The 576,716-nt window shown below is 34.9% G+C and overlaps 25 protein-coding genes and 1 long non-coding RNA gene across 51 annotated transcripts; 14 read left to right on the top strand and 12 right to left on the bottom strand.

The window, feature by feature from the left end:
* Positions 1 to 42,295: 42,295 nt before the first annotated feature.
* Positions 42,296 to 43,112, bottom strand: LOC142977489 (uncharacterized). Its single transcript, XM_076121393.1, has one exon. The coding sequence runs from the start codon at positions 43,064 to 43,066 to the stop codon at positions 42,335 to 42,337; it is 732 nt and encodes a 243-aa protein (XP_075977508.1). The 5' UTR covers positions 43,067 to 43,112; the 3' UTR covers positions 42,296 to 42,334.
* Positions 43,113 to 46,034: 2,922 nt separating this feature from the next.
* LOC142981106 (protein lethal(2)essential for life-like) lies at positions 46,035 to 46,828 on the bottom strand. The gene has a single exon (XM_076126829.1). It carries the CDS (start codon positions 46,706 to 46,708, stop codon positions 46,169 to 46,171), a length of 540 nt encoding a protein of 179 aa, XP_075982944.1. The 5' UTR covers positions 46,709 to 46,828; the 3' UTR covers positions 46,035 to 46,168.
* Positions 46,829 to 50,249: 3,421 nt separating this feature from the next.
* On the top strand, positions 50,250 to 51,133 carry LOC142981022 (protein lethal(2)essential for life-like). Its single transcript, XM_076126711.1, has one exon. It carries the CDS (start codon positions 50,351 to 50,353, stop codon positions 50,954 to 50,956), a length of 606 nt encoding a protein of 201 aa, XP_075982826.1. The 5' UTR covers positions 50,250 to 50,350; the 3' UTR covers positions 50,957 to 51,133.
* Positions 51,134 to 52,543: 1,410 nt separating this feature from the next.
* On the top strand, positions 52,544 to 53,457 carry LOC142980936 (small heat shock protein OV25-2-like). Its single transcript, XM_076126595.1, has one exon. The coding sequence runs from the start codon at positions 52,645 to 52,647 to the stop codon at positions 53,272 to 53,274; it is 630 nt and encodes a 209-aa protein (XP_075982710.1). The 5' UTR covers positions 52,544 to 52,644; the 3' UTR covers positions 53,275 to 53,457.
* A 767-nt stretch (positions 53,458 to 54,224) lies between these two features.
* On the bottom strand, positions 54,225 to 54,957 carry LOC142977481 (alpha-crystallin A chain-like). The gene has a single exon (XM_076121382.1). It carries the CDS (start codon positions 54,875 to 54,877, stop codon positions 54,305 to 54,307), a length of 573 nt encoding a protein of 190 aa, XP_075977497.1. The 5' UTR covers positions 54,878 to 54,957; the 3' UTR covers positions 54,225 to 54,304.
* A 94-nt stretch (positions 54,958 to 55,051) lies between these two features.
* Positions 55,052 to 67,704, top strand: LOC142977466 (myrosinase 1-like). Of its 2 annotated transcripts, none has more exons than XM_076121360.1 (10): positions 55,052 to 55,157; positions 61,116 to 61,292; positions 62,285 to 62,388; positions 63,588 to 63,780; positions 64,417 to 64,588; positions 65,104 to 65,311; positions 65,665 to 65,759; positions 66,252 to 66,554; positions 66,854 to 67,095; positions 67,495 to 67,704. In XM_076121360.1, exons 2-10 carry the CDS (start codon positions 61,258 to 61,260, stop codon positions 67,637 to 67,639), a joined length of 1,497 nt encoding a protein of 498 aa, XP_075977475.1. In that variant the 5' UTR covers positions 55,052 to 55,157; positions 61,116 to 61,257; the 3' UTR covers positions 67,640 to 67,704. The 2 variants fall into 2 exon arrangements, with proteins under 2 accessions (XP_075977475.1, XP_075977485.1); XM_076121370.1 differs by lacking the exon at positions 55,052 to 55,157 and adding an exon at positions 55,655 to 55,817.
* Positions 67,705 to 69,146: 1,442 nt separating this feature from the next.
* Positions 69,147 to 100,808, bottom strand: LOC142977419 (proton-coupled zinc antiporter SLC30A2-like). Of its 6 annotated transcripts, none has more exons than XM_076121320.1 (11): positions 100,674 to 100,745; positions 97,441 to 97,513; positions 76,390 to 76,556; positions 75,616 to 75,720; positions 74,377 to 74,497; positions 73,739 to 73,918; positions 73,284 to 73,380; positions 72,758 to 72,907; positions 72,129 to 72,260; positions 71,578 to 71,686; positions 69,147 to 71,083 (listed from the first exon to the last, which is right to left on the bottom strand). In XM_076121320.1, exons 2-11 carry the CDS (start codon positions 97,470 to 97,472, stop codon positions 70,938 to 70,940), a joined length of 1,239 nt encoding a protein of 412 aa, XP_075977435.1. In that variant the 5' UTR covers positions 97,473 to 97,513; positions 100,674 to 100,745; the 3' UTR covers positions 69,147 to 70,937. The 6 variants fall into 6 exon arrangements, with proteins under 6 accessions (XP_075977435.1, XP_075977446.1, XP_075977431.1 ...); XM_076121331.1 differs by having other exon boundaries at positions 100,697 to 100,736; XM_076121316.1 differs by lacking the exon at positions 100,674 to 100,745 and adding an exon at positions 99,305 to 99,455.
* Positions 99,998 to 101,107, top strand: LOC142977460 (uncharacterized). The gene is made up of 3 exons (XR_012959701.1): positions 99,998 to 100,080; positions 100,165 to 100,306; positions 101,013 to 101,107. It is a non-coding gene; the product is annotated as an uncharacterized LOC142977460 (long non-coding RNA).
* A 15,764-nt stretch (positions 101,108 to 116,871) lies between these two features.
* Positions 116,872 to 118,762, bottom strand: shps (putative monoamine oxidase sheepish). The gene has a single exon (XM_076126366.1). It carries the CDS (start codon positions 118,697 to 118,699, stop codon positions 117,032 to 117,034), a length of 1,668 nt encoding a protein of 555 aa, XP_075982481.1. The 5' UTR covers positions 118,700 to 118,762; the 3' UTR covers positions 116,872 to 117,031.
* Positions 118,763 to 169,322: 50,560 nt separating this feature from the next.
* LOC142977411 (transmembrane protein 205) lies at positions 169,323 to 202,960 on the top strand. The gene is made up of 5 exons (XM_076121307.1): positions 169,323 to 169,631; positions 194,136 to 194,305; positions 197,203 to 197,366; positions 199,768 to 199,890; positions 201,475 to 202,960. Exons 1-5 carry the CDS (start codon positions 169,378 to 169,380, stop codon positions 201,637 to 201,639), a joined length of 876 nt encoding a protein of 291 aa, XP_075977422.1. The 5' UTR covers positions 169,323 to 169,377; the 3' UTR covers positions 201,640 to 202,960.
* Positions 202,961 to 203,437: 477 nt separating this feature from the next.
* Fic (FIC domain protein adenylyltransferase) lies at positions 203,438 to 209,076 on the top strand. Its single transcript, XM_076121293.1, has 3 exons — positions 203,438 to 204,624; positions 205,187 to 205,384; positions 205,647 to 209,076. The coding sequence occupies exons 1-3, from the start codon at positions 203,594 to 203,596 to the stop codon at positions 205,777 to 205,779; spliced, it is 1,362 nt and encodes a 453-aa protein (XP_075977408.1). The 5' UTR covers positions 203,438 to 203,593; the 3' UTR covers positions 205,780 to 209,076.
* Positions 209,077 to 212,802: 3,726 nt separating this feature from the next.
* On the bottom strand, positions 212,803 to 282,197 carry Klp10A (kinesin-like protein 10A). Of its 3 annotated transcripts, XM_076121272.1 has the most exons (15): positions 281,762 to 282,186; positions 251,638 to 251,831; positions 249,792 to 249,899; positions 243,128 to 243,164; positions 224,320 to 224,483; positions 223,185 to 223,367; positions 222,614 to 222,793; positions 222,083 to 222,228; positions 221,639 to 221,750; positions 221,123 to 221,257; positions 220,660 to 220,815; positions 220,158 to 220,311; positions 219,714 to 220,033; positions 218,683 to 218,857; positions 212,803 to 216,602 (listed from the first exon to the last, which is right to left on the bottom strand). In XM_076121272.1, the coding sequence occupies exons 1-15, from the start codon at positions 281,820 to 281,822 to the stop codon at positions 216,460 to 216,462; spliced, it is 2,268 nt and encodes a 755-aa protein (XP_075977387.1). In that variant the 5' UTR covers positions 281,823 to 282,186; the 3' UTR covers positions 212,803 to 216,459. The 3 variants fall into 3 exon arrangements, with proteins under 3 accessions (XP_075977387.1, XP_075977376.1, XP_075977383.1); XM_076121261.1 differs by lacking the exons at positions 212,803 to 216,602; positions 218,683 to 218,857 and having other exon boundaries at positions 219,609 to 220,033; positions 281,762 to 281,993; positions 282,117 to 282,197; XM_076121268.1 differs by lacking the exons at positions 212,803 to 216,602; positions 218,683 to 218,857; positions 249,792 to 249,899 and having other exon boundaries at positions 219,611 to 220,033.
* A 263-nt stretch (positions 282,198 to 282,460) lies between these two features.
* On the top strand, positions 282,461 to 285,867 carry JMJD6 (Bifunctional arginine demethylase and lysyl-hydroxylase PSR). The gene is made up of 3 exons (XM_076121279.1): positions 282,461 to 282,672; positions 284,360 to 285,063; positions 285,190 to 285,867. The coding sequence occupies exons 1-3, from the start codon at positions 282,600 to 282,602 to the stop codon at positions 285,571 to 285,573; spliced, it is 1,161 nt and encodes a 386-aa protein (XP_075977394.1). The 5' UTR covers positions 282,461 to 282,599; the 3' UTR covers positions 285,574 to 285,867.
* Positions 285,868 to 286,451: 584 nt separating this feature from the next.
* Positions 286,452 to 288,357, top strand: COX5A (Cytochrome c oxidase subunit 5A). Its single transcript, XM_076121252.1, has 2 exons — positions 286,452 to 286,672; positions 287,832 to 288,357. Exons 1-2 carry the CDS (start codon positions 286,539 to 286,541, stop codon positions 288,151 to 288,153), a joined length of 456 nt encoding a protein of 151 aa, XP_075977367.1. The 5' UTR covers positions 286,452 to 286,538; the 3' UTR covers positions 288,154 to 288,357.
* Positions 288,358 to 289,171: 814 nt separating this feature from the next.
* On the bottom strand, positions 289,172 to 306,871 carry ewg (DNA-binding protein Ewg). Of its 6 annotated transcripts, none has more exons than XM_076121148.1 (14): positions 306,764 to 306,871; positions 304,315 to 304,483; positions 303,606 to 303,759; positions 303,168 to 303,292; positions 302,523 to 302,696; positions 300,841 to 301,003; positions 300,395 to 300,507; positions 299,875 to 299,991; positions 297,725 to 297,853; positions 297,219 to 297,341; positions 296,721 to 296,859; positions 295,699 to 295,817; positions 292,560 to 292,697; positions 289,172 to 292,235 (listed from the first exon to the last, which is right to left on the bottom strand). In XM_076121148.1, the coding sequence occupies exons 2-14, from the start codon at positions 304,405 to 304,407 to the stop codon at positions 292,194 to 292,196; spliced, it is 1,629 nt and encodes a 542-aa protein (XP_075977263.1). In that variant the 5' UTR covers positions 304,408 to 304,483; positions 306,764 to 306,871; the 3' UTR covers positions 289,172 to 292,193. The 6 variants fall into 6 exon arrangements, with proteins under 6 accessions (XP_075977263.1, XP_075977255.1, XP_075977271.1 ...); XM_076121140.1 differs by lacking the exon at positions 306,764 to 306,871 and adding an exon at positions 306,415 to 306,553; XM_076121156.1 differs by lacking the exon at positions 306,764 to 306,871 and adding an exon at positions 306,415 to 306,553 and having other exon boundaries at positions 292,560 to 292,688.
* On the top strand, positions 306,588 to 311,274 carry Coq7 (ubiquinone biosynthesis protein COQ7, mitochondrial). 2 transcript variants are annotated; one of them, XM_076121243.1, is made up of 4 exons: positions 306,588 to 306,725; positions 309,272 to 309,369; positions 309,740 to 309,968; positions 310,324 to 311,274. In XM_076121243.1, exons 2-4 carry the CDS (start codon positions 309,280 to 309,282, stop codon positions 310,599 to 310,601), a joined length of 597 nt encoding a protein of 198 aa, XP_075977358.1. In that variant the 5' UTR covers positions 306,588 to 306,725; positions 309,272 to 309,279; the 3' UTR covers positions 310,602 to 311,274. The 2 variants fall into 2 exon arrangements, with proteins under 2 accessions (XP_075977358.1, XP_075977351.1); XM_076121236.1 differs by lacking the exon at positions 306,588 to 306,725 and adding an exon at positions 306,874 to 307,033 and having other exon boundaries at positions 310,324 to 311,273.
* On the bottom strand, positions 308,054 to 320,910 carry LOC142977337 (protein shifted-like). Of its 4 annotated transcripts, none has more exons than XM_076121206.1 (8): positions 319,267 to 319,686; positions 315,213 to 315,376; positions 313,852 to 314,091; positions 313,440 to 313,604; positions 311,594 to 311,794; positions 309,132 to 309,227; positions 308,641 to 308,868; positions 308,054 to 308,286 (listed from the first exon to the last, which is right to left on the bottom strand). In XM_076121206.1, the coding sequence occupies exons 2-8, from the start codon at positions 315,373 to 315,375 to the stop codon at positions 308,246 to 308,248; spliced, it is 1,134 nt and encodes a 377-aa protein (XP_075977321.1). In that variant the 5' UTR covers position 315,376; positions 319,267 to 319,686; the 3' UTR covers positions 308,054 to 308,245. The 4 variants fall into 4 exon arrangements, with proteins under 4 accessions (XP_075977321.1, XP_075977331.1, XP_075977341.1 ...); XM_076121216.1 differs by lacking the exon at positions 319,267 to 319,686 and adding an exon at positions 316,234 to 316,375; XM_076121226.1 differs by lacking the exon at positions 319,267 to 319,686 and adding an exon at positions 320,741 to 320,910 and having other exon boundaries at positions 308,058 to 308,286; positions 313,461 to 313,604.
* Positions 320,911 to 323,605: 2,695 nt separating this feature from the next.
* On the bottom strand, positions 323,606 to 381,125 carry Nrg (Neuroglian). Of its 2 annotated transcripts, XR_012959697.1 has the most exons (17): positions 380,997 to 381,125; positions 380,525 to 380,617; positions 376,381 to 376,507; positions 361,591 to 362,205; positions 360,487 to 360,677; positions 353,064 to 353,339; positions 339,784 to 339,925; positions 334,944 to 335,071; positions 334,248 to 334,529; positions 333,498 to 333,720; positions 332,921 to 333,065; positions 332,326 to 332,487; positions 330,945 to 331,917; positions 330,385 to 330,595; positions 329,916 to 330,013; positions 328,098 to 329,140; positions 323,606 to 327,810 (listed from the first exon to the last, which is right to left on the bottom strand). XR_012959697.1 is itself a non-coding variant. In XM_076121127.1 (16 exons), exons 2-16 carry the CDS (start codon positions 380,580 to 380,582, stop codon positions 327,704 to 327,706), a joined length of 3,738 nt encoding a protein of 1,245 aa, XP_075977242.1. In that variant the 5' UTR covers positions 380,583 to 380,617; positions 380,997 to 381,125; the 3' UTR covers positions 323,606 to 327,703. The 2 variants fall into 2 exon arrangements, 1 of the variants encoding a protein (XP_075977242.1); XM_076121127.1 differs by lacking the exon at positions 328,098 to 329,140.
* A 395-nt stretch (positions 381,126 to 381,520) lies between these two features.
* LOC142977285 (uncharacterized) lies at positions 381,521 to 384,100 on the top strand. Of its 5 annotated transcripts, none has more exons than XR_012959696.1 (3): positions 381,521 to 381,541; positions 382,518 to 382,568; positions 382,854 to 382,992. XR_012959696.1 is itself a non-coding variant. In XM_076121102.1 (3 exons), the coding sequence occupies exons 2-3, from the start codon at positions 382,690 to 382,692 to the stop codon at positions 384,053 to 384,055; spliced, it is 1,209 nt and encodes a 402-aa protein (XP_075977217.1). In that variant the 5' UTR covers positions 381,568 to 381,629; positions 382,386 to 382,689; the 3' UTR covers positions 384,056 to 384,100. The 5 variants fall into 5 exon arrangements, 2 of the variants coding, with proteins under 2 accessions (XP_075977217.1, XP_075977207.1); XR_012959695.1 differs by having other exon boundaries at positions 381,541 to 381,629; XM_076121102.1 differs by lacking the exon at positions 381,521 to 381,541 and adding an exon at positions 381,568 to 381,629 and having other exon boundaries at positions 382,386 to 382,696; positions 382,854 to 384,100.
* LOC142977276 (scm-like with four MBT domains protein 2) lies at positions 384,093 to 408,771 on the bottom strand. The gene is made up of 7 exons (XM_076121079.1): positions 408,377 to 408,771; positions 404,818 to 405,228; positions 391,506 to 391,628; positions 388,755 to 388,883; positions 385,778 to 386,643; positions 385,202 to 385,377; positions 384,093 to 384,991 (listed from the first exon to the last, which is right to left on the bottom strand). Exons 1-7 carry the CDS (start codon positions 408,449 to 408,451, stop codon positions 384,153 to 384,155), a joined length of 2,619 nt encoding a protein of 872 aa, XP_075977194.1. The 5' UTR covers positions 408,452 to 408,771; the 3' UTR covers positions 384,093 to 384,152.
* A 938-nt stretch (positions 408,772 to 409,709) lies between these two features.
* On the top strand, positions 409,710 to 412,921 carry Tmem63 (transmembrane protein 63). The gene has a single exon (XM_076121067.1). The coding sequence runs from the start codon at positions 409,967 to 409,969 to the stop codon at positions 412,190 to 412,192; it is 2,226 nt and encodes a 741-aa protein (XP_075977182.1). The 5' UTR covers positions 409,710 to 409,966; the 3' UTR covers positions 412,193 to 412,921.
* Positions 412,922 to 424,327: 11,406 nt separating this feature from the next.
* SsRbeta (signal sequence receptor beta) lies at positions 424,328 to 426,798 on the bottom strand. The gene is made up of 3 exons (XM_076121052.1): positions 426,694 to 426,798; positions 426,146 to 426,522; positions 424,328 to 424,796 (listed from the first exon to the last, which is right to left on the bottom strand). The coding sequence occupies exons 2-3, from the start codon at positions 426,515 to 426,517 to the stop codon at positions 424,596 to 424,598; spliced, it is 573 nt and encodes a 190-aa protein (XP_075977167.1). The 5' UTR covers positions 426,518 to 426,522; positions 426,694 to 426,798; the 3' UTR covers positions 424,328 to 424,595.
* Positions 426,799 to 427,033: 235 nt separating this feature from the next.
* Zw10 (Zeste-white 10 kinetochore protein) lies at positions 427,034 to 431,574 on the top strand. Its single transcript, XM_076121040.1, has 6 exons — positions 427,034 to 427,254; positions 427,592 to 429,332; positions 429,617 to 429,823; positions 430,138 to 430,267; positions 430,823 to 430,964; positions 431,290 to 431,574. Exons 2-6 carry the CDS (start codon positions 427,838 to 427,840, stop codon positions 431,503 to 431,505), a joined length of 2,190 nt encoding a protein of 729 aa, XP_075977155.1. The 5' UTR covers positions 427,034 to 427,254; positions 427,592 to 427,837; the 3' UTR covers positions 431,506 to 431,574.
* A 712-nt stretch (positions 431,575 to 432,286) lies between these two features.
* Positions 432,287 to 435,713, top strand: LOC142977238 (RCC1-like G exchanging factor-like protein). The gene is made up of 7 exons (XM_076121016.1): positions 432,287 to 432,483; positions 432,650 to 432,825; positions 433,156 to 433,347; positions 433,736 to 433,938; positions 434,435 to 434,607; positions 434,882 to 435,046; positions 435,329 to 435,713. Exons 1-7 carry the CDS (start codon positions 432,369 to 432,371, stop codon positions 435,664 to 435,666), a joined length of 1,362 nt encoding a protein of 453 aa, XP_075977131.1. The 5' UTR covers positions 432,287 to 432,368; the 3' UTR covers positions 435,667 to 435,713.
* On the bottom strand, positions 435,710 to 437,396 carry MED27 (mediator complex subunit 27). Its single transcript, XM_076121026.1, has one exon. It carries the CDS (start codon positions 437,300 to 437,302, stop codon positions 436,403 to 436,405), a length of 900 nt encoding a protein of 299 aa, XP_075977141.1. The 5' UTR covers positions 437,303 to 437,396; the 3' UTR covers positions 435,710 to 436,402.
* An 8,064-nt stretch (positions 437,397 to 445,460) lies between these two features.
* On the top strand, positions 445,461 to 571,373 carry nAChRalpha6 (nicotinic acetylcholine receptor alpha6). 4 transcript variants are annotated; one of them, XM_076121006.1, is made up of 13 exons: positions 445,461 to 445,602; positions 526,617 to 526,756; positions 537,328 to 537,372; positions 543,864 to 543,973; positions 552,844 to 553,024; positions 556,918 to 556,993; positions 557,285 to 557,479; positions 559,434 to 559,520; positions 560,620 to 560,706; positions 562,527 to 562,636; positions 562,866 to 563,092; positions 563,362 to 563,565; positions 565,154 to 571,373. In XM_076121006.1, the coding sequence occupies exons 1-13, from the start codon at positions 445,557 to 445,559 to the stop codon at positions 565,236 to 565,238; spliced, it is 1,593 nt and encodes a 530-aa protein (XP_075977121.1). In that variant the 5' UTR covers positions 445,461 to 445,556; the 3' UTR covers positions 565,239 to 571,373. The 4 variants fall into 4 exon arrangements, with proteins under 4 accessions (XP_075977121.1, XP_075977112.1, XP_075977094.1 ...); XM_076120997.1 differs by lacking the exon at positions 559,434 to 559,520; XM_076120979.1 differs by lacking the exon at positions 560,620 to 560,706.
* The last annotated feature ends 5,343 nt before the right edge of the window (positions 571,374 to 576,716 follow it).

Raw genomic sequence — 576,716 nt, 5'->3', positions numbered from 1 at the left:
AAATATCATTTTCCATAGTAAATTGATTTAGTCTCTCGCAGATATATTTGAAAGTAAAAATGCGAATTTTACAAATGTCAATGTATAAAGTAATTTATTGGTGTGAACGTGGATTGTGAGAGCAATTTCATTTGTAAAGATCACCGTGTACTAGGATAGGATGCGCTGAGAATATTTATTTCATATTTTTTTATTAATATTGTATTCATTTCTTTTATTATTGAATTTTGTTAAATTAAATTATGAAGTTTAAACGCTCGCGAACAAGTTTTATAATTAACCATGCTTTTAGATTACCCGTGATCACGATCGGTAGAACCCAATCGAAATGTCGTATAAACGTATAAGGTGTCGTAACTATAAGCTCTAAACTATTAAACAAACATAGTTTGCTTCATTAATACTTTAAGGATCTTCACTTAATAAAATCACACCTTCTTCCCATAGGGCTAGGCAGAGATCAGAGAACGATCCTTACAAACTTCCTTTGCTTCATTCACATCCATACATCTTGTCATACAGCATTGCCGGTTACGAGTACTATTTCTATCTTTCACATAAATAAATTCCAGCAAATGGCCATAGAATGCTCATGTTCACGCATGGTCAACGAACTCAGTAGCAGATTGACTTTCCGTCTTCATCCGAGCAGTCACACGAACAGGGTCAGAGGGATTATGTTTTGACGTATGACTGGCCGGATATGTACCTACGTAAAGGAATTAAGGTCGCCAGTATTTTTAGTTCTTCGTAATACGAAAAGATTGTGGTAATTGGTACACTTTTGACATCTTACAGTACAAGGAATATAATAAACTTTCATAGACTTCCGTGATGCCACTGTAGGAAAAAAACCCAGAGTTATCTTTATCTTTAGAGAATTATTTATAAAATTACAGCCAATTTGAAGAGTTAAATTTGTGTAGATACCAACAATGTGTATCCCTAAGAAAATTCACATTAAATAAAAGTTCATTTATTATAATATTATAATGCAACGAGTCTTATACGCGATTGAAAATTTAAAGGTTAGGATACCTTATTTGCTGCTCGACGTTTCTTTATAATATTTTTCTTTTATTATATTTCTAGCTACCTAACTCCAAGTTATTTTTCCAAATTTTCAAACAGAAAAACACTACGGCCGAAGAAGAATAAAAAAAATATAACCGTGTTCGGCCATCATGAAGTAACAAATCAATGGACCACTAAGGCTACTCAGAGTAAAAGTTTCCCTGTAACGAGAATTCTTGGATTGTTATTATTTTTTTCTATTTAGAAATATCTGTCTATATCCGTTGCCCCTTCAAATAGACACATAAAACAATGGTAATGGACACGAGTGCAGTTTCAGCAATATTCAGCATAATTTGTCATATTTTCACACGGTTATAAAGTGCTTTATAGAATGCTGAGCACTCACTATGCTGAATAAAATGATAAACGTCAATACGTTCGCGCATTTAATAAAAAAGTTCATAAAAAAATTTGTTCAAGTTCAAAAAATCACAAAAGTGATCGTATATTACAAACATACAAACCTATTCTTCCTCAAGTATTAGATAATTCTTTACAGTGCAAACCTGGTAGGTATGCAATGGATGCAAACCTTCGTTTGCATCCAAAAAGGTTTGCATCCGATTATTTTTTCCCTACATATCATATTTGCAAATAAGAGCAAGCTAAGAATCCCGCGAAGAAATTTATCAAAGACATTTCAAAATGTTCTTTCGTTTATCGACATTTTATCTTTAAAAATCTCCACTCATGTCTTTTCAATACATTGCTCATTTCCTTCAGTAACTGCATTCATTGCACACACCGGTGGCATAGTGGGCGAGCAATGCAACACGGGACTCGTTACAGCTCCACGTGACTTCAACTCAATGCAGCACTGAGACACGTACGCTAAGCTTTTATTGAAGAACGTGGTAGATAGAATATCCGAGAATTCTTTTAAAATATTGAACGTTTGCGGTGAAAGGTTTCTGCAGGTATTTATGGATGTGCTGTAGGGTTTCATATTTGCAATATTCTTTTGTTTTTATAATTCCTCAAGTTTAAAATTAATCAAGGACAATACAGTTACTTTATGGTATTATGATTGACCGTCTTAGCTACAAATGAAACGTTAAAATCACGCAATTATTACATTTCTATTTGGCATGTTTGGTGTTCATCTGTTTGTCTGTTGTTAGAAGACGTATCTATCCGCCGATGACTTACGCATCAACCTGTGGCACCTCGAGATCAACGACCAGAGCTTTTTAACATTGTGGATATCAAACCTGCTAATATGGAGGAACTTACTGAGGTAAATTTCTAATACACCTATACACTATAATGCTATAATGAAATAGAGCATGCTATATTGAGTTGGTTCGTTTCGTTCGTTACCAAAGGGCAAAAAATAAATCCCGCTTATAAGACTCCATCTGATTATTTCTACCATTCCGTCCGTCTGTCTATCACTCGGATCTAGATTTTGATCATATAAATATTTAAGAGGGGGCCCTATACAAGAAACGCGATTCACAGTAGCCAAAGCTTAAATAACAGACCGACAACTCCATTGAATTCTATGTAAAATGTAACAAAACAGGAATTAACGTAACACAAGTTAACCACAATCTCTATAAAACGTTGGCTCGTCTATCTAGGAACTAACGGTGCGGTACAGCGCGGCGTCAATTTGACGACAAATGACGCGGAAACTAAGTGTGCCACTATCTTTACGAGGTCACTGCTTACCGTTTTAGTGTTAAAGAGCTTTGGCGTATTCTTGTTATATGTATAACTATTATATATTATTAGGTCGGGGAAAAAGTCTTTTCGCATTATAGTATGTATGAACTTGTAACAAAATCTCTTTGGCTTCAAGAATCACAAATGAGTACACGGTTCATTAGGTTTCTTTCAGTGAGCTCGTGAGGTACCCAAACATCGAGCTATTTTGTGTAGAGAAAAGATTTTATTACAAGTTCATACATACTATAATGCGAAAAGACTTTTTCCCCGACCTAATATTAATGTTCGTGTTATATATTATGTTAAGGCTATTTTCTTGATAAAGGGTGTTTTAAAACGGCTTCATAAGGTAATATTGTCTAATGTCCAACCAGCTTCTGCAAGCAATATCGTCCGCGTGATACGATTTGCTGAGGTAAAAAGTATCCTATGTTTTAATCCAATTTTAAACTAAGTTTTAAACTCTCTATGTACCAAATGTTGTGTTATGAAACCACCTTATGTAAATTACTATCCTTATACATCAATAATTCTTGAAATTCGGTTTGCTTGATCGATAGGTACAGGTTAAGCCCACACGAATTCGAGTTTCTACCTCAAGAATTCCAATGAGTGTGTCGCTTTGCTAGTGTATTAGGAGAACAAGAATTAAATCATATTTCGCTATTGCATATTGTTTATCGCAAATTCCTTACCTCTGCATTGTTCTTTTATAATTATTGTAACATAGGTAACGAATTTATTTAGAGACAAAACGCTCATACGAAAATACAAAGCCATAAAAAAAAACATTCCCGCTAGAATGATCACCGATTTTACCGTACACAGAAAATTTCCTTTACATAAAACTTTACCGTAAAAGTATTAGGAAGAAAGTTAATCACCCATTGACGACTGCTTTTCAAATTTATTACTTCATTTTTTGCTCAGATATTTTCGCGGCAAGTTTGGTATGATGTATAACAAACTTTATGTGTTGATTATGTGTTGTAGCCTGTCTTTACAGAGGGAAGGGAGTTTTTCATAACTTGCCTAATGCCTATATTAGGGATAGAAAAAATGTGTTTTTTAATCATAGAAAATATAATTTTAATAATTTCAAAATAATTTCTTTGATGGATCGGTATCTGATAGCGGAAACACGAACCGTTGTAAATTATATAAAATTGTATCAAAAACACTTGGACACTAGTGGCATAGAGCAGGGATGACTGGCAAAAACAGAAAAAAGCTTGTGAATATAAGCCTCTTTTCCTTTACGCTTGTCCAGTCCTGTACGAAAAAATATATCAGAATAGTATTAAAAACGGGTTTTTCTAATCTGTTCAATGAGTATTTGCCATTTTCAATAATTTTAGCACATAATTTAAACTCTCGCGATTTGTACATAATATATTACATTATGAAGGTCTTAATTAAAGTTATGATATTTTATTTCTTAACCCGTCGTTTCAATTGAATTTCATTGACCGTGATTACGGGCTGACGCCACAAGGAGACGACGCTTTTCTGATCATTGTGGGGTCTGGATTTGTTTTCGTTGATAACTTCGAAGCCCTACTCAGAAGACCAAATATTTCAAATGTCCTACGTAAATACAATCTTCTTGCAACACAACAATTTCCTCACATTACCACACTCAAGAACCAGCCAGTTACATCAGAATTCCATGCACCATCACGGTAAATTCCAGTTCATACCTGACCAAGTCAAACTATGAACATTTCGGCTTTACGTTGCGCGCCGGCTCGCCGCCCTGATTCAATTACAACCGCCTAACCAAATCGTGCGTCCACTTAACTGTTGCAGACTGAACCAGTTTGAACCGGTATTTGTGACGCTATTTTGAATTGACGGTCTTTCTATGAAAATAGGCTGAAAGGTTTATGAGAATCAATAATTGAGTTCCCAATACTATTGAAAATTTAGGGTACTTAAATGTCGACTCTTGACTTAGAAATGTATGTGAGAACACTCACCTTCTTATTCATTAACACACTATAAACCTATTTTAAACAACTACTAAAATATGTTTTCTCGCTTTCATTTCGCTAAGGAGTGAAAGAAACAAAACACTTTATAAGCCTTTCATAACTTTATCTATTTTTATGAATAAGAGGGTTAGAATCTCATTTATAATGACTGCATGAAACGCTTTCTTAATAAATATAAGTACATTTTCATAGGTCAGTGAATCAAATGATGATCCGCTTGGTCAATATTCTGTGACGTGGCTCTTCGACGGCGTCGGTGGAATGGTAGTAGCCTATAAAAGGCCGTGGCCCGCCGTGGCGTCTGCGCGTGCGCTCTCTCCTCCCTGCGGCTGGTTACCTTTCATTACCCCGAGTTCTTATAACATAAAACGTTACAATTCTTCATATTCTTTTCTATATTTTATAACAATAATATAATATTCAAGATTATTAAAGCCATGAAACTTTGAATAAGCTACTCAGAAACCAAAGGATGATCGTCTGTTTAAGACAAAATATAATGCAAATCATTTATTTTCTAATAACCACATTTAACTGCCAACTGTTAAATTAACTGTACTTACTTCTATAAAGAACTCGCAGTTAAAACAAAGCAAATAAACGCCAACACTTAAATGATTTAAGCCTAAAGTTTTTAAACAATACTTTATTTAGAAGTTCCCGGCGAATGCCATTAAAGCTTAAATTATAAGGCCAAATAACCCTTATTTTATTCCGCCTTTGTTCACGACTTACAGCTGTGAGTTGTTTAGCTGAATTTATGTCTGATGATTTCTTTAGGTATACCTATATATTGTAAGATTTATTTATTTATTAGTGTACTCTACAACTATCTTTAAGTTAAGAAACTAATGGAGTAGTTTTATCAAATAAATAAAGATTAACAAATTAATATTAAAGACATTTTTGTTTCTAAAATTAGTTGTAGGTAGTTCTTCTTCTTATCGTATGGTTAGTGGTAAACCTAGTGTCAAAGATGTTCGAACCGAGGGCTTTTGACGTGGTTTGACGACTGTTATCTGAATTGACAACAACCGAGACCGACTTTTTACCTGCCCTCCGAAGCTTGGAGGCTACCAGTTCAAATACCACTATGCGGTCAGCGCAACTGGCTATGGGCTACCTATAGGTAGTTGAAAACACAAAAAAAAAATTCGGACCGAATTCAAAAAAGGAGGCTTGAAATCTTTAGTAAAGAGCGTACGCGAGCGGAGTAGCGCGAGCTGTGCTATATTTTACTTTGACCTGTAATGACAGTTTTCACTTCTAAGTGACCTTCTGAAAGCTCTCTACCTATTCAAATATTCACAACATCAAGATAGCACTCAAAATTATATTACCTCTTTATCATATTCAAAGAAGAATCAATATATTCTTTTATCATTTTATCCTGAGTGCAGATCGTAATTTATCCCGACTTCCAAAACAACAATAGGTTTCAGATGAAAAGCCGTAGCGAACTCCACAGAAAGGTTTGCAGAAAAAACATATTGGGACCAAATTGTTTGCAAAAGTTCCACATGTCTCGCGACAGTAAATAGCAATAAGACTTAGGCGAAAACAAGAGTTTAGGGATGGGATAATACCTTGGAGGGCTAATCCCGGAGTTCTCCGGGGAAACGGAAAAATTGATTCGACTATTTTATTTTGTAACTTTACACAGTTAGATTAATGGGCCTTGTGGGCTGTAACTGTTAGAAGTTTAAAATATGACTGGAAGTAACTAGTTTTTCTTTAGTGACAAAACAGTGTCTTTTGTTTCGGTCCAATATTTTCACATATTTGATGTATCGCACCGTACAAGACATTAAATCTTATCAGATTTTGAGGTCAAATTATTTCTTTACAATTTTATTTAGGGTGTAAAGAGTAGACGTCGTTTGGCACAGAAATGAAAACCTATATACATAAATCAACTAGATAACGCAGAACAAAATTTCATTTTTCCCGATTACCACGAGTTTCCCGGTACAGCACAATCAATCAAGATATAGCTCAGAGCTCCTTGCGAGAATCCGTTCACAAAACCGCCAACAATTAATCTCCTCACGACAAAAATCGCATTGTTAAACGGCAATAAAATTTCACAGAAACGTGAATTTCATTTGCGGTTGGAAACCGAGAACGGGAACCATACGGGAACAAAGTTTTCAATGAATATAATACCGCATTAATTCCCGGGATTGGTCTGCCCTGTCTGTAATAAGGTAAAAGTATCAAAATGAGAAGCGAAAAAGCTTGTACTTTGAGCCTAATGAACACAATCGTCGGAAAGAGACAAGCCTTTTGAATTCCTTAGAAACGACAACTATATAATTTCGCACCCTTTCTCCAAACTATTACTAACAGACTCTCAACCATATACCATTACAATAGAGTCGTTTATCGCTTGTAGGTTTTAAGTAGTTACATCTATATGTATTTGGTAAGATAAAATACTTTCTTTTAGTCGTATAAGCGACCGCTTTAGTAGCTAATTGTGTGTGATAATAAAAATAGCTCTTTGCCTCCATTATTGTGTTACTGTTCTCTATCAATCTTCTGTAAGGTCAATGGAACTGTTTGGCTAATAGATTCTTATTTTGTGGTCTTGAAATAAAACAGACTGAAACACAGGAGAAATAAAACACAATCGAATGAAGTAGTGTTTGTCCCTGAAACGTAAACGAATAGAGATGTCAGGTTTCACTTGATAAGGAAATATTATTTTCTTGATTACTTAACAAGTCTACTCACACTGTTGTGGTGGAATAATTATTGTATTTGCTTGTGGTTTGCGTGATACAAGCTCCCTAGTTACACTTTGGGTTGTATCTTAAGTCAGCTTACTTAGCGTCGAGACAAACCTTCTTTTGTGACCTGAACCGATTTCATTGTTTTTGTATATAACTGCTATGACAGTAAAAAGCACTTTCTGACGCATGCTATCATGTAATTGAACAAAATAGTATTTTCTTAATACAATAGCTTCGCTATGTACGTAAACATATTACTATTTAAAACCGTTATCTACAATATTAATCCTCACTTACCTAGTCAGCTAAGCTTACACCGTGCTACATTACCTGTTGAAAGTTACTAATAATTTCTAAGAGCTGAAATAGTGCGCTAACAAGCGTCATTTGAGCCGGGAACTATAGTCGAGCAACTTATTAGAGAGCTCTTTACGCAGAGTGGCTTATTAAAGCCTGATTGCACTACTTTTGGAGCTTAATCTATCAAAGTCTGGCAATTGTTTTACCTATTTTATCTACCAGACAAGTTATCTGGCACTTGTACCTAAAATGTGAACTGGCCCTTAGAACGAAAGATTGCCTAATGCCAGGCGGATTGTAAATTTAAACACTTTTTGCGTTAGACAGTACCTAACAATGGCACATTCTATCAATTTCTTCTTGCATTTGCAATATGAGAATGATACCGTCGATATTGATAATGTAAATTTTATGTAGACCTTTAGTGCATGCCCCAGCTCTGTAACAAGTTGTAAGACTATAGAAGATAGACATTTAATCGGCTTATGAATAAAACTACGATCATTAAGGAACTGCCGATCGTTGGACGGAACACGAAACTTTTCTTAGTTAAATTCCTTTTATCTTTATACCGGGATATATAATATTATTGAATTTATTAAGCTTTTTAGGTTTATAGATCTTTTACATAAATATATTTTTTTGTATTCATAGTTCGGTCTTGTGAATATTGGTAATTCGAAAATATACATTTTTGATATGACATTCAAAAAACCTTTCTCCAACTTTTTACTTTGTAATTTTCCACCATACAATATACTTTTTTTATTTACTGTGAAGGACTTTTTGTAAAAAAAATATATAATTATAATTCTTCGAAGCATATATGTATAATTTAGTACTTACCTAGTTGCAAAGCTATAGTGATACAGACAGGCTTACTTTTGAATAACAACTTTAATTTACATATTTTAGAATCAACTAAATAGCTTATTAATAAACCATAATATTTTATGTTACATTCATAAGACATGGATAAAATTGCCTTCAAAATTCCGTAAAAGTCTATAATTAAAAATATTGTACTACAGTTCATATTTACTATCCTTATTCCTAAAATATCCAAAATATCCAAAAAAAGCACACACCTGTATTTCATATACTTTCTAACCTAAACAAAAAAGAAATAGTATTCAGTCCTTTATTTCACAGTATATTGTACTAAGCTAATTAGAGCACTCGGTATAATTTCGGTAAATCGGTTTTCCAGTACATTTTAGTACAACGGAACCAATTCTTTTGTTTGGCTCACAATTGTCTTTCGATGTATAATTACAGCACTTTTTTACTTCTGTTCTGTAGTTCATATTGTGTGCACGTTTTGTTTACTTAAACTCAGCCTTTTGTGCTTAGGAATTTTGTACGTACGTTTTTAGTGTAGAATATAATAGTAGGAAGAATTCTAGTAGTAATTTTGTTCATTTTGTATAATCCTACTAATATTATAAATGCGAAAGTTTGTTATTATGTATGTAACGATGTTTGTTACATTTTCATGCGAAAAGTGCGGAATGGATTTTCATTAAATTTGGTACACATGTAGTTTATAATCTAGATTGACACATAGGATACTTTTACTACGGGAAATCTAGTCACGCGGATGAATTCACGGGCAGAAGTACATAGAGCCTCAATTTGCTGAGCTGTATAATAATGTAATAGACTGGGGTTTTTTTCTTAATGCATTTCTGTCCCACAACTGGGCTAGGGTCTCCACCCAAAGGAAGGAGGGGTTAGGCCTTAAGTTCATCACGTTAGCCAGGGGATATCGATTTATTGACTGGATGGGGGGGAAATGGGAGAAATCTCTGCCCAGCAGTAGGGTAGTACAGGCTAACTAAAAAAACTTTAATATCAAGAAGGTCTAGAATTTCGAAATATCGCTTTAATTTGAATCTTCTATTTGGTAATTTAAATATTCTTCACCATTAGATAACTTATAAATTCGTTTTCAAAAACTTAACTACCCAAAATTAGCGACCGCAAAATAGTTCATAACAGTATAACGGGAACCTCGGAAGCGAAACATCGGCCTAACTAAACCGCAAGCGAACTCAGTTATTGTCTATTAATTATAATTTAATTAATTTATATGACCATCGTTTCATAAGGCTCGTGTTTATTTAATACTAAAGCTAAAATATATTAACTACCGTTGAGATTAAGGAGTGTATAATGGGAGCATTTTATTTTATCGTAAGGTTAGTGGTCAACCTAGTATTAAAGTTGTTCTAGTCGCTCGATGGCCTTTGATATAACTCAACTATGGCTATCTTAGTAGACAACTGACAGGACCCAATTTTTACATGCCCTTCGAATGGCCAGTTCATATACCACTAAGCAGTCACGGATCTGGGCAATGAGTAAACCAAGTGTTGCTTAACTTACAAATCGTTAACCGACCGGTGAGCGCTACCACTGACTAGTGCGGCTCAGAATATGAGGGCAAATGCAAAGTGTTATAAGTCTTTCTAAATTTATTTTAGAATATTTAAGTAGTAGCTATTTTCTACCACTATCGACTATCGGTATCCGGCTAGTGATCGAGAAATTTGGAATGGAAATCTGATCAGCACCCGTTGCGGGTGCCTCAAGTACTATTTTTGCAGTACATTTTAAATGTCAAACTCTCGATAGCACCGACTGTACAGCCGTAAACACTACCTAGACCACTGAGGCAGAACAGTGAAATCTAGACGAGCAATCTATTCTATATATAAATAAAAATGAATGACTAAAATGTATGTACGGGCATAATTTTTGAACGACCAAACTAAATTGGATAATTCTTTTTTAATATGTTTGTAACTGTCGGGATAATGTTTGTATGGGATCGATGGGATTAACATTACCACGGAATTACACTGGCCAGATTCCTAGTTTGTAATATCTTTACTAATATAATAAAGCTGAAGAGTTTGTTTGTTTGTTTGTGTGTTTGTTTGTTTGTTTGTTTGAACGCGCTAATCTCAGGAACTACTGATCCGATTGGAAAAATTCTTTCAGTGTTAGATAGCCCATTTATCGAGGAAGGCTATAGGCTATATAACATCACGCTACGGTCATTAGGAGCGGAGTAGCAACGAAAAATGTTACAAAAACGGGGAAAATTTTGACCCATTCTCTCTTATGTGACGCAAGCGAAGTTGCGCGGGTCAGCTAGTAAATTAATATGGGTTCAGAAACCTCAAATCACTCTGTAAGCTAAATTAAGAATCATATATCATATTTACTAAGAAATGGAAATGAACAGTTGATTCTCAGAATATATTTCATTTAGGCATAGAAAGCAGTTTCCTCGTGCCGTTATTATGAAAGGAAAGGTATTTGCTTTAGCTATTTTTGTTTTCAGATCATTAACCTACAGCCTACGAATGTTCTGGGTGAGAAACTAAGTAAAAATAAATATAGTCAATGAATTGTTAAATTTTTGCGTAGTTCTTTATAGATCTATACTAATATTATAAAGCGGAAGAGTTTGTTTGTTTGTTTGTTTGTTTGTTTGTTTGTTTGTTTGTTTGTTTGTTTGTTTGTTTGTATGTTTGAACGCGCTAATCTCAGGAACTACTGGTCCGATTTGAAAAATTCTTTCAGTGTTAGATAGCCTATTTATCGAGGAAGGCTATAGGCTATATAACATCACGCTACGGTCATTAGGAGCGGAGGAGCAACGGAAAATGTTACAAAAACGGGGAAAATGTTGTCCCATTCTCTTAGGTGACGCAAGCGAAGTTGCGCGGGTCAGCTAGTCGTAAATAAAATCCCGGCGAATATTATAGCTTTTCATCAATAACAATTTGTCGGAATAAATATTGTTATTTTGTGTGAAATCTTTCATAATATTTATAAGTCTAAGGAGTCTGAATTGAACTAACTCCGAAGCATATGAAACATAACAGCATAAAGTGATTTCGATTAATACGAAACAAATATTTCTGTGCTTCACAAAATTATACAATATGTCTGATTAAACTTTGTATTGTTTTGTGCATGTCAAAGTTCTTGCAACATTCGATTTAGTGCGGGTTCGAACCCCTTGACCAATAAAATGTTTATTTGTTGCAGACGTCTGCAAAAATGGTAGTACCAGTATTGAAAGACACGTGAAGAAAATATTATTATACATTCTACCTACAACAGAAACAAATTAAAATCTTTAGTATACAACTACACACTTCATACCCTTCAAATAATTAACCGAAACTACACCTTAAAACAAACGTTACAATAATAATTATAAATCAATAATTATCCAGCTATCCTCATAACCGGGTATACGGGGGTATCCAATGGTCCCATTAATTACATCGCTGGTGTAATTAATTCTAGCGGCCAGTAGTGCGGTCATTTTGTTTCATGTCCGGGTAATTATCCGGCTTGTGTTGATACGGTTATCGTATTTGCACTCTTTGAATTATGGTGTTAAGATCGGAGAGAGCTTTTAACGTAGAATAAAATAAATTAAGATACTATGTATTTCATTTCTGTGGTAAGTCTTGTAGGTATGTTGGTTAGGGTCGAACTTACATTGTTTAGAGTAGGGGTTCCCGGAGTTCTTAGAACTTAGGTATAGTATAAGAGCAATGAACGGACAAAAATATAATTGCTGATCATCTTACCAGAGTTTTTAATTGAGTAATTTTTCGTGCACCTACGTATAACTTCAATTGAAAACCTTCATATGACCTTGACATGTGTCTGAAACGCGCTGCAAATTCCTATGTTTTAAATTCAATTTAAAGGCAATGATTTGACTGCTGAAAACTGTAACAAATACTTGCAAACCAGATATGTCATACTAAATCTCAAATTTTATGTTTCTCATATCACATTGTACTAAAATAAATTCAAACTAGATTCTCAAAAGAAACATTTATCTCAAGACGAGTAATTTACCAAAAACTCCCCATTTTAAATTATTTCCCTTGACCTTTACGTAATAGTTGTACAAAATAGTTTTGTTCTTTCTAAACAAAAAGTACCGTCCGCAAACTTGAAATCAGTAATCTTGTCCTTCTGGGAACAAGACATAATGTACGAGTGAATAATATACTGAAGGACCAAACTTTGTAAGTTGTTTTGCTGTCCCTACAAACTACTCTTACAATCAAGATACAGTTGTCGCGGGGGTGTATTCTCTAAAACGTTCGATATTTTATCCTTGTTTAGGTTTTTGATACATTTTGTTGAATAAAAGCTCTTATTGTTAATCATTCTGGAATACTTTAGAAATACAAAACTTGTGCGTAATAATTTACAAATACATCATAAATATTTAATTTTGGTATCTATTTACTAAATACCTACTATATACTAGAAAGATAATTCGGTCAACTAAAATTGTATAAAATCTACGCCTATTTTTTTTACCTGTCCGAAGGACCATACATACCCCCATATCGACCGCTTACATTTCGCCAGCCAATCTCACGCTTCAGCTTTTCTTTCAAAACAAATTACAGTACTATACTACATCATTACAAAATCTCATATCAACACAAATATTTCATATTACAAGATTTCAGAGTTCATATTTGCATGAATTTTAATTACACCGTAGAATTTAATATAAGGGCGACCTCAAATACTTGTTAAGTTTCCCTTTCCTTCAACTGTTTGAGATTCCCTGTGAGGCCCGAGTGCCTTACTTCCGAGTTTTTCAATATACCCACTCAGGCATACTGAGATAATTTTGTGGGTACTTCGAAATTCTAAAGAGGCATGAACATTATATGTGTCATATTAACACATGGATTATTATTAGATTTATACATTAATGGGTACTTAGATTTTAGGTGGTTTTTAAAACGTCACATAACTATTCCGAAAAATAATTTTGATGTTTTTCATAATCAGACCAATAAACGAAAAATCTGACGATGAAACATTCAACCCTGAATACTTTCATTTTTCGACAAATGAAATCGAGTCCTTATTCTTTGACATACACACAAATCTAAACCTAACTGTACTTATTTAGAAGCTCAAATTACCATTTTGCAGTAAAGTAAAAACTGCTTTTCTTCCTCTCCATTTTTTGACCTTATAATTAACTAGCTGACCCGCGCAATTTTGCATTTATTCTGGTACTCTGCTCCTATTGGTCGTAGCGTAATGTTATAAAGCCAGCCTGTTATATTCAATTCACACCAGTAATTCCTGAGATCAGCGCGTTTAACCAAACAAACTAAGTGTTCAATTTTGTAATATTAGTATAGATAAAAGACACCAATAACTAACCCATAAGAATAAAGAAAATATTACTCAGTAACTTGTAAACTAACATAATTATAAATCAGTGTACCGAAGATGGAGTGTTGAATGTGACTTAGTAACTTCTGAATGACTGATGTAGTCAAGCTTGCCTCTAACGCGAAAAACTTCAAGGATTTATGTAGAAGCACTTCTTTAAGCCGCTTGGTAAATATTTCAAGGAGTTTGCCCGAGAATTCTTGAACACAGTATACATAAGTTCTCTCTTATACTTGTAGTATATAAGAATTAAAGCATTGAAACATATTTACCTGGACTTTTGTTTCACATTTGAGGCTGCGTCCGAGTCGCAGTGGTTAAGGTCGCCACGCGGGTACCATTGCGTCGGGAGGTCATGGGTTGGATTGCCACACGGGACATTTATTTATGCGATCCACAAATAATTATTTCTGGTCTTGTAGTACTTTTTGTCCGTTGTTTGTATGTTTGTCAAAGTCGACACAAGAACAATTCTTAGTGCGAGAGCTTTGTTTTTTTCAGCTATCATTTCGGCGCTGAATGAATCAGGCAGAATACGACCGAGCCTATTGCAACCTATGCCAAAATTTCAAGCTCGTCTAGGAACATACCTGTCAGTATTAGCCGGGCTATGGAGCAAAGGTATGACAACACATATCAAACATACTTTCTAAGTGGAACTCGCAATTCTGTCAGAAATGAAGCCAATTGATAGACAAGGGTTAGCCTTGTTGATGCACGAAAGACTGACATTCATACCTTTATTGAAGGTTTCCATAGTGCTTGTATTTTTCACTTCGGTAGTAATGTCCTTAAGTTTGCAAAAGCAAACAAGGACTACCTAAAGCAAGAAAATGTTATGTTCACTTTGCTTAATTTTATGTTCAAGTTGCCTTAAGTATTCAGTATTCAATGCTCATGGCTTGTTGCACTTACTGGTCGATCAGCGATCATCGAGGCATACATTAGCGTAGCAAGCCGATGTATGGGGCTTTACTTGAAAGATGTTTTGAGCTGGCTTATTGCTGGCTTTTATTCAATTTGAGAAAATGAATGAGGTTAGGCTTACAGTGCCTTCGACTACCAAGCAGAAAAAATACTTGTTTACCTCGGTCTGTGCCTCTACGGACCATGACCAGTAGATTTCGAATTTATCTTGGGGAATGAGTAAAACGGAAGTATTTACAATAGTTTATTAGATCTAAACAAATAGTCAGTGCGCTCATGTGCAAAAGTATTTCTAATGTTTTGTACTCCTTTCTATCAATCTTAATAATTTGAATTTTCCAGGTCATGTGTCCAAAGACACCAAAACCACAAAGTCTTAACTGCAGTCTGTGGCATAAAGATAGAGTAATATTAAACAAACCGCAGCCACAGAATAATATAATAGTACTAAGACTCTAGAACTTCTTACAAATGCATCATAAATGATGTGACCATGCGTCTCGCTTTGGGCGGCTATATCTGCTTTTGTGGCACGATCGGTATTGTATGCAACTGACGCACAGAAGTCTTAGGTTCAAATCCCGAGATAGACCAGGAAAATATATAAGTATTCCTGATTAAAGCTATGCAGTCATATCACCGTTTCAGTACATAAAGCCGACAATCCGGTGCCTGACCTTTCACTGGTCGTGTTGGTAATCCGTCCAACCGGGCTCTGAAAACGGGAACGAAGAGAATCTACCTGTGTATTGAGCTCACACTTGGACAGTAGCCCCACTCTGGCGGCTGGTTTTGAATAAACTGTCCGCCATAGCCGAATATCTGCCAGGAAATCATTATTTATTATAATTTTATATATTACTAGCTGACCCGCGCAACTTCGCTTGCGTCACGTAAGAGAGAATGGTTCAAAATTTTCCCCGTTTTTGTAACATTTTTTATTGCTACCCTGCTCCTATTGGTCGTAGCGCGATGATATATAGCCTATAGCCTTCCTCGATAAATGGACTATCTAACACCGAAAGATTTTTTCAAATCGGACCAGTAGTTCTTGAGATTAGCGCGTTCAAACAAACAAACAAACAAACTATATAACAAACAAACAAACTCTTCAGCTTTATAATATTAGTATAGATTCATGGATGGTCGGACGCCATAATGGACCGAGGGGACTGAAAATTCGAGGGAGAAGCCTTTACTCAGCAGTGGGTCGTAGACATAAGCTAATAAAAAAAAAATAACATTATTGTTATGTTTATCCGGATACAAAGTTATTTAGTCCGTAATTAATCGGCGAATTTTATTAAGCTAAGATTTGAGGTCACTTGTGTTACTTAAAAATATTTAAAATTCCTCAAAAATCTGGTCACATGATTCATAATAAGAGGCAAAATAACTATTTAAACAGACTTTGTTACTCGCCATTGTTTCGACAAGTTTGCGGTGCCAACTCCGTAAAGAGCTTTACCTTCAGGCCGAAATTACTAAAGAACGTGTTTTTAAGTCCATTGTCAAACAGGAGTCTTGCTTCTAAGTTATTAATTGTGCTAGGACTTTCGTATAAAACATCTTCAAGAAAATTAAGTTTTAATGTTGGGTGCAGTGTAAGTAATAAGTCTTCTTTAACTAAGTTCAAAAATAATATTACGTTTGTGTTTTTATACGTTCTATAGAAGATCTAAGTGATAAAAGATACACGTCTGGAAAACGTCTAGAATATACCTAAACACCAATTTATTGCAATATTTTTTCAATTTAATGAACAGCAATTCTATTTTTACTGTAACAGTCCATAAAAATATAGATAAAATAAATAATTTTCAAGACTTCTCGTATATAACACTTACCTTTCAAATAAAATATCTCGTCACATCCCAAGTGCTGATAATACCTCCCTTCATAACTCTTACAAAAACCCTGCGGTTGACAGGCCACGTATCTTTTTAACACAAGCTTCATGTTTGTTCTCGAGATAAAATAAAAAGTATCCCGCTGATCTGTTTGCTAGTTCTGTAAACAATCCGATGGTTACACGTAAGTATGGGATAACGCTTTTTTGAGGCAAAAAGTGACTTGTATTTGAAGTTTGCAGACTCATTTTATGTTATAGGTGCAAAGGTAGCATAGATTTTGTATTATTGATATTGTTGAAGGCTAGTTTTGTTTTTATGTAGAACTAGCTGACCCGCGCAACTTCGCTTGCGTCACATAAGAGAGAATGGGTCAAAATTTTCCTCGTTTTTGTAACATTTTTCACTGGTTCTCTGCTCCTATTGGTCGTAGCGTGATGATATATAGCCTCCCCCTTTCTCGATGAATGGACTATCTAACACTAAAAGAATTTTTCAAATCGGAACAGTAGTTCCTGAGATTAGCGCGTTCAAACAAACAAACAAACAAACAAACTCTTCAGCTTTATAAATAGTATAGATATGAGATTGGCGTTGTATATAAGGATTTAAAAATACCTGGAACTGCTAACAAGCTTTATTAATTACTTTTATCGGGAGAAATTAGTGAACTTTTTTGTGAATCTTTTCAAAGAGATGATGTGGGGAACCTTGACAGAAGGAGCACAAACGAGGTCAGATGAAGTTGAAAGACCATTGTAATTTTATCTGTACTGAATAGTTCAATTTAGCAAGCTATTTACTCGCCTTGGCGGTCGCAGAGTTCGTGGCGTACAAAAAATTACATATATTTTACAAAGTAATGTTAACACACTTATTAAGAGCGTATTTCAAGACACCAATCAACTATCAAAATCCTGTAATCCAAACAATCTCAGCACAAGTACTGCACGTATACGAGTCAAATATCAACTCGGTCCAGTCGCTGTAGGCTGTGCAAATGTTTGGTGAGCAATCAAACTTTGACGTACAGATCTATGTAGCTAGCCTTTTGCCCCCTCACTGCCCCGGTATCTTACAACGATTTGATGAAATAGCTTGTTTTGTATTTTACTGCATTTGCACAATATTTTCTAGCCACGCGGAGAGCCTAAGGACTTTCAACAGTGGGTAGAAATGGGCTGAATTAGATAAATAGAAGTTGAAACTTAACTGACTATAAAAAACCTTCTGAAAAGTTCTAAACTAACCAAAATCTATACGTATTTTGAGTATCCAAAACTATTTTTTTTTTACTGTTACATACTTTTAGGCCAATAAGGCAGACTAAGAGGGACTATTGATTTATAAACTACATAAACTACATGAAGATGCGCACACTACAAAAAGTAAGTCTTTCAGACAACACTACCAAATACCTTGAATATAAACCAAGTTTGTCTCAAGTCAGTCTTAGCTGCCCGCGTGCAGCCTAATAAAGGGCCACCAAGGTAACCTTAATATTTATGAACTGATGCTTCATTGATTTTTCTGAGTACCAAATAATTCTATGCTCGCATAGTACAAACAACCACATACATTCCCATACAAAATACTTGGCAACAAAACTACCGAACCTAAAATCCCTTAAACACATTCGACCACAACAATTTCCTTCACAAACTGTTGAAGTTCCGGCAACAGAACAAAGACATGGTCCAACATATTAGAGAACTGTTTCCTTGCAAGGGTCTGCCAAGAAACTTAGTGTAATGGGGAGTTCTTTTGAATCTGAAACAATATAGAAGGAAAACATTAACCTGGACGAGTTGAACTTACTCCGGTTACGTATTACCATGAAATCTCTCGTGATGAGAGAAGGTTTAGTTTTCTTCAATTCAATTTGCTGGTCCAGTGCAGATTAATGTACCTAGTTAAAAAAACTTTTAAAATAATTCTTAAGTACGTAAGGTCAAGGTCATAAGGTCAAAAGGTCAAATCTTCATGAGCCTTTTCGTAAAAGGCATTTTTCAACCACAGACCACTTGTGTTAGAGGTGGGTGCTGAACTCAACTTTTAGTACTATTCTTCGTATTTCCATTAATATAGATCTATCATTAAGACGCGGATCCCTAAAACTGTGGGTGATGAAGCGGAGATAATCATGATTGGTCATGAATAAGTTTAATGGAACTTAGCATAAACGCTTCCGTGCACTTTCATACAGGGAGCACTATAGTGTTACTGATTTATTTTGCAGAAAGAAGGATATACAAGCTTTCTGACTTCCTTGAAGGATAATATAATAGTTCCCACTGTTATTTGACGCGTGAAAATTTATACGCCAACAAAATAGGTCAAAAAGTTAAAGGGCTAGAACAAAAAACGCAGCCCCATTATCACCACCACCGACTTTAATGATAGAATAGTATTATGGAATTTCATTAGGTCATAAAAAAGACGATAAATTTCAGTCATCAAATCATACCTTTGAACCGAAACTCCAGCAAAGAAGAAACGACCAGTCACTCCGTTCCTCTCAGAGTACTTTCAATACACAATACTTGAATTATTCAGCCCCTCGTGATTAACCCTTGGCCTCCATTCTTATCACACATGTGTGCCTACCCTCTAATGGAATACGGGGTGAAGTCACGTACTCGGATGCGCCCGGCTTTTGTTAGAGAACGGATAAAAGGTCGCAATAAGCATATTTATTGTGTCGTGAAATCTGAATCCATTTGTTATAAGCCCGCTGGTGGATACGCTCTTTTCTGAACTGGTGACTCGTTCCGAGTTCTTGAGCAGTATAGTTCTAGCTGGACATGATAAATAAGTAAATCGGGTCTGTTATGCGATTGAGAGGAAGCTTATGTCCGCAAAGTAGACTTTAATTTTATCCTAGAATTATAATGTAGGTAGATGTAGGCATAAGTTCGTTGATAAAATTAACAGTAAGCCGATTTTTAATCACTATCAACAACCGGCTAGCAATCGAAATTTTAAATGAAAATATGATCAGCGCCTCTAGCGGGCGGCGTAAGAACTAAACTATTCTTCCAATTCCTGACTGCCTCCGTGGCACAGTGGTTTAGGTCGCCACGCCGATACCACTGCAACGGGAGGTCGTGGGTTCGATTCCCACACGGGACAATTATTTCTGCGATCCACAAATAATAATTGTTTCGGGTCTGATTGTGCTTTGTGTCCATTGTTTGTATGTTTGTAAAAGTCCCCGCGACACAAAAGCAATTCTTAGCGTGGGAGTTGTCTTAAAAAAAATCAAAGTTTTACACCAAACAAACTTAAGAGACTGTAAAATAACACCAGCAAGCCACTAAAACTATATTTTCGTTTATCAAACATGTCACAAGTTCCAATCACGGAGTTCTAAGCGGAACGTCCAGTCGACAGCGAGCTTTTAACAAATGGATTCACGTTTCACGATACAATAAATATGGTTGTAAGCGATGGGCCGCGACCAGTTACAATTTGTGCACGATTGTTGATAGTGTTTGTACTATACACACTCTAGATTCATTTTATTTTTTGTTTTATAGTTAGGCCGCCCCTAGATCTCCTGTCATGTGACTAGTACACATAATATTATAATGTAACGGGTCTTAAACGCGATTGAAAATTAAGGGTTAGGATAACAGCCCGTGACCATGGCTTTTTCCGCACTTAGCCTCTTAAATGGGCCTTTGTGCGTGTATCTACCCTCTCACATTGTTGCGTTGATTCGCCCTCACTCCAGCCATCCTAGTTCCTCCCAGAACTTCAGTAGCTTTTTCAAGTTGCTGCAGGCTTCAACAGGAACAAACAAGGAACAAATAAGGTATCCTAACCTTTAATTTTCAATCGTGTTTAAGACCCGTTGTATTATAATATTTCGTGTCATGTGGTCCGAGTGCTCGCAGTTTCTTACGACAAACTGTGAGACGTCAACTCATAAGGCGGCTGGCCTGTTGCTAACTCAACGTATCAGTAATTGTATTACTATTTGTAAATTGTTTTCTAAGAAAAGATGTTTAATTCAAAATCAACATTCTTGTGCAGTATTATAGACGAAGGGCTTTACAGATGCTGATGTAAGAAGGAATATTCTATACGGAATTATAGATGAAGGTTAGTACACATTAAAAGTGTCTTCCGCTGTCTCAAATAAGATAGAAACTGTAAAGTCGTAAGTATGTTCGTACGATCAGTGTCAGCAGATGAGCACACAAATTCATTTCTAGATCACTTTAGAAAATCGTAGAAATATCAATTATAAAGCAATTGTAGTATATTAAACTATTTTTTTGTTTCAAATACAACTCAATATTGCGAAACCATTTACGTATACTAACATTACCAACAAAAACCTTTCTTAATATCAAAACCAGGAAGAATAAACAAAACATTGTTAGCTCACTAACAAAATAATGGTCCCGGACAAAAGACGTCGGTCAAAACAAACCAACATCCATCATCTGGGAACAATCTTTTATTCCCATTGGGAAAGACTTCAAACAAAACAGGATTTTATTCCCATTGGGAATAAACAGGTGGCCTTGTCAATAATGGACGTCAATTACCTTCGTTTGCTTCTATTGAATGGCTCAGTCAAGAAATAAGAAAAAATATTGTTTTGCAATTTGATTTTAATTGGAGGGCTAAGAAAACTAAATATTGAATAAGTTAAGTAATTAATAATCAAGGCTTTGATGTATATGTTGTACATAGAAAAAAAAACGCATCAAAACATTAAAATTTGCCTTAAAATTGATGTACTCATAATGTTCATTTATTTTTGCGAGTTTACCAAAAAATTTACGCTGCGTAAGTTTAAAAACTCTGTTGATGTTCAATTAAAACGTCAAAACCATTAATTTTGCCGTTACAAATTAAATATATATAACAATAAATTAGGAAAATAAGTTATCGTGGTATACTTTTCAACACTACAAACAACAAAGCAATGAAACTTAAAACCACGATTCAAAACTAACTTGAACACAAAATCGCAGCATCGCATCTTAAAACTACATTCCCATTTTCAAGAGTATTTCTAAACAAAATCTGTAGTCACTGGTGACACCTTAATTCACTTCACTGCAACTCAGACTGCAATACTTTACCTACATATTACTACATAAAATACAGGTTAAAGAATACACACTAAGGTATAAAGACTACTACACATTCAACGCGGTTGCGGGGCGGGCGCGGGTCAGAGTGGGCGTATTACGTGATATTTTGTGTGTGAGGATAGTAACGAGCCACTGCCAATGCGATAAAAGCCAGTTGCGCTCACCGTTCGGTAAACGATCTGTGGGTTAAGCAAACGTTGGCACGGTCATTCCATAGATGGGTGACCGCACAGTGGTATTTGAACTGGGCGTCTTTGTGTTTCGGAGGAGTAAAAAGTCGGCCCCGGTTGTTGTCAATTAAGATAACTGTCGTAAAGCTACGTCAAAGGTCTTCGGGTTCGGGCGGCTTGGACAACTTTGACACTAGGTTGACCACTAACCATACGATGAGAGATGAGAGAGAATGCAAGTAACAGTGAGCGAGGACGTCGTCATCATTACGTCTCCGTTAATCCGTCTCTTCTTTCTATTATTTACTTCTTGGCAGCGACTTTCTTCTATAATCAGATATACTGAATCAAATTGCGAATACTCTACGACGGTTGTCATTTGAAATGTAGGTACAACACACTCGAACGAATGACTAACAAAGACAGCGCAGTACCAGTGGTTCTAGCAACTGCTGCAGCTGGCATAGCACGTCACGCACCCGGCCCGCCCTCACATTGTGTATGAAGTCATTGAACAGAACAACTCATGCTTTGAAAACGACCCGACACGCTCCCGCTTTCTATATGTTACATGCTTAAAATGTACCAATTTTATCTAGAATTTTTAAAGTTACGGCTATTTTCCACTACATACATTTTACTGTCTGAATAAATTTAAGAATTTATCTATTGTTATGTGTACAGAATATTTGTTTTAACTTATCACTGTAAATGATTTATTACTCCACAGTTAGAGAAACCCATAGCCAGTTGGGTTCACCGGCCGGTAAACGTTTCTTTTAAGTTAAGCAATTTCTGTCACAGAAAATCATAGATGGATCATCATCAGTCATGTCGAAAGTCAAGCTACGTTAAGTGGAGTCCGTATAACAAGTTTTTTTTTTCAAATCATGCTGTGCTTGAGTTCACCAATAGCAAAAAAACTAACAACACTGCTCGACCTGAAAATCAGATCCCAGATATTCACTAACAGCTTCATGCAATGCCAATTAAATTCAGATATGCCCTGTAAATCGAACCCAATACCAGCTGATCAACAGTCTCACACACTAACATACAAGACTACATCAGCCAATTTAAGAACTATTATCTTAAAATATTTTTTTCAAAACGATTACATCAATAAGCTAGACTTTTCCCAAGAATGCTCTCATCAATTCTCAATGACATGGGACCATTTACAAAGAGTGGTAGCGTGTGAAACTTGTGGAGCTTGCAGACACTCAATACGTGCCTTTTTTCTTTTCTTACTAAATAGAACGTTCCAGACTTTGAAACACTCGGATGTGAAGAGTAGAGGCTCCATCAGTTTGTGTTTTTTTGTATAAAATTATTTCAGTAAAATATTAAAATTACACAATGGACGGTTCGTTTGAGGAATATTTTAAGTAGGCCACGTCGTTGCTCCTCGTTTAAGCTGAATACAGATCGCGAGTTCGAATCCTAGACTAAACAAAATCTACTTATACGAATACATAAAAAAGAAATCGCTTAGCTAAGACGCTTCCAAGATAATCGTTTGTATCCTCGGTAATAAAAACATGATCATGAAATGTTGCAATGCAATTGCATAACAATTCTTGAAGGGGTCCAAAGTCGCCACCTTGGTACTGGCCAGGTCGCCTAACTCAAGGCCTAATCTTTCCCATATTTAGTTAAAGAAACCTTAGCCCAATACAGGTATAATGAAGAAATATTATGAAATATACTCTGTCAAACAAAGTATCTTCAATCAAGTTTAATTCAATTGTATTTTAAAATCAACACAAAATGCTCCGATATTTGTTGAACTAACACACATACAAACTAAGCTTTAGATGTTTTCACTTAAATCAAACACCCACTTCGTTTGTATTTTAAAACGTACAAATATTGTTTCTATTTAAACGCTATTGTTTTAATAAACAGGTTTTTGTTTCCGCAAATAAAATATTAATGAAATAAACTGGTTCAATTACAACGCCAATTTTATAGTTTGCTTTGTGAATTTAAAAATAGTTTTATTGAATGCAATTACAGTTGCATGAAATCATATCGTTGATTTTATATTTCATTACTGACTGGCCCGTGCAGTTCCGCTTAAGTGCATACCTTATTTTAAAACTTTAGGGTAAAATTTTTCAAAAATCAGTTTACTTACGATTCTCTACAGCCCGCGACTTCGGTCTTGTTTATTTTAGATTTCAGCTACATTCCCACACCTATTAGTCATAGTACCGTAACAGACAGTATTTTATAATTTGAATATAAAAAATATGAAATATCTAAATAACACATTTAAGATAATTTGGACTGTTTCTTTTTATTTTTATCATTTACCGGGGTCAGGTCACAACGCAATAGACTTAGTGACTCACTCTTTTAATTTGAAATAATATGAACGACAAACAAATATTGGTATATAGGTTAGAGGCATATACATATGAATAATAAGTTTGGTGGTATTTACACCAAATATTGCTACAAACTAACAGCTTATAGAGATTTACTATACAATGTTAGCGGTTGGCGTAGCAATACGAAATTCCAAATTTTGAATATCAGTGACCCGCATATGCAGCTGACGGTTGCCCGTTTGTTACAGCTTCTTTATTTTATAAATACATAGTTTTTTTACAATATCCGAAAAAATCGAGCATGCCAAGGCTCTCTACTAAGATGTCGCACTTTAAAATTTATATTTATAAAACTTTTCCGTTACTGAATGACTGACTGACAAGTACAAGACAATCCTTCCTGGTTGCAAGCTGAAATTGGACATGTATGTTCCTTGAAGAGTATAAGGGAGCATTTTCGGAAATATTATCCCGAAAGAGGTAACATTTCATGCGGGCAAAGCCGCCCTAGATACCCAGGCACACAGGACAGTCCCACACTGCTATAAAGCTTGGTGTCACCGCGGGGAGCTCTCGGTCTGCTCTCAATTTTCCTTCACACCATTGCGCTGCACTTTATTCTACCGTGTGCAGTTCATGCCGTGATTTGTGGCGAGACTTTACTATGCATTTGTTTACTTCGATTGTCACCAAGTTTACTTTTTAATTTAAATAAGAATATTATACGTAATATCACGCCTATAACACTTGAAGGTGTAGGCAGAGACGCATGAAATACACCCACGTTTCGCCATTAGTAATGACAGTATCATGTGAGAGGGTGCGAACCTACTGCCATTTACCGGGTAGGTTACTAATCTCTGGAGAAATAGTACTTTGGCCGACTCGGGAATCAAACCCAAGAACCCATCATACACTATCGAATGCACCATAGAGGCTGTCAGTGTAAATTGCTTTTCAACTAACGAAACAATAATAATCTTATAAAAACCATAAATAATGCGTTAATAGTAGAAAAGTAGACTTATTGAAGACATTCCCGTGGTCATTGGCGTGTATCCAGGCACGATTAACGACACTACTATTTCTACAGTTACGTTCCAATGTGTCAAAGTTCTTACTAACTTCCTACTGGTATTGAACAGCGAATAGACTACCGTGTTAAAACTGGAAGAGTTTTCTTCGCGGTCATGATAGAAAATAATATAATAAATAGTTTCTAGTGCTGAGTGCATCAAAAATACATCAAATATACCTAAGTTTGAGGCCGACAGCGGCTCAATTCTCTGCCACTATCGAATATCTATCGAGAATTTTGTATGAAAACTCTAGCGGGCGTTGTAAGAACTATTTTTGCAGCACAATTTATGTTTCAAACTCTCGATACTCGATAGTACCAATAGTAGACAATTAAGTTATATTTCAAATCATTCAAATTCTAATCTGCCAGTACATATACATAATATATTGTACAGCAGTGGAACACGTTTCAACCGCAGCAAACGACTGTTTGAAACGTTTGACTAAACGGAATACACAATGAAACCACTAAACGCGTGATACCGGCGCGCTCTTCACAAGCGTTTTTTAATCACATTTATGATGCATCACGTAGATTATAATATTTAAGTGCTTTTTGTAGAATACGTATTTTTATGACGGCCTATGTGGCGTGGTTGGTAGTGTGAGCAACTGCCGTGCAGAGATCTCGCGTTTGCATCCCGGATCGAGCAAAAAATGATCCTAAGTTTTTCTGTTAAAAAATTCTCAGCGACTGTTCGGAGACAAGAAGTTAGAAGTTATCAGTGTATGGGAAATATGAATCAATATACGTACTTTGTGATTTTGATTTCTTACCACTATCAAATATTTTGAAGGAACCAATTTTATGATGAAATATTTACTACAAAAATTGTTTGAAATATCAGTTATTGCAAACATGACAGACACAGTCATGACAGTACATGAATGTGTCCGTCACGCACTGTCTGTAGATATTAGCAAAATAGTTGATAATTATTGCAACTGAATTTTACGTTCTAGTACAAGAATTCATCTTGTTTTACGTCTAATATCTAATCCTAAAAAATAAGAAAAGAATATATAACTTTTTGAAACATAAAGCATCGTTATCACTCGAAATATTTAATATTTTCAAAGGGTTAAAAAAATTCAGACAAAAGTAAAATTAAGCGTTTTTTTGTCGTAAACCAGACGAGTTGCGTCGATCGCAGCGTTCAGAATTTTATCTTAATAGTTTAACAAGATTTTTGGGGTACAGTGTAAAAATTAGAAATCTGCAAGCATGGGAGTAAATACAATTCTTGAAATATCTTAACAGTATTGTTAAGTCGGGAAAACTATGTCTTAACGAAGTTTTAGGATTATAGTTAGAAAACTTTAGCGTTGAATAATGATTACCTAATATTTACCGTTTACCGAAATTGTGCAATTTTAACCTCAGCTTGGGACCACAGGCAATGCAACTTGTAGCGTGATATTCTATAGTATCAATTATCCACGAGAGTTTGATATTTAAAATGTATTTCAAAAATAGTTCATACGATGCCCGCTAGAGGCGCTGATCACATTATATTACAAAATAGCTGACCCGCGCAACTTCGCTTGCGTCACCTAAGAGAATGAGTCAAAATTTTCCCCGTTTTTGTAACATTTTTCGTTCCTACTCCGCTCCTAATGACCGTAGCGTGATGTTATATAGCCTGTAGCCTTCCTCGATAAATAAGCTATCTAACACTGCAATAATTTTTCAAATCGGACCAGTAGTTCTCGAGATTAGCGCGTTCAAACAAACAAACAAACAAACAAACTCTTCAGCTTTATAATATTAGTATAGAAGTATAGATTTGTCGGTAAGCTAGCTAGTCGCTAGCAGGTTTTTGGTTGTAATAGGAATTCTCCGAAACGTAAAAAATACCCATGTAAATGAGCTAAAGACTAGAAAGTAGATTCGATAAAAAAACATTCACTTGTTTCTACATTTCATACTTATAATAAAACTTTTCAGCAAACGTTCTGTAATCTGATAGCCCTTTATCTCAATTCGGTCGATTGATTGGTAACATATTTCAAAACTTTAAAAGGTCAGATACTATTTGATATGAACTTTAATAAAAGCTTGAACTACGCAATTTCTAAATATGAAACTACCTAAAATTATTAGTAATTTGATATGATATAATGGTATCGAAAAGGTTAAACGATAGGATCAATGAAAATGAGTTTTCTTAGAAAATCAATTACAAGTAGTAACTCGATAGTGATTGTAAAGGGTAAATCTACTAAAGCCTCTTTAAATTATTTCTGAGAACAAGTATCTTTCCTGAAAAGTTTTTTCGGATACGAATATTTTTTTAAAATATGTATTTCTGCTCCAATCTAACAACTTAGCTTAACACAGAACTGCACATTGTTTCTTTAAAATAATATAATTAATAATTATTGACACTATTTGTCAGCTGTAATTTTTTTTAAATTATACGTTTTGTATACCTCCGTTACACGCGCATCTTGCAACCGGGGTTCTCTAGTAAGTTGGACTTTAAGCATTTATTTACAGTTAACTTAAAACCAGATTTCAATGGAATTTAGCATGAAAACAACCAACAACCGGAAGTTTTTTTGTCGGAGCTGAAGCCAAGTATAAAAAAAATAAGTAAGGAACCATTAAAGAATTTACGATCAAGCTTGCTTTTAAAATAATTTCGGCAGAGCAGAAATAAAACAATAAACGCAGACGAATGATCTGAAATATTTCTTACAATTATGAAAAAGAAAGTCTTAAAGAAATACTTTGAAACTTAAACGTTTTAAACCTTGAATAAATTCAAAATGGCGGTCCCGAGTTCCAGTTAATACTTAACCTTTTACTTGATAATACTAGATTCTACACGCGACTTTGACTGCAAAGAAAATCCGGAATAAAATGTAACTTATGTGGCCGTTAAGTATCCGTGTGCCAAATATTATCAAATTTTGTTTAGCAGTTGTACCGTAAATGAGTAACAAAATGACAAACATCAGCATTTCTTATATTAAAATGGGCAAGTAGCCCAATTGTAGTCTATGCGTTTACAATAAAAGTTGACCTGACCTGATAATGGTATGGCTAGTAGAATTTCTAAGAAACTTAATACTACTTAATTATATTATCGTCCCTTCTGAGAACGGAAATCATTAAGTTTATTTGTCATCCAAATATAATCGGGAGCGGATGTTTATTATTGAATATTGTGTTTATATTTATTGTATGACGTAAGTAACTAATCTAGTTCAATCACTGTACTTCCTCAAATATAACTACAATATTAGATTCCACCACACACATTATGATCCGACTAGCTGACCCGCGCAACTTCGCTTGCGTCACATAAGAGCGAATGGATCAAATTTTTTCCCGTTTTTGTAACATTTTTTACTGTGTACTTTTTTACTTTGTACTCTGCTCCTATTGGTCGTAGCGTGATGATATATAGCCTATAGCCTTCCTGGATAAATGAGCTATCTAACACTGAAAGAATTTTTCAAATCGGACCAGTAGTTCCTGAGATTAGCGCGTTCAAACAAACAAACAAATAATCAAACAAACAAACTCTTCAGCTTTATAATATTAGTATTAGTATAGATACACACAGTATGCAATATATCACGTCTGTTATAACCGAATGTGTAGGAGACTGAGTATAGGAGACTGAAATACACCAGAGTTTTGTTTATAATAATAGCCTTATGGCAATCAGTCAATCAGGACTAGGGGACTTTGCATACCTTCAAGAACTGTTCTTAAGAACTATCAGGCATACAAGGTTGCATCACGGGGGATTGTCGCGGAGACTTTTACAAACATACAAACAACGGATACAAAGCACAAGCAGACCCGAAACAATTATTTGTGCGATCCACAAATAATTGTCCCGTGTGGGACCCCACGACCTCCCGACGCAATGGTATCGGCGTGGCGATCTAAACCACTGCGCCACGGAGGCAGTCATATTCTCTACAACATGTCTATAGTGCTACTTAATTCAGGTAATCCGCATAAAGGCCTAGTTTAACCGCTGGTTAACCATCGATTAATAGCAAGTAATTAATCACACGTTTAGCCAGTACTAAGATATTAATGTACATGTCAGAGAGCGTGGCGACCGCACGAACCAATCAGTTGAGGTTAAGCTACGTTATCAAGGTCTAGAATTTGATGGGTTATCGAATGAAATAAAATGTCTTTAAATTTTCAAATTTGTTTTTATACGCGCAAGCGTGATATTACGTACGTTAGTTTATATTCTTTATAACAAGTTGTTAGTACTACCTAATACATTTAATCCACATAAAGCCGGACTGTAACCGCTTGTTAACCATCGATTAATAGCAAGTAATTAATGACGCGTTTAGCCAGTACTAAGATATTAATGTACATGTCAGAGAGCGTGGTGACCGCACGAACCAATCAGTTGACGTTAAGCTACGTTTCCAAGGTCTAGAATTTGATGGGTTATCATTATATTTAAAAAAAATGTGTTCGACTTGGGAATGACTATCAAATGGCAAAAAAATTAACCTTGCGATTGATTTGTCTCAGGTTCGAATCCTATCTATTGCACTAACCACGTAAAATAACTACTTAAAAAAACTAAGCACAGGTGAAAAATTTAACAGGATTGATAGTATTACGTAACTCACTATTTTGCTAATCATTTAAATACCTACCGAGGGAAACGACTTGAGGTGTAAAAAATACTGCGAGAGAATCACTATCAATTTTATTAAAAATATTGATTTGCCATCGGGTTTTTTGCCAGATAAATTATTTATAAATGAGTTAGCATTGAACTTTTAGTTGTTGAGGAAAAACCCAATACTTGATAATGTTTATCACAAAAAAACTTATACATTTCACCATTTATATAACAGTTTAGCCATAACCGCATTGAAACTATGAGGCTTGCTAAACACCTATTTGGTTCAGCATTATTTAGCACAGCCGGGTTTCAAACCCGAATCTACTCATGGACTCATGAACCATCTCCACCCAGGTATTGAACCTAAGGCCACGTCTGCCATTTTAGTAAAGAATATAAACATAAAATGTGTATTTACCCTCAAAATAAAATTAAAATGTACATCAATGTTGCCAGAGTTCAAAGAGTGTTGCCAACGGCCAGAACTCTCGCAATTAATTTATTTTAACTTTAAACTGTTTTCGACAATTATTTTGTTCCCCTTTCGTTCAGAAATTCGATTCTCTGGTCTCAAATTAATTACGAGTTGGCATTAATTAAACATAAGTTTAATTTTGTGTAAACAAACACTTTAATCACTATTTATTTTGTTTTATGCCGGTTAATAGAATTTTTCGGATTAATTTTAATTTAATTCTACAGTTAATTAAGACAGTCAATGTATGTTATGGAACTTCTGTTTTTATTTTTATGAGGATATATTAACTTTTATTATGAGGATATATTAAAGATTGCCCTCCCAATTATAGATCAAACTGTGTTTGTACTTTTTAAGTATAACTAAAGTACAATATTTTTCATAGCAACCCAAGATATTTTTTAAGGAATTAAATAATATAGCACTTCAGAATAAGGTTGTTGTTTGTTGTTTGTCGTATGGTTAGTGGACCACTAACCATACGACAAACAACAGAATAAGGTGAGACCGTAACATTAAAAAAAATGCGAATCAATTGTTAATATATTATGCTGTGAAACATTACTCTTACACCGCGTGGACTTATCACAACAGCAACACACTTATACAACAAAAAACTTAATGCTATCAAAGAAGCAATTCTTAATGCATCACTCTTTTAGAGAGGAGACGAGTATCTAAGATAAGTTACCTTAACTAGACGGTAAACAATACTTAACTACAGTAAACATGCATTCTATAACAACAACTTATATCTCTATACTCATCTTCCTCTAAAATCCACATGCAAAGCCGTCACACACTATAAAGTATAAAGTCAGGCAGTAGTTACAAACTGTAAGCCGTAAACCACAGCTTAAAGTTCACTCGGAATTCGTTTGTAACAATCCTCGTGAAATTCCATAACTGAATCGGCTTCCACTCTGGCAACGGTTTAAGCCGATTCGAAAAAAATGAAATTTGAAACGTGTTGTTCGGAAACTGTGGAATTTTGTTGCATTGATGATTGCAGGTTATATTTTATTGAAAACTAGGTCTCATCTGTGTCTTTTGCCGTGTAAACTATAGTTATTTATTTATTTTATTTATTTATTTATTTAAGGTCAACCAACAATCGCTTACACATGACATTAGTATTATACAATTTGCCTAAAATAAACAAGTGTAACAATTACTATACGTTATACGGCTCATTATCCGCATAGTACCTGTGGAATTTCTGGGCGAAAAACTAGAAATGTTATGTTCTTTCTCGGATTAGGTCTCAAAGTATCTTTGTACATAATTTCATCCAAATCAGCTAAGTGGTTTGAGTCTGAGACAGAGAGCAGAGTAACCTAGGCTTATTATAATATTATAGCAGGGATGATGCTCGAGAATTCAAAACCAAAACAATGATATTTCGAAATTATGAGTGTATTATTAGATAAATATAACTTGTTCTAATGATTAAGAATAATTATTACAAGTTGTAATCTTGCATGGCTGAGAATTCATTAAGACAGTTCTGCAATTATGCATTTGACTTTCCTAACCCAAGTTTGGCTAGCACGATATTGGTAGTAGTTAAGCAGAAAGGACTCAATCCACTCTTTCACCACAATGGAGTTAGGTATCTTATCATTCGCCTGAGGGTAAATTTTGTCACTCTTCATATTGTTGGTTGAGTCTAGGTAGTAGGAAAAGTAGTTTTAAAAATAGGGATTTTATTGTCTCCAAGCCTAGCCTAACCTGTATCATTCAGGAAAAAGTCCCTTGTCCAAAAGTGGGACAGAAATGAGTTACATTTATTAATCACTAAACTTATTTAGGCATACAAAGATATTATTAAATTGTAATTACAAATAAAAACTTTATTTTTTTATTGATAAATAGGGTTTTTACACAGAGATAGCCTTTGATACACTTTGTAATATTGTATATAAGTAATAAAGAATTTAATTGCTTTGACAACTTTCATAGCATTAATATTATACCTCTACATTATACCTACTTATAATATTAATATGAATATTTTGTTAAAATAGCGCACAATTTTAGTCATTACTAGTCAATGAATTTTGAACAATATTTAAGTAAGGTATGAAATACTTCCAAGAACCAATCTTGTGTCACGGAAAATTTAACAAGCATACAAACAACAAGATCAAGCACAAAGAGTTTTGTATGGATCTCATATATTTGTCCTAGATGAGAATCGACTCCTCCATTTTTAATGCAGTGGTTAATGCGCTGCAAACGACATCAATTTTACAATAGTATAGAAAAAAGAACGATCTTGTGCACGATGGAATCATATGTAGGAATAAAATATTACGTTTAATTCACGCACGTAGAACATTGTAGAAATTCGTAGAAATAAGCATATTATTATTAGAAAATTCTAGTCGTTAATAATAGTACGAAAGAACAATCGCGAACATTGTAAGCGGCGGCGATCCTTCGATCAAGCGCACCGACTGTTCCCGAATAGATAGAACGAGATAGATATATAGGCGAGTCGCGTACGCGCGAGCGAGACGGCAGCGTTCTCGAATCTCGCGCGGTGCGGCACGGAGCGCTTGATCATTCGGTTTGATTCTAGACTAGTGTAGAAACAATGTTTATGAATATAAATATGGACGCGCGATGCGTAACATCAGTTTAAGTTGTAAACTCATTGTGATCACATCACTCGGAAGAAAGAACATTGTATAGTATGAACATAGTGAACATAGTGTAGAATATTATTGTAAAGTTTAAGTGGTAAACTCATGGTGATCACTTGGAAGAAAAGAACATAGTATGAACATAGTGAACATAGCGAATATTATTGTATAGTTTAAGTTTTAAACTCATCGAGTGAAGATCACATCGGAGAAAGAAGAAAAGTACATAGTGAATAAACCGTACATAGTAAAGTATAGGAACAGTGTATAGTAAATAGTTTATAATACAGTCCACTTTGAAGATTGAAGAAAATAAAAATAAGTATAATACTTCGCTAACTGGTGTTCTTATTGGAAGAATATTAGTCCTCCACATTGCTGGTCCTTCGAGCCGGATTGAAACAGTGCCTGAACGAAGGAAGAATGCCTATTACGCGAAGTGGAAAAGAAAAATCTATGGAAGAGTTGGCGACACCGGAGACTACTACTGCCCTCACGCCAGCCACAGAGATGTTGAACACCGTGTCAACGGCCGCGATCGCGCTGGGGTCAGCGACCGCGACTACGACCGCCACTACAGCTGCGCCTGCGACGACCGCCGAAGGTGCGAGGTCACGCGGGACGTCGCGTGTGTCAGGAAAACGAAGACGAGAAATTCTTGCGGCCGAAGAAGAAGTAGCCGCACTGAAGCTCGCTCTCGCCGAGGTAAAGTTGAGACGTCTTCGCGCCGAGATCGAGGACGAGGAAGAAGATTGTGCTTCATCGTCAGATGAGGATGAGGATGATGCACTAAGCCGAGTGGAAGAATGGCCGGACATGAACGAGGTCACCAAAGTGAAGGATCCTGTTTGGCGAGGACAGAATACTTCCAAGGAGGAGGGAGTACCTGCGCGTCAGCTGGACGTCACTTTGTTGGCGGAACCGCTCGTGCAAGCTCTGCGGAGGTCCAGAGAGGCACCGCGGTATATACAGGAGCTGCCAATCTTCACCGGAGAATGCAGTAGCTGGTTGGCGTACCGCGCTGCTTATCGAGAAACGTGCGGAATGTTCTCGAAAGTCGAGAATATCGCAAGAATAAGGAGAAGTTTGAAAGGAGCTGCTCGTGATGCCGTCAGCAGTCTTCTCTTCAGCCAGCCGGACCCAGAAGCTATCATGGAGGCTCTGGAACGAAGATTTGGAAGACCGGACACACTGGCTATGTATGAAATAGAGAAATTGAGAAAATTGCAGAGAGTAAACGATGAACCCCGCGAACTTTGTATATTCGCGAACAAAGTATCGAACATCGTCACTACGATCGAGGCCCTTAAGAAACCTCACTATTTGTATAACCCAGAGCTGGTGAAGATAACGTTGGACAAACTCACACCTGTATTGAAAAGTAAGTGGTACGACTACACTTACAAGTACAAAGAAGATGTACCGGACTTAAAGAGACTTCGCGCATTCCTGAACGCCGAAGTTGATAAGTGTAGTGCGTACGCACTACCCGAGAACGTCGCGACGACCGGCACACATATGAAGTTGCACAAGAATGAAAATGAGCCGCGGTACGAGCGAATTTATACAGTGGTGGATAAGAAACCACAGTGCCACGTATGTATGAATGAACACAGACTAGCCGATTGTAGTAAGTTTCGTAACGCGAGCGTGAATGAACGATGGGACATTGCAAAGAAATGTAGATTGTGTTTCCGCTGCCTGCTTAGCACGCATAAACGTGAAAAGTGTCGTGCGAAAGCTTGCGGCGAAGATGGCTGCAACATGCCTCACCATCGGCTGTTGCACCATAGGAAGAACATTGGGAAAGTGGAGCTAACGTTATCGAAACCTGCCGAGATAACGCCGACTGTGGAAATGGTTAAGGCATGTATATTGCGCGATTGTGAAGCTCCCGCTGAAAAATGGAAAATGAAAATGGTCGGAGATAACCGCGCCACAGGACAATTGCTGCAGTTCAATGACCCGTGTGGGAACAGTAAACACGTCGTGGCTGCAGCATGGAAACGTACAAGGGGAAGGTCGCACAGTGACCCTACCTGGAGAAAACTCGAAGAGATGAACAATAGAGAAAAGCCGGTGTTGAGCGAGCAACGACGGCAGCGCTGGGTAAATAACCACCAGCCTGCACTCCAACACCGGCGGGAGCAGCGCACATTCGGAATATCTACAACCGAGGAACATGGACATGGACATCGCCACGGACAACGTACATCAGTGACGACCGAACAGAGAAGCCATCGTGCTGCCAAATTAATCGCGAGTTGCGACGGCGGGAGAAATGTGCACGATGGAATCATATGTAGGAATAAAATATTACGTTTAATTCACGCACGTAGAACATTGTAGAAATTCGTAGAAATAAGCATATTATTATTAGAAAATTCTAGTCGTTAATAATAGTACGAAAGAACAATCGCGAACATTGTAAGCGGCGGCGATCCTTCGATCAAGCGCACCGACTGTTCCCGAATAGATAGAACGAGATAGATATATAGGCGAGTCGCGTACGCGCGAGCGAGACGGCAGCGTTCTCGAATCTCGCGCGGTGCGGCACGGAGCGCTTGATCATTCGGTTTGATTCTAGACTAGTGTAGAAACAATGTTTATGAATATAAATATGGACGCGCGATGCGTAACATCAGTTTAAGTTGTAAACTCATTGTGATCACATCACTCGGAAGAAAGAACATTGTATAGTATGAACATAGTGAACATAGTGTAGAATATTATTGTAAAGTTTAAGTGGTAAACTCATGGTGATCACTTGGAAGAAAAGAACATAGTATGAACATAGTGAACATAGCGAATATTATTGTATAGTTTAAGTTTTAAACTCATCGAGTGAAGATCACATCGGAGAAAGAAGAAAAGTACATAGTGAATAAACCGTACATAGTAAAGTATAGGAACAGTGTATAGTAAATAGTTTATAATACAGTCCACTTTGAAGATTGAAGAAAATAAAAATAAATATATTACTTCGCAACCGGTGTTCTTATTGAAAGAATATTAGTCCTCCACAGATCTATTCAGGTCTGAGGCCATATATTTCTTCAACAGTAATTGGGCAACTAGTACCCAATTCAGCAAGTCTGCATAAATAAGGGAAGTAGAACCTACAGTAAATCACGTTTATTGTTCAAACTTAGTGAGCTATTACCCCAAGTTTGTGACCCCTGGACAAAAAATATTTTATGTGCCACGAGGCTGCGAGGAATGATAAAAACTCGTAAACTTTTCTCAAATATTTATGTGGAGTTACTAAAATGCGTAGTACCGTTCGTGTTATGTACGAGTATAATAAATATAAGCATACAGTTTTTATTTCCCTTTTTTAATTCAACGTTAAGTGCCAATCATTGGCAAAATATAACAAAGATAATTATAAAAGTAGTAGGTAAGTACTAAACCAATAGACAGTAACAATAAACTGTTTAAGTAAATGAATTTAAGTAACATAAAATATTCGGAAGTTTCAAAATGAGACTTAGAGCCTTTTCACATCACTACCTGTGAGGTAGACGTTTACTAAATTAAAACCAATTTGTACACATTTACGAATTCGCTTATCAGATGAAATTTTGTGATAGTTTTCATAAATTTTCTGTCATTTTAACACTTTTACACACGTCGCAAAACTGGCCCTCAATCAAGAATATAAAAATTTGTACATCCCCATGATATTTTATTACATACTTTTAACTTACTATTTAGCCAAAGCGTAGATGTATACAGTATCATAAAGACTCAGAACACCATATCTAAAGTTGGCACGTCCCAGTCAATCCTCTCTATATGCAATGTGAATGCCAGATGAAATGGAAGATTGGACAAACATTCGTGAAAATCGACGGATGATAGCCGCGCGTCCAACGTCAAAAAGCTATGCGAAGCGATTTGAAAATAAATGTAGAACTGACTTCTGACTGGTTTAAAAGAAATTCTGTTCTATCTAGTATGTTCTTGTTTCTAATAAACTCAAATATAACGGAGTGGATTGACGCCATTTTGTTCGCAATGAAGTCAAATATTGTTTAGTTAAGAGGGATTATTTTGTAGTTTTACTAAAAACGTTTAAATAGGCTTAAAATCGATTTTTTACAGCCGAGTTCTTTCGAACTAGACGGCGACTACGACGATCACGTATTGAAGGCTTAATATTCATCCATGTCTGTCTTTATAATAAACTAGCGGACCCGACAGACGTTGTCCTGTTTAATAAATTAAAAATTAATTAAAAGAACATTGTCCAGCGGACAAGATTGTGAATCTAAACCATTCTCAGATCCCCTTGTACACACACAAAAAATTTCATAAAAATCGATCCAGTCGTTTAAGAGAAGTTCAGTGACATACACACTTACATAAGAATTATATATATAAAGATACCGTTATGAATTATTGAGTACAAAAAAAAAAGTAGTAAGTATTTTAGAAAAGGATTCAAAATGATTGTGGTAAATCTCGGAAAACTGAATAAGTCACTTTTATTAAAGAAGAATATTTCATACGCAATCAAGATTCCGTAAAACCGAATCTCGTTAGAAATCGTACAATCGCAAATGCAATATTAATATATTATATCTTTTGGGAATTCTCCTATTTTCCCTTTAACTGCAAGAAAATTCGCTTCAGTCAGGCACTCTCAACAAAATTAAAATCACACCAACAAAATCACATTCAAAATTCAATATCAATTTCGTATATCGCCATCGCATCGCTCCCACTGGGGTTCGATTCCCGGCTGACGGAAGCGGATATCTGAAATTGTGTATTCACTGAAAAAAAAGATACGCAAAGCTTTGAATGCTGCTATTTCCTTCAATGAACAGTCGATACAGATAAAAATCTCTGGCGGATTTACAAAATGACTCGTTTATTCCTTAAATTGGGTACGTTAGGACCTTTTAATACTGATCAGGTTGGATACTAATGTTTTCTGTTGACGGTGCTGGAATGAATATACGGTATTTAAAATGGCTTGTGATCGATCTTTGAGGTTAAGCTACGTTTGCCAAGGTTGTTCTTTGGATAGGATCCATCTTATACATATCGAGTTCCTGCGTGTTCGGAAGGCACGTTAATTGTGGGTCCCGGCTGTCAATTTCGAAGATCTTTGTCAGTCGTTAACAGTAGTCAGAAGCTTGAAAGTCTGACGACCAGTCTTAACCGATAGGAAGTCGTTCCATGTAAAATACTGATATTCAGCCGCATCCGGTAAGACTGGAAGCCGACTCCAACATAGTTTGGAAGACAGACTAGGCTGACAGACAGTCTGCATTTTGTAACTGATAATTACAAGTTCTTCGATAACTTCAGGTGTTGATAGATTGCTATAATAGTATTCTCAGAAATCCCCAAAACGCACTTGGCTAGCGTGGTTGACTCAAGGCCTAACCTCCTCATTACGGGAGGAGACCCTTGCCCAGCAGTGGGACATTAATGGATTAAATTTATACTTTCAATATGATTAACCCAAATTCATATTTCATAGAGCCATCAGGTATTTAGTCATTCGAGTAATCAACTAAAACCTTTTTTTGTTTTTTTTTTTCGTCAGGAAAATGCATTACTGCATGTCCCGCCCCAGGGAGGCAGTCGGGTCTGTCGGGCTCTCCCGCCGGCTTAGGCGTTCCGGCTTAAAATTTGGGCATACCGACTAAAAACCTGACGGTGTTCCTTCATTAGTCACCATAAAGTGGCCAGGACGCGGTACCTCCAATTGGATCCTAAGTTTTGAAACATAAACTGAAGTTTAATTCGTTACCTAATGTAGAGCATATTTACTTAATTTCCAATTATGTATAAGTTAGAATAGGTGACGCTTGCCGCTTCTCGAAATATCTTGATTAAAATTATGATTACAAGGCTCATAGCTAGGTACGCTCTCCGGTTGGAACACGTGATAAAATTGATTCATTCACAGATGATTGAATCAGGTGATTAAACGATCAACCTTTTTTAATTTATAGAAATTCTATAGATATCTGTACTATGATACAGATCTGTGATATAACGTCTTAGAGCGTCTCCTAGCTTCGGAAGGCGCGTAAAATGTCGGTTCCATTTATTGTCTACTAAGGTTTTGCAAGCGGCTTAAACAATTTGGACATTAGGTTGACCACTTACCATATGATAAATTAATAAAAATCTATATGAATATGATAAATGCGACAGTTTATTTAGCCGTCTTACACGCTTTTAAATTACAACTTAAGATTCAGTTTAATTTATCACAAAATAAGGAAGACCCGATGTCAAACATACTTTTAATCTATTTATTTACAAAAAATACCATATATTGGCAATTAAAATACTTTGTAAGAAGTTTACGAAATAAAAGATATTTTGAATTTAAATATCCTCAGTTGTCTGTTATTGGGGATGATAGTTTATATACCACTAAAACGTAACAGTACTACTGCAGAGAAACCACAATCATTAACTAGTACACTAATGAGCCAACTAACACGGAGTATTAGATACTTAATGAACTAATCCTATCCAATAATTATATTTACCGAACTATTTGTTTACTGATTCGATATGAATCAGAATGTTCTCGAACACATAGCTACCTAGATGCTTCTTCCCTATGGAGGTAGGAAGGGGCTAAAAAAGACTTTCTCCAATATCTAATACTTATTTGTGAGATTAGAGAATCATATTTAAAAGTATTAGTATAATATGATTATAATATGATTTAAAAGTATTAGTGATCACACATCTCTAATATTCATTTAATGGATATGATTTGAAAGTATCAGAGAGGTCCCGGGTTCGATTCCCACACGGAACAATTATTTGTGCGATCTACAAACAATTGTTTCGGGTCTGGTTATGCTTTGTGTCCGTTGTTTGTATGTTTGAAAAGTTCCGGCACCACAAGCAATACTTAGTGCGGGAGTTGACTTTAAAAAAAAGGCACGGGAGTTAAGCAAGGAAAGTTTACAGTGATCGTTCGCAGTGGCATAATTTGGTTTCTGCCATTCTCCACAAGGCATTAGCAAGATAAACAACTAGGATAGCTTCTACGTATTCTTTTTTTCTTACTTCGAAATTGCAATTACTGGGGTTTCACCAATGTTGTATTACAAACACAAATCACAAGCATCACCAAATAACTCAACTAGCAATAATTTATCAGTGATCTGATGTTTAGTCAGCCGCTAAGGCGAGCACATTAATATATTAGGTTATCATATTAGCTCTAATGAACAGACGTCTCGCTATCTCGCTCAAAACATCGTGTAATTATATTGTTATCTCACTCTGCACACTTATGTTCAATGGTTACTGTCTGGATGATAAACGTTGTGCGTTATCTTTGTATGTGCTTTACATACATACAGGAATACATAATATTTGTCAGGGATGTCTTTCCGATTATAGGATAGAGACATTCGGGCGTGCAATCTCGGCTTATCAAAGTCACTGCAGCCTTAACAAACTCCTTCGCTTGCAAATATTATGTTCCTATGTCAAAAACTATTTGTATATTTGCATGCTATTGTAAATGGCGAAATGTGTCTTGTACCAATTAATATTTTTTTACTATGTTTTGTTACCACATTTTACGCGAATAAATTATAATTATATTCTATTCTATCATTCTATTCCCCAAAGCTGCAGTGTCCCAAATTTTGAAAAATTCTCAGTGAATCATTTTCAGTTAGAAAGTTGAGGTTTACAAATTTCTAAACCTAGGAGAGCACAAAAGCCGTCTATCTTCCAGATGCCCCAGCTAAGAGTGTAAGGCAGACACATATGTATATTCGGTTAAGTACAAGAATATTTATCTTTGGGTTTGGGTTCATCTACACATAATCGGTTTTCCCGCCCGGTTAGGCCGAGTAATGCCGAACCAAATATGTGTGTAGACTTTGCTAAGGAATTAAATTAATTTTAAACGTTACTCATTATTTTACCTTTAAATTAATATAAACATAATGTACGTTTTGCAGTTTTTTAACTTATCGCTAACAGACAGATAGACAGACAGCCGGAGATTTTATTTTGCTGTAGTAATAATAATAATATAAGTATTATTAACACAAAGTTTATCGCTCTACTTTGTAAAATGTCTCAATTCCAGAATTTAAGAATTGTATACAAACTTAAGCTACCCTTGCGTGAGTCGTGATGATTTTCAGTAAACGGGCCTCTTTTTACCACCCAGGTTATGAACTGTCATCAAATTCCGATTAGTTTCTGTAGTTTTTTAGATATTTTTGTATATGAATGCTGTATTAGGTATGTATATCTGCTACAAGTTTATAAATACAGTAGTCAAACTGACTAATTAATACTTGATACAGGAAATAAATAACTTTCTTTGAAAAATAAATAGGTTATACTGTGTTACGTATTTGCAATATTTATTAAACATTTATCCATTAAATTTCTCTTTAATGAGTACAAAACATGAAAAAAAAATCTCTGAAACGTCGTAAACAAAATTAAGCTTAATTTTCTAATGACATTGTTCTGAGTAATGGAGTTACAAATAATCTGATAATGATAAGTACCTAGTTAGTTATAAGAGAAATACTCATCGAGAAACATAACATTCTAGAACAAAAATCAAAAAGAACGAATATTCCTGTGATTGTTTAATAGTTGTTTTTTGTCTGGTTGTGCTTTGTGTCCGTTGTTTGTATGTTTGTGAAAGTGAGAGAGTTGTGTTTTGAAACAAACAGGTTAACTGTAGCTATTTAATTAAAACAATAATTAGTCCAATGTGGAAGTTTTAGAAAATAATGTCACTACAGAATTTGCATATTAAGTACATACTTTGTGCAAAAAAAAATCTTTTACCATTTTAAAGCAAAATCTTAAGATTCAGTGAAAGAAGCTATTTTATTCTCTATTACAAACTTAATTTATAACAAATGCGTTGAATGAATGCAATATACTGTTGTAACACAAACATTAAGATGAACTCCAAAGACCTTTTGACACGCACTTGCGATAACATTGCCGATACAAACAGAATTCACATTACATCTCTACATCAACTGAACAAAGAAAACACAAAGTTATATTATTTACAAACTTTATTAACGAAAAAAAATCACCTAATATTTAGCTGGAACAAATTCTACGTCATCACGCAAGTCTACTGCGTAAGTGGTAGCTTCGACAGCGTTGTTGGAAATTTCGTTGGTCAAGACTTCTGTATCGCTAGGCTGCTGGGCTCCTACCGTCAATCCTACGTCAGCGTCTCCATGCACAGCGGCGTTATCCTGATTCTCATCAATTTCTTCCCTAGCATCAAAATTTGGCAGTTCTGTCGTCTGGTCCGTTGTCAAAACATTGACTGTACCAACTGAATTGTTTACTCCTTCCTTCAAAGGGAACGCGATCTTCAGGATCGAGTTTTCAAAGGTCCATGTTCCTCTCAAGACTACGTTACTGGGGAGATTCCTTAGGTCCAAGTAGCTACTAGTCGCGCCGCCCTCGTACGTGTGTTTCGCTTGGATCATCAGCAAACCTTCGCGGGCTTTCACCACAATGTCTTTTTCCTCGTACGACGACAAAGGAATAGTGACGACGTATTCATTACCTTCCACGCCTTCCCGGGAGACGCTAGACGGGAAGTGGCTTGAGAACTCAGTCATCATTGTTTCGAATTCCCTCATTTCTCTGTCGAGTTCGGCCCAGAATCTTCTTGTGTCGAACAGCTCGCCATATGGGTCCATCCGTATACGGTAGTCGGGGAACCGGGGTTCATGATGCCGGTAGTTAATATTATAGGAAGGTGCTGCGTAGGCGCTCGCGATGAGCCCAAAAAGTAGTATGGACAACATATTGCGTTCGTTGTTCGTGAACCACTGAGGCGCGGGACCTTCTACGCCGTTCTTATATGGCTGGGTGTCAAAGGCTATCTGTTATCATATTCTGGACGCTGCAAATATTTTGTTTCTGCGCTGTCGTTGGTTTTCTAAGAACTGTTTAATCTTTAACCTTAATTAGTCACAGTTAGAGCGTTTATTTGTTTGTTTTATATTGCGGTATTTAATTGTGTGAGGTTTTGCCCCTACAGTTCAACAAAGTGGATTGTTTACATCAGTTACTGTTAGTAATTTGTAATTATGTCCTTTTATTAATTTCTGGTGATGCTTTCATCTTTACAACAGGTAATTAACTGGTCTTTAATACTTATCTGTCATCCCTTCTCAATTGAGATTAGTCTTATGTCAGGAATTAAATTAAAAAAACCTTTTTCGCCCTTTTTCAGAAAGCATTCGGTTGTTGTAGTCAACACATCGCTCCGACCAAGTGATCGCTGGTTCGATTCCCACAAAGAACAGTAATATTTGTGGGTAGGTACATTATAATTGGTTAAACGATCTGTAATGATGTATTTTATAATGTAAATGTAATTTTTTTCATGTCCTTGAGAAGTTTTGTATGAAAATCTGATCAGCGCCTCTGACGGGCGTCGTCGTAGGAAGAATTTTGGCAGTACATTCTAAATGTCAAATTCTCATACAAAACAGTATAGATATAATATTGCAACCGACCGTTTGACCATCGTAATTGTTCTTGTTTACTGACTTTTGGGGAATTCCAGCCAAGATAAAGATATTTTAATTTATTTGTTATTGATAGATAATAATATCATCATAATATATGTCATACATCAAGGCGTCATGCGGCTTCGCCTGGTTAAAAAAGTGGCTTATACACGAAACTTAAACTATATACACGTACGGGAGATTACTGCCTAGGACTGTACGCACTAAACCCATATGAATCCGCTGGCAGTTGCATACTAAACTGTAAAAGCTAGCGTGCGTTTTGGCCTTCTTTAGGAATCATGAATTACATGTCGTGACTCATGAAGACATCCGTGACCCTGGCCACATGAGGGACCAGTTGAAAATCAGTTCAAAATGTTGAGTTTATCGCGAACATGCAGACAGACACGGTTATGGGACTTTATTCCCACTTGTTTGCTGTGGACTATAAAGGGTTTGACATTTTGAATTACTTAAAAACGTCTTCAGTACCTACGCAAGGGGCGCTGATTAGTTTTTCATATAAAACCTATCCTGAAACAATAAAAAGCCGGCCAGGTGCGAGTTGGACTCGCGCACGAAGGGTTCCGTACCAAAAAATACGAAAAAAAACATGTTTATTGTGGCCCCATTAATTTTTTTTTTTTTTTTAAGTATTAATTGTTGTTATAGCGGCAACGGAAATACGTAATTTGTGAAAATTTCAGCTTTCTAGCTATCACGGTTTATGAGATATAGCCTAGAAGAAAGATAGGCAGGCAGACAGCGGAGGCTAAGTAATAGGGTTCCGTTTTACCCTTTGGGTACAACGGAACCCTATTACAACATATAGTCGCTTATGGCTTTCTTCCACTGTGCGTGTAGGTAACAAACATTCTGTTTTAGATGGCAACAAAGTCTCATTATCGCCTATTCTTGGAAGAACATCTGGTCGCATAAATAATAATTAGTATTAATGGTGAATCATATAGGTTATTCATTTATATTACCTACATGTAATTTACGCAATAGACTTAATAGGTAGCTAACTCCGCAACAAAACGGTAATTTCTTGACTGTTCTAGACTGTTTGATTGTGAAAGTAACTCTGTGTCTCTCTTTCATGCCTAAACTATGAAACCTATTTGGATGCAATACTGCATAGAGGTACTTTGAGACCCGAGAAAGAACATAGGATACTTTATAACTCGCAAATCTCACGAGAATATGAATAATCCAGGGTAATAAGCCATGACACTATGGTCCACGCGAACGGAGTCGCAGAAAATAGCTAGTTAAAGTTTTTCACAAATTATGGATAAACGTTAAAAAAGCCTACCTGATAGGTAAAATTACAACCTGAAAACTAACCGGTACTGTTTAATCAGAGACAGAGTTAATCTTAGAACAGCGCCATCTCTGAACCAAGCGCTGTAACTCTTGGAACCCTAGAAGAAACGAGTGTAAACCAGTAATAGTTCAACAGTTTATACAAAGATGGCGTTAGCAATTAGCGCTGCCATCTGTCGTCAGATAGGTGCATTAACATTGTATTGGTCATTCAAGAGGTATTATTTTGGTTTATATAAAGGTTAACTATTGTTAAAAATATGTTTTAGGCCTTACTGAATACAGTAAATTCTCAATATATCAGAAACTGGAGTAAATACTGAGTAAAGAACACTGTTTGTCGTATTTTTTGGCCTAAGATATGATTTTATTCGTTATTCTGATAAAGCTTTTATTTCGTTAGTTTTGCGTGTTTGTTGCTTAGATATTATAATTCATATGTTAATGTATATTACTCTGACAGGATATTACTTTACAATAAGGTTAACTTTAAAGCGTTTCATCGTATGAAAGTTTATAGTTTCCCTATCATTCCGCTAGTGGTGCTAGTATGCTTCTGCGTTCTACAGGTAGGCATGCTATCCATGTTGACTTTTAAACACAAATGCGACGATAAATGCGTATTATTTAGTCCAATTTTATGCATTTAGGTCAATTTGATGCTCTTAATAATTGCTTAATAGTATAACACTCATGAATTTGAGAGAACTTCGAATATGCATGAACTTTTTGTTATGCATAATTAGGTAGCCTTTGTAACTTTATCCTATACTTCAATTATATGACTCTTGTCTATCTATATCATGTTTTGTGTGTGTGTGTTTTGTGGTGAGTATATTTATACCTAACTACACCTGATTAGTCATATTATCTATTTGCTAAGCTGCTTTATACTGTTCAGAAGTCGGGTAAATAAAACAATCAATTGACTAGAAGAAGGCAATTTATTTCACTACATAGAACACGAAATAAGGTAACACTATAAATTAACACGAGTCTCTAGAAAACAGTTGAAGAAATAATTCGGAAATTTTATAAAACGGGAACGTTTGTTACGTTCTAATTGGTTTCTTCTGCGCCATTGTCCTCTTCTGCTGGGGTGCCCTCCTCAACGACAGCGCTGCTCTCTGTCTTAGTCGGTCCAGTCAGACTGATGGGCACAATCCTCTCGTTCTTCGGCGGCACCTTGAACGGCGCGGTGACGGTCAACACGCCATCTGGCGACAAGCTGGACACCACCAAGTCAGCCTGAGCTCCCTCCGGAAGTTCATACTTCCTAGTAAAACTCCGCGACACGAAACCGGTCTGTTCCGGCTTCTCTCCGTGGTCACCTTCGATAACCAAGGTCTTATCGACAGTTTTCACCGTAAGCTCTCCGAGTGTAAAGCATTTCACGTTCAAAGTAACTTGGAATTTCTCCTTGTCCTGAGATACGACGCAGCCCGGGTCCGGCATTGCAGCCTTGCATTTGCGTGGCGCCCGAGCCCTTCGGAAATTCCTCCACTCATCCTGCTGGAACTGTGGCGGATATGACGAGTATGGGTTATAATGATCGTTTTTCGCCATCGGATCGTTGAGTTCATAAAATGTCATTTTCATGACTAGTTCGTTGCAACTGATTCGACACTTGCGTTAACTTCACGTAGACTTTTCAACTGAATTGTGAGGCTGCAAGCTTGCAACGTCGGGGGCATTCGGGGGTGGGGCCAATGCTCTGAGTAAAGCGCCATCTAGTATGGCGTGGAAAGTTCTCGTAAACAATGCCCAGAAAATATGTGCGCACGCCGACCGTGCAGATGCTCACAACAATTTGTCATCTTTACCTAAATTATCACAAATATTACTCCCAGTTCGTGATGACTCTTCAATGTAATAAATTGACAAACTTTCCAACTATAACTGCAAATCTTTCCTTTTTTATTCTATAATTTAGTGACAATTATATTTGAATCGATACTCTGTAAGATTAATGCATTCTAAATTGTTTATAAAATAATGCGCTTATAATATACAATCTACCTTCCCAATTTATTTATGAACACAAATGTATACTCAGAATAAACTATCCGTACTTATCTCAAAAATTGTATTAGTATTCAAAAAAATGCTGCACTCAAAAAACATTAAAGCATCATAATGCAAAATAAATGAGAACAACGAACAAAAATAACTGTCATACGATACTACCAAAATGTTTATGACATATGACATCTGCTTTAAAGCGCCACCAAGCGGCGAGTAGCGGAACCAGTGCGCTTTCTAGTAAAATCGGGAACATTCTTTTACTTAAGTAGCTTTCTAGAATGTTTACTAACATGATGCAATTTATAAAATAAATTGTAACCAAAGATAGATTTTTGAAAGCAATATTTGCTATATTACTAGATAATATTTTAACAGGAAACTAACTAAATTTTTTAGTTCGTAATTTATTCAAGAGATGGTGGTACTGGTTCTTTTACTCATTCATTTCCTTATCATGTTTGTGTATATTTTACATATTTCGTGTACATTATCGTTACAAATGATTTGTAAACATTATTTAAAATATCTAGAGAACGCATTATATAGTCATAAAACTCAATCGGAAAGTATACTGCAAAAGTTACCTAGGACCTAAGTTGATACAGACAAAAGAAAAAATGTGTGTGTACAATAACTATACACTATCACTGTTTACAATTTGATATTATTATTAAAAAAAACTAATGTATCTTGACTTCAAAATTATCATAAAGACATTCATAATTACAGTCAGTCATTTTTTTCATTACTACCTAGGTATATAGGTACATTTATATTTTATGCCCTAAATGAAATCCATGAAATACAAATTAATTCGGCTAAAGAAATTATATTTAGAACATGATTCCAAAATAATTGCATCGGTAGTACGTAGTCTCTTATTTTAGGCAGTGCGCTAAAAATAAATCGTTGCAAATAGAATTAAGGTGCATCTCACACAAACAGAATTTGCAGTTTCATTTCAATCTACCTAAATTGTGGCTAGACAGAGGCAAAAAGTTAAGATACTTTTTTCTAGCGTTTTTAAGTTAAAGTGTCCTACTACTAATCTAAAACCAATAAACAGGCCGTAGAGAATAACGACTTTAAGAACTCGACTATAGAAATTCATCAGCCCAGCCTTTCTTTCAACTATGTTGAAGCCTGCTTCCAGTCTTACTAGATGCAAAATAAAACCCGTATTTTACATAGAGCGACTGCCTATCGGACCTCCTCAACCCAGTTTATAACACGAAAGTATTATATAATATTTTTCTCATAGGGGTAGGCAGACACCAAAGAACGCCACTTGGCACTATCACAAATGTCCCTTACCTCATTCACATTCGAATATTTTTTCATGTCTATTTAGAGGAATCTGCACATAATTTGTTTTGTTCATGGGTAGGTGATTGCATAGGTAGGTGAATAACCTGAGGTATCAAATATTACGGTACAAGTACTCAACAATCAATCGATTTGCGCAGGTTGATATGCGCCGAATGTACTAGGGCACCTAAATATAGAGCACGTAGGAAGCGCCCTAGAACCGCCAGGCACCGGGTCATGACATTTAAGTTATTGAAGGCTCTGAAGTATTTTATGAAGATATTAATATTAAAAACTAAATATTTTATTTAATGAATGCTTATTGTTAGATAGGGGAACGTGACCTTGCCACTCTGTTTGAAATAGTAAAAACAGAATAAAATAAATATTGAAATGGGGCTGAGACACGGTTTTTAGTCTTAACAGGCTAATGATTATTAAACCTTCTCCAAAAAAAAATGCATATAACAAATTTTAAAAAGTAGAGTCTTGATATATTAAAAGCAAGCAATCAGCCATTATCACATCAAATTAGCCATCAAAACATTAACTCTACTAGAAAAAATTTAAACTAATGTTAATATGAAAGTTTCAGCACCGTATTAAGTTTTGAGGATACAGAAGCTTAAACACACAAAGTTAAATTCAATCGTATGTTAATTTCACCGGAGCCGCATCCGAAGTTTTTTGACATTTTAGGTCGAATTCTTAGTCTAAATCATAGAAAGAACATTCCTGATTAACCCGCGTTAACTTTTGCGAACCCTGAAACGTAAGTTCTTAAGAAAAATCCGTAGTTATGCTGACGCGGACCAACGCTACGTCACAACCTTAGTTACTGTGAGTCAAAACAAAACAATGTAGTGATGGCAACAAGTGACTTTCTTTAGCCACTACCTATCCCCTAAAGCATGTGATTTATTATAAAACGTTAGTAAAACTATTTATTGTTTCTTATTCATTTGTACGGGAAATTATATCATATCGGTAATGTTGAAAAAAGTCAGGTGCGTTCTAGTAGGTACTCGTAACCGGCCGGCGCGGGCGGTCCTGTATGAAAAGATGTATGGAGGCGAATATAACAAAAAATGTTTAAGATCCCTACGGGAAGATAGTGTCAATTTATGAATGTGTGTAAAATAAATAAGATTTTTAAGAATAATTTGAATATTTTTGACTTAAAGTGTGTATCATTAAAGGGTATATTATGTTATAATAACAGACTAGATTACAAGCAAAGTCGGTACAGTAGTTATATATATGTCATCCTCGGTCAGCAACAAGATGTAATTTTTCAATCAATCGAGAGTATTCGAGAGTACGGCCCGGCCGGGCTGCGTCAGAGAACATGAACAATTTGTCCTGCCTAACTTGCATGTCGACAGGCATTATTTATGACTTTCCTATGTAACGAGCGTGTCATCTACTTACTTTTATTATAGATGCCACAATGTAGATGTAAAGAATATGTTTTGATTTACTTTTTAATGAAAGCGAAGCTTATAAGTGAAATTAATAGTAATATTATTTGTAGGGGCGTTCTCTGGTTTCTTCTTAAGTTAAAAAGGCGTGATTTTGTGTGATGTATGTATGTATTAATTGTATTTTATTTAGATGAATAATTATAAAAAAAGGAATGCAATGTATGCTTTGATATATAACCCAATACTAGTATGCACTCACAAACCAAAAAAATATATGAAATAATATTTATAGGGTATGTAATTGAAATTCTGAAAATGCATAAAAGTGCATCATGTTTACGACATCTGGCGAGCAGTGCGCCGGGCAACCCTGCGCGGAGTGCGTTGCGCAGTGTATCTCTTAACAGACGTTATCTATCACGCAGTTTGTACACACTACCTGTCCGCGAACAACACAACAATCACCACAGATTTGTTACTCAACATGGATCCGCAAACAAGGCAAAGTTTGCTATTATCTCACCAGCTTCTGAAGTGCTTGGGGCCTGAATATTACCCGGAGGGGCAAATCCCTCCAGACCACATCCACTACACGGAGCCATACGCTACCAACTGTCTTCGCAACATCTCGCAGGAAATGAGGCACATCAACAGCGGCGCCGAAATGACCATCTGCGCTGACGACACCAAGTTCCACATGTACCTGGATCTGCAGGACTTCGAGGGAGAGGATGTGAACGTGCTTCTCCGCAACGGTTTCATCATCGTTGAAGCGAAACATGAGGAGAGGAAGTTCGACAGTTGCTCGATGTCCCGTCGCTTAGTGAGGCGATACCCGCTGCCTGAAAATGTCTTTCCTGGCGACTTGGAGGCTGCGTTCTCTGAAGACGGAGTGCTTACTGTCAAGGCGGCCGTAAGACCACCATCCATGGCGATAAAGATACCTGTCAAGAGGCTTGAGGCTTGTAAGCAGTTTTGGAGGAGGGCTCCGTTCCAGGGAGCGACGAACCACCCTGGCATGGGTCATGGTGCTCCACCTAAACCACCGCAACCAGCCCAACAACAGCAACCGAAGCAAGCTACTCAATAAATGTGTGTGAAGTGGCTAACAACCCCATAATGTCCCACCTCTATATAACGTATATGTTTATACTCTGTATACAACTATACAATCTTTTTGATGTACTGTCGTTTTCCTGTGTACTTATGTATTTGAATATCACTCCCCAAATTTAAAATATGTTTGAAATAAATATTTGAAAATGTCGTGTGTTGTTTTCTTTACCCACCCAACAATAACAAACTTACCCCGTTATACACGATTATTTTGCTTAATCTGCGAATGTAGCTATAGCTATACAAGTCAAACATTTAACCTCTTGCTGAGCTCAACAACAATAAACCCTTTCAGTAAGTATAAGCTAGCCTAGCGTTCAACTAGTAGGCAAATGAACTTATAATCGCAATTCACGATGTCTTTATGCTCTTTTTGATACACATTTTACAAATTAGCGAACACTTATGAAGTATTAATTGTGAGACGCAATAGGGATTAAGGATAAAAATAATATTAAGTTCTTAAGTGTTATGTGATCACAGACTGATTCTAGATTCTTCCGCACTAAGAATTGTTCTTGTGTCGCGGGGACTTTTACAAACATACAAACAACGGACACAAATACAACCAGACCCGAAATAATTATTTGTGGATCGCTCATTACAGAAATAATTGTTCCGTGTGGGAATAGAGCCCACGACCTCTCGACGTAATAGTAGCGACGTGGCGACCTAACCCACTGCGCGAAGGAGGCAGTCATATTCTTTTAATCATTGTTCATAAAAACTAGGTGTAGTAAAAGTAGGTACTAATCGTTTTAATCTTTTCAAATCATTTGTAAAATCAAAGAGACATGTAAAATAAGAGTCATTTTCGTAAGGCTTTAGTGCATATTTACTAGGGTAAATTATTATGCAAGAGTACAAATCATAATCAGAATCAGTACCTATGACGATATTCTCTCAATCGATGCATCGTATTCGAGAGTACTCGGTCATGTTCGGACAGAGAGCATAAACAGTTTGTCATATCCACAACTGAATGTTGAGCCTTATTTATGACTGGTTTGGTTTCTCTAATTAGATGATAGTATGAGCAGTGATAGCTGAATGGTATAAGTTGGTACCTCCCACGCAAGTGGTTGCAGAGGCAAAACACCACTGACTTTTCGAAGTTATGTGTGTATTAGAAATAATTATCACTTGTTCCAACGGTGAAGGATGACAGAGTGATGCAACCTTGCATGCTCAAGGTTACTTTAGGGCAATTTTTGAAGGCATGCAAAGTCCCCACCTACCCAGACACAAGGCCTACCCCTCCCTTACTACGGAAGAAGAAAGACCCTTGCCCAGCAGAGGGACAGTATTGGGTTAAATTTATTTATTTATATAAGTTATATATTTAATGTGGATGAAAAATTATGGAAAACAAAATTCAATGCACAAGTTGATATGAAACACATTTACCTGTGTGAACTGGTAAACCTAGAACCATATTCAAGATTATATCGAAAGGAAAAGGAAAGTTGAAATAGAAAAGTAATTTAAATTCTGAAAATGCATAAAAGTGCATCATGTTTACGACAGCTGGCGAGCAGTGCGCCGGGCAACCCTGCGCGGAGTGCGTTGCGCAGTGTATCTCTTAACAGACGTTATCTATCTGCAGTTTGTACACACTACCTGTCCGCGAATAAACAACACATCACTAATTTACTCCTCGACATGGGGTCGCTTTCATTCGAGGATCTCCGGCCGCTAGTGGAGATGGCCCTAACGGACTTCGAACTACCGGACGATCCTGTAACGTGGGCAAATAAGGCCCCGGGCCTGCAGGAAATCATAACATTGCTACGTGCAATGGCTCAGCATGTGAAACACATTAAAAATGGAGCTGAAGTCTCCGTCTGCAATAACTACACTAGGTTTCACGTGAACCTAGATCTGCCGTACTTTGAGCATGAGGAAGTATCCGTATCTCTACGCGATGGAAGTGTTATCATTGAAGCGGAACATGAAGAGAAGGAGGTCGACGAAGGCACGGTGGCGCGTCGCATCGTGAGGCGATACCCGCTGCCTGCACACACAGATCTTAGTGATTTGACTGCTACAATGAGTGACGACGGAGTGTTCACCATTAAGGCGATGGTATACCCTGCTCGTTTTAGTACCGACCGTCAAATACCCGTCAGAATTGCGAAACGAAAACGTAATTGGGAGGAGGCCAAGATGGGGAATGACGTAAGCACGGACGACACTCAGTATCCTGCACAACGACAACGTATGGGTCCTGGCATGGGGCACGGTGCTCCTTCTCAACCAGCCCGGCAGCGCCCAAGGCAAGGTCTTCAATAAATGTGTGTGAAGTGGCGAGAGTGTCGAGCTAACAACCCCATAATGTCCCACCTCTATATAACGTATATGTTTATACTCTGTATACAACTATACACTCTATTTGATGTACTGTCGTTTTCCTGTGTACTTATGTATTTGAATATCACTCCCAAAATTCAAAATATGTTTCAAATAAATGTTTAAAAATGTCGTGTGCTGTTTTATTTACAAATCCTGGTGCAGTGTCATACACTTGATTATTTTGCCTGAACTGCGAATGTAGGTATATTCGTTCAAACCAGACTAAATACAGCCAAATTAATGCTATGCTAAAATTAAGTACATTTCCAGTGCATCTCATGGCAATTTTACTAAAAACACCCAGCTATAGCTATAAAAGCAATTAATTAAATTAATCTATTGCTGAGCTCAAAAAGAAAACACTCTTTAAGCAAGTATAGATAGAAGTGAGTAGATATAATAGTGGTGAACAGGTCAAGAAATTAACTTAAAGTTGCAATTAGTGATATCCAAATTTGCATTGACAGTAATTCCTTTATTTCTATAATCGGTGACTTATCGATAATTACCCTTTTCATATCAACAGTGAATACTCTGCTCCTGTTGTTAGTCATACATTTAATTAGGTAATTGCAACTCTTTCTAATGACTGTGGCTGTCGTACACAATGCTAATATTTAGAATACGAGTACTTCCAGAGATTATTGCAATTTAAATATAAAAATTCAGCTTCAGCCTATTAGTATTAGCGGTCCCGTGCTTGGATTATTCGTTTGATATTAACTGTCATCTACCAACTAATAAAGCTAGAATTATGTGAGTCAAAGGTACAGCTACAAGATGACTGGTATTTTTATACTTCAAATAATATAATTAATTTAATAAACAGGTGAAGAAGCTAGCAGCTGTGACTAACGATAAGTGTTGAAGTATCAAATAAAACCAACACATAGTAATACATACATTTATTTAAAATTAAAATAGCACAGATAGAAATCAGTCTTATAAAACAAAAATACAATCACAGAATTTAAGATTCAGATTTGCGAGATCCCAATTGCTTTTGGACAGGTCCTGTGTGTTTTATAGGCACGATGCGTTCGCCGGTTGACGGCATAGCGAGGACTTTGGGCGCCGTGACTGTCAGGACACCGTCGGAAGACAGCTTAGACTCGACAGTGTCAGGCAAGCAGCCTTTAGGAAGTGCGTATCTCCTTATAAACTGCCTGGACACGTATCCATGATCGTCTTGCTTTTCCTCGTGCTTGCCTTGAACAACTACATAATCATCAATTACTTTGACATTAATTTCTTCGGGCGCGAAATGCTGAACGTCCACATTCACTTGAAATTTCTCGTCGTCGCTACTTATTTTGCCGATTTCGTTGACTGCGAGGCGGTTCATTGCGGCTGAGATCTGTTCCATCGGTTTGAGTAGGTTCTCCCATGGTTTGAAGGCGTCCTCCCATGGTTTGTAAAGCGATGGGCTGAAGATGTTCCGCGGTGCCAGCTGATAGAATGGAGAATAGTCCGGTCTGAAGAATTCTCTCTCCAAAACGTGGAAAGGGTTCTCCATCTCGTAATTGAAAGGAATCAGCGACATTTTCACTTGTTTAACTTGCACTTTCTTCTTCGTCTTAAGTTTTGTTCACTTTGTTTCTCAGTTAGAAAACTGACGGGTTGGCGCGCAATCGGCGTATTTATACTACTCGATGTCAACGCCACCTGTTGAGCGTGACGTAAAAGTACTTTCGAGAACATGCTACGCTGTTTGAGAGCGAACGTTGTGGAGCGTGCGCGTATCTCTAGAAAAGTCGGCGGCCATATTGTTGTAGAAATTGTGTGCAACGCCATCTATAGTGGAGTAGCGCGCAACTATTGAGGTGAGTGAATGAATAGCATAGAATGCAAGTAGAGTGCAGCTAGTTTGATTTGTAATGTCGATAGATACGCATCTGCGTACTAACGAGTCCTTGTTGTGAGTTCAATTACTTGTACCTATGTATGAAATATTGACTTGACCTGAACATTTGTTATCTATAGTACATACACACCTCTCCTTTTCGTCGGGGTTAAAAATTTACTACACGTCAAAATTTCGTTGTGGTCTAATTATGCATTATCATAAATCTGTGTCTTTCAAATAATGTAATCGATTGAATTTGAAAACGTTATTTAAGTAAAAGTAATTGAACTGATATGCGTTTATTCACATTCTTATTAAAATTAAAATAAAAGATAAAACTAGGAAGCTATATCATGTTGTACAAGTAACGAGTACCTAATAAATTGATACATTTTATTTATCTTACTTACCTCGCACATAATTAATCACAGAAGGAAAGATTACCTATTGTTATTTTTTTTTTAATTATACATAGATATTATAGATCATCATTCCCGACAAAGACTTACAATGAAAGACAATTTTTAACCGACATAAAAAAGGAGGAGGTTTTCAATTCTCAAATTGGTAAGAATTGTACCAAGTGGTGTTCTCTGGTCTCTGCTTACACCTATAAGGAAGGCGTGATTTTTTGTATGTAAGTATGTTTTTTTTGCTTGTAAACTCATTTTTTATTACGTGGACATAATTATTTTAACTTTTTTTTTATTTGAAGTTGGTTAGTTGAGTGGATTTGAATGAAGCAAGGGAACTTTGTAAGGATTGTACAAAGTGGCGTCCTTTATAATTACCCATTTAAAAAAGGCGTGATATGATGTATTAAAATTAAAAAAATGAAAGATCTACAATTACAGTTAAGTAATACCTAATACTCTTCTTTATCTTTTCCTTATCCCACGTTAAGTGTGGTCGGCACAATATGTTTTATTTCGCAGAGACATATCGTAAAAGTTGGTATATTCCCAAATGTTCCTAGGGGTGACAACTGGGAATTTTCTTCCCACTTGACAATGCTAAAGGAAAATACTGGGAATATACCATTTGGCGGATGTGTTTACAACCGTGCTTTACGTGAACCCTTCTTGGGAAATACCTAATGTACTTAAAACCTAATTATAAACTTGTACCTAATTTGAATGCATCCACATTTTAATAATAAACAATATTTCTATATTAAAACAGTCGTTGACTTTGTATTAAACTGATAAACTTATATACAGGCTGTTGGTATTTTTCATTTTATAGTTTTCAAGTGTCATTTTATTCCTGATCCTTAATATTATAAATTCTACAGTAAGTAAGTTATAACTGAACTAATTGAGATAAAATTTTGTACAAATATAGTTTGAAATCCGATGACATCATTAAATGAAAATTCATATTTTCATTTAATGATGTCATCGGATTAATAAACTAATTTTTATGTTTCTTAACTCATTAGTATTTTTTATTTTATATTTATTTTTATTCTTTTTTCTTTTATCTATACGGTCATGTTAAATTGTAATATTTCTATGTTTTTTTTTTTTTTTTCTCCTTTCCTGTGCCTGGACTAGTTGTAAATATTTTTATGGTACTCACATATTATGTTCTCGCAGCCGGCAGATGGAGCAATAACTTTTGTTTTTATCAGCCTCTTTTATATATACTATATATATATTTCTATATATTTTCTTTGTATATTATTATTTATTTATTTATTATTATTTAAATTAACTGATATTAATTATGTCATTACTAGACAGCAGCCTAAATAGTGACGAATATTTTTCTGCTAGTAGTGATTCCAGCTTCGTAAGTGTTCCTTCTCTTGCTGAGACATTGTCGTCCCAGTTTTCTGATTTTCCCAGGAACTTTAATGTGGTCCATATTAATGCTCAGAGTGTTCCGGCCCATTTCCCGGATATGCTGGCTACTTTCGACTGTACACATATTCATGCAATACTTGTTTCTGAGTCTTGGCTTAAACCATGCTTAGTCTCCTCGGCTTATTTGCTCCCAGGCTATGAACTTATTAGAAATGATCGCGCAGTGGGAGGTGGGGGTGGAGTGGCTATCTATCTTAAACAAAATATTCCCTTCACTATAGTTAGCAAGTCACCACAGCCCCCACCACCAAATGCTGGCGAGCATCTTTTTCTCGAAGTTGAACTTCTTCACTCTAAAATCTTGCTCGGTGTTTTTTATAGTCCTTCTTTACGTGTAGATTACTTCACTTCTCTTGAAATTCTGTTAGAAAATTTTATCCCCGTGTACAGTCAAACCATAATCATGGGCGATTTCAACACCTGCCTCCTTAAAAATGATCACCGTTCCAGTTCACTCCAATCCATCGTTGACTCCAATAACCTCTCTATACTTCCTCTTAATGCTACACATCATTTTCCAAACTGTACTCCATCTTTGCTTGACCTTATCCTTATTTCTTCCCCTGATCGTGTTTCTAAGCACGGTCAGTGTCCTGCTGATGCCTTTTCCTACCATGACCTCCTCTTCTTGTCCTATCGTGTCCGGCCTCCGAAACCTAAACCTAAAATCCTTGTACAGCGCAACTTTCGTGATATGAATGTGGCAAATCTTCGTGCGGATGTCAACAACATTGCCTGGGATTCTCTCTTTGCTTCGGAATGTGTGGATGAGAAAGTTCAGTTACTGACCTCAAACCTGATAAAGCTCTACGACACTCATGCACCATTGCGTACAATTAGGGTGAAACATCTTCCGTCACCCTGGCTTACGGACGACATTAAGACTCTACTCTCCCAGAAAGCTGCTGCAAAAACAAAATTTAAATGTCGTCCAACTGATGCTAATTGGAAAAAATATGTAGCTATACGAAATCACTGCAGTAAGGTGTGTAGGAATGCACAACGCCGACATATTCATGCATCTGTCGAAAATGGAGATCCAGGCAAAGTTTGGAAATTTCTGAAGTCATTGGGAGTCGGCAAATCGCGCCATGACGCGATTCCTAAACCTCTTGATCTAAACGCTTTAAACCAATACTTTACTGCATTACCTCACTTTGACCCCATTCTAAAAGATAACACACTAAAATCTCTTTCACTAAGTTCGACTCCCGACTGCTTCCCATTTGAATTTCATCAATTTGCTGCTTGTGACGTTAAGAAGAGCATCCTATCTACTTCCTCGAATGCGATAGGTACCGATTGCGTCAGCCGTAATATGATCCTTCCTATCCTTGATGAAATACTCCCTGTCATCTGTCATATCCTCAATTCCTCTATCTCCAGTGGCATCTTTCCATCAGCTTGGAAAGACGCCCAAATCACACCTCTACCTAAAAAATGCAACCCTTCATCTTTCTCTGAATACCGACCCATTTCTATCCTACCTTTCCTCTCCAAAGTTCTTGAACGCCTCGTTCATGATCAGCTTAGTTCCTTTCTTTCCGAAAATCAACTCCTTAACCCACTCCAGTCTGGTTTCCGTCCCGGTCACAGTACCACCACAAGCCTGGTTCATATTACGGAAGATATTAGGTCTGCAATGGAAGGTGGTCACCTAACTGTGCTTGCATTGCTAGACTTTAGCAACGCCTTTAACACTGTCGACTTTGATATACTTCTCGGGATACTATGCTCTCTTAACGTATCTCCAACAGCGGTTGACTGGTTTCGTAGTTACCTGTTTGGGCGCCGGCAACGTATCAGGATCGAAAATACGATCTCCGCATGGTGCCCGTCATTTGCTGGCGTTCCGCAGGGCGGCGTCTTATCTCCCCTACTCTTCGCAGTTTTTATTAACTCAATTTCTAACGTCTTAACTTCTTCCTACCACCTCTACGCAGATGATCTTCAAATTTACTCCCACGCTCCCTTAGATAGGTTGACGGAGGCTGTCCAAACAGTAAACACTGACATGGTGCGAATTTGCGACTGGAGTAGGTCGTATGGGCTAAAGGTCAACCCGGATAAGACCCAGGTGATTGTTGTTGGCAGTTCGAGAATGGTCTCTAAAATTGAATGGTCACTGATACCCCCGGTGTCTTGTGACGGTACTGTTATACCATTTAGTGACGTAGTCAAGAATTTGGGTATTTTTATTGACAAAAATATGTCATGGGTTCCCCAGATCCAACAAGTACGTCGCAAAATCTTTGCTTCGGCGGGGTCTTTGCGCAGACTACGTAATCTTCTTCCGATCACGACAAAAGTTGCGTTAGTACAATCCCTTCTTTTTCCCGTTCTTGATTATGCCGATGTCAGCTATCCTGATCTTACCGAGGACCAACTGAATAAACTTGAGCGGCTTCAAAACTTCTTTATTAGATTCATATTTGGTTTACGCAAGTATGATCATATTTCTGAATACAGACACAAGCTCAAGTGGTTACCCCTACGTTCACGCCGGAATGCTCACATTCTCTCTCTTCTGTACAATGTATTGTTTAATCCCTTAGCACCCCCATATCTTAAAGAACGTTTCGATTTCTTGCATGACACACATTCTAGACTCCTGCGATCATCAGAAAACTTAAGATTGAAGATGCCGGTGCATTCCACAAGATTTCTCGATAAATCATTTTCTGTAGAAGCTGTGCGATTGTGGAATGCACTACCAGTATCTATACGACGCGCTCAATCCCTGCCCATCTTTAAAAAACTTGTCAAGGAACACTACCTATCGCTACACAACTAACTATTTATTTAATGTATATATGTATTTGGTATGTATTTTTAATATTATTTATGTATCTTTTATATATTTATATATATATTCCACTTTTATATATATGTAATTATTTACGTTTAATTAATATATTTTCCTAACACTCTTATGAACTGCCCTCTCTCATTTCATTCTCATTAATCTCTCCATCCAATGGTTGCCTGGAAGAGATTGCCACTGTGCGATAAGGCCGCCAATTGTACTACCATCTTAATTTTATTTTGTTTTTATTTTTATCCATGTCTATTCTTTTTCTTGTATCTTCTTTTTTTTTATTTTATTTATACAAGTACAATAAAGAGTATTTCATTCATTCATTCATTCATTCATTCATTCATTCATTCATTCATATTTTCAACTACTTTTTTTTGGCCTGTACCTTTTCCCATTTCCGTCCAACTGCCCCAATCGTTTGCTTTCCATGCCCTTTTTCTATCAAAGGCTACAAACTGCTGATCGTGACATACCGAGTTCAATTCCTGAGTCCGGCAAAGTTGTTTCCGAATTTATTTATTTATTTAATCTTAATATACATATTTGTATAAAGGCAGACCTAATGCCAGGGGCATTTTCTGCCAGTCTACCTTAGGGTGATGCAGAGATAATTACGAAAGTGTTTTAAAGAGGAAGGAAAGTGAGTTAAGAATGAGTGTTCCTCTCAATAGCTTCCCGGAGTTCGATAACATGCCCGGTAAATGGCAACAGGCGAAACGTTGGTGTACTATTCATCTCTTCCTATACCTTTGAGGATAACAGACGTGATATTATGTACTAGCTGACCCCGCAAATTCGCTTGCGTCACACAACAGAGAATGGGTCATAATTTTCCCCGTTTTTGGACGTAGCTTGATGTTATATAACCTGCCTGCCTCAATAAATCTATACTAATATTATAAAGCTGAAGAGTTTGTTTGTTTGTTTGTTTGAACAGGCTGATCTCAAGAAATACTGGTCCGATTTGAAAAATTATTTCAGTGTTAGATAGCCCATTTATTGAGAAAGGCTATAGGCTATATATCATCACGCTACGACCAATAAGAGCAGAGTAGCAATAAAAAATGTTCAAAAACGGGGAAAATTTTGACCCATTCTCTCTTATGTGACGCAAGCGAAGTTGCGCGGGTCAGCTAGTAGACTATAAAATTTGTTCTTCAATTCGCACCATTCAACCAAACAAACAGACTCTACAATTTTATAATATTGGTACAGATGTGTGTATTTGTGTAAATTTGTGTTTTTTCAGTCATATTTCTACAATACAGTAAACACCAGTCTGTATCTACTCTGTTTATAAAATGGCAACGGGCTATCTGTAGTGGACCGTTGCAGTTCAGGCGATAGTCCTCCGTACACGATAGCGCGGTACAGTCGCGCGCCAGATAAATATGTTGTTGCTATTGTTTTCGGCGCTCATATATGGGTATGTATGTACTTTTATTTAAGGGAATTTTGTGTTATATGAATTTTAGAAAGTTGATTTAATTACAAATGTTTGGAGAGATTGTTTTTCCTAATTGTATTTAACTTGCTTTTCCCCGCGAATTAAACCGAGTGAAAAGATTTTGCGCGGTAAATGTATCTTAAGTATCAATCCAGGTTTTAACTATTAGGGTACCGAATTTCATCAAAATACATCCAGTTTTTTTTTCGTGAAAAAGTACCAAGCATGCATTCATTCACTCTCCGAAATTTTCGCATTTATAATACTTAGTACGATTTTATTCCAATTCGTTAATTTGAAATCTTAGAATTTACCATTTAATTGAATTGATGTTTAATTAAGGTGTATTTTTGTACCTTAGTTTCTGTATGTTCTACATTCAGTATTAGGGAAATGACTCCTAATTTTCATATTGTGCCGTATTTGGGTACCTATACAAGCAAATATATGTATTTTGCACATTTACTTGTTACGTGTGTGTGTGTTAGCAATAAACACGTTCAAATTTATTGTGTTTTCTATTTATAATATGAACTTAATGAACAATACAGACCTCTGTTTATAGATCTTGACCCAAAGCTACTGTTTAAAGATAACATAGTCTTCGAAAACCGATCGATATTTGTTGTTGTTTAAGTAATTATCCTTCACAGCCCCTGCCCGTGACTTTGGTTGTACGAAAAGATTTCCCACAATAATTATTATAGGCCTATGTATTAGTCCAGTTTGTAAAGTATAAGTCAATAAAATTTTATTAAAATCGGTACAGTAATTTTGACTTTATTGAGTACTAAACATGCATCAAAACTTTGGCATCAATAAAATTTTGTAGTAGTGTATATTTTCACTCGATTTTTACTTTGACACCATTCCTTAAAAAAGAACTTATTCTAGTATACCTGTTGGTTTTTTTAATTGCTTCATAACTTAGTTTTATAATTATTATTGATTTGTTAAAATGTTTATTTCAGAGTGGAAAGTAATATAATCGACGCGAAGATATGTTTCCCGGAAGAGTTTATGTTCGGAGTCGCCACCGCCTCCTACCAGATTGAAGGAGCTTGGAATGTATCAGGTGACTACACAATATGATTTTCAGTACTTTTCAGTAGCGGTATTTCATTGAAACACTACGCCCAACGCTGTAATTTTGACGACGATTTCATTTTTAAATATTTTACAAATTATGTTTTTATACTTTTTCAAGTTTGTTCTTGTTAGCTTAAATCCACAAAAAGCATGATTATATATGTGGTAAGTAGGTATATGAGATTCCTTTTCAATTTACTTTTGAAGGCATAGTATGAAACCGGTCCCCACTGGAGTCAAGTAAATCAAGCAAACTAAATGCAAATTTTTCAATTTCACTGTAACTATGCCTATTACTATCGTAATTAGGAAGTATTCAAAAGCATAAAAAATTTAGTCTTTTTCTGCTGGACATCAGTATAATAAATGTATTTAATGTAGAATAATATGAGTCACCGCTTCCTGTGATATTGACCGTGACTTTGACTTCGACAGGATCTGAGTTTGTGATAACACGAAAACAAAGCATTCGATAATTATTATAAACTAGCTGCCCGCCTCAGTTTCGGCCGGTTTAAACAATTATTTTACAAAAAATCCTTTAAAACGTTCACACATAAACCTTTCTCTTCAAACAGAAATTCTTGACAAAAGATCTCAGAAAAGATTAGATTAAGATTAAGATTTTTCTGACCCGACCCAGGATTTGATCCCGAAACCTCTTACGCGGCAGTCGCATATATACACTACCAACCGCGCCACATAGGCAATCATATACTACTTAACAAGTATGATATAGTTCAAATAAAGTTTATATATATATCAGCTTAGCCTTTTTTCCAAGCTATGTTGGAGTCGGCTTCCAGTCTCACCGGATGCAGCTGAATACCAGTGTTTTACATGCAGCGACTGCCTATCTGACCTCCACAACCCAGTTACCTGGGATAATACGGTCCCTTCGGTAAGACTGGTTGTCAGACTTTCAAGCTTCTGACTACTGTTAACGACTGTCAAAGATCTTCGAAAATGACAGCCAGGACCCACAATTTAACGTGCCTTCCGAAACACGGAGGAACTCGATATGTATAAGATGGTCACCCATCCACAAATCAACCTCGGCAAGCGTTGCTTAACCTCAGAGATCGATCCGCGTGGCTGTTGTTAACTAAGCCACGAGCTCCTCAGTTCAAATAAAGTTTATGATTTAGATTAAGAACATTAAATATAAATAAACTTTTTTTAAAGGTAAAGGTGAAAGCATCTGGGACCGCTACACGCACGAGCACCCAGACCGCGTGTTCGACCACAAGAACGGTGATGTCGCAGATGGTTCCTACTACAAGTACAAAGACGATGTAGCTCTGATGAAGCAGCTTGGAGTGGGCTTCTATCGCTTCTCTATGTCCTGGCCTAGGATACTGCCTACTGGGTTGAGCAAGTAAGTTACTTAAGAACATTACAAATGATCCTAGGGACCGCCCTATCTCCAAAACATTTCAAGCCCCTCTTCCTTCCACTTCCTCTTCAAACATATATCATACTTTGGCGCAGTCGGTAGTGTATGTGACTGTCGTATAAGATGTTTCCGGTTCGAATCCCAGGTTGGGCCAAAAAGTATTTTCTGTTAAAAAGACCTCAGAGATTGCTCGGAGGTTGAGGTCGTAGACCTCCGTGTCTCGGAGAGCACGTAAAACCGTCGGTCCTGCGACTGACCTCTTTCTGGTTCGGTTTAGCCTTATCACCAAACTATGAGAGTATTCCTATACTCTACTCCTGTAGGAGAGTGTACTTATGCATTAGGCACACACTTGGCCAACTAAAAACAAAGTCCAGCCCGGTTGGCTGGTTTCAATGATACTGGCCGCCGTAACCGAAATCGGTCACACACACCTAGAGATGCAGTATTAATAATCAAATGTGTGAGAACCTAATCAAATATCTATGCATCAAAGAATCTATCTTTAAAAATAATGTTTAAGGAGTCAAATAGCAAAATATCGCAGAAAAAAAATCTAAGTACATAAAAATCACACGCAACCACCCTCCTACAAAACAAAAACATCAAACATTTCAGTGAAATCAACGAAGACGGCATCAGGTACTACACGGAGCTGATAGAAGAGCTTCGAGCTAACAGGATCATACCGATGGTGACGATGTACCACTGGGACCTGCCGCAGACGCTCCAAGACCTCGGAGGATGGACCAACCCTGTCATGGCTGATTACTTCCTTGATTATGCGAAAGTAAGACACAAACATTGCTTTTTCGAGTGAATAGGTATATAAGGAATGAGGTAGCGCGCCCCCTGGTTAAGCAATAGCCCACTTTAGATACACACTCTATCGCGCATGAAAAAACAATTGCGTGTGAAAGTGCGCGCGTGTAAAGGGAAGGGAAAGACCAAGCGCCGCGCTCATCTGTAAAGCCCGCGAAGAAAATCACACGCTCGCTGGTTAAGTCACTCTGGAGTTCTGTGGACTAATTCTCGTCAGAAGCAAATTCAAATTCGATTGAATCAGATTCGAGCGATCAAATCGTACTTTTAAATCCCAAACTAGCGCGTGATAAAACACTGGTCTAACATGAACATAATCTTAATCTAAAAAATTTAATTAGTTTCACTTTAAACCAGCATTCAATCATGCGCAGTTTGGAATTTAAAAGTTTGATTTGACATTACCTCCAATTTGATTCAAAAATTAAATGGAAATTGAAAACCACAGCTAACTACTTATGGATACTTATGTTTTTATTTCAGGTCCTCCTAGACAACTTCGCCGACAAAGTCCCTATCTGGATAACGTTCAACGAGCCGCTATCCTTCTGTCACGATGGCTACGGCGGTGAGGATGCTCCGGGCGGGAGAGCCAGCGGGTTCGAAGACTACATGTGTGGTCACAACGTGCTCCGAGCCCATGGCATGGTGTATGACTTGTATGATCGAGAGTACAGGCATAGGGTCAAAGGTATGAACTTATTTGTCATAATAGATATATGTCATAACTTTGAAGCATTCACATTGCATGTTTATGACTGTCTCCGTGGCGCAGTGGTTAAGGTGCTCACCACGCCGCTACCTTCGCGTCGGTGGCGAAGTATCGAGTTGTAAAATCAAATTCGATATTTTCATTTTCGAATCGAAAATGAAAATATTCTACATCATACAATCCCTTTAGTTCCACTTTAAACCAGCGTTCAATCATGCGCTAGTATACAATCTCATTTTTGACATTAAAATTTAATATTAGATGCGTCTTTTCAACTATCGGGGGCAGTTTTAAGCCGCCATAACCATCTTACTGTATACGAATATTTTTAGGTGGAATGGGGATCACGTTGGATATCGCATGGATGGAAGGAATTACTTCGTCGACTGAGGACCAAATTGCAGCCGAAACTGCCAGACAATTTATGGTGAGTATATATTTACTACCCAGCTAACAACATTGTTGGAAACTCCTAGATCTGCCAGGTTAATGTGGAAAGTAAAACCATGGACGTTTGAGTGGGCGGTAGAGTTACAGGGTAGCTGTTGGCAACCTATGAGCTAGGGGATTCAGTCGGCTTACTCTTGACTTTACTTCGAATTCAATTAAATCAAGTTCGAAGTAATGTCAAATCTAACTCTTTCATTCCAAACTAGCCCCTGACTTAACGGTGGTTTAGAATGAAACTAATAGGAATGTTTGATTCAGTTTAAATCAGCATATTTTGACGTACCTACACTCAAATCTGATTTAATCGAATTTAAATTTAATTCTATCGAGAGTAAGCCCACTGATTAGCTAAAGAGCTTGAGCACCATCAAATTGTCTGACCTTACTTTTACACTCTATCTACCTATAAAAGAACATAGTTAAGTAACTGAAAGTCTATAATACTAACATTAGACTGTATATTTTCTAGTTCGGTTGGTTCGCGAACCCAATATTCTCAAAAACCGGCGACTATCCAGCAGTGATGCGTAAACGGATCGACGCGAACTCGAAAAAGCAAGGCTTCCCTCGTTCGAGATTACCAACGTTTACTCGAGAAGAGGTGAAAATGATTCGAGGTTCATTCGACTTTATGGGAGTGAACCATTATACCACTTACTTGGTTGAGCCAGGAGATGGGAAAGTCCAACCTCATCCTTCGTATTATAACGATGGGAATGTCAAGCTCTACCAGTTAGTAGATTGGCCTAAGACTAATTCTACTTGGTTGAGGGTAAGTTTGTATGGAAATTGGAGAATTACTAGCATATTGCCAATAACTCGAATACACGAGAAGCGATTTCAAAAATTATTTTTTTTCATCATTTTATATTAAAGTATATAGCTTTCCACCCGCTGCTTTGCTCGCGTATAACTTCAAAAACCCTCTCGTAGCCCTCCTTACACTTACTAAGAAATCTTCATACTAAATTTCAACTTTGTACGCTCAATAGTTTTGGCTGTGCTTTGTACATTAGTCAGTCAGTCACTCAGTAACGGAAGAGTTTTATGCATTGATAATCCTAATTTCAGGTAGTACCATGGGGCTTCAGAAAAGCACTAAACTGGATAAAAACGACGTACAACGACCCACTAATGTTAGTCACCGAGAACGGCGTGTCGTTTGAACCCGGCTTAAAGGACGTGAAGCGAGTGCAGTTCATAGACTCTTACTTGCGGTCCTTACACGCGGCTATCACGATAGACAAGTGTAGGGTCAAGGCGTACACGTATTGGAGCTTGTTGGATAATTTTGAGTGGATGAGGGGCTTTTCGTAAGTTTGTTTTTATGTTTTTATTTGTAAATTGTTGTTTGTTCATAAACAGGATTTTTTTAAAGATAATTCCCGAACTATCTTGCCATTAAACATTTACGTTTGACGAGTGTTAAAGTTACTTATTTTTGTAAAGATAAAATAAAAAAAAAACTAGAAATTGCTCTTGTGTCGCGGGACTCTTACACTCATATGTACAAACAACGGACACATAGTTCAACCACACCCGAAACAATTGTGGATTGCACAAATAATTGTTCCGTGTAGGAATCTAACCCACGAACTACCGACGCAATAGTAGCGGCGTGGTGACCTTAACCACCGCGCCGGAGGCAATCAAAAATATTCGAAACAATATTTATAATGGATTTGAATGAAATCTGTGCTGTAATTTTTCAGGGAACGTTTTGGCCTGACTGAAGTGGACTATGACTCTCCAGACTTGACTCGCACTCCGCGGCAGTCGTTCAACTATTACAAATATGTAGCCACTACCGGCTGTCTGCCTAACAACTATGCTGATTTTACTTATAATTCTGTTTAGTTTGTACTTATTATTAAGCTGTAATACTCTTAGCTATTAAATGTTATTTATAGTTCATCTCGAGACGACTTGACTTTTATTTACAAGGAAACGATAAGCTATTTTCAAATTGTAATTCACCAAGACTTTTCATAAATTGACTTTCTTTTCGTAGTTTTTAAAGTTAATTTGAACTTTTTTCATTTAACTGAATCGCAACAGAATCAGTAAGTAGATACTTTTTAAATGTCTTTTTATATCACCAGACTAAAGATAAATAGTCTAGACTAGCATTAACGAAACAAATATTTCGTCTAAATATTTAACGTACCTATATATTTTTTTTGTTTTTGACTTCAGCTTTATTCATGAATGAAGTTATTAGAGGTATTATCTATTCCGTTATCGAATAGGTATTCAGAATACCAACTTCAGCCCTCTTAGATAACGGTGTCTTTAAAAAGACATAATGCAAACCTAAGCGTTCGATGATCTTTCTATAATAAAATATGACACCATCAATAATAGAAAACATTTAATAATTATAACTTCCACAAAATATATCTTACACTATATCTTTACAATCGGAAGACACTGTATAATATCAATATACATATTGACTTCTAAAATATGTTCGCAATTAAACTATCTATGTTCCAATAGGTATATTTTGTTGATCGGTCTATCATTTAATGATAATATAATAGGCACCTGTAGTTCATAACATTACGTTTAAATTAAACCTTTCAATGTAAGAACAAAAAATACTGTAAAATTATAAAATCACATCTTTTTCTTATGGCAGAGAACGCTACTTACAAACTTCTCTTGCTTCATCCACGTTCATACATATTGAAAAAAAGGCGTGACTTTTTGTGTATGAGAAAAAAGAAAAGGTTATTTTATAGGCCTACCACGAATTGTGTTCACATAATTGCGATAGTATTATTATGATTTGCGATTCGTCGAATAGTCGAACGGGAGTACAATATAATTAATATATTATTAACTAATATATCATACACACGGTTTTACATCTTGACCAACTTGTACAAAATGTCCAAATCCGTTCTTGGTATAACATACTTACCATTGAAAATACAATATCAATGAACACCAATGACATTAGTTTTCTTTAAAAACGTATATTTTCCTTCTTCATTCTTGTATCGTGACTCCTTTATTATCACTACCGATAGACTTCCTCTGTTCGTGATAGTAGGCCAATAATTGGGCTATATCGTTACCTGTACGATTGTAAAAAGGGAAAAATATCCTTAGTAAGACCTAGGTACTTGTAGCCCAATAACTTAGTAGAGAGGTTTGTATGCAAGGTTTACGGTTGGTGAAGGTACTCAAAATTCTCAATTGAGAACATCAGTAACTCACAGACTTATGCAGCTTATAGTTGCCTGTTTAATACAGGTACTTTTTTGGAAATATCCCGAACTATAACCTACATTCTAAATAAATATGGGAATGAAATAGATTGGATAGGATAGATATTAGGGGCTATAAAAAATCTACGTACATCACAAAAATATTTATTCACTGTTCAATGCAGCACTTAAAATTACTCAACTGTTTACATGTTATCACTATTATATACTAAATACTACTTACTAATAAATTACGCTATATACAAATAACATTGTATACATAAATAACAATAATTATTTATATACTTTCATTTCATTATAAATTCGGATTTTTGTGAACGTCTTTACGTACCATTCAGAGTACATATTCGGTAATTTAAAATATTTCCAAAATTTTGTATATTTTGTTTTTAAAATTAATTTCATACATAGCCTCTTATGAATATTTTTAATAATATTTTTGGCATTAGCCTCATAACTTATACGTATTGTTCCCAAGTCTGGCCATAGACTTATTATCTATGGTACTACAATACTTTTATATACAAACTAATAATATTCTTTTTTACTATACATAAATTCAAATCGGCTTAAAAGGAAGCCGTTTTGGTGTACAGCTTTGGTTCGGCTTTTAAATATAAGCCGAATTATAAATGGCGATTTGAATATGTGTATAGAATTTAGTAATATCATTGATTTGTGAAATACATTTGTGATTCAGCGCTTATTATACAGGTTTAGTCGGAAAATGGTTACTATTAGTTTGGTTAAAACATTTCATACAAAGGTTCAACCAAAATTCAGTATTTAACACCTTGTAAATGTCTATTAAGATCTCCAACCAGCATTTGGCCAACGTGGTGGACTGAAAGTCTAACCCCTCGGGAGGAGACCCTTGCCCACCAGTGGGAAAGTAATGGGTATAAGGCCTAGTTAGTTATTTTCTTAAATGAAAAGAAAACTTTACGGTGGAATATAGTTTTTTGTGTCTCCTTTCCGACTAAATAAGTATACAAGTTGTACTGCGGGAATAGCCCCGCCGATTTGGTTCTACCAAACACTTCATATACTAACTTAAGAACTTATGAACCTTTAATAGAAAGAAACAATTTTGTTAGAATAACGTTTACTGTTTACTAACTTTTCATTTTTAGTGTAGTTTTTGATTTCTACCATCAGTACCTGATACACCGTATGGGATTGGAACTCTTTACCTTTCAAACTTTTGCTTGCTATTTGAACACTTGTGTATAATTCGTGGTTCTAAGCCGAATCTATTTAATAAGATATTTAACTTTCAATATATTAATGTTTTCTTAAGTCAGTATATGCTGTGTTTGTATTCTAAATATAATATCTAAGTAATTACACGAGGTGGTTGTGTTTCTATCTAAATAATAAATACTGAACGTGCACGCACACGCTTACTTCGTCTACATTATACGTTACTACAGGCATGACAAGGAGAAGGGGGAAGCTTTTATCAAATACATAAAGATAGTGTAAATTTAATTGTAATATAAGGCACTTTTTTGTATTGAATTTAGCCAACTTGACTAACGCAAAATGTGACAACTTGTATCAATTTGAGCAGTAAAAGTTAACTAGTTTCTTTAGTCAGAGATTAAAGGTCACTGTACTTAACTCTTTGGGACATCAATCTGTCACTACTAGATATCTTTTAAAGCCCCAATCCCATAAATATAAAAGAATTTGAGTACTACCTCAAGCTTTTCAGAAATTTTAAAATTTGAGCTATCAGCATTCCAGAATATAGCCAGCGTCTTTCCTCCGCCACTGATTTAAGAAAACAGTAACCGTATAACACGCCATTTTCTCCTGATTTACACACCCGGATAGCGTATACTCTCCCCTCCTTTAAGGCACTAGTCAAAAGCTAACCCCTTCTCCCCTCATCACGACGCCAGTACAGTACAGAACTAAGACTGAGGCATCTTACACTGGCTGCAGTCCTCCATGCCGTCGGAGAACTCCTCGATCTGCAGCGTCATCTCGAAGAAGTTGTACTTGTCGTGCACCAGCCGGGTGGCCTCTTCCAGAACCTTCTGTGGACTTACTCCGCTCCCTGGAGAGGTAAATGTGTTTGTTTAGAACAGGTGACGCTACAAGCTATTGAAATTTTAATATTTTTTATTTATCGGGAAACAAACATAGTTTTAACTTAATAAGGTATATTAACAATCATTTTTATGCAAATGTGTAGCTCACAAAGTTATCCACATATTATTATTTTAAATACTTTGGATGAAGCTTGTACTCAATGATTTATTACATTCCAAAACGTTTAATCAAGTAATAAATATAAAACTACTACTTCATAGTTACTGATTAGTGGCAGATAGCTAAAGTCTATACATAATATTCATTATAAATGTGAAAGCCCTTCAGTCCGTCTATAAAGCTTGCACAATTTTGTTGGAATTTAGCAAAAAATTGTTCAAGACCCGGCAACCTACAAAGATAAAATCCCTCTTCAAACCCAAAAAGGAAGAATAATTTTGCGCTTACAAAATATTGAACAGCCTTTCATCTGAAAATTATAGTAGTTATTATACTCACTGATAGCCAGATGCGCGGATAGAGCAGTCTTGTCCAAAGAAAGGGCCCACATGCGCAGGTTGTGGATACGAACCACGCCCGGCAGACTTAGGAATGTGTTGGCTACCTCCTGTAATACATCAAACAATATATAAGTAGTTATTCATACTTATGTGGAAAAATAATGCAGGAATATTGCATACAGAGTGCCTTTTAGACGAAGAGTCGCTAAAACGTTAGTCTTTGTACGGCTATATGACAAATGATTGATGAGACTGCAATTTATTTTAAGACATGCTTCCTAAAAGCATGTATTGGATCCGTACGCCACACCAGTTTAGTCTATGATGTCAAAATGTATCTTATTTCTTTCTTTTTAAAATTGCCATAAGGTCCATAACGTCACAATATACTAATCAAACCAAGAGTTGTAAAAATTTGTAGCCATCCGTCGACATCCCACTTGCCCCGGCCTAGTAGTTAGTAGTGGAGTTTAACCACCATGGTGATCAATTACACTCATATATTTGTCATTTGCCATCTTCCTTAATAAGGTAGTCCTGGTATATTACCTGGAAGTCGAGGCCTCTAGGCGAGCCCTCCATGAGTACTAGTAGCGCGTCCTTAATGATATTGAATGTGGTGAACAACACCAGGATTGAGAACAGGAATGTGCAGATCGGGTCCACTAGGTCCCAGCTTGGCTGTAAACATAAAAACGTAACATGCATACATATAACGGATCTTAAACGCATAGACTTACCATGTTAGAATCTTTGTTAAAGAATATTTTGTAGTCATTTTGCTGGTCGATAGACCGATATTCGATCGATTTGTCTCTGTGGTCGGGTCGGTAGTGTAAAAGACTGCTTATCACAACTAAGATTCAAGGTAGGGTAAAGTGGTAATGAAATTTCCTAATATATATTAGGACATTTCCCAATTACGTTGCGAGTAGAGATGGGTTACGTGCCCGTCCAATATACTTTTCTCATTTTTATTAGAATATTTTTCAATAGTAGCATAAAGACATGTAACATGATCGGTGTATGGCAATAGACTCACCTCCTACTACATGGGACTAACATTGTTAATGGCGAAACGGGGTCGTATATTTCAATACCATATACAGCTTAAATAGTAACTTTTACCTGCTATCATTACCAATGTACTAGGAACACATAAAAGGCAGAAGATTTACCTCAAAATAAATAACAATAGCGGCGACCAGCACTCCGAAGCTTTGTAGGAAGTCTCCCAACACGTGTATGAAGGCGGCTCTGACGTTGATGTTCTCTCGGTGGTGTTCGTGAGAGTGCGATGTTGAGCTCTCCACGTCTGAAGAGTCTTTCTGTAATAGCGACATCTAGTGGTCAGTGTTTGTAGGAAAGGACAGTAGATGGCGTTGTTATACAACTACGGGCATGGGAAGTTTATTACTTTGTTTTACGTTATTGGAAGTGGCAATAGTAAATATATTTTGTCTCGTACACTAACATACTTTTTTCAATTTAAATTGAAACAAATATTTATTAATTTCAATTCATTTGGCATAATTGACAATTTTATCTTACACGCTTTCAGAATCTTTTTCAAACTATAAACTTTTCTATAAAAGGTACAATTTGTCAAACAACACAACGAATTTATAAGCCATTTTGGTTTACAGCTTGCGTGAGGTCGACAAGACCATGCCACGACCTAGACTTAAAACTACGAACAGTTACCTTGTTATTGAGTACAGGGTTGCTGCCACCGTGAGAGTGTCCATGGCCGCCGCCACCACCGTGACTGTGTCCGTGCTGATGCAGCGTCAGGCCCATACTGGAAACATACATATTAATAAAATACAATGTTTATTTAATATCCTACTAATATTATAAATGCGAAAGTTTGTGAGAATGTATGTATGTATGAATGTTTGTTACTCTTTCTCGCAAATACTACTGAAGTAACTGCAAATGCAGAATAACGCATAGGCTACTTTTTATCCCGGAGTTCCCGAGGGATTGGGAGTTTCCACGCGGACAAAGTCGCGGGCGGCCTCTAGTTAAAAATAAGCCCACTGAGTGTGAGACGGTTTAGGTCGCCACGTCGCTACCATTGCGTCGCGTCGTATTCGATTCCCACACGATTACTCTAGGTTGAAGAATATGCTGTTCTAGAGTATGTTTTTACTCACATAAGATTAACTCCTACACCAATAGCAGAGGTGATCAACATCACAGTGGCGTCGATTTCAAACTCCCTGTATATCACTCGCTGTACCGCCAAGAACACTAATATACCAGTCACCACCCAAATAAGCAGCACTGACGTCAGAGCTCCTATCACTTCGGCACGGTACCAACCGAAGGGCATCCTGAAAATAAACAGTTAAATAAATATAATTGATTAAAGGACTAAACTAAAAGATTAGTTTTGCAGTTGATTAAGACTGAAACGAACTGCAGACTGCAGTCGACTGCAAACAGCGTAGTGTTGTGTGCAAATTGCACACAACACTTTCTTCTCGGCGCCAAAACTTTATAAGGTCTTTATATTTTTTGTGATATGGAACTGCAGTCGTACAAAGTCGTTGACACTGTGTATCTCATCACTTTCGTAACCCGGTGTAACTAACACGACTGGTAAAAGGTGAGACAAGTGTAGGACTGATTTTAAGTGCTATCCAAACCACGGGGCATGTGGGATCAGAAAAACTATATGTATTGATATCTTTTTGACGTGACCCGGGCTTGAATCCAGTCTTATTAAGTGTCATTACGTCATAGAAAGGGTTAGTAGTATTCTATAGAAACGAATGTAATAAATTCTTACCTTTGCGTAGCAGGCCTGCTGCCAACCCATATCGAGAACAGTGATATCATGAAACTGGCGAAGTCTGTGAGCAGATGCGCAGCATCCGTGGCGATGGCCAGACTCTTTGATAAATAACCACCTAGAAATAACAAGACAGCATATTGTTAATTCAGTTCCAAATTAATACAAAATAACATTACATTTAGTTCAGGAATTAATGTTATAAACAGTTGAGATTTGTGGACGTTAAACTAGACAAATGTACTAAAATATGTCACAGGCTTATCTGTAAGTCATAAATTATCTTTAGACTGCTTTTCTACAGACTTGTGCTCAAGACCAACTTAGCGTTTCCTAATACTTCATGAATCTACACCAGAAAAATTTTTTTTTTCTTTCATGTATCACAGATCATTCCAATGTTTCAATGATTATGCCATAGTGCATATGTATATATTATGCATAGTAGCAGATCATAATAATGTACCTCGAGGTCAAAAGGAGTCTATCTAGGACATTATTCAACAGAAACTGTCCACCATTAGTATTCTCTCCTCAATCACAATTACATAAAGCCCTTTTAAACAATATAACATTGGCTATGCGCCATATATCTGATAACCTACATTTTACTCATTGGTCAAGTGCCACATTATATAAACGATTGTTTTCGTATAAACGCAATTTTGTGTTCGGCAGTTGCAAAATTTGTACCGCAATTTGACAATCGCTTGTTATCGAGTTATCAAAATAGGTAATATAAAGTTTATGAATTTACTAGAGGATATTTACTTTCGACGGTTGACTAAATCAGACTGATAATAAGAATTATTATATTAATCGAATAAATAACATTACTAAATTGTAACAACCTAACACTCAAAATTTTCGAGTCACTTCGTTCTTTCAAAAGATTACTTACATACTTATACGTATAAAGTAAGATCTAACCAAATCAATCGATTTTAATGATACATAAAAAATGGTTCTTCAAATTATTATATACTCGAATAAAGTTAGATCTAAATTACGAAACTAAAGGTTTCATTAATATATAAAGAACTCTCAGCGTTATGTTATGAAATACACTAAACTGACTCTACTGTTAAAGAAGGCTGCGGCAATTTAGCAAGGGTCGATGGCAAGCTACAGAATAAAGGCTTTCGAAAGGTTGAATATGTCAGCGACTCTTGGGGCTGACTGTAGGTACATAAAGCGTAGAAGAATTGGTGAAATATAAAGAAAATGTTTCCTTACCAACAATTTCTCCAATCATGAATATAACACATAATATACTGGCTATGATCAGCTTTCTCCGCGCCCTCTTGTCCACCTCCTCGTTCCTCGATCTGTGGCAATGTCCTGCAACGAAAACAATATAACAATATTAATATACTAATGTAGTTTTTATAATAACAAACAATACTGCTTCTTTAAACGAAAAATAGAAATACATTAATCTGGCACTATTTATTGCCAACAACTAATACCTATCTACCATAATGACCATCTTTGGCTATCCATTCGTTTCCCTAATATGGTTTTTCCATAGTATCTTAGTACACAAATTGTCTTTATTTACGACAAGTTATTAAACCAACAACGAAAATTCCAATTGAAGACAATTTTCGTTTCTAGAACACTAATGGCCATACTGAATATTACTATAGTTCTACCGCCTGACGACAAAACCACTTAAAATTAAGTGTAATTTAAATGTATGGTGTCTTTTTCAGTGCCGTGTATTTTAGCAACATAATGAATACCTCATTTAACATATGTACGTTTTTCAGTATTTAGCCTTAATTCATCCTCATAAAATTCGACGGGCTCTGAGGCGTAGTGGTTAAGGTGGTCGCAACGCCACTGAAAGTGCGTCGAGATATCATGGGTTCGATTCCCACACGTAACAAATATTTGTGGGATGAACGAATGCTTGACGCGGAGCTAATTGTACATTCTGTCCGTTGTTTGTATGTTTGTAAAAGTCCCCGCGACACAAAAGTAACTCTAAGATCACAATCTACTTACTTTCCACCTCAGTGATGCTTCCATTTCTCCTCTCCCCATCGTCTCCGTCGACATTAGACTCTATAACGGCACAACAGCCGGTGGACGGGTTCCCGTGAACACAGAATATGACGCGGCGACCCCGCGCCGGACTGTCCGTGCCGTATGTCACGTTCGAGTCCTTGAACCTGGAACAAGAGAATTAACAAATGAGTCTTAATTGTAATGGTATGTTGTCTCTGTTTTCCTTGTAGGGAAATGTGAGAGGCGAGATTTTCACAGTAAACGAATCAAAAAAGTCTGGTAATAAGTCGCTGATACATAATTTTTTAATACTCGATATTGTAGGAGTGAGATCTTAATTCTAAATTTTACTTTAATTAATTACTTTTTTTACTTTACCCAGTGTTGCTATATTTCTTTATTTTTTTTCACTACATGAATTTAATGGTAGATTAATATATGGCGTCAACTCTAAACGAAAAAGGTGTAAAAAAAAGCATTAATCTCAACTATATGTTACATACAATCGGTCAAGTGTCAGTGTCAATATCTACTTAACCGTGTTTTTCGGAACTCAAATTTAGCAGTGGTTTCTCTTAACTCAAGGCCCATTCCTTAATTCAGGAGAAGTTCCTTACCCAGCATTGCGACAATAATGGGTTACAAAAAGAAGTATTCTTAAGCAGTACCTTCTTAAATAGTTACCTAAGCGCTCTCTTCTCAGTATTAAGGAACAATACAATACAATACAATCATAGAAATCTCACAGCTTGTTATCAGATGTGCACGTGTCGCCAATTAACTGTAATAGCGTAAGAACCTGTGTCTAATTATACAGTGTGTTGTATCACACATATTTACTTCATGACGACGGCGACGGTTTGAGCTAGTGACATTCTTTGAGACTTCATATTCAAACTAATATTATATCTGAAGTAGAGTATTATTAATATTATTCTCCGTGCTTCGGAGGGCACGTTAAAAATCGGTCCCGGTTGTTGTCTACAAAGATAACAGTCATTAAACCACGTCAAAAGCCTCTCGGGCGGCTTGAACAACTTTGACTCTAGGTTGGCCACTAACCATACGTCTAACAAACAAACAGTAGAGTATTCGATGTGTCGAGTTGGACATTTCATAAGAAGTAAGCTGGATGGACTAGTAGTACCCTATCATGCAAAGGCCGGTGACCATAATTGGCGTTTAGAACTCAGATTGTCGTAACTATGGGACCCAATTTTGAAAACGACACAGGAGAACATAGAAGCTGTATGACGACAAAAATGGGGTACAAAAGGCAGTATTGTCAACATCTGAACATTCACAGGTCTATCAAGACAGAGCTGTTACCGTGAGTCTAGTCTCCATAAAGATAAACCCCACATCTTGAATCACTCTTCGATCTATAACACTTATGTTCAATCGGGAATACGGGATCTCGTCATCCGCAGATTAATAAAACCAAATTTTACACAAAATAATAATGTTAAAGAAAAAGTAACAAACAAAATACAGTAATACCTACGACAGCTGATATACCAAGTCAGGAGAATCAATTTGTTGATTCCAATACCAACATCACAAAGAGATATATAAAATAAGATAAAAGAAAACACAGACAGATACAATTACATTCAATCTAGAATCATTCTAGACCAATAAATAAAACTATCGGTTCACCAATCACCCAATTTTAACTTAAAAAACAAACACACACAAGTAAGTATTTAATTATACGAGTAATTACTTCTGTTAATTGTCTTGTAGAAGTGTACATATAATTGTCAGGTCGTTGAATCACTTATAGGTCATTGATTTAGTCAATATTATTGAATGTTAATTAATGTAATTTGAAAACAATAATTGTTTCTAGTAAATTCTTTTTCAGCAAGTAAATAGACAGTACTTTGAAACGGTAGTTGTTTTTAATGACACGGCGGCATCAGTCAAAGGCCTCGGGATCGGAAAAGTCTACCCCAAGTTAAACGAATATTTGAATACTTGTTTCTTACCACAATGCCTTTTGTTCCAAAATATTGTTTAAACCATTTTCCATGAAACAGTCTAAACTTGATTCTATACCATTCCCATCAGTGAACGAAATCGAAATATAGCAACGAAAATTTTAACTTTAAATTGTTCCTTGTGGCCAACCTATAGAAAAATATAGCAAACTAGCTGACCGCGCAACTTCGCTTGCGTCACATTAGAGAGAATGGGTCAAAATTTTTCCCGCTTTTGTAACATTTTTTATTACTACTCTGCTCCTATTAGTCATAGCGTCATGATATATAGCCTATAGCCTTCCTCGATAAATGGACTATCTAACACTGAAATATTTTTTCAAATCGGACCAGTAGTTCCTGAGATTAGCGCGTTCAAACAAACAAACAATCATACAAACAAACATTCAAACAAACAAACAAACTCTTCAGCTTTCTAATATTAGTATAGATGTACGTCATATGCCACTAAATAGGTACTTAACGGAAATAAATAGAGATATTTTTGCTCCTAATCATAGCTTATTTGCTTTCATAGTGTACAAACAAACTTATTATCCCATTTCAGTTGCAATCTGTATGAATCTACGCGTTTACTATCATTGTGCTATTAGGTCACCCGGCGATGCGAACGCTGTTGGCAAAGTTAGCGTATAGTTTGTGGCTGACTAAGCGTATAGTTTGCTGCTGAGATTAAGTGATTGTTTTGAGTTGACGATAATAAGTTGACGATAATAGTGCGAGTTGTGAGATGCTTGGCGTTACTCTTTTTTGTACAGGTCTTGAACTTGTACACACGTACATAAAATCACGCCTTCGTCAGGCGTTTTCTGGTTTCTGCCTATCATTATGGGAAGAAGGTGTACTGCCCTGCCAAACCAAAACACTGTAACTTTCAACAACCCGCTTTGAGATGATTGCCAAAAATTTTTCTTTTTTACCTTATTCTGAACCTAATACTGTATTATTTTATTTGCTTTATCTTGAACAAATAAGAGTTAAAATGATAAAACAGTTGATCACAAGTATTGAACTGACTGAAAGGAATTGATTGGACTCTATTAAGCAAAAACACTGTATGTCAACTTACAGTCTTTTGGATTGGCACGACAGTGTAATTCTATGTATTTTATTTCTAAACCTATTTTAAGCAAACTGTCTGCAACAAACTGTCCGCCTGGCCTGTCCTAGTCTTTATTCCAATCAGAACAAAACACAGCACTTACTATCGTGCAGCTATCAAACAATCATCTGTTGTTTGTCACTTAGAACAGCGATGTTTATTTAGCACTATAGAGAGCACGCGGCGTCGCCCGCGGTCGGCAAATTGGTGGTATTATGTTAAGTGGGAACACGTGACTTTCTGAATGGGTATTCATTGATGAAATTCAAACTGCTAAACTTTTGATCCCACTCCAGCTATGTTTATAGGCTAGTGTTAGGAAAAGGGTTAATATAAAGCAGTAGTGTATTGTAAAATCATACGTATTAATCCCGGAAAGATACGGATAGGTAGAAAGATAACTTGTGTGTATGAACTTTACGCAGTTACAATCATTACAGTTTAATAGCTGTTATTTGTTTTAATATACCGGACCTAAAAACCAAGACACTACTCTCTTTAAGATTAAAAAATAATGGAATGGCCTACGTAGGAACTACCGCAGCTGCAGTTAATCTTGTAGACACCTCGTGTTTGAAACGGTAGTACATCCGTCGGTGTGCCCACTATGCTGCTGACTTTACTGGGGTACAGTATCAGCACAATTTTCAATGGAATTTAAGAAAAACTAACATGGTCTGATCAACAAGAGAATCACTTTAAAACTATAGCTATTACTCATATATAAATACTATACCTCAATTCTAAAAATGATTCTATTGAACACAATCAAAAGATAATTAAATCATTGTAACAGTGTCATATTAACATGTAAAACATGCTACTATCATGTTACTTACAATTGTTACATTGTACTTATCTTCAGCTAATAATATTATCTATTGATTAAATATATTGTTTATAGCGTGCTGCTATTGTGTAAGTTTAATATTTGGCGATGTCCAATTATTAAAGATAATTTGAATAGCTTTATCTATAATTTTTTTTGTATCTTTATTGTACTGAACACTTGCATTCGTAAAAGTAATTATATCAGTACCTACTTAAAGTAGTTCTCAACCCTTATTGAGTCTGCGTATTCGACTTAAGGCCTGTCAACTAAAGAAACACGGTGAGGGATTTGGGTGTCTTAGCTTCTCGAGAAGGTGTTCCTCAATAAAGAAAATAAAAGATTTGCGTATCACAAGCATCTTAAAATAAAAGGATAGTTACATATTTATTTATTTTATTTATCACTTCATACAGGTACGTAAAGTGCATACAGGCAAACTTAATGTCTGAGGCATTCTCTGCCAGTCTACCTTTGACAGTCTACGTTACTATCGCACTTCATTGATAAACTATTTGCCTAAATTCACGACTACCACACTCCACAACCCAAATAACCTGATTCAATTTCCGGTACAAACACACAACTACAAAAATACACCAAAAAATCGGCACCAATTTAACACAAACAGACATTCCCACCGATCATATCTTATTAACAAATAAACTCGTATCTACCTACCTGATTCCCCGTATTAAGAGATATGGCTTATCTTAATCGTCGTTAATGTTGAATATCGGAGTACTACTGGGTTTAACGACCTACTGAACAATATGTAAGGTGACCTTGAAATATGGGGGTGATGGTTTCCTGTGAATGATTTTGATAAGGAATAAATGGTCATTTGAGTAAGACCCGAAACACTGATTGTTGAGTACGTCTGGTTTAGAAGTACTCTGGATACAAAACTTGGGCTATCGTGATAATGTAAGGTCTAAAACACCCTTTTTTGAATACTCCATGTCTCTCTGAATTGAAAATTGATGCAAAAAAAGAATCTTCAGCACTTAAACAACAATATCTCCATCAAATTCCTACATATTTACTAACAAACTCTTTTGGAAAATTGGAAAGAAGGGTAGATGAAAACTGGCAAAGGAAAAAGTGGGTCCTTAAAGTTTTTTTACCCGTAAAGTTTCCCACATGTAACCTTTATAAGATTGTCCCTAAAATTTGTTTTTTCAATAGTTTGTGTGTTTGTCCATTGACCGATTCAAAAATAAAGTAAAAACGCTAATTTCTGCACAAAATTCAAAGATTTTTGTGTCGAATGAAAAGTTTTACAGACCAGATCTGTTGCTAGGGGCTCAATTCAAAATTAGTATTCTTCATGCAATAGGTACCTGTCATCTTATCTCCACACAAATGCTTTAATTGCACAAGTACACAGGAAGTGAAGACAATCAGTATGATTACGAGCTGACAATTGATATTACAATAATATGACAGTTTGTATTCTCTCCAAGCTTGGCAGGTGGGTTAATTTGACAGTGGGACGGATGTTGTGATTTATTAAAGTAGAGAATATACGAGAAGTCTTGAGAAGAACAGTCATCTGATACCATGGGATATTCTTGTACAGAGGAAACAGCAATGGTTTGACTCATAACTATACATGCTTTCTGCGTTGTCGCGGTTCTATCTGGAGCAAAATTACGGTTTTTAAGGACTTCAAAAAGTACTCCGTTCTAAGAGTAAACTTAAGGTTAAAATTAAACAAACAGATGCAGGCAGAGTTGCATGAAAGATACTCATGTTTTGCATTAACATTGTTAGTGGCATGTAATAGGGCAAAACTTCTAACAAAAGACCAAGCTTTGGTCTTATTCCTATCCGGAAATCGAACCTCATGATCAGCAATTGGATGCACTGCCGGCCAGACCACAGAGTCAGTTTAAACAGAATTAACGAATTTTCCACGCTATTAATAACAAATCAGGAGTCGTAATTCTACCATGTTTGGAAACACAACACGAGAATACCGTGAGAGAGTAAGTATTAATTGTTCAATATCATAGTACCTAGTTAAATGTACAAGTGTATTATATGCACGTGCCATTCACATTAAGTATTATTTAATCTATAGACAATAGGACAGACATGATGCACTTGAATTCTTTGATTAACTTAGTGCAAATGACGAACTTCAGGTATGTTAGGCATGAGTGAGAGAAATGAGACTCAAAAATTGTGATTAACGTGTTTTAAGAGGTGTCAAAGCTAAAATGACTTTTGTACGAAGATGTTTCAAATTGTTATTATCGTTATGGATTGCCAAGGTACCAAATCTGCTAGTTTTGAAAGAAAGTCAATAAACCATATTGTTGAAAGGTTTTTCCTTTCATAAAGAAAGGTCATAATTTGGAGTTCGAAATCGTCAGCGTTGCCCTATTTTACGCCCTCGCTCATAGATGCGAAAAAATCTGGTTAAGACTTCTAATTGGGGTTTCATGAAATAAGCAGATAGTTTGTAGTCTCCATCAACACATTTACTCATTAGATTTTTTTTTCACGCTGATAAGTTCTCAGGCAGTTACGCATGAAAACAAATGTGCGCACAACATGCATTATAGTAGTCAACAAATAATTATCGATACAGCCAAATCATTTAAGTAAGCCCCTAAGCACCAGAACAGTACGTAATCGATATAATTTTATAGCATCGTGAAATTACCGTTATCTAGTCGATTAAGACGCACTTAGTAATACTCGACCTTCGAAATATACATAGTCAAGCTCTATTTTTGGGTATAATTTTGGCTGCTATAAGACATTATCTTTATGATTAGAAATATATTTTTGATCTATGTTAAACAGGTCAGTTAACAGATAGCAATTTCACATTTATTTTTAGACATCAATACTATATTAAAGGCCAGTTTCTTTATCGAAAGTAACAGCCAAAGCATAGGGATAAAGTTAAAATGACAGTCAAATTTGTAAAAACGAATTTACTTATATTTTATGAAGAAACAGACTTGCCTTTAATACACAAACATCAAGTAAAAGTCAATGGTTTTAGCGGTTACTCTAGTTATGTTCCTAGTAAGAAACTGGCCGTTAAGAAAGAAAACATACTGTGAGCTGACCTCACTTCACGTGGGATTAGGACAAGACAGAAATACTATTTTCTTAAAGCAAAAGACTGTCTGTTATACATCAATTGTTTAATTAGTCTTTCACGTAAGCAAATGGCTAATCTGTATAGCATTTATAATTCTTTGCACACGTGTTTGTGTCGACGATCGCTGATTAATAAAACCGTTAGTGACAGTACCAAATTATGAATGTCATCTCTTAATCCATTTTCTCAAACTTTGATGATTACAATAACTTTGACAACTGCTTTACAAAATAAGTAACGCACACTTTAAACAAGACGACATATGGACAAAATTGTTTAATACTACAAAGACAGAAGTGACATGAGTCAAGTTTGTTGATAGTCAGTACTAACTAAAGTCTATGCTAAGGGTGACAAATCAACATCAAGCTATGCTACGCTGTGCTGTGCTGTGTTTCTTAAACTACGTTTTTTTTAACAATCTAGCCGTCTTGGGCCGTCCGTACAGAAATTTGCATAGCGGTAGTCACTTGACGGCCCGGTAGACTATCATTGCTATGTATCGGAGGTTTACGTAGCTTTGTGAACGAAGAACAACCAAGGGCAATAGAAAGAAAAGATAGTAAATATGAAATCATAACGATATGATGCAATAGTTGTAAATTTCTTATACTTTAGAATCTTTAAAGTTTCCCTTTAGTAGTCAACTTAATGTGTAACGTATTGAGGTCTGAGGTCTTTGACCAAAACCATTGTCATGATAATAAGTACATATATTGAATGTCAAATAATAAAGGCTAAATAGAAAGGTACTTGAATGGCCACGTGTGCCTAATGATTTGTCGAGTTCAATGTAAACAAATAAGGTCACACGCCACGTGGTTTTGAATCAGAGCAAATAATAGCTTGGCTCATCAAATTCCGTTCTAGGCTATTTGATACTTTGGTATGTCAGGTTTTATATTAGTTCTTAGTTCAAAGATTTTGTCTGCGTAAAATAATTTCACGGGGTAAAAAGTTACCTATGCGTTAATCCAGGTTACAAACTATCTGTATACAAAATTTTATCAAAATCAGCTGTGTAGTGTTTGAGTGAAAGAGTAACAAACACACATACAAACTTTCGCATTTTAAGTATCTTAGTTAGATTAAGTATCAAGCAAAAATGTGTGTTCACGGATAACATTTGGTAAGCGTACGATGGAACTAAGACGAAACGATATACATTTACGAAGCTCATCCATCTAGAATGGCTGGATTAAATGCCTGTTATGAAACGAAAAACGGCAGAGTAGAATTTCATCAGACCCTTTTGAAGGTTAGTCTCTAATCAAGCATGCAAGTGGCCAAGATTCTTAAGTCACATGGGTTATTGACCCCAAAAGAAGTGTATGGAAAAAAAATTACGCAAATTTTAGTAGGCCCTATTGTCCTGAGTATCAATTTTATAAAGTAAAATTGATTTATCATGTTCTTCTGTACTACTAGTAATAAATAGTAGTACATACATCCGTAGTAGATATAATATACAAACAAAACGTGTCTCGTCACGCGAGGTTAGAATACTATACGCAACGTAACAATAAATAAATCAATAAAAAAGGTCATAAAACTCATATCCTACCTATTTCCTAACAAAAAACAATAAACGCATTTCCGAACGCGCATAGAATTATTTTTTCAAATAAAAAAAGAACTTACTGCAGCAAAGGCTCTTTGATCTCCATGTTTAAAAATAAAAAATAACACACGCACTGCACCACACTTTTTTGAAAATGGAATTTTACGATTTGACGTTTGTAATGTCAAACTGTCATATTGGCGGGGAAACCGAGCGAGTACTAATTTGAATCTAATAGATATAGCTGCGTTATCTTTAAAGTTAAGTGCCACCACTCCTTGCACAGTAGTAGGTAGATAAATGCAGTAATACAGCAGACTGATATAAACTTGATATTAGAATCTGTTTACTTGTAGGTATATCGTGATGTTTTCGTTGTAACACTACACACGAAACTACGCGAATGAAGGAAGCAGCTAATTAGATTGCAATATTAATTGTTTTATTTGATTTCACATTTGAAACTAGTTAATTTCGTTACGGTATACTTGTTACTTGTTAAATAAATTAATTGCTTTCATTGAGTTACTTTTTATTTACGACTACCCTACAAAATATTTATGACAATGTTCAAATGTCATTTTCTAGTACCAGTTTCGCAGTTAATAAATAAGTGTTGGATAACCAATTTGCCAGATAAAGTAAATAGTGACAAAATTCCTCCTGATAGGCTATATAATACTTATCTGAAGGTAAAGCCGGGACTAAATCACTAAGTTTACTTTGTATGTTTTCTTGTTTGTATGTTTGTTAAAGAAAGTAAGTAAATATAGGAACATATTGAAAACATTGCAACAAATATCCTGTAAAATCAAGTATAACGTCATGACCTCATTGATAACAGTAATTTTACGATCCTGATAGTGTTTTAGTGTTTCATTTATCAGTTCAGCTATATTTCTCTATAGTTAATAATTGGAAAGTATTTAAACTTAGTTTTATCCGGGATTTTGAAATATTTTATATAATTTTACCGAAGCGTGCATTTGCCAGGATCACTCGATTAAGACCTAACAACTCTTCACTCATTTTGGATACCCTTGCCTAGAAGATAATTTTAATACTTTTATACTGCGGCCATTTCAGTAGATAACGATAGAATAGACATACTAAATTGCTGAACAGGTCTTAAACGCAACGAAAATATTTAAAGGTTATGATACCTTTTTTTCCTGATGTTTCGAACGACCGGACTGCAAAACGTTAAAGAAATTGAATAGAAATATATAGTCTGCATAATTTTAATATAAATAATAATATTGTCTAGAACAATCCTCGTTCCGGCAATAAAGAAAATAATCAGAATAATCTTGGCCCTGAAAAACTTTAAATCTATTAGCGACAATTTCAATTTTCCGTATCGAATCCGGTACAGTAAGTAATGACCGTTGCAATCACTCTGCAAAACTTCATACTATTTAAAGTAAATTATTAAAATTCCACCTTTCAACCGTAATAATCAATTAACTGTTAGACAATCTTGATATTATATCAGCAGGGCCATTACCAAGACCATTAAATATTAATTAGCTACTATTTTTTATTTAACCGCAGAATTCGGGCAAAAAGAGTACAGGTTTTTATGTCATCATTATTGCATATGAAATTACGTAAAATAGGTTAATTCATACTGGGTTCATAGTAATAGATTTTGGGCAGAAATACGAAGAAAATTTGCGCGCTGTTAAAGAAATTATATCGCGAATCGTATAGTCATTGTCTTGTAAACGTTGTGTAGACAGTGCAATAATTATAATAGGCCCTTTAGCTTCTATAGCTTTGACACCAAGAACCTTTGTTCTCTCTTGGGAGAGTGAAATAGATATATAGATCCCTATTTTACCTGTTAATATTGATTTAAATATACTGGTAGCAGTTAAACCGTCAAATATTGCAAAACATACCGTGAAACAGCGTGAAACGTTAACTTTTGCATTTATAATAGTTATTTTTTCTACTAAATAATAATTCATTTTACTACAATAGTGGTCTAAACAAACAGCTTTGTTCTATGACAATAACATAGTATGATACTGTAACCTACAGTCCAATGACAATTTGGATACCATAAGCCGTTCGACTTTGAAGAATTATCAGTACACATGCACCGAAAACTCAGTCATTTGAATAACATACTTGTCAATGGTATGGTCCTTACATACAATATTCAAATTATTTTTTACGCCATTCAATCATTATTTTTTACCTGATCTATAAGACCTTTTCATCATTCAGCAACTATTGTTTAAGAATTTTTGTAGTTATTCCCGAGGGTCTTCTGGGGGACGAGTTTTAACTTGTATAATGAAAAAAAAAGATATATCTTCTTCGAGAATATCGGTAGAAGAAAATTGTTTGAAACATGCTCGCAGATTTTTGTAATTCTTTAGTTTTTAAATCATTCAACAATATATAAATATGTTTAAAATTAAAATGTTATCCAGGAATAACCAAGTTAATCACTAACCGATTAGTGAAATCATACGAGTGCATTGCAAGTCAAAGACCTTTCTAATCTCAAAATTTACAATATTGAAATAACTTTTTTCAACTTTAACGCCAAAACACGGACTTTGCACGGCCAGTACCGGGGCACACAACAAGTATGACAAACACACAGTATCTTATCTTAAAAGATATTGTAGGATGATATGTGGAGTGTTCAAATAATTACATTATCGATTATTTGTACAACGCTAGCAGGTTAGGGGAAGATGTCTGGCTTCAACGATTAGAAGTACATGTAATTGTTATCAACATTTTGATATATTTTCGGACAGGTTTCGTGTGATTTTGTTAAATTGATTTGTAATTTTGGTTGATTGATGGAAACGCTTCTGCTATGGAAGTATGCTTCCTTGCAACAGCCACAGTACTTTATAAAGACTGTATGTTTGCTTGCATATAATTCCTGCCAGAAAATAGTTTTGTTGGCAGCAGAATATTTATTATATTGTCATAATTTAACTGTCACTGGGCTGATTTCTGCATTAATCGATGATGGAGGCTTAACAAAAATACAGTTTCTTTTGCTTAATATAGATAGGGTATTTATAATAGAGATAAGTATAAGATTTTGGAAGCAACTATAACTGAATAAAATTTACCGAAAACCGACCAATGACATCTCCCCTTTGTTCGCCATTCAGCATTCTTTCAGTTACAACCTCTAAATGACGTATGACGTCACTAAATATACCGTAAAATCATAAAAAAGATACTTCTTTCGTAGTTAACTATGATATAATAAAGTGCGCCTAATGCAGTGTTCACGGTATCAAGGCGTGGTGAACGAGTGCTATTATAATTAGTGAGGCGTATTTACAGATAATAATTATCAATATGAAAGAGGAATTAATTTATTGATAGATCTATTGACTTATTAGAGTTAAAGCTATAGTCTGACAAATTTTAGAGTATTGACTAACTACAGCTGAAACTATAGTCAACAACAACAACTAAGAAGAGCGTCTTGGTATGCACGTTCAATTTAATTTGTACGTAATTAAGAATTCTGTAGGTATATTTCAATAATAAAGTAGCTGTTTCCAACAGACCGCTGTCAGCTGCAAAAGCATGCGGATCACTGAGGTTCTTCATTTTGTATACTTTCGTCAGCCGGGAATATAGCATACTGGGCTATTTAAAGTTGTTGGCGTAGAAAAACTTACATGGACATTGAAATAATTATTTGGAGCGTAATTAACTGCTGAGAGCTCAACATTAAAATAATCATAACTTGATACCTTTTTGTTTTTTTTGTTGTTTCTGGTAAATAAATTTAACGTGACAGTTGAGAGACTCTTTAAAAAACCGCTTTTGCCCATAGCCATTGAGACAAAGTTCGTATACTCACATCCTTACACGGCCACGGTCAGATAACTAACTAAACTGACACTGACTAAATTGAGAGCAATTTCGTAAAGAGCTTTTAAACGATCGTCAATCTATTTAAATGCCGCACAATAAAATAAAAACCTTTAACATAAATTTAATTGCCGTTTAACTGAGGACAATACTGAAGAATACTCGTCAGAATTTTGGTTTAAAAATAGCATAATCATCAGTGCCGAATTAGTCTAAAAGTTAATTAAGCAGTTGCTTAGGGCATCACACGCACCTTAGAAATCAATCTTGAAGCATTTTAATATCTCTATTATGATAGACATTCTTAAAGAGCATGCAAATGAGCAGTCATATTGAAGTCAAGGAACGTCAGTGTCCTCACAATTACGTTGTATCTGCACGTGTAATTATTTATCTTGTTATATTAGAAGCAATAAAGACCTTGTTCCATAACGAAGATTAATATAGCAAGTTTTTTCTTCTTTTCTTTTTTTTATTTTCTAATTTTCACCTATTGCTGGCCACTCTGGTTTACCGAAAATGTCTAGGCAGACTTCTACGTAAGCATGTTTTAAAAAAAAATAACTGTCAAATTAAGTATGTTTGTGTATATGAGTGACTGACAAACAGCAAAGTCTCAGTAAAGACCCCCTTTCTTGCCTTTTGGGTACGGAACCACAAAAAGATCTGTGCCGGTTTTTAACACTCCCGATCTATAACTTCTCTGGTAAAAGTAAAGTATGTAGTCGGTATACAATTTACTTTGCAAAATGCTTTATATGGATCTAGCCTGCTCCATGGAAGCCATGGACTAAATCTGAGGCTTGAGATCAGTCAGTCAGAGTCAGCCGAATCAACCGAGATCTACCACGCTAGAAAATTTGGAGGGACACGCTGCTTACATTAACAAAATAATATCGGAAAAATATCTAAATCGAAAATTGGATACGTCGAATTGACATTATTTTTAAATCAAACCAAATCAAATAAGATCCCAATTTTGTCATGATTAAGTCACCAGAATTCATTAGTATGTAAAATTTACAGTCTGATAGAAGCAGATGCAGTGTTTTTACAACTAATTGAATTATCACACAGTCCAGGCTTGTTTACATAATATATTTACACGTTTCAGCCTTTCAGCTATGTTAATTCCCTTTAAGGAAATACCACCCCATATGAGTAAAAATTCTACAGTTCAGAAACGTATATCTATATGCTTAGGTTAAATTGTTTCGGCAATTTTGGGGTGATAATATATTAAACATACATACATGTATGTGAGAATGACGCTTAGCGAATTCCCAGTAAAGTAACCAACGAGTTTAAGAGCAATATTTTTGGTAGTAAATCTTACATTACTGAAAACATGACTAGAATATGAAATTAGTTCAATGTTTTGTCTACATACATGTTGATTTTTTTACGTTTACCGTTATTGACGCAGATTTTTTATATTTTTTCCAAGTGATTGGCTACTTATCAATTTGTAGGATGCATAATTAACATCTGAACGATTTTTTATGAAGATTGGATATACGTATTTGTAAGGGAAATCTCTTACTCCGACGAAGTTGCAGATTTCTGTCTGCAGTCTGCCAGTGCATATCTGATCGTGCAACGAAACAATAACACATGAAATGTTTACCAGTCTCAGTTCTATTTGTTTTGTACATAGCATATAATACAAATTATATAACGATGCACTGATTGCTCGAACATCGCGGTCGCATTATCAACAACAACACAATTTTGTATGACAAATATTGTTATCGCTTGCACGGGTCGAAGTATACCAGTATTTGTAGCTTGACGAATTTATATACCTAGGTACGAATTATTTTTGATTACATAGGCCTATTTATTGAGTTTTAAAATAAAATGAATAGAATCTTTGCTACGCTACGCGCTAGGTAGTTTTAGTGCTAAATGTTTGTAGAAAACTGCTTTAAAAGGTATACAAGACAAGGCATCTTGTAAACTGCAGTTCTTTAAGACTTATCTATTTTTTACGTATTTTGATGTGTACGGAAGTGGATTATATATGCCAGATATATAAGTACCTATTATTACGTTTGCACTTTGCTTTCGGAGATCTTTCGACGTTGCTCTCTTGAACAGGGCCCTGGGTTTAAATTAATTCTTTACGCGTGGTTTAAAGAGCACCAATTAACGAGTACCATAGTTCATCTGTAATACAACTATTTCTTCGTGAGCTAAATAGCTAATAATACTACTTGCTATGATATACCTAGTTCTTTCTTTGTTCGTCTTTTCCGTAAATATCAATTATTGTACCGACCCACTAATCAAAGACTGCTTTGGGTAAAGTCCAGAATTCTTTGGTCATCAAACAATTGATAAAAGTATGCGGATAGTTACAGGAATGATATCAGTTATTAAACTATCTATTCTGTTCTGTTCAGTGTGAAAACCCGTTGCAATTAAAATGCAATTTGCTGAAACTATGTGAAGATGTTTATTGTTAAAGTGGCAACTAAGACTTTTAATTTGATCGTCACATGATAATTTTTCAGGTTGACAAGTAATATCTTCATTTTACAGTACACACATACGTGGGTACTTAAAATCAATCCTTCTTCCTATAGGGGTAGGCAGAGACCAAGAAATTGTATTATGTATCTTAACGACTAGTTTAGTTATGCATTTTGAGATAGAAGTTTTTGTACCAAATATATAAATATTTTGAAACATTTCGTACATAAAATAGAAAGTTCTGTATCGGAAGTTAATATTACATGTTATGTGAATATATCCCATATCAGTTTATAGGTATTTCTGTGGTTTTCGTTCAACCGCAATGCTCGCCGTCAAATAACTATGCTTTATCAAATACATTGTGGTGCAAATATTATATCATGCAGTCGTGGTCAATTATTTGATAGTGTGACATTTTATAAACTACCTTTATCAGTGGTTACCAACCAGTGGTCCGTGGAAGTCAAAATATGGCCCGCGAATTATTTTAAAATTAAACATTTTCAGGATCATGTATAATAGAATACGGGAATTAACGCGAACACGCATTTTACCCTAAAATGCCTAACGTTTCGGCGCAGGTTGCACTCGCCGGGGTTAGTCTGCGACCTGATTCCCGTATTCTACTATACATTAAACATGCAACGCGTAGTCGTTAAATAATACCTATTTTGAAAACAAATTTTGTTTCCTAACGACTTAATTCTACAACAGATTTAAAGGAAAGCAGCAAGTAAGATACAATAAACTATTTCACGACTTTTTGTCTTCTACTGGGAAAATCAGAGGCTTTCTTGAACTATACACATACTTATTACTGCTTGAACCAAAAATAGCCGAACTAAAGCCACATAAGAGAGTGATTTATCATACAGATATGTTATTCTGGTCAAAATACCAAAACCATGACTAAAATAACTTCCCGATCGAGTCAAAAGTAAACAGCATATGATTGTATAAATATTATCACGATACATATAAATATTATATAATATTGTACAATTCACATCGATATTATGATAATCATTTTGAGGATTCTATATACAACGACCAGTTGTTACAAACAAGTCATAGTTATTGTATTTCACTGGGAAAAGGTTCATGCGAACTTTGTACCAATTTGTATTTGTATGAGATAATTATAAATGAAGATATCGTGATTCGTGATGGTTTATCTCTGGACCAAAGTACCTACTAAGTATAATGAGTCATTCGGTTAACTATGAGAAACAGTTTTAATGATAGCTAAGTGTCTATGTGTGTCTTTGAAAGATTTCCTAGTATAAATAGTATCACGAATGTCCATGTCAAAAACTAAGTATAATAACTATGAGTCCTAAATTTCAACAACCTACAATACCTAAGACCTTTTGTATGAACTAATTTACATCTATTCTTACGAAATTTCGAGTTCATTAAACGTTATAATAACTAGGTACTTAGTACAGAACGCAAAATATTTTTCGGCGTTAGGTGATTTCTAGACTCGGATGGAATCCTTACTAATAGTATTTCACCCTAAATAGTCTATCGATCCGTTTGCTATCAGTTCGGGACAAAAGGAAACCTTTGGACATAATATTTGACAGACTACATTCCAGGAAAGAGCTTATGTTCTTTCCTGGAATATAGTCCCATATGTCCAGGCAGACAGAACCATAGGCAATAGCCAGTGCTAAATACATTTACAACCGTCATCTTAAACACGTAACGTGATTATTTGACACAATATCGTGTGACGTAACGTCAATCATCTTATAACGTGCTTTCTATTCCTCTACTTCTCGGATCATGCTCTTTGTGTTCCAATAAAGTTTATTCACACTATTATGTGTTTGTTGAGGCGTCAAGACTTTGACAGGTTCAATAAAGGTGGCTAAGAATAGATAAAAGTCGTAAAAGTGTGCGTCAACTGTTACATAGGTAGTATTTTATAAGATAGTTATAGATCTCAGGTAATTTTGAGATTACAAAGTGTTTCTTGCCCGTGGTCCTAAGTCCTCACTAGGGGGTATCAGAGTGTTGCAAAGTGCTTTGAAAGAAAAATCTTACAGTAGTTATCTATTATATTATTATAGCAAACTGGAGCCAGAAATTTATTTCGAGAAGATGAAGACTTGTATTTGCTAGTGCCAGATATATTAAGATTGATTTTTGGGGTTAGCAAAAGGTGCCTTTTATAGAGAGAGAGTTAAGCGTTCAAGCCTCTTCCTACCCGTTATACCTACCGTCAAATAGTGAAAAAGGCCAAACATACAGTAGACTCTACTGTATGTTTGGCCTTTTTCACTATTTGACGTTGAACGTTATACTAAATGGTTTCGAAACTTTATAGAAAGAAATTAGATCATTATTTTCTTAAACCATTATTTACTTTCTTATTTTACACCGTAGTATTTTGTATACTTAATTGAAAACTATCCATTTATTAAAACAACTAGGCCATAGATAAGCGTAGACTAATACATTTTATCTATTGTTTGAAACAGTAATTGAAATTAAATGAGAGCACATTGAACAAGCAATATTCATTTGTAATAGATACATTTAATATTGGCATATAAACCTAAATAATGTTCAATAGTAGGTAGTTAAACAAAAACACGAAATACTTTAAAGATACTTTACACCGACCAAAGTGACGTTGAAACCACAGCAAAGGCAGAATAAATTCGTTTCATTGGCACTAATGTGTATTTTTCTTTTAACCCGTTACTATCCCACTGCAGAGCAAGGATCTCCTCCCAAACGAGAAGGAGTTACCTATGTGTAGTTTAGCCTTAATAAAAGCAATGAGATTATTTTTAAAGTAGCTTGGATTGATCCTGGGCTTTCACCTATCCTTATACTAAATAACTATCATCAAAATCAGTTAAACCATTAAATCGTAAAAACGTAGGTACATAAGAATTTGATGGTATTGGATATGGTATCAGCTGGATATTTTGTGGGCTAAAGTTTTCCGTGACTCAAAACAGGTTGACTTTTTTCCACAGATTTTTTGGTAAAAAAGGCGGTAAACAATGCTCCGTAGAGATTTCTCGGTCAAGGACGTTTGTCTTCCGCTTCCGTTACGAGCGACTGATTGAAGATAACAAAAACAAAAGTGAAGTTTAAGTAAAAAGTGTTAAAAACACTTTTTTCTGTCAATTACTTTTTTTAGTTCTTTGTCTATTTATTTTGTTTTTATCGCGTTGGAAAATAATTAATTCCTATGCTGAATTGACCAAATAAAAATGCACAAATAAATAAGGAAAAAAGTAACCTATTGAAGAAATTGCTACATAGTCTTATCAAAGATGGGACCAAATGGAGCAACTCTATGTATTAAAGTATGAATAGCAAGAAGGTTGGTTAAAAAAATCCAATTATGTGGTTGCGAATAGGGTTGCCAACCGTACTCTAAAATAGAGTATCATATTAGAAGTCACGTAGGCTTATTCTATGATCTATAACACTAATAGAGTAGGTACCTACTCTACTTTTTTACACAATGTTTTGCTGTAGTAGGTACACGACACCAGATTGTTTGTTTTTTTATTATAGTTAACTTCTCTATTTTACAAGACCATACTCTTTATTTACCTCCACTAAAATCAGAGAGTATTCTATTTCGTGAAATAAAGGTTGGCAACCCTAGTTGCGAATAATAATAAAAAATAACAAAAAATAATTTCACTCATGCACCGCTGGTGTCAGTTGCGAAATGACTGCTTTTAAGCATGACCTTGCCACTGTATTGTATACTGAGTTCAACAAGTTATTTCTTTTATGCTAGGTACAAAACATTTTAAATTGGTCAATTTAGAAGACTGTTTGCTTAAAATCAAGGTAGTTTTTAGACCTCTGTACTCAGAGGGTTAAAAGAGGACTCTGTTATTGAGACTTTGCTGTCTATCTGCTTGTCTGTTGCCTGTCTTCTTGAGATTTTTGAGCTTGGGATACGGAACCCCGACTCTATTGAATTATTTTCATAATCGATCAATAATTTTGATTGACCGCTTTTGTTTCGACTATAATCAAATAAGAAAGTTCGAAAAATACCGCGATTTAATCGAACATTAAATAAATATTAAATCAATATAATAATCAATATTTCTAAGAGGTACCAACAAAGTTTTATTAGCAATAAGAAAATAAATTAAACTGCAATAAGGTATTGTCTAAACCAATAAATAAATAGGTATTACAATACTAACATAAATCAGACTTATTAAACCATGGGGATCAGACAATGGGAAATAAATCAATGGTATAATACTACCCATAAATGGTTTAATGCTGATGGATCTATAGAATAAATTATTAGGAATCCCATACACCACTGTCATAGACCATTCATAATAACGATAAAGACAAATAGACATTTCATAGGTACTATTAAATACCTCAGTACATAGGTACAATACTCCTAAAGTACTAATAAGTACAACAAATTGTAAATGTTATGTTTTTACTTTGTGCCTACTCAGAAAAAACAAGTGTAACTTGACCGTTTATGATGAACTTCACAAAACTTAAAGGCATACAAAGTTTCTGCCATCATGTTTTTTTCTTGAAATTAATTCAAGCTCACATGGTTTAAATTCAGTCTCATAGTGTTACACTATTAAATTACATTACACACTAAATTCAGTTAGAAGAAACCAAATGAATTCCCTTCTGCCATTATTTATGAACAACTAAGAATTAAAATATATTATACACATATTATAATCACATAATTTCTAAATATAAAGAATTAATTAATCTCTATACCAATTAATTTACAATTTTAAAACCAATTTCTTCAAAGCAATAACAAAAATCTGTTTATTATCTGTTCCATTCATAGAAATTTCACAATATCATCAATGAAAAGCCCTTATCTATGAGAGGGCGCTTTGACTGATATGAATCAAACACTGAAGGTTTACGTTGAGGTCAATTTAATAGCAACTAAACCACTTACGGTTGATAACGTAATGATTACACACTTAATCCTTATCTTATTGAATGGAAATGATTTTTATTTACCTATAAAGAACGGGAAAGATTGGACGATGACACCACTCTGAACGTACAATGGTGTGAGCTAATCGGAGGTCAATGATACATATTCAATTGAACTCATTACTGTCCCTGTGCGTGGCAAGGCTCTCTTCTTAGAATTAAGGAGTGGTTTGGCCTTGAGTCAACTCCTGTGGCTTAGCATGGCTTGAGAATTTCACAAACTAATAAAATATATTGTTTTACTGTTGACTAACATTTTCATTCAAAACTATTTTTTTTTTAATTAATGCCATAAAATAACTGTAGGTACAATAAGTAATAAAAGCAATAAATTATTTTATTTATGGGAAAAAGTATTTCTACACATAGCCTAAATTTAAATTCTATATGCATATGTATGTCCTATAAATTAAAATTTAGGTATTTAGAAAGTAAGGATGTATAAAATGTTATGTAAACATACATTTTTGAATGGAAACAGGTTTATTTGATGTTATACTCTAGTAATTTGATAATATATCTTGTGACATAATAAAATAATATTGTGTGAGTTAGTCACCTTTCAAATTTAAATTTGTATACACCTAGTGATTTGGAAAATTAAGTTGTTTGCTACAAATTCTCTAGTTAAAAGAAAAATACTTCAGAAGTTATTAGGAAAGTTAACTAACATTTCAACAACTTATACCTAACTTTAAAAACTTAAGAAAAATATTATTATATTTCTTGATATCTAGAAAAAAAAAATATTTATGATTGTGTAGTGTTTTTTATAAAGTTTTGTTTTGAAATAAATAATTTGTGAATATACTTATGAACTAATAGTCAATTAAACAATTAATCATAAGTTAAAATTGCCTATTTCTGTTACTTATTCACAGCTTAACAGTGAAAAGATCTGTCACTAAACCCAGTATGATAAAAAGCTAGTTGACAATTTACGTGATTATCTCAGAAGAATAGTAAACCATGTGACATGAACCACTTAATTGGTAAACAAACAAGATTTCACGTCAAACAGTAAAGGTCATCCAGGTGATAGTATAAAAATATATTTTTACAAGCCACTGACAACGTAAATATTAAACTTACCCGTTGAGTGTGGCCTGCCCTCCTTGGTCCATGACTCTGTGACCCACTAGGCACCCTGGAGTCTCAGATTTCTCTGAAACATGATGGTCTTCAATATCTTCCAATATCGCAGCTCTATCTGCATTCGTTTTATTTAACTTATCACTAGACAAACTTTTAGATCTGTATCTCCCGTTTATTGGCGCTAAACTTTTATCAGTAAATGCACTAAAACTATTTAATTTCGTATCGTTTGAATATTTATCGCTAATTATATTAGATGACATTTCGAACTAAACTATTCACGCACGTCAACACAACTTGTCAATCTCAGCTGCGACGCGACTAGACTGACGTTCCGCGAAGTAAACCAAACGTTTTGCCGGACAAAACAATAGCACACGACCCGGTTTAAGAGCACATTGCACCTTATTGTACGTACGACTAGTAGTGGAATATTTTATTTGGTCGATTTATATCGCGACAGATCCGCAATGAGAAAAAACTTTTTGTTTCAATGTCGGAATCGGAACGTAAACTAGGGTGAAGGCGAAACTATTGTGCGATGTACCGCAATCAGCAGAGCTCATCTCAAACAATAAGTACTCGATAGGAAGTTTAATTTATTCAATAAACGCGGAACATCTATTCGACGTCTATTTTAGAACAAGAAACTATCACCGTTATCTTCTTTAGTCAGTAGGCCTTGGATATAACCGTCTAAGTACTTGAGAGCTAGGTAGGCAAACACATAATAAAAAGTAAATATTGTTTTATAAATTAGGTTAAGGAAGGTTTTAAGTAAAAAACACGATTGCCTTGTTTTACGGGCAAGTTAAAACTAGACTGCGTAACTAAATACTGTTAATATCGGCATTATACAACCGGCGTTCTTGTGATTTACCCGATCGCGCAGAGTAAGTTAATTGTGCTTAAACCCAACAGTAGCTAAATGCCGGGGCCACAAATGCAATAGAATTAAATGAATCAGATTATTTCATAGGGGGTGGAGGGCTCTAGAAGGCAGAAGCAACTTGAAATGCGTAGGTAGGTAGGTACCTATTGCTAAAAAGATTTATTGTTGCACCGGCAAGGTATAAATCACTATAATAAATATTATATTAGTCTATAAACTTCTTAGTCGTAAATTTTTCTAGTTCCTTATTATTTTTTCCTATTTAATCGTATTTAATTTTAACCAAGTATTTTTTACATTAGGCACCAAAGTAGGTGAGTGTGCAAATATATTTTAACTAGTGAATTTCGGTCACACTGTCACATGAGACGTGTTCAAATAAGAGTTTGATAGGTACCTAATTAAGTACTTATAAGAAGCTATTACAGTATCGAATACTATAATTTAGTACAGTTGTGCGAAGCGCCACTTTGACCCAAATTCTAAGTCATATTTTTATTGAAGAGCTACTTAGCCCAGATTTTTTTTGCCTTTTATAGACCACAGGAGGATATTCCACTTATAATAGTAGTACCTAGGCACCAGCTACTTAAAGCTTAGCCCTAATCCAAATTTTCTGTTACGGATGTTTAATATAAAATATATTAAATTAATATCATAATACCTGGGTTAGTGATGTGACTTTATTTTCGTACTTTAGACGATCTCAATTTGACCTGATACGGGACACGAGCCCGGGGTCTTGCACAATATTTTAATAAGCGAGTTAAACCACAGATTTGTATTAAACGATCGGCAGAACCTAAGGTACCAGGTAGCCCTAGTAACCATTAAACTAAAACGGCAAACGTATATTTTAAATTGCCTCTACTCTTAGATCAAAAACCACATAAACTTATCGTAATATATTTATAATTGCCTAAGCTCTATCAAATTACCAATAACTCTTATAATATTTCAAATAGTTACCAAGTTTCATTCGCAAGCAAATGTTTTCCGTCATGTATTAATATTACGTAGCTATTCCCACTAGCAATGCCGTAACGTTGTTCCGAGGCTGGACACTTGACCTCAAAGAAACGTGCACTGTTTTTAAATACACTTATTCAAACAGACCATTTAAAACACTAACATATTTTCAAATATAAAATAAACTTTATTCACAATTAATTTAGTATATTTTCATATCTAACTGAAACTAAATTCATGAGAAATTTCGTTTAGTAACGTTTTATTTTTAATACATTCGGCCTTATATATGAGGTGCTTGTGCCGAATTCGTTTAAAAATCGAACTAATATTTTTAATGCGAAAGTTTGTGCGTTTGTTACTCTTTCACTCAAAAATTACTTAATGGAATTTTATGAAATTTAGCACACTGACAGTTTAAAACCTGGATTAACACTGAATATATTTTTCCCGGGAAATTCACACACGCGGATGAAGTAACGGGTAAAAATTAGTTTTAAATAAATACGTCAGCTTGTCACAAAATGTGTAGATAAAAAGAAAATTTAATTAAATTCGCTGTTGTGTGTTGTATACAATTTTCACAGCCACTATTATATCGTATTATGCATAATTACTACACAGACGGTATAATTATTTATTAATTGAAAATGAAAGTAAAATTAATTAGTATTCGGCTTTACGTTTAGTACATTAAAGTCTAGTATTTTTTAAATCTTTGACATGGATAGCAGGCTATGTTCTGACAGGGATATATTGACTAAGTATTCTATTTGGTAAGTTATTTCGTACACAAGTTATTTCGATGAGTTTAATATGTAAATAACATAACAGAGAATAAGATAAACAGTATGTTCTAGTATTGTAGAAAATAGAAGATTGGGAGACGCTGACACTTGGAATTGCATTCAACTAAGACCTGTAATCTCGGATAGCAGATTTGCTACGACCACTAAAATTGGCATAACGAAGAAGTTATTTTACCTATCCAAAGTAAGTAATGTAAGTATGTATCTTTATCTTTCTTTCTTAATTTTTATAAAAGACAACTCCCGCAATAAGAATTGCTCTTGAATCGCGGGGACTTTTACAAACACACAAACAACGGATACAAAGTACAACCAGATCCGATATTTGTGGATTGCACAAATAATTAATCCGTGTGGAAATCGAACCCCCGACCTCCCGACGCAATAGTAGCGACGTGGCGACCTAAACCACTACGCCACGGTGGCAGTCAAAACGAAAACCACTATTAAAAGAGCAAATTTACCAAATTATAATTAGGGCTTTACTTATTTAAAGTACCTAATTAAAATACGAAATATGTTACTAAAAATAAGATGAAATATTGATGAAGTTCACTTACATAATATGTTTAATTTTACTCACAACATATTGTTTAGAAGTCACCATGTTTGCGAACAAAATACTTATCACTGTTGCACCGTGTACTCTGAACTTTTATATAATAAATAATAGACTCTACTGTTATTAGTTGTTCTGCTATAAGTTTGTTTAATTACTAATAGATATAAAAATAATAATTGCTGGTCTTTTGCACGCTTTTTAAGTAAGTACATTGGTTAATTGACGTCATTTCGCTTGTACCTAACTTTTATCTTTACTGTATTACAATGTCGTAAGTTCTATTCATAAATGGTACATTATGTCAAATTGTTTATCCTGTTTTTTATTCATTTTTCAGCGTGACTGTGAAACAGACATTACTTCTTTAGTGCAAGGGTCTTTTTTTAAATCGGAGCTTATGGCGTGAGAGGAGGACGGCATGACTCTTTCGTACAGCAAAGAAAATAGAAAATTTACTTAATAAAGCATTATGATAATGTCGAACTTTTAACGAACCAGTAACACTAGTAGGTAAGGTCTATTCGTCTTATTGAAGGAGTATTATTTTAACTCAAACGGCAACCCTGTACCTATCAAGAAACATGCAAAATTGATCAGCGCCCCTAGTGCGTCGCTTATGACATAATTATGTTATTTTCATTTGTACATACATTTTAAATGTTAAACTGTCGATAGTACCGAGTGGAGAAAATACTATTTTATTATTATTTATTTACTTTTAATACAAAATAAGTTTAACTAGAGTTTTTCAGTCTCGTATAAATGCAATCCGTTTTAAAATGATAAAACCAGGTAGCGTGTTGGAGTAGTAAACTATGTTTTGTGCATTAAAACGCTTGCGTCAATCTATAATGGATCTTTATTCACAATTCGACACGACATACTAGTCAGATAACTCGCGTAGAGAATGTTTTGATGGAAAATTACTAGATTTTTGCTTGTTAGTACTAACTACTAAACTATGCAAAGATACTAAGCAGTGATAGCCGAGTGGTATTAGTTGGCTACGCTCTCGCAAGTGGTCGATGGTTCGAGCCCGAAGCAACAAATCAATTAGTCTATTGAAATGTTAATTTTTTTAGGCCCTTTATTTGCGTTTATAGAGACGACCTACTACCTTTTTATAAGATAGCGGACGGGCCGGGGGGTAGCGACCCCAAAAACTTGAACATACATAAACCGCTACTGACCTCACCTATACATTAAATAAAATAAATTGAGTCCTCTGAAAACCCTAAATTTAACTTTTCATTGGACTAAAGCACTTATCTAGGTTATGTGTTAATTAGAAATATTTATCACTTGCTCTAACGAAGGAAAACATCGTGATAAACCTTGCATAAAAGTTCTAAACGCATATCTTAAGGGCATGCAAAGTCCCCAGTCTGCACTTAGCTAGATTGAAAATATCTCTTATTGCCTAGTTTTAATTTTATTATTGTGTGTTCTTTCCTAAAGGAAAAAAATACGGCTATCATTTTATTAAGGTAATTTCTTTGTTATGTAATTTAACAGAAACTTTTTTTTGATAGCCTCCGTGTGGCACAGTGCTTAAGGCGATCACCACGCCTCTACCAGTTTGTCGCAAGGTCGTGAGTTCGATTCCCACACGGAGCAAGACCCGAAACAACTATTTGTACCATGCACAAATACACTCGGGTCTGATTGTATTTTGTGTCCGTGTTTGTATTTTTGGAAAAGTCCCCGCGACACAAAAGCAATTCTAAGTGCGGGAGTTGTCTTTTTAAAAAAGAGACGAATAAAAGTTACCAACCTATGAATGTACAAAGGAGATCATCCACGCTCCATACATTTTTGGGCCTTTTTTCAAAGTGCCGGCCAACAAAAAAAAGTGGCATGTATCGATAGAGCTAGCCATTTGAAGCAATAGTTAGTATGGCACGAAACCGGTAGGATCGCTTTGAACCGAGTTATACAGGTTTGAAGATTCATAATATTCAAACATTAATTCATTTCTGAAAGTGCTGTGAAACATAAAATAATGATTGATTCTGCTAGAATTAACTATCTAAAGCAAACGACCACTCTGAAGTTGATTTAAGGTCGTAAGCACACGTATCAACTCGGAAACGGGTCGTCACCGTATCAACTCGAGCTCATCAGTATTATTTGTACGTAATTCCCTACTGTAACACACTTATCGGAATCGTTATGTGATCGCCCCGGCTCACGACCATAGGAGTGGTTCGTATGCGCATTACGCATACACCAGCACCCAGGGTGGAGTGCAGGACTATGTGCAAATTCCGATAGAAGGGCGGGCATACCTTCTAAATCGCAACATGTGTCCTCATAACAAGGGCCCTCATCACAAATGGTACCCGAAGCACAAAATATTGTTCCACATGCCGATAAGTCGGACATAACAACCCAACGGCAACACTCTAGGTGACCTCTTACCTAGACGATGGTTTGTTAGTTGCACACAACCGAGGGTGCGACTCATTGGCGTGTGGAACAATATTTTGTGCTTCGGGCACGATTTGTGATGAGGGTCCTTGTTATAGGGAACCATGTTGCGGTTTAGAAGGTATGCCCACAAATCTATCGGAATTTGCACATAGCCCCGCACTCCACCGTGGGTGCTGGTGTATGCATAATGCGCATACGAACCACTCCTATGGTCGTGAGCCGGGGCGATCACATAACGATTCCGATAAGTGTGTTACAGTAGGGAATTACATACAAATAATACTGATGAGCTCGAGTTGATACGGTGACGACCCGTTTCCGAGTTGATACGTGTGCTTACGACCTTAAATCAACTTCAGAGTGGTCGTTTGCTTTAGATAGTTAATTCTAGCAAAATCAATCATTATTTTATGTTTCACAGCACTTTCAGAAATGAATTAATGTTTGAATATTATGAATCTTCAAACCTGTATAACTCGGTTCAAAGCGATCCTACCGGTTTCGTGCCATACTAACTATTGCTTCAAATGGCTAGCTCTATCGATACATGCCACTTTTTTTTGTTGGCCGGCACTTTGAAAAAAGGCCCAAAATGGATGATCTCCTTTAATAATTATCATTGTTTATTTATTGAACGTATCCATTTTGAACTACATTGCGCTATCGTCGGGACTGTTGCCCTAGAAACATAAACACGTGAGTAGACACGATACGTTATCGTTATTGTAAAATACACCATTGACTGAATATGAGTCATTATTTTGGAAACTTTAGCCTATTGATTTTTTTTGTCAATTTACTTAATAAATTTCACAAAAATCTTTAGAAGATCTGTCTAAGTAACAGCTATTTGTCCGTCTTGTTCAAAAATAAAGTATCCTAAGGCGTTTTAGTTCTTACTCTTTTATGGGTTTTATCACCGGTTCCATATATCTGATATCGTTTGTGATCGAGCTTGGAACACACACAATGTAGAGTTTGAGCAGTGATGCCAAGCTTCGACAAGATAAAAATCGATTCAATTACAGTCAGTCCTAGAGAAATAATAATTTAACGAATATTAGCTGAATGAATCTTTGCATGGTCAATTTTGGTTATCGAAAATGTATTAATTACTTTATTTCCAATTCCTATTTACATACGTACTTTTAACATTATACTAAACTAAACTATAAATAACTTTTAACATTATACTAAACTAAACTATAAATAATTAACAAAAAACAAAATATTTACAATTAAGTATACAATATATTGTAAATATGAAAATGTATGAGCTGAGGCCTAAACTCTCCTTATTCTTTGTCTTATTTGAGTCAAATAGAGGATAACATACATAACATATTTATACAGAATTAAAAAATATCTTCGCATTATCACTTCTATAATACGTACAAAAAACTTTAAACATAACAATTTCGTGTTCAATAACATGTTATAATAAAGTGTCAAAATAACAAATGTTGAAAGTAGTTATTATTACAAGTTAGCATTATGGCATGTAAGCACGGAATGTATTTTGTGAAATTATATACCATATCAAATAGCCGTGTCGGTTGGACACTGAGCAAACCTCGCCAATTCGTACGAATCACGGAATTCAATGCAAATCATGCTAACAAGCTGTATTTTTGTGATTTAGACATGTTTTTAACGGCTTTAGTATTTTCGTTCGAGTTTGAATTTACGTTAGAGGAGACCTATCAACTCCTTTTACTATTGAGAATCGTACTTTAATGATAAAAAAGTATTTTACGAAGACAATAAATACTCTGGAATCTTCACGACTACTCGAAGAAATTGTTGTGAAAGATGGAAGTTGCTAAAGATTCGCTGTTTTAAGCTAATTCCAATTGCGGATTTGTCACCACCTGGGGAAGCAGCGTATAAGGATTCTGGTTTACCTGAGCCGACCCCAAAGATTAATTAAGATAAACCTAATTAGGTTTAGACAAATGGAATACTTAACTTTATCGTTTTTGATGTTGTATTATTATTGCTTCAATGAAGTATTCCCTAATCTAAGCTTTATGTTTGCGTAGGTACGGTGCATGTTACCCTTACTAGATAATAGTAGGCTAAATAATATGAATATTCTACAATTTGCGTCATTTCTAGGCATGACCTTTGAATAGAAAGATCCACCTTGTGGCATGGCGGTCATTCATTAAAGCGTATTTGTTTTCAATTGTTACCTGCTTAAACAAACAGGATGCCTAGACAGCATTGTACCTATAAGATAAAGCGACTTAGGTCTAACGTTCTCATTTGGTTTACTTGCAATCTAAAAGCCACGGTCTAGAAAAATTGCTAAGTTAAGTACTGAATTTCAAAAAGGAGATTTTGTTTATCTTAAAGCTATTAAATGAAGTGCTGTTTAAACGTTAGGTTGAGAGGATGATAGAGATGTAAGAAACGTCAAAAGTGCGCTAGATATAAGCATTAAAATTAGAATTTATTCTTAAAAAGAAAAATAACATACCTTTTATTATCTCTGTTACAACAAATAAGCAAATTACAGACAAATAATTTATTCGAATAAAATTCCAACACTACGTGTTTCGTTTCATTGCAACCGGGCCTACACTTGCTATTTGCAACATTTGATCTTAAAAGCAATTTACCTACCTAGTTTAAAAACCCGCCTTGACACGCTTCTAAATGGATGACAGATAAACAACATATTTACAAATGTAAACAACTACATTTCTATGGGATATTAGTTATTTAAAAGGTAAAGGCGATCTTGTTTTAAGTATTTCTTAGAATTTGGTGCAACTTGAAGAAGTAAAGATATGATTAATCGCACAGAACCTCTTGGTTTTGGTTGCGTTAACCTCTTGGTGCCTCATTTAACATATTTAATTAATTTATCTTTTGAAGAAGGTACCTTCCCAGAGTCTCTGAAAAAGTCTGTAGTCAAGCCACTATTTAAAAAAGGAGATAAAACCAAAATATCAAACTACAGGCCAATAACGTTGATACCTATATTCTCTAAGGTGTTTGAAAAGGCCATGCAAAAAAGACTAGTCGCATATTTGGACAAGTTTAAAATACTAAAAAGCGAACAGAATGGATTCCAAAAAGGAAAATCCACGACTCTTGCAGCATTTAATTTAATGAATAATGTCATTCAAAATCTTGATAAAAAAAAACCGACCACAGTTATCTTTTTTGACATGTCAAAAGCATTTGACTTCGTTTCGCATAAAATCCTATTAGAAAAACTAAGTAATTACGGTATAAGAGGTCCAGCTCTGGAATGGACGAAAAGCTATCTGCAAAACCGAAAACAGTGTGTGGAAATTACTTGTATGGGAGCAGATTCTTCCATACGACAAGAACGGTCTAACTATTTAATTAATTCGTATGGAGTTCCTCAAGGAAGCGTTCTTGGGCCACTGTATTTCTTAATTTACATTAATGATTTACCTGACATTACATCTTATAATTGCATTCTATTCGCTGATGACATATCTATTATTTTGACATACAACAATCTTCTTAACTATGACAATGAAATAAATACGACAGTAGGTAAAGTTATACAATGGTTAGAGAGTAATAACTTACAGGCCAATATAGGTAAAACAAACTATATACAATTTCAAACTCATGGATCACAGATAGTTCAAAGACATATTGCATATAATGGCACAAAAATAAATGAAACATCAGATACAAAATTTCTAGGACTAACACTGGATAAATACTGTGACTGGCGGAAACATATTGAGGGTGTATGTAAAAAGGTCAATAGTTTTGTATTTGTCTTAAATAGGCTCAGATTAACATCGACACGACAGACAGTACTAACAGCATACTACGGTTATGTTAGTTCCACCTTAACATACGGTTTGATATTATGGGGCAACTCAACTGATGCCGTTAGAGCATTTTTGGCACAAAAAAGATGTATCAGAGCAATGATTGGAATTCCCTCCTGGGAATCCTGTAAGCCGTACTTTAAAGAGTTAAAAGTGTTGACTCTACCAGGCATGTACATATTTGAAATCTAATAATATAAACCTATTTACAAAAGCTAAAGATTTATATCCTAGAAATACTAGAAATGGACAACGGCTAGTTCTAGAATTTACCCCACGAACAACCCTTATACAAAAGAACTGTTACGCAATGTGTATTAAAGTGTTCAATAAGTTACCCTCTCACATTCAAGAACTACCTATATCGCTATTTAAACGCAAACTTAAAAAAATATTATTGGAAAGAAATATATACTCAATAAATGAATGGCTCCAAAGCAAAATAAATTAAGTATGTGTAAAACTGTATAAAAGCCAAGCAAAATATTGGTGTAAATCATTAAGTTCTTGACATTGTTATTGTAATTTGTATTTATTAGACACTATTTAATTTTAAGACACTATTTGAATTCTGAGACTTTACTTTAATTGATAATATAATAACTTTAATTCGTAATAATTGTAATAATTTTGATTGTAATTTCTATGACACTTTTATAAAATAATTCACATACCTTTTCGAGGTTAAATAGATATAGCACTTTTATAATAATATAGTAACACCATTATGTACTCTATTTTGTTGTGAATAAATGACTTTTGACTTTTTTTGACTTTTTTTTTGACAGAAGTTCAGAGAACATTTTTGATAAGAATTGGTTCAAATACTTTTTAAAATTAACTTAGCTAAGTCATCAAACACTTTGAAAATGTTTCCAAACTGTATATTATATAAAGGTACAAAAGTTATAAAACTGTGTCAATACATAGTTTCTCAATGAAGTAAATCTCGTTATTTTAACTGCTCTAAACTGGAGCAGTGCTTTATTAATTACATTCGGATTTTAGTCAGTTACACGATAAACTTGACATTGCATCAATGCGTGTACATTTGATACTTTGTGGAGTAATAGACTTCTGTACTGAATAAGGACTTATCTAAAGTTCGACAACATAATTACATGGGTTATAACATGTTAAACCTCGGCAAGACTAGTTGTCAGACTTTCAAGTTTCTGATAACTAGTAACGGCTGTCAAAGATCTTAGAAGATGCTAGCTGGGACCTACAATTTAAAGTAGAATATATGAAAGATAATATATTATACGCTGTCCTTATAAGGGATACAACATTTTGTGGTTTGGTCAGGAAAGTCTCTACTTATAACTCTGTCCGATCGTAGAAAAGAGACATTCGGGCATGCAATCCCAAACTTCCACAGCTGCATCGTTTACAAAAGTGTATGATATGAACTGTAATTTTTATATGATTTTATGCTGCAGGAAATCATCTAGAAGACCTAAGCTATAGATGCTTTACGTATCTAAAGAAAAACCACAAAACAAACCATCTAACTACAAAGGAACATAAAATAAATATTATTTTTTATCATCAGTACCGTCCCATAAGTTTTTAGTTATTAGACCACAGAACGTTTCAGTAAAAACCATGGTCGGCGACAAGGCAACGTTTTTATTTACAGTTTTTGTTCAGAAACTATGTAGCTGTTATGTAAGCATGATTCTGAAGTTACTGATGATTTGGATTAAGTGTGACTGACACTTCTTGTGAGATTATATTGTTTAAAATGGTCATGTGTTATGACAATATGTATGAATGTGAATGAAGCACAAAAGGATGTAAAGATCTCATCAAAGGGCATTATCTGGTCTCTGTCTTCCTCTGCGGGAAGAATGCGTGTTTTTATGTTTGTAAATACCTCTAAAATAACGAGATCTAAAGCGGTATACGTTTTTGTTTCAAAACCAATATAGGTATTATAATTTTTATCTCTTGAGGAAGAAAAATATAATGAAAAACGTTTTAAAGGAATGCGAATTCATAATCTGGCCATCGTGGTGTAGTTCAGTTTCTTTCCGGAGTTTTATTGGGTATTTAACATGAGTGTCTTATTTCCAATTATGGTAAAAAGATACTCTTCCATTATTTACAAAACAAGAAAACAGAAACAATAAAGTAAAGTAAAACCTAACACGAATAAGCACCCACAACAGCCATTAGACATGTCACATAATACCTGTTTATAACAATTAAGAATATCCCAAGAATGCCGTAATATCAACATGATTGTACTACGCACTTCGTAAAGGTACATTGTATTCCAAGTGTTAAGGTGGGTCTGCATTGGACGAGCCGAGCACGCGAGCGTAAACCGAACAAAAATCAGGTCGTGTGAGCTGAGTGGCCTTATCCTAAAGTAGGCGGGTTAAAGTAGCCGAAGCTGTTTATGTCACTTATTAACCCGTTACTGTCCCTCTGCTGACTATACTAAGGTTCTACCCTCCCGAACCAAGGAGTGGTTTTAGGCCTTTATTAAGTTGCGGGTTGGAGACCTAACATGCTCTCAAAAAATTGATCACAGAAACTTTAGATATGCAAGGTTTTATCACAATGTTTTCCTTCACGGTTAGACCAAGTTATTTCTCTTTTTCAATTTAACTCATAACTTCGAGGAGTCATTGGTCTGTTGCCTCGGGTTCGGACCGTCGACGTCGACCACCTACATCGAAAGTGCTTACTTAATGTACCACTCGGATATGTGGAATAATTGGCAAAAAAAAACGATGCAAAAAAAATTTTGTATACCTCCGGCAGCAGTTACATTCATGATAGACTTTAAAAGTTTGTGCTCGGTTCATGCTCGATTTGACTAAAGTAGACCTACCTTTAAAGATACATTGTGTTGGAATGATTACGTCGTGTCGCTTGGTTTCAGGGAAGCATCGCACGCGCAACAATAAAACAAGTCTGCGACAACAATACGGAGGAATGATAACACAGTCTCTTGCGTAATGTGGGGGGTAAGGGGTATATATGTAATGCAAAACAGGGTGGTACACATACAATAATTTGACCACCAACACGCTTCGTCCAGTATTGGCTTAGAGACAGTAAAAAGAGACCCTTTCTTACTTTTTATCCCATAGTGAGATAGTCAGCTTCTGGTTTGAAAGAGTTTGGTTGCAAAGTATATAGGTACATATATTGATTAAAAAGACAGCTTATCGCAGAAACACCATATTCACAAAGGAAAGTAGCGCTCTTCCTTTGGATATTCGTGACAACCATGATTTGCGAAAAAATCATTATTCAGTTCGACAAACATTCTTTCTTAAATATTTTCTGAAGTGATTTGCAGTATTTTTTTTACCTTAGTATGTAGTGTGAGTATTGTATGTGTCTTTACCTGACGCCTATTGTAGACGCAGTAGTCAGATGTTGGTAAAACATCAAACACTGACACGTGCTGTCTTACCACCTGCGTTACCCAGAGACAGTCATAGCGTGAACATACCATCTGTTACATGACAATGACACTATATTATATACACTATGTATTATTTGGCCACTACATACAGCTGGCTAAGAAATTATTATACAAAAGAATTGTTGTTTGAAAATTTCCATTAAATAGGGTGCACAATTACAATCACTAATATCAGCTGTACCTATTTGGGGTATCCCAGAATTGAAAAATGGATATAAACAATATGCGTAGTAAAATATCAGTTATCTATTAAGTATGCAAATCTTTGCTTCTTCTCGAAATTAATTACTTAGCTGGAACACAGACCAATAAGGCCGTCTTGTTCTATCTATCGATTTTATAAGGCTATCATCTATTACGTCCATTATACTAAAGTGCGCGTGCGTTTGAACCCGTCGACACCTGCGAACACACACAAACCCATTCTATCCTACTAATTATAAATGCAAAATTTTGTGAGTATGTATGTATGGACGTTTGTTACCCTTTCACGTAAATACTACTGAATAGATTACGATGAAATTTCGTATGTAGGAAGCTGACGAAATAGAATAACACATAGGCTACTTTTTATCCCGGAGTTCCCGAGGGATTAGGATTTACACGAGAAGGGTTTCCACGCGGACGAAGTCGCGGGTGGCCTCTAGTACATAATACATACACACACTCACATTATAAGGACGTGCGAGTCTAAAAGGTCGAACAAGACGTGATGGGACCGATTTCCTTACGAAGGAGACCTAGAACCTTCCTTAACTATTGGCATTTACCTACTCGATGGTTAAAACAACGGTAAAAAAACTGCGCTAGATATTCACTGAGTTGAAGAGTTGGTGATCAAGCTGATGTCAATTAATAAAAAAAGTCACTAGATTGATACTTTTCGCGTTAATTGCTATATAAAACTGTACGAGTGAGGAAGATGATTTGAGTAAGTTTAGGAAACCAAATGTGATAGTGGAAAGGAATTAGACAACATTGGGTGGCATTTATTTACTTTTGCGACTACATATTTGTCGAATGTTGCGCGTATCTTTAAAATTTAATGTTGCAGTTGTTGACGTAGCTCTACTTAGATGACCTGGTCCAGATGCACGAATAAGTAGTTTTAGATACAGACGACACGGCCCTAGTAGTTATTGCTCTTTCCAATTATTTGCTGCAAATATTGTCATTGATCCGTGTGCAGTAATCGTTATCGATGGTCCTGTATGACAAGATGTAGGGATGTGAATGAAGTAAGAGAAGTTTGGTCGAACCAAGAGTCGTTCCTTAGTCACAGTCTACCCCTATGGAAGGGCGTGATTTTAAGTATGTTAACTGTCATTATACTCAGATTTTTACACCCAATCATTCAGTGCACTTTAATTTCCTAAAAGCCTTTGACATCATTGACTAACTTCATCTATTCTGGTCACCAGGAAGGAAGGAAAAACAGCTGCACTTGACTCCTGACCTCGCGCCTAAACTACTGGTGATGGCCTATGAATGAATAAACTGTTGTGTAATATCACATGTAACTTTGTCTCGCTACCTTGAGACTGGTCAAATGTTTTAGTTTCCTGGTAGAAGGTTCCAGAATTTTGACTGACGCTGGTGATTAGAATGTACGAAAAAACGATGGGTGAAATAAATAAATAAATATAATTGGACAACTCACACACGGTCATTTGATTCCAAACTAAGCAGAGCTTGTACTATGGTAACCAAATAACTGATAAACATACTTATATTCTTGTAAATACATACTTATATAGATACATTAACATCCAGGCTCAGAACAAATAGTCGTGCTCATCACACAAAGATTTGTCCCGGGTGGGATTCGAACCCACCACACGCGGCGCTACGGTTGTTGCGGCGAGGTGACCGCTTAAACCACTGCGCCAAACGTGCAGTTAATGTTTGATGTTGTATTTTTGTTTGAGTTTCATGAGATGTTTAGTAAAAAGTCATCTCGTTGGATAAGTGCTGTTTAGTTTAAAAAAGATTTTATTGATTGTTTGATACACGTGCCTTCACACTATCCGCACTTAGTCATGCTATTATAGGGCGTAAAATCGGCTTGACCGCTTTAAATTTTATTTACAGATATAGATTTCAGCGTCTATGTAGCAGCCTATTCGTAAAAGTGATTTGTGATATTATACCTTACTTTGACTTCAGTAAGTAAGTAAAGTTTAATGCGTATATTATAGGTATTTCAAATACTAATGACATACATCTTTCACCACAGTTAAATTCGGCTTCAGAGAAGCTTTGTACGAATCATTATAGTAGATTAAGGAGATTCCTTCTTTATAATTTTCTTCTATTATTAACAGATCACTGAAGTCTTTTACAAGCAAATGAAAACAATCGCAACCAATCAAGCCGTATAGTAAATGTTATACAATATAATCTATTTGGGTGTGTCGAAAGGAAAGTGTTTGCGCAACGTATGTCTAATTGTTATGGGTGGCTTACTGCGGTGTTGCGTGTTCATACAAGCTGACATTATCGACATTACTGACCCACTCGCTGTTACAGTTTGTTACAAGATGACTTGGAATGTCGCCATTGAAAAATGTTTAATTTATAGGCTAATTGAATCAACTTTTGTCAGGTTTTTTTGGATTATCCAAAAGTACCATATCAGACAAATAAGCCGGCAATCGTACTAGCTTTTTCGTCTAAAGAGTGTAAACTAAATGTATTATAATAATTCGTAACTACATGAGCTAGCAGTTCGCCCTATTTTGTCACTTTATGGAGTCTATGGGAACCGTTGTTGTGCAAGTAAAATTTAATTTTACTTCATTTTTATTAAGCGTAATCGACAGAGAATCCATAGCATTCCTTCTCAAACTTGTAGTTTCCGAAGAGATAAAGTAATTTCTGTTCCTACTGTGACCTACATAATTAAATACTACAATAAAAATACATATCTTGTAAAAATAGTCAACATACGATATAAAACATAATCTCTTTCTTATCTTTTCAACTCAAGATCAACTGACGGAGCCTTGTAAAGTTATGACGCACGTTGAGTCACACACCTTTCGCTCCACAGGGTCTGCTATCAGTCTGGGGAACGAGGTCTTTACCCTTAAAGTCGTATTGGTGATACACTTGTCTCTATTACGCTATTTTCTTTTTGCTGTCAGACACGTCCGTTGATTTGAGGTTGATCTATTTCACGTAAAAACAGTTTACTAAATCTATACTAATATTATAAAGCTATAATATAAAGCTATACTATATTATAAAGCTATACTAATATTATGAAGAGTTTGTTTGTTTGTTTGTTTGTTTGAACGCGCTAATCTCAAGAACTACGGGTCTGATTTGAAAAATTCTTTCAGTGTTAGATAGCCCATTTATCGAGAAAGGCTATATATTATATCATCACGCTATGACCAATAGGACTAGAGTACGAGTAAAAAATGTTACAAGAACGGGGAAAATTATGACCCATTCTCTCTTATACATGTGGCGCAAGCGAAGTCGCGCGGGTCAGCTAGTTATAAATATTTATTTGTTAAGTTTTTGTTCTGGTCTTTTTATATACCAACATGGTCGGTGGCAACAGGGGAAGCGCCAATACCTATAAATGGTATAATAGCGGTCACGATAATCATGTTCCTTTAGTAATGGCCAGTGACAACAAGCACAGGGTCTGCTATCAGTCTGGGGAACGAGGTTTTTACCCTTAAAGTCGTATTGGTGATACACTTAGCTCTGAATGACGATAATCAAATAATATCGTATTTCAATAACCGTAACCACTTAACTAACAACTACGAAAATCAACGTAAGTAATTAGTATATGGGAAAGATGTCGTTTCAGATGAAGTTTTCAGAATAAATTATCAGAAAATTTCGATATCAGAGTGTTTTTAACTCATCTAGTTTCATTTTCTTTATTTTCTTTATTGAAAGAATAAACAATCTATCTAGAAGAATATGTCATCTCTCCCCAAAAAAGTGAGTTTTGATCAAATTCGTAAATAAAGTAAATAAACATAATCACAATGTATCAACAATAACATTCTCGTTAAAAACCCAAGTGACGTCAGTATTTTCTTTACATAAACATAAACTATATTATGATAATAAAATTGTGATTTCATTAGTATGCAACACGTGTACTGCGGTGATACATATTATTATATTTGAAAATAGATTTTAAATATGGTATTTCTTAGTTGGTTGTTTAGTGAGGATCTCAATTGATTTAACTGTTTAAACAACAATCCGAAATCAAATTAGTTTATTGGAGTCTCGGATCACAAAAACAGATAATCGAAAACAGCTTCCTTGCTTTAAAACAATTGTTATTATTAATTGACTTTTCTTTTATGACAAAAAGTATGGATGTAAATGAAGCAAGGGAAGTTTTAAGGGATCTCAACAACGCGTTCTATGCTCCCTGCCTAGCGTCCTATGCTATGGGAAAATAGCATGATTTTGTGTATTATAATTTATTTTAAGATATGTAACACATATCCATATTTTATATATATTTATCATATATATATTATCATATTATATATATATTTTTAACCATCTAACAGCTATACTTGTAAAATAATCATCAATTAATTACTTTCCCGAAAATGCTAAATGTATTAGAATGAAAATAGCATTTTTAATCATATACAACTATCGTCACAGTAAATAATCTAGCTGCAAATTAATAACGACTTCCGCGATTACATTATTATAATGAAATTAATAATAGTTTTTATTGTAAACAATAATCAGATTACTAAACAATTCATGTGACATTTGAGTTCAACAGAGCGTTGAGTAAAAATAAACGTTTCCTCTTCCGTTACGCCATTTTCTTTTTGCTGTCAAACACTTCCGTTTGAAGTTGATCTAATTAACGTAAAAACAGTTTCATAAATTATAAATATTTATTTGATAAGTTTTTGCTATAGCCTTTTTATAGCAAGATAATCGGTGTTGACAGAACTGGCCCGATCGAAGATGGTAGAACTATAGACATGTTCATGATAACGAACATGTTTTATGCCAAGAACAGCAAGTGAGTAAAAGGTGAAAAAAATAAAACTCTTTAGAGGAAGCCTTTGCCTAACAGTGGGACATTGATGAACTTAGACTAAATAATATGAAAAGGTATTTGCGGCGTTGTTTTTGTCGCTGTACCTACCTACATATTTTGTTACCAAGGTTGAATGACAGATCCGTTACCCTTGTATCAATAGGTTGATGTGTAGGTATAACTTTTGTTTTATTGGTAGAAATTTACATAGACTTGTATGCAGTTCAAAAATAAAAGAAATTTACTGAGAGCCTGCTAATATTTTAATAGCAATTTTTACTCCGATATTTTATCTGCCTGTTTTGAACAGGCGCTTTTAAATTTAACTAGTGACGAGTATTTTCCTTTTTATCGTGAGTTTTTGTTATTTAGCAAATTTTCAAAGAAATTTGTTTATAAAAGCCACATATTAATGCCAGTTAACATATTAAAATAATATGTTAATATGTACCTAAAACGAATTAAATTTATTTGTCGGTAAAACGCCTACTTTCTTAATAATAGCAACCAATTGCATTTAAGTAGAAAAGTATACATTTATGTAATGTTGTCCAAGTTGTAGGTTAAGATGCACCATAGACAGCAGAGCAGTAAGCTAATTACTATATATTATCTTAGCCTTATTAAAAATACCATTCTACTGAAAATATGAAATACAACCCTGCCAGGGCTATCACGTATCTCAGTTAAAAGCTATTTGAAACCCATTATGCTGTACATTGTTTTCTTTCCTACATTCTAGTGATTAACACGTTACGTCAAAGTAGCAATGTACTAAATGACTTTCAATCAGACATACACTAGTTGTCCACTGAGATGCGTAATATGGACTGTATTTTATTATCAAAGACAAATCATCACATTAGTAAAACTTTATCTGACTATCAGCGATGCGTCACGAGCCCAAAGCCGTATAATGCACTTGACCCGCTTGTCTGTCCCTGCCCTTGTAGCCTCCGAGGCCGAACATCGTACAGGCCCTTATAAACCCATGAGCACACGGTCTGAATACTTACGACTTGTCCCTATCGTGAATTAATTAGATGACTTTATAGGCATTAGATTAGGTATGTTTAGAATGTAGTGCAGAGATTTACATGTATGTTTTGTGGATCATAAGTAAAAGTTTATTATTAAAAGTGTTTTTGATGTTGTATTATGTAATCTCTACTATTTGACAATGCGTTTTTAGATCTTTGTGGCATCAAAAGTGAAACTGATTGCATGAGACGTTTGGATTATCTACAACTTATATAATTAAAAAAAAATTAATTAAAAATAATTAAAAAATAATTAAAAAAAAAAAAAAAAAAAAAATTAAAGTTGAACCCAAAAAACAAATGCATTGCTAAGCTCTTAACTCGAGACGACTCGATCAATTCGGCATTTTTCTATATACTCTTTTCTTTGTAGCAAGAGTAAAGTTTTACTAAAAAGAAAAAAATAATAAAATTATAAATTATAAAAGTACAAAAAATCGATATAGTATTTAATATAATTGCTTTATTGCTCGTTCATACTAAAATAAAGATCGAACAAAAGTAAACATAAAACAACATTTCTAAACAAAAAGACTTCAAAAACAAAACAATACGAGATTACCTCCTCAAATACGTACGTAACAATTTAATTCCGACGCCTATAGCAGCTGCGTAGACCGACAGCTTGATGGTACTCAACACGTTCAAATGTGACATCCACCATGAAAACGGGTTCTCCATCAATACCGTCGGCCAGTCTGAATCTGATATGTCTTCAAAAGTTTGAGCTTGAGGCCTCAAAATGCTTACTACATGAAGATATGCCGTATGCCCTGCCTCCAAAGCTGCAGCCACGTCTCCATCCGCGAATATGTCGAAAGCACCCCACTCCAAACCTCTCGGACTGACCCCATTTGTCAACACTCTTAAACCAACGTAATCCCCACAGCGGGGAACAAATATATCATCCATAGATGTTTCCCGGTACACCACAGGAGACTGAGCTTCCCACCCAAATAGATTAGTTAGCTGTTCCACTACAGCATCTTTTGAATTCTCCATCATCGAGTCTTCATCATCCCTTACCATCAAATAGCCAATGAGCGACGCGTATTTTTCCTTACTACCCGTAAAAGATAACCTTGGTCGCTGCATAGCCCAGATTATGGGACCTCTCATACTTAATATATCCCCACTGAATCCTTGACTCTCCCAGAAATTGTTCTCGTACTGTATTATGAACCTTTTCGCCTTGCCAGGAATTAAACTATGAGTTATCTCTGCCTCCGTTTCTGGTAGCAACTGGTTGTCAACTTTAATTGATTTCAGCTGATCAGGTTTTAAGGCCATAGCTAACAGTTTGCAGATATAAGTAGTATCACCTTTCATAGTTTCTAAGATAACTTGCTCAGCGTTCGAACCTGTATGTGTTCGGATTTGTTTAATTGATTTTGTTGTAACAACGATGTCAGCAATACTTGCTAAAAGCTGGCCCAATATTCGTTTTCTGCAGGAGCCCATAATTTTTTCACGGAACCTTGTGTTTTCTCCATCTATATGATGTCTGGTGCCACTTGTTCTGAAGCACTGGTGAAGGTAGAAGAGTAGGGACACAGTATCAGCCGGCGCACCACACACCAATTTCACGGTAGTCCTCATAATTTCTCTAGATGTCGGAAAAAGAAGCGCATCACAAATATTCTGCTCCATGGTCGTTCGGTCGTAGTACATCAGTCTGTTTCGCTCACTGGGTTCGTCGAAGCCGTTAGTTTGAAACAGGCGTTTCATGCTTCCGTCCAAGAACGTTTGATATTGGTTTAGTTCGAACTTCTCAACAAAATTGAGGTACGCGAAATCATTGAAGTTGTTGGTACACCGGACAGTACTTCCATTTCTGTATTCGAAGAGTTTGTTTAGCGTAGAGTTGTGTTCTCTAGGGTTTACGATAGCGCTTGGTATAGGAACTCCGAGTTCATTAGCGTATTTGATGAGGTACTTTTTAGCGGCGGCTTCGACTTGTTTTTTCGCGCTGCTTTCAGGCCTTGCTTCGTCATCTTCTTCTTCGTCTTCTAGCGTTGCCATAGATATGACGTCTTTGAACGCGACGCCGCACCGTGAGCCCGATTTGGAGCTAGTTCCAACAAGATCGAGTACTACAATGTCCATCGTGTCACCGAATTTCTTCTTCAGTTTATTCGCGGTCACGATGCCGGGCAGGCTGCATCCTAGGATGATGACATCAGCCTTCACGCTGGTTTTACTTCCTTTGTGATGCTTCTTCACCATAGATGGAATGTAATTTACTTAAAATACTAATAATGCGTCCTACTGCATTGTTGACTGATGATGACGTAAGCAACTGTCACATGGGCGGTTTTTTATTTTTTTTACTTTATTACTTATTTCGGCCTGCTGCTATTTGTTACATAATAAAGTATTCATATCTTTTAAATTTTTTCTCAAAGTATAAGGGTTTACTAACACTATTCCTTTGTTCCTTCTACGCCACCAAACTAGATGAAAGTCAACGTCAAGAAATACAAGGAGTCAAATAACCTTTTTACTTTAAAAAAAGGTAGACAATAGCTTGAAGTCAGCTCACTAAACAGATAAACAGTATATTTAACTGAATTATCGCCAAACATACATTTTACATTGAATTGCTTGACGCTTTGGCTTAGGCTATTCACACATATGTATGTTTCGCGTTTATTCTCGTATTTAACATTACACATAGTTAGTATCATTTTTCGTTGAATCACACATCATGCGATTTTACAATAGTAATAATACTCATAATATTAAGCAAAACAATCATAAAGCTCTTCCTAAATAGTGTCAGGGTGTCATTTGGCAATAAGTCAATTGCCTCTTGGCCTCAGCACGTCTGCAATAAACAGTATAAGTTAGAACAAGTTTCTACGCCTACCACAACTAGAATTGTCTGGTATTTAAGGCACAGATTCCTCTCATTTATTTCAATATTATTTTACACTATTTAATACTGTGGAAAGGATAAATAAAGGAAAGTGACGATCAAAACTATTATTACCGTGATTATTTTTTTTCGACGTGCCTTCCTTTTTTGATAAGGTATATCTTAGATTGGCAGTGATTAAATTTTGGCCTTTCTAGCGACGAAATTCCATATTATTTGTAAATATATTTATAGTCTCTTATCGAATTACTAAGGTGCCAGAAAATTTGCGATCCACAAATAATTGTTTCGGGTCTGGTTGTGCTTTGTGTCCGTTGCTTGTATGTTTGTAAAAGTCCCCGCGACACAAGAGCAATTCTTAGTGCGGGAGTTGTCTTTAAAAAAAAAAATTGTTATGACACTCAGAACTTAAATATGCTATTGGGAATTATTTGAAAAGAAAAAGAAGCTTGTCATATATTTTTATTTCCAGTACTAATAGTTTCTTTAACAACATTTAAACAGCTTAAATGATACGAATACTATTTCGCAACCTTTTGGAATAGAACATTAAATATTACTTTAATGTTATAATTCAAATGTAAATCCTGTAACTACGCCAAAAAAATCTCGGCTTAAAACAATAAAATATCAATTTTATTGAGACCACTCCATTAAAACTAAACGTTGTATAATAATATAATTTATATCGTTTACATAATATTATGATTTGGCCCTGACATTGGTCGTTCACGTATTCATATTTTTTTTCGACCAGGCAGCTAAACTAGCGGAAATTTTAACTAAAATTTAAAATAAGGAACTTTAAAAAAAAACGCTTTTTTACGTTTGCTATTGATATTTTATCTGCCAGTTAAAATAAAGACTATTCAATTATTTTGTATACTTATATGTATATGTTACAGTAAAAGCCCGAACTGTGGTAAATCCTAAGATTTTCCAGTAAAACCTAATATTTACCAACTCTCAATGGTAAAAGTCCGAACAATTCTTTTATTTCGAACTTTTGCCACTATTCACTTGATAGATCTTAGGATTAACATAATCACACGGTAAAAGTTGATAAATTCATATCATAACTATTAACATTTTTTTTTTATACGACCTCCTCCTGGGTCGAAATAAATGTATTGTTCGGACTTTTACCATTGAGAGTTGGTAAATCTTAGGTTTTTCCGGAAAATCTTAGGATTTACCACTGGTCGGGCTTTTACAGTAACATATAAACCAATATTGTACAAAGTATTTAGTAGAACCAATGAGAAGAGCTGACAAGAAACTCTTGCCATAGATAAAAACATATGCTACAGCACTCACATTGCCGCTTTAGAACATTATTGCTTTCGCAGTTTACACCTATTCTTACTCGCCATGCAGATTCTTCCCTTCCTATTATAGTCTCATTGTAAAAAAAAAACGAAATTGGCAAGCAAAAAAGCCAACATACAATATTAATACATTTAAGAGAACGTCTTTAGTATGACCCCTAATACAACGGTACTTAGTTGAAATAGTTTAGTTTTTGTTGCTACTATTATTAAGAGTATTGTAATTATATCTCGATTATTAACAGTTACACTTATTACTGTTATAACTACCAATGTATTAAATGATACATTTAGTTTTTGCTACTTCTTTAAAGTAGCTAAAGTAGGTTTGGTGCATTTTTTGGATCCCATGGTGTCACTCCTGATTGGTAATGAAATGAAATGAAAAAACTTTTTATTGTACTGAATAACAAAAGAAAAGAAATAAACTTGAATAAAATAAAAACAAAATAGATTAAAAATGGTAGTACAAATGGCGGCCTTATCGCACAGTGCCAATCTCTTCCAGACAACCATGGTTATATGAAATGAACACATACTTATACTTTCCCATCTACAATCGGGTAATCCAAAATGAAATACATAAATCGGAAACCTCGTATTAAGCGATGTAAATACCTACTAACCGAATTGAGAAACATCTCTTAAAAAAATACACACTACCGCACTAATAAATAATAATTGCTCTTGTTATGCGGGGATTTTACAAACATAGAACTACGGACACAAAGTACAACCAGACCCGAAACAAATACATATTAATTGTTCTGAGTGAGAGCCGAGCCCACGACCATCCAACACAATAACTTACACAAGGCTTAGTGAAAAGGAATATATCTTCTAGATCAGGAGTTTCCAACTTTTTCTTAGTCCGGGACCACTTTTATATTATTCTTGTTAGCAGGGACCACTATGTAAGTATATTAAAAATAAAGTGTAATAATCATCCTGAAAATTTAAAATTTTAAAACCATTCGCGGACCACTGGTTGGGAACCTGTGTTCTAGATCCTTAATACAGTCATGATTTTTCTTAAACTGTCTGGCGACATGCCCTTGACCTTTCCTTACCTGTTATGACCCGCATTAGATACAGAATTGCAGTTTAATACCACGGCAGTAGTGTCAGCGGTCAGAAAAGCGGAGTGCGGTTGATTGTAGGAGGAGAGAGGTAATACGACTCGGACGGTTGCTAGGCAACGGCAGCTGTTTCTGTCTTGTTGTTCAATGTTGATGTTCATTTTGTCTGCTACATATTTTTGGATTCCGTAGCTCGATTCTCTACCACTACCGACCAGCGACAATTGGCTAGCTATCGAGAATTTTCGTATGAAAATTTGATCTAATCAGAAAAAAAAAAGTTTTATCAATGTCTATTTAGGTTTGCGGGTTTTAGAGGACGTAATTTCATTTTTAATATGTAGGGGGTCAATATATCTTCAATTCAAGTTTCTTGGGTCCTTGTTGGCCCTAAAAACAGGAGTCGGGGCCAGGGAACAAGGGTGGCGACCCCTCAGGGCAAACACAAGCTAGGACCTAAAAATATAATAGATGGTTGACCGCAGTGGCATTTGAACTGGGCGTCTCGTAAAAAGTCGGTCCCGGTTGTCGATTTAAATAACAGTCGTTAAGCCACGTCAAAGGCCTTCGGGCGGCTTAAACAACTTTGACACTAGGTTGACCATTAACCATACATTAAGAAAAGCACGATGATGCATCATCAGGTTGATAAATCGTTTTAGTTACACGAGCTGTAGTCTCAAGCTGTGTCACACTTTTAAAACATGCAATATAATGTTGATCGTAATATATATTTTTAGTTTCACCTCTGAATATCAGTTTTATCAAACAACAAAGCTATCGAGATGACGTTTCACAATCACAATCGTCATTATGACGTAGCAATGTACTTAGGGAATAGTGCAGTGTGTAAATGTGCACTTGTAATCAATGAATGATTGCTTAAGATAACGACTGACTGTCTCTTTTTTGTTATTGGACAACTCAGACACGGTCATTTGATTCTAAATTAAGTAGAGCTTGTACTATGGTAACCAGATAACTGAAAAACATACTTCTAAATAACTACTTACATAAATAATTAATTATTTGAATTCGTGTGACTTCTTCCCTTTGACCGCCACGGTCGGCTATACTCGACAAATTAGAAAGTGCTCACGACACTTTCATCGGAAAATGTCGACAAAAATATAGCGTTGTGAGCACGTTCTGATTTGTCGAGTATAGCCGACAGTGGCGGTCAAAGGGTTAAAAGAATACCTGAAACTTGACTTGTGTGTTAAAAGACTGCATACTTGAGTAGAATATACCAATATTTTTAGTTATGTCAATCAACTTTGTTCCGAGGAAAAGTTTCCAGTTTTTGAAGGAATTCCTAAAACCGAATTTGCGTGTTATAAGACTGCTTACTTAAGTAAAACAATTATTTCATTGTTTTTATAAATCCAATCAACTTTCTTCTATATCAGCCACAAAATAACAACAAACACACAAACAGGTGTAACTGATTCTTATCACTCAAGAACAGACCCGCAATTATCAGTCACTAGGCAATAAAAAAGGTTTAATAACTCGACTACGAGAGCTCATTGACCGTGGATAAAGGCTTTAGCTCTTATACAAAGGTCTTTGTAGACTGAATAAATACAATGCAGCTCATACTTAGTAGTCAGTTATCTATACTTATAATAAATCTGTAGAGAGGTCAATTCTGTACATTGAATATATTTAAAAAAAAACCAATGGGGGATGTTTAGTAACGGATACTGATACCGAATCTGCAATTTATAATTTTCTTTTCTGTCTGTCTGTCTGTCTGTCTGTCCTCCGTCTGTATGTGTCGCTATCACGTAAAAACTACCGAATAGAATGCACTGAAATTTGGTATATGCATAGAATAAGTAGTGGAGCAAGTTCTAGGATACTTTTTATAGCATAAAATTTCAAAGATTTTTAGAAAATTGAAAAAAATACGTAAAAATCGTTTGAACCTGCGTTTCCCTATAGAGACCATAGATGGCTTTACAATCCATTTCACAACATTCGCATAAAGTTAACGCGGCGCCTGCCGTATCGATACCTGTTGTTCGCACCAAGCAATAGCAAATGTTGTATGATATATTACACAAAAATGTTGGTTTACGTGGGTCCGGTGCGGTCGGGATATCCTAGATGGCAAATCGAGTAATTTCGTTTGTTGTCGTTGTTCGTCGCAACTAACAGATGGCGTTGTTGTTCGAAACACATAACCAAATTAATTGGTTGCATTAAGGAAATAAATTGGATAGCTATGAAACAGACTATGTGGTAAGTTTTAAAAAATAAACAACGGATGATATATAAACAATAATTACGGGTTACGCGGTTTCGGACGTATCATCGCAAGTATATGTTACTGTAAAAGCCCGAACGGTGGTAAATCCTAAGATTTTCCGGTATAACCTAAGATTTACCAACTCTCAATGGTAAAAGTCCGAACAAGCCAGAGTTTAAAAACTATGTTACGATATATAAAAAAATCCTCCTTCATAACTATGTTTATAACTATTTCACGGTATAATAATATACTGTGGCATAGTCATAAAGAAGGAGTTTTGGGCAAAACGACATGGGTAGGTTAGGTTAGAAGGCTAAGGTGGGAGCGAGCGAAGCGAAGCTCCCACCTTAGCCTTCGTGGTTATTTTTTTTTAAACCACCCAGAAGGAGGAGCCCCGCGAAGCGGGGCTCCGGCGACATCTCGACATCATCAAGTGAATATAGGTAAAAGTTCGAAATAAAAGAATTGTTCGGACTTTTACCATTGCGAGTTGGTAAATCTTAGGTTATACCGGAAAATCTTAGGATTTACCACCGTTCGGGCTTTTACAGTAACATATACATTATTACGCGTGTGAAGAGCTCCGGCGCAGATAGGTCTGTCTGTAGCTATAATAATATTCTGAATCCAGACGGGTAAGCAATGGTCAGTCTATAATAAGGTATTATATTTTACACTGTAAACTGGTACGGATACAGACGAGAGCGGAAAAGAAGGTAACCACAGGAAATCAGGCCTACCTGAGCCTGTGTCACATTGTGTGCCCTTCGGGTCCCTTTCGTAAATAACCATTAGATGACAAAAGAGTTGTTAGCATTTTTATGTGTAGGTGTATCGAGCGCTTCGCAATTCGCGTGCTCAAACGAATAAGCAACAGTACGAAATTCACGCGAGCGGAGCCGCACGGGTCAGCTAGTTTAAGAATATTTGGTTTGTGCAGAGAGTTGAACGAATTTATTTTTCTTTATTATTCGATTTTTCTTTCTTCAAATGTATTGTAATGAATTATTTTATGCGGAATACCAGCAAATGAAGCAACTTTAGGCATTATTTATGTACTACTTTTTGAACGTTTACCGTTTAGATAGATGAATACCTACTTGTATTTTTATAATATATAACAAGAATTAGGTTTACCTTTAAATCAAAAAAAAGTCATTACTTTTATCAAAAGGTAGAGAGGGTTTTTAGGTTAAATGTAGGATCTCTTCTTAACTCGTATTATTACGTTTATAAGAGAACCGTAAAAATTGCAAGAATATGACAGAGCTAGTATATAAATAAATATATGACCAAAACTGAAGAACACCAATACAAAGTTAAATACAACATCTGTACCATATCTAATGATACAAATTCAATTACAAAATACAAATTAACTAATACTAAGAAACACAAATAATTATCAGAACTGTTTAGCATAGTAATGGCCTATCAACAGATAACTATATCTGTCAAATTAACACAAACATTACTAGGTTAATTTAATATTAGTATTGATAACACAGTATTGTTTGATAAGAGTATAATTACTGATTACATTGTCAAGTTGCTTGTGACGTAATGCCTACCCTGTGATATCTGGCTCGTATTTCAAAGTAAATAGTAGGGAAATTACCCTTTCTGCTATGTATTGTCAGAGGTCAGTGCCTCATGTGGTACTTTCCCAAGAATTATTAATATATTATGAGGTGATAATTCTCCCGTATTTTATAAAAATCCTGGCATAGGTCCACTTCTAAGTGCATGTGTGTAACACCTTTACCTACCAGAAGCCTGAGCTAATATTACTGCACATGTTAAAGCCAAATCGATAACAAAAAATTACAAAAAGCAATAAAATGAGTAGAAGATTAAGACCTTTGAAAAATAACTTCGTATTATGTCAATCAAAAATAGCTGTTGAATGCAGATGGAAGCAAAGCAAGATGGTAAACAGAAAATTAGGTTATGTGTAAAACGAACTATGGGAGAGTCATTGCAAACTTTGAGATTTTTGATGTAACTTATTGGCTATTTACAATAGTTATTCTAAGATAAAAATTCTATCAACAAAAACCCACTGGTCTAAAGAGTGAAGATCATACCTAATTATTTATAATTAATAGATAAAGTAACATGTGCTGATAACCTTTCACGAAAGTTCCGTCTGTTATTGATTTATCACATGTCCGAGGTGACACTTCCATGAAGAGTATTGTTTTTACTGATATCAGATTTGGAGAAATTGTTAAGGGGAGAGTTCACTTGGGATTTATTTACTTTTCTGGCTCAGCAATCCGACTTCAAGGAAACTAAGACTACTGATGACTTCTCGGTCTTGACTATTCCCTCGAGAGTGCAATACAATAGTTTAAAACAAATACTAAGAATAAAGTTTCTTAAGTTCCAGGGTCTAGCAGATAACCTGGATCTACCTATTTTGTCAAGACAAATCCCAGATGAAACATTATTTACAGTGGAGGATATAGATTACAATCGTACTTCGTAATAAATTTTATTCGAATTTTAATTTGTGCTTGAATTCGATAGTCGATACGTTTTTAATGCATAAGAATAAGACAAATAAATTACATCAGAAGTTGTCTCTAGGACCGAAATATTGGCATGTATCACTATTTCGAGAGAAGCGGAATACTCCAATGACAATATTCCCAAGTAGCACCGTTTCGGGAGAATCATGTATGTTTCAATGGATATACGATTGCAAAACTATAAAATTTCCTCGCTTCGACAGCCAAAAGCAACCGGCATGCAACCCGGATACTGAAATCAGTCCAAAACATTGTCATATTTATGTGACATAATATAAACAATGTAAACCATGACTAAATCTTAAAAATTAATAATTTTATTGAAAACACGTGTAAACATTATACAACATGTAAGTTATTTTTGAACTGAAAAACATCGTAAAAATAAATATGTCTTTTTGCACTCATCCCTTTGGCATTATATTGACATTTTTACGATTTTAAACAGGATCTCTTTGGTCCTACAACTTTGTGGACGGCCATGCACAATTTATTTTGAATTTTAAATTATAGTTATTCATTCTATGTACATTTCCAAAATAAGGCTTCGTAGGCCTGAAGCGTCTGTCGGCTGCTTTAGCCCACGAAGGCTCTTAACAAAGCACAATTTAAAAAACCCTTAAATTAGACTTTAGTAAAAAACCCTTATTTTTGATGTGCAGTAGTCCATATAGAAATATAATGTACAGATTTAGTTCGATAATATTATTATATCAATGAAGTAATATCTAATTAAAGTATAAAATTCGGTTCGATCCAGACTAATATGAATAAACAAATTACCAAAAGGATATGAAACTTCAAATTCTGATTGAATAATATGAACTGATAACGCAACTTATAATCTATTTCTTTTTCTAGATGGTCATGCTTATACTAGGATGTAAAAATGAGTTCTAAGCATGATTTAGTATATTTTATTGAATGATTTATACACTTTGAAGAGTGTAAGGTAGTAAGTAAATAGCAGTTCTTCTTCTTATCGTATGGTTAGTGGTCAACCTAGGGATTAAGTGCATTGAGTCTTGATTAATACTGTTTGTATTCAATTTATTTGTATTGATTACCGAATTTCTTGCGATAACTCGTTAACTAAGTGTATTCTCTGCTTACGGCATACAAACGGAGAAATGTCATCGCCAAGTACTGCATCAACGGCGCCTTGGTACAAAATATTAAGCAACCTAAAATTCAATCCTTTTTTTCTGGGAACGTACTTAGACCCGCCTTTGCTTTGTGAAATTCCTGCCAAAATTAACTTAGGGTAATAGCATTTGGAGATCCCGTATATATGTACTGACTTATTAGTGGATCTAATTTCCAAATTGGACCAGGTGATAAGTAGAACATATTTCAATACTCTTACACTTTTAAGCTGAGAAATTAGTTTCAAAGATGTTATATTGTAAGCGTATGATACTATAATACACAACAATATAAATTGAACTATAAGTAATTATATTAAAACAGAAAACCAACAAAAACTTCTCATAGCAACAAAACAATATAATACAATGCCACTAATCGACATAACGTCGTTCGACTGCATCGCAGTTTTAATTATTTAATTCGATACACACCATACTTCAAAACAGATATATAATTTATTCGATAACTGAACAGTTATTTCGCAAAAGTAGATTTTTGGATAACTTAGAATTTTTTTTAAGCAAAGCAGTTTTATTTTTGTCCCGTGAAGAATGTAATGTAAAAAAACATATCAAGTTTTGCTCCCGTAGCGATGATTATCAAGAATGCACAAAGTAACAAGTAATGAGAGAAATAATAACAGTACCGAGATAGCGTCGTCTTAACTAACTCCTGTTGGAATAGGAGCCGGCGCTAGTCGACGTGCGAGCGCGCACGTACGCCACCCTCCGCTGTGCGTGCTCGCTTACTCACGATACGTCACGATAATCATTATACGGTATATTTAAAGTGATTTTTTGTTGTTATAGTTTTGTAGGTGCAAAGACTTCGTGTTCAGGGTGACTAAGGTAATTCTGAGTGGTAAAGAGGTAATTAAAATTTTGTTTGAGACTTTAACTGTGTGTTAAAATTAATTTATTATGACCTATGTTTGGTAGTGTTAGTAGCAGCTCCTTATATTATCATCAATGATTTATACCTTATAGAAATATTGATAAAACCATCTGGCGATTAAAAAGAGTGGCCAGGAGTTTCTTGCCAGCTCTTTTCATTGGCCCTACCTTCCGAACTGGCGGTAAATTCACTCTCTGTATCATTGACTATCATAAGTGTTAGCATTTGACCTTAATTAATAAATGACTTGATTTTTGTATCATTTAATGTGTTTTTTTGTTGTTATAGTTTTGTAGGTGCAAAGACTTCATGTTTAGGGTGACTAAGGTAATTCTGAGTGGTAAAGAGGTCATTAAATTTTAGTATGAGACTTTCACTGTGTCTTAATGAAAATGAAATGAAAAAACTCTTGATTGTATTGAATAAAACAAAAAAAGGTAAAAGAAAAAGAATAAACTTGAATAAAAATAAAAACAAAATAGAACTTGTGTCTTAAAATAATATTTGACATTTTATTATTACAGAACCTTTAATTTAGGTTGTATATCATTAAAGAGCCTTTAATTAGGATTTTAGTGTCCTCTTTGTTTTAGGGAATGTAGTAGTAGACACCTTTGTGTCACTGAGCTTTTACAGAGAAAAAACCTTTCTCGATAAACAAACATAATGCATTTTGAAATTGTAATCAAAGTTAAAAATAATTTTCTATAAAAAAATATACAGAAGAAATTGATGATAATTGTCTTTCTTAGTGACGTTATGTTTACACTCATTTGAATCAATATTAAAATTACCGTTTCTAATTATCATTCGATCTAATCAGTAAGCATTTAATCAAATTGTATGGTAATTTGATACATTACACAAATATTTTTACATACAATGTATATTACTTAAACTAATATGAGTTTTATTTATACTTATATTTTTTTGTATAATTTATAAACAAAAAATAATTTTGTGAAAATGTACTAATTCAAATAATACTATACTGAGATCATAAAGGTAAGTAATTTATGCTATTTAAAATGTAACAGTAAATTTACGAAACCATTCAACATATATATTTTTTTATTTACTCATACTACAAGTATGGCTTTTTTACTTATTCAAATCATTTCAAAATGTGCCCAAATAAGTAATTTTAATTATAATTACATACATTTTACAACTATACATATAATTATTAAAATCAAATAAAACAATCATCCGTCACTACACCTTTCACAACCTTGTACAATATCGTGACGTAACAAACAGTGGAAACGTACTTTTATCTCGCATACAAAGCGAAACGAGCGCGTTCCCATTCTAGGCGGGCCGGACGACTCGATTAGTCGGCGATTCGCAATAAAATTCGCGATTATATATACACGTGTGAATTATTTCGAAGCTTTATGATACAACTTGTATTTTATTTTTACTTTATACCATCCGCGTCAGCCTGGAAAAGACTTCAACGCGTTCTGTTGGTTTTTATTAAACTGGTTAATGTAAAGAATTTAGTCGTTTTTGATTGATTGTTTCTTAAACTTTACTACTATATTTAGACGAAGTCTTCTTAAAGAAGGATTTTTAAAATTAATATTTTTGTATGTTTTAAATATAAACTGCAACCAGAATAACATAGTTGCAGACAAAATCATTGAAGTTTGATAAAACACCGATCTTTAGCCACGCTTAGTCAGTATACTCAGAGTATATTTCAAATTAATTAGTTTCTATACTAATGAAAACCAGTTTACATCCAAAATCATCATATTTTAACCAAAATCGTTGCATAGCAACAGTCCTATATTTATGTACCAGACACATGATCAACTCATGTTGGTTAACTAAACTGTTTCTTGTTTGCAAAGGGCTCTTAACTAATGAACTGGTCGGTTATAGATTGGCCTTTTAACCTCAGATCATTTACAAACTACTTATGATCGTATTCAGTAACTTATCGTCGATAAGGAAATGTAGTACTAGAGTTTAACTATCGTTATTTTTACGTTAATCCATCCCTATTATACTTACGCATTCTTCTGAAGCGAGAGTTCCTATAAACACCTGTTCCTATTAAGGTTTAATTTAACAAAAAATTAAACCACTTTAGTAGAAATTGAGCTATAGGGATGATTAATAATATCCTGGAATGGTTATTGACCATATTCTATAAAACATACCAATAAGATGTAAAACTAGTCTAGTTACTTAAATCTAGATTTTAAGTCCAAAAAGTCAGTATTTCTAAACAAATCAACTACATACTGACCTCTTGACATTTGATCATGCGCACATCTAAGTGCTACTGACCATAAACGTCTCATATTGATAAACTGACCAATTTATGTCAAGGAACATGATTATCATAGGTCAAACGTTGAGAACTAGTATTTGATACTTGGGTCTAGACTTCGAGAAAGTACTAGAAAGTCTTACGACTAGATACAAAGAATCTTACAATGTAAATGGAAGTGTGAGTTTGTCCGTCTGTTTGTTTGTTTGTCTTTCAATTACGAGTATGTTTAAATTCCTGCGCCGATTTGGATACATTTTGGCAAAGTGATATTTTTTATACCAAGGAAGAATCTAAGCTAACTTATTTTTATTTATTAAAGTTGCCCAAGCCGCCTTTGACATGACCTAAGCTACAATCTAAAAATATATACGTTACAGGCGGCGTCGCGTTATTAAACTATTAGCCAGGTTATAATAATATGGCTAGCAGTATTATATTTATTTATTTGTAAAGATACAAAAGGAGATAGTTAGTGTCCGTGAAAGGTATTCAGTACAGTCTTTTGTGTTATGTTTCTATAGGTAACAGTGTATTTTGTATGAGGTTTCTTTATGTACTACCAAATGATGTGTATAATATAATTACTTTGAACATACGTCAGTGAGTAATTATTATCATTATAGTGGGGAAAATAAAATGTTTACTTTTTAATTTTACTTTAGAAAAGCTTTGAAAGCCAATATAATTGCAAAAACTATTGCATTGTCTGTTGAACCTATAGAATTTTTATTTTATTTAATTATTATAAACTAACTACTGCTAACCTAGGTATGGTACTGAGCTAAGTACCGTCTAACAAACGATTCTTTTTTTTCCAATTGTTTGTACCTATTTCAAAGAATATAAAAAAAGAATTAGCAATTAATTTCTATATTATAGATATCGTCTCACGATAACTAACTAATCATTCTACGCCAAAATGGTAGTGCTTTGTACAAAAGAAAAAGTATGCAACAGTTTCGAAAACACAAGCCTCCACCTGCGAACTAATTTTTTTATCAATGCATGTTCATAGTCTAGATGTGAGATGCGTCACTTTTATCTGTACACTGCAGTCTCATACATCGTGTTATTACATCAGCGAACGCCTTTCTCTTGGACAAACAATGACACATTTGTACCACGTGTTCAGTGTTATTTACACATCCATATTAATATTATAAATGCGAAAGTAACTCTGTCTGTCTGTCTGTTACTCAACCCCGCCTAAACTATTGAACCAATTTGCATCAAAATTGGTATGGAGATATTTTGATACCTGACAAAGGACACAGGCTTCTTTTTACCCCGGGAAAATGACGCATTCCCATGGGAAAATTCAGGTGGCGAACGAAGTTGCGAGTAAAAGCTAGTTTATTATATTTTTCTAAGTGTCGTATTTTATTTGCAATATGATATTGGTGTAAATGTCTTCTCAGTACGACTAAGTTGTAAGACTCATTGTGAGTGGATCAATTATTTATCTTAGGGATTTTTGAACGATATTAACTCTCAAAAATAAAAAGTATTGTCTCGGCTACTGTCCATCACATGAATTTCATCACAACGAAACAAATTTTTTTTTTGGTGAAACATTTTATCACAAGCCTTAAATTAAACATCTTAGGTGTGAATTGTTACGGTAAAATGATTTAATTGGATTTCGAATACATACCTATACCAATACCCATTTACCAGACGTTCATAAAATATGGGTAAGTATATCTTGAGTATGAAAAAGTCTAACTGTATTTAAATATTGATTGAAAGATAACCAAATATCGATAATTTCACAGATCACGTACGACGTAGCGTTCTAAAGTAATCTTTATTTTGCACCTGAAAATTTACTGTGATTTAATTAATGTACTGTAATGTATTTTACTGTCTTTGTACTTGTATTTTTACAGTCTTACCGAAGGGTATCGTGTTAATACCTAAGTAACTGGGTTGTGGAGGTCCGATAGGCAGTCGCTCCATGTAAAACACTGGTATCCAGCTGCACCCGGTGAGACTGGAAGCCGACTCCAACATAGTTTGGAACACAGGCTAAGCGCTAACTTATCATTACTACTATCGTTTCTTATTATTATACCTACCACGCCTTGTTATAATGTATTTTACTAACGAAAATCTCTAACAACAGAACATTGAAATAGTATTTTTTTTTAAACCCAATAATATCCCACTGCAGGGCAAGGGTCTCTTCCCAAACGAGGGCAGGGGAAAGACCTTGAGTAAATAGTAATAAATATTAAAAAAATTCTCTCGAAAACCGCCAGGATTGTATTCACATTCAACTATCAAAATGAAATCACCAGTTAAATGCAGAGTAAACGAACATACTAAACCTACATTAGTTCTAATTTCTAACCATCATCTTCACTAACGAAGCCCGCTATATTTTACTTAACGAAGTCATTCACATCAAGCATGACTCTCATGCGCCGTATTCATAAACACTAATCGTTTTGCGTGCTTCCAGGATCTAACACACAAAGCACTGAATAGAAAGGTTATTGTTTCTTTGTATGTTTGTTAGTTCGTTTGTTTGTTTGTTAAAACCGTGCTTAAACTGGGATAAACAGTTAGCCTTCATCGGTAGAATATTGAAATCAGCTCAGAATAAATATTTGCATGACTTATGTGTCCGTGTGTATGAATTTATGTATGGGTGCTCCATTCATATTCCATACTAATTCAATTATTATTCGTTTCTGCTTTCTTGTAGGTGTTAAAAGATTTACCGTGTTTAGAGTCGCCTATATGTTAATTAAGGTTATAAACTATCTGTGTACCTTTCATTGAAGTTTGCTGATAACTTTGCATAATTTCAAATGATTATATCGTCACAAACTTTCGTATTTAACATATTTTTGTAGGATATTATAATGTATATTTGATAGTGTGTAACTCAGAAATATAGTCAACTACCTATTTATTGATTACAAATCTTAACAGAAATACCTAACGACGAGAACATAGGTTTTCATATTTTCTTCAACTTTGAGTGGAATCTTTTCCAGAAAATACCTTAAAGCGTTAATAATAATAATTATCTGCATGTTTTTGTTTCCATGCAGTTAATACTAGTTAACCTCAGTAAAGCGAGCCGATCGAGAATCCTTATTATTTTATATCGATTCATCGGTGTCAAGGAATATGAATATATTCATAATTAATTATGCATACCAATGCAGAGCGAAAAGCATGATGATAATTTTTAATATAATTTTCGATAGATATACCTAATCGTTATTGAATTTCTTCTGGTGAAAAATTAGGAATTGAAAATATTTTGTCTAGAATTGTGTCTACAATTTGTGAATTAAATTGCAATACTTACATTTTGTCACGTTTCGCATACATAACAACACGTTTTTTGAAATATGCTACCCCTTTGTCGCGATTTTTTATGTATGTTCCCCGATTATTCGAAATTAAATCATTTTGAAAATTAATTGTACAGTTACAGTTTCAACCGATTCCATCACTTCCCTTTATTACATTCCCTTCCATTTAACATAAGAGGTCACCTCGTAGCGCCATCTATCTTGCACATCTGTTATCTAACACAATCTCTATCAACTTCCGACATGTTTATAGGCCTGGAAACACGAACATGTTATACCAACTAACTGTACAAGGCAAGGGTACATCCTTCAATGCAGAGCGGCACAACCTACAGGTATATTTATAATGCTAGTTACTTGGCAAGATGATTAAAAAAATATCATAATAATATAGTAAACTTATCATTACCAATATCTTATCTTTTTATTATACCTACCTCGCCTTGTCTCCTTCTAACACTTCATATTTTTGTCCGTCAGTTCGTTATCTTTGAAAGCTGTTCAACCAATTTTTATGTGTTTGCGAATAGACAAAGTTCTTCATGAGAAAAGTTTTGATATAGTAGTTTTGCAAAAATTTTATGTATCTAATGTGATGTATATAATCGATAACGTTGACGCTGAATATTACCAAAAGGTTGCAAATACCCGCGTTTAATCGATTAAATTTGTAAAGCAAATTCTCTCTTAAATAACAAATATGAGCGACAGAGTAATCGTATAGACTGTTGTAACTGCCACCCCATCCAGTTCCATGACTCGCTAATGACGCTTCACTATGAATCATATCCTTTAATAACACGGTGACAATTTCACGCCTTTTGAAACGTTTAAGGGTGAAATTGAGTAGGGTGGATGAGATAGTTATATTCCTTGTTAATACTTAACTTTAAGATATTATATTTCCTTAAAGGTCGGAATTACATACACTAATTATTATATAAAACTGCTGCATCTCCCAAACTATTCTATTAGTTTTCTGGTATTTTTCTTAAGATTTCTCCTAATTGTCATAATAATAAACTAAAATAATGCTAGATTACGAATCCTTTAGAGTCACATGGCGGTACATTTTATATGAGTGTCTTATCAAATCAATCTCTCTTTTAACCATATTTTTGCAAAAACAGACCTTATAAATGATACTAATGTATTTGTTCACTTATACTTATATAATGTTTCTATGTAACAAACGGATTGACACCTTTTCTTTTTTTACATATCTTTGCAAACAACAACAGTATCTTTCACCCTACATCCTAAAACCCCGTTACTTTCGAAACTCGTCCTGACACGCAGATTAAAAACTATGAAATATGTATGTACCAATTAGTACGTCGATAGTAATATATACGACGTATTAGAGGGGCGTTTTAATGCAAATAGACCAATTACAAGCTTTACACGAACAAATAATATACAGTTTAGATTAAAACCACACCTTAGGGTCTCGTTTTGTTAGGGATATCTCTCGTTTAAATGTGACTTGCGCAATCATGAATAAACACTCAACAATAACCCCTGTTTGTATGTATGTAAAACTAGATCTTCCATCGCGTGTGTCTGTCTGTCGTGGGCAAAACCATCCGGATTTCCATAAGATTTTTACCAAACGACAATGTGGTCGACAGATTCTAGTGTATTAAATTTCTTATTAAGTTTTTGTGTTATTTGTCAGAAAAAATATGTTTGTTGGAAATACCGAAAAATCCTTCGTTCAAGAAAACAGCTGAACCTATTAACATGCAACGCGAAAATGTAAAATGTAAGAACTCATTTCGTCCATTAATTGCCACATCTTGAGCCATGAGCATGTTCTAATAACTTAAATGACCATTAATAAGAAACCTCAGATGATCACCAACAATGTTTCAACATTTTACAAACAAACAATGTTTTGTCTCGGCGTTCATTGAGAATTCCTTTCAGACATAAATATAAACTGAACACTGTTCTTAGTATGGACTACCCCGGCGATGTCACGTACACTTTATGACAGAGTATACTGATACTCTGGAGTATACCGTACTGAAAAAAAATTGGAAGGAAAAAGTGTTGTTCTGTAAAAAGCCTAGAAGAACAATTTTTCATTGAAACTGAAAATTACAGTTAAATAAAAAAAGATTGATAAACGTGCAATTTTTTCACAACCTTTTTTGAATTCGAATTGAGATCGACACTAAACTCGACCTTAATGAATACTTATAACATTTCGAACAATGTAAAAAGCTGCAAATAACTCTCTTAAGTTTACTTAACTCTGACGTAATGTATGAAGGTATGTGATCTAAGCGCAAATGATTGCTACCAATTTTTTGCTACGGAACTTACTGAAAACTGCAACAGTTATTATGACTTTGACTTGACATTTTGTAAAGTCAATTCATTTTGCAAACTCCAACCAATTCCCGTAACTTACAATAGACTGATTTACTCTAAAATAATACATTAAATCTTAATCTTATCAAAGTTTTAAGATTCCTTCTAATACATACCATTAGGTATGGTATGTCCCCCTATATATCGCCCTTATGGGGAAAAGAGATGATTTTAAACATGCATATATGTATATTCACTCCACTCTTTCTTGTAACAGTTAAAAAACAGTCTACGAATTATCGCGAATTAACGCAACAGTTAACGAAATGATGATAAACGTAAACAAATCTTCTTACTTATCTTACCTACACTACACTAATTAACGGGTCAACATATACACGACGGTATGACCTCTTATCTCACATGAAACGTTCATAGTAAACGTACGTGACCGACGTGTGATGTTTACGATGTGTTTCAGTGCCAATTTAACACATGTGTGTCACGCGACTGACGTCAGCAGATGGTAATAGTTCTAGATCATATAACGATAGTATATGTACCGTAGTGACTTCTAGAGAATAGTTTTTCTATTTATTCCTTAATGTCCCAGACTGGCTGGGCCAGGGCCTCCTCCTAAACGAGGAGGGGCCTTGAGTCGGCCCGGAGAACGGTCAAGTGCAGGACGGGGACTTTGCATGCTCTCAATAAATTTATTAAACCAATTTAAGGCACGTAAGGTGCCATCAAGATGTTTCCCTTCACCGCAAGTGATAATTATTTTTAATACGCACATAACTTTGAAAAATCGTTGGAGCGTTGTCTCGGCTTCGAACCATCGCGTGGGAGATGCTAACTTATATCGCTCCGCTATCACAGTCACTGCTCTCCATATCTATATGTATACTACTACTGTATACATAAATAAAAAAATTCACTTAAATTCATAATAAGCACTCCGGAGCAGTGTTATCAGCTTCATAATTAACCAGGTTTTATGCTATCAAACAGAAGATATTGTCTCCGTGGTCTGATCGATAATGTATACGACTGTGCGTCAAGAGAGCTCAAAATGGATTCCTTGGACGCAAGTCAGATTATCGGTCTATTAGTCTTTCACTAAGTACTAAACATAGAAACAAAGATAGAGTAGAAACAAAAAAATTGCCCCCAAGCAGTTGAAACAAGGCATAAAACTTTCTACGTGACCAGGGCCGCGCGGGTCACCCGATACTTTATACTATTTATAAATCGTCACTCATTGAGAGCTACCTGTCTTAGTCAGCATCCTTTTATCTTGTACCCCTATTCCATCAATCTCTATCATCACCAACAAGCTTACGTCACAATCAACTGGTCATTCACAACGTCATGTACAGGAAAATCGCCTTGTTTATATAGTGACGATGACTACGTCTCACTACACAGTACACAGTTACAAGATGGGAAGTCGTTCTCTAGGTTAAATCAATATTGTGGTCGGTCGTACTATTTTTGATAGAGATTTCTGCAGAATATTTGCGGTGCTTGTTTAGTTATTACGGGTTTTCCATTTACGTGGTGTATTTTTAGATTTGTTGGACTTTCCATTTATCTCTATTGTTATCTTTTGTATTGAGCTATGTTCCGGTTCCACATTATAATAATCAGTCACAATAAGGTTTTTAAGACCTAAACCGATTTTTCATGAAATTGTCTTGACGATATTTGAGGATCCGATACCAAAAAAAGGTAGAGTATTGTTCAAAAATCAGCTCCCTAAGCAGCTTAAATAAGATTTTGAATGAGTACCTCGGAGAGCACGTAAAGGAATCGGTCTAACACCCCTAACCTTGCACTGGACTATGAGAATAAGAATAGAGTGTGTATTTGTGTTTTGTGCCCACACTTAGACACTAAAAATAAACAAAATCTTGAACAGAATCGGAGAGAAGGACATTAATTATTACCTTGAAAACTACGTCACGCAGATCTACCGTATAATTTCAATTGATATTAATGGTTTTAAATCAACGTAACTACAGAGTACAGATGCGCAATGCGCAAGGTCGTTTGACGTATAAACTAATATTGACATTATGTCAATTGACGTAAGAAACAGCTGTTATCTTGTACATTGATAACTCCGTGCTATAGTCTAACACTTTGGTTCTCTATCAAGTTCCTGCCAGTTCCTGTCTCGTTTAATAGGTTCACTGGTGACAAAGACACAAAATTCAGAGTTGAGAACATAAGCAGCAGCAAAGCTATGGTAAGGCTACGCGGTGCGGCGCTTTGGGGTTTCGCTTATCGCAGACCTTGATCAACAAAACATTTTTTTACTTTCTTTTCAGGGCCCTGAGTTAATGTTTGCACAAGGGTGCACCCCAAACTAATATCAGTGACCCGTAGGCTTATGCAGCTGATTGTGGGATATCTGATACAGCTACTTTATTTCAGAAATATATAGAATTATTAATTTTAATCTACATAAATCGTCCATGCTTGCTCTTCACTAAGTTGTCGGTCTATACTGTTTGTTTGTTTTACAGAATTACTTTCCCGTGTTGTGATGGCTACCGCAAATATACAAATAACTAAACAAATAATAATGTTATGCTGAAGCTTATCTTAAATAAGCTATATAATAAACGCGGCGTATCCGCTTTAAAAATGATGAATTTCCATTGCACTACAATAACATGAATAACTTTAATGCAATCATTTTCATTTCACTTGTAAAAAACTAGATCTTAACTAGTACAATTGTACCACTTGACAATCTTCGGATTTGAAAGAAATGCGAAGAAACGACCAACAATTAATTTTCTCTTTTTTAATAGAATCAAATTTAGGAATATCTTTAATTTTATGACTGTTGATGCTAGCACACTAATGATCTATTCATATAACATAACTTGTCGTATGATAGGTACTGACTGACTGATAATACAATTATGGCAAAACCTAAACTATAGAAGTTAGAAACATGTAATTTGGACAAGAACTGCCTTTTATGATGTAGGCATCCTCTACGAAAAAAGATTTTTGTAACCCACCCGTCACTCTACAGGGTCGCAAAAAACTTTAAGCGCCACTTCAAAACAACAACATTCTTTATAAGGCTGTATATCTTACTACAACCTTTGCTATCACACTTTAATTGCGAAATAAGAACAAGATTCTTCCTCTTTTAAGGACATTATAAACATTAAATCATGGATTACAGAATTTAAAATACCAGAAGTTTGAAAAGACGATTATTAATATTTTATTGACGCGCGAATCCAAGATGGTCGCCATATAAAGAAAGCAAGTTTCTTTAAATGTAAGATCATATCGGTGTAAAATGTACCGCGCCCTGTCATTATTAATAATAATAAGCCTAAAGCAATACATTGATGTATTTTATTTTTCTTAATTATGTATGTAGGTACTTCTGTCTGAAGTTTGACTATGTTTGCATCATTGCGGTAAAACTGAAAAGCTTTACTAAAGGTAATAAAGCTTTCGATGATACGAACGATTTTCCAAATTTTACGAGAGTTATAAAATTGATCCAATGATTACTATTGCATTTTCGTTTATATGTCGACGGTCCCTACGTACAATAACCTAATTGGAAAACGCAAATTTTACAGGAGAGCGGTTTGAAGTTTCAAACACTTGTATCTCAAGTTCTATCAATCGCAGAGCTATGAAATTTTGCACGAAGTCTTTATTTGTTGTCTTTTATGAGAAAATAAAATAAAAACGTTAAAATATATTCATTTTATTTCAACTTACCTGACGATATTTTGATGGCTTTACCTTTATCTTTTACATTTTTCATTTTCTTTTTTGCGCGAGCGCAACAAGCCCGCATGTGGGAGTTACGGGGGAGGCGCGCGGGGGTGTTGTTGACTTGCCAATGTAAAAATTAAATGTCTTAACTCTCACTAGTGACATTTTACATTGGAAGTGTTGTAGTTCTGGGGTTTGTCGAGTGTTGATTTAGGGTAGAATTAAAGCATTTTTACTAATTTTTCTTTGATCAATCGAAAGTATATGACAACCGGAAGGTCACGGAAACAAAAAAGGCAAATCCCGTAAGTACCACTTGAGGGAATGTACGTAGGGACCGTCGATGTGTAGTATTAACTCAGCTTTAATAAAAAAAATATTGCAATCCAATAGAAACATCGGTCAAGCGTTAATTATATTACATTCCATGCAACTTAATAATCTATATTATAGAAAACTTTAAAACATCTCACCGATTCTCACCTAGTAAAATGCACTATTTCAGTAAATGAGTATAATACGTGAATGACAACCCGTTACTAAAACCTTATGAAAACTATGATTGACATATTCAATAGCTACATAGTTTTACCTTGATTCTACTTCCAATTGTTCTTCAAGTAGTTTAGCACAGGTTATGATGAATCAAATATTATGTCAAGGTCCAACCTTCAACAGCTATAAAGAATACTGATGCGAAACTCAACCACAAACCAATTGTAACAGCATGCATTACAATTGGACAATTTGCCGTACAACGTGATCTTACTTTGTGATATTATATGTACTAGCTTTAAAAACTTTAAAAAACTTTTTAAATAGAATTAAACTAGCTCAGAAAATATGACGCATAAACAGGGTGTTAGCACATCAATCGATAGATTCTATTGAGTCGATCAATCGCTGATCGAGTGACCAATTCGTGCACTACAAACTATCGGTTGATACCGATTATAAACCCACTCTATCATTAATCAACGATAGATCGATTGGTTCATTACCACCCTTTTCTCACGTACCATTGATACGAACAGCCAGACTTCACATATCTGTAATCCATTAATCCATAAGCAATAACAGTTACCACCCAGTCCATTACGTACTGAGATACATGATCAAATGACATACTACAACGATCCGGGAAGACGACCATTACCACTACAAACATTAACACAATGTTACATAACTCACTACACAACACAACAAAAAACCAACCTTATTTGAGAGACATGAGAGTGTATATCAGCTTGAATGGTTTATGTGTTATTTGACGTTATAGTTTTGTTTTGCTTATGATATTTGCACTGAGTGCAGTGACCTCCGTATTGGCATCTCGTAATGAATCATACGCAAATAGGAGTAGTTTTTTCATATGAATGGCTTTAGCATAGATATGTCATGTTTTTTTTTTCTATGGATCGATATTTGGGAATACCGGTTTCGTTTTTCATTCATGCTTGAGTTGAAATTTGATTTGGGTGTTAACTTAGTTAATAAAAGATGCTTTGAAATTGTACTACATTACTTTTGAGCTATTTTAGCAGTTGAAAGCTAATACTTTCTATAGGGCCGTGTTATAATAACTAAACTATTTTTTTATGTGTGGTCTCATTAGATGATAAGATCCAGATTTGAAAAGTCGTTTTTGAGATATCACTAAATTATTCTACGAACTATCTCCATGAAAAAATTACTTGAAATGGATTTAACGATTTACACGTAAAGTGCAACAAACAAGCAGACAGTAATTCACATTTACTGTGTTAAAAATGTAGAGTTATGTGAAATATATACGTTAATGAATTCTAACCCAACACCTGTAACAGAAAAGTGAAGATTTTTCATATTTTTTCATTTGATTACTTCAGTTTGTAGAAGGCCAGGATTATTGCACCAGGAATTTTCTTAAAAATGAGTGTTTATGATCTCTGATTTGTATGTTTGCAAATACTTTCATAATACAAATCATATGCAATCGTAACTTGTACGTAACGAGTCATAGAAAGTCTTATCAGTAGCTATCAAAATTATTACCTTTAATCATATTACTCATGCCGTCCAAAAATATGATTATTTCCTAATTTAGTCATTTTGTTTACAAGTTCAATAAAAAAGTGTGTCACATTTATTTTTGGAATTGTTTATTAAAAACGCACTTCGTTTCTCGTTGTCTTCTATGAAATATTATGAGAAGTGAGGAGGAAAACGTGTAGTCAGGTACGCACTTTTTTTGCACTCATTTGCACAGGGAGTAAAAAAGTCCCTTTTTGTTGCTAAGTATTCAACTCTTATTCATAAAAATATATGAAGTAATGAAAAGCTTATAAAGAGTTTTGTTTCTTTCACTCCTTAGCAAAATGAAAAAGAGAAACCATATTATATTAGTTTTTTAACTGAAATAGGTTTATAGTGTGTTTATGAATAAGAGGGTAAATCAATAGTATCATTCGGAGCGGATGACTTTTATTTTATTTATTTTTTTAACTCATTTCCCACTACTGCTCAAGGATCTCCTCCCGAACGAGAGAGGGGTAAGGAGTTGAGTCCACCACGCTGGCCAAGTGCGGGTTGGGATCTTTCCATGCCTTCAAGAAATGTATTAAACAATTTTTAGGCATGCAAGGTTTCAACACGATGTTTTCCTTCACAGCAGGTATAGGCATAATTATTTCTAATACAATTATGGATGACAATTATTTAGGTATTTTGATTATATATGTGATAAGTATCATCAAGAACTATAAATAGTTATCAATAGTTGGAATTGAAATCTTGATATTATTATTTCATTATCATGATGATAATTATACTTAAACGGCTAGTCATCTCACTGCTGGGCAAAGACTTCTCACGATCTTTCAATCTGAAAAGAAACAATTATTGGTGGTCGCCCGTCCGCTGGTAAAGGATTATCCATTATTAACGCCACACCCTGTATAACTCAAAAGTGATTGACTGACATAGTGATTTATCAACACACAGCCCAAACCACTGGACGGATCGGACTGAGATTTCTCGTGCATGTAGATATTATAACGTAGGCAAGCTTAGAAAGGATTTTGATCAATACTACCCCCAAGGAGATACAATAGGGAATTAAAGTATGTTTAAAAAATCTGACCTAAGTCACAAAACATGCGATCGAAGTCGCGGGCAAATCTTAGTTATAACATTTTATGTGATGCTGAACCTACCCCCACTTAAATTGATATATGGATAAGTATACATATATCTATGTAACTGTTTGCCTAGTAAATAAGTTAAATACGGCTTGAATGGAATTTACACAATCCTTTAGTATACGTTAAGTGTGATATTATCGACTCCAAACAATGTTGTAAAAAAATACTCCGCACTTTTGCCTTTCTCACGAACACGAAGAAAGTACAAACGACTTCGTAATTATCGAATTTACAAGCATTTTAACACTTCGAAACTTCTTTGAACTCAAAACCCTGTTATTATGGAGAAAAAGTGTTTTTGCAAGAAATAATATACAAATACTAATTGGACGGGTTTCAACTGGCAACCATTTTAAAAGGCTCTGTTGAAAATAAGTATGATGAATATATTAACGTGAATTCGAAGCAATTTACAAGAGTCAAAGGTTGTCGCAGATTTTAGTTTAGGACTCTCATGGTACAAATAGACTTAGTGTTTTCAGGTCAAGGTGTATTTTTCTGAATATATTTACCCATCCACATAACAACCTCGGCAAGCTTAACCTCAGAGATCGATCTGCGCGGCTGTTGGCTATAGGCTAAGCAAGCTACATTTTTTCTTCACATCGATATTATTTTGAAATGTGTAACATTATTAATGTGCATAGAACATTACTAATGTGAAACTATAAAACGACAAATCAATGTGATGTACATTTTATGTTATTTTTACTACAATGATTAAATCGATGAAGCATAGCGAATTTCAAAGTCATTCATAGTGATTTACAACTATAAGCGGAACAGCTTATAATAATAATAAAAGGACTTAAGGATCAATTTAATTATATGGCTAATAATAATATGATAAGCTGATTTCTTGCATATAAATGCTGCATTGCAATAAACGTAATGATGCAAGAAACCTATTGACTCAACATTTTATTAGTATAACTGTCTCGGCATTCCCAGTAGAGATAAATTCTACTCCTTACACACAGTTTACTCAAGGAATGAGGCGTTAGGCCCGAAGTCCAGCACGCTTGTCAAGTAAGGATCAAGTGTTTAGACTTTTCATACCTTTAAAAGCAATGACATTTTACCTACCAGTTCTAGGGCGTTTTATCAACAGACTGAGATTAACGTGTCCGATTAATGGCAAAGGCCATTTGACTTTTCGAGTGTATTAAGCACTCATGTCACCAATAGATTCATAATGAAACAAGAATATCGGCACTTCTCTACTTTCTAAGGTCTAAGCTATTACTAGCTTTGCGCCTGCGGCTTTACTCGAATGGAATTTTCTCCATCGGGGTGGAATTACCATAAAATATCTTGCAGTATTCCTCTACAAGCTGCAAGAAGGATACATGTCCAGCATCTTGCGTTCATTAGTTTCGGCTGTGTGTTATCTGTCACTCAGTAACGGAAGTTTTCATATACATAGATTTCGTCGTAGTTGTCTGCCAAAACAAAGTTCACAAAATAATTTATGACTCATATTAAAGTCAACAATATTATGACGTTCAGGAGTTAAAGTCTGAAAGTGAAACTGATAAACATTATTGTGTCGCATCGTCTGTAATCTATATATCAATAAGCATGCTATTACACGTGAGAGTAATATTTTGCATACTTATTTATTTTTGGGATTTTGCTTGTGTTTTAATAAAAGGCTTTCGATATAGCCAGCTTTGGCATGTAAAATGAGCGGAATAAGTATTAAGCTGCCAAAACGGGACCCTGCGAAACCTTAATCTTTATAGCCATAAGCATGACCAGTCATTAGGTCGTCTTGGATATACTGGTACTAGAAAAGAGTATTTTTCAAGGTCATAAAAAGACATTGCATTAATTTATAAAAATATATTTATTTACAGCCAGTTGTCCCCGTGATATTGTTGACGTAGAAACATTTCCCCAACTAAAAACCTATTTGTTACTTTAGTTCAAAAATCCATTAAGTCGTTTTTCAAAAGCCCATACATTTATCTATTATTTACAAACTTTTACATTTATAATACTAGACTTTGGCATTTATACCTAATATTAAGTAGGATGATGGAAACATAATATATGTTTCATCAGAAAACTAATCACAGCTAAACAACAAACAGACTCACACATTTTTCAATGATAATTGTAACGAAAATAATCTTATCAATATAACGCCGCTATTTTCCTGTTGTTTTATACCAAAATATATTTATGAATGAGGTATGACTGTCGTCAATGGTTTTTAATAATGTTAATAACTATTATCAGACATCTTTGACACTGCAAAGTCCTTAATTTGGGAACTAACGATGACAATATTATAATAGAATGCAAACAATTGATGACAAAATTGGAAATTACATGTCTATTTATTTATGTTTTGGGATTTTTTATCGTGAATGCTAGGTCTGGTGTTAAATATGGCTTATATTGTCTGTTAAATACTATACCAATAAGCCCTTTTGATAAGGATTATGCTTGGGTATAAAGGGTATGAATGAACACTTATGACGTACAAATCCTGTACGTTTCACTTGAAATTAATGCATATATAAATAATTATAACAACAATATTTTAAAGGAATCCTCGCGTGTATTCATCTCCGTAATATTTGTCACTGAAAATTACAGAAAACCAAAATGCTACAAAACGTTTATCATAAATATCTAGATTTAAAGCAATTTATGAGATTATAATACGTTTTTAATTTCATAAGGGTAGAAAATCTGTTTGAATGCTCTGACAAGACATAATCCAATAAAAGGGACATTTGAGGGGAAAGACTGGAGTTTACTAAGCATGGAATAAAAAACAATATCTTTACGTCATGGAAGGCGAGAGTTGTCTTTAAAAAAAAATAGAAACAAATTTTCCCTCCACAAATGTCCAAACGACAACAAAACGCAAATGTCATCACGTATAAGAGCTTAACGAACGATGATTGATAACACATCAACACTCCTTCAATTTCCACATGTACCACCACGTGTTTTATATCATTTATTTCCTTGGATACAAATGTCTTTGATAATTGTATCTATATTGTTATATATGAATTGCAATTAGCCGTGAAATACGGATATTACTATCTGTTAGACAAATAAGTGTTTAAAGATAATTTTATTATAGTTGATTGCCTGGTAAAAACCGTCTGAAAATAACACTTTTTGATTGACCGACAGCGTTCCCCAAAAAATTGCCGGTATTTTTGTGTCAAATCGTAACGATTGCTTAGCTAATATTTCATCAACTTTGAAAAGGCTTCAAACTTGAGGACGTAAACCAAGAAGTCCAATTACAGAAGTCAATATTAAATTTGACTGCCTCCGTGGCGCAGTGGTTTAGGTCGCCACGCTGCTACTATTCTGTCGGGAGGTCGTGGGTTCGATTCCTACACGGGACAATTATTTGTGCGATTCACAAATAAATGTTTTATGTCTGGTTGTATTTAGTGTTAGTCATTTGTATGTTTGTATAAGACAAAAGAGCAATTTTCTTTCAGTTTTTGTTTAAGGGACCCTAATAAGTATGAAGTTAAACAATTAACCAGTCTCAAACCGGTCTAACACGAGACAACGATTAAAACCGCACGATTTCACACATCGTCAGGTGATTATCATGTGTTATGTCATCGAACTCTACTACATTCTAAGTTTGTAAACATATACCTAGGACACCTAGGTATTATAGTACTCATACTTTTAATGCTTTATTTTTAGGATATCATAATTAATGCCGTTATTTATGATTATGTGAGCGGTAAAATCACGTGCCCAATATCACTCCGGGGTGACAACTAGGAATTTTTCTTCCTTCTTGTATTCCCAGTTGTCACCCATTGGGACAGTGTTCGAGGGGACAACTGGGAATATACCGAGTGTTCTGCAAAAATTGGCTATAAAGACCAACTAAGGGTACATCAACGTCAGATAGTGTAGTAGTTGAAATGGTCGCCATGACCGAAATCAGCCGGAGAGCATCATCATCATCATTAAAATAATCAGATGATTTACTATTTAAGAGTAATGCTATCCAATAGGTCTGAGATCTCGCTTCCTAAACAAGTGAGCGAGGGTTTGAACCTAAGGCAGCACACCAATGAATCTCGAAGAAGTATGTATGTGTACTCGAAATAATTATCACTTGTTTTAACAGTGGAAGAAATGACTGTGATGAAATCTTGTATAGGTATTTGACTTCAAAACTTTTATTGAAGGTATACAATGTCCCCCACATAGAAAGATGATGAACTCTAGGCCTCCCTCATTCTGGGAGGAGACTTTTTCCCATCACTGGGACAAACTAGGTAATTTATTTTCGATTTTTACGATGTGCTGTGTACCTATATAATAACTCCTTGTTTGTAACGAAAATAATGCAAGATTGTATTCCAAACTCCTACTCATTACAGTCTGAAGCAAAAATAGTTTTAAATATAACCTTTGTCTGTCATCCCAAATATAATTTATTTAACACCTCAATTCATCATACTCAAAGCATTTACCTTGTCTCTCAAGAACTTTCATTAATATCTATATATAAACAGTATTATGTCTGTGTGTGTCAGTCAGTCTTGTGACGCGTCACGTGGTCACACAATGGAAATAGAATGTCATGTGGTCTGTAAGATAAACCATGTTGTTTTTATACGTAACTATGTTTATTATTGTGAGAGTGAATGAGTGGAGGATGATGGTTTCTTTATCATTATGGGCATATTTATAAGGGACTATAAGAACTAGTGGACTAGACCAAACGTATTGAAACAGTCCTTAAGTAGCGCCAGTTCATCGCACTAAAATAATTTTCCTAGCCAATTGATAATATCCAATACATTATAAGGGTGATTTCCTGCCTCTTTTGAACGTGGACCAGGGAAGCTATTAATTATCAAGAAATCTCCTATGAAAACCTCAACAGCGTCTGCAGATTCCACAAGAACTTTTATAGTAGTTTAAAAGCAAGAAAACTATGTACAGCATAGTGGTTGTCAAATGGCAACCTCAACATTTCACTCAGTGTATGTTCATACAAAAAGATGAACTCGTGGCTAAGTAACAACAGCCGTGCGTATCGATCTCTGAGGTGAAGCTACGCTTTCCGAGGCTATTCTGTGGATAGGTGACCATCTTATATATATCGGCACGTAAAATTGTGGGTCCTGTCTGTCATTTTCAAAGATCTGTGACAGTCGTTAACAGTAGTCAGAAGCTTGAAAGTCTGACAACTGGTCTTACCGAGGGTATCGTGTTATAACTGGGTTGTGGAGGTCCGATAGATAGGCGGTCGCTCCATGTAAAATACTGGCATTCAGCTGCATCCGTTGAGAAGAAGGAAGGAAGCCGACTCCAATATAGTTTGGAATAAAGCCTAGGTGTAGACGGAAACAAGAATGCTACTTATTACGATAACTTCTTTATTTTGTTTTATCCCCATTCATACATTTTGTCATACAGGACCACTTAGCAACGTAAGATTAACAAAAATCTCGATAATGTTTACAAGGAAAACTAAACCTTAGGAAAAATACCTTTCAGATAAAAAACATTTGCTCTGTCTTTATCCAGTAGATAATACTAATACTATAATCCTATAAAACGTTCACCTCATATAAAAATCGTTGTTTTTCAAACTTAGATAGTAATGCTAATTGTATAAGTGCAACTAAATAATTTTATTTGTAATATTAGTTATCATAATTTGCTCACGATTTCTGATGTAACTTGGCTCAATTCTATTGAAAATATAAATGCAAAAAATAAACATATCTATGTCTGCAACTCTTCCTGACGTTTTTTTATTCGTTATTCGAAAAAATCTGGTATAACTACCGGGTGAGTCTTTTTCGGTATTAGGTATTCCTAATTCTTTTTGGAATCAACCCTGAACCCTGGGAGTATGGTTATGTTCCAGGCATACAGTAATAAATCTTCTAAGAACTCATGGGAACGTGAGGATTTTTCAATAATTTGACTAAAACTATTTAGGATTATTTAAGTATACATTAAGACATCCTTGTTTATTTCTTCACACACCTATAATTTAGCAAACTCAACTCTGAAAAACGATTTCCGTTCTTAGGTCATAAATCAACCGGCAGTCATCTTTCATCTCATTCTCACAGGAGTATTGTAAGTAGGACAGATAAATTACCTAATGTGTATCAACCTTGGAGCAACCGAATGTAGGGCATGCGTTGAGTGCAAAATAGGAGTATCTATCTTAGTACATAGGTAATCTGTGTTAGGGTCAAAGAACGAATATAAACCTGCTGATTACCTCATAATATTGTTAGTAGGTTTGAAGGACTCATAGCAAATTTTCTTCTGAAAATAATCAGTTGGTAAAGAAACCGTTCATACGGATATTATTTAGGGAGGCTACAAGCATGCAAGGATACGTTAAAGTCAGTCCAAAAAAAATTACCTTTAGCATTGTCATTAAAGTCAGTCCTAAAAGAATAACACTTCATTTGGCATTGTATGTTAGTACTTCAGGGAAGGCCTACGGACGAGTTGAACAGTCTTCAAAACCCAAGTTAAGTTTTAAAGAAGTTAAATAGTACTGTAATTCATTAAGTCGAATTTTCTACTCTCTTGTAACTAGATATTATCCTCCCGACTCAAACAATAAACACTGACTGGTGAGCATGGCTATTTTACTTTCCAGAAGCTTAGTATACGTATGGTTGCTTTATTTTGTCCGAAAACTCAGAAAATTATAATTTAAGCCTGAATTTCTTTAGTAACTACTGGCACCTGCATCATTTGAAAATTTTAAAAACGACAAAATTTCACACGAACAATATAGAAAACTGATCGCTCATAATTCACACACTAGACACTTCACACGTGTATTACCTAACAAAACAGTCTATTTCCTTAACAAACAGTCATATATCAATGAACTAGACTGCCGGTTAGCGACAACGGTTTTCCTTGAACATTATCTTGTAGTATGAAGGAAAATATCGAACGGCCTTGAGTGATTCAACGGTGAAGTAGTATACTAATGAGACGTGGGGACACCCTTACTATATATTGTAGGTAACACCGTATATGGTATACTAGAGGTCGCCTGGGACTTCGTCCGCGTGGAAACCCTTCCCGTGTAAATCCCGATCCATCGGGAACTTCGGGATAAAAAGTAGCCTATGTGTTATTCTGGGTAGCTACCTAGGTATATACCAAATTTCATGGTAATCAGTTCAAAAGTATTTACGTGAAAGAGTAACAAACATCCTTTTTGTCTCGGAGATCCCGAGGGTTCGGGATTTATACGGGAAGGGTTTCCACGCGGACGAAGTCGCGGGCGGTTTCTAGTAGGTATTAACATATTTGGTACCTCATTTTGACCTGACATAGACAAGATTGACAGACAGAACAATTAGTGTCAGTTTATTAACAGAGTTGATTAGACATTACTAATTTGTGAAATGACAGGTCAATAGGAGTTGAGGTTTTGTGTGCCGAACCACAAAATTAGACGTATTCATATATAACAACTGAAAATTATCGGAAATCTATGACCCGTTAGTAACAACTGTTTGCAGTAGCGCAATTATTTATAGATTGTTCTGAAAAGTATCGAGAACTTGACATTTAAAATGAACTTTAAATATTGTTCCAATTGCGTCCGCTAGAGGCGCTGATCAGATTTTCATCCAAAATTTCTTGATAGCTAGCCGGTTGTCGATTGTCGATAGTGGTAGAGAATCGCGCTCCAATACTAGACTTGCTTTCAACACACGTCACAGGCGTACACAATCAAAATCAAATCATTTATTCATTTAGGTCCAATATAGACACTCAAATTTGTCTAAAATACAGTAAGTGAATCTACCACCAGTTCGGAAGCCAATGGGTAGAGCTGATAAGAAACTCTTAACAACTACCTCTTTTTAATCATCAAATAGATATTTTTATTACAGATTTTCTACTACAATCCATTACTTTACTTCTTACTTTAGATAAAACAGTCTCTAGTGAACTGATAAAATGAAATTACTTACGATTACAAATCATAAACTTAAACATGAACTATTTACTTTAAATAACTATTTAAGAATGTCAATAGTATGATAAAGAACTTATCTCAGTAGTTAAGTGATAAGAGAGTGTAACTATTGCCCTGGTGGTCCAGATAATACGTGACTGTTGGTCACGAAGTCTCGGGTTTGATACCTGGGTTATAGTTTGAGTCATTTTTTTTAAATTAAAACCATTTTCTATTGTCCAGTACTGTTGATCAAGAATTCTCAGGTTTCAGTAAATTTTTCGAAATATGCAAAGTTAACGAGTTATATGTCAGTTTTTTAAGATTGGATTTTTATATGGGTTTATATACTACTCTAGTTTGTATAATACTCCACGATCTAAATTAGGACATTAAAACTACTCCTACAAATTACTAGTAATGGAAACACGAAACAGGTCCTTGACCTCATTAAGTCCCAATGCCAAGAGAATAAGGAGATAACATTCCTTCAGAAATTGCACTTTTACATAGATAGATACATACTTTTTTTCTTTATAGACTTAAAGTAATTTTAGTTGCGAATAGATAGCTGCTTAGAAGTCAAAATATTGAAAAATATTCCTTGAATATTTTTATTAATAAGTACTGTGTTATATATTTACCTATATGGAGTTCGGCAAAATATAAAACCAGCAACCGAATTAAACAGAAAAAAGATTTTTTTCGTGAAAACCCATCATAAAAATCAAGTTAATTTCCTTCATTTGAGACCCAAAGAATTCCAGAAATAAAACCTCAACAGCATAAGAATTAGGAACACAATATCGTGAATTGCGTACGTGAGCCGTCGTGAGTATCTTGGTTCGATACTCGGAAACATTCGAGGCACCGAGCGAGCTGACGTTCATGAGAACTGGACCGGAGTTCATCTTAATAGTGGATTAATGTTCGCGTTAATTCCCGTATACTATAAGATGATATACTATTTATTATCCTTATAGTGCGTATAATTTTGTAAGGATCGTTCCAAAGGGCGGTTTTTGGTTTCAGCCTACTCTTATTGGAAAAAGGAGTGATATTATGTTTGTATGCTTTTTATATAATCTTATGACTGCTACCACACTGCGACCACAAGGTTTTGAGTTCGATTTCCGGGTCGGGCTAATTGCTATTGGTAGTTCATATTAAATTATTGTCAATAGTAGGTATTTGGTAATGTGCCCGAAATATGGCAATAGACTCGTCCCTATTACATGGGACTAATTTGGAAATAGCGAAACGCGGGTGTATTGCTTACACCTTTGGATATAACAGACATGTTATTTTATATGCCACTAAGAGAGAGGGCTTCGCCCGCGTAGCGCCCCCAAAAACTTCTCTTGCTGCTCGTCTACATTTTCTAAGGGATCTAGTTTCGGCTGTGTGTTGTCCATCAGCCAGTCTGTCGCTCAGTAATTATCCTTATATACAGCAATTCATTCGAAACAAGGAAACTACGACAAATCTTAGAATTCTAAATAAATATAAATGCACTTATCCAGTTATAAATAATTGAGTTTGTTTACTAATTCGTTACATAGTACGATGGATTTGTATATTCTGAGATGAAACACAGACGTGCCATTGACCTAATACCTATGTATTATTATTATATTTGATTTATGTAGTGCTCTCAATATTGTACTATGATTTGTGGTAATAGATTTCGAAGTTCTATGTTATGAGTAGTTAATAATATGTCAAGGGCAAAAGTTATCACTACATAGTATAAAACAAAGTCGCCCATTTTGTCTGTAGTCCCTTCGTATGCATAAAACTTTAAAACTACGCAACGGATTTTGATGCGGTTTTCACTAATAGAAAGAGTATTTTCTCCGACAGGTTTTTATATATAATTAAAATACATTGAAACTATATTAGCTGAGTTATAGCGATTTATGTCCAAGAAGTCAGAAAAAAATCTAATTGAAGATTGCATTTGTGCGTGCGCCGCTTATACCGTTGGATACAAGTAAGAACAATGTATAGCAAAAACATTGGTCTTTATTAGTTCTACAAAAAAGTCCGCGATGACATATATCCAGCTTTTTTATTTAAGTCACAAAAACTACTTTTCTGTATTAAAAAAACATTTAATTCGTTGGGTGATGTTTAACTGGTGATATAACCAATAATACATATATCCTTATCAAAATAAGTAAGTTCATCATCACGAGCATTTAATTTAGATTATTTTTGCAGTTTACAGTGTGTTATTTAGACATATAGTTTAGGAGATATCACGATATTAGTATTGCGGCACGGTACGGGCCGGCCGCGGCGGCGGGGGCAGCGTCCCTATAAATAGCGTATATGTAGTGATTGTGTACAATTCGCTTTTAAAACAGAAATGTACAATTGTAGTGCATTCGGTTTATCACTGTACATTTATCTTTTAAACCCTGAATATGCTGAAAACTGAAATCTATACTATATACTATACTATAATATACTATCTATACTAATATTATAAAGCTGAAGAGTTTGTTTGTTTGTTTGTTTGTTTGAACGCGCTAATCTCGGGAACTACTGGTCCGATTTGAAAAATTCTTTCAGTGTTAGATAGCCCATTTATCGAGGAAGGTTATAGGGTATATCTATACTAATATAATAAAGCTGAAGAGTTTGTTTGTTTGATTGTTTGTTTGTTTGTTTGAACGCGCTAATCTCAGGAACTACTGGTCCGATTTGAAAAATTCTTTCAATGTTAGATAGCCTATGTATCGAGGAAGGCTATAGGCTATATAACATCACGCTACGGTCATTAGGAGCGGAGTAGCAACGAAAAATGTTACAAGAACGGGGAAAAATTTGACCCATTCTCTTAGGTGACGCAAGCGAAGTTGCGCGGGTCAGCTAGTTTATTATATAATGTTACTTGCCACCAGGTATGATGGGAGACAAATACCTAATTAATATGGTAAATGAGGGTTTCGAACTACTTATTTCTTAGAAAACCGTTTTACAAATCTCGGATATGCAGAACTATGCAAAACTTAATTACAATGTTTTCCTGTGCTGCTGTGGAAAAGTCATCAGTGTCTTACGTTATCTTAGGTTTAAACGGGTCTATCCCACTGGTCCTATTGTCTCGTGATGGAACAACTGGCATAATTTTGTCCCAGTTGTCTTAACAGGTAAAGTCCTTGATCTAGGACTTCCCAAGGGAAAGATTCATATGATACATTTCATTTGTCATCTTATGTGTCTCTGGTCATGTAGAAAGTCACGTACAATATATATATTGCATAAAAAATAATATAAATGATGTAAATAAGAACATTTCCTTGTGATTCAATCAAAATCCCTTTCATACTACATACATACATAATATAAATACATATGTAAGTATTACAAACGCCAGAGAACTGTAGACTATTATGCTCTAACGTGTAGTAGTAAAACAACGTGTGATTTTCTACATTAAGTACTTTAAGGTATAGAGAGTTTGACATTTAATATGCACTCAAATGAAGCTCTACGGCTTCCCCGCTAAGGGCGCAGGGAAAGTCTAGGACTAATGAGATAAAGTTAAGTTTAATGGATGTTAAAAAAAAAGTTTAGTTTAAGTTAAGTTAGTTACCCATATAGGTGTGATAATATGTACGAATCGGTTGGTTTGCCCTTCAGTTATTCATCAAACGCTAAAGCAATTTGGACAAAATTCGGTAAATACCTAAATAAACCATATACCAGGGAACAACGTGTTGCGGTAATTTCCTCGTAATAAGCTGGTGTTACATCATTTTCAATCCCATTTAAATCCATAACAAAGTATATAACTAAATACCAGTCCATAGATAAGCCTGTTTGATTTATTTGCTCATTAGTCTGTCTTAAGCGTGGGCTACTGACCCCAATTATCGAGAACAGATCTTTTAACACGTGGATATGAGCACGTAGAGTTATTTGAGTAGAGGTCAAGAATTAGGCCTTATCGTAATGCATTGATTAGTCATAATGAGGAAGGTTAGGTAAACTGTGAGAGAGTCAGTCTGATTTGGTGTATTTCTTAAGGACTCAGTTTTTTATGTTTCCGTACCCTGTCTGTCTGTCTCTAGGCTGTATCTCATAAACGGTGATAGCAAGAAAGCGGAAATTTTCACAAATGATGTATTTCCGTTGCCGCTATGACAACAAATACGAAAAATTTAAAAATATATGTATTTTTTCGTATTTTTTGGTACGGAACCCTTCGTGCGCGAGCGCAACTCGCAATTGGCCGGTTTTTTTTAATCCATATGTATTCCTAGTCCCTATCTTTTTCTAGTTTCCATTATTTCCGAGAGGAGGCCCATGCCCAGCAGTGCTTTAGTAATAGATTAAAATTATAATTATTAGAAATATAGGAAGGGAGAGCCAGTATTCTGTCAATGTGTATTTATATGAGTTTTTAATCAAAAACCTTTTCACGATTAGATAGAATCATTATACCATTTAGATTATTAGCTACAGATATGTATATACGTACTATCAACTGGCCAAAGTTAACCCAGGCGAATCCGGGGTCCTACTATTACATAATAAACACAAACAGATTATATAACAACATAAAAAAATTACCAAAAAATATTATACAACAATTCAAAGAAGCATAGTTTTAAAAACAAGCAATCAATCGATATTAATGGCCTCTTAAAATTTATTGTTATTGAACTCCAAGAATTTGTGAAACTGTATTCCTAGAAATATTGTCTATTGGTTCATTTGCGAACAATTTTCTCCGAAACTACTAGATCCAAAAGAGGAAAAAAAAACCCAAATCTACTATATTTACCCCCGGCTTCTGAGGTACGTTAAGCAGTAGTTTATCTATTCCATAGCGTTTAAACTCATATAAAAACAGGCTGTTGAATAGATAAACTACCGCTAAATGTACTCAGAAACCGGGGATTAGTCAAGTATAGTAAATCAATACGTGAGACGTAATTCGTAAGCACCTTCGGCGCCAATGCGTTTGTATTTGATTTTCTACGAAACTGCCGGACAAATAATGAGGAAAAAACACAGTGCATAGGAACACTTAATATATTGAATTAGAATTTAAATAAGTTGATGACGTTTGTAGTGTCGTGGTATATTGATAATAATAATGCTCGACTCGAGATTCGGTTCCCATATTATTATGGTAAAAATATTTGTGTTATATTTAAATAATTGAAAATTTGTGTTTGTAAAAGCCTCCGCAATACATTATTTACATATTATTAATACAAACATTTTCTTCGCTTTTTTGTCACTCCGTGTAAAATTGATATCAGCTGAATCCGGTGAGACTGGAAGCCGACTCTAACGTAGTTTGAAAGAAAGACTAGGCTGATATCGTATTTATAGACACATTCAACCGTCACAGTGTGAGTCATTCAATAGACCCTAACGCTACTGTCTCAATACGTTAAGTACTTAAGTCGTTAGTTCTGATTTATCTCCTTTGATTCTGACTACTGTTTCTATGTGACTCTATGACCCCTTAATATTAAGTTTAAGGAGTCATAAGGGGTCAATGAACTGCTAAACTTCATAAAGGTCAATTTAAAAATAGGCAAGGCTACTTTACCAATTCCCGGGGGCTTATTTGGAGAAAATCTCAAACCTTACCTTACTTTTGTGTTCCGAGCATACCTAAGTGTGACTTGTGATATGCGAATAATGGTATGTGGCTATTACTGGCCATATTTTTCGGCTGGCCACATTTGACCCAGGTACTTTAATATCACACCATGACTGCATACGATTATATCTTGCACTTCTACCAACACAGACAAAAAATCATGACGTTAACAAAATATACAAAATACCTTGCATCTAAAAGTACCGGGTACAAAACCTTATGATTAGTAATCGCTTGTTCACTCAGACCACAAAACACTTAAATAAACTAACTTCAAATGGCTTGCACTTACAATGACGTCAAACTATAAGCTTACTTAGCGCTATCCGCTTATCGATTGAGTAGAATATCCAGTTTGGTAATTCCGTGCGTAGTCTCGAGGGGAAGTACGAAACGGATTTGGAGAGAAATCTGCATTAACATATTAGATGCAGAGCTTTATTTAGACGTTTTATGTTGCATTTGTATTTTGGAATTGTATACACTGTTTTGAAAATGTCCATGTCCCTTTACAGAGCCCAGGCGATGATAGGTGAAAAAAGATAATTGTATTTTTTTTATTTATGAAATACAGAAATTAAATAAAATTGGTTCAAGCAGAGGCATATGAAATACTTTTCGACCTCGAGGCCAGGAGTCCGGTACATTACATAAATTAAATACTGGAAAATACTTAATACTTACCTAGTTTTAGTGGAGAATGGAACTAATCAGTTTAGGCGAATGTCTTAATGCAGCATTGTAAAAGCTCAAAATTATATTGACCGTTAAGTATGACTATTATTGAGGACATTTCAACGCTTTAAAGTACCTATGTCTTAAAATTAAATCACAGACAAGATATTAAATTTTTATGTCACCCAAAGCCCCTTCAGTTAATTCAACGACTATTATAATTGGCATTAACTAGTGCTATTCCTACTGAAATATGGAGACATTTCGATCAAATACCGCTTAGCGACCACTCATCTGAGAACTGGCAATTATGTAAAATCAATAATCATATATCGTTATTGCAAACTGCTATTAACGCCCTGTTAATTGAGACCTGTATTTGCAATTACAGTCTGTTTTAATCTATAGTATAATTTGCGTAGATTTGTGATATTCTTCAGAATATGACATAAATAATCCTTATAATGATTTGAACAGGTTTTATAGACGTATGCGGCATATATAGACGGTACCGTTCTACGTCACAGCACTAAATGTAATTTCTTTACGCAACACGATGGTCTATTATTAGAATAATTCCAAACTTTGATGAATGTTCCAATCGACTATATATTAGGTATTTCGGTAGGTATGTAAACGAGGAATGCAAGATGTCGCGATGCCAGCATCCGTCCCACCAGGCTATAGTGAAGGAATAGAGAGTGCACTTGGTATTGTGCACACACTTGAATACTATACACATAGTTTTGCAGAGTTGGCTGGTTTTAATGAACCTGGCCGCTGTAGCTATCAGCCATTTGATGCACTCAATAACGAGGTACAACAGTTCTTCACGTCTTTTTATGTCACGGCGCAAAGCAGTGCATTTTTTGCTTAGTCGTATTAATTAACGATGTAGGGAATCCAAATCAATACTGTAATGCTATTTACCATACCCATACCTTAACCGTTGCTCTATATCTGCAATCAGCAGTCATCCACAGAATGGGTTCTTCTGGTTTCTAAATTATAATCTGAACTAAACCAGAATCTATGACGTCAAACCAGTAAGGTGACCATAAAATATTGTAAGCTAATAGATAATTAAGTATTTTACTGCTGGTAACAATGAGACACAAAGTAAACAGTCAACCTTGTTGCTAATTCAATTTAGTGATGAATGGTTACATTGTGAGAATACTGAATGACTGAGAAAATAACGTTATTACGAACAAGTTAACTACAATTTTATTATTTTAGCTATAATTTTGGCTAAATCGGCTTTACTTTATAAAAAAAACGTGGATCAATGGGGCTCCGTTCGCGTACAATATTTCATCCACTATGTCAGCCCATTCGTGTTGTTTTTTTTTTCATAAATCTTAGCTTATGTTGAATGCCGGATCTTGGCCCATTCGTGTTGATCTTTTCATAAATAATAACTTATGCTTAATCCCGGATCTTCAATCTCCATAATGAATTTTATTATTTCTGCAGTTAGTTAATAAAATAATTAACTTTTATTTTTTTCAGGCTTATAAAAGACGAATGTTGGTGGTCATACTGTTTTTCTAATATACATTAGTATAACATAAGATGAAAGTTTAAAACTAACTTCAACAAGTTTTGGACGAAACCTCGCATGAACACTATCTCCAAAGTTTTTTTTGGTTTTCTTGGTTCTGGGGAATACCGGCAATAAGAAACCCACACGTAGTTTATCGAGAAAGAAAGAATGAGGTTTTATTTGTATTAAGTTGACTTAATACAAATAAAACCTCATTCTTTAGAATAGGTAATACAGTCAACATAAAAGTCCAATTATAGTCCGACCACTTAGTGGAAAGTCTTGGTATGTACGATTTTTTTCTTTATCTCATCTTATTATTATTTTTTTCTTGTTCTGTACATTTCCAAAATAAAGTAGCTGTATCAAACAGAGCCCAGTCGGGTATTTAGGACTACAACTCTGGATTTAGTATTCCTCCACCAGCCGCGAACCTTAAACACAAGGCTGTCTATTAAGTTGTAAAACTATAATTTCAAAGATTATTTTTATAAATTCATTATTTCCTTGAGCTATTTTAAATATAAACCGGTTTTACCTAGGAAAGTTAATTAATGAAATTCCCGTCTGAACTTTCCCTCTCCTTATCAATCGGTTTATTTTCTAATCAGCTTGCAGGATAAATAACAAACTGAATCAATAATAAATATATAACTGTGGCTTCAGATTGTGTTTTCCATAAATATATCTATAAATCCCCATATATAATTTAAAAGGCAGCTAATTAACGAATTTTACTATAGAAATTGTTGAAGAATTCAAGGAAACAGAACCGTTTTTTTTTTCAAATACCCACCTCTGTCGATTGTCGTCATGTCGCAGTCGCGTCATTGCATACGAGATCTGCCGCACACGTCATAGTTAGAGAGTGTCAAATAAAACAACATGCATATTTTTTGTATTAACCGGACTTACGCGAAATATTTCAGTGTCGAAAGAAAGGAGTTCAAAGAGTTGAAATAGGGGATGAAGTACATATGTATATAATATCGATACCCCCTAAGTATAATGAGTCAACTGACATTATAGTAATTTTACAGTACGATTTGAAGACAAATTGTTCATATTTTCATTAAAACAAACTAATTTGAAAAAAATTACATGTTTTTTTCATAAAGCTTGTAAGCTCTTCTTTTGGTATAAAATGATTTTACTGATTTTTGATTTTACTGATATTATTACTAGGTAATTATTATTTTATAAAAAAAAAACACTAACATTAAGATAATGGTTTATTATGTACGTTTATACATATAAAAATAATACAATACCTAAATTTGTTATGTGACTCAGTATACGTAGAAGGAATCGTTATTATAGTGATTTTTCGTATGCAGCGTTACACATTACTTTCATATTTTTAACTTTGAACTTAGAAAGCCAGATTCCATACAAAAGCATTACCATATTTTATAAAAAAACTCATCCCGAAAGCATTTGTCATGTATGAGTCATTCATTTTGGGAGATAACATAACGTCATACTCATAAAAAAGGACACGCACTCCATTAGAATAAGCTGCAACATAATCGTCATACCGAGATAATGTTCTTTTCTATTTGTTACTGGTGTAAAGAATTTCTTACTATTACATTGTTTGGTTTCTCTTTTAGGTTGGGTACAACATTCCTTTGCATCGTTATTGTTCTCTAAAATACATCTCCGAAGTTAAATTCTGGACACGAATTATTCATGGGAACTAAAATCAGGCTTTCATATTAATTCTTCAGATTCAGAATCCAAATAAATATAAAACAGTTAAAGTAGTGTAAAATTAACCACCCACATATACAAGTGATTTGACGGCGTCTGATGGTGGTCGGGACAAGTGCATGTAAGGATATTGTGGGACCGATTACCATGTAAATTAACTTTAGGTTGGTACATACAAAAATTACAAATTACACACATTCGACACTCCCACTTGATTTACTATAATCGTGAGTTAAAGATAACCGAGATATTATTGCTAACTTACGTACAAAAAGGTTCAAAGCTTCCGTATGATAAGTGATAACGTCGAACTGTCACCAGTAACTTGTCAAGTGACGAGAGATAATATTCTTCCTGTAATAGTTTATGATAATAAAAGAGACGTAGACTTTATTATATTTCTTTAAATAGTACACCGGAAAACTGAAGTTCTGTCTGATAGTGTAGACTGTAATCTCGCGACTGATCAAGAAACAAAACTATTCAATGCTTATGAACACCTCGAGAAGATAATGTACCTAATTCAGAAATACACAAACACTTTATGCCTCTTTGGCGCATTCGATAGTGTACCCGAATGCGGACCATAAGTTGGATTCCTGAGTAGTTTAAAGTACGGGTACAATTTTACTTTTCTAATTTGTATTAGAATATTTCTCAATAGTAGGCCGTTATTTGGTAACGTGCCCGATAAATGACAATAGGCTTGTTACCTCTATTGCATGCGACTAACATTGTTAATGGCGAAACGTGAGTGTATTGCATATACCTCTGCATACAACTTCGGGTATAACAGGCATGATATTATGTATGTTTGTACATGATTATCTCTACTATAAGCACCCATTCCCGTCTTTCAATAATAATAAACAATTCAAAGCTTCTCAGAAAGCAGTCACATTTCAATCACGAGCGACTCCACGTGTCGTCGCCAAATTTAAACTACGTTTATTTACTATACGCTCTTCGTTTAGTAAACACGGAAACTAATCGGTCTATCTATTACGTGACTAATGAGCCGTCTGTAAATGGTCTAGGAAATAAACACGATTGGGAGCTCTCTTATCTCTTGAGGTTAAAGTTTGGGGCTCCTCTTATAATGGGGAACAAGTATAGAAAGACCTGTGGCAAAATAATATAGGTTGATGATGTTCTTCTTCTTGTAGACCATTTAAGTATTTCACTGCTAGGCAAAGGTCTCCTATCTTTCCTTTCAAATCTCTCTGTCCTGTGAAGTATCCCGCCACGATAGAATCGCATGCAGCTAGATCATTGACTTAGTTATTTGAAAAGACCCAGGGTCTTTTTCCTAACAATCGAATTTAATTTCGATCTTGTTAGATTCGAGTTAACTTCAGAATTGCACTTTTTAATTCCAAATTAGCGAGACGAAACGTTGATTTTAAACGATAATGATCTGAATTACACAATCCGTGTCATTAGTGACCCTACAAAACAAGCGTTTAATCATGAGTTAATCTAATATTTTAGAGTACGATTTGACGATAGCACGAATCTGCCATAATTACATACGAAGTCCATTAACGAGGCTCAACCAGCTGCAGAATAAAAATGAATACCATCAAAGGGAGGAAGGAGGCTTATGACCTGTAGTGAGAAAAAATGACGTGATTTCATATCTGTATGTATATTAAGCAATACGCAACTATTTATTTGTTATCATGTTCCAACATGAAATATTTGTTATCTAATATAATAGATTGAGTATTGTTTTATTGAAACAAAATGCTTATCGCTAACTCTTTGTAGAAAATAATTCTATTTAGGTATATCAGCTTAATAAGTACCGTCTCTAACCGCCTCATTAATTAACGTAGAGAAAGCTTGGACCAGTTAGGATGCGGAAGGATTAGGGTTTAAATCAAATCATAGGTACCCTAGATTCAAATACAAATGAAAATACGATGAAAAAGTATAACACTTTACTTTTTCTAAAACTGTTTTTATTGGCTGTGGATTTGGACTAGCGTGGTGGAATCAAGACATAACTCCTCCCTTAATTCGGGATGAGACCCTTGCGCCACAGTGAGACACTAAATGGCTAAAAAGAAACATCATTCCGTAGTGTCGACTAGACTACTTTAATCCATATTTTTCTATGAATGCTGTACTGACGTTTGCACATAAAATTATACAGTTTTAATGTGATTTTATTCAATAAAGTTTATATGCAGGTTTAAAATATAAAATGTTAGATAAGCAAAGGTGCCTATTACCACCAGATGTATTACTAAATATCTACATACTAATAAGAATTTCTTAATAGATTGGTTTCCTAAATTGGAAGTTATTTACTCTACTGCTTGCTCCATAGGTGTTTGATACATGGTTTAATTGGAATAAATACATTCTATAGTCGGTAATCATTAGTTACAGTAAGCGGCCTAGGTTTAATTGATTTATATGTATATAATACTATACTAGTAATAATAAATGTGGTCTGTATTTTACGTTCAAGCAAAAATTACTAAACCGGTTTTGATAAATGCTCAACGGCATGCTATTTTCCATGCCGAACGACGTGGAAACAGTTGAAAATCCATGATAAACCATATTCTGTTTTTTATCCTTCCTGAAATAAAATGGGGTGCTTAATTAGCTCCTATCTAAATCTGTAGTAAAACATATTTAAATTGTTAAAAAATACATTTGTAAGGGACAATAATACGCATAGGTGTAGCATAATATCATATATGTATACAAAACGAAGACATAATTTATGTATATGAAAAATCCGTCAAAATTATGATTGCCAAGCTAACCAATATCCAGAGAAATCTCGTTCAAATTCCGCTATCTTAATACCATTTAAATAAAACTACAATATGTAATTAACGTTTTCAATATAAAATAATAACGTAGATATGAAAGCAACTGAAGTAATATAAGCGATAGAAAATAGCGTGAAAGGTAAAGTCGAGTTGATTGAATACGATATGGCGCACTCGTGTAAAATATGTGAAAACACTGTGGAGATTAAATCTAAACGGTAAGTTTTTATTTGAAATTAATAAATTATTTACTTATTTACTGCTGGCAATTGTTATGAAAATAATAATATAAATAAGTACTGACCCACTGCTGGCAAGGGTAAAGAACCTAATATTAATTTTAAAAAGGACCAATTCGTTATCAAATTACTGTATCTAATGGCCAAGAGAGTTTAGGACTTGAGTTCACCACGCTGACCAAGTGCGGTTTGTAAACTTAACATTCCTTTGAGAACTATTTAAAGAATTTCATAAGGTTTTTTTAAGCAACTACCAATCACTTTAAAATGCAAAATTAGTTCGCAGTTACATTGTGTCCTCTAACTTTTTAATAATTGCTGAAAACTACATTGAATTTGAAGACAATTGCGTTCGCTTTATTTATGTGTTATTTCATATTCCAAAAATATTTTATTTTATATAAATATGTTGTTTTTGTAACAGTTCTTTAGTTACATTTCTTAAGAAACGATGCTGCTTAAGGTCCACGCTGATACACGATCCAGAAAGATGTACTTAATAACTTTATAAGTTTAACATTTGAATGATGTAACAAATATATTTGGATGCACTTTTTATCCATATTACGTAACATTGTGTTCTTCCCCGAGACCCAAATCGTGCTAATATCAAAGTGATTGGCGAAAAAATTTGTTAATTGAATTGATTTTAAGGAGTGGCAGATTATAATGGAAGCAGCTCTTCTTTCATTCCTAATAAGGAAAGCATGGCTAACTCTTGTTCCAATACAAACTGAATAAATAAAAAGTTAAGTGTTATATTGCATGAATTAGGTCGGAGAAAAAGTTTTTTCGCATTATAGTATATATGAACCTGTAATATAATCTCTTTGGCTTCAGGAATCACAAATGAGTACACGGTTCATTAGGTTTCTTTCGGGGAGCTCGTGAGGTACCCAAATATCGAGCCTTTTTGTGTAGAGAAAAGATTTTATTACAAGTTCATACATACTATAATGTGAAAAGACTTTTTCCCCGACCTAATAATATATTGATTCTCAATTACTTAGTAAGTGTACACAATCAAATAAATAAGAACTGATGTAGTATGTGCATCCCCGCTGCCCTTATCTTTGTGGAATTAATTGAGAAATTATAACAAGTTTATATAAGCAAACTTAACAATTTAGATATCACCAGATCGTAAAAATTCAAAGTTTATTTTGTTGATTTGAAGATTGCAAATCATTATTTAGAAAATTTTCTTATAATATAATTATATTTGTGTAATGTATATGATTTACGCTTAGGCCGAAAAAGGCGGATCTCAAATGTATAGAATAATTTGATAAGCGCAAAAAAGCATTATTAATGTGTGAGAGTATTTCCTTGATATTCTTTTTTTATTTCTTATCAATAATACAAAAAAATTGTACTTATATTTTCAAAAATATTTCTTAGTATTCAATCAACATTCTCAGTACTCTAAAATGAATAAAATATACTGGAAATAATAAACAAAACATACACAAAAACTGGTTTCATTAAATGTCACTTCCGAAAAATTCATCGTGACATCATTATTTTGCTTTAGATAAATTATTCAGAGAACTAGTAAATACAAATTATCTAATTTATATAATGTCTTATGTAAATATGTTCTTCAATGATATATATAAAAAAGGAGAGCTACAGCAAGACAACTCGCTCATCCTTCGTAGCGCAGCGGTTTAGATGGTCACCACGCCACTAACAGTACGTCGAGAGGTCGTGGTTCGATTCCCACACGAAATAATAATTTGTGCGATCCACTAATGGTTGTTCGGGTCTAGTAAAGCTTTGTGTCCGTTGTTTGTATGTTTGTAAAAGTCCCTGCGACACAAGAGTAACTCTTAGTGCGGGAGTTGTCTTTAAGGGAAGGTTCATATCTGACGGAACATACGTCGCGTATTATCGTATAGAAAAACACTCGACCGTTCACACTCAACCGATGATGCGTCGGTGCAAAGCCGATACAAATTAAGTTACGCCGCACGCATCTTCCGTCAGATATGAACATCCCCTAAAAAGATGAGAAGAGAGAAATATGAACTATTGTGCGAAGATTGTAGTAAGTAACTTTTAGTGGTACTTTATATATTGTAGTGAGTTCAGTGAATTACAGGAAAACATGCCAAAAACAAATTCATAACCGACTCGTCAACATATTTGTGCATTCCATTAAATATGTTCTCACTAATTTTTATGCAATGAAACCTTGCTCGGCTCGGCTTCTTAGAATTGTGAACGCAAATAACAATATGTATTGACAAATAACTGCATATACTTTTACCAACTACTTTGTCCACACTGAAAGATTTTAAGAGGTGAATAGGTATTCTATATGTTAACCTATGGGTTTGTATGTCAATCAACAATATCAGTACCTCGATTCTGTACCACTATCGACTACCGACAACCGGAAGCTATCGAAATTTTGACATTTAGAATGTACTGCCAAAATATTTCCTACGACACCCGTCAGAGGCGCTGATCACATTTTCATACTAAATTTCTCGATGACAGGTCGGTTGTCGGCAGTCGATAGTGGTAGAGAATTGAGCTACTGTTCAGTATCTTTAGCGTTATAGAGTACATCATATATCCAAACCTATAAACTTACAAAAATATTACTATTGATTTTTAAAGAAAAGATAATACTATTTTATACCTAACATACCAATAGCAAAGGTCCGATGGATAGTCGCTTCATGTAAAATACACTAATATACAGTTCCATCCGCTGAGAATGGAAGCTGACTCCTGATGGAGTCAGGAGAAATGAGAGAGAAAGGAGAAAACGAGAATATTAACAACCTAGACTTTCGGCTCCAACTATGATTAGTTGGAGCCGAAAGTCTAGGTTGTTAATATTCTCGTCCGTGCGAAAAACTATGTTTTAACCAAAGTTGAAAACTATCTGAGCGTCAAGTTTCATCAAAATCCATTCACTAGTTTTGTGTGAAATTACCTATAAACAAACATCCACAAGGATGTTTGTGTTGTATTAATGAAAACTTTCGCATTTATAACATTAATAATAGTAATTACCCGGTTTATTTCTCTTAAATAACTTGTTATTCCCTTTTTGTTGCGATTATATTATACTAACAGGAATATTATTAATATTATTTACGTAATTATGAATGCTGGCGCTTAAAACAGGATCATTATGGAAAACCAATGTTGAAAGAATTCTAATAATCACGACATTTTTTTGAGCATAGGTAAAACAAGAGTTCGAGATTTAATATAACCGAACTAGAAGGTAGGAATAAATATTGCTTTCAAAAGATAAGTATAATAAAACAAAAAACCCAAATACGATTGTATAACATCACAAAAATCCGTTTAAGATTGATTTGTTGTTAATCCGCTAAAAATGATTAAATAGTGAAAAATATTGCACATCTATTTATACGTGGGCCACTACTTATATTTTGAGCCTTACTATGAAAATCGGTAAATATGTGAGTGAAAACCACTTTATCGTGTTCTCGGGTATTCTTATGCATGATCTAGATAGATTTTTATCCGATCGAAATATTTTTTTAATATTTTTTTTTCTTTCCCGAAGACCCCTCAAAAACAGGGTGTTTAAAAGCATAACCTGTTACTTGAGCCGACAAAAAATTAATGTTTACGGTATTTATTGTTGACGTTTTTGATTAAAATAAAGTCATTTGATGTCAAACTGTAACGGTATGGCGAGAAACTCATTCATTCGATTTTTTCGTCCACATATTAGCCGGTTGTTTAACAAGATGCGTTAAGGCTGACATTGTTTTTATAGAACTCGACTTGTAGGATTTTGTGGTTTTTCCATATTTCAAACCAGACTTTAGGCAAATTTTTGGTTGTAAATCAATAAGAATTAACCATTCTAAATTTTTCTGAAGGCACTTTGTGCAGTGATAAAGTTTTTATAAAAAATCAAGGGACCGTTTGTTTGGAAATGCTTCGAGCGCGAATAACTTTTTCTGGATTTGGTTCATCTTAAAGCACCCATAAAGTCGACTGGTGTTTATTTTTCGGCTCATGCACATAGATCTTAGATCCGTGTTCTATCACGATTTGATACATGTATTTTGAAGCAAAACGATAGATTTTTTAAGCATTTATTGGCGCTAATCGGCGCGAGGACCTTATCTGATTTTTGTAAAAAAAAATTGATTCATTTCGAAAAAATCTTCTAATGGGAAATGTTGTTACCTAGTATTTTATATCTAAGGCACTTGTCCCACCGCCAACGATGAACGAGTAACGAGTAGAGCTAGAATTGGAAACGAGTTGGCGAGCCGCGGGGAGCGAGTGCGTAGTTGCGGTAGTTGTGTAGCTCTGCTACAAACGAGTGTGCGAGTGAGGCGAGCGATTACTCGCATCACTGTCATCATCGTAGAGAAATGACAGCTGGTTGCTCTCTCGACGCGTGTTCTAATCGCGCGAGTATTGCTGAGCGAGTGTTATCTGTCATGGCTCTGGTCGCTTAGCAACAAACTAGTGAAGCGAGTGCTCGCCGTCAATGTGAACAGTCAGCGATCAACTGTTTGTATATGTGTCTCTTTTGTTTACATGGAATACATATCTACTATACGTTTCTTGAACGAGAAAATAGCCGATAGTTTGTCGTTTTCTCGTCGGCGGTGGGACAAGTGCCTAAGAGTGGAAATAATGTTTAGGATTTTGTTATTCTTTTGATGCATCAGGAAACAAAAATGCATAATTAATTTTCGCACAGCATCAATTTTTCCGGACGCAGCTGGTGACCTTGGACGACCTTCAGGAATTTCAATGGTGAGGGAAAAATAATCATGATAGAACTTTATTTATTTGCGTTTTAAATTTTCAAAGGATCGGACTTTATCGCCGAAATAATAAATAAGTCGATATAGACACGACAGTTTCTTTAAGTCACGTCAAAAGTCGTAAAAAATATTTGCACGAAAATGTCAACATCCGAATGCCATTTTTCCGCACACTTACTATTTTCGATCGACGATATTGAAAATATTTTCAGCGCAGATTTCAAAACGCTCTTCGGAATGTAGTAGTCAAAAATGTCAAACTTTACGATGAAAACACCAATTGACTTCTAAAACAATCAGATTCGTCAAGGCTCAAAATATAAGTAGTGACCTAAGTACAACGCTATCATTCTACGAAACGCCTTAATCTCGCGTTATATTTACTGAACGTGGTAGCCGTGATGCGCGGGCGCCGGTCGTCGCACGCCCCCCCGCGCTACGTCACCACGCGTCACAATGGAGGGGATACGATTTACTCGAGTTATATACTCGTTCCCTCGCTCGCACCGTCACACCAACAGTGAACGTTCCGTAGAAACATACCAAAAAAATGTGCAACATGTGTACTCGTGATGTGGTTGAAATCCAGGCGCCTGCGCCGGCCCAACCGGTAAAGAAGCCGTCTGCCGTCATTGAACGCATGAAACGCAAGCACAATATCGTGACGGATCCCAGCTCTGAAGAGATCCAGAAGCAGGTGGAATACCAGCCTGATCTCCTGACTGTGTCCACTCAGTACTCGAAGGTGGCCTTCAACTTCTTCAGGGATTCGCTGGTGCGTCTGCAAGAAACGAAAGCCTACGTGTGAGTATTTTACTTTCTTTTTTATGTGTACATTTCTTCAACATTCACTCCATGAAGTGATGGATGCGTACGTGAAGTGTATTGTTTAATATTGAACAGTCATTTGTTAGGTTATGACTGAAAAATGTTACGTGTATCAATTGACGTTTGCCGCACAATACCGTTCGCTTTTCCGATTGAGAAAACTCGGTTTTTCTTGAAACGTTTATCGGAAATAACGATTCGAACGGTTATCGGCTTTTATAGTTCCTTTTTGAAACGTATTTTACTAATCAAATTATATGACAACAAACTCTTAAGTTATTAGTGAATATTTGTGTCTTATTTACTGCATTTATTAACGAAAAACATAAAATAAAGTTTCAACATTTAAACAACTATAACGCAATCTATAGTTTCAGTTCTTTCAGATTAGATCTCGTTACATTATCTAGTAGATTGTAACAGCTATCTTCCGACATTATCTACCGGTTAATCGTTACTTATCCGTAAATCATAAAAACAAGTCTTTAGTACTTTGTGTCCGTTGTTTGTATGTTTGTAAAAGTCCCCGCGACAGGACCAATTTTTAGTACGAGAGTTGTCTTTTGAAAATAAAACAATTTTACCCGTAGTATGGTGAAGTACTAATTAGTGCAAGAAATAATATAATTTATATTTTGCTCCATATTTCACCGTTCCAAGCGAAACTCAAAAATCAAGGAATAAATCAATCATTCGTACTAACAATCAATAAAAAACAAGTCTTGCATTTTAGTACCTTCGTAATCTAAGAGTTGCTATCTCGTGTTATCAGTGTTTGATAACAGGTATTGATCTCAGGTCGACACTGATAACAACAGAATCTTTATCTTCACGATTTAACTTTGTGGGATAAGCAGTTTCTGAAGGTTCTTTGACTCTTCTGTCTATGATTGTTTCAAGGTCATTTGTAAAATTAATTCTGAGATAATAAGTCTGACTAAAACCTATCAGCGTATTCCTAATTTGGCAACGGTTGGACAGTATTTTCTACTTATAGACTGGCTGCTTCTAACGAAGCCCTAACCGCAATTTCTGATTTAATGCAACCAAATTACAGCTGAGTATACGTGACCGTTGACAATTGCTTAAATTTTCTTAGTAGGGAATAAAATCTCGTTAAGTAATTCAACGAATATGTATGCAACTAACTACAATAAATATGTAGAGATTGTATCAAATAGTGTCCTGTACTCACTAATACTCACTATCCTTTAAAATTTAATGAGTTTTTCAAGTAACATAGTGTTTTTATATCAGGTATCACTATTTTAAAACTTATTTTAAGTCAAATTCACTGCTGTCTATTTGTTATCAGCCATTTCTAAGCCTATTTTTCAATGAAAGTTTCAAATCTCTTATCATGCTACCTCTGCTAGCTAGATATAACTAGAATACAGGCATTTTGTAGATTTCATGCTGATATACGGATAGACGTAATAATGTCATATCGATATGACGCATACTTGTAGATGCGTAGTTAGATTGATAGATACTGAAAAACTTTATCAAAGAAGATGACGTAATTTTCAGGCAGGCTTAGGATCCAAGATGCAGTTATAATCATGATGGGTAATTGTAACCAAATCCAAAACTAGTTGTTCCTAAACTGTCTTACCAATAAACGTAATTTAAGCTCTGATTAATTTATACAATGTGTTGTCTTTTTCAATCATATTCTGTTCAAAATTAGTTCAAATGACAAAACACTGTATAACTTAAGCACAACTTACAAGACGTTTACTAAGATAGTTTATTCATCCAAACCTCAGAAAAACTCTTACTTTAGAATTCTGTTTATTCATAAACTAAACTACTTACTTATTAACGCATTGCGACTAAAAACAACTCTTAAAAAAACCTATAAATACTTTTTTTTTGGCTGAAATAAAACCTTTTACGAAAACGTTAAGACAATAGTTGCTTTTCGTCGCTACGAATACAATTTGATAACAGCACCACATTGTCACGAAGCAGGATGGCACGTAAGCCCTTATGGATACAATCTTATTACAACATTACCGTGGGAACGAAACAATGAAGAATAGAAGCACTACCGCAGTATAAGATTGCGCTAACTAAAGAGGAATAAATTGGTTGCTTAGCAACAGTTATAAATAGGGATGCAGGATCAAGACTTACTTTCTACCAGTACCACGATTCTCACTCACCTCTATCGACTATCGACAAACGGCTAGCTGTCAAAATTTTTGTAAAACAATCGGTTCAGCGCCTCTAGCGGGCGTCTTAGAAACAATGTTTGCAGTAAATTTTAAGTGTCAAACTCTCGATACTTTAAAGTACCGACTGTAGAGAATCGTGCTACAGTACTACATATGTTAGGTAACCAAGTAATGTGTGATAGCACGGCTAAAAAAATAACCTATCTTAGAGGCTCTTTTTATCATCAAAATCCTGTCTACTATTTGAAATTTCCCTAAGTCCCTCTGGGCCAAAGCATTGGTTAAATTTCGTTATATGCAACACTGACTATACACTACCTGAAATGCTAATACGGTTTGTGAAGTATTTCTTTGTATAGGAACCCTAAAATCATATAGAAAGGATCTAGACGCAAGGTCAATCGTCGGTCACCAATATTTTATAGGGCTGTATCACACTAAATGTTCTAATAATATGTATTATTAGAAGCTAAGAAATTAACTTTAATCATAACTGTAATATTTAGACCAACTATTTGGGAGTTAGGTTTACAAGAATGTCACTGTTTTTCGTTCCTGAAACAAATAATAATAATATTAAAGAAAAATAGCTTTAGTTAACGCAGTTTGTGGGTCTGTTTTCCCTAAATTGTGACGCACAAATGAATGCCTAATTTCGCACTGTAACAACGCATACAGGTAGGTAGATTTAGTACGAACCTTACAACGCTTACCTTTACTACTTAAAACACAAAACCTCAACAATATTCAAATAGAATATTATTATCTTATCTCGAACTATGAATTGATAAAAACGTTAGTTGTCCGACTCATCATTATTTTTAATACCTAACGACAAAGCATCGCGCAAATTATCTGCGAGTACCTATACCCAAGACTTAAAAATATCCCACTAGTTTTATATCGCTGACATAATTTTAACCAAATTCAGTAGAGTAGTGTTCGCTTTCATCAATAATTCTAAATTACTTATTATCATTAATACTATTAGACTTAGGTACTGAATTAATGTTGTAACTTCGCAACCCTAGTTTCACCTTTTGTAAATTGAAAGTTATACAATCGCCTTCGGTCATTAGTAACGGGTTCAAAAATAGCAACACATTTGGCCATTTTAAAAGCCTCTAGTCACTATCAAACTGAAATAAATGCGGAACGTTAGTGAGGAAGGAAATATTATGTTTGTTACTGTTTCACGCAAAAACTATTGGATGGATTTTTACAAAATGACTACACAGGCACACAGTTTGTTTGGTTACCATAGTAACATTGCTTAGTTTGGAATCAAATGACAGTGAGAGTTGTCCATTGATAATAATTATATTAAATATACCTAATCTGGTTTACCAAATAGGGAACTTTTACTTCGAGAAATCTTTAAACACGGACGAAGTAGCAAATAAAAACTAGTAAGTGAGTGTAAGCCTTTAAAGTCCGTAGTCTATTACAAAAGGCTATTATAGTTAACAAGTTTTTTGCCTTTAAACTCGTTTAAAGGTTAGGATTATCTAGAAACAGTAATCCCAATTTATGTTACTTGAGAATACTGCAATTGGATATGGATAGGTGTTTCTTTGAGATTAAAAATGTAGCTCGAACATATAATAAAGTCGAATGAGATAGGGAACTCTGTCTTTTGAAAATGTTACTAACTAACTACCTTTAAAGGAACTTTATTATCACTACATTCGGTATTTAGAATTTCTAACCAATTAATTTGTTATATTGTTTTTTACGTTTTCAAGATACATTCACTAACATTATATTACACAAAAACCAAATTAATAAATATCATTTGACAACTCACACACTTAATAATGCAAAATAATGTTGCAACTCATTTTCTCTTTCAACTACGAGTACTTTTATAAATTACATCTTATTAGTACCCAAAAAATATCCAAAAAACATCTTGCATTTGCCCTGAAGACTATTTCTTCACGATTCAATTGACTTCAAAATCAAATACGATTCTTCATCGGAATGTCATGATGCAACAGTTCGAACAACAATACAGTGACAAGTAATTTTAATTGATAATAAGGCGTATATAGGCCAAGTAAATTTAACCAATTTGGACAAATAATACTTTTAAATGTACCGACAAATTGTGTAACGCTTTAAAATCACTTTCACTGTAGTCTTTTGATGTTTATACGGTTATATGATGGACAATGTGACAATCAAGAAGTAGAATTACCTCCCATGCTAGGGGCATAGGAGGCAAAACTCAGGCATAACGATAATGAGTTTTCGAAGTTATGTGTGTATTATACATAATTTTTACTTGTTTTAATGGTAAAGGAAAATATAATTTAGAATACATTTTATGTGTGAGTGCGTAAGAAACAGTTCTTGAAGGTCTGCACTTAGTAAAACTTAGGATGCCTTAGAGATCTTTACAATAGATCTTAGAGGTTAGCAAAATCCCTAACCTGCACTTGGGCAACGTGATTGTCTCAAGTACTAACCGTCCTCATTTCGGGAATAGAGTCTTGCCCAGCAGTGGGATGTTTATGGCTTAAATACATACAAAAAATAACTATGCAAAGTTACAATGCGTTTCAGTGCAATTTTCATTTGATAGACAGTCTCTACATTCAATAAATAACCTTAACTTGTTGTAAATAAGAATGATTATTTGTTTTGCATATCATTGATATGGGTAAGGTACTTCGGAACGTTATAGTGTTTGCTGTCAAGTGCTATCTGTTATGAGATAATCACATTGTCAGTCTTAATAGAGATCTCTACGCTCGTAATACCATGTGAACTTTCTTTATTTTTGTTGCCTTGCAGACTTAAGATCTACATAACTAATAGATATGTATTCGTAATTGGATAATAAGGATACATATCAATAAATACATAAGATGTCTATTTGATAAGAGCTTCTTACTCCATCATGCGACAGTACTATATTGTATATTGTATATATTGTACTGAGTTTAAAATAAGTACCCGAATTTTTAAGCTTATCAATTCCTGCTTATAACCTTGAAACAGCTTTTACTAATTAATACAAATATACATAATCATTATAGTAAATAGAGGAAACAAAACAACTCGACAACAAATCGTTCCGGTTTATTTAAATAATACGCGGAAGTGGAGTTTGGAGCCAAGAGTTAGGACTAAGGAGGTCACATTGTCGTACAGAACTTTGTAGAACAAATAACTACATTTCTTTTAGGTTATGTTACCCTTTTGACGTATCCAGGTTAAAAATCTTAGTTACTTATCATGTTACTATTGATACAATAATATTCAGAATGTTAGTTTTTTGAAGATTTTTTTTTAGTTCGAATAGACCATGAAGTTTTCCCGTCCAAGCGTTTGAAACTTTAGGCAATATTGGATTTCAAAGTAAGTTTTATGAGTATTGTAAAAATAATCTTTGAAATCTAGTAATAATTTAATAAAGTCAAATGATGTTACTAGTAAGTTTGGCTTTGATGACCAAAGATAAAGTGTGAAATTTGACGATATTCAGATTATTATGTGACCTGAAATTTTATATATTTTTAGAAATATTTCAAGCAAACATAAACTTTTAGTATTTCAATATACAAAATAGACCATCAAAAATATTTTTCATCAAAACACGTGACGTCCAAGATAAGAACTGCAACAAATACATTATCGTGAAACCATCTAGGAAACCTCAAAAACAATTTCCAAAAATAAAAATCTGTGCAATCCGGTTATCTCTATCTACACAAATAACAACTGCAAATGAGATCAATGCAAGTTCCAGATTTATAAAGAAGATAATAATCATAACATCCATACCTGCACTGTACTCGGCTGTCTATCTATACATCGGCTAGCTATATCGATAAATGTATGAAAAACTGATCAGCGCCTCTAGCGGATGCCGTAGGAACAAAATTTTAAGAACATTTTAATAGAATAGTTCATTGGGTTTTCGGAAGAATATTAAACTTGTATTCGTAAAAGGTTCATCGAAAATAATAATGCTATGTAAATTTCTTTCGTTCATTATTTATAATTAAAAAATATTATAGACTGAAACATTATATTAGGCACTCATTTGTTACAATACGACAGAGTGACGTCACTATGTCTTATTTCTATACTAAAGTGTTTTAACATTTCATAAAGAGTAGCTGATTTGATTATCAACTACCCTATTGTCAAACTCGATACTCGATAGTACGGACTGAAGAGAATCGCTACTGAAAACGTGTCGGCAAGCACGTAATGTCATGTAAACTGTTTATAGAAGGCTCTTGTTTTAAAAACTTAACTCGGGTGTGTACACCACTGCTTAAAGAAAAATCACCCCTATTGTGTTTGTAAAAGGGTTTATTTTACATAAACTGTTGTGTTGGCTAGATGGTTTCAAAGGCTCGTGCTATATTCCCACGGTAATAACAATAGGAAGTGTTTCAGCTGAAGATTTCAGTGGTCAATTGTGATATGTTTAAATGTAGGGCGGATGCGAATACGTTGGGAAGGTGTTAGGTTATTACATTTGATACTTGCAAATTTTGGCACTGTTTGTTGCTAAATATACTTTTTGTGAAATATAAAACTGATGTATTTTAGTTACTTAGTTATTTTAGATCATTTTTGATATAGAAAACCTATACTAGTCTAATGAAAATGACGAATTTTCTAGAAAAAAGATTCTTCCGAGAATATTTTACTCTACTTTAGTAGATATTATGTAGACTTTACGAGAGTTAATCCCTAGACATCTAGATAAGTATCAGATACCTTAACAAATGGAATTTTGAAAGTTAGTTTTAATCTGTCACTTTATTTAGCAAACAAGTTATCTAACACATATTAAGAGCTGTGAAACTAGCTCTTAATCAAACTGTCAGTTAAGTTTAGCATAAAATGAAAGTGTAGTTATTAAAAAACATTTAGTAAACGATGGAATGGATAATTTGAAATTTATGACAGTATCATATTTAATTTATTAATTAGGAAAACCTTCCTATAACCAGGTCTTTAACCCTTAAATCTTTAGTATTCTTCGATGATTATATACCTACTTAACCTCCTATAAACTTCACGCGTGCGATTGTAACTTTATTCCACCTACAATAGTTAATGAACCGTTACATATTAATGTCAAAGACCTACAATTACGCAATAATGACATAATTGTAATATCATTCAGTCTATTAACTAGTTCAAGAATACTTTGTTGAATGAAAATCGCTTCATTGACATTTATATCTAGACTACTATTAGTAAAGTACTAGACTAGCGAGGTAAACTAAGACCTAACCTCTCCTTTATTCAGGGAAGAGTACACATAGTGAGAAAGGACTTAAATCTACTTTATTTAAAATTTTCACAGAAATACTTTTACAACACACGTATTACAATTATGTAAAGTTCTTAAAAAATGGAGTCGAATCTGCATAAAAGATTGTTCATTCTAAACGTTTATTTAAATAGTAGAAACATAAAATTCGTCTTTAATTTAAATCAGTCAAATTACAAACATAACTACGCACTTTTCTTATAATTAGTAAAGATATTTAGGATTTTACGCGATCATAATTTATTTATTTGCGAAGTCTTAATCTCTACATTTATCGCCCGGTGGGGGCTTAAATCTTTACACAATCAAAAACGTAATTTGCATTAATACTTTAACGTCATTTTTATCACATCATGTGCACCGTATAATCTACGAATTACATAATAATACATACCTGTTTAATAAGGTATTTATCTAGTAGCAAATGTTAATAACTTAACTTTAAATTATCTGCATCAAGCGGCTCCGCGTACAAACTTTCATCACCAATTTTAACCTTAAAAGCTTTAACTTTTGAAGAAATACCTAGTATATACTTGATCCCAGGTCATCAACTATCCCCATGCCAAATTTCATCAAAATTGGCTCAGAAATTAAGGCACAAAAACGTTACAGACTTTCGCATTTACATTTGTTTGGTTAGTAACGTTATGTTTTTTTGCACGTTGCACTATTTGCTTAACGGATTACGGTCAAATGACCATCGGTTACTGCGGAGAATGACCTCAAAATAATCGCGGTGAAGGTCAGACTGAGATAATGTTTGATCTGTGGTAGTTTTGGTAATTTGATTATAATAATGGTAGTAAAAAACCTGATTTATTTATAGCAAACTAAGTCTATTTTTTCTACATGGCAACTTATGTTATGCAACAGTAAAACTTAAGAAGCACTCTTTAATTTGAAATTGATCTCAGAACACGACTCTAAAAAGGACAGTCTCTTATTTGAAACGTAGAATTCTACTTATATCATAAGTCTCTTTAACGCAACACCATTGAACCCGATTTAAATGAAACTTTGCAGTAACAAAGATAAGACATGAGAACAGCAAAGTAGGGACTTCCCTTTTTTATTCCACAAGAGCGGTGATCAGTCATTTTTTTAAATATACCTACGCAGGTAGTAAAGTCAGGAAATATCTATCTTGCCTCGGATTTTAATTCATTCAGTTCTCATTCATATTGACACCTTTTTATCTGATAGTTTTATCTTAGGGATTGATGTATCTGTCGGAAAATCCTTCGGATGACGCAATCTTTGCAAATAACAATGGAAAATCTCATACATAAAATGTTTTTTTTTAACCCATTGCTGGGGAAGGGTCTCCCAAATGAGGGAGGGTTTAGGTCCCTGAGTCCACCACGCTGGCTAAGTGCAGTTGGGGACTTCGCATGCTCTCAAAAAATGTTAGGCATCCTACATTTCACGATGTTTTTCTTTCAGTGTTAGAGCAAGTGATAATTATGTCTATTACACAAAAAACATATCGCTTAATTTTTATATAGGTAGTAACAAAATTCACTACATATACCTGTTTCCCCTGTCAAGTCTATCTTTAAATACCTTTTTTAATCTACACAGCTTTAAAAAGCGGAAAGTAAAGACTATCATAGTTTAGTTTTATTTGTACTTGCTTCTGTACTACTCTCGAATCTTCCATTTTTTCTCAGAATTGTCTGATATCTATACAGTGAATGATAACATGGAGGATGGGCACAAATTATCTTATCGAAGGAAAATAAATGAAAGTAAGCGTGATAAGGAATTATTTGAAACAAATAAACAATTTTCTTTTCTTAGCTTGGGTTATAACCTCCTTAGATTGTAGGCAGAATTTTCCATTGCCAAATAACTTTATACAGGAAATAATTCTAGCCATATTCGACATACATTTCCTGAAAATTAATCTAAATAGAAAATAATGAATAGCTTAGTATCATAAACATACATCTAAATTAACAATAAAAAAATATTTATCTTTTATTTTCGAAGGGCATTCTCAACAACTTTAATCGTCAATATCAAGAAGGTTCATTGTCCTTTAATGGCGGCCAAGTCCAATTGTAAATCCTTCTTGTCTACACTTATCGTTATGACGTTTCAATCTCGAGTAGCTATTTATTTCCTCCCCACTTAGGCTGAAAACGGAATATTCCTTTGCCCAATTCAAATTATAACAACAATACGTCAATCGAGTTTTGGCGCGTAATTTAGAGATCAAAAGGAAATGTTTATATGAATAATAATGGCGGACTGATTGAATGATAAACAGCCAATCAGTCATTAATTTGACAGGTGTTAATTAGAAAGTTTGAAACGTTAGTGTATTAATACTTTTACTTTTATTTAGGACTTGCTTTCTTTATGGTTTATAGGGTCGTAAAATCCTGCTGCGTAAACTGTCGATACTTACTAACAAATTAAACGGCAAGCTAAAGGCACATGCACGTAATTCCTTGCAAGTGCATTATAATATAAACAGTATATTGTTACATACATACATGCATAATATCACGCTTTTTTCTCATAGAGACTACAGTTTAAATTTCAAAAGTTTATAATTGGTAGAAAATTTGTTTTGACAGGAATTAGGGCCTGTACGATACTATCGAACTCCAAAATGGTGCCTATAGCCAATAAGAAATACTACTTTGTATTCAATAACGTTGTAAGTCTTTCAGTGTCGCCATGTGTCTCAAAATTTGGCAAGCACTCGCAAAGTTCACTCACACCTATGTTTATCAATGCACCGATTTAGTTGTATCGAGATACCGATAATTATACAAAAATAGCCATAGATGATGACGTATAAATTTATAATTAAATTATCCGTTTATTATTGTCAATGGTATACGTCACTTTATAGATACATACGCTAAGGTTATAAGTATCTTTGGGCAGCTGTAGTAGCCTGAAATAATTTGAATATATCAAAATATATCAAAACGACTCAGTTTGAATATATTTTTTATTTAAAATGAAGTTCAACATCAAACGAAAAATGAAATATGTAGTCAATTATATTTTTAAATAAATGCCTTTAATACTAACATACTTACAAATGATAAGGTAACTACAAGTAGCACAAATAAAAAAAAATATTCAATCATATTTTATTTCTAGTCGCGTCGTCAACTAAATTCCCGTTCTCAAAAACATAAAATAAAAATTATTCAACCGACATTGCACTGCAACATTTTTATTTTTATTAATATGAAGAATGTTCCAATTAAGATTCGCCTTCAGACATGATTCTATTCTAATCAGTTATTTGCAATCATTGGTCAGTTAGCGAGACGGCAAGCTGTAAAAACGACCCTTCTAACACGGACGACCTTCACAACTTTCACGTTAATGTTTTTGTCTCTACTTAAATAAATTACTATGTAATTAATTGTATTGAATGATGAGAATACTAATCAAATGCTTTAACATTGATTGAAGACGCCTTTAAGAAGATACTTGCTATTTTTGAACTGTTCTTGAAGGATCTTAAAGTTATTCATGTTGGGAAAGAATACAGTAAGGAGTTTTCCTTTTCTTAAATTAATGACAATAGGTGAGGCTTCCTAGAAAGTCCGTAGACGAACATTAAGTTTACAAATAATGCGAACATTTAATATTGCAAATGACGCAAAATAAGTATGTAGAAACCTTAGCGAATGTTTTTATTTCTACCAAGTTTCTATGTACCAGCATATCTACTAAAAACCACAGTTCAAACATGTCAAATTACAGAAAAAATTGACACGAACCATAGATAAACAAGGTATCAGAAACACACCTCAATCGCAACAAAAAAGGTTTCAAATATCAAATCACTTCCGAACGAATTTATCAACTGCCTAAATCTAAATCGAAAATGACTCATTACTTATACGTAACGACTAATTGTTTTAAATAAATAGTAGTCAAGTGTGATCGTGCCCAGCCCACTCGTTGGCAAGACGACGAAATATTCACGAGACTTGTGCATGTACTGTTTAAATGCAATTGTGAATAGGGCTGCACTACACCGCTGAATTTATAAGTTCCGGTTTTTGCTGTTGAACGTTAGAAAAGGTTTATCCTGATTCGTAGTTTTCAAGTTTTCGCGTTAAATGTTGATTAATAGCGTTTCATTGTTAGTGGAAAGTGCCGAAACGTCAAATATAATTTAAAATTTTAACTTCGGTAAAAGATTTTAAATTTTATGAAACGGTGCGTTGTAATATTCTGAATAAAGGCAAAGATCTTGCTAATAAAATAATTGCAGAGCGCATTTATATTTTTGTCGACCACCACACGACGATTTTGAAAGAGGAGGTTTAAGCATCGTCATCCTTATTTAATCTCTCTTTAAACAGTCTTTAAAGGTCAAATTATTCTCCTTCTCAGTGAGTAGAAACTAAAAATATAATTTCTTAAGTAAGCTAGCAACAATGCATCATACATCAATGTTATCTCCCAAGGGATTTAAACACTTTCTCCGTCATACTATCACGCGGTCCACTGGTGATTTTCACGTATCAGCGTAAAGAATCGTATCATTTTGAATGAAAGGATCTATGGCTGATTATATTTAAGTTCGACGACTTTTACAAGCAGATCACTTGCAAAATACGTACTAGTGTATATGAAGGAAAAAATATTTGTTTATTTGTCTACACAGTGTCATCTCGGAAATTAGAAGGCCGTTTAAGAAAAAAACATACTGAAACTAAATATTTTTAGGATCTAAATTATTATGAGTTGCAGTAATTACTTATGATTTGCGAATAATGAATCTTGCCTCAAATTAAGATAAATGTCTGTTAAGTTATTTACTCGCGTGATCATTTACAATAAGCGATTTTTCTTTAAATGATCCTGAAATGAAAATGAGTTATTTATTACATGCACAGATGAATTATCTATGACCATGCTAATAAGACTCTAAAAAGGTGTAATAAAAAAAACGTGAAAAAATTGTATTATAAACTTCAAAAACTATTTTTATGTTCATATCACAACTGCACTTTGTACAATGCCAAAATAGATCACGAATCATTTACAAGGACCGTAAAACCGTAAAATAATATATCGTAAAGATAACCTCACTACGTCGTTAGTCACTATCAGTCCGGGATAGTGATGTACTCACGTTGCATCCAGCGTGAAAATCGAATCGTAAGTTCGTTGATTTACCGATAAAAACCGATAAGATTACGTATGCAAAGATTTAACGCATCTTCATTAATTGTGCTAATAAATGACCAGGTGTTTTCAAAGAATAAGTTCTTGAATTGTGAGATAAGATAGGTAGTGCACTGTTTTAATTAAAAAAAACGATAAAATTACGTTGCAACGAACTTTGTATGCACAATTCCCGGGTATAATAGCGATTTGTTAAACCGAGCTATAAATTTTCTGTGTCAATTTTAATTGAAATCTATGGAGCTTTAGCGCAAAGAGTAACAAACGACCATAAAACGCATTAATTATGGAAGGAATTGCGGTGATTTAGGCTTTCTCTATGATGATCTATCCGACCAATTTCGTCCACGGCGACTTGTTCTTCTCCTAGTCAGATTGACGCTGATGCGCTTGGAAGTGGTTTGCAGGAACCCCCCATGCGTAGTGCTGTGTTAATAAAAATAGCGTCTTGCATTTTTTCCTTTATAGCTTTCTTTATACAAGTAGTCACGTAATCTCTAGTTTTTAGAATTATTACAATAAATAATATAATATTAAAAAAATATATTTATCATGCATTCGTTGTACCTAAGCGTATTCCTAAATAGAGAAGCAAACGCCTAATATCATTGCGAGATTGCGTGATTTTTATAAATTATCAGATCTAATACATTGAATTTTCATGTATAGTGTGTGCCAATCTTTGCGATACCATTATCGTTTAGATTTAATCCGTCAACTTGCGTATGTCTACTAAAATAAAATTGCCAATGAACGCTGATGGCGCCCAACTAGCGGCACTGTTATCTTAATCATATTTACGCAAAAGGATACGATAATTAATATAATCACTGAACTTTTAATATCGGTCGCCATCCCTAGTGACTTGTTAGCTACAATTTGAAACGAGGTCAGCCCGACGAATGGCAGAATATACGAGAAATCCTATTATTTACACAACAAATTATATTAAAAGACAAACTGTAAAAATGTATGAAGCTAAAAACTTTATTTTCAGAATCTAAATATAAACGTTTCTAGGCTGAATGTCGTCTAGAAATAATGTATACTAGTTTCTGAACGGAGAGCTGTTCGAGTGTTCGATTATCAAACACATAAATTGCAATTTCCCGCCATCTCATAGAAGTGTTGGCGATAAATGGATAGTTTCGCTGCAGTTTGATTGTGGAATTTCTCAATTAAAACAAACTTCCAATCAATGGATTGATTTCACAAACGATTTTCCGAGTCAACTACCGGCATCGGGAGATATTATAGTCTTTTATATGAAGAGCCATTGCATGAAAGAAAAATTGCGTCCAAAATTAAGCATATAAAATAGTAGGTATAAATATTATGAAAAGTAATAATTTGCTGCTTACGTAACCGCGATTAAAAACCGGTCGGTGCGAGTAAGAAGTTATTTTTATCATCATTTTCTCTGTAAACCTTATACGAACGCGCCTTTTCCGATATTTTGAGCCGAGTGCACAGACAGGCGCCATCATTACTTATTACTGATTCACTGCACATAAAATTACGAAATATTGAAATATTATCTCCTGCCTGAGACTCCATTCGTATGGACCATAGTTATATAGCTTTTTCTGCATAGTTTGCGTGGGATTTTCGGGATAAAAGCTATTCCTAGCATGTCCTTTCTCAGTTTTCAAACTGTCTTCGTACAAAATCGCATTCGAATCAGATTAGTGACTATAAAAAACGTTAGAAAAATGCCACTCTATGAAAACTGTTTGTGTAAGGCTTTTTGCAATAAAGCAGGTAAAATTACATTCCTAAATTATGGTTAACATGCATGAGTTTTGACGTAAACGGAACAACGATTCATAATTAACACTGATACAAAACATCACTTGTCTTGCTAAAAGAGTTATTAGCGATAATTACTACTTGTAATCACTAATATGTAGGCAATTGAGTGAATCGCCATTGTTACAATGCAAGTAGGTTTCAATACAGCAGTCGTGTTAGAACCGCCCATGTGTTACGATTTAGTCGATAGGCTGAACACGCGATACCACGGCCTGGATTAAATGACGGATACACATTTTTTTTCAAAATGGCGTTTAAGAGAAGATTTATAACAAGATTTGTTGATTTCAGATGATGCCTTAATGTTTTGTTGCAATAAAATCGTAGTGTATTCGCTACATTTTTTATTTTAAATGGTCGTCTGAGTTGACATGACAGTGGTGTTACTTAAAAAGTGATACCTTAATAACAATCGAAACCGATTTTTTACCTCGTATTATTAAAAGAAGACTGTGCCATGGCTAGAACGAACCCTGCATCTTGTTAAGGTAAACCGAAAAGGCTTTTTAGAACATTCGATTAACCGTACACAATTAAAATAGTCCTATTTTTACTGTTTGTTCGTACCATTTCTAATTTCAATAATCTCGATTGTAAGCATTATAATGGCCATAAAAGTGGTTTAATAAAGGAACAATAAGACCTCATTGCACAACGATTAGACACGGAAACAATGCATTTATTTAACTCTACAGAACTGATTTATAATCATTGGTTTATGTCAAGGGAAACGTCAAGGACTTTGCGGTTAGACTGTTTCAGTAATATTTGCCGATGCATTGAGAAGAAAACAGCTGTAACACCGGCAAAGTTTGTTGAAACTAGAGGAGGCTTTCGATTATGACTACAGATATTACGATTTTTTCAGAATTTCAGGGATTTAATTAATGTTAGTTATTGTTATTAAGCCTCTTGATACGTAATATGCGCATGTATGTAGGGCTAGCGTTACTTTAATAATAAAACATATTTTTATAATTTTTTTTCAATATGAAACGAATTATTATTAAATTGGTATCTCAGTCTCTTGGTAACAAGTGACGTATGTCAGCTGTCAAAACTGTATCATTGTGAAAGTGACATAGGTGTAATGTAAAGAAAGGCATTGTGACGCAAATTATATTTGCAAATATGTGCGCTTCGATGTGCTAATAGTTTTATTATAGAGCCGTGTGAACAAATGTATTGATCACGATTTGATTAAAAATAAATCTTTATTTCCTTAATTGGTTAAAAAAAGATGTCTGCCCGTAAACATTCGTACCTGGTACCAAAAGAAGAGTTCAAAACCTATGCCCAATGAAGCGATTAATAAAAGATTTATTTCAATATCTTTAGTATAAAACCAATGTTATAGTTTTAAATCGTTCGTATAAATAAATCAATTTCCGAACTCGATTTTTATCGCAATATTTCTTCGAATCAACTGCCAAGCTTTCGCGTGAAGTGACCTTTGAGTGTGTCTCGTTCACGACGCGACATCATGAGCCAGTTACGAACGCAGTGACGTATTCGTACGTCACACGAGCGTGTCGCACTAACAAGGTCATGTAGTGCAGAACGGGTTATTTAACCCAAGACTGCCTTTATTTATGCACGATTTAATTTGAATATTAATAAAAAATATGCATTTTGTAAAAGATAGCTATTTTTGAATAAGCTGCAGTCTGTATTGAAGCTTGTATTTATTGGTTACTAATTCACCTACAAAGATTAATGGATAAAATATGAATGAAGCAAACGCAGTCGGGGGTCTGTGCAACATGAATGTGAAATGCTCTCTTTAAAATATGGCGTAAAATGCTTTATGAATAGGTTACTTAGACTAACAACAGGTACTGTAAAGATGTCTTACAAATACTGCAAATTTTAAGTCACATATAATGCATCTGTCAAACTGCATCTTGCCGCCATTATTTCGTCTAGAAACGACTATGATTCGTAGAATTAAAACTAGATCAGTTCACATATTTTGTAACACACATGTGGTTGCAAACTGTTCCGCGTATTTATTCAACAGTATAAGTAGTTTGTTTTTCGATAAATAGGCGTTAATTTTGGTTTATACATGACGCAAATAGGCACACTATTTATGTCATCATCATTCCTTTGCGTGTTAAAAAACAAAATAAAAAAAATATTACCTATGAATTTATTGAAATTGGTTTTAATAAAAATATAGGTACTAGTTTATTGATGAATATAAAAGACATACCTAATTAATTCCTTGAAAGTTATAAATATTTTAATTAGCGCGCTTGGAGACCAGTGCGACCACACGTCTGGTATAACAAGTCTATAAATATAGTAATAATCTGTGGTTAGTTTAGCGCCACCAATTAGAACCACATACGACTATTAACGTCATGATAGGGTCTTAAATTGTTAGTCGTTAGAATGTATTAGTCAATAGTTTACCTCATTATTATAGAGCAACTAAATATTCAAAATGGAAGAAAATCTTTTTTCATGTTGATGTCATAGATACTACCCGTATTTGTTTTCTAAAATCTTCTTAAAATAATATTTAGATATCTATTACACAGCTGTATTTATGAGATCTATCAAATACTTGCTAATTATATTAAACAATCGTCTACTGACTTATTAGTCTCACAAATGTCTTCACTATAAAATAACGGCCGTATATTATTATTTATTATTAGACAAGCTAATGTCATTATTAATAATGTTACAGTGTACTGAGTTCATTGACTCATAAAACGTAATTAATTAGTATTGTTTCAAATTGATTGACCCAGATGCAACGGTAAAACGCGGGCTGTAATTAACCTTATATAAATAAGATTCTCTTATTTTTTCTTAAAACTATCTACTTTATGTCTACCTGTTGAATGAACTTATTTATCTTCTTTTCGGAACTCTTGATTGATAATTGTATGTAAAAATGAAAACCTTAGCTTAGTAAAACCAATAATCTTGCTGATATACAATAGACCTGAAAAACTATCTATAAACAATCGATCTTTTTTGCAATCATTTACAATGATTCTCATTTCAGCACACCTAAACTATCACAGACAATCGAATGTACACAAAACCTCTTTTATACAAACGAAAGAGTACGATCATCTGTTTTAATGTCTATAACCGTTATTGAGGAAATAATACAGTAAAGACTGACCCGACTAGTCTTTAAATTTGTTTTATTTGTATGAAGAATTTATTTTAAATTGTTTTGTTACGATCGATGTTTGATAATTGATGTTCTTTTCTAAAAGCAGAGATAAATAAGTTTCATCCGTGTCTAATGTTACACGAGGAGTAACGCTATTGAGCATAGTTTGATTTTGCTTGATATTTCAGCGCAGGTTACACTGGATAATTATATTAATTACAGCTATCAATATTCAGTAAGTATTTCATTTTTTCATTGGCCAACTCACACACGGTCATGCGATTCCAAACTGAGCTTGTTCTATGGTAACCAAATAATTAATAAACACTCTTATATACTTCTAGATACATACTTAAATTAAAATATTAACAACCAGACTCAGAACAGATATTCATCATGGTACTCACACAAATATGGCACCTATCGATAAGCCATAAAACTTGTGACTTACAACAATTTAATGTGACTCTTAGTATAAACATTTAACAGTTTCTTCTAAATATTATTTCTAGTCTAAGTCGCTAATAAAAGAGAGCAAAGACCACTTGCCTCATTAACATTTATACATCTATCAAAAAATCATGTAGACGTATGTACAATTAAACATATCGCTACTTCCTGTCATCAAAAGTGAAAAAAACAACTCAAGCGAATCAAACGCAAATAAAAATAAAAAGTAAAATTTTGACATGACGTGTTCTATAATTTATGCTTTCCGTCTCAATCCGGTTTGGTCACAAGTTCAAGATCAAAATTGCATTGCAAATCGGTTTTCGGCGAAACAAACTATGAAAAAAATGATTCCGTTTTGAAGATGACCGAAGCGGATTCGTATTTTATTGTTTCTTACTTTTGTATGCAAAATAGCTGACCGATACATTGTTTTCTAAAGACTTAAGAATGAAGCTACCACTAAATAATTTACGTAACAAAATCTAACAAGATAAGACTCAATAAAAATAATATTATGTATTATGCCGCAATAACGTCATAGATAACGATAAACAAAAACAATTAAGTATTGTCTATTACCTTAAAAAACAATATATTGCCCCATAGATAAACTTAAGATAGCATTAAGCCTTTTTTGGCAAAATAAACATAAACACGTATCTAATCTATGGTTTTGAGATACAACATTTATCTTAAACACCTGATTTTTTAGTAAATTTATTTTTAATTGATTATAAAAAGAAATTACATAATATTAAACGCAATATCCCTTAATTTATAAAATATTGAGGTCTTGTAACCATTTTAATACTCACATAAAAATATTTAATGTTCCCCTAGTCATAAATAGTGATAATTATTATGAAAATTACTAAATTACCTATTTCCTATAACATAGATACAAGATGTTTTTTTCATAATCTAATCGTCTAACGTTCTAGCAAACTCGATATAATTTATATATTTGATCTTAGATTATAGATATTACGATTATCATAATAATTATAATCTAACGGTCGTAAGGCTACTACTGATAATTACGTTAGTTGGAAAACCAGAGCGTAAAACCTTTTACGGACTTTTTGAATCGAATTCCTGTTACCTATGCATAATTTTAGAAGGACTTATGTTCATACTGGGAGACATAATAATATACCTTTTTCGAAATAATAACCAGGCTTTTAAATTTTAAAATACCTTTAAAAAGACTTAATTTTCATATTACTGATAATTAACTGAAATAACTTGGTATAAGCAAAAATGTAGAAAAAAACTGAAAAACATTCACTGAAAATGAATGTTAGTAAAAAGTATATGCTTTTTTATCGGCGTATGTAAAATACTGCAATGATAAGAGTTCAATTGCACCGCTTAAAATATAAAGTCCCCTGCATTGATTTGCTTAAGATAATGTTATAATAAATGTACTTAATTCCCAAGTCGGCAAATGATTACGATTTTTATTTTATTTTACGATTGACATAAGTACGGCTTATATTTAAAATCAAATATTTGTAGCCTACATTAAAGCTATCAGTACCTAGCCATGTTTTATTAAATTCTTTTTTAGATTTCGTTTAAAAATTAAATTCACGTTTCATATTTTATATCTTGCTCACTGCGCCAAGTATCGTTGGGCGCCAATACGATTTTTATTATCTTGAAGGAAGTATTAGCTAAAAGATTAAATCAAAACACAACGATCATCATGTGTATGAATATTTTATTTCCAAATCAAATTTTATTTAAAAAATAGGTTAGTATTATTCATTCATCGTATCAGTACGTAAAATATATTTTCCCTACGAATAAAATGATTACATAACAATATGGTTTTTGCTAAATTTTCCTATTTAAATCCGATAATAATCTCTTATCTTAGAATAGACAATATTTATCAAAAGCAGACAATTTATATCAAAAAAAGGTCAGAGATAAAATTACGCGCCAAATTTCGTCACCCGTCAAGGAAATAGGATAACCTCGTATTAAAAAAAAAACTTGATGGCACTGATCGTACTATCGAAAGTCCTAAATGTTTAGTCGACTAAATTGAATGTGTTGTGGGCACGTGTGTCGAGGCACGTCGGCAGCGTTCCTAATCGATAAAAAGATATTAGCAGCACACGTCACACTGATTACATTACTACATTTCGCACGACTGTACAAACCAAAGAGAAATGCAAAAGAAAATCACGCTCGTGTGACTTTTTAACACCATGGAATTCAACGGCACATTCATAGAATCAACACATCATATTATAAAGGTTAAGTAAAATATTAGGTTAGGGTTGCAATTAAAGTTTATTATACCTTATTTAATTTTGTTTACCCGACGTATCGATCGACATCGACCGTGGTCACGGGTAAACAAATAAGTTATAGCTTTAATTTTCAATCGCGTGTTAGACCCATTATAATACCATACATTTTAAATAGTGGAAGAAAACTGTGCAAGAGTTCATATTTAAGTTAAACACTATTAAAATTAATGCTCATTTGATTTAGTAGTGATATGTGGTGTGTAATTGCCAAGATTAACGAGATATCACGAGAAAGCATTAAAATATCGTGAATGTTTTTTGCTTCAGTCATAAAAATGGTCGTGAAAAACGGCCAGTTTATTGTAACCACGTGAACGCCTTGGCAATGAATTGAAGAACAAATCAACAATCACGAAAAGTAAAACATGTGATTTTTGTATCCGAAATTTTCATCACGTGATGAGTAGGTATCAAGATTTTCTGTAAACGAACAAAAAGCATCCCAAGATGATGAAAGGTACATAATAAATAAGAACTATTTACTGCGTTACGTATTCAGGCAAAAATAACACAATTTCACTAGCACCTCGTGACGTGGCGAAAAGCCAAAATCACATTTTATGCAAATGTTTGTTTCAAAAATATTTTTGTTTTGAATCAACTCTCAGACGTATTCATAACTATATCTTAAAGGGAATAGATAAAAATATAAATATTTATCCCTTAAATCTTTAATCAATTTAAATAGCGCGAAATATTTCCTACCAAACACTCATAAATTTAGTAATTTTTCAACCTTCGACGATATCAATTAAAAAAAATATTTGGTTGGTGCCAAATATTTTGCCAATTTGTCTTTGAAGTTAATTTATTATTATATCAAAGGGACTTACCGAGTTATTAAACTGTGAAAATTTCCATATAAACGATATAATATGTTCAAAGTTTTAAAAACATTAAGTAAGGCTCCCCAAACCAGATATTTCGCGTGTACATATTGACAAATGTCAGAGAGTATTCGTTTCTTTATCTTGGTTTCAAGCTGATTTAACGGTACCATTTAAGGGCAACTACAATTAATTTTGTTTAAGTAATTAAGAAGTAAATAAATCAGTCTGTCACATTACTGTTTGTTTATTATATTGCCTCATAAGTGCCTGGAATATACCCTGAGTTTTCTAATTCATTAATGATAAAATTTAGTGTAGGTTACTTTACGGCAAAATTTTGTATTTTGTTCTAATTATGCATTATACATACATATACTATTACATACATAACATCACACCTGTTATACCCAAAGGGGTAGCCAGAGGTGTAATATACTCACATATTATCCATTTTACTTGTCCTAAAAGAGGAAATTTTGTATTAATCGACTAAAACTACCATAGTAATATTTAAGAAGTTTAACTAAAGAGTGCTTATCATCAAAACTGCGTTTTACATTTACAAAAGCAGGATATAAATTATTTATTTGTCAACCAAACTAATTTTCGTATCACAGTGACAATATGTTTCTTGGTTTTGTCGTTACAGTCTTATCTACTGATTCCGTTCTACAATTGATTAACGACAATTAAACGACGGCTTGCCTGTCTGGGTATCAAGATAATAAATGTCACTGTTTTTTTACACGTTGATAATAATATGACGTAGTATCTGACATTTTAGTCACTTTTCTTTTTTTATTGTTCTTATTACGTATGGATGTTTGTATGCAACTAATGTTAAAAAGCGAATGTCTGGGCGGATGGGTGGCTGTATGTTTGCTACTATTTAACACAAAATTTTAATAAATAAATATCATTTGACAACTTCTTAACTGATTTTCATGAAATAAAGTAAACAATATAGTTTATAATCTAGATTAACACATAAATATGATACTTTTTGCGTCTGGAAATCTAATAACGCGAGGTCGCAGGCACAAGCTAATATTATTACAAATTACTGAAATTTTAATAGGAAAGTGCCCTTAACTATGTGTATATGTCCTATATATTCTGGTATTTAAAGGGCAAAAAGCTGGCGTGCTATTTATAAAAGCAATTAACATTTAATGTTTGTAGATATCGAATTTGTACAATCTTTACTTGAAATATAAATAATGACTGAAATAAATACTTGTTTCTCAAAGTCGGTGGTCGATTGCTTACTCTTTATTTATGTAAGTTAATTAATACATCACGTTTTTTTTGCCTTTGGTAAACGAACGTTAACGATTGCAGTCTAGAACCGCTTTTAATCGCTAAGGCATACATAAAACATGATACTGTAACTGATTAACATTTGTAATTAGTTCACACCTTGCCTGCATTTTCCAATGAACACACAAACACGTCATTTTTATATTGCTTTTTAAACCCGGTACTGTCCTACTGCTGGGCAACCGTCTGCCGCCGTGATGAGGGAGGGTAAAGCTTTGAGTCCACCACGCTGACCAACTACGGGTTGGGCAATTTGTATACCTTCAAAGACTGTTCTAAAGAACTCTCAGGCATGCAAGTTTGCATCACAATGTTTTCCTTCACCGTCCAAAATTATGTTAAGTATATATGATGATTAATTTTATCATCTGATTTAACCCGATATAAAAAAAAACAAACGGTACCTATTTTCTTTTAAAATGATACCATATCAGGCCCCAAAGGCACAGGTGTAAATTAAAAAGATTATAATTATTCAGTGTGGCAATTAATCTGGTCCAACTGTCAATCATGATAAGTAGTGGCTGTTAATGATGAATGCCTTTGCCTTTAAAAGATTAAGCAACAATTTCAAAGTTAAATTAAATGGAACAAGAACATAACATCAAGCTTATGTTACTTTAAAGGGACATACAGAATTATTTATCACCATTTTGCGTTCATAAAAAGAGCTAACTTTCTATACAGCTAGTTGCGCTCACTGGTCGGTAAACGACCTGCGGGTTAAGCAACCTTAAGCACGGTTATTTTTTTGATGGGTAAGCGTTTGAACTGATCATCTCCGTGCTACGGAGGGCACGTAAAAAGTCGGTCCCGGTTGCTGTTTTTTAACAGTCGTTAGCCATGTAAAAGGCTAATCGGGCGGCTTGCACAACTTTGACACTAATTACCATACGATAAAACAAATTAAACTTCATTTCTGTTTAATTGACGAAAAATAGAATTTCACACGTTGATTGTTTTCGATAAACAAACATGACGTCTTATTCGAAATTGAAATGTGTATGTTAATGGCCAAATAACACGCGAATCGAATCAATTTTGTATGTGAAAATTAATTTACATCGGAAACCATGCTTAAACGTTATAAATTACCTATTATATTTGAAGATGCTAAAAAATTATTAGATTTTTTTAAAAAGGAACATGATTTCAACGGTTATAACTGTCAAAAACCTAAACCAAATCATTTATTCTTAAAGGTACTGACACTTATATGATAGTCAATGATACAGAGAGTGAATTTACCGCCAATCCGGAAGGTAGAGTCAATGAGAAGAGCTGGCAAGAAACTCTTGCCCGCTGTCAAAGATCAAAGAAGAGTAATACAATAGCACAATAACGTCTTTTTACTGCCTTATTCGTGTCACTATACCATTATACCTATAAGTATTTCATAATAACGTATTGTAGAGATTTTCCACGGTTACCGCATATTATACTGTAATTATATAACACGTGTCGTGATTTAACCTTTAGTTTTAGTTATCGTCCATTTAAACTGTTAAAATTGGCTAATAACAGATAAGGGGTACTAAAACAGTAGATATATTATTATTTATTACTACTGTAACTCATCCAGAGTATCTAGGTAACTGGTTTTCAATATGTTTATCGGCCGGTTGGTAACAACCTTGGTTTACTTACGAAAACGTTGCGTTTTGTTGTTGCAATAAATTTTCCGCACGATTAACATCCTTGTGAAGGGTTGATCCTATCTTAAAAAGAACTTGGAGTTTATAATTATCCTGTAAATGAGAATCTATCGAATAAACAATCAAAATACATTTTAGCTAAATAACGCAAAAAAGAGTCATTCAAAATGACACAATATTTTAATTTTATTTTACACCAATATGTGTTTAAGGTTACAAAACACGAAGCTCGAAAAATGTTTTTGACATTTTAATTCTATAACTTTCTTTTTCCTTGTCCACAGTATCGCAACACGCACCTCCCAGCCCTATCACGTCGCCCTCGCCGTACTCATCCTCTTCGCTTGGCTGAGCAGTCCTGGATCCGGCAGTAATGTCCGCGGCTGGATGGCATTGTACGTCGGTGCCGTTGCCACACATTTAGGAGCACAAATATGGATGACACTTGTCTCTGGTAAGCAGAAATGTTGTAAAAAAGGCGCGAATTAGCGAATTTTCGCACCGTAGTAATATTATGATACGAAAATTCGCTTTACATTAAAATTTACGACTTATAAATGAAATTGGTGTTTAAAATAGGTGGGTACTACATATCTAAAACACAAGTTCTCGGTACAAAAGTTTCAAATAATATTGTATTGTAATTATAGCAGCAGACATTCTAAAAATAAAGCTTTTATTCATTAGTGCTCTTGAACCGTGCAAAAAATGAAACCAAGTGCCAAGAACATCCTCGAAACTAGTGTCAATGTCTGTCCTAAATTAAAAATAAACAAACAATCACTGTTTTCAGTTACATAATTCATAAAGAAAAAGTAAAATAATAATTTGTTCTCATTTCTACAATCGTAATTTGGAGAATGGAATCCGAAAACCCGTTTGAATTTCGAGGAACTTAACATTATGTTGCAGAGCATGCGCATTACGTACGTGTAGGAACTGAAACCGATTTAAAAAAACGCTCGTTCAGAAACACGACCTTTTATAAACGAAGCAAGTATTTGAAGAAGGCGGAAGGTTATTATATTTGGGAGAGGCTTCCTTTGAAAATGCAGCAGCTTTTTAACCGCACACGATACCTACTTGATTCGAATTACAATTACATTTTTATTTTATAATGTAGAGATTCTGGTTCATGATACCTAAGGTGTTTATTGTACTGGCATTCTCGAATCATTCACAGTCAATTTATTGTTGCGTGCCTGTTTTTGTTATTGTAATAACTCAAAACAAACAATGAATTAACTGAATCGGACATCCTTTCATAATATTTGAACAAACATACTAAACATGCAACTGGTGAGACAAACAAAAATAAAATGGCTCTTTGTAATTTATATTTTTTATTCTCAAGCCTTGATTATGTCGAAATTGAAGGTGGAAAGGACAGATTTAATAACGTAAATTATATTTTGCAGATTTGATACCTAACATCTATTATGAAACCTTTAAAATCTAATTATATTAATGCCATTAGTCCTTGTGTACCGAAACGGATTTCCTTTAATAAAGTATAGAAGACAAACGTATTTATTAAGTAAAAAATATGTTCATTAGGGGTCAAATGGAGTCACTCAATATTAAAACTATCGCACAAATCAAACAAAGGTCTATAGGGAAACCTTAACTTTACGAAGCAATATAGATATTGTTAACAAATACTTTTTTAAAACGTAAATACTCATAAAACAGCTTTATACCGCCGTACATTGATCTAGGAACAAATCGTGAGTTAAAACGTTCAATGGCTGATAGCATTTAATAATTGTAAAGAGGGGAATTCATTCCGAGTATTTTGACCCCTCTATAATCGATTGATGGAAACTAAACTGTATAAAACATACTAACTGGCATAAAACGAAGCAAAATATTAAGATATTATTAAAAATGTTTCCACAAACTACCCAAAAGCTATAAAAAAATACGCGAGTTCTTTTTTTTTAATCCCGGAATTGGTAGAGAATCCACTGCCTTTTTAAAATCTCAGAATTTGTAGGCGGAGTTCAGTTCATTCAACAGCCTAAACGAAAACTGATTTGCATTTTAATGGGCGCCAGAATCTTTAAGGGCCGATTCTTTCAGACAAATTGCCTTATTAGCTCAACAAAAAAGGTTGAGATTTAATTACCAGGCATTTCTTTTATTTCGTTTCGTTTTTGGACATGAAACATTCATTGTACGAGTGATTGAGTAATTGTGTAACAAGTCCTAATTGAGGATTGCATGACTGACATTGACTTAATATTCACGTATTTCGGGGTTCCGCGGTTCCTTCCACAGCTTGTTTTAATCTTAATTCGTTCCGGCAACTTGTTTCAGATGATTTATAAATCAGATAAGAAATTAAGAGCACTTTTAAGAGATAAAAACTTTCGAAATACTTTTAATAAGTTGTAGTAGTATTTTCGCTAAAGTGTGCGGTAAATAAGTAAAATAATTGGCTAAAGTAGCCCGTTATCACACCTTTTAAACTGGCTCATGAACGTATGGCACCTTACAGAACTTTACAAAGGCTTGCCTTGTACCGTTACATTAAAATATAATTTTTATTACAGCATTCTGTTTAATATCTTTAATTATTGTTTTTACAATGCAGTTTATAGTTTCTACAGTTCCAAAAATAACCTTAATATTAGTGCTAAAAGTAAAGTTCAATTATCGTGCATGGGAAATGTTAAACAAATAACGATTTCCTTTTACTGATTCATGATAAAAATAACATAAAACATTTTTTTCATTTTCGCGCCACATCTTTGTCAACAGAACCATAATGTTGGAACGTCTTTTTTTTTATTTGAACACTTGTGAATTACGTTTCATAATAGTGGATAATACGTTTTGCGGACATAAGCGACAACTCAACGACATTACGTTCCGGGTTCGGTCATATCAATATGACCTCAGTCCCGAGTCGCACGCGAGGAGATTCTGATCACATTGCCCCTAGCTATGAAAGGGGGAAATTAATGTTCATAATTTTGAATAGATATTTTAGGCGGGATAAAAAAGTGAGAGGACTTTGACCTCTCGTAGAACTACTAAGTAGAGTATGTAGCAAAATTATTATTTTACTAAAAACGGATGACCTTATTGAATATCCTGTAGATATTTTAAGGAATTTTCTCATCAACCAAAAGACCTAATGAGTGGTTTGCCAAGTTCTCAACTCAACAACCACAAAACATATCTCGCGATTCATTGAACAAATACAAACGCTTTGGTTTGAAACTACAAAAGCTGAGAACCACTCACAAGCTTTCATATTTTGATAGGGCAGTTTCCTTGTCTTTATTAGCCCTAAATATCATCCTTAGTAACTAACAATTTTTTAACAGTCTTCGTGTTCCACAGGTATAGTGCTATACTTCAATCTCCCTCGACACGAGTTCGGCCGCGTACAGACGGTCCTGTTCCCCGTGTACTACGCGTTCAACGCTATCATGAGTCTCCTAGCACTGATCGCTTACTACCGCACACAGTGCCTCACGCAGTTCCAGAATACATCCTGGGTACAGGTAAGATACTACTTTATGTTTTACCTACGAAATGAGCCACAAAATTCTCAACAATGCTACACTAACTATTCTTTGAGATGCATTCATTCAGGAAGTCACAAAAGCTCTGGAAAATTTTCTAGCTCTGAGCCTTAGGTGCTATAAGGGATTTTAGTTTCCTATTAAAAATATCTACATCGCATTAGCAATATACATAGGTTTTAATATATAGCTAGTTGGGCTACTGTTGATACACATAGATGCTGTTATGATAAACGTCGAAACATGGATTAATACCAATAAAAATATGATACCTACCTTTTACGTATGAATTAACCTACACACAACGACATGGTTTGCAGCTGTATGTACGATTCAATACGAAAGGTCACAAGATAATAAAACAAAGTAAATGCTTATTTCTCTTTTTTAATTTTATGGCGCCAAGAGAGCGAGCCTTGCAGTTTTCACTCCAATAAGCGCCATTGACACTAATTGATAAAATATCGAATACGACACTTGCGTGTTTTATAAGTAAACTCTACATTATCTCCAGTTTTTTTTAACGCGTTGGACTAAGTCCAAGCTGTGAAATAAACGAAGTCATTATTTTACTAAATGTTTATAATTTTGTTACACTTTCATAGTCCGTAGATACTTTTTCATGATTCTCTAAAATGTTAGTAACATCACTATGAAATGTCGAGTACCGATCATTATTAAACAAAACTTGGCAACGTTCGTATGATAAATCTGTAAAAGTCAACTAACTAACATTATTATAGTTCAAGAACTTAGTAAAGTGCCTATTTATATATTGAAACTCTGAATTATGCATTAAAATAAATCGTGCACTTTTACTAAGTTGTTTAACTCAATATAGGCTGAAACCCTAATTTTTTAAAGTTCATTTATCGATCGGGCCGAAACAACAAGACTCAAAAGCATAAGCAACTCTGTAGTCAAGTCAAGATGCTTAGCAACATCTCTATTAAGTACCTAATCAATCTTATTAAATAGCTAAACACAACTCAGCTACACAGTCCCAACGTGCAATAACAGTAAAGTGTCAGAATTTATTACACCAATCGACTCGGTGTCAACTTCAATTAGCATTATCATAAGTTGCACCGTTCCATTTAATAGATATGTACATAATAATATTCCTCATACATAAAATAATATGTGAAATCCCCTTTGAACTTACAATTTCGCACCTAAATTAAAACGCGATAATATTGATAAATTAATCTCCATAGCTAATGATCGTAACAGATAATAAATAAAATGTTGGCGCCAAATAGGCGTCATAAATCTTGTTTTTTTTATTACGCAAGGAGGTGTGTTTTATCTAATCAAATTATATTATCCATTTCTGGATAATATAAAGGTACTTAATATAATTACGATTTTATAATACGTATTTTTCACAAGTTAGATGAAATTTATTTCATCAGCTCAATTTGTGGCACTTAAGAAATAATACAATGTGATGACCTTTGCTAATTCGAAAAATGCATGATTAATGGCTTATAATATATTACAAATTATAAATAGTTGATTAGAATATAATAATTGCGATTACTAAACCAAATAAAAAAAATTGTATTGAAATATTGGTATAACGACTGATGCTTTGCCTAATCGTCTATTATTAGAAATAAGTAACCGCAAATTAGTATTTGTAGGTACATGTATGTAATGTTGAATAATTAGGCAATGTATTGAACATGTGTGCAAAAATCGGCAATCGTATAGAGAGGTGAAAACCTTGATCCATTGTTATTAAAATTCGATTTATTATCTGTTCAAAGATTATAAATTATAAAATAATGTGTAATACTCGTAATAAGTAAAAAGCAAGGTTGTTTAAAGGCCAACGGATTAACTTGCTCTGGATAACTGACAGATTAATGTGCGCCATTTTTTATAGGAACCGGATATGAGGAAGTGGCGGTAAAGTTTTTAATCGATGAAGTGACAGGATAGGTCAGTTATATCACGTTTATCAGAGTAAATAAGGAAAAATCCGAGTATATGACGTAATTCCGTTATTTAAATATTAACTGAAATAGATATGGGTAGCACGTAATACGACTATATTAGGTAGAGTCACAAATCCAGACTAGTTAAACTAGGCTAGCAGGTAATGATAGTAAAAAATTACGAGATTTGCATGTATGTTTGTTACTTTTCCTACTTCACGCCAAAAATACTTTACGAATGTTGTTGGTTGGGACATAGATCGATCAGATAGTTTATAACCTGGATTTATACATTGGATATTTTCATCCCAGAAAATCTATTAGTTCCGACGAAATCGCAACATTTGTCCTACTTTGGCTTATGGCAAACCAAAGTAGGATAACAAGACTACAATTTTTAAGGCATGGCATTAAATTTTCTTTTTTTCTTGTTACAGCTAGCGCTCCTGTTAGCCGTATTCAGTATCGAGTCATACGTGCGCCTGCGCTTGGTCTGTCCTATGCTTCGCGCCAAGCACGTCAAAACTCAGATGGAGGAGGCTGCGGGTAGCGGAACTGAAGTGAGTATCTTTTTAATCTGTGATTATTCGTCTATGGAAAAAAAATATAAAGGTAAATCCGTATTTTAGAAAAATAAAGTTAGTTAGGACTCGTTTGTTGGTTCATTAATGGTAAATATATTGGAATCTTCAGGACCACATTCAAATAGTGTAGGGTGGTTAAAAAAAATGAGATAGATTGGAGAAATGTATATTGTACAGCTTTCTTAAATTATACAGCTGGCAATATAAAAGTAGGTGCCTAAGTTATTTGTTATTGGTAAAATGCTAGTCATAATGAAATACAATCTATACTAATATTATAAAGCTGAAGAGTTTGTTTGTTTGTTTGTTTGTTTGTTTGAACGCGCTAATCTCAAGAGCTACTGGTCCGATTTGAAAAATTCTTTCAGTTTTAGATAGCCCATTTATCGAGGAAGGCTATAGGCTATATAACATCACGCTACGGTCATTAGGAGCGGAGCAGCAACGAAAAACGTTACAAAAACGAGGAAAATTTTGACCCATTCTCTTAGGTGACGCAAGCGAAGTTGCGCGGGTCAGCTAGTTATAAATAAACATGTTTATTGTTTTTCACAAACTTTTTCGGTAAACAAGATTTAGTAGACGTTTTCAATAACAGATAAAGGATGACTCAGTTAATCGTATTTGTTTTAGAACTAGAGACGCACTTAAATTATCTATTGGGTAATTATTAAATACTGATAATAAATTTAACAATATCCTAGTTTCTTTAAATAGACAATGTACGAAAATAATGACACTTCAATGTACTTGAATTAAAGTCTTATCGGAATAATAAATCTTGCAAAAAAATTATGATTGTGAAATAATTAAGTACACACTCCAGAGATATCAAGTAGGCTGTTTAAGTAGGCACTTTAGACATAAAAAAAGTAAAGTAAACAAAAGATATTGTCCATTGTCTCGCAATATGGCGGTAATTCAGTCGGCAACAGTCACTTGACACCCGACACTTGAAGACACTTCAGATTACAAATGAATCATGCGGAATCCACCACATTGCACAAATTATTTCATAACACACCATTTATCGTAAAAATATAGCGTTTATTAAGCAATTTTAAATATCTGTTTGCGACGCTAGAATATGGTGACGTCTTTAAAAATTGGTACGTGTTTGTTTCGCGCCATTTTACGTTAAATTGCATCATGCGATAATGCTTTCGTATTTCGTAACCAATTGGCTCCAATTGACTTTTACCACGAGATTTTATCCAGGGAATTGTCGCTAATGAATTTAGGACAATGCCTTACTGTTAATTTAAATTTATAGCACGTAGAGTAGAGACCGCCTTCGAATTAGGTATCAGGTGCTGATTATACGATAAGACTATTAATACGCTGTGTGTTAACTAATTTCTAGTAGGTATGTCCCCTATAGAAAAACCAACATGTATACAAATAGTAGAGTAAACACGTAATAACAATTTGAAAGTTTTTCAATCAGGATCATAATGAACAGCATTTATAGCTTTCTGCAATCGTAGTAATAATTTACATTTAATTGTGTGCATTGTAGTTCTATTTCCATTTCCTAACGTTGAATTTTCCTTGTTCCAGGTCGGTCGCCTAGTACTAGGTGAACTCGCACACTGTCCCCGCTACCTGCGTGTACTGAAGACCTTCAGAACTTACCACTCAAGTATAGCCATGGGCACCATGATCACCCTCGGCTGCTCCGTATACTCGACTATCATAATAGTCGACTCCATGATGTGCCGTTAATCGACATGTCACTTTACTAACGGAAGACATTATGTTGGCATGCTGTGTAAATTAAAAAAAACAAGCCACTTTCCTGCAATTTAAAAAAAATAATTTAAATTCGAATTGAAAGTGTAAAGATCTGTACTAAAAGTTTTTCTTCTAAGTAATAATCAATAATCATTTTATTGTATAATCAATGCATTTACAAGCATTCTTTTCTGCAATATTCAAATAGCTGTGTCAAAAACGGAAAAAGTTTACATAGCATGAACCACCGATAAAAGTTTTGGGGTTGATTTCATTAATGCATTACTTTCTTAGTTCCAATCAGGCTGTGAAAGTCTGTTTTTCACAACGTTTAAAACTAACGTTGGAAATTATAGTATTAATTCGTGAAAGAAAACTGGAGGGTGGGGGAGAGCTAGGCGCTGGTCGCACGAATTGTTTCCTTGAGAAACGTGAAGAATGTTCCAAATTGTTTATTAACTCTTAAGTTACGGTCGCAAAACGCGCCGACTAGTATTAAGGTTTAAAAACCTGTATAAACTTATTAGTGGAAATTGTAACATCGAATTTATAACGAAATTAACAACTTGCCATTAGCAGGTTATAGTTTTAAGTATGATTAATCTTGCCAATGCAGAATATTGTCGTTCTATAAGTCGTTGGTCGCAGCCGGCCCATCTATAAGCTGCTTGAAATGAAACTCATGTTGTTTGCTCTCTAATTTCCTGCAATACTGCCATAGTATAGCGCTAAGTGTACTAGAATAAGTAGTATTAAACTCTCGCCAACGCATTTTGTTGAACTAAACGTTGGATGCTCTTGAACGCAGGAAGTTATGAGCACGCAACTTTATTTTGACGGGTGATTGTAGCCAAGTGCTATGTTTTATGTAACTCGTAAGCGTCCAGGACTTGCCATTAGCGATGTTCGCTAATTATCGTTGTGACGACTCGATTCTCTAGTCAACGGCGATAGTAAATCGCAATTGAATTATTATTGAATCGCGTGATAAAACCTGAGCTTAAAAGTGGTTCATTTAAACGCGTTAAACAATTAATGTGTTTAAATGAAAACTTTTAATGTCAAGCAGCTTAAGCCTTATTGGCCGAGGGTTTGTTTATTTAATGTTAAGTAGGTAAATGTATTTTTATAGTTTACTAATTTAGTTAGTGAATAATTATTTAATCGATAATTGTGAATTTGTTAGTGATTACAATTTACTTATTATTCGTAAATGATCTGAGTGTTCACGTGGGATATTATTTATTTGAATGTGTGCGAGAAAGAGAGACGGACGTACTAAAATTGAAAAATATATGATTATGAAAATTTACTGAGTTATTTATTTCTTGTCGATACCCAACCATCATAAAAATAATCCATATTTATACGTAAGTACTATAGAACCACGAAAGTTTTTAACACAGCTTACATATTTTTTGTATTCTACCCAGAAAGTGAATTTTTTAACATTATCAATGATTGTTGATTTATTTTGTCTTCCGTAAGATTTTAATGCAGCTATTCAGTCAGTATAGAAATAATTAACACGCTATTAAGTGCTGAATGTACGGTACCTAAAGTGCCACTAGGATTTCTTACTTTTTATAATGGTTACGACGTTGTTGCATACTTAGTGAGCTGCGAATGGAATGCACAATGAGTTAACCAAAACGTATCAAGTCAAGTTATTGGATTCAACTATTCACAAAAACGGTATCATTTTCAATTGCTGTTCAAATGATGCCGCTAAAAATATTCTGCGAAATGGAACGTTTCGATCAGCTGTCATTGTCAAAGTCAAGTTGACAAGTCAAGAAGTGTCGAAAATGTCACTACGACCTTACGTGGTTTTTTGTTATTAGAGTTTTAGAAATATTATTGCGATATACGATGAAATCTAAATCATTTACAGTCATTACAGTGATTTTATCAGCGAACATATGCTCCAGTGAACGACGCAGTCATGTTGTTTATAGGTAGACCAAGCGAAACAGAAAACATGAAGTGCGGATGCAAATTGAAAATCAACTCGAAAATGATCGTAGATAGGTGTAAAACTGTGCTAATATTGTCTAGCGTGGTGTGTACGCTTGCTGTTGTGATATCCCTGCACAAATTGGTGAACTACGATGTGAAATTAGCGAAGCCGTTTGCGCCCATACCAGATGGATTGTACGGTAACTACTTAGAGCCTATTTCTGAGCAGAATCCGGGCCCACCTTCATCAAGGCCTTTGGATAAGACACGAGATGCAGAAGCTGTGGTATCTTTGAATGCAGCATTAGAAATGAAGAAGGTAGGCAAGTCAGATAAAGCTTTAAAACTATTTCAACATGCATTTGCCTTGTCGCCGAAACACGCCGACATATTGAACCACTATGGAGAGTTTTTAGAAGACACTAAGAAAGATGTGGTCAAAGCTGACCAACTTTACACACTAGCATTAACAAATTACCCTGAGCACACGGGTGCTTTAATGAACAGACAACGCACTGCCAGCATTGTTGAAAACTTAGACAGAGAAATGTTAAGGAAAATTGATGAGAAACGAGATGCATTATCATCAATACCGGAAAGCAACTCCGCTTTACGTAGAGCCAAGAAAGAGGCATACTTCCAACACATCTATCACACAGTTGCAATTGAAGGCAACACAATGACGTTACAACAGACTCGCAGTGTCTTAGAAACAAGGATAGCAGTATCGGGCAAGAGTATAGATGAACATAATGAAATTCTAGGATTAGATGCTGCTATGAAGTATATAAACCAAACATTACTTTACCGATTACGAGATATATCCATGGGGGATATACTAGAAATACACAAAAGAGTATTAGGACATGTAGATCCGATAGAAGGAGGTCAGTTTAGAAGAACGCAGGTCTACGTTGGAGGTCATATTCCACCAGGACCTTCGGAGATACAAAGATTAATGACGCAGTTTTTGGAGTGGCTAAATTCTGAAGATGCTTTAGATTTGCACCCAGTGAGGTAAGTGTTTGTACATAATAATATTGTAAATGAATGGCTATGAAACAATGAAAGTATTATTTTATAGTATTGTTTTCATAACATAATGACACACCTGCGTCACTGAAATGGCATATGCATATTATAACCACCTGTTGTAGATTCTTTGAAATAGTTAACCTTGGGTATTTAAATCTGCTGAAGATTGTCCTATGTAGTTTTAAAGATCATGGATTTTTATATTTATCAGATAGTTAAATAAACAAGAAGAATAACTCTACACTACTACACTTAAAATAATTAAACAAGGGCTATAATAATAGGGATATAAGGGCTCTTACACATAGTGCCGGCGGGTTACGCGGCTTGCCGGTGTCCTAGCACTATGACAGCCTTGTGCCCCTGTGCTGTCAGCATGTGTGTAGGACCCATGAGACCAAGAAAGTGACAAATTAAGATACTTTTGCAAAAAGCTAAAACCAGAGCCTTCAGGCAGCTTGAACAACTTTGACACTAGGTTGACCATTATTAACAATGATAAATAAAGTGATCAAAATCTCATCTATAACATAACTCATTACAGATATGCAGCATTAGCCCACTACAAACTAGTCCACATTCACCCCTTCATAGACGGCAATGGACGTACATCCCGGTTACTCATGAACCTCCTCCTGATGCAGGCGGGATACCCACCAGTGATCATAGCCAAGCAGCACAGACATTTGTACTATCAGCATTTACAGACCGCTAATGAGGGAGATGTTAGACCTTTCGTGAGGTGAGTCAACATTTAATAATATATATGCGCAAAGTCGCGAGCGGAAAACTAGTTAAATATAAAACTCATCACGTCATAATGAATTAAAAATGATGTAGGTGCTTTAATTTTAAAGTAAATAAATGTCGAATTTATTTGTAACTCTTAGTTGCCAACTTAGTTGTCTTACTACCACAACCCTCGGTCGCTTGTCTTCTCGTTCTAAAAATGTGTCTAGAATTGAGTTAAAACATTTTTAATTAAAAATTGCTATTAATTACAGATTTATAGCACAGTGCACGGAACGGACATTGAACCTGTACCTGTGGGCCACGAGTGAGTACTCACACATGGTACCAGCGATCGGTGAGCCACATATATTGACGGGCGAAGATATTGATGATGACTTGTTATAAACGACTTGAAAACATGGAGCTCAAAGTTATGTAAAAAAAAAATCAAGCCCAATTTCACTGCTTACATTATTTGATTTTTCTTTCTTTTCTTTTTGATTCCGCAATAAAAAAAAGTCAACTTTTTCATCGTGATCAAATTCATGAGCAGTATTGCCTCCCAAAATAACAAACAAACCTATTCTGAAGCTAGAAGAGATTCATGTGTCACGATTTTTAGGTGATTATTTTTAGTAATACAGTAATCGCCTTGATAATGATATTTGTTGGGTGTTGATAATTTAGTAGTGAAATTGGGCTGAAACATAATGTTTATAGAGACTCGAGTGGGAATCCCTAGCACGAAATTTTGTAAGCAAATTTAATGCTCATAAAATTAAAAGAGCTCAAAATTTTAGATAGTAGAACTGTGTCTATTAATCATGCGTTTTAATCCAATAATTTAAATTGTAAAACAGCAAAAAAACGTTTATTTAGAGTATATAACGGCGTAATGAAAAAAAATGTTTTTGTCTTCGTTTTATAGTCTGTGTTATTTAAAAAAAAATAATGAGATAAAGTTTTTGAGTTTTGTTGAAGTTCTCTTATTTCCATTATGTATTACTATTTAAATCCTTTCGTAAGTTGAAATTGTGGTGCATTTTGTAAATAATTTAGTTTATATTATTAATGAATTTTAGCTTCCATTCGTATTAACAGCCTGCTGGCAGGCAATTTCTTACATAGCCTTAAATGATTTTGTAAAAACCTTTCGAATAGGTCATAGTGAACTACACCTACCATTTTATAAAAATGTGACTAACCTAAATGTATTGTTGTCTCTTTCTGTCTATCTACGGTCGCCATATGACAGACAGAGAGAAAACTAGGTTAGTCAGCATTTACATGAATATTCTAACAAAAATTACATAGTTCCTACATTACAAGTAGCTGAATGTATGTAAAAGAATAAAAAATAAGCTCTTATTCAGAGCCATGACAAATATGTATATTTTAACAAACCAAAGATATTGTTTTATATCTGTAAATAATGTAAATAAAATACTTGAAATGAGATTGCAACATTCGTGACAAAATTATTGTTAAAAGTGCCTGTAGAAGTTTTATTTTGAAAAGAAAAGATGGATTTATGAAAAATAATATTTATTTTTGTATTCAATTAATTTTCGCTCATGTTCGAGTTGTATCAAATCGATTTGGTTCTTAACGTCACCTATTAAAAACTAACACGTGCCAATAACTATTTTTCATTATAAATTATTGCATAACAAATTATGATGCTGCTTACGCACAGGTTTAATTTCATCAAATACAGAAATTACGAATTCCGGTATTTCCTATTGGTCTTACCACTTTTGTTTTATCGTGAAATCACTTGATGCGATACAGAAGAAATTTAGGGATTGAAATTGATTGTATAAAATTAATTTTCCCTTCCCTTTTATCATTGCTAGCATAACTACTTTGTGTATTGTATTAGTGCTCATTCACGTTGACTCGCGGGCGCGGTGGCGGGCGCGGTCGCGAAATATCAAACATATGGCGATGTACCGAAGTGTTCACGTACAAACCGTTCGCGCGGTCTAAGTCGCGGGCGAGCTAGCGGTGTCGCGCGCGGCCCGCGTGGCGCGCTCGCGCCAATATCAAACAAGTGAAGATGTTCGTGTGTGTTCACGTCGAACTAGCGGTGGCGGGCGCGATCCACTCGCGATGTCAAGTAAGATCAACCAGTTTGAGCCAGTTTGAGCCAAACGCCCGCCTGGCGGCCAACGTGAACACAAATCGCCACGTCCCCGTGCTCGCGACCGCCACCGCGCCCGCGAGTTCCAACGTGAACAAGCACTTAGTTTGAAGAGACAAGAAGATGAGTGTAACACAAAAGAAGATTTTTTTTTGCAACAAGAATTGGGTGGTTTTTATGTTTGATTTAAGTTGCCCTCACCTTCTTATATCTTAATGTGTATAGAAAAATCACTAGAAATATACTGTGATATTTGAAATATTATTTATTTATTGTTCTGTGTAGGATGCACAAATTTTGATGTTTGGAATTAGAAATTGTAAAATTATAAGGTTTCCGTTCTTTATACGCTGAATCGTCCGCGTACGTTGGGTGAGCGCACTGTCATTTGCGTATAACGTAGAAACATCTATTGGGCACTTCAACGGTACTGTGCAGTGTCACCATACCACCGACGTCAGCATAGGAAGAACGTAAGCCTAAAAATTAAATATTAGGTCGGGGAAAAAGTCTTCGCATTATAGTATGTATGAACTTGTAATAAATTTTTTTCTCTACACAAAAAAGCTCGATATTTGGGTACCTCACGAGCTCACTGAAAGAAACCTAATGAACCGTGTACTCATTTGTGATTCTTGAAGCCAAAGAGATTTTATTACAAGTTCATACATACTATAATGCGAAAAGACTTTCCCCGACCTAATATCTTAGATATAGTGATAAAATTACAAGGGTTTGTACAATTTATACAACCCTAAATGTGTAGATGATGTACCAAACTATTTTTATTGACGTTTTATTGCTTTAGTTCATTTGAGTTTATTCCTTATCTGTATTGGTCCCCAACACAATATGATTTACGTTTTTTTATTCTTGAATGAACTATTATGTAACCTTATTGCCATTATAATAACTTTATTTTATCCTATTTTTAAGTAGCTTAATATTTTTGCATAATCTGGCTATAGATAGGTACTTAGCAAAATTGTGTTTGTATAAGAATAATGGCTAAGAATGCGCCACGGAAACAAGCTAAAGCAGTCTAAATTCTGCCGTAAAGAAGAAAGTTGCGATTATTGTTATGTTACATAGATAGCGCTATCCTTTTCTTACGTTGTTTTAGCGTGTCTAAGTTATTCCATTGGTGTTTTCATAGCTATAAAAAGATACATACCAGGATTGAGATTCAACATTGGAAACGTTTCCATTTGAGCTAGGATGAACTATGTTACTAAGAATCAGCTAGAACTTGAACCAATAGCATTGCTTTATTTTTTATACTTGTAAAATAAAACTATATTGGTGTAAATAAAGACATAAATAGTAACATAGTTTTTAGCTTAGCTCAAATGAGGCTATAATCTTAATTTATTCAATGAACTTTTGTAGCTATTGTCCGCTAGATAGCGCTGCTTAGCCGTTGACGGGAATGTGTGGTGTTAAGTTCAGTACTTAGTACTTAGTTTGTGTTGTCTTCCAGTATTCATGTGCGACTATTTATTTTGTGCATTTCCAAGATACCAGTACAAACTTGCTCTAAATATAACAATACTTTGATTAACAAATTGTTTTATTTTATTACCTGTAAGATGGCGCCACCGCTCACGATGACCCGAAGTTCTTTGTCTAATAAGGTTGTCTTACAGAAATAACACCTATTTTATAAAAAAAATAAATAAAAAATCTAACTACTCGGTACCTACAAGTCACAATAATTGCAATAACAAAAGGGTAAGTGGACACAGGGTACCAAATAAAACAATGAAAAATCAATTTTGATTAATTTATTATAATGTGCGATGTTAAAATAATGTTTATAATAAAGCATTTAACTAGACGGCCGAGCGGGAGCTCAGCTCGACACTTGTCCATTTACGCTATACAAATACTAACTCATTCGACGCGTAATCTCGATATTACAATTATTAAAAAAACGTATAATAATAGTAAGAGAGATTTATTATTCAGTTCAAACATCGGCGCAGCAGTCACTCTGATACAGAGTACCGATCTGTTTATTTATTTATTAATAAGCGCTACCTAACAACTTTGTAAGCTATAGTATACATATTACCTCGGAACGGGTCGGTTTAGCGAATTTCATTGGGCTACTACACTCGCATATTTACTAATAAACGTTGTTTTGTAATTATAGAATTTCTGCGCTTTTTTAACCAACTAGACGACGCAAAGTCATGTTTTTACTTTCATAACCATGCAAATAATGAGTATTTCTCAACTGTCGATACCATTTCAATTCCAATTAATAAATATTCTATTTTTATTTAAAGCAAGTTTGAGAAAAATATGCGAGCGTATTGAAAAACCGCCCAGTTGTCTAAAGACATAAATCAAAGGAAATTATTATTCAAACAAAAGCGCGCAGAAGCAAAGACCCGGGAGGTATGAGGTTAAAAGCAATAACTAAACCTAGCACCAGACGAGCGGATATTAAACCACAAAACAAAATTCGGGTTATTTTTATTTATTATTTCGTAGACATTATAAAATGTGGTTATTAAATCAAGTTACAAAACGAAAAATTTACGCAATAACATGGAGCTGTTTACTATGTAACATTAATGTAAAAAAAAGTGTATGTGAGAACATGATACTTTGTTATATTATAGCCACATTTACAAACATACTCTATCGCGCATGAAACAACATGCAAGGAGAAAGGAAAGACCACGCGCCGCGCTCATCTGTCAAGTCCGCGAAAAAAACCGCTCTCGAAGAGCGCACTGCTTTCCCGCGCGTAATCCTGTACACTCCTAAGAACGTGCGATAGAGTATGTGTAAAGCTGGCTAATGTTACATAGTGAACAAGTGACTCCTGCACAAGCTGAGAGAGACGTCACACTCGTTCGTCGCGTCTCTGCGTCACAAGAAACACAAACAACAGGTATATCCACGTATTATCACAACATAATAAATAAGTCCCATTACAAAAAAATAATGAAAAAAAAACATGTATTACAATGTACTGACTTGAAAAACTTACAATAGTTACATAGTCTTTTAAGTAGTTTTACTATTTTTATAATTAATAATAAAAAAAATGAGTTTTACGATTTTTAAAAGTCGACAGCTGGTTTTTTTAATAAATTACAGTTTACAATATTATAATGAACGGGGTAGTCTGCGTATAGAAATTTATCTCACCAGTACTTCAAGTTAATCGTCAATAATAACATCACACGGAGTTACGTTTGGGTATAATATTAATAATATACAGCACAATTTGATCTACAATTACAATGCCTTGTCACTATACTAATAACCCGCAGTAGAATCCGTGTGAGAAGGACAAAAGACTCAACACTGGGTTAGAGCTATGCTCCGTCCCGTTTCAATGAAGTCACAATCGCTGCCCGTAGAACAATTTTTTGAGCAGTATATAACATTACGTAAATATTGTAAAAGAGTGTTTCTCTTTAGCAATTAGCGACGCATCAATAACATACAACATGTCAAGTTATACCATGCCTTAGCTAAAGGCCTAATGAACAAGCACCATGTGTAGGAATAATCAGTATTTTAAAATGACCGTAGTAAAGCACACTCCAAATAACATTATGTTCCCGAATATAGCCACAAGCCGTAAAGTAGAACGCGAAGCATAAAATAGAAGAGACGTCACCGAAAGCCTTCGATTTAGGCATCTTGTCTCTTGTATTTTCCTCGTCTTCTAGACAACGGTTTCTTGCTATATTCAGGCACGTAAAGTTAAATGGTACGTACAAAAACTGATATTAAAATTATTGTTAATGATAAGCCAGACATGATATAACTATTTCAACATCTGTCGCGCCAATGTTCGAAGTCTAACACAACAGAATCTAGGCGCGATAAATACATATACATTTTATTTTAATTTACACTTTTTAATTCAGTTATCCCTTCAACTGGCAACTAACCGGCTCCCGGTAATAGAAAAAATACTCTATACTGGCAACCGACCGGGAGCCGGTGAGCAAGATACTACATATTATAAACATTGATTTAAATAGTACAACATACGTTTATCTCTTTTCCGCTAGTTCTAAGTCCGAAAGAATTAAAGCAAGACAGCACACAAACTATTCATTCAACGAACGAGCGCACTTGAAGGCCAATATAAATTGTTTAAAATTCGTTATCGCGCCGAGTGTGAAGTGTTTGTGCTGTGAGTGTTTTAAATAAAAAATAATCGTAGTTTACGCATATGTGCAGGAGAAACATGGAAGGGCAAGTAGTTTATAGTATATACCGTATATTTAACTTCTCATAGAACATTAGTGACTACATTTCATCAAAATTCAGCGTATTTATTTTGCCAATACTAATGTTCGACATTTTGTATTGACGAATCATACCCATTTTAATAATAAAATTCAATTGTAAACTCTAGTGATATGTGATAAAACAGCAACGTTACTCTATAATCTCGCTATTTTAATTAAAAACAAGCCTAAATACGCTTTGATTTGTGTGTAATATGTTTTCAAAACAATCGAGTGCCCACCTTACCGGGAGCCGGTCGCTTGCCAGTATCGGTACGTTGCGTTAATATGGATGTGGCGCACGAATATTTTTAATGTTTTTATATTCAAAATATGTACGTATTTTATATAGTCTTTCATTAAACGTTTATTTTGCTGTTTCTTTTTAGTTTGCATTTAATATACCGTCCATACCACTCATAACTAATACATAATTTGTGCAAAAAAATAATATATTGAAGTGGCGTATCCATACTATCATAGCATTATCCATTGTTGAAACTCACGATTTTGTTAAAATTTTGAAATAATATTTTTAATATTTTTCTTCTAGACTATATGTTTTTGTCGTATCAACATATATAACAATTAATATATTTTATGATTATCATAACAGATTTTATTAAATGTAATCAGTTTTATTGTAATAACACTTTCGCCAAACCCATGTCATTTCTTATTATTTGTCAAGAGGTTTGCAATTTTGCTTTTAGTTTTTATCTTGTGCACTCTGGGATCAAACAAAATTTACTTACGGTTTGATGATATGTTACATGCGATGTAATTTAAGCTATTAAGTCATATAAGTGCTTAATATTTTCAAAAAAAAATTCTAAACTCGACGCTTTATTTCTGCGTGCGCTCAACTTTGCACCTCTTGTGATAGATATTTATTCAACAAATATAATATAATTTTGTATGGAACCTTATACTTTATTCGTGTTAATTGTAATAAAGGTATATTAAACTGTATATAAAATATATTTGTATCACTGAAACGCCTTGTATTTATTATACATAAGGCTATTTCAACAAAATTTGGGTAAATATATAAGTTAGTTACATTTGACTATCTTTAATTATTTATTAGTTGCTATAAATTCGAAGAAAACCAATTGATCAGTTAGGAAATTTAAAGAAGATTACAAAAATGTATAGTTTTATATCATTTAATATACAAAATCGTACGTATTTTTCGATTTTCGGCAACTACTCAAAACAGCCGTTAATTTTTAAATGACCCTTGCCAGTTTACGCAAATATTAAAAAATGGCCGCTGCCAGTTGAAGGGTTATAGGAAAAATCTCAAGACGTGTTTCGTAAATGCCACCGTGATTACAAATTTTCGCTTTTTTTGGCTAAAATTCTTTCAATTTTTTCGTTCTAAATTAATATGGCAGAATGTTTTCAATAATCTCATAAAATGGAATGTATTTTATTATTCTTGAAATTTTCCCAGTTTTAGTTTCAACAACTTTATCTAGCCAAACTATATACGAATTTAGGAAATCTGTGTTATTTTATATATACATATATACATATTTACTGCGTGAAGTGGAAGAAAACATTGTTTGACAATACGCTGGTATGAATAAGATAGAATTTTTACACACCAGTACTTTAATCTTAAAACCTACTTTGTAAAATGCAAGTTTATTTCCGTTTGCATAGATATTAACAGGCGAGTCTGCTTGTCTGCCACACTTTCAACGATTGAACCGATTTTAATGAAAATTAGCATAAAGACTTTCGTTTCCACAATGAAAACTTCAAGGGCTGAACATGGGCTAAAACACAGGCTTTTCCAGAAGTTAAACATAGACTGTTATTTTTCAAAATCAAACCCTTAAACGACAAATAGGATTTGAAACTGCGATTCGCGCACGGGTCGGCTTATATTATATATGCATCTGAGAATAAGCCCGCATCAAGTAGATCTTAAGTATGTTAACAACTCAATTTTCAAGACAAAATTCTATAATAAATCATTCTTAAAGTCGCAAAATTTGTTATCTAGCTATTATATACAAGTTCACAGTAAATATGTATATATAAAACACTCAAAAACGTACGGAACTGTATGCACAATATTACAATCATATGATAACAAGCAATTTTATATGCAAAGATATGTTAATCGATCACATAACATAGTTTCTAAACATTTATACAATTTTCAATCGATAGTTTTCTCTATATGGATGATTGTCTTTGATTTAGCCATTTTTATAGAAGGATATTGGTGAAAAAATGGTCTAATTCTGACTATTGTAGTATTGATACGAAGTACAATTTATTTTATAACTCGCGGACTGGTCTGACTTCGCTCGGGTATAGTACACATTTATCCCGTTGATTCTATTCTCGTGAGAATTTTGATCCCATCGATCCCATACAAACTATATCTCGACAATTACAAACATATTAAAAAAGTTAGTTTATTTGTTCAAAAGTTATGAGCGTACATACATTTTAGTGATACATTTTTATTTATACAGATATGACTAAATCAAAAACAACCATATATGTCAGGTGTGCAAAACATATATAAAACCGAGCAGACACCCAAACACGTAATTGTAAACTTCACAACATTCCGAGTACTCGAGTAATAATAAAACAAATAAGTTTGTCATGACCAACAATCACAGCAAATATAATATCCGTCAAAACCAAACTTGCCATAATTTTAATTCAAAACGAGTAACGTACTATAGTCCAACAACTTAGTAGAGAGGCTTGTATGCAACTGTCGCGCCCGGCAGAGACCTACAGGCTTATGCATTTAACGGTAATATGTTTGATACAGCGTAATTGAGATAAATCTTGCATTGACATGCACACTCTCTACTAAGTTGTCATACAATTTCTTTTATGTTTGAACATAACCTTTATATCTTTCTAACAAAAGCTTTCAGAAAAGTTCTTTAATACTTCAAAACAATTTCACTTTTACGGTCTTAAGGAAAAAACTAAACTTTTAAGTTACACTAATAATTTGACTTCAAACTTCAAATGTTTTATCCTTTTCATACAGCCAATGAAAGAAAGAGATATAGATAAACACAAAAGAATCGGTACCTCTAAGGCCAATCTCAAGTAGAAATAAGGTGCTAATTAAAATGGACGATTTTGACAGATACATTCAAGTTTAAAACATTGGCGCAACTAGGGCAATAACAAAACTTTTTAAAATATAACACGCGCAAAATAACTTTAGGTGTCTGAATATAGCAACAGGTCGTGGTAGCACAAAATAAGAACAAGATACTTACGCTGGTAACGAAAACGTAACTACGACAGTGCCTATCGTATCAGCCACTTCGTATCTTTTACTGCTCTTGTTTTCATTTAATACCTATGTGGCCTGCTACTACATTCAGATAACCAAATTTATTTGACGCGTGTTATAAAAAGCGTGAAACACACAGAGCGGGAGCGTATCGAGTAATTGGGTTATTCGTTGTACGGGCGCACTATACCGACTGCAAAAGTTGCTATTGCTATATAGAAACTCGCACACTTTTCGTTATGACGTCACAAGTCCATACAACTACTTCGAATGAGCCACACCTCGTCAGGACCCGTTCCCGTTTTGCAACCGCACTATGTGTGTTGCTAAACTAGCCAAAATCTCAAAAAATTGTAACATCTATTTAGTAGTAGTATTAGTATTCCCGTTCAGCCGTCTAGTCACGCCAATAAGGAACTCCACAACTCACTGGGACCGATCTCACTGTATGTTTGTACTTCTCACCCGTCGTTATATAAAAATATCTACAGTTCGACAATAGGCCTTTAGCGAAAGTTAAATGCATCCAGAATATGTGACTTAATGTTAATAGGGTAATCGCACCTTACATGATTCGATTAGATATCGATGTCTAACCACCAACGGAATAAGAGCTTGTCTTTACCAATGTAATCTATTACACCGGCTAAAGACTGGATTATTTACTTAGCACATTCCACAGGCAACACGACTACACCACACGCAATTTTGGACGCTATTGAATTAAAAATAAACGTCAAAATGGCTCGTCAGTCGCCCCATGTGACGTTTGTGCTTCAAACACTACAATACAGTCTCTCGTTTCCAACAACGTGACGGCACATCGTACACTAAGCTTTACAAACGATTATGTCACAACTCGCTCAGGTTCAAAACGCGGGCAAACGAAAAGTAAAGCGATTATACAGTAGGCCAGCTACACACGCGATTATCAAACGTCGAATTTGACCGTTTCAATACTGATCTGTTTATACACACTGTAATTTCTATGTGTCGTAACGTCGTGACAGTCCGACCGCCATTATATGGCGGCGAGCGAGCGCGCACCGTACGTAGCGTCGATCTGGAAGCGAACAATTTAAATTCGATTTTATCACTACCGAATTCAGAGATTCTTATTTACCTACAATTAATTAAGGTTTCAGTTTTACCCATCGGGACGAACGATTTCACAATACGAGATGACCGTCGATAACGTTCGTACGAGTCGTTTCTAGAGACGCGTGCCCCGATCGTTCGATTATAACGGGAAATGGGACGACTAGCGATCAGTCTGTCATCAGTGCAAATACGACGGAACGACTCCCCTAAAAGTCCAAATCTGGAATATGATACACGTTCGAGGTCGTTTGAGACGGCAAAACAAATAGCATGAAGGTTCCCCACTAGTGGTGGCGCGGCTGCTGCATGCGGCGCGACATGTGCTCCTCCTGCTGCATCTTGCTGCGGAACTCCGCCACCAGGTCGCGCGACTGCGCCAGCACGGCCAGCTGCTCGTTCAGTAGCTCCTCCCACTGAGTTGCGTAAGCTGGAACAGACAAACATTTGTTTAGCATTTTTGCTTGTATTCAGTATTAGTATATGTCTGTTTCACTACTACCAAGTATCACTCGAAATAATTATATGAATTAAAAGAGGGTAAAGGCTTGCTTTGTTTCTCTATTAGCGCTAAGATAAATTAGATACCGTTTATCTATAAAAGATCTTGATAGTAATGAAACAGGATTAACAATGTGAGTACATTAGAAGTGTAAGTTTAAAAAGTTTTTTTGTATAAATTAGCGTGAAGCAATAGTTGCGCGGCAAATTATATTAAACAGTAAGTCATTTAAATATTGTTAACGAAGACGCCTGAAATAAAAACAAGAAAAAGATCGATTGACGAGCACCAACACGAAATTAATTTTGAAATTTATTAATAGAGCAATTGACTATACGCATACCTGTGCAGGTATAAGATGAACGCTTCGATTTAATAAAATTATTTATTCCCGTAGTTTTGCATAATGCAAGAACGGGTAAAAATAATTCATATATTTTTTTTACATTAAATTTGTAGTTCAACATTAAAATAGTCAAGTAGTCTATTAATAATGAAACCAATTGCCCCGTGAGCGACAGCGTTGGTAGCGTAATGAACGACGCAATGATTATTATATTCAAAACAGGAAAAAGATCCGTTTTCGGTAAAGTTTTCAATATTTGATACGTACCTACGTATTGAAAAACAAAATTTTGTGAATGTGGTCCTACTTGAACAGTGCTAGTGAAAGACTTCGTAATACATGCAATTTTCATGATATGTTGACTGTCAAATAATATATTATATGATTTAAATTGTCAACATTTTCGCATGAATGTATGAAAAGTATATTTGAGACAAAATAACTTTACTCTTTCTCACTGTCCCTTTGAAAGGAGAGATACTTTTCACTTTTTCCTTTTTTAAGATCTAGAATTTGTTGAAAATAACAAAATTTTGAAACAGTATCATGTCAACATTGGATAACATTTCAGCATTTCAAAATAATACCGTGAAAATGTATTCTTTTGCGTGAACTGATCAAATAAACTTAAGTATATTGATATTCTCGTGATCTACATATTTGTAAGGGGGGTGTTACAATGACAGTGATTGGTAGTATTCTGGTTAGGGTTGTCCAAACCTAACATCCGTCGTGTCCTGGAGGGCGGACCAAGGCGGTTGCTCGCGAGGGATCGCTGACGTTTGGTGCGCGAGTGACACGCGCCTGCAACACGCGCCACGCGACGTACATACACACATACATACATACACATGCACAACACATAAGCTGTACTATGTTAGAGTACAGTGACACCCTTGCCATGTTAGAAAAGGCTTTAGGGTCCTTCAAACTTATTTTCTCTAATAAAATGTAATAGGGGATGTTTACAGGTTCCCAGCTGATAGTTTCGTGGAGAAAAAACCGTATAAGATCGGAAAATCATAAAGATTCAACTTATCTTTTAAAAAAACAAGTAATGGACGCAATAAGTCTTAGAAATTTCATTAAAAGCTCCATTTAACATAACAGCAGAGTCATATAACTAATGACTATCATCAGTTTGCATGCGCTAGTATGAACCTGTAGGGATCGGGACTTTAGTATCGTAGGGTTTAATTAAATGTTTTATATCAAACTACCCACTGCTACGCACATGCACATGAACAAGCGCGCAACACAGCACACAAGCGACTAGGTTAAATGTCACATGTTTATATACAGTGTTTAACAAACCATGCTGTACACATTTAGTTGTATTAATAAAGTAAAATATATACAATCTCCATTTATTTTCCTGCGACGTCCCCACAGCGCCATTCCCAAAATACTCTTATTTTTTTTATCATAATAAAATGATCTTAATTACATCATAATCTACCATAACCGTTTTTTTTTTGCAATTTGTTTAACTTCATATTTGGCGACATTATTGTAATCTTACTAAAGTACCGAGGCTGATAATTTGACTAGACATTACACACAAATATTTTTACCAAAACTCACATATTATAATACTCGCCCGTACTTTACAACGTATACGTGCACTACACACTAGTCTAAAGTATAAACAGTGGTACATACCGTCCTGGTCGTAGTCTACATCGCGCGTGATGGCTAACAGCTGGTTCACACGTGACAGTGCGTGCTGTAAGTAGTCGGAGATAGCCTTGTGGTTGTCTAACACCTCTTCTTCAGACCGTTGCAGCTCGTCGATCGCCTCGTGGAACGTGTACATCTCCGCTGACATGTCACCCTCCTGGAAACGGGTAATTCAATTAGTCTTTCATATTTATGCTGTTAGTTAAATAGGTGATATTGGATCTATAGTGAAAGGTCTCTGGTACATTCAGGGTTTTTTCATTGAAGGCAGTAATTCATGTTTTACAGCCACTCTTTAGCACGTGAAACAGAGATCGTGTGTGTCTTCTTCTTCTTCTTCTTCGGTGCACCCTGGGCAATGGTTTTGCTGCACAATAGAGTGACAGTATGATGGGGGTTTGGGTTCGAGTAAAATGGTCTCGCCTGGATATCGAACCGCGTACAAGTACTCACGTTGAGCGAGCGCAGATGCGCGAGGTCGTGCGCGGGCTCCATGTCGACGTCGGGCTCGCGGCGCGCGGGGTCGGCCGTGCCCAGCTCCTTGACGCGGTCATGTACAGTTAGCAACAAGTAATGGTGTCGGCAGTACTCACGTTGAGCGAGCGCAGATGCGCGAGGTCGTGCGCGGGCTCCATGTCGACGTCGGGCTCGCGGCGCGCGGGGTCGGCCGTGCCCAGCTCCTTGACGCGGTCATGTACAGTTAGCAACAAGTAATGGTGTCGGCAGTACTCACGTTGAGCGAGCGCAGATGCGCGAGGTCGTGCGCGGGCTCCATGTCGACGTCGGGCTCGCGGCGCGCGGGGTCGGCCGTGCCCAGCTCCTTGACGCGGTCATGTACAGTTAGCAACAAGTAATGGTGTCGGCAGTACTCACGTTGAGCGAGCGCAGATGCGCGAGGTCGTGCGCGGGCTCCATGTCGACGTCGGGCTCGCGGCGCGCGGGGTCGGCCGTGCCCAGCTCCTTGACGCGGTCATGTACAGTTAGCAACAAGTAATGGTGTCGGCAGTACTCACGTTGAGCGAGCGCAGATGCGCGAGGTCGTGCGCGGGCTCCATGTCGACGTCGGGCTCGCGGCGCGCGGGGTCGGCCGTGCCCAGCTCCTTGACGCGGTCGGCGTAGCGCAGCGTGTTGAGCGAGTGCTCGCAGCTGGAGAGCGCGGGCGAGATCATGGCGATCATGCACGTGCGGGACTTGTCGCCGATGAAGCTGTCGCGCAGCACCTGCGTCAGCTTCGACACGCGGAACGGCAGGTGGTTGTTGCCCTTCATGCCGAGCGCTCGGATGCATTCCTTGAGCGCTAGTAACGATTTGTTGATTTCCGCGCTTTCCATGCCTGAAACAGAAAAGCACCGTAAGGATCGACGTAATACATGATTATATTGAGAGTCTGTCGCGCCCGAGCTCGCGGCGGTCACGAGTGCGGGGCGTGCACAGCTGAGTGGTGAGTGTGTACGTACGCGTCTGTCGGTTGGCGGAGGAGGTGTCGGCGCCGCGCTCGTTGCCGGCCAGGTCGATGAGCGAGAACTTGCCGTGCACGCGGTGCATGCCGGGCGACCGCACCACGATCTGGAACACGGCGTGCGACCGCGAGCTGTTCGAGTTCGCCGACGTCTGCAACAGAACACAATATGTTAGAAGTTATCTTAAAACGCAAAAAGTAATACTGTTTTACAAAATAGTACAAGGAAATATAAGAAAAATAAAATCCCATTAGTTTTCTACACTCTGAAAAGTGGAGATCAGGCAGCCAATCCTAACTAACTATACAACAAAAAAAATAACAGAAAAACCGATAACCACGGTTACCACGCACAGGTTCCTTAAATAAATACATTTTTACGAAATCAAAAAATACAATACAAATCAAGTAAATTTTATGAAACAACTACACTTCTTCCTTTACATATTTTTCGCTGCTTTCAACTCTTTTTGAAAACGAAATCTATAAAGCGTGTGTACCTGTCCGGAGGTCCTGGCGGCGTTCCCGTGCTGGATGAGCTTGAGCACCTCGTCCACGTTGTCCACCACCTTCTCCGTCAGCCCCACGATCTGCACCTGCTGCTTGCCGTCCTCCAGCACCCGCAGCTTCGCCTTGTCCGCTAACAGATCGAACACCTGCACAACACACAATACGTATTACTTTATTTTACTTATTAATTATTTAGTGACTAACTTAGATTTCCTAATTAGAATTTTAAATATAAATTTCTTTAAAAAAACAAGAATTCTTGGCCTAGTATAAGTATAACTTTACGCATAAGAATATTAAGGTTTGTAATAAATATACGTGCACGCGCGTATACGTTAACTCTACTCAACGTGCAAATCACCGCACAAAAAGTACGAAAGTTGATCACTACATGCCTGTCTCCGACGAAAAGAATGAACCCATCCTACTAAAATTCTTCATTCATATTATTACCTTCCCGGAGTATATTTCGAAGAAGGAGGCGGAGACGATGAGGTTGAGCGGCTTGTACTTGGGCGACTTGAGGTACGCGAACACGTCGCGCGCCGCCATCGCGTATATACCCTTCTTACAGTCTTGAGTCTTGCCCTGGAACATACAACAGTTTTATTTTAGTTTTGTACAAAAATCACGATTATGTAGTCTATTTCCTGACATCATTATTATCCGTCCCAGTGCTGGGCAGGCTGGCAATATTATGTGTACAATAATTTATGAAATCTTTACAGAGTATTATCAGACATGTCGGTCTCAATGGACCCGTATAAACATAAAAGCAAGTTTGAATAGGTCAAACTTGCTAAATCTTGCATAAATCAGCCCAGAAATTTGATTTGGGTTATTGATAAATTGGGAAGTCAAATACATGACAATTTATGGAAATGTGTATCTTTCAAGATGAAAGAGAGTATAGTGTAAATTGTTTTACTTTAACTAACGCAGTTAGTACATTATTTGTATATTATGTACCTGGAAGTCTCCGCCCATGGTATGCGTCTTGCCGGAGCCGGTCTGTCCGTACGCGAAGCACGTCGCCATGCCGCCCTCGAATATTGTCTGCACCAAGGGTTTCGCTGTGTATCTGGAAATGAGCGAGACGACAAACAATTAACCAAAAGGTTAGGGTACTGTAAAAAGAACTCTAATGATACTGGCGCCAGATCTTAATATATGCCGTATTATTAGGGAGATCTATATGCTACAAAGGGGACAAGGCATAATACAAAGTACGCGAAACTTTTTAACAATATAAGCAACTGCCCAGTCTATTTCAATATTGCACTGAAAGTGTTCATTTCGTACATTTTACTGGTAAACATAATTTCTTCAAAAATAATCTAGTTAATTACTTATCCATCACTCATATGTATATTCCAAAAGCCTTAGAAATAAAATAGTCTTTTAATTACTCACTTATATACAACTTCGTTAGTACAAGAGTCGTCGAAGGCGTAGTCGAAGCGGAACTTCTGATTCTCGAGGTACTTCGTGAGGTCCACCTTGTTCTTGGGCTCGTGTACTATCATTTGATCTTTTGTCGGTACGCTTATTACATCCACCTGCAATTACACACATATACATTCAATTAGAAAACAATTCTGCTCAAACTTTATTTACAAATTGGTTCATTTATAATCCAGCTAGACATTTGTAGAAATAGCTTAATTATTGAGGTATAATATCAGAACAAAATAAATTCTGTGATGTTGCCTACTTTAAAAGGCGCCTTGAAAGCCAGTCATGGTTTCTTAATCTTTTCAGATGCCAAAACTGCAATTCCCAAATCTACGACTTTACAATTTAGGAAAAAAACCTATGTTATAAATTAGTGACCACTTTAAATTTATTACTAACCTACCCAAACATTACTTACTGCTTCATCTACGCTAAAAGCTCTCACAAAAATACTTTTTTTTTTTTAATAAACTTTATCTATATCATTACCTCCTTTTTATTGACTTCCTTCTTATTGAGTGGCCTTTTTCTAACACAGACGGTGATCTGATGGTCTTCAACTGGCTCCGTGCCCGTCAGCGGCCGGAACTCGATGCTGTTCTGGTACTCTCTGATCATAGCAAGGAACTCCCAGTTTGGATTACCCGGGTCCATGTTCATTAGGGCTTCCTGGAATACGGAAATTGGAGATTAGATTTTTGAGCACGTAGTTACCAAATACTAAGAATTTTAAGACTTTTATTGGAGTATTTTTTTTCTCTTCTCTCTAAAATAGAATGGTATGTTTCTGCATGGAAGAAGAATACATTTTGTTAGGGATCTAATTAAAAATGTCGATAAACCTCTCCAGACAAGTTCAAAAGCGAAATAGACTTGAAATATTGTAGTTGCTTTCTGTTCGATTCATGTCTGCCTGATAATACTTCATTGATTCAAGTTATAATATGAAAGCGAAAACGATGAGTTCACGAGTTTTGTTAGGTTGGTCTTAACTGCTGGTTGCAAAAAATATGATCTAGTCCAGTCAATAACATGATAAAATATGAAGTAGTGTTGTTACCTTCTCCTCCTTGAGCTCGGCCTGTCGCTGGCGGCGCTTCTCGCGGTTCTCCTTGAGGCGCTCCACCTCCTTGACGACGTTGGAGCGGCGCACGGCGCCCGACGCCACGGCGTGCGGCACCGACACCGTCGACGACACGCCCGCCGGCCGCGCGCCGCCGCCGCTCACGCTGCTCGCCGTGAACTGCACACCACACGACAACATTAATACTACTATACATTTTATAAAGTAAAGTTAACTTTTGTAGGCGTAAGGAAGCGCAAATAAAGCTAGTGAAAGATCTACCCTCTACTATTTAAGGGGTAGAAATCGAAAAAATCATTTTTTGAAAAGAAACTTATATGATAGTTACACACCTACAGGTCAGCAGAAATCATTAGAACAGAAACTATTTCAGTTCTCCTAACTAGATCCTCCTGCTCCTAGCTAGATCTAAATCTAAGTCTACCCATCATGAAATACTAAACTATGACGTCATAAAGTTACATCTGCCTCTTCTATAAAGATAAACAATAAGGTGAGGGTTAGGTATGATAGGATGAACGATGTACGGAGTAACGAAGTGAAGGATTAGGGAACCTCTTTAGGATTATTATGAATTCTTCGTTGCATGTGCGGCATGTAAGGTGACTGCTGCGAGCCGGGAGGTACTGATGCGGCGCTCGGAGTACTGCCGGCACGTGATCTTCCACCTGAGGCTGGAGGCTGGAGAGAGAAGATGTAGGATGGGAGTCGGGTAATAGGCTGTTGGGACCTAGGACTAGGTTGTTTTTCAAGGCGCAAATCGAGATTAACCCTTCTTCAGACATTCTTCACATTTTCGTGTTGATATTGTCGGTGTAGGAATAATGTCTGCTTTGTCTATCCTAACAAAACATTATAAAGGTATCCCTACTCTTCCTGAACGAAACCTTTAGACAAATTCTACATAATATTCAGGATTATCATCAAAATATCTCATCATAACCCGTAACATGTAAAACAGTAAAATTAACGGCAAACTAAGATCGAAGAAACTAAGTTGATTCTTCGAAGTAGTTACGTACGTTAGTAGTAGTACAAATTATACTGTTTCATGGTGAAAACTAAGCTAACTTTCACAATAGTACGTATAGTATAGTAACAATTAACAAACCTGTTGTGTAATCCTAGTGTTAGTGGCAGTAGGCTGCGGTGGTTGCGCGGGCGGCACGTTCTCGGCGCCGCGCCGCCCCGTCGTGTCGCCGCCGTGGCCGTTGGTGTACGCGCCGCCCGCGTTCGACACACGCATCTGGTTGTTGCGCGTCACGCGAGATGGCGCTGCAAACAAACGACCGTTACGTTTAAAAAATATTGCTAAAGAAGGAATTTGGTTAATAGTTATTAAATTAAATAGGAGGATAAAAACTTTTGCGTTCAGTTTTATGGGGCTGTTTTTGGCAAAAGAATATGAGAAAATACAATCTTTTGTTAAAAGATAAAAGTATAAAGCTCCTAGATTCATTTTAGCCAACATAATAATATTTTTTTTAAAGCTTTTAGCAGCAGCTTACTATCAGTAACTACTTCTTCTGTAATAAATTGTTTTTTTTCTGTAAGTCGGCTTAAACTATAAAACAATGTATCAAACACGGATGTAATAATTTGCTTTATCTGAAATCGTGAGGTAGTCAATGTTACGGCATAACTTAGTCACCCATCCAAATATCAACCTACTTGACCTTTAAGTTCGTGCTTTTTGAGAATGATTTCAGATTCAAAAAGTTACGCAACCGGATTTATCAGCCTTTCTTTAAATATAAGGCATACGCAAGCGTAAATGCTCCCATTTTTACGAGGTTTCTATAGCTAAGAGTTTTGTATGGTAAATAACGTAAATACATATAATTCTCAGAGCATACAGGTGTATTACTCCAAATACGTTTGATTTAATATAAACCTGCGCAAAACTTTACTAACGGGATTGCAGCATCCCACGCTTTTCATATTTGGTATAAAGTTATTCAAATGGATGATGTTATGCAAAGTTTTGATATGTTAATCGTTAGTTTAGTAGATGTTAATGAGGATTATACTCAATTTTATACACTAAAAAGTTCAAATTCGCAAATGAAAAACACTTTTGGAGCCTATAAATTGCAAGAACTGGGTCACAATCCGTTTAGGAGTTTGACGACGCTATTCGCAAGATTTCGCAACCAAGTATATTGTAAGCAAAACAGTCATACAAACACATTATTTTGTCTATATTTGTCCGTACCTAATAGGTCTCTGAATCATACTGACGTAATACCTAAATCTAGACGAATGGGACGAAATAAAGAAAAACACAATCCAAACATGTGCAAATGAGAAGTGTGCAAAAAGCGTAACAAAACGACAACTATCAGCGCAAACGAGGTGCGGTATAAACAGCTGGTTCTTACGTGACGTCGGTTTTAGTTCCACTTCCATTGCCTCCTCGGAAGGCGGTTCGCTTTTCTCAAACGCTTCAACGGGAGCGTTGGACTCGGCCGAGTCCGCGACCCGTCGCCGACATCTCAACCATGAGCAACACATTTTTTGACAATACTTTTCAGTATTTAGTCTAGTTTCAATTACATTCTTCTGTCATAAGACATGTGCTCCACTGATAGACTGATTGTTCGGAATGAGTTCACTTTGCGTTGGCGCAAGGCAATCCTGCGCCTGCGCCGACCGCCATATTAGGATCTCTTTCCGTACTCAAGGCAATGAACCGTGACGCACGCGAGTCGGGTACGGCCGCGAACGTCAAACTACATATCAACCTTATTGGTTAATAAAATAGTTCGAGTTTCAATCGACTTTTGCTTAAAGTAATTGAAATCGATGACCCAATAAAGTGCATAAAGGGCGAATGGATAGTTGCATTTGCATATTGAGTTGCAGCCGAAATCGATACGAATAAATCTATCCCAGCCTGACAGTTATTATCTCGATTGCCATAAATGCGAAATGATACATCACTGGGTCGACCCAACCGAGTTTTGCGAGGACAGCCATTACAACACCAAAGTTACATCCTCGAGACTAAACAGAACCATAGACAAATCGAACACTGAACGATCAAAACAAACAACTGTACACACACTTGCGAACGAGTATATAAAAACTAATTAACTTTTTAATACGTTCGGAAACTGGTACACACATAGAAAAAACTAACAAAGCCCGCGACTTACATTACAGTGGCGTGAAATGACCCGTTACCAGCCAGTTCGATAACTCGTATCAATCTAACTGAACGATCGACTGAAATTGGAAAATAATCGCCGTCCATTATGAGACATGAGCGTGGCTTTTGTCCCACGGGTCTAATGAAAAATGTAGTGTTGTGACGTCATGAGCTTTGATGTGACTAATCGATAGACAATAAAGGACACGTGAACTTGGCAGTGGGGGGTAGTTTGAAAGGGGTGAAGTTTATACAAGGAATAATGACGACGCGTAATTGGTTGCTAGGAAATGCATTAACTTTTATTCCGTTGACTTTGATTTATTGCTAGTAATCGTAGTTCTGTGTTAGTGGAATAGTCGGCTTGCTACTCTATGAAGATTACAGCTAAAAAATAAGTTTTCTAATAATAATACTTCCAGTTACTAAATAACTTTGCAGAAAATTGTCTCTGGAGAGTTATTTCAAGCTAACAGCAGACTCGGAAATTTACCAAAAACTAATTCTATATCATTTTTGGACATCTTGTTATCCATAACAATTTACAATTAATTTTAAAATAAAATTAGTTCAACCAATTAAAAGCACCCACCATCTTTTGTTAAGACACGCGAATTAAAATGATTGCCAGTCTAAAACTACCGAGACAATTCTCGCTAGAACGCAAAACGTTCTAATTTTGCATATAAAAGCGATTATGTGAATACTAAAATGTATTCTTTAAGCTATGAAAAGTTTTAATTCACTTTATTATAACCTCAACTCATGGCATTTTTTACTTCAAGGAATTTAAAAATGAACTGCATTAAAATATCATATCATGTAAATTCTTTAATTATTCTTAATTAAGTGACTTTATGAGGTCTTTAATTAAAGCCGACCTTAAGGGTTATGTCAGTGTCATTCTCGCCTGGCTATATTTTATCGTTTTTAATTTCACAAAACCATTATTAATTAAGAGTGCAATTTTTTAAATCACACCAGGTGTCAATCGCATCATCACAATCATTAATTTACTCATTTAGGTCAAGTGCTGACACTTATGATAGTCAATGAGAGTGAATTTACCGTCAATTTGGAAGGTAGTGCCAATGAGAAGGGCAAGAAACTCCTGGCTACTCTTTTTATCGCCAAATGGTTTTCTGCAATATTTCTATTACAAATGATTGATGATGTAAGGAGCTGCTACCAACACTACCGAACATTGATTGGTACTCTATAATTACTATTTCCTGCTTCCCTTTTTATTATGACAGCAGCTGAAAGGCTTGCCGCAGTAGAGTATCAAAGATTCACGACATGATTAATGTAAATAATTATCATCCAAACCCAAGAGTTTATTTTCTTCCAATTTAATTAAAGTGTATTTACTTTCGTCTTTTAATCCATGTAGAATTAGTACCAGTATAATGTACTTTATCGATTTAATGACGTCATCACTGAGCACGTGTTCATCGTAAACACTAATCTTTACTTTATTCCCTTCCATATTTCACATCCTTCCATTTATTCCTTCCACTCCTATTCACTTATTCGGCTGGTTATTAAGCCTAACACCTCAATACACAGTCTTAGAAACATTTCGCTTAAAATTTCGCAACACAGCTGTTAATATAACAATACCGTCGCTTGACAACGGTGACGTCAACTGGCCATACCTGTGGAGCATGCCTTCAGAATATACCAAAATAAAAAGAAGTATGGAGTGGCGCATAACAACCGTTCTCTTGACAACGGTTCAAACGCATCGATCTATTGTTGCATATTTGAATTCAGCTGTTGACCCAATCGATTGAACAATTTGGGGCAGATGGTACTAATTTTTGTGAAAAAATGTAGCAGTACTTTTCAAAACTGCTTCATAACACGTGTGAGGTATTTGGTACCTATCTTGGAAATTAAACGATAATATCTGAGAGCCTTCTTGAGCGAACTTTAAGGGTAACGTATTACTGTAGGTACGAGATATCGGAAATGAGAATTTAGGAGTTGTTGCCGAATACCATTAACAGCAATACTAATACAAAATACGATTTCCGCAGACCCAAAAACAAGTTAAGAGATATCAACGGTCTTACAAAGTAATTATAGTGTATGATTAACAATAAATAACTAATGAAAAAACCCAGCATTTAATACTTTAACTTGCCGACTAAATAAAGTCCTCAAACCTAATTAAAGTCACGACAGTCCCAAGAGGGAAGTAATAAACAATACCAACGAAACAAATATTTGGCACTCATACAAAACATTCAACCATACAGGTAACACAATGTGTGTCAGTTACACTTGCATTTATTTAGGTCATCATGAATTCTTCCTTTAATATTACGATGTATGTACCTAGTCCCCCGCCGGTACTATAAAGCTACTCGTAATTTTATGTTGTTAATAGATAGAGTTATTAGTTATAAAGAAGGTCTGAATATATCATTCATTTAGGTTTTGTACATATTAGTAGTAATATAATGATTTTTGAAGACATCTTTAAAAGCTTTTCGGTAGAATCGGTAAGGCTCCATGTTTGGTAAACATAACGACCGGATCTTCTATCTACCGGGTAGTCACCTATAACAATCTATTTTAATACGAAATGATAAAAATATACCCATCTTTTTCTTCAAGAAAAATGGTAATATTCTTCCTAATTCAAGTTTCAGCGAATGTGCCTAAAGTATACCTATCTCGTTCGTTTTAAATGTTTAGAGTTCTAGCTTTCCCAGGCCGTTATTTGTTTACGAGCAGACACGAATAGTGTTTATGACTGAACTACCTGCTATAAAGCAGCTATCAACGCTTTGTTACTTTTGTGTTGCCATAAAAACTATGTAGTTACATGGAAGCTTAAAGTTGATTACTTTTATCACGTTATTATAATTTGGTAATTTCATGACGTTTCTTACAATGTATGCAAGATATACATCAATAATTTAATTAGATATAATATGAGAGTACTAAATCTATACTAATATTATAAAGCTGAAGAGTTTGTTTGTTTGTTTGTTTGTTTGTTTGTTTGAACGCGCTAATCTTAGGAACTACTGGTCCGATTTGAAAAATTCTTTCAGTGTTAGATAGCCCATTTATCGAGGAAGGCTATAGGCTATATTATTATAACATCACGCTACAGTCATTAGGAGCGGAGTAGCAACGAAAAATGTTACAAAAACGGGGAAATTTTTTGACTTATTCTCTTAAGTGACGCAAGCGAAGTTGCGCGGGTCAGCTATAATTAATAAAAGGGTTATCGTTCTGTAGAAAGTCAGGTGAGGCCTTTAAAATAAAACTTACAATATTAGTTGAAATTCGTAAAAACGAATGAAATGTGTTTAAGAGGTTTACGACAAAAAATTCCAAACATATTTTCATTATAAAAAGATAACAAACAAACCCAACACGTAAACTTAAAAGGCTATACAATCCTATAGAAGCGTATCCTAGAGGTACAGTTACCGACACTTAATTGCACAGCCCTTTCCTTTACGTCAGGATTTTCCACGGCGTATTCGTTTCGTTATCAGTCGGTGTAATCGCCGATGCGTGTTGATACCACACTCGATAGTCAGACGTATACAAAACAAGAATACATGCATGGTTTACGTGTAATTACTGTAATGGTACCATGAGAAAAGGAAGCATATAACGTACTGAAAGTGATCGAGGATTTCTTAGTGATTATTTTAAATGGGATTTAACTACAAGAGTGTCTCTAGGAGGCACTTCTATTCACTACCAAATGGACAGAATGTACCAAGATGAAGTCCTGTGCCATCAATTGAACCATACGTGTTAAAATTTTTATGATATGACTAAAAGGTCTGAACAGAATAGTTTGATGGTATAGTGATGTTTGCTGAAAAGACCTGGAAACGGTTGGTATTGAACAGGGATGATCAGCGTAAAGGAATTATGAATTATGCTCGAGTGGGTTTGTAAACAGTGCATGATGAAAATGATAATAATAATGTCACTGAGAAAAATACTTAAATATTAATGTTAGTCACAAAGAGTTGCTAAAATCCCAACACCTAAATATATTTACAGCTGTAACAAAAATAATTCACTAGCGAAAGTTTCATTGAACCCGGATAGAAGTTTTCGTGTGAAATCTCAATAAACAAAAGAGCACTTTCTTGTTTCAAACGATGCGTGTAAACGTTAGACATCAGACACGTTATGCAAAATCGGAAGAGATTACGATGAAACCGTACATTATGTACGAAACGACGGAAATCACTATCGGAGGCATCTCGGCGCTTAATGCTTTAGATTCTGCTCGTTCATGCTGTGATTACATTCTATATTGCCTTTTATGCAATATTACTTGATGAATTTTAGATTCATGTAGTAATTTGGACAATGTTGGAGACATACCTTGCCAAAAGGCGGTACGCTCGTTTTCTGTGGTAGTAGATACAGAAATAGTGACGACTATCTTAAGTGTCAACATTTCACCAAAATAATTTAAAAGCAACGATATCTTACAAGTACTTGCCTTACTGAACAGGTCAAATCCAGCACAAAATAAGAAAGAAAAAAAAGCACCCAAAGACAATTTCCACGAAGCCGTAGCGATGCATACAATAAAAGATATCCAGAAAATCTAACGAATACAGAAACCTTAATGCAAACGAAATAATAATGAATTCGAAATCTGCTTTACAAGACGTAAATATCCAACAACGGCTACCAAACGACAATTTGCAGTAATTCAGCGACGAGATGACAGAGCATAACGAATTGTATCAAAGGAACGAGCATGCAAAATTTTGATTAACCCCGGGTCGTATCCCACGACCTCTGGACCTCATACTGTTCACTTCGAGACGTGCGGAATTAATTCAAGACTCTAGAACGGATTGTAGGAAGAATCTACATTGTGGAAGATGTTTTAATAGGAAATATCTACAAAAGTAACAGAGCGATCTTTAAAATGAACCAATACCTTACCAAAATGAGTTTGTGTACGACCGACCAAAAGAAGAACCAGATTTGAAAAGAACGCCTATAGTCGAAATGACAGTCGATAGAAATATTTTGTATTGTGTGATAAATAATCAATCGAATAGCAGAAAGCAGCAGTATTAAGTAGTAAGTAGGTACTCAAGATACAGAAATGCAAAGGAAGTAAATACAACTTCAGCTATTTTCCATACGTGTTTTCAATCAAAACATCAGCTTTATGGATACAACGGAATTCCGACCAAGTCCACTTATTACAAGGTTTGTTGACAACTAGATAGGAAGTGTTTATCATTGAAATAAGGAAATAGACTCTACCTAGTAGCACTACTATGTATTTAGAGAATCCACAAACACTTTATCTTTCCGAAGACTTTGAAAGAAATGAATACATTTGGACAAACAACTGCGGTTTACCGAGCTACTTTCAAAATTTCGCGGTACTAATACTATATCAGAAAGTTTCAATTTTGTTTTAGGTAATGACAAGTCCACAACCCGCAATTGACAGTGGTGGACTCAAGGCCTAACCCCTCCTTCATAACGGGAGGAGATCCTTGCCTAGCAGTGAGACATTAATGGGTTAAATTGTTTTTTTATTTAATGACCTTCTGATTTTCCATCAATTGTTCAAACTACCGTTGTATAGTAAAAGAAGTTATGCAAAGTGTCACAGAACAAAATAACATTAAAGTATCTTTATATTCGTTGACGTAACTTAAACAAAACGGTTATCTTAAGCTTTGTACAGATCTGTGTTAACGATACCGGCCATTGTACGAACGCTTTGCAAAACTGTTCCTCTTCTAATTGTTTTTTTTTGTACAAAAGAACTCCGTTAAACAACCTTTTTATTTTACCTCTTAAATAAAGTTACGTCTTGTTCACACAGTTAAACTACAATTAATTCTCAAGTAACAGTAATACGAAATGGGTAACAGAAATGAGATCATGCTGGAGAGAATTCAATAAAAACTTTGTTTTGATGCGGTTGATGGATGCTAGTTTATTTTCTTGTTATCCATCCTTTATACATTTTTTTAGATTAAAGAAAGAAGTAAATGATGTCATGTTGTGGTTAACAATAGCAGTAGTTACGCCATCGAACAAAATGTCCAACTCCAAAAAATCTATTGAATTGTTTTGCGAAAACAAGGTACAGTCAACTTTCGTATAATTATTTTGTCATAGTAACTTTACTTAAACATTATTTAATTATAAATAAGTTTAATAATAAAAATTGCTACTAAACCATGACTTTCATAAAACATATAACTTGTGCTAAATTATAAATTTTGTCAGTGAAAATGCCTATCTTTTTCAGTTGGTAAACTCAACGTGACAAAGTAAAGATGCCACAGTTAAAGTAAGTACAATATTTATAGATCCATATCTCTATTCAAAAATTCAAAATATAACGGTCGTTTCAATAAAGACGTTGAGAGGTCGCGACATCTATTTTTAGGGTCGTTAACCAGCACCTACGCAACTGAATCACCGTGCGTTATCCCCGTATTAATATGATCATAAACAAAAAGTTTGTTTGCAACAAACTCATTGCGTGTGGGATGAAACAGTCGGGTTGATCAACACTGAACAATGAGATGTTTGACAAATCTTTGGTGATATACTGGACTTGATTCTACCATTTGCGAGATAGTGATAATTTTTATACTACTGTGCGACAAGAAGGAGACAATACTTTTATGAAATTGATTAATCGTCTTTATATTTTGATTAAGGAAGAAAAAAATATGGTTTGTTTCCTTTTCAAATGGATACCTTCACCTAATGGAGCCTTATTAAAATATTAATTAAAATCTAGAACCATCTCATTAAGTAATTATTAACAGCTGACTAAAATCTTGGAAAGTATACGGTCGAACAAACTTCTAATCAAAGATGAATTAACACCTTAATTGTCGATTTCAAAGTTGAAATTGTACGAGAGTTTCAGAAATAAGCCAAACTTCCATTAGGAGCGCTGAAAACTTTCAACCTGCTGAAATTAGGGCCCTACACCTACACTCAAGGTACAAGTTTTAATTGATGCACGAAATTAATAAGTTCACTGGGCCTTTCAGAAATTCTACCTGGGGAGTGCTTAAAACGTTCAGAAGTTTGAGCAAAATCAGAAAAAATATTAAAAGGCTTCCTCTTTCGTCTTGAAAAAGAAGATTGTTAATAAAAACTTTTTGTAGGAAAGACACTCGAGGTTAATGAACAGTAGTGAAACACACCATCAGTCAAACGTAGACAGCCGTTAATAAATTAGGTTGTTTCACAAATCGATCGACATGACAAAGACAACGTGTATTTATAGCTCAGCCTTTATCCTCTAGAAGGTCGTTCAGCCACCAAACTTGGTAATGTCAACAACTTCCACAATTAACATAATCATACTTCACAACTTTCCGAAAAGGGAAAAACTTTTCCGTCGATACCATCAGTATGCAACAGTCACAACTCGGAATCAATTCAGGGGACACCGTCACACTTCACAACAATAAAAACCTTATCACGACGTATTAAGAATTAGTATAGCACAAACACCACCACAGACAGACAAGGGGGTTGAACTTACGGCCTACGGTTGCCCGCCTCGCCTGAAGATTCTGCTGAGCACATCGCTCGTACAACACTGGCATATTGATGAAAAAAAAATTACAAAATTAATCGAATTTTCCACCTCAAGGTTAGGTTAACAGCACTATTGTGTGTAATCCATTTGTGTGATTGGTTGAATTAGAATTTGGAACACCGGTGCCAGCCAGTGTTGTGGTACACGGCCGGCCGCGCACTGTCCGCGCGCCACGGCTTAGGCCCACACTTATAGCGATGGAACTAACGGAGTTACGTTGACCGCCCCATGTAAAATTCATACAACCCTAAAATAAAGCGGCTTAATCGCGACACGCCATGTGTGTTATTATGAAGATAAACATGGAAAAATGTGGTGTAGTACTTTTAGGAAACAATAAATTAGTTGGATACTTCCTGCGTGTATGGAAATAGAACTTGATATCTACAAAGGTCAGGTGTATAATAGCATTCATATGACAGAGTCTAGACGACCTTTTTCAAAGCGAGCTGACATTCCCCCTTTGATATCTTGATGCTCTTAAGCCAGTGCATAGAAAGCGCTTTCTTAGCCGTAAAAGGTTTACTTAAGACTTCAGACGTGCTTGAAATTTCATCAGGCAGCTATTTTAATGCGCGTCGAATTGTTGAGAGCCCTCTTTGTCAAGGTCAGTTTTTTTATAGCCGTGGTAAATCAGAATAGCAATTTGGAGATATTTAAAGTTGAGCGAACTTTTTCTACTAACTGATGAATCAAAAGAGGTACCAGTGCTTTCATTCGCCAAAATAATTGCTGGAAACTCTGTTCAGTATCACTGAAAGTCGTACATTGAATGTAATGAGCGGTAACCTACATGCATACAAACGTTTTCCGTCGCTGTCGGAAAGCCACGTACGATCCCTGAAGGCTCATTTCACGTTCTTATGTACTGAACAAATAAACATGAAGGTACCATGTCACAGTGCAATGCACTTGGCATCGTATACCCGTAGAGAGGTGGGAACGTTAAATATATTATGATGGCACGACTAATTGTGGGAATAGAGCCACCGGCGCCATACTGCCACGGGCACGCTATTGTTATGAATTAATTGGACACAGGAATTTCGTGAATTGCTTTCCTTAATTGGGGGATGATATTGCGAAATTGGATACCTAGGACATTTAACGCTAAATAAGATATTTAAGGTAGGTTAAAATAAATTAAAAAAGTGAATTTTCGGAGCATTATGTCCGTGATGTGAAAATGTTACATTGCTTGCACTAAGTACCTATGATCCAAATAACAAGCTGCTTTCAATAAAAACCTAAGAAGAACTAAATTCCCACCACAAATAGACTCAACAAAATACTAGAGGCTACAGTAAGGCTACAAGGATTACGGCCCGAATTCACGGTCAAAGTCAATACCGCACCTTTACAAAGGCTTCAGCTATGAACATATTCCACGGTAGAGACATCAAACAATAACCACTTAATAGAATAGAACTATCACAATTACACCATTAACAGGTGAGCAACATTTCAATCAATTTCTCGCCGCTATCAATCGCATGCTCGATTGCTTCCGATGTGGATAACTATAAAGACTTTATATTCTAACGTTGTTATGAAACCAAAAGCAAACAATGGACTTTTCTTCGTAATAATATCATTCCCTTATTTACTGAAAATACCTGGAGTAATTCTTAAAATGATAAAAGTCTTTATCGGAGGTCTATAAAGTATCTTTTTAAGATGACAATAATATTGTAGAGATTGGCGTAGCTAGGACCTTAAGTTTGCTTTTTTTACAAGCCTCTTATATTTCCTACTGCTGGCTGCAGGCTAAAACTTTTTTCTGGACTCCCAGAACTCTCTGTAATTCGTTTTTGGCTATCCATTCAGAAACTCATACGGATTACACCGCCATCTCCTTTCGGACCCTCCCCGTCGGCACCAACCATTATACGAAAGTATTTGAATTCTAGACTTTTAATTTGCGTCCAAGCATTACGAGGTGTTTTGTCAAATGACCGAACTAATGTAGTGATAAAATCTGCACGATTACAACACGTATTCAAAGTCGGTCGACAACGCTTTACGATTACACAGCCGACCTTCGCACAACGCAATGTCAAGGGCAACCGTTTTGACAATGACCCTTGACAAAATGTTGAGCTTTAAATGCATTATTGTAATTGTAATTACGGAATGGATTTTAATTGTGCATGTGTCATTTGTGTTCGTATGTCTGCATGAATAAATGAAGCAAGGGTTAATGTTTTCTTTTTATTTAAAAGGGCATGATGCTAATGTTAATAAGGTATATTATAATGTAACAAAAATAGGCTCATCTAAGTATAAGGAAAATGTTATTTCGGAAAAGGCACATCCGACAGTAAGAAAATTAAAGAAATGAGCCGTTTTGGAAATAAGATATTCAGGTAAGGTAAGTGTTTGTGTGTTCAAATACATTTCTACACAGAGGAAGCGAAAAAGAAATTATTCTTGAAATAAATATATTCCACGCAAGTAAAAAGCTTCCATTAATTTTGGAGAGCACAAATTGCCGGGAACACTTTGGAACAATGAGATATGAAATTACTGCCATACTTTTATCTTCTTAGAACAAGTTTTAATAAAATACTGGAATAAATCTCTCCGTCTGTATCCCTGGGGAGTAATGAGAGGGAAACGTCAAAAGACTGTTATGATCTGAGCAGTCATTCGTGTAATCTAAAAAGTAGCTTGGAGATTAGAAGCCTTTACTTGTTAAGATTATTTTTGTACGCTTTTGGGACAACGAGAAGCATAGATAATAAAGAGCGAATATAATAAGATCTTCTTCGATGGTTCTTTTGCAGAATGTATCAATTTTCTGCTATAAAATGGGCCCATGCACCTTACAACTTTTGGTTTAACTAAGTACTAACTTATTCCTTGTCATAATTCAATCCATAACATTTGACAGTGTAGACATATAGTAAAGTGTATTAATATCAAAACCCAAAACTACAATCTATAAAGCTTTCTATGAAAGAGCTAAACAAAGTACCCACTACAAAAAGGTCGTAAAATTATAAACAATTCATAGTCACGTAAACCAATTTGTTCAGTGTAAACAAGATCCCAGCCGATTAAGATTACACAACAAACCGTTAACAATCTAATAAAACTACGACCACACTTGAAGTGGGACGAAGACAATTGGGAACATTACCGGGGAGTGCGACCGGTGCCAAATAAATCTTGCGCAATAGATTGACGCAATAAGTATGTGTGACACGCCAACAGTGACCATGTTTTTGAGAAGTTTGTTAATATTAGGGTAGGTCGGGGTAAAGGGCGGGATAATAGGCAACAATGGAGAGATGCAAGAGACTTTATCACTATGTTGTAGATTGAAGTGTTTCTGCAATAAGTACGAATTATAAATACAAAGTTTAGTACATTGTTAAATGTACATATTACGAGTATAGAGATTTACGAGTATAGAGATAGGTATAATAGAGGTTGGATTGGAAATATTTTTTCTTAATCATTAGAGACAAGTGAAAGATCAGCCTACATTTTATTTTGTGACGTTTCAGTCCATCTTAAAGAATACGTCAGAAACAGCGATGCCTACTAAAAGAAGATACCAACAGCCGGAAGATGCAAGACTTAAAATGGGACAAAAAGAATTAAGTTCCAGACACATATAGAGCGATTCAATTTAATCCACACTTCAAGAAATAATTGCGATCTTAATCATGTCTTCTATATTTGGTGCAGAATAGTAATGGACTTATTGTAGTCCTTCTTGAACATTTTAAGATAAGTAATTATAATTATTATCAGCAATTTGCTGCAAGGCTTAAAGTAAAAATACTTTTATTGCTACCGGTATTCTACGAATAAGGGCAGGAGTATATGAAACGACCACACGGACTAAAAAGTCTCTGATCTCTGAGTTGATGAGTCATGTCCAGACTGGTGAAGGCTGCGTTGCACAATATTATACCTGAGACTGGATAATAACCTTGGAAGAAAGCAGTAACGTTTTAATATAGCCTGTCTTTATGAGAATTGATGAGAAAGGTTCAGATGCGACGAAAAAGGAGGAGGCGTTGTATGAAACACTATCTGTTTTTATTATTGAAAGCATTATTTGGTGTTACGAATTGACGTTTACTTTATAAGTAAATAATGGGAGTTGTTATTGTCTCACTGCAGGGTAAAGATCTCCTCTTGGAATCTAAAAGGGATTGGGCTTTGAATCCACCAGACTGACCAAGTGGACTTTGGACTAGGTATTCCGTCAGAGTTGTGTCTATACAAAATTCATGCTTGCAATTGCCAAACGTTAACGCGGCGCCCGTCTGTTTGTTCAAATCAACCAATAGGGAATATCAAAATAATTGAATCAGATCTACCTACACACAACAAAATGTTAATACTCTCCCCTCAGGGGTAAATACGGAACAAGCGAGTGGGACTAACTCGAGGGTGTCTCGAGGGACAAGTGAATTTAGAACGGGAACAGAATGCTAAGTACGCGGTCCTACTAACTGCGGGGAAGATAGTCACCCTTGTAGTAGAGTGATGATAAACGAGATACATGTTTATTTATATGAGCTTATTACATGCAAATGAAGAGGTTAGTTATGTTGCCTTAACAAATATTAGCTAAATGAAAGTGAGACTTTACGGAAAATTCACGAAGATAACCCACATTCCCTTCTCGTAGGAGGGGGAAGATTTTCATATGCTGTTTAATTTGTATAGGGCAAAGGGAATAAGTCAGTACGTTGTAATAGTTAAGAAATTATGTCTAGTAGGTCTGGAGTTTATCATAAAATAATACCTTAATATCTACTATGTTCTGCCCACGATTTCTTTCGCGTAGTGGCTACTTAAGGGAAAAATGGTTATTCAGGGCATAAATTATCTGAATGTTAAGAAAGCGTAGACAAAAAGACTAAAGGACATCCTTTCATACCATACTACCACTACCATAAAAAGTGGGTCCTAATGCGATAAGATCAATGATTGGCAGAAACAGATTTAAAACAAAGATATCGAATATAATTATTTATCAGAATACCTGATAATCTTTACGGCAATTTACTTAAACAGATAATATGCATGACGTCAATAACAATCAACAGTGCACTTTTCATATTTACGAATGATGACTAAGTACTGCACTAAATTACTAAACGAACGTCGTCACTTAAACTGCAAATAGAATGTCTCATCTTTTTAGGTTTTAGTTAAAGAAGTGTTGGAGAAGAAATAAAAGTGGACTAATGTTCTACATCTACCGCGATTCTCTACCACTACTGACTACCGGCTACCGGGTATGACAATCTGTTCAGCGCCTCAAGCGGGCGTCGCAGAAACTAATTTTGCAGTACATTTTAAATGTCACTCTCGATGCTCGATGGTTGCAATTATAGAGAATAGTGTTTTGTTCTAATATCTTGATTAGAATTATTATTATACCGGATTGTTACCATATTAATGACAAAATAAGAAATTGATATTTTAATAATGTCGAACCCTACTATCTTCGCAGTGGCAACTGCCTAATTTTTCATTGACGAAAGAAAGAGCGAAATGGGGAAGAACTGTAGTATGGCAGTAATAATGTAAGCAAATGGTAAATCGCTATCGAATTTGAATTACATTCGTATTACACTAGCTAAATCGACAGCCATCAATACAGATTGAGGGCAAATATTTGATCAACATATAAACATTTGCAGGAATCGAAGCTCTAAAGGTGACCTATTTGGCCTCTGCACCATGTGGTCAAAACCAAATGTACAAACAGTACGCGTCTTGACTCATTATAATATGTTTTGATTGAGGATACGTCGCTTGTTTTATAGGTATAAGGTCAATGACCAGTAATAAAATCTTGGGTGAATTTATTAATTAATCATAAGATTTTATATTGCTATGAAACTGTATACGCCTATGCAATTTTGATTTAATGGCTAAGGTCACTGGCTAACGGTTTAGAAAACGAATTTTGCAGTCTGTGATGTATGAAAGGTGATGAGCAGATAAGAATAATTTAGATGCATTCTGTCAACTGTCTGATGCCTGTCAGTGCTAGTTATTGATATAACCTAGATTTTAAGACTAAGATGCTGTTATCATAATTAAGATAGAGATTGCAATGAGAGATAACGTCGTAGATGAGAAACTACAGATTTGTCACGACCAATCGTTACAATAATATTTCGAAATTTTAATTATTTTCTTAACTTTCCCCCTTACCGCGCTTGGCCAGCTTGGTGAACTCAATGCTTAAAACCCTCCCTCATTACGGGAGGAGACCTTTCCTTGTCCATCCTCACTGATGGGTTGACTTTAATGGGTTAAATAAAAATTTGTTTATTTAGATTGCTTTGAAATTGTTTTGATCTCAATAAACAGTCGGCTCTTTGATCAGTATACCAATTAGTATCTACAATACACAACAAATCAATGTATCGGCAATACAAGAAGGCAATAATTTCGCGTGCTCCACCTGTTAGTCTAACAAATGACCCGCGACCGTTGAACCCACCAACCAGACACTGCGACGACGTTCATGCACAACAAATGAAACTATATCCATCTCGCTCTAACATAAGGAATCGTACATATAGGTAGAGAGGAAGAAGGACGGAAGATATAAAGTGCTCAGGTAATGTGCCAGGCCACGCTAGGTTCGAAAATACGGACTGTTTTCATGTTGTTTGCAAAATTTTGAATAATACATGGAGAGTACTTTACGGCTAGTTTACGAGTAGCACTGGTACATGGACTATAGATAAGGGAAGCCTGCTAGGAAAAGTGGGTTGTAAACTTGTGACCCGCTACAGCAAAGTAATTGAGGTCGTTTTTTTTTTCTTTAGAATACCTAAGTTTTAAGAGATATAAGATCAGACGAGAAACTATTTTCTTTTAAACACCAACGTAGCAATAAAAAATCAGCTTAATCAAAGATCCCAGCCTGTCGTCCTGTGTGACAGTGAAAAAAAAGGGGGTATCGTACGCAGATTATCTATTAGAGTACCTAGTACTTGTTGGCAAAAATTTGCGCTTAACAGTTTGACTTTGCAAAAAGACAGATTAGGCACCAAATATAATCCATAAAACAATTCTGCTATCTTACTGCACCTTTATGAAGCCTAAAGCTGAACAAAGCAAAGGCACAACAGTCAGTAGGTTAATGTATCTCAGTAATGAATCATCGCGTGATGAACAGCCGAAGTTACAGCCGCCCTCGTTTTACGTACTTACCGATATTTATCAAGATATCGGTTTAATTAGGTAATGAAAACATTGATGACTCGAAAAAATATATTCTCGAATAATAATATGAAGTAAGAGAAAAATAGAGAGAAGAGCTATTTGAGAACAGATCGGAAAAATGCAAAAAGTATTCGATGTAATGACTATGCGTGAACACTGTTATTATAGTATTGAGTTTTGATACAAGGTATTCTGAATGCAATAGAAAACAAAAAATCTAGAAGTTAACTATTATAGTATAAAACATGCGCTGCAAAAAATATTTTTATCAAAAAGCTTAGCATATGTAACAGAACTAAAGTTCAATTCACAGAATAAGAATACTAATCATTACTTCAAGATCTAAATTATGTCATTTGAACAGCACACATGGCTTCAAAAGATTGCTATTTAGATTGTACTGACCGTTACGACCGTTGACGACGGCCAGTCTTTAATTGAAAAATTCATAATTTCAAAATTAGACCAGCAAGTTCGCTCACTGTTTGAACAAAATAATATATTTTGTATTTTCGTGAAATATTGTCAAAACTGGAGGTAAATTATATCATTTTTTCTTACTCTAAAAAAGACAGTTCCCGCACTAAGAATCGCTTGTGTAACGCGGGAACTTTTACAAACATAAAACCACCAACCTCCCGACGCAATGGCAAATGACGTGGAACCACTGCGCTACGGAGGCAGGCAAATTAATAGTAATCTTATTTGAAAAGGTAGATGTCATTAATTCCGTTTGTTTATGTCCTTTCATCTTATTAGTCTCTAAGAATTCAAGGATCTATGAAAAACAAAGACATTGTAAAATATAGAGCGACACAATGTTTTTAAGAAGGCGGTATGTACAATAATGACGTCATAGGCGTCTAAATGTTTGTCACATTCCTTGTTTGGGTTAATTAATGGGACAAATCCGTTACTCATTGTCATTTCCATTGTGTATGGTTACGGTGCGATGACATAAGTATTCCATTTTAAATATCTACAAAAGTGTTGCTATTTTCTAACTAATTACACCCATTTTGAGCCCTAAATCAGCGCTCTAGAAGTAGTTTTATTAGTCAACGGATATACTTTATGGTATGTGTCCTGTTGCTTTTTAATTTGATTTTTTGAAATGTTTTTTTAAATGGGTCATCTCAAAGAGACTATTGAAATGATAATCCTTAATAAAGTTAACATTTGTTCACATAAACATAACATGTAATATTTTATAGCCCCAGGTGATTGTCATCACAAAACAATAATATGAAAAAAAAACCAGTGTGACGTCACTGTTACTTTAAAAATAAAAGTAAGAGATGCGTCAATAATTTCAACATTTCGTGAAATTCGATACATTTTGAATCCGTCTCCTGATTGGTCAAACAAAAGCGTTTAGCAAAGTTTATAATAAGGACGTGATACATAGAAATACGAAACGATACGAAACGTGCGAATTTCAGTATGATTCATGGACCTGAATGACTAAAATAAACAGGTTTTGTGTGTTTAAGTTAACAAGTGTTGCAAAATATGGTTATTATTTAAGTGCAAATTACTTATAACATTGTTTGAGAGGTATCAACTTTGTAAACATGATTTGATTTAAGGCAAGCATTGCCCGTGACTACATAAGGTTTCTAATAGGATTAATATTCTAAAGTACTGAAAATGTTATAGATTGTCTAATCAACTGTATTAATTTGGCAGTAAAATCCCACTAGGAGGGATACTATCTTAGTATGTAGTTAAGCACATGAGACTTTTTAAATTAAATTAGTCTCTAAATTTGTGTCTCTATGTAAACGTTAATCAATAATTTCAGATAGACATAACATCAAGCTATACACTGATACTAGTAAATTAATATCCTCTCGCAGCTAAGTTTTCATCGTACGTAAAAGCCAATTTCCTGTAGTAAATAGTATACAAACAACTCTTTTGTTATTAAATAGGGTAAACTAAACTCACCTTTCGTCGCCACCGGTATGGATTGCCGCGTCATATCCTAAAACAGAATTAAAACATTAATCATTGTGTCCTAAATAATGGGGGTACTTGCAAAATAATAATAAAAAGCTTTAGGTTGGGGTACAAAGTATAATACTGTATATTTACAATAGATTTGTGGCCCTCAAACCAGTGCGAAGACTGAAGGAATTAACTAGTAAAAAATATTGGGAAGGATTCGACACTTGCACAGAATATTTTCGTATTGCGAGAATAGGGAAACACAGTGTCGAAATAAAATTTACAAAATAATAAGCAAAATATTTAATCAATCTTTCACTATATGAATTACAAATTACTATCAGACTTTTGGGCAAGGGATTACCTACTAGAGTAAGAGAGATTTGACCATGTAATTAGATATTAGAAGTTAATTTGACATAACTGTTCCAGAATCTTTACAGAACCTTAATTAACAGTGAGTGAGGTTTTAAAAACTGTCCTTTTTGTAGAACGTTTGTGGTACTTATACGTACAGTAATGTGCACAATAACAATATTCCACTTTTACTTTGTGAAGACTGCCACCAAGTGCGGAGCCTCATGCTCTATTCAATGCCCGTACCTACCAAAAATATTCATACTTTGAACTCCTATATTTTGTAACAACTTTTAAACAATCAAACACCGGAAATTACGCTTAAAAGATAGTATTATTGTTTACTACACCCGCATTTTCCATAATAGAAAAGAACTTTCGAAAAGGCTTTCGTAATTTTGTGCTTTTATACGGGTGTCATGTGCTATATATTCATTTAACAAGTGTGTTGAAATGAAGGGACGAATTGTTTTGGTAATGGGCGATAAATAGGGCAGCTGCCCCGCCCTAACCGTTTTGGTGTTGACAACCTGACAAGTGATATTTTTAAAGGCTACAAGGCTTCAAATCGATAGGAAATGATTACAATTCCGATATCAAACTTCGATACGTCGTCACGGCATGCCGTAATTGCTTATGCCCTAGAAAAATAATTACATTTTGACATCATTGTAGACAGTTTTTTGTTGTTGCTTCCGTACACGGAATGTTGACCTGACATCGATAAAAACAATCTATTGGACATTAATGTTTAAATGAAAATAAACTCAATATGTGTTGACCTAAGCAAAGGAAAGTTTTAATGTAAAAGGGTTGCGTTTTATCATTATATCAGGCGCTCTACATAGCTTTATTTCAAACTCCAACAGATAATTATGCTATAGTGTACTATTACAATAAATAATGCGATTTTCAATAGTTAAATTTACCTATAATTTAACATACTTAATAAAAAAGCCATTAAAATAACAGCAACTGAAATTTCCATCCTCTAATTGTACCGTTAATATCTAAACTGCACTTAACTAATGAAACAAGTGGTTCTAATCGATAGTTAATTTAACAGATGCAAATCCATGGCCCACTAACCGGGTTTTTGGATCGCCTTACTTGAAGGTACTCCTCAGTTTATAGCCATAGATCAGCTGATACTGAACTGTCATAAAAGATTATAACTAACATAAAACTTGGAGATGGTATAAAGCGTGAGTTATTCTATTGTCTGATGTAAGCGACTGTTGAAAAGTTTCGAAATTGATTCTTTTGAAGCTGACAGACTGTGTTCAAGTTCATGGGGCATTTATTTGTCTGTTTTTCGATTTAATACGTAGATTGATTTTGTCAGAAAACTATAGTATTGATTTTCATTCGTAAAAAATATGTTTTATGTAGAGATACTGCGATTATAGGATATTCTTAGTAACTATCGTCAATTTGTCACCAATTCCTAAACATAATAAAAGCGTTTATTATCTGACCGTAAGGATGAATAATGATTTAATACACTTTTTTTACCCGTAGTCATTAACAATTGAAACTATATCATCTCTATAATTATTTTTATCAAGTAATTATGACCAAAACAAAATTTGAACCACTAATCATTATATTACTGTGACAAATGGCCCACCGATAATGTAACCTACTTCTTTTTCCTAAAATGTGGCCAATCCCACCGGAAAGCTTTCCAAAAAGGACTGAACAATATCTAAAAGTATTCGTAGTATCGGGGCGCACCTCCACGTATCTAGGGCACCGCTACTCCTTCCTTATTCACTACAACCTTATGTTTATTTCCTTCGCGGAATGCAATATAAACCCACTTTGATGGCTCTCTTCCCGTCTGGATGAATGGCGAGCGCAGATTCGTATCTGCAGTTGATGTTTGTTTTATGAAATGACTGCTGTTTGAGTTATATGACGTTTTAGGAAATGCAGTAATCTGTTTAACTATTAATATTGTTATTTTAATAAAACTGACAGTCACAGTATAATCATTTGACGACTTTATTTAACAGTCATATTGGCTTTCAGCTAGGATTGGACCTTCTAGCACAGGTATATCTTTTACATAAAAGGATAAAAGATCTTTATAAGATTTACTGTAAAAGTTATACGAGCCAACGAAATAAACATTTTTATTTTTTTTATTCTTTGAACCAATATTTCTATCGGAGAAACCCTAGATTTCCCTTATCTGTCCTAAACAAATGCACGCCTGACTTAAAAAAGACACTTCTTCTACACAAGCAAGATTTTCCTCACAATTTTTGCCTTCAAATGTTCCTCAAAAATTTGCTGGAACGCAATTAGTTGGGAAGCGATTTATCACAGTAGGGTGGCAATGAATGGCAACGGCAAGTCGGGAGCGTAATCTCTTCTACTAGACCGCACCGACAATTTCCTAGCCGGCGGTCCACTAAATTCTACCTCCAATAACGCTAAGTGAAAAATACTGTAGAATCGAGTTTAGTAATCTCTTTGGTGGCAGAGATAGATTGTTCTAGGAATAGGTAACGTATTGAAATCTGTCTACATTTTAGTTGTTTTTCCAATAGCGAGTGCAAAATTCGCCTTTTTAAAGCCTCAAACAAAATAGTAACCTGTAATTTTTTGCAATCGCCTGTGTACAACCTTCGATTAATATTAAGTATGAATATTATTCTGTAATTAAAAGGCGGTTTGCTTCCCTTCTATCTTTTATTTTTCTTCATACCTATAGAGGCCAGTGAAAAGAAATGAGAAGAATAATGAGTGTGACTTTTCTACTTGCTATTTATTTGCAAAAATAACCTGGTTGGCGATTTCTATGCACTTGTGAGTCTCTAAAGTGTTGACTATGAATATAATTTTCACATACAGAGAGAAATACGACACTAGCGATTTGCTAAGACTGCAGTAAGTTTGCACTATATGTAGCTTGGTATTCTGCCAAATATTCACTTCAAATACGTTATAATAAAATTATTTACACTCACTCCTTTAACAGTAGACAAATATCCTAATATTTGTTATGACTGACTACTGAAAATATTTTCTGAAGTTAAATATTTCAGTATTAAGCAAATTGATATTACCATCTACAAATCAAAAATATACAAACATCATCGCACAATTTATTAGGACTAGGACATTAACACTGTCCTATCTGCATTTTTTTTCCTACTTGTACTCCCAGTTGTCATCCCGGGGGACAGTGTTACAGGGGACTACTGGGAATATACCGTCCTTACTGACTTTCAACAAACCAACACTTATTAGCTTCAGCTTTAAATAAATCAATATTAAAGTCATAGTGTATACTAACAATAAAACATAATTACTCTACGCCCTACCTATAAAAAAGCCAGGTTAAAAATCATGCGCGTTGCACACACACACTGCCGCCAAAACAGATTCTGTCCGTTTTCAGATACACGTAATATTATGTATTTTATCTCTAAGTGAATGCATTCGCCAAAACAATACATTATCTAATCAATAATTTGACTTTAAGATAAGATATTCGATATCAACGTCATTCAAACATCAACACGGATTTAGAAGCCATCGAAATTGGTTTTCTGAAATCTCTATTTTTAGGCGTTACATACATGACTTACATATACTCTCACTAACTTAAGCCTGCGGCTGCACTCGCACCTTTGTCCTTCCCCGAAAAATAATTAAAACAATTTTTTATAATACGAGTATAAAGTATTAGTATAGAGATTCATTTAGGATTACTGACTAATACTCATGTTGGAGACAAATATAAGAAACTGCCAGATATTTTACTGGGAAACCTACATACCACTGAACTGAAATAAATCTGGAATTCGGGTTAGAATTAGTCAACACTAATAACAGTTTAGTTTAATGTCTACGTCTTTACGAAAAAAGCAATCTCACTCTTCTCTGTCCATCCCACACTACTGGGTTTATTAACTCTTCTTTCCCTGTCCAGTCAGTTCTGTTATGGAATGCGCTCCCTCTTGAAATCAGGATGTCCACTAACCGTCTTACGTTCAAGAACAAAGTGCGGGATCTTTTGTTGAACAAAGTTGCTGAATCGTCACAATTATCTTAGCGTATATTTATATTTATTTATTATTGTATATATCTCATATTTTATAGTATCTACGTTTATTTTTTATATATCACAAGTAATATTTATTATGTTTATGTACATATTATTTATGTTTATGTATTTACACTCATATCGCTCATTTATCTTATTATTTATTTGTACACTCTTTCTTAACTCACTTTCCTTCCTCTTTTAAACACCTTCGTAATAATCTCTGCATCACCCTAAGGTAGACTGGCAGAAAATGCCCCTGGCATTAAGTCCGCCTTTATACAAATTTGTATATTAAGTTTAAATAAATAAATAAATAAAAAACACCTCACAATTTTCAGACATTATCTTAGGAGCAAATATTCATCATTGCATTCTCCGGCCTCTGCCTTTCCCTATGTGAAGAAGACGCGATTTTATGTATTTATTTATAATAATTATTGATTACTATTTTAAAAATAACCATAGAAGTACCGTGTACCATAATGAGTTGTTTTTTACATCCATAATAAACTTTTACTATCCAATAAGGCATTTTACCTCTATTGCTACACACGTTAAAAGCAACATATACCTAGATCAAAATCTAGACTTTTCTAATTACGATGACTATCTAGAACCTATTACAAAGTTTATTTATTCCATATACCTACAATATTTACTTACAATACTTATTTTGTTAGTACATTTTCATAATACTAGTAGTTATAGTGTTGCGTGACAATAATTACAATGACATTCATACCTGAATCTGTAAATTGATAGTAATTGACTATCATAATACCTATTTAATGAGTCATACTGATATGTCATTTTAAGTCTGTAACGTCACGAATAATTATTATTATAGAGCTTTTAACACAGGGCTTTAGAATACTACTCAAATCACATAGTAATGTTTAATTTCATAGCCGATATAATACCGATATATCTGCCCCTGGTGTGGGTCCAAAAGACTATTTTATAGTCCATCTGTCAAAATTAAGTATTTTCAAATACACTAGAGGCGCTGATAAAGTCTTTAACAGAGATTTGTCATCATCATGTTGCGACAAGTACTACACCCTTTCTGATAACAAAACTACATGAAGTAGGTACCTAAATGTATGAGAATTAAATTAATCTCTAACACCAGAACTTACTAAGTGCTAAATATATATATTTTTTCAGTAATATGTGTTCAAAAAGGATAGGCACCGTAAACAATAACCTGTACAAACAAAAGATCATCAATCATCGATCTCCGCAACGTTTGCAGTTCAAGATCAATGTCAACACAACATAATCCCCATGTATTTGCCTTGAACATTGACATAACCTTGCTGAGAATCCGTAATATGTATTACACTTATTATATTTTCTTTACAGTTTCATTGCAGTTATTATAGTGTAAAAGTTAAGTGCTACTCATATTTGATTGATTAGAATTACTTTAGTGCAGTGTGGAAAGGGAGTCAGTAGTATACTTTGAAGCTAGCTTATTCATTCGAACAACCTAAATTATTATCGAACAAATTGACACCAATACATAAAGTAGGAAAAAAGGCTGTATAACAAAAGTTTCAAATAAACAAAGTATGTCAAATATTACATTGTCCACACAAAACATAAATCGGAACATTCCATTTGAATAAGCGTCGCAATCCAAAACATTCATTTGAAGGCAAAATCATAAAAACCAAAAAGCTGATTCAATTACGCCTAAATAGGCGAATGCAATTGGTCACTCTTAACAAAATACGTAAGAATTCCGTTAAGAGTCGATAAGACAACTCACGGCGGCGTGGGAAGATGAATCATCTGCTGATGTCATTGGCGATGACAAAATTGACAATGTAAACACCGAAAAATTGGCAATAAACGCTATTCAAGACTTTTTGTAGCCCTGATCAATCGATTAAGTAGTTCAACTTCTTTTTAATCCAGTTTTACAGGTACTCTGAGTGCAACAAATATACAGTACATTAACATTATACAAAACTACATTATGGACCGAGTTTTTGTTACGCCAAAGCAACACAATCCGTATCGCATTATCGTCCGAGCATTAACCGGCGTGACAAAAGCACGATCCATTTACAGTCAAACAAAACACCATAACAAGCTGTTCGTGTGCAAATCATAGATCGTGGAGCAACGTAACCGAAAAAAGTGTGAAAATAAAAAATAAAGTGTTTGCGCCGCGTGATGCGTGCACGTCGACGTCTGGCGTGCGAATGATGCGTTAGAAACGTGCGACAACTATACCGATCGTGAGTTGCGCACGGGCAGCGTGTGGCCGGAGTCGCCGGCGCCCTCGCCCTCGGCGCTCTCCCGCAGAAAGCCGCCGTCGTCCGACGACGAGCCCGATGGGTCCTTCGCGGCCATGTCAAACAATCACGTGCCAATGATACATACATGACAAAACACGGTGCAACACTTACTCGAAACTCCAGCCGCTTCGTACTCCGTCTGCGTAATTTATTATAAACAAATCGTCACAAACGTGCGTCCCTAATGGACTGGTTCGAGTTGAAAGTGAAACTGAAATGGTTGCACGGTTGAGTGTGGAAAATCGATGCGACCGGTGTCCGGCATGCGTCAAACGTACCCATACAAGTTGGAAGGTCGTCTAACCATCAATCATGGACCGAACGATGGCCACTACTTAGCACGACTATCGGCCGGTGCTAGTAAACATCGATATTATCTACGAACATGTCTTTCAACTACCACAGCTCTGTGTTTACCTATAAACTAAATGGTGTATCGTGGTAACACAGCGGCGTGCTTACAAACGGCGTCGCTGTAGCAACGGTGCACTTTAAAAATATAATAATCATTCGTCAAGCGATGATCGCTACCGTGCTGGTTGCAAATATTCACCTGCCAACTGATGATGTATGGGAACATGTCTACATTTTCCCCTGCGTTAGTGCGTGAGCCGTGACACGGATGCAATGAATTCCACACATTGATGACTTTACACTGGACACAACCTTCTTTCGTTCGACGGGCGGCTTTGCTAAATGAGTGTACTGAAGTAGATCATGATGAATGTTCTGTTGGCGTGAGGCGTCAGGTGTGGTCTCATGGGCAGGGCGCACATTCGCCTGACGCGGATATGTCGGGCCGACTGTGGCGCGGCGTCTATTAGCAACTGTTCCTCACAACCCAAACAATGAGAGTGATCGCGGCTTGGTACGCGATTCGGACGCCCTTACTAATCGATAAAACTAACTAAAGCTTTCATTTGGCTTTTATCAAGTCGACAATCGATTAGAGCCAAACAAACTGTTAGCGAAAGCAAGCAAATGGCGACTGCAGGCTTTCTGCAAAAATTAGGTCGATTTAACCTTTCTTGTTACCGCGATGAAATGCTTTAAGGTCTGCTCACAACGACTTCTTACCACGTAGCTATTAGATATTGCAAATATTTCGAAAGTACAAAGTCAAAATTTCTATTGAATAACCGATATTATTGCTTTTATCATCTCACTCTTCTCACTGAAAGTTTTAATTTTTTATATTCGAATTCAACGAAATTTTTAGTCCTAAATAGAACGGTCCTATTGATTTCACAATCATAATACCTTCAAAATTGATCCAAGATTGACAAAATATCATCTCCTTACTATGCAAACGTAGTAACTAACGCCAAACATTGTGAGCAAGCCTTTACATCCACAATTTATTGCAATGAAGTTCATAGAGCTAACGCGGTTAATAAATTGGCCCGTAATGAAAGCAAGGCTAGAACTGCATTACCTACATGTTTATTCATAGGTACATTAATATTAATTTCGTAACACTCATAGAGCCATATTGCAACGTACGAATGATTAGTACTCATTGTTATTGAAGTACAGTATAGTAGTAATATGAGTATGAAAATTAAATGATACTATTTTTTCTATTCAAGCATTTAGGACCCGTTTCAAAATGCAAACATATCATACAATACATTTTTACATCAATTTAAAATGAATAACTAAACAGTGAAATGGGCCATACTAAAACTAAACTCGATCACGCTTGACGAACACGAACAAAAACTAACATCTCCCGTCTTAAGTACTAGGCGCGGAGAAAGTCACAAGAGGTGTCAACTCACTCTGGCTAGTTTGTTAGGCATCGGCTGTAGGTGCGGCGTGTGGATCCTCGGGCCTATCGCGAGTTCAGGGTTCAGGGCAAGTATGGCGTCGATCTCCACCTCCTTGCCCTTCGTCTCGCCACGCTCGTACCATTCTACTGTCACCGACCTCGTCTCCAAGTTGACCCCGGAGACGATCGCCGAATGGATCCGACCTGGAAATTGACATAATTACAAGTTATTACAAGGCTTCTTTGCTATAGCTATTTTTATAGATGTAAATGTCCGGCCTTGTGGTGAAATGCTTTTTAGTGTGCTACATTTCAGTGAAATCCGAAGTAATTAGGGTTTTTCACTGTAGTAAGGTCGACTCAGCGGGCATACCCTCACAATTCACAAAACTGAACGACACGGAGTCTACATTCCTTAATGTATACTAAACAAAATAGAACTTTTATTACATAACAATTCCCGGTTTAAAAACAATTTATAATAATAATATTATAAAATATTCAACAAAAACATAAGTCGTTAACTAAACACACATGCACGCGTGCAATGTCACCGGCCATGTTTAAACATCGGTTTTATTAAAACCTTGGTACAGATTTTTCACAAAAATAAATATAAGCGATAACATCGTCTGGATAAACTTTCTATGCAATTTTCTTTTTAATAGCAACATACGAAACATGGTATATTAATTTTAAAGCGTAAAATACTAGAGGCAGTATCCAAAAATATGAACCGCTTCAAGTTATAATATTTGGTGCTAGAAGTTTGACGTAAGATGAACTTTTCTGAGTTACCTACTGAACTTGATATTGAAGTTTTGCCGCAAGAGAGTTTAGAAATAGGGTCGTTGCTAATTTCTTAAGATTGATAGTAAAAGTTTGACATGCTTACATCATTATAGCGATACCAAATATTCGTATAGTAAAAGTTTGACTTGCTTGCATCAGGATACCGAAATATTTTTCTTAACTAAATGCGGGGTAACTACGGACATGGCTCCAGTATCGTTTACCTTACGAAACGGGAGAAACGATAGAAAAATCTCACTCATACAAAAAACAACAAATTGTTTAGATATAATAAACAAGGAATCTTCATAATATACACATTTGTACACTAAAAGCACAAAAGCTTGTATGTACTCGATATACTAATATTCGCCTCCTCATTTCGTCTTAAAAAAATAATTCACTACCTATCATTTCAAGCATATCACCACCAAAACATCATACATTCTTCAACTAAAACGAACTAAGCTTAGAACAAGAGCATCACAGTTCGCAAGGTCACCGATAAGCCAACAGTAGGGGCTCAGTCTAATTAAATACATACACATAGCTATGTGCAGACAGGGAACAGGGAACGTCTGCGACAAAAGGGGGGGGTGACTAGACGCATTAAATAAACTGCCGGGGTAGGTGCGAGTTTCAACAAAATGTGGAGAGATTGTGCCTTTTTATTTGCCTTTTGGAAGCGGTATAACAGAATCGCTTGGCTTTTTTTACTTTTCATATATCTATACTAATATTATAAAGCTGAAGAGTTTGTTTGTTTGTTTGTTTGAACGCGCTAATCTCAGGAACTACTGGTCCGATTTGAAAAAATCTTTCAGTGTTAGATAGCCCAGTTATCGAGGCTATATAACATCACGCTATAGTCATTAGGAGCGGAGTAGCAACGAAAAATGTTACAAAAACGGGGAAAATTTTTACTCTTTCTCTTAAGTGACGCAAGCGAAGTTGCGCGGGTCAGCTAGTTTCAGTATATTAACGCTTTAGATAGAGAACCTCTCATATGCATAGCAAAGCGTTTGATATCTAAGTATAGTTACGGATAGTTTCACAGCCTTTGGTAAGTTCTGGTTAGGGTAAAGTTTTAACTATTTGCATAAAACCGGAAAACAGAACGTTATGATTAACAATATGTAAGTGGTGAAACCAGTACTTTTGGTTATAATTAGCACGGCGTAATATAAATAAAAAGACAATATTATTCCCATAGCAGAAACACGAAGAAATAAGATCACATCTGACCAAATAAAAGAAAAAAAAAACCACAATAAGTACAAAACGCTTGCTTCAAGAAAACGCTACTGTCTTATAAAAACAAAGACACCAGTCCCAGCAGACAGCGAGTCCAGGGATGACAATCATCTCAACAAAGAGCTAATTATAGCGAGACAAGGTCATCGACCTTCAGCCGCAGTGGCTTCCCGACGCGCCCTCTCATTACACGGCATACACAAAAACCACTGAATTTGAAATATTTACACGAAAACAATGGACTATTGATTCAAGTAATCACTTGAGTACTTTAAGTTCTGAATAGAGAAATTATTAGAATGAAAACTGATTTTGTATCTATTCACGAAAGTAGGAACACTTAAGTGGTATAATTCTTAGGATAACTTTTTACTGATAAGTGATATTGAGATAGTAGATATATTTTGTTAGGGAGTTTACTACCAGCTTTTTGGCTCGACCTTTCGAACTAATCAAATTGGTAATAATAATTTGAACAAAGAAAAGCGTAATTAAGATGAGATAATAAACAAAAGTTCTCATTCCAAACAAACCTTAAACTCGATAATAACTTGGCAAAAATCTAATCAGTTTTTCTTTCCTTTAAACTCTTGTTGACGAAGCATCGATAATACACTAGCTAATAGAACCACTTCCACTTTGTAATTTGACTCATCTTTTGAAGTGAAACCAAAGAAACTTCACGTCACTTAGTGATAAAAACCGCAATTTAAATAGGTTCCTTTCAACTTCGCACTATCGTGTCAAATGTAGACAGTTCAGAAAACTGTGATTCAGAGACTACTCATTACAGTTCGAAGCGTTAATGAACAGTTGTAAACAATACACGGTTGGCAAAGAGCCTTGGGATGCTAGTATTAAGATAAGTAGCCACATCTATTAATCCATTACTTAATACTAATGAAAACGTGATTCTGTAACTTTCGGTTTCTGAGGTACATTTAGCGGTAGGTTATCTATTGAATAGCTTTAAAACTCAAATAAAAAAAATGCTATCGATATCTATCAGAAACTGACAGATGACTGTTACGTTTGAACAGCTAAATTTCTGAGCGAACTTAAATGAAATTTGGCAGAATCATAGCTTTAATCGCGGAAAAGATATAGCAGGTTTACAAAACAGGACAACAAATGCTGGTATTCAAATTATAATAGCTAATTCCTCTGTTTCTGTTAAATCTCCATTTTTAGGAGCACTGCAAAATTTTAATACAAGTTTCAAGGTGACACATATTTTTAAAGAAGTCTGGCTACTGTAACCAATAAATAACACCAATATATCAAAGAAGGTCAACCAAGGTCCCATTTTCTATCAATTATTCTCAAAGAGATCTTGACCATCGTTTATGGTAATTTTATCATCAAACAAGTTATCGCCTTATTCGATAATATATGACTCACTATTAAAAGGATAAGCTGAATAGGCTATTGAAGATATCTAGAATTCTAGGTCCAATAAATTGAGGCTCCTTTTTGGACTTGTATAGAAATTAGGTCAATCGTGACATGCTAAACTTAACTATTTTCGTTATTGAAAGGCTTTCGTAAATCGTCTTCACGCAATTTTTTTAAAACAACCTTAGATTTATAAGAAAAATAACCTTTAGTAAGATCATTTTATTGCCCATCTATCTAGAAATCAAAATTGACTTTAAAAGTACTGAAACGCGTCTCAAAAGCCCCTCATAAAACGAAGAGTTGGGAAGAAGAAAAGCCTTTTATCAAATACTTAGCGAAGTAATAACAAACCAATAATAAAATACAGAGATCATTCTTCAAAGTACCAATACAGAAAAAATCTATATACCGTTGCCACGTACGCTATATTTAAACAGTGACGTCATAGGTAAACAGGTATTTATTTATAAGAACTAGAATGATGTAAAGGCTGAATTGTAATGGGGTCAAGGCCGTTGACCTACGTCAACTCGGTTTACCGTACACGTTTCGTTTCGCTTGCTTTCAATTAACTTAGTTAAAGGTTTTTAAGTAAGAGAATTCTTAATGAATGCCGTAAGAAAAGTAAAAGGGGGACATTTTTTGCAAATTAATTTGGATAAGGTAAACTTAACTATCTAATAGAGATATATCTTGTACGATTTTTAAAATGATTTATCCTGCTTTCCATTTCATTTTATATTTTACTGGTATCATAGCATTCAGTATAGCACAGCATCTACAACCAAACATTATTGACAACAGTTTTTTTGGAATGTTCGGTAAAAATACTGTATTCACGAATTCCTATACTCTAATACTATTCTAGCCGTAAGCCCGCAAAAAATATGCTCTATACTAAGTCACAGGACAATCTCATTAAAAAGAAAGGTTGCAAGTCCATACTGAGAACAGATTGCGTACGCATTGTTCCACACTTGCATTGTGATAACGCGTCAACGGTAGTAATAAATTATAGCGAGCAGTTTGAACGTCTAGTCATCACGATCATTTGCGCTTTCACTATTAATGTTGTATTCTCTGACGGATCTTTTACGTATTAATAGATGTTTAATCTGTTTTTAATGTCTTCTTTAGATAATAGGCTTAAGTTTCATGTAATATGGTTGAACAGTTCGTGAGCTGTGTTATCTACGTTATGGGATACTCCATTAGTGTGTTAAATCGGGTAAAATGTGCCTATGATTTGGTAGGCGAAAACAATAGGTGTGTGACGAAGCTTCGCCTTTCAAGCTTTTAATATACGTCGAAAACTAAAATCAATACGAAAAACAAACATCAACCATTTTATTAAACCCTCAACACCCTTCAAACAAACTCTCAAAGGTACTTGATAAAGGCGTTTCCATATTCCCATTGTAAAGCGTCAGCTATCGAACACACAACCGTCGTCATGGTTACGCTCGGCGGGCCCAACGAAAGTGGAGCGAAACGCCAAAATGCCAGAAATAAAGCAAGCAAAAAATCACCGTTATTGAAAATATGTACACGGCGACCCGTCACGTCTGCGATTGCAACTACATTTTAGAGAGCACTTTGTTATTTTAATCTGTTTTTGAAGGCTTGCATACGCTGCACAAGTAAACTTTCTTATTTATGGTATACAAAATGAAAAAGTTTAGGCTACTTTTTTCCTGAAATAATATGAGGTCTATTTATTTATGGAGATGTCCATCAGTTTACTTGCGCTCCGATACATTAATAGTCGTTATATAGAATTGATTGTATTTGTGTTTATGATTTTGTGTTTACACGTGAAAAATGCACTACGATTATCAAGAGCGTAGAAGTTTATCGACTGACCGATTTGTTCATATCTCTGATAATTGTAATTAAGTCGCAATAAAATCAACGTAATTTTGTCATAGATCGTGATTTACATAGATGAATCAATGTTATAGGAAACAATAACAGAATAGATAATGATCAAAATCACTTGTAAAATATTAAATGACTGGGACTGCCGTATAGGCTAGTATTCTTACAGACTTAGCAGGCTAGAGGAGATCCGTATTACGAGAGAAAAATATCGTACAAAATCATCGCCGAATTTGGGTTTTTATCTTCTAAAACCAATGTAAAGCAGATGAGTGAAACTACATTAATTACTTATTGCGTATTTTTCAGCACCCCTTTGAAAACTTCCCCGTCTAAAAACCGGACAATAGTAACTACTACGAAATAGTGCATATACCGGATTAATGAAAATATTTTATAACTAGATTTTTGTTACGAATTGAAAAGTATAAGTACTACTCATACAACCTTTTGTACAAAACCTGGAACACGACCAGAAACTTTCTCATTTATAAAATGATGAATGTGCACGAATTTCGTCGTCAAAGCGTTCTCAACAATGAGAACGTATATAAATCACGGACACAGACATCTTTTGTCTGTTCCCTTGTTCGATAACGAATGCGAAGCTTACTTCATAATCCAGACATTACTCATATAACGGCTAAGGTTTCATTTAATACGATAATCCGTTTAAGTGCTTGTTCCAGACGATAAAATCCCGCCTGGTTTTCTTTGAACGATAAGACAAGAAATAACTGTATTAACTTAATTTTTTATACAAGCAATATAAGCAAATTTTTTGAAGTTACTTCACGATTGGTAGCTATTAATCGAATGAATAAAATAACATAAATAGTGGATCACGTCCCATCTCCTCCCACATACTCCTTAATTTTGGGCCATTCCCAATAACATGATCTTCCAATAGAAATAGGTTCGTGAAGATAGATATGTAGCTCATTAATTTCACTTTTGAAATATTATAATTAAATCCAAACACAACAACAGAAACTCAGTAGGCGTAATATGCAAATATTTGGCAACAACTTCTTTATAAGACTAAGCGGGTTGTTGCAAAATATCAAACTAAATTAGGGGGTGACTTGCGAAAATCGACCTCGTATTAACTTTTAAATAAGCAAAGTAGTCATGTCCTAACTTGAACGGAACAAGATCAAAAGCTGGCAAAATGTTATTTTATACGATGGGGATAAACAGATAGCAAATGTTAATATAATATGTACATAACAACAGCTATTATACGCATTTGAATTAAATCACTGAAATAAGAGATCTTAATTTACTGTCGTCAGGCTCTTCACAATTTCTCGAATACATAATAATATGGACCTTACTCATATTAAATCCTAATGTCCTTTATATACAAGCCGAATGTCACCTTGAACTCCTAGTAAAGAATTCATAATGATACACATTTATCATCAAAATTTATCTCTCAGACGAAATCATCACTATATGAAGAAACTACCACTATATTTACATGGGTGTGGTCTTTAAAATACTTCCGACATTACAAGTAATAATTAAAAGTACCGTAATTTTTATAGCCATCCTACTTTTTAAGACTATACACATCACCGAGTAATCAAATACATACAAGATTTTTTTACAGCTCACAACCGGTGTACCTAAACGATAGCAATAAATTATTTCAATTGCTATTTTAAAACTAGCATCTTTTATCAAAGTAACTGCAAACTTCCGAAAACAATTATCAATTTGTATAATTTACTAGCTGACTCGCGCAACTTCGCTTGCGTCACATAAGAGAGAATGAGTAAAAATTTTTCCCGTTTTTGTAACATTTTTTGCAGCTGCTCTGCTCCTATTGGTCGTAGCGTGATGATATATAGCCTATAGCCTTCCTCGGTAAACGGGCTATCTAACACTGAAAGAATTTTTCAAATCGGACCAGTAGTTCCTGAGATTAGCGCGTTCAAACAAACAAACTCTTCAGCTTTATAATATTAGTATAGATTAGTATAGATAATGATAGGTACTGTATGAAACGATTGCATTCAAATTATAAGTTATCGCAACTAGACGGAGAAGTTGCCTTAACAGTTATACTGGGTTTTAAAAGGTAGTAATAATCGTTTTCTAGATATAATCTAGGCTAATCTTAAACCGATCAAATTACTCAGATGATAGGGGAACGTTAATAGAATATAATAAATTAAAGGACTAGGATATTCATTAACCATCTATTCGTAGTTAAATATTGACATATTTGAATGACAAAATTACAACTTAAGTCCGAAAAGTAAAGTCAATTTGGAAAAGTTCAATGCCCCTCAAAGGCTTTCAATCAAAAATATAGTCTTACACAAAATTTCCAATCATAGTTTAGCATAGTATATTACACTAAAGACAAAACAAACAATACAACTACACCACAGCTACATAGTACAAATCAAATCTTAAGTTCACAAGCATGTAAACTACACTCCGCAAAAAACCTTCTCACTAGAACCAAAGCAATAAATCTTATTATCAACTTTCATTATCCCATCGCAACAGTATGCCGCCAGTCGACCTATAAATCGGCAGGCAATACATAAACAATTCGCCGTAGAAAGGTGTAAAAAATAGATACAACTGCACGGTACGAGACACGCACGCACACGTACTGAAAGCGTTCGGTTCACGGATATGACACTAATTAATACGACTCTATTGTTTCCCTGTATAAGTGTCTTTTGAACATATAGTGGTGCACGAGTGATTACCATATAAGATCGGGAGTAGAAAGTGGTTGGATGGAAATGAGTCTGTTTATTGTGTTGGTAATTATACCCGAAATTAGGAATGTAATGCTCTTCCAGATTGCTACCGCTGTGCTTGATTTGGCTTGTAGAAAGTTTATTCAGGATAGGATTATAATTCTGACAATCATATCGTGATACTGAAAGTACCTATGTACTTAAATATCATTTTCTCAGTCAATGGAATGCAGCGTCCCCTTACTCCTTGCTCTACAATATCACTCACATTCAAATAAAAAGGATTCCCGCGGGATCGATCTGTAACTAATATGTCTATCCCATTATCCGACTGTCAAAACTTTATGCTTACGTACAATAGCCGTCAGTAAAATCCCAAAAGAATTTAAAACAAACAACAAATAAAATAAAAACTTACGAGCTAGAGAGTCCCTAAGGTATATCTATCGGAAAGATCGCTCAACTAACGGTATTAACCAACGTAGCCGGAGTCAATCCCTGGTGACCTGTGCTCAGATAGAGGACCTTTTCATACCTTAGGGAGCACGTTTATTCGATCTTTATGGACAGTAGGGGTTCTGACAATGATCTAACTTAGATTACCGGTGTTTCAAACGAAGGTCGTGCAATTGCCTCGTGTGGCGTAACCCTTTGAACTTTTCACATATAGTGTAATAAAATTGGTGGTGTTTCCTGATTTTAAATTGTTTGATTTTTACAGCAGACGTAAAACGGAAGGGTGTCTATTGAATGTTGATTAACAGTAGCAGATCCTGTCTAGAAATAGGGGAATCGCCGTTAATTCGTTGGTTAATACTTATTTGCAATACCTACGCATAACAAAAAATGGTATTGTATTTCTCAAAACGAAGCTTGTCAACTACTTGTACTTAGTATAAACGTAGCGTTTAAAAGCAAATTAACACTACAACAATAAGGCAATTAATAACCTAATCGTTAGCATTCAACAAGATGATTATTCCATTATCTCCAAATAATAGCTATAACAAATATTTGCAGTACAAAACTCAAGCATTTACTCGCAAATTCGTTTTATAGAAGACCAGTGGGGTGTAAAATGAAGAACGAAACAAAAAGTATCTGTTACGTCTGTCTATCGTGAACTACGGTATTACATCAATCGCATAACATTATGATATAATAGCAGGAATTGTTTGTTATTACCAATTATGGAAAGAAAGAAAAAACAGATATCTTTTCGCAACACTAAACTTCTTTGATAGTAATAGATGTTGGGTATTTTTTACTCCATTAATATTCTGAATGTTTCGAATGAGATGAGATATCAAATGCTTCTGCGATACTAGGTCACATTGAACGGAGGATTAACAGTAATCGGAGATCAAAGATCAACGATCGATCCTTAAATAAATCCTAGAAATCACCATTTGAACCGTGGAATACGTGGCTAGGTGCCAAATACGTACCTGTGACCACATAAACAAGATCTTAACGTTGTTTGTTTAACTGTTCAAGAGAGGGGTCAAAGTAAACTGGCCAGTGACGATTTCGTATGCCAACGGGCGGTGTCATTGACCCCTTAACACTTCGCTTTTAAGCTAATTATAAAACGGGTGGTTTCCTTATGTGAGCATTTTCGTTTTGGTTTTCTGCTGAGAACGATACGAACTAATTAACGCGATCGTAAAATCTTATAACCGGATTAGATTTAACACACGAACAGAGCTGGAATGGATGATGTAATATTTACGACTGATCATTTTATTCTTTGATGTTTTGATATTTTAATCCTTGAGACGTTGCTTTCTTTGGCTTTCATATTCGTCACGATTATCTCACAGAGGGAAGAGAACTGGCAGCACGAAAACTTACGATTGGCATCTATCTACTAAAGTACAACTATACTCAAATCGTGTACAGAATACTAAAGACAAAAAACTGTTTTATAAATTAGTATTGTTGTACTACTAACATAGAAACATAAGCAACTACAATTTACAAATTTTAAGTACTATACTTGAACAAATAAAGTAGCAATATCAAATCACAAATCACCTTCTTAACAAGCAATTTTCAAAAGAACGAAAAGGTTTATGACATTTCCTGAACTGCGACAAACTGATTATACATTTCAAACATAACAGAGCTGTAATAAGGAAAAAGAAAACACGCAAACCGTTGAAAATCTCCTTATCGCGACTGTTACCTGAACTAATCGTGAATACACAGAAGTCTGTACAATAATTGAAAACAATACTGTTAATTGGAAAGAAAAACTACTTGAGATTAAGGTTGATATAAAAACACGGAATGCCGGATGGAGTCTAGCTGAAGATGATTAGACAAAAGATTAAATTCGCAAATATTTTAGTAAAGGTATGTTAAAACACCATTTGATTTAACAAATCGTGCTATAAGCTTTCTTGATTGAAGATTATTATTCTTCTAGTCTACTGAATATGACTTTTATGAATCAGAAGCGGCTCAATTTTACCAATCTTTGATAGACCTCTCCTTCTAGGCCCACTCCGCAATCTAGTGATAATCATATATAGACATTCCACTCACATTTACTTCTATCGTCCACCCGAATTCTATACAAAATGAGAATGTGTGATCTGGCAGCTATAATAATATTATCTCATTGGAAAACTTACTAAATCTATCGATATTTTCATACACTGCTCAAAAACCACAAGTCACACATGTTAATTGAACCATGTAGGTGTCACCATGTCATTCACACAATACAGATCAATCAACCGTACCGACACAAAACAATCCAACAGATTTCCCTTCAATTGACGTCAGAAATACGTTTGCAGTGTATAATTATATGAGAGGTAAAAGTAGAAAAGAAACTAGCTCAGCACATTACATTTCCCACGGTCAAGTTTGCAACAAGGGAGAGAAGGCGTGCAATTACTAACGCGTGAATGTAATCATACATACACAGATATACTATTACGTACTTGTATAAGCCTGTTCATCCAGGAGTATCTGTTTCTTACAGTGTAAATGAAAAACCGACTGATGAATAGCTCTTGGAGACTAAATCAATGAGGCATTGCTGTCTGTACAATACGATAGACCTCCAGAGTAGATTTTGGTCAATTGTTTGGTTTAAAATTCGTAATGGCAGAAGGCTACAGAAAAGGTTCGGGTGTATTTTTTTTTTTTTCAGTTTAAATGCACATAGTCTTAGTTCTCTGGAATTAACATTCGGCGTGTCTGTGTTATAAGAACTCGTAACATGATAAGATTGTCAAAGAAATGCACTCTTTGTAGTACACTGTTTAAAGAAAATCCCCATAAAAGTACACCTCGTGATCTGTGGTTGAAAGAAAGCTGTTATTTTACTTAGTTAATGCAACTTTAACATTAATAGCTCCCGGGTATATCGCTGCGGTGTAGATAGTTATTATCGTTCCCGCGAAATTATGAGGAAAGTTTACTGAGTTGAGAAAGGTCAATGAACTGCAAATAGTCTAAGTTTCTGTATTTAAGAATAACTTATGAACTCAATGACGAAGAGGAAAATGTAAATTCCGGTAACACAAACTTTGATAGACTTGAACGCAATCTTAAATAGGCTAAAAGAAATGCCGATATATGTAAATAACTACAAAGAAATACCACTAAACCTATTCGCTTTCTTAAAAGAAAACCATAACACCTTACTTAAAGGGAGTATTAAGTGGACTGCCTTAATTATACCACCACATATACAAAAGTTTATCAGATAAAACAAATACGCTATTATAAGCCTTAAACAATTGACAAGCAGCCATTTACTACCAACAAAGCAACTAACATTATGTCAAGTGAAACATCACAAATCATTCGCTAACAAGCACTAACAAGCAAAACAAACAGCAGCACGAGGGTCAAAGATCTCGGAGACAGGATCCAGTTAGCCTTATAAAGGCACTGTTGAATCTACTTGGGTCAATAGCGCTTTCTCTGTAAAGCATTACTAATACACTAGAATTATAATATGCTTTACAAATAAAATTAGATGTGTGCAATTATCTTCTAATATTAATCTTCTGTTACAATTACCTAATACTGAAAATATGACGATTTTTTATATTTTTTTATAAATTCATTTTACGCTTTGAAATTTGCAAGTATTCTAGTAAATAAAGTCATTTATTCCCTGTTTATCCTTGAGAACAAGATAATTATGAAATACAGTGAACTTAATTCTACTGGCATATTCTACTACCTATCCTAAAATAAATGTTTAGCAAAAGACTGTTCGCGTCGGCGCCTAAACGTACCCAGGTTCTTTTGAATTGGCCTCACGACCGTTGCCTTTAGGGCAAGACCCGAGACCGAGTTCTTAGTTCCCTGCATTGCAGCAATAAAAAGGCGGAGAGCTCAAAGGGATCACGTACACTCTTACGTAACAGCCCAGATCCAGATCTGATTCTAGACTTAGTAACGTATTCTTTCGAAATAACTTCTGTGTATTGAAACACGTCTGGTAATAGATTTAAAAGCGGTCAAAGGTGACTCGAACCCATCGAAGTAGTGTATTACTTACGGAATTGAGTTCAGAAAATAATTTCCATTACCGATTACTTTACTATTACATTATGTTATGACGTACAAAATTTTTAATATCGAATTAATCAGGTTATCGATACATTTTACTATTCCAATCAAGGTATTTTTTTGGATAAACGTAATGTTAAGTAACGTTGTCAAATTGCATAATAACAAAATAAGCGATTTTCCTCATTATTCCATGTTCTACCGGTAATTAGATCTGCGTCCATAAACCTATGGCGGTAAAAGGAAAATACACAGAAAATCGGAGATTTTTAGTATCATTTAATTTATATACCTAATTATCCCGAAGTCGTTTAATGCTTATTACACAAATTCATATCGCGAAGCAAATTCAAAAAGTCAGTAAATTGCGAGTTTCCTTTTTACCTCTAACTCCAACAACCTTATGATTGTAGCAAGTGAAATATAAATTAATTTTGCTTTCGATCAATTGAAATATAGACAACAAATCCATGAAATAAATTTAACAAGTAACAATATATCTGTTAGTTAAATATCAGCCCAGTTAAACCAACAAGGCTTGAACAAGCAATTCAGAGTGCTAACAAACCGCTAACATTGTGTAACTGTATCAAATACAATGAACACATTTAGTACGATAAACTTGTGGATACAGGTATTTATAGCATAGTTATCTTACAGTTTAGTACTGAACTTCGCTGAGAAACTACTCAGAAAGGAAGATTAGCAATGAGGTATTGGGATTGTGAACGGCAAAGGAGGTTCTATATTTAGACCCGCTTTTAAGCATACCTAGATTTAAAAGTGACATTCCCTTTTACTGGGCCAAATTAGACATCTATCGCTAAGTTTTATAGCATTATTCTTCATAAGGAATGAAAGCATCCAAGACCGGCTAAAGGACTCTGGCTAGAAGAAAGTGATTCTTTTATCACAGGGTCTTGGTTCATACACTGGCATTCGCTGTAGCAAATCTCTTTCCATTTAAGCCTACACTTGTGGGTTAGTAAACAGCTTCAAATGCATTATCATATAAACTAGATCAACAGACTAGAATATTTTAGAAACACGTATTAAGACTGTTATTTAAACAGTGTAATAATTACTTTGAGTATGAAAGTAATTTCTGTCTTTAGACGAAGAAATGAACATAAAAACTGCAGATTCATAACAAACTAAATATTATTTTCACCAAAGTACCAATCCATATGGATGAACAAAACCAATGCTGAAAAGATTATACGAATATTTGATAGGTATTCTATTAGCAAAACTAGTAGTAATCCAGAATCAGTATTAATCCTAGGGTACAAGCTAAAACGATTGATGAAATGCGTAAATTGCCTTTGAAAAACATATGAAACAAAATGGCGAACGTATTTTTACGAAGACTTTTTGAAAATACGTTTAATTTTAACGGCAACATTTGAAATATGAAACACAATATTTTACCAAAATAAGAAAGCTACGTTAAAAAGTTCGTTACCCACAAAACAAACATAATAGACATCACATAAAAGAGCACAAATTGCAGCAGATATAAAACGTTCCGGATTCACAACACGACTTCAAGTAAAAGTACCGTCATACAAACGGTAATGATCCACTTCTTATAATTTCGCGACTCGACCGTGGCCCACATAGTACCTAGTACATCAGTTAAGCTTGCTACACACATATTCAGTTCGGCATTCATCGGCCAAGACAGGCGACAAACCCGAATATGTGTATGAATTTTCGGGAAAAATGCCACTCGACCTCGCCGCACCCGAATGATTAAGCCAAATTGTGCAAACCTAGCCCACATAGCACCCAGTACATTATAACAGACAAACCAAAGTGCTGGCATTAGCTATAAACTTTCGCTATATAAATCTTGGACGGTTCATTAAATTGATAGATTTTGGCACGGTCCGCCTTCTTGGCTTTTAATAAACAATCGTCTTGGTTACCGTGGAATTTTTAGGTTACTTTCATTGTAGATACAATTAGTTACATAGTTTTCGAATAGCTTTACATTTGATACAATTAGACAACATTAAATTTAAAACAAAATTGTTTCAGTAAAACCACATCGACGTATTTTCTAGTCAAAGTTATGACCAATAATTAATATTGCTTGTTACATATCGGACGACAAAGCTATTAAACAATATTTAAAACAACGATTAGAAGACAAAACTATTAAACATTATGCCATTGTTAATGATCTTGTAACAATCATCCACTTAGAACTATGTCAAACAGATAATCTCGACATTACAACTTCATAATGAACTACCAACCTGTTTTCAAGGCAAGCCCTAGAATATCAATTCCCGGAATAGAATAAACATCGTGTCCGTGTGAAGCAATAATTTTCTGCTCATTGAGTTCCCTGACGAATGCCAGAAGGTTCAAAGACCTTGTCCGACCGCTATATGATCCGAGAAGGGTGGGTGGAACAGGGAACACCCGTGTTACGATAGATTAAATTATCTTCAAGACTGAATGGAGCTATCCCACGGAGATTACTATATCTTTACGGAATGACCTGTTACTTCTTTTATTTTTGTTAAAAAAGATGAATAAATATATACGTTCACCTTTGAAGTATTTTTAATTAGGTGAAACTTTTTGTCTTATTTTACAATATAATTTTTACGACTCAGGTTTTTGTTATTTTCTTTTTATTGTTGTGGGCCCCAAGGTGTTATATTCCCGTAATTATACGCGTACTCCACAATTATCTAGTGTTAACGCTTCAGTTTCACTTTAATCGTCTCAACTTCCATGAGAAACAGTCACATAAGAAAAACGCTTATCACATCACCAATTATACAATTAAGACGAGAAAAACAAACGATTATATTTTTCCGTAATAACTAAGTCGATGGAAAACCTGTTTTATGTACATATTTTATTAATTATTTTGCAGTGTCGGCATGCCGTGTGTAAGGTTGCGCGTGAGTCAGCGAGGCAGTCGCAACCGGCTAGACGAGCGGCGCCCGCGCACAGCCCACCGAATGCAAAGATTTGTGCGCGAGATATACCTTGTGTTCACATAATAAATAACATTGATACTAAACATGACTGTTTTATACTGCACTATTTAATAGACGATAAACTTTGTGTAGATTTAATGATAATGAAACAATAAGAAGTTAATTGCAAGGCTTGTTGCAAACGATGGATGATATTTAGAACCTTAGATAGCAATTAATTACAATCAGATAATGTTGAATTGATTTCCAGAAGCCCTTAGAAAATGCCGTGAAGTAAGGGAAACCACTACTTAGTGGGTAAAAGTAGGCCGATTCGATATATAAGAAGGGGATAGCTCTACATCACAGTTGTACCTAGTTTAGAAAGATGTAAAAGGTTAAGACTTCTACACGAAGATCGCTTTCATTTTCCTTTACATTGAGAAACCCTTCCTTTAGAATCACAAGACGTTTTCCGTATTTAGTAAATTTATCTACTGCCTTACTGAATCAAGATTCTCAGAACATTAATAACATTAGCTTATAAAAAAGAATTATATCACGGAGTATATTTATGACTTCATCAAGACGTAAATGTACGATGATGTAAAATGATCTTAGACAAGCGCTCATTCATTCTCATAACGATCTGGCAAGCATTTCTATCATATAAATCAATCAAATAGCTATAGCAGTATATTAGAATGATAATTTCTTTCCATCTATAGGCTTCCTAGTTCAATTTCCTTTCGTGATATTATAAGATTAACTCTATAAATGGGGTTTCATTCCATCATATATTTCCGTTTTGTAGGATCTTGTTTGGTAATTACTAACAGAACTCAGAAAATAAATACTTTTACGAATAAAATAAACGTTTCAGCAGTGATATTGTAAATGTACAGTAGCCCAGATACGTCCGCTCCCTCATTAGGAAAGAGACTTTTGCCCGGCAGTGGGACAGTAACGGGTTATAAAGCAGTTCTTGGCCCACAATAAGGAGTTCAATTAACGCTTTAACACACAATATTTCATGATGGTCAACAGAATGCTATGACAAATACAGACAAAAAAACTCCCACACAGATATTGACAGTTTTTTCAAAACAAAAAGAATCTCATTCTCTAATCAAGTCAAGTTCCTCAATCAACAATACACGGAAACCAAAAGACAACATCAAATGTACCTGTCGAATATTGCTACACGAAAACAATGAAATTCTTCAACATTTTCCCACATCTAGAGGCAAATATTACTACAAAATTGTAATAATTATATTACTAAAGGCATTAGAGGAAGGTAATAAAGTAAATTGCATTATTCATACTGTCAGGTGCTTGTCCTACGGTTACGGTACCGAAATTATAACGTTGTTAGTATCTGAAGGTCGAATAAGAATAGTAAGTGGCTCAACAGTCCATAAACTACAAGATTAGCATCATTCTGTTGGGCATTTGTTACAAAAGAACATATTACCTTGTAATGTGCTCTTTAAAGAAATGTTTTTGAGCCAAAAAGGTCTTTTAATTTTGCGAAAAAGAATTGTCATGGTCCAGTTTAAGAGAAGTATTAAAGCAAATGTCAAAAGCCTGCCTTTACGCAGAAAATTATGGCATATTTAAGGAGATATTACTGTAAGGTACCTACAGGTAAAGTGTGTCTGCTACTTCACTTGCGGAAAACGAACACAAAATCATTAGGTAGAGTTCAAATCCCTTACACGGCCTGCATAAAGTATTTAACGCGTAACCCAAAAGGAAAAAAGCATTTCAAAACTCAATTTGTTATTTATAAAGCCACAATATACTAACATACATAATATCACGCCTGTTATTACACATTAGGTACATTTCGCGATCAACAAAGTTAATTCCATGAAAATCAGGAGCGAGCCTACAACTTGCCACAACTTCTATGCAATAAATCAAACTAACACAAGCAAAAAATCCTACTACAAATCAAAAGAAGGAAAAAAGTGTTATTACTGTGTAAATAGCACATATTACTGTCGACCATGACACAGTATGAGGTGTATTAATTCACTACAAACATCTGATAAAGATTGCTGCGAAGATCCGCATAGATGGGCGCAGATAAAAGGTAATATAACATGAATTATGACAAGGTCGGAATGTCAGTAGCATCGTAAAATTAAGACACACATTGAACCCTTCGGTAATTTGATAAGATGTTCTTCGTGTTGATACAAGTTCAAGTTATTTGTAGATAGTGACTAATTTCCGATAAGTTTAAACCTAAGATTTGGAGATCTGAATAAAAAAATATTATATTTATCACTCTCCCACTGCTTTGCAAGGGTGTCCCTCCAAAGAAAACTGTGCATTACTTTAAGATCTATTTGATAAAAACCGAGATACGCAAGGTTTTCTCACGGTGTTCCATTGAATTAAAGTGAACATTTGTACTTTTTAAAATCAGTTTTTAACTTTATAAAACTTCAGTATTGAATAGAACTGTGGAAAAGAGCTTCGATGCATTACATCCACAATATTCCAGTAAACCAAGCTTATCTTCAATATAAGTCTATAAATCTTACATTGAAAGGAGAGTTCAGGACGCTTTCCTAGAAAATGAAATTGGTTTTCCAAGGACTTCAAGATTACGGTATTGTATAAAAACTCTGTCGAGGAGCCTTTTGTTGCTTCTTTATTAAAATTACTAAATATAGAGCTAGAGACTGCTTTACTGGGTTTATTTTAGAAACTACGGGTCCGATAATAGCGGTCCTTCAACGACAGTTATCACAAAGGAAATGTTTGTTTCCATCCTTTAACCTTAGCAACTGCGGTCCTATAATGGACCAAAATCTACTAATGTAAAATACGGCTTAGGCTTAGTTATAGATTCATTATTTATCACTAGTGAAGAGTGGTGAGTACAGTATTGATACCATATAGCAAAGGTCTTTGACGTAGCTTTACAACTGTTGTAAATTCAAAATATTCACTAGACAATACACATCGTGTGACATGAGCCGGGGATCGTGAATTCGTGACTCCATAGCTTTTAACCTATACTTATAAATCGTGTGCAATCCATACTATAAAATAACATAGTCGACATATCAAAAAGCTGTTTCATATTGACATGGCGTCACGTAACAAAAATAGAAATGAAATGAAAACCGCTGGCATTGAATGTAGAGTATTGATCCGTTTGATATGATCTATTAATATTAGTAGACAGCTGAAATGGAAAACACGACTGAATATTGTATACATAAATCGAGAAACGAATAATGGACTTTCGTTGGTAGCTTTTTCCTCAAACTCTCACAATTTCGTATTGTTAGATCTTTGTGATAGGAAGATAGGAATGTCGGAACGATCGAGCACAATCAAAATATCTTACTAAAAACTAATTACAGAGTACTATATTGCAGAAAAATAAAAACCGGTCAAGTGTGAGTTGGATTCGGTGAAATGGCTAAGGATAGAAACCGGTGGAGTAGTATGAGGAGAGAGATCTGCCCGCCAATGAGACAGGATAAGTAAAAAAAAATTGAAAAATATGTGCTTGCGAAAAATGACGAAATTCACAACACTAAATGTAATCGAAATCCGGGGCGTCAAAAAGAAAATATTTATGCTTAACCCTGAACATAAAAGATAAGTTTCAAGCTTACAAGGTAATAAATAAACCAAAAAAACGTATAGTCGATACGAAATCGCAGTAAACCGTCAAATATAAATTAGCCAATCAAGCTTAAATGGCAGAATAATCTGAATATCCGAATAAGCTGATATAAATGGTCCATAATGAGATGTCGAAATGTTGTATCTTTAAAGCGATCGATTACAAAGATATCTGTTCAATTGTATTATGAACGCTTTCTTGACAGCTCGATAGTAATCGAAATATGAAACTGCGACTTCAGAAGTTATTGTTCGATTAGGAACAAATTCCCTTTTTAATCCATTATTTTTATTAAAGGATGTAGGTTTTTCTATGTACTGTAACGGTTTAGGTACTGTCTTAGATCAGACTCTTAGGATAATAAAAAGGACCACCACTCCATTGACTTGCCAGAGTACAACGTCACAGCCGTATAAACTTTAATATTCTAAAATCACCTTATATTAGCAGTAAAAACGCACTATAACGCTTAACATTGCTAGAATCTCAATCAAAACGCGTGAGTGTTAAATCAACAATAGATCCGAAATCCGTAACATTTATCCTGAAGTAACTTGAAACTAGCTCTTAAAGCAATATCCGACGTTGGAACGGCTCCAAAAAAAATAGTTAACTTTCAGCTTAGCTTTACAGAGGATAAGAGCAAAATTACGTAATAATCCTACTGAGATAGTCTTCAAAAGCTCCATAAGCTGAAAATATAGTCGGGTAGTTCCATTTTATATTTCATAATAATATTCCTAGTTCCTAGCCCAATTTTACAAAAGATATGGACACTAGAACCTTTGTTTTTATTATAATTAGCATAAAATCTTGGCACGATGCAGCGTTACCATTCACTTTTCATATCTCTATACTAAATCCTGAACCAATTACGAAAAAATCTTATTATTCCACATTTGGCTGCTTTAACGCAAGCATCATCGAGTGTTACACAAGTATCGAAAGTCAATAAAAAAACGAACAACTTTTAATTTAAACTACGAGTTATGGGCACCAAGTTCGTCAGTCGAGAGGCCACGATGACATCAGTAGACGGAACCACCGCGGCGCCCACACTACACCTACACTAGCAGAGCCTTGCAAAACCCTCAGACGATTCGAGCCACGAGATGCCAAGCTTTGTGTAATTGAATCATGTCCTAGAAAGGCTCTCCGAGATCAAATGTATGAGGGTACTGCGAGATTGAATTAGTTCTACCTCGTTTCATTTTGAAAATGAGGAGTAATATGAAAGGTAAATGAAAATTTATCTAAAAAGAAACACATACACGTTAAAACATTAATAAAACTGTGCCAAAACTGATTCAAATCAAAGCTTTAATTCTCAATCCTTTTTGTGATCTCATATTCATAAATATGTCACCGTAAAATTCTACGAAAAACCATTCCATTCCTACAGAACAATCGCAGCGCAATTAATCTCAACGTCTCAAAATACTTCGCAACAAATAAATCTCGCTAACGAGAAGAAAAACGATGATTCAACACCAATAAATAGAACGACAGAAGTCCACAAGATGATAATTGTTCCAGCAAACGGCTTCAGCCAATTGAGGATAACGACTCAAGTGTCAATGAACTCCAGTCTAGATACGTCACATGTGTGGATGAACACCTAATATTAGATCTAGATTGTAGGAACTTCCTCTTGAAGATGGGAAGGAGCAAAGAACTATCAACGCATGCAATTTGAAATTCAAACGGAATTTCGTAAAGAGAATCCATGCCTGCTAATTAGACAAATATTTTTAGAGCAACGACTAATTGACAATGTAACTGATATGATGGACACAATAAGTCAGTTTAATAGACTGTTAACTAAGAAATAAATAGCATCATATTTTTTGTTAGTTGAAGATAACACGCAACAGTGCAATAAACCTAATACCAAGTTAATTTACAATAAATATCCAAGATATTAGTAATATTTGAATATCAAGCGAGCAATCCAATATAATGGAGTCAGTTAGCATTTGAAATGACTGAATGCCATTTGTATATCGTCATATTGAAGCGATCTGTCTTCGACCTTGTAGGTCAGTTACGATTCATATAGCACATACCTTTTACAATTCGAGAGATTGGGAGGAACTCCTTACAAATTTAAGAATTTGTCGTAACTAAAACAGAAATAATCGTGAAGAAATCTACAAAGCTAAGAGTTTTTCGACGATAACTTCAAGCAAGATAAGTAGGTGCGTTTAGCAAAAATATTCGTGTCCAGCCGTGAGAAAGTGACCAATTAAAATACTACTTATAAAGAAATTCTTACCAAAATTGCATATAAAGAGTAAGAAATTGATAAAAAGTTGATATACCACTCGAAAGATCCCAAAACTAGGGACCATATTGACAAAGCAATGGCTAAGTACTGCTCTTCAATGGCCACAAGCATCCAATAACGGTGCACGTGGGAGTCGAAGGTTAACTCTTGAAATGGCCATCGAATGCTTAAGAAAATAACCTATACAGTCGAAATATCTACAATTGTTTCAATTGTCAGGAAAACTTGGATGAGTCCCAAACGTGTTTCCTTGAACGAATGTGGAAGTTTAGCAGAATTATGGATATCTGCAGTGCTAATGGTGTAGTCGATATTATGTCACTATAATCTCAAGTTTGTAAACAGTAGTATCTTTAACTATACATTAGTTGCATAGTGCATAATTCGATACGTTTTTCTGAAATAAAGTTTGGGAATCTAAAGTTCCAAGGAAATGATAACCAAATAGGCTAGATATAAGTAGCTTCGCGGCTTTAAAAAAGCGATGTTATAGAAACTAGATATCAAATACCAGATGATGTCGGAAGAAAGCCGCAAGGCACAATAAGAGAACAGCCGCAGATCTAATAAAATACCGACTTATTACCGCAAAACCGCTCTACGTGTTCCGTATTTTTTATTTTAATATAATAATACAAGCAGTCTTGAGAGAAAGTTACCAACGAATAATGAAATAAGCGCATCTTTTTGTTAGGTCCAAGAATCTCTTTGTATATACAGACTATTGAAATGCGATCGGTCCTTTAATTTCCTTTATTGTTGTGGTATTTTATTGTTTTTTTTAATCATGTCACGACTATTAAACCTGAAAATGTACGTAGAGGTCTCAAATGTTCTCAGTCATTTACTATGTTAGTCCCATATAACAAGAGACGAGTGTATTACCATATACCGGTCACATTACCAACGTATTTCTGACGATAAATCTACACAGAAAGGCATAAATTCCAAACCACAAGTCAACTACTTAAACAGAAAGTTACTTTTAGTCCAACGCGACCAAAATACCAATAGTCTAGGCTCTTAGCAAGCACTCAGGAAAGTTTCAAAGATCGATTAGTTGGTCAAATAGTTCAGACGCTTTTGAAAGTTAGCTCAGACAGTTCTAAAGAGCGACATTAATCACATCAGTAGTTTGTTTCACTTTGAATATTGGCAGAAACTATTAGGTCTTCTACATAATATACTGGCTAAACTTATGCCTATACTTCTTTCAAGATTTCTAGCTATGCCATAAATCATATTCGTTTTTCATACACCCGTTACTCAATAAAGCAACATCTTATTTCTACTTTCTTGGTTCTAAACCACAATTTTATTCCATCATCATTCAATTTCTATACAATCACAACACTCAATAAATAATGAAAACACTGGTTTTAGTTTCTCTACATTCGTAAAATCAAGCACTTCGTCGTACAAATATTTACAAAAGCTTTACCGACAAAGTGAACAAATGTTTGTCGATCTAGTTTTACTTGAGTTCTTCGTACAATGAACAAAACTGGCTTTATTTCTAGTTCTTTTGACCTAAAACGGACCTCGTCCTGAATTACCACCCACCAGATTGATTATCGATTAGAAATACTGTGTTACTTTCTAACAAAATTAGTTTTAAAGGTAGACATTATTCTCGCTCTCTATCTTTTACTTAATTAGATATCGTTTAATTAAGTTGGATGCTAAATTAAGATCTAAGATTCGTTATATCGGCAATAAATTTAGTCTTCCTAAAATCCGGTTTGTCGTGTGGGATTCTGAAAGCTTTTGGCGAATTGTTTATTGCAACTCTCTAGGCTACTAGGACAACGCCTGAGACTCGATAAAAAGTCATATGTTTATTAGCTCCTACAATAGTAGCAACACCTACACGAACAACTAATGACATCAGATGTAAAATCGAAAGTGGGATTTTAATCAATACTGCAATTTATTAACGGAACGAAACGCAATTAGTCGATCCGTGAAGCGTGCATTTTATTGTTGAGATATCTAGTGAAACTTTAAGTAGGAAATCTTAGCAAACATTTTGGTAGATAAACAAGTTCCGGATTATAATTGAGTTGTCACTGAGTATGCGGGTCCACATATAAATTGGGTGTTTATGAGACGGGATAATATCGCCTAATATTGCTGCAGAAACTTTCCCTAGATCGTAGTAAACGAAACCATATCATGGTGAAAATATGGGCAAGTAAATAAGACTGTAGGACAGCTTATTATTAAAAATCTGATTTCAACTATACACTTGGCAAAATGGCAACGATCGAAATGGATTGATACTGACCTAATTTATCATTCGAATGAAATACAACGTCAATCATGAAATGAAAGACTGGATATTAATTTCCCTATTCGTATAGTTAAACCTGTCTAGCTAAAGCTTTTGGTGCGAAATGAGGGCACTACAAGTAAACAAAATTCGTGAATTAGCGTGCGTAATCCGTTGGTCGGTATCGTTTCGCCACGAGCCTTCTAATTAGAGCGAGCGCAGGACAATATCGCCCACGCAACGTACGTAATATTACTGAACCAACTAGTTTATGATATACGAGGAAACTTGAACGCCTTGGAATTTCTTTGTTATTATAAAATCTATGTTTTCCTGATTGGTTACGTAGTTACACGTCTAGATAAGTTCTTAGAAAACCGGCGTTATTGCAAATTGCGATCTTCCAGACTTCATTAGCAATCTAGTCTTATATTCATGGGGGAAGTATGATAATTTTACGATGCAGACACGTGTAAGATCGTTTAATCTATTAAAACTAATATTGAATTTATACACACGGAACAAATGTTAAAATTCAGCAGTCAACATCCTAAAAAAGAATATAAATAGTGTTCTGACTCTGTCTTATTATTTCGTTCCTTTACTAGGTACTTGCATTGAAATGCATTGCCTCGATGTCAATATTCTTTAAATTTTATTATACCTATTTGAGCAATATTGATTTATAAACAAAGTAATCCGTGCGTCGTCCACTCGTAGGCTGTAATCGATTACAATAGAACCGTGTTAAATCTTTGCACCTTCAGTTCTCAGTCAAAACATGTCACCTAACATAAAATATTATTCGTAAAGTCAGATTGAATAGCGTGCACTCAGTATAATAAGACAATACTACAAAACTAACACCCACACGTAACGTACCACGTCTACAATAACATTTATTACTTCAAGTGAATAATACCAGTAATACGACTTATATACGACATAGTATTTACGCCTATTCGCTTCCGCAATTGCTACAAAAACTGGCACGTGTAGAGAAAGACTCTCTTTTGATGCCTAACTTTAGATGAGTCACGATAAAGTGGAACGTCATCTAAATCTTTTACTACAAAGCTGAAGAGTTTCTTTGTTTATTTGAACACGTTAATCTAAGGAATTACTAGACCGATTTTAATAATTCTTTTTGTAAGTAGGTATATCATATACAAAAAGAATTAGCCACGTTTTAGGAGAGTCTTGACATTACTTGATCCACGGCAACCGGATTAAATGATTGCGAGTTCAATTCCGAGACACATCTATACATTGTATAATAAACTTCATCTCAAAATAAACCTAGATTTAGTAAGGATCGTAACCGTTATAAATTGTGTTACAGTCACGGCTTGATATAATAAACACTGTTTTCTCAACATTTATTTCTAAGTGTTAATATCATTGTTGAAGTTTATTTTGCAGTAAATTCCGACTTTATTGCATTTTGTGCGATGATTGTACTTAAAAGTCATATAAAGTATTTAGACGTTGATGCATTTATTTGTACACTTAACAGCTTTCAAGTTTCATTAACTCCGATAGGAAATAAACCGCCACTGTAAAGTAACCAAATAAGGGGCAAAGAAATAGTCTCTTATAAGACAAAAATGATCTTTAGTACATACAAGTTCAAATTGCTTTATAATATCAATCAGTATGTACAAAAAACGTCCACAGTACTGTTACGTCGAGTTTCTTATTTCGTATGTCGGTCAGCGCTGAGCGAGGGAAGCCGTTCACAGTGAGTCACCACTTGTTTGCGCCACGCGTACCATGCACAGACCTTGATAGGTTATTTTGTATCTGCAGATATGTTCATAAAATTCCGTCATAACGAATTAATTTTTACTCGCAAAGTCAAACTTTAAATCGATAAAAATAAGTTAAGTATAGAATCGCCTGAACTGGCCATAATACTTTTTTTTCTATTCTGATTTTGAATTCGTTAGGACCAATATTTTTTTTCTAAAGTCAAAAGGCAGTAGCTTTCTTCTTTGATGTTATAGAAAGGGCATAGGCAAAGAACAGTCTTGAATGAATGTTTAAAGAGAGAAATGAAGGCTTTCATTAAACGAAGTAATTTACACAGTGAACGGTTAGCTGTTTTCTTGTACGAGATTGAACTCCTAATAAAGAAGAAGCATATTAATTAACTCGAACATTTTCTATTGTCTCTGTTGACTTTTAATTTTAATTTCTTATTTGGTTTGTAAAATAAGGAATGTGCAATTGAAAGAAAGACAGTCAGTGACGGCTAGTATAAAATGGAGCCGTTTTGCTGTCTTTTTTAATTCTCTCTTTCATCTGTCGTATTTCCTTTTATAAAAATAAAAAATAACTATAACCAGACGTTCAGATCGACCATAAACAGAACTAGGGGCCCTCAGATCGATGGCGTAACCTTGTACAGCGGAGTGGGCGACGCTCGACCAGGAAGCGTGCTCGCACGAACATGTGCAAAAGCCAAACGATTGCCGACCCGCGTATTAAAATTTTAACAGCATTATTTCCCCAAAATAGCCAATCGGCGAAACGGCCTGCTTTTGCTTTCAGCTGAAAGTTACTGAAAATTTACGTAATAGTTAAATGCGAAAGTTAAAAACATTTTATTACTCAATCAAAGCCTAGACTGGTTAGTCGTTCGTTCAATATTACACTTAAAGATGAAAACTGATAATCTCTGAACTAAAAAATATATTAGAAGTTAATTCCTCTGCAACTTTATCTCGTCATAATGGCTCGACGTTACTTTTTCATCTTCAGCAGACCGTTATGATTATTTATTTTAAGAAGATGAAAAACAAGGCCCTTTCAAAAACGTTCTGAAACAACAATACGTTCAGAAATCATCTTTGAACTATCTGTCCGTAACTCGTAACCTTGTCTATTTATTGCCATGCGTGGCACTGGCTGTATTGATGGTTTCCTGTGCCGCATGCAGCACGCTCGCCGCATTCGGACAGCCATGTCATGGCGGGATATCGACTTATCGCTAAATTAAACAGGAAATGAAATTTTTGTGCAAATCTACTGAACCTGGAGGAAAATAAGTCTTTTTGCTATTTTCCCTAATTTTTTTAAACAATATTTAGACAACACGGGTCTATAATAAAGGAAGTTAAATGATATTTTTTTTGTTTCAAAATCTGGTTAAATGATACGAAACTTTCTTTAGAGTTTAATGAAGATATCTATATCAATATAGAAAAAACCTAGTACATTAGGATATTGTATAACGTGTGTACGGTAGATTTCCACAGAATTCAACAATCTATTGAAAGCCGCAAATTTCCTAGTCAAAGACAAGAATCAAAGATATAAATCGTATTTAAACCAAAATGGAAGAGTCGAGGTAACTGCGATTGGCGCCAACACCCACACTAGGAATTGGTCACTGAATAACAACGTTTGTTCGACCTACATCACTACATAGTATAAAACAAAGTCGCCCATTTTGTCTGTAGTCCCTTCGTATGCATAAAACTTTAAAACTACGCAACGGATTTTGATGCGGTTTTCACTAATAGAAAGAGTATTTTCTCCGACAGGTTTTTATATATAATTGAAATACATTAAAACTATATTAGCTGAGTTATAGCGATTTATGTCCAAGAAGTCAGAAAAAAAATCTAATTGAAGATTGCATTTGTGCGTGCGCCGCTTATACCGTTGGATACAAGTAAGAACAATGTATAGCAAAAACATTGGTCTTTATTAGTTCTACAAAAAAGTCCGCAATGACATATATCCAGCTTTTTTATTTAAGTCACAAAAACTACTTTTCTGTATTAAAAAAACATTTAATTCGTTGGGTGATGTTTAACTGGTGATATAACCAATAATACATATATCCTTATCAAAATAAGTAAATTCATCATCACGAGCATTTAATTTAGATTATTTTTGCAGTTTACAGTGTGTTATTTAGACATATAGTTTAGGAGATATCATGATATTAGTATTGCGGCACGGTACGGGCCGGCCGCGATCGACCGGCCCGTACCGTGATACCGTGATCGGCCGGCGACTTTGATCTATACATATAAGACAAAAAAAATCTGTACATTACTTAAATATTTTTTCCAAAAACTGATAGGGGGGGCGATCAAAGAAGAGTCACAGAAACCAAAAAAATTTAATATTTTAAACGCGGTTAAGGGAAAGAGAAGTTATTGTGAATTGAAAATTAGTATCCAATATGTGTTGGTGCGTTGACTGTATTTGTCGAAGTAGCGGGATACACGCAAACAAAGTTGCGCGGGTCAGCTAGTATTATTATAAATTAGATGCTTTAAGAGACAGTCCGATAGAATAAATATAACCTATGACACTTCTCATGATAATAAAATGAAGACTTATGGGCAAAAGAAAAGGTGTCTTTAAATTCCGTTGTCTTTAGGTTGGTCGTGAGAAGTCCGTTATCAACCAAATAAGTGACATTGATACCCTAATACTTCAATAGAGTGTGTGACTCAGAAAAAAAAATATTTTTGGCTTCATAATAATAATACTCATTAATTACTATAAAACTTAAAAAACAAATACCTATGACGAAACATATGGATGTAAATAAGTCAGGGGAAGTTCGTAAGGATCGTACCAAGAGGCGTTCTCTAGTCTCTGCGTGCCCCTGTGAGAAGATGCGATCTTATATGACCCACATTAAGCAAATATTATCTATTTTAGGAGTAAATTGAAAAATTAAATTCGCCACAATAAGTAATTATCGAGTTATACGCGTGGCGGTGTCGCGCGGTGGTCGGCGCGTGCGCCGGTCGTGCCGTATATGGCGGTGCGCCGCAAGGCCGCATAGTCGCCGCCCCAACGCCATCATTGTATTTAAAACAACTCCCCAACTACACTGCCTTTCTTAAATACTTTACAAAAGTTTATAGCAGAAAACTATAAATGAAAAGTTTAATTTAACACACTTAATTTTTTTAAGGGTCTACAAAAGGATATCCTGACTAAAATATTTATAAGTAACAGATGATAATAAATAAAGATATAGGTAAATGAAAAAATAAATACCTAAAAGATAGCTAAATAAGGAATTCAATCAAAAAATATTCTTATAGAATGTACCAGACCATTCTATCTTATGAGTCAAAAATAATAATGGCAATACATGTACCTAAAATTAACAGTTATTCATAGCAAACAAACACAGAACAAATTACACAGTTATAAAATCATCTGTTCAATATACAAATCTTATATTTTGATTTTAATTTAATATGTTACTGAAGAGTTCTCTGGCCCGATACAGAACTTGGTAGCAATTGGCTCATACTTTAGATGGGATATAAATGCAAAATTTCCCATATAAAATTTCCCTTTTTGACTCATAAACAAACTTATGAATGGAATAATTTCTGTGTCATACGAGAAGATCTGTGTTCCGTTGAAAAATAAATTATTAACTTTTAAATACTCATTGATATATCCCCCAGTTTTTCTTTTCTGTGTAGGTTTTTAAAATTAACTTTGGAGACAACTTTAGGCATTTTTAAAAGAGAATGTATGAGTATACTAAGAAATAATATCTGGCACTTATGACTAATAAATAAATAAATTTGAATCATCAAGATAATACTGTAATACTCAAAATAAAGTATGTAATTGGGATTGGAAGTGGGATTCAACAAACTTAGAACATATTTTTTTTAGATAAATAAATTAGAACTTTTTGGTCTCACTATAACAATTAAAAAGGACTGGCAGGTTTATGAGGAAATTGTAGAAAATATGAATAAATAAACTGTTTACTCATAAATTACTAAGAAATCATACAAAAATGAGAACTAAGTTTGTGGTATGTAGTGCAGAAACCATGGAAACCAACAAGATAACCACTGTGAACAAACTTTTACATAACAAAAATCACTGGTTTAGGCAAGACATTCAAATTGAAGGATGAATAAAATTGTTATTAAGCTAACAAACAACTGCAAAACTTATAATACCTGATAACAAGAGGTCATATAAGTCAGAACAAAATATCAGTTAAACTACTGAAGCAAGGGAAAGTTCCTATTGTTCTAATAAAACTTATACTCTTATTAGAACAAGCAAAGCACAGTGAAATCCTGAGACAAATTACTTCAACAACTTATGTTCTAAGAACGATTATAGGTTGTTATACCAATGTTACGTTTTCACTTTCTAGAGTGATATTGTATCTGATAATTGGCTAACGGATACACTGAATCGCTCCAATGTAAATGCCTACAGCTCGAAGCAGTTCACGACCACTCCAAGTGAATCATATGGGCCCTCAAGTCATCGACCGCAGCATTATGCGCCACCGACAAACACACATCAACCGACAAAATAAGTGAAAATACACGCCAAATGTAGATTTTTCAGGTACGTTACCACTTACCATCTGTTCTTTTTATGTTGATGTTGATTCCCGATTGAATCTTTATTGAACCGTCATCCATTTTCGCACAATTTTAAGCACCACATACACTATAGAACATTATTTCTCAAGGAACCTTTGTTCAAAAATAGTCTAACACATTGAGAAATTACACATGAGAACCGGTGAAAATTACAAAATAAATTTCTACACCCAGATTGACAGTTATATCGAGCTAGCTACACACTTCAGACTGGAACGTTTGAAATTTGTTTCACTACAAGAGTCAAATCAATCACTTTAAATAATAAGTTTTTAAGGAAACGCGATTGATTTGAAAATTGTATTTGTAAAAGTAAATAAAAACTGAAAAAACCAGAAATGTTCAAATTATTTCGGTTATAAACGCGAAATTCTAAAATTATCAGTCTGCCAATGCGTCGAAACGAAAATGTTTTATTGCCAGCTGCGAAAAACATTCAAAAGTTATTTACTTTTTTTTCCTATGCAACATTAGCAATATGTATCTCAAAAATATTGTAACTATTGTTTTGTGAACTTGTAAAAATCATAACAGTTTCAATTATTAATAACTTGCCCAGAGATGCATTGTTTATGTTAATTTTGCGTATTTTTTTACAACAATACACAATCAAGGTACCTATTTCAGGTGTATCCACTTAGTATATCGATTGAGCATCACTACGATCCATAGACAACTGAGCAAGGCTGAACGATAATGTCAACCAATTTGTCTGTCAATCTTCGCTATTTTATCGTTCATTAGTCAATTTAATAATTTATAATAGGTATCGTATTATCTAAATATTTCGGATTTAATATTTTTAATAGACAGAGAATGGACAGTGAGTACAAACTGTCTCATAAAGCCAAAAAGCGTATCAAGGAAGTTAAAAGGAAAGCGAGACCCGGTGAGTGTACGGTACCAAACCTCGATGGTAATTGGCACACTTTCGACAATGAGCGTTTTTTCATTATTTTGTATGTTTGGATGAGAATTCTTAAGTGTTACGCCAACCTTGAGAGTTAATTTACATAGTGAATAGCACAATACAGTTGTATTTATGGTAAATTATGGTATTCTAGAATGATCTTCGAAAGCGTGGCATTTACTATTCACGGCGGCCTCCAGATGAATAGCATTGATCGTTAATTATTTAGTTAACACTTCTCACATACATCTTCTTGATTTCTGGTACTATGTCAAGTAACTATCGGACTTTAGGACTGTCATAGAATGACTTCACTTAAGTACCTATTGTTTAATTTATCTATGTTCATAGTTCATAGACATAGATTATTACGGAAAATATAGTCGACTACATCAATTAAAAACTTAATGATACTGAATATATTCAACTGAAAGTACAAGAATTAGAGAACTTGTGATGTAGACAATATAAGCCCAAACACTTGGTCTTTTTAAATATTATTCACACAAGTTGACATGATACTGAATCAATCCTAAATTTGGGGAGCATTAAGCAAAGATATTATATTAGATGTAATAGAATATTCAAAGTGGCTATCAAGGTGTTAGTAAACTTTGCCAATAAGGACTGAATGAATTAAATTTCAAGGATAGATAAACACATTCTTTGCAATTTAAACTTAGACTAGGGTACACTATACCTGACCTATATCAACACTAACTCTGTAGGTAAAATCCTAAGAGTGATGAACTTCTATGCTATTTCGCATGAAAGCAATTAGGGCCCTAAGCTCATAAAATACAGTTTAACAGACAAATGCTCTTATAACTTCAACATCAAAACTTATAATGCAAAAACATTCTGCATGAAAAACATAAATGATTTTGCATTCTAACTATTCAGAAAGGCAGGAATCCAAGAAAGAGAATGCATCCTCTTTTCATTACAACATTGTATTAGCCCAAGTTTGATATTCCAAAGAGTAATAATTACTCCTATCAACAGTACTATCAAATATATCTTTCACACAATGAACACATGCCTTTCCAAATATTTCTCACTCATTAACCTCATTTCTATTTTTATAACAAGGCATTATCATAATCTAGATAAAATTTGGCTAGCATGATGGTCTCAAGGCCTCACCCCTCTTTTATTTAGGTGGAGACCTATGACCAGTATTGAGACAGCTACTGGCTTAAAAAAGATTAATTTTATGTCCGAATTTATAAGTTGTAGCAGAAATTGAGTACTGCATGTTATAATACAGAGGCCACTTTATTCAATACAAGCTCAAATTTAAAATATTTTGGCTGGATTATTCTTGTAAAATAAAAGGAAATCATTTTATTTTTCCTACTCATTCCTTCCTATCAAGAGATGAATAGATTATAGTCATTTATTTAATCTTTATTCATGATGTATTTTCATAGTTTATTGATGTGGTCATATCGTATTAAGTAATGTCATACTATTTAAGATTGGTAAAATTCATTAACAAACCTAACTTAAAATGTTTGATTCTAACTCAAATGTCTACACAATAACATCAAAATATTCTCTTTATCATTTTCATTGGCAGCAGATTAGGGCAGCTAATCAAGATAATTTAGATAAAGATTGTGTTGGAACCAATTATCTAATGGACTTCTTTTTATGTTTTCAGAATTAGCAGACAAGTACCAATGGACAGCTTTAAAATATGCCGGTAACTTTGATGAATTCATGAAATGTAAGGACAACGTAGACAGAATAAGTGAAAATGAGGTGTCACCCGCTGAATTTATAGAGAAATATGAGAAAGTATACAAACCTGTAGTTATAACTAATGTACAGACCAACTGGAAGGCTAACCACAAGTGGACTTTAGATAGACTAGCGAAAAAGTATAGGAACCAAAAGTTTAAGTGCGGCGAGGACAATGAGGGTTACAGTGTTAAGATGAAAATGAAGTATTACGTAGAATACATGAGGACAACGACTGACGACAGTCCGCTTTATATTTTTGATAGCAGTTTTGGCGAGCATCTAAGAAGAAAGAAAATTCTTGAAGATTATGACATCCCTAAATATTTTCGTGATGATTTGTTCAAGTACTGTGGAGAAGAGAGGCGACCCCCATATCGCTGGTTCGTAATGGGACCACAGCGTTCTGGCACTGGCATTCATATAGATCCTCTAGGAACAAGTGCCTGGAATGCTCTGGTGTTTGGTCACAAGAGATGGTGTTTATTCCCAACACAGACTCCTAGAGAGTTGATCAAAGTGACTGGAGCAATGGGAGGGAAGCAAAGAGATGAAGCTATTACATGGTTTTCACTTATTTATCCTAAGACTCAACAAGAAACTTGGCCCAAAGAATTTAAACCGGTATGTATAAATTACATGTCAAGCTCATAATAATGACACCCTCTTCGCATTGCGAACTTAGATTACATTACTACTAGGTTGTAACACTAAACATTTTGTACAATAATTAATTTGTATGATTTTCAGGTGGAGATACTCCAAAAGCCGGGCGAGACTGTGTTCGTACCAGGTGGCTGGTGGCACGTCGTTCTCAATCTAGACGAAACAGTCGCCATCACTCAAAACTTCTGCAGCCGCACCAATTTCCCGGTCGTGTGGCACAAGACAGTGCGCGGCCGCCCTAAACTCTCCAAAAAATGGATTAAAACATTGGAGACCAAAGAACCTGATTTATATAAAATTGCCAGTAGCATGGACTTAAGTCAAGGCACGGGTGTGGCCTCAGACAGTTCATCTAATAGTAGTACTTCTAGTAGTGATAGTGACAGCAGCTCATCAGACAGCTCCGAGGACGACAGTGGCCAGGAGAGCATCACCGCGCACAAGAAGAAAAGACGAAGAAAAATGTAAAGGACCAAAGCGCCTTATATCTTGCTTAGAAAATCATAAGTACCAACTAAAGAGGTTTTATCAAATAGTAAATATCAATAAGTGTAAGCCTGTTTTGTATTACTAGACATAATATAAACTAATTTTTACTTGTTGTTTTCGTAGTAAACGGTATATTTTTCTTTTGTTAACTGACAACACAATTCTTTATGAATAATGTATTATCATAAACAATCATAGTTTAAATGTTGACGTAAATAGAAAATATTATACTGCAAATATAGAAGCACACAATAAATTTTCTTTCTCATGTTATTTCCTTGTTTCATTCAACTCCAATAAATATTTCAAGAATTACCTATAAATCCTCATAGGTTTAGATATCGCATATTAATAATATGCTTGCAATAAGAGTTAATATTATAACGTTAGTGTTAACCTCCTGAATAATGTCTATTACGTACAGATTTTTGTTCAGTAGGTAGATCTATATTAGTAGGTAACATAAACCTTAGGAGTTTGTTTATTTGAACGCGCAAATTACGGGAACTACTTGTACGAATAGAAAATGTATTTTTGTGTTGGATAGTCCTTTTATTGAGGAAGGCTATATAACACCACGCTATGACTAACTGGAGTGGAGTAGCTATAAAAACTTTATACCATATCAATAAAATCTTGTTAAGTGGTACTTGTTTTATCTTCAGAGAATAAACACAGACGATAATATAGAAGTTTAGTTGTTTTTCATTTTTATAAATTATCATTTTCCATGGTACCTAATTTGAAGTATTTGATGAATTAGTCACTAACAAATCGATTTAGCAATACCATTAACTGCATCCGTTTATGGGCTATAGACGCATAATCGATAAACAGCACAACACTAAGAACGTCAGGCTCACGAACTGGCAGGTTTTTTATAGTCTATGGTAGAGCAGCCATTTGTTATCCTTGCCAAAGTCCCCGTGTAACGTCTGATCAAAATGCTGAAATCAGCTTCTGGTGCATTGGCCAATGTCCTGAAAAGGTCCCTGGTGCCGGCTGCGAGGGTCAGCGCGGTGTCCGTGCGAAGGGCGCATGGTGGCCCTGTCGAATCCGATGAAGAGTTCGATTGCAGGTTAGCCCTTGTCGGAAATTTGACGTTATGTAACTGAAAATGGTGATAATCTTGTCGGTAGATCAATGTTTTCAGCACTCTTGACTGTTCAAATACTTTGTACTCTGTTTCGTGCAGTTGTGATATAAGAAAATATTGATTACGTTTTCTAATTGGATGTTATACGAAGTACAGATCTTTGGGTATATCCATTGATAACCTCCCTGATGTCAATGTTTTTCTGCATCGTTATAACAGCCGGTGTGATATAATTATGTTATCAGTGTGTAAAGAATGTGCTGAAAAAATGCTCATTGCTAATTATTGATTTTTTACTATCTTCTAATATAACATAGTGTCAGTGAGTCAGATAACTGTTGGTGATACCCTACTTACTACCTCTGTGTATTATCCATGGAATAATGATAATTTTAATTTTATCAGATAGTTCTATCACAAAGCCAAGCAGATAATTGTGAACATAAGCATACTCATAGAAAGATATACTAATATACAAGACTATTATGAAACAGAACTGAAAAGTTATTATTGCTTGTAAGCAAATTATTTTCAGAGTTATGTCGAAGAAAAAGGTGTGGCACAAAATTAAACACATTATGGCAGTGACTTCTTACGAAAATTAAAAACCAACTTAATCCATATTTGGGCAAAAAATCTATGAGAATAACTTTTTGTGTCATATCCTTGGCAGTTAATTACTGTTTTCTATCAAAGCTCATACTATTGACTTACTGGAAAGGTTAAGAATTGTAATACAATGATTAAACTGAAATGTCAAAATGAAAGTACTAACCTGTGATTAGTTAGATAGCAATGAATTTACCTGTCATAATGTGGTTTGAAGTCTTTGAAACATGCAGTAAATTTTGAAAGTCAATCAATTGTGTAACGAAAATTGGTTCTACTTGACAAGATTGGTTGTAAAATTTTCTTTTTATACAGAACTAGAATAGAATAATAGTGAAAGAGCAATTTAAATTAGTCTTATTTTAAGTTTAGGAAATTAATAGCTAGTACTATATACAAAGTCCCATCTAATATGTGATTGATATTGTAACTTGACATTAATTATTATTGTGCTTTAACCTTACCAGAGCTTTCTTGTCCATTATCTTTCTATCCAGACATTTTATTAATGAACATGTATCTTCTATTCCAGATATGAAGCATTCTTCAACAGGAAAGACATCGATGGGTGGGAAATTCGCAAAGGCATGAACGACCTGTGCGGCATGGACCTCGTCCCGGACCCAAAGATTATCAAGGCGGCGCTCCACGCGTGCAGGCGAGTGAACGACTACGCGCTCGCCGTCAGGTTCATCGAGGCGTGCAAAGACAAGTGCGGCCCCAAAGTGAATGAAATCTACCCATACATCATCCAGGAAATCAAGCCCACGTTAACCGAGCTCGGCATTGAAACGCCAGAGGAACTTGGCTATGACAAACCAGAATTAGCTTTACAGAATGTTTACGACATGTAAGGTTGCCGTTATCAAATTAAGCTGTAGAGAATTTGTATAATAGTTTTGTTGTCGACTTTTTATTTTACAATTAATTGTGGAAGCAATGCCTTCAATTAGAAATATTCCTTTACCAGCATTCTAGCAATCGACATGCTTTGTCTAATGTATGTGAAACATTAGAAGAATATGATATGATATGAATATTAAATGTGTCGTTTCATTTTTCTATGTTTTATATCACACCTTTTTGTGATCCCTTGTCAGTTCTGAGTACATGTTGTATTTATCATAAAATTAAATAAAATTATTGCATTAACATAATTTTCTTTTTGTAGGATAGTATTATTTAAATAAAGGAGGAGACTGAAAGTTACCAGTTATATTTATTTTCTTTTTTATAGTCTCTTATTCATTTAGTAACTAGTGCATTGTCACCAACTCATATCAGTCATCAACTGAATATTTCAATTCAACTTATTCAACCTACTATTCAATATTATAACTGCGAAACTTACTCGCATAAGTCAGTACCTCAGCTGCCATTAGATTATAACGCATGTATATGTACTCATATGAGGATAAATATGAAAGTCCTTCGCTATTCCTATGCACAGGTGAACAATGATTGACAAAGAATAATGCCGGGGAGGAGTGCTCAGGTATGCTATTAGACTGGCTTGAGAATATCACCGCAGCAACGTTAGTCTCAATAGGCGCGGCGACAATATTGCAGGCATCTGAAAATTTTAGAACTATTCCGTGGCGTCCTTGGTATGCCGTTACAGTCTATTGGCAGTCGATAGTGGACGCCAGGCATGTACCTACCTTTATGATTACTAAGAATAAATAGGGGATGACTAGTAATTAATCTGCGTAGGCATATCTTTACTAAAGATAAGGTGACTGATATTGACGTAAAATGGAGTTCTGAAAGCGAAACGAAGCACAGATAGTTAAAAATCCACATGTTGAATAAACAGGTACCTACTGTTCCTTCACCAACCGGAAAAATAGCACATAGAATAAAACAAGGAAATGTACGTAAATACTTTAATGATTGCCATATTCACACAGTCATACCATTATTTACAATCACAAATTGTACTTAACAACAAAATTGTGCTTTATCATGCTATCATAGAGGACAAAACATAAACGTCTTTGGTAAAATAAACAAAAATAAAATATAAACAAAATCAAACAAATAAATAATACTATTCGATTCTTGTCTTTTAAAAATAAAAGGGTTCTAGTACACAGGTAATAATAATTCTTCACTTTTGTACTTTCTATGATCTCTACCTTATTCATTAGTCCCGACTATAATCTTAAATTTAACGTGAATTATATTGAGAAGCCTACTACAAACATAGGCTCTATTATGAAAAGAATCCAATGTCAAACTTTGGACAATATTATCTATGAACCATCTACATCCAGTAACGTACAGACATCACAAAGTCGAAATAAGTCTATACATTTATAAGATTTTAAACACCAATAATAAGTACTAACCGTCCTATGTAGTAACCCTGCGCAGGAATTATAATATTCATCTTTCAACCAATTTACATTACAGTGGACTATTAATTAAATTACATTTAATTTACAAAACTTACATATAGAAAAGTTTTGGTAAAGTTCTTAAATATACTTCACTCGGACTAGCATACGTTGCCTTGACTCGGTTTAGACTAGAATAAATAATAAATAGGTAGGCGTAACAAACGTAAGGTTCAACTAAAAAACAACAATATACACAACAAACTCGCAACACTATACTTAGAGGAATGTATCGCGCGTTACGTATTATATTAAATCTACGTGTGATCCGTGGTGTGTACTCACGTACTGCGTCAACTACGTGCCACAGCACATCGACTATACAAAATAAACGCGGCTGGCATTATATTGCACAAATCTGTTCCCACCCATCATAAGATTTGCATCTAAAATAAATTAGTCTTATTTTTCATATCAATAAATTAATAAGTTATAATCGCGTGATTAAATTAAATAATTTAAATCCCATTTAATGGCGAATCGTTAGCCTATTTTAATGGTAAATTTATTTTCTATAATTTAAAGTGATCCGGTAATCACTGGCACTGTTGCTATTCGATCAGCAAAGTGCGACAGTCGCCAGAACACGTCGAGTGAGGGACTAGTACGCTCCGCTCTTCATTTACAAGCTATTCTTTTACGTGTAGACTATTAGCCTATTTGCGAATATTGACTATTGCCTGGTTCATCGATAAATCTAAGTCTAAATCAATTTTTGATTTAGACTTAAAATTATCGATGAACCGAGCAACCTAAAAACTCGCGAACAGTTTAACATTGACAGGAACGAATCGCAGTAACATTTGGCTATAACAATAACTAATGATCGATTCGCGACCGGAATACGAATGCCGGTATTATGACTAAACAGCCAGCAGACAATGTGTAACTGTTCTGTTCGACGTCTGTCCTTGAACCGCGACACCGACAGCGCGATCGATGGCGCTGTAAGCATCGCTTCGACAGTAGCTATCACAAATTTATAGCACAACCGCCCCTGTACCGCGATTCACGTAAAACTGCGATATGTTTGTCCGTAAAACGCGGTGCAGGCAGATATCATTAGGGAGGGAGGAACTATACCAGTAATTATTTACATTTAAAAAGGGGCGTTATAAAGCAAATAATGTGTTACAGAGTTGTTACAATTGTCTGCAAGCGAGTTATAAACTACGGAAAGAGCGCCTTCGGTACATCGCGTCATGTAATCATTGCCATACAGTTCGTTACACAGGGCTATCTTTAGTATACAGGGTGTAAATACAACTACCGACTCCAAATTGTTCACTAAAAGTTTATACGTTATAGTGAGCATTTCGGTAATATAAACCTAGGTATATTTGTTATCCTAGCTACCTAGATGAAAATTACTTAATATTATCATTATAATAGATGTACCTTTCACCTAAAGACAGCCCTGTTTACATTTGATATAAGTGCAATTGTAACTGGCCTATATTCTATAGTAAAAATTGGAGTATCGTCAGTAATTGACTTAGTAAAAACCCAAGTTTTATTTCATAAGTATTGATTACTGATTAGTTTATTGCACTTTGTAACAAGTACATTATAGTACTAAAATTACTGTAAAATTGTAAACTGCACTTATACCGAATGTGTTAAACAACAATATTTTGATGGCATATGATTTACTAAACATACAACACTAACACAACTTTGAAATACGATTCACAAACAGCAACTTTAGCTATTCAATATTTTCCTTCCCATTTTTATTCTAGACGAAAATATTGAACAGAAAGTCGCAGTTATCAATACCGTTTTTACAATAGTTTAGAGAGAGTCACGCCTGAATAACACTAGTCAACATAAATACACAGTGTGTTCATATATAAAAACGTATGTACGTCAATGTACAATCTGTATACAAAATGCGATTTATGCTGAAAAGTATAATCCAGGTATATTTTTTGGTTTCCACTGCAAACTCATTGAGATATACCTTTACGTAATGCTTTCAATAACAAAGCATCAAGACTATCAAGAAGTGGTCTAGTAAAAAATGTAAGTAATTTTTAATTCATACATTTACATATTTCATACGTTTATCTTTTGCAATGGAAACCCCGTTTACAGGCTGGTTTACCACCAAAACACGCAAAGTAGCTATTGCTTCTGTGCGAGGAATAAATCCACCGAAAGGATTTCCTTTTCAAAACCTTGATAACAAGCTGTCAGTGTAGTGTACTACACACATGTCAGTCTAACAATATAGACTGAAATGAGCAGTACGCTCTATAACGAGCATTTATTGTTCTTGCCTAACTTCGTTGCATATTCCTGGTGATAAATTTTGAATATACTCTCTCAATTACAAAGGTCTTTTAGTCGGTATCTTGATGTTGTTCTTGCATCTGTTGTGTGTATGTGTGTGTGTGTGTGTGTGTCGGGTGGTGCTACTTGTTGTGTCGGCGCTCCTCCAGCAGCGGCGGACACTCGTCGTGCGGCGGCGACGACGCCACCAGAGTTAGCAGCTAGGAGTCCGCCACCACCGCGTCACGCTCCGACTTCACTTGCTGCGGAGCAAACATATTTTGGAATTATAATATCGTTTGATTAAAAATTTAATTTTGAGCGTCTGGAATGGAATATCCTGAATTCTGTAAGACTTAAGATATAGGAGGCAACGAATTATAATATTTCTAAGGACGAACAAAATCAGATACACCTGTTTTAAGAATATTTACAATAGAGATTAATATGTTTTCGACGACTAGCACGGTTTTGATATAAATAAAAAAATATATAATCAGTTTTGTCTGAACCGTATGCCAACTATTGACAGTACTCAAGATCTCATTAAATTACATTTTACAATTAATAGTGGCATTAGTCCGTACCATGGCCTTGGTGAGCACGGTGGCGTCCTTGAGACTGAGCACCTGCAGCACCTGCGCCTCGCCGCCGCCCTGCAGCATGACCTGCGCCACGCCGCCGCCCATGGAGATGGCCTCCAGCGTCTCGCCGTTCTGTTCCACCTTCACAGTACAGTTACTAGTGTCAATGCTAAGGGCCCGCGAGCTTGCCAACATTATACTAGGTGAAAGATGATTTACGAGTATGCGCAAGCGATCAGAAAATTATATAAACAGAACTTTTTACTGAAAAATTGTGTGCTAAAATTTTTTGACACAAAAAAGGATAAATGTAACTGCTAATAAGTAAAGTGGTGGATAAATACACGAAAAATTTAACATTTCATATAGCAACAAAGTAACAATTGGGAAAAATCACAAACAATTATAATTACGAATTCAAAACGTAAAAAAAAAACTCAAGCCAAATAAAATAACACAAATAAAAACGTAAATACACACCTGTAGTTTCATGCAGACACACTATGTGATAACAACAAGCTAACAGTGCAAATAAAACAATACTACTACATTCATATCGTTTATTAGCTCCGGGCACCGCCCACTCACGTAGAAAAAGTAGTTTTAGAATCTAACGCAAAATATATGAGCTTATCTTACGGTGTATTAAAAATAAAGACTAGTAACAAATAAAAAAATATTTGTGATGAATATGCAAGGTCGGGATAGTAAAAGCGAGTTTTTGTAACTTGGCAAAACATTAAAATATTGGGAGCCAAAAGTAAATCAATTCAGAAAATACTTAATTGGTGTCTAATTTACGATTGCATATTATTTGCGTTAAATTCCAAAACGATGCACGACACAAACAAAACATAATCAACTGAAAACAACATAATCAAATCAAATGTACAATCACTTATCAAGCTCACACATTGTAGCTCAGAATACGAATGGAGAAAGCACGATAAAAAATAATTATCTGTAATTAATCACTCTGTATTAGTACCTTACTGGAAACTATTCCCTCCCTTTTTATATCGCAAAAAATTGATACTGCTATAACACATGTAGCTGTTTTTTTTTTATAAAATGGACCAAATCACTATCCATAGCTATTTTAAAACTGTGGGTTATAATATAGAATGTTTTTTCTCCATACATATTCTAGGATACAACACAATAACAAAATAATACACTAAACTATAGGATGCAAGCAATTTAAACATGTCATAGACACGAATATACAATCTTTGGCAAATTATATTATGGCAGAATTATTGCAATACTGATAAATAGACAATCTTATTGTTTTCTCTTATAGTTATCGTTTCGGCAGTCGTTATGTACAAATAAAATTTAATTAGGAGTCAACATACATTAAAATTATAAAACATAACACTTCATGCGCAACATAAGTATATAATTGTATAGAAAAATAACATTGTTTTATTTTAAATAACTTATTGGTTGGCCAAGTATTATCATTTTGATGATACGACTAATTATTTGTATTATGTTGTATCAACAATTTAAGTGCATATGTAACATAATTACCTATTGCACATTTCTAGACTGTCATAGTTCAATAAATAATGGTATTGCAAGTCAAACATGAAATTTTTAACAGAAAATTATCGAATTTGGATATTTTTTTATGAAAGCCTCTCAATTTTATTGAAATATAGTAAGTATGGGAATTATGACTCTTGGTGTCTTCAAAGATAATTATAATAAAGCATTTACACACTAATACTCAATTTTTTCACAATACTTTAATATTCAAACCCAGTACAGTTCCACTGTAAGGATTAGCCTTTTCTCGTTATAGAAGGAAATTCATTTAAGTCCTAATTATTGTCATATTTATTATTAAAGTTTTAAATACATAATAAATAAATTTAACCCATTTTTGTCCCACTATTGGGCAAGGGTCTCCTCTTTCCAAGAATAAAGGATTAGGTCATCTGAACAAAATTGACTACAACATATTAAATATTCATTCAATTAGACTATCAAGAAAGCTCTATTATAAATAATATGATAAATTAGGAACATAGTATTTTCAATTACTATATTTAAATATTGATTTTTTGTAAAAGCCTATCTTTGGGTTATTTTTGGCAATCATAATATTTCAATTAGCTTCTGAAGCATTCACTAGCGGAGATCGTGTTATAACGCACTATAAAATAATATATTATCTTTACTATAATTTTATATCACAATACTCTCACAAACATAACAATGGCACTCACTTTTATGGGCGATTTTTCATCATCAGACTGTTTTATTAAATGGATATAAAAAAAAATAGGATATGTAAAGGGTATCGTGATGAAACCTTAATTATAATTATATTATCTACTCTTTACTTCCTAGACTTTCTGTGGTCGAAAAAAATCATCACCTACTTATAACACTTGCGCTCGGTTAATTATATCTCATTATCCCTCATACCACGTACCACGATCCACTAGTAGACTGATATCACTGGTATACACTAAGTATTCTGGGAATAAAGCTATCGGATGAAAAATCGACCCATATACTATAACTATATATTCTTTTTGTAAATAAGAATAAAATACTTTCATATCCAATATCTAGCATTTACAAATGTACATATTTTTTAAAGGTTTGCAAACACAAGGACAGAACACAAAATAATAATACAAGCAAATTAAGCTAATTCAGGCCAAGTTTTATATGTCAAGTAGATTAGTTACTTTGTGTTGTAATACTTATTTAATTTATGAGGATAAAAAGACTCATTATTTCAAGATGTACCTTCTTTTCCAATGTCAGTTTTTGGCAACATTGACACATAGGATGTTTCACAACACCGTTAAGGGCTTTATTTTGTCTTCGAAAACCTTATCTTTTATCATAGGTTTCATCACTAAAATATTTAGTAGTTCACGATAATTACGGTCTATTCGACTCGTGTATTACAGTTCTAACTACTGCTGATTTGCAACTATGCTTTGTCATGGCTAAATCATAGTATAGTATACATAGCTTCAAAACACAAAGTAACCAATCCACACAGCACATAAATTCAAAACAAAATTCAAACGAACTAGACGACAAGCAGTAAAGTCTACGCATTGAGCGCGAGGCGCTTGAGGCGCGCGCTCGTGTGGAGCGGCACGTGTCGCACCTGCACGAGCGGCGTGACGCAGACGCCGCCGTCCTGCTGCTGCATGGACGCCACCATGGACTGGTACACGGACGCCGACACCGGCACCGTGATCACGCCCGACACCGACACCGGGTAGCCTGCACACACACGTATAACAACATACTCAGCACATATTCATGTTCATAGATTTATTTACACTTATTCAAGCCCGGTGTCTTTCATTTGCAGGTAGGTTTATCTTGGTGGAAATGTATAACAAGTTATGTCTAATAGTGAAACAAAATGTATAGGAAATGAGACCAGGAAAGTTTGAAGGGATCGTATTTAGTAACGTTCTTTGGTCTTTTCTGCCTCTAGTCGAAAAAGACGTTATATTATGAATCAATAAAAGTATAATCCTATAATTAAAGAAGCTTGAACTGAATGATTCAGTCGGGTAAAAATATGATTACAATCGCCTTTCTTTGGTAATCAAAAATGACAATATTTATCTTAATTCAATAAGTAATTAGGTTTTGGTTCCCAACATAAGTTAAATTAAACTTAGAATTTTGAGTTTAGCACTAGCCTAGTTAAATTTGGTTCTGTCAATAATACTGTATGAGAACTCACAAATTGTTTATAGTCCTCTTGAGCAGAGTGATTTATTCTAAGGTATAATTTCCTCTTCATTCAATGAAGTTTGTAAAAAATGGCAACATCTTGTAACAAAGGCTTTTCGGTTGCGGCCTAGCTGACAAAGGATACAAGTCAGTGGGATACTCAGAGTTTACTAGTTTTAAGCCAATGTGTAAAGAAGACATTAAGCGAGCCATAAAACCAAGGGATTCGATAGTGGCCCATGTTTTTTACTTAATCATTATGCCTGTACAATCTGTACGATCACTTTTGGTAGGGTATATAAGAATTTACTGCTTTGTGATAGATACGTTACTAGATTACGGGTGACTATTGAAAATATCTGGTGATGTTTGGGAGCCTGGGATCTCGTATTAGAGAGTGGCGTGTATATCACACGGGTATCAGTAGGTGTTGTGTACCGTGTCCGTCCTCGCCCGTGAGGATGATCTGTCCGTCGTGGTTGAGCGTGGCCTCGGCCACGGCGTTGAGGTCCACGGCCACCGTGCCCTCGCCGTCCAGCGCCTGCACCACGCCCGCGCCGCCCTCGCCGCTGTGGATCTGCACCACAACACACCCATGTTACTGACTGTTATGTATGGTATATCTCCCTTTACCACGGACGATTTTTATTCCTTGTTACCACACCAATTGGTAGAAATGACAGTGACCCCAAGCTTTGGCAATAAGTGCATCTAACAGCGGTATCGTCGGTTCAATACGAAAGGTCGCAATAAAAAAAAATAGAAATAACGACCACTTTCTTGTATTAGCAAAAAATCTAAATTTACAATATTTTTTAAGTATTTTAAAAAGTGTTGTTTTACTATTGTTTCAATATTTTAAAAAACTTATTTTTTTTGTGGGTTAACCCTTTTTATAGCGCAATTTCGTGGCCAAAATATGGACTGTGTACATACCACTTGTGCCGTAGTGCCGTCCGGTAGTGTGATGATGGGGTTGTTGGGGTCCACCTGTATGAGCGACACCGTGCCGTCGGGGTTCGTGATCGTCTGCAGGACCGCCGGCGCGTACTGTGACATCTGTAGCGAGTCCAACACACAGCGGATGATATTTATGCTTTGTAGTAGAGTTGAATGCATGCAATGTTGAGTCGGGTTTTTGTTATTTTGCTTAGTACATACATTTTCCTATAATAAATGTTATAGTAATTCTGATTTTACCGCCTTTTATATATTAAATGTCTTTTTGTACAGCTGTTAGCTATATTTCTTTTCTTTTAACTTTCTTCTGATTATCTTTTGTTACTGAATAATGAATGAACTAAGCCGGCTTTTCACGTTAATGTTTACTAGAATTTTGTACCTTTGCGTAACTGAACTAAGTAAATACCTGATACAACATGTAACGTCAAAGAAAATGCTTTGCAGGCACCAAAAGTTATTGTATGAGTATAATTTATTACATCAACATCAGCGAGAGTCATCTGATCAATGCAGACTTGCTGCGAGGACAGCACGGCGGCGGGCGCCGACCGGCTCGAGTGAGAGCCGCCCGACGAGTTCTGTGCCGCGCCCGGCATGCATGCCGAGATCTGTGCCGGCAGTTACCACACGGACAGAGGCCAGCGCGCAATGTATACGAGACATGGCGATGGTGTCGAGTGATGAACACCGACAGTAAAGGTCACGCAATGTATAATATACAATGCAAAAATGTCGAATTATGGCGAAATTTAAAGACAATTTTGTAACAAAATGATGGTGTTCGATAGTTAATATCATTGATAATTTTTGTAGAAAATATATTTAAAGTTGTAAGTAATATTAGTATAAAAACCATTACCAAATCCGTGCAGCATTCCATGAGATAGCGTTAATGAACAGTAAATGTAATTTAGAATATGGTTACATAAAAGCACTTAATAAATAAAGATATTTCATAAATTATAATTAGAGGGCATTCTGAATAAACTTGTTCATAAAATTCACATTTCCTTTTGTCCAAAACATCCTATCACGTAATGAGAATAAGTCGTAGTAATTAAGGACTGCTTCCGCAATTTTCGCTTTTCCTTAGCGACGGTCTTAAGAAATATCTCAAAAAATATAAAAATAACTCATTGACATGACTTGAGCTAGGCTTCTGGCGTGCCTTTGTTCAACATTGTTATAGGTCGGCTTTTTATCAAAACAAAAACTGCCTACTTTTTAAGATTCTACTCTGAGCTTACATTCAATATAACACTTTTGTAACGATTATAATTACTTCCACACTCAGCTTAGTATATAATTAACTTACTGGCATACATAATACATTCCTTCGTCATTATGTTTCATTGTTATTCATCTCAAATTCCCCCAATTTCTCGTGTTCCTATGGCAACACTTGGTGGGTGTTGCCATGCGAACTTATAATCACGCGTAGAAAAAGGAAGTACGAAAACGTCCCTATCAACACTCTGAGTAAACAAGCTAATATTTTGAGACGAGAAATCGATCTTTTTGTTATAAACGGAGACACGAGTGCCTAAAACATTGATTATCAATATATAATATATAAACTCTTCCGTTACTGAGTGACTGAGAGCGTAGAAATTTGAAATTGGATAGGAAGGTTCCCTAGGATGTGAGAGGAGCACTAAGAGAGGATTTTTGGCAAATCCCCTCCGAAGGTGATAAAATTCCCCGCAGGCAAAGCCGCTGGCGGAAAGCTAGCTGTGTATATAATCAAAGAATTTGGATCGGTATTATATCCATCTGTAGACCACGAGGTCCTTGGTTCGATCCTTTATTTAATTTACATATATTGATTATTCTAATAACTATCCGGAGTTTGGTAACGTGCCTGGTATATAGCAATCGACTCACCCCTAATTACATGGAATAACATTGTTAATGTCAAAACTCAGTTGTTTAATACACTTGTACCTACCCTTTTAGGTATAACAAGCGTGATATTATGCCTGTAATATCTCTCATCTATCATAGCTAAGTTTAAGGCAAACTTATTGATTGTCGAGCCTATAAATGAGTTATGTAAAGACCTTGAGCCCACTACAAGTCGTCATAGCGATGTCGCCAGTTTGACGTCACGTCTCAATCGATAGGCTTAACTACATATTTACTTGCTGATAAATATATACGATTATTTCTTTTATTGTATTGTTTTGTTACGGTATTAGTTTGTATTGTATATTATAGGTTGAAGGGCACATTCTTTCTTGTGATAATATAGTATTTGTATATATGGAGCATTTTTTTTTCTTAATCATTTCAGGCTTTACACCTTTTGTCTGTGTGTAAGAAGCTAAACCTAATTATTACTTTTACTTGAGACCAATGTCTAGCATGAAAAAAGTACCAATATGATATTCATTTTTATCTTTTAAAACATTGAATTTTCCAAATGAAAGAGTTGAATTGAAGAGCTATTAGAATACAAGAACACGTGCATATTATCTGAGCTAAAGAATGTCCTAAGTATCCTGCCTAAGTAGTGTCAGATAGTTAATAGTTTTTATTAATACAACATTTGTGCATTATTTTACGTCCTATGTTTTTATAATAATATCGTAACGTTAGAGGTATATAATGTATTAGTGTATGTACTCACGGGTTGTGTGGGAGGTCCTTTCTCGTCCTCCTCGGTGAAGGCGGGCAGCAGGTCCTCGCGCCCGTGGTACTTGTAGCAGTTGATCACGATCTGACGCAGTGCGTGGGTCCATGACATCTGGAATAACACAACATTCATATATTACTGCCTACTGAAGTTTTTTAGTTTGCCTACTTGCCTATATACCTAATTCTCTAAGGTACAAAATAGTAAGTCAATATCAAGTTACAGTTTAATACATCAGATACTTTATTTTGGAGCCATTATGTCATCAAATATTGTACAGAGACTTCAGTCTTGACTCGACTTCACTCTAGGACCACTGTTCCAGTCGTCTTTTGATTCATATCCTGCTGATTAAATCTTACAGTTTGTTAGGATCGTATCAAGAGGCGCTCTCTGCCTATCCTTACGGGATAAAGGAGTCATTTTATGTATGTATCTAAATCTAAATCCTATACTATATTTTTATGTCAAATTTAGTCCTTCATTGATGTAGTTTTTATCATTTATGACTAACCTTCTGTTTCTCATCTTCAGTTCTGGCGTCCATGCGAACGTTGGCCCATGGCAGGTCCTTAGGCCACCACGGCGGGCGCGTTGACTCACGGCCCCACCCCGGCTTGCCGCGCACTGTTCAAACATCACAAGTTTTGTAATGGAAATGTACATGTTACCCTTCGTATGCGTCACATTTTGATCTTTACTTGTTTCAATCATTTAGTATGACTATGCTTGAAGGTTACACGTAAGTCAATGGTTTTAATTATGTATTAAAAAGGACCTACAAGTCATAAGTCGTTTTGAGACTTGTATAGTTTTGTGAATGGGGAAGTCGTGTTTTACGAAACCAAAGCTAAATTATCAGTGCTTTACTTTTTAGATCGACATTTTGTTATTTGTTTGTTCTAGCACAAAATAGAGTGTAGTATGTCAGTGTGGTGACGTATTGTGATTGTGACTCACCCATGGAGTACTTGAGCATGAGCGGGATGAAGGCGCGCAGCTGCGCCTGCGTCATCTTCTCGACGGGCGTGGGGATGCCGTCGATGATGAGCGGCGGCAGCTCGAACAGCGACGGGTCGTCCTGCGGCGGCGGCGGCGCCTGCGGGCCCCCGCCCAGGCCGAACTGACGCTCGTTATATAGCTCTGTCCGGCCACCCGCCCGCGCGCAACCCGCGCCGTGCCACATGATGCTAACTAACCACTACTGACCACTAGCTAAACCTTTTGAGCGCGTAGAGTTTGAATTTTGTACGCCCGTTGTTAAAGGTATATTCGGTCATAATACTACAAGTTTGGATAAACCTTTCCTTGCGATCAGAATGGCAATATGGTTTACTTTTTTAACTGTGAGAGTACCACTACAAAGGCACAAGAATCTATCGCATTTAACGTGCGAAAAGATGTATTTTTTTTTTCAATTTTCGTTCGTATACGTAGTGTAACGGTCACGTGCACGTAGGTGCACGAACATCGAACTACAAATCATCATATTATTATACCCTATTTCTCAATGATATGATGTCATTTAAAAAGGTGAATACTTCCAGATAAGTAAATAAGAAAAGGCCCTTCACAGAACAAATGCCCCGATGTAACAGTGACATCGTTTTATTTTTAAGTTATTTGAAATATTGAATATTTGAATATTTTACGCATCATGTGACATGGCTTTAAATTGTTTAGTCAATAATCGTAACGTGCAACTGTTATAAATATTTTAACACGTTTAATTACTGAGTAAACAATTATTATTTCGGTACACATTAAATTCTATCCTTGGTTACCATGAACACTTTTTTCATATTGGAAAATCTACTAAGAAATTAGAGTATCTTTTTACTGTTATAGCAAGATTTTCTAGGAAATTAGAGTGGGGAAGTTTTGTTTCATAATGAAAGTTATGGTCACGGTATCCAAAGATAGAATTTTGATAAAAGAAATTTTAGAAAAGTTTTCACAACACCAGGAAATGGAAGTCACATAGGGGAGACGTGGGGGTTTACATTTAAAAGATGAAAAAAAAATTAAACGTACTTAAAGCCAAGTTAAATGCCAATTCTGATCAAGATAATTGTTATACCTACTTCTTACAAAGGTTTCCAGACCAATCGATCGATCGATATGAAAACACCCTAAGTTATTGATTGACTATAGAATTTTGAAAATGAGCCAAATTTTACAATCAATAGGGATGTTGGGTATTTTGATTTTGTACGATGTCTATCTTTATTGTCATAAAACATTGCCCATGTAGGTATTTTATCATATTTCATGGCACATTGGGTTGATGATATCGCAGCTTACATTACATTAAGTCCACTATTGCTGGACTTTTAAACTAAGTCTTTATTATCATTGTTTCGACCTTATCCTACGTCAAGTAGGGAAGTACCACAAGTTCTCTTTCTCCTCTATTCTCAATCAAACATCAACTCTGCGCACTCCTTTCATATCCTTTCACACATCCACGCAAATTCAACATAATCACCTTATATTTGAGTCAAATATTTAATTTTTTGGAGAAATTCTAGTCAGTTAACTAGAATTTCTGTTCTATAACCCAAAAACATCCCTATTGTAACCAACAACTACGACAATGAAGAATGTGTAAATACGTGTGTCGAGGTAAGAAACCGACTTACCTGTTGGGCGAGTGCATTCTCTAGTTCCTCCATGATCATGCAGCGAAGGTTTCGCACCACGTCTTCGAGCGGCTTGGCGCCGAACACGCGGTACGAAGTGTTGGGCTTGCCCGGCGTCGCCACTAACACCACTGCTTGCTGACCCACGCGAGTCGCGAACTCTTCTATTGTTTGCTAAATAATGTTAAACAATTTGTAGAATTGTGTCTGATTATAGGAAGAGGCTAATGCGCAGAAGACGAAAAATATGCATATACCAGGAGTACGGCTGATGGAGATGATAAACGACGACAATAACATTAGCTTGGTGCGAATAAAGTTAGGGATTTCGAAGAAATAGTTGATAACTGGAACATCTAATTTATGCATTTTGTTGACAAAAGGCTGCTGGGAGTTGTCATTGTTAATGAATTTATGAATAAAAAGTTGTAGTATAGAACTGTGAACAGCAGAATAAAACTGCTTCATGTATTTACAAGACTGTACATATGGTAAGAATCTCTCTCTTCCTGACTATTCGTCATATATGAAGGTGGGTTAAGCTTTCCCTAAATCCTTCCTCCACTTCGCCTTATCTTTGACGTCGCCTTCTTCAAGAATAATCACTATAATAAATAATTTCGTAATGGTGTCTTATTAACTTACTCTAAGCTTTCTGAGCAGTCTGTTCTGATGTCGCTTCCTGACTGAAGGGTTTGTTTCAAACGAGTGTGGTCGCTTGCGTTTCTTTGAAGACGCTATAGCCGCGGCCGCTGCCATGCCCACCGGACCTGCGCATCAAACATGCATCCTCATCTGCTTGATTCTATTTTGAACATCATGCATATTATTTAACAAGAAATTTGAAAAACTCTTTCGAGACAGTTTTTGGATATCTGACCCTACAATGAGTTCAAAGGCAGTGTTTCGGGCGGTCACCACATCGGACTACCACGCGGAAGTTGTAGGTTCGATTTCCACACTGTTAATAAAGTTATGAATTCTGACTCGAAACTGAACTTTAACAGCGCCAATAAGAACAGTATCAGAGACAATTTTGAGCTTTATCTGGATAAACAAATTCACACGAAGTCTATGACTCACCAGCAGCTGCCAACTGTTTGGTAACTTCATCGCTCATAGCATTTTTAATAATATCTGCGCTGTCATCGTACGTGGAGCCGGCGGGCGACGAGGCGCACTCATCGTCCTCATCGGAAGCGCCGCTCAGACCACACCCGTCCACTTGTGACATGTCCTAGGAACAACACATCAAAACATCGTAACAAAATCATTATAACCATCTTCCATATCGTTCCATGCTTCCGAAGCTACTGCCAATTCGCCAATTTCCTGTATTTGAGTTAAATTTTGCCCCCAAATCGTTCGTCACCACAATAAGTGGTTGTCCACGGAATATACTACACATTTATGCTTACTTTAAAAGAAATCTCGATGGTCCCCGCTTCCGGTCTCGTTCGTATGAAAACCAATAAAGTAGACATCATCAGTATTGATTACTGATTTTATAGAGAATTTAAGGGATTAAATTTTATTGTATTCAACCAGACATAATGAATGCCTAGTTAAAAATATTATCAGTTGTCTTACTTTACAAATTTGGTTTCTATTGTGTTACTTGATTGTCTCGAAGATATGTATTAAATAATGCCCCTCAGATAATTTAGCCTGTATAATTTCAATAAAATACATGCCAGTCTGTCTTTACTATCTTAACAACAAACTATAATCCTACAAGTACTATCACTAAGAAACCGTTTCTATCCTCCTGTTACCGTCATCAATCACTTACTTCCTCAGCCAAGTCCATGGACTCGGTGCTCACAGCCGAGTTCATGGTGTTGTAGTCTTCGGGCTCGTCCTGCCCGTTCAGCTCAAGGACCATCTGCGTCTCCGCCACTTTGAAGAGCGTGCGCTTACGCCGCGCCCACCAGGTTTCAAAACAATTTCAACTTTATGACCTGGCAAAAAGGTTCTAGATTAAATAAAAAGCAATTGACTTTCTTGAAGTAAGCTTAGCTCTTAATCAGCATGGAAGATTGAAGTAAATCTTTTTCCATAAGGAGATGTTATAGGTTAAACCTTACAGGAAATTCACATTGGTCATATAATGAAGTATTCTATTTAGATTAGTATGATTTATATAGCAAAAGCTAGAACTAGTACTCTCACAGAACAACTTTAATTTCATAACTACCTACACACTCGAGATATAAATATATTTCTCTAAGTTATTCATCAGATTATTATTGAATTCCACTACTGGGTGCTTATGTTAGTCAAACCAGTAATTTAAATATATAGTCTTTAGATATAAATTCTATAATGTCCCCCTAGCCAAGAGTCAACAGAAAACCATGCAAGTTGTAAAATATAACAATCACAATCTTATCAGTGTTGGTAAATAAAAGCTGTTTCAAATACCATGTGTTTTAATATTATAAACATTACTTCATAATATTCAAATATATGTATAAAACAAACAGAGTACTTCAGTCTTAACAGGAAGCAGGAATTATTTCTCATAATATCATCATTTATGTTCAATTGTAGCAAGTATTTTTATTTTAAAAAGCATGAGTAAAAAAATATTACTTCTTATTTATTGAAGAACATTATTAAATTCAATTCAATTCAATAAACAGATCAAAAGATTGTTGTTCTAAGTTCCACCATTAACACAACTTGAGAAATCAATAATATAATTGTTCTTTCAGCCCTGTTATTTTACTAAGTGTAGTCAAGTAAAACAGCTGTTAACATGTCTGGTTTATGTGATAACTGATATCACTGTTATATACAGAAGTAAATAAAATAATAAACTTGTTATCAAACTACACAAGCAAAAAAATATTGATTTTCAGTTCCAATATGGCTATTCTAGTAAGATGAAAAATCTGTATTCCATAATCAATTAGCTTTTTTATTATACAGAAAGTATAAATTAAAAAGTTAAGCAGTTATTATCTATGCATCATTAATTTTGTAATAATATGCACCCCAAATGTTTGCTTCATTCACATCCCCAATGTGTCATACATTGACCCCAAACTGTGAAAAAATCAATACCCCAACAAATTCTCTACTGACACATATTTCTAGTTTAAATATAATTCCCCAAGTGTTAGGTAATGAAGTTATCTTACAATCTCCATTTTGTACAAAGCCTCTGACCTCTGACCTTTTCTAATTCTCCAAATTTATATATTTTTACATAGAAATTACACTATGTACTCACAATAACCTTGTAAGTGTTACTAGGACTATTGTCTTGGTTGGTCTAAGCAGAAAGTATTGATTAAATGTAGATAGAGAACCTCTATTCTATAACTCTTGTGTAAATTCTTTCTTATTGGACTCTCGAAAGTTGATTAATTGCATGCCGGCGTTTTATGAGCCTTCACCCAAAAGACGAAATAGCTAAATCGGCAATTCGTAGCCCTAAATATACTAAGATAGCACAAATGTCTGACTATTCTATTGTGTAGGCAGCTAGCAGTGAAAAATCAATACTTGTGCTTCTCTATAAAATGTCTATGTACCTAAACTAGATGCACTGAACTCCCGAACAAATGAGAATAGATGACAAATGCACCGAATCATTATTTCGTAGAATGCAATTTTAAGATGCACTTATTACAGAAAGCTTCAATTTTATGCCTTTTCCGCGCGAATAGTTGCAGAATATCTTACACCAATGACGCATTTTGTTTGATGTTTTGTTTATACGGTGCATGGTGGCCCGCAACGGGTCAGTTTCGAAGACGCATGACATGACGCAAGCTCTTTGCGGCGGCGTAAAGGATAAGCCCAAATGAATGGCCATCATGAAGGGGAGTCGCGCGTTCGAGCAGGCCCAGACAGAATGGAAAGACTACGGCTGCGTACGCACCTGCGTGATTTGAAACTCATTTTGCAATCCAATTAGAAGTCTTCAAAACTTGCTGTGATGTAACCCGTTCAAAACAACACTTTTTAAAACATTTACACTCGGCCAGACACTGAATTCACAAAATTGACGGAGTGCACGAGAGACCCCGAAAAATCCAAGTCCTCCATTACTATCGATCGGTAAGCGCGGTATGTAGACCGTATAAACTTCATATCTAGGGGTCGCCATTTTGTACGAGTCTGCGCGGTGTGATTTTCGCATGGAAAGGGAAACCGCCCCTCTGCCTGAGGGGGGACCGGAATCATATCTTTGTAAGTAAATAATAGCTTATTTTAGCAATCTTACTCACCAATTTTCACAGTCAAATATTGATATTTATTTATCCTGTCTCGCTGTGGTGCTAGATGTTCAGGAAAAATCCCTAGTTTATTTTCGAAATTGATCATTTCACGTCATACCGTAGTGACATCTAGTGAAATTTTCTTCAACTCATTTGACGTTTGGTGATTGTAAACAAATTTTCGCTTGAATTTTGTGAATTTGTGTGTTGTGTGTTTGTTATTCTCGAAATAATCATCGATTGCGTAACATATAAGTTACTTTTAGTGATAGAAATAAGGTGAGTCCTTTATAAACACTTCTAAATAGTTTATTATATTCGTTTCTTTGAGGTTATTTAACACTGGCTGTTTTTCCATGAAAATAGAAACTACGGCCTCCTTACGGTTGTAACAACAAAATCTTTTTGGATGAATATAATTAATATAGCTACTATTGCAAGCATACAGTGATATTGTCTAGAAATGATTACATTTGATAATGGATTAATTACCACTATAATAGGTTATGTTAGTCTATTTACTATTTCTAAAATCATTGTAAAACTTATCTTGAAGATGATAAGCAAATTGTGCTAGTGTTTTAAAAAGAGACAGGTGATGAATTTTATTTTTCTAGTTTTGATGAGAGAAAGCTCTACACCATTATTGATATTTCATAACTTTTGGCAATACCTTTACAAATGACATTCTTACTTTATGCAGTTATTGACTGTACTGTTAATATTATGATTTTAATAACCAATCTTATCAAAGTCTGGATTTCCGAAAGATAATTACTATATTAACTAACAGTAATTTTGTGGCTCTGACTGTAAGAATAGTAAGTAGGTAAGAATGTGTGTGGATATGCTTCATAAGTCCAGTGGTTGTTTGATTTCATATTAGCCCTTTTGGTTGGTGCTTATATTTAAAAAAGTTATAATATACCTGATTTCAATATTTTAAGATCTCATTGCCTAAATTATTTGACTTCCTATGTGTCTGATTCTCTTTTTGGCTCAAGACCAAATCTGGAAATAGGATTTCTATACTATGATCTTCTTTCTAAGTAATCAGTACTTGTTTTTGAAATAAACATGCCATATTGTTAACCAACCAATATTGTATATGATTTCATAGTATCTTATGACTAGCTATTTTGCTATAGACGTGTATACAGGGAATGTCATACAGTAGATCTCAAACATCATCTTTTCTGCAATATTTATAATTGTCATGGTGCCAAAGTGAAGCCCAAAGTATTTAGAATTGTTAGAAAAATGAAATCTGGATTAGTTGTTGCTCATAAGGTATAATAATTTCCAATAAAAGACCATGTTATATCTCTATTATTTTATATTATTGCATAATAATAAGTCTAAATACATATAACCTAAGTGGCATAGCTTAACAACTAAATGACTAATTTATTAATGTTACAAAATATAAAGTATTTTTTCATAAAATTAAAGAAATCACATCTTTATTAAGTATCGTCAACTTGTTCTGTTTCATCGCGGTCTCTTGTATTCACCAGACTCCTCTGAAGATCCTGTAGCATAAAAACACAGATTAAATATAAAATTTTTAAGATTTACTGAATAAGCTTTGTTTTTAATGTAGTAAAACATTAATTGAAATAGTTGAAACACAATATAGGTTGAAGTTCTTAAATAGAAAACAATTTCAAAAATAATGTCAGTGATGTTGCTACAAAATTGACTTTTTAATTATATACAGCACTGTGGATATTCTCTTATGAAAGTCTCCTCTATATCCTACACATCTGTGACTTGTACAATGCTCTTCCACCAAAGACCTACAAATTCCGTCATCACTATCAGCTTTGACAGCAAGACAGAGGGTGTTTATCAGCTAGTTACAAGTGCTTAGCTAAAGTAATGACCAGTAGAGCGATGGCACCAGCGGCCCCGCCAGCCCGGCTCGCACACGCAGGCCCCGGCCACGCAGCGGCCGTGGCGGCACGCGTGCTGCGCGCACGCCTCGCCGCGGCACGAGCAGTCGCCCACGCGCCGCCCCACCTCGCAGTGGTTGCCGCCCAGCCCCATGGGGCAGCGGCACTTGTTCACGCCCTTACACCGACCGCCGTTTAGACACGGGATCACGCATTTTGCTAGAAAAGAAAGGATGGTTAGATGGGCCTAATGCTAGCCGCGTTGCCAGACTGATATTCCCGTCGAAATAGTATCGATAATCTTACTAAAGATAATATCAAAATAGAAATTAAAAAAATCTAATACACACCCTATCTGTTAGTCAAACCTACGTCTTTGTGACCATAACAATCACTACCGTTTGTCACAAGCACACATTAGAATTATCCAGCAATAACTTTAAACTGCTCATTTTAGTAGCAAATGAATATATTGTACTTACAAAATTCACAGCGCAATCCATAATATCCTTTAGGACACTCGCACGTATCCTTCTGTATACACTTCCCCCCATTCAGACACTTTTGTGAACATATACCTGTAACAAATAGTACACATTACATTATAATGTATTTGTTATAGAACACAAGATGTTGCGCCGGCCGTTACTGCAACAGATCAGGGGCGCGCACAGCACCGTGTCCTCAAGTGCTAGGCCTTATTGGAAGAAGAATCCTCATGTAAGTATTTTACAAGTTTATAGAAAAATCATAAAAATAATGCAGTTTTATCTTATGAAACCCAAAGAATATATTATGTCCTAAGACCTCATCTTTAAGTATAGACACTTAAGCAGTGTGGTCTATATTTGCTTTAACTAAAAAGTGAGTAAAGTTCTTCCAGAATTGGCTCAAAAAGGCCTCATAAAATTACAGAAGAAAGTCAATCTAACGAGCTTCCAAAAATCTGCTAAAATAGTTTAATATCTATTTTTTAAAAGCTCAAATAACTTTACAATAAGTGCTATGATTTTAAGCAACTGCCAATCAGTTTAGTATAACATCTTACAAAGTCAACTTTGCTACATTATTTCTTATTTTCTATTTCCAGTTAGACTCAATAATCCGGGTAGACCATGCAGGCGAACTCGGCGCAGACCGTATCTACGCGGGTCAGATGGCGGTCCTCGGCAACTCGGCAGAAGGGCCTCTCATACAACACATGTGGGAGCAAGAGAAGAAGCACAGGGAGAAGTTCGAGGAGCTCATCAATGAGTACAGGGTTAGGCCTACTGCGCTGACGCCGATTTGGAATGTCGCTGGATTCGTGTTGGGAGCTGGTAAGTTTTTCAGTGTTTGTACAGTAAGAATCGAAGAAATAAAGGAATAGGCTAAGTTTCTACCGAAACGAGCGTAAACGAAAAGATATATTTCCTATGCATCATTAATCAACGTCTGTTACTTAATACCATTCTGAATAATAGTTGTCATACAATAATTTATCACACAAAAAAGTAGAACATTCATAAAGTAACAAGGGATGACCGTATTCGAACTGAAGGATAGATAGGAGATGTGAAGAAGTCATCTATATACATTTATTAGCAATAGGCCTATAAACTATAAGTTATTTCGACTGCGTATATCATTGTACCATTATCAATAACACCAAACCTCTACTTACTTCTTTTTCAGGCACAGCTCTGCTCGGCAAAGAAGCAGCAATGGCATGCACAGTAGCCGTCGAAACAGTCATAGTAGACCACTACAACGACCAGCTACGCATCCTGATGGAAGACCCTAACATCGACAAGGAGATCCTGGAGACCATCACAAAGTTCAGGAACGAGGAACAGGAGCATCACGACACTGGGATAGACCATGGAGCTGAACAGGCACCGTTTTATAAGGCCATGACTGAAGTCATCAAAGCTGGCTGTAAGGCTGCTATAGCGATTTCGAAGAAAGTGTAAAGTGTTTTCGTGATGGGCGTGTTTTTGTGAGAAGTAAGCTTGTATAGTCTACATATTTGTATAGTAACGCACTTCGAAATATTTTTTGTGGTCATATAATTTGTCTCGATAATTCGTCATTTTAAAATTAAGACGATATGACGATTACACAATCTACGAGGCAATATAAAATTTTCGCCCATAATAGCGATATTAAATTGATAATGATGTACATACATTATAGTACGTGCACGTATAAGATCCGAATATCTTGCTATAAAGACAAGCTTATGAATGATCAAAATACGGTGTTTCAAAGTAATAAACGAGTTTATGAATTATAAAAATATGACCCATGTGAACATCTTTAAGGTGAAGGACTTTTATAGAAGTGTTAACGTGCTCTAAATGGATGACAGACAATGTGGTAGCTTAGTTTGCATTTAATTATAGTAGCAAATCCAGTTTCTGATGGTATTCCACAAAACTAAGTATTGTTAACTGGTATTATAATAACTGAATGTTTGTGCTGTCTAAACAATGAAAGATACTTAAATATTGTAAAAATACATGTCTGCTTCATCTTTGTGTTAAAAAAGTAGGATCATGTTTCATCAAAGTTACCAGGGATTTACCTCAGAATTGTATATTTTTATTAAATAAAATAGTCAAGTAATTTCTTCGTTTCATTAGTTAAGTTTCAAGTTCATTAGTCTTCTATTGTTTAGTTTCAACGGCCTGTAAACCTAGTTGTAGACCTAAAACATCGAACACCGGGATTCTAATAGCGCTACCTGGTGACGTAAATAATTGTCATATCGATAAGACAGTGCTGCATCCATTTTTCTTCATTTTAGTAAAAAGATCTACTCAGCTTTTTGCTTGTTTAATACGTTAATCCCTTTAAATTTTGTTTTTCTATACAGTATATAAATAATTTATTAGCAGATTTCAATATTCTGTCACTATGGTGTTCAATACTCTGCTGTAAAATCTTCAGTATATTCACATACCTCCTTCACAATTCCGTCCCTGGTACCCTGGCGGGCAGGAGCAGACGCCGGGCGCGGTGCAGTTGCCTCCGTTCATGCACTGCGGGTAGCACAGCGCCGTGCGACAGTCCTGCCCCATGTACCCCTCGGGACATTGGCATATCTTCTCGTTGTTGCACCACCCTTGATTCGCACACTTTTTGTCGCATTCTGGGTCGGGACCTGCGGTTATGAATAATATTGTGAAATAGGATAATGTAGAATAGTTGTTTGTGGGTGCAATCTTTGTAACATTGAAATAGATTCTGAAAATAATTTCTCTATAGCTTTTCAATTGGCAATATTTATTGACGACAATGTATGTCCTATTATACGTATAATACTTAAAAACCTTGTTATGATTCTCGACAAAAATCAGTAATTTATTGTTCTACGTACGAACATTTTAAGGACACTTTAAACGATCTAACAGGCAAAATCTAAAAGGCATTGGTATTAAAAATAATGTTTTAGTAAGTTAAGTTAAAAAAGCAAACAACAATATAAGTAGGTATTTCATTATACTTTTGCATAAACGTCTTGCTTTACCATAAGTTATTTAAAATACTAAAGTTAATTTATAAACATGAACAGATATTTTGCTGTCGATAAATAGATATTAAACTGCGCCTTTCAATCAAAAATGAAAATAAATTCAAAGATGAAATAAAAATTGCAAAATTAGCATGTAAGTCAGAATAAGTGAATACATGATGGCAAAACAAGACCTTATTAATATTAGATATTAGTAAATAAGCAAGCAGGGTAGGATACAAACCTAAAAACGCAAATTCTGTGAGCAGAGGCACCGTGTATCAGCCAGCCAGCGGTCTCGGCGCAATCCCGGAAAATAACGCATTCGGTTAATACAGGCCTGGCGCACATCGCAGCCTTCACACAATATCACAATATACGAAGATATACATTAGTTTTAGTAATGAGGGGATAGGTAATGCACTGATTGACATTATAGGGGAAAATACATAAGTACTTATAGAAATACGTTTTTTGTATTTTTTTTTACCCTATAGATTCACTATTCAACAAACATTTAACATTTAATTACAAAAGTTTGTTCTCGGGATTTTTGCAAGTATTAGCAAATTTAAAAAATAAATGTCTTGGCTCTGTGGTAGTTTTTATTTATTGCATTGTATTAAAATTGGCGCATTTTTAAATATGCAGACAACGAGGGTTATCGACCCAATTATCGGCCTAGTACAATAATACAAGCTTAGTACTTTATTATCTTTAAGATTGAATGATCGCTTATAATGTACAATACATACAATCATTATAGTTTTCAGAAAAAATATTACGACTACTCTCACCAAGAAAAATCAATAATTCATCGTAAAGTTAAACAAAACAGTAATAAAATGTCAATCGTTGCATTGTTCTGGTGGAGGCATGAACACAAACACTGTGACGTACATTACAGTGTGAAACAGTAATAGTCGGTAAAACGTACGCTCATACCGACTACCCATAAATGTATTATTAGTAGCGTAAGCATAACAATATGAGCTCCAAATAGATTAAATGCAATGTTTAGTGCTTCTGTTTGTACTCAAGTTCGCTATACTTTCTCATTTTTTGTCGTAAGCATGAGAATTGAATTAATAAGCTCAAGGACTCGATATTAGATTCAGCAGTGTTCATAAACTGTTATTTTAAATTCAATATATTGGAAGCGTTACGTCTGTGTCTTTGTAGATGTGTTGTTGTCTACTTAAAGTTTAATGGTGGAGAGAAGCTCGTTACTTTTATACTACAGCTACAAAAACACAGGCGTGTAAGTGTTAAAAATGCGTTGGCGATACAATACCTGTCCTTTCTAAATACACACCTCTCTGTGCGCATTCCTTCTTTAAATGTAATCTTAATGGGGTGCCTTTTAGCGGCAATCCTCTGCCATTTTTAAGCACAAGTCCTATTTCAAATGTGGCCACTCCGCTGTTATTGCCCACACATGGCAGTATTATACTAAATTCTGTGAACAAACTCTCTATATGTATTTTGTCAGTCAATATTTGTCCGTTTAAGATTGCACTGAAGATAATTTGTTTAGGGTTAAAGGCCTACTTGACTTGTGTTGTTTGTAAATAGTAATTTAATGAGTAGGTAGGTAATGTTTTTGACAAACAGTATTTTCATAACAAGTAATTATTATATAATTTTGAGAATTATGTGATAACCTTTAGATACCTACCTATCTATATAACATATTATATTCTTACCTTTCGAAGTTTTAGGCACCCGTCCACGTGTTTTGATAGATAGCACTGGCGGCTTCAATATATTTAAATCTGACGACGTTAATATATCAAAATCATAGTAGTATCTCTTTTTGGACTTCCACGTGAAGTTGACGTAGCCCACTTCCGAAGGGATGACGGGCAATTTGTTGGAAAAGTTCGGGTCTAACACGTATGGAGATACATGACCGTTTATTATTGCGAATACTTGCATTGATATACCTGCAAAATAAGGTTAAATTACTTACTTATGATCAATTAATAGTCTTCATTTTAAAATACCAAAAGATCATTGTTAAGTTTAAAATAGATAGGTACTAAAAGACCATAATGTTTGTTATTTTTATTGTCTTATCTTAAACTTGGGTTATTTATAAACAACAAAATTCGGACGAATACAAAGTCCATCCTAAGATAACTTTTTAGTGCATTTTTTTTGACAAAAAGGAATTAAGATTCTTGTTATCTTAAAATATTCAATGATATTTGAGGGGTCAAGATTAATGGAGCTTAAAATTATTACGACAATCGAATGATTGTGCTGAAAACCTTTTTATCTACAAGGAAACAAAGAATAAACGTCACTTCTTACTCTTTTTAAGCTTCTCATCAATATTTAGACTACTTGTGCTAACCCTAATTTTAGCTCTATTCGGTGTATAGAAGTAAAGAAAATCAAGTAGCAATAGTAACTAATTAAAGGAGATCGGCAGATTTCGTACAGCTAAAAGTTTGTGTTGTTTCGTAACAGAATTTGTACCACTTATTAAGGGGACTAAGTCACTTATTTTTATTTGGGAGTATTATTTTTAGAAGTCCGGATTAATTAGAAAGTATTTGTTTATTTAAATAATAATTTTTGGTCCATGGCTTATATTTGTTGACAACTAAAGAAAAAGAAAATCTCATGAGACGTCACTTTTCGTCTGACGTCTACGCATCCGCCAATTTGCTGTTGTTTTGAATTGTGGTTTTGACAGCATCTGAGCAATTTAGCGAACTATCGGGGCTTCTAAAAATGGACATAACTTTTAGTTCCCAACTTTTAAAAATATAAGAATTTTAAAATAAGCTTGTCTATCATATTAGCTACCAATTAAAACAAAAAGTAAACCTAAACATGACATTTTATAAGCTGTACGAATTCTTCATATAAACCTGCCGTTCGCCTTTATAAGTAGTAGTACCTAATTGCTGAAAATAACGGCGGTTGACTTGCTTTCTTTTTAACAATAGTTACACAATTATATCATTGTTAAGTTTTTAAATAAACATGCCTTTTAAAACCTTTAGTTGAAAGAATAAGGAAATGTTCCGTCAGTGTTGGTAATTTTTATACTCACCACTAAACATCCTGACTTGTCGCTCGTCGATCCACAGTGACAAGTCTGAGTGGTGCCTTGACTCAGGGTCCTTATAGTCTCGTCTCCCGGCACCGAGTGCCAGTGACATCGCCAGCGCCAGGCCCGCGCACAAACGAGCACCCATTGAAGCTGACTGCCACATTCTGATGAACAATATAAATAGTTTTGAAGCTTTTCTAGATTTTAAAGAAAAACATATTTTAGTGTAGATTCTATTATTTACTGCCTCCGTAGCGCAGTGGTTTAAGTCTCTACACCCGCGCCGTTACCATGATTGCGTCAGGAGGTTGTGGGTTCGATTCCCATACAGAACATTTTTTTAGGCGATCCACAAATAATTGTTTCGGGTCTGGTTGTACCTACTCTGCGTCTGTTGTTTGTATGTTTGTAACAGTCCCCGCGATACAAGAGCAATACTTAGACCGCGAGTTGTCTTTAAAAAAAGGTCTCCATAAAAGCCCTATAAAATATCTGGTCTAACCAGATTTAAGTAGCCCACAAAGTAATCTGTTACAATAAAGAGAATCCGAAAACATTTCTCAGCGCGATTAAAACTAAATAAAAAACAGTCGTAAAGTGTTCCGATCAAGTCCGGTTCCACGACGATACGACGATACGAACCTTTCTCAAAGTGTCCAATTAACAGAGCGAGCCGGGTATCATCCGAAAATATGTCATAATTCCATTAAAGCGGTCCAACGCACACCAATAATAAGCGTTTAAGTGGCGTATAATTTGTTTGTCGACCATACAAAATCTCCCCGAGCTCCGAGAGAAAAGAAAAAAAAGCGGAATTATCACAGTTAACATAATTGATTGAGACCGTTTGGGACGTGCTCCTACAATGGTATTATCGTGAGAATGGTCCGACGAAAGTAGTAAAAAAACTTACAACTTCATTAAATATCCCCTGTCAAAAAGTAATGTCTACTAGGTTTTTTTACTCGCTCCCGGTGTCAAATTATACGTACAAAAGGTGTTAACAAAAAAGAAGACTCACCGATGGATCTAGTGTAGGGGTGCGCAACAATTTTGTCTACTTTATTTTTACATAAATTCAAAATACTTATTTTTTGCTTTATTTCTAAAAACAGACATTAAAAATGAAGTTAGGAATAATTTTGACATTAAACTTTTATGTTGTACAAAATGCGGGTATAGTGGTTTTTAGCGTAGCATTAATGAATCAAAAGACAAGGCACAGGACATAACGCTTATCTGCCTTTAGAAAATAGGTATTACACAAATCTAAATAATTTGATTGTTGTTCAAAAACAAAAAAATCACGTGTTCTAGAAAAAAAAAACTTGCGCGTATTTATTTAAATAGAACATTCATATCATGGGGTCAAATGATTGTTTACAATTAAAAAGATATAAAGATTGTAATGTTAATATTCCGGGCGCCATATATCAAAACATTGTGTAACTACATTTAAATATTTAGTAAGATAACCTCAAATTAGCGCGGTTATGGTACCTTAGATAAAACATGTTAATTGTAGTAAATAATTTAATTGGACCTAATTGATATGATGACTGTTGTTAAACTTTGCAATGTGACGCATACTTATATTTTTAGGATAATATGAGGGTTAAAAGACAAAATTAAGTTTAAACTAACTTAACTTGGTCTTAAGACCAAACCCCTCCTTGATTACGAAGGAGACCCTTGCCCAGCAATGAGACATTATTGGGTTAAATAATAAGTATATTTTTTTAGGCTCCAAAGATATTCCTGTACTCAAACTAATCCCTCTGTCATTCCGATCGTAAACCCTTGCCTTTGCCAGCATTGAGACAGCAGAAGGGTAAGCTTTAAACTATTTAATAGAAACTGACCATGAAAAAAGTGGACCTTAGAGTGCTACGGATAAAGCTTGATTAGTCGCATCTTAGTTTTAGGAAAACCACAATTATTTTTTGCCGCCTTCTATACTTATAAATACACCTATAGCTTATGCAATGTACCCTCAAATACATACTGCTCAAACACCAAGTGCAGATGGGTCACAGTCGTAAAACATAGTCAGTATAACAACTGAACGTTTCTCACGGCTGTCGTTAAGTGGGCACTGTTGTTTCGCAATACACTCTACAAATATTAGCCTTTGTTAATGGCTCTGCATGGTTCTGCATTAAGCATCTGTAAGTATAGCTTTAGGCAACCGTTATTCGATGGATTGTTGTATGTTAAACTTTAAGAAACATTACTTTGTCTTCAAAGGACATGTCTAACGTATAGGATATTTTGTATGAGTTTAACTTTTAAATTTCAAGAAGTAAATAGACGTACCTATGTCTTATCTGTGGCTTGTAGTATAAGTATCATGAAATATATATTATCGTATATATTTCGTGCTTTCAAGTAATGGTATGATAAATATTTGCTCAAGGTTTTTTTATTTCTTTTTAGTTGGTATAGGAGACCATAATTTAAGAATCACGCAGGATATTGGGTTATCCCGGCACTTCGAACTCATAAAGAAACCGTGTTGTGGTAAACCAATATCTTGTTAACAGTCATGACTGGCGTCTGGTCAACAAATTCATACCTACCTGGGATTTCAGTCGAAATTAACCACAAAAACGTATAAATGAAGTGAAAATAAACTCAACCGTTCTAAGAAACCAACCGATGTACTCTAAACTGGAATTTCCACGACAATGTGACAGTGTAGACAACAATGTAGATTTGAAAAAAGTTTATCATTAACTGAAAAATAAATTTAATTGCACGCTTACTTATCTATAAAAAGCAATAAAATTATTCAACTGTATTATTTAACAAGTGCAAGGGTCTCAAAACAACGCAATTATTTACAGTTGACAGGTGTAAACATTTTTTTTCACATGGTACTAAACAATCTAAACAATCATCCGATATCTTTGTCTGAAAAGATTTCCCAGGATATATCGTAACAAACTTTCACGTTTTAATTCAGACTAGTTTGTACCCACGACTATGGTCGCATGGAAAAAAAAAACAGGATAAAACGTATACTTACATAACATATGCGTACGTTTTAATCCACATGAACTAATATGTGACAAACTCCTCAACAATTTCCGAGATTTTTTTCATGAAATTGCTTGTTATACGCGGCTTTAATAGTAGAAGGATCTCGACCACGATTTATTCTGGGGGATTCCTAAAAAATATCTTCTAATAGTTATTTTATTTCGTAATTTCCTACCATTTGTCTCTTCTTTAATATGTTAATTAGTCTTTGAGTATTTGTCGATATAAATAGGTGTCTGGTATCAAGTATCAAAGGGTTATGTTTCAGTTCCGAATGTCACTTTCGTAACGGATGCGTGTGGCGATAACTTGTGCGAATGACCGGCCGTTTCGCGAAATATCCTAATGGATTGTAAAAATTTAATTAAAAACATGGGAATATTATATTTTAATGGGAAAATCTGGCTGTTAGTTTATTTTTTTGCATTACGGAACGAAATATGTAAGTATAAGATCGAACACATCGAAAATGGAGTTATAGAAGGCAGGGTGAGTTATGTTCCCCTGTTGATAAGTATTGCTCTAATACTCTACTATCTACAAACTTCAATAGTCTACAGCAAAAACCTTTATGGCAAACCGCAAAAGTGAGATTCATTAAGACAATAAGTTTGTAAGTAATGTTAAAACGACGCTTATCCTTTTTAGAAATCTGAAACAACAAACTTGTTTTTTTGGGAAACTTCACCACATTTTTCACACTAGGTAAGGCAAGTGAAAATATATTTAACACCTGAACAATGGTAGTTTTTGACCACAACACCATTTTAATTTTCCTCTGACGTATACCTACTCTTGTAATTCAGTCTCGGGTTTTCCCCATCGTCAATATTTAATCAATAATCTAATGAGTAAGCGATATATTTTATCTTTATTTAGATGCATTAGTAAACAAAACAATAGGTAAAATAATTATAAGTCGTTGCAAATCCTCTTAGTTTATTATCTAGAAAACGATAGTCACTTTGTTATGGTAGGTTATCAAGATTGGTATTTATGTTTAAGTACCTACCTTAATATACAGACATGTTGTCTGCCTCGATATTGTACTGCTTAAATTGTCAGGTGGTGAATTCTCGCTATTTTTGGAACTAAAAGATTAAGGCACAGGTGTGATAGAAACGAGTCACTGGATCGAACGAACTGGATGAACGTTTGTTAAATGTGTCTCAGTCGCACATTAGTAGACTGTTATAAAGTTGAAAGTACGGTTTAATATGAATTTTGACATATTAAATTAGCTTATTTTAATAGGTATTATGTTTTAGCACTCTGTTTTAAAAGAAATTATGAAAAACTCGACAACCTAATAAAAGGTAACATGATTATTGTAAATTCCTCGCGATACACATGAGAACTATTTAATAAAAGATAAAGCAATAAAACAATTGTGTCCGAAGATACAGCACCTCTGGCTTGCACTTGTTAAGCTAACCAGTGTGGATACGATACCCGTTCGGGAACAGGTAACTGTGTAAAAAGTAAAAAAAAAACTAAAGTCCGCCTGACGGGCTGCGGCCGCCCTCGGCCAACTGTCCGGTGTAAGGAGCGCTGTTCACACTGCGATTGTATTAATTGGACTATATCGTATTTTGATAGTCGTGAATTTATAAAAAATGTGTTATGAAATGCTGATTTTGTCGTATTTGTTCGCGTCGATTAGTCCGTGATAGTTTGCTATTTTTAGGTTAATTAAACAATAGTTGAGACTATTTATAAAGAGGTAGGTAATTGGTCATACTGATCATCTAAACTATTAGATTTAGATTTAAAAAGAGATTAAAATAGGCAAAATAAACTAAACTTTTTTATTTATAAGTAAAGGTGTCCATATCTTATTAACATAACAGGTACAAAACAATAAACGTAAAAAATAAATAACGATTAAAAGCTCGTTAAGTTGTGGTGCAAAAAGTCGACAATAAATCGCATACGGTTGCCGTAAGTGGCAGGACCATTAAAAACATGTATCCATTTAACGATTACAACGTTGTTGGATAGATCGCGAGCCGGTTTTACAATTTTATCCTTCGTCTCACACATCAGTCCCGACAAGTAGCGAGTTAATAGCCTGCTTTACCCCGCCACATGCACTGTGCACTGTACTTCTAACATATGATCCCATAGTTAGGGCTCTATTAATAACACCCGGCATGTTTACATTTGCCAGATAGCAATGTTTACTTTTTAATGCTTTCTTTTATCTCCTCTATCCTCTATTCCTGTTTTATAAATTTCCGATACGTTCATTTTTATTCAATTAATTAATTTTAATTTATTATCTACAAACATTATTTAGACACTAAGCTAAGCGATCGGTCAATATTAGTATGTGGGTAATTAATAAAGACCGTCTACCACTCGAATTCCGAATCGATTAAACAATTAACTTTTAAGTGGGATCAACGATCTTTTATTTATCGTCCACTGTCATCCTGACGGATTTCGCGATATGATACACTTCAATAGATAGAGTTTAGTCTTACCTGTACGAGGTGTTGTGTTCCTATTCAAATGTATTTGCAGCACGCACGTTCATAATTTTTAAACTCACTGCACAACTCGCGAACTCGATCGTCTCGTTTGACAACAAATAAAAAACGTTGGATGATGTCCCGCGCTCGCGACGGTCGAACACAGACTGCCTACATATTGTGCCTTTACTCAACACACAGCTTTGTTTTGCGTTTCAAAAGTTCCAACATGGACCATTTTCGACTTAAACTTGAGCACGATAAAGGTTACGCCGACAGTCGGTTGCAGCCCGTGATACCATATCGATATAATTTATGATGAACATTTTGCATGTTTCAATTGATAGCAAATCATCCGGGGGACGTGGGATGCTTTTTAATCAGCTTACATACAACATGCCCGGCCAAATTTAGCATCTGCCGATTAGATTAACCGGGGCTTAAAGTGTCCTGACGTTAATCTTTAAACCTTTTAAATGCAGATTACAGGCTGGAACGATATATTAATGGTCGATGTATAATGAATTAGGCGTGTGGTTTCTGGCGGCTGTCTGTCTGCTTGAATGATGGAGGTAAGGTTCGAGGCAAATTATCAAGTGGATGTGTAACAGGATTCCTTTGAATATCGGTTTGTTGAGTAGGTCCTATAAACTTATTTCTTTCGTTGGTTTTGTTGTAGACGTGTGTTGAAAATTTATACAGAATCGAAATACTTATGTTTTATCTTCTGTAGATTGTTTCTTAAGAATATGGTATGTACTCACCCCTTAACATGAATATACACGGTACTTCCATCTAGAGACCAGCCAGCGAAATGAAGAATGCAGATTACTTCCTCTACCGGCTGCAGGTTTATCAGATTCTTAGAGACTTCATTCTATGCATCTTCATTCATATCATTTGACATCTCCGCTTCGCATTGGTTTCTCTGTTAAAAAACGATTGTCAGAACGACTCTTGTCTACTAAAAAAGCTCTTAACAAATCTATCCAGTAAGTCAGTTAGTTTCCAACATCAATTTGTTTCACAAAAGGCAATAATCACAAGTAAAAATAACACGAATGTTTAAAGTCAAAAGGCTTTGAGGACAAATGGGCACTGTTCGTTAACCGCAAACGGTTTTGCTTCTATTGTTAACACTTTATGAATGAACAGAGCACTATTATCGGTTATTATTTACCTGCTTCTGACGTGTTGTTTAGTCTTCAAAAACTACAGAGAATGTTTCGCTTTACCGTAATTTATTGAGTTGAGTGGGTGTATTTTCTTTCGAGCTTCCAGAACGCATCGATCGAAATTTTAATAATATTATGTCATGATGAAGAAGTTTGGAGAACTATTTCATGATTCGGCTTCTAAACTTAGCGTTTGTTTACATGATTAGCTACTCAAATACTCAATACCTAATCCCTCTCCCATTTCGGGAGAAAGAATGATAAAGATCTCCTCCTGGCAGTGGGCCATTGATGGGTCATATTTTGGGAGTGAATTTTCATATTTAAATTCTAAGGAACGTGTATTAAACAAACATTTTACTTATCGCATTTTTACTTATTGTTTCTTTAGGATTCGTGCTTCGAATTAGAAAGCCAGACAATACCTAGCACATTACAAACTGCGGACTGCTACTGGGAATATTCCAATCCGGATATTGGTAAAACCCAACGTCACTTTGCGGACCCGAGCATTTGGAACTGATCTCAAGATTATTTCTCTTCCTCTACCTCTGGAACAAGTTCAATTTTACACTCATACATAAGATTACGTCTGTTGTATACCAACCCAGAAGTTAAGGCAATACACCCACGTTTCGCCATTAACTATGTTAGTCCCATGTACCCCATAATCTTTTGCCATTTACCGGACTCGTTGCCAAACTTCGGACTATTGAGAAGCATTCTACAAAAGATTAGAAGTGACCAATAGCCATTTGCTCGACCCGGGAATCGATCCTTAGACCATTATCAGCGGTCAGGCACACTACCGACCGCGACCATATAGTCAGTCCTATGCGGTCAGTCAGAGGCAGTGAGTTCAATGTTACTACCTATTCAAATTAGAAAAAAAAAGACTTATCTTCTATTACCAAGAATTTTTGCACTCATTCTTAGTTGTAATTTTTTATGAGTGTAGGTATATGATTAGATTCCCCGCATCGCTACGTCATCACGTTTGGGCAAGGTTGTGTAAGGTCATGTCGCACGACCTGCCCGACACACTGATAATTATTATAATTACATTACAACGCATCGTTAATAATCATTAGCGGTTCACTCAATCTGAAACATTTGCTTTTTTATTTACAAGCTTTTTTTCAAAGGGACCGATGTATTAGAGCATATAGGTAGTGGTCGGATTTAAAAACAAATCGTGTAGTAAAACTTGCAACAGAAGACTTCAAAATCGGCAACTTGTTTGATGAGGCATCGAATATATAGTCAACTGAAAAGTTACATTTAGGGTTGCGTTTTAAGAGGATGCAATTTTATAGTTTTATGAGTCCTTTTTGTTGAAATGGCGGCCGGGGATATCGGTGACCCTAGAATCTAGAACTTAAGCTTTACAAGCCCCCGACAGTTCAAAATAAAAAAATACATTTTATTGGACTAATCGAGAGCCTACTCTACACTTTAAATCTATTTTAATTTACTCATACTTACTATATTTGATACCACTACTGAATCTACTACCAGTTCAAAATGGCTTAAAGAGCTTTATGAGACGAGTTGGCTAGAAAGTTACGACTACTTATTTAGTGCGATGCTGTTGCTCTAAAGATATTGAATCTTTCGATTCTTATCTCTCTTAGTAATACTCCTAAGTTACTAAGTTTTAGGATGAGGATAGGTTATTAACTTTCCGAAATAAAAGAAGCAATATAATTTCTTAATATTTATTTTCTATGCAACATAAAAAAATATTCATCATAGTTACAATAAATTACAGTTACTTAATGCGAACTAAAATGTAAATTACTATAATTCGTGAACAGAATCGAACGTGGTCAGATCAGAGAATTTCAAGTCTTCACCTACACTTTTGTCATGTTTTAACTTTTAATATAATAAATGCAAACTAACATCTAATCAACTAAATATTCCAATGTTGATAAAAAGCTTGCTTAGCAAATATAATTAAAAAACTTACAGATGCTTAACTTTACCGATATCTTGTTCAACTAGGTACAGTTTAGATGTTACGTATATTTGCTTGTAAAACGGCAAATTTAAGCACCTGCGCTATGAAATATAACACTGAATGTACCTCACAACAATTAGAATCTACCAGTTCGTGTATTGATATACCGACAATACTTCAGCTATTACTAGAAATGTAGGAAACTGTACATACTGAAAACATGCCTCTGCCTTAGATTTAAATACGTTAGGCGTAGTTCAAAAGTTTATACTAGGTGAAATACTAAGAACACAATAATTTCTCGTGGTCACAATACAGACATGTCTTCAATACCAACGATTTCCTATAAACATTAGGTCTATTGCATAATTTCCATAAATAATACATTCGAAACATTTCAGAAGTTCGATACACTTGCGACCGAATAAAGTTATACAACAATACATTTTATTTAACTGCTAACATTCAACTATTTTAGTACGGTGTACATTGTTCAAATGGGACTGTATCAACGACTACAACGATTATAATCACTTTAAATATTGTGACACTAAATAAATGCAGACATTGTGCTGTTAACTTGAATTCCAATAATGAAAATCACATTTTCATTGACAATTTTAAGGCAAGTGTTTCCAAGTGTTAAATAAAATGAACACATGTGTAGAATTTAGTCGGGAAGGCAGTGACAAGATCCACCGTATCTCGGTGACTAACAATCTAATATAGAAATTGTCTTCAACCGTAACAACGTTTGTCGACGCGAAGAATTTTTCAAATCGTTAACTGTTATAAAAAGCGAATAAACAGACGCGAATAGAACAAGGCCCTACTATTAATCAATTAATATTAATAGATATATATTAAATTCTTACTAGACAATAGACATGATAAAGACTCCTTAACAAATAACTTAAAGGGGTTACGATAACAGTGCCATCAAATATAAATATGCAATGTATAAGGTACCAATAGTTACAGGTTAAGCTCTAAACGAGAACGATCTAAATGTTGGCTTCCGAACACGTTGTCATGTTACACTATACAGTATACATAACAAATACCAGTAGGAAAATAAATACCAGTGCAAGGGTTCTATAATAAAATAAATAATATCATTTGTGATGAGTCCTCGGCGCGTCGGTCTAAAGTTTTATAAACATTGTTCAGATTACATCTGACCGACGCGCGATCAACGAGGATTATAAATAAAAAGATTTGAAAAAATCAACATGGTTAGACCGTCTGGAATGTTTTCAATTAAACCCGACACCTTTCAGGCGGAGAAATAAGTATACACAAATAAATTAATATAATATAGACGGTATCACGCGCGCGTGAATGTCCGCCAGTGTACGAATTAAAAGACGGGATACAATAGGTACAGATAAGGCAAAGAATAAATATACATGTACAGAGCTGCAGTAAGCGAACGCGTTAGCTACCTAACATTAGTTAACACGAATCCCTAGCCTTAATCTAAACACGATACAATTGAGATATTGTTCGCACGGACTCGACACCACCGCGCACTGTATAACACCTACAATATAGTGTTAGGGCACTGAACGCGTGCAGCCGTCGTCCCGAGCCCGCGCTTGTCCACATAATCAGAAACATCAACTTGGGCATTAACTTCAATGTGATCGGTGCGAAACTTCAATAAATGTCAAATATGAAAAATTTAAATACGAAAAAGCCTATAAAGAGGACTTACAACTACGTAAGAGAGACATTTTACCGAGGGGTTACCCCGCACTTTAAATTCATTGGAAATTTGTAAGATGGCGCCACCGGAACGAATGGTCACGGATTACTTTAATATACGATTGTTAAACGTTCTATAATATAACTCGATCGATATAATCTATCGATAAACTTTGATTGAAATTCAAAAGTGAGATTTCTGTATTCTAGTCGAGATTCTTTCAAATATCATTACGCCTAATATTTTACAGTCAGACATATCAGCACACATAACACACGTTACAAGCGGTTTTTTACAAGTTGATATATCGATGATCTACATCTATATGTATTTATATAAAGTGATTGTTGAAATGTAACGCAATGACTTCGTTCTCGAGTAGTTGATTCTACCTTCATCACACATTCAATAAATATATTTCTATATAGCTTTGTGTTAATGTTGCGTGAACTGACACGGGAGGTGGGATGAGTGACATAAGGGGAAGGGGGAGAAAAGGGGGTCAAACAGTAATATCGACGTCTCCTCGCTATCTAGACGATCACAACACCGAACCTCGCCTCTCTTTAACTCTGCAAAGCACCAACATATGCCCCGGTGGTCTAAGCGCTGACGCATATAAAAATATTTAATTTTTCTTTATCAAATATATGTTTATAGATACTCGTATATACTTTTCATTGCTACTGATCCTTGCAGATAGACTCGTCAATCGAAAAAGCTACGACACTAAGAACCAAAAATTAAAATTTGACAAATGTATTGCCGTATCTGCAATATCATATCAATGAAAATCGAATCTATTAATTGAACAAGCTTGGTCAACGCTTATAGTAGTAGACAATTTAGAAGTCGAGATATATTTCGTAACAGTTGTAGGATATAATCGTAAAATAATTTATGATCTTAAAATTCGAAGAGTAGAAAGATATGCAATTTGATACAAAAATAATTAGCAATAGAGGAATTTTGGCTTGCGAACTTATTGGCTGTAGAAAATATTGGATGCGGCAACAATTCTTACATCTTATTATTCAAACCGATCGATACTAGCCTAACATTTCTTACTTTAAACTTGAATATTATTCTCAAACATGCCACATCCTTGTAGCCAGCTAAGTTCGCAATAGTACGCGCCCGACCACCGGAGTCCAGAGCTAATTACCTTATTTCTGTGACAAAAATAGCTTTTCTTATCTCAAGTCTTGACCAGCTACCGTACGGTTAACTACAAGTAATTGATATCGAGCCGAAACATCGCCTACAACTACTAACTGAAGCCGAAACTGTAACATTCAGGTTTTGGAAAGCATAACTTAGATATTAGGAGTAAAGATCTACGATAATATAGCCCAAGTTGTAAAATTGTGATAGAATATAAAGTTGATTTTACTTAAGATTTAAGCGAGTATAGACAACTTGGCTTCCAAAAACTGAATGCTAGTGTCAAAACTATTTCTCATTACTTAAAATCAGTCTCATAACAACGAAACGTTCAACAGACATTAAGACCGGACTTTCTACTTTAAAGATGATTACTTGAACGAGCGTATACGTGCACGTGATTAACGTATACATTGCTATACGTAACATTTTGCTCTTTTTTTATGTCCGGTCCAACCCCATCCCTACTGACACTAATAGTCGGGGGTAGAAATAATGAGAAACGTAGGCGTTCGTTACCAGCTTACACTAAGCTTACACGCTAATAAATTTCAACTAAATACAATCACTGTCAAACGATAAAACTGCCGATAGTTTTGCTGGTGTTACAATTATGAAATTTAAAGCGTTTGAGCACTGGAAAAAGCAACTCGTGCATCACACAGGCCGAATACCACTGAGTTGATATATTAAAACATTCGAGAGTACCAAATAATACACGTTTTTTAGCTTTCAAATCTACGTCAGCCGAGTTTATTTTTGGATAAGTGTCGGTCAACTTGTTCTACAGATAAACTGACAGCTAATTTATGAATTAAACTGCTGTTTAAGCTAACCGATACTTATTCAAAACTGGCCTTTAATTAAGTCGGTATATCGACTCGTGTGAGTTCGATCTAGTATGTTCAGTAAACAGAAACGCTAGTAGTGGCAGTATGCATGGTAGGGCTCGCCTGGTCGTGCTCCTACACGTAGGTGGGCGGCTGCTGCGGCGGCGGCGCGGGCGGCGGCGGCAGCACGCGGGCGCCCGGCACGTACTGCCCGATGAACGACCCGTCCTCCGTGAAACGACCTGCCATGCAACAATATCATTCGTTAACAGCCATTTCTTGGTTATTATTCCCTCAGACCAGATACGTCGCTAATGTCATAGGTAACAGTCTGAATACTGAAAATGTTTAAACAGTAAAAAAGGAAAAATGGTTTCAATAAATAATAAGCTATTGATAACAAAAAATAATTAATAATCAACAAAAAAAAGTATTAACAAGCATCAACAAAATGCTCCAAAATAGTTATGCAAAATAAGAAAAGTTAAAAAATAAAGAAAAATAAAATGCAAACAAAAAAAAATCATACCTTTACATAATCAAACAAAAACGTCGCTCGTGCAACAATAAAGAAAGGAAGGGACGGAACAAGGAAACATTTAACATTAAAACAAATGCAAAACACTTAAACGAAGCACGCAAAAACATATCATATACTTTAAGTAGGAAGATTCATTCAACATATCTTTTTTTACAACCTAAGTATTACTTAAAAAAGAAATTATTCTGTACTTAACGACTAAACTAAGCTGCATTAATTTCCGTGCGAAGGGAATACTCGTGAACATAAAAAAAGCCTTTATTAAAACTATTTCTCAAATAGTACAATAAAGACAACGCCCTATGTACTTAGTCTGTACACAACCAAAGTCAAAAATATTTAAAAAAATAACACTAATTTAATAACTGGCAGTATACTGCTCTAGTAAAAAAAAGAGATTCAGTTTGACAGATCCGAATTTGAAATTTTAAAATATAATTTCGGCGGGCGAGTCACATAATAAAAATTGACCAATCAGATCGAAGAGCAATAAAAAGCTTACGGTGATTGGCTGTCAGTACCGGACTGTTGTATAAAATGTGATGCAATGGCACTACGTTATATTTCTCTTTAGCTTACAAAAACGTAGCTTTGGAGCGCATTAGCAAGGAAGGCTTAAGCTTAAAATCTACTGAGATATACATTGCTATAATTTAAATAATTTTAATCTTGAAAAAGCGTAAGGTTCTACTTTCCAACAGCCAACATTTTCAACATTCATATTTTTTGGTTTACATAAATTTGACTCTTATAAGTAAAGTAACTTTACTTTTAATAGTCTTGGTTGTATAATTGCAATAATATTTTCTAGATAGCAACACTGAACAATAATAATCCTTTACAATAAACTATAGCAACACAATCTCAGCAGACATTTCTCAAGCCATAAAAGGGTGCAAAGGTATAGGAATAGCATAGGGTCTAGACGAGCGTGGCGAAGGCCTGCGACGCGGAGTCAGTCTGGCCGCTAGTGGGGGGCCGCCGCTTGCGCCCGTACTGGCCGATGAACGAACCGTCTTCGTTCATACCCGCTGAAAAACATGCTCGGTCTCTATAGCCACACACTACGGTACATGCTTAAAAAATAACTAGTATAAAAATATGGCTGATTTTTCCATCGTGACAAATATTATTCTATAAATAATTACTGCAAAGAAATAATGGTATTCGTAAAAATAAAAATATATATATTTTTTAAGTTAGACGATGAAAAAATCGGCTACAAAATGCGTAAAAAATATGCAAAAGTAATAAAAAGTATAACTATTTTTTCATTGACGTGGCAAATTTATACATGCATGATAGTTTAGCTTCACTCAAAGTGACATAGTGACTGAAAGTTTTAAGTTTAAATTTATATTAATTTACTAGTAAAAAAAGTCCACACAATATCAAAAATCTTTTAGTTCGGTAAAAAGCTCACAAGCCTTTAAATTTCGAAGTATACACGCTATACAGCCTTCATACAGATTAAAGGCACAAAATATTACTTCTAAAACAGGCTGCGTTTTCATGGCCACAGACAGAAATATAATAATGTGTCATTTCTAGCAAATTAGAGAGCACACCTATATAAGTGCCGCCAAACAACTTGAACAATTTTAAGACATCATAATAAACTATTTATAGGACCACATAAAGTTTTCAACGGCGCTTTGATCGAACGATAGGTAGGACAATCAACCGAGTGTCTTCCTGCACTGGATCTACGTTAAGTTTACTTTCAAATACACTTACTTGTGTTCAAGTTGTTCAGCGATACTTATAACTAATTATTAAAAAATAAAGCTATTTTTTTCCGCTTACCTGTTTCGCCTTCGCCGTACTCAGCCATGGAGTCGGTGTCGCTCTCGGGGCCTGGTTTAGTGCCGCTACTCATCGAGTGTCGCGATTTGTTGTCAAGACTGTAAATAACAAATTGTTTTTTATTCTTTAGTTCTTCTTACATAAATATTGTTATTTGAAGACTATAAGGGTTTAGGGTCTGTGTTAGAAATAGTTTCTGTGGAATAAACATTTAGTTGGTCATTCGGTTCTTACCAAGGAGCAAGGGTGCAGTTTACATAAATTATGAAATGCATTAGAATCACACGATGATTCATAAACTGTAATTAAACGACTTCAAAAAAAGGAGGTTCTAAATTCGACTGTATTTTTTTCTGTTCGTTACCTCATAACTTTTTACTGGGTGGATAAATTTTTTGGTCAAAATTAATTAAGTATACATTTTTGTCTAGTGTTCTTCGTCAAAGGTCAGTAGTATGTGTGTACGTACGGGTGCGTGTACTCGTGGAAGCCGGGGTCGGCGTAGTCCCGCCGCCCATGCGCCAGCTCCCGGTCGTGCACGTCGTACTTGCCGCCTCGGTTGCGGCGCACCACGCACACCAGCAGCAGCACCAGCAGCAGGAAGGCCAGCGCCAGCATGACGCCGATGAACCAGCCCGCCGTCGCCGTCTTGTCGCCGTCTGGCTTCACGATCGGACCGTCTGCACCACACGCATATATCAACGACGCTCATACACACTGGTGTCATAGCTGAACATTGATGTATAAAAAAAAAACCCCAAGATGCACAGTCAACGCCTCAAAACCGTCAAATAGTCTCTCGTCACTCACGTAAGCTACGTAAGTCAAACATACTAAAGTTTTATTTGTGAAATTTCGGAAATTAGAAAATTTTCGGTAAGTTAAAGAATTGATTGATCAGTGTCATGATATGTGTGAAAATTTGTACGTTTGGGGACAGATACTAGTGTTACTTTTGTTCCAGACTGTGCATTTTTTTTATATCAATGTAGCTGACGTAACTGTATCATTATTTCATAGCGCACTTACCGATAGTAGTATCGACGTCTCTAATCTCACTGCTACTGAAGTATTCTCCGTCGTGAGCCGTCAGTTTCACCTCGTACACCTGCCCCGGCTCCAAACCGGTCAAGATCACGTAGTCGTCCTCCGTCACTTCGTTAGTCTTCGACCAGTCGGGGTGACCCTTCAACTTGTACCACGCGACGAAGTGAGTACCAGCGTGACCGTCCAACGACGGCAACCAACGGACTAGTATGTGAGCGGTTCCTTCCTTAGCCGGCAATGTACTTGTTTCGAACACAGGAATATCGGGCTTAGCGGTCGCAACGCTCTTGGTAGTTTGTTCTACGTAGTACTTGTCTCCTTCGCCCGCTTTAGTCTTCGCTCTGATCTCGATCCTGTATTTAGTGTTAGGTTCCAGACCAGCAAGCTTTGCGCGGTCGAACTTAGGGTCGATTTCCTTCTTCCTTTCCTGGACGGGGCCAAGGTTTGTGCCAGTGACTTTCTGGTAGTAGATTTTGTATGCGGTTAAGACGCCGTTCTCGTCAACAGGCTTGTCCCATTTGAGCAACATAGCTGATGAGCCGATGGGGTAGACTTCGAACGATTTCACAGTGCCAGGTTTGCCTTCAGGCGTGTGGAAGGTGAGCGTCTCGCTGGGCGGTCCGTTGAAACGTCCGTTGTATACCAAAATTCTTGCGTTATTCTTCTTGTATGGTTTGAATTTGGAGACTAAAGCGCTTGACGTATCTGCTTTGACTAGAATTTCCTTGAGCTTGTCCTCTTCGCCGTCAATCCACGTTTGTATTTTGTATCCTTTGAAGTGTCCGCGGACAGTGTCTGGCGAGACAGGGTTCCAGCTGAGTAAGGCAGAGGTTCCGGTGGTGACTTGTACGAGGGTGAAGTTGGAGGGAGCTTGCATGGGCGTGTCTTCGCCGGACCATCCAATTACTTCGACAGGTGTTACGTTTGATGTTCCCTTGTAGTTCACTGCTGTCACCTGGAACCAAACGCAAAATATGATTAGATTTTTTGTCTAGAGACATAAAGAGAATAAAAACAATATACGAGTTCAGAAATTCGCTATTTAACCATTATAACACAGCTGGATACTAATTTAGGCCCTTGGTCCTGAATAGCGGTGGTCGGTAGACTTTTACCAGTATTCAATAAAAATGGGCTACAAGAATTCTTTAAAAGAAACTAATATGTATTGTCCAATATTACGTATAATTTATAAATGATTTTATATACAAGAACCTAACCCTCATTTGGCCAGCTTTGTGGACTCAAGGCCTAACCTTTCCCTCATTACTGGAGGAGACCTTTGCCCAGCAGTGGTACAGCGGGTTAAATTTATTATTATTTTATTATATAAAAGGATAATATAACGTATGCTAATATTTACCTTGACTTTGTAGGGCTGGAAGGTGGGCGTGTTGACGACCACATGCTCGGTCTGCTGCCAGTCGCGCACCTGCTGCTCGCTCCACGGCTGCCCCGTGATGTTGCGGCGCCACGCCACCAGGTAGTAGAAGCCGGGCCCGTTGTGCTCGATTTGTGGCATTTTCTATAAACAATTATTATTACACGATAATAATATATTTACTATCGAATAAGAACAGTTTCAAAAGATAAATTAATGAAAGTCATTGTAAATTTAGTCTTAGAGTGGATAACACTACTCTATCTTACTTTTAAGGGTACATAAAGACATATATTATTCGCTCAGTAGTAGTAGTACCAGATAGCATAAGGCCTTGGGAACACGTATTTTCATTTGCGTATACACAAGTATACGTATTTTAAGGTCGCAAAGTATTTGTCGACACAAAAAAAATACGTTCTAGGAATATACTAAAGGTATTTCTTCACGAAGACTAAAAGGATAAAAGTAGCTTAGAACATCAATTTTAATACCTAACAGTGTTTTAAATACACAACTTATGTACAGCACTGGTTTCAGTTTGTAAGTATTAATATAATGATTGTGTGATACGTACCGACCAAGAGATGACCATATTAGTGGGGTCACTGCCCTCACCCTTGACATTGTCTGGATTCTTGTAAGGCACGTCGGGTTGTGTGGTACAAACGTCTGAGTGAGATGACGGCGTGGACGGGCCGATCTTGTTCCATGCTTCCACTCTGTAATACAGAAATACATACATTAGATATATTGTAGTGGGAGTATTGGTACCAGAATGCAATGTGCTAGAAACAAACAAACAATGTCTTTTAATGTGTTTTGAGAGGTTTTTAACCTTGCTGGTAGAAGTTGCCTACATTATATCGAAGACTGATGTTTCAATTTCAAAAGAGATTGAATATTCAGAAGCGATAGAAAAAAATAAGTAAATGGATTTTTTTTTCTTTCAGTGTTTTAACCAATATTTCAGTGGGGCGACTTACTACCATTATCGACTAATTTTGAATGATTGTATATTGTATTTTGCAAATCACTCAATGTTGTCTATCGAAAGTTCAACATCATCTCATATTTCCCTTTTTTCAGTCTTTCGAGTTCCATTTTACAATCTTTATCTTATTTTTGTATAATAAAGTTTGTAGCTGCTTTACCTGAAGGTATAATTAGCCCAGGGGCTAAGCGGTACGGTCCAGGAGGTGTCAATAGCAGGTACATTGTCACTGGCCACGTCCCACGTGTCAGGCGTGAAGGTCGTGTTGTACTGTATGGAGAAGCGCAGGATGGGGGCGCGGTTGTCGCCCATCGAGTGCCAGCGGAGGGTCGCTGTCTTCTCTTTGCATTCTATGCTCTCTAGTGCGGGTGGGTTGGGTTTATCTGCGGAATAAAAAAAAACGAATTTTAGTATTGTCCGTTTAAAAAATGAGGTGTATTACGAAATCTTATAGAATAATATCGAGTACAAATGTATGTTTTACTGTTACTTTTAACATTAATAATGGGCAGATTTCACTATGTTAAAGATACTCGAGTAGTCTTTATGTTGGCCTTTTTTTAATGCATAATATTGTAGAATTAACGTAATAAGTTTATTGCTACTATAAAAGGTTACATTTCTAAGCCTACAAATACCTCTTTAACTTGTTAAACTAAACCTAAAGATGTATTTATTACATATCTAATTTCGCTTGATTGACAGTGCGTTTAAAAACCTTCCTTATATTATGAATTGAAATGTCAATTTTCACGCCGAAAGGTGGACTATGGTGGAACTATATTAAATTCTAAGAGCGTTGTATACTAACCCGCCGAAAAAGTGTGCTAGAAACTAAATAAAAATCTAAGAGCTTCGTTTACTAAACCAATATTTTAAATAAACGATTATGATTATTATTATAACTCACCTTGCACAGTCAATGTAGCCTGCGCCCTAGCTTCATCGATCGGCGTCTTCGCAATACAAGTATATTCTCCGGAATCTAACTCAGTAGTATCAGAAATAAGCAGTGAATAGTCGTTAGTCATTCTGAACCGCGGCTGGTTCTCAAAGTCGATCTGTTGTCCGTCGTTCAGCCAGATTATCTCTAACTTGAGTGAGTCGTCCGCGTTGGCGTTACAGCGGAAGGTTGCTGATGAACCCGCTGCGACCTCGTAGTGTTCCGGCTTGTCCGTTATTACTGTGCGTTCTGGAATTAAAAGTTTTATGTTAGTACAATATGTTTGTATGAAACTGGAGGTAGTGTGTGTGATTGTTGAGCTCCAAGCTTTAAGTCAGTGCTTTTCTTGTAAGATTAATTTTTGAAAAATCTATTTGTGGAGACGATTCGATTGTGGTTAAAGATAAATTCTATTAATCTATACGATTATTAGGAAATATTTGATGTAATTGATATGATGCATTTGATAGCTTTTCAGGGAAAACCTATTTTATCTTTACTTTGCCACCATGCGTTCTTAGTCAATTTCATACGTCAGTTTTAAAAAAGTACGTGATGAGTACATCGACAGACAAAAATATTATTATACTGTAAGATTCTCGGTTAAGGAGTGATGTTTCTCCGTGCGTACTATTAATTTTCAAATAACAAAAGTATACTTACTCTTAACATCAAGTGATCCAAAGGCGGACTTCTCTCCGAACTTGTTCTTCGCATAACACTCGTATGTGCCGACGTCTGTGTATGACACGTCACGAATCACCAGGTCGCCCTCCGCTGTTATATTGTATCTGTAACATAATGTATTACGTTATTTACTTTGTTAGCTTCTAGTATAATAGAACAATCATTTATATCTACGTAGAATATTTATGTCGAAAAACCTTTCCTTTTAACGAAATTTATTGTATAGGAAGAAAGTCTTGCAGTATTTTAACCTTCTTTTGTATAGTGAGTAATGCGATTAACTGGGAGATTATAAAGACGTCTTAAAGTAGGTATAACATTTTGTATTATTTCGATTAGGAGTTACCTGTTGCCGATACCTCTTTAAATAATAATCTAATATTGCATACATCCCATACATTCTCAGTCAAAATTATCCGTCAACTGTCTGTCGAAGGAACAATCCCTAACGAAATTGAAACACAAACATAAATAAACAGTAATAGGAATCAAATTAGACGTAAAGCATCCATTTGTTCAAATGGGTGTTGAGAGAAACATAAACATTATTGTACGAATAGGAAATTAATCTGAAAAGGCGCTAAAGAGATTATTATAAACGATTCCGATCCCAATGTTTGTTATTCGATAGCAGATGAATAAACGGATTTGGGGATTTTCGTATAAAAGGTATTATGAAGCGTGTTGAAATGGATTGATAGAATTCAATATGTATTTGTTCGACATGTTTGTTATAAATTTCATTGCGTGCCAAATGGTTTTTGGCTAATAGGATTATGGTAATACAAACAATAACACATTGGCCCGAGATACGTAGTCTATATTGAAATCTAGACTTTGCTTAGAATGTTTATTTTCAGACTAATTCATCGGCTTTTTTTTAAATTAGCTTATTTAAAACGACGCAAGTGGCACGATGCTTTTGAATTTGCGCTTCCATCGTTATGGGATATGGTACAGGACAGGCAGATTTGAGTGAGAACTTAGAGGGCTAACGAAAAATAATATAATTTGATATATGACATAAGATAGATAGATTTGGAAGGAAAGAGGGGAGACCTTTGTCCAGCAATGAGACAAATAAAGGTCTAACTAAAAAAACTACTATTGAACGAAGTTGCTGTTATGTTCGACTGTTGTTGTTTTTTAACTTATTTTATCAATGGTTAAAGGCCAAAGGTGAGTCGAGGACCTGTAAAAAGCCACTGTATGCATAAGATCATTTAGTTGCATTATTCAATGGAGAGTATTGACCTAACGCACTCATTAGGGTAGAAGTGAAGGGTGGTGGGCGTAATGTGTTACTTAGTAAGGCGACTGCGATAATGTCATTTCTCTTTTAAAACACGGAGGCGTTCCGTTCTTTCATCCCCTGAGAGGTCAACGGCTTTGAATAGCTCTTAAATGTAGCTGAATATTAACTGATAAGTAAAAAATACTTATTCTGCAGATAATAATATTATCAACGAATAAAGAGAACAAGACAAGTTTAAATTAAATTACATTTACGTACAATTTTAAGCAAACATTCGATAAAACTACGGAATATACGTTTCATTTTGTTTCTCTATTTCGTGGTTAAAACGCACTGACTGTGCTTACACAGCAACCAAGTTTGTCAGTTTTCATTTACAGTAAAGGTAAATTATGTAAAAGTAAATCTATAATATTAAAACACCCAAACCGTCGATAAAAAAGAGTAGATGCAAAACTTGTCTAAAATAAACACGTGAAGAACAGGTATGTACAAACAGTACAAATCTCTCTATTTTGGCAAAGTAACATAAAAACTGTTAACAAAACTCATACAAATATTCCATTAAACTAACATTAGAAGTTTCCCTGAAGTCTAAAGATACCAGTGCCATGTGTAAGCTGACCTTTGTCCGGCTGTTTATTTATACGTGTTGAACCTTCCAGCTCGAAATAAACTTATATTCTCTGAGCTTTGACCTTTACTAACTGAAAGTGATGCGTTATAGTGATTGATCACTGTTTATCTGAAGGGTGTGTTTTGTACGAAAATGTTGATGTTACTTAGTTTAATTGTTTGTACCCTCTTTATCGTTTAAGGACCTTTACCCTATGGGACAGTAATGGGTTAAGATTTTGCAATTCTTTACTAGTACTTTAAAACCGAACACTCTTATTCATAAATACACTATAAACCTATTTTAGTTAAAATACTACTAAAATATGTTTTCTCTTTTTCATTTTGCTAAGGAGTGAAAGAAACAAAACACTTTATAAGCCTTTCATAACTTCGTATATTTTTATGAATAAGAGGGGAAGAGTTTAGAAGCGCTAATTGCATGAAGTACTGGGTCTATTAAATATTCTTTTATTAATAGAAAGTAGAGTCATTTTATATATTTGAAGCTAATTGGTATTCTGATATAGATCATCTTCGAAATAACACGTGAAAGCCGAACAGTTTGAACCATTTTGACACTACGTTGACCAATGAAGATTCCGATTCGTATGGGAGCACCTAGTGCTGTGTATATTTTATTATAATAAATTGTGAGAAGTGTATATGTTTAATGGAGTTTCAATTTAACAGAGAGTGATCCTATTAACCTAGTACTATTGTGATTGAATAAAGCAATCAATTGATTGTCGTTTGTACAGACGATAAGTGTGTGGTACCAATAGAAAATAAATTAACGTTCGGCATAGAATATGAAGAAATGTAAATGGATATGAACATCCTTGGTTTCTGTCGACCCCTGTGGAAAAAAGGCGAGATTTTATGTTTGTATGAATAAACATCACAATTTTATTTAAAAATCGCATCTTTCAAACAAAATATACAACTTAATCCCTCCAAAATATCTAACAAAATGGTATTGATGACAAATGAAGCTCTTTCCGTAACTGCATTTGAAAACAATTTATTTACTCGCTACCCTCATTTTTGCCTACAACAGTATTTCACAAACTGTAATAGATTGACTGATGTCGTTTCTTTAACAGTTCAATGAACTGCGAAGCTTTTTGATATGTACACAGTACGGTACAGTCACAAGCAACAATATATGGATAATCGGTCAGTAAAGACACATCTCAATTTTGTTAAACAATTTCACAGTCACAAAATTAAAGCTAAGCTATTGTGTATTGTATTGCTTCCAGTTATAAAGCTTAATTTCCACCAGATATACTTATGTGAGTTGCGAGGCGGTATACGCGAATATTATTCAGGCTTAAATTCGCAATGTCCTGAAGTAATCCCTTTAGAACGAAGCAAATATAAGCACGTATAATCCAATTAGCAGACATTTTCATTGCACAACTGGCAACGCCTGGCTACGTCAATCTAAAATGGAGCCTAAGACCCAACGCAAAACAATAAAACCACGGCGAAAATACTGCAATAAGATGTTTGCTGTAAGATGTTTATTTTAAATAGATTTATTCAAAAATATCGCGCCTCCTATGGTTTACGTTGGGCCTAAAGCTACATTAAGAGGTATGACTGTATATCTATGCTCGTGACTGTACGTACTCTAAGTAGGGGAAATACTCGATAAATATTATCGTCGGTAATCCGAGGGGATGTTCCGACATCCGATTCTTAAGATCCGTTATCTTGTACACAGTGTGAGAGACCAGACAGCTGGCGGAAGCACGTTCTGCTTGTATAGCGAAAATTGAAGCAGAAAATATTGGAAGAGAAATGTGATTGTTTTGTTGTATACTGTTGTGATTGGAATTTATCAGAGAAGCTTTATGTACTAAGAAAATGTTTCGTTTCGAATACTGTAAAGAAAGAGTGATCTAAGATCTTTGGGGACGAATTATATCAGAAGAAATAAGAATCTTATTAAAAGTTATAGTTTTAGTCAAAATATGAGGTGTTAAAAATTGCAAGTGCAAGGGATTCAATATTCCTGAGGACGAATAATATTTCGCATAGAATAAGCATTTAAATGGTAAAAATAATACCTAAATCGTCTCCAATGATTTGTATACACCTGCACCTGAGTGATCTCTTTTTCAGCTTTGTGCAATCGATCCAAAAAAGCTGTACGTCAGCAAACCACTTCAAAGTATAATTTGACGAATAAAAGGAAATCTTTCAAGCCTGTCTACACAAAAATGCGCCGTCGGCACAGTATTGTACACAACGTCAGCGATTTGATATCTTTAACTGTGATCAGAATCGTTCCCTTTTGATGCCCTAACTACGTTGAAGACTAATGCGCGGAAAATTTGCTGCTCCGCGGAACCAACTCGATCGTATTGATGTTATTTATAGAGAAGTGATTTGATTTGTTTACGGAGATTGTAATGCTTTTAATGGAGGCAAATTGAATTGAGGTAATGGTTATCGCATTCCCTTATAAAACGGTTTATATGTAGGAGAAAATTGTAATTTCAGGACAAACAGTTCATAGTTATCTATGCTTGCAAAAGGGTTGCATTAAAGCCGCTTGCAGCACTACGTGTAATAACATTCGTAACTGAAATACAATTTCAGCTCAGAGGTTTCAGCGAGGTAACTACCGGGCGTAGTTCTACTCAATTTTCCGCAGACTAACTCGGACCTATACTATCTAGTTAGACGGTTACCTTTCCCGGTTAATAAACGTAAACGAAAGTATACATTTTCGTGCAACACTATAGACTGAAGTTGGTTTTTTCAGTAAGGCTACATCTGAGTCCCAATACTAAGCTAAAGGCCTCTCCCTTGCATTTCCATCCCCTAGGTCTATAGTTGCGTCTCGCCATCAATCTAGGAACGCGTTCAACTTATCTTCAAAGATTAAAGTTAGAAGTAACAAAATACGTTATTATCTAGTGTCATACTCACTTTCCGCCAGTAACATCGACGTCATCCTTCATCCATTTGACAATCGGCTTCGGCGCTCCGAACACTCTGCACTTAAGCACAGCCTCCGAGCCGTCCACCTTGGTCAGGTTCTCCGGACCCTCTTTGATTTCTGGAGGGATCGCTGTAAGGGAGGAAACGAATTAGTTTTATAGCTAATTCCCAACGGGTGTCTAGACAGGGGACAAGACAGCTGCTGTAAGACCACGCAAGACTGTTAGTGCTTGAACAAATTGAACGAGTTGTCTGAACAACAACTTATTTGATTGACGAACAATCACAAGAAAAATAAGTTTTGGGTCCTCATGAGGTACGGTTTTATATTAGATTTATTCAGTTAAAATTACACGTAAGATATTACAATTATATGTTAAGAATACGCAAGGGACTTTTGTTATAACATTGTCCCAACATAATGTTCTACTTTAGTAACTAGGCAAGATAATGCTAGTCTGAAAATAGTCCCAACGTGCAAATGTGCGTGTATTTTAATCAATCATTATACCCGTACAAAGTGAAAAACCCACTCTTGCGCGATATGAAAAGATACGTGAACTGACAGGAAATTGCTATTTTACAATCGCCGGGGGTTTGTAAAACTGGAGTGAGTTGTAGGTTCTCCCTATCATTTGCTGTTTTAATGATAATGCTTAAATGTACCTACCAACATGAAACAGACTAGACAGACAAAATACAGTGAAAGTAGAATTAATTACTAGCGCAAACTTTAATATTTTTTGCTTTGTTCGTACATATAAGACTTTTTTTTATACTGAAACCTGTATATTAAAATATAATTTAAGACACACAAGATGTGGAGATATCCATTATGGGATCCGCATAACAAATATTTTTTCTTGCGAGAAATAGCTGTGGTGAATGAACGTCTACAAACAGCTATTCATTGAAACCCTTATAGTTAAATGGATGAACCCTTTAATGGTAACGTACATTAAACGTCGAACGGTCACAATTTTTTCGCAAATCATGTAAGGGTAATTTAAAAGACCCTTCTTCGGGCGATTCGGCAATTTGTCACGTCGCATCCCTTCCTTGAGGGATAGGGCAAGTCAAGAACTGCCGGAAACGTCCTCCCTTTAACCACCCCAAGAAAAAAATAATAGTTCTGTTCGACAATAAGAAATTCAGTGCAGAGTAAGTACAGGAAACATAATAAATTTCGGAAGGGTCTAAAGTTTATACATCTATAGAAACGAATAAACTTATAATAACGAATAAATAAAGAAAGGGAAATCGGAGGGAAGGAAGATAAGAGTTACTTAGTAAAATGGATATTTTTTTATTAATGTAGTATGGTAGTTAACTATAACGATATAAATTTGCCCTGGTACGGGCTCTACACTGCAGAAGGCATCGTTAAGAAAACTCTCAAATCGTAAAATTTCGTCTAGTTATTTCAACAAACATACATCTATTGTTTTGCGAACGGCTCACTCGTCCTCAGCCAACAAACATGTCCATAAATCTCAATAAGATGGTAAGTGCACGATAATATCTGTGGCTGTAATGTCGTTATATGTATTTCGCGCGGTGAAGTGTGGGCGTGTGAATGTGTGCCGAGATGCCGAGTAATGCCGACCGCCGAGGATGTGCTCAATAGACGTATTCCATCTTGGAACATAGCCTAATGTGTATTTAGAACAATAAATCCCGGTTTTACCGTTGGAAAAGTAGCGGTTAGTGTATCAGCTGGATTTTTGTCAGTTTTTTTTTATACATTTGCTATCACTTGGTTGCGTTATCTAATACTTATCAAACTTAACTAGTAACTAGTTCCTTAGTTCTTTAACTGTATTTTTATATATTTCGAGGATGTTTACGGGTGTAGTTCTCGCTGTTGTCTACGAAAACATTTAGGGGAACAAAGTTGTAGAATAAATTCATAACAAAACAATTTGATACTTTTTATCTCTTAATGCATTTTTGGGGTGCATAAGATATTCGAATTTGTTTGCATGGGGAACCCGCAATAAAATCCCTTGTTATTTCTTGTGGAACAAAAAAAAAAACAAAAATAAATTTTTCGTTAGAAGGTTGAATTACTGTCAAAGATAAGTACGGAAATTGAGGACTTTGGTTTTCTTCTCCTAAGTCCAAGTAAACCATTAATTTTAAAGAAAGACATCTTCGGCTTTTAAATTTTTTTTCACAAACCGAGAATAATACTAAAAAAATATCATTTTTACTTCAGCAACATTTCTCTTCTTTACATGTCCGCAACTAACTCATTTCAGAGAGTAACTCTACTATTAATTAAAAACAAAACATTACAAATTAAAACTCCATATTGTCAGTAATTAAATGAGTTATTCAATCAGCTAAGTATCCTCACGTGAGCACGTACACGGTTCATTAAAATAATTCAGAGTGTTATGACGGCGAGACGTGGCGAAATAAATGGCACGTCTGCAAACAAAATTGGACAATTTACACCAACTTTATTGACTTTGCTCATATTTTGTCATGTACGCTTGTGCAAGAGTATGACAAAGATGCGATTTACATTGATTTAACTGGCAACAAGATTATACGATCCGTATGTAGCAGTGATCTTTATAATTGAAGTATTTTCTAGTCTTCTTTAAACCTATGGATCCAAAAAGGTGTTGAAAAGAAAGTGAGTACATTTTTAAACGAACAAGATGGCATTGCCAATTTGAATGAAAAACATTCTTATTACCTGTTAAAATTCGTTCTCATGACAATACATTTTATATCACAAGAAGGGCACGGTATCTACCCTTTAGAAGCTTACGTTTATTATACTAAGTTATCAGATGTAAGCCCATAGTCACCTTTCCATGAGTCACCGGGAAAGAAGCGAAGAAAAGTAAAAATGGAAAAAGATATTCCTTCCAAAGAATTAAGCTTCACAAGAAAAGTTTTTTAAAGAAGTTAAAAGAAAAACGCATCCCGCATACTTAATTAGTCATTTATCAGAATAAGTAGTAAGTAGACGAGGTACAATTCAAATTGAAGCTTACTTACAACGTCTTACATTAAATATGAGTGTAAGCCGATTAAAACGCCTGAGACGATTCGTCTAGCAGGGTGGTCCTTTAAAATACATTTTACTCCAAATAAAGTAAAGCAAGATTTATTGCTTGTCGTCTTGAAGGGATGAATACTTTATCATTGAAATATAATAAAATACTATACAAATTCACGATTTTCGGTAGACAAACTTTACAAGTAAGGGAAGAGAGCTTACGAAAATTCGCGACGGAAATTCGAGTAGGGGGAATAAATAAGCGATCTCTAAGCGTCATTAGGCACATCGTATGAAAAGAGCAATCAGGTTGAACTCTCAAATTACCATCGTTAAGTCGTGTTACGGTTTGTATTACCCAAAATAAACCGTTGATTGTACTGTTTGGTTTTCCGAGGGTTTCTTCATCTTAATGGTATGTTTAGGGAAATAGTCTTGCGAATGGAGATCAGATAACAATCATTGCTTGGTTTGGTTTCCTTATTGTTTGCCACCGATTTGTAATGTGCCGCTTTGCAGTTAAAGCACGTAAATTTTGGCTGCGATGCGAGCCCGGTATTTCGCTGATAACAAAAGCTGCTATGGGGAGATATGGGTGTGGTATTATGGTGAGGCAGAAGTGCAATAAACACTAATTTTGAATGGGGCACAGATCCAACCTATAAATTGTGAGCTACTGAGGGTTCATTGTTCCGAAATACACCTAACTACTAACGATAGACTTGAAGCCTGCTACTAAAATTTATAACAGAAAATAACGACTATTAGTCCATTAATGTTACGTTATTCGTTGAAGGACATATTTGAATCGTATCTGATCTACGTGTGTTATGTAAATCCAATATTGTTACCAATGAGACTATTTATTATATGACGTAAGCATATCGATCGCCATTTTTTATAGAATCCTTGAGACGTGACATCAAAAGCTTTGTTGTTTTCGTATGAAATCCTACGCAAATGAAACTGTGAATAAATAAATTGCAAGCGCTATTTATAGAGGTATACCACGCTTTATAAAACGAATTTAAACTGTCAGTTTGTTATATTCAACGAGATTATTACGACCTGCACGTCCTTGCATATTTGATGTTACAAACATTGGACTGTATGCAAATATTGGCGTGAACAAACCTTCCAACCATACTTTAATACTATAAAATGTTATTGTGAATGTGTTTTTTGTCTTTTATTTATGTCAAAACGATTGAACTGATACCCAGCGGCAAATACTACGGGAAAAATACAATTCAAGAGCAGGTATAAGCTGGATTTCCGTATAAATACATTGGACGTATTGTTGGTCACCGTTGGTTTATCACAGGACGGACGAACCGCCTTTACAATCACCCGGTGGTGACATAACGTAGTATTTCCAGTACTTTGAAACTGTCCATCTTAATCTAAATGCCCGTACTTCCTACATCGTCCTCATCGCTCACACAATCAACCGCTATGATCGAATTATAACTTAGTGAATGATTTTGGCTCAAAGATTTCAAAGGAAATCTAATAAAGCGGGATCTATTATCTTTCAAATTGACTTGGAAAGTTATAGCCGTTGTAATATTAGTTTCGAAGTTGGAAAAATTATATTACTAACAAAACGCGACTATATTTTTGTTGCTAAGTATCATAATATGTTGTGTGGAGTACACGTGTCCTAAATCAGTGTTGTACGAAATTTCTTAGAAGCCTCGTGGAGCCGCGATGTGATTGTGTAATAAATAATAAAATACACGTTCACATTATGTCATGTTTCAGCGAAGCTTGAATTTCTTATAAATCTTATTCGTTGCTTAAAGAATAAGTGGATTCAGGAGTAATGCCAAAACTGGTTGGTATTTATTTATCTTTCGTAGGTTATGTCGGTATTGTTCGTGCCCGAAGGACACTGGTTCAGATTAACGACAGCTATCTAATGGCTACAGGGACCGTCGGTATACGTGTCTTTTGAAACACGAGGACGAAGAAATTCTGTAGAATCGTGCTTATTTGGTTACTTTCTCTTTCTTAGTAATAAACGTAATTTAAATTGGGAGTCCGGAGTTTTGTCTTTCTCACAGACAGTTTTAAACGTGATTGAAAAACAACACATGGAATAACTAGTCAGTGCTTACTCCACGGTAGGTAAGCCGGTAGCTATAGGAACATTCAGGTCTAAAACCTTCCCTGCAAGACAGAAAGGTATAGATTTTTATAAACAGCCTCATATGGTCCATATATCTCATATTACTTACATAAATAGCTGTACAGTTACAATACATAATAAAATAGAAATCCCGTACCACAATATTTTTACGACGTACAGACTATAACCGGGAACAATATTTTCTAGAACTGCCGAATCATATTTCCGTTTCCTTCAATCTCGTAACTCAATTATTTAATGGGCCAATAAACATACACAATATGACACATTTAGGGAATAAGGCGTAAATATTAGAGATGCTATGAAGCTCCGAAACCGAAAATATCGGATATTCGAAACGAAACGATAAACCGTGACCGATAGAAAAGTTTCGTTTAAGGGTAGTCTTATTTATTGTATTAGTTTTTTACCGTAACCGGAACTAAAGTTTACTTTTCACATTTGTAATATGCTCGTCCCCTATTACTTAGCTAACATTGAGGCTAACATTGTTACATTTTCGGATAAAACAGGCGTAATATTATAATTATAGCGGATAATCTAAAAAGATTCGTCACCATATTATTATCCGAAATCGATATAGAGTTATTAATATATCCGTATCCGAAATTGTGTACCCATAACATCCCTAATCCTTAGTAAATAGGTGTATCCGTACCCTTGTGACGTATTAGGATTTTGGGATGAGTCACACAAGGTTATCGAACTCGATGGAAAAAAGTTCGGGCGTTAATTCACGCCCTTTTGCCACACCCAACTTTGTAGGTAGATAATGTACGGCCAGCAAAAGCATATGCTAAACTAAAACCTTCTAAATGTCTTTATGCGTGTACAAAAATGTTTTGAAAAGAATAGGTTACCTACTTTAATTTTATACCTTTAATTTCCATAGAATCTCTGATATTCATAAAGAACTTGTATTGCCACTACTTCAAAATATACATAATTATTTAACTATTTATGACGTTTTCTCAATCAATTACATTTTATAGTGCTTATCTGGAAACGATATAGAATAACCTCGTATCTCTTGATTTACAATAATCTTTTGCTTAGTGAAATTTTCCTGTTGACCCTACAATGATACACTGCCGGGGGTTAAAATGTATACGGTTTCAGGTAAGGGTGCTCCTGTACCCGCTTAATGTGAAATTGAAGCGATATGTATAAAAAGTATTGCAGATTTTAAAACTTATTGATTCTTTTGAGTAAAAAAGATATTGTTTGATAGGGGCTACCGACAGGCGACAGCTGTCTATTTATAAAAATGTTTTTGTAAAGATTAAATAAAGTACAAATAACAAAACCCATTTTACGGTTAAACTAAATATCGTATCACATAACCTCAGTACCGGATAATCGTTAGGGCAAAGAAAACTAAAGCAATAAAAACAAAGCTGACGTAGGTAATTGTATATCATTCATACAAAAAAACACAGTATTTTCCTCCATCGACAACCGATTCATATAATCGCATTTCACAATATCATAACCGATCGCTGACAACACCGAAACAAAATAACATAAACAAGATTAAACCAAACAGTTTGTAACCCCGACAATATTTTTTGTTGGCAACCCCTGCAGTAAAGAATTACGTCACACAATCACGCTATTACACAATTAGGGGTGCAGCTGCACTGTCGTTTGCTGGAATATGGTCGTATTTACAAATTGAACGCATATTTGGTGAGTTGTAAGGTCGAACGTGACTTCGTGTTGGATGGGCGAGGTCTTACTCATATCTATTTGTAAGTATATCTCGATAGGTTCAATTGAATGTCAAGTCACAAGTGAGTACGGTGCAATTTTGGGTATGTATTAGTTTATAATTCACACGGAAGAATGATGAGAAAAGACAACTTGAGAACCCATGCGGGATAAAGAATAATCAGCAAATACTTGTAAATAATTCAAAGTTATTAAAACTGCACTAGTTCTTTCAAATAATATCTCAACATCAAGCTAAGTTTGAGTATCGATTTACTCGATCTGGTAACATAAGTAGGTATGTCGAAATGGACATGTCTGTCCCTACAACGGTCTAATTTACACTAATCATACTAATAAACAATTCATCAAAAGGGTCATGAAACATCAAACATGTTCGTCGCTACATTTTCACGAGTTAAGTCATTTGATCTTGTCGGACTTTCGTCAAGGGATAATTACATACATTAATCATTAACAGAGACATCTATCTCATATCGTCCTAACTTACGCCGTCAAAACAGGTACTAAAGTGATTGTCTCTGGTTACCCATTTCCCAAAGAAGTATATAAAAACTGCTGAAATTTCAGCTGATAAGCTATATGATAGATTTTTAGAGGTCGTGAAACAGGGCCTTTGTTTCTTTATCAACATTTTATTTTAGGTCAAACTTTCCATTCCAAAGGTATTTTAAGAATTAAGGCTTTAAACCATTTCTGTACTATATTCTTATTGTCTCTTTAATAAACGCTGCAGAGGCTCGGCTTAGTCGTAATCTGTATAATGTCATTTTATCACTTTACTGACAGATAATTGTAACCCCGAGGGAAAGCGACATAAATCAGCAGCAACAAAACAGCAGCATTTAATGCAAAAGCTTAGCTAATAACTATCTGAAACAGTTTTCAAAGTGAAAACTCCAATTTACCTATAAGATTATTATATAACAACGCAGATATGATAATAAAAAAGCCATTATGTTTTATATGTACAGTATAGGTCGGGTCACAAGGCAGCCCGGGATATCTAGGTCATGGCTGGGTGCCTGCGTGTTCCCGGGTCACAGTTGTATGCGCACAGATAACTCATAGTAATTGATCTGGGAGAGCACTGCTGCACGGAAATTGGGTTATGCATTTTGCGAGCTGAATATATTTGCGAAATATGAAACGGGTTGTGCATATAAATTTAAAATATGGATTTGTTCAATTTTAGGATTTATAAGGTTTTATATCCATCCTATCCAAAGATACGGTTAGATCTTCCAATATTTTTTGGCTGACTATGATATAGGTTAAGTACTTGAAGCTAACTTGCAAGCAGCAATGCGTCATCATAACTAAACTTAGAATCCCTTGAATGAATAAACAAGTGCCTACATACGGAACTAGTGGTTTATTAACACTACTAGATAGTAGAAAACACTTAAAACAAAACCTTCCGTGTAAACGCTTTAGTAGGCAGTTTACAACGCAATTTACTGTACTGTCTACGCAAAGGCCCATAAAAATAAGTAATGAAGTAACACAATCCACGTAATGCAGGGACTCGGACAATAAACACAGGTACTGGTTGAATGAAATATCGTGCAACTGATAAGATTTGTAAGCGAAATTAATTAAAGACTGTTTTAATATTCCACGCGATCATGCCCTCACTTTGTTATATTAAATTGAATTATAATTATACAAATTGTTTGAACTATTGAAATAGTTTTTTGTTTTATTGATGAAAACTGAAAATTTACTGGAATTTAGATCTACCTGCATCATTTTCACTCTCTGCACGCAATGATCTATTGCTAAACATGATACTTCTCTCATGCTACATGTGACTCAAATGTACGTTTTACGTCTAGTTTGGGATATTCTTCTATACGAGATTCGATACATAACAATCTCAATAGTGTATTTCGAAATCCTAATTCGGTCGGATATTTCCCGGTAGGAAATTCCGTTGGTAATAGGCACTAAGGCACACCCTTCATAGATAGGACGAAATCATAACTGGCGAAATGTTCACGTACACACTTCAGCTAAAACCGGGGATAATAGGCTCCACAATACTTTTCCCTTTTGTTATGAATACTGTATTAGAAAGGGAGATACAAACGGATCCCGGTAACTAGCTGGTCGCCGCACAAAGCCCGTGAAACGGAAGGGAAAATGATTCAGAAATTCTTTTGTTTACGCGCCGCCGCCGTTTCGTTTTCGTTTGCGCGCTGATATAGGCGTGAATCATTTATCATTAAACCATTACTGTCTAAGTACTGGGCATACGCTTTTGATGAATTATTTTGTATTGTTTTCACAATGTGATGTGTACGTATGGGGCCTCATCCCGTTAAAAAAACACTGAACAAGGGTCTTGTCCCCCAGTAAGGAACAATTTTATGTTTTACGAAATGCTTACACAAAGGCAAAAGATAAGTAACAGATGATTAGCTATGAAGCTGATAGAGCGTCTAGAATATGACTATTTTATTGGAAGACATTTTAAAAGAAACAACTAAATACTAGATCTGTGAAAGCATCCCAACAACCCAGACCATCCAGACATCGATAACGATATGAATTACACCAAGATGATCAACTTAACGAAATAATCAGTAATGCATTAGTTCCATTCACATGTTCACACATTCAATCTCGCAGCGGTCAAGGTTATGACAAGTTCTCAATAGGGTGTCGTCATACTTAAGTCACTCAAATGATTTAACGCTTCGACCGTGACATCAAATCAACTCGTAAGCTCGGTGCATCATCATATTTTCATAGCTTGATAGCTTGTCGGCTCTTGTAATCGAGGAGTTCCAAAATGATGTAATAATAGTGACTTCCAAAAGCTGTATTACGTTTATTTGGAAATATAAGTTTGAAAAACTCAAAGGGAGATTGAGCCAAACACTTTCTTAGGAATAATAATAATAATTTCTCTAACAATATTCCTAACGTAAAAATCATTTAATTTAGATTCATCTTTAAAATTACTTTTAGAAAAGTATATTCAAGAAAAAGTATTTGATACTTAAAAACCATTGTCGCATATTTTTGTAGTAAATTACAAGACCATAATAGTCTTCTTAAATTTTAAACAAAATTACTTATAAATTATTATGATATGAAATTACTTTCATTTAAAATGGTTATTTTTGAGTACTTGTCGGGACTAAGGGTACTTTACAATATGACTCTACTAAAACGGCCGTTCATTAAAATTCAGCCCGTTATTGTAAGCCTACTTAATTTACAAGCAATATCAAGTAGAGCATCTAGATAAATTGCAAATGAGAATCGATTTTGTACTCGCTAACAAAAAACACTTAACGAAGCCGATCGATAGCGATTTTGCTGCTATAGGCTCATTACTAAACCGTACATAAGTTGTATGTAGCAAAGTATTGGAAAAACGATCTATCAATAACATATAATAAAATAATTTAAACGTAAAGAAAACTATCCTTACAAGTCAGTAACTATTAACTAAATAAAGAAAAACTAACAACAGAAACTTGCAAACGGCATCCATATTTATTTCCATTAGGCACACTATGGTTAACTTACGACGCTTATTCAATACGAATATTGATTTCCTCCCCTATTATAAACACCAGATCAACTGTGACGTGATTGTACCAACTTTTTTCCACATAATAAGATTTATTCCCAGTATTTATGGGTTCATTTACAAGTACTAGGGGCCCGTGCCAAGTGGTTTTACTCTTCGCCTAAATTTCAACCTTTTGTCCCAACAAATATGGATCAATTTAGCTTGTAAAGTATGTATGTGCGTAAGTTTGAATCATAATTAACTATGAGTGACAGTTTATGGTGGCTAAGCTTCGTCGTTTCCTTATAAAAGTTTAGTGTATAACTTGTTAAGAAAGGAAACGTATAATAAAATCGTGTTGTTTATTGTGCAAGGCAAATGAAGTTATGTTCGCGAATTTGATTGTGATAAATATGTAGCATTTAAGCTGACCGACTCACGGGTTGAAAGTTCGAAACAAAGCGGGATGTCTTCTTGATCAAGCCTTCGACAATTTAAAATTACTTAACTTTCTAAATCAGTCCCAAAAAACCCTTTCATCTCTTTTTATGTCTATCCTTTTTTTTTTCTTTTTTTTTTTTCATTATTATCTTTTAGCATCACTGTCAAAACCAAACCGTACCTTCTATACCGTGATAAGTTTTTCAACCCTTATACCACTTTTAATTTGCATAGCAATTGGTTATCGTTTATAGATATTCCTGTCGACCGATTCCTATAACGTATGAAAACATGACGACAATTCCCTTACTTCCAGGCATTCAATGAATGACCTAGGTAGTACTAGGTATGTCGTTTTCTACATAAATTGTATAACAGTATTACTGTTTCTAAGTAAGCAGATCGTTATCGGCTTAGTACTAACCCGTGACACAATTCCGTATCGATTTTTGTTATGGAATTGTATAAATATTTGTTACCATCTTATGGAGTTCACTATGTTTGAACTGTGGCTATCATTTTGCAAGGAAAACATGAAATACTTTCGATAACATACGGGACCACTTAGATACATAACTTCGAAAAGAACAACTGGAACCGGAGCGGCTGTAGAAGCGTAAGCAAATTTCAGTTCCAGAAAATTTTGCAATTCATTTATTTAAGATATACTAATATTAGGTCGGGGAAAAAGCATTATAGTATGTATGAACTTAACTTCGGTTCGAGGTTCTAACTTAAATAACTATCAAGTTTCTCAAGTATTTTTTTGTTTAATATCTGTATTACCCATTCATGAATCACTGGTACAAGTATTCAATTTACCGACCTAATTTAAGAAAAGTCTCCATAAAATTATTTTCAGACCATAAAACAATGGTGAAGTAATATAAAATGTGGAACGTTGGGCACCGTGGCGCCTGCCTTCAAGACATGTCGACTTAGCAACAACATACATTTTAAAATGCCGTACACTATTCTATAGGTATACGAGTTTGCACATATTTTAACTGGAAGTCAGTGGAAGTAGGAAAACAGTATGTGTTGTTGTCTGTCCTAGTTTTCCCGGAAACTAGTGACGGGATATCTACGAGGGAAATGTTTTAAACTTGCTCGATGTTTTTAATGCGTATAACTGTAGACAAATGCGTGTAATATTTCTAATAAAATTTACTGGCTGATGCTTTCAACTTTATTTGAATCGGAAAATAAAGCTTGAATGTTACTCCACATCTTCTTCTACCCTAAACTCCTTCAAAATCGGTGCTGCTCCAGATATTTCAAATCTATCTTAAGTGTGTTATAAAATTATCATACAAGTACAAGTGGGGAGCCTTATGACAATAATGATCCCGTATAATTTTTGATGAACCTATTGTCGTTTACCATTCAATAACGTGTGGTACCGAATGCTATCGTTGTTTCTCTTGCCCACAACATCTTTACGTCTGCTGCAACTGTATCAAACGGACATATATGTTTACTAGTTGCACGTACAAGTGTGCACGTAGTAAATCGAGTGTCGACGCGAGAACAGTTGTAAGGATTAGTTTCTATGTGGACTACCTGCATCGATTGACATGTGGTACAAACTGACGTTTTTAGACAATTATTATGCGTGACTTTCAAGTTATTTGTAAGGTGCTATAAGTTGTATGCTGAGACCGTTGCTTTTAGAAAGAAATAGTGTTAATAAAAACTCAGTCTGTTAAGCTTTCACTAGTAATATGTCTCTAGAGCACATGGCACTGAATATTATAAAGGTACATAATACCTATATAACCTTAGATAAAAAAAGTCTCTTACTCCTGTATTTTTGTGCTCTACGCAGTCTTAAACATATGCTTTAAAATAAAAATTCATTGAATTAAAAGTCACAAGTCGGGTTGACATTCCCAACGTACTATAACGTAGCTTCACGAGAAAATTAATTACTGAAAATTGCGTTCCAAGGTCGCGCTCCACACGAGTTTACGTAAAATTGTTATGACAAATATACGAGGCTATTTCAAATGGATTTTGTTTATTCAACTTTAGTATAGGAAATTGTAAAAGTAAGTAATTGTAAGTATATATAGCTTTACGTTAACCAATATAAAATTAATTTAGGGTATGATTACTTAAGTCTAAAAAGTGTTTTCGGGTCGTCAATCGGCTATATACCACCTATTTTTGAAAGATTTATTGAGTGAAAATTCAAAGCCTTGCGGTGTAGGCATTAGAGATAACGAAATTGTCTGCACAGTACACGTTAGGATAAAACTACCGTACCGTAGACGCAAAGACGGTCTTGGAATTACAGCCTAAAAACAAGCACAAATTTTCGTCGACAAAAATAAACGAAGTATATCTATAGATATCATAATTTGTAAAAGAATCTACAAATAAATTTTAGTACTCACATTGAACATTGATGTAGACATCCTTGTACACGTATCCGATGGAGCTTGTAGCGTTACAACCGTAGTTGCCAGTATCCTTCTTAACCAAGTTAGTGATGATGATCGAGTTGGCCGTGACTTGACGCCGAGGGTTCGGCTCAGCCTGTTCGATGGGCTTGCCGTTGTGGATCCAAGTGATCTTCGGGACTGGAGTACCTCCGGCCTCGCATCTGATCTCGGCTGTCTCGCCTTCCGCGAGGTTATTGATCTCTGGCTCGACGGTGAAGAAGGGTGCGGCTGTGGGAGAAAAATAAATTATTAGAATGTATGGTTAATCAGTGGTTTCAACAAGGATTATAACAGACTGCTGTGTGGTCAAATGATGAGTGCATTAATTTCATTCGTTCTTAAAAAGTAAGTTTTTATACTTTCATTCATGTTAATATTTGACCTCTTAATTGTTTCCTTTTTTATTGTCGGATGCTTGAAATTATTCAAAGACTTCTCTATGCTAACGTTTCAAGTATGTTGACATCGGAGTAATGCTAACATTTCTAGAAAATCGTTTAAAACAAGTTGTAAATACTAGATGAAAGTTGTTCTTTTCAAACCGACATATCCGGACCCAATACATTAGACATGGCTGCATTATAAACCTCACATAGCAATTCCGATAATCATTAAACACAAGTATTTACTAGTTAAACTGATGGTCAATATAACATCAAAGTATGCACTTATTTTGCCCCTATAATTTCCCTGGTGGGTAGTTACCGAAATACATCAACGGACAGCACATTCCCTCGTGCACCTATTACACATAATGCGCTCTATAAGTGAAGTGATTATGTCAATATCCCTCAGCAATAAGTCTTCGGGCTGTCGAAGGGTAGGAACTTAATAAAGAATAGTCGAGGGGTTCCACGTGGAGAGAGTACAAATCAATCTACGGTGGAATTAAGAAAGATTGCCGCGATCAATGCCTTGATAGAAGACAATGCATCTTGAACAAAATGAAGCTTTAGTAAAATTAGCAAATTCGTGATTTAATTAAATGCAATAAAATACATGTTGGCAATTCAGAAGAGCATACTGAGCGATTTTTGTCGTTTCTTTTCAGAAGCAACTAGCATATTCGAGACATTTAACAGAGTCAAAATCTCATGACGATTTGAAATAACTTGATAGTAAGTTTAAGAAACAAACAATACTTTTTTTAACACAATAGAATATTCATTGATCTATCTAGTTAATGATTCTTTTCAACATTTCTTCGTAAGGAACAGTGGTCCCTTACATGATCACTTTGTATTTAACAAAGCTGTACAAAGTACGTTGAATGGTTTATAATGTTATAAGGCATGTAGTACATCTTGACCTCCTTTAAACCTATCGACTACTCTAACCTACAACATTTTAATGCGGCATTAGATGTAGTGAATGTGTTCGAGATGGGTACAAATCACCTCTTGCTTACTCTATACTTCATTTCGTTTGTTTTTATGTGTAATAACAAACTTCACTGTTAAATATTTCAAAAATAACTGAACAAGACTTAAGAAACTCTAAGTAATATTAATGTTTCCTCAGGAACAAAACTTCGAACGAAACTCGACAATACAATGACCATTTATTCCTTATTTCTGAACGGTAACAAAGAAAACTCATTTTAAAAACACTCAAACTGACGATCTGTATCAAAACTTTGTAGAAACATGGTACTTTTCTTGCTTTACCGTAGCGTTTAAATTACGTCGAGGATAAGATTCCTCACTCTTAGTACACAATGCCTGGAGCGATTACGGCAGGCTGCACACAGTCAAGTGCTCGCAATCTAGACGAATTGCAGACGTAACACGCCAAATGTAGACAAACTACAAACAGCCCGAGGCTTTTCATACGATGTTCCTACATCTTACACAAGTTTTTGCAAAGAGCCGTACATTTTCTGAAGTAGTTTTAAAACTTGAAGACGGGAGTCGTGTATACGAATATATATTTTTTCTTTCAACGGCAGATTGAAATATTTTAACAATAAATCTGTGGTAGCGATGACAAGGATCAAAAAAAGATTCTAAAGAATGGTGACATGGGAGCGAAGTAATGAATAGGATTCATCAAGCGAAAGTGATTGATGTCCTTTTAAAGAGCTCTGACAGGCAGTGAGCGGTAACAAGGAAAATGTGTGCCGGTGACTTTTTTATTAGTAAGCCCTGTTCTACTAAGTGGTAAAAATTATGTGCTTCTCTTAGAAGCCGAAAAAGTCGATCAATATGGATTACGGTGCGCTAGAAGATGCATTACTGCGGTACAATTTACTACACACTTCGTGCATAGACGAATGCAATGTAGGACACTCGGAAAAGTTATCATTATTTTGGTAATGTTTCTGATCAAATAGGAAGAAAATTTGAAATTGAGAGACATCGTCCTGTTGTCTGTACGCAAATAAGAAAGGACTATTCATGAAGCTCTTAACATTCCAGTATCTAAGTATCACTTGATTAAGCAATTGCTTTGAACAAACATCACAAATTAACCGGACGAGATCATTGCAATCACTTTGTTCATTTGAATGACTTTCTTTTTCTTAATAGCTCCATAATACACTAGCATACTGGCTTTCGCGTTGCATATAGTCGTCTATGTTTGATCCCGGGTCTTCAAATATCTTCATGCAAAATTTTATGATCATCGATTCAGTGGTATTTTAGGCGTAACATACAGACAAAGTTTCGTAGTTCTAATATTACTTTGGAAGTATTTATACAGCATAATATAATGGTATATTTACAAAACAATCCCGCGCTATAATAAGCTCGACACGGGGCAATAAAAAAGGGCCGGCCAACTGGGTTACCGAGTTATTTGCGTGCATGACAAGTGAATTGCGTCACACTGGACATGCGTTCACCAGTTTACTTCAGAGTATCACTATATGTTCAGGGCTAACACCACTGTTTACAAGAGAAAACATACATCGATAGACATGGAAACCAATTTCAATTCAGACAATATTTCGGCATCGACTCTATCTCATCGGCATGATTATTAAGAAGATATTTTACTCATGAGCGTCATTTGAAGTCTTTACGAACCAAACGTTCGACTTTTATAATGATGACAACCACGTCAAAAATATCCAAACAGAATGATAAGCCTTTTTTTATCATCGGGACAAATCAATACATGATCTCAAACTTGCTTAGGAAAACAATATAAAGACTAGAAAAGGAGAAACGTACTATTCTGCAATACGGCAAAACCCGTCAAGATTTTAGCAAATAGAAGACGAAGGTTAACTAATAACAAGACACATTAACTGCAAAGTCGCTCTACCATCTACCCCTTCATATTGCATCCGTTCTCCGGATATACCCGATATTCGAGGGACGCAAAGCAAAAGCTAAAAGAGGGATGTTCGACCACTTCCCGTTATTATATTTTTCATGACACATATCTTATTCATGGCGGAACGAGTTTATCTCCGTGCTAAACCGACTGTAAAATTCAAAACATGAATTTTATTTCTTAACACTGAGGCTTGGTACAACCAAATGCGAAGGAAAAACGGGTCTTCCATAGTTTTTGAATAGATAACCTATTGTATGACAAGATGTATAGATGTGAATGAGGCAAGGAAAGTTTGTAAGGATCGTATCAAGACGCGTTTCTTTGGTCTATGCCTACCTCTATGGAAAAAAGCGCGATATTAAGTATACATGTAATTATGTATGTACAACCTACGAGTTACTACCACTTGTTTCAAAGCTTATGTATTAGTTTAGTAGCGAAAGGCTGAACATTGAATGAAAGGAGTTCGTAGCAGCCCTATAGAATAAAAGGCAGTCCACATACAGTGCTGCTTGTGGTTTCGATATCTAATTCGATATAGTTTTGTAACTTTCAATAAACCACTAAGCATGAAGAAATATTATACGAACAAACTATAGAATAACTCCACATCAGTTTTAGGCCTGACTTGTTTAACGTCAAATAGATTTCTTTGATGAAATATTTTAAACCGTTGCTTGAGAAATACGACAAAACCATCAAAACTATTCTACGTATAAAGTTCTGAATCATAAAATTCGGTTCATTGCAAAATCTATTCACTTACTTTACACACCAAACAGGCAGACAGCTCAGCCTCAGTAATAGAGTTCCATTTTTATCATTTGGGTACGGAAGCCTAAAAATCAGTCCATAGTAAAATCTACTGACTACATAATATTATACCGAAAATCAATGTACGAAAACTATGTTCAGCGATATGAAATTACTCTGCAGCCTATTATCGTAGTTATAAAACAATTTACAAGCTATCAGACGGTTCAAACCCCATAATAATCTAGTTATTTCCAACTAGACGCGGAAGAGTACGTGTACATTATACAATGTTGGCTAAACACGAGTGTATGCAGTTATGCGTTAGTTATGGATGTTCAGAAACATATTAAGCTGCTGTTATTGCCAGTTTGTTGAGCTGTTAATACTGAAACGGATTATAAAATTATCTGTTTATTTCAATACAACTAATATTTAGCTACATTTAGAGTCATGTTGTTCGTAAAATTGTTCGGTAAACAAAATAGCAGTATTTTTTTTAACATACATTTATTTGGCCACCGTCTGTGACAAATCATTTTAGAGAGTTTATCACTGAAGATTCTTGAAATAAAAAGTATCTTAACAAAATGAAACGCCTATTAATTGCCTTCGTTCACCAAAATGCCCTTCAACTGAACCCTTTGTAGACTACTAATGCACTGATGTACTAACCAGTACTAACCACTAGTTTGCTCATCTATAATTCTGTTCAACGACAAGCAGTTCCTAGCTTCTAATTAAAACTTATATGTTTTCATGTTAAGAAGTAATTACTCCTAAATGTCCTTTCCAAAATGTCCCTAGTTATTATTATTGCCTCATTATAAAACACCCTACACTGGGGAGTATATTTCAGTGTTAATAAAAGCAATGTCTGCCACAATAGCAGTCGTTATGGCTCCTTACATAAAATAACTTGCCAAGACGAATTGACCTATGATATCTAGGTTAAAATGCTGGCAGATTTTGGACAACTAAAGCGATTTAGACAAGTTTTCCAATTGTGTGATGAGCACGAGCATTTGTTCTGAGCCTGGTTGTCTTCTGTAACCGAGTGGTAGACAACGCACAGCCGAAAATAATGAGCGTATAAAGTTGCAATTTGGTATGACGATTACTCCTGTAAAGGAGCACTAAGAGAGGATTTTTGGAAAATCCCAGAAGGTGAAATTCCACGCTTTCTAAGCCTGGCGCCATATATTATGGTTCTGTCCCGAATAAACAAGCTTGAGTGGCATGGCGTACATAACCCGGTGAACATGATCTGATAGACTCATATGCTCTTGAGGGACCGACTATTAGAGTTTTTGGATAAGATGCTGCATTCACTAATGCTTAAGTTGGATTGTATAAACCTTCCAGCCATCGCAGATCTAGCCATGAGATTATATCGGGGACTTGAGGTATTTGAACGGGTATAAAATGTAAATATACTTGGTATTAATTCAGAGAATCATGTGATAATAATAAATACATGCTTTTGGTCGGGCCAACTAGGTCTTCTACGGTTTTCCAGTTAGCGATCGTTACACGTGCGATAAAAGCAACGAATCTTTTGATAGACATTACACCATCATTACATAAAAATATATAATTATATTTTACGACAAAAACCATCTGTTTACCATAAGGCACGTCACCGATGACATCATTTATAATTTGCTATGAACCATAACGTCTGGATGTGAACAAAAGAGATACATATTACATGAGACTGGAACTGAATAATAAAATGTTTCAGGCTCAAATGTCGAGTTGTCGACCTTTGTCAAGTGGCTCCGACGTTACCGAAAATGAGCTCTATTTTGAGAAATATCTGTTTTGAAAAAGAATACCTTGCGTGATATGGCATTACATCATCATAGTCTATTTTCTATGGAGAACATTGTTTAGCAATTTCTAAACCATTTCCTTTATGCTTTACATAAGACATTGAAAATAATATTCTCTTTAAAACAATGCGCATACTTGGGGAGAATTTTTATCGAGATTTCTATAACCGTGGAATTTCGACCAAACTCGACGGTATGGGAAATAAAAAATATGCTTTATCATATACAGAGAGGAATTTTCTGTAAACCTTGACCTAAATTCCAATCCCTATAAAAAGATTGGAAGAAGAAGGAAGTGATTACACCAAAAAGTCATGTTACAGCACCAAAAAGGTTGACAATCGACCATAACTAATAACAAATCGAATTCCGAACGCTAGCAAACTTCCAAACGTTCCGGCGGAAATGACGCTCGTGACACAATAATTAACGTGTTCATTATGGCGCCGACCCTTGCAGTTCCAATTATGAATTAGCATTGCGGAAATGGCGTAGGCAGTGTAGGGACACCTATATTAGGAACAACGTTACCTTGTTGGACGTCAATAGAATATTGAAGCTGTGAACTTAGTAGCGTATTCAGTAACTATTGTATGCGTTTTCAGAAACAACAAGTTCCTAGAACTAGCACTCTAGTTTCGGCTTTTAGTTCTACAAACCGAGTTAAGTTTGGCTAAACTTAGCGTCTGCAACTTGTATAGTTTGTGTAAATATGCTGTCTATGTTGGAGCGTGCCTTTCAAACTTAAAAACTTAGCAGTAATATGCCGTACGTCTGAATATTCGTCTGGCTGGGGAATTACCGTCCGGGAAATGTCGTTAGAAACAAATGACAGATAATGGAAAGGACCATGAAAAATGTAGTTGTCTATGACGCTCATCAATTAGTTATCAATTTTAACTATATTTTATGCATTAGACGCTAATAAAAAAAAATACCTACAGAACGAGAATCATCAAATCATCTCCAAATATCGATATTCCACATCACGAAAAATCGAAAAGAATATAACATTTATTTCGTCGTTGTCTATCCCGTTTAGAACAACAGTAATTAAGTTACGTAATTAATCCATGAATATTAAAAGCCCATTATACTGTGAGGCTTTTGTAAGTCGATCAATTTACTCTGTTAATAGAGTTTCGTTATAAAAATAATAGACTTTGTAAGTTAAAAAATAATTGGCAACACCGCGTTGAAAGCACTGAAAATTTTATGAAGCCGTCTTTGTTGTGGTTAGAGTAACTTTAAAAGTCAGGGATAAACTAGGGGACAGAATGTACTGCAACACGTGCCCTCGGGTGAAATATGCCTGGGTTCGGTTGATATGTCACATATCGTTTTTTTTTTTCACCGACATCGTCTTAGTCTTGCTATGTACTTATTCGGTACAAAGTCATGTTATAGGCCGACAACTTATGTTGAAAAATACTAAGTAATCATATTTATAGAGTCACTGTTATTCAACTAAAATAGTACGACAGTTAAAACAGTATTCTTACCTTCAATATTGAGCAGTATGGAGTACGACAACGCAGTACCAACGCCGTTGCTGACCTCGCAAGTGTACGTGCCCTGGTCTTCGTAGGTCGGGTACTTGATCACTAAGGTCTTGCCGTAATTGTCCTGCGTAATGCTCTGAGACGACGGGATGCTGCGACCGTTCTTTTTCCATACAATCTGGGGTAGAGGCCTGGGGGAGAGAGTGGACGTTAGTTTTTGGTAGTATGAAGACTTAGGATCCGAATAAAAAAAATGTTGATTAGAATTTCTAGGCTCCTATTGTTTAGGTATTCTGCGGATTAACTAATATATACGCTTTATACCTAAACTAATATCAGAAGTAGAGTGAACAAGTCTAGCAGAGGTCGTCAAATTTGGACGACCGGACACCAAATAGAATATCTATGACAGTTTTTGAGCCAACATTCTGAAGTAGCTCTTTCCTATTGATCGTACATATTATCACTGGATAATAAAAACTTGATAAAACACTAGAATAATAAATAATAAGCGGTCTAGACTGATCCACAAGGACAAATTACGATTCCAGACGGCATATCGTTGCTCTAATTTCGTCTCTTAGCATTAGTTGTACACAACCTTGAGTACATCCTTTCGTTGACCGAATTGGTCGGTTCAACGCTTGTAATACGATAGAGGAAAGCCTGCTCGCGGCCACTCATGCACGTAGAACTATAGGTCAGTTGCGAGAAATAAGGGTTCCAGTTACTGCATTCATTAGTGTTTAATTGAATATTGTCGAGAGTTCATTCATTTAGTAGCTAATTTAATTTCATGTACGTGCTTGAAGTTTGTTAAGGAAATAGGACGGAATTCGAATTTAATCAGTCATGAGTTAATAATAACTTCTGTCTGGAGTTTCATTGCTTACATTCATGGGTTCTCTACGCATAAGGGTATAATTGCTATGGCTATAATTCCCCATGGTTATAAGTTTACCCAATACTCATAATATATCCATACTTATTACTTCAACATTTAATTAATACAAATATGAATGTGGACACCAATGCTAGTGTTATTGAATTAAAGTTAAACTATATTTACTAAAACATGTGTAAGCAACATAAAATAATACTTACGTTCCACCATAAATGCAGTACAGTTCAACTTTCTTGCCCTTCAAAGCTTTCTCCACCTTCCTCGTAGTGTACTGTCGTTCAGGCGCATGCTTGTTCTGCGTTGGAGCGATACCAGTCTGCGTCACCTCCAAGTAAATCTTATTACCAAACTTGTACTCATTCCTGAAGATCGAGTTCGCAGTACAAATGTACGCGAAGTCCACACTAGCGTCGTGCCGAGTCACGTTCGAGAACCACAAGTTACCCTCAGGATCTAAAGTCATACGGGAGTTGTTGATCGTTTTGAGCTGGCCTTGGTCGCCTTGCAACATCCAGTAGACTTTAGGTTTTGGGTGACCATCTGGAGGTTCGCAAGTGAGTTTGAAAGGTTTCCCTTCCTCGGCTATCACGACTTGCTGGCTGTCAGTTTCCTTGAAGGAATTGAGTTCAGCTCGTCGTACGAATACGGAGTTGGATGCGGCTGTTCCCCACTCGTTGTAGGCGAAGCACTGGTACTGTCCAAGGTCCTCGTCACGTGGCTGGCTGACCACGAGAGTACCGCGTCCAGACTGCTGTGAGATTCTGTTGTCGTAGCTCGAGTATTCAAACGGCTTGCCGTTTTTGATCCATCTGTACCTGTTTGCACAGAAAAGATCTTTGTTAATTAAACCTATATTATGTGCTTCAACGTCTCATACAATGGAGAATGTTACTAGGTATGCCAAATCGCTTGAAATTTTGACACAGTATAGCCTGTATGTATACATATAAACTAGTTTTTGTTTCAGTCAAAAATACCAAATAGTTTTGATTTTATAGGCATTCAAAGTTTCGAAAAATATCGAGTCCCGCTAACAGCCGCGTGAGCGGCTGTGACGTCATACTACAATACCGCGCCGCGCGGGCCGCGTCCCGCTTAGTATTAAGTCGCCAATCGTTGTTGTAGGTGTAATAGCTTGCGTAGTATTTTGTTGTGTTTTCGTCCGCTTATGTATAAAATAACTTATAATAATAGTAAATACTATTTACTATTCGATTAATAAAATGGATAAAGGATTTTAAAAAGGGCAATCGGATAATCTACCTAAAATAAATGGTATAATGGTTGCGAATTATTTGTGAAACAAATAGAGGTTTTGTTGATTCCGAAATCATACTTAATATTATAAATTTGAAAGTTTGTGAGAATGTACATGTGTACATACATAAGAACATAAGTAATACATACAATAACATACATTTGTCATTGTATGTATGTATGTATGTACGTATGTGTGTACGTACGTACGTATGTATGTATGTGTGTACGTACGTACGTGCGTATGTATGTATGTATGTATGTATGTACGTATGTTTGTATATGTATGTATGTATGTATGTAAGTATGTAGGTATGTATGGATGTTTGTTACTCTTTCACGCAAATTTGACTGAACCGATTACGATGAAATTTGATAAATAGCTCAAGACCCAGAATAACACAAAGACTACTTTTTATCCTCGAGTTCCCGAAGGATCGGGATTTACGCGGGAAGGGTTTCCATGCGGACGAAGTCGTGGGCGGCTTCTAGTATATTATACATAGGTATAATAAGTAATAATGTTAGATATTTACGATCACTGCATATTATAATGAAACAGTTTTTGACCGAAATAATCGCATACTTATCAATTTTACATTTTTCCTGACACAGTAAAATCAATAAACTCGCGATCAATCCGGTTAGAAATTGTTTCATTATAAGATGAAGTTATTTATTTACTTATGTACTTACCTACATAATATTAAATTACATTTAGGCACAACATATGATTTCCTAGTATTTGAATTGAACATTTTTAAAAGTATTTAGGAATAATTTCAACGCACCGAGCGCGTGACCGCAAGCGGCCTACGTGAGCCAGACTGAGCAAGTGTAGAGTGACGTCACACCGTCACCGAGAGCTAGCGTCGTGCGGTTACAACTTGTTTTACTTATAAATCGAAAACTAATTGACGTATCGAAGTAATTCTTTCACCAGTATTTTTTATTTTTAAACGAGAATATGGAGTGCTAAAAATCAAAATTAGGTAACATTCTCCATTAGGTACCTGGGTCATTAGAACCTTAGCTATTTAATTACGACCCAGTAAAAGTGCTCCTAGATCTCATAATTACTTTTTCATTCAGGAACGGTTCTCTCTGGCGACCCAATTATAATCCCTCATTATAAATTATTCCAGTTGCTTTTATCGTTAAATTTATAGCGTTTATTAATAAAAATAGGCGCGATATTATCGGTGTGTGAATATTCATCGTGCATTTGTGGCTAGGCGCCTGTAGGCTGGAGATAACGATACAATAATGAATACCGATTGAAAATAACAAAGGGAAAACTATAACTGAACGTGGTTTATGAAATAAACGTTAATTAATTTGTTCGCATTTGCGGTTGTTTCGATTAGGGAAGGATAAAACCACCGCAACGGAAAAACAATATTTGTTTTGTGAGGGAGACTATTGTTTGTTTAGTTATATGTGGTTTAGATAATAAATTAGTTACTCGTATGCTTCGTATTACTCAACATATAAAAAAATGACTAAATATGACACGCTACATGGACTCAGGTTTTTCTATAAGTACATTAAATATGTACCTGTTTAGCTATATCTATGTACCGTGTATATGTGTGTATGTGGTACGGCGCTTCTGTATATCAAGATGTATGAATGTGAATGAGGCAAGGTAAGTTTGTAAGGACCGAGTGGCTTTCTGTGGTCTCTGCCTACCTCCATGGTAAAAAGTTGTGATATTATGTATGTAAATGTGTATGCTACATCAACAATCCAAATAATGATTATTTAAGTAAATATATTATGCTAATCCAACAAGTGCTAACACGAAATACTAGATCAAATCAGCAATATTTCAAACATAAATAAGACCTATATAAAAACGTGAACGGTAATATGACGTCGATGACCTGTCGCCGAGCGCGTAAAAGGGCGGAAACTATTGTAGTTAACCCACATTTGTCGCAACACCTACATAATGCGATCTAGTCGTTACGTCCGACGGGATCACTTTGATGTAGTTACATGAACTGATATATGGGACTCGAGGATTATTATCAAAGATTGATGTAGTAGAGGAATTTTTAAACTTATCCAAGGAGAGGATCAGCGTGACATAAGGCCTCACACACCTATTATTTTTCAAAAAATTACCACAAAATACATACTACCGTTTTACTGAATTAAAATCCGGCCAAGGCCTAGCAAATTAATTTACCCGACTGGTTTACATTTATGATTAGGTACTCAGATCATGTATCATGAAATCTTTCAGATATACAAAATAATTTCGTTACGTACAGGATGATTATAAGACACAGGACTCAGCAGAAACAACATAAACTTGAATCATCAAATTAACATTCGTCAATTTCCATCACCCAACAAATAGAAAACATCATTCAATGATACAAGTCAAAGCAAACTAATTTCATTGAAACTCTAAACCGGTCGTGTTTGTTTTCTCTTTCCCTGGCCAATAAAGGCGTCGCAATCAACGTTATAGCACCGAGGCGACGGGACCGACATAATTATGTGGTCGCTGCTGAAGGAAAATGCTTTATTTTTATTTCCCTTTTGTTTTGTAGAAATGTTTAACAGTTGAGTTTTTGATTTATATCTTGAATTATCTATAAAATAGTGATTAGCTTACTGTATGCATTTTTAAATACAGAAGTTTGTCAAAAAAGAGATTGACCAATATTAATTTTAACAAATAAGGGGAGACGAGTAATCCAGAGGTTTTTCTTTTTTATTCCAGAGAATGCTAGAAAGACATCTAAATAAAACAACCCCAAAATCTTAAGTAACAAAGTTCTCGTACTAGAAAATCCTTCGGGAATAGAGTTACAATTCTGCTATCTGCGTCTTGATTAAATCAGAAACTGTTTGATAAGGAAATTAGTAGGAGTGAGTGGGAGTGAAAAACGCGGCCGCGGTTATTGTCAGCAGACGTTAATCAGTAGAACAAGTCAAAGACCTTTGATTACCATGTACTAGCGGACCCGACAGACATTCATCAACTCAAACTCAGAGCCCGATCGCAGTGGAATACTAGAAATTTCTTTGGACATCATTCGGCCAGTTTCTCCATACATATCTAAAGTAACAGCTGAAGCCATTGACTGCAATTTGACATTTACGTATTTTAATTCTTACAGAAACAAATTCGATTGTCAGTTTACCCCTATACTTTGGTTGTTACTTTTGATAAAGAAACTGGCTGTTTATCCATCAGATTTCAACTTACGGGCAGATACGCTTAACGAACTATTCAACTACAAATCCATATAAATCGCTCTATCTTTTATTGAAAATCCGCTGAGTAGCTTTACAGCAAACAGGCAGACAGATGCGTCGCTACAAAAAGATGTCTTGCCTAAAACTTTGTTGATAAAGCGTGATTGTATGTATACTCTTGTCGAGTATTCAAGGTATTCTTTCGTCCTTCAAAAGCCTTCAAGGCCGGGTACAGGTCTTCGGTGGTTTTAAGGAAAATCTTAAGCAACACAAATAAAAGAAAAGTATCCAAATGTATGAAGCGGTAAGATTGGATCAATCAACTAAATGGAGCTGAAATCTTCATACATCTGGGTTTATTTTTCTAAAAATAAAACCAGAAGTATGAAGATGTGTTTGAAAATAATAAGGCTTTTCTAAGAAAATCTGTGCTCCACTTTTAACTGATTGAGCGTGGAACAAGGCACGTACTAAGATAACAAGATAAGTCCATTAATAGACTAGTTAATACTGCCCACTCTATTCTTAGACTAAAAACGGTTAAGAAAACCAGTTTTAAAATGCTAAACATTTTGCCTATTACGATTTATAGCTAGTTGTAGTTGTAGACGATATTTTATATTAAGATGGTAATATTATCTATTCATCTACCCATACGTAAATCTTAAAATTCTTCGATAGAAGAGACTTGACCATCAAATCGATTGTGTAGGTAATGCCTTTACACTGCTGTAATATTAATATAGAACTTTAGTCGTATTTTTTTCCTTAATTAAAAACATATTATTGAACAGTGGCATTTATAGCCAAACCAATATGATTATTGAATGAACCACAAACAATAAATAGAAATGACGCTAACAATAATTACTAAATATCCAGGAAAGTCATCAATGGGTCAGAAAAACATGTTATGAGTGGATATTATAGAGAATTATTCACACGATGACATAATACACTGGTTGTAATCTATAGGCGACTTAGATGACTGCAAGGTTGAATCACGCAATGAATAATTCATGACCCTTACTTTATTTGCTTATTTATCCGTATTTAGGCTTCAATGAAGTAACTGCGGTCTGACTGTTAGTTTGAAAATAGACGGATGGGTGCGAATGTACCGATGTCAATGTTGACTCAATAAAGCCGTTGTTTTTGTGTTTTGATTGTACTTATTTATGATCCATTAAAGCTTTACATAGTTCTAATTTATGTATGAGCGGAAATTCGTTCTTTCGGATAAATTTCTAGAATGTAATGTTAAGGGGATTTGGCTTAGCAGATAACAAAGGCAAATTAAGCAATTTTTCACTTGCCGTGCAATGTGTATTAGATGTGTATTACACGTAAACTTTTAAAATCCACTAATACAGTTTAATAATAAACGGGTAACAAATCTAACAAGAGGTCAAAGATAATGACAAACAAGGCCTTTCTTGTCCAACCCCCACTGTATCCCATAATGCTAAAGGGAAACCCAACCGGCAACCACTAACGGATTCATGTTTTATCATGCAAATCGAGTCGCCAAAATATCTTCCCATTGCGGACTCAACCGATGTGAGTGAACAAATACAAAATTGGCAACAGGAATGAGTATTGGGTTTTCCCGCTGCTCCCCTCAGAGAGATGCGTCTGGGTAATGGATAGGAATGTCAATGAAGCACTTACACCTGCCCTTAATGTTGTATGACGTCATAAAGTTATGGCAATCTTTAATACAAAATTCATGTACTTATTCTTATTTCTAAGCAGACTTTTGGTTGTATGTAGTGGCCTAAAGGTACTTTAAATCGAATGGAATAACTAACCGTAACTTTATTCCCGATTATCATGAACTTTTTACATTGATAACGGCAGAGTTTTTTGTTCTGCGCTCCAAGTTTTGACCAATCTTCACCATCCATGGTATCAAGTTCGCGAACTACTGAATAATGCATGAACACGTAATTCTCGTGTCCTTTCATATCGTACAACGGGAAAGTTTAAAAGTTACGGCTACTATAAAAAACTAGGCTACTTTAAACTTAGGAAAAAGTTTGAAGGCATGCAACAAAATCCATTGAATTCATAGATAGAAGCTAGGTTTAGATTCTAATATGATTCTTACTATTGTAAACCTACACAGATATGATATTTGGACAGTACGGCATTGATGGATTCCATTGCCATATGACATCACGTATTTATACGTGCCTTTTACAGCAAGTATTTAAATGCATAATGAATTAATCACTTCTTTAAATAATCATTATTGTCAGTAAATATGTTGACGTTACTAGAATCACAAGTATGGCTGATCGCCTCATAGGTATACTAAGTTTAGAACCAAGGAGAACTAAAGAAGCTGTAATTTTGGCTTATATTTTCATATGTTTTACGTCTGGAGGATCAGAAAACCGACATCATATCTCAATACAGGGATTTCAAAAAAAATTTCTGGATATGAGAATATCTTAGCAACAAAAATAACTCGTTTAAATCTGCTCTATCTATCTAGACGGGCAAATCCCTATCTGAAGGGACAATATTGGTTTGCTTGCTACGGCATAAGGCATCAATATGCAAATTATTCCTGCAATTTATCGATTGCTTCAGAAATGTGTACTCGCTTGTAAATTTAGTTCCCGATACACATGGATGTGCTCGGAAATAGCTCCCAACGGATATTGCCCTAATACCTCTCGGCAGGTAGACTGACATTGGCATATACTGTACCTTAAAATTATTGAATGGCACGGAGAGAACTTTAAAATAGACAGAGTTTATAACCTGTTTTGATATTTTATGGTTGTTTTAATTATAGATTTACATACATACATAACATCACGCGCTATACCCAAAGGTAAAAAAAAACATCCACATTTATCGATTGACAATGGGTTGGGGGCGAGTCAATTGTTATTTACCGGTCATATAGATTTATGCACCTGTAAATTAAACTAAAATTAATTTATCTATGTTCTTTTTTGTTTAATAAAAGACTTTGTCATAGATACAACAAATTGATCTCTATTCCTGAATGTCATCTACGCAGGCGCGAATACAAGGGATTCCCGTAAGAAAACCAATTAGACACTTCATTTTAGTCCATTGAAATGTTACAATTTGAGGGCCGAATATTGCATTTATTAGAGGACGCAATTTTATTTTTGGAACATGTAGGGGGGGTCAATAGAAGCTTAACTTGAAGTTTGTGGGGTTGCCACTCTTGTCCCCCGGCCGCCATCTTGGAAAAGGGGGTGGAACCACTTTATTCGCTATATCTCAGAAACTATGCGTCTTGCAATAAAACTGTAAAAGCATAATTTGTAGCAAATTATTTTTCCTACAAATATGTTTCATAACTTTTTGCCCTAAATTAACAATTAAAGAAGTTATAAGCAAAAATGTGTGATTTTTTTTACAAAAATTTTCTTTCCGTGACCGGTCTACTTCGTAGCGCTGTTACTGAGTTTCTAATTAATGAAGTTGAAAAAAATTATAGGGATAAATTTTCCTCGAAAAATACTCTACAAGATTGGTCTGAGGTATTTTTTTTTGTATTTATACATATCAGCTAAGCCTTTTTTCCAAACTATGTTGGAGTCGGCTTCCAGTCTCACCAGATGCAGCTGAATACCAACGTTTTACATGGAGCGACTGCCTATCTGACCTCCACAACCCAGTTACCTAGGATATAAAACTATACCCTTCGTTAAGACTGGTTGTCAGGGTTTCAAGCTTCTGACTACTGTTAACGACTGTTAAAGATCTTCGAAAATGACGGCCAGGACCCACAATTAAACGTGCCTTCCGAAACATAGAGGAACTCGATATGTGTAAGATGGTCACCCATCCACAGAAGAACCTCGGCAAGCGTGGCTTAACCTCAGAGATCGATCCGCGCGGCTGTCGTTAAAAAAAGTTATAGACTAATAAAGAAAATTGTTATAAAAAAAATTGCACTTTTTTGCTTATAACTTCTTTAATTGTTAATTTAGGGCAAAAAGTTATGAAACATATTTGTAGGAAAAATAATTTGCTACAAATTATGCTTTTACAGTTTTATTGCAAGACGCATAGTTTCTGAGATATAGCGAATAAAGTGGTTCCACCCCCTTTTCCAAGATGGCGGCCGGGGGACAAGAGTGGCAACCCCACAAACTTCAAGTTAAGCTTCTATTGACCCCCCCTACATGTTCCAAAAATAAAATTGCGTCCTCTAACAAATGTAAAATTCATGTAACATTTCAATGGACTATTTGGCCAACACCAAACGTGACCGGAATATTTAGTTCCTTCTCGTAATGCAATTTGTATTAAGGTATGTTTTCTCAAAAATAATTTTCAGTACTTCAAACATTTGATACTATAGTCTAAAGAAGAAGAATGATAAGTAAAAATAAATGGTGGATGCTCCTAGAATAGATAGATAGATATAGAAAAGGGTCAGGTTCTTAGGTCTATAATCTACAACGCCAGCTAAATGTGATGTCTTTATCAGTATAAAAGGCAAGTTATGCAATCTTTTACTTGGCCTTCATCTGTTTGAATAGAATATAGAACTAGGAGGTATGCATTTATACATTTAGCCAGAAGACTTAACTTTTTGAGGGCAATGCCATGCATATTTTTATGAAGAAAAGCTTTTATAGACGGAGCTGTATACTACAAAATTAATTTATATGATCACTATAATTACTATCGTAACCGTTATCGAAGACGGGTCATTGATTTCGTTCACATCCAGTTATAAGTGGCTCCGTATAAAATATAACTTGTTTGAAAGAAAGAAATAAAAGTTTGTTTTATTACTTTCGTTAAGATTTGATTCTCTCTTACAATTTAGCAAAAGTGCATGTCACTTTCTTTTTAAATGTTTATCTTAATAAATACCTTTTAATCACTGTCATTAAAATTACACACTTTCACGTACTTAATTTTTTAGTATTTAAGTTTCTTTATCGAAATATTTACGGTCAGATTTACCACCTTTGGGTAATAATTTATCGCTGTGAATAACGAGAAGTACCTACTTTATTTCTTTTAGTAGGGTTGTCATAGTTATAAGTAAAATTTTGTTATACTATACTGGTAATAAATCTTTTTTAGAATAAATATTTGCCGTCTCATCTATACTAATATTATAAAGCTGAAGAGTTTGTTTTTTTGAACGCGCTAATCTCAGGAACAAATGGTCCAATTTGAAAAATTCTATATAACATCGCGCTACGGCCATTAGGAGCGGAGTAGCAAAGAAAAATGTTACGAAAACGGGGAAAATTATGACCCATTCTCCCTTCGGTGATGCAAGCGAAGTTGCGCGGGTCAGCTAGTTTTCTATATTGGATAGCTTGTACGAAACAGCACGCTTTTCAACCTATATAATCATAAGATAAGCCTCTATAAGTAGTGGACATTTTATCTCTCAGTAGAGAAATTGGCATTAAATTCTTATCAATCCAAGAAATCATCAAAGAGAGTACCGAGCTACCTACCAATCTGTCTTCCTTTGACAAAAGCTTACACGATTAACTCGAAACGATATATCAAAGCTCCAACTACTTATTTCTAGTAGCTTATAATACTTTAGCATGTCGTTTCTAAAAGGCACATGTCTTATGTCCTTGTAACGTGAGATACGCCCTTTTATAACTACAGATTCAAATGTACTTGTGTTAATGATATAGTATTGAACAAGTGCTGCGTAATGGTCATCGACATCGTAAAGCAATCAGTGTAATAGAGTTCCGTAGTTAATGAATTTGCTATCAGATTCAATTCTGGTAATGATGCTTTTCAATTTGAAGTACGTAGTTAAAACAAAGTTTTATAATTGCACGCGACTTAACCTTTTTTGCCTTTTGAGGCATTATTTCGGGCAAATAACTGAGGGAATAAAATTTATTACCTACGGTATATCGTCAAAACTTATGAACCCAGTTAACATTAAAAAAAGATTTTTACTTAACTTTACATTTTTAATCCAAAACTATCTTGTCAAACTCTATCTGAACTCCATCAAGGTATTTTAATAATGTACATGCTTTCATTTTTTAAGTGTCAAGCAAAACAATTCAGAACGGCAATACGTCAAAACTGCATTACGTGCACAAACTTTTATTTGTTCGGGTGCCAGACATAATATTTCAGACATCAAAACGAATCTAGCGAGGAACAGCATAAAGGACATTAAACCTCAAACGAAACGCCTTAAAGAGTGCTAAGAGAACGGAAGCACCTGCCTCGTTAAACAATTTTCCCAAGACAAAGGAAACGAAGACTAGGAAGTGATTTAAGCCGAGCTGAGCATTTAAAAGGATTTCGCGACGTATCAATTTACAAAGCCTAGGTCTATCATAGACATAGAAAAGCCTCACAAGGGACTTGCACTATCATAATGAAAGGAAAACTTTATTGTTGCAATGCACCTTACAATGCACACACAAGCGGTCAACGATCAGTAAAGTATGGTACTACGAGCCACAAAGACTTCAACGTCTTTGTAGTTGACAAAAATTTCAAGCGGCTTGAAAAACTAAAAGTAACGAGCATAAATCACACGAAAATAATAGACTTCATACTAGATCTTTGTTCAGAAATTAGACATCATTAATATGTTTGACACATGCCGCCTACTGGAGATAATGAATAGTGATAAAAAGCCTAATATTGTGATATCAAATTATGAAGGCAAAACCTTATTCTTGCAAAAATTAACCAAACATAATTGACAGAATCAATAAGGATAAACTTATAAAATCTCCAGAAAAAGACACCTAGATATCCGTACATGAAACAACCAAAAATTACCGAATCAATACGGACAAATTAGCAAAAACGCCAGAAAAAGAACACCTATATACTCTCCTGTACGTACTGAATAAAATAAGTAGTGAACTGTCATGACACAGAGGTCAATAGGTTGAACACTATACATAAAGTCACGTGTAGGATAAACTAGTGCATACAGCTACCGTGAGTAATAACTCGTACGAATCAGAGCAACGGATGCACCAGCAGGAAGCCAACGTCACGGTAAGGATCGCTGATTTTATCTAACTGCATTAGTGCGTATACTGCGGTACTAGATCCCCTGGGATGACTATTGTAGATGAACGTTCACATTGGTTATAATAAAAGGAATATTGTATTGGATAGATAGTAAAGAGTTTAAGATGTTTTGAGGGTTTTAGATTCAAAGAAGAGACTTTCAGAAACATATTATCACAAGTATGTCATTGTTGATTGGTACATTGAATTTTTTTTGCCAATTGAAACAGGTGGCTGTAAGATTTTTGCTAGCTTTTCTCATAAGACTTTGGCACTCCTTTTTAGTTTATGGCAGATTTAGTAGTTGTTTCCACGAAATGCTATGCCAATTCATAATATACACGACCTACTACGATATATCTTGTTTTTACTCCAAATCCAAAGAAACAGTCTTAAAATCTTATTTTCGCAGACCACACACGATATCCGTATTTTATGGAACATTTCCTCACAGTTCTGTTTACCGTTAAAACATCCATTTTAGAGCTCTAAAACGCGTATTATGGGGAATACGGAAATAGACATTACCATAACTTTACGCCATAATCTTTCAATACACAATAATAATCGCTTATAGCTTACAGACGTAAGCGTTGAAATAGTAGTGAGAAATTACAGGTTGCCTATGAATAGAAAAATTGGTAACTATAGAAGAAAAACACCGGAAAAAACAGTTTACAGTATGAAATGCTATGGATAGGTCTTTTATAAAATGTAGAGCATTACTATAGCAATCTATTTGCACATACATTCAATATTGCTTCAGCAAATATTAGATTGCTCCTCTCAGTTCGTTAGCTCGTTTCCTGAGCTCCAGTCTAAATTGCGATTGCGGAATATTCGATTATGGATAGGTTATGTTCTGTAAAAGTTGTACATACTATGAAAATATGACGATTATATATTTTGCAGTATTCTATTAGCATTTTAAACTAAAAGTATGTTCTTCTTATAGACGTACTAAGAGGACTACAGAAAAAAAATGCTGCTTTATATATCAAGAAACGTGACAATAATTTAGGCGTAATACATAAGTACTTAATGTACTTACACTAAGTAAGTGAGAAGCTATGATTGGCGTGCCTTATACCCATTAAGTTCGTAATTGTTATGACTTAAAACGTATTAATTAAATAAATATTTCCTATACTTTGTAACAGTAAATAGTCATTTAGTCAACGGACGTTTTGTAGCCATTCCGGAACAAAACTTATTTATTTACAATCCCGGGGCTACGTGCTCGGCAAGTTCGTACTTTTATCGATTCTACGCGTAATTAATGCGCCTTGTAAGTCCCTTTTAATGAACAGGCGGAGCAAAGAAAACTTTGTTGTTGAACATGTAACGATTTCTAAGGCAGTGTTTGCTGTTCCAACCCTTTTAGCATACAAATGTAGCATACAAACTGAGCATGGACTGTGACGTCATAATGCGAATTTTCAGAATTTTAGCCGATCGTTGCTTTCGTATTCTTGTAGATATAAGTTACCAGCAATGCTATGTTAGAAACCTCTTTTTCGAGTAGAAAATCGTACATAGTAATGTGTTAACGACGCTTGTGAGTTGTGACAGCTTCGGCTTAACGATGATGAAATCGGGAACTTGTCCAAACTATCTTGTTTGTATGAGCTATCTTTAATAACGATCTCAGTCATTTATTGTTTTGTTGATCATACCTCTAATTCTCTAGTACTTTAAAGATTCAATTTTAATCACGAAATCAGTTAGCAATATTGCATTTAAGAACATGCTCAGGCGATGTATATGCAAGGCATTATAGCTCTATTTGTCATCAAAATAAGACTCTAAATTAAGACTAAACTATTATGACGTTATAAACACTTCATTAGCATAATAACTTCCTCTCAAGAATTAAATAAAATGTCGGTCTCCATTCATAACTCTAATAATAATTGTATGACGCCGTTGTTATTTTTGGATGTACGTTAAAGTACCGTTCGGGCCCGAGGCGAGAACCGAACCGTGTTTAACCGAAAATATGTGTTTTATAATGACTGTTATTTACATTCAAACATGTTTTCCACTGCTGCACAAGGTTGAATAAATGCATAGAACATATTTCCGTTGTGTACAACAAACGACAAATTGAAACACATTTTTGCACGCCAAAAACATCACGAGAGGACACAAAAGTGGATATAATTCTTGCACATGAAATACCAGTAAATTAATTTTCTTTACAATTGTTTCTAAAGCTTGACAAAAACGAGTGTATTTTATTTAAAAATTGTACCCAGCGAGATGTTTTTCGGCTAACTGAAATTTGAAACGTGTTTAGCATACAACATAGTAATAATACGTTTATGTTATTATGAATCATCGCAGCACATCTACCAAAACTATGTGGTATTTACTGATAAAATCGTGTACTGGTATACATTTTTATACAATCTATAGTACTCCCAAACCTCCAGGAAGAAGAGGTCCTTATCAAATAAGGAAACCGTTGCCAACTTTGGAGCAAGAATTCAAAGAGACGTAAGCTTGCGAAATTCATAAACCTGATACTAAACGATTCATCGTCAACTGGTTTTTGGTACTATATTTTTAGATAACCATTAAATGACGTTTTTTTTTAAACGTCATTTAATGGATGGATTGTGTGAACAATAAAAGGAGTATTACAGAGTTGATGGCTGATAGAGATGAGTGGAAGAAAACACATTTCCTTAACGTTGAATGTGGTCAAGACAAGGATGATTTTAGTGTCGCTATTAGATTTTATTCTCAGTTTCTTCTCAGATTTTATGAATTCCTGACAAAATATGCGCGAAATTGACAGTCAAAACACGGGAACTTATAATCATCAACCGGTGTATTAAATACTTTAGGTGACATTGATAGGACAAACCCATAAAAACAGGTAACAGAGTTCTAAAACGCATAATGGTATGTCGTTCGCCCGCATACCCTTGTCATCGCTAAAACATTATGATTGGATGAATCATATCTACTATAAAAGAACATAGCAACATCAATCTAATACTAATGTAGTTGAATGCTCTTGAGAACAGCAACACATGGTTAGAATTTCTATTAGACATACTCATGTTCCTTAAAACTGAATTAGGTCTTCAAGTCTTCAATGATTCAGTATATGGCATTGCGTTTTGTATGTTCTATAAACTTGAATCACGGGTCACCTTAATAGATTTTACGTACCAGTATATGAAAACGTTTTTGAAGCGCTACTATTTATCAGCTAGAAAATACCAGGCATAGAACCATTCCTGAACAAAAATTACTCGTAACGATCGCATGATATCGCGCTATCGATTCCTCATTTTACAAAAAGTTCCAGACTGACAAATAGACGAATTTCCTGTCACTTTCGACTGCATTTCACTATACGTACGTCTAAAGTCGAAAGTAACACGACTTCGTATAACAAAGACAAAAAACTACTAGAACAATCAAATAGAGCTCGTAGTAAAGTGCACTTTAAAACAAAAGGAACGTACTTAGGAGCCGGTTCGCCTTCAGCCTCGCACTCAATGATGAATGGCTTGTCCACTTCCCCGGGCTGTGCCACTTGGAACAGGATCTCTTCCTGCGTCGGCTGTTTCACCATCTTCGGCGGTGACGTCACTGGGCAAAAGAACACACAAATATACTCCCCGCTAATGTAATACGTGGGTTTTAAATTAACAGAATTGTACTACGAATGCCAAACAATAGAGCGTTCCCGGCTTCAATGGGACCAGTCAGACATATTTTTAGATCTTGTTTACTGTTTTTTCAGTTAAATTTTCTCGCTTACAACTCTAGTTTATATTAAAAACGAAGTCGCTTTACATTAAATCGTTGTAAAGAAACTGCCGTCAACGTTTTGTGAAGCCCCTTTTAATTATGTCTGGTTTTCCCTATTAGAGCTCAGCAGGGTGGCAGATTAGAGGTTTAATCCACCATAAAAGCCTAGCTTGAAGGTGTTTTTAAGGGAAATGAGACCGCATCTGTTTATTCTCATCTCTGAATCAAATCGTCGCCGTTCGTCATCGTGTGACATAAACACTTAAAATATTCGATGCTCGAAGCTTTATAAATGTTTGTTCCAAGAAATATTAGCATCTCTTGATTTATAAAGGGAAATGAGGATTTTAGGTGGTCTTAAAACAAAGTGTGGATTGGTTTGAAAGTTATGTTGCAAGAGGGTATTAAGATTAGCAATATTTTTAACCATTCAGATCTATATAAGCAGCACCAAATTACACAAAGCATTGTCTTCCTTTTGCTTGACTAGATTAACTAGATAAAATTGCTATGAGAAAGGATTGTTCTTTCTGTTTCAATGTGCATTATTTGTAAAGAACCTTGCATTGGTAAGAATAATATTGAACAATATTTTACATTCGACTCCGAATCGCCTTTACGTTAGGAAAACAGGGTTCGAACCCATAGTGGTTTAATACAAGGGAATCAAGCCTTCGTCAGAGGAAACTGAAACTTGACAGCTGCTTATTAATAAGGACTTGAGTCACACAGACAACAATTATTATGATAACAATAAGATGTCCACTTCCTCATTCCCCTTCAAATATCTGTTCATTCAACTTTTTCTACAATTAGCAAGAAGTATTGACCTACAGTAGTTCCTTTAAAACTGGAATAACAGGTTTCTTAGACTGGTTTATTCAAAATGTTGTCTCCAGACACTCATTATTGTCGACTATTGAGATATACAACCATGGGAATTAGAAACTAAACTGGCCACTTTGAATTTGGTCCATATTGAGGTTTCCCAAGACCATCTGTTTGTATGGACATTTGAAAGATTCAAAGCTGTAACTAGGAATAGCAGACAGTTTCATATGGTTCTTGTCCACTAATATCTACGGACTGAACTTGTCTTGAAACTTTATATATTTTAAAAACAAAACACAATAGTCCTTGCAAAATGCAATGTTTAAACATTTAAATAAACATTCCTTTTGAGGTCAATTTCTTTGTTTCTGTCCCTTGACCCGTACATACTAAAAGGTTTTATTTCAATGTAAACCTCACAGCTACTGTGCAACTTGGTGCTAAAATGTCAAGGGATAAAAGTAACATTGAGTTAGGTCACTATTTGTACTAAAATAGCAATATAGACATACAAAATGTGTGAATTTTATAGTTCTTCTAAATTTACCTACTACTCTCTAGCTAGGAATCCAATTATCCATTTAACATTTTGTGGTAAAAGATCTCCAAGTATTTACTCTCATAAAAATATATATTTTGGTTGTATTGAAGCAACTCTGGCTCCTGCAATAGATAACCAGTATTCTGTGCAAATAATGTAAAATAATGAAATAAGTGAATTTTCAAAAAATTCATAAAAATAAAGGATAAATTTAAACATGGTTTTAATGAATAGAACTTGAAAACAGTATAAATTAATTTCAAGGGAATAAAATTCTTATAAACTTAAGAATCCATTAAGTATTCCGCCTTTATTAACTTAACAAATTAGTCTAGAATAATGCCTACAATTAATACAAGTCAAGGAAGTAACAAACCCTGAATATATTATGATAATTTTACAACATAGACTGTTAAGGTATGAGCAAGTTGTACTACCTAGAGCACCATTGTGTCACAAACAGGCATGTTGATTACATTATGTTCCATTTGGCACTCAGTCCAACATTCAAAATTGATTTTTAACTGATGCCAATAGTTTTTCTATAGTATATAGTCCTACAACTTTGCTTTGCTTTTGTGTCGCTGGGACTTTTACGAACATACAAGCAATGGACACAAAGGATAACCAGAGTCCAGACAACTATTTATTGCTTGCACTAATAACTGTCCAGTTTGGGAATCGAACCCACGACAAAGTGACACAATGTTAGCGGCTTGCGACCACTGTGCCATGGAGGCCGTCAAATTAGAATCTAGATTATAATTGACAAATAATATTTCCAAAATACAGTAGCTGTATCAAACAGGCCACCGTCATCTGTATAAGCCTAGGGGTCACTGATGTTTTAAATTTTAATTTTCATATCCCTACTCAAGCACCATGCAAACCATGCATTTAAGGCTCTGTGCTAAGTTGTTAGACTATAGTAACCAAACAATAAGTACTGAGTGAAAAATTATACATCAATTTTGCATACAATGACACAAGATTCTTTGAGTTGAATGTTTGTTTTGCATATAAAAAGATAAATGAGAAATATGTATTGAAAAATTAAGATAATTTTATCAAGCTCTAAATATAGGGATTATGTCATGATTGATATTAAGTGTCAAAATAATATTGATAATTTTAATTGGGTGTTTTTCATTTCTCTGCTAGGTATTGTAACAAAGTATGAGGTCTAATGAACTATGTCTGATTGACAAGCAAGGACTAACTTGAGACTTATAATCATATGTTTACAAAGGTAAGTAGGTATTTGATAATGCAATAAGACTTAAACCCAATAACCTGCCGAGGCAGATAAATTCTCTTAATAATAATTACATTTACTTACAAAATACATTTAAGGGTAATGGATGTTGGTTTGAAGGTAATAATAGTAGCCCAAAATTTTGAACTGATTTAGACTTAACATAGATATCAAGTGAATGTGAAACTAAGATGGTTTTGTAGTTACTTGAGATACCAAACCCAATAGATCAATAAAAAATATTGTAATGGTTAACAGCAGTTAATTGATAAAGACAATCATTTAATTGTAATATGGCTCAGTGAATAATGCTCTTAAAAGTCTGCTTTAATAGTTCCTAGCAACTATTAATGTCACAATTATAATAGTTAAATAACTCAAAGGTGTGCTCAGAGCTATATTCAATCTATGACATCAAAATCTTGATCACAACTGCAAGGACAAAACAATGTTGTCAATTACAAATCTGGCATACACCACTAAATTAAGATATGATATGAATATGAGAACAGACTTGTGACTAATACCTCCTTATATGTAAAGAGGTTTTATTGTTTTCTTTTTTAATAGTATGAGTTTTTTTTCAATGCACTTGTAATCAGTTTGTTTAGTTTATCAATGGAATTTGTGTCTAAATTTAAGTCTGCTACAGTCAGTTATTTATAATATTTTAATGTTTGAACATTAAAATATTATAAATAACTGACTGTAGCAGACTAAAGACTAAATAAAGTAATATAATCATTAGCATTCAAAGTAGGTAGGTACTTAAAATTGGTTTCATTGCAAATTATTAAAGTAAAAACTACATACAAAGTAGCGAAGTCATGAAAGTGGAAGTTGTGAAACAGTTTCAATGATTCTAGGTAATTACAGTTTTTGTGTTTCAGTGAAAGTTTCAGCTATCAATACAAAATTAATGAAACTTGCATGTCTATGTATTTCCTGTGTTATAGGAAGCTAGAAGATTCATTTGATACCTACTACCAAATTTTATTGACTATAGTAGAAGGTTAGAACTTAAACAAAGCGCCGAAATCGAGTCGTTGCATTATCGCGTTCTATACAACTGTATGTCAACAAGTATTCACTTATAACTTAATTACAATGACACGGGGATATCGTAAGTCAAGAAAAAGTTGAATGAACCACGTCCTACAATACGATAAACAATCAATACATGCACCGGGCGCGAAATACACGTAAATGAAAAGTAAATAATACTCACATAATGCCGCCGAACATGATATCAACGCCACGAAACACAGTATTCTTGTTGTACCCATCTTTGCAGGTCTCCTACTTCGTAGTACTCGTATATCTAACAAGAAACCAAATAAACCACTTAAAAACATAGTTTAACACATTTCTCCGGCACACATGTTCACCGCACTCGATGACCTAATCCGAATAAAGCTTTGGACCACAATGACAACACCCACTAAAAATAGCCAACATCAAATACACTAAATTGTCGACCTCTTATGACACAAAAACTTGTTACGCAAACTCAAAAAGTACCGCAAATCCCTTAGCCCTTCGAGCTACACGGTTTCACGACAAGCTAACGCTAGAAAACCGCACAATCTCACTATTTGTTGCTGTACACGATAAATCAATAAATGCATTCCGATGATGCTAACTTCATTATGTGTTAAGTTAAACTATAAATGTAAGTTTTATTCAGTTAAAATTATTACCTAAGCGTCCGTTTTTATAATAATATCATCGCGAAAGCCAACTGAAATAATAAAATACGGATTTATAGGCGGGGCCTCTGAGATTCGCTGTCGTTCGTTCGTTCAGCAATTGACGGTTCAATGACTGGCTTGACATAGACAACTTTTTTTTAGTCCATGGCCGTTTTGTTTTCCTTCCTTCTCGCACCTTGGAAAAAACAATATTTTGCTTTCTGTCTAAACTGACATAGACAATAATAGTAGCGTCGAAAGAAGTGAGAGATAATGTCATTTTCAAATATTGTGGCAAGTCCACTTACACAGCTAACTATGTATTAATGAATTAATCTCTGTTAATGACTCACTTTCAATATCAATTTTTAAGTCACATGTGCAGAAATGTAATATTCAATGATTTTTTACATATTATTATGATGTTTCACTTTATATTGCCAGTTTAACGCAAAAAGATTTTTGAGATTTCAAATTTTACAAAATATTGAAATATTTTTTTAGCTGGACCACTACTTTGTGCTACCAACCTAGTAGATTTTCCATAAAATGTGGTAGATAGCTTGGTTATTCATATTTTTGGTGGCGAAATATTGCCTTTACTGATTTTTTCTAGTTCATGAGAATGTACCGTAAAACGGGGTGAATAGAAACAATTTTCAACTTTGTCCTAAAAATTTGTAGCGAATAACTTGTTATTTTTATTGTCAGGTTGTTTTATATCATGTCCGGCGCCATGAAGAAAGAGTTAAAACCATATTTGTCCAAAAATATGCATAGTTTTACGATATTTTATTAAAAAAATGGTCAATTTCTATTCACCCAGCGATAGGGGTGAATCGAAACGACCAAAGGGGTGAATGGAAAAATTGTGTTTTAAAACGTTTTTTCAGTTAACAATATTGTATCTTTATAGATAAATATACACCTAAAGAGATAAACACTCCAAACAACTCATTAGAAAAGAAATTCCACTTTAAATCCAAAGTTTTGAAAAAAATGTATGGACCATTAAGGCATTCGAGCACGGTTGACTTTGAAGCAATTTTTTGGGTATAAATATCAATTTAAACATTTAAACAATTATGACACCGCAGAGAAGTAATATCGACGTGTAATCATTTCAAATTTGAACAAAATTCTTAAACGAGGAGTACTCAAACATTGGGCTTGAAAACTTTCCTGATTTTTTTTCTATTCACCCCGCGAATTCTATTCACCCCGTTTTACGGTAGTTCTTTTATGCAAATGCAATTGTTCAAGTACCTATCTTTATTAAAACTCGGAAATTCCGTACGAAACTTATTTCACTCGGACTTGGGTTAATAATTTGTGACAATGTGCACCTGTGCCTATCAGCATCAAATGATTTAAATAATTAATTTTACTTATTGTTAGGCCAGGTATAAGTTGGGAGTTGCGTTTGGCGTAGAACTCGTTTTAAATGTTGGCAATACTCAATCAATTTTGTTTTTGGAGCGAATTTTGAAATAGGATTAACCGCTTTTTTAATTTTTCATGTCACTAAAGTCACAACGTCAGTCATGTGCGTTTTTAATTCCGAAATATTCTAAAATTATGGTAATTATTTGATGTTATTCTATATTTTCCAAGAAAATTATTAAAGCTCCAGTTCATATGAAAGTTAAATATCATTGAGCGGTTCATTATTTTAAATACAAGACTTTGCAATCAGTAAAACATGATGGGTAATTATTTTCATGTTTTTTAAATCAGTCATTTTCACAATTCGCTCATGCTTCATGGAACTGATGCGTACTAACAGAAAGTTAATTAAACTGCACATATTTTAAGAATTGTGGATATAGTTCATATACTCATACTTATAGTTTATTAAAATTGCAGGTGATGCAGAGCAGCAGTTGAAAGTTCGGCACAGCTTTTGCTCTCCGCCGCAGCCACCCAGAGATGTATCACAGATCGATAACTGTTGCAAATCTGACATCGATGTCCTACAACGACTAGATCAGGCTACAACTAACCGTAGGCAACGCGACATCGTTCAACATCTTAATAAGAGTTTAGGAGAATACTACAAGAAATACGAACACGATGAGGTGCCCGTTAAAGAGTCCACACTCAATGCCTTCGCGACCATACAGGACAGAGGATCCTTAACCAACTCCGAACTTGATAAACTTGAAATGAAAATATTCAGAAATATATCACAGGAACTTCAAACTGAACATAGCTCTCTTTCTAGCTTGGAATCTAATATAAAATTCTTTAAGACCACAGTACAAGAAATATTCGACAATTTTTACGCATCAATGCGAGACTTTGAGTTGTACAAAAAGCGATTTCACGAAATACTTTCTAAGAACCAAGAAGATGCAGTAGCAGACATGGAAGATTTCATAAAAGATATGATACAGCACATCATGTCTTCAGAATCATCCATATCACACGATAGTAAGAGGTCTTACGATAGCAAGTCCTCGGATACCTATAAGAATGGAAGCGATGTTACCAGCTATGACATAAAAGACAATGATACGTATGTCAAAAAGACTTCATATTTATGTAATCATGATAATCCTATTACCCCATTATCGGCGAACACAATTTCTGATGCTGGGAGTCGTCAGCCAGTAGTAGAGGCTTACAAGAACGTTGATTACTGCACTGATTCCACCGGTGGCGAAAGTAAACTGCGCAAATCTAATAATATTGGGCCTTCCAAGGAAGAAATCTTTAATATCTATCTCCTTAGCGGAAATCCATATGTTCAGATCAAAATGAATGACCGAAACCTGTTATCAGAAATTAATATAAAAGAACCGTGCAAAACGATAGGCGATGGTAAATATGTCGCGTCTGCCGAAAACATGAGGAGGGTAGCTGCTAAGAAAATGGAACTTGAGAAGTATGTGGAGCAGGAACGAGAGAACGATGACGGACCTGACAGAGAAATACCAGTCAAAGTCTCTTATGCGAAGAAGAATATTTATCTAAACGAGGACTTCACCCAAGAACACGAATGCGAAAAATCTTTCATATCCAAAATTTGCAATTATTTATGCAAAAAATTCCGCAAAGCTGCGTAAAGTGGATGTAATATTTTTGAAATAAACACAATTTTATTATAATTACTCAACAAATACTTTATTGTGGACTAGACAAAGAATAGAATAAGGAACAAAATCACGAGTCACCATTCTCTTCAAAATTGATTATATACCACCTTATCATAGCTATATGTTTACTTAATTGTAACGCAAATTCTTTCTTCATGTGCAAAAATTCCCTGATGACGGGCAGATCTAACATGACGAAGGCCTGGCCGTCGATCTCCTCTTGCTTCATCTTCTCTGCGATGAGTTTGCAGTCTTCAGTGCTGCTCAAGTAGGCGTACACGTCGTCAACCGACCAGTCAAGCGGGTTGGGCGATAGTTTGAGCTTGCCCTTCATCCAGGTCATGGCCATATCTTTCTCGAACATCTTGTTATCCGACGGGAGAGGATCATATGTGGTGAACTTGAGCTTCTTCAGTTCCGGTTCCTCGGAGTCAGATACATCGGAGATGTTTTTGGCGTCTCTGGAGTTAGAGCTGCTCTCATTAGTCTCATTCTCTGTATCGCTGTCCTGCGAGTTCTGTTTCTTGACGCAGGTATTGCTGTATATGGTTTCCATGTCTTTTTTATTCCAGTGGGCTTCTTTCATTTGAAGGGCGAAGTTGGGTAGTTTGGCGCCTCGAGTTTTCATCTCCATTTTGGGGTAGTTGTTCTTGGGTTCGCGCTTCCTGCGCTGAGTGCGCTTGTAGTCGGTGGAGTCAGGCGTGTTGGGTCGTGTGCCGGGCTCGGAGGGCGGCGTGGAGCCGGCGCTGTGCTCGCTCTCTACAGACTCCACGTCCTTGTTGCTCTCGGACTCCATCGTAGGCTGCGGCTCTCGCTCCTTCTCTTTCTTCTCGGGAGCAGCCTTTTTCTTTTTCCTGCGCCCATTCACGCTACCTTTCGGCCGGCCACGGCGCTCAGTACCGTTATCTGAAAAGGAACATTTGCTTTTATGTAATTCTCTAGTATCAAACATTGTAGAATATTTTTGGGATAGGTATGCAAAAATTACAAAAGATAAAACATATTTTAGAAATAAAGTGGAAGGAGAAGAATTTAACCAGTTATGGTATTTCGAAAGATCTTGCTACTAATGGCTTACTATATTTGGTTATATTTCGAAAAAAACAAAATACTTACGGAAAGTAGACTTGTCGACCCGCTGGCAGTCATTAGGACACAGTTCAGCGAACTCGTCGGGTCCGAACAGACAGGGGCAGGCCTGCAGCTTGACGCAGACGGCGCGGCAGAAGTCGGCCACGTGCGGCGCCGCGCGACACACCGGCACGTACGCGTGGTACGTGCTCGACTTCAACCTAGAACATACAAATATATTATTAGTATCATAACTATGCTTAGAACTGGTCGGAACTTGCCCTCGATAAGGTGATCTGAGGAAAGGAGGAGCCCTTTACCTTTATTTACTCTATGTGATAGCTCGATGGAATCTTTTCTTTAAAATGAGCACTTTTTTGTTGTGATCAAGTTCACCGTATGTAAGTACAGAACTTTCATTTGCTATTATCGTTCATCGGTCCTATTTTATGTAGGTACGTCAAGACATGCGTTTTGAAATCGGGAATTTGAACGAATAAGATTTTAAGAAAGTTATTTGGTCGAGTAATATTTCAATGCTACTTTTAGCATACAGTAATTAAGTACCAAAAGACTTCCCACGTCCCAACTTCGTTTACTATATAAATATGATATACTTACTTGGCTCTAAGCATCTCAAGGCGCATCCCCTCCTCCGGTGGTCCCTCAGTCTCCCAATCCTTCAGCAACTTAGCTGGCTTATAACTAGCCGATATTATCTTATTCAGTACTTCCTTCAACACTAGCGACAAAGGCCCAGGACCGACATGCTTTGGCAACTGGGACAATTTGTTACGACTGATTGAAGGTCCAGCATAACACTTATAGTTGAAGAAGATTCTATCACACCAGTCGTCCGAGCACTTCATTTCAGAAGTAACGGATTTCTCTTCTGCCGGCTTTGGCGCTTCCTTCTCTACCGTTGTATCAGGAATGTGCAAAGCGTAATCATTGCTATCACACCAGCCAACAGGGAATAGCAAATCACTGTCTTGAGAAAACCAGTATTTTTCTCCAATAGGTAACAGTTCTACACACAACATGTGCTCAATGATAGCATCTATATTCGCTACGTGGATTTCTTCATGATTCTGTGGATTAACTGCTTCTAACTTCATGTTAACTTCGATGCCTTTTAGAGGTACTTTGGTCCCGAAACAATAGTCCGGTGCTGGGACTGATGATGTCATTGTGAGATACTCGTCCCAGTCGAAATTCCCTTCCTTCCATATCTTGGGAGGCTTAAAACTTAAGCCGTTCTTCTGTGCCCATCCTATTGGGTATATGTATGGCTGCATGGAGTCACAAAGCCAGGCCATCTTCGTATCCTCATAATCCTCAGTATGATCATCTATGACTACTAAAAAGTGAAAATTATTGAACACTTTGGTAACGGTGGCTGGTCGAACACATTTCATGTCTTGTGGGTCTAAAGCTTCTAACTTCATGCCGCTCACGAAGTTGTGAGATTCCAGACTCTGGGTTGGCTGGAAAAAGGAAAATATATTGTTTTAATTTATTGTAACGTACCATTACCGTGCGATAAAATTGCCAAAAATTTTTGAGAAACAGGAAGGAACACAGTAATTTTCCAAGAATACAGGGACACGCGGAAGGAAAATGCACAGATTTGGCATTTAGCCTAGTAAAATAAATTCGTCCAAATAAAAACTTCTTCCTGTAGAAGTAGATTTAGCACATATTATTATGATAAAGAATTTTGTAGACATAACATTTTGGTTATTGCGAATATTTAAATAACTTCTGAATTATATTATGCAATATTGTTTTGCTTATCGTTTTCTGAGTCTGATTGTTAATGTATCTATGTAGAAGTATATATGAATGTTTATCAGTTATTTGGTTACCATAGCAAAGGTTCTGCCTATTATGGAATCAAATAACTGCGTGGGAGTTGTCCAATAATACACTCAGCGGCAGAAAAAGTGGCCCAAAGCAAAACTACGATAAAACTTTTTAGAATATCAATATATGGTTACTATTTTGGCTATAACTATTAGTTAAACAGTTTATACACAAGTTTAGTTACAATTTACACTAAATAGTCGTAATTTTTAATCAAAAATGGGAAAAATTAAAAAATACAGCTTTTGTCGAAATCGCTTACTGAAAGTTTTTGCAAAAACCTAATTCTGCACCAAAGAAAAAATCTAGTTTATACCGCGTGTTAACTCCTCTAGCATTTATGGTGACCTGCATGCATTCTGGCATGCTTTGGAGGATGTTTTAATTACTTCTTGAAGAACTTTATCCCACACTCTGACTAGAGCGGTTCTTCGCTCACCAAGTGATTCTGGTGGGTTGGGCAGTGCGCATACACTGTTTTTTAGCATGTGCCAGACATGTTCTATGGGGTTGATGTCTGGACTGCGAGAAGGCTAAGCCAGTTTTTGAATCCCGATATCAGCAAGGTGCGATTCCACAACGCGGGCGCTAAGAGCGCGCGCATTAAACTTTATTATTATATTAGAGTTAATCCTCCCGACCAATGAAATCCATAAGTGGTACAACATGGTCTTGGACGATTTCTTCAATGTACCCGGCTGCTGTTAGGCGCTGATCTACGATGACAAGCTCCGTACGTGCCTCCAAACATACACCTCTCCATACCAGAACAGACCTACCTTTGTAACTGACCGTCTGACGTGTTGTGTTGGGAAAAAACCGTCCTTAATGGCGTCTTTACACTCTCTCACGACCATTTGGTGCTCTTAATGCTACTCAGCACTCATCGGTTAACAAGAACTTGCTCCATTGGTCGATAGCCAATTCACATGTTTACGAGCAAATCGTAATCGCGCAACTCGATGGTGTCTCTCGAGTTCTGGTACTCGGGTTGGTCTTCCTGCCTGTAAATTACGTTCTTTTATCCTTCGCCTCATGTTCCGTTCACTAAGAATGACTCCGCGTGCCGCTTGAAGCCTCTAGTGAATCTCAAACGCTGTCAGAAAGCGGTTTCTCAGCACCTCGAGGTTAACAAATCGGTCATCTCTTGCGGATGTACATCGTGTTCGTCCAATTCCTGGTCGCCGCGTGTAGAGACCAGTCTCACGATACCTCCTAATCGCAGACCTTAAAGTGGTACGCGATACATTGAAAAATGCAGCCACCTCTCAATGGTAATGGCCCTGATCGGACAACAAGACCACCTAAGCCACTTGTTCAGCAGTAAGTGGCATCTTCAAATCTTTTCTAAAATCTAAATAGACCAATAATCAATAAAAATCATAAAGAAAATCGTTTCCGTGCAGCAATATTTCAAAATACAGAATTCAACTGACCTCTCGAATCAACACTGAATTCAGTTCTAACACACATTGTTAGAAAAAGTCATCCGTCACTTAAATTAATCTGAAATTCAACACTTCATAACACTAAACAGATCACTTCGCAACTACTTACAACAATATATCTTTCATATATTACTTAATTTGTTTACAAATTCACGATAAGCGCTTGGGCCACTTTTTCTGCCGCTGAGTGTATGTATTTATTGTTTTAAGAAGAGAAACCTATCCCGGAATTTATCAATCCTTTGTCTTGAATAAGTTACAAATGTAAAAGACATATTATTTACCTGGAACAAATCAGCCGGTGTGGGCTCACTGATGGACTCCTCAGCGCTCTGGCGCAGCTGCGTGCTCAGCTTGTTCTTGCACGAGAACTTGTTCACCTTGCCTGGATACTTGAACTGCCATGGGGAACCCTGCAAAATATCATTTTATTTCGTTACTTTTATTGGGATGATGGTGTATTTTGTAGGTCTTCATATGTAACTTTTCTAAGAAAACTTCTCTACTGCTTTCATAAATCTAATATTTCGAAGTTACGTGTGTACTAGAAATAATAATCACTTGTTCTAACGGTGAAGGAAAAAAGTTTATCACATTTCTTGACAGTATGCAAAGTTCCCAACTCACACTTGGCCCCTTTACCAATTCGGGAGGAGACCCATACCAGGGGTAACGTGTTAAAAAAACAACAGTAACGTGCTTAAAATAAAAAAATAACCTTGAATGCATTAAACCACATCATAACTAAACAATCAACTTTGTATAAGGCTATAATTTTCTTCAAGAGATATTATCACGTGGTCGAAGTCACAGGCAAAATCTAGTCATCTTTTAAACGGTGTGCAGAAACCTAAGCTTAGTCAATAACCATAAAACAACCATTCCATTAAACTTAGAACGGTTCTTAATAAGCTTAAAGCACTTTCAACGGTACGTAATGAGTCAGAACAGTTATATTTATGTGCCGACAGATTTATGGTGAAATTATTGCGTAATATTGTGATAAAAACAAAACAATGGGGTTACGGTCAAGTCGTTTTATAAAAAGACTACAGTTCACAGTCATTACTGAAGTTCAGAGTAGGAAATCGCTTCTTATAGAACTGCACCAGGGTTTTGCCCCCCCAAAACATGTCTCCAAGTATCCTTATTTGAGCATCCATCCATTTTAATACGTAATTTGATAAAAAGTTATCTTATTTGGTTTGGTTGTTTACCTATAAAAGTTTATCAGACAGACAGAATTAGGTACTTTCGATTTCGATATTGCCTTTTAGATTTTATATCGATTGACGTCTCCCCAACAATATCATTTCCATTTTTCCTGAAAAGCATAGAAAAAAACCGCCCGTAATTCTCAATATTCCAATGAGTGATAGTTGTCCACTCATTTATGTTGTAAAATCACCGCGACTGTTCTGTAACGAGGTCAATAAAACCAATCATTTATTAAGTGACGATCACTTTTTGTCTTTATGACCTACTTGTACCCTGGTTGTGACGTCAAGACATCTGCTGGCTGAATCAGAGTTACTCCTACGTATCCTAATAGCGTCAGGTCATTCATGAGTAATAAAGAATCTTGCAAGTCTGAACTTGCATTGATCTCTCTTTGCTTTTATTTGCAAATTAAAGCTTGATTCGTGTCAGAATTTTGTAATGTCCTCCTTTCCGATATACGATTACAGCAGCGAGTATCATTCAAACCAGTCAAGGGTTTTCAGGACAGAAAGATTGTTCAGGACTTTATTTTTAGTGTATAAGAGGTCAGGTGGAGGACTGACGGCTTTACGTGCTCTCCGAGGCACCGAGGACTACAACCTCAACTTCCTAACTCTTAACAATGTCTGAAAAACTTAACCTTAACGACCTAGGATTCGAACCCAAAATCCTACTGCGCGGCAGTCGCAAACTCTACCGAATGCGCCACAAAGGCTGTAGAAATTAGTAATATTTATTTTTAAATTTTATCATTTTCTTTATTGGGTACTTATGTTTCTATTCGGTGTCATCGTAAGCAAAGGCAGTTTATTTGCAATCATTCGGTTGCAAATTGCTTCGACTGCTCCATTTGCAACAATCAACAATATTATGCAATCTGCGCTGCGAGCGGTCCACAGATGACTGACCGTTGAATAATTTAGCTTTACTTTGATTCACGATTCGTGATTTGTGGCAATAACGCAAAACAGAAGCTCAGACCTCAGTTAAGCTGCATTTCTTACCGTATGGTTAGTGTTCAACCTAGTGTCAAAGTTGTTCAAGCCGCCCAAAGGCATTTTCGTGGTTTAACGACTGTTACCTTAATTGATAACAACCGGGCCGAATTTTTACGTCCCGTTCGAAGCTCGGAGACGCCCAGATCAAACACCATTTTACGTCACCCATCTATGGATGACCGCGCCAACATTTGCGTACTTTTAGAACTGGTTGAGCTAAAAGTTTGTATTTATACACTAAGGAGTACAATCGAGGATTAACAAATAACATGAATGCTAGAAATGAATAGAAATTCTTAGGAAGTTTGTCACCAAAGCGAAAGCGTAACTAAACAATGCATTGTTTAGATAAAAGAGGAAGGAAATAGTTCGACAATGCGCTATCTGTAGAGCGGTACAACAGTAGAGCCTAATCAGTGAGTCAGACAATTTAAGAGCCGCGCAAGTTATGTTTGAAATATTGAATTCCTTAAGACGTATATTCGGCCTACTTTTATATTTCAAATCGATTTTATCCACACAATAACACATTTAAAAAGCACTAACTCCCGATTCTGAGTACCTACATTTAGCGGTTGTTTATCTATCCAATAGCGTTTAAACTCATATAAAAAAAACACAACGTAAGAGCAGCAGTAACGCAAGACAACGTAAAATCCTATAACAAATAAAATACTGCTAAAAGGTTAGTTTTACGAGGACTTTGCTCAGGCAAACAAACGGTACCCATGTTGTAATTTAATCGCGACTCATATATTTTTTCCGAATCCAATAAAAATTCATCAAATACAAAATGTTCAAAAAAAAATTACTCACCTTATTGGTAACATAGCCGAAGCTACTCAGTCGCGGGTTGGAGAAAAATATCCAGAATTGTGTCAAGTCCTCATCAGCGCCGTCGTAACGAAGTAGGAGACGACCTCCTACGTTCTCACATACCTGAGGAAGAAAGAAATAGGATTAAGTATAAGCCTTATAGTTGTAAATAAAAGCTTCAATCGTTATCGCTACGCCACTACCAGTATCGGCAGGCAGAGAGTTCGATTCCCACACCTAACAAATAGTTGTTTCGGGTCTGGTTTTACTTTGTGTCAGTTGTTTGTAAAGTCCCCGCGACACAAGAGCAATTCTAAGTACAGGAGTTGTCTTGTAAAACATAGTAATTATTTTGGAAAATTGTGGTATAAGTGAGAAAAAGACATTGCCTCTTTTCCTAGAATGATAAATAACCTTTGAGTTGTAGTGGAAAATGGCACTTCTAACAGAAATACTATGCATTTAACTGTAATTTCCCTAAGTGCCGATAAACCTCTTGTGGGGTAAGTGGAGAGATTCCACGAAACCAAACACAGATTTCAGGGGAATTCCCAAAACAATCCTGGTACCTACTTATTCAAGTTTCAAAATTGGGGTCCTAGTACGACATACACAGATCATTTCTATTCTGTCTTGCAATAAAGTCAGGTGCGTAGTACTAGCAGGACAGATCTATATGACAAGATGTATGGAAGTGAATGAAGCAAGGGAAGTCTGTAAAGATCGTACCGAGTGGCGTCTTTACCTACCCTGTTTGCATGAGGGTCGAAGGCTCTACTATAGATTTTTTATCTACCCTCATTTCTTTCAACTTACGCAAAACCTCAGTCTACCTACGTCATTCGTTGGCGTAATGTAAACGCAATTGTAATGTAAAAGCCGAGTGTTTTATTTAAATTAGTACGTAATTACTTAAATCGGTACACTTATTGTAGCGATAAAGCATGATTTAAAACAGTTAGCACGTAAGTTTACTTTTAAGTGCTATTACAGTTTAAAAGCTGGCTTATTATGACTGTTTTAAAGTACTCCTGGTTTTCAAAATACATTATTCTGACTGCCTCCTTGTTTCTGATATTGGTTTCGACATTTTTTTGTAAGCATTTCTGATACATGTTCCCGATTGTTCCCAATCTAACGATTTCAAAGATTTTCAGAAACTTACTATTCTGATATTGTCATTTGGAAGTTAAGAAAAGTGCCAGGGGTAGCCAAAAAACGATAGACGAACGTCCAACTGATTGTTTCAGGAGTAAGTACCTTAATTTATTTTTAGGAAGTTATCCAAGTAGACCTGTGCAAATATTTTACCTATTTGTTCAGCTCGATTTGGTTGCCTTAACCCCAAAGAAGAATCAATAAAAACTACAAATTATGACCCAAATCTAACAAAACACAATTACGAATACGAGAGCAACCTTCGCACTGGAGCATTATGCAGACAAAATTTCCAGCCAAAATGTTCTACATAACACTACACAAGTTTTCGCAACGACTTTTCTACAAAGCCGCGACCTTTTCGAAGGACATCCAATACAAGGTGAGCATAATGGCATTGTACGGTAACGAATGCCACGTCTTTTACTAACATGTATTATTAGAACAGCCCACAATGAAATGAAGAGTGACGTCTACATGGTTACATAATGTGGAGATAAGTGGCCGTTTATAGAATTAACTTAAGAAACAGACGCTTTCCGCTTTTTGGATAACATTTGCCAAGATTGTTGTTCGAAGTTTATGGAAGTCATCTATTCTGAACTTTATTTATATATTTTAAAACTCAGCGTGATCTCAATGTTTTCCAACTTTGGCCTTTTTATTTTATCGTATGGAAAAAAGGAAATCTCATCTGTAAGCGGAAACAAGCTGTCAAACAGTCCAAGTTGAACTTTTCAAAATTTAAGGTACCAAGAAACAAACACATTTAACTTGTACAATTTTCACATTATATTATACAGAAACTAACAAGTATCCTATCTTATTTCAGTACCTACAGGTAAATAAAAAGGGTCTCAAGTTCTCAAGCAGGGCCTTCTTAAGTCCTTCAAAGATCCAAGGGTCTTCCGTAAAGAGAAGCCTCAATAAAACCGCAAGGCGACACGATAATAAACTATAATACTTGCTGCGGTTTACTTGCAGGTATCTTTATAGTTCTATACTAATATAATAAATATTAGAGTCTGTCCGACTGTTTGTTAAGTTTTTAAGGTTAAACTGCTTAAATTTTTTTGACAAAATTTGGTAATAGAAGTCACGTAGTAACAAAAATAAAGCCGTGAATAAATAATTAAATTAGTAGTCCTAAATTGTAAGCCATACAATTAGTGCACTCTGTGCCGAAACGTCTAGCAAAATCAAAGCAAATAAATATAAATAACAAGTCAGGCAAGCGAAAGTTTAAAAGTTTGTGCGTGGTGGCGCCACTGAGCACGACACTTAGCATTAAGTTTTAAGAATTGTTATGTTATTTTCTAATATTCGACTGATTGTATTTTTATAAGGTAGATAATAAGACAAGAATTGTAAATATATATACTTTATTTAAGAAATTGTACAGAAATACACTAAAAATTGTTAATTAATGTAAGCGGCTCTCGTCGCAGTCAAGTTTCCTAGTACTTAAGCTTTTGTCCAAAATGTCTTACTGGAATCCTATTGGCTAAAATGCGGGGATTCTAATTGGTCCACTTTTATCGGCCAATAAGAGGGCCTACATTTATTTTGAGGATTTTGTATAAATATGGTGGCCATTTGTACTAGCAACACAGTCCACAGCTAGCATCGAAACAATAAGGATCTGAAAATAAACTTTCTTCAAACCGCAAGAAGTCTTCTTATTTACCGGCACAGCATAATGTACCCAGTACATTAAATGGTCCTTCGAGCCGGATCCAGGAAGAAAACATTGAAGAAAGAAGCCTGAACATTATTGAAGAAAGGATCCCGAATAACAGTGAAGAAACAAGCCTGAAGCATTATCGAAGAAAGGATCCTGAAAAACAGTGAAGAAACAAGCCTGAAACATTATTGAAGAAAGGATCCTGAAAAACAGTGAAGAAACAAGCCTGAAGCATTATCGAAGAAAGGATCCTGAAAAACATTGAAGAAAGAATCCTGAAAAATAGTAAAGAAAGAAATTATTAAAACTGAAGATAGAAACGTGAACAAAACGAAAACATGCCGACTACGCGTTCAGAAGGAAAGGGGCGCAAGACGACCGCACAAACACCGTCGTCGTCCGAGGGCACGGCCAGCACCTCGGCGACCGGTGCTACCACCGAGGCTACGGGCACCAGCGTCACAGGAACGACCGACAACACAGAGAACACAGCAGCCACCACATCGGTCACCGCGACGACAGCGCCCTCGGGACGAGCCTCGGCACCGCTTGCGCCACCAACAGACGAAACACCTTCGGTAACCGCTTCAACAGCACCGACGCTCCGGATGGACGCCGCGTGTATGCAGCCGCCTGGCAGGAGGACGGATCCCCTTCCGAACCACAATAAGGAAACTACGAAACCAGGTGAGACAGTGACAGTGCAAAGGAAAGTGAACATTAGTGTGCAACCGAACAAACCACAGTGCCCCTCCCCCCCGCCAGTGCTAAGGGCGCAAGGGGGATCAACCGCGAGTCGTGTTAAAGCTATTAAAATCGCAAAAGCGCGGGAAGAGTTGTTACGCTTACAAGTGGAGTTGGCTACCGCGCGCTTAGCCGTCCTAGAGACTGAGGACTCAGATGAAGAACAAGAAGAGATATCCGTGTGTACGAAAGAGGAAGTGAACGAAAGGGTTGACAGCTGGCTAGAGAGGCAAAACACGCAACCAATCTTGGCGATCACGAACGAACCACATCAGCCGGAAGAGCCGTCAGTTATCAGAGCCACTATGCAAGGAGATCAACATCAGTCGCACGGGACACTCACACCGGCGGGAGCTCGACAAGACTTCAAGGAACTTGCGGAGGCCATAACGTCAGCAGTGAGAGCGGGTCAACGACCTAAGTTCATCGAACTACCTATTTTCAATGGTTCGTATCAAGATTGGCTACCTTTTCGCGCCGCTTACTATGAAACGGAAAGTGTGTATAGTACAGTAGAAAACATAAACCGCCTGAGAAGAAATCTTAAAGGAAAAGCCAGGGAAGCAGTTGAGGGTCTGCTTATCACCGACGCTCACCCATCCGAGATAATGCAAGCACTCGAATCTCGATTTGGACGACCAGAGTCAATAGCGATGATGCAAATGGAAGCGCTACGAGTTTTACCACGTCTCACAGAATCGCCCCGCGACATATGTATATTCGCCACGAAAATCTCCAATATCGTCGCTACATTAAAAACCTTAAGCTGTATCAACTACATGTACAACCCGGAAGTGAGCAAGACAATAGTGGACAAGCTGACGCCTACCCTGCGATACAGATTCTTCGACTTCGCCGCCGCGGAACCCAAAGAAGACCCAGACTTGATGAAGTTAGACAAGTTCCTGAGAAGAGAATCAACGCTATGCAGTCCTTACGCGCTACCTGAGCAAATATCAACACAACCGCCGTTCACCGCACAGAAGAGGCCACAGAGAGTTCACAACGTCACGGAAAAACCGTACACACCGAGATGTCCGGTATGCGAACAAACAGGACACTTGGTGACAGAATGTGGACGTTTTAAGAAGATGAATGAAGATGAACGATGGGACATAGCCAAGGCCAAACGACTCTGCTTTCGATGTTTGAGATATAGGAAAGTTACTCACCGTTGTGCTACGAAACAATGCGGCGTGAACGACTGTAAATACACTCATCACACGCTTCTACACTGTAACAAGAAAGAAGATAAGAAAGAGTCCGAAGCGTCGGAAATCATCACCTCTACGTGGACGCCTAGAAAGAAACAGTCTTTCTTAAAAATCATACCAGTGCAAGTAGAAGGTTCTACAGGTCTAATCAACACCTTCGCGTTAATGGACGACGGCTCTACAGTGACCCTGATCGACAACGACCTAGCCAAGCAAATAGGAGCGACAGGACCCGTCGACCCGTTGAAAATACAGACAATTAGTGACGTCAAAACGTCAGAAATAGCCTCTAGAAGAGTCACATTCTCGATTAGAGGTATGAACGGCTTTGAAGACAGAATACAGGCTCGTACAGTAAGAAACTTCCAAGTATCGTCGCAACGCGTATCTAGGGAACACATCAAGGCGTGTCAACATCTGAAGGACATACAGGGAGAGTTGACATATGAAGACGTGAAGCCGAAGCTACTGATCGGACAAGACAACTGGCATCTCCTACTGACATCGGAAGTAAGAAAAGGAAACAAAGACCAACCTGTGGCATCTCTCACGTCACTAGGTTGGGTACTCCATGGCAGTTTGCTGAAGCACAAAACCCAGAGCATCGACTTCGTATCCCATATGACCGAAACAAATGAAGACCACATAGAAACCTTAGTCAAGCAGTACTTCGAGATGGACGCGATCTGCCTGAACCCCAAGAGACCTAGATCAGACCCAGAGGAACAAGCTCTTCGAATCCTAGACAACACTACGAAAAAGACTGAAGATGGAAGGTATGAAACAAGTCTGTTATGGCGTAAAGAAGACTACAACTTACCCAACAACTACGAGAACTCCTTGAAGCGTCTACACAACATCGAGAAGAAGATCGATCGAGATCAAGTTTTGAAGACGAAGTACAAGGAACAGATGGAAGCACTCGTACAGAAGGGATACGCAGAACCTGCACCTCGAGAAACAACACCCGGTAAAACCTGGTACTTACCACACTTCGCGGTCATCAACCCCATGAAGCCAGAGAAGTTACGAGTGGTACACGACGCAGCAGCCAAGACGAAAGGAGTGTCTCTCAACGACATGTTACTCAAAGGTCCGGATCTCCTACAGTCTCTACCAGGCGTCGTGATGAAGTTCAGACAACATGCTATAGCCGTCACAGCCGACATCAAGGAAATGTTCATGCAAGTGCAACTACGAGTTCAAGATAGAGATGCGCTACGTTACCTATGGCGAGGAGATAGAAGAGACGACAATCCCCCCGAAGAGTACAGAATGAAGTCACTAATATTCGGCGCGTCGAGCTCACCATCAACAGCGATCTACGTCAAAAACTTGAACGCGAAACAATACGAAGTGTCAAACCCAGAAGCAGCGTTAGCCATCAAGAACAAGCATTACGTGGACGACTACTTGGACAGTTTCGAAACATTGGAAGACGCTATACGTATAACAAAGGACGTGCGACAAATCCATCAAAACGCAAGCTTCGAGTTGAAACAATGGAAGTCGAACTCACCATCACTATTAGCCGCATTAGGAGAACAAGAACAAAGGGAAGATCTCGAGTTATATACGTCGACAGAAACCACAGAACGAGTGTTGGGAGTCATATGGAAGATCACTACAGACGAATTAACGTTCAATCTCAACTTGGCGAGAATTGAACCGCCACTACTGAAAAGGAAGACGCCGACGAAGAGGGAAGCACTCAAGATCGTTATGTCTCTATTCGACCCACTAGGACTCGCATCACCGGTGACTATCAAGGCGAAACAAATACTACAAGAAGTCTGGCGCAGAGGAACGGGCTGGGATGCTGAAATACAAGAGGATCTCGCAGAGGAATGGAAGATATGGATGGAACATCTACAAAGACTTCGAGACGTGACCATACCACGGAGATACCTCGGCTACAGCGATGCGACTAAGCTTCAGCTTCATGTCTTCACCGACGCGAGCGAGTCTGCCTACTCAGCGGTCCTATATTGGCGAACGGAGACGCCGAACGGGGACGTAGCGGTGTCACTCATCATGGCTAAGGCGAAGGTAGCACCTCTTAAACTGACGTCGATACCCCGCCTAGAACTACAAGCAGCAGTGATGGGAACCAGAATAGCTGAAACAGTCATAGAAGAACACGAGAAGAAACCCGACAAGAGAGTGTTTTGGACAGATAGTCGAACAGTGTTAACTTGGATACGAACGGGATCAAGATCATACAAACCTTTCGTGGCTCACCGTTTAGCAGCGATTGAAGAGAGTACAAAGGTAAACGAATGGCGTTGGATACCAACCAAGATGAACGTAGCCGACGACGCCACTCGAGACGTACCTGTTGCCTTCGACAAGCACCACCGATGGTACAAAGGTCCTGACTTCCTGCTCACCGATGAAGAACTTTGGCCAACAGAGAAGCACAACGAGAAGACGGAAGATTCGACAGAAGAGAAGGTACACCTCACACGCCACAAAGAAGATCTGAAACTAAGTCAAGGTTTACCCGATGTATCACGCTTCTCAGACTGGAATCGACTTCGATACACAACAGCGAGAGTTCTACAGTTCATTCAACTGTGTAGAAACAGGACAGATAACGTCAACTACAAAAGGACAATCAGAAACACAGTGAAGGACCCGAACTGGAATCAAACAACGAAGAGAGAGGTGGTCAAGAAAGCAACTTCCTCACGCAGCTACGACAAGATTATCCCGGTAACAGCTGAAACACTCAAGAAAGCAGAAGAACTTCTCATGTGTGCATCGCAAGTAGAAGCCTTCGCAACAGAAATAGAAGACTTAAAAGACAACAAACCGATCAACAAAGAAAGCCGTCTGCATCACCTAAGCGTCGAGCTAACCAACGACGTCATCAGACTCAGGAGCCGAATCGACGCGATAGGAGCAGCCAACGAAGCCGTCAAAAGCCCTATGGTGTTAGACGGAAACCATCCGACCGTAAAGTTGTGGGTCAACTCAGTACATCGACAGTTACATCACGCCGGAGTTGAAGCTACAGTGAACGAGTGCAGACAACAATACTGGGTCATACGCATTCGTCCAGTGACCCGAGCTATACTGAAGAGATGCCTGTTTTGTAGAATGAAGACACAAGTACCGCCACACCCAAGGACCGGAGACCTGCCAGCCTGTCGCCTCGCGCATCATCGACGACCCTTCACGTATACAGGCGTGGACTACTTCGGACCTCTCTCGGTAGCTGTTGGCAGAACAAGACAGAAGAGATACGTCGCAATCTTCACGTGCCTCACCACACGAGCTGTACATCTAGAAATAGCGGGTTCACTCACAACCGACTCCGCTATTATGGCGCTACGCAGGATGATCGCACGACGTGGGTGTCCAACAGAAATCTGGTCGGACAACAGTACCAACCTGAAGGGAGCAGACAAGGAACTCAGACAAGCAATCGACGCAGGGACATCGCAAGAAGCAGCGAAGAGGACAATCTCCTGGCGCTACATACCCCCCGGTGCACCATTCATGGGCGGCGCATGGGAGAGATTAGTGAGGTCAGTCAAAGTGGCCCTCACAGCGACACTGCACGAGCGAAACCCTACGGAGGAAGTCCTGTCTACTCTACTTAGCGAAGCCGAGTACACCGTGAATAGCAGACCGCTGACTCACGTATCAGTTAGCGCAGAAGACCCTGAAGCTCTCACGCCCAACCACTTCCTATTGGGCGGACCCGGCCGAGTACCACAACCCGGTACATTCACAGAACGAGACGAACTTTCAACATCAAAATGGCGAGCAGCGCAACGACTAGCCGACGTTTTCTGGACGCGGTGGCTGAGAGAATATCTACCGGAACTTCAAAACCGGCGGGAGCCCCACGGACGCGGACCTGCGGTACGAGTCGACGACCTAGTGCAGGTCGTTGACCCCAACCTGCCACGCAACATCTGGCTACGAGGACGTGTGACAGCTGTCTACCCAGGCCCGGACAACGTCGTGAGGACCGTGGACATCCTGACTAAAGGAGGAGTTCTTCGCCGACCCGTCCGCAAGCTGGTGATACTGCCGCTCAGGGGAGACGACGCACCCGCACCGACAGACGATGCGACGACCTCGCACGGCGGGAGAGATGTGCGTGGTGGCGCCACTGAGCACGACACTTAGCATTAAGTTTTAAGAATTGTTATGTTATTTTCTAATATTCGACTGATTGTATTTTTATAAGGTAGATAATAAGACAAGAATTGTAAATATATATACTTTATTTAAGAAATTGTACAGAAATACACTAAAAATTGTTAATTAATGTAAGCGGCTCTCGTCGCAGTCAAGTTTCCTAGTACTTAAGCTTTTGTCCAAAATGTCTTACTGGAATCCTATTGGCTAAAATGCGGGGATTCTAATTGGTCCACTTTTATCGGCCAATAAGAGGGCCTACATTTATTTTGAGGATTTTGTATAAATATGGTGGCCATTTGTACTAGCAACACAGTCCACAGCTAGCATCGAAACAATAAGGATCTGAAAATAAACTTTCTTCAAACCGCAAGAAGTCTTCTTATTTACCGGCACAGCATAATGTACCCAGTACAAAGTTAGTCACGTTTTTTTCAAAAAATCGATGGGATCCAGGCTGTTGTGAAAAGCTAGCTATCTGTATCTCTTTAATGAGATGTAGATTGATAGATTGGCGCTACAGAGCGCCGATAATATTATCTTATCTCAAAGAGATGTGAGGTCAATGTGCACTTAAGTCTATTATTAGTTAATAGATGATTGTAGTGGCTATTATTGACCTCAGAAGAATACTGTACATAAATGGACTATAATAATTTACTCTATGAAAATCAAGAACAATACTTACTAAAAAATAAAAAATGAAAACACTAATGTAGCTCCTGAAGCAGTAAGCTAGTAGTGTGCTAGATTACATTCCAAAAATGGCTTGAAATACTTTATAACGAGAACCACGAGCGGAACCACGGTCAAAGCTTGTCGCAAATGAAAATGGTGACACGTGTAAACTCTTACAACTCCCACGCAAAGAGCCGTAACTTTTCGTAGACGCTTTGAAATGGAAATAAAGTCCTAAAGCGCTGTTTTAAATTTATGCAGTAGGTACAAAAATAAACATCAAATACGATCAATACCAATGTCTAGTGTTCGCACTTGAATAAAGCGATCGGCTTTACAAAAAATACTAATTAACAAAGCCTACAGGGCTATACATATAATCTCTTTTTAATTCAAATTTATAGATTCTTTAGGTCTAATGTAAATTAATGAATGGTTTTTATATATACCATGGTAAAATGCGAGAAAAATACTTATTTACGATACACTATTCCATTGAAAGAATCTAGAGGTACTCCTGAAATCGATACTTGATTACGCCATAGCTTAAACCATTACTGTCCTACCACTAGGCAAGGGTCTCGGAATTAGAAATAAAAAGAGCCATGAGTCCCCCACGCTTCCCAAGACCTAGTTAGGGACTTAGTAGTCATGCAAGAAATTTATAGACATTTCAAGCAAGTAATGTATTGGGGTCGTGAGTCTACCGCGGTACTCAAGAGTAGCAGTTGGTTAGGGACTTCTTTCAAGAACTGTTTAGAACTCCCAGACAAACAATATTCTCTTCCGATGTTTAACTTCAGAAAATAATTATTTATCTAATAACTCATTCCCATGTAACATTAGATAATGTAAACTCATTACATTAGTAGTTATGTAACGTGGGCGTGAATATCTGCGGCACGTTTTTCAAACGCTTATACGAGTCACGTGTAGCAGTGTAGCACGGGACTGTTATCATTTGTATAGCCAATCTTGATTCTGTAGACCGCGCCTCCAAATCTGTGATACTATTGAATGGATTTTGATTTAAAGGATTGTTGTTTCTAATATAAGATAGTCCATGTGAAGGATTATGAAAGTTGACACTCACATCGTCATAATAAAAAAGGAAAGAAGAGAAAAGAAAAAAGAGAGAGAGGAATCGGAGAGCTAGTTCTTATGTTTAAACTAGCCGACCCGCGCAACTTCGCTTGCGTCACATAAGAGAGAATGAAGATTGTCCCCGATTTTGTAACATTTTCTACTGGTACTCTGCTCCTATTGGTCGTAGCGTGATGATATATACCCTATAACCTTCCTCGATAAATGGGCTATCTAACACTGAAAGAATTTTTCAAATCGGACCAGTAGTTCCTGAGATTAGCGCGTTCAAACAAACAAACAAACAAACAAACAAACTCTTCAGCTTTATAATATTAAGTATAGATTGTCTTTGCAATTTAGGTTCGATTGCGCTGCAATTTCATTGCAAAAAGATATGAGAAAACGTCTCTTGTGCATGTACTTCTTAGAAAAAATGGAATTTGCATTTTGACGACTTTTCTTTTAATCAGTAAATTTCATATTCTCATATACCTATCTATTAAGTTTTGTTTTATTTTGTAGGACGAACACAAGGACGAACAGAAACAGACACAAGCTTAAAGTTTTCGTAGAGAAGAGCTTTAAGTAGGTAGTCACTTCTATTAGTAAGCGTCTGTTTTGTGAAGCTTATAGACCCGTTACAATTTCATAATCTAAATAGCTCTATACAAAAAAGGCAGTCACAGATACTGACCTCCTTACGGTCAATGGTAATGCTGTCTTCTTCTGTCATACGCTGAATGAAGTGAGAGGGAAAGGGACATTTTAGTAAGGTATGAGTGAATAAGGATGCTTTGGACTGTAATATTAGATCATTAAGGTCAGTATTACTTGTCTTACGGCGAATTTGTAGTGGTATGTATGACGGGATAGGTTTTAGGCCAGGTCCTACACTGTTGCGGCCTCTCTGAATAACTTTTCAGCACCGACCTGCATTTGTACAAGAAAATTCGAGTTTATATACACGAATTTTGCTTGAAAACTGAAGATAATGGCGTATTCTTTCCCTATTCCTTTCCCTGCATTTGATCCCAAATGGAAGAATCCAATTATAGAACAGAATGCTTAATAATAAAATAAAACATTAATGACGCGTCAAGTTGGAAAACAGGAAAATAATGATAATATTAATAGGTCATCCCGCATTTCTTTCCGCAAGGAAAGTTCTAAGTCAATATTTACCTGACACATAAAATCATCAAGGGTTTCGTATCAATATTTTCCCTGAGCGACCATCTGAACAATAAACCCACATACTATACTATAAAAACTGAAATAATTCGGCCTGACCGTGACCCACAAACGAAAATAACATTAGTTTACTCTAATGTGGTTCATTTCCGTGCGTAATTATCATTTTTAACTGAAGACATTATGAAGACTCTTCACTAAATTTAGAAAAGTACTTCTTTACACCAGAGAAACTGCTTTTGAGCTTTTTTAAAGTATTAGGACTCGGAATGCGGCTACAAGAAAGACAAATTACGTCGTTGTGATGGGCGGTTACGGCCATATTTACACTGTCTTGTGGTCTAAATAAATAATTAATCGCCTTTATGATATTAAGGTTCACAGCATTCAGCCAGTCATGTATAGCTTCCATTTACCTATACAACACGAGGAGAGTTTGTTACGATTTTGCGGAAAAAGCCCAACGTGAGGAAATTTAACTGTATTTTTTGCTGAGTAATATCGTAAAAACCTTAATAACGTATCATGCTGATGATCAAAACCTCATGAGCATGACTACCAAGTTCCAATGTTTCTATTAGGCTTTTGTATAATTTCATCACAGAAGCAGGCAAACAAACATATTTTTATCTGCAGCTCTCAGGCATTTACCTATTTAGGCAACAAAATACTGTCATTCATATACGCTAGCGTTTACCGCACTACAAAATTTTCACTAAACCTACCATAAATAAAATTAGGTACATGCTTACACATTCATGTTACTATTACTTAAGGATGAATTTTAAAATCACTTTAAACTCGTGCATTCAACTAACAAAATAATTTTCCTCGCAATATATCAGGTCGAGGACACACGAAGGACGTTCTCATGCGTTGTCCTTGCGAGACAAGGACAGAATATATTCTTAGTACTTTCACTTGCTAGTTTATTCATTGTACGAGGCCCTGAGGTATTGTTACCACGACTTTATAATACGTACAAACATCTAAGTGGGACGGGACTAGTTTATAGGGCAAATTGTGACATTATCTTCTGAGTAGAGAACGTCGCATGTTTCATTTAAATAACGTGCATTATATTGACATGTAGCTACGAAAATTCTGCTTCTTTTCTAACTGATTTTATAAGGCTTTTCGTAATAAAGCGATGCGATTTATTTGTTTTAATCGCATAAAATGAATAGCAGAAAAGAAATCTTTAAGTAAATGTGTTATTTGCTACATATTTACAAAGATATGTTTCTAATCTTTTTTTTTTTCAATTAAATAATTACAAAAAAAATAGGTTATGTCACCATTTACGTAAACCTTTTAACTCACGATTTTCCATAGCCTACAAATTGTAATACCTTAACAAACCTCTCTAAAAGGAAAAAAAGGACAAAACAAAACAACTCACCGTAGCAATCCAGTATCTGTACGGATCAATAACGTTCTGCACTTCCACCTTCATTCCCACTTTGATCCTATCTATAGGCGACAGTCCTTTATTATTCAGTGCTTCTAAACACACAGACTGTCCATCTAAAAGAGCCTTTTTCATAATCTCAATGATCGTATCTCCATATTTCTCATTGATTTCATCCGGAGGTTCAATAAGCTCATCGTATTTGCCACACCAGCCTAAAGGATGCACTTTTGTGTTTGAAATGTCGCACCAGAAATCGCCGTCAGCACCAATGAACTTGATTCTAAGAAGGTGGCCGCAGACCATCGTGATCTCGGCTATCCAGTAGACATCTGGGTTTGTCTTGTGACATACTTCGAGAAGCATGCCCTGTTTGATTCCATTGTAAAGGCTGGTCTCCACCTAAGAAGAAAAGATCAGTAAATATTTTTACAATAGACGCACGGTCATCTGTTTCCAAACTAAGCAGAGCTTACAAAAACTTTGTAGGTCTCTACATAAGAAAGAAAAATCAGTAAAAAAATTTAAACAATAGACATTTATCTGTTTCCAAACTAAACTTTTAAAGTACACGAAATAATTGCTGTAGAACCTCGAAACTGTTTAAAGCAAAATTTACTAAAAGTACGTTAGGGGAAAACTGGTTTTGTGCAAGTTTTTTTCACTGCAGATATAAAAGAGCTTTTAACATCAATGGTATTTAGCAAGGGGTTTCGATTCCCACGCTACAAACTAATTTTACTTCTGCATTAAGATGGAGCACATCTGCGTTTTTCATAATTTGAATTCTTTCATTACTTTACATTGAGCTTGATTATTCTCTCTAACGAAGTTAAAATTTGAAAAACGTAAATATGATTTTCGTTTCGCACGTTAACTGGAAGTAACCTCATATAAAAGTTTGATACATAATAATATAAGGAATCAATTTACGACAAATTAATCTCCCTTCAAATAAACTCTTTAGCAGTACACATCAAAAGCTATCGGCATTTATTTTCATATAATTTGCTAAACGTGTACGCAAATTGAGGGGTTTCCCAGCTCAGAGTTAAGTTAAAAATAAACCTCAATGTACCTTCGCAACACGTGCTTGTAGGATAGAACCTGCGACCTTTCGTCAAGTAGGCGTTAGCCCCGCCCACGAAAGGTCAAAATGTATTGATATAACATTAACATTTAATGCCTATATTTATCTGTCTAGAACCTGTATTTATATACCACTTACTTTTGTATAATAGATAATTATAATGTCATTTATGTAATAATAAAAATAAATAAGTTGGTGATCTCTCTTTTAAGTAAACTACTGTCTTACTAATTAACACGATGTAAGCTTTAATAAGTTGTAGTGTTTCGTCATTTTCCATAAATTTTAAAACTGTATTTATATACATTGAATATAAATACAGTTCAGATATACACTGCTCATAGTTTGCATGATGTTTATTAGTAAGAGAGCAACTCTCAAAATCTATTCCTTAAAATATGCTATTTCTCTCCAATCTCATGAACTTTGACTTAATGTCCTGCCCTTTTTAATTATTTATATCTTGTTCTGTTACCATATTTTAGGCATATAAATAACCATAATGTTAAGTATGAATCAAATAAAGAAAATCCTCAGAAGCGACAACTAATTTCTATAAAATACTATCAGTTATTATTACAGCATTATTAAATTAATTATTGAACATTCTATACATACATGTATTCACTGTAATCATCCCTAGTCTGTATAACTCAAGCACTTTGAATACCTAATCAAGTTTCAAAATTATCTCATGTACTTTAGTACCTATTTATCTTTAAATAACCAAACAAATACAGAGCAATCTTCACATAATTAAAGCAGAAGTAATTATTATAAATGACAGGAAATGTGAATAAAAACATATTTTTAATAATTAACAACTACATTTTAACTTTGAATTGCAAATTTATTTTATTACAAACTGTGAAATCTGTAATTAACTGGAAGTAAATTCTAGAAGTTAACTTCTATAACATACATAACAGTTTGACCGATTTCTATGTTACAAAATATTAAAAATATTTTATATATGTTTCATAGCCATAATTAACACTACCTTAAGAAATTTTTAGTCAATAATAAAAAGATAACTTCGATACAATAAGTTGTTATTAATAAAATATTAAATGTATTTCTTTATAAAAAGTATGTATTTAAAATTAAAAGTGTTTATGTGTATTTATTGGTTGTCTAGTTACCATAGTACAAGCTATACTTTTTTATGGAATTAGATAACTATGTGTTAGTTGCCAAAGTATTGTTATAAAATTTTTTTTTAGCAATAAATATTAGCAAGTAAGACTGGCTGTCTCGTTGGGTTTTACCTATAATTATGGAAATGTTTATGTTGTAAATAAATAAATGTATGAATTTTTTACTGTTTCTGTCTCGGTACAAATCAGTTTACAAAAAGCTCAGAAATATTTTTTTTTTATGGTGCTACTATATGGGGTTTGTAAGTTTTACAAGAATTGAAAAATACAATGTTTTCTTCAATAAGTGAAGGAGGAGAGCACAAAATTGTACAATCACATTACAGATAACTGTTCTATTAAAACTAGATTTAAATTAACAGCCCACATTTTACACCTTCCTATTTAAATCTAGTAGAAGATGAATAACACCTATTTCAGTGTTGATACAATATGACACAGTTATAGATTCCTTAATTTTTTATTTTTGTTTGAGTCAGAATGTAGTGTATTATTTTATTTATTTGTTAGAAACATTATTGTTGAGTGTAATAGGCATTATTTAACAGTCCTTGTGTTAAATAATAATGCTGAAGCTTTGTTCAACCCAATAAATTAATTTTACTTAAGCTTGTCTTCTTCTTTAAACTTCCACATGGCTTAGTAAATACAAGTAATTTACTTTACACCATGAATTAATGTAAAATGTACAGTTTCGATCATTTGCCAGAGAGTATTAATTCCCCTTTAATTTATTAACACAAATAAGCTAACTGGTATTTCCTGTAGATTCATTTTATTCTAAAAATAAATTGCCTTCATTTTATCCTTGAATATTTTAGCTATTGTCTATACTTATCTAAATATAATTTAAAAAATATAATTCACATATAACTGAATATGCAAATCAATTATTAATTACAGTAATAATAATGTAAGCAGGCAATGTATTGTTACAATGTACTCATGGCCATATGGTGTCATCTTTTTTATATTAAATTTTTTACATCCAATAAAGTTTATTAGTTATAGAAATTTTACTAGCGTATTAGACACTAATCAGATGAAAACGCTTAACTTACGAAGTAAAAATAATCATTTATAAATAGAAATAAAACATGTTGGTACATCTGATTTTTATTTTTTCGTGAACTTGCCTAACAAATCAGATCAAGCTTTGCATATTCCCAAAGATCTTTTTATCAACATTTACATGCCAAAACTAACATTTTCATGAAGAACACAATAGTGAAATTAACAAGCTAATTAAAAGAACAATCATAAAAAATAAATTATACAACACGTAAAATTATTTGAAACTTACATGAGAAAATAATTCTTCAGGAACCCCTACTGTTTTGTTCACTTCTAAATAATTATTCCAGTCGAAATCTGCCATAATTGTTTGTAATAAACTAAGTTTAAATTCATCAAATTAAAATATAAAACACAAAACAAGTTAATCGAACGGTCGAACTTGTTACGAATTTCAGAAATTCATTCTTTTAATCACACATTTCAAGTATAGTATATCTGTCTCATCTTTTCAAATACATTGCTCAATGTTATCTCTTTCTCAAGGATATTTTTCATTACATCAAAAAAAGTAAACGGCAACATTTAGAACCACATGATTATTAAAAAATGTTTTAAAAAATATTATGTCCGCTATATTATTTACAGAACATTAAATAATATAAATTTTAATTATTTATCAACTTCGGTTGTACTGAGGTTTAAACATAATTTTCTACTTTGTACTTCTAGATTCGATATGTAACGGAACGTATTTTTTGACGCCACTAGAGTAGCGCACTGAATCTGAGAGATGTCGAAGAGCCGTTAGTTTATTTGATAGAGGTGTAAAATGTCGTATTCTTTAATTTCATAAAATTGTAATTTATATGGGTCCTAGTAGGTCCTACAAACGATTGTGGCTTCATTTAGTTTTTGTAATATGGAGAGTGCAGGGTAGCGTTTCATTGTAAATCTATACATATGGTAATTATAATATACTGTTTGGATAAAAAAATAAAATTTATGTAGACATTTATCAAAAATCTTTGAATGCAGTAAAGTTAATTTAGAAAAAATAAAATATCTACACATTGACAAAAAAAAAACAAATATATAAAAAAATTAAAACATAAAATAAAAAAAATAATAAAAAAATGTATCTTCTATATGTTACGTAATTTCTTTCCTCGGCACTTTTTTTTTAAACCTGTATAGAATGTATTGAACAAAATTGTGTATCGGCGCTTCAAGTAGGTGGCGTATCGGTTGGACCTCGTATTTGCTTTAAATCTCAGAATTATGTATTTACAAGGATTTTAAAATAATTAGAAAACGGGTTCTTAGATCTTCGCATAACCCCATGTTGTTATGTGTGTATGAAAAGAAATAAGCCTGCGGTACGCATTTCGCATCAAATAAGGTAAGAAGTGGTGTTATTTTTATCGATAATGTTTTTCTCAACTCTAATTCCTATCTTGCACTTTGACAGGTGTCAGTTCAATGCTTAAAATTATTACATTTTCCGATATGGATAAATTCTTCTTATAATGTCTCTTTCTAACAAACCGTAAACGAGTATGGGTGACTGAGACAAAATATGACAAAGAAACGTATCATCGAAGATTTTTGTTCCATATTTTTATCTGTATCGCAACAAAACGTATCCGAATCTGTGACTTCAACAGCCGTGTTGCGGAGAAACGTCATACATTTTGTTATCTTTTGATATAATTTATCTGACAACAATAGAATATCCAGATGGTATCTACCTTGGAGTACACAGGTGTACACAAATGAGTTTATTGTGAAAATTAAGTGAAGTTTGTGGATTTGTGGAACTCTCATTATGTGAATACTTTCTCTTTAATCGCCTCAGTGATCTTATTGCGACATCAAAATGACTCGTTTAACAAACAAATTGTATTCTGCCGCGAACGGCTCCGATGATGAGGGATGTATGTTAGTGAACACTACACAAAATGTGATAATAACAGGAGCTTATAATGGTATACCCCAAACTCTGATATTGAACTTGGTGTCGTGGTTATGTCTACTCATATTATTCACTGTGTTGCGGCGGACTGCGTGGAATTATGGGCGAATGGCGCTCGTACAGCGCACCAAGTCTCGGTGGACGAATTTGTTCTACCGAGGAGGCGACGGCGACGCGCTCGTCAACAGGAGACGGAGCGCGGACGAAGCGCTCAACATCGACGAGGGATTCTTCACATGGCTGCCTGCCGTGTTCCGCCTGACACGCGAACAGGTATTGGCCAAGTGCGGCCCTGACGCCGTCCACTACCTCTCCTTCCAAAGACACGCAATAACTCTAATGTTTATTGTGACACTTGTATCTATTGGTATAATATTACCAATCAACTTCCAAGGGACGAATCTAAACGTTGATTCCAGTACGTTCAGTAGAACCACTCTGTCCAATGTCAATGGAAAATCAAATTGGTTGTGGGTCCATACTCTGATCAGTATCTCATTCCTCCCTATATCTGTTTTGATCATGAGAAGGTGTACCGGACGTAAACCAGTCCCAGCGTCCATGACAGGTACAGTTATGATCACTAATATATCAAAGGCTGATAGAAATGAGGCAACCATCAGAGCCTATTTTGCACACAATTTTCCTCACATTCAAATAGTTGACCTGCGCCTGGCATACAACATCAATCAACTGAATGAAGTACTGGAAAAGAGAGAAATGGTGACTGAAGCTCTTATTTACACTGATACTTACTTCAAAAAGACTGGAAAACGTATCACTGTGAGGCCTAATTGGTGTGGACCAGAAATTGATGCCTTGGAGTTCTACATTAATGAAGAGAAAAGGCTGAAAGATGAAGCAAAGAGATGTCGGGCCATGGTTTTGAATGATCCCCTCAGCATTGCATTCCTGACACTACCATCATACCAGCTGGCAGAACACGTAATTAGCAAGTTTAGTTTACATCGTGGTTGGGTTTTAAGTCATGCAACAAACCCTTCTGATATAATTTGGGAAAACTTAAGTGTACAACCTGGTGTTTGGTATGTTAAGGCTATTATTGTCAACTTTTTCTTATTTATTGTTTTATTCTTTTTGACTACTCCAGCGATTGTTGTTAACTTTTTAAGTACATCTATTGCTAAACCAGATTCTTTGGGTAAAGTTAGTAGCGTCATCTTTGAATTTCTACCCACTCTACTCTTGTGGACCATGGCTGCAGTGATGCCTGCCATTGTGTCATTCTCAGATAAATTTCTCTCCCATTGGACTAAGTCTCAACAAAATTACTCTATTATGACTAAAACTGTATCCTTCTTGTTGTTAATGACTCTAATCTTACCATCTCTGGGTCTAGCCAGTGCTGAAGCTTTTGTCACGTGGACAATTCACCACGAAAATGACACCATGCGCTGGGATTGCGTGTTCTTGCCTGACAAGGGCGCATTCTTCGTTAATTACGTAATCACCTCGGGCTTCATTGGTACTGCGCTGGAATTAATTCGCTTCCCTGAACTATTCCTCTATGTTTGGTACTTACTGCAGTCTAAATCTAAAGCGGAAAAGAGTTACGTTAAGAAGGCTATTCTGTACGAGTTTCCGTTCGGAGTGCACTACGCATGGAGCATAGCAATTTTCTCTATTACAATGGTGTACAGTCTCGCGTGTCCGCTGATTGCACCGTTCGGTTTGATCTATATGATGTTCAAACACGTAGGCGATAAACACAATCTGTTTTTCGCGTATGGTCCGTGCGACATGAGCGGCGTCGGCGGTGGGAGGATACATTCGACGGCCGTGAGACTGGTACGAGTATCAGTGCTACTCTTGCTTATCAACATGGCTGCGTGGGCTGGGTTACGAGCAGGTTTCGAATCGAGGACAATAGTCTTGATCATGGCCTCCATAGTCGCGTTTGGAACGTTCCTACTGCTAAGTCCATTCCCGAGCTGTACCCCTCCGGCTCCTCTGCAGGAGGAGTCCAGTGTTAGGTTCCCGGAATACGTGGCGCCGGCTCTGACGAAGCCCATGGATTCCCCTCCTAGTACGACGCCTACGACCCCGGACTACGGGGCTTCGTCACCTGTGACAACCCATTCTTATAGTCCAGATCCTATTAATATATAAATTTTAATCCACATTAGCGAAATTCCTCAATTTTATCAAGTTAATGCCTTTACTCATGTTCGCTCATATCATGCGATTAATGAACAATGGATGGATATCGTTGATTGATAGAAAGTTTTTATATCTTTGTAAATAACCAATGCAATATCTATAATATATATTTTTATATATAACGTTAGTGTTAGCGGTAGTCGACTGAAGTCTTATGTTCGGATAATATTTTTAGTGTAAACACGAAATTTGTTGTATATAAAGTAAGTTAGTCATACACCCTTGAACTGGCACGATATTTCATAATTGCTTTACTAAACCAGTATTTATGAGGCGAAGCAATAATATAATATATCCAAAACTAGTAATAGACACGATATGATAGTAGCACCTAACTGTATTCTAGACTAGAACATTGAATTCGTAATTAACACATAATTTTACATAGATGACGTGGTTTTTATTGAGACACACCTAGATATGAATGTCATGTTATCTTCCTATTTGTAATGTTTTACTTCCAACTCTATACGGTTATGTTAAATGGTAATAGTCCAGAACATAAGATGTCAGAACTCCCTGAATTTTGTGATTGTTTTATGGCTGTCATATTTTTTTATTCCCTAATTCTTAGTAACTTATTAGAAGTTAATCATGCTTTATTTTGTATATAATGTGATGAGATCTTTCGTGTTATATTTAGGCGAATAACATCATAATAAAAAACTGAGTACTGTATTAGCGCTTTTTTTTCATGATGCCTATTTTCAATTCACTTAACTTATAGTTAGTATAAACTGGTAAAATAAACAGTAATGGAATATTTCGTATATGTTTATTTGTTGTTAAATATTATTTGGTGACGTTTTATCTTTACGAATGACTAATGAGGCTAAGTGATATCCAGTAATACGTAATGTAATATTAAAACCGCTTAACGTCATTGAAAACAACTCCATTAAACTGTGTTAGAATAACATTTCAACTGGAAGTCCGTTGTTGCCATATTGTCAGTAAGTTTTATTGACAGAAACAATGGAAACCGCCTAGTGTGTGCTTCATCAATTAGGTGTGAGAATTAACTTCAGCGTTTTCGGCGAACAATTTTGTCGTTGACGTAATCGTGAACGTTTCGCGCGATAAAATGTTTATGCGGAATTTAACGTCCCGAAATAATCATGCTTTGAAGTGAAACTGCACTTTGGATTAAGGAGATTTAGCTAATATACAGAATTAGACTTCCATTGTTGACTTTTTTGAGACATACCCGTGTAGCTAATTCCATGGTCGTTTGAAAGTATCGCCAAGTGTAAGTCAATGCTCCATTTAAAAAAGTTTGTTCAGATTATACCTAGACGTAACTTTTTTTATTTTTTTAGACTATGATAGTAAACTTACATTCAGCCAATGGCCAAGTTTTATATTATTTGAAATTGAAATGCAGTGTATTGTTCGTAAGTTGAATATCGTGTAGAATAATTGAAGTTATTATACAACAGCTGTTGAGTAGGTACCAATATGAGAATGATACTTACTAAGTAGACCGTGACCTGATCCGGACGGATGGGAAAACACGTAACATAATTACGAAACACCAAACGGCTTTATTAAAGACTTATTTTTATGTTTTCTCTTTATATGAAGGAAGTGTAATATTAAAGCGAGTTTTTCTCTATATACGTTATTACTATGTTTTTATGAGACACGTGTTCAATTTGGATTAAGATAAAGAAAAAATAAAAAAAAGGAATAAAAAATAACAGATAGGTATTAATGTACCTATTTACATACATAGATAGGTACCTATTTAAGGATAGGATATTTTGATTAGTACCATACCAAGAATTCTATGATACATGTTTATTTCTACGGATGGGAAACCACTCCAAATTACAATCAACGTAGAAACGTGACAGAAAAACGAAACTCAAGATTTTTGGTTGATTAAGTAATTTGTTTCTGTAGAGGTCACATAAATATTTATGGAAAATGCCCAATAGGTAGGTACCAAAAAGTGCATTTCAATCTCGTTGAAACCGGTCTTGGCTATCAAACCGCATTTAAAAAGTCATTAAGTCAACATTACAGCCCAGAATATCAATAGAACAAATATTAAAAAAAGAACAGAACGACAAAGATTCTACATCAAATCAGACCGTCCCTACTGCCTATTGTGTACGATGTACAGTGTCATACAGTATATCATAGGCTCAAACAAAGCATACAAGTATGTTATATACTCATAGGCGCATATATACACTTCATATGCACGTGTGCTCCCGTATTACACATTACTAATTGGCTGTAGAGTGAAGCCTTGCGACTGACATTAGCGGTTCATTGATAATGGCCGCTTGAGTCATTAACGGCACAGGAACTTGAGTCGATCAGCCGCCCACAATCTAGGACAGCATAGACAAATATGTTTACATATTACAAATGTAAACAGAACGAGAATGTGCTTTGTGACGTCATTATGTCGCAGGAATGAAGAAAACTAGAATGTTATGGTATCTTTTGTCTTTACATGCTATGAATTTTTTTTCTTGGTTTGAAATTACCAACAGGGGAAATGTCGCTTCGAATTTTAGCAAATAGATTCAAAGGAATAATAGGTTGCTAGGTAGGTAGATGCTAAAAACCAAGGATTGTCACAAATTAAATCAAGGGATTTAATCAAATTCCACTTTGTTTCGTGTTACGGCGACACATTATTTCCATTATCTCACTATTGACGCTATTTCCGGTATGATAATAAGAAAAAATCCGTGTTAGCGTTATCTTTGCCAATTGTGGGTTTTCAGTTAGATTATCACTAAAAGTGGTGAACTTTGAACCTTCAATTATTTTTAGTTAAATACGACCTCTAAAGACATTAGTTTCTATTCTTGGACTTAAGAATGTTATTCGAGACGTCACGTGGCACACAAGGGCATAACGTGGACACCGTTTGTTCTGTTCTTGTTTATTTTATGAAAAAAGCTGTTTCAACATGTTTCTGATTCAAATTATAGCTACAATATTCACGTGATGAAATATTTTGGTATCCGAGAATATATAGATTGTTGTTTCCTTGATAGATTTTGCATCGATATACTTACTCCATTATTCACCGAAAAGGACTATGGGCAAAAATGTATGGGCTCCGTCCCCACCTACCAACAAACATGGAACTGATACCAACGGGTTCATAAAGTGCCCCCTATTTAATTAAAATCCTTTGTTTTTGATAAATCAGTGGGAATATATATTTAAAAAAAAAACAATTTGTACTTAATTATTATTTAACGTATATTTTTATTATACATTTGTAAGTTATTTTAACATTATTGTTATATTACAGTACTAACTCATATGTATAATAATGTCCTCCTAGCCGATATACGGCTAAGTACGGCGGTCAGTTTCATTGAAACTGGCCATCTGTGCCGGACTTTGTTTATAGTGTCCAAGTGTGTGCACAATACACAGGTACACTCTCTATTCCATCACTCTCATAGTTTGGTGGGATGGATAACCGACACGACTAGTGAGAGGTCAGGCGCAGGACCGACGGCTTTACGTGCTCTCCGAGGCACGGAGGTCTTCGACCTCAACTTCCTAACTCCGGGCAATCTCTAGGAAATTCTTAACAGAAAATCTCAGAAAAGACTGTTTGGCCCGACCCAGGATTCGAACCCGAGACCTCTCGCACCGCAGTCGCATATACTACCGACCGCGCCACAGAGGCACTCATATGTATATACTTATATCATTTCAATTATATGGTTAATACATGTTATTGATTTCATATTTCAATAATTATTTTTACTCGTCAATTATAATGCTGTCTAACAGATGCGCTGGCAGATTAAAATCTGATCAGATCTAAAATCGTGGGTTGGAGAGCGGGGGGAGGGGGTTATTTTGTACCCAGCTATCTTTATGTGCATGCGGCGTCCGCCGCTGTGCACTAATTAATAAATAAATAAGCATGTATTTTGGAATTAGTCGTCAATAATACGTTAACGAGATATTTGTTTAAACGTAAGATACTATGAGAACCCCATGCATTTGGGCAATGTCGCCATAGTATAAAAATATCATCTTGCCAAGATATATCAATTGAGCTACATTTCATTTTTGTTGATGGGTGGGGACGATTCCGCCCATAGTCCTTTATTAACTAAATAGGTACTTATTTCTTGATTGATCGAAGCCAGCAGATTATTGTGCAGTGTATTTTTATTCTTTACTAGCAAGCAAATTACAATACAATACTACTTGAGTAGATCAATCATATTGACTTCCATATAAGTGCAGTGCCTATGCCTATTCAACGACAATATTATATGAAACAATTTTTTCTTTCTGAAAAGCGTTTAGTTTTGACATTTGCGTGCAAATTGTAATTTGCGAAGTCACGAATAAAGCCTAAGTAAAGAAGTAGATAAATGCTACGGAAATCGGATTTGAAAATGAACTTTCGATGGACACAATTTGTCAGTAGAAATTTAGCCCTAGATTTTGTATTGTTTGCACCCAATATAATCATAGATAAGTATTAGAATTCTGGGCATAAAGTGCCTAAAGACTATCTAAAGATTTTTACTATTTGCTCTAAATACGATCGGTTGATAACGTTAGATATTTAGCTACTGTATTCAAACAAAACAAGTCAAATCTTTATAGATAAATGATAAAACCTGTCAAAGGTTTATTCCTGATACTCCAATGACTTAATTTGCCACAGGTGCATATTATTGCAAGGCGGTAAAAATACGACAGCATAATTTCCAAAGTAAAAATAAAGAGCTATAATCCTTAGTAAACTCGGTATATTATTTTATAAACTTAGCAACTACAGACATTATATTTCAAAGAATAGTTTACGTAATTGAAACCACATTCACCCACAAATGGACGTAGGGTTTCACGACCTTGCGATGTGTCATAACTTGGTTTCCAAATCGCTCTCATTGAATGTAGTGTGTCTTTATTGCACTGAGCCACTGACTGACAGACGTCGGACCTCGACGTTATTAAGTGCAAGTTCCGGTCCGATTATAAGTATCTTGGTGTGCCAGTTATGTTTATTTAATGACATCATTTTCTATTTATAGTTAGGGACAGAGTATTTCCTTTACACAAACCTTCTGGTGTCAGTAAAGTGCTTATCAGGAATACTTATTTATTATTTGAAATAACTGATTTCTTTTACTTTTTCAGTAGTTATTACGGTCGTTATAGTAGATCGTGACTGACTATAGCTTCTATCAAGGAATTTGTACGTAACATTATGCATGAATATTTGATGTGTAAAATACGTGAGTTAAAGTACCTGTCTAAGTTTGTGCTCTATCAATGTTTGTCAATAAATTTTATTTTGATTTCATGTGTTTACTGTACCTTCTCACGCATATGAAGTTACAGCAAACAAATTAAACTTTATCTATGCAATTTGAAATGACATTTACAAACATGTTTCCATCTAATAACATTGTTGAAAATAATTAGATTTATCATGCATCTTGCATGAATAAAATTATCAGCATCATATTTCCATCAAGCATACATTTTAGCTCTGATGGGAGCGGTGTTTGCCCAAAAGTGGAACTGTGGCTATAGATTACGAAAAATTTATGTAATTGTTAAAATAAAATCTTATACCTTTACAAACACCTAAATAATCAAGTAAATACACGGAATTCGCGGATATCTGTTAATTTTTTATCAAAATTAAGTACTTAAAGTTTGCGTCATAAAAATATCCACCATAAGACATTAAAGTAGCAGATATCTACATAATAAACACGATTTTAATAATCAGTCCGCAGGTTTCAATTAGTCATACCACGTGACGTAGAGCGTTGCCTTAAGCGATTGTAATCGCCTTTCCAATCGCAATACTTATTAAGGTACTCACCTCTGTGCTCTATGAGTCATGGACAAAAAGTGGGGGAAAATGTTGACCCGCCATTTGAAATTCGTCACATAGGTCAAAATATTGACCAAGCCCTGCGAAATTTTATTAAATATTATTGAATGTACCTATAGTGTTATATATGTTACTGTAAAAGCCCGAACGGTGGTAAATCCTAAGATTTTCCGGTATAACCTAAGATTTACCAACTCGCAATGGTAAAAGTCCGAACAATGCTTTTATTTCGAACTTTTACCTATATTCACTTGATGATATCGAGATGTCGCCGGAGCCCCGCTTCGCGGGGCTCCTCCTTCTGTGTGGTTAAAAAAAAATAACCACGAAGGCTAAGGTGGGAGCTTCGCTTCGCTCGCTCCCTCCTTAGCCTTCTAACCTAACCTACCCATGTCGCTATGCCCAAAACTCCTTCTTTATAACTATGTCACAGTATATAATTATACCGTGAAATAGTTATAAACATAGTTATGAAGGAGGATTTTTTTATATATCGTAACGTAGTTTTTAAACTCTGGCTTGTTCGGACTTTTACCATTGAGAGTTGGTAAATCTTAGGTTTTACCGGAAAATCTTAGGATTTACCACAGTTCGGGCTTTTACAGTAACATATATATTTCTTATCGAGGCTTTTACTGTTATAAATGAATACGCAATCTAATCTCAGGTGGATACCACTAATGTATTTACGAAATATGAGATAAGAGACTGCGAAAATACTTTTGCCATATTTGAACGATAGTAGTTGGTACCTAGTTAACCTGATTGAAGTACGTACATTAAAGGTTTTACTTTAACGCAACACCCAATAAATAAAATTATCTCGCGCTATCAATGCATTGGGATATCCCAGTGATGACGATGATAAGACGTAAGGTGCAAAAATAAACACGCGCTCTCATTCTTTGTAGTCTACGTAAGAGAGAAAAAAATATTGTTTATGTTTAAAGGGTGATTGACCTGCATCCTTCTTGATACGCAGTAATCTATGGAAGCTTGGATTAAGCACTTTTCTTGTAGTCTTATGAAAAAGTTAGTGTGCGTTCAAGTTAACCGCTCGCGGCCATATTGACCCTTTAGTCACCTTTATTTTCCGCAGTATGATTGTTTTACGCAAGACCTCATGGCTATGGGTGATTGACCTTCGTATTTATACTCTAAAAGGTTACTATCGAATATCGAATTGCCTATAAAGATACTTTTAGAAACGCCTAATCGTATACTGGCAGCTCAGTTAAAATGATTTCACCAGCAAAGCTTTTGGAGAATTCTTAACACGATTATTCATTCACACACCGACTTGGGTACAAACTTCATAGACATTTGATTTTATATTGATTATAAATTATTTATTTTGAAATCTATGTTAAGAATGATGATCGTATCTTCTGACGTTAAGATTCATCACCGATGGAAGAATTTTATTCCGCGTTAGTCGTCCATTAACAAATAAATCACGACGCAATTAGTTATATAGATAAACTTATTCAATCATACAGCAAATGGTGTGTTCTGGTTGGTTTAGAATAGCTATTTAAGGACTACCTACCTTCAGTTGCCACTGATCTTTACCAGCAGTGCTAGCAGGAGGCAGCACTTTAAGCTGACACTATGCTGAAGATATCATAGTAACAGAGTTTTTGTTTGAAAACAATAGTTGGTTTACGTTGATTCATTTGAGGCGCCCATAGCCAGTTGCGCTCACCGGTCGGTTAACGATCTGTGGGTTAAGCAATTGGCGCGGTCACTCCATAGATGGGTGACCGCATAGTGGTATTTCAACTGGGCGTGCTTCGGAGGGCACGTTAAAAGTCGGTCCCGGTTGTTATCTGCTACGATAACAATCGTTAAGCCACATCAAAGGCCTTCGGGCGGCTTTAACAACTTTGACACTAGGTTGACCACTAACCATACGACAAGAAGACAAGAAGAAGATTAGATTCTTATTCTTAAGGTTGGTCTGCACGGCACTAAGTTCCAGTAATGGTCCTAAATTACTCCAATGCATTACGTTTTATTGTTATCAAGGTCTATTACAAACATTTCTATGTTATTGATCAGTACAAACACTCAATAAACTGAGTGTTGATATACTTAATATGCATAGACTAGACTGCACTATTAAGTAGCGCCTATGTATGTCTGTGTGAATGTAAATAGATAACATAACGTCCTAGTTTGAACTATGAATCATTAATTACGATGTCGCAATAAATTAGATAGATACGTCTTCATTAATTTGTGTCTACATTGTTGATTGAAATTGAATTAAAGCTAGAATAAAAGAATTGTTTTTAATTTGTTATATTTATATTTCGTAAGTAAATATTATGATCATTTATCTATGTACAGTAGTCCTTTGACTTTTCCGGGTTTTATTCGTGTTCATCTTGCATTTGCAATATTATAATCCCAAGTTAAGTGGGTATGGCTAATAGCAGTGTAACCATTGCAAAAATGTGTGATCTTTTTGATTTTCGCTGGCATTGATGCAAATAATAATAATAATATGTTTGTTATTAGGTAAAACGATTTGTTACAAATCTTGCACTGGCAGCTTCATAACCATACACCAGGTGTTATTAAAGAAATATTTACATAGGTGAAAATGCAGGTCTGCAGGTCGTACCTACCTATATAATACCAATAAAGATACGTTTGCAGAATGCTTATGTTTCTACTTCTCATTTTTTTTTAAATTTATTTGAATATAACATTGTCAATTCGCTTTTATTATCTTCGAGTTTTTCATTTATTGTCCTAATAAAATAGGAACTAAACTACATTAATATATCAATTGTAATTGAGAACTAGCTACCATTGTTACGAATGTACCGACCAAAGACAACATGCTCTATTAAGTTTTGAGGAAAACTTGATTTATTCGTGTTCCACTTGGAGAATGTAGAGTACAATGTACGAAAAGAAATTGTATCCTTTTCTACAGTTTTCGATGTCAAAGATATGTTATTGCCTAATTATTTAGCTTTAATGCATAGCTTTTATAGTTATTTTATTTGTATGTTACTTAGCTTTTTAATAAATTTATTTTTACAACAGTCTGTTTTATTTTCCTCCTTTTTTTATTTAGGAACGGTAGGTAACTGCATGTGACTGTGCTAAATCCCGGCTTAATTCGAGTGCGCATTATAGGTATCTAAGCGTGGTCTGTACTGAGGTACAATGGACCATGAATGTCCAATGTGTCCATCCGTTGGTCAAGTGCAGGTTGTGGACCTTGTAGATTTAGTAATCTTATAAAAGGTACCTACTCTATTCAAGATTTATCAGATAGTATAGTACTTACTTTTAATGCACCCACCTAAACATTTTTAATCGTAATTTGATGATATCAAAATCTGAGAATCTTAGATACTTTACTTATTTAGATAGGTACCTGCATAGATAAAATCACACCTTTTTATTTATCTTAATATAAATAATTACATCAATAGCTATTACTTTTTATTTTTCCTGTACTTGAACTTGATAAAGGTATAGTATATCATTTACCTACCAACTAACTTTATATTTATTCCTGTATAGGTACGTAAGGAAAATGCTTCATATAAATTTGTAACCATACAAATGAATCGCACGTGATTTCGATCGACCCGTGTTAATTGATGAGGCACTTTAAATGATATGAACAACTGGTATTTTTCTCGAAACCGATTGTAAAACCTTGTATAAGTGGGTACATGTGGTTAGAACTAGTGTAGGCACAAGTCGACCTTGTGTTTAAAGTTCGAATCTATTAATTCGGTCAAAAGCCATTGACTGTCCTAATAACTGCTGTTTCTATACTGTGTGCCCTTGAAATCACATAGGTACCTACTTAAGTAAATATCCTAAGCTATAACTTGATAGTAGGTAAATGGGTATTAGATACAGTTATAAATAAATGAACTATAGTCCAACAAGTTACTAAAGAGTAGTAAAAAGTCATGTACGCAGATTGTCAGCTGTCAGAGGTCAAAACTCAGAATTTAGAACATTAGTGACCTGCAGGGCCATGCAGTTGACGGTGGCCTATCTAATGTAGGTATGACTTTATTTTGGAAAGACACAGCAGTATTCATTACAATCTGGATAAATCCTCGACTCCAAAGCTACATAGTTGTGGACCATACCTATCTCACTGTATGTTACGTAAATACAGTATTGACACCTATTTTCAACTTTTACCTGTTTGACATTTAGTCCCAATTCGTCCTTCAAATAATTAAAAATACAGGATTTTTAAGTAGGCAATAGACTAGGGTTGCCATTTGTAAAATTTGGAAAACCGGACAAGACGCGTGAAAACCCCGGATTTTAGAGTCCGAAAGCCGGACATGACAACAAGGAGAGCAACCGCGACGGGAGGTGTGGGGGAACGATGAATATACTTGGTTCGTCGGTTGATCGTGGTGTGCGAGCATAGTGCATGTTACCCGGTCTACAAATGAAACCTTCCTCGGACGCTCCCCGGATGCCCTCTAAACTAGGACAAATCCGGGGAAACCCGGAGGATGGCAACCCTACACTAGACGAATATTCAAAACAATGTTTTTGATGTTTTCCTGTAAACGTAATAGGTGTTTTATTTTTGACCAGTTGCGGATAAATATAGAACACATAAGTGCATAATATATTATTATCCTCTCGTTTGTGGATCGACCGGCTCCCGGTCGGTGTTGCAAAGGTGTTAGGTTCGATTCCCGCGTAAAACAATAAAGTCTACAATTATTTGTGTGAATTCTAGAAGACTAAGATCAGTCGGGTTTAATTGTCCTTTATTTCTGTACACTCAAAACATAGCGTTTATTGTTTATTCTATAATTTTATAAGCAACTACTAAACTATAAAAACCCTCGTTTAAAAAAACCGTTCGGTATCTTCAAGTTACTGCAGTAAATATTAATGCGTTGAAAAATATACGGGCAGCCTGATCAAAATAATATATGTAAATTAGATACTAATCCACATTGCTATTGATTGCTACACCACAAAGTCCACATCCAAATAAATCGAACTGGTGTTTTAACGACCTTGTTAGGTACCTATGCGTTTCTCTATATAAAGAGTATGACGAGCAAACTAGGTAGGTACCTATCATAATACTAGTTTATTATATATTTTATCAAATGGTATTCAGTATTTATTTAACAATAAATTTTATGTATTTATTTGAATGCATATTATATTATTTGGTAGCAGGAAATCGTTATCACGACACAAGATGTGGAATCATATTACTTCGTAGCCTGAATCATTGCTTACTTGTGCCTGTGTTGATAAAAGTCAACTGCATGCATCATTGATTCAATGTTCTAATTAATTTATACAACGCCATCTAGCGGCCATTTAAGTTATTTAATTCACCTAGCATAACATTTTTTTTAAACGATCATGGAAACGGATATAATAAAATAAAATAATGAATAAAAGGTCTATCTGTGATGTCTTACAGAAAGGAATCGTACCAAGTGACGTTTTCTGGTCTCTGCCTAGCAGGGCAGAAGGCGTGATTTTACGTATGTATGTAAAAGGTAAAAAAACAATAAAGTGCACTTGTGGCGCAGCGCCAGATAGTGCAAGGTTGAGAAAGGTTAAAGAAAACAGAATATGTTTGCTATGTGGTGTACTGTCTCCACCATACAATGGGTCGAAGTGCAACGGATGAGTTTTGAGTATTATGTGATCTTACTAGATTATTTGAGTATCCGTTACACTGTTGTTGTTACTCATATATAGTATATGATTTAAGGCAGAATTGTAAAAAAAATGTGAGTGTAACAAGTACCTACATACCAAGTGTAGGATCACTAGTAGTCTAGAGAAATTTGTGATTTCCTTCAGTGGGATTGTTGGTACGTTTTTATCTAGCTATTCATTAATCTTTTCGTGTATAATGTAACGTAAGGAAGGATCTTTAGGGATTTGATTTTATAGCAGGGTTAGTGGTCAATCAAGTTTTAAAAATGTTCAACCAAAAGTCTTAAAGCCATGTTATGCCATGGCTGTTTCCTTCATCAATAACAATCGGTACCTACTGAAGCACGAAGACGCACAGTTGAAATACCACTGAGAAGTCACCCGTCACAGAATGACTGCGCCAAGGGCTGCTTAACCCACATAGGCCACAAATCTATTGACTGGTGAGCTCAACTGTCTACAAAACTGGTGCGTTTAACTAGTACGAGATGATCTTGTCATGTAATAAATAAGTAAAATAAAAACAGTGAAACTTATAAAAAGTTTTTATTGTTCATATAAATTAATATTAACAAAGGTGTTGATGTAATAACTAATGGGGTGAGATAGATCACTGCTAATGTTGCAAGCTTACAAATTACAAACTTTTTTAATATAGCAACAAAAAATGTTGCCATTGCACATGCACTTTATTCACACATTTCAGATACATAATTATTTCATTATTGGTTTTAAAAAAATACTTCAAAACATGCAATATTAGTAGTCATCTAATTTATTAACAACTACCTAAACTTAATGGGACTTCTTAGGTTTAGTTAGTTTTTCATATTTGCTCTTGGAGGAGTACCAGAGGCCGAAGGGGATGGCTAGAGAGGGGAGGGTCATGACGGCGAAGGCAGCCCAGTCGAGGATGTGGGAGGAGAATTTACGGTCGTAGTCTTTGAATGCGACGATGGCGCCCTCTCCAGGCGAGCTGCTGATTGAGTGCTGGACCTGAAATAGATAAAAATATTGTTTTAGATAATGGTAAGTATAATTTTGGATGTCAGTTTATTTTGATGAAATTCAGTAGGTAAGTACAAATTTAAGAGTAAAATAACTATACTCTATTTGTTAACGTTTTTTACAACTGTTCATGAAATATGAAAAAAAAAAAAACATGTTTTAAGTCAGGCAAGAGTATAAAAGTGAAAGGAGAATATTTTGTAAATTTAAACTGAAATTGTAACCAATTTTATTTTTGTTTTAAGTTTATTTAACAGAAAAATAATTGTTCTAATAATGTTTTCGAACATTGAACTATACTGGGAAATCTATGTGAATGACACCAAATGCAATGGGATTATCAGCAATGATAACTTTTTTCACTAGGGAATTGATAATATTCAATCGCTTCACCTAATTTTCCTTGAACTGAAATATGGGGTACTTTTATAGTGTCTCCTTTTATTTATTTTTGTATAAATAAACAACTTTGCAAAGTATTCTAGTAATCATACAGCAATATGGATACAAATGAACCAAGGAAAGATTGTAAGGATTGTACTAAGTGGTTCTGTAGACTCTGCCTACCTCTACCATGAGAATTTATTTAAAATTCTCAATGAGTATATAAAATTGTATGTACACATTGATGGGTTGGTAAGTGTTTAGTACATTAAACTTCATTTTATGTCATTATTAATATCTATAAAATAACCTCTTATTCAAAAAAATATATGAAGTTATGAAAGACTTATTCACTCCAGAGCGAAATGAAAAGAGAAAACTTAATATAGCAGCTTGTTAACTAAAATAGGTTTATGAATAAGAGGGTAAACCTACTAGATACTAATAATTTGTCTAAAAGTTTATAATGATACAAACATACAATGATGAGCATAAAAACATATCATTTACATTCACCAAAATTAAATGCACTTGGCCTGCCTTGCTTGAACATTATAAAAAAGCTACAAAATACCAAAACATGTTTAATTTTAATCTATTTTGAATTCACAAATGTATGAATGCAACTAGCAACTACATGTTATTCTCAACCCTCAAAGTTATAATAATTGTTATATTTCATACAAGATTTCTTATTGGATTCTAACTAGATCACAAATCATATTTTACTTTTACAGGAACAAGCACAGTAAGAATGAAAATAAACTGCAGATCCAATAAGTATAAGTTTATGTTTTATAATACACAGCTGGTGTGATAATCTGCTATATTAAAAAGACAACCCTAGCTAGTTTCTTTCCAGTAAAAACATATTACAATTGAATGGTAAGTCAAGAAAGATTAAAATGGTATCGGGAACATAAAATGTAAAGTGAAAGTGGTAGGACACTCACCTCAGCGGCGTCTTCACTGGCTTTGTAGGTGACTTCAGCCGAGGTGAAGTTGAAGTAACCGTATCTGTTGGAGCGCACTGTCACGACGTGAGACACGTTGGTCTGCGGCGGGATCCTGTCGATCTGCGCCGACAGCTGTCCACCAACTACCGTGAACACCTCAGGGTGGAAACCGTTATCTACAAGCTTAACATCAACAGCGGGCGCAGTACCAACGTTAAACAACGTATATTTCACCAAAATATCCATATTCTCTACCAAGTATTTGTTCAACACTTGCTTGGAAACAAGCAACCTGGCGATCGCCGGTTCATCTTCGGCTGTCACCGCAGTGGCGATAATGAGGATTAGGGACAACAGCTTCGCGCTCATTGTGTCTGAAAACCGAGAATTCACAGATTAATTTTGGCACTAAAATAGGTTACAGATTGAAGGTATTTCTACTTGATAATTTTGAATGAAAGTAGCTCTTTTCAATATAAATCTGTTTAGATAATGATTAGTGTTATAACAAACTTAATTTTAAGACGAAAATTACGTTCACTTACCTTATTTTATGCTTATTATTAAACAACTAAATGAGAGACTTGGATAACGCAGCAGACAATCGGTGACAGACGGTCGTACGTGGCTGACGTTTCACTCCACGCATTCAAAAGGATTGCCAGTTGAAAATTTTTAAGTACAGTTACGGTTGCGTTCTGTACTTTCTCCGTTTATATTTACTTATGCTGAGTTATTTCTAAGTTTTTCTATAATAAATCTATTATTTAAATAGAATGTGAATATTAACAAAATTATTTTGCACAATTTTAATTAAAACCTGTTCAACATCTTATATGTTTGTACCGCGTTCGAATTTGAACGCAGACCATGCATGCAATAAAATGCACCCATCTGTCAAAAAATACGTGTTTGTTTTCTCGTAGGTTGAAATTTTATTGAAAATGGATTTCTACGAGAATTTCTGATCTATTACAGTGTAAACCTTATTTATGTGTTAGTGTCGTAGTATTATTTATCATAGTAGTAGTGTAAACTATGACAGAGAAAGAAGATGTTACCAATAAACCCGAAAAAGAACCTTTAGATGACGAAGCCCTAGAAAAGTGCGTTTCCCTCATTTATTCACAAATATAATAAAAAATATGGAAATATTGTTCCAAATTACTTAAGTATACATTAGACGCAACAGATTGCAATCAAAACCGATACAAATGATAATATATTCTTGTCTCATGTTTTTATAAACATATTGCTATGCAACTACCTGTTTCACTCGTTATCCGGTACCATTATGATTTTAATTGCACATTATTTTGTACTTGCACTGCTATATCTGATTGTTTATGATTTTACGTGTTATATTGTAAAGCTGAGCTGTGCATATGTGCATGTATGTCAATGTTTAGACACTTAAGAGAAAACAAATTCTTTTTAGATTAGCTGTTGAGGAACTTCTGCGTGAAGCTGTGCAGGGCGCCGCTCGAGCCGAAATCGTTGGTCCCTCGGGCTGGATCAGAGCTCCTCAAGCCAAAACTAACAAGCGTTTCCTAGTGAACACACTCAGAAATGCTGTAACATCTAACAAGTATCATTCGAGACCAAGTCGGCACTCGCACAAATCACCCACCCGTGACAGACACCCAGAGCCTTCAATTAAAAAAGATAGATCTAAACGAAAAAATTAAAATGGAGCAGTACGACATTAACAAAGTTTTGGAAGACATCTTCGGCAGCAATGAGTCAAACTGGAAACCCTCAGAGAAAATACCTCTCATATCCAAAGAAATAGAACAATTAAAAATTGACTTGAAGTCGTATTTGAACACCACAGATTATGATATACCTGCAATTTTGGATGAAAGTACGCAGCTATGTAAAGAAAGTAAGCTATTGGTCCAGGATATGCAAACATGCAAGCAGGAGATTGAGGAAGAGACCATGGCTGAAATCGTACGCTCCATAGAGAACCGCAACCAGCTGATCAAAGAACTACAACAAATACACTTTGCTATCAACATAGTTTATGATGTTGTGCAGTGTGGCAAGTATGTGAAGGAGTTTGATGATGGGCGAGAGGCTCAAAGTTTCACCAGGGCTGTGGAGGCCGTCTATGACCTTTTACAATACATTGAGGTTCCCGCTGAAGGTTTCAAAGACCTTGATGTGTATTCAAACACTAAGCACACCGCACAACTGATTTGGGACAGTTTATGTCATGATTTATGTGTAGAGTGGACTCGTATGGTCTCCTGGAATATAAAGGCCAGTACTCGCAAGACAGTTGTAACCATTACATTAAATATAGAAGATAATATGGTATTAATTGATGTTTTGAATGCACTTGATAAAAGTAAGATTCTATTAGAGAAAGTGGCTGAGTTCTCTCGTTTTCTGCTAGACGAAGTACTTGTAAAAATTATTCATAATGACTGTACGGTCTATGATGCCACTGATGAGCTTATGACTATTACGATTATGCATAAGGAAAATTATAGGCCGCAGTATGACGCGGTCATATCAAATTTAAGATTACTATTTCATTATCTCAATAATAAGCTAAATATTGAGTTTAAGAGGGATACTTCGATCATGCGGATGATTGGCAAGGAGATAGGCGCTGAGTTCAGTGCCATACTGGAGAGAGATTGTCTGATTGATACTATCCCTAATAATATTAATGAGCTACAGACTTACGGTAGAATAACCTCAGAGATAGAGGGGTTTCAGAATTTTCTAGTCTTAGTCAAGTTCTTTACTGAGAAGTTCTCTATTTTACAGTATGTCAATAATATTGATGTTTTATTCGCTAATAAGTCTAGCCAGTACTTTTTGGAGACAGCAAGGAATATAATGCTGAAGGATTTGAGCGCCACCATGTCTATTGGGGTGGAGAGTATACCGGAGACGGGTGATGCTAAGGCTGAGGTTGATGAGGCTGGAGCTTTGGGGATATTGGATAAGACGATTCCAAAGAGTTTGTTCTATTTCCCGAGGTGTATGATATCTAAGACTGCTCAAGAGTTGTTAGACCTGGTGTATGTGATGATGGAGCAAGCGGTGCAGTGCTCGGACGTGGTGTGCAAGAAGCTGTACAACACTACTAGGCTGGTGTTCGAGCTGTACGACAGTGTGGTGCCTTACCACCATGAGAACTATTTGCAAACCATTCCACAGTATGTTGGTAAGTCTATGATTTATTGCTGTAGCAATTGTATTTTTCTATTTACCTGTGGTTATGCATTACTGGAATAAGTGAAATGAGGAAAAAATAAGTATACTCAATTTATAGTCTACTGTCTACACTAAAATCTTTTATTCAAAGCGTATTTGTATTATATGTTAACTTTAGATGCGATAAATTCGTAAAGTGGCATTCCTTTTCTGTCTTTTTTTCTTGTGTACTATAAACGTGCACACCCAAAGATCCTATACACCCAGTTCTCAAACACCTGTTGATATTTCCAGCACTATTCCACAACAACTGCATGTACCTAGCGCACAACCTGCAGACCTTCGGTGACAAGTGGCTGACCCTCATGGAGGGCCGCGAGCTGGACTACCCCATCAGCTTCGTGGACCTCGTGCAGAAGCTGCGAGACCTCGGGTACAAGCATCTCACTATACACATGCAGCAGCAGAGGAAACAGATCTTGGACAATATTCGATCTTCTGGTAAGTTTTGTGTTATTTAAGTACCTACCTATATACAAAAAATCTTAATGCCACCTCAGACTAATGAAAGACAGAGCAGTGCAATTTCTACGCAATTCTATTGGTTCTAACAGTGTAGCTCTGGTGATTTGGGTTGATATTACGGCATATTTAGGAAACATTCATCTTGAAATGGTTTTGTGTAACATGTAAGGATAAAGTTATAAAGTTCTTAACACAGTTTTGTAGACAGTTGGTTTACGTCCAAAAGAAATAACGCGTAAACATTTTAGTCCCCTTATGATACTACATTTATCTATGATTATTTGTTCCAGATCTGAACTGCATTGTTGTGAAGGATGAGCTGAGTGGAAACGCAGAGGCAGCCGTGCGACAGTGCCTCAGGCAACTGCATTTACTCAAGAATGTATGGATCGGAGTGTTCCCTAAGAATGTGTTTGTCAAGTAAGTTACATACATTGTGATAGCTAAGATTTTTCATTATATTTCGTCGGGGAAAAAGTGTTTTCGCATTATGGTATTTATAAACTTGTAAATCTCTTTGGCTTCAAGAATCACGAATGAGTACACGGTTCATTAGGTTTCTTTCAGTGAGCTCGTGAGGTACCCAAATATTGAGCTTTTTTGTGTAGAGAAAAGATTTTTACCCCAACCTAATATGTTAACAACTTATAAAATAAAAAAAACCTACTCTAATTCCTTTATTAGAAATTAATTCTGTCATTCTTATCGTTAGTTAGCTTTGTTATAAGGTAATCTGCTGCTAACTAGTGTTTCTTTTTACGCTTTAACGCCTAAACGGCTAAATCGATTTAAATGAAATTGGTGAAAGGAATGGATTATATCCGAGGAAAAGATTTTATGTATTTTTTTTTGACAGACGAAAGTGGATACTTTCATGCTATAGCTATGATATGCTAAGCTAAAGATTTACTTTGGTCTAGTTTCTTTAACTATTTTTAAATAATTCAACTAGCAACACTTCATTGTAACTTACAGATTGATGGCAACACTAGTGAACATGTTCGTGGAGGAGCTGATTCACCGCGTGTGCACTGTGGAGGATATCTCCTCGGTGATGGCGTCGCAACTCGCTGAGATGTACAAAATTGTCGTACAGAAGGCTCCACACCTGTTCCAGGTATGTAAAGAAAAAGCTGTTACTTCCTATGACCTGCTGCGATTCAGGACATTACATATTTCAGTCATATTAGTCTCACATAGATATGTAATTTACCACTAAACTATGAATTTTCAAATCGTAGGTATGTGTTAAAGAATCATAATATGATGCCTCCCAGTGCAAAAATGATCATAATGAATTACTATTTCCTCGTGATTATTAGTCAAAATCGCATCAAAATTTGTTTAGTAGTTTTAGAGTAAAACACAAACAGACAGACTTACGCTGCAAGGGACTTTATTTTTATGCTTTTTAATTCATACTATGTTGTGTGTCTTCCCAGGATCAATCGGATATAGAACAAAACGTCCAATCATGGATCAAGCTCCAAGAGCTGATCTTCATGCTTAGCAGTTCCTTAAAGGAGATCGAAACTCGCTGGAAGGACGGCACAGGACCCATCGCCGTTCACCTACGCACTGAAGAAATACGCAGTCTCATCAAGGCCCTGTTCCAAAACACGCAAATGCGTGCCAACTTGCTGTCGAAAATAAAATAATTATTCTTGTACGTCTGACTTCACTAATTTCTCTAATACTCGTGTATTAAAAGGTGTTATATGGTCGTTGTTGTGCATTTTTATTTATTACTGTTTTTTATTTATAGATATAAAATAGTTTGTAAATTATAACATACATTTCGTGTTTAACATTACCAAAATTTGTTTAAAACATGTTTAAAATTAGAAATATGGAGTATCACAAGATAATTTGATAATAAGAATTTAAATTACTAAGGAGATGGCCAAAAACACATGACTTTTATTTATCAGTATCACGTCTTATCCCTAAGTATCCTTCCCTCCTTCGTCGAATCATTTCCATTCTCCAATTTAATAGTTGCAGGCCACGGCTGATGCCAGCATCAAATCTGGAGATATGGTTGTCGGTAGAGAAAGGAAGATATATATTCTTTTTCATTTGGTTACCGCATCAATTTAATTTTTCAAATTAAGTTTTTTTTAGTTAATTAAGTAATTTAAGCAACTAGACGTAGACAAGACTTGAGCATGGCTGTTGTACGAACCAGCTGTACTATAGAGAGTAGAAATATTTAACCAGCGTTTTGATGTCACCGATTAGGAACTATATTACTAATCTACTATGAAATGTAAGTTTTCATCAAAGAGTACGCGCATCCAAATTCCGTATTTTCCGCCGTATAATTACTTCAATCGTGCTTTAATCCAATTAAGAATCCAGTCCATATTGCATTCCGTTCATCGTGATATGTTACTACAAAATATGCTTGCGTAAAATGAAACGAATGTTACTGCAAATGTCAAATAGCAGTCGCACTTAACCTCTAAATTAATAAATTAACGACAATAATAAATAGAAAATGCTATAGAGTTACGCTAAAATGAATGCTGTAAAAGTGTTATTACGGTGCAGAACACCAAGTGTTCTTGGAAACCGTCTATACGCGACAACAAAGAAGAAAATACCTGATCCTGATGAAGAAGAATCTCTACCAAGTAAATAGTTCATTTAAATTAGTTATTTACGTAACTTATATTGCTTCAAGTTCATTTTAGGATAAAGTATTTAATGACAGCCCAGTTTAATGTAAGAAGAGAGTTATTACTAAAGCCAAAAGATGCAGTGCAGAGTTAAAAAATAAATTATAATTTTTTATTTCAGTTTTCCAATACCCAGTGAGTAAAAGTTCTGATCGTCGTATGTACGTATGGGGTCTGGCTGAGACAGGCGCTCTTGGAATTCATTTGCCGAGTGGCAAGAAAGGAAGAAAACAATATCGGAAAGATTTTACTTTGTGCTGGCATCCCATGCGGTCAGCTTTTGCTGAGAGATTTGATGTGAGTTAACTACATAAATATTTTTAAGAAGTTGTTAATGAAATTGGATTATACTTAATATTAGTATAGATTACTATTTTGATACTGAATGTCTGTTTTCTGATGAACAGTTCAATATTTGTGAAAAAATACCTTGTGACAGTTCTTTCTGTAAGTTTCTTTTTACTTTAGGTGATAAAAAATAATAAGTTTATAATTCCATTAACAAAATATGTATATTTTTCTAAAAATAAATCCCTTTTTTACTGTCACACGTCTGCCTAAATTGCATAACTCCCCTCAATGCCATTCCTTGGTATCTATTTCCAAACTATGTTTATGTATTTACAGGTAAGTCACGTAGCAACAGGCTATGGCTTCACAGTAGCTTCAATAAAGACAGAGGCTCAGCACAAAGTGTTTGGCACAGGTATCAATACAGACTCTCAAATAGGGTACCATGCACCAAGGATCGGACACCCACTTGAAATGCTGCTTAGCCCTTCACCTATATACTTGCCATATAAGAGTTTGGAAACTAAGGTATGATGATAATTATTACGTAGATAATGAGTTACTTATTGTTAGTGTAGTAGATTATATGATTCAGTGAATTAAATAAGATTATTTCTGACACTTCAACAACTACTATTTGTTTATTTTGTTTTTATTATTATAATTTCTTTGTGAGTTTGTTTTAAGCTGCGTCGGTATCCGAGCATTCGAACCGTAAGGATTTGTTGCTTAGTATTAATTTCTATGGTACCACGTCCACTATATCGGCATATCCAATCCTACAGAAACTAATACAAAGTGGCAGATTCTTACAGTCCATGCGCTCAAAATTCGACGCAGTAGACACGCTTAAAAAATTGTGCCGTACGCTCAATCTCACATGGCCAGTTACTGTGAAGCTTGGTTGTTTTTTCAGATTACAGGCCTAGCGGCAGGCCGCGCTCATACAGCCATACTCACAGATAATGAAGGCGTCTATACTCTAGGTAACAATGCGTACGGTCAGTGTGGACGTAAGATCAACCCTAATGAGGAGTATAAAGGAAGTATGGTGACTCATAACATCAAGAAATTAGGCAAGGAAAACATTATTGATGTTTGTTGCGGACAGGATCATACGTAAGTTGTTATTAAATTTAATTTTTCGTATAAGTATCGTTTTTACGATTGTATTAGGAAGGGGATACTACATTTTACATTATTGGAAAATGATTGATTTTATCAAATTCTGCTCACATTATAAATCCGAAAGTTTATGAGGATTGATTTACATTTGTTATACTATAACGAAAAAACTTGAAACAGATTTGAATGTAATTTGGTACACTGATAGTTTATAACTTGGATTAATCTATACTAACATTATAAAGCTGAAGAGTTTGTGTGTTTAAACGCGCTAATCTCAGGAACTACTAGTGTATAGGATAATATTTGCCCCGGGATTGTATATCACGCGAACGAAGTCGCGGCGGAAACTTGTATAATGTAAATACGTTTGACTATTTATCTGTAAAAGTTTGGAGTCTTTCTGAATATGTATAAATATAACTGGCCGATTGTCTTTTTGATACTTGTTTCGTGTTATATAACGTTACTGAATAATGTTCTTTTTCAGCCTGTTCGTAACAGAGTCAGGCAAGGTGTTCGCGTGTGGATGGGGCGCGGACGGTCAGACCGGGCTGGGCACTTACGACAACCAGGCGATACCTGCCATGGTGAAAGGAGATATCACTACTGAGAAGATTGTTAAAGTTGCTTCCACTGGAGATTGTGTGCTGGCTTTAAATGGTATTTATATGATAAGCTAATCAACTATTCTGGGAAAGAAATAAATGTTAATGTTTTCGAGCCAATATTCCGTGACCAAGGTGCCCAATTAAAAGTAGGTTACTTGCCTCTTCTAATAAGGTCAAGTGCCTCAAAATTTTCCTATTTCTTGTTTAACATATAATACTTAAGTTTTAAGTCATATTTTTAATTCCAATTTCCTCAGATGACGAAATGGCCACCTTTTAGATTTCATCATATTTATAACATAAGTAAAAAACCTTTTTTGTTACAGATAAAGGTGAACTATTCGGCTGGGGTAACTCAGAGTATGGACAAATTCCAATGACGACAGCACAGCAGCAAGTGAACATGTCTTATGCTCTCAATAACTTTATCAAAGGATTGGGAAAAATCACTGATATAGCTGCTGGAGGATCTTTCTGTCTGATTGTTAATGGTTAGTATTATGCGTTTTTCAAAGGACGCATTTTTTTTTACAGAGGGCAGTAGAAGCTTAAGTCCCTCGGCCGCTATCTTGAAAAAAGAAATAATGCGTTCTCTGCAAAACGCAAGGCAAGGCCTAAAAAATTCAACATTTCGGTGGTCTGCTAATGTTTCGGTTAATCTAGGTTCCGGTACTGCTACCTGAGGTAAATGAGATCTAGCAAGAACTTTTCCACGAATTTGGGACTTTGATCATGTAATTAATTATATTATTTATCTATTTTTTTCCTTACAGAGGCAGGCGACGTATTTGTCTGGGGTTACGGTCTACTCGGTCTCGGGCCTAACGTACAGCACTCTGCAAAACCAAAGCAAATACCACCACCTTTATTCGGTAGAAATGAATTCAACCCAACATGTACGGTACAGAAAGTTGCTTGTGGCATAGCTCATTTAGCTGCTATAACAGACAGTGGGGATTTATACATGTGGGGTAGGAATAGACAAGGGTGTTTAGGCTTAGGTCATGAGAAAGACCAGCATTTCCCATTAAAAGTGTCTATCGGTGCTCATGTATTGAAGATAGCGTGCAGCGTCGATCATTCCATAGCGGTTTGTAAACCATTTGTGTAAAGTATATTGCTATAAGACTGTTATTTAATAATAAATGATTAAGTGTTTTCTGAGTGTTTTATTTTATGTTCTAATATTATTATACAAATGTGGTTCTTTCTGGGAATACAGTAAAGATATATTATGTAATTTGATGGTAAGATTATTTTGAAAGTTAATTTTATTGTGTTACTATAAATAAGTAGCAGATAGGTATACTTCCTAGTATCATTTATCTTTACAGGTATAAAAAAATTACAAAAAGGTCCTATGACAATATCAATACTTATGTATTGACTTGACAAAATTCAGTATGCATTTCTACAGTAGCCATTAGTACATGTATGTATTTACAGATTGATTCATATCAAAAATCTTTTCATGGGACTTTATTATATACTGATTGGTCACAAAATCAAGCAAACTATTACTATAATGAATATGAATATTGAAAATTACACTGATTTCTTAGCCTAGTTTACAGTTTATAATGAAACAACGTATTTTTAACAGCATTGCATAGTACACTGACATTAAATATTTTTAGGTGAATGATCTTCTGAACTATTTCAATAATTAGACTGTCCTCACACTATTCATATTTTAGTAAAATTCTTATGCAAAAGAAATCATGTTCCACTTCACTCACTCTTCACAGTTTTATTGTTGTTCAAATATTGTCTGTTTTTTTCGTTTTCTATTGAAGGAGAAGGCACCAAAGTAATTCGGTCAGCCTTCTCATTCAATACCACATTAACTATTGTTTGCATTCGTCGTGAAACGGTTCCAAAGTACGGAAGTCTCGCCATGCGGGGGGCAGGAGCGATGTGTGGTGGAGGTGGCAGCCACATCGCTTGCATGGCTCACTGAACAGATTCACATAACTGTGCAACCATGTCATGAACGAACGCACCGCAAGTTCAGGTAACGTCGGAGAGTAGAAATGGAGCATTGCTGCATGAGCGTTTTCTGTTACTTTTCTAAATACATGATGCCTGGACTCAGTCCAGAGGTCTAATGTTTCGCCGTAACCTTTGACCATCACCCATTCCATTAATAATCCTTTGAAAGCTACTACTGCTTTGAGCACATGACTCAAGTTGATCTGTACAACTGCATTACTAGCAAACGGTCGGGATATCGTAATTTTCATGTCACTGTATGACCTGTCTATGTTGTTGATAACATTGTCAACTTGTACGGGAGCGACGTTGTGGTTACTTTGCAGTTTTCCGCGCCTTTTCGTGCTCCCGGAGTTAATATACGATCGTTTGAGCGAGTTCTGACTTAGCAGCGTGTGTGCGAACGAGCTGTACTCATGTATCTTATCAGTCCACTTGTAACTGTTTACTAACTGTGTGTACAAAGCTTGCCGGTCTTGAGTCGTTTCCTGACTCAAATATGTCGTTGTTCCCAAGTTAAAAGGCGCTGTAGGTATAGGTAAGCCATTCACAGTCTGTTCTAGATCACGTAGGTTAATGTTTACGTTGTTAAGAAGCTCTTGAAGTTCTAAAAGGAACTTATCTTTTCCGTCTTCACCGTGGTCGGCCCGCAACCCGTTTGATAGGGTTTCGAACACATGACTGACGCTGGACCTCAGTGTTCGGAGGGATGCTAGCGCAGAATTTAACTGCTCCACGTTTATTGTTTGATTCATTTTGTCTAGCGGTATTTAAAGTTCCAAAAACATTAACAAATGTCGAACTAAATGCTCTCCAAACAAAATTCTGCGTCCAGTAATGACGTTTACTGACTATATTGACAGATAAATACATTGTCAATTTTGACATTTCTCTTTGCTTTTACTACAGAATATTAATTTTATTCCCCTATAAAATATTGAATTTAGTATGCATTATTACGTTTAAAATGTAACGAATACAGTTTTTGTTTGTATTTTTGCATAATTGCAGACATTATTTTTTACATAACTATATAACAATGATAAACATACAGCGCCATCTTTTGATCAGTATTTTTTTTTCTATTGCTTAAGACGTAATACAGATGGCAGTAGTTGATAAAAATGACAGTGAAGGGGTTATTGCAAGAGCTTTTGACGTAGCCGTTTTCGTATGTAGCACTTCGTAGACCTCGAAAAGAAGTGTAGCGATGATGCATGTTTCTTCATTTTTAGCTACTTGGTCATTTATTTATAACACGACTATTTTCCAGCACTTCATATTATATTTTATTCATAAAAGAGGTTCAGTTCATCTTAGATAAGTATGCCTGCATAATAAAAATACAGAGATTAACACCTCAAAAGGAAAAGGAGTAAGTATTCAAATAACACATTTCCATTTCATATTCGTATGAAATTTACTTTTCCGTTGCCGTGGAGAAGAAAATATAATCCTTATGAGACTGTATCTTTTTCTCTTCTGTAAACCGGTTGGTTTTTTTATCTATAGCGGCAAAATGTCTGTAGGTATTCTTCGTCGTTTTTCCCGCCTATTTGCACGATGCGTTCTTCCATTACGGTGAAACTTAACTTGGAATTTTGTATGCAAATGTGAGCATTTTCACAGGAGCCATCCTTGCGAATTAGCGTTAAGCTTTTTAGGTATTCAAAATGGCTTTATTTAATAAAAAGATTATACTGTTTTGATAAGGTCGCGAGTTTGTTTTTATTTTATGGGCGCGTTGGGAGTTTGTTTTTGTGCTTAGTTGTGCTTACACATGCCTTTGTGGTTGCGTTTTAGGTAATTTACGATTATTCTCTTGTATAAATATTACTTTATTTATTCGATAAATATTTTAATTGAAATTGAAAAATAAGGTAAGCAAAAGCAAATATTAATTTAACTTATTTACTTTACGAATACATTAAATATAATTGTTGGAATTCCATAAACGTACAAAACCAGATGATTATTGGCGGGTACGCGATTAAAATTTTAACTTCCCTTCGGCACAATAACGACAAATACGTATTGTAAAAGTTAGAGGGATTGTCAGGCGGTTTTATTAACGCTTTCCGTCCCCCAAAAGTTTGGATTCGCTTTTGATTTGATTCACAACTTTTTGGACAGGATTCCGAATAACATTGAACATTTGATGTCTTGTAGCTTTAACAGTGACAAGAATTTCTCGATGGACTTAGAATTACGAACAATGAGTGGTAATGAAGAGGCTGACGATAGCTGCCAGTATAATGTGTAGGTAGTCGGTTGAAAAGCGAGAGCTGTATGGAATGTATAGGCAATTGAAATGGTTTCGGTGTAGGCTCCATTCGTCCACGTGTAGAGTCCGTCGTAGAACTGAAGATGATGAATTAATACTACCTGGAAATGTGTAGAAGGCAACTTGTGCCTTCGTAACTAGCGTCCTTTGTTTGTAGTAACTCGGTAAACTTATACAAATTGATTGGTTCTTCATATAAAACAAGTAATGCTTTTAAATATTATTATCTTTTAGCTCGGTAGGAGGTCTGTGCATCGTTCGAAGCAGTGAAGTTGGGTTTTTTAATAGGTATCCATTAAACCTATCACGCGGAATTTAGTTTGATAGCAGTTTTCACACACGCCGTCGGGTTCACTATTCGATTAATAAAATGATCTGGAGTATAGTACCCAGATGTTTATTCATAAGCCGTGAAACTTGCTTTAAACTTTTTGTACCTATGTGAATAGAAACAAATAAATGTATTAAATTTATTTGAGAATTCTTATTATCTACAGATCTGCACTTAACAACACCAGCAATATCAAAAATGTATGATATTTCCCGTAATTTTCCCCATCAATGCTTTCATATAACATCTCGCGATGAATAAAGGAAAAATAACAAGAGTTGTGTAATGGACGAATTGGGTTCCTGACACGGATGGACATTGACACGGGGGTTAAAACCAAATTATAAGGGTAGCTAGCTGTTGCGAATAGCTAAAACGAGCACGATCCAATGAAGCACCGATATTTTAGTATTCGATTGTGTTGCTTGTTGTAGTAAATTAAAAAGAGAAGGGTTTGTCAATATTACTTAGGTTTGCGTTACTCATTTTCGCTAATTTCGCAATAGGTCCATTAAAAATGAATATGAAAACTGAGGCTCCATATGAACAAAAAAGGAATTCACGGTAAGTTAAAAACAATATGGAATTCAACAGTTACTCTGAATTTTGATTAAAACATGCACCTAGTTAGGTAGGGTATTTTGTACTGGCGTAAAATACCTGCCTGCTAATTTAACGTCAGTCGTCAGTAAATTATATTTATGAAAACGTAACTACTCATAAAATTAAACGTAATTGAATGAAAACCGATTGAACAATAATAAATCGTATTAGTACAATAATCTGTTTCCAAATAAAACAATATTACCTTGTATTAAACTAAAATGCATTCAACTAAATTAATGGATTTTTAGCTTTAGTTTTTGTTCTGGGAATGAATTCCAACTAATAGTTTATTAAATTAAAATCATGTTACGTTTATGTACTGTGTTTATAAAACGGAATTCATATGAAATAACATTTTGCAAATTAATTGGTTAGATTAAAGCAACAACAGGGATTTGAATTATTTAAAACCGATTGGAAAATATAATTGTGTTATGTTTTGTGGTAATAGCAAATAAAAGTATCCCAGTATAATTACATCTGTGTTAATCCTTATTTTTTTCTTTTTTTACAAAAAGATGTCGTAGAGCGGATCACATAGATACTTGTCTTATTTATTTGTTTTTTTTTTTTATTTCATGATTGTCATTGAATTCGATAAATTGATATTCTTATTGCGAGTTACTGGTTTATTAAAACAAATTGCCTTTTATTATGATGTACGCACAGAAAAAAAAACAAATTCTCGTTAGTAAGGTTGTTAGTTTCTAATAGCTAATTAACATTGCCTTCAAGTTAATTGTTAATACTGATGTTTCAAATGAATTATGATTATTTCACGTAAGGGAGCCGTTAAGGGCAGAGCACCGACATAATATGTGAAATGTGAATATTATTATGAAGTACCTTGACGTTTGCAAATGTCAGTTAAATGTCAATTTTGTTTAGTAACTATTTGTTCAGCGTTTGGTTAGTGGCCTTAGTATTTTTCTTAATATTATTTACACGACGAACAAGTGGTCACTCTAGTGTTAAAGTTGTTCAAGCCGCATGAAAGGTCTCTGACTTTAACGGCTGTTATCTTAATTGATAACAAGTTAGACCAGTTTTTACTGTGCCATAGGTAGCTCAAATATTACTAAGTGGCTTTGAATATCCGTGTCAAAAGTTACTTTACCCTCTGATTCTTATTTCCCCTGATAGATCTTCTGTTTAACTACTGGTGAAGGCCGTCCGCCGTCGTCTTCGTCGTCCATGCCGTAGTACATGATTCGATTCCTGGATTTGATGTACTTAATTTGGTTTTTCTTTCAGTCAATTTACAGCAGTATCGAGCCTAAATAAGTTAGAGTTATGTTGATTCTTTCGTATCCAAGTATTTCGCAAAGATTTGTGCAAGGGAAGTTTTTATTGCATTTTATGTAAGTATAATATAGTATCTAGAATATCAATTACATATATAAAATACGAATAACCTTTAATAACTCGCTCATATTTCAAGCATTTAGTGTACTTAGCGGGCCGCGTTCTCGAACTGAGATATATTTTTATGTGGCAACACTCGGTTTGATCGTTGCTATAAATCCTGAACAGAAAGTCGTATGAAACTTTGTCGTTTGTTCAGACTTAAAATACTATAAAATTGAAAACTGTAAGGCTGCGTTTCCACCAGAGATGTGCGAGGATGCGTAGCGAGGGATGTGTTTGTAAAGAACCAATAGAATCGCTTCATTTACCTCGCCTCGGTCAGCACAGCTCTGGTGGAAACGGCTCAGCGGAGCTAGATTTTTGCGCATACAAAACAAGCGAGGAATGTGTGCGAGGGATGTGTACGAGGGATGTGTGCGAGGGATGTGTTGAGAAGGATGTGTTGCGAGGTTTGCGCATACTGTACCAGCTAGTCCATAGACGGAGTTTGTTGGAAGTAGAAGTGCGTAAAATAGATATGGATAATTGGAAAAAGAAGATACTTTTATATTTAACAATTTGCGATGAAGAAATGGAAGCAGAAGATACGGAGCTACTTTTTAACGGAATCAATTAATTTTTCGTCCATTATGCCACGCAACCGTACGACATGCGTACGACTACAAGCGCTAACGACAGCAAAGTGAGACGTGAGCGGCAGGCAGGCGTTCGCGTTACTCCGCTCCCACTACACCGCACCCCCGTCGATACATTTCACAGCTTCGCAACGCATCCTCGCACCACACATAATGCGCATTTTAACAGCTCCGCTACACATCCTCGTAGACACATTTTCATCGCACAGCTTTGGTGGAAACACCCACACATTTTCACAGCACAGCTAGACATCCTCGCACGACACATTTCCATCGCACATCTCTGGTGGAAACGCAGCCTAAGTCTTCAGTTTTGGATACGTAGCTTCAAATCTTAGATACCAGTTTACTTACAAAGCTAAGCTAGTCTATTGCAATTTCGCAAAACATTCTTTTATTAAATTCTGATTTTGCAGCTTCATAAGTTAACCTAAACGTTATTTTCGGTTGAATGTAATTACTTTTAACTTAGCTGAAATTCATTATCAAGGAGCCATTTCTGAATGACTAGTTCAGATGTTGGGGAAGCTTATCTGATGAAATGTTGACAGTTATTTCTATTAATTTGCTAACACTTTATATAGCAGAAAGGTTATCTAATAGTTAGGTACTCCTAACCTGAAACTAGCCCTTAAACAGCAGCATATATCCTAATACTTAAGTAAAACATTGAACGCGTAAATCTTTACTTTCACTTACCTTTTTTAACATCAACCCTAATTTGAAAAGCAGCTAACTATTTTCTCCCTAACCAGGTATTCAATTCTAGAATTTCTTAGTTACTACAACAACTACCGATAAGTGACAATATCGTATGATTAAATAACTGTTTTATTTGTGATCGAGTTCAGAATCAGTTGAGCAAAATCAGAGATAAGATATCGATATTCGAGTTGTGTGCCGCAGGCGTAAGCGTGTTTTCTCATAAAGGACAATAGAGCATTAACCCCGTTCTTGTTTCTGAACGTATTTTATTTATCTGTGGTAATTAACGGCATGTATTCGCGCCATTTTTCTTTTCTTAATGCAATAATTTGGTACATAATTTAGTTCAATGAAATGGTTTCGTGTAAATAATTCATAAGTATTGGATGCTGTTATTTTAGATGTAAGTATTTAAAGTTTGATATTGCAATTAAATTGTTTTATTTTTTCTAAAGGCTGATTTTATCGTCATAATAATTATATTCGGGGTTTAATTCTGAGTGCCGCGAACGAAAAGCTTTACCTTTTTTTTTTGGTACCTACCTCTTTTAAATGACATCGCGTGAAGGGGAATAACAATTGTATAGTTTAAAATTCAGATTATAGGAAAAGTATGTAGTGACGAAATTTATAATTACGGATCTTCAATGCCAAGTCCAGTGCCAATGTAGAACATCATCAAAAATTTTCAATAATTCATCATATTTTTTAAGCGGCTGATGGAAAATCGATACTCACAGCCTAATTTCAGAAATAACTTTAAAATAACACTTTGAAATAACACTGTAAGTTATGAATGTTGGCTGCGTTATTTAAAGTTAAATTATGTTCGTGCTCTAAAATAGAAAATAACTGTACTGTTATTCATTCATAAATAAATGTTTTAGATACAAGCAGATATATGAATACAATCCTGGCATATTTATGCTTCAATAGTTCACTGCCTCATAGAGTAGGTACATAGTTTTAATGTGCAACTAGTTTACATTATAAATTGTGGAATAAAACCGCTCTTGATTGAAATTAATGTTGTGTAGCATTTTATTGTTATTTAGTGCGCCATGTAAAGCATTTCTCACGAAATTTCTATTCTAATTCGTGATAATCTACTCACTTCACTTTATTAACGTGCAAAATTCAAATTTTAAGCGTCGCTCGTCGTTCGCTGTACAATAAGCGAAGATTTTTAGTAAAATTCCTGCCAAGTTAACGTTCAAAATGTTAATCTAACTAAGGGCGTGGCAAAATGTCGATTTTTATCAATTTTCATCGGCGATCTTAGTCATATTTATGAGCCAGGCAGGCTTGAGAAACGAGCATTCTCTTTCAAGAATATTAAACAGGCTTCGGGTTGAATGTAATGTGTTCCACAAATATGGGTTTAGGATTTTCAAGATTTTATACTTTTATTTGAATTGTTAATATTTCGAATAGCTTTAGATTGAAATGAAACGAGCTCTGGATTATTTTATGTTTGCAAAATTATTTTTTATTGTTTATCTCATGAACACGTTGCGTGGAGTTTTTACTATTTTTATTTTTCAATATCATTGTTGTAGCGATGATACAAGATGCTATTTTACACTTTTAAAATATTTCATATTTAAGGGACTGACTTAAATGTCTAGAAGGTTAAATTTCTCATTCAGAGATAGGATGGGTCATTAACATTCACTTTACTCCAGTGTTTTCACAGTGAACATTAGATCCAAACTAGACTGTACCAAGTTAAATGGTCGAACGAGAGAATTCAACTCATTTCGGACATTACATACAAACTCCGAGCACTTAACTGCGTTTTCCCAGTCGAGTTACTCACTGATCGTTTCGTAGAACAATATAATAACGATGTTATTAATACTTAACGCAAAAGCTTTGCACATTTTAAACAAATTAGTTGCAATCATTAAGAAGTAGACTGAGGTTTAAGCAGTGTGTATTCAATATCGGTAATATTTCCAACTTCTCTGGTATCGTAATTGGGGCGATCTCGTAAAATATTTCAACGGGAAAGCGGGCACGGTCCACTTCCTGCCATAATCGTTGAAAAGTGCTCGAAAAGTTAAATAAGCCGCGAAATACACCGACAAACTAGTCTCATTTGATCGTTAACACAATTTATAGGTAACCGCCTCGAAAACCTCCAAATCCCTATAGTTACAATTTCCGCGACGGTTTAAACAATTTCGTTTGATGGATAGCCGACCTTTTTCCTCCAATCTTAATCTTGGGGGAAAAGTAAACACAAAATTGTGATATACAAGTGACACTTGCGCAATTCTTATGCTTACTTTCTCTTTGTGATTTATCCTATTCTCTTATAACAGAATTCTTGTGGGGCGGTTATCGGTAATTAATTAACTGTTTGACATTGACTGATTTTAATAAAGATCAATTAATATCTTTCTTGGAGAACCTTTTCCCATACTTCAATATGATAAATTGCATGTTTAATTAGTTTAAAAGTTGCGAGTGTCTCGAGCACAAAGTAAGCTCATTCACACGACGTAAGCCTCCGTACACTTCGCAACATACGTTACCTTATATTAAATTTTAATGAGATTTAACGAATTGTTAATGAATAGTGTATTTAGCGGGCGCACCCCACGCGCCTTTAATATTTTATCGTCACGTAGGGATGCGACCTAAACGCTCCAAGGGCGCATAAAGATTGGGCGCGAGGCGGCGGAGCGCACCGCATCCCGGCCGCCCTGCACCGACCTTGAGCCCTTGCCCTACTTAGCGCCCTTCACACATATTTACGAGCTGTGCTCCTCACATTTAGGCCGTGCCGTACAAACCCTAAATACCAGCCGTTACTATCGAGTGATTACTCGAGATGATAATAGAGCCTTTTTCATGGGGTAGGGCTCAGGTCGGCGAGGGGTGCCGCGCGCACCTGTCCTGGCGGCTGCGCAGCGGAGCGGGGTGCGAGGCGAGGGGGGCGCCAGGGGGCGGGCGCGCCCAGTAGTCCCGCGCCGGGCGCCGCTCGGGCCGGCCGCACGTGTGTTCAGGCCGCATGAGCGCGCCGGCGTGCTAGCGCAGCGTGCGCGGGTGTGGTATGCCCGCGCCTCGCCGCTATGGCCCCTATGTTGGCGGCCTTGGCGCTGCTGGCTTTGCTGCCCGGTGAGTGTTCCGCCTCGTGACGCGACGCAACAGGCGTCCGCCGCGCCCCCGCGTTTGTTTACCCCTATGGGGATCGATTGGCGTGATGGTGAGAGCTGAGGTGTTGTGAGTGATACCCGTGAGCTGACGGAGGTAACCCCTACGGAAGCCGTACGGAATATAAGGTTCCAAAGTCGGCCAGGTAAACGGTAGCCGCGTGGAAACTTTCCATCGGGAAACTTGGCCTCCAACTGTTTGAAACTCGCCCGGCAACGGTTTCTCCGTTCATAAACGAGCTATGTTTGTAGAATTGATTTAGGGCACGTGTTCAGCCTATGTTTTCATTTCCCGAGCCGGGTCTGTATACGAGGTAATAAAACGAAAAAATTCAGCTTTTACGAGTGAATCTGTACGTATTTACTGGGACGGTAATGATTTGGTTACCGCTGCTCGTGAGACGAGGTGCCAACTTTATGGTTCCCGTCCGTGAAGTCTTTCCTTTTTAACACTTTCTTTTCGTTAGGATTTTTCTCGCAAAATGTTTTTATGCTACTCGCAACACGTGTTTTATGTTCTGAAATGGTAAACTGGAGCTTAGAATATGATTTTTAGGAAAATGTATCGAGGAGCGTCGAAATTATTGTTAAGATGACACCACAGCGACTTTTTTCCTTAATTACTGCATTAAGCCAAATTAATTAACCTCACTGCTGTAACACGTAGCTTGGGGAAGGTATATAGAACGCATATACGAAAAATCACATCTCGAGACAAAGTTAATTAAGCCCTAAAAAGCAGAACTCGTCCCAGGGGCATGGCCGGGATGAATACATTCATGAGCACTTCGGATCGTCTCCCGGGATCCATCCCCCCGTTGGCTTGCCAACAGGTTACAATCGAGAACGCCCCCTGTAACTCAGTTTACGTCTTAGCATTTCATCGTGGAGATATTCTCTGTAGAATTATAAGGCGAATGTTCGTCACTTTGTGTCGAGCGCGCGATAATGAAACGTGATTGTGTTTGATTATCGCGGGGAACACCTAAAAAGGGATTTAGGCGTGAAATTGCTTTTAACTATTGAGTGAGCACACCTTTCTATGAGTCCTTAAAGGGGAATTTTCTCTATGTGAAACCCATTTCACAAAAGGCTATTTGGTATACACATAAAACCCTTTTTATGATTGAAAACCTCGAAGAATTCTTGCCGAAATATATTGTCTCGATACTATGGTAAATTTACTATTATCTTAGGATCCCAGTCTCGGTACTCCAAACAAAATATTCAAGTAATGACCGAATTCAATGAAGGGTAAAGAATAGCGGCCGTTCATTTTTCCTCGATAAAATATGCACATAGTATCCGTGGGCTGACGTCCTGACGGACAGGTCAAAAGGGTTTATTACTTTATCCTCCTCCCCAAGATAAGTGGATATTGCGGCAGCATTCTGTTTCATGCGAACCCTCAAAATCTCCTTTCGTTTGATTCAGTCCAAGCGTGATTACATAAATACGATAAAATATAAAGAGAATAGTCCAGAACATTTTAAGCGATATTTTAACCTTTTGAGTAAGCTTTTTCTTTTAAATAGGCGATAAAAGATGTTAAGTCAGATAGCAAAACGAAAAGAAAAACAACTAGTCAAACTTGATTTCCATCAGATACTTACTTGAGACAAGATAAGATGTTTTATGTCTCACTTTTTAACAAAAGATAAAAACTTTATGTTTATTCTGCGAAACATTTCGCGAACTCTCATTTAAACAAAAGAAGGATCTGTGTTGGCAGATTCAATCAATCTTGATTGTCGCAATCGTTACGTGGGAATACAAAGATTTGGAACGACTCAAATTTAATCCGAAGGCGGGCAATTGTAATAAAATAATAAAAGAAAAAAGTATTTTATAACTCGATCATTAGCAATACATCATTCTTAAATTAGATTTGTGTAAAGGTTACATTAAAATCAATATAGATTGTTAACTTACCTAGACGATCTTTTGAGAATATGGCGTCAAATCTTGTTGAATCTATGAAAGCTAAATTTTAATGTGCTAGTGGATGGCTTGAGGGTATATTTGAACCCGTTGAACTATTGTGGTCGATCCTTCAATCGGCAGTCAATACCCTCGCCGACGGACTATTGATCTTGTGTCTTATACGAGAGAGATTTTCAGCTCAGATACTGATTCCATTGTGTTATATAATAGAATACAATTAAGATTTAAAGAGTTTAGACCAACAATGTCGGAGGTACGTAAGTATTAGGTCATTTATTCATTGTTATAAAACCAATAAGTATATTGACTGTAGTATAATTGCTAAAAACGGTAATATGAAATAACCATATAATGAAAAAAAGTAAGATCTCGCTAAGCGTGATGTATACTAACAAGTTATTATAGCACACTGGGAAATAATTTAATAGTTTACAACATGGAAGTAAGTGTAAAAAATAAAACTAACCCCAACAAAATCTGTAAAATTAGTTTAATTCTGTGTTTATGAGCTGTATCCATTTGCGTAAATGTAAAATACCACGAATATTTTGTTTAAACCGTTACGAGTCCTTCACTGAGCTGTAATGCGAACCTTTTACCATTTACTACACATGCTTCCATTAACTCAGACTATTTGCGACCGAAACTAATATGTAACTAGCTATAAATGATTGCCTGACCTAAGATATTCTCCGTCTCGCAAAGCTTCTAGCTTGTTTTAGTCAGATGAGATCATTCATCCCAATATCTACGTTGTAATACACGGTAAATAGCTTCGCTGTCTTTATTACAGCTCTGTTGATTTACCTCAACATGAAAATAATGAAATCATCCCACAACGCAACCAAATTAACGACCACAGATAAAACAAAAGAGTCCATAGAAAAAATTATATGTTTTCTGTCAGCAAAGGACAAAGATATATTATGCCTGATTGGATTGGGACCTACATGTAACATTTAATTAAACTAATGGAAAACTCAATTACTTTAACTCAAACGTTAGATGATGGTGAGAACTGAGAACGACTACCTAATTGCTTATGGTCCACTTTTAAGTAGTTCGAAAAAGTTTTTCACGACGCAAATCTGTTTCTGGCTCTATGGACGAAAATTAAGCTCTGAAGTTTTAATTTGTTTTGTCTTATCTTTTAATCGACATGACGAGTCTCGCAATTTCGGGGAGATTATGAAAGTAGTATTAAGTCGGGGTCAAAAGACCTCTCTTTTGACCTTTTGATTTTAAAATTGTGCGCGTATTCAGTAGGTATAAAGCTTCAATAGTCTTAGTGAGGATTAAATAGCTATCGAATGTAGCAATTGCTCGAATAAATTCGTGAAAAGTGGAAAGTGAAATAGATTAAAGTGGTTTTCTATTAGTGAATTCAATTGCTTCGTGGTCAGGTGTCTGATTTAGTGGTACTCTAGCCATCTAAAGTCATTATTTTGTGAAATCGTATAATTAGATTTTTCAAATCGCAGCTAGGCCAACGAAACGTGCCAAATGTATGTTAATTTATATTAATGAGTACGAACTATTGGATGCATTGTATAGCGTAGTAGCGTGTTTTTGCAGCATCGTTTAGAATAATTAATCGTGTTTTTATACCTCTGCTGTCACTTCGTCTATCAGGTAGTCTATGTGAAAGTGCTGAAATCGGTGTTTAAAAAACCTCTTTATTAAAGAAATTTCCTTACTTAGACACAAAGCTACTATTGTTTAAGATCCATTATTTTTAGTTTATTGTTTCTCTTCTTACTTCTATATTACTAGAAGACTCTAGATAAAGTCCAGCCACTCCCACTCTAAACTATTTTCTTACAGTATTTTCATAATTAACATTACCTCTTGCATTAATCCAGTTATGATTCAAACGTCTTTTTCTACCGTTAAAGTTCTTTTGACCGAAATATCAATAACAAAACTCAACCCTACTAGATTAACGACATCGAATGCATCTACACGACACGAACAGAGCTTAAAGATTTACAGCCCAATGTTGCAGCGAACGCGAAAATATCAATCCATCATTTTCATACCATTAACGTTATGTTCGTCATAATATTCTGTCAATACGAACTCATTTATTTCGATATCGTTTTATGTAGGTGGGGTGCTAAGTATTTTTGTCGCGATAACTTACTTTTGTTTTGTGCTTTGTCATGAAATGATTGTTGAGTTTTGTGTTGGTGTTTTAAATGCTAACGATTTTGTGGTAATAGGTGAGGGTTGGTGTCTGATTTAACTTGTTTATTCTCTTGATTTTGTGTTAAAAATGCGATGTCTTTAATAATATAAACTAAGTAAAGCCGTTTTTGGACAACAGAGATATACTTACGATTTTGAACTTGCGATTTTCCGTTTCAAAATAAATTTATTTTACTACACAGTACCCATATATATTATAACATATATTTAAAAGCTTGTTACCCTATTAAAAAATGTAGTGATAAAAATAAAGAAATAGTCTTAATATTTCGTTAACTGAATCAAAAGTGTTCTAAAGTAACTTAGCGTACCTAACATTTTTGTTTATAATCTTCCGATAATTTAGTAAATCATAGTGCATCTGGAAATAACTAAAGTATAACTTTTCATACTTAGCATTTTTGGGATGATAGTCTACTTAGTAATATTTGAATCTACTTTTTATTAGAACTCGTTAAAATGGCAGTCACATTAAATAATTTTAATTACTAGTCATAAAATATGAAATTGTGGTCTTAAAACACCGAAACGTGGATGCAGTAGGAAGATAAAAGTAATCTTTCTAGAAGTTTTATACAAAGTCAGTCATCAAAGAAAGTTATAATATGCATTGTATCTTTACTATATCGTATATAACAAAAGTAATTGCTATTCATTTTAATTAGATTTTATTAAAATACTAGCTTGTGAGCATATTGGAGTAATTTGATACGGAAAAGAATTTCTTATGTTAGATTTCATAATTTTAGTAATCTTAAGTAGTCATATATTGAAATTATGAAACCTAACCGAGTATAATTAGTCAATATATCTGTAGAATAGACGTTTCGGTACTTATTTCAAGCAATTAACAACTGTTTAACAACGAATTTCGTATCTCAATCGGCTTTTCTATTAGCGTATGCGTTTATCTAGTTTTATGACAGCCGTAAAGCTCTGAGTAACAAGCATTTGAAACTAATCCCGGCCATATTGCACCCACAAAACCGCAAATTAACTGCATTAACAATAAAATAACATCGTGTTGTCTGTTGATTTATAACGAATGTTTTTGCGTCCGGCCTGTAGGCCACACTTAATCTGGGGGCACGGAAGTGCCCCCGCAAGTCGAGCAAAAAAAAAGCGGCACGGCCGTAACATCCTTTTCTCGAAGCAATTCAGGCTATTTTTGACACCCCTATAATTTCGTTGTGGATAGAACAAGAAGCCTGGATTTTCAGCAACTAATCAGTAATTGTATAAACACGATATATTTAAAATTTCAGTCAATTTGAACCAGTAGTTTAAGAATGACAACTTGTTGAAATTTTGAATTTTGTCACTCACTGATTCACTGACTCACTGACTCACCGATCATCAAAAGTCTAAGGTACTTCTAGCAGACTTAGAAGCTTAAAATTTAGAATACAAATAGGGTTTAGTGTCTTAATCATGGGAAAAATCAAATATTTTTTAATTTCGGTCTAGTTTTTTAAATGCACCAACTGCAACAATAACTTTGTAATCCCATATAAATGTATAAGATTACAAGGTTACATTTGCAGTTAATGAATTATTATTACTGTAGAAAATAAAATAAATAAGTGTAAATAGGTACCTACTATATGAGGCATAACGGGAGGGGGTATAGGGTGGGTAAGGGTGTTTAGCTCATGAAACTGAACAACATTCCCATACGAAAATATGTATGTTGAATTATGAAAAAAAAAACGTCTTTCCATACAAATTGGACTTATGTTCGCTTTACAAAAAGAAGTGAGATGCCATCAAAAACATTCTGTAAAAACTCAAGTCTCGCCGTAAAAAGTTGTGATATCTATATAATACCAAGTCGATTAATCTATTTAGTCTCTACTTAAAGGACCTTCTGTCTTAAGTTATTACGTATGTTATTATCATGCCAATTTAAAAAAAAATACCTTTAAAACAAATAAATCGACTTGGTCATCGCAAGAAAACACAAATTCGCCATTAACATTTCAGGAGCATTAACTTCTCGTCGTGCTGTGTAGTGTGATACATACCTACATAATCAAATCATGCGATGGCCAGGTCGGTCTATTTGTTTTAAAGGTATTTTTTTTTAAATTGGCATGATAATAACATACGTAATAACTTAAGACAGAAGGTCCTTTAAGTAGAGACTAAATAGATTAATCGACTTGGTATTATATAGATCTCACAACTTTTTACGGCGAGACTTGAGTTTTTACAGAATGTTTTTGATGGCATAACTGTCTTACCAAGGGGTATCGTGTTACCCAGGTAACTGGGTTATGGAGGTTAGATAGACAGTCGCTCCATGTAAAATACTGGTATTCAGCTGCATCCGGTGAGACTGGAAGCCGACTACAACATAGTTGGAAGAAAGGCTAAACTGATGACTTCTATGAAAGAAATTTTCGTCCAGTCTACCTTGGGGTGGTACAGAGATTGACTGAAATAATTACAACTATGTTTTCTTTATCTTTTAGATGAAGATGAGTCTTTGGAACATTCAAAGTCTACCACTACTGAAACAACCAAGCCAGCTATAGCTAAGACTATGACATTCAAACTTAGTAAATATTTAAGACGACGGACCATGGACGTAACTCCAGAATATTTATAATTAACTAGCTGACACGGCAACCGTTGTTTAGCCACAAAAATTAAATAAAAAAACATTGTCCAGCGGACAAAATTGTGAGTCTAAACCATTCTCAGATCCCCTTGAACACACACAAAAATTTTCATCAAAATCGGTCCAGTCGTTTAAGAGAAGTTCAGTGACATACACACTTGCAGAAGAATTATATTTATAATTACTAGTAAAATAAATAAATAAAAAACCTTTCTTCTAAATAAATTATCTTTATTGAAACGAAATTAACTATACGTTTAGTGCAATGGTTAACGTGGTCACCTCGCCGCAATAACCGTAGCGCCGCGTGTGGTTCCAATCACACCCGGGATAAATATTTGTGTGATGAGCACGAGTATCTGTTCTGAGCTTGTTCATGTATCTATATAAGTATGTATTTAGAAGTATATAAGTATGCCATCAAAAACATTATGTAAAAACCTCAAGTCTCGCCGTAAAAAGTTGTGAGATCTATGTAATACCAAGTCGATTAATCTATTTAGTCTCTACTTAAAGGACCTTCTGTCTTAAGTTATTACGTATGTTATTATCATGCCAATTTTTAAAAAAAATCCTCTAAAACAAATAGACCGACCTGGCCATCGCATGATTTGATTATTAGTATGTATCACACTACACAGCACGACGAGAAGTTAATGCTCCCGAAATTTATGATAATGGCGAATTTGTGTTTTCTTGCGATGACCAAGTCGATCTATTTGTTTTAAAGGATTTTTTTTAAAATTGGCATGATAATAACATACGTAATAACTTAAGACAGAAGGTCCTTTAAGTAGAGACTAAATAGATTAATCGACTTGGTATTATATAGATCTCACAACTTTTTACGGCGAGACTTGAGGTTTTTACATAATGTTTTTGATGGCATTGCTATTGACACAGATTTATGTTTTTCTGTTTTGTTAAGCATTTTCGCGGGAATAGGTCTGTTGTTTAATTTGTTGGCGGCCATTGTTCCGCGGTTGTTTGACAGTTGCCGAATTGAGTGATCGTTTGTTAGTTATCGGCTTACCGTTCGATTTTTCAATTGGTTTGTTTTTTTAGATTGTTTTTAATTTGGTTTTTTGTTTTCTGTTATTGTTTAGGCCACGTTTTTTAATTGAATTCGTCTGTTTTGTAGAGACAAAATCCATTTTTTTATTACCCCAATGGCACTAAAGTTCGTTTCAATATTGCACACGATCAAACAAAAAATATCGAAAGAAATCTTCTTCGTCTATCGTAAATCATCCCTTGAGTTTTATAATATAAAAATGAAGTACTTACTTTGATTAAAAAAGGCTGTGTAATCAAAAAAACATCATTCTTGCAAAATATTCTTCTAAATCCCGCGTGGAACAAGCCGTGACATTGGCTGAATAGCAAATATTCACTCAAAGCTTTGAACACTGACACCTTCAAAACTCCGGCTTATTTCAAAATTTTTGCCCTTTGAAGTAACGCAAAAAGAGCGGAGTTACTTAATTATCCCAACAAATAATTACCATATTTGTTATTTAAATTTACCCAGACGGGGGATTAGACCGCGCTATTTAAGCAATTCGCTGGGGAATCGCATTTTTGCAGTGTGGCAACCTCGGGTCGCGGTGCGTAAAATATATTGCTATGTCAGTGTACAGGTAATGTGTTCACAATTACGACCTCAGTATATTCCGAGGGTAAATGGTTTTAATTATTGTAATTATTTTTCTCCTTTATGATTTGGTGCGTTTAAACGTACAACTGATGTTATCGTCAAACGTATTTGTTGTTTAGGATTCTTTATGTTATGAAGCCTTTTTATTAGATGTCTGTACATTTATGAGTTGACATTACGAAATGTTAAACACAAAATTAATTCCATGGGGTTTTGTATCACTTCAAAATCAAAATCATGTAAGAGCTTTTTATTGAAACTACAACTTTAATATTGACGTTATTATTAGTGTAATTTTTATGTTATAATTGAGTAAAAACCATAATATGATTAGTAAAAAAGATTGGAGGATGAGCAAAGCAAATAAAATTTCCTTCTTTCTTTCTTAAAAACGTCAAATAATTTATACTAAACTGTTATTTATAGGAATTATAACAATAACTTTAAAATACAATTGAATAAAGCATTTACGGCTGTTAAACAGTGTGTTGAACTAAAAGGTAGTGTCGTGTTCGAAAATTCGAGTGTTTTGGAGCCGAGCCAGGATATTGTGGGACACTCCATTACACTTGAGATCAAGTCACGAACAAAGAATATTAGTAATATGTGTACTGTGTAGCATAAGATACCTATCTTACATCGAGGAATCATTTTGAGTATTTAGTCTCTAGTTCTTAAAAGATAAGCCATTAATTGTCTGACATAAATGGTTAAAATTATTCCAAAAACAAATATACTGAGTTGACGTTCTAAAAGTAATATATTGCGAGAATTTCTTTCTTCGAGAATTTATCTTCAAGTAAAGAGCTTAAAAACATATTCACTCATCCTCAAAAAAGGCTCTAGTGATCTACTCGCATCTTACTGGTTTATATTTATTGCCCAAAGGCAAAGTTTAGCTCTTACCCAAGTGAAACAGCTTATAAAAACCCTTGACATTACTGATGACGTACCACAAAGTTACGAAGTGTCTGTCACGGTTACCCACTAATGGATGGCACTCCTAAATATCACAAATCCTAGGGAACTTCAAAACTTTAATATAACGATCACATTAATGAAAGGGTTTCGTAATCTATTATACATTTATTGGGCCGTGGTTTATTGAAAACTGGCGAATAACTAACTAGACGGTAACGATCCCTTTGCGGTGTAAACTGTTAGCCTCGGGGTTGCCATGTGAAAATTTTGCGGACATTGATGGGAGGTTTTGAATAATTTCCAAGTGTTTTTGTGGTGTTGCCCTTTTTAGAAGGTATTTTGTCGTGTAAACCCTTTTAGATATACAGGTACTTTGACGGCTAATAGAGCTACTTACTTATAAGGTTATCTTTATTTTAACAAAAGTCTTCGCATACTTATATAAAAAACAAATAAAAAAAGACGTGACATATTTTTCCTTTAACGCGACACATAAAAATCCGCAACAAAACATTGTGATTTAAAAAAAAACATAACCAATTTTTTTACAAATAGCATCGCACATTGACAGAATATTCGAAATACAAAAAATATATTTCTTCTTTTATCCAGCCAGTATATTTCACAACTAGTGAAAACTTTTTAGATTATTTCGAGTACATTTTCTTTAAAAGCAAAAGTTTGTAAGCTGTGTGGCAACAGTCATTAGTAGTGGATAACTGCAGGCTTCCTTGAAGTTAGGTAAGCGTTCAAGTTGTAACTACTAGTATACAGCCAGGATTATCATGTTCTCTGCTGTGTTATTGTTATTTTGCTTCGTTAAGTAGTTTTAGTGTTTTGAGGTTAGCGCTAGCTACACCACTTATGGCTGTAAACGAGATAACGGCATTGAATATTTGTTAGTTTTTATTTGTAGAAAAAACACGAGAGTGGATTATGCTGCTAATCATTAAAATATAACTTATTTAGCATGCATGTTGATTCATCATTATATCTATTTATATGTGACTTCAAATTATCTTTAAATAAATTCAAGATTATCTACCATAGAACACGAGAATTGCACAACAATTTTGAATTAAAAATATTAACTCAAATCGTTTTCTCAGTACTCACGTTTCTTTGTCTCAATCTCGATTGAAACATTTCTTCAATTAATTCTTACAAATTCTAACTACAGCACAATTGTTCTCTTCTAAATTAATAGAAATAGGAGCCTTCAGGGCTCAAGCGAGCCCTTGACAAATAAAGCGAATTCATTACGGCAACTAAACTTCATTCGGTAAATTCAGAAATCGGCTTAAAACTCATTCATTCGCCCAAAAATTAAACACAAAAGGAAACAAATAATCCGTGGCGCGGCTGAATGAAATTCAAAGAGTAGCCATTGGGGACCACAATGAGAATCGCAGGCTGAATTGTGTACAATACTGAGTATGAAACAGGAGCTTGAGGGTGAGCTCCGGAGCCGCCAACTGCCAAGTAACAAACATCTAAGGGGTGTATCGTACCGTCTGCCCGAAATTTCGTGCAAATTTTCCCTTCTTCAACGTGAGTACACTCCTTGACACTTTACGAGGTTTATTGTGTGAGATTTTTAGACTGGCAACTTTTATGGACAAGTTTCTATAGTGCGTGTTCATTTGTTTGAATTACGTTTCAAAATGACTTTAATTTTGACAGTCTTAGTCATTTTATTACTATGGCCATAAAATCAACCTTCCTACCCATTTATTAGTAAATTTACTTAAGAAAAGACAGGAAAAAACATATACATGTTTATAAGACGTGCCAATTTTACCAAAATGCATTTTATCCGTCTAAGCTTTTCCCAACAGTTTAGCTGGTTTTAAATGAGACGATCGTTGACTGTTTGACAAAGTGCGACATGTCGGGAGTTATGTATCTATCCCGCTTGTCGGATTAAATCGTCGATTTAGTGAGGCTCACCTTTAACGCTCGCCTATATTGCCGCCATTCACTTCAAACTGAGCTGTACAGAAACGCTACGTCGTAAACGAAAAATGTACTGGTTTTTTTTTTCAACCATTTTTTATCTGCATTCATTAAGGTTATATGGACCATGCACAAATTGTAAAAAGAGCTCGATTCTCTCTTTTTACAAAAAATATATTATGCAAAGAAGGTTAAATATAAAAGATCTTTGCTTAAGCCTAACAAATTAAAAATTACCACAGTTACGTAACAAGTTGAGGAACAAAATTAACACACTTTAGTTTTTTCCATATGCGAGCGCCGCCAACTAGTTCCAATTAGGTCGATTTAGTTTTAAAATTTCCATTTGACTACACACATTTTGAGCTCTGAACACGAGGCCTTTCGCACGGTCCGAGGTTTCGTGGTGTGAGAATTTCAATTAGCGAGGATTCACTTTTCACCGAGATTCGAGCCAAAATACAAGCTTAGCCACATTTCAGCGCAATTAAGCTTGGTTTACATTCTGACATGTGTCTCTAGCTTATGTCACGTTGAAATTTGACTAGAATAACCAATGTTATTGCAAGTAAAAGTTGGAAATGAATGCATAAAAATATGACATTTTATCGTTATTTTTTGGTAAATAATTGGACTACTTTTCTACTGGTAAATAAGGCATTTTTATCTCTGCTACGACGTGTATTTTATTGTATATAATTATGTATGCAAATAAAATATGTTGTCTCGATTCCTCGAAGCATCTCCGCTTTTAAAAATCAATGTGCATTGTGCTTCAGGCGACACAGCTATGTCATTATAATATCATCAATAGAACAGTCACATCTTGAACGAAATATCGAAAAGATTCCTAAATGTATTGTAAGAAATATCGTGTGCACTCAACTATCGGTAGACGTAACACAAATGCATTTTTCTAGTAACTTTCCTTTCATTGTTATTTAGTTCTTGGAATTTAAACTCGGCACTTTCAAGTTTCCACAATCGAATTATTCATGAGTTGTTTATTTTCTCAAACTGTAGTGCACGCAAGCTGTAATAATATGCGTCAGTTTCAAGGCATTACTTCTGAAAGTTTCCTCTCATGTGAAAACTGAAAATGCTTGCAAAATAGGCTTGAGGTTTCGTAATTAAGGCCGTTTTATTCGTACATTTGTCGCTTTTGTGTTGCGGTCCCACTGACCGTAGACTTTCAATTTTCGTTCTTGTTTGAATTTTAATTGATATTTACGGTGTAAGAAGTCTTAAGTAATGTGTTTCGAATTAATTTGCGGGGCCAAATGTTTTAATTGTGCTTTGTTGCTGTGCCTCGATTCGTGACTTTTATAAATTAACGTTTCGTTCAACGTTAGATTGTTTTAGGTTTCTATTTTGTTTGTCTTAAAACGGAAAAGTATAATTACGTGTTGCGGAATACAAATCTTTTTAAAAACAAAATGTAGTTGTACGTTTGTGATTCAAAAACTAGTTTTTACAACTGCTGCTTTGCTTAATTTAATGATAACAATTTATAGGGCCGTATTTCTTTGAGCTAAAAATGTCATGTCTTTCTACATCTATCTCTCTGGTTGAAGCGCTTTTACGTATAAAGCACAAAATTTTAAAAGTAGCCTATATCCTTATACTCTAATTTATCAAGCACAACCAGGCGAGTCGTCTAGAAAAGCTAATAATCCATAAAATAAAGCAATAACATGATAATTACGTCTCCCATTACGGCGGCCTTGCGTTGAATGTCGTAATATCTTTAGTCGCAGATGGCTCCATAACGCAATTCTAAGTGCATTCCCTCATTGCTCCATGCACTGGGAGATATAGCATTTTTATCGTTTTCAATTTTCCTCTATCGAACGTTATAACCTCCTTCGTCGTTTGCTCTCACTTCCAGTGGAAGTCGTTTAGAGGTTTAACGCTTTGCTTTTATTATATGTGACGGCCTCTTACAATCTTTATGGCTCAAATTATTCTATTTTTGATATCGTTTTGGCATTTTATTTTTATAGGATTAGAAATGACTTTAGATTTTTGAACTGCGTATCAGCATGCCTTTTGGTTACCGTAAACCGTAACTAATTTAGGAAAATCTGGGGTAAACTTGATTATAGAAATAAGTAAATAGTTCGCATAAAAAAGCTAGCTATGAGTTCAGTTTTCTTGGTACTAAATATTGCTACGAATAAAATTGTGGCATTTTAAATAGTGTAATTAACCTTAAAAATGCCAATTTCTTCCCATTATAAAGTAACCACTGTGCTCAAAAGTACCCCGTTTACCAGTTACTACCACTTTACTGTAGATTTTTAACCATTACAATTTTTTGGACGTTAGCCGATCGGGTTATCTGATTTTTGCTGGTTTCTTCGGGAAACAGATCTGAATTTATTAATATGTATGTAGATTAAAATTCATCTTAGTCTATATCAAACTTGAATATTCGTTGTACCGCCTGTTGAACAATATCGGTTGCCAAATTGAACAGTTTGTATTTGGCAGTGTTACAATGAATTTACGATGTTACATGACTGGTATAATAAAATGAATAACCACCAACAACTAGTTGCATAAACACGAAAGATCAGATAAAGTAAATTTCAATATTTTAAAATTAAATTCAAGAAAAGAAGTAGAGCTAAGCCTTTGCCCAACAGTCGGCGATATAGGTTAATAATAAAATAATAATTCAACAACGAATAAAAATTAACTTTTATTTTTAACAACAACTTCTTTCAAAAAGCTTGCGTTCTTTTTTTTAATTGTGAATTTTTTTTTTCATTTAAACAGGCAAGATGTGACAAAGATAACTGCCTATTCAGCCTGCTAAAATGTTTTTCTAGAATATAATGAAAAAACACTCGTATGTGCTAGAAATGTACACACTTCATTAAGTTAATTAGTTACTTAGCTAGTAAGTTAAGTTTTGCTGTTTAGCGCCGTTTATCAGAGTTGGCGCGACAAATTTGTTCCTCCGTTATCTCTGGATCGTGTCAGTGTTGCCAGCTACAAATTGTTTGTAGTTAACTCTCGAGTGTTTCGTGGTTACTTTGCACATTGTTCTATATTTAATTAAGTAGGCTGTTAGTGTGTTTATCTTAGTCTTCAATGTACGAAAATAAATTGAGAATTGTTCGTGCCGTTTTTAGAATTTGAATAAGGTTATTTTCGTTTGTGAACCAGCTTACTCATAAGTAAGTGTAGAGGTATATTATGAAAAGCGTATTTCTTTGTCGTAAGTAACTATGTAGAGAATCATCGAGCGTCCTTACGTCAGCATCAAACATTTGTCAAATAAAAACAAAGCATTGCTTTTACCTGGGACTTAACTCTCACAGCATCATTAACCAATTGGTCCGATCAACCATTTATAACCATAAATATTCATGATCGGTTGAATCAATTATGAATATTCAATTAGAAGTAGCCGGAGGCGCTACATGGACCTTTTGAACGTTGATTTTGAAAAACAAAAATACATGATAATAACGATTTTTCGTGATACATAAAAGATCATCAAAAATGAATATTGTATTATTTTTTTTCATCAAAAATGTCGTTTAGTGTGAACAAGCTTAAACCAAGCTTTTCATGTATAAAAGTGGATACATTTGGCATCCTTTCATGTAAAAACGGCTAAATCAATTTGGATGGCAGATCGCAGGTCAATAGGTTGCATCATGGTATAGAGTCATAGGTTCGAATAGGTTGCTATAGGATACTGAAAATCAGTTCCAATTTCGCATGTTAAAGTATTTTTACGAAAAGCTTCTTGTGGAAATAAAAGAAATCTTTAAATTTCTAAAGGCTGTAAACTAGTTTCATTTCCAATAAATATGATATTAAGAAATAAAACAAATAATCAAAATAATTCATGTTAGTGTTAAAATCTTATAAATCCAACCAAACGTTTCGCAAATGTTATGTTATTAGAATCGCGGCTCGATTCCATTACGCTTTTATGATAATAGCAGCCTGTAACATCGAATATTGCTTAATAAATTACAAGAATCTATTACTAGGATATAAAAGGGTTTTTCTTGTATTGAGAATTAAAGTAGAAATGTATTTTCATTCGTATTAATATAAGCTGATGTCTGGAGATTAGCTCGCGTATTCTCTTCTAGCGAATGGCTAATATTATAATGTCATTGATGGATTATAATATTATTTTATTAGCCGACTGCAGCATCCCACTTCTCATTAAAACCTCTTTATTATTCTGATAAGTCTTGTTAAATCTCTTACCACGTTAGCCCTAAGAAGGTGGTCAGATTTTCCCGTCACCTGCGTCTTTATTAGGTTTAATTGGTGTTTTCTTCATAAAAAAAAGTATGCATAAAATAAAAATTAAGGAGTATTGTAACTGTATTTAACTCATTCAAACTTTCGAATTAAGATGAAAAAACAAATAGCGTATCTTTTTGCAATTACTTCAAGTTATTTTTAAATCTTAGTACTACTATAGTTCAATTCATCTTTTATAACTTATGAGCATTATTCCTTGTTTGGAAAAAAGACTTTCTTTAAAGTATTGTTTAATAAACCAATGAAATTATGTTATAGTAGTAGTAAATACTCTTTGAAACATACTTTAGTATCAACTACTTATTCTTTGTATCATGTAGTATACGTGTAAAGTAAATTAACCTGTACTGTACAATTTATATGTAAATGTACGCTTATTAACTTTAACGAAGTACATCATATATAATTAGTGGCAAGTTCTGCGTAAAATTCATTTATTTACTGATATTTTTAACAGTTCATGGAAATAATTAATCTTATGGCATGTTTTAAATGCCTTAGTTGTTTGTCTGTAGTTGTAGAGATAAATGGATATCGAAAATGAAATCGGTGGGCACTGATACAGTTTATAATATTTATTCATATTCTTTATTTTTTGTTTAAAGCGTGTTTATATACAGATAGAATTGAATTGATAGAGCTTTTTAAACATTGCAAATATACCCATAAAATACCACATTTTAAACATTAAAATGATTTGGGTAATATTGTAAGTTGTAACCCACAATAATTTTGATAACAATACGAGTATATGCTACATATTTGAATTTTAACTAGAGTTTTACATATACATAAGTATATTTCATGAAATATATACGTCTTTTAGAAATAAACTCCACTATTCCGTATCCCTGCACATATAACTACAGCATTTCATTCTTTTACGCGAACCTTAATCGTATAACAAGCCACAGAACATTTGCATAGAAAACACGACCGCCAACGTTCCCCTATGAATATTTCAAACGTATGTATTTTACCAAACTCTGTATTAACCTCACTACCAATTTATATACTTTTGTAGTAAAAAGTCCCTTTTTAGGGATCCGTACCGAAAACATAACTCTATTACTAAGACTTTGCTATTCGTCTGTCTGCATGTCATTAGGCTATGTCAAAAGCATCGTGAAAGGCAGATAATCAGAATTTTCACAGATAATACATTTCTGTTGCCTCCATAATAACAAATAAAAAGCACAAATTAGTCGTTATTGATGCTTCCATGGTACAGACGTGATTATTTTGCGGATTTTTTTATAGAAAATGGAACGGAACCCTTTGTGCGCTAGTCCGACTGTTACTTTGTCGGTTTTTTCTCTCTTCGGTATTACCGTACAATCGTCTTAGGACCCTTATTTGAGATAAAAATAGCTTTTGATGTTCGTTTGTACTTTTGTAGAGTATTTTACTTTTTATTAGATACATGAGATTTTTGGAGAAGGTTTTATTTGTGAAGATGCCTGCTGGAGAGGGTTTGTAGTCGCGATAGATGTATTTGATGTGTTGTTAAGAAGGGGTATGTAAATTATCATTTTCTTGAAAATTTTTGCAATAGTTTAGCAGTATTCATCAAATATTTAAATCGACTTTGACAAAAGTAGTATGAAGACAAAACATCTTTTGCATGTTTCATTTCAAGAATAATAGCTTTCATCTATACAATTTATTATACTTTTCAATTAATTGAAGTTGTATTGGAATTCTTGACTACACCTTGCTTGACAGTACGAGTCAATAAACAAAAATTAAATCGTTGTCTATACAAAACCATAGAGTATTACTCTTACACTAATGCACAAATTTAGGGGTCAAAACTAACCAACTAACAAAAACTTTATTCTATCGTCTATTCAGCACCTTTCCTCAACCGAAAATCACAGCGAAACCTTTCCAAAATCGCAATTCGGAACTTTCTTAGAACTTTAACAAGAAAACCCTTTCGATAGAAAACACGTAATATTCACGTTTTGTAGATATAAAACGAGTTCGTTAGTCCTTTGATTACGGGCTAAGAAAATCTGGCATTAATATAGGATAAGGCACGTTGGTTAATTAGCCCTCATTGCCTTTCAAAGGGAAGCTTGTAAAGACGAATCTTTTCGTATAAATATATGTATTAAATACGGTGTACGGTTTCTTTGGTAGATACATCTACCTATTTTCTTTTCACGTGTTGGTAAAAGAGTAAGCTAACTAACTACTTGGACTATACTGCTAAAATTATTAGGTCTATAATTTCATAATGTCTTTAGCGCAGTGGTTTAGGTGGCTACCAACATGTCACTAGAATGCATTGGGGTGAAAGGATCAATTCTGACACCAATAAAAAAAGGTGACAATAAGGTGAATATTCGTTTCGGTTCTGGTTTTGCTCGTGTTCGTTCATTATATGTTAGTGAAAGATAATTATTAGAGCACGAGTAACTTACATACATACTTATAAGAATATAGGGAAAAGGCGTGATTTCTTTTCCATGAGTAACTTGTTTTAAATGTAAAAAATTCAACCTCACTACGGAATCGTGAAGAAAATTTAACCTCAATAGGTGTGGGGCGTGGCAGACCAATACTAATTGTTCAGTAATTACGCCTTTTATTCGAGATAATACAACAATCACATAACAAAACCATGATAGATCACTAAATAACCAAAACCCAATCAATCAGTACATCGGAATACATACAAAAATAGGCATTAGGTACAAACATACATCATTTATTCTACCTATTGTACCTTTGTACCTTTGTACCTGTGCTTGTACCAATAAATCTGGAGTTTATTACCATCGGCCTCGCCAAATAATGCTTTATTGGTTAAAAGGTTCTCCGGTATGGTTTTTAGGCACAAGGGAACTATATGATTTCGTATACAGCTGCCTTTGTTTTGGCATAATTACAATGGTTTGTGATATATCTTTTAGGACTATTAATATGTAAAAAAGAGCGTAAATGGTTTTTTTTGCTCGAAGCACGTTTTAGGAGTTTTAAGCTTAGTAATTGTGTATGTAGTGTGTTAAGAATAGGGCGAAGTGGAGGGAGGGTAAAAAGAAGCCTTACTCTACCATCATAATATAACCTTTCACATGAGTTATGAAACCATGCATTTCTCAAAGCTTTGAGATGCAATGTTGCCTACCTATTAAGGGAAGAGATCCTTAGCCAACAGTTGGACAGTAATGGTTGATAATAATCCATTTATTTACGTAAACATTTACATCCGATCCGAGATACTTCAGAACCTAAAAACAAGCCGACATTCCGGGAGTTTAAGACTCATCTCACATAAAACACTCGTTCATACATTTATAACGAACGCACTCAAGATAGTTCCACGGATACTGAATCCAAAAAACACAACTTTTAACATCAACGTTGTAAAAGTTCTCAGTTTTCGCGGTTCCATACATAAATTCCTACCCACATACTTTGTGAAGCATCTTTTATGTTTATACTTTGGTGTAAAGAACAGATTTAAAATCCCTATAAAATAAGTTTTGTGGACGCTAAAAGTACCGTTAAAATGGACTGATATTCCAGTGTTTGCGAACTTTTTGGCAGACGCTGAAACTTGTAGGTATGTACCGGTTTACAGCTATTCGTTTGGTCTGTAAACGTAAATCTTTATGCGAGGTTTGACAAAGACATTTCGAATTATGAGCACTATTTTTCTGTTACGAGGTAGTAGCTATATTTGGTAGTTAAAGAGTAATCGCGAGTTTCTTACCCGTTCTTTTTTGTAGTGTAATTTCGTTCTAATATTATTTGATCACCTTCTGAATAATTTTCAGGTTCGCAATTCGATTTTTAGGCAGGATAAACGTAATCTAATTAAGATGCAATTTAGGTTGAACATAGATCTGATAACAAACATTAGCTTCTCTATTTTTGAAAATCACTTTTCAAATTTTAATTTTTATTACCTAGCTACTTAGTTTATTAACCGCGTTTCGTGTCACGATATCGACGATCAATAATTTCGGTAAAGCAAATATAGTTTACCAAAAATAATTATTATCAATCTTCTCGTAAATTAGCTCTAATCCAACCATTTCACGAAGCAAACCCTTTGAAACAATAATTGCACTAAATCAATAGTGTACGCAACTGCAAATCAATTGTCCCTGCTATTGTCCTATCAGCCAGATTCGCAATCTCCTGTTGTCTTGACCTACTGAGCACAATGTCTGCTAACCCGTAAACGTCAGCTTATTACAGGCTTAGTACATAGTGCCGTTGTAGGGTTAAAGGTGACATTTCAACATGAATTGTGGGACAGTATATGGCTTTATGTAACCAGTTGATGACAATATGGAATATTGTGTTAAATCAGGAGCGGATTTGTAGGTGTTCTTTTTTGTTCATAGCATTAAGCTGATTATACTCCAAGTTGTAAGCTGAGGTGTATGAAATATCCTATCATTTAGTCATTAACAATGTTGGTCCTGTGTAGTAGGGTTCGAACTTATTGTATCATATCGAGTGTGTTACCAAACTACTGGCCACTATTAAGAATATTCTGATAGAAATTAGAAAAAAAATTGTGATAATTTGCGCGGTACAGTAGTCGACTATTATCAACAGTGGTACATACAACGGTACATAGGTAGTAGATATATGTACATCATAAACGTCGTTCGGACCACAAAGGCCATAATGTTTTATGGAACAAAAATATAAAACGAATATCACAAAGTCTTTCGCGCGACTCAAACATTTTGTCATACGACACTCGCAAGAATGTTGCATTATAAGTCTATGCTAATATGTGGACACAGCTTTAAAGTTATAACTCAGACAAAGACAACGCTATACAACTCTATATCTATCTCTTTCTTTACTTCATGTAACATTTCTAAAGTTATTACTCTATGACAAGGACAACGCTATAAAACACTATATCCATCTCTTTCTACACTTTATAGAGTGTGCTTAGTAAGGTTTTTGTTCCCGGATTATTATGATTAGTTCGCATAATGTGTCGCTATTTGCAAACTCCAAAGTTTTGAAGGTTTTTAGAGGCCAAGATTAAAGTAATAAACATGTCTTACTTATACAAAGTTTAGGTTTACTTTGTATGACTTATTTGTACAAGTGCGACGTAGATTTTGTTTTTAATCATACTTTGAGGATACTGCTGATGTTTTGTAGTTGTATGAAAGAACATTTGCGAAATGTAATTTATTTTCGTTGATAAAAAGCTCTTGTTACTTGCATTCGTAACGTCATAATGTTTAATTAAAACTGCGCTAGATAAAGCTTCTGTCAAAGGACTGTTTGACATGCAACTCGTAATTTTATCTTCTCTTTCGAGATAAAAACTCGTTTGAATATTTCGCCTCATTTTTTCGAGGCAGCGCTCTCAAATGCCCGATACAAAGAACATCGGTCCCCAACGACTTGTGATTTCCATTTCTCATATTTTTTCTAAGTATTTTTCATGCGTAAGTTATGAATATCGGCAAAAGAAAACACGTCATTGTTTTCTCGAAATTATACCGGGATTCTTTCGAGAAATTTCGATGATTTCTTTTGTGTTTTCAATGAGTTGCACGTCACAATGGAGGGGATTCCCCTCTTCTGTATTTTTTGTTTGAAAAAGGGTAGGATAGATTTGTTTTGTGTTTCGCTTTTTCCGTGATTTTGGCGGTATGATGATGTGGCATTTATTTGGCATGTGTATTGTATTTTATTGATATTCATGTGTTTTAGACATGCAGCCGTGCGTGAGCCAAGTCTTTTAAACGTGGCAGTCGTATGTTTTGAAAACAAAACCTCTTAAACCAATATAGCTAAAATAAGCACAATCAGTATTAATTATTTGAACGGTAACGGTTCGCAACATATAAGTTTATTCCTTTAAATTATCCTTAAATAGAAGTTACCCCTAAATTATTACAAAAACCTCAGCGAAAAATGTTACTAAACCTTTCAAAAGAAGCCGTAACTGGAAGCAAGTTGGCAAAGTTAAGAGGCTTTATACGGTGCACATGATCAATTACCTAACTATTTAGTCGTGAACGCTTCGAGTTAGTGCGAGCTAATATGAAACTTACGTAATACAGTGCACGGGTTTAAACTTTCAAGTAATTCAATCTCCTTTGTTTATACTTGGCGGTTTTTCACTTTGTACTATTTGTGCTTAGTTTGCTTAAGCGCCATTTTTTTAAAGGTCTGTCATTAGAATATGTATATTTCAGCTATAAACAGGCTAATATTTACACACAAATAAACATAGTAACGCATTTTTTGTCCCATAGGTGTAGGTAGAGAACAAAGAAACATATTCTCTGTTTAGTAACAATAATAATTTTAATCACAAAAAGGACTCGCTAAATTTTCTTCCTCTCCTATTTTAAATGCATAATGAAATTCACAATGTTACGAGAAATAACAGCTCGTAAACACAAGCGTATGTCGAAATAGTTGCTAAGGCTGTAGTTTGATGTTGCTACAGATTACACAGCTGCTACGCCGTAGGCATTAGCTACGGCGTAGGCTAAACAAGGCTACGGTTGCTACGAGGTTACTTGTCAGCGATAAAGAGGTACATACTGTTCCTTGTATTTTGTATACACATCTTATTATTGTACATAAATTATACATAGGAGGTAGTTAATTAACTGCCAAATATGGTTCAGTGATTACTTAAATGGTTAATCAGCCTTTTCTGTAATAATAAATTGATTTTGAGTTCCTCTATGGTTTAGTTACATGCTCGGTATATGACAATAAGCTCGCTACTTATTACTTCCTCCATTTTCAAGGGAATTTGTATAACGTTTGTTTGTATTATTATTTTTATTTGTTTGTATGTATTTGTATTTGCCTGTTATACTAGAAGGTGTAGCCAGAAGTATATGAAATTGTTTATGACACAGAGAGCGCCTATTGTCATATACCAGGCACCAATCCGAACTACTATGCGGTTACCCATCTATGGAACGACCGAGCCTAGGGTTGCTTAACCTATAGATCGTTTACCGAATGGTGAGCGCAAGTGGCTTGAAATCCAAGTGTTTAATAGAAACAGTTGATTAGCTTCAAAGTGAGTGGGTAAAGTTATTAGGTCATTGTGTTAGTGACTCTATTGTGCTTCTATTATAATAATGTTCGCTCACTCTGTAGTGTACTTTGTATTTCATATTATATGCAGGATGTAGGATTTAGGTCATTGGGTGCATTGTAAAGTGGTATAGTTTGACAACTTAGTAGAAATGTTTGGTATTTACGATTTATCAATATTGTATTTAATAATTCTTATTTAAATACCTGTACCAAACTGGCCATCGTCAGTTACATACGCTTAGTGGTTAGTGGCGTTCTTAATTCTGAATTTTGTATACCTCGGATGCTTTAGACTAAAGTAGTGGACTTATTAGTTCATGGACTGTAGTTGTCTTTTTATTTTTTTATAATATATATTTTAGAATCGATTTCAAGTATCGAAGATTAAACCTTACGAAGGTAACAAATTAATACTAAAAGATTAATTCAATCAGGTTACACAAAACTATTATAAAAAATACATTGTCAAGTCCAATACTGAATGAAAATATTTTGACGAAGACATTTACGACTGTAGAGTCTTATTTAGAAGTACAGCAAAACTGTTTCTACAATTTAACATCAGAATAATTTCAGTTAGAAACAACCTCTGTTTAAGGCTCTTAGAATAAAGTCAACAATTTCCAGTGAGCATTATTTAATTTGTTTCCAGTCCTACATCAGTTTCTATTATCAAGATCGTCATAACAAATTAAAACAAAGCAGAGCGACAATGTAGATATTTATCTTCTATTCCTCAGTTTAACTTAGACATTCGCTAAAGAACGAGTGAATGAATGCTTCCCCAGAGACCGAGTGAACGAACGGCTTTAATATTTCGTTCAGTCACCATTGTTTCACAGTTTTTAAGCGAAGTTTCAAAACCAACAAGGTTTTTGCAAAGTTATAACTCAGTGAAAAGCGTTGTTAGATAATAGAATTTTATAAGATTTATTCTCAGAAAATGGATTAATATTCTAAGCGGAGAATCTTTTAACAAATAAACAGGGAACGTACTTGTTTTGCTTTTATAATTGTTTTTATGACAAGCTTTTGTGCTAGTAATTCATTTTTATTTGTGTAAATGTAACAATTGTTCTAAAATCACAATTGAATTTATATTGTTCTTGCGAGAATAATATAAAACAATTAATTTTATTAAGTTAACAGTTTTATGATTACAAATTAATATGAACTGACATAGAAATAAAAAATCATAGGAACAAAAACCAGTAGCGCATTTTGCCACTACTGTATCGATAGTGTGTTATTTTAAATTGAAGAATTAATTACTGTTGAACACACCAGGGGGGCACATTCAAAGATTTTCGTACAAACTCGATAGCTTTTTTAGTGGACAATCACAGCTAATCATCGCTCAGTAGTAATAACAAACAATAAAAAAATCTAATTACCGTCTTCATAGCGAAAAAGAAACCTTTACGCATCTCATAATTACCTCCACACATATAAACAGACAATCTGTCACAGAGTAATTCTGCATGTCTCTGTTTCTAAGTAATTCAGTTGCCTCTGTTTTTCTTAATTAATCTGTCTTCCGCGTATCTTGTGACTGATATAGCTAATGTTTATTCGTTTGGTTTATGGTGTAGCTAAATGGTGGGCTAAATTGAGTTGGTAGTAAAACAGGGGTTAAAATCGTGGGTGTTTTTACTAGGGATTGTTTATTGCGAGGGGTCTTTGTTGATCTTTTTGTGTATTTAGTAAGATTAGACTAAGATGATTGGGGTAGGAATGTACATGAATTAATTTTTATAATTATATGAAGTAACGTTTTTTGTAAATTACGGGTTTAATGTATAGTTAAAATAGGTTTTATAGGTTTAAAACATGTTGACATGACAGTTTACGACATATTGACAATTTTATCTGGCATTTTCTTTTGACAAAGTCATAAATTATATAAAAATAAACTACATGCAGAAATAAATATTCTCTCATATCTAACATATTCCTATAACAGAAAGCTTCGCAACAATATCGTGAGCGAACAAAGATTCAACTTTCACCATTTACTAGCTGTCAAACCTTTTTCAAAAACCTTAAACAAAGCAAAGATACTTGTAAATTTTGCCCTCATCCGACTCTATTTCTTTCAAATCTTTTAAGATCCAAGTTCAATTCCCAAGTGATGTAAAGATGTCTTTAGATTTTTCTATTAAGGACAATTCACGATTGCCATTGCATATTGGAATCGTGCCCAGTAAATTGTGGTGCCGTGGGACTTAATACCTAGATCCCCTCAGGGGTTTGAACGTGACAGTTAAAATGTGCCGCCTGGAGGCCTATTTTACAAGGTTCTGTAGATTTAAAGACTGTGCTCTTTTCATTTGTAATGCTGTTTATATTGACTTTAAGAATTTATTATATTTAACTTATTACGAAGGTTTAATTGAGTTTTGTGCAACCAAGATTTATGATGAGAAATCTAAATTAATGTGTAAACGAATAAAATCATAAGTGAGAATTTAAGTAAAATGCCCCCTATTTTTATCAAATTTTTTAACCACGAGTTGTGTTTCTACATAGCTTTGTAACAACTTAGGAACTAGCGGTTGAATGAATCATCATCAATGAAACATCATTCAATTTTAAGTGATGCTCAAAAGTAAAGATAACTCTAACTGATAAACACAGCATGGTGACCGTAGCTGTAAGTTTGAAAAACCAAGGCTGACTTGTTTTTAGTAGTCACTTCAAAAAACATCCAGACTACCAACCAGTATTTTAAGTTCTAAACATTGTAAAAGTCGATAACGTTATAAAGCTAATATTTTCATGAATGGCTGTCTGAACGCCCACACGCCACGTTTAAAAAATATACATCGCTTTAGAAAATAACTCGAATAGGCAGGTTTTTAAAGGTACAGTCAGCTCCAAAAGTAGCTGAATAACTTCATATTTTCAAAACCTCTGTGTCACGTAACTTTAACAAATAACTGATCAAAATAAGGTAGAATTAGTTAGAATTAAACATTTAAATCAATGGCAAATGTTTTTTCCATGGAATAATGAGCACACTTTAGTATATAGGGTTTCAAAAGATTGAGTATGATCAGCTACTTTTGGAGCTGACTGTACGTATTGACTGACACTGAGACGAACGGAGCGGAGGAATTCTATTATGCGCTGAAGGCTTTTTAAAGGCTGTTTAGCTTCATGCCTTAGTGCTTCTAGTTTTAATTGTGTTTTAAGGCTAAGGTTGTTGGGGCATTGAGGGGTGTGGAAGTACATGGAAAAGACCTTAATGGAGGGACATTGAATCGGGGTAAAAATAACTATTATGTTAGACGCAGTCTATCGAGTTCTCTAGGATACTCACTTATTCATATTGATTGATGAGTAAATTGTTTGTACTTCTTGTTTTTTTTTAATACAACTCTTGCACTTAAAAGTTGAGTCTTGTGTCACGGGGAATTTTACAAACATACAAACAACATACACAAAGTACAACCAGATCCAAAACAACTATTGTGCATGGGTGCAGTGCAGTGGGTTGCATAAATAAATTGTTCCTTAAGGGGATTGTATCCACGACCTCTCGAAGCAATTGTAGCGGCGTGGTGGCTTTAACCACAGCGCCTCCGAGGCAATCATGAAAGGGTTCATTTATTACGGAGCTATTTTATAGAATGTAATGCAAAAAATGTTAAGAGCTACTAAGGGATAACGTAGGATATTTTAGGTATGTCTTGAAATCAAGGCTTTTGCTTTAGAGTGGACTATTACTTATATTAAATTTCACTCTATGATTATATTTACAAAGAAAATGTATAGAAGAAATCGAAATAGATTAAAGTTTGTCGCGTTCCCGTGAACTGAGTCTCACCCTTAGCGTTTCAATTTTATACAAAAATTAAGTGCTAAGTTAAATGTTTAATATCGGTAAAAGTAAATTATTTAAACAGATTTTATATTTTGCAAGACTCTGATTTTTTACGGCAACATTTAAAACGATGTTTTCACAGCTTAGTAATTTTTATACAAACTTTATGTATTTTTTATATCATTACTCATCCTCGACTTTGCCCGCGTGGTGGACTCATGGCCTAACCCCTTCCTCGTTTGGGAGGAGACCCTTGAACAGCAGAGGGACAGTAAAGGGTTAAAAGAATCATCATTAAAACATAAATCTTGAGATATAAAATTAAACAATCTATCAAAAGTAAATTCAAAATAAACATCTTACTATCACAAATCCTCAAAATCATAAAACCAAACGACATTTCGTCATCCAACAATGTATTACTCCATTAAAAAGGTTTACAAACCGCCTCTATTTTGTAATGGAAGTTTACAGCCTCATATAACGACAATGTCACCGTGGAACACTGTTTTCAATCCTCAGATCAATTCGGAAGCCTTGAAAAGATTTACTACGTACAATTTCAATTACCCGCTCTGCCAGTCTTCGTGTTTAGGAGTTCCCTTCCCTTGTTTGAGACTTTGGAAGGCACATAATTAAAACCACAGAACTGAGTTTGAATATCGCGTAGAACAGTACGCTTGCATGTTCATTTCGCATGTTTCTTAGCGTATGCAAATATTGGCAGCTTATTGTCTGCAGCTGCTTTCATTGTTTAGTTAATAACATATTAAGTTGAAGTATAATAAAATTCTACTATTTCTGTAAAATACGAAAGATTGTGAAGATGGATGTAAGTTTTTACGCGTCTTTTGATGAATGTTTGGCTTTCAAACCACTTTAAGGCTTCTAAAAAACAAACCTGGAATACTTAATAACCTGGAATAAAACACGGGATACTAATTACCCCGGCAAATCATTCCACGCGCACGAAATCGCGAGTCTACGGCAGCATCTATACATTAATCAATTAATAAAATTCTATTTTCACATTTTTTAAATACAATAGTGAACTGATGTACATAGGAAAGATGAACAAAACTCTACATTAAATGTTCGAATTTCATCTTCTACCATTTTTTCTAGTAAGAGCTTAAAATGACATGTCATTGTGCGAGTCTATACTTTACAATAAATTTAGCATGCTTTAAATACATTGTTTTTTAAATCTATACTATAATATTATAAAGCTGAAGAGTTTGTTTGTTTGATTGTTTGAAAAAAAGCTTTTCAGTGTTAGATAGCCCATTTATCGAGAAAGGCTATAGGCTATATATCATCACGCTACGATCAATAGGAGCAGAGAACGAGTAAAAAATGTTACAAAAACGGGGAAAATTTTGACCCATTCTCTCTCATGTGACGCAAGCGAAGTTGCGCGGGTCAGCTAGTTAATCATATGCATTACATACGTCATGACGTAAAATGAACATCAAAGCGCACTACTTGAACATAAACAAGTTGCCTTTGAAGTCGACACATTAATAGAATATGAAATGTATTTATGTTATTGAGTGTCTCATGCAAATTCGCTCCTATCTCTACCCGTGACAGCTGAGTAGGGTTTCTAAGGGTGTGTTGTGCCTACGAATTGTGGTTTACGAAATTTTGAAAATGTTTAAAAGTGGTTGCTCTTGTCGGGATTTCGTTTTGAATCTATAATTCTATTATTATGTAAGAGCGATATATTTTAAAGATTCTTTTGTGAACAAGAAAGGGTGCTGTCAGAATTTTTTAACTGTTTGAAGTTCTGTCTCAAGCTTGAGGTATACGATTACTTTTTTCTTAAATATCAAGATATTGCGTTTGTAAAGCCGCGTTGATAAGTGCGACTAAAAAAGCTATGTTTTGTTTAGCATTAACAAATTTCATATAAAAAAATCGCACCATAGGACATAGTAATGCTCTAGATAAAAAAATATGTCTCGACTTAACATGAAACTTTTTTACTTCCACGGGCATCATGCTGCTAGGTCATCACGTTTGAGTGGCAACAGACAAGCAATCAAATCTCAATCAATAAATACAGCCAATCATCTATTCTATTATCTTATCAAGGCTATTGACAGTGTGCTCTGTAATCAATTAAAATTAACCGAGTTCCATTTTGCCGTGATGCTGATGTTTGTACGGCATTATCTTGTAGTTATGTGGTGTGGCAACACTAGTTAGAATGAGGTTATCTGTCATGTAGGTTAAGTGGGTAGTTAATTCTTAAGAGGTTAGGTTAATATTGTTTGTTAAAGATATGACAATACAGAGTATTTTTTTGGTAAAGTGGTTTATAAGTTTTACGTATTTAGGTGTTAAGCATCTATTCTAAAAATGCCCTTGCACAAATCCATGTAAGTACGTATTTAAAATGTACTGTTGTATACGAAAACAATAAAAAAAATCTTGCAGTATAATGTTGATCTTGATTATGATCGAGTTTTTTTTATTTTTTTAACATATTCTTATACATGAGAATTTATACATTTTCTAGGTTTATCCAAACTGAGGCATATCTGTGATGGCAGTAAGTCACTCAAAAAAAACATCCAATAACGTTGAGTAACTACGGAATAGCTGGTGACAAAAATCAACAAAGCAATAAAAAAACAAAACAAAAGCATTCCTATTTCAAAAAAATAACAAACGAAACACAGAACGCTCTATACAGATTGCCTAAATATGTAACAGCACTTTCAAACTTGGTCGGCCATGACAGTCGGTTACGACTTTTTGTATCTATACGATATCTGACTTCTTGTTTCAATATTGGCCGTTCGGGAACCTTTTTTATATTCGGCGTTTGTAAGTATAACAAGTGGCAGTACTTTTTGTAGTCCATTTGTCTTATAAGACGATATTGAGCAATTTAAACTTGTGATTCTCACTTTTATTGTTGTTTGTTAGTGCTTTAATAAAAATACTGTTTACAGTTTACGTGCAGGTAAATCTTTTTTGTTTTAGTGCTGGCTGGTGGAATGTTTTTGAACGTAAATGTGTTCGTGGTTTGAATTTTTGATACAGACCTTTGATTTTCTTTGTTATTGAACAGAGGTTATATAATATTAGCTAATGGGTAAGCTAAATAAATCGTGCAGAGCGATTGGGTTTCTTATTAAGGTTTTTGGTATCGAGATTCCTCTTTCCTTTACTTTTTTCTATGCTATTGATAATAATACAGCAAAATTAGAATAGATTCGTAACACTTTCTGTGATATTTTATAAATAATTAGTGCGTTCAAACAAACAAACAGACAAACAAACTCTTCAGCTTTATAATATTATTTATAAATAATTTGATTATTTCTTATCAAATTAAGCAAAACATCACGAATACCTGAATACTGTATTCGTGATTATACAGAATTCATAAAACGACAACTAAATTATTCAACAAATCAAACAAAAATAAAGCCAGACTCCTTTACCCTGAAAATAAAGCCTCTCAAATCTGCATCTCTGAAAAGATCCCGGACATATGCTACAATCTTTGTCGTCATTTTCATGTAGCCGTTTGTGCCCAAACAATACCTTTTCTTTAGGGTAGGGGACCATAAAAACTATTTTATGTTTCGACCTGACCACCTGCGTTATGGAGGTCGACATCGCTCTTGAAAAATCGAGAGCGGAACATTATTTTTTATTATAAAGCTAACCCTAGATAGGATGAATATGGTTATGTGATACAGGACTAAGGCTGTGTGCTTTGTTGTGAGAGTAGCGGGTGTAAAAACGGTGTTTGTGATAAATAAAGGCTATGTAAATTATGGTGTAGTGAATTTTTCGAAACAACAAGTGGATTATGTTTTTTGCGATCTTAAAATACACGAGAAAAGTCAAAAAAGATAAGGTAATCAGGTGGCAACAACTTTGATTCTACTTTGATCACAAGACCGAATTATAGCTTTTGTTAGTAATAGCACTGGCAGATTTAATGGAACTAGCGGCCGCCGCGCCCCCGCCGCCGCCTAGGAGGAGATTATTGCGTTAATCTACAGATCAGTGCTATTAACAGTTTTCAAAGTCTTATCAGTCGAGAAATTAGTGCTGTCTTTTCAGTTACATCAAACGAGTAGGACATCTCGCTAGTCGCCCCGCTACACTTCCCGCTCTTTCTAAAACCACAGTCATCGTGTAGTGAAGAACACAGTATACTTAAAGCCCGGGATGTTGTTGAACACTTCAACCGGCATCTTCTCGTCGTTAGCCGGAAAAACTGTCGGCTGATAATAGTGATGTGCCGTCCCGGGATCCCGGGCTTTGTTACGGGACCCGGGACTTTCGCGTGGGGAGTTAATTAGACGATTCTTTTGGGAATATGTTGAGGCTAATAATGAGTGTAATAAACGCCATTTATTGTTATAGTTATGTTGTAAAGAGGAAGTTTTGCTTGTTTTCTTTGTCATAGTATAATGAAATAATAGTGTGGAAGTTGTGTGATTTTATATTAGTTTTATCTTGTTATCGTAATATTTAATGACAACATTTGCGGTCAGGTTGTTTTGGGTTTATCAGACATAGGTCAGGTAAACAAATATCTTGATGAAATTACTGCTCGATTATCCATTGTAGTTGCCAAATTCAGGTACGTGTATACATATAGAAGTATGAATGTGGTAAGCAATACGAAGGAATCTTATATAAAAACGTATGTATTATGATGTCTTCGGCAACTCAATAAGAAAAAGGGTCAAAAGTAGCGTAACTAAGAAGCTCTTAAAATCCTTTATGCATATCTTAGTAGCCAGACCCAATAACTATGCAAATGGTAACTAAAACAGAAGCAAAACTGAAGATCATTTTCATCCAAATGCGGAATACATTTCCAATGTAAAACTAACCAACATTCTGATTAATACAGCATTTAAATTCAGAGCTTCACCGCGCTCGTTAACACTATTCTAACGAGGCGACATCAATTTCAATAATTCATCTTTCCCGCATTAATCCCGGGATTGTAACTGTGGCTAATAGAGGCCATCCCTATAGCGAACACTTCAGACCACTTTACGGTCGACGGACCTAGAATTACTTTATTATTGTCATTCGAAATACTTAAGGACTTTTAAAATACTATTTTTTATGAAAGGTCATTGAACTTTTTTGTGTCAAGCATGTTTTGCTAGAAATGGTTCAGGACACATTTTTTTGTACTAAAATATGATACTGATTTGTGTAAATTGTCGAAAACCTACAGCGGTCATGGGGTGTTGTCGATTTTTCGTACATGTATGGACTTGCACGTTGTTACACGAGCAACTAACCCTTAAACATATTTTTCGGTACTGTTAGTTTTTTTGGACAATTAAAATCAGAACTTGTATACTTTCGCGATCTATGACTATTATATAAAACTGCCTTGATTTCCATTAACACCATAATAAGTATTAGATAATAACCTACACTTGAAAACATCAAACCTTAGACAGTTCAAGCTGTATTACTAACTATTTGGAGAACGAGATTATAAACCCGACTGTTTTACAATAAAATATAAACTACACTACACAAAAACTTAAATATTCAGGCCAAAATACATCGAATTAATAAGGATTATGAATACAACATGTTTTGCTCTGTTAATTACGGAATTATTTGTTATTAAATAGAATCGATTACTAAAATATTACTAGTTAGTTGATGTTGATTTTAAATGAGATATGTTTGATTATGTAAAGCAGTTTGTTCGCGATAGTATTAATTGTCTTATGCATTATTAATGCAATTAATACAAAATCTACACTTATTTATGACAAACTATTATTTACGAGATTTTGTATGGAATTGGGGGAACGTATTTTTACGTGTATTTGTTAACATACTAACAAATTTAGTAATGCTGGGATTTGGATTCCATAACAGTACTTTACAACGTCCAATTCTTAAGGGCTTTAAGACTAAACGCCGTACAAATATTTATATTTTATAAAAAAATGAAAAATATAAAGTGACTTCTGTTATGAATAGATATACAATATAATAATATAACGAACGTGATAGCAAATGTATTAAAAAAAACTTATTCATTATTTGCTGAATGATTAGGGGCAGATAACAGTCTCCGAAACCACGAAAATTAATCGTTCTAAAAGTAGCCAATACCTATTCAACAGTAATATGATTCGTGTTAGAATCAGTCCTAAATTAACGAGCTTACAAAACCGTTAAAGTTTTATCCAAAGAAAATTTATTATATACATTTTCAATAAAACAAGCACTTACACGAACGTGATTCAACAAATTCATACGAAACTCATTCGTCAAAATATGAAATCGTAACAAATGACTGTATAAAAATATTCATTGAGACATTACACCGGCGGCGATGAGCAGTAAAATAAAGAAATGTAATAATGTGACGCGTCGCCATTTTGTTTTTATAACACCGTTTATATTACACGTGACGTTTTGGTTAGGGACCTTTTATATTAGATGCAATGACAGCTTGTGATTTTGGGTAAACCAATTTTATTGTAAAAAAATGCGAAAGTATGTAGTTTAAGTTAAATCGTGACATTAATTATAGTCGTTCTAAATCTACCGTTACCTCTAAAAGGGGTGTCGAGTCTTATAAGAAGCACAAGCTTGTGGTGCTGCTGCAACAGCATGACCAAGCTGCCATGACCTGTGTAACTTATAATGTAAATCAAAAATCTAAGTAAATTGCATTAATCACGCATCCGTATCGTAATTGACGCGGAGTTTGATGCAATCAAGCATATTAGCATAACTATTAACTTAATAGACTAGCCGATCCGCGCCGCTCCGCATGCTTTCGTCATAGATCTATATATTTCTAGCGCCCTACCTGACTTCGCCTGTATCAAAAAGTTAATTATACAAAAACCTGAACGCTAAAGTCTCTTTCTATCTACACGAAACGCCATTTGGAAGTTTGTGTTATAGATTTGGAGCAGACATACAAACAGACAAACAGGTGTAGGGACTTGATTTTATAGTAGGTATGTAATGATAACAATATATTTAAATGTTGTTCTTACGGTAATATTATTATAATAATTCTATTTCGCGTTTCTTTACAGCTTTTTTTCGTGAGTGAAACACCCCCTTTACGAACCGCATTTTATGTCTGTGACGTATACCAATAGGGATGTGATGACATAATCCCGGGACAAAATTATTGTTACCGGGAACAACGGGATTTCCTTACTGTTTATTGCTTAAAGTTCTTGTTTGTTTCTGTATAATGGCTTGTAAGAAAGTACGATTGAATTTATCTGGTAGTTTCGGCTTCGAGTTAGTTTGGTTAGTTTTAAATTAATATGTTATTACTGTCATAATAACACATAAATGTTGATTTTAATTACGAAACCATATTTTTTGTAAAATTAAATTATTCAAACTAAATTATTGATTCGAATCTTGTCCGTAGAGTTTACAATATTTCTGTCCCAGGCTCATATTTAAAATGTCGTGAAATATGTGGTTGTTTAAGCCTTTTGTATTGACCAACATAGACAGTAAAATGTGTACATTTTTCATTTGAACTACAAGTCAAAATGGCTTTAATTCAGTAAATAACTATGTGCTTTATTTACATACGTATTGAAAAATGGATTATACTTACTAATACGTTTTATTCAACTAAAAACTATACTTCAGGTCATTCACCCTAACCTCGTTAGAAACAGTAAACTACCCACATTTTATGTAAGGATTCTGGAACACACTTTGATAAGTGACTTTCTACACTCGCCTAACTGGCGGTGGGTCTCGGAACCATGTTAAAACTTTAAAGGATTGTTATTAAATTCCCGTGATGGAAACCGTTATCAATTTATACGGATTTTGAGTGTTCTGTAAGTTGGTAGTTCGTGTATTAAAACTATGAGACCCGGTATTTAAAATCTATCTAGGTATATTATAAATGCGAAAGTTTAGTTTGGTTTAGCGACTAGATGTCTGTTCTTCAATCACGTCAAAATTTCTGATCAATTTTGATAAGATGTGGAAAACAGATAGTTTATAATCTGCGGGCTTATCATGTATCTCAGTTGACAACTAGTTTACATCAAATTGATGGCAACTATACAATTCAATGCTGGTTTAACGTACCGTGTAAATGACTTTAATCTAAAGGAAAAAGCAATGATGAGCATAGGGGCTTTCAAATAGTTCTCAACTGAGATACGTGATAGCCCAGCTGGATTGCATATAGAAAATTTATTTTACGGGAACTAAATAAAACGTTTGAATAAGTACGTATCTATTGTTCTTATTTTCATAGCTTCTGTCTATGGCTTCGTCCATGTACATAATTATATTAATTTTTCAAAAATCATTTTCATAACGGCTATAATAATACAGGATAATTGTTGTAAAACGCAAACGTAGCCGCACGGGTCAGCTAGTTTAATATAATTGCGAAAAATCTCGTCGCCATTTTTTTTTTATAAAGTGTTCTACTTATTGCAAAGGATTTATTCAGACGTATCGAATGTGCTTCGGTTAACCGCGTCGGAGGAAGAATTGTCCATTCGGATTAAATATGGCTCCCGATTTTCCGTATGCATTTTTCTTGTGGAAAATGCTTATGTTCTTGTTAATTATTTCTTATACATTGATGGCTTAATAAACGTCGTGGAAGCTTGGATTATTAAGTAGTGCTATGTATTTTCTTTTTATTTACTGCATTTTTTCTAACGGGAATTAGAATAGTTTATATTTTGTGTCATTTTTATTGCCTTGTGGATATTTCATGCACCATATTTTATCGTAAAAAATTATGACTTTTGTACGAGTTTTTTTGTATTTTTTTTTAATTAACTGAATGATCGAATTGTTGTGCAATTACTTAATTTTAATAATTAGTGATAAAATTACCTATCACTTTATTTAATTTTTATGTTTTATTCAAATGAGGCATAGCATACTCTTCTGTATTTAAGCCAAAGTACTGTATTTTTCCAGACTGATTGGCTGATAACATTCACATTTTCATATTTACATTGAACACTGAAAAATAACATTCTATTCGATCCAAAATAATATCCGCTTGATTTACGTTGAAAATAAAAAGCGGCCACTCGGCGAATAACAAAGGTTTCAATTAATAATATATGTACCGTCCGGTCAAATACCAGTGATGTTATTTGCGGGATTTCATCCGATATCCCAACCCTATCCCGGAATGTCCCGCACCCGAGCTGACATAACGGGAATTATTTTCATAGAAATTGAATATTTATTTGAATATTTTATATTCTTCGGTTGTTAAAATACTGTTTTATTGTGAAAGTATTTTATTACACATGGTTTGTTTTTTAAAGCTTTAAATTGAACCAGTGTTTTTATATTTTGCTAGCATTTTTATGATTTGTAGTCGTTCACAAAACGTTTTAAAAGTTAAACTTACTGCAATTTAGAGTTATTTAAATCACTTATGATTACAATATTTATGACCTTCCACTAAACAAAAACAGAAGAGATTTCAGTCACATTTAGATCTTTCGATATAATAGAAGCTAGGTCACAAAAACGAAGTAAAAAACATTTAGCGTTACCTAAAAAAACCTCCAAATACAAAAAACTATCAAACAATGAAATCCCCAATTCTCGTACATTTCAAAATAATTAGAGTAGACCCACAATGAATTGACATCTAAGATTGATAGGTTTGGGTAAAGCAATAACTATTATACTTGTGGTATAAGCCATGACGGGATGAATGGCCATGGTGTCAGTGACCGATGGCTTATCAAGTGTCGGCGTTGATGTATTTTTCAGTCCCGGGATTTTTATGTAGGTCACATCACTATTTGACGTGTTACTTTAATATCATATTTTTTTAGTCGAAATTATTTTTACGTTTAACATGTGAGGTTATTTTACGCTTTATGTTTTCGTTAGATGCGGAGATAAATACTAATATCTATGTAAAAGAAGTCCCTTAAGAAAGAGTCTGATTATAGCACAATTTACAAATAATATGTTGTTGCTTTCGAGTTAAGATTTCAGCCACAAAATTGACTAAAAATAGTTTTTATTTCGAAACGAACTAGATTTCTCGAAAACTATTCCATAGTTGATAGATAACAAGATGCGATATTCTGAATCACCCCTGAAAATACTACTCAATACAAAAGCAAGAGGAGAGTATCGACAGTAGAGAATCACTACGACTAGTTTACTAACACTATATTTAAAACTCTAAATAAAATTACTACAAACTCAGAACATCGCATATGAAATTCCTGTACACGAGTCAAAAAACATATTTAAGCGCGTGCACTCGGAAATTTCAACAAGGATATTCAAAGAACTTTCATAATACAAAATGAAACGATCCTTGCAGAATACGTTGCATATACTCAACGATACGGAAACTTAATAACTTGAGTTTGCAATTTAAATGAACTCTCTAATATAAAAACATGTATAATAATATGAAAATCTCACATTCTTTATCTTTTCGGGTTATTGAATTTTTGTGCCAAAGAATTTGTAACAGAATAACCAATAATATTAACCCAACCTTATTAATATTATATGGCGATGTGTGGGCAGATTTTGTCCCATATTAACCTTAATTAAATGTCCACTTGCTATAACGGTGAAGGGAAATATCGTGACGCAATCTTGCGTGTCGGGAAATTCTTAAAACAGTTTTCGGAGGTAAAAAAGTCCTTTGTCGGGACTTAACTAGGGTTATAGATTCAAACAGATTATATTATATTGTATAGATAATGTTCTTGAAGGAAAAGCCTACGCTCAGTAGTGGTTAAATGCATCAAATTGCGAATACAATATTTTAAAAAAGTTGGAATTTTATATGAAGATTCCTTAGGAAATGTAGAGGGGCACTTGATTTTTGGAAATTCCCTACCGAAGGGGGTAAATTTCGCGTGGGCAATGCCACCGGCGGAAAGCTAGTGAAATATAAAGTAAATAAAACCCGCATTTTCAGTAGTTCATTAGGCACTATTCCGTGTAAATGTGTTTTAATACTGCCATTAGTGGTTCATGGGGTTTACACTCGCAAAAAGTTTAGCAATTTTGGTGGTTTAATTCGTAATGTGTTTGAAAAATAGTAACAAATACCTTTCTAGATTAACGCTACAGATATTTGTTTGTTTTTATGAGCCCATAGTCCTAAACTCACTCGAAATACGTGATTATTTTTTTTTGTAGTTTTGTCTTGATCAGACTAACTTATAAACAAAAAGTCACTACCATATTTTTAAAGTAGCCCGGACAATATCCACTCAAACAGAGCGCTCAAAAACCTTTCTTCCAATAACTTAGGAATTTTTATTCATATTGTAAAGTGTCGCAAATTGGTCCACAATTTCATCTTGTGAATCGTTCAGACGCTCTTCTCAGTGGAGCATTGTGTGACGATCGATTTTACAACTGCCCCACTTTATCAACGGGATGAGTAGTTACTACCTTTTAGAATTGAGTAGTGTCTAGTTGACGGTTTGTGTAAAGACGTTACTGAATGAAAGAGCTTTGGGGAATACGGTGATATCATGTCGAAGGAAATTTAAGAACATGACTAATGTTTTAAAGATTTGTGAACATGTAAGAGACATAATAAAGTGTGCTTGCGGTGGTTCTATATGATTGTATGGATGTACTCGTAAATGAAGTTTGAAGAGATTGTAGTAAATTGCGTTCTTTGGCCTCTGCATACCCCTATCACAAAATTTTATTTCTTGTCCGTGTGTATGTATCTATAAAATACATTTAATTGATTTAAGTTTCCGAATCAAACAGTATTCAAAATTTAAAACACATTCTCACGCATAAAATGCTTCTGTTAAAACATCCCCATATCCACTTTCCTTTTGTTCCAATTTACACAACAATAAAACTTAGAATATTATATACTATCTCTGACCTATTTACACGATTCTACTTATTAATATCAGTTTCTGCGGCTCTGGTTTGATAGAGGTCCAGTCCCAAAGGTCTCCGCATTCGACCTTATTTAAGTGGTGCAAATGTATAATTTAATTTTGTTTATATCAGCTTAGCCTTTCTTCCAAACTATGTTGGAGGCGGCTTCCAGTCTCACCAGTGTTTTACATGAAGCGCCTGCCTATGTGATCTCCACAATCCATTTACTTGGGTTATAACACGATAGCCTTCGGTAAGACTGGTTATCAGACTTTTAAGCTTCTGACTACTGTAAACAACTGTCAAAGATATTTGAAAATGACAGCCGGGACTCACAATTTAACGTGCCTTCCAAAACACGGAGGAACTCGATATGTATAATATGGTCCCCCATCCATAGCACCACCTCGGCAAGCGTAGCTTAACCTCAGAGATCGATCCCTGCGACTGTTGTAAACTAAGCCACAAGCTTAATATAGTTTACATAATGTAAAACGGCGTCGCTTTGAGTCGGTAATTCATTGTTATTTCTTTCTTTCCTTCATTCGTTTGCACTTGTAAGTATTCTGCTGCGTTGATTAAATCCTTTGAGAAAGTAGTTTTATTATTGTTATTATATTGCGTCACTGGGTACAAAGACCATGGCTGTATAAAAGACGGTATAAAGTAAGGATTTTTTTTTCTTAAGTTATTGTGCATGCAGTTTATGCTAAAGAAGCTAAGGAATACATATACCGTGCTTTGCAAAGATATCTTCTTATCTAAGGGCAGGATACCTCGCCAACACTTGGACCATTGTTGATATTTTCTATCGCTCTCTCCTTTGCAAGTTCAAACGCTGGGGGCACTGAGTTCCTTATTAGTTTTGCTGTGTTTTCGAGTAGCCTGTAATATTGGGTATACCGTAATACAGAATATTCTTTCCTAAAGAGATGTAATAGTATGTATTTGTGCGTATAAACTGCCTCCATACACCATAATTTGTTGCTTGCGCTGTTAGTTGTTTTATACGCTATGGACACATATCTCTTTACACATGTTGAAATATTTCAAACGTATATTCCTATTGTAGAAACGTCTTCTATGTTCTTAATTAGGAATACAGTTTTGCATTAAAAAAATATACCTTAATATCGGTTAAATATTTCCAAAAATCAATTCAAAATCTACTTAAGTTGACCATATAATCGTCCGTATAAACAACACAGTGTTTCTAAGTTTTCAAAATCAAATACGTTCGTCGCTATCTCTAAAAATTCAATAGCTCCAGACGAAATCTAATTCGCTAGTTCTTGAAAGTGAACACAAATAGCGCGACGGTTTGAAACCGTTCGTTAAAATAGAATCAAACCGAACACAGTTCTAAGTCTGTCCGCGTCTCCTTCACTAAGACGCGAATAGAATTCATATGTAAACTTTGCATTGAACCTTGAGTTTTCTAAATTCATTCCCTTACTTGTGGTTGAAATATTGCTTTTGATCCATTGATTCCTTTAAGATGGATATTTTTGGTGGGAATAGGAAAAAACGGGGTAGAGTAAGATCTAATTGCTTTGCTTGCTTGTATATCCTATTTCATAATTTTATAGGGTAATTCTTGAAAAGAAAAGGTTTTGCTCTTGAAAAGAAAAGTTTCTTGAAAAGAAAAGGTAGCCTTCGATTAATGTGTGATAATGCTATATTTTCTAGTATATCGATAGAAATTGACATCGTAATCGGTTCAGCGGTAAAGCCGGGAAAATGTTACATACATACATACGGACAGACAGACAGACAAAGTATGTAACTACGGACAAATTCCAAAGTCTTGGTCGTTCTGTCTGAATAGATTTTAGTGAATTAGAATAGATAGACGTAGTTGAACACCCGGATGTTTTATTTTACTTAAATTACACTAGCAGAGATTTTAGAGGACTATTCAAGGACTATTTCTTATAGAGAATTAACTTGATAAAGTAAGAGTAAAATAGCCGTGTGAATTGGACCGTGAGCGACAAGACACTTTGATGTAAGTCGTTCACGGAATAACTGTGTACTCGGACCGGCTTTATTGAACGTCATAATTGTAATGAGGGGGAAAATTTGTTTGATGAGCCTTGTACAATAGGACGCTTCTTTTAGATGTAGTTTGAATATTTTGTTAGCGTTTAAGGATAGTTTAATATTGTTTAATTGTATGATTTTTTTTTTGAAAATATGATGTCAACGAATTATGTTATAGGGATATTAATCTGTACATATAATGACACAGTAAAAATGGCGTGTCTGTACATTTAATATATTTGCGAAGTATACGTAAGTCTCGGATGCGATTCCCGGGAAGAACAAAGTGCTATTGACATTTTATAATTTACTAGCTGACCCGCGCAACTTCGCTTGCGTCACATAAGAGAGAATGGGTCATAATTTTCCCCGTTTTTGTAACATTTTTCGTCGCTACTCCGCTCCTAATAGCCGTAGCGTGATGTTATATAGCCTATAGCCTTCCCGATTAATGGACTATATATCACTGAAAGAATTTTTGAAATCGGACCAGTAGTTCCTGAGATTAGCGCGTTCAAACAAACAAACAAACAATATCTTCAGCTTTATAATATTAGTATAGATATTCGTATACGGATTAAATAGTAGTAGCCTAGAGTTTGACAATGTGCCCGGTAAATATCTTTAGGCTCGCTTATGGGATTAAGATTGTAAATAGCAAAACGTGGATGTATTTTCACTCTCTGGTTACACCTTCCGGTAAACAAGACCAATGTTATAAATGAATTTCAAGCAAGAAACAAGTATTTAAGCACTCAAAAGTTAAGCTTGTAACGTTCTTCAACGTCAACAACCTATTGATCTGTGCGTAACAAATCAGCCTCTCGAAAATTCATAAAACATTAGACTTCAGAGCCTAATTTACAAAATCAGCTCAAAAGCCTACCAAGTCTTAATCCTTCTTCAACTTCAAATATTAAAAGTCAATTATTTTGATGACAGTTTAAAAGATTATAGCGGCTCTAAACTTGAACGTTGTATAATACGAGTACTAGAGTTACATCTTAAATATCGAGTTCCTAATCATTTTACGTTCTTGGGAGTAGCAGTTACAACATTTGAAATGTTATAATGAAACTTCAAATTATATGTACTACCTTTTTATAACGTTATAAATAACGGAAAATTATATAGAGTAGTAATGTATGCTCACAAGGACATACATGATACATAATTATCACAACAATTGTTAACCGAAGGTGTTAAGTTGGCAATATGCAAAAAGTCGGTCATACTTTCAGGTGCTTATTTATGATTTCTATATTTAAATTTTACAGATAAAAAAATGCATTTTACTACAGTTTTTAAACAAGATTCTCGTATATCTAACTGGACGCTAACACTATTCATTACATTGCTTTTCCTCATACATTCTTGTCTTGTGTTAATGTTAGCTCTTTCCGACCTCATTTACTCCACAATTCTGCACATAAATGAATGATTAAACTGGATATTTGCTATGTGAATAGTTAGATACATTTTTAAGAATGATTTATGTTTATAAGTTCCGAAGTATAATTATTTACTTCTTTTTCAACGACTTCATTCGTGTATAAAGATTTCCTGATGTATATATGTATATCAATCCAGATTACAAACTACCTTTGTACAGAATTTGATCTAAATCTATTCTGTAGTTTTTATGTGAAATAGTAGCAAATATCCGCACATCATCACTTTCGCGTTTATAATATTAAACAGTGAAAGTCCCAACCTGCATTTGGCCAGCGCGGCGGATAGGACTCAAATCTCTAGATGTCTCTAAAAATCTCCTGGAAAGTGGAAAAGATTAGCCTCTTCCATTTTCCGGGAGGAGACCTTTGTGGACCCAGTAGAATAGTATCAAATTAAATATATATTACATAGGTCAGTTTAGGTCCAAAGTTAAATTTCCTAATACCCCGTTCAAAGTTCAGTATTTGTAAGATGCACAAAACAGTAATCCCTTAGCGGAGTTTAGTTGGATTTCTAGTTTCTAATAAATGGGCTTAAGCTGTGCCAAAGTACTTACAATTAATACCGTTTAAGCCCAAATCGTACTTGAAAACTAATTGAGCGGCTAATGAAAACTTAAACGAGATGTACAGATAAATGTTCAATTGAATATAAAACGGCCTTTTTTGTTTTATAGCTAGTGTTATATTATAACGTTATTTTGTATTCTTTTACTTTTATTATGGTATGTTTTTATTTTGGGAATATTTTATTTGGGAAATAATTTCGACGTTTTCTAAAATTTTCTGTACAAATAGCTATCTATTCGGGATAAGGTAAAATTTTTCGTATAATATTACCCGAAGATGAAGTTTTCCTCTTAATTACGTGGGTAGCAAAAATACTTTAATAACCACCAAAAATAGCTAGTAAGTGAAACTCAGGCGGGATAAAAAAAACAATGATTTTTTTAAACAATGATTCAATGATAATACATTTTTAAACGTCTAAGTTTATTTATGAAAGTGATAAATATACTATTTATTTATTCTGTATATTTATTCCGGTTCATGCTAATTTGACAAGTCTTAAAGTCAAAGTCTTAAACTCCCAATTAAGACTGCATATAAAATATCAAATTAAAAGACAATACACTCCTCTAATCTATTCCTTAAACAACGCGACCTGCATTCCACAACACATGAAACACATGTAAATCCATTCTTATCAGCAACAAGGTAATGCAAATACCCATCAGATAACGTGAGTAAAAACATATTTATGTTACCGTTGCCTGCAATGGCTAAGACATAACTCGTGCAGTGCAGCGTATAAATAATTCAATGAGCCATGAATCTTACATGCTTTTGTTTATACCACTGCGTTCTATTTATATTTATGTGTGTGGTAGTTTTTGTTGAATATGTTTAGGAATAGTATAAGGATTTTTAAGTAGATATTCTTATTGTCGTACTAATAAGCGTTGAGTAAGCTCTGATTAGTTATACAGTGTTTTGTCTATTGCTCGTATACAGTAGCTCGGTTCTCTTGTCTTGGCTTGTAATCGAGAAATTTTGTATGAAAATCTGATTAGCGCCACTGACGGGCGTCATAGGAACTATTTTGGCAGTACATTCTAAATGTCAAACTGTCGATACTCGACAGTGCAGGTTATACCGAATTACTCTACTGATTCAAAATTGAATGAAATTGACAAAACACTGTAAGACGATTAATGATTAGGTTAGACGATTAGTATACAATAGTGTGATGTATGCCACCTTAGATTTGCAACATTTACGGCCAATTTTATCATCAAAAGTAACAGCCAAAGTATAGATGCCATTGAAATCTGTCGAACAAATTAGAATGTCTTTTTTACTTTACCTCTATATTTTGGGTGTTACTTTTGATGAAGAAACTGGCCGTACGTACTGTACAGAAGGCACTTGCAAATATTTTAAAGAAGAAAACATGTAGGTCAATCATTCGTTTAATGATTTATGATGTTTAAAAGCCGTTGATTATTTTACTTAAACGTAGTTATTATAAAAGTAATTACTGTTAAACATTTAAGTAAATAATTATATTTCTATACTTAACATTTTTAAAGCACAGAATACCTATTATCTCTAAAAAATAACTTTTTAAACTCTCCAAAAATTTTTCGTGAAAAATAAGTCGTATATCAAGTTTCCAGTCTGTTAGAATTTTCATAAATTAGGGCTTGAGCAAACTCGCAAGTAACGGTGACGCGGGCGAGACCCTTGTGCGACTACTAATAATGACTGTACACTTGAAGACTACATCGTCGAGATAATAAGTTTATTACTAGCTTTTTGTAATATGTGTTAGTTAATTTGAAGTGTGTAATTTCAGTTTGAGAGGGGAATATTAATATCTTAATTTCTTATGTCTCAGTTTTTCTGTCGGAGTGATTCTTCGGAATTGATTATATTGCCCGGTTTCTGAGGCACATTTAGCGGTAGTTTATCTATTCAAACTGTCATGATATGAGCTTAAAAGCTATTGAATAGATAAACTACCGCTTAATGTACCTCAGAAACCTGGCACAAATGATGTTTGTTATTACTAAAGATACATTATGAAATACATGTATTATGTTCCTCATAAAACCTGCAGTAGAATCAATATTGTTATTCTTTAAAGTGTTTATCGCGAATCTTGTAGTTTACAGTAATGGAGAACATGTAAAAATCTTTACATAATAAAATCAATAGATGCTTCTCGCTGTGTATTAAGTGGAATTAAGTAAATTTGTAAGTATTTCTAGTTACTGTTTTTATATAAGAGTGATGATATACAGTGAAATTTAATATCAGATGAGAGTACTCATATGTTATCTCAAAAAGGCCAAGTGGCATATTTTATCTATCATCAATAATGTCATAACTATACCACATGTCTTTTTACGTTCAAGCCTTGCTTTTTTTCAAGTAAGGAGGGTGGGTAGGTCGCTTTTATTGTATTTTTATACACCAAAGGGTACATTCTGACCACACGCCCTGGTGCGAATGACATGCTTTATCGACCCTCACTTATGAAGCCCCGAACATTGTCTATAAATATGACCCCTAAATATGTATAAAAATATAAGAGGTCTTCTGGTGTGAGGTATACGTATTTTTAATTTGAAGGAAATAATGTATCGCACACAATGTACTATTCTTGAGAGTTTCAAGTAAAATAGTTTTTTTTTTAATTATTTCGTGTAATTTAGGTTGAATAATAACAGATTTTGGAAAAAATAAGTAACCAATATTGACTGTATTTAACTTTTGTGTTCTGAATTTCATAAGAATCGGTTAACTGAACCGCACTGTAAATATTCGTAAAAGGGTTAGAAAGCATAAGGGGGAAATAGAAAGACTAAAAATAAAACATCTTCTAAATAATTATGTTTGAAATTTACTGACAATGCAGATACTTACAACTAAGTGACTTAACTAAATTCAAATGTAATCTAACCCGGGGTTCTACTCCGAAAGGTCGAGCCGTCACATTCACATACTTACAGATACACCTCACCTATCTTATCTAAGCAAAGCCCAAGATTACAACAGCCATTACTAAAATCCATCTAATTTCAAAGTAACACCTGCCTACCGTTTGTTTGACGCTCGGACGCAATCGCTTAAGCTCATCAAGGCGGTCCGACGCTTTTCGCTGATCACCTGTCACGATAAGCTTGAAAGCGTCGAAAACCGGCCGCTTACACCGCGTAAGCGTCCTCTCAGAGGGAAAAATATCCCTTATCCGGCCGTCTTTTGTCGACTATGCGTATTCAATGCCTTTTATGACGGTTGAATATACAAATGTAGGTATGTGCAAACAGGGAAGTGATTTTGTACGCTCCCGCGGTAATGAAGGGAAGTGTACAGCGGTTTTATATGTTTATTTGTACGCGTACTAGTTATGGTCGTTATGTGTGGATTTTGTACGAGTACTAAGGGTATTACAGAAAGAAGGCAAACAGCTGTATGTACTCGCACTGTATTTGGCTTCTGAGAGAATTTGTAGCAGGCTAAATAATAAAATTCAAGACACAGTGCCTTTGTTTCAAAACAATATGTAAAATAATTAAGTTTAATTATATATAACTGTGTGGTGAAGACATTTTATTGCCGAAATACCTGTTTTTTGGTCCTTTCCTAAATACCATGTCTATAAATAACATCGCTTTTTGGTTACTATAGTGTTATAGTTAATGGTATAATGTAATGAATATGAATAGTCTGTAGACACATTTCCGTGATAACAGTGTTCCGATATGTAAAGCTAAATTGGAAGTAACGGAAGGCTAGGCTGCTTTAATTGCTCACAATCAAATTACTACGGGATACGTACCGGAATAATAACAGCATACATACATAATACATACATTTTGTATGTATGTATGTGATAGAATCAGGTTTTAATAGACTTGTGTACTGTGTAAAGTTGTTTTAGAGCCAAATCTTTTGCGTTATTTTTAGGACTGATATATTGAATAAAACAATATTGTACTCTTTAAAATAAAGAGATTTGTATGGTCATAAAATAATTTCAATATTCATACCAGCGACCATTATTATCATTTCATTATTCTTTTACGACCTGGTAAGGGTTGCCGGAGTCCGATGGATGAGGGCGGCCCAGGACCGGTCCTATTGGCGCTCGATGGGGGAGGCCTTTGTCCAGCAGTGGACGATTCCCGGCTGAGATGATGATGATGATGATTCATACCAGCCGTGATTTTTTTTATTGTCATTTACAAGCAAAATTATAACATTACTTTTTTCAAGTTAAGGAAAATGTTTGCAACATTCTATTGGGCAGGATAGGCAACAAAAATATTCCGTCTTAGTATACAAAAATATAGAGCCATCAACTTTTCAACAAGTTCTTCGCTAAACGATACTCTGAAAAAATTCATTCACAGTTCAAATTAAGTACTATAAACTTTTTCTTTCTAAAGTTTTGTAGATTACACAATGGACTTGCTCGGCCCGTATATTGAAGAGTCATTCTTTATTTAGCATTGACGCCTTTTGCTGGCAGTTTCACAACTTGTCGACTTCAAAAGTCAAGTTATTTTAAGAGATCTCTCTCTCGCTTGTTTTGTTTGACTGTCTTTACATTGTGGGCATACAAAAGCCAATCCCATGGGTGTGCCCAAAGGATTATTTTGATTGGACGGCCAGCAATGTCCGTTCGCAAAACGTGCAGATTATGACAATATCCGGACTAAGACTCACCATTGTATTGTTTTGGTAACATGGGAACTTGTTCCAATATATACGTATATATTCCTTTGTTGTCTTTCCAAGAACTCGTTCCCAAAGTATACAATTTCCTGTGATACATATTTATGTATTTTCTTTCTATAGTTAGGCTTTTGGGTGTCTGCCTAAGGTCAATAATCACCAATAAACTAAATATTCAATACAAGGCCGCAACTCACAATGACACACGGATAAGAAAGTGAGGTTAAGTGCTTACACAGCGATCGTCGCCAGAAAACTTTGCAAAACATAAATAAATACTTGACAAAGTCACATCGGGGACGAGAGTCGCCTATTTTCTTGAAGACAAACACCACAAATAAATCCCGGACCACTTCAACTCGCAAATTTCTTTGGCGAAAATGTTTTCCCGCCGGCCGCCATCTTGCGCAGTTATTGGTCATAAACTGTCCCGCGTCTACAGTCTATGGTGCGTCTGAGGTAACCAAAAAGGTTTTGTGACGGCGCGTGTTATTTTTTATTGGTTTCTGAGTGTGTGGTATTGTGTTAATATATTTTCTTTGTGAGGAGGAAATGTCAGTATATTTCTTTGGGTTACGAATGGTTAGTAATTTCGATTGCACGTATGTTTGACTTTTTATTAGACAGGATTAATTTTACCTTGCCAAACGTGACATTGTTATCATCGATTTACTTATCTATACTTACTAATATTATAAAGCTGAAGAGTTTGTTTGTTTGTTTGAACGCGCTAATTTCAGGAACTACTGGTCCGATTTAAAAAATTCTTTCAGTGTTAGGTAGCCTATTTATCGAAGAAGGTTTTAGACTATATATCATCACGCTACGACCAATAGGAGCAGAGTACCAGTGAAAAATGTTACAAAAACGGGGAAAATTATGTCACTTTTATGTGACGCAAGCGAAGTTGCGCGGGTCAGCTAGCTTTCCATAAGTAGGTTTTTCAAACAAATACATTTTAACAGATCTATCCATGCATATTCTGTCTTCATTTCATTCATTTTACATCGGATATAGTAACTAGTATTTATAGGTAAACAGTTAAACCAAACCCCCTAAATTATAGCTTCAATTTATCTTCAAGTTATATGGTTGTCGAGTCCCAAATACAAATTAAATCGTCGAATAAAATACACCCTTACATTCCCTCTAAGAACAAAACAAATCCAAAGAGGTTTGAAATCCGAGCAGTATTTAAGTCTTGTCTCTGGATCTCCTAATTGTTTTGTTGATCTTCCCCGCGTTTCTATCGACTGATTATTATTCGTCGATTAGCGCTTAGAGATTTTGCTGTGTTTTTGGTTAAATGTTACAAAATGGCTTTTATTCTATATGATTTATAGGAAAAATGTGACTTAATTATTAAGTATTGTATGGAAGTAGAATTTATGCAATTTGAGTTTTTGGAGTAAATATATTTTTGTAGTTTATTATTCATATATTTTTTATATTGTGATCAATCTAGTGTTAAAGTTATCTAAACCGCAAAAACCTAAATTCTGTTATTTTAATGGACAACTACCGAGACCGACTCTTTACATACTCATCGAAGCACGGAGACACACTCAACTAATTAACTATCCATCTATGAAATGTCAGGGTAAACACAAGTAACTGTTATAATAAGTAAATTATTTATTTAATCATTTTTTTATTTATTTAGTTATACAGAACTGTATAAAGGCGGACTAAATGCCAGGGATATTACAGCAATAATGTGCGTGGATTTATCATACAAATGTCTATTGAACAAAACAATATGTAACTAACAAAAGGAGAGCCATACATCGTGTACAACACATCAGATAAGTAAAACATCTGCGACGTAATGTTCACTGAAGCAAGGAGATATCGAAGCCTTATATTAATACACAATATAATGCACAATTTATTGCCTGCAAATTAGAGATGGGATATGATATTTCGGATACGGATATATTATTAACATGGTAACGATTTCGGATATTGATTCGTATATTATATCCATAACATCTCTATTTGCATAAAATCAATTGTGCAAAATACTATTGTGCATATTGATATATTAAAGCTTCAAAATTACAGTTATAAAATCAATTTGGATCAGTTAGTTGGTAATCTACCAAATAGCTTACGGATATTAGGACTCCTTTATCTAAATAAAATAATATAACTTAATTTAATCTATTAATGTCCCACCGCTGGGCAAGGTTCTCCTCCCGCAATGAGTGAGGAGTTAGGCCTTAATCTAAAATTATTAAAAGATATATCTGGTAAGAATGTTATACTTTTTTAGCCCTCCGGGTTCTAAATGCTAGCCAAAGACCTTCACTTTTACAGTTACGTATAGAATTTTGTTTCGGATATATTATAGTTTCGGTTACGCACCTCCATAACATCCCTATTGCAAATGATAGAGCAACATAGAGCAAGGCTTATAAAATATTCTAAACGTGTAGTGTAAGGGTATTGCGGTAGGTGGCGCTGTGTCCACGTACGCAGTACACTTTATTAAAAGATATAGTTTATCTGTTTGTGGTGGAGACTTTTTATGTGAGAATTTGATGTTAGATATTCGTATTTTTGATAGTGTTAGTTGTTAAGCTGGACTTGACGAAAATGAGTTGAATTTAAAGAAGTTTATATGGTAATAAAATAAGTTTATATTTCACAAGATAATAGAAAATATATAAAAATATGTATATGTTAAAATATTTGTCACCATTTTAAGATAATCGTTCTAAATTCGATAAATATCTTAATATTGCGTAACGCTGCGGTTTCAATCGCTTTTGTTGTACCTTTTTTCTTCTCTAGGTTACAACAATAATTAGAACACCCTTCCTATTGAGCGTGGTTATTTAGCACAAAAACAACTTTTAAATATTTCTTTGTAGTTAATCTAAAAATAATAATTATCAGGATTACTACACGCGATTTAAACGTATTTTAACCTGCTCAAAATGTCGGTTTTCATTAAAAGCATTACATATTTATATACACTTATTTTACACAAAGACGTACAGAGGTTTGAAGCAAAACCCTTTCATAATAAGGGCTCAAGTAATTAATCATGAACTTATTAAAGTGTTCATTATAAAATTTGTCGGACGCACGGAGTTGCTTGACGGGAGACTCGAAGGTTTTGTCATATTTTACAGCTTGTTTTTACCTTCATATATTTTAGAAGCTTTTGGATGTTTCTGAAGCTTTGAATAAGGTTATTTATATAGATTACGTATAATGAGAGAAGTTTAAAATATGTGTCGTAAGATAAGATAAATTATTTTCCGTTTGAAGCACCCGAGGTGTTTTTTAACTCTAGATAACCTACATATTATGCTCTATGTAAGTTACAATTTGAACAAAAGAAAGATATAATCTTAACGGCTTAACTCTGAAATTATACTTAAGCAAACCACAGAACAGTAAACTGATTAAAATTACTACTAGCCTGCTATTAAGTTGTGTTTTTTCCATCTATATGACGATAAAAATATTAGTCTTCTGATGTAGACTAATATTTTTATCGTCATATTTTATAGGGTGATCCCTATAGCAACATAAAACCTCATTTAGTCCTTTTTTTGTCCTTAATTTCCTGACTTTTTTAGCTTTTCGTGACCAACTTTCCTTCTCTCTTATCAAGGAAGTCAACAAAACTTCCAAAACATAGTGGCCCCACCTCAGCCGCCTTTACCTCCGAAAATATAAAAACCGCGCCATGTTATCGACGTGTTAGCCTGACACGTTACAAACACGCCGTGACGGGACGTGTCATGCCGACATGGTTTTTTTCCTTCACGCTCCAACTCCTGTGTTTAATAAAAGATAAAAGTAATTGCAAGGTGGACAGGAAGTTGTCTGTTGTGTGTTTCTAGTCGATGAGGTAAAATGGTGGTTTTTTATTGTTATTGGTGTAGAGGTTTCTTTGTAAAATTGAGGTTTAAGACGGTAGGGTAAATGCAGTATGCATTTTTAAGTTACAGAAAATATTAATAAAGATTGCAAAAATTGTTTGTCTACGTTTTTAGTTTGATTTTATGTACAGAAGAAACTAAATTTTAGAAACCAGTTTTTGACTGTAAAATATTGAGGTTAAAGGTAGAGTAATTTTACTATATTTTAAAGAAGTTTTTGGGTCAAAATATTTTTATTCTTTCCAATTATTTATCATTCTTAAATATAAGATTTTAGTATTTTCTATCTAGTGTACAACATTATACAAACGAATTCTAAATTAAGATCTTCAATTTAAACCATTGAACAACAGGGTAATATTATCTAAAATCACCCATTGAACAACGCTATCCATATAAACATTGAACCAACAAAACCTTAATCTCATTCATTCAAAAATAAATTAAAAAACAAAAGATTAATAAACGACAGCACACAAACGTTTGTGTTTTAACGCGTCGATTCACGCTCTTTGTGTCGTTCTTTTATATTCATTCACTCACTCATTCATTCGCTAACGAAGATTAATGTGGTACAATCTGTCTTGCCGATAAACTAACGATAATAATAATCATAATTGTAAGGGATGGCTGTGAACTCATGTGTGTAATTTTTCTTGTGATATCGAAGAATTATTATTTGATGGGGAAAATACCTTTGTGGCACAAAAGACGTACTTTGAGATAGAAAGCTAATGTAATGTTAATGTAGACGTAGTTTTATTTTCCTTGCTTTACTTGGGAGGCGTCATTGTGGCTTAATTGTTACGGAAATAAATATAATAAAAAAAAGCAAGAACACCAATTTCTTAATTAAACATGCTAGAAAATAAACCAATTTTTAATATATGTACATATAAAAGATAGGTCTGTTACTATATACATATATTTTCTTTAAATAAAAAACATAAAAATTGCATTCGTGTACATCGCTAACTTCTTTATAGTAAAAAAATCAATTAGGACAGCAGTCACGTGTCTAAATATAGGCTTCCAATGTGAAATTAACTTGGATATTATTCCCATTGGTACTTTAAATCATAATATTGTTTCAGTAATGGTCACAAGCTATTGCGTCTAGACAATCAGAAATGTTCATCATTTTTCAACTAAAACGTAGCTCACAAATTCATATTTTTGTAAAATAAATCTCATCCAAAGCTTTCATTTTAATTTTATCTTCAAACTGGTTTTTATTCAACTACATTTGGTATGAAGTGTCGGGACACTTATAATGAGAAGTTTTTTAAAAACACTTTGAGTAAGCTTAAAAATACTTTAAAAAAGTTAATCAATGAGCTACTTTTTTAACCACCTTTTGAGCTTGATTGATATAGTTTTTTTACAGTCACAAGATTATTGTTTTTTCGATATCTGTTAGAATATTCTCGATATACAGTTTAATAAGACGAAACATATAAATGACTGTCACGTGGACTCTCAAAATGAAATGCGAATAACCACTAAAGTAACTATTTTAAATCATATTATTTGTTCGTACCAAGTGGTTCTTGTGGGACACATTCTTGATTTTAGGTACTTATTTATATTACTTGTAGAAAATCATTAAAATATTAAGCTTCTTTCGTCGCTCAACTCAATAATAATATTAAAATAGACAATTATTTTAATTTCAATAGATACTTATCACAAATAGTATCAAAAGTTTCAATAACTTTTCTGAGCTTGTATTTGTGAAAGTCGAAAAGGTCGTGAGTTCGAATCCCAGGTCAGACAAAAGGATAATGTAATTACGCTTGGTGTTTTAGTTAGAATTTGTCCTCAGAAAGTAAATTAGTAAGTAATCGTGTTAAGGGTTAAATACTTATATGTATATAGAGGGTTAAATGTTCAAGATAGTGTTATGAACCTACTTGAGATAATGGTAATAATGTTCTTAGTGCTTATATGTTTTGTAGTGCTGAGACGTTAGGTATATTTTTAACAAGACATGTTTATTACATTAATATTGTGGAATATATTCTATAAAGGTTATCCGAGATAAAAATCTAGGTCTACACCTTTAGAGAAAAATTTTAGAAAATTTAAGATTATTACGGGTTTGATTTTATACTTCTAAATATATTTATGAAAAGTATGCATTACCGTTGATATTTTATCAATTATTTGGACACAGTCAACTATTTAAATTTAACCCATTAATGTCCCACTGCTGGGCAAGGGTCTCCTCCCATAATGAGGGAGGGGTTAGGCCTTAAGTCCACCACGCTGGCCAAGTGCGGGTTGGGGACTTTGCATGCCCACAATAAATGTTTTTAAACAAATTTTTAGGCATGCAAGGTTTCCTCACGATGTTTTCCTTCACCGTTGGAGCATGTGATAATTATTTACAGTCAACTAGTGTAGTTTAATCTTTAGTTTAACAAAACTTAGTTAATGAGCATACCTTTCCATAAAACCGAAAGTGCAAACAAAATAATGACAGTCGTTAATTTTATATTATTTCAATTGCCTTCCACATAATATGGCAACTACAAAATTGTACTCTATACAAGCTCAAGCAGCTACTCTCCATTACGAACCAACAGATATGCAACAAAGCTCCTTAACTTTTATTCAGAGATCAGCATGAAAATGGAAATAATGCGCCATTTAATTCTATACCGTTGACATCGTAGACTTTAGCTACGATAACCGTAGCGCCGTAGCTCCGTAGCTCTTTAGCTACGAGGGTAGAAAACAATTGTAGCCATTTATGATAGTACGTGTTGTTTTTATATTTGCCTTTGTTTCTACATTATGTTATCATTGGTAAGGTTCTATTCAGCTACTAATATGTGTGTTATTCTTTCACCTACTTAGTGGATACGTTTATGCATAAAGGAAAAAACCTAAGCTAGTTAATAGATTATTATTCAAATCAAATCGAAACATTAATTGCTTACTAAGTTACATGTACAAAAAATATTAGACTAAACGGATTTAGGCTCACATATAGTTTATAACTAGGATTAATATATACAGTGTTTTTCACCTAGAATTTTTTATATTGGCATACCATTTGAATGGAACTAGAATTGTAAACGGCGAATCGTGTGTGTAATTAACGCACCTATGATACACCTTTGGCTGTACTAGGCTTGCTTTAAGGATATATGTGTGTATAAAAAGGACTTGCAGGAAGAAATGGTTTTTATATTTCTTTCTTTCTAGGTTATCGTTGTTGGTTATACCTTGCATTGTATATTTTAGTTGTGAAAGAGCTATCTACTTCCGTGGCTCGTTTAAAATGCTCCAGTTTGGTGAGAGTTTAACTTTTTGCAACAGAATTAAAATAATCTTTTGGTTTGAAAATGTTCTCTATTTTTTCAAGTGTTAGTCGTTTTAATGTATATTCTGTTGTTAGTCTTGATTGTCACAAAATAACCTACTTATCTTAGGTCGTTTAAAAGCCAGTTGCACTCAACGATTTGTGGGTTAAGCAAACTATGGCGCGGTCATTCCATATACAGGTTACATGGTGGTATTTGAACTGAGCGTCTCCGTGCTTTAGGGAGCACGTAAAAAGTCGGTCCCGTTTGTTGTCAACAACATAAAGGTCACTAAGCCATATCAAAGGACTTTCGAGCTATCCGAGCTGGAATAACTTTACGTGCAATAATCATACGATAAAATAAAAAAAACTCTTTTCTAATAACATGAGTTCTACCATACATTTATAAAATAGTTGCCCTAAAAAGCCAACTGATTTACCTGAAATCCGATAGAGAATTGGCTAACAGTAGCACGATAATACCAATTTATTAATAGATAAGTAAATTTTTCGTTCTAAAGTAAATATTGCTGGTATAATTTGAAGCACAGCACGGAGGTGTGACGTGACAGGACGATGACGTGATCAGTGTCCCGCACGTGACCAGCTCAATGAAGCGTTCTGAACCTATATAATATATATTTATAAAAACTGTCTTTATTATAGGCCTATCAGGTGATCAGGCTTATTTATTTTTAGTGGGCTCTTGTGGGCTTTCGTTTTAAATTGAGCAAATATTATATTTGTTTTATTATTCATCGAGTCATATAAAGCCTAGTTTTAAGTATATAATTTAACTTTACAAAAAATCAATTCTGATTTGTGGAATTATTATTTTTGGTATTTGTCATTATTATATACCTCACGTTCTTCTGATATTTATCACACAAATGATCAAATATTATTCTTAAACTTTCTTTTCAAGAAGTCTTCTTTACAATAGTTAATCAGCTTTTCTATAGTTCATCACCCACTCAGTAGCTTTTAAAATGAATGAGTAAAATAGTTTTTAATTAACAACGGATAGTACAGCTTAAAAGGATTATAGGCATTTAAACTCACCCTGTATGAGCCACAATGTGGTGAACATTCTATACCCATTGTTATTTAACCTCTACGCCGTAGCCTCGTAGCCCGCTACGAACAGCTACGAATGTCTCCGTGCGATAATTGGCTTTTGTCTGTGATGTTTGTTTTTCAGATTCATTTTGTAGCTTTCAATGTGGATTAATTCCAGCTCATAATGATGAATGTGGATTGTTAATTATGACTGTTGTTTATTTTTAAAATACACGCAGAGAATCAGGCTTACTTGCATTAAAATGATTTCGTATTGTACATTCGGATTTTATTCATGAAATATTGGGCAATTTAAATGAATGTACGAAAATCTGTATTTAAAGCTTACTCTTATGTTAAGAACGTTTTGTTGGGGCATAAAACTGTCTCGATGTTACTAAAGTTAACTGACACGAAACAACTTAAATCCTTCTGAAACAAAAACTTGATCACGGTTTTAACTACGCTGTCAAAACAACGGGTTCAGAAACTAGTTTATATTCACAGCATTTTGCATTTCATTTTGCACCTGTATTTGCCAGACAAGTACTTTGCAAAAAAGCAATACTGACACTCAAATTGCTACGCCGTAGCATCTATGTTACATTCGTAGCAGCTACGTAGCATATACGTAGCAACGCTACGGAGCCAGGTATAATCGCTACATTTTTCACGGCGCAGGGTTGTCAGCGTTGCCTTTTAGCGTTGATTAGTTTTTGTGGATGCGCCCCTAACTGACGTCCGCACGAATTCTACCATCCCGTTGATTGCGTTAGCTGTAAGCGATTTTAGTTAGTCCTTGTTGAATTTTGAGAGTAACAAGGCTCTTTTTTCTAGTGCATAGAAGACAAACATTTAATTTGGTTGTTTAAGTTAAATAGTTTCAAAGTAGCTTGTTGCTTTTCTACATTAACCGGCTGTGGTTTTATAAGTACTTTTCTTGTTCATTAAGTTTTAAAAATATCACCCCCGCTTGTGCCTTACACGCACGGCCAGTTAAAAGTTGCAGCTACAAAAGCTCTTTCAGGCGTACATCCAGCTAATTGTGGTGTAAGTGTCCTCGGCGACACAGTAAAAATAATTAATTAAGCCACCCCCTTCCCCCTCCCACCTCGTTAGGAGCAAGCCAGTAACAAACACAGATGTTTAATCTAAATGAATTCTTGACGTTTAATGATTGTTCTAATGAAAACTCAACGCGCACGTGACAATTATTTTAAAGAAGCTGACGTAGACGCTCTACGAAAGTTACGGCGTAGCACTTCGTAGAAACTGTGACGTGATTTGTAGCAATTGACGGGGGTATTCTTTTTCGTGTATTGCATTGTCATCAAAAATGTATGCCACGTATCGCTTGAATATGATTTCGGTAATGTGAGTCACTAAATCAAATGTATGTATTTAGAGTGAGTTAATATGCAAACGTAATGTATCGGCCACAAGTTATTGGTGATAATTTAACACAACATACACGCTGTTAACAATAATACAATCAAATAATTTACAGTGGTTTACACCCAATTATACGAGCATATATTGACACTGTTTATTTCACATCACGAACGCAAACACAGACTGTAACAGCTAGTTCATTTATGAACGCCGATTGTTGTCTTGGCAAACTTATGCTTGGGACTAATCCCAACCGTTTTGTACAACAAGAGCTAACGATATCAACTTTATACACACCACTCGGTAACTACATTAAAACAGGCTAGACTGAACACCAAAACTCAGTTCTGCTAATTAAATTTTATTTCCTCCACTAAGCTTAAACAGTGTTACTAGCAAACACGATTAGATCGGCCAAATTAGCGTACATAGCTGGCTCTGTTCTAGAAAATTAAAGTTTGGAATGCACCGGGTCGACGGTGGATCGCGAATTGGAACGATAATCGCTGGAATGACATGTTAATAGCACGTTTTAGTGAGGGTATGGGTTGGAACGCGGGAATATGGAGGATTAGTGAGACATTCTGTACTGAGTTCGAACGTTTCCTTGAACGTTGGGGCTTAAGGCTGTCTTGTTATGACGTCATATGCCTTTATACGAATGAGGGTGAAGTAGTTTCAGAAATTAGCTCGAAGATTTTTTAATGAGAGTGTTGAATGTTTTATGTTATTCTTTAGGAGATGTTTAATGGTCGGGAATCGTCTGTAAAATTAGCTGGCTAAGCCTTAAGTAATTACACAATTTATAGCTTAGTTTCGAGCAGATTTAATCTCCTGTAGGCTGAGACTAGACAAATTGACTGTAGAACTGACCAAACGAAAGATTATTTAAGCTATTCATTTACTAAAGTTTGCGTAAATATTCTTAAGTTTTTAAAAGGAATTGCCATCAACAAGAAAACTCTACAAGTTTAAGATTAATGAGTTCATTAGTTGCCAGTTTGAAATCAGTGATAAATTTCAAGATGGCTGCCATTTATAAAACGGTTGACACTTTGAAAATAGGTGACAAACAAAACTCTTGAACGAAATTCGTTAAGTTTCAGAAATTCAATGTGCAATTAATAATAATCAATTTGTGTTATGATTTATTAGTAAATTGGTTCAGTGTTACCGTTTGGCTTAATGGATTAAACGGCTCTATTGGTAATTGGATTAAAAAACTGCTGATCCTAGAAATATGAAAAAATATTTGTATACTTTTATATTTATCTACAGAATTTTTTATGTTGAATAATCTCAGTTTTAGTAGCATGTTAGAAGAATGAATTATGATTATCTTGATTCATTACATTTTTTTTTTATAAAGTTCCTATTTTTTTTTAATAATATAATTAATAATATACTTACGGCCTTAACTTTAAAACAGACATTAATAAATATTTCTGATGATAAAAAAATAGCTACTAGCTTTAATTCTATTTAACTTTACTGTAGTAACTTATATCTTCAAGAATTTTATAACTAAATACAATACCGTGATAAGTGCGTGCACGAACTCCCTTTCTACACCTCTTTCTTTCTCACACACAAATTTACACATAACAAAGCACACCCACGACAATGACGTGTGCAATTCAGGCAAACGTCTCTTTATATAAGCCCCCCCACAGTCAGAAGCCAAGCTTAATCAACACTTAACCAAACGACTCCAATATATTTGTATGTTTTGCACATTTTCCTTATAGATACAGCTCTTGAGATGCTTGACCGTTGCACGGTGGAAATGGGGTTAGTAAGGGTAGCTTACTCTAGCTGTGTTTTCATAAAACTTTTCTTCAATACAAAGTTATATTTTTAAAACTCAGCTTAAAATAATACAGCATTAAATTGTAAGTCTGTATCTTACCACTGCAAGGCAAAGGCCTAATTAACCGTTTTACACTGTAGCCTGTCTATAAAAAAATACAACAAAAAAACTTATTTTTTAAGTAACAATTTTACAAACACGACCATTAAAAAAGAACAATTTACTTTAAAACTATTAAAAGTCAAAGGCATTTTATAATTCAAGGGTTTCTTGAAATTCGCTGAAAAATAAACTGCTATAGGTGTTATTCTTACCCAAGAATCAAACCCTCACAAAAAACACTATAACAACTAGCAACAGCTAAATATTTGTCCACCATCCATTTTCTATATTAAAACAGTCCCCAAAAGCATTTGTACCGTCATATTATTGTGTCCAAATGTACTACTCTTACAAAAAGGTTTAGCAAAATGTCATTTATAAGAATAATGTGTCGTTAAGCGTCGTTGACTTTTATATCTTACTACTTGGCTGCCTCGTTAGACCTTTGTAAAGGTTAAAGTACTGTTTATAGAAAATTTTCAATTGTTTATTATACAGTAATAAAGTTTATAAATATACTAGCTGACCCGCGCAACTTCGCTTGCGTCACATAAGAGAGAATTGGTAAAATTTTCCCCATTTTTGTAACATTTTTATTGGTACTCTGCTACTGCTGATCGTAGCGTGATGATATATAGCCTAAAGCCTTCCTCGATAAATGGGCTATCTAAGACTAAAATAATTTTTCAAATCGGACCAGTAGTTTTTGAGATTAGTGCGTTCAAACAAACAAACAAACAAACTCTTCAGCTTTATAATATTCGTATAGATTGTTCGTAGGAGAAATAATCTTATAGATTTTACTCCTATTTCTAGCCATGTATTTGTGTCAAGTTGTTAAGCAACATCTATTTTACCTCCAACTGGTTGTGACTTAGAATACGTTTTCGTGACATACAGTTTACCTTTTTGAGTTTCTTTTTTAATTTGTACGAAGAAAAGGGTATTTCTTCAGGAGTTTAAACTTGCGATTACATATTTACTATTTGAAAAAAAAGCGTTACGGAATAACTGTTGTAATTTTGTTAAAGATTTTTATCAATTTCCCTTATGTTATAAGTATGAATGATCAATAATCACATCTTTAAAATTAAAGTTAAGTTTATTTCTAAGGGCTGCTAAAATACTAGGACAAAGTATTCATCTCACTATCAATCAATAAAGATATGAATATCACGATGACTCTGCCATAAATATCTTAAAGCATATTTTGAAAACGCAACTCCTAAAAGGTTCAATCTTAATAAAATCTTCAATCTTTCATCATTTAATAATCTTAAAATTCTTTATCAACCTTCAATAAGTTTCGTGAATTTCGAAAGTCTAGTCACAATAACCTTCGGGGAGGCTTCGAATCGATGCAGTTTGACTGACTTGCCCTTCTGCCATTTTACTTAGCTCCGTATCAAATCGTCGGCCAGTATCTAGGGCAAAAATTGAGGTGGCTCGGGGTAGGTTGCCATGGTTACGCGCCCCGTCGCTCCCCTCCCCCCGCGCGTCTCGCCTCACCCCTCTCGCCCCGCGCCGCGCTGTTGCTTCTCTCGACAGATTTTAAGCCGCGTCTCTAGTGTGATGTTTGAAGATAAACGATAAAATTTAACTGTTTTGTGATGATTTTTTTGTTATTGGATTTAAGGTAGATTGAGGGTATTTTTTGTTTAAAGCAAATAAATTAATGAGATGGGATAGTCAATTTTTAATTTAAGCTACATTCGATAAAATATCAAAATGAAAATATCTAGTGTTAAAATATTAATGGTACCTGGAAGAGTGTATACCTTTCTTATAGCTCTTTGATTTTTATAAAATATAAATTATTAGTAAAATGGAAAATTGAAACAGGCCTTTACCTACGATATCGATTCACTTATTGTAAAAACAAAACATTTTCTTTTCAAGAACATTTGGAACATTTGAAAAACAAGCATTATTCTTAAAGAAAAGACATTAAAGACGCAGCTTTACTTGCAATAGAATGCTGTGTGTTTGTGTGTATGAGATCGTGACGTCACGTCTGTCATGAACTCAGTAATGGTGGATTGTCATGATTTATGTATGGGATTGTTAATGGTGAAATTTTGCAAGTTAGTGGCAAAGATATGTAAAGTCATACCGAGCCATAAAGGAGAGAGTTTTGATGTATTAATCCTACTGTTATTATATGTGAAAGTTAATGGTATGTGTGTATGTATGTTTGATTCTTACGCAAAAATAACGGAACAAATTTCGATAATTAAATGATTTAGAACACAGGATTTGATTTGAAAACGGGAAATCCTAAAAGATTTGTATATTTTCGCAAATAGTAATTTTTTGTAATTAAAAAGAATCTTGTCCATTAAAAAAAAACTGTTGACTATGTATCATTTTAAGCAAGAAATCTGATCACACAGACGATATTATGAACCCAAGCTAATAAGTAAAAAAATACTTTATCAGCTAACATAGTAGTGTCGAAAAACCTTCAAGATACCCTATGTTAACTTTTGAAAATATAAGCCAAGAAAAAATATACTTATTGAACAATGACAATGTAGAAAGTGGCTAGACGTATCGAGCCGTTATTTGTAAAATAAAAAGTACGCGATCACTTTGAAAGGTCTTTGAGAAAATGGCATAAAAATAATTGGAAAAGCCAAGTAGACGAGTGTAAAATAAAGAGCGTTAAAAAATTATACGCATGAGTAGTTATGTTGATATAGTGTATCTTTTAAAGAATATTAATAAACTGCAAATTAAAAGGTACTTTTTATAGCCCTCTGTGGATTAAATTCGATACGTTTTTTTTATATTCTTTGATAATACACCTCATATAATTTTACTTTTACCCCAGGTACTGCATTAAAATAAAGCATACTTCTGTATTAATATTACAAATGCGTTAGGTCGTTTGTTCGTCATTCTTTCACGATATACAAAGACGCACCACATAAACGCCTATACCAATTTGGATATAATTAAGCTGGGACACATATCGTATCTCCGAAAGAAACATAGATAGAACGAAATGTAGCGACCGGTAGAATTGGGATTTAAATGAAATGACCAATTGAAGTCGCCAAGTTCTGGTCAACAACTGATAAGTACATAAATTAATATATATGTCCATATATAAATAAATGTATTAATGTATTTATGCATTATGGTGAGTCGTTGACACGACAGAGTAAGAAGAATGATATGACGATCAAAGAACATAGCCCAATACTTCTACCAAACAATGCAGACAAAACCACAGGTACAAGTAACTTTAATAATATATTCGTATTTGCAACTTGAGTTTATAAAGTACATTGTCAGTCGGTACAAAGTTTGGTCTAACGCTGATCAAACACGGCGTGTCTGGTGTAAGCTGAGGAGTTTACTCCTAGTTCCTAAGGCTTTGTAGTCACTAGTCACTGTACTGATTAGTTAGACTAGGGAGTAGTTGAATTAGTGATTGAGAAGTGGGGATTGTAGACTTACTGTTAAGAAACTAGTTTTAGGGAACTAGGGAAGGCCGTGGTTAGTAAGTGGTATATCGGTAGCGCGATTTTCTACAATCGTAACCATCGAGTATCGAGAGTTTGATGTTTAAAATGTATTGATAAATAGTTTCTACGACGCCTGCTAGAGGCGCTAATCGGATTTTCAAAATTTCTCGATAGCTAGTCGCTTGTCGATACTCGATAGTTGTAGAGAATCGGGAGAATTTATTTAAAATATACTACTTACGTAAAAAACTGTGTATTTACAAGTGCATCAAATAATTATCAAAAATTCATTAACTATCTATTTTTTTTATGTAATTATAACTGTGACTATCACACTGCTGGGCAAGGGTCTCCCACCGAATGAAAGAGGGGTTACATAAATGTATACTGTACACAGCATATTACTATGACCATCCTAATAAACTGAATCATATTACTTTATAATTTAAAGTTTTATTCACTCTATAGTTCTATATCTTACCCTTTCATTTCTCACCCAGTCCAAATAAACTATATCTCAATACAATCCCAAGTGAACCAGCCACGAATCACACATATTTACGACTCACGATCAATATTTATTGACGGCAACATTTACTGCTTAATCACTACGGTGTGAAGGTCCTAAACTAACAGAGTGACCCTAAGAACACGACTTCATTTGAAGTGCATGCCTTGGTTTGTTTATGGGAAAGGAAAATGAGGATTAGCCATTGTAGTTAATTATTTTGTTTATTATATACCATAAGTCCGGAATCTATAAGCTAGCGGGGTAGAACGTAAGTGATTTGATTCTGATTTTGTGATTAAAATAATTGTTTAATGACTAGCCGAATCTAATATATAGTGAAATTAAAGATGTTTCTCTCTATCAAAATTTGACTCATGAGTGAAGTACACAATTTCTTAAAAAAAAATGTTAAAAGCGTATTATAAAAGTAATCATTAAAATTATCTACTTTTTGCTGTATACAAATGAAGACATACATCAATTATAATTATACACGTTTCACACAGGGTTTTTTAGCTAGAAGTTTCATCATTTTTGGTTACAGAACAGCAAGTCTGTTTTAATAGAATTCTTTTGGCGACACAAGTTACATAAATGCATTAAATTTGCAGTAAACTGACTTCAAACTATCCTAATGTAATAAAGCTTCTGTTCAAACAATTCCATCTACAAGTAGAAAAAAAAAGAAATGCGCCTCTTCTACAGGATTTGAAATATCCATCGTAATCTATATCTCGTAATACTAATAAGATGAAAAGAAAGGAGGTTTTCTTTGTCCGTCCGGTTCACAAAGAACTGTTATCCGATTGGTGTGTAACATTATCCACGGTTAGGCTTCACTCCTAAATCATTTCGACGAATAAGTTTTTTTATTTCTTATGATAAAGGTCGGGAAAGCTTTTAAATTATGCTTATTGTTGAAGAATGTTTTATGGCGAGATGATTGTGGAAACTTGCGTGTTACGAGGTTATTAATGCTTTTAGATAATGTGCAAGTTTGGAGACTGTAGCTACTATAGAGATCATTCTTAATGGACAATTTTAAAAGGTCGGTGTATGTATTATATACCACATTATATGGATGTATGGAAGTGAATAAGGCAAGTGAAGTTTGTAATCGTACCAAGTGACGATCTTTGCTCTTTGTCTACCCCTATAATAAGGCGTGATTTTATGCATGTAAATAACAAGTTAACGGTGTTAAAATGAAAAAGTTTAAAGTAAATAATGGCTTTTGATAATATTTATAGAAGCTAAAGTTGATAGCGTATTAGACATATAAATATTAAAATCTAGTTCTAGCTCAATTCAGTAACTAATAAAGTATAAAAGTTATAGGCTTCATTTACACACACAATGTTCTACCAAAATTTCCAACCCAGCCCTTCTAAAACACCACCTGTTTCATCGCAAAAATATCCACAAAAAAAGTCACCTGTACTTTCAAGGTTTTTTCTATACGTAATACATAATATGGGGCTATTAACGAGACTTCCATTAAAAATATAACGGTGCGGGCTAGCGGTGCGTGCACGTGGTCGTAGCTATTCATTCATGGTACCCCTCTCTCATCCTACCACCCGCCCGCTAATGTGACCACGTTAGCTGATGCTTTTGAGGATGATATTGTTGGATTAACGTAAATTGTATGGGTGCTTTGATTTTGAGTTGTTGGGAAAGTGATGTGAATATTTCGCAGTGTAAACGATTTGTAAAAGCTAAAACTCGCATGAGTATCTGAGTCGCAATTATATTTATAGTAATTAAAAACCATAACATTAGTTATTATTTTACGTAAGGTATTCTATTTCAACTCGTACCGTGAAAAATTAAACAGGCGACTTAGATTAAAATACATATCAGAGCAGGCGTAACTCGTAATATACTTTTTCATGAAAAACGTTATAATCTTGTTTACTTTATCAAAAACACATCTGAATTACAAATAACTCGAAGCATATTTTTACCACTCAAATCTTTAACTAAAACACACACACTACAGACATAAACCCACGCCTCACACTTAGCAAACCATACTAAATTTAAAAGTATCCTACAATGATCCAAAAGCGTGGACACTTAGTCCCTCCCGGCGTCGGGCGGCTGTCTTGTTTCAAGCCCAACGCCTGCTTTACTTGCCTCCAATACTGTGTAGTAATTATTGAGATACTCCGCTCTGGACAACTATCGATCAATATACTGAAGAATGTTGAGTGAAGCCAAAGGATTAATATTGTTTAATGACCGTGTGCGGGAGAGTTTGTGCTTGGGTTCTATTTAGGGTTTCTCCTAAATTATATCGTGTAAATAATTTAATTTTGAACTTTGTAGTGGACATCTAGTAGTTAAGAAAGAGGCGTTTTGACCAGTTGATATTACTGTTCGATAACTGATCTGTGAGTTAAGTATTTTACTAGGAATTTTCAAAGGTGCACTGGTTTACTTCTAATTTTGATGAGCCTCTCTATGTTTAGTAAGGAATAGTAAAAAAGTCCCAGTCTACATATTTAACTGTCGTTACAAAGTCCATGAGAAAGGTTTTGATTAATTTTAAACCATTATGTATTTTATTAACTTGATCACAATGTGTAAAGAGACTATGCGATCAAAAACATTCTGTAAAAAACCTCAAGTCTCGCAGCTTAGTCTCTCTGCCGTAAAAAGTGGTGAGATCTATGTAATATCAAGTCGATTAATCTGTTTAGTCTCTACTTAAAGCATGAAACCATGAAGAGCACTATCGAAAAAGTATAAGTAGACTATATCAATGCACAGGCATCAAAATATAACGAGGTCAGTTTTTGTAAAGCACGAAGGTACACCTTACACAATAGAAGGTGTTATCTCCCGATCGTTCCCGAACGCCCATGGGACATAGTGGGTTACGGAAGACACAATGACGTTATGGTGTACAGTTTTGTATGGGTAGTGATAATGTTATGAGTATACGTGTGATAAGAAAAGTTGTGTGTTAGAGAAGGGTTGTATAGGACAAATATTTTGGTCAATTTTAATTTAAAATGTCCTATCTCTTGTACTATTAGTAATTATTTTGTTATCATAAACTCTTGTACTTGAAACTGTATGCGAGCAAATAATATTACATGTATCTTCAAAAGAAACTGGAAATTATTGTGTCGAATATATGAAATGGCTTGGATTCGCAGGGATACAAAGTTGAGATTTACACAATCAATTAGATATGTACTTATGTGATTTAAATCAGCATCTAGTTGTACATAGGTGCAATGGTGTAAATTGTCAAAGCGTGTTTTTCCCATTAATAATATTTTATTGAACTTAAGTACACTTTTTCTTAGTCATACGTATAGTCACTTACCGAGCAACCAAAGTCTGTATTCTATAACCTCATGCAAAAATAAAAATATGTTCAAATCATCCTTATCATTGGCTTGGCATAATTCTCTAGGTCTCCAGTTGAAAGATTGTGATAAAATCTTGAACAATATGTATAGTAATATTTCCCCAAGGTCATTGTCCTATCATACATAGTAGTACATAGTGAACATGATCTCGCCGTAGTTGCGGGTAGCCTAACATTATTTATACACGTACTAAGCCTCAGGGAGCCGACAAAATGCCTTGTTCGTCGTCTTCGTTCAGCTGAGGTAGTATATTTTGTAAATTAATTCTTGTGTGGGTTGTAACTTTGAATGAAACATTCAATGGAGTGATAACACCGCTGCGGTTTGGATGATGATGGGTCGGGAAATGTGTTGTGTTGTGTTTCGTCGTGTAGCATGTATGTGTGCGTGTGTGTATGAAGATTTATGAGGTGACGAGTAGAGACGGCTTTTGTAAGACGCTAAGATTTTGTCATTTTATATGGGTAGATGCAAGCAATGCAATATCCCGGTAGAGTGGATTTTTGTTTGTCTTTATCTACCTTGTCCAATGGGTTGTGCTATTTTATTTACTGCATGTTTTGATAAATTAAAAGAAAAATCGTATGTGATGTGAGTAAAGTAAGAACGTCAATCCTGGGCTATCTATCTTATTACAAATCTATTAAAACTTAGCTTTATTGGGCATTGCAAATACAAAAATAAGACTATTGAATAAATAAAACGCTAATGAATCAATACATATTTATTTAAATCATTCGTATTCGTAATACAGGTGTACAACACAGCCTCAATTAAAAAAGTAAAACACCCATACATATCGAACCAAACACAAAACCAATCACGATCTTTAAATAACATATCAAATTGCCTCTAACACAATACAGGAAGCTCGCGCAGATCCGATACCGTGATACGAAACAGAACTGAACAATAGCAACTAATCTAAAAACTGTTTACACTGCCGGCGCAGGTGTACCACGGCTAACTTACTTCCAACTTATTTGACAACTGTGCTACAGGGCCGGAGTGGGCCCGGTGAGGGCACGGGTGCGAAAGCGACTGATGCTATTTGTATTGTGTGTGAGAAGAAACGGTTGTAAGGCGCAAAAGGATATTTGGTTAGGTTAACGTTTTTGTGACATTTATAAAACGTTTATTTATATTGGTGGAATTTTGAATGATTACAAAAAGTAACAAGTCAATTCTGACGTGCTGACCAGTGCGCTACTATTTGCGTGTACATTTGCAAAAAAAGGAGCTTGCATTAGAACTATAAGTGTGACAGTTTAGCAATTAGAATACAAGTAATAATTCATTTCATTTCGACTGAATTATGGCTTATGATGACACGTGCCAATATTTTTTTCTATACTCATTATACTTAAGTCATTTACAAAGAGTAACAGTCAGTATTTGATTTGGCTAGTAGTGAAATGCGCTATTCGTACTGTAGTTACCTGGGTGCGAAAATGTCGTGGGTGCCAATGTTTCGTTTTATTATCGTAATAAGGAAGGTTTAGTGCTGTTGCATTTTATGGTCGGGATCGTGTTAACAATGGAGCACGTTTTATGTTTGTTTACTTGTATTGACATTTAATTTGTTGTTATTTTGACGTGCGAACGGCGTATGGAATATACTAACATATGTAATTTTACTAACATAATTTCTTCTATAATTATGATATCGTTACAGTTTTCTTAAAACTAAACAAAAATATTGAACACTTGTCACAAACTAGATTTTTTCCAATACCATAAAATTTAAAAAATACTGTTGTACCTATACGGTGAAATAGCGATCTGTAAACCTACTGTTTTAAATTTCATGTAAAGAAGCGTTTCTTATACTATAGTCACCATTATATTATTTGATAGTATTTTTCATAGATTTCCACTATTTATATTTTTTTACGCACCCGGCCATCCCTAATCCGTCCCTGTCCCGAGTCCTTGCTCCGGTTAACACTGTTAACAGTTTAGAAAGCAGTGGCGGACGTTTTAATTAACCCCTTCTAGCCGATGTTGGGCCGGATCGAATGTACCCTTGTACAACTATTGCGTGTACGTTTGTTGATTTACTTTCAATATTGTAGGGTTAAAATACGTTTGACGTGTGATAATTTTGTTTCGTTTTCAACTAAAGGTGGTAAGAGAATTATTTTTCTTAAAATCCTGCTGTCTTGATCTTAAGGGATTAGATATTAGACAAGACTTATCGGTACACCCAGCTTGTCTGAAATTCAAGACCCACTTTTCACTCTCTCATTCTTTTAAATTATAAACATTTTTTTTCTAATATTATTCGACCATGGAAAATAGTAGACATAGCCTTATTATTACGATTATTTCCCTTAATTTACGTAACGAGAATCGACTTCAATTAAATTTAAAATAAATGGTGGAAGTCTCCAGATTAAAAATAATCTAATTTTTTTAAACCGACGTAAGAAATAGAAGAGGGTTCTCTATACGACCGTATTTCAAAAAAATCGTTCCAACCAAATTACGAGTAAACCGAGCTATGTGATTTAGCTAGCTACACATAAAATTACACGCAAACGCACCTCAACCAGTAGCCAAATATTCTCGAAATATACGAATATTTCGCATATAGCAAGGTAATTGCTATAATTCAGTTGTCACAGTAGTGCGTACTGATATTGGCTGTCACGCGTCGCTGAATATTTCCGGAGCGGCGACCGCACTTGATTGATAGCACTTTGATGTAACATTCATAGTTAAATATTGTACTACTGCTCCGTTTTACAGGCGAATCTATGTTTCACTATCGTAGTTGCGTAGTTGGGAGCTTCGGGACTTTGCCTACGTAATTTATCTCTATGCTAAATATTATCAAAATCTATTTAACATTTTATAAGAAAATTTCTGAATTTTATTTTATTTGCCCTAAGTTTGGTAACATGTTACGTAAATGGTAGTAGGCTACCCCTATTACATGGAACTTACATTGCTAATGGCGAAACGTGGGTGTATTTTATACACCTCTAGCTAAGCTAAATCTTAGGGTGTAACAGGCGTGATATTGTTGATTTTTTATATTTGATTTAAACCATCCATACATATTTAATTGTTATAAATAATTATTAATAGTAAAACATGCATCGAATCATGATGACTGATTCAGGGAATCGAGAGGGAATTTATACAATTGATTACGATGTCCCAATAAATTAATTGTTATGATTTTCAGCAAAATATTTAATACGTTACAAATGAAGAGCTACTATGTCATAATTTAATAAAGTAGCAAGTAAAATCGCGAGCTAAATAAAAATATTTAATAGAGTTTTCACGAAAACTCTTATACTCTTAGTCGCGTTCACCGCGCGGTCATTTGATAGATGGGTGACCGCATAGTGGTATTTGAACTGAGCGTCTTTATGCTTTGGAGGGTACGCAAAATATTGGTCCCGATTGTTGTCAATTAAGATAACGGTCGTTGAGTCTATTCAAAAGCTTTTCAGGCGTCTCGAATAACTTTGACACTAGGTTAACTATATGATAAAATAAAATGGAACGAAAAATATTTTTAAACTCAACTCTCTCTTATCAGGATAAAATTGCAATAAATGTTCAACAAAATACATGTACTATCTAATGCAATTTTACCATTAAAAGCTTGAATTTTCCGTTCATTTTCCACTAGGAATCCTGTTGGAGTATAATTCAATGATAAATCAATTTAACCTGTCAATACGACGTTCACCATAATGGATTAATGTCAATGTACTTCGATAAAGTGTTCCAACATTTTATAGTTTTTAGTTCTGTTAAATGCATTTCTATTGAAAATAATTTGGAAATATGTAACGATTTTACTTTTTATATACGACGGTTGTTAATCGGGTAATGTGTTTATTCTGAGTTTTAGCTTTAACTGCTAAACCGATTATAGATAAAGCCCCTGGGTCCACTAGATATATTTTTTTAAATTAATCTCTTAATAGTTATATGTTAAAGCCTTTATTTATATCAATGACGTAACCAAAAGGTGACTAGTAAATCGCCATGTTTAATTATTCCTGTTTTTAACAATTTAAAACATAAAAATCACGCAAAATTTCTCAAAATCACACAATTCCTTCACCAAAAACTATTAAAATTAATGTGAAACGTTCACAAACAAAATGCACGTTCCACTGCGTGCACACAATACGTTATTCACTCGCGTCACGATATCCAGCCAGACTTGTAGTGTAAACACGAACATAAATCGTATTCTTTACGTGTTTTCGTTCACGAATACGCGTTTATACGTACCAGGGACATTATAGAGGCGACATGTTGCTCTCCTGTTAGCGAAATGGATTTGTGCTTCAAATTATGGTCTAGTATTTGCCAAGTATTTTGTTACTGTGATTTAATGTAGGGAAAAGGAAAATATATATGAATTTTATTTCTTAAAGTTTACAGTAAAGATAAAAATTTTGGTGATGTTTTTCGTTTGCGATTGTTTTGAGTGTTGACAATTCTCGAAGCTTTAATTTAAAAGAAAGATTAATTTGATGCACAGTTTTCTTCTCATAGATCCTAACATTTTTCTTAATCAAAGCCGAAATAGCCGTTGCATGCATTACGCCTAACATAATTATAAAATGACAAAATACAACACAATATCGAAAGAAACTTTCACCTTACACTCCAATTCTATCAGTAACCTGAGAACTTATAGCACATTAAAACAAGCTCAATTAATCCATCCGAACAACTAAACTAAACAGAATCAAGTCACTGTATTTTAAACTAAAAAGGTAGTAGACATTCCGAGTCTCGTTTCCCCAGTAACTGCTAGCTATGCAATCGCTTGGAATGCAACAACTGTTACTCACCAGACTGAGTTTTGTTCTAGAACTACAAACTTTAGGTAGACATCTTAATGTGGTCTTTGGAGCCGTATTTTGTGAGGTGAATCACTCTTGTTTTTGAACTATTGTGAAGAATTATAGGTGTGTTATCTTTTGATATCACTGGTATAAAAGTATTACGTATCATACAATACTCGTCGATCTAGCTTTTTTGATAGTTAAATATTTTTAAACTGTGGCGTAGGGTATAGATTAAAAGTGAAACCCTAAAAACCTGTAAAACGTACCAACAACGAAGATAAGAGAAGCGGGTATAGCGCTGAAATTAATTCATAGTACAGTAGCTCGATTCTATAGTACTATCGACTACCGACTTCTAACCGACCTGTCATCGAGAAATTTTGTATGAAAATCTGATCAGCGCCTTTGACGGGCGTCGTATGAACTATTTTGGCAGTACATTCTAAATGTCAAAATGTCGATACTACAGTACCAACTATACAGTAAAATGTGCTGCAGAAATAGTTCTTACGAAGCCCGGTAGAGGCGCTAAACAGATCTTCTTGTAAATTTCACGATAGCCATTTGACGGTAGTTGACAGAAGTAGAGAATCGAGCTACAGAATCGCGCTACAGCTCTTGGCGTTAATATCGCGGCTGTAGAGCGTTGCAACGACAGATTAGTTCTCTGATGCTGGTTTATTGCTATCCTAATGTAAGCAGCGGCGGGTAAGCTGCCAGTTATTGTCCGCGCAAGATGCTCGCTCCGGCGACGGATAAAAATGTTCTAAGCTCCTCACAGGATATGAGTTTTTCGTGTGCCATTTTAAAGGTTGTTTACGGTTTTGGTGTAAAGACGTCTGTTTGGATCTTTAGTACGTTTTCACAGCTTCTTAACATTTATTGTAGCAAATTTTTCAAAGGAATAAATCAAGAAAAATATTATTTCAGATTATTCATCAGTTCAGATCATCGATACAGATCACAATAGAAAAAAACATCCGGCGTATAAACACGTAATCCGAAGTCTTGAAACTTTGTAAATTACTTTAAAGATCCAGTTCGTCATTTTTATATTCCCAATTAAGATTTGTTAATATATTCAGAAAATCGTCTTTTAAAACGTATTCAAACTTCAGACACGTTTAACCCTTGCTATGAAACAAGTGCATGTTTGCATCAAGTGTCAACCACTCTTGACGCTCATACAAGATAAATCATATTCCCGCTGAAGCGAAATCCTCTTCAAGTTGCAGTACCACTGTCATCGAATTTGCATATGTTTGCAATATTTCAGTGCAATCTAACAATACCAAAACAGAGCTATAAGATGCATTAAACTAGGTTTATAGTTTGTTTTCAAGACAAGTAGGTAGAAATCTATTATTTTTTCAAATAATTAAAAATATAATAGGAATCTTAATTATTATAATCTTATAGTTAACTTTAATTCTTCGGAATTATTGTTCTTTACGAAAAAAAGATCCACTACCAATATCCAGATATTACGCATAAATACCTGATCAGCGTCCCCTAGTGTGTACTCTAGAAACCAATTTTAAACAGTTAATTTCTCGATATTTCACAGTAGGTACCGATTATACAAAATCGCGCAACTGTTCTCGTTATCTCATTGGAAATAAATACCAAATATAAAGAATGGTATTAAAATGGCCACCGTTCTATCCAAAAGTAGTCACTCAAGTGATAAAACGGACATGAATAGGGCCTCTTCATTCCTACACTTATGTTGAACGGAGACCCTCTGTACCATGAGATTATCGGTACTTTCAAAGTTTCAACTGCTTGCATACAGAGCTATCTACGCTTGGTACAGACGCACTTGAAAAAGGGCTAAGAGAAAGAGAATGAGGATAGACCCTTATAGCTACTTGTTGGGAACGGGAATGTGGCTTAAAGATGAGTTAAAAAGTACGGGTATAAGTCCCCTATAACTTGGGTCTATAATTATAAATGGCGAAAAGTGAACGTACCTTTTTGAGAATCACAGGCGTGATGTGTATATGAATTAAGATATGATATGTCTAAACGATGTTTGAAAATGTGAGATTGAGATGGAAAAGGAAACTGAGATAATCTTTTAAATATATTTTTTCACTAAGAAAGATAACCGTTCTATTTCGAAGCAGTAAAACTGACTATAAATTTAGTTAAACTTATGGGTTGCTCTGAAATATTTTGCTGATTTTGGTATTTAGATCAACAAATTGAATTCACAAGTTAGATTTTTGGGTCGATCAAAGAGTTATGATTAAACTAGCCGACCCGCGCAACTTCGCTTGCGTCACATTTAAGAGAGAATGGGTCATAATTTTCCCCGTTTTTGTAACATTCTTTATTGCTACTCTGCTCCTATTGGTCTTAGCGTGATGATATATAGCCTATAGCCTTCCTCAATAAATGGGCTATCTAACACTGAAAGAATTTTTCAAATCGGACCAGTAGTTCCTGAGATTAGCGCGTTCAAACAAACAAACAAACAAACAAACAAACAAACAAACTCTTCAGCTTTATAATATTAGTATAGATTTATGACTTTTAAACTTTCCCGTTGCATGATTAATATATAATCCTATTATATATTATAATTGATTTATTCTAATAAATCTCTATAGCATTTGGAACGATGTGTATGTCTTTTGTACACTGAGAGATAACTACAAACTGTCACCCAATTACATAAAACAAAAAAGCAAATGTTTTTTTCAACCGTTTTAATTCAACCTGCATTAAAACCAGCCTTACAAAAAACATCACAATGACAGACAAATATGATATTCAATTATATTCGTAACAAAACACGTTATCTTGTCAGATAATCGTTTTATTCGGCTAGTTAGAGGGGAGGCTGAGTTGGCAATCATTGTAATCTAATCCCACCAGACAAAGGAATGTCGCCTACGCAATTTATTTGCGCCCCGACCCTCCGAATTACTTGAAATTTTCAAGACTGTAATAAGACGTGTGTTGTGACATTCTTAGTAATAAAGGCGTTGATGTATTGTGTCTAATAAAGTGCTTGTAGTAGTCAGATTTCTATCGACTAAGCGACTATCTATGCAAAGTGTTATTTCATAAATATTTTTATCTATGGTATCTAAACTAAAGGACAATTATTGGCTAGAACATATTTCATCAAGATCTTTCATTAACGTAACGTATCCATTTTCGCTTCTGACTGATAACGCGACGATACGCGAGAAAAATCTTTTCAACAGGTTTTCTTTCTTTCCATTTTTTTAAAGTACGTGCTTTTAAGTACAGAGCTAAGCCTTAAAAAAGTGTTTATAAGTAGGTACAGGGTTGCGCCATTATTATTAATCCTTTAACATTCCAATACGTGACAAATTCTATAGATACAGTTTTTCTCAATAAACTTTTTCCCAAATCTTGGTTAAGAAAGTAAATCTCTTTTGGGGTCACATCTCATAAAATAGTAACAGAAACATTTTTAATGCTGAATACAACAGGCATGGTTGTCCGTTTAAAGAATTTTTTAAATAGAACAATACACGCTTCACTTCCGCCACGCCTTCACTTCTATATGACATATGTCCATAGCCTTACATGACAAGCCTACCAAAACAAGAAGGCTTGTACACACGAGTGACTTTTGGACAACAAACGTTTAATATCGCCTTCAACGCTGCCACGCTTGACTTAATCGATGTGATCAAATGAAACTATCGGTGAAGGAAACTGTTTGGTATGTGATTACTTACTATGTGTTACCACAATTACTATCACCGTATATAGCGATTTTATTTTCATTGTTTACTCTTGACAAATAAATACATAGGGTTATCTGATACCAAAATTGACTGACTCCGTGGCGCAGTGGTTTAGGTCGCCACGCTATTGCGTCGTGAGTTCTATTCCCACACGGAACAATTATTTGTGCAATCCACAAATAATTGCTCTCTTTTGCATATTTATCGCGCTCAAAAAATGTTGGTCGAATGTCTCTTTGTTCACGTCATCAACCAACTACTTAGAAAAAAGGTCTCAAAGACAATTCTATCTCCTGTTTTGTATGATTTCGTTATCAAAATTCACAATCACCTGATTGTCTGCGACAGTTTCCAAAGAATCGAAGCTAAGAATATAAAGACACGTATTAAAAGTATTTTCATTAATGTCATACAATATTTTAACCACGGAACCAACATTATTTTTGCGGTAAAATTAAAGTTGCATATTCACCAACGAAACATAATTGCGTTCCATTTTAAAATATGACAAGTGCATTCCAGAAAAAAAAAGTAAATTAAAAAGCAGTTCGTAAATCAGATTTCGTGACCACAATATTTTTCTTTGCAAAATATAAATATGTGATATTATTTCTGCTCTCATTTTAACATTCGTTTGCTTATATTGAAAAAGTACTTAACACCACTCAGTCATTTCACTCATTTCCCGGCGAATCATGTTGCCAATTGAATAATAAAATATTTTTTACAGTGGCAATGATGGCGGGTATAATTTTAGGGGCTTTATTATAATGTATTTGAGTGGTTGTGCTGTTTACGATATTTTTATAAGCACACTTGATATTTTGTTCGAATGTTACGGTTTTGCGTTTTAACAGGCTATCGAAACGTGAATTTGATTGCTATTTATAAGTATTTATTAAAAAGGACAAAATGTATTCAAGATTTCTGGTATCGTTTTGATATAAAACATTTTTCAACTGTATTATCATGAACGAAACTTTAAAACTATTTATTACACCATCTATATAACAATGTTGATGACGTATAGTAAATAAATTGCATTAAAACATACCTACTTATTTCCACAATTTGCTATTCAAAATCGATGATATTTCGATCTATTAAAATCGACAAGACGCTTCTTTGCCTGCAACGCCAGTTCCACCTAAAACACTGTAAATTTTTAAGGCATCACCAATCAAAAATGTACTATCCTCTCCGAAAATCACACATGCTGGCCGCTTGCAGTTTATTCAATATAACCTTACCGAAGTACATCGCACTTACTTTACAGGGTTGTTAGTTATATTTGCTGTTGCTAGTAAGTTTATGACCACAAGTTGTTTGGTACATTGAAAATAAACTATGATATTACGATGATAAGGAAGAGGTGTAAAAGTAGTAAGAGTTATAAGTTGGATTAAGTATGCGAGTGTTGTTTGGCCAAGAATGTTTGCTAATGTAAGTAAAAGTCATAGGCGTATGTGGTTTGGGGCTGTAGTGGCTAAGATTTAGCTATTTTCTATGGTGCTAAAAAGATCCTCACACAGTTTTTGATAATCGCTATTAAATAGTAATTGTGTCTGTTTATACTTATACATCTAGCTTCTAAATTGTTGTTTGTATGATTTTTCACATTTCCGCGACAATCAATCGAATTTTGAGCGGGTATTCTTCTTAAAAAAGTTATTTTTAAAGTACTTTTTAAATGTCAAACTTTCGATAGACAATAGTACTGACTGTAGACAAACTCGCTACAGTACGATCATGAATCTTTAACCAGAACTCCACGGAACAACAACAAATAAAAAAAACATACCCAGTTGTCTGTCTCATTGAAATAAAGCCGGTATTCTTCCTCTAAATTCAGCGGCCCTACCACGGGTGGTAGCGTTAATCCTTGAATGGATTAACTACTACGACCGCACCGCGCCACGCAGATACACAATTTACTTTATTTTACTTTACTACATAGTTTTTAAGTCTGGATTTGCTTTTCAAATGTTAGCCTTTTCCTGGTATTTGAATAGTTGATGTTGATGATAGTAGTTGATGATAGTTCAATGGGGACTGAATTTGATTTAAAAGGTTTGAATCCACATAATTCTTGGGCTTGGAGCCCCAAATGTTAAGAATTTTCCTTCAGAAATTAATTTGGTGTTAGTCAGCTAGCTTCGGGGGCTGGGCTCCGTGCCCAGGAAACTATTTTGATGATTCGAGAATTGCTACTTTTTTATCTTTTACGGGTGGACTATAAAAATCATAGAATGGCCGAATATGTATGAAATAATGGACTTATGCATTCATAATAATGTTGTGTTGAATCCCGTGTAGCTTTATACATATAATTAATTCGTTAATAAACATATAACGCGAAAAAGTGTTAAAAATTTCTTTACGTAAAAATATTTTGCCAGTGGCGGTCAATCCAGCCACTTATATAAACCTACATTTCCATACCTTTAGGCTACTATATTCCCCACAGAATTCGATATATCACTCTATATATTTGTATTTGCTTTAACCAGTATCTCTAATACTAAATGTTATTAGTCTTCTAGTAATGGTATAATCAGATTTCAGCTAATTCGATATTCGCCTGACATACATATTTGTGTTACGTGTACGTTCTCCTCTACGAATATTAGTTTAGGATGTATTTCTATTTATGACTAATGGAGATGGTTCTTAGTCCGAAAATCGTAGTATTTTTGTATTAAAGATCAGTGATTTGTTAGTTTGTATGCCATTTTTGTCTTATCATTTATCAACAGAATAAACATGTGTGTTAGGTTTTCGTTAGATCTTGGTTTCTGAATATTATTGTCAAAATTTTCACAGGACAATTTAAATTAATGTATTACATAAATCTAAAATCAAATTTGGCTGAATAGTCACTGTCTGCCTACCACCTAAGGAAATAACTTAGAAGATATACAATCGTTTTATATTTGTGAATAGCTACTAAAATATCATAGCCTTAATATACAATAGTTTTTACGTATTAAAGATGCCTCTATAATGTTACCTCTATCAATATCAAACGCCTTAAAATCCGTGTCTAAGCTATATCTAAGACAGTCTCACGAGGCAGAGCGTGTGATATTGGTGTTAGTGTAACGTGTGTTTAACAAGCCGTGCTATACAATTACACTCGGGCCTTAAGATAGTTACCTGTTTATGTACCGTGTACGTTTACTGTAGAACATTATTTAGCTATAATATTTTAGAATATAAACTGAGAAATTTTAAAACTTAAGGAGTTGGTTTAATACAAATATGGTTTCCATATTTAGTAGGAACGAAATTGGCCAGATTTTAATTTTGTTAGTATTTTTGGCACAAATATGTAGATACCTGTTTCGAAATACGAGAACGCATCGCTGTTTGATGTCAAGTGACCAAGATTCTGTACCTCGATTCTCTACCACTATCGACTACCGACAACCGGCTAGCTATCGAATTTTGACATTTAGAATGTACTGCCAAAATGTTTCCTACGACACCCGTCAGAGGCGCTGTTAAATTTCTCGATGACAGTTCGATTGTCGGTAGTCGATAGTAGAAGAGAATCGAGGCACTGTTGTTTTTTAATTTCAAAACTTCGATCTAACTTCACTTCAGCATAGATTATATCCTAAATTGTTTGAAAAACATATTTTGACTATCTATTAAATTGAAACGCTGAACTATAAAATAAAATGCTAACACCGCAATATTCGCTGATTGAAAACACAAATGAATAAATCTCGTAGGTACCCAGTTCCAGACATTACTCGTACCATAAACTTTATATTATTTTCCTTCTATGTGAGCAAATCGTAAAAACAAAAACACGTAAACAGGCAGCCAGTTAAAAGTTTTGCAAATCCATTATGGCGAGGAGTAAACAAAATAAATGACTGAATTCTGACCGCCACGGCCTTGTTTCTGCTTTAATGATTTTTTTGTTTATTTTACTCTTAATTAGTATTTGTTTTAGGTATATTTTTAAGCTGCCTAATTACATGAAAAGTAAGTTGTCTGTAAAAGAACATAAGTCATTTATGCCAAGCAATTTTTTTAGATAGGCCGAATTTAATTTTTCTATACAGTACTAAAAGCCGTAACTCTTCTATAGTTTGTCAAAAGTTGCTGACACATTTTTTTAAATATACAGAGCTGAACGAGACATCGACGGTTCGGCAACTGTTGTGTAAACCTCAAAGAAATTAGTCTCAGGAAAGAATGTGACATGATCAATTTAAATAACATTTTGTTTCACTTTAAAAAAGAAAAGAACGAAAGGTAATTAGATTACTAAAACAAACGTATTTGTTAATACCATCTCTTTCTTATAACAAATTCATGAGAGGGACAGAAAACTCAGCCTATTTATAGCCATTACATTTAAGAGTCCTCAGCTTAAAGCAGATTTATGTAAGAACGAACAAGATTCATAGCAGCTAAAAAAACTATTAGACCATACTAAAACCCGAGACCTAAAACCGATTTTTCACGAAGCAGAGAGACATAAATCTATCCTTTTCTTACGCACTAATCCGGTGGTACGAGTGTGTTATACTTGTCACACTCTAGCCTTTATACATCAAGTATAAGAGCATTGTAAGCCGCTAAAATGAGTGTTTATTGCTGATCCTTCGAGCCGGACTCTTGTGGGCATTACGTGTATTGGGAAAATGAACTTTATGTCGTTGAATTAAGAGTGGTCGATATGCCTATTACAGTACAGGTGCGTGGCTTATCTAGCCGTTACTCTTGTGCCAAATGTATCGTAGTTGTGTTCGGAACTACAGGGATTTGTCCAATTTGTTGTGAAAAATATGGTCTGTGTTGCTCTTAATTCTTTTTGCCTCGTAAATTATTGTGTGCCTTTGTTCGGTGGGTTAATATTTTCATTATGTGTAGGTCGATTAATAGAGCGTTTTTGTTGATGAAATGGTAGTAATGTCTATAATATTTCTTGTATAGTTGGGATCGAAATATGAATCCTTTGGCTTGCCCATACGCGTAAGCAATATGTTTTTATATTCACTCTCAAACAACAGAACAACTTAAACAACCGTATCATGTTGGATTCTAAAACGAAGCTTTTTTAAAGGATGCTTGGTATGGATTAAAATATGGATCAGTTATATTACATACTTTTACTTTTCTGATGTATTTAGTTCTATGTCAATAGAATATACATATCAGAAAACACAAACCACTTCATACATTCATAAACCATCAGATTGCATACAAACTGCAAATAACTTACTTACGAAACACGAAGCCCATACATTGTACCAAATACTTGAAGGAAAGTCTTAGAAAAACACCCAAAATCTCTACACAGTGATACTTTGTTGTAGTAAACGGGTGATATTCTGATAAATATTTATATCTACTGAATATATTTACGATAAGTGATTTCCATATACATGTCCTACGTTACAAGGGAAAGATTCCGATTTGTTATTGAACTAAGTTGTGTTTACTTATGGCCGCAGAGTAAATTGAATCTTATATCTAAGAAGGTAAAGTGGACTTTCGTAAAACACCTCAGCTCTTACCACAGACTTTAGTGTTTGAAAATTAATAAAATTGAAATTTTTCGAGCTCATATTTGGCTTTGTTTTCGCAAATATTGTTTTAGTAAGGTCTAAAGCACATTACTGTTTTTGTTTTAATAAAATACTCTTGAATTTGTGCCTTTACAGTTTATTTTAGAAAAAAATCTGTATCTAAAGATCAACTATTTCAGTCACGTCTTTTGAGATAACAAAATCGCAGTAAAGCGGGTCCCAAGAGGCGATGTTTGCTTTTCAAATATTTTCTTCTAAATTCTGTGTGATTTTTCAACAACAGTAGTAGTGCTTTAGACCACAATTTTAACTAAGGTGAATTTTGCTAAGGGTTGATTGCACCAAGTAATTATAAGGGTAACTGACATAGCAAGCGTGGGTGCGTGGTGCAGTGATTTTAGTCACCATGTCGCTGCCATTGCTGGCAAACCAACGTTTGACTTCCCATACTGGGACATGGACTGGACCTATTAGTATTTTTCTAACCCATACTGTCCTACTGCTGGGCAAGGGTCTTCTCTTAAACGAGGGGTTAGATCTTGAATCCACCACGCTGACCAAGAGCAGGTTGGGTTAGCTATTTGTATGACTACAAAAAATACTTAAGGTTATTATATTTTATATATAAATACTTAAGGTTATAAGGCATTTTATGTCTGTTTTGTGTTTGTAAAAGACAAAAAGAAACACATAGCGCGGAACTAGCCCAAAAACTTAAATTACCTAGTGCAATTCACCAAAAAGTTACCCAATTTTTAAGGTATATCCTAACCTGTCTCTTTTATTCCAGTATCGGAGCAAGGTCCCCACGAGAAGCGTCTTCTGAACGCTTTGTTGGCATCGTACAACACGCTGGAGAGGCCAGTGGCAAACGAGAGCGAGCCTCTCGAGGTCCGGTTCGGATTGACGCTGCAACAGATTATTGATGTGGTGAGTCTGTTTGATTACTGGCTGTTGTGTTGAGGGACTTTTGTGTTTTATGATTTTTTATATAAATATGGGAGTTTTTTGGAGGTGTAGTTATAGGGAATTTGAGTTAAGTGACAGTAAGGTAAACTTATGGTAAATATGAAGGCCGCATTTTATAATTTGTTGTTAGGGTTGATCCATATTTTATAAAAATGTAGATAGTAAAATATTGTTTACCTGATAGTTCGTAAAAATACAGTTATTTATTGTCCGTAGAGATTTGATAGCAAAATTTTGAAACGGCTATGAGTTAGCAATTTAAAACAAGGCATTTTTAATTATTATAATAAGATTGGATAATCCAATGTAAACACATAATTTCATGTATACGAGTTATATTATACATTAATTCTTCTAATCTCTAAACACAAGTAATCATTTCGAGAATCTGTAGTAGAGTACATTATCCCAATTTTATTTTAGGGTCAGACCAAATAGGAGCGTTTAATACTCGACTAGAAACCCAGGCCATTTAGCTAGGAGTCTGCAATAATCCCGGGAGAAAACCGCTATTTATGCAGTAATTTTGCCGTGAAAACACCACTTTTATACGGGTATTAAAACGTCAAAGGGATTTCAGTGTTCCCGGACATGACGGGTGGTGACAGTTTGCGGTCACGATGTCAAAAATTGACACTTGTGAATGGCTTCTCCGGCGGCCATTGTTGTTGAATGTAGTAAGGGAATTTGGTACCCTTTTTGTGATTTTAACAATAGGTGTAGCAAGTTTTTTAATTGTTTAGGTGCAGTCTTATTGGGTAATGAAGGCCGGTTGGGATTTTAAGTGGTTGATAGTTAAGAGCTACAAGGGTATATATATTTTAACCGAAATATTATGATTAAATTTGAGTTTTAGGTGTTTTTCATATTTAGATAAAGAACTTTATTTGTCTAGATGACATCTTAATAAGTCACTTTGTAACTGGCCGATTTTTTAAGGTAGAGTTATTTTTTGTTTGTTGATAAATTGAAGTTTTGTAAAAGTCAAGTATCATTACATTTGGAGAGGCCGTTTACAGTGATGATGATTTTATTCAAAAGTCTTTTAAGTTATCAAATAATTAACTTGATTCTATTTATTGCGTTTTTTATGTTGCCCTCAACACAACAATACCATTTTATTTATGTGTTTATTCCCACTACGCCCACATTAGTCTTAAAACATAATCTCCAATCCATCGCTCCTTTCACAAAGTTGAAATCTGCGTTGTTTCAAACAAAACGAGTAATGAACATCGTTTTGTATTCCAAATCACAATGTAAGGCTATGAAAATGTTTATTTTCAAAATATACCAGCGAATAACAGGGCACGTTCAAATACAGTTGAATTTAACTTTATTTGTTTAGATTCCTCGAGTTTGGAGAAGCATAAAATTATAATACATTTGCAAGTTTTGGATAAATAATAATATTTTATGTTATTACAACATGAGCTTTGTTGAGATAGAATATGAACGGTTTTAGTTAATATGCTTTATGATTTCACTGTGTTTTTACTTATGTATATATTTAAGATTCATAAAAATATCAAATCCAGCCAAATGTGGATCTTTTTTTCAAGTTAATAGGCTACAATTGTTTAAATAAAATGTAGTAGATCTATAATTTGTTTCTTAAGGGGCATGTGAGGTAAAACCCTAACTTGCACTATGCAAACGTGGTGGAATCATAGCCCTCCGCCATTTGGGAGAATATCCTCGCTTAAGCACTTCAAAAAGCAAAAATATACGGATCAAGTTGCAGATAGATAAGTAAATAAAAAAATTAAAAAACGGAAAGAAATATCAGGTCACCAAGCGCAGTGCAAGTGCATCAGAATCTTGCCATAAATGCTTGAATGTAATTCACTCGAGAACAACATGTCTCGCGTCATGTTCTAAATAATAAAGTCATGCTTGGCAACGTTTAAGTTTACTAGGAGTTTAACGTCATGCTCGGTATCTTTATACTCGGTGATATAAGTTGAAATGAATGGAGGTTTTATTATGCCGCAGTATTTAAAGCAAGATGATATTTGAAAATTGCTCGCGTGACTTATTTATTGTTATAGTTTCAGTTTCAAGCATTTGACTTCAAACTTATATAAACTTAAAAGAACAGTTCCGGAATCAGATGAACGTTTCATTTTTTTAACTTTTATATTATTTGGAGTTTCAGTTAAATATTTAATTTCAAAACCGTCACATTATATTCCCACTAGATATGACACATGGTATTCAATTTATAATTCAATAATAAAGCTCAATTGAACGACACTACAAATTAGATTGAAACTCCAATGAACTCTCTAGAGCAAAGACTGGGATAAAACTGGTAAGACAAAGAGAGTCTTCAATCCCTTAAGACGCAAAACTTATTGAAAAAAGTCACGTTAGAAAATACATTTTGAGTATTTGAGTTATTGATAGTGTGTCAAAAATTGCAAATGGTGATAATGTCTTGGGTTTAAGATTGGTATGAAATAATGACGTTATGTTGAACCCTATAAAGTTTCATTTTTGAAATAACACTGCTATATGTTGATTAACAATGGCAATAAAATAACAAATATAAAGTAAATAATTTTACACTCAGTAAGTTACAGAGTAGCTGTCAGTATTTCTGGAATGAATTACTGAATAGCGCCCCTAGTGTTTATTAAAGGAACTAATTTGTGTTAAGTCATATTAAATGTCAAATATTTGAACAGAAAATATACAATAAATTATTATTATTATTTTATTATAAGCCTGTATCGTCCCACTGCTGGGCAAAGGCCTACCCTATTTCGATTTCCGATTTCCACTGTAGCCTATCTCCGGCGGTCTGATACCATTCATACAATAAATAGTATTAAAAAATCACACAGTTGATGACTACTTCTAGATTATATTGAATTAAATAAAAGCAACTATTTTACTAAAAATTTTACATGAAAGTATCAAAACTATTATTCCTACTGTAGCCAAGTTCATCACAACTCAATATCAAGTAAACCTAATCCTCCTAAACCAAAACTAATTATACCGTTGTCGGTCAGTTTACGAGTCAAAAGGTGTAACGGGTTTCCACAAACATCGTAACGTTAACGATTACGTTACGTTTACGTCCCGATAACGTTAATAGCTCCTTGGGAGTGAAGGTTACGGTATAAACACTAAACCGTTAGTGAAATACCGGGGCATTATTACTTAGAGCAATTATGGGACCACGTGATGTTTATGAGAAAACAGGAGAGTGAAAATATGGATTGCTAATATCACTACTATGTACTTACCGAAACTGTTGGCAGTAAGAAATACACCTTCGTTTAGAAATACGCCATTTATAATGTTTGTCCCATGTAATGAGGGACGATCCTATAGCCACGTGTCCATTGTAGGGCACAGTACCAGACTGTAAATAGAGAAATATTCAAATATAAATTAGGAAAGACCAATAGCACTTTATTGATGGGAGTATTGAACCCGATACCTCTTGTTCAGCAGTCGTGTGCACTAACGCCCATACCACAGAGACAGTCAGACTAGGAGTAGACAACCCCTGCATTCTTTGTGTGTGTGTTAAAAGCAAACACGTCGTCACAAAAAAATGGTGTTTGTTTGTCAAAGTTCTCGAAAATATTAAATTTATTCTTAGTGCTAGAGTTATCTAATAGGAAACTATGTTGTAAAAATCTGGATGCGGAATCCTAAAATTTAAGCGCGATTTGCGATTTCTGTTTGTTGATCACGCTTTACAGTACACAGTTTTTGTTTTTTGATTTTGAAACCACTCGGTGGGCTTTTGATTTAAACTTTCGACGTAAAAATCAAACCTACCAATTTTTCCCGCAAAATTTCTAGTATTTGGACACGAAATTTTAGTGAAAACAATAGTTTTTTATTCGTAGAATCGTAAAAAATATAACAATAGAAAATATACAGATTTTCGTTTCATATTTTTCTATAAAAAGTTATTGTATGAATCCCGTGCATAAAAGCTTTTTTGAAACTTGATACTTCTGTATATTTCAACCAATACAAATTTTAATACTGTCTACCTATCCGTGGGAATATATGGGGATTTATGTATTTAAATTTAAAACACGAGTTAAATCGCGTTGTTTAAAAAAGCAGTGTGAAAGCCTAACAGCTCAAACAAGGGTAATTTTTTACAAACTTGATCAATGATCATCCCTGTAACTATAGAACTTTAGTACACACTTAAGATTTAAGTACACATATATCGAAAAGCTTTGGTTTTCTTCTTAGGTTTTATCACGTTTCATTACCCCTCACTAGATAGACCACGATATTACTAGTACTTGTTTGTTTACCGACTAATACTCGAAGCACACATATCATTTCGTAAATGGCTCATTCACTTCGAAATGTTCGGTATATTTTTAATTACATTTTGACTGTAACGCACAAGAATCAGCATGTTAATTGTGTATATCAGTTGAATGCTTATGAACGTCAATTTGACAGGCAAAATATAGTACATTGCTACTTTTTAGTGAGCTAATGATCACCATCTTCCTGGGAAAAGAACAATGTAGAGCATAGTGGCTATTGCATTGCCTCTACTTGTCATCGGCTTGATGACGATCAGGTGTGACCCGGAGGTCAACAGACCATAAACGCGACGTCACTCTATCTAATAGTCCAGTTAATCGTATTTTACTGCTTTAGGGTGCTTGTTTAGGGGTGATTGAAGCCAAAGAAGATTAAGTGCTCTTATTAGAATTTTAGGGAACTACTTTGATAATTAATTTTAAATATCATATTCTCAATATAAAAGCGATATGATGTACGAAGTGCAGAAATAGTTATGAACCAATTCGCTTTGTTATATGATAACATTATAAAAACGTATATTTGAGGACGCAAAAAAATCGTTCACTCATTGGATATGTGTACTCCAAGCTTAATGCTTATCTCACGGTTATCTCTTTTGATTAGGGTTTAGTATCTAGGTATAAGATTGGCCACAATCTTAGATACGGTATTATTTATTTAGGTAGTACTGGTCAATTGTTTGGAAAGCAATTGGCATTTAATAAAAACAATCGGAGAAAGAAACTATTTCTGGATTGTTGAATATGATATGACTAAACTTACATATTTCTATTGATTATGAATTTTTTAATGGTTTGGATTTAGATAAGTATTTTTTACGGTCTTTCAATGTACATCTTGCATCAGACTTGGACTTGCTGTCCACGAACAGGCCATTTGTTATTACTATCTAAGAAATTTATTCCAAGGACAACTTTCTTTTGTAACAATTAATTTGTAATACTGTAATTTTCTAATCACAATTTGTCTAATAAAAACTGAAAATGAGCGATTTTGGGTCCATTTTTGTTTAAACAAACGATAAAATTATTTCTTTTAGGATCCTTTATAAGTAAAAGAACGAATTGAATACAATAAACATCTCTATTAGAGTTCAACAAGTCGATACTGAATTAAAAACCTCAGCACGACAGCGCGAACAAGATTGGCGTACGTTCAAATATGCGGCTCGGAAACGTTTCCAAAATCAACTGTAGGAAATTGAAATATCTGCCTGAAAAAATCCTTTGAACATGAAAAAAAGTATTTGAAGCTTTTACAGGATGTACGGAGTGTAGAAATGGGTCAAGGCATTGAGAATTTGGGAAGTCGTTTTGTTTTGTGTGTTGTGAACAAGAGGTGGTTAAGTTTAGAGACTAGGTTACTATTGATAGTTGAGTATGGAGGAGAAATTGTAGTTAAAAGGGTAAAATAAATGTAGCGGTAGCTTTTAAAAAATATTTTTATGCAAATGTTAAAGGCCATCAAACAAACAAAACGCATTCTGTGATCTCGTTAATAAATTTTTTGTTTTACTTGGGAATCGAATCTGTACTTTTTTATGTAATTGATTTATTCATTGTTTATTTCATCTCTGTCTACCCCTAAGCGAAGAAGAAGCTAGTATGTACGTATGTATGTATGCAGTTATGAACAGTATGACAGAGCTATGTATTTACGTATGTATGTACGTATAATATAAACGCAGTAACAAAACCAATAATAAACAAAAACATATCATTCCAATCATCAAATTATTCCGGCAGTTATCTCCCAACACTCCCATCGAACAATCGTCACTGGAATTCCATTTGAAACTGTACAAAATTCTAGCAGAAACAAAAAGAATCGCGCGGAACAAAGTACGAGTGCCTTAGGCGTGCCATCGCAAGTTAGGCTCTCGTTCTAAGGACACTTTAGTATGAGAGCGAGATGTATTGAATAATTTGTGAACACAGTTTTTATTGAAGATTCTTTGTGGTGTTTTTGTTTGAAAGGAATATGAAAGTAAAGGGTCGGTTTTGTTGCACTTTTTCTTTAGATAGTGAAATGGTTTGTGGATAAAGCAATGATTCGATTGACATGTCAGTTGAATGACAAATGTGTGATACTCTCTTATGTTGTTCACCACATTTTGCACCATATTTTCAGGAAATCAAAATAAATTGGATTTGATTTTGATTCCCAACTATGGGTGTCTTGTCTATACAACACAATTTGATAGTGTAATATAATTAAGTAAGTTGAACTGCACGTTTGGCGCAGTGGTTTAAGCGGTCACCTCGCCGCAACAACCGGAGCGCCGCGTGTGGTGGGTTCGAATCCCACCCGGGACAAATCTTTGTGTGATGAGCACGAGTATTTGTTCTGAGCCTGGATGTTAATTTATCTATATAAGTATGTATTTAGAAGTATATAAGTATGTTTATCAGTTATTTGGTTACCATAGTACAAGCTCTGCTTAGTTTGGAATCAAATGACCGTGTGTGAGTTGTCCAATCATATTCATCATATTCATATTCATAATTTTAATCAAATGCCTAGAAATAGGCTAGACTAGATACCTAGCATTTACAACCATAGGAAAGTAAAGAACTGTCTTACTGCGAGAAACAGATCTTTTCCCATAATGAGAGAATGATTGGGTTTTATAGGTGTATACCTTCCACGATCCTGTCCACCAATAGGCATGGGTAATCAACTATTCTTTCTACTAAAGATGTTTTTTCATAAATTGATAGCCCCTTCGAAATCTTACTAGCCAGTGATACTATCACTTAAACACCACCCAGTAATTTCTTACCACTAGCATCAAAGGATCACACATATGTTAGTATGAGCCATCTGTCTGCACTGTCGCGTGTGTTAGCTATAAAATATGAACACGTTTCACGAACAACGCTCAGTTCAGTGTGAACATGTTTGCAGTAATGGATGCTTCTAGTTGCACACGATTGTGGACGGATATTGGATTCTTCAAGATTTCGCTTTTATTTATATTCGTTTATGTATTAACTTGACCTAAGGATGTAGGGTCAGTATTATTCAGTTTGAATTTCATCTAGAAGTATCCGTTTTTCATCTGTAAATGTAGAGTTCAGGGCTATAATTCTGTAATAGAATGCTCGAGATTTACAGAAATATTTCTCTTTGCTTTTTTAGAGTAAGTCACTTTACTTATCTCAAAAAAGCTAATAATTTATCTTGTTGTAAATAAATGTGTAGAAAGTCTGGATGGTTGTGAAAAATGAATACGTTCTTTACTACGTGTATTGCGATTAGTATCTTTGCATTTGATTTATGAGTACATTATTCGTTGATGTATATGAATAACTTAAGTTGAATTAAAGCAGTAAGATTTTCGGCTTTTAAAAAGTAAAGTCAAACAGATGTTAGAAATACGCCTTAATCAAACATAGAAAAAACCTTCCCACATCTTATGACACCAGACAGTAAAGAAATATCTTGAATACCCAAAAAAGTTCCAAAAGCTGATGCTCAGAATTAATAGGGAGCCGAAAAAATCCGATATTGCCCATAAAATAAGGGCTACACCTAATCAATCAATCGCAATGTCTTGCTACATAAATCTTTGTGTATCATAAAGTTTATCAAAACTTTATTACCCTCCGACCCTCTTATATACAGTCTGACTTACATAAACATGTCATATATTCATCCCTCAGGAATGAGGTCGGCTTGTCAAAAATCTTTGTTTTATTATTTTGGGGTTTCGCCTACCTTAAGTTGACCGTGGTGAATACTTTAGAATGGGGTTTGAGGAAAATTGTCTACTTTACATGGATATCGTGTACGATGTCTTTATACAATACTGTAACAGAAAATAACAAATAATCGGTCTAGGTATAGAATAAATTTTGTTATAAGATAAAGTTGATATACATATATATTTTTTTAAGTTCTAGTCGTAAGAACTAATTCCTCTTAATGTGAAGGGAGCTTCGGTGGCCTGTAGTGACAGTTCCGGAATAAATATAGTTTAATTACTACCTACATTTCGATATCTTAGCATCTTTAAGACATAATCATTACTAAAATCACATCTTTGGAACACATGGATATTTTACATAAACGAATGGGCGTAGATAAGATTATGTCTCGGGCGTCAAATGCTTTAATGGTTTCTATAGTTATCTATAATACAGTTATATCCTATAGTAATTTACCATGATCTATATCTCACAAGTTAAGCGATATACCTCCCGGACAGGAAACGGAGTTGCAGTCCGGAGTTTGGGTCCGTGGCGGTAAATGGCAATAATCTCACCCCCTATTACAGGGGACGCAACATAACTACTTAAATGATGGTGTAATTCATCTCTGCCTAACCCTTTGAGAATTATGGGGCAGTCATATACAGGATGTTTCAAAATTCAAACAGTCAAAATACACTGCAATACTGATGATCTATGACATACACATTTAATCCCGATCAGTTAAATACTAAGTGACATCTGTTTAGTAAGTTCTATAAATATTTATATCTAATAAACTTTTCATAAAATACCGCAGAAGTAATTTAGTGTCCATGTTACGATCAATAACAGTTGATTAAAAAACTAGAAATGTAACATGAAATTGGTAAAAAAAGGAGGCGCTTCCTTGTAGCGAATGATTTTGGCAATATTTTTTGGCGATAATAGCAATAAGCAACATGATTCGGTAGTATTACGTGTACATACAGTTTAAACACACCCTGTATACATTCACAGGCCTAATAATCACAAGGATCTCATCCAATCAGATTAACTGATCTCCATCGAATACAGCAACGAGATTCTCAATTATACTTAACTTGATCACATTACATTCAATCACATAACTCAGCCATAACTACGGGCATCATATTAATATTATAAAGTACCAAGTTTTTGCTTGTTTGCGAAATGGCTTATTCGTTCCGAACGAATATTCTCTGATGCTTTTCAAAGATAAAACGAAGAATATTGAACAATCCTTTGTAAGGTTTCTATATTTTTGCTTGTATTTTATACGTTTTTATAGAAGATTCTTGGATATATTAGAGTTGCTTGTACGATGGACTTTATTTATAAGAAAATGAAATCTTATAGCTAGTATTATAAGTTTTGAACAGCCCAGTCGAGTAGAACGATCCTTTGATCGCAGTTTTATCACCATCTACAGATGCATCAAACGTGAGAGTCTCATAACCTAATCTGGTGGAAAGCTAAAGCCCAATCCAACATTCAAATCTGTCTGGAACTTGGCTACAGTAAAATCTGTCATATTTTACAAATTGCGGTATAAAACAACCGTCGCCGAGTGGAATCATAAAACGCATAACTCACCACCCAACTGCTCCTGTTATTCGCTGGAATATATTTAATTGCTTCGTCTTAACGACTGGCCTCAGTAAAACTGGATTATCCGTCACTCCAATGATCGAGGGCAAGGGATTAAAACGACTTTGTGGTTCGTCTCTGTTTTTAACATTCATATTTAACCGACTTCGAATAAAGCTTTAAATATTGTTGAATTTTGCAAGTCCACTGATTTTTACTTTGTGAGTTGTTAGCGCTCTCGAATCTCGAATAAAATATAACGTCGTCAACATAAACGAAATAATAATGCTTAAACACAGCTTTATTCGAAGTCGGCCATTAAATCTAAGAGGTAAAAGCTAGAGCCCCTACTCGGTATTGTTGTTCACCATATTTTTTCGTTCCTTTCTTGCGTCGGCGTGCTTACCTTTTACAAAATAAGGATGAGAAAAATCAAATCCTGACCACAAACGTCTGGCTCAACTTGGTAAGTGGTAGGAGCCGGGTATGGCGCCTTCGCCCTCCCGCCCCCCGCAATCCCAACACTAACGGGTAACGCGAACTGAGAACATCGTTACTTTCACACTTTCAATGAGCACGATTTAACAGCACCTCTTAAAACACCTTATAATGCACTTCAGAGGTAAAGGTTACAGGAGGCGGGCGCGGACAGAGGGCGCCGCCTTCGCGGCAGATTTGTCGCATGGAGTCAGTGTTACATTGTTGTAAACTACGCATAATATATCTATTTAGATTGTGTGTCCGGCGGCGCGCGAAAATAGCTTTTACACAACGCATGATAAGGTACATTTTCGCCCGCCGCCCCAGCCCCTAAGTATTGTGTCTCCGGCGGTGTGGAACAGTTTGTTTAGATCATCATACTGACTGCGCCCTTTCTGTTTTTGTTGACATCGTCTAACCCAATAGGACGAGAAGAATCAACTACTTATAACCAATATATGGCTGTCGTTGGTAAGTGTGATTAAAAGACAAACCTAAAATTAACACTAAAATTTCTGATCATTATTTTCGTTTCTACTCTTGTTTCATTTGTTTCTGTTTTGTATTATACCTTCGTTCTGTCTATCTGTTTCGGTTATTCTTCTAATCTGTGACTGTTATGAAAATTGCATAGCATTGTGGAATATGCGGCAGTCTTTTTTGTATTTTACTTGTTTATGATATTTGTATGGGAGTTGCTTGACATGTCCTGAGATCCTCGTCATCGCTGACCCCGGCTCGCGCTGTAGACTAGCCAGTAGACCCTATCATGCATCCCTTCATACAAACTGTCATAAGTTAGTAACCTAGTACCTAACCTTACGTACACATAGTGATAGTGGGTACTGTACAGTACTAGCACTACTAGCTGAAGCTACATACATACATATATTATGTACGTGATGTATACGCGTATATGTTGTATACGTGCGGTGAGTATCGCGGGCGCCGAGTGCGAACATTTGTGTATATCAGAGTAAAACTGCCGTGTAAGCCGCAATGCATTTAACAATATGTACTAATGGTTGACGTTAAGTGTGTGTGATAATGTTGAACTTAAAAATATATATGTTTTCTGAATGAAAAATCTAACATGCTAAACTATATGTTTAAAGTGGGTCTCGGTAGGTCAATTGGAAGTGACATATTGGTGAAGACTTGTATATTGATATGCACAAATATTGTTAATGAGATGAACTGTGGTTATGTACACTGTAAATTGATTCTGCACATTCTGGGTACCCGCTGTACATTTTGTTTTGTTTTCCGCTACAAGGAATTGTAGTATTTTTTCATACTATGCATGGCCATGGAATGTTTAATATGGGAGATATCCTCGTTCAAATATAAACTTGTGGTTACCATGCTCGATAGATTGCCTGTGAAGTTAAACCTCGATGGGACGACGTTTTCGATACTTTAAAAATATATTTTATAAAAGATGTATTTTTAAAAACCTTTCTACTTCTTTGAAATGTTTTTTGTCTTGGTACCTGTATGCGTTATGAATCTCATATGCGATTATTTTTAAGTCCGTGTACATAATTGACAATAAATGTACACATTTTAAAATATAATAGACCCGTTTTATTTTTATGATTTAATGACGATTAGAATTTATTTATGCTTGAGTTCCCGATTTTATCGAAGAAGGTTTCGTTTGTTTTTATTATTTTCGAATAAAACAATTTAAAAAATAATGCTTAATGCGCATACTTTTGATGTTGGTTTCTGAGTATATTTTTTGATGATTTGAGTAATTTTTGTAAAGTTGTATATTTATGTAAATATGTATATTTTAGTATTCCAGCAATAAAGGTATGTTGTTAAGCGTCTAAAACTAATTATTTTAGCATTTACCAATACGGCAGCTTAGTTCCAGAAACTGTAGTACCCCCTCCTTGGTCTTGTTTTTGAGAAATAATATACAAATTTTTGACAGTGGCCTTATCCTTAGCAAGGAAGTTCATTATTAGAGAAATATCGAGCTTTGTGTAGGTATCAAACATGCTGTATCATATGAAAACAATTACACATTTACTTTACATTCTTTTAAGTTTTGAATAAAATATTTAACGGATTTTATGCGCATGTGTAAAATTTGTTTACATTCGTATAAAATTGTTTACATTCATATGAAAGTGTTTACATCTATAAAAATGTGTTTACATTATTTATTTATATTGGAAATTGTATACATCTTGCCATAAAGTCCGTTATCTTGTTTGTTCAACATTACAAAATATTTTCTTTAAGCATGTCTCCGATGCATGTTAATTTTGCTTCTTAGTCGTGTTTTGTAAATATTCTTTATTGTCTCCTTCTCTCTCGCTATTGTATTCTATGTATCTATCTTGTGTCCTGTGTCTGTGACGTGTTGTGTGTACACTACTTTATTTCAGGTTTGATATAAATGTACAATTAACTATAGAAAATATTATTCAACACAAATTTTCAGTGCCAATATATTTTTAGCGGTTTATTGATATCATTATTTCTTAAAAGTAGTTAATACATGAAGTTTGTCATTTAACTGTCAACAGTTATAGAACGCGTGAAACTTCTTGAGACTTTAAAATAAAGTATTTTAATATTTGATGGTTCTTTTTAAAGTGAGCGTCTGACGTTGTCTTATATTTTCTTTCATATTTTTCTTTGTCATAGTTCATTGTACATTTCAACACTTCAAAATATACTTTCAGAACTTGGAAATAAAGTTTATATTTCAAAGTTCTGTTTAACGACCAATTTACTAAGTTACCATGTTTTCTTTTACCAATTTAAAAGTTAGTGCTCTCCCTTGAAAGTTAGTGAGAAAGTTAATTTATTAAAATTGTTTCTTCAGCATTTGAAATAATTAAGGATTTGGTAGTGGCTACTTAGAAACTTAACCAGTGGAAATAAAAATGGAGGAATTCTATACCAGCTAGTCTGATTTTGCAAATTAAATACCTAATTAACCTTAAATTACAAAATCTAGTTCCAAATCAATTGATTTTGAATACGGCTTTGCGTAATAATATTGCATTACAGCACAAATGATCTAATATACCATTACATAAGACATGTCAAATCCCTTGTCACTAGTGAGCCGAATCGAACAATATACGTATGTCACATAAGCACATAAGCTCACAACTTTACGAGTTAGTGTGCCACATATTACACCATGTGTTCGAAAACAATAAAGCCGTTAAACTATCTAATTGATAACAAACCCTTCAAGAGAGAGCGCTATACATCCCTCTCGCTCCCACACCGGCTATCAGTCGACTGCACACTCAAACTGGATTAGCCTTTCAGCCTTTTAGCTCCTGAAAACGGTCCAAATATTTCAGAAACTGTCGGATCAAACACACTACATGTTTGTTTTAATGTGGCCAGTTTGTTTAACTACATACGTGCGTTTGTTTCATGAAAAACAGTAAAGTAGTTTTGGAGTTATGACGCTATTTGTAAGTGGTTGTGCCCGGGGCGGTCGGCAATCTAATAACATACTATACAAATATGAGGATATTACTGGAGGTGGATATGGCTGCTAAGTTGTGGGTCCAACTTTTGTAATATTAGTGGAGTGGGTGAAGTTTGAAGGGCTCAGCTTTGTTTCGCCGGTATCTAAATGGCTAGTTATTGTTGGGTACACACGATATTGAAGCCGGTGTGGTAGTCCCACGATATTGGAAACTGTTCGAAGGTTTTTCTCCTTTTTATTTGGTTTATGAATACTAAGCTTTAGAGTTTAGTATTTGGAAAAGGTTTCGGGTAGATTGGATAAAGTCGCGTGAAATTTTTAGAAGGTACGCTTTGATTTCCAATATCGTTGTTTTCATTTTTATTGAATACTGAAACACTCCCCGTTTGTTTTGCGTTTATGGCCGATCTCAACTAGGTTTTTTCTTACGTAGTCAAGTGTTATGTATTTGTGAAAGAAATCGGCAAATAATTTTGTATTGTGAGTATTATGGTCGGTACGGAGTAGTATTATCATTAATCTAGAATCGTGTAAGAAATTAGTGTAGGGTTGCGATTTCCTATGTGCACACATTCATGATTCAAATAAATTTGGACATCGGCAGCGCAGCAACAATAAAAGCTACCAATATCCAATTTCTAAACTCGTCAACATTAATTTCATTAATTAATCCTGCAAAAGACTAAAAATAGTTTCTTACATAAAATTCGCCTACACCTTTACAAGACCTTGAAATATAAACCGTTAAGTTAATTAAACGTGAAAACCCGCTTAAAACTCCCCTAGGCTCGGATTAAAAATTGTAATCGCGGACGTCGTAAAGGCAAATTCATTTTACTAAAACGTCTAAGGCGTAAAAAATTAACCCTTGCTGTATACTTTTATATAAATATAAAAGCTTAAAGTTATACGCATATTCGAATCGGCAATTCGGCAAGTTTGCTTCGGCCATTTTTATCGAACAACAAAACCGACTCGAAGCAATTACTGCACTTGTTCAGCATATGCCAATCTGGTAGTTCTTTCGGGTTTGATCGTCACAATTAGGTTTAAACATTTAGGCACGGCGATGCCGAGCGGCATTTTTACCTGGACATTTATCTATACGTATTGGGCTTTGCCGCTTGGCTAATAATGCCGAACAAAATATATGTGTAGCAAACTTAACACTTCAAAATATAACGGTGTCAGTAATTTAGTACGTACATGAAAGGAGTAGCTGACTAATTGGCCAACTGGTCGGCTGATTGATTGACCGACTAACCGATCTATCAACGTGAAGCTTTGAACGTACGGCGCTAATAGGAAAATATAGCTAGGATACAAAGTATCAGCTTTCACTGGTCGCAGTACATAAGCAAAAATGTGTTTACACTAATTTTTTATACAATTTGAACTGTCAAATTAAAGTAAAAGATTATTACATCTGTTTTTCTAGAATAACGATAAGTATTTTCTAGAATAAAAAAAAATGCAATGCCTGAAAAAGACTATTAAGTTTGTCATCACACTAATACAAAACCTTTTTTTATATACAACTTAGTCAGCGATAGACGATTTGATTTTAAAAATTAGAATCCATTAAATAATTTCTTAAGTGGCTATATGAGACCCTAATTATCTTGATCTTCGCCAAAATAGTAACACTCTTACTAAGTTTGCAAATACTTGTAACAACAAAAAATAAGGGAAAAGTAGTCTTTCTAAATAAGGAAAGTAACTAATAGAAAAGTTAGTTTGTACAAATGTAAACACATCGTACAAATATAATTAATTGCAGTTTAGTTGTGGAAGTGCTCGTAAAAAGTTAATATGTAAATGTGTTCGTTCTTGATACTTGAAAGTATTATAGTCGTGTTTGTCATCTTTGACCTTGGGCTTTGCTTGTGTATTAAGCCTATGTGAAAAGTAAGTTTGATATTATGATAACTGGAAAGAAAAGTTTTGTTTTCTAAGCTTTTAATGATATTCAGCTATCGGATCTGTGAATATCGATTTTGTGATGATCTTAATTATGATTTAGTAATTTCAGAGATTAGTGTAATTGAGAAATAAGGGATCTGGGTATAAAAATATAATGGATGGGCCTAAATATTTGTCAAGTAACGCTACACAAGTATCAATGGAAAAAATAGGTTAGGCTTAAGCTAATGATATTGGCCCATGCCCGGAAGTGACGGTCCAATTAGGAACCTCCCCCTTTTATTAAAGTTGGTTAAAAATATTTACAAAAGTATCAAATTCACCTAACTACATTAGTCAAACACGCTCCATTCCACGCGAAAAAACTATTAGCAACAAACGTTAAATCATTTCAATAGAATTATTGACACGAACTATATAACAGTTCATAGCACATCTTAATACATTCTGCGCAAACAATGATATACCTTAGAAATACAAGATCAATTATGAAAGCAGGTCGAAACGATATTTGCTTTCAAAATATACAGACTTTGGTGAAGGGTTAAGTAGAACGTGGGCTGATTAAATATGAGAAAATATTGAAAAGGCTAAGTTATATTAAGTAAGTAAGTTATATGTAAGACGTGTGTGTATATTTCTTGCTTAAAATGTAATTAAGTTAACAAAAATGTGTTATAATGCCAAGATATATTTATGAAGCAAATAGAATTTAATTGGTCTTTAACTTCATTTTTAGTTTGTTAGTAAAAAAATCTAGTCTATCTGAAAAAAGGTCGTTAAAACCAAAAATCAATGAAATCAAATAAAATATTCGCATAAAATATTTTATCATAAAAGTATGAGGGATATATTTAAATAAGAGGTGTAGAGTGACTCACATTTCCCCAGTTAAATTAACTTACAAAACGTAACAAAAAATACAAACAAAATTCGGAAAGTCGCTAACAAAAGTGACAGAGGTTTAATACGATCGAAAAATCAGCTTATCCATAACAAATGGAGCGGCCGGCCACTCGGAAAGGGTGCGTACTAACACAATACAAAATCATATCAAAAGAGGTCTTGTTCCGTTGAGATCGGCTAAAAACGTCACACCGACCCGAACACTGGCGAGCAAACAACTGGAATATTCTTTTTTATTCGTATTTCGTATTTGACATTTCAAAATTCCATTCTTTTACTCCAACGATGACAACGTTGTTTCTGACCGTTCGCATTGTTTTACAATAAAGTATTTAGTAATTTCAAATGTCAAAATAATTCAAGAGTACAGAAATTTTTATCTCAACTTCTTTTTTACATACAATATTTAAGCTTCAAAAATTCGTAAACGAACTACACGGAAAACTTTTCATGAAAAGTTACAACGTTTTTACACATTTTGTCATTCACCTTTCACGGCACTGCACTTCATAAACTCTGTTGACACTTCAAAGTTGTGCTTCAAGGTGTCTAGCACCTTTTTATCCGAGTTAATTAAACCTTCTTTTTTGAAAGTAATCCATTTTTTTGCTCGCTATAATGTTGGTAATGATGTCTCTGATTGTGTTGGTAAATGTGGCAGGAGTGGAATGACTACAACCTGAGGTGGAACGACAGCGAGTATGGCGGCGTCAAGGATCTCAGGATTACACCGAACAAGCTGTGGAAGCCAGACGTGCTTATGTACAATAGGTGAGAATATCGGCGATGGGTATGACCTTTTCACTATTTTTTATTTTAATTTTAAAGGCCATTTTTTATTTCAAACTGTCAAGTAATTGTTCTTAATAAAAAGTGTTTTGTTTTTTTTTTCTGTGGCGGGAAACTCTATTCCATAATTGAAAAGTTGTCAAGTTTTTTTATGGCCAGTAACTAAATTATTTTCTGTTTATGAAAAATAAATTTAATTTGTCAAGAGTTTCCATAGAGGATTTATATAGTAGTAAATTTATTTACTTATGTTTTACGACTTTCAGTTTATGTTCTTTATATTGTTATGTATATTTTCATGTCGGAATTTAAGGGGTGATTTAGAATTTTATTTTTGTTACGTCTGTATTGTAGAAAATTAAATATGTATTAACACAAAAATAGAGGGAGACAAAAAATCCTCTATTAGTGATACATTTGTTTTTAATAAATAGTGTTAAAGATGGGTGGATTAATTATTATTTTCCGCCTTCTAAACAATATAATTCTTTGTCATAACTTTTGATAAAGTAGAAAGAGTATTGTATAAAGAGTTTCTTTTATAATCATAACGATGGCCACAATGGGATAATTCTATCCCCTTCTCATGGCGTCCGTAATTAAATGGAAGTATATTTTTGAGTTAATTAACTTTTATATTTTCCTTTATTCACTCCAAGCTCTTCTATTAAATATTGCTATGTTGTTTTTTGAAATGATTATGAAAATATTTCATTTTTATTTTAATTCATTTTTTATTTTTTATTGTTAGGTATTTTCAGGTGATAATTTGGAGCAGAGAGAAAATTAAATAATAGATTCTTTCACAAAATATGAGGAAGAAAACTATTTTTTTCACTTTAAAAAGTAATTGTTTCTTATTTTTTGTCCCTGCCCATTTTTTACTATTTAATAACTTGCTGAAACTATTTTAAAGTGTCTGTAACTAATTACCAAGTTTAGGTCCCAAGGGAAGACCTAACAGTAAAGTATGCGGACACAAAATAATTACCAATCTCGTAAACCATCGTCCTTAAATACAAGAGGAAGAAATATTTCACCAGAACATTTTACAATTCAAAATCAGCTTTTAATTATAACAGCGAGGAAACATTCTGAGCTCAGTATTTCATTTCTTGGAACTTACCGAAACGGCTGATTTCAAATTTACTGGAACATTCTACAACGTTGATTTCAAAACCGCGACATCTGTTCGAAAACTCTTGCTCATTACGCAAAATCGACGCTGCAGTTTGCGTTGCAGAAGTACTAATATAATCACTAAATTTATTCACAAGTTCAGATGCAGTCGCCTCGTTCAGACGTCGTTAAGGTTAAACAAATTTTCTGAGCACACAGAGTGACGGTATCACGCCATCTGGCGGCCGGCCAACGAGTTACATTCATTATATCGTTAAACGACGAATGATATAAAAGCCAGTGTCACATGATTTAATGTTAAGTGTGCTCAATGTTTATCGGCACTTACCTGGCCGAAAGCCAGATGTTTATAGACGTATATCTTAGCCTGATAACTTTTACGAACAGCCATGGATAAACAGTTATGGCTCTGACACTAGTGTAGTTTAACGACGCCATAGAATATGGGATATTACGTTAGATAGCAGATTTACGAGCGTGCTTTTTTGTTCAGTTGCTATCTAGTTTTATTTATCGCCTCAATGTCTGTCGGAATGGATAGATATGGATTCCATAACAGGGTGTACGACCTCCCTTAGGCTTGTATATCGCGTAATTTTCTTTGTTAGTCTTGACTTAAGGGTTCCTATTGAATTCTCGGCTCAATATCTTTATGTATTTTCATATAACTTCTCTCCCTTTAGCGAGCTTAGATTAGATACTATCGTGAAAAAAATGAGAGTCGGATTACTCAGCATATTTGAAAAGGCGAACTTACACAAAGAAAACGTGCACAGACTGCTATAATTACCAAAAATACATTAACTTCACAATTACAACGCATTATATTATCTCGTTCTACCCACATTAATCTTACGAAATTCGCTCTCCCAAGATTTTAAACGAGATTTCAGAATTAAAATAAAGGTTGGGACACGATAATGCAGAGGTTGCAAAGTGTGGGTGTAATTTCAGCTCCACTGGTGTGTGCAACTGGCCGAATTCCATTTGAAGCCGTTTAAGTTTAAACTAAATAACCGTAAAACAGATTTAAATTGCAGAACGGAGTTAAAAACTACGTTTGGATGTTTGCCAGTCAACTATCTTTTGGTAGTAACTTGTTTGTTCGTGATATATCACTGAGTTTATTATGTTACGGCTTGTAATCTGCTAATAGACCGGTTAAGTATTTCTACGTCATATATTTACTTTATTTATGAGCAAGGATGTTTATTTACTGAATCCTTTGCAGTTTCTAGACTCGTACAGTATTTTGATTGTATTATAAAGTCTAAAATCTCGAAGTAGAAATACATTTTAAAGAAAATACGAGTTTCTCAGTTTATTTTCTTTAAGCTGGTGGATGAATTTCTGAGAGGAAAATCTGTGAGTCAAAGCTAGCGGTGGAATGTTTGTGAATCGACCAAACAAAAGATTTGCTTATTCGATTTGCTCACTTACTTTTCGCAAGTCAGCAAGCGTTGTACTTGAGTGATTTTCTTACTTGTTTTGTTGGAACATAATTAGTTTGTTGACTTAGAGTGAGGAAGAACGGAAGAAATGTATGTGTAGTATATGAATACAAACAGTATCGATGTATGGGATTTGCTTTTGGTATAAAATGACTTAAATTGTTATGAAAAGGGTTGTGTAAATGGTTTGGGAATGACTAAACAGTGATGTTTGAACCTGCTTCTAGGGCTAGATAAAGAAAAAATATAACTAAGCTAGTTACTACGCTACGATAAACTCTTCATGTCCCAAAAGTGAAAAGTTAAACTCTACGTTCACACGAAAAAACAAAGACTAAGCTCGACTTTACGTGCTAATAAAGTAGAACTTTACTACCGATATCACTTGACTAGCTAGCTTAAAATTGAAGTGGTGTCCCCAAAATATAGGCGTCTCTGTTTTACTTTAGGTAAATTAATATGTTGTCTTTATCTTGTGCAATACTGTGATAGTCCACTCGTGAGGTGCTCATAGCCGGTTGCGTTTACCGGTCATTCCATAAATGGGTGACCACATAGTGGTATTTGAACTGAGCGTTTCCGTGCTTTGGAGGGCAAGTTACAGGTCGACCCTGGTTGTTGTCTACGAAGATAACAGTCAATAAACCATGTCAAAGCCATGCCTTTCGGGCGTAAAGTTTGACACTAGGTTGACCGCTAACCACACGTCAAAAGAAAAATAGTATACTCGTACATTCGTATAAATATACAAGTTAATTACAAAAAGAATTATCATACAAAACATATGACAGTAACTTATAAAGATATATAACCTAAGAATAGCGAATTATTCTATGTTTAGCGAGATATATTAAAGAGATATGTATTTATGTAAATCTTCGCGTTATTGTAATTCGCTCCTTACAAAAGACTTTGTCTTGGCAGTAACTGTATCGCGTAAAACACTCTTTATGTCCTATTTACATACTGCTAGCAGGACGAAATAAATGACACCCAATTCTGTTCAAGAAACGGGTGTATGTTGAATTTTCTCGTAAACTTTAAGCACTTTTGCTTGGTTCAAGTAATTCTATCTTTTGTTTTAGTTATTTATTAGGTCATTAGTTTTAGCTTAAATCAGGGTTTGCTTTTTTTGCTATTTTTTGTGAGTCTACTTGCTATTGTAATGTCTTTCATGTCATTACTCTTCTATCTTATAATAAAAAAATGTATATAAATTGAATTATTCATTTTATCTAGCAAATTTATTTTATAGTTTTCGACGCTTGTTTAGGTACATAAATAAATATATTTTGACAATTCACACGCGGTCATTTGATTCTAATTTCCAAACTTAATAGAGCTTATACTGTAGTTACCAAATATTATTTTTAGTTTATAAGTAATCCATGTTTCCAAAAGATCAATAAATGAAGAAAACACATTTTTGGAAATTATTATTTTATCAAACCAGTCTGTTTACCGTACCGTAGGGCACCAAAAGCAAGTCTTTTTAGGCTCTCGCAGTTGCCGAGTAGTTTTTTTCTACTTAGTGATGTGGAAAACTCTCTACGTTACCGATTCTAATCCATTTCCTTTGCTTTGAGGATACGCTGTGTTGCAGCAGTGTACGTTTCCTTCCTTTTTAGCCTATGATGCTCCAAATATAACGTGCTGAGAATACATGTATACGGTATTTTAATGTATATTTTTCAAACATTTGTATTTGTATTGTATAATTATTTCTGTAAATTCTTTAAAAAGGAATAATGCTTGTATCAACGCAGACAAAATCATATAAATAGGTAAAATACTAGTTTCAGCTCAGAAAAAGATAGCCATAAATATACATAATAATATTACCAGAAAGAAAATGACATAAAATTGATTTAGTGGATGTGGGAGTAAATGTATTTATTTAGATTTCACTTTGTTAAGTTAAATATTTTTGGATTTTACTATTTTTTGTAGGACTGTCATAATTGTAATCTTAATATATAAAAATGAATTGCTGTTCGTTAGTCTCGCTAAAACTCGTGAACGGCTGGACCGATTTGGCTAATTTTGGTCTTGAATTATTTGTGAAAGTTCGGGAAAGGTGTAAAAGGTGAATGAATTTGAAAAAGCGCGGTATTAAATAAAAACAAGAATTCGTGAGCGGAGCTGCGCGAGTCAGCTAGTAGTTTATAATTTAGTATTGTTTGCTATTAAGATACAATTTGGGAACATTCCTTCATTGATTCAAAATCTTTTTGTATCTTAAAAAAACATGACATATATTAAATATTTCTTCCCCGGTTAGTCAATAATTTTATCCGTTCCCTACCTTTGTCAGAAAGATATACACACTTGTCCTATTACATTACTTTGGGTTACAAGTATGATATATGGGTATAATATTCGTAAAGCTCGGGGCAATCAAACCTTAGAGGTTTGTGTTATGGTATGTCAGATTAGTTTACTAACTCGGTTAATCGTCAGGTCGATGTCTTGAGAGGACGTACTTGGTGGAGGACGTACTTGGTGTAGGTAGTACTTGGTGTAGCACGTACTTGGTGAAGGACGTACTTGATGCTTGGTTGTATATCTGTGGTTATAAAATACATGTGTTTGTATTTTGTTGTAAAATAGCTGTGACTGACTACTGACTTCGTATTTTATAAAGATTATTTTCAAGAAAACCCCGATAGTTTCTTTTTTATAAATATTAAATACAGGGTTAAGCTATTCTTGAGCTGGTATTTTTGTAGATAGATAAAAATACAGACTGAAAATCTTCAAAGCATTTATTCCCAAACTAATACACTTAAAAACAAAACTTGTACCAATAAACAAATCGTCAAAACAGCGAAACTTCGCGTTATTGGCAATACACACAAATATTGGCACCAATGTTTGCAACGTTGGCGCCAGTGTTGGCTGTTGGCCAAGAGGTCTCACAACATTCGATTATGAAAGCTTTTAAATCACTTACGGGGTTGTATGACGTTGCCACCTTGTTTACCATCTCTTGCCGTGGGTTAAGCACAGTGCACACCGAAATGCAATTTGATTGAAGCGTTTAAGATACAAGTACGTGCGTGTAGAGTAACCTTTAACAAAATGTTGTACACATATTATTAAAGCCATGTTTTCTTGATCAAGTTGCATCAATAATTCGAATGTCCTGTGTTAAATTGTTGAAGTTTTTTAACACGGAAAAACGAGTGTGAATACTTTAATATTGGAAAAAGATCTCAGAAACTTTGAAAATTCACGAGGGCCGTGTTTCCGGGTACAGGGTTTGCCAAATAAACAAGCGATAGATTCTGTTTACACAAGCAAAGCTTACCATGCAGTAGTAATAAAAAAACCTTGCGGACTCCATAAAATCAATGCGACAAAAGGACCACCAGTTTATTTCAACTAGCCAACATTAAAATTTACTTCGGCGAATCACTAAATTTTATATGGCATGTTCCTAAAACCATTACTGTTCTGTGTGAGGTGCGGTCATGTTAATAGGGATTTGTTGGCGGGCCGCCAACTAACAGAGTGGTTACACATAGTCGGGACATCCATGAATACTACATACCGAGCACGCGACAACACTTTTGTCGTAGTCAACGCTCAAGGCGATTTCGGCTTTTCACTATCTAAGAATTTTATCGTGTTTTTCCTTCGCAAGACCCCGTTTTACGTCTCCTGTTTGGTCTTATAGATTTATGTGTCTATTAGCCGTGTTCATGAGTAAGATGTACACATAAATTTCTCTCTCGACTAGATAAATCTCTAACTGTATTATTCTGGAGCCTTCTCCTAATAAGAATACGTTTTATTAACGCAGGAATTTTGCGCTGGATTTAAACTTTTCAAAGCAAATACGAAAAGAATTTTAGAGTGCAAACTCACGGCAGACGTCGTGTATGACTCTCAGTACCACTTTCAGAACAAAAGACACAGCTTTTGCTTTAGAAAGCACTGAAACATTCAAAGTTATTTCACTAGAATTTTATCCACTTTCATACTGAAATTTTGTGGCAAAATACTTTGTACACGATTGAATTAAAAGCAAAGCACAAGATAAGGCACGTTCTCACCAGAAATCGTAAATATTAGCACAATCCGACTGGAATTCTATCACGAAATTTCAATCTGGCTAGTTAGAAGTTGAAACAACATTTTAACCAACTAAGTTACACTAAACATTTTAATACTTGACTAAATAAATCCCAAAGCATATTAAAATTAAACATGGCAACATCAAAAGTTAGTTACAACTAGTTATGGTCGGTAGTAACCGGTGTAAACCGGTATCTCGGTTTCATCGAGTTGAGAATCCTGGGACGGTGTTGCCAGACAAATTGCTATATTTAAGTCGTTTTCGTTTAACGTCTGAATGTTTAATTACTGTTTAAATGAAAGCTATGTACTTTGAGTGGAAGGTAATAAGGATCGGATGGATGGTGACAAAGACCTTTTGAATTGAGGTTACGCTTGATTGTTGTGTGGTAATTTTGTGTTTTGTAAGTAAGTAGTTTAAAGGTTTTTACTAGCGGAATGATTCTCGTAAAGAGAGCATCTTTTGTTTGAGTTGACTTGTATGAAATTGTGTGGGAACTTGGAAGTTAATATACTTGTATATAAATATATCCTAATTTTTGTTATGTAATAAATGAGACTAAAGGATATATGAGATTTTAAATTACATTATATCAAAAGATTAATGAGTTTCCACCTAAAACATCTTGTGCTAGAAGTGTGTAATGAAAAGTTATGGTTGTGTGTTACAAAATGGCAGATCCAAAAGTCCTTTTCATTTCCTCAAAGGACGCTGTAGGTGTCTGTGTGTGAGAGCTCGGCGACGAGATTGCTATAATTTTATACCAAAGCAAATAGAATAAGCAACATAAATTATATTTAAATTGCAAATGCGTAAAGCTTATGATATTATGCGTAATTCAAGTATATTTTTAATCTTACCTCTCTTCCATTGCTTTAATTTAAAACGATATAAAATATTAACGTTTTTATGTTTTTATTTTAATATAAATCTAATGTTATTAAATTGTATAATTTTCAGAATAGTGACAATACAGTAGGAGACACTCCCGAATGTGACGATTAGTACTTGTATTAAGTAACAATCGTTCGCGTGGTATCTCGTCTCCTACTTGGTATTGCCACACCTAAAAAATAAAATAAACGTACACGGCACGCTAGTCGCTGATTTGGACACCACTGTCATCCTCTCGCTTGCCAGACACCTTTCAGAGTGCAAAACGTTCCTCCTTTTTAAGTTTTCTAAACGATAAAAGAACGAATGTTTTGTGTGTCTGGTGAGCAAGAGGGTGATGTCGTGCTGTTAATGATAAAGATACTTCATATTCTACTCTTGTCATTGACAGCACTCTAAAATAACGTCCCAGATGAATCTGAAGCACTGAATATATAAACCTACTAATTAAAATAAACGCTTTATTTTAAAAGCATATTTGCTTTTGACAGAGCTTTAATTATAATCAAATAAATCTTCTAAGTACTTAATTAAAGCTACTTTACTTTTTAAACTTAAAATAAATTCAAAGTTGTTAATACAACGGTTTTCTTTGATACTTATTAATCATTATTTTCTTGCGACTTCACTGAAGCTTTTTAAATTTTATTTCACATAATAATGTTTCTTCAATGTTTGGCATTCTAACAACTTGTTAATTTACGATATAAGGACCTTTTATATGAATAAATAAGATTTCTCATATGCATTGCGTACAAAGGAATTTTTAATTAAATTACAAAGGCTGATCAAAGAATGCTCTTAGTACCCAAAATTCGTTTGCCATTGTGTGGGCTTGATAAGGGTCAGTTCATCTAATTTATTTCTGTAAAATTTCCTGGATAATTCATTTATTACAATCTACCTACATTCATTATCTTTGAATGAGAGGAACTCAACTTTGAAAACAATAAAGTGTAAACTCGTTGCTTGCAAAATTTTGGCTTTAGCAATACTACTAAGAATTCCATTCTGTATTCAAATTGGTTCGCTGTTTGAAATGTGACAGTTGACTGCTCTAATTTTTCAGCCCGTCCAATCAGACATTATTCGTTAATTTAAATTGACAATATGGACGTTTTTTACTGTTGTAAATGAAAAGCAGCCTTTTTTGGTCCTCGATAATAATTCTATTAATACATTTATAAGTAGGGAATATGGTTTGTCAAGCAAAAAGTCGAACTAGAATAATTGTAGAATACCAGATGTATGATAAAAGCTAAGACAGAATTTGTATTGGTACATAGTGCTGACGAAGGTTTTGACGGGACGTACCAGACCAACGTGGTGGTCAGAAACAACGGCAGTTGCCTGTACGTGCCGCCAGGCATATTCAAGAGCACATGCAAGATAGACATCACTTGGTTCCCCTTCGACGACCAACATTGTGACATGAAGTTCGGTAGCTGGACATACGATGGCAACCAGGTAGCGATATTTTACAACGCTCAAAGTTCTTCGCTCAAAGTATTACTAAAAAACTACATTTCTAATTCACTTCACGTATTTAGTTGTTTACACACGCGGTAATTTTATTATCTCTTTAGCAGAACGTGGCGATGCAAATTGTCATTTGAAGGTAGTTATGGACTGTATAATTTAGCTCTTAACTTAATCATCTCAATCACGAGCTAAATTGCACATTCTTTTGCTTAATTCAAATCGTTGCATTACTCCACTCTGTGAACACGAGTCGTTCAACACTGTTTTCTTAAGAGGTCAACTTAGTTAGAATTCTGCTTATATCTTCAGTGTAAATTGCGTACGATATTTGCATAAACACACAAGCTGCGGATTCACCTGCCTAGTTTAAGTTTAAACTAAGATTTATCGGTGTAAGCTTAATTTCCTCCAAGTTCTAATATGCAAAATGTTTTAGGCTCTATTCTAATATTCGAGCAGTATAATATACCTGTGTCAGACCCTTCCAGATCTCTTTGGTAGATTAAATACCGTGATGGTTATTTATTACTGTTACATATTTAGATGCCTCTCGTGCGTATCTTGACTTGACAAAATGCTTTCACCAAATAAATGTAAATTATTATGTCGGTGAAGAAAACGTTGCAAGCTCACTGTATTATTCTTTTCTAAATTATATTATTTGATGTGTAAAATTAATACTTAGTTAGAAATATAATGAATATTTTATTTCAATCCAGGGATTTTGCTAGCTATTAAATTTGTACTTAGACGATGTGATTATATAAAACACTGACTTTCAAATGACTGCGTTGAAAGTCCCTTTGAGACAGTTTTATCTTAAATACAAAATAATTCAAAATGAAAACACTGGCAGGTAAATCCGTAGTTGTTAATAAAAATAATTAAACTCAACTTTGGAAAGCAAAGCAATAAACATCTTTTCATTAACAAAGCGGATAATTTCGAGGTTCATTACAATTAATTACACTTAAATTAAGGAGATTTAATTACATTATAACATTACAAATAACAGCAGCCGTGGCTGAAATAATTAAATTAAACGATTGCGCGGATGAAATTAATTAGACTAACGTTTAGGCTAGGAATAAATACTGGTAAATAAGGGAACCATGTGAGAAACCAAGGATATTATAATATCCTTCAAGTTTTGTATGTACTATTTTGCATGGAGCAAAATGAAGCACTGTAATATAAAACACGATTCGAGCCGCCATACGGAAAACTGTTTGTGTAGTTTGTGTTGTACTTTGTTGTGTTATTTGTTATCACTTGTTGAATAACGTTTTGTTGCAAATGTCATATTTAAATGTGTTTAGAAATGCATTATACATTTTTATTTGGACGTGTTAGGTGTGTAAAATCGCTTAGATCTGCATTTTATTCAAATGTACTATTACATTATAATAAAGGATTAACGTTTGGAAGAAAAGAGGGGAGGCCTTTGCCCAACAGTGGGATACATAAGGGGCTAATAAAAAAATTAAAAAAGGATTAACAGCTTTTTAGTAACATTTTACAAGCATCACGTTAATACAAAAGTAATTATTTTTTGAATTGGGTATAATTGTGCTTGAAAAATTAATTAATTTTTGTCATTACGACTAATTTAAAAACATTTATTACACTGTTAATGTTATTGTGTTATTATAATTGAAATCGTTGAGTGGTTCATTATTACTCTCAATTATTCCGCTCGAGCAGAGAAATTACTGTAATTGTTATTTAATTGTTAAACATTGAATTATAATTATTATTGTAAATGTAGTTAACATGAACTTAGTTTATAATAACGCTAATATTATTTATTAATCGCTTCTATTATTTTGAGAGAATGAGTAAGTAATATTATAATTTTGGTAATTTTGGTCAAAATATTCTATTCTAGCTATAAATAAAGACTTTTATATTTTTTACAGAATTGATACTTAAAAGATTGCTTCGTTTAATGATGTAATGAACTTTTAAAAGTGCAAGTAAAATAACCAGTTAATCAGAAGTACGCAAATCGGTTTCCGTTTACAAATATTCTATAGTTCTGCAAGTTCAAAAGTGCAAATTACTCGATCTGAGTATTTTATCGTAGCTATTGAAATAGTTGCAGGGCAGTTGGAAGTTAATGGTAGTCACATTAATGTAATTCTGATAAATATTTTAAAGATATTTTATTTCTTATCAAAAGCGTTGAACACACATAAATTCTGTCTAAATTTAGCTGTTTTTTGTTTAATTGAAACGTTATTCAACACTGTAACCTCTAGACGTTTTTACTTCTATTGAAACATGTTTGAAATAAAAAAAATTGAACTATTTCGAATAATTTAGCTCAAATTTAGATGTTCCAATTCTTTTTTTTAACTTTGTAGTGAAATTATATCGTTTTATTTTTATTTAGAGCTCTTTTGATGTAGTTTTTTTATTTATGTAGATAGCTGTGTGTACATTATTTTTATTGATGTGAAACTTTTAATAGTTATTCAGTAACTAGTTTTTATTTTTATTGCTGTAGTTTGTTAAATTTATGGTCAGTCTTTTACAAAGTTTATCGATTTAGCATTCAAAGGCCTTTTTGAAGTTCAACTTAAATTGTTGAAGGCATTTTTTGGTAAATAAATAATTGAACAATTTTTTTTGGTAATATATCAAAAACATTGCAACAAAATTATATATTTTTGGGCAAATTTATAGCATCTAGAAATATGACATGAAATCTAGAAATCAAAGGAATAAACGAGAATAAAATTTAAAGCTGAAAAAATACATTTTATGTTTTTGTTGGCACTCCATCAAAATAGCAAACAAAAGCTAATAAGTATATTAGAAAAGTGTGTCGTAAATATCATGAACATTGAGTGATAAGTTGTTAAATAATTCCGCAGTGCCCGAGCGCGTCTCCAAGCTCATTACTCTAGTTTCACACCATGTGTTTGTTGTAGACTTAATCTAACTTTGCCTTCGTCCTATAATTTTACACAACTTCTATTATGAGTAGATTTAGAATTTGAACGCGTTCACCCGAGGAAATTGGATTATCTACCTTAATTGCCGTTTTAGTTCTATAAAGGTTAATTGCTATTTGTAGATGTGTTTTTTGTTCAGATTGTGGAATGACCAAAGTCTATTCTTTTGTTTTGGTAAAGGCTCTCGCAGACAATTGATGGTTGATTGCAAATTCACTGTTATTATATCGCGCGTGATCGCAATACTGAATATAATTGATAAGAAGTGACTGGCTTATTAATGCCTTTGTACAGATTGAATGCGAGAGTTTTATCAGTTTATTGTTCAAGTAGATTAAAATCCTAGCTTTAAAAAATTACCTGTTCATAGTAACGTTTAATTTTTGTTGTAGTAGTGTAGTGTAGTGTAGTTTTATGTGTTTTTGTGTATACAGGTGTATAATAATGTTCCGTATGGCGGTGGTTTCTACTCGAAACTGTATGTAGCATGTTCTTGCATCCCTTCCCTGTCTTGCATTAGAGGTTCTCACATTTCCCTTCGCTGTAACTGAAATATTAATTGTGAAATATAAAACCTTAAGTACGCAGGATCAAAGTCATTTTCCAATAAAACATTTGAAGCGACAAATTCTTAAGCTGTCAAATTTAATAATAAACCACGAGACATTTGTAAGTTATCCGAAATTTGATTATCTGATAAAATATGCAAACGGGATGGAATGAGGAAAAAATGATAAACCATTTCATTACGAAATTTCTTCCTCAACGGCAATCAATTTGGTTAACAGGCTTTATGAAGCAAATAATGCCGAGGGTTTGAATTTGATCCTGCTACGGTTTGCATGTTCATTTCTTTGGTTAGGATTGTTTGTGCATCTTGTACGTTTATGTGTGTACTACACGATGTTTCCCCGGCAGTTGGACCTCGTGCTTAAAGACGAGGCAGGCGGTGACCTCTCAGATTTCATCACTAATGGGGAGTGGTATCTGATAGGTAAGTAATATTTCAATTATATGTATCAGTTCTTCTTCTTCGACAATATAAACAAAAATATCGTTGTTATTTCTTTCGTTATTGATAGGTTTATTGTTTTCTTCAAAATCTAGGTCAATATTATCTTATTTTGATTGGCGACTATCACATTTCGTTTTAGTTTATCAACAAATATTTTTTTGTTCTAAACGGGAATATCAATTTTGTTTTATAAACATTAGTTCATGACTTTATTAACAGAACAGACTGATATTAACAATTATTGTTTGTTACTTACTTAAAATTTCACAGGCATGCCAGGCAAAAAGAACACAATAACATACGCGTGCTGTCCAGAACCTTACGTGGACGTAACATTCACCATCATGATAAGAAGACGGACCCTCTATTACTTCTTCAACCTGATCGTGCCGTGTGTACTCATTTCGTCCATGGCACTCCTCGGGTTCACACTGCCACCTGACTCCGGAGAAAAACTCACCCTCGGTCAGTATAAACAACACTTAGATAATTTATTACAATACGAAGAAAATCTGCTTTGTTGTCAACTGAATAATGCGAAACGTAGAGTAAGCAAAGAGGTACGGAAGAACGGAGCGAAATCGCGTTCCATTTTCTTATCTTGAAAAGGCCACAATGTGCATATTTGTATCGTATGAATATATACGATATACATATAGATACAATGATATGTGTGCTGATGTACTCGTACTCTCAACTTTGTACTAAAATTTGATGTTTATGTGTTGTCTAAAGTGATTTTTAAGCAGCAGCTTTCAAGGTATAAAAACGATTTTTTAATACAATGACAAGAGCGTAAAAACGTTTCACAATTTGATTTTTTTATCTTTCTTTAACGCGAGATGAAATATTCGCCGAGATTTTCGCTTAGCTAGGAATTAAATATTAAATGCTCAGTCATACTCAGATAGACGTAGCGACGAGGAAGTCAATGGCGCATACAATGAAAGATTACATGAAAGATCCAGCCGACATCCAGCGAACTCCTATAATTTGTAACTAAAGATCGTTCATGGTCCATAAAAGACAGTTTTACAATTTAATTATAAGCGATGAGACTCGAGTATTTAAAAGCAGCTCTACTGGAACTAAGAACGTACTTAAATTTAATGGGGTAACGTCTGAAGGAGGCGTCAGAATTATTATTGCACAGACTAGAAAATTGGCCTTGTTCGCCGGCCTCAGATTCGAAGTATCATTTACGCTTGAGTTACTTACAAACATTTCTGGGGCTGTTTAATCATTGTTACAGTTCTTAATTATGTTTGTGTGACAGTCCCGAGTTAGAATGTCTAACAATTCTAAAATTACGTTTGTAGAGTTTGGAATAATGGATTGCTTAATTTAGTTTTCTCTGATTGCGATATCCATTTAAATTATAATTGCTATATTAGATTAGTTTTTGGTAAAGTATCATCATTTTAGATGATTCAGTCAGTTATAATGAAACTTATTATTCCTAATGAGGGTTTGGAAAGGTTTTTGGACATTTTAATGTGAGTAGTAAATGTATGGTTAAACATAGTCAAATATGTTGGCCGCTCGGCAGGTGTGACGATTTTGTTATCGTTGACCGTGTTTCTGAACCTGGTCGCTGAAAAGCTGCCTTCCACTTCGGACGCAGTGCCACTAATAGGTACCGCACTGTAGGAGCTAGTGACAGCGTAAGTGCACGCTGCTACCGTCGTTATTGCGGGTCTACCTCAAGGGTGCATTCTCGGACCGGTCATTTATTTTATTGCCCGCGCGCTTGGGACTGCACATTATGATCATACCACCGACTTATTCACCATAAATTGCCATAAAAAAAAATAACCTGTAGAGTTTTTAACACTTTTATTACGTACCAATTCGAAACTTGCCAAGAAATAATATTAAAACTGCGAGGCATACAAAAGCCAACGCGAAATTGTTTCGCTCCAACCAACTCTCAAAAAGCAATAACCAGTAACAAATATATTACGTTATTAATTTCGAACAACCGTAAACGCAACAAGAACCATTTAATATTACACTCTAGAAGCGAGAATTAATCAGAAATAATAAACGTGTACCGTAAAAGCCAAGAATTCGCGCCCGTACTGCTTGTTGAACGTACCAAAGGGGTAATAAAACTTTTAAGACCCGTACGGAAGCAGCGTGCATTGAAATGAATATTAGATTGTATAGAATGTGGTATGACTGTTTATGTGTTGGTGTTAGTTCCCCGAAACTTCGAGTCGAATATTCGCGTGAGACGGTAAGTGTGTTGGTGTAGATATCATTTCGGCACTGTCATCATCCATTAATGTATTGTCTAGGAAACAGGAAAACAATGCGATGATTAAACGATGACGGAGATGAAACACTACGGAGAGTTGATTTACGATGTGAGAGATGTGAGCAGCAGTAGGGGTGTTAACCTTGTGTTTGATTGCAGGAGTCACTATTCTTCTCTCGCTGACGGTGTTCCTCAACCTGGTAGCCGAGACCCTGCCACAGGTCTCCGACGCTATCCCCCTGTTAGGTACACTGCCCACACCTAACCCACACCATTCGTCCATCCCGCTTGTCTCCCACCTTTATTTTTCTCTTCATACTCATTACCTCCTGGTAATTTTATTTCATCTGTCTTCTCACTATTTTCCATTTTCTTTTAGCTCTCATTTTATTTGATTAAAACGAAATATAATTAACAGTTATTTTAAAACATTACAAGGAGTAAATTATGTACGATTTAAATTCATAAAATCATTGCGAGCTTAAACGTTGCTACTAAGTGGTTTCAAGCTTTCATTTTATTATCTATCGATACATTACGTCATTTACGTTAGACGGTATTAACAGTGCTTTTGCTTAAAGTGATGAGTTAAGAAAAAAATATTTATATTGGAAAGTAAATTACTAAAAAAAATCTTCATAAATATAATGACGGTATCTTTATTTTCCGTATTTTCTTAAAATTGTTTTGGGTTAACATATCTTGGAATCGATTCCGTGATCCTTTGCTTAAGCTTTGTCACTTGGTTACCATTATTTCGTTTATTTTATCGATACACTTTATGTAACGATACTAACTTTACTGATTTAAGTGGCATGGCATGTGATTTTAACTTTGACAAGAGCTTTTGGTAATAATGGAGGCTGAAGGTAAGTTGCGATATTTTTATCTAAATGTGTTTACATATTTATATATCTACTGTCTTCAATTATTTATGTGAACCCACTGTCTGATACGTAATCGATTCCATGGTGTTCGGATTTTGTGTTTGGATGTTCACCTTAAATGTTTTTTGGAAATTTTATACTAACGGTTTCATACCAAAGTCTCTGGATACTTGGAGGGTGGTGTAACTTTAGCGACATTTGGTAAAACCCTTCTACTCAAATAAAACAACAATCTAATAACAATGATAAAAGCCAGCGATAAAACCCTCTATAATAGTGTTTGCATGACTATCCTTATGTTTCGTTTATGATTTCACTTGAGCCCCTGATACCGACTCAGCACACGAACAGGACGAGATCATACCAACGATGTATAGACTGGATGCTACAATAGGTTTAACAATTGTAAATAGAATATTATTATTTTTTTGTTTCATAGTTTATATTAATCTTTGCAGGTGTTACAATTCTCCTGTCGCAAACTGTTTTCTCTCTATTGGTGGGACACGTCATCACAAAAACCTCTGAGGCGATCCCCCTAATAGGTGAGAAGAGTACCACGCGTTCCTTGACTTCTTTAAAAACTTAAATAAAAAATAACGATGAATAGTTTCAAACGAGAATGTGGCTCGAGGGACATTTTTAAGCGTCCAATCTAAAATGCCCCTCGGCTCGTTCGTCAAATACCAACTTAACAAAGATCTAAATAGATATTTTGCTTGAATTTTAAAGGAGAGCGTATAGTTTCTTATTTTTCTGTTTTCGAGTTGCATTTTAGAGTCTCGCCATCTCTCTGGAGACTGATCTATGCTTTTACAGCGCTCTTGCGGTTCCTTCGACACTTGAAATAGAGTTATTGCACTTTACATTCGTGCTATTGAAAATCGTAGCTATACAAAGTCTGTCTCAAAGTAACCTCTCAATACACTGGCATTCGATCTTCTTGTAATGTATTAAAATAATCTACTTGCAGATCTTTTCGTCCATTCATCGAAATTTCATTCTCAAATCTTCTTTACTCTCTTCGTTTATTTTCTATTGGCCTCTAGTAGACATTGGACACGCGACTACAGACGTCAGCTTCGAGCATGATTTAAAGTGATAATTAAAAATAAAAACAGGCAACGTGAATGCAAAACTCTCCTTAACTAAATGAGCTTCTAAATACTTAATTGCTTGTAGTTTAAAAGCAGGATTTAAAGTTAAACAACAGTTTAAAGCAACAAAGTGGATGCGGGTAGTGAGGGTCCAGTCTCCAAGTATCTCGTGAACTTCGGGTCTCAACTTTGTCGGGTCTGTTACCATCCCTGTAATTGACAAAATGATAAACTTATTGAAACGTTTGACAAAGGTATTTGTTAAGATAAAACTTTGTTCGGTTCATTCATGTATAGTTGAATTGTAGTTTTAGTTGGATCTGAATAGAATACGATTAGTTCTGTTTAACTATTCACATAGTATACATGTTCTTGAGTTCGTACTAAAACGCACTGAGCATTGAATTAGTGATAATGAATTCCTTTGTCAAAGCTTCGTCTCTTGTAACGTTTGTAACTAATAAAATGTTAATAACATTGAGATTAACTACAACACTGTTGCGAGAGACGATAAATTATAAATAGAAAGCGCTTGTCTAAAGATAATCGTTAATTTTATATTCGAGTAATATTTCAACTGACAGGCACTTTCTCTGGCATAAAATTATAAAAGTAGGTTATAAAGAAAATAGGAATCATAATTTGCCGTGTTTATTACATCTTTAAATTTAAAAAAAGATATATTTTGTTGATAAACACGACAGAATATCATAAAAACGTTGACTCATTAAGTTGATACCGTCAATGTAACGCATAAAAGCTAAAACTCATCTAAATGTAGATTAGAACATCGCATGTACAATTAAAATGCATGAATGTGGCTTTCTGTGTCATTGTTAATTAGATTATGTCATATCGCTATGGACCACGTGGTGTTATAACTAAAATTATGATCATAAAAATTAAAAGTTAAATCATTGGAGTACTTAATTTTCTCCTTGCCATTATTCTTTTGGGTTTTATGTTTCTTTTCACCTGCTAAATTAAGATGATGTGATTTAAGATACGTTTAATGCACAGTTCCCCAATAAAACAGCTTGTTTAACAATTGACTTTGTAATTTGTATTGATTAATGATTGTGCTTATTCAAGCTTTATTGTAAACAAGCATAGTAAGCAATAAAGTAACAGTAAAATTCTTGCTAGTAGACGAAAAAAATTACAATCTGTAATTTGTACCAAAAAAAATCTCTTAAGAATTAAGGTATCATCTATGTATATGTATAATTTGTTATTCAACGTGTAAAACTAGATGTTGTGTGTGACAGGGACATACTTCAACTGCATCATGTTCATGGTAGCTTCTTCCGTGGTACTGACAGTAGTCGTACTCAATTATCATCATCGTACAGCGGATATACATGAGATGCCACAGTGGGTGAGTACTTGATGAAACGCTCTTCATAAATCTAGTTTGGAAAATATTTTATGGACATTCAACACAAATACAAAAATATATAATATGTCGTGGGGGCCACGACATATACATATTTTTTAAAATTAATATATTTACCTTTGGTCGGAAATAAGTACTAATTTCTATTATACAGTTTATCTTTGCATTAAAACGACTCTATGAAATAACTTGACTATTCTTCTTGGATCAGATAAAAACAGTCTTCCTGCAATGGTTGCCGTGGATCCTCCGCATGTCGAGACCAGGGAAGAAGATAACGAGAAAGACGATCATGATGTCGAACAGAATGAGAGAGTTGGAGTTGAAAGAGAGGTCGTCGAAGTCCCTGCTGGCGAATGTGCTGGACATAGATGATGACTTCAGACACGCACCTCCGCCGCCGAACAGTACAGCGTCCACAGGGAATTTAGGGCCAGGGTAAGTACTACATTTTTTATTCCTTTAGTAGATAAATCTGTGATGAATAACAATTTTGCCAGTAGAAATTTATTTCACGGAACTAAATGCAGGGGCTTCCTATTTTCACACCACCGGGCCAGCTTAATTTGAATTTTATCCAGATACATTTTGCCTAGACCATTTTTTTCTATCATCAAGAGAATCTGCAAGAAAATTTTCCTTCCCTCAAATCTCATTAGACATTTCTATGCTAATACAGAGTTTCCAATCAGAATTTATTTGCCTAGGTGCTCAATATTCCGCACGGATTTCCGTCGTTCGTTCGTCCGTCCATCCACGATGGAGGACGTGGGCGGAGGGCTTGGCAGCCACCACAGGGAACTCCACTTGATACTAAGAGAACTGCAGTTCATCACTGCCAGAATGAAGAAGGCGGATGATGAAGCTGAGCTGATCAGCGATTGGAAGTTCGCTGCGATGGTTGTTGACAGGTGAGAAGACCACATTACCTAATAATTCTTTAAATAATAATTGATCTTTCATAGCTTAGGTTTTTAGTAATTCAAGTAATGTTAGATAGTTTTAGAATAATGTGGAACCTGTGAACGGTTTTTTAACATGGAACTAACTGATATATTCACGAAGGCATAATCTTTTTATTATCACTTCGTTTTAGATAAACGTGGTTACGTATGAAACGACGTTTAACGTTATATTATCATACCAGTATTCTCGCATTTATATAGCAATACAGAAATTGATAAAAACTGAAAACAGTACCTTTGTTGCTTGCTTGAAAACAAAGCCCGTTTCAAAATTCAGTACGCGATTATCGTTTGTGTAGATAAACGTTATTAACACATCATCTATGAAAAGCTTCGAGGCACACACGAGTATTCTCCCGGGAACAAATCTTACGATACGTACCGTGTTATGACGAGGATAAGAAATTGAAAGTTGAGGAAAAGAAAATATATTGGAATATGTTTTACCAATATTGGTTTCTATTTTTACGATTACTTTCTTGATTGAAGTATTTCTAATGGGGTTCCTAGACTTCTCCGTAAGAATTTTTGAACGAAGAATTTTATAGTGTTGAATTGTGGTAAAGTGTTACACCATAAGTTACTGTAATTCGGTCCTCACTATAATTTATAATAATAATAATGAGAACGATACCCTACAGTTAATATAATATCAGAAGTCATTATCACGAATAAGTATACATATTTTCGGTTTAATAGCAAGGGTTCGAGTTCTCCTAATAAATAACGAAAGCCCATGATATCCTTAAGTAAAGTAAATTGCTCTAGCAGCCGCACAAAATTTAATTAGGAGTGAAAAAGCTCGTAAAGTACGCTGGTTTTATGGCCACACGAGCTTTCATGCTGATCTGGGTATGAGTTTTACATACTCTCGTATAGTGGGGTGAAATGAAAAATGGAAAGTGTCGGCGTGACGTCATATTTTGTTCTTCGCCGTGTTGAATGTAAATCTTGAAGGAATGGTTTCATAAAAATCTTATAGCTTGTTTTAGTTGAAACTTTGTCTCCGTTTTACAACATAAAAGGGATAAAAGATACTATGTTGAACTAAAATGTGGCCTGTGTTAAAGAATAATGTATGAAGGTGTAACCCACATGTGTGAACGTGCCTTCAAATTTAACAATGAAACCTACTTAAAATTCATAAAGAGTGGTTTAGTAATGGCTCAGAAAGTGGGACAATATTACATTTTATATGCGATATGCGCTTATTGTAGCAACGCCAGACTTTCAGCATCGTTAGGCGCTGCATAATAAAAATCTATCTAGCTTTTTTTCACGAGTATTTTATAGAGACTAACTTTGTTCATTGTTCAAAGCAAAAATCAATATTGCCTACATCTACTAAGCTTAAAGGTCTATCTTATCCTGAGGTAAGGAAGGTGATGCTTTTAATGTTAACAAAATTGACAGATTACCATCATGAGAACTTGTGATAATGATAATTTGGTCACGGCTAGTTTGGAAACCTTTCGTTTAGGGATCATAATAATATAGCTATTTATATTTTTTCATATATTATGTTTGTCCGTAGGTTTTGCCTGTTCGTGTTCACACTTTTCACAATCATCGCGACAGTGGCTGTCCTGTTGTCGGCACCGCATATCATCGTGCAATGAACCAACTACACGTGCCCCCCGGGTGCGCCCGGCGCAAGTATGAGAGAACTAATTATTAGATTGCCGAATGTAATTATAATTGATAATATAATTAAAATTAATACGTGTTTGAAACGCACACGTCTCCATAACAAAGTCTTAAGACATTAAATTATGATAAATTTACATGCATTAGTTAAGTGTGATGTTCATGGAAATTTCAATTTGCTGATTTCTAATAATGTTATTATTGCTAGTAATAATTTAGGAATTGATTTGAATGTAATTGAAAACATTGATGTAGGGAATGTTACTTTTGGATCTTTACGTAATCAATAGAATCGTATTTTCGTTTCTGAAATAAACGAAGAAGCAGGTGAAGTCAAATGAAATTCCCATGAACAATTATTAAAAAATGTGATGTTGAATAGGATGTTATACAGATAAATGTTGATGTGTATAATTTGTTAAAAGAAACAATATAATTACTACTTTTAAACGATTAATATAAACGAACTAACGAGGTTTCAGTTGAAAGGACGGTCAAGCTTGAGGCACAGAGTTGCACTAATTTGGAAAAAGAAATCGTGAAAGTTTCCCTCGGACCGGAGTTGGGTGAATTATAAGGGTTTGATCAAAAAAGTTTGCACAAACTTCGATATCAAAGCTTAAATTAAAAATCGCATAAATTAAAGGGAAGGAAAAGTTTTTGGATAAACAGATGGCATCCTTTTACACGTAATGAGGGATCATACGATGGAAAACGACCTTAGGGTATTAAGTAATGTACATAATGGATCAAATATCGGTAGAGTCAAGTCACAATAGATACTTTACGATTTAAGATTAATCCATTCGATTTTAGAATTAGCGACAATCGCTGCCCCTGAATCGATTCGAATCGATTGCAAATGTGTTGTCGCATCGATTGTAATCGATACGTCTTAATTCGGTCAAATCGGACTTTTAGATACGGATGAGGGAGTAAAGTAATTAATAAAAGGGAACTACGAAGATTAAATCCAGGAATTGTTAAACAGTTGTGGAATTGATAAGAAAAATCAACAATTAAATGGAACCAAAGATAGAATAGGTGTAGCATCAGAGTGTTGATATAACAAATAATTAGGACCGACTTTAAACTGAACATAACGAGATAATCGATAGGAATTTTTAGTTGTAAAGGAGATTACATCTCTCGTGTCGATAAATGCTCACTAAACTATCGATAGAGTAATATTATGATAATGTTAATATTAATACTATGCGTTTCAGATAAAGTTATGACTTTCAATTCGCCATTTTACATTAGCTTTTCTTACTAACCTAAGAAAATTTTTCATATCGTAGTTTATGTTACGCGACGTAAGCGAATAGACATCTTGAATATCGACGTAAACAAAATGGTGGACTGACAGACGTCATTATATCTGAAATGTACAGTATATCGATATGAGAGTAAGTCCTTAGCACCAAAAATAGCAAGTACTTAGACATCGGTTTGTGTTAACACTTAGAAAATGTTATGCTTAGCAGAAATATTACAAGCTGTTGTTATCAAACAATCACGTAACCGTTATAAAATGTACATACAGATTATCGCGATGTGTATTTGTATATAAATTTTAGAAAAAATCGGAAAAAAGACTAAAATATGCATTCTTCACACTTAGTAAATAACAACCAGTCTTATTGGGCGGTGATAGTATACTATTGCAAACGATTACTTGACTCTTTACACCTATTTCTTAATAAGTGATTGTACTATCAAACTATTTTGTGAACACATCGATAGTTGACATTCGAAAATGGTTCGCCCAGTAAGACGTTTGACGACACTAAGACGAATAAAAAACGTTTTTTAATTCAAATCGAATGTTCTCGATTTCGAATTCGTCTCGTGTCTATTCGATTATAGAACCTTTTAGCACATACTGTAGCATCTATATAATAGTCGTATTATTTAAAAAATAACAATTTAAAGTCTTTATCTATGTCCGTTCCTCAATTTCGCTCTTATAGATGTCGTGATAGCCTAGTGAATGTCGTGTCCCTTGATTTAAGCTAAAATTATAAAGGAAAAACTATTTATAAGGAGGCTCACTAAAACTTAGATTTAAAATTACGCATCTCTGTGTGTTTTTCGCGGTACTTTTGTTAACGGTAAAATGTGTTTTTAAGTAAAATTTATGAGTCGGCTGTACCTTATTCTTGGAACGTTGAATTCTGAAAGGCTTAGGAAATTAAGTGTCTTAAGAAAAAGGTACGGCTCTCTCATTAACTGTATTTGCGAGAATTTTATATAAAACCTAATTATGTTAATCGTTTCCGAGATTATGAACGTTGTTATACGAACATTTGTTTTAAACAGTGTGGTGCTGAAATATATCATGTATCAAAATAACTTCTTTTGAATTGCATATTTATTGTCGTAAGCGTTCATTTAAATTTCAAAAACCCTATTGTTATATTTGATTGTGAACATTTCAATTCGGAAGTGATGATAAAATGAAATTGTAAAATTAATTGATATATTTAATTAGATTTGTTAGTGCCAAAAATAGGGTTTATAAATATTGGAGTTAAGTTGGAATTTTAGGTATAAACGATAAAGTTGAGAAGTTTATTGTAAAGAAAAAATAAAAAACGAACTAGGGACTTTGTTAACATGTAATTTAACGGGTTAATGATGTTGGGCCGCGGCTACGGGTTATTCAGCCAATTTTAAACTTATTTTATTTAAAAAAAATAAATGAGAGGTTGTGAAATCGAATGCGACGCCCGTGGTAGCGGTTCAAGGATAAAATATAATAAAAATATTAATAAAAAATGAGTAGAAACGATCTACGATATAATAAAAGCCGAATAAATGAAACGCCTGCATGGGACCGGGTTAGAATTTAAACGTACAAAATGAACTGACGTACACCACTTCATATGCGATGCATACACATTTAATGCGGTATTTATTTTCATCTGTCACTCTCTACAATGTTATAGCAAAATTTATTATATTTTGTACAATATTCACACTTTTCTAACATTGCAAACGGTGTGGGGAAACTGAATCACGTAGAAATGATTCAAAAATATGTAAAAGGATTTAGATGGTATTTTCAGTCGAGGCTATTTAAATAAATGGGTTTGAAGCTGTACTCTCGCTAATAAAAGGATTTGGATTCGTGATTGAATGTATGCAGTTTCAAAGATCGGATGCATTTTGATTGAAATGCTAGTTTTTTTGTTTTATCACACTAGGGAGAAAGAGAGGGAGAAGAATATCACCAATCAGCATAACGATCTTGTATTTCTATCTTTGTCATTACAATAAAAGTAGCTTTGATTGGCCACTTGGTCTCCAAGAGCTTGTTTTAAAAAAAAAATGTTTTAAAATTGTTTTTGTTTCTGTCCGTTTTTCTCGTGTGCCAGTATCCTCACACCATTTGTAAAACTCTTAACTATAAACCTATTTCCGAATTTCACTTTTAACACTATGGAACCATTTTACACGTTGTCCTATATCTACACTTATATATTATACATCTTTATATATTTTTAAAGTTTGTATGGCATATGACTTGAAGAAACAGTATTATTTTCAAAAATTGACATTTAAAATAGCCTTTCTGGAATAAAATGGAGGTCAAAATTTTTCGAAAAATTTTCTTTTTTTGTACTTTCATATGTCATACGAACCACACATACTGCACAACAGTAACTTAATGCTTTAATCGTGAAACAGGTATTTTGGATTTCCATGTATATTTCTACTTCAGGACGCTAAGGTTTTAACTATTTCGAGTTTCATCTACTCTTGTTTTAGTTAGCGGTAAGGGATTTAAATATTCTCATTTAGATATTGCCAAGGAACTTGACGCCATTTTGCTCTTCATTTTTTGGTAGGTACTATGATTTTTGATTTAGCTCAATCAATCGTAGCAATCTAAATGTTTGTTCAGTTGAAATAAAATTTTCATCTCACACTACTAAACATACATTTGGGATTAACAACTTTCATCATTTTTGAGTTCTTATTCTGAAAACATCAGTGCAATACATTGTTTTTACTTTTCTTGCTAGCTTTATTGTACGTACAGTACTATTGTATGTATAGTATAAAAAATTTACAAACTAATTAATCAAGCCATAATTCTTATTTACACTGATTCAATAAAAATAATTTCACTTTTCCCAAAACTTTCAACAAATACCAACTTAAAAGTGAAACACGACTCGGAAGGTATTTTTTATTCTATTCCAAATAAAATACCTTTACAGCAGCCAAAAGTTTAAATCGTACGGTATCTTGAACGCCAAACACTGTCACCTTGTTTGCAGTGACATCTAGAACGTTCTCGATACGGGAACTATTGACATTCACTGGTTCACTCACTTGAAAGACCGTACAGGAAAACCCGACGAAATAAAGTTGGTACATGTTGTTCAGAAGATGTGTGGATAGGTGACATTTTATTTTGGTTGGGTTTTTTATTGGAAGAATTCGACTTTTGAAATAGCTTTTTGTATGTTTTTGGAGATGAAATGCATGCTTTTTAATTTTAAATTTAGATTTTTCGGTTTACGATACATTTAAAGGTTTTAGCTGCGCGTATGAAAATAAAATCTCAACTAAGGACTCTTAAGTTTTTAGTGCATTCTTTTTTTACACCAGCTGTTAGAAAATATATGTTGAATAATTTTGTTATTTCTGAACACAATTATGGCTTTTTATTTATTTATTTCTACGTTTTATAATATTAAAATCTCTAGGCATAGCCATGATTTTATTTTCAAAAATATTATCTATTACTTAGGCATTGCTAACACTTAACTATAATTTTCTTAACGTTTCGCCGCAGGCTTCACCAGCCAATTATTTTTTTCAAAATATTCAGGCTTTCAAGTTCCCTTGGCAATAAGTGTTACTTCTATCTCACAGTTTTCTTATAAAACGTTACACATAGTGTGTGCTCGCTTAATCACCACTTTTGTACGCAATTAAACATATTTACTTCTCGTATTATCCGATATTGAGACGGGTTTAGCTTTCCAAGCCATTTTTTTTCATGTATTTGTATCGAAGCTGAGTAGAAAAGTAAAAAATTAGGCGTTATAATGAAGTCATCAGAATATCGCAATTGCGCGTGTATCGTAGCTTCTATTTCCACACGGTACAATAATTTGCGTTATCTTTAAATATCTGTGTTAGGTAGGACCATACCTTGTGATCTTTATTTTTATGTCTGTAAAAAATTAAACGATTTTCCAATAATTGAGTTGTCTTTCTAAATCTGATCAAAAAAACTATTCTTAATGTCAGCGTCATTCCCAATAAAAAAACCTGATAGTCAAATTTGCGATCTCAACAGTCAAAATTATAATAAACTATCGTATTATTTTACTATACATCATGTTTCAAATACAAAACTAAATACAGAAAATATAATTTCTGTGATATTTTCTTTACTTCGTCTGATAGTTTTCTGAGTAAGAGGATTAATTAGCGAGTGAATAGGTACTCGAGCTTCTGTGTACCACTTAGTTCAATATCAAGCAGATAATTATATTATATACATTTTGCTATTAGTATGAGTGTTAGTGCTTTTACCATGAGCAATATGCATTTAATGACTACAAATGACACGAATAGTATATGTTATGCTTGTTTTAGTAAATATTTTTAGTTGGGTATCAAAATCTGTTAGTTTTGGGTATCTGTTAACCCTCTGACGTCATATGTTTTACCCTAAATGGCCTTTGGAGAGCTAAACCGTCATAACTTACGAAAACGTAGAACATCGACCAATTTCTTTTCTGCAAACGAGCTTCTCATACAACATTTATTTTCCTACATCATAACTCCGCATTGTGTTCCTGTGGCTTAACCATAGATCAAAATAATTAATTAAAATTAAAATAAAAAAATTATGACTGCAGTAAGTTGATTAATACATCCGCGAGTAATGTAAGTTTATAATGAAAAAGCCCCTATGGAGGTTTTTATAATAGATGAAAAAATAATAAATAATAAAATACAAAGGTAAATTTGTAAAATAAACGGAACGGGTAAAATATTTATTCGTTAAAATTGACTATCGTAAGTAGTATTCGATTTGTATAAAACTAAAATAAATTAAAGCAATCTGATTTATAATACGTCTGTTGTTTTATTTTACACCCTGTATATCACGTTATGTAAGTGAACACTTGTAAGATGTATAAGTGCTGAAATCACGGAGACAGACGCAGTGTAGACATAGTCATCGATTACTAAAATAAAGTTGTGTTATGGAAAATGTATTTTTCGTTACCCCTGAATGAAACAATATAAACATTATTCCTACACTGTAAAAAATGTTTACTTCGAAAAAACGTACTTTCAACGAATTTTGGTTTGCTACACATCTTAAAGGATATAACAGCACTAAATTGATTTGGCTTTTAATAATAATTCTATAATTTTTTTACATGCTCATTAGAATTTTTAGATAATGCTTAAACAAATAAGTAAACCTCCGTTTCACTTTCCCTAACTCTAGATTTAAATGACAATAGGGTAGTTGATTGCCAATCAGATACTCAGAAACTTTATGAAAGTTAGACACATTAGATAATCTTTATGAAATGTCAAAATGAGTGCCTAATAAAATTTCAGTCAGTAATACCACTAGTAATACTGTTACTTTGATATTCGGTTGACCACTTACCATATGATAAAGAGGAAGTCAGTAATTATTTAAATTTCAACATTATTATCGAAAAAAATACAAAGCGTTAGCATTTTGGAGTAACTTTTACGAATGCAGGTTTAATCATTTTTCGTTAACCTATTGATTGAAAATGACGTAACATTTTTCAGAGTATTTGAGTTAAAACATTTGCGCAACTAGCTTATTCCAATACGGTTTCAATTTAAATTTCAATTAGTTACGAATTTGAAATAACTCGGCGAATCTCGTTAACTATGCCAGAAGTCTGTTAGTTTCCAATAAACGAACACGTACATTTTGTATGAAAAGCATTATAATATTCCATTTTGGCATTGTAATTGTAGAGTTAGAATATTATTTTAATAATTCATTTGATCATTGGTATAGAGAGAATAATGTGTGCTATAAAACATAGAATTCTAGTTTCACAGTTGACTAAATGTTAACCTTTCTACAAGATCAAATAACAGCAAATGAAGAAAAGCAATAGTCAATATTGCACCTGTTAAACAATTTAATAGATACTTACCCAAAAGTGGTACATCTGGACCTAAACAGGCACCAAATAAGAGAAAAAAAGTTAGTAAAATAGGAATATATCGGGATTAACTATGGAATTGTTACTACTAAATAAGGGTACTTAAATAATTAAAACATAATTGATGTAAGTCAACACTGTGTAAAAATAACATTGTGCCGAAGATTGTTCATCGGGAAGGGTTCGCTTTGAAAAGTTTTTTTAAAACTGTGAATCAGAAATAGACATACGAAGGCATTTATACCAGGAAGATGAGGAAACCTGTGTAAAGCCACTTAAAAAAAATATACAAGTAAGTACCTAAAGTTTAATTAGTAGATGTATCAAAATAAATCTTTTAGTCCAGTATCAAGATAACTTTCTAAGAGACCAAGCTAAACATAAAAAACGTAATCAAGATTTTATTATAGCTCCGAGACAGGTGCTTACATTAATTTTATAAATTAAGGAGCTAGGAGTACTCCTTGTGTCCTCCTCCTCTTAATTTAGACGTATAGTGTAGTGCAGTTTAAATAGTTTAAGACAAATTGATTTTCATGGTGCGGTGGTTTGAGTGGTAACTATATGGCTTAAAATACGTAGTCATCATGGGGTCTTATCTCACATAGAACAGAACTATTACCGACTTGATTGCCTCTGTGGTCTGGGTGCTAGAGAATACCACTTTAAACTAAGAGGTCTTAGGTTCAATTCTCAAGTCTTTGTGTGATCTCAATAGTAGTCTGTAATTAGGTTATGGTGTTTGATAGCAGCCAAATATAATATGGGATCAAAATTGAAATTATGTTGTATTGTATTACACCTGTATTGCTTGCACTTTCGACTATACCTACAGGTATGATGTACTTAGAAATATGACTAAAATGTATGCCTTTTGGAATTATATTCGCTTGTACATAAGTGCCTTTACAATCTGTTTCGGAATATATTTACGTTAAAACTTGGCCAGAGGTACACCGTCCAGATTAATATTATTACGACGGTTGGCTAGTTATTTTAATTTTCTTTTCGAGTACATAGAGGTAGGATTATTGTTTGTGGTGTTACCTCTTAAGACGAAACAATAACAACATTTTTAAGACCCCCTCTTTCTCTTTTATGGTTAGAATAATTTGGCCCAACCCTAAATTTATTTAATTCGTATGCTTGTAATTAAAAAAAATGGTAAATATAAATGGGCTTTTTATTCTTCAAAATATTCATTTTGTATGAGTGATATAACAAAATGGCAAATATTTCTTAACCCATAATAAACCTCATAGATAAAATGTTTCAAATTCCGAGAATATTTTGCCTTTTTACCGCAAGTAAACCCCTTTCAAGTTTGTGACGTGATAACCACATGCCGTACACAATATTGGTTATTTGACAGCCAAAGAAGAGGGGTGAAAAAAGGGGAGCATCTTTCATAGGGTTTGCTGAAGCTGCTTTTTAAATGTATATACTCATAATCTTATTTTTTCTCGTGGTGAAATTTAGTCAGTCTTATTGAATCAAATTGTAATTTTTACAAAGGGTGCAGAACTATGCATTTGATTGGTGTGTCACATCTACTGAAACACAAATAATAAAGTGTAGTTCTCTTATTGGAATTAGTGACGTACTACATATTATATTTCTTACCCTTGGTAATTTTTGGTAAGATTCTAGAAAAAAATAAAAGCAACTTTAAAATCATATTTTCCTAAATTTTCTTCTACTTAAAATTACTTGAAACGTTTACCAAGAACCTTTCCACCTCAATATCAAATCTTAACACTACCTTTCTCCCACATCAATGTCTCTGCCATTTTTACTCAACTTTTGACGCGACAGGCGGCAGGTGCGGAGTTATTGGTTATCTGACAGCCGACGAGGAGTGGGGGGGGGGGCTATGGGGGGCAATAGGGGGGGCGATCGATCCCCCCGGGCCCAAGTGACACGGCATTTTGGAAATCTATGAATCGCTCAAATTTTCACAGGTGTTTAAGGCCTATTCAATTTGTTAAGATTATATTTTTTGGCGAATGAAAGATTACCGTAAAATAGGTTGTTGCCAAAATTAGGGGAGATTTGTTAAATAATGTTTGAGGGTATTTTTATCAATCTGTTGGGACTGAGGATCAATTTTGTTTTGGAATTTTTAGAATGGTTTCGAGAGTTTCGTTGTACGGTGAATATATTTGAATTAAAAGTCGCAGGATTGATTTGAAAGGTATTTGAAGAAGAAATATTTTCGCAATATGTATCCAGACTTTACTTGTCTGTACTTGTTCTTAGCAAGTATAAATTCGCATCATCGAGCAGCAAGTATTGTTACTACATACTTAAACAACAGCCACTGTCAAACAGGAAAGCGCTACATGTTTTTATACCATCATAGGAGTTCAATACACAAAAAAAAGGCAAAAAGATACCAAAAAACGCGGCTCAAATTCCAGCACTCCCCAAACCGTGGCAGTATATCATACAGCGGGTATTAAAACTATCCGCCTGTCAATTTACCGTCCGTCGCGGCTTCAATGTTAGAATTATGCAAACGCTGCCTGCGTTCTAAATCGTTCAGCATTAAGGCCGCCTTACTCAATCATGTGGGGAGCAAGCTTAGAGCTTTCGCACAGAATTACAATATATCATTTAAAGATCTCAAATCAAGAATTAATAATAATAATAAATAAATTTAACTTATTACTGTCCAACTGCTGGGCAATGGTCTCGTAATAAGTGAGGAGCTTGGGGACTATTCGTGCCAAGAACTCTTCTAAAGAACTCTCGGGCATGCAAAGTGGCATCACGATGTTTGAAGGTGATGTTCCTCATCCGTTGGAACAAGCGATAATTATTTCTAATACACATATAACCTCGAAAAGACACTGGTGTGGTGCCTCGGGTTTGAACCGTCAACCACTTGCGTGGGAGGTACCAATTTATACCATTCGGCTATCACTGATCGAATCAAGTATTATTACTCTATTATTCCCAGCTTGTGCTGGCCAAGTGGTATGCTATTTCCCGAGCTATAGGCTACTCCCCCGCTAAACGTTATTTCACCTATTCTAAACAAGATTCGAAGTTTAGCTGAAAAAGCGTTTAAGAAACAGATTTATTTCTGCTATAATGATAATGGATTTTAACCGAGGATACATCTAAATGATTTATATTTAACAATCTACATAATTCCCACAAGATTAAAACAATTATATCATTAAAATATATAAATAGTCATTATTTTAAGCTTGCACTTTGTCCGCGATAGAGGTTTGATATGAATGTTAGTTATATACTAAGCTTGGACTCCATACAATATTTACTCATGTGTTAAGGCTAAGCAGATTAAAGTACTGGCTTTTATTTTCAGTCTGAATTTTGATTTGTGACCTAGATTTTTGGCGTGAATTTTGTAAAAACTAAATATGTACACGCGTATTATACTAAAGCACAAATATTTTCCTAGAATGAAAAGGCGTGATTGTATAAAAAAATGTTTACATAGTAATTCTAAATTTAAAATTATGCACATAACAATCACGCCGCTTATACCTGAAAAAGTAGGTAGAAGTGCAAAAAAAAAAAAAAATACTTTGCCCGACCTGGCAATCGAACCCGAGATCATGATCAACAGTCGGATACACAATCGACTGCGCCACAGAGATTGTTCAAAAAATTACACTTCATTACGGTAAATAACAATTACAAGTCTCTGTTTTATACTTTTCAAGTATAAAAAGACGACAAAAAATATAGCTGAATATTTCTTTTATAAATATGCAAATAAAAATTCAAAAATACAAACAGACGTAGCAACGAGAAAAACGTTTCCACTGGTCCCCAATTAATTGAGATTTCTTACAAATACTGTTGATGTCGGATCCTTAACACAATTATAATATTACAAATTGCCCTACTTACGATTTCTTAGAACATGTTTTCAACGCGTGTACCAAGTAGAGGGAAAATGAATATTATTTTTTTTATTATTGCTAGCTCCTTGACTACAAAGAATTTTGCATTATTTTTTATCATTGTTTATAATATATTTGTAGCAGAGTAAAATATATGTATTTGTTGGCATTTTAAGAAGAGAAGGAACAGCTGCAAGTGTACTTAGTCGATAGTAATTGTAAAGGCAAAGGAAGTTTTGGTCTGAGTCATAATAATAATTATAAATCCAAACACTTAGATTTAGATACTTTTTCGGATCGGTGAAGGGGTATTCAAAATTCCTGGTCCTCCTAGAGTATAGAATAAAAGGTAATAAGCTAAGAGGTACTC

Source organism: Anticarsia gemmatalis, chromosome 1 (assembly GCF_050436995.1).
Source record: "Anticarsia gemmatalis isolate Benzon Research Colony breed Stoneville strain chromosome 1, ilAntGemm2 primary, whole genome shotgun sequence".
Classification (NCBI taxonomy): Eukaryota; Metazoa; Arthropoda; class Insecta; order Lepidoptera; family Erebidae; genus Anticarsia; species Anticarsia gemmatalis.
The sequence above is the reverse complement of the archived record's forward strand: the minus strand, read 5'-3'. Positions and strand labels throughout refer to the sequence as shown.

What these genes read in the sequence shown, in the direction of transcription:
- LOC142977489 (XM_076121393.1), bottom strand. Translation starts at nt 43,066, where the DNA reads ATGTTGTCCATACTACTTTTTGGGCTCATCGCGAGCGCCTACGCAGCA.
- LOC142981106 (XM_076126829.1), bottom strand. Translation starts at nt 46,708, where the DNA reads ATGAAAATGACATTTTATGAACTCAACGATCCGATGGCGAAAAACGAT.
- LOC142981022 (XM_076126711.1), top strand. Translation starts at nt 50,351, where the DNA reads ATGGATCCGCAAACAAGGCAAAGTTTGCTATTATCTCACCAGCTTCTG.
- LOC142980936 (XM_076126595.1), top strand. Translation starts at nt 52,645, where the DNA reads ATGGGGTCGCTTTCATTCGAGGATCTCCGGCCGCTAGTGGAGATGGCC.
- LOC142977481 (XM_076121382.1), bottom strand. Translation starts at nt 54,877, where the DNA reads ATGTCGCTGATTCCTTTCAATTACGAGATGGAGAACCCTTTCCACGTT.
- LOC142977466 (XM_076121360.1), top strand. Translation starts at nt 61,258, where the DNA reads ATGTTGTTGCTATTGTTTTCGGCGCTCATATATGG. An exon ending in TTTTCGGCGCTCATATATGG is followed by an intron (nt 61,293 to 62,284) that starts GTATGTATGTAC and finishes TGTTTATTTCAG; the next exon opens with AGTGGAAAGTAATATAATCG. An exon ending in AAACTGCCAGACAATTTATG is followed by an intron (nt 65,760 to 66,251) that starts GTGAGTATATAT and finishes TATATTTTCTAG; the next exon opens with TTCGGTTGGTTCGCGAACCC.
- LOC142977419 (XM_076121315.1), bottom strand. Translation starts at nt 97,706, where the DNA reads ATGTCATCTAATATAATTAGCGATAAATATTCAAACGATACGAAATTA. An exon ending in GGTGTAGGAGTTAATCTTAT is followed by an intron (nt 73,381 to 73,738) that starts GTGAGTAAAAAC and finishes GTATGTTTCCAG; the next exon opens with TATGGGCCTGACGCTGCATC. An exon ending in CTAGAGGCCTCGACTTCCAG is followed by an intron (nt 71,687 to 72,128) that starts GTAATATACCAG and finishes GATGTATTACAG; the next exon opens with GAGGTAGCCAACACATTCCT.
- shps (XM_076126366.1), bottom strand. Translation starts at nt 118,699, where the DNA reads ATGGTGAAGAAGCATCACAAAGGAAGTAAAACCAGCGTGAAGGCTGAT.
- LOC142977411 (XM_076121307.1), top strand. Translation starts at nt 169,378, where the DNA reads ATGTGCAACATGTGTACTCGTGATGTGGTTGAAATCCAGGCGCCTGCG. An exon ending in ATGGATGACACTTGTCTCTG is followed by an intron (nt 194,306 to 197,202) that starts GTAAGCAGAAAT and finishes CGTGTTCCACAG; the next exon opens with GTATAGTGCTATACTTCAAT. An exon ending in AGAATACATCCTGGGTACAG is followed by an intron (nt 197,367 to 199,767) that starts GTAAGATACTAC and finishes TTCTTGTTACAG; the next exon opens with CTAGCGCTCCTGTTAGCCGT.
- Fic (XM_076121293.1), top strand. Translation starts at nt 203,594, where the DNA reads ATGTTGTTTATAGGTAGACCAAGCGAAACAGAAAACATGAAGTGCGGA. An exon ending in TTAGATTTGCACCCAGTGAG is followed by an intron (nt 204,625 to 205,186) that starts GTAAGTGTTTGT and finishes AACTCATTACAG; the next exon opens with ATATGCAGCATTAGCCCACT. An exon ending in GATGTTAGACCTTTCGTGAG is followed by an intron (nt 205,385 to 205,646) that starts GTGAGTCAACAT and finishes TATTAATTACAG; the next exon opens with ATTTATAGCACAGTGCACGG.
- Klp10A (XM_076121272.1), bottom strand. Translation starts at nt 281,822, where the DNA reads ATGGATGACGGTTCAATAAAGATTCAATCGGGAATCAACATCAACATA. An exon ending in TGCCTAACAAACTAGCCAGA is followed by an intron (nt 249,900 to 251,637) that starts GTGAGTTGACAC and finishes ATGGCCGCGAAG; the next exon opens with GACCCATCGGGCTCGTCGTC. An exon ending in TCGAAATATACTCCGGGAAG is followed by an intron (nt 220,816 to 221,122) that starts GTAATAATATGA and finishes TGTGTTGTGCAG; the next exon opens with GTGTTCGATCTGTTAGCGGA.
- JMJD6 (XM_076121279.1), top strand. Translation starts at nt 282,600, where the DNA reads ATGGACAGTGAGTACAAACTGTCTCATAAAGCCAAAAAGCGTATCAAG. An exon ending in TAAAAGGAAAGCGAGACCCG is followed by an intron (nt 282,673 to 284,359) that starts GTGAGTGTACGG and finishes TTATGTTTTCAG; the next exon opens with AATTAGCAGACAAGTACCAA. An exon ending in GGCCCAAAGAATTTAAACCG is followed by an intron (nt 285,064 to 285,189) that starts GTATGTATAAAT and finishes TATGATTTTCAG; the next exon opens with GTGGAGATACTCCAAAAGCC.
- COX5A (XM_076121252.1), top strand. Translation starts at nt 286,539, where the DNA reads ATGCTGAAATCAGCTTCTGGTGCATTGGCCAATGTCCTGAAAAGGTCC. An exon ending in GATGAAGAGTTCGATTGCAG is followed by an intron (nt 286,673 to 287,831) that starts GTTAGCCCTTGT and finishes CTTCTATTCCAG; the next exon opens with ATATGAAGCATTCTTCAACA.
- ewg (XM_076121148.1), bottom strand. Translation starts at nt 304,407, where the DNA reads ATGGTCCTTGAGCTGAACGGGCAGGACGAGCCCGAAGACTACAACACC. An exon ending in CACGGGCGAGGACGGACACG is followed by an intron (nt 295,818 to 296,720) that starts GTACACAACACC and finishes GTGTGTGTGCAG; the next exon opens with GCTACCCGGTGTCGGTGTCG. An exon ending in GCGTCACGCCGCTCGTGCAG is followed by an intron (nt 292,698 to 295,698) that starts GTGCGACACGTG and finishes TGTACTGTGAAG; the next exon opens with GTGGAACAGAACGGCGAGAC.
- Coq7 (XM_076121243.1), top strand. Translation starts at nt 309,280, where the DNA reads ATGTTGCGCCGGCCGTTACTGCAACAGATCAGGGGCGCGCACAGCACC. An exon ending in ATTGGAAGAAGAATCCTCAT is followed by an intron (nt 309,370 to 309,739) that starts GTAAGTATTTTA and finishes TTCTATTTCCAG; the next exon opens with TTAGACTCAATAATCCGGGT. An exon ending in TGGATTCGTGTTGGGAGCTG is followed by an intron (nt 309,969 to 310,323) that starts GTAAGTTTTTCA and finishes CTTCTTTTTCAG; the next exon opens with GCACAGCTCTGCTCGGCAAA.
- LOC142977337 (XM_076121199.1), bottom strand. Translation starts at nt 315,375, where the DNA reads ATGTGGCAGTCAGCTTCAATGGGTGCTCGTTTGTGCGCGGGCCTGGCG. An exon ending in ACAAGTCAGGATGTTTAGTG is followed by an intron (nt 314,092 to 315,212) that starts GTGAGTATAAAA and finishes CTTATTTTGCAG; the next exon opens with GTATATCAATGCAAGTATTC. An exon ending in GGGACGGAATTGTGAAGGAG is followed by an intron (nt 309,228 to 311,593) that starts GTATGTGAATAT and finishes TATTTGTTACAG; the next exon opens with GTATATGTTCACAAAAGTGT.
- Nrg (XM_076121127.1), bottom strand. Translation starts at nt 380,582, where the DNA reads ATGGGTACAACAAGAATACTGTGTTTCGTGGCGTTGATATCATGTTCG. An exon ending in CATACTGCTCAATATTGAAG is followed by an intron (nt 353,340 to 360,486) that starts GTAAGAATACTG and finishes TTTCTCCCACAG; the next exon opens with CCGCACCCTTCTTCACCGTC. An exon ending in TGTCTACATCAATGTTCAAT is followed by an intron (nt 339,926 to 353,063) that starts GTGAGTACTAAA and finishes CCTCCCTTACAG; the next exon opens with CGATCCCTCCAGAAATCAAA.
- LOC142977276 (XM_076121079.1), bottom strand. Translation starts at nt 408,451, where the DNA reads ATGGCAGATTTCGACTGGAATAATTATTTAGAAGTGAACAAAACAGTA. An exon ending in ACAGATACTGGATTGCTACG is followed by an intron (nt 391,629 to 404,817) that starts GTGAGTTGTTTT and finishes TTTCTTCCTCAG; the next exon opens with GTATGTGAGAACGTAGGAGG. An exon ending in GGTCGACAAGTCTACTTTCC is followed by an intron (nt 384,992 to 385,201) that starts GTAAGTATTTTG and finishes GTTCCTTTTCAG; the next exon opens with ATAACGGTACTGAGCGCCGT.
- Tmem63 (XM_076121067.1), top strand. Translation starts at nt 409,967, where the DNA reads ATGACTCGTTTAACAAACAAATTGTATTCTGCCGCGAACGGCTCCGAT.
- SsRbeta (XM_076121052.1), bottom strand. Translation starts at nt 426,517, where the DNA reads ATGAGCGCGAAGCTGTTGTCCCTAATCCTCATTATCGCCACTGCGGTG. An exon ending in CCAGTGAAGACGCCGCTGAG is followed by an intron (nt 424,797 to 426,145) that starts GTGAGTGTCCTA and finishes TATCTATTTCAG; the next exon opens with GTCCAGCACTCAATCAGCAG.
- Zw10 (XM_076121040.1), top strand. Translation starts at nt 427,838, where the DNA reads ATGGAGCAGTACGACATTAACAAAGTTTTGGAAGACATCTTCGGCAGC. An exon ending in AACCATTCCACAGTATGTTG is followed by an intron (nt 429,333 to 429,616) that starts GTAAGTCTATGA and finishes TGATATTTCCAG; the next exon opens with CACTATTCCACAACAACTGC. An exon ending in CCTAAGAATGTGTTTGTCAA is followed by an intron (nt 430,268 to 430,822) that starts GTAAGTTACATA and finishes TGTAACTTACAG; the next exon opens with ATTGATGGCAACACTAGTGA.
- LOC142977238 (XM_076121016.1), top strand. Translation starts at nt 432,369, where the DNA reads ATGAATGCTGTAAAAGTGTTATTACGGTGCAGAACACCAAGTGTTCTT. An exon ending in ATAAGAGTTTGGAAACTAAG is followed by an intron (nt 433,348 to 433,735) that starts GTATGATGATAA and finishes TTGTTTTTTCAG; the next exon opens with ATTACAGGCCTAGCGGCAGG. An exon ending in TTGTGTGCTGGCTTTAAATG is followed by an intron (nt 434,608 to 434,881) that starts GTATTTATATGA and finishes TTTTTGTTACAG; the next exon opens with ATAAAGGTGAACTATTCGGC.
- MED27 (XM_076121026.1), bottom strand. Translation starts at nt 437,302, where the DNA reads ATGAATCAAACAATAAACGTGGAGCAGTTAAATTCTGCGCTAGCATCC.
- nAChRalpha6 (XM_076121006.1), top strand. Translation starts at nt 445,557, where the DNA reads ATGGCCCCTATGTTGGCGGCCTTGGCGCTGCTGGCTTTGCTGCCCG. An exon ending in GCTGCTGGCTTTGCTGCCCG is followed by an intron (nt 445,603 to 526,616) that starts GTGAGTGTTCCG and finishes CTTTTATTCCAG; the next exon opens with TATCGGAGCAAGGTCCCCAC. An exon ending in CCAATATATGGCTGTCGTTG is followed by an intron (nt 537,373 to 543,863) that starts GTAAGTGTGATT and finishes TAAATGTGGCAG; the next exon opens with GAGTGGAATGACTACAACCT.